Raw genomic sequence first — 521,256 nt, forward strand, 5'->3', positions numbered from 1 at the left:
GGAGCTTCTAAAAGCAGTTTGGGCCTAACGGCAAACACTTAAAAAATGTTAGTAGAGGAAAAGGGAGAGTGGATGCTAAAGAGACCTCATCAGTTTCAGATCAGATGGGTAACAGGTAGAAGCTGGAGCAGGGAAAAATAGAATTGCAAAGCAGGACTGTGGGGAGAGGGCCCTGCACTGTCTTATAAATAGAATCACAATAGATCGTGTGTACTGATTGTGTGCCAGGTACTATGGTAGGCCCTTCATATACATTAACTCATTAAATCCTCACAATTTTTATGGAGTAGTGATTGTTTTATCTTCATTTATAGGTAATGCAACCAAGATACAGGGAAGCTAAGAAAGTTTCCAAACTTCACACAGCCAGAAATTGAACTGGGCAGAGTGCCTGGAGTTTTTGCTAGGAGGTGCTGTTTTCATGGAATGTGGGTGATGGGCCACACTGAGAGATGCAGATGAAAGCAGGTTATTATTTCTCAAAATCATGTAAACAAACTAAATAATGGGCTCATACTAAAAAGTGTAAAATTCAGTGGGGATATATTAAAATCAACATAACTTTACAAATATCAAGTGCCTACCCTAGTCAGACACTTATCTATACACTGAGGTGTTGGTGAACAAAACAGACAAAAATTCCTGTTGTCTTGGAGTTTATATCTTGTGAATGGGCAAATGAAAAATGACATCACAGAAAGTAGTATGTACGTTAAAAGGTGCTAGGTGTTACGAGCAAAAACTGAGCAGGGTAAGGGGACTGGAGGAATGCAGTTTTAAACAAGGAGATCTGTGTAGATATCATTGAGATGGTGAGGTTGAGCAGACTCACTAGAAGGAAGTGGACATCTATGAGAAGAGCATTCCAGGCCAATGCAAAGGCCCCGAGGTAGCATGTGCCTGGTGTATATAATGCACAATCCATTCATAGGTCAGAGGAGTAAGATGGGCCAAGTAAAGTGAAAATAACCTACTAGCATAATAGCTCCTGTTTGTACTTATGTTCCAGGCATTGCATTCAGTGCTTCACATACATTTTCTTAATCCTTATAACAACTTTGTATACTAAGATGTTTATCTCCATATTACATATGGAAAACCCAGAGAGATTTGGTGATTGCCTAGTCAACTCAGGACTTCCCTGGTGGCTCAGACAGTAACATCTGTCTACAATGCAGGAGACCTGGGTTTGATCCCTGGGTCGGGAAGATCCTCTGGAGAAGGAAATGACAATCCACTCCAGTACTATTGCCTGGAAAATCCCATGGACAGAGGAGCCTGATAGGCTGCAGTCCATGGGGTCGCAAAGAGTCGGACACGACTGAGCAATTTCACTTCACTTCACTTAGTCAACTCAAATCTAAATTAGTCCTATTCCAAAGTGTATATTCTTGCCATCACCCTAATATATCTCCCTATAAAAATTAATTATTTATTGAGCACCTCTATGTAGTAGACATGGCACTAGTGGTAAAGAACCACCTGCCAATGCAGGAAACAGAGGAGACATGGGTTTGATCCCTGGGTTGGGAAGATCCCCTGGAAGAAGACATGGCAACCCATTCCAGTATTCTTGCCTGGAGAATCCCATGGACAGAGGAGCCTGGCAGGCAAGAGTCCACAGGGTAGCAAAAAGTTAGATAAGACTGAAGAGATTTGGCATGCATGCATGTACTAGGCATTTTTATGTATATAACCTCTAACCTCACTACAGCTTACATTTGGAAGGTCACTGACCAAGTTCAAAGAACACAGTGAAGGACATGAGACCCAAGCCAACCCTATAACTCTATTAAAAACATTGAGAGTTTAAAATGAGTGCAATTGTATGGAAGTTTGAACATTCTTTGGCATTGCACTTCTTTGGGATTGGAATGAAAACTGACCTTTTCCAGTCCTGTGGCCACAGCTGAGTATTCCAAATTTGCTGACATATTGAGTACAGCACTATAATAGCATCATCTTTTAGGATTTGAAATACCTAAGCTGGGATTCCATTACCTTCACTAACTTTGTTCGTAGTGATGCTTCCTAAGGCCCACTTGACCTCATACTCCAGGATGTCTGGCTCTAGGTGAGTGACAACACCATCCTGGCTATCTGAGCCATTAAGACCTATTTTGTATAGTTCTTGTGTATTCTTGCCACCTCTTCTTAATGTCTTCTGCTTCTGTTAGGTCCTTACCATTTCTGTCTTTTTTTGTGCCCATTCTTGCTTGAAATGTTCCCTTGATATCTCCAGTTTTCTTGAAGAGATCTCTAGTCTTCACATTCTATTGTTTTCCTCTATTTCTTTACATTGTTCCCTTAAGAAGGCCTTCTTATCTCTCCCTTCTATTTTCTGGAACTCTGTATTCAGTTGGATATATCTTTCGCTTTCTCCTTTGCCATGCACTTCTCTTCTTTTCTCAGCTATTTGTAGTTTCCTCAAACAACCACTTTGCTTTCTTGCATTTCTTTTTCTTGAGGATGGTTTTGGTCACTGCCTCCTGTACAACACTAAAGCATCTGATTGTGTGGATCGCAACAAACTGTGGCAAATTCTTTAAGATATTGGAACACCAGACCAACTTACCTGCCTCCTGAGAAACCTGTGTGCAGGTCAAGAAGCAACAGTGAGAACCAGAAATGGAACAAAGAACTGGTTCAAAATTGGGAAAACAGTACGACAAGGCTATATATTGTCACCCTGCTTATTTAACTTCTGTGCAGAGTAAATCATGACAAATTATGAGCTGGATGAGAAACAAGCTGGAATCAAGATTTCTGGGAGAAATATCAACAACCTTGGATATGGAGATGCTACCACTCTATGGGCAGAAAGCGAAGAGGAACTAAATAGCCTTTTGATGAGGGTGAAAGAGGAGAGTGAAAAGGCTGGCTTGAAACTCAACATTAAAAAAAACTAAGATCATGGCATCTGGCCCCATCACTTTATGGCAATTGGAAGGATAAAAAGTGGAAGCAGTGACAGATTTTATTTTCTTGGGCTCCAAAACCACTGGAGACAGTGACTGCAGCCATGAAATTAAAAGACACTTGCTCCCTGGAAGAAAAGCTATGACAAACCTAGACAGCATATTAAAAAGCAGAGACATTACTTTGCTGACAAAGGTCCATCTAGTCAAAGCTATGGTTTTTCCAGTAGCCATGTATGGATGTGACAGTTTGCCTATAAAGAAAGCTGAGCGCAGAAGAATTGATGCTTTTGAAATGTGGTGTTGGAAAAGACTCTTGAGAGTCCCTTGGACTGCAAGGAGATCCAGCCAGTCCATCCAAAAGGAAATCAGCCCTGAATATTCATTGGAAGGACTGATGTTGAAGCTGAAACTCTAATACTTTGGCCACCTGATGCAAAGAACTGACTCACTGGAAAAGACCCTGATGCTGGGAAAGATTAAAGGTGGGAGGAGAAGGGGATTACAGAGGATGAGATGGTTGGATGGCATCACCGACACAATGGACATGAGTTTGAGTAAACTTCGGGAGTTGGTGATGGACAGGGAGGTCTGGCATGCTGCAGTCCATGGAGTCGAAAAGAGTTGGAACGACTTACTGACTGAACGACAACAATAACAAAGAGTTTGAATTCACTGTGTCCTCTTTTCTTTTTATCCCTTAATTCATCAGTTCAGTTCAGTTCAGTTGCTCAGTCATATCCGACTCTTTGAGACCCCATGGACTGCAGCACACCAGGCCTCCCAATCCATCACCAATTCATGGAGTTTACTCAGACTCATGTCCATTGAGTCCGTGATGCCATCCAGCCATCTCATCCTGTCGTCCCCTTCTCCTCCCACCTTCAATCATTCCCAGCATCTTCAAATGAGTCAGTTCTTTGCAACAGGTGGCCAAAGTATTGGAGTTTCAGCTTCAGCATGAGTCCTTCCAATGAATATTCAGGACTGATTTCCTTTAGGATGGACTGGTTGGATCTCCTTGCAGTCCAAGGGAATCTTCAGAATCCTCTCCAACACCACAGTTCAGAAGCATCAATTCTTCAGCGCTCAGCTTTCTTTGTAGTACAACTCTTACATCCATACATGACCCCTGGAAAAACCATAGCTTTGACTAGATGGACCTTTGTTGGCAAAGTAATGTCTCTGCTTTTGAATATGCTGTCTAGGTTGGTCATAACTTTCCTTCCAAGGAGCAAGTGTCTTTTAATTTTATGGCTGCAGTCACCATCTGTAGTGATTTTGGAACCTCAAAAAATAAAGTCACTGTTTCCAGTGTTTCCCCATCTATTTGCCATGAAGTGATGGGACCAGATGCCATGATCTTCGTTTTCTGAATGTTGAGCTTTAAGCCAACTTTTTCACTCTCCACTTTCACTTTCATCAAGAGGCTTTTTAGTTCTTCTTCATTTTCTGCCGTAAGCGTGGTGTCATCTGCATATTTGAGGTTATTGATATTCCTCCTGGCAATCTTGATTCCAGCTTGTGCTTCATCCAGTCCAGTGTTTCTCGTGATGTATTCTACATAGAAGTTAAATAAGCAGGGTGACAATATATAGCCTTGATGTACTCCTTTCCCAATTTGGAACCAGTCTGTTGTTCCATGTCCAGTACTAACTGTTGCTTCCTGACCTGCATACAAATTTCTCAAGAGGCAGGTCAGGTGGTCTGGTATTCCCATCTCTTTCAGAATTTTCCACAGTTGATTGTGATCCACACAGTCAAAGGCTTTGGCATAGTCAATAAAGCAGAAATCGATGTTTTTCTGGAACTCTCTTGCTTTTTCGATGATCCAGCGGATATTGGCAATTTGATCTCTGGTTCCTCTGCCTTTTCTAAAACCAGATTGAACATCTGGTAGTTCACGGTTCACGTATTGTTGAAGCCTGGCTTGGAGAATTTTGAGCATTACTTTACTAGCATGTGAGATCTGTGCAATTGTGTGGTAGTTTGAGCATTCTTTGCTATTGCCTGTCTTTGGGATTGGAGTGAAAACTTATATTTTCCAGTCTTGTGCCACTGCTGAGTTTTCCAAATTTGCTGGCATATTGAGTGCAGCACTTTCACAGCATCATCCATTAGGATTTGAAATAGCTCAACTGGAATTCCATCACCTCCACTAGCTTTGTTTGTAGTGATGCTTCCTAAGGCCCACTTGACTTCACACTCCAGGATGTCTGGTTCTAGGTAAGTAATCACATCATTGTGATTATCTGAGTCATGAATATCTTTTTTTACAGTTCTTCTGTGCATTCTTGCCACTGCTTCTTAATATCTTTTGCTTCTGTTAGGTCCATACCATTTCCGTCCTTTATTGAGCTCATCTGTGCATGAAATATTCCCTTGGTGTCTCTAATTTTCCTGAAGAGATTTCTGCTGCTGCTGCTGCTGCTGCTGCTGCTGTTAAGTTGCTTCAGTCGTGTCCGACTCTGTGCGACCCCAGAGACGGCAGCCCACCAGGCTCCCCCGTCCCTGGGATTCTCCAGGCAAGAACACTGGAGTGGGTTGCCATTTCCTTCTCCAATGCATGAAAGTGAAAAGTGAAAGTGTAGTCGCTCAGTCATGTCCGACTCCTAGCGTCCCCATGGACTGCAGCCTACCAGGCTCCTCTATCCATGGGATTTTCCAGGCAAGAATACTGGAGTGGGGTGCCATTGCCTTCTCTGGAAGAGATCGCTAGTCTTTCCCATTCTGTTGTTTTCCTCTATTTCTTTGCAATGCTCATTGAGGAAGGCTTTCTTATCTCTCCTTGCTATTCTTTGGAACTCTGCATTTAAATGGCTGTATATTTCCTTTTCTCCTTTGCTTTTCGCTTCTCTTCTTTTCACAGCTGTTTTTAAGGCCTCCTCAGACAGCAATTTTGCTTTTCTTTTTTTCATTTCTTTTTCTTGGGGATGGTCTTGATTCCTGTCTCCTGTACAATGTAACGAACCTCTGTCCATAGTTCATCAGGCATTCTATCAGATGTAGTCCCTTAAATCTATTTCTCACTTCCATTGTATAATTGTAAGGGATTTGATTTAGGTCATACCTGAATGGTCTAGTGGTTTTCCATACTTTCTTCAATTTAAGTCTGAATATGGCAATAAGGAGTTCATACATCAACTACTTATAAAAAACCAACTATATCCTGGGCACTATTCTAGGCATTGAGTATACAAAACTCCCGGCCTTCTTGGAGCTTACTCTCCAGGAGATGGTTCTTTCACCAGCTAATTTTGCAGTTACTATTATTACAGCACCTCAGAATTTTCAAGATGTTTTTGAAGACTTTATCTCAAGTGCCCAAGAAGAAGTGAACAGGCTCTTGAGTGCTGTACTTTCAGACTTAATTCTAGTTCTCCAGAACGATGGGTGTTAGGCCATAATAAACCCCTTACTATAGTTACTTTCAATGCGTCTCGGGTTTCATTTGCTTTAAACTGTGCAGAGATTCTGGGACATTATAACGTGAGAGAATTTGAAACGATGTCTGTTGGACACTGTGAAACTACTATCTTGAGATATTTCACATACTTTTTTTCAATATTGTGCTACATTCCTTTAGGGGATGCCATAGCTTTGGAAAGCTAGGTTTTTAGATGTTCCCAGGTGATGGCACCCCACTCCAGTACTCTTGCCTGGAAAATCCCATGGATGGAGGAGCCTGGTGGGTTGTAGTCCATGGGGTCACCAAGAGTCAGACATGACTGCGAAACTTCACTTTCACTTTTCACTTTCATGAAGGAAATGGCAAGCCACTCCAGTATTCTTGCCTGGAGAATCCCAGGGACGGGGGAGCCTGGTGGGCTGCCGTCTATGGAGTCGCACAGAGTCGGACACGACTGAAGCGACTTAGCAGCAGCAGCAGCAGCATGATGATAAGGAAGTACCTTCTGAAAATCAATATGAAACAGGATATGTTGTTGGCAAATCTCAGTCTGTTCCCAATGTTTGAAATGTTGAGCTTGCTAAACAGGTACACATTGGTCAGTATGATTATTTAGAATCATAAAAAAATTATTTTTTTTTCAATTTATTCATTTTTTAAAAGGCTACTGAGTTTTCAGGACATACATACTTAAGTTGTTGGTAATAAACAGAACCAACTACTGAGTAGTTTTTCAGATCTAGGGGAAACTGTAAATATTACTGAGGCAGGAAGGGATCATGAACTGAGATCATTTGGGGTAAGATTGAAGGCAGGAGGAGAAGGGGATGACAGAGGATGAGATGGTTGGATGGCATCACAGACTCGGACATGAGTTTGAGCAAGCTCCCGGAGTTGGTGATGGACAGGGAAGCCTGGCGTGCTGCAGCCCATGGGATTGCAAAGAGTTGGACACAACTGAATGACTGAACTGAACTGGGAACATCTGTCCTAACCCCATGATCTTTTTTTTTTTTTTCCAAATTTTGTATCACAAATCCAATTTTATTAAAAGGTGTGATTCATTTTCCTTTTAGAGTACATCCTCTTTTCAACCAGCTGTCTTACCAGCCCTCATACAGGTTTGCATTATACCTTTATGAGAAATGGGGAAATCATACGTAGTGCTACATGACCTATAAAATAAAAGCATAGGTCCAAGGTCTTCAAAATCCCTGGTGGGGCCACCTCTGATCCATATGGCACCATTGTTCAAATTAGGAACAGGCATCTCTCTCTCTCAAGATACTTCCATTAAGGAGACAATCATTTATAAGTCTACAATGTGTACAATATGACTAGTGCCACGCTCAGGAGTCACCCACTTAGTAATGGACACCCCAGTCCCAAGCCTGAATTCTACTCATAAGAAGTTAATGTACCCAGCTCATTCACAAACTCATGAGTAAGAAATGTAATTTTATTTTTCTGTAGCTGACCTTAGTCTATGTTCTGTGCTCCCATCTACCAGGGGTGACCCTTCCCACTCCCAGGAAGACAATGCCAAAGTGGAGTTGGTTGCCAACCATGCTGCATCCCTGAAGGCAGCTTTATACCCTCACTGGATGGAACCAGGACACTAAGCATTTCACAGTCTGGCACAGGGAAGAACTGTCTTGTCCTAAATGCCAATAGGATTCTTCTCCCTTTGAGAAACATGCTCTCTAGAGCAAGTTTTTCTTCCAGTGAAGTAACAGAGCAAATTGACTTCATGGAGAAAAACTTTCCATGTCAAATCCTCCTTTTCGGTGCTTACTACTGAGGTGACAGCCAGGAGTTTTGTTCACACCAAACCAAGAACAAGCATCACACTTTCTCAGTTTTGTTCACACCAAACCATGAATAAGCAGCACACTTTCCAAGTTGTGTTTACTTTTATATCTCGTTTTCTCTGTGGAGACATATATTCATGGCTGGCTATTTATTATGCACAAATTGTAACTGAGTCGTATTTTACTTGGAAAAATATTGAGAAAATATCACCTTTGGGGTATTGGTTACAAGAGATATGCCTTTGCCAAAGTTGCTGTAGTTGGCTCCTGAGAGCAGAAATAGAGGCTTTAGTCCCTGCTATGCTACGCTAAGTCCCTTCAGTCATGTCCAACTCTTTGTGACCCCATGGACTGTAGCCTGCCAGGCTCCTCCATCCATGGGATTCCCCAGGCAAGAATACTGGAGTGGGTTGCCATTTCCTTCTCCAGGGGGCCTTCCTGACCCATGTCTCTTGCTTCTGCAATGGCAAGCAGGTTCTTTACCAATAGCATAACCTGGGAAGCCCATTAGTCCCTGGGTGGGGTCTTAACATTCAGGTGGCAGTCAGGGAGAGTTCTGCTCTAGAAGGACAGAGAGGATGGAGGTGCTAGAAAACACTGGGGAGGGAGTGAGGGCTCACTGTAGGGTCAGTTCAGTTCAGTCACTCAGTCGTGTCCGACTCTTTGCGACCCCATGAATCGAAGAACGCCAGGCCTCCCTGTCCATCACAAACTCCCAGAGTTCATTCAGACTCAGGGCTGAACCAAAGATTATACTATTGCTAAATATGGGCAAGTTTTGGCCTTTCCCACATTTCTTAGATGTAAATGTTTGAGGCTTGGATATTTTGAAGCATGTGCCATTTTAAAAATATAGCATGTCTACATTTTTAAGCACATCTATATTTTTAAAATATAAACATAGATAAGGGCTCTCTTCCATTTAGTGACAGTTTCCATCTATAAATTTTCTACCAAAAGTTTTACAAAATTTATCCCAACCTGTACTGTCATTAATGGTGCAAGGGAGGCACCATCTCCATTTTGCAGAAGAGATGGATTCAGGGAGATGGAGTGATTTGCTAGGTCCTCTAGCTGGTGACTGGTAGAATAGGGATTCTGATCCAGATCAGACCACTTCAAGGTCATTTTCTACTCACTACACCCCTAGGCAGTTCACATAATGAAAAAAGAACTTGGTGGTGTGAAATGGCATACACGTGAAGCTCCTACGGCTGTCTGAACATTGATATAGGTTGTTTGGTTTAAGTATATCAAAAGATTTTTGAATTTTCCTGAAAAACAAACAGTAACAAAAATGTTATTTAATGAATAAAACAAAAGTTATTACTCCAAAGAATCTGAGTGACAATGTAAAGTACAAATATATTACAATAACTTTTTTTTCTGTGACAAACTTCCAGAGAGTCTATAATGGAGCCACATGTAGTTTCAAAAATCCACAAAGACTAACAGTTTTTTTAAATTTACTTTTTAGTTGAGGTATAAATATGGTAAACTCCAATAAGCTTAAATGTACAGTTCAATAAGATTTACATATGAATCAGTTCAGTTCCGTCGCTCAGTCATGTCCAACTCTTTGCGACCCCATGAATCGAAGCACGCCAGGCCTCCCTGTCCATCACCATCTCCCGGAGTTCACTCAGACTCACGTCCATCGAGTCAGTGATGCCATCCAGCCATCTCATGCTCTGTCATCCCCTTCTCCTCCTGCCCCCAATCCCTCCCAGCATTAGAGTCTTTTCCAATGAGTCAACTCTTTGCATGAGGTGGCCAAAGTACTGGAGTTTCAGCTTTAGCATCATTCCTTCCAAAGAAATCCCTGGGCTGATCTCCTTTAGAATGGACTGGTTGGATCTCCTGAATAACCCTATGTAAACACCACCCAGCTGAAGACACAAAACATTTTAAAATTTCATGTTCCCTCCCAGATCATCTCTCTCAAAGGTAACTAGCATCTTGAGATTTTCTTCTTTTGCTTAACATGTTTGAAAAATTCACTTGTATTGTTGCATATAGCAGTGGTTTATTCTTTTTCATTGCTCTGTAGTATTTTATTGTAGGAATTTACCATAAGTAATTTACCCATCTACTGCTGAAAAAGTTTTTTTTTTTTTTTGATGTTTAAGACTAACACTGCCATGGCCTTCTTATACATGACTTGATTAATTTTTAAAATTTTCTGGTTAGGCTGAACAGCTAATGGGATCTTAGTTACTCAACCAGGGATTGAACCCTGGGCCCTAGCAGTGAAAGTGCCGAGTCCTAACTGTTGGACTTCCAGGGAATTCCCAGGACTTGATTAATTTAAAAAATCAGTTTAACATTCAGTTCTTAAAATCTTTATTTTCATTGAAATTTGGAAAACTTTCTACAGACAATAATTTCATAAGGAGGATTTTTCTATTGAGTCAACTCTTTGATGTTTGCAACTGTCTATTTCTTTTGTGTCTAGAATAGAAGAAGCACTTTGCTGCTTTTTTTAAAAAAAATGAAAAATTTTAGAATCATGATGCCTAAAACAAGTTGAATAGTAGGTAGCATTCTTTAAGAAATACTGTTGAGGTCATCTGTTCTCAGGAACTTTTTAATGTGACTGTCTAAAGCATTATTTCAAAAGTTATTTTTAAACCTTTGATAAGATTTGGAGAGAATTCAAGCTGTGGGTGGATGTCCCACTGTGAAGGCAATCATATGAGAAGACTGTCAGGGCTTGAGGGGATTATTTTGGAAAACTTTAAAAACTTGAATGCCTTCATCTTTGTCATATGCTTAGATGCTTTTACTATTTGAAATGGTAGGAAAAATTTTGCTTCATCTTAGAGGAAGTGTTTTTAATCTCAGAGCCATGCAAGTTTTAATGCTACCTGGGATAAATATTTTGGGATAACATGATAAAAGGGTGACAAGGAGTTAATAATAAGTAGCTTGGAGAAGGCAATGGCATCCCACTCCAGTACTCTTGCCTGGAAAATCCCATGGATGGAGGAGTCTGGTAGGCTACAGTCTATGGGGTCACTAAGAGTCGGACACAACTGAGCGACTTCACTTTCACTTACATGCATTGGAGAAGGAAATGGCAACCCACTCCAGTGTTCTTGCCTGGAGAATTCCAGGGACGGGGGAGCCTGGTGGGCTGCCGTCTATGGGGTCGCACAGAGTCGGACACGACTGAAGCGAGTTAGCAGCAGCAGCAGCAGCAGCTCCAAGCTATACCTGGTTTCTTCCTAATTCGTTTATCTCCCTCAGACCTGGAAGCCCCTGGACCCTGATGAGAGAAACTGAGGTGGGCCAGGCCTGGGTTTGCTGGTGGGCAGAATGCTGTGGTCTGCTGAGTGTTCTTAATAATAAAAGCTAAAACCTACTATGTGCTGGGCACATTAATTCACAGCAGTTCTGTCACTATTTTATAGAATTAAGTAAACACAGGCTTTAGAGAGTTAAATATTATAATTTGTGCAAGAGCTATTGCTAACAAGCAGTAGAGGTGGGACTGGACATCAGGTTGTCTGGCTTTAGAACCTGGGCTCTTACTCAGTGCACTGGCTGTAACTCCCACTGTCTAGCACATAGGAGACTAGCTGTCTCTACATCCAACTGAGGGTGGGGCTTTACCTAGAGCCCACATCAGAAACACAAGACCAATAAGGGCCAGGTAAGTAAGAAAAGTGGGAAAAGTGGAACAGGTAAGACAGTGGAGAGAATAACAACAAACATGTACTGAGCTTCCACTGTGCACCAGGCACTTTAAGTGCTTGACCTGTTTTAACTCTCTTAGTCTTTCAAACAGTCTAATGAGATAGGTGCTATTATTACACCCATTTTACATAAGAGGAAGGAAAGGGTCAGTGAAGAGAAATCACGTGCTCAAGGTCACACAGCGGGAAGTGGGACCCGGCGAGTCTTGCTGGGCACCTGTGCTGTATGGCCATGGGCTCCTAGAGGGTCCTGCATGGTGGGGCACTGAATGGATTTGTCTCTAGCAGACCAGATTGCCCTGCAGAAATTCATGTCCACTGGTAGTATGGGATTTCATATGAAATCTTCCCATTTTTTAAAGTGAGCAATTAATTAAAAACAAGATACCTTAGAAGGCAAACAAAACAAGCCTGTGGGCTGAATCTGGCCCAAGCCTGTGATCTAGTTACTGTGAAAGTGAGCTGTCATGGCAGGAAAGGATACTTGAGCCTGGTAGCATCTGCGTACACTGGCTTCTGAATGTAGCTCAAAACCACACTGACAGCGAGGCCTGTCCTGTGAGAACTGAGAAGCACCCCAACTCCCAGACAAAGGCTTTTGTAAGTGGACGCCAGTCATCACAAATCTTACAATATTGATACTATGAAGCACTAGCTTCATTTCTGCAAGGTATTTAGATTATAAACATAATGTTTTCATCTGGTTTGCATAAGCTTGGCACAAGTTGATTATCAGTTTCGGGTATTACATTACCTTTCTAGTTCTCTGTCTTAAAGTAGATCTGAAATCATCTTGCCTGTTCTCTAAAAAGTTCACATTCCAGTTTTTCAAACTGAAGTACTTGTAGGTTTTGACTCCAGCTCTCAGTAAACCCCTCCCTCAATGGGAGTTAAGGGAAGAGCCAGTCTCCTCTGTGCCAGTGGGACAGCAGTCTTGCTCAAGACTGTTCTCCCTGTAGAGCTTTGGAAAAATCAGACTCTCATAATATATGCAATAAAATATCAAAAGCCTATTTACCCATAGAAAAACAAGCTGTTAAACTAAATGTGACTGGATGCCTCCAAGAGTTTTTTCCCTCTTAACATTGTTCGCTTATTTGTTACTTGTTTTGTCACTGTTCAGCATGTATGGGAGAGCCATAGGTTTTAAACAAAAAGCTTAACAGACAACATATTTGGAATTTAATTTGTTTTCTTCATTTTCTCCCCTTCAAATCCTTATATTCATACTGGGCATGTACTCTAGGTTCTTGGGGAAAAAGGTGTTTAAGGGTTGTATTACTTTCGTAGAGCTAATACTGCAAGCTAGGTGGCTGAAACAACAGACGTTTAGTCTCTCACAGTTCTGGAGGATAGTGGGCAAGCTGTCAGTAGGGCCATGCTGGCTTGGAAGGCTCTGGGGAAGAATTCTTGCTGCTCCTTGGCTTGTCCCCATCTCTCTAGTCTCTGCCTCAGTCATCACATGGCCTGCTCCCCGTGTGTTTCTGAATCCAAATTCCCCTTTTCTTATAAGGATTCCAGGCACTGGATTTGGGGCCCATCCTAATCCAGTGTGACTTGATTACAACTGCAAGGACCCTAATTCCAAATAAGGTCATACTCACAGGTTCCAGGTGGACATGAATTTTGGGGAGATGCTCTTCAACCCAGTGCATGCATTATTAGTACCTTGTACAAAAATAATCAGAATAGGTAGAGAAAAATTCTCAGGATTAATCACTATATAAGACTGGGAATGCCAAGTCACTTTAGTTGTGTCCAACTGTTTGTGACCCCATGGACTGTAGCCCACCAGGCTCTTGTCCATGGGATTCTCTAGACAAGAATTCTGGAGTGGTTGCCACTTCCTCCTCCAGGGGATCTTCCCAACCCAGGGATTAAACCTGTCTTCAGCAGCTCTTACATTGTAGGTGGATTTTTTACCGCTGAGCCACAGGAGGAGCCAAAGATTGGGAATATATGCCAACATCAGCTGACAAGTTTGCAGGTGTGTAATTCTGCAGAACTTTACAGCATGCGTTTACAATATTAACCTCATTCCTTCTAACTTCCTGCTGTCTCTACTTTCATTTTCTTCTTGGCCCTAGTTTCTTCACTGACTTGTTACAATTTCTCTTTATCTGGTCATATCCTTTGAATTATAAAATACTTGATGCTTCTCTGGAACAAAGAATGATAGGGATAAATAAATAAAATAATAACATAACCACCATTAATTTGATGGTAGTGTTGAGATATTGGCCTCCATTTAAGAACAAACTCATTATGAGAAGCCTTCTGACATGATAAAATGCCAGTGTAGATCTCGGAGTGATGTCTCTAATTGCCTAGACCTTTTTACACTAGGTATCTGCATGAGTTATAACTCTTTTGTGAAGATAAAAAGGATATTGTAAGAAATAGCCCCAGTGCTATAAGAGCTGTCAGACTGGAGGGCATTGCAAATGAGATTAATGATGTCTGCCTTAATATAAGAAGATTTAGCATAACCAAGATTATGGATCCTGCAGAAACCTGCCAGCACTCATTTATCTGGGATAAATATTATTTTTAATTAAAGTCCTAAGGTAGGTTATTCTTGAGCTAATGAGATCTATAGTGATTACCTTTGGGAATTAATTTTCTTCCTTAATTCTCAGTCATTTTGATGATTATCACTTTTTCAGTGTTATGGCAGTCAGCTTGTAGGTCATGCTATTTCTAGCTAAAGGTGCTAGTATTTAGCTAGAACAAATAACCCAGTATTTGGTTTTATGTAGCACTCTCATTTTCTAATTATATTTACCATTTAACCCAAATACTGTTACAGATTTGTCTGTCCAACTGAGCTGTATATGATGAGTCAACTTTATAAAATCAGATCACTCACAAGAGCATAAAGATTCAATCTAAGTGAAATGATAAGGAATATAAAATCAGAAAATAGGGCACTGATATTTTTTAACTATTTAATTGATTCTAGTTCTTTGCTAGGCACTGTGCCGAGTGTTGTAAACACATCAACTCAAAACCACATACAGACTTTGCAAAATAGGAATTATTATTTGCTTATTAGATATGGAATAAATGCTTAGGAGACAGGAGGTTTAACTCTATAGCTCATGTTCATACACCACACAGCTTCTCTGCTATTACGGCAATCACCCAGCTTTCAGCAGACCTCCACATAAACATTAGCGTTTGTCCAGTGTATGGTTTAACCAAGTTTTCAGTGACTCTATAGGGTTGGTGTTCTGGTTACTCTAGCTGTGTAACAAACCACCCTAAAACCTTGTGGTATGGGGTGACATTTTATTATGCTCATAGATGCTGTGGGTAAGGAGTATAGACTGGGAAATGAAGATGGCTTGTCTGTAGAGCCTCAGCTGGAGGGGACTGTGGCTGGAGGAGTCTACATTCACATGCTGGTTGTTGGCTGGAACTTCAGCTGGAACTGAACACCAGAACACCAACAATGTAGACCCTCCCTATGGCCTGGGTTTTCTTGGGACATGGCCACCCCTGAGTCATTGGTCATCTTGTATGGCAGCTCAGGGCTCTGGGGTGAGTATCCCAAGTGAATTAGGCATAAGCTTTTTGTGAATTAGTCTTGCAAGTTATGCTGTGTCACTTCTGATACATTCTGTTGGTTAAAAGCAAGTCACTAAGATTGACCCAGATTCAAGAAAGAGGTTATAGACCCCCACCCCTCAATGAGAGGTGTCAAGGAATTTGAAGACATGCTTTAAAGCCATCACAGTAGGTAAAAAATATTCTATTACATATTGTTACCCGTCACTGATGTGTTGGAGTTAAGGTTCTCATCTATCACTCTGCCCCTTCCTGCTGGCTAACTCGGTTCCCAGACATATAAGCAAGGGCATGCTCCAGGTAAATGCACCTCTATTCCTAGTTGGGATTTCTGATCCTAATTTCTAGCTGATATATGGCCTTAATACATTGACCTGGGAAGAGCTGAAGCACTGGCAGTCCCCTTCTCAACTTTTTCTTCTAAGACCGAGAGAGCCAGACTATGCTTCTCGTTTACCTTAGATGGTTTTGCTTGGCTTTTCAGGAGCTAGAGCTGAAAAAAATCCAAATTTATTGTTTCACTCACCTGAGATCACACACCTGGTTAATTCAACTTTTAGTAAATTAAAATATTTGTTGACAGGAAGACCCTGCTGGGGTAGATAGAAATCATTAAGAAAAGGTTGGCTGATAACTGCAGAATTAGAATTGAATTGAGCATTTTCCATGTGTTTACAACCTAAGATGAATGAAAATTTCTTTTTTGTCCTTTAAAGGAGAAAAAGTTGAATAGACATGGAAACTACCTAAATGGGAAAGGAGGTGATTATGACCAACGGTTAAATTGATGATTTGGTGCCTCTTTTTCCCTGAGGCTTCACTTCAAGATAATCATACCATTTTGACATAGGCTGAAACGTTCATGCCAGACCTCTCTAAATCGGATACATTCGGGCTCAGAGAACCACTCTTCAATGACTAGTGTTGGTCTGGAATAGAGAGCTGAGGAGCAATGGTGATTAGGAATCTCAGAGTTGAGATGCTACTCACTTCGTGTGTTTGCACATAAAGCTGCCACTGTCACAGCTTAATGTATCTTCATGAAAAGATGGCTTGTTGAGTAGCTTTCGGAGAGCTGGAGAAAGGAGTATGCCCTAGGTTCATCCACCTAGAGCATGTTATCCAGAGTGAAGTTAAGTCAGAAAGAGAAAAACACATATCATATATTAACACATATAGATGGAACCTAGAAAAATGGGACTGATGAGTCTTTTGCAGGGCAGCAGTAGAGACTCAGACGAAGACTTGTGGACACAGCAGGGGGAGGGGAGGGTGGGATGAAGTGAGAGAGCAGCATTGAAATATATACATTACCCTATATAAAACAGACAGCCAGTGGGAATTTGCTGTATGATGCAGGGAGCTCAATCCTGTGCTCTGTGACAACCTAGAGGGGTGGGGTAGGGTGGAAGGAGGGAGGAAGGTTCAAGAGGGAGGGGACATATGTATACTTTGGTGGATTCATGTTGTTGTATGGCAGAAATCAACACAATATTGTAAAGCAATTATCCTTCAATTACAAAAAAAGAGTATGCCAGTCAGCAGCATTTGATGGAACTATTTTCTGAACAAGCAGAAATTTGAGTGTGTAGATATGCTATGTAGCTGGATTTCTTTAGGATTTTCTATATTGTTAAAGGAGATTTCTTAACCTCTCTTGTGACAGGGGAGTCGTCGGCTAACCAAGTTCTAGTGGATGAGGTATAAGCTTCCAAGTTTCTTTTATTTTCCACTTCTGAGTCTTGTTAAAAGAAAGGAAGTATATCTTTCACACTGCCTGGAATGTAGGCAGTGGGATGTGAATATGATGGCTAGAGCTGCACTGAACCACACTGTGGAAGCCACTGACAGAGAGGAGGATGTTAGAACAAGAGCCTGGTTCTTGCCATATGAAGCCACCATACCCGCCTTTCAATGTCTCTCCCTTGAGAGAGAAATAAATGTGTTTTTTTTTTTATTCTATTTAAGCTACTGTTTGTTGTTAACTGTTGTCATTGTGTATGAAGGCAAAACTAAATGGTGTACTTAATTAATCCTAATTGATCCACTGCCCTTGCAAATAGTTTTACCAGCTTTGGTCCCAGCAGGAAACAAATGACATACTCTAAAGAGTTTAATGAAGGCATTATATACAGAGATGTGAATAGGGTTAAAGGAGTCAATCAGGGACTGACACCAGTCTCCAGGTCACAAGGGGCAGGGAGGAAGCTGTACCTGTAACAGGGTGACAGCTGTACCCTTGAGAGAGGGGCTAGCCTGCAGGAGTTGTGGCCTTAGGAAACCAGCTACAGCAGAAACAGCAGGGTATGGAGACCCAATTCTCTCTTCCTTCCTGTGATTTTCTGTTAGAGCCTGCTATTGCTTGAACCCAATCAGAAGCCAGAGGGCAAGGAAAACTGGGTGATTCAGTCTGTAAAGGACAGCTTCCTGGGACACTGCAGAGAAAAAAAAAAAAGAAAGAAGAGAGTGAAGAATGAATCTGAATGAGCGATGGAGAGAACAAGCTATATACAATGTCCCCTCATTATAAACTGACTTTTTAATTCTTAAATGATTCGAAGAACAGATTGAGATGATGATTTGCATGAAATTGTCCAATTTGAAAGTTTACTTACTGTTGTTATTTACTGGTTTATGGCTCAGCAATTACACTTTTAGGAAGCTGTGCAACTGTTAAAAAGAATGAGGTACAGGTAGACTGCTCTGGAAAGTTATCTAAAGCATGTGATCATGGAAAAAAAATTAACTGCAGACAAATGTTTTCCTGGTCCAAAAAGAGAGCCCATGTGTCAATATCTCAATAGAAATGCATTTGTTCAAGTACAGGGCTAGGCTGGGAGGACTTTTTCTCCCAGTCTAGTGGTCACCAGGTGTTCTGTGACAACCTAGAGGGGTGGGATGGGGTGGGAGGTGGGAGCAACATTCAAGAGGGTGGGGACATACATATACCTATGGCTGATTCATGTCGATACATGGCAGAAACCAACACAGTATTGCAAAGCAATTATCCTCTAATTAAAAATAAATTTAAAAATTTTTAAAGAGAAAAAAAATAATGGTCACTAGGTAGGGAGAGACAATGCAGCTGACCAAGAAAAACTGGTTCCATATGGATGACTTTCCTTTTGTGTTTTGTTGGTATTTTTCAATGAAAAAAATCCAAATCACAAAAGTGTGGAAGATATCACTTAACAAAAAGCTTAATTCTTGATATAAATCTCATTTTATGTATTCTTTTACTAGCAAATGGTCAAATTTAATAAATTGTATGTGATCATTTGCTAGCTGGCATAAATTATATAATTTATAGAAAAATATATAAATGAATATTGAGAATATTTTGAAGTACTTAGCAGAAAGAGAATTAGTTTAGTAAAATGGTGGCCGTTCATATCTAATTTACAAATTCCACATCTGAATTAGAATCCAACATTCAGGAACTTCCCTGATAGTCAAGTGGTTATGACTTTGACTTCCAATGCAGGAGGTGTGGGTTTGACCTGGCCAGGGAGAGGTTGGGGAGAGGAGATCCCACATGCTCCTGGTTAAAAAAAAAAAAAAAAGAAAACAAAAAACACCACCCAAAACTTAAAACAAAAGCAACATTGTATCAAATTCAATAGATTTTGAAAATGATCCACATTTAAAGAAATCTTAAAAAAAAAAACAGAATCCAATATTCAAATCTCCCATTGACATTTAAACAGTATATTTTAAATTTCCCAAAGTAAAAATACATTTCAAATCTATGCTATCTTTGTTAGTAAAAAGAGATCTTTATCATGGATTGTGATAAATTCTAAAATAGGTTTCTCAAAAAATAAGAAGATAATTCTTTGAAAGAGTTTTGTAACCCTTTCAAAATTCTCTGAAAGTCTGTGTAAATGCCTTTCAAAGGGATTTAAAAATTAACTGAACAATGTCTTTTGGGAATTATATTACACTATTATGGCAAGATAAACATACTTAGAAAGTGGAACTTTAAGAACCCCAAACAGAAACGGAGTCTCTGGGAATTTCTAGACTGTGTCAAATACTAACCTATTTACCAATCATTTGTCACCTTCTCTTATTAAGTTAACCATAAAGAAGGTGAGTTAAAAGTCTCTGAGCACCTTTGTTGAAAACGGCCCACATGACCTCGGAAACACAAGTGTGCTTGTGGGAGAACAAATGTTAATACGAAAATGGTTTACTTCCTGAAAGTTCAAGTGTTTTAGATGGAATAGCTATTATATAACACAGGCACTGGGCTGCTAATTATGCTTTATGGTAGTTAAAAAAATTTTTTTTAATAATCTACCTTGAACATGGAGAAAGTATATTTATTGAAGATTATAACCTTGGATGACTTCTCGTTTCCACTGCATGTGGTAGCTGCAACCAATTCAAATATACAGCATTATCAAAAAAGTATTTTTTCAAACTATTAATAAGTGAGTTATCTAGATTTGCTGCAGCAGAAAGAGGAAAGAAAAAAGCTACAATGGGGCTAAATAATCCAGTTAAAAAATCTACCTGTTCTTTAATATAGTCATTCAATCCATTGTACTGGTATGTCGAAAATATTTATTTACTTCTCAATTATTGTTTTCAGTTCCATTTTAAGCTTATGATATTTTCATAGAACAGGCACAGGTAGATAAACTATAGCTATGGATTTTATTCAAGATGTGGGATTTTGGCAGTTAATTATTTAAAAGATTATGAAGGGAGCATGTACTATACTAGGTTTTTTTTACATTGGGATTTAAGCCTGAGTACTATGTTACAAGATGTGAAGAAGAAAGGGTCAATTCAGTTCATCATTCTCTCTTAGCACTGCTGCAGGATCATTTTGCCATTCAAGACCTAAAAATAAAATGGTACATTGTTGAGTTGAAAGTGTTGTCTTACTATGCTGGTAGAGTCTACTTCTTGAAACGGACCTGTCGTTTGCGAGGAGAGCAGTCACAGCATCCATGTGTGGACCCTAAATGACCACATCTGTATCACTTAAAATATTATTTCTATAATTTAAAAACTGGACCAGAAAGAAAGTCTGGGCAAGTGAAACTAGTGTCCTGGCTTAAACTCTGGTCCCACTGTTGCTCATCACTAATGCAACAGAGAAGGCCCTGTGTACTCTCTATTTCCTCACGGTATCCAAAGGCTTTGGTCAGTTCAGAGACATGCGGAGATACAAATCACAGAAACCAAACTCATTTGGCAACAAAACTTGTGTTTTTTTTAATTTAATTTTTTAAATAGTTTTTTTTTGGCGTTGTAAAAGTACACACAATTACTCTCTTACCCATTTTTAAGTGTACAGTTCAGTGTTATTAAACATATTCACATTGCTGTGCATCCATCTATGCCTGTAACCCTTTTCATGTTATAAAACTGGAACTATTCCCATTAAAGAATAGCCCCATCTCCCTTCCCCACTAGGCCCTGGTAACCACCATTATACTTTCTGCTTTTATGACTTTAATTACTCATATAAGTAGAATCACATAGTATTTGTCTTTTTGTGACTGGATTATTTCTCTTAGCATAATGTGTTCAAGGTTCATCAATGTTGTAGCAGATTGCACAATTTTCTTCCTCTTACACTAAGTGCCAAGTCACTTCAGTCATATCCGACTCTTCGCAACCCCATGCACTGTAGCCTGCCAGGCTCCTCTGTCCATGGGATTCTCCAGACAAGAACTCTCCAGACAAGAGTGGGTTGCTGTGTCCTCCTCCAGGGGATCTCCTTGAACCAAGGATTGAACCCACGTCTCCTATGTCTCCTGCATTGGCAGGAGGGTTCTTTACCACTAGTGCCACTTGGGAAGCCCAAGGTACAGAGATATCTTTTTGTTTTTGGAGTGCCCAGGCCTAATATAGCTCATTTTTTATCTGGACATGATTGTCTACTTCCAGGATTTATAATGTGTCCCATGTATTTAATTTGTTGCTTTGAGATTTTGTGCCTTTTTCTGGGAGACCCAATAACCCTGGGTCCCAAGGAAATTAGGAATTTCAATGGTGTTCTGATCTGAGGCCTCCATGGAGGGGCTACATATTCACATGTCTAAATACCGTAGAATAGCCCCTTCTTTTAGGTGTAGTTTCCTTAGTTCCTTTCCCAGGGCCTGGGCAAACAAGTGTGGGCTGTCCCCAAACCCATAAGGCAATACTGTCCAGGTGTACTGTTACATCTGGCCCAAGCGGGAGTTAGTCCATTCAAAGGCCAACATATTATTCTTCCCCTTTAAGGTTGAGGAATATTCCATTGTATATATACACATTCATATATACTACAATTTTACTTCATCCATCCCTGGATAACTTGGGTTGCTTCCATATTTTGGCTATTATGAATAATGCTGCTATGACTGTGGGTGTACAAATACCTCTTCAAGACTCTGCTTTTGATTCTTTTGGGTATATACCTGGACACCGATTTATTTTCGGCTCCAAATAGTCTGAGTAATATAAATAGGCATATTGTTAAACAGACTGCTCATTTCAGATGGGCAAATTCATTTTTCCTTCATTGAAAAAATATTTATTGAGAGCTTTCTTTGTGTCAGGCAAGGGCTAGATTCTTGATCATAGGATCAATGATAGCAAAAATAAGTTGGAAATACAAGATGACAGAGCATTTTCTTTGATTTGGAAAAAAAACTCCACCAAACAGAATGCTGATCAACGTCCATCTCTATGATAAAAGTGAAGATGAGTAGACAATTCACAGAGTTCTTTCTTACCTCCATTTTTATTTCTGTTCTTCTGTAAAGACTCAGATGTCTTCTTATCAAGATGAGTTGCTTTTCCATTATTCCATAAGGAAGTTCCAAAGAGTAATAAGTAGGGTTACATTTAAAGAATGGCATTTAAAATTTTTGAAATAATCCAAGAGCTGTATCTATTGAGTAATGGCCAAGAGATGGTTCAAAACCTCTTTTGTCACACTCACAAAGAATTTTGGGGTGGCGAGGTAGGGGGGAAGGAAGGAGTAACATGGGTATAAGAATTCCAGATCAATTCATCCATAGTTTACTGACCAAAAATGTCCAGTGTCTAGTTTCATTTCTAGCTTTTGTTACTATCTTAGCTGCTCACTTAAAGATTTTCACTTGATATCCAAACCAAAGGGAAGTCTGGCAAGGGGTTTAACCATATGCAAATGGATTGTATCATTTCTCTCCAAAACAATGTCTTCTATAACAGTACACGCTGGGAAACCAAACAGGGTCAGGAAACACACAGCGGCCCCATGGCTGTGCAAGCCTTACTGGCAGATGCGATTCATTCTCAGAAGCACTCAAAGTCTCCGTCAGCTACCATTGCACGTGTCACGCAAGCATGGTGGTGACAGAAGACAGTGGCCAAATTGGCTTACTCCTCTGATTCTCCACCAAAAGGAAGCAATGATCAGAGAAGGCTAGAGGGTAACCAGGAACCTAAGATTTTGCCACGATTTTTAATAAGATGGAGAGGGAACGGCCATTTGGGTCTTTTACATGAGGGACTCTTCCCAGGGTGGGAAGTGCAACAGTTTCCAGCCTCCTTGAGCAGCTATCAGGAAGATGGAAATGGATAGCTGAGAGATCCTGTGGCTCCAGGGGCTTTTCATACTTCAAGTCTCCATTTAGCTGTGATCTCACCCATGAAGTCTTCCTTAATTTTCTAACTTACATTAACTTCCTTAATTTTCCAACTTTCTTCTTTGCAACCATGTCCTCTCCCTGTCACTAAGTATTATATCTTTTATGTCATACATATGTCTAGGCTTCATAACTAAACCTCCTGAAGGCAGGATCCCCATTGGATTCGCCATGTATACCCAATCACCCTTACTCTGTCCAGCAAAAACTAGGTAGTTAGAAAAATGTTAATGAGTAAGTAGATAAGTCTGACTGAAGAAGACCTGAGATTCCTCGAGTAAGCAGATAGTAGGTTACTAACTGCAGAGCATCTGGTGCTTCTTGTGGTCTTGGCAGAGAGGGAGATCAGGGAAATCCAGGGACAAAGCTGGGGTCTACTGGCCACGGCAGTTCAAGCACAGACACAAGGAGTACACTGAAGCTGGAGTGTAGCTTCTCAAATAATTACACATGCAACCATTTGTTCCATATTTCATTAAGATGGGCCGCCATGACAAAATGCTCCCTTGGCATAAATAGTACACTTTTTCTATCAAGGGCTTTCTTTTGTGTTACTTTACTGAAAAATCAAAGTAGGCATTTCTGCTATCAGTATCCTCATTTCACCTGCTGGGATGCTAAAGAGAAGTAGGTGAATGACTCAAAGTGCTTTCTTCTCATATCCTTGGGCATTTGCTTCCTCCTGACTAGAGAAGGCCACAGAAAAAAACGTTCTTCTTCCATTTTCCCTGAGAACACACTTGTTCAGAAATGAAAACTTGTATATATAGTTCTCATCATTTTGTATGAAGTCAATGTTTCAAGAAGTACGTTGAGATCTCATGTAAGTCGAAATTGTTGCCAGTAATCAACTGGTATGAAAGGAACTGTTCTGTTTTATAGATTCATTATATTAGGATATTAAAGAAGGCCTGCATGGATCGCCTACCTTGAATTTGGTGATATATTTGATAGTGGTCTATGAAGTCTTTTTCATTAAATTTGATTTCACTTATGTGGTAACACTGTAGTCTTCAACAGGAATTTGGGTAAACAAAGTTAATAATACATTAAAATAAATCACATTGGAAATCAGGAAGAAGGGGAATAGTCATTTGCCACGGGCCTTCGAATTCCCTGGATCCACTGGGGCTGGACCCTGGCAGTCATTGAGTTCCTGCAGGGACTAAAGTTTAGTTAATTAAAAAAATAACAATTCTCTATCTCATGAAAAATTTAGTTTTAAAATATAAATCTGCTGCTGCTGCTAAGTTGCTTCAGTCGTGTCCGACTCTGTGCGACCCCATAGATGGCAGCCCACCAGGCTTCCCCATCCCTGGGATTCTCCAGGCAAGAACACTAGAGTGGGTTGCCATTTTCCTTCTCCAGTGCGTGAAAGTGAAAAGTGAAAGTGAAGTCGCTCAGTCGTGTCCGACTCTAGTGACCCCATGGACTGCAGCCTACCAGGCTCCTCTGTCCATGGTATATTCCAGGCAAGAGTACTGGAGTGGGGTGCCATTGCCTTCTCCGAAAATATAAATCTACTGCAGTTCAAACCTCTGTATTTAGACTACTTGCCAAAGAGGAACTCTGAGGTTAAGTATAATTAAAGTGGATCATAGTATTTTCACTATTTTATATATGAGGAATATCAGGCATTCTGAGAAAAAATGCCTAGTCCACCTTCTCTGGAGAATCATTAGTGGCCCAAATGACAACCGTATTCTTTCTCAGACTACTAAAAAATACTTACCCAAAGGGTGATAGTTCTGTTACTATTTATGTTATGTAATAATGAAATATAAAATTATTCAGTAACTGTGGTCCCTTTTTAAAGTCACTAAAATTTTGTATATGTTAAAAATCACGCAAACCTGAGCTCATACTGGGCACTTTACTTATAACTAAGGAAAAATATCCACTAGTGTATATTGAGAGAATGGAAATATGTTTGCATGGAAAGCAAGTATTTTGTCATTAGTCTGTTTCCAACCCTTTTGTAATTGATTTTAAGTTATTTAGAGTTTTCATTTTTAACAGGGATTACAATTTTAACAGTTTCAGAAATATAAAAAGATGGCATCAAAATGTCCTATATATTGGTAATCTGAGCCCAAGAACTTTTCATGCTTAGCTTCTGTTCTTAGCTTCACAGATACAAAATTGAGCAGAATAGAAAAGGGAAATATTCATGTCAGCTGTTGAAAACTAGTTTGTAAGACAGGCCTAAAAGCGTTTATCTCTGGCATGTTCAGTTTGGAATGCATAGCTGATTTTCATTCAGCCACCAGAGAAAGGCATTCTACAATGACAGATAGCCTTATCAAACTTACAATTAGCTGGATTCTTCTGCAGTATACAGCAGTTGGTTAAGTAAGGCTGAAGTGAGAGCTCTTACCAGTTTTGTCAGAAATGATTCTCCATCATGAATATTTGGTCAACTGGTTAGGTCTAGTGTGAATGTGTAATTTTCAAAAGAAGGAGCTGAGAACTGCTAACATGTCCCAAAGAAGCACCTATTAAAAGCTGATCTCAAAGCAAACAAACCATCAATTTATTTAATTTTCAAGTAGCTTTTTCACTAAATGTATTATTTCTTTAAGATTACCACGGCTCATTCTGCTTCGATTGTTTACAGTGCTTGTTATTGTGCTTAAAATTTTGCAGTAAGGTGAAATAAAACATTCCAAACAGTTTTAAAATACATGGAAGATGAAATCTCACACTTATACAGCATATAGTTTGATTCTTTTATATTCACGACTAATCAAAATTGTGTCTTAAAACAGCAACTTGATATTTTTCAAACTGTACTCAGAAACACTACTGTATACCATTTATTTTAATACTAATACTTCTAGGATTAGCTTTATTAACAGTATGACATTTTCATGCATTCTTAAACTTTATACTAGTTTCAATATTCACAATGTTTAAGTTCAAATCAACTAGTAGAGCCTACATGAGAAAAGAATGAAATGAGATTACCCTTTTTATATAATCAGCTAAATTATTTTTAAGAGTAAAAAGTTAATACTAGGATTTAAAAACCTAAATTTCCAATGTTACTGTTAATTCAACCACATGAATATTACTTTAGGCCACAGGACTGCCCATTAGCCTTTCTTGTCGGAGAGCGATTAATCTCTTGAACCATTTTTCCTCAGCATCAGCTTTCTCAATAAATAACTGAAATGAAAAAAAAAAGAAGAAGAAAAATATCACTGTTTGCCAAATAACTTGGATTTGATCTTACAAATCATCTTTATAGAATACATCCTTTAGCACAACATTTAGATACTACTTAACTCTTGATGACTTCTTAACTGAAGATCATCTATTTGGAATAACCCTTGGAAAGTTTGAAAGGACTAATATAAAAATCATTAGCAATTTTACATTTCATTTTGTAAAGTTTATTTCCTACAAACTTTCTGAGAGACAGAGTGGTACGACCCTAATTCACAGAAGACAGCACAATATGACATTAAAGACATGCCCACAGTCAATAAGCCAATAAGTCAATAAGCAGAGCCAGAATTAGATCTTTTAGTGCCAGATGAAAAAACGAAACAAAACTCTTCTTTTTTGTCTATTTTTCTTAACCACATAAAGAATCTTCTAGAAATCAGGTAACATAGGGTGGCCCAAACCAGATTCAAATACTGGTAACAGCTCTAAGGGCTGGGGGTGAGCTGTCTTATGTTTGGCAAATATGAACATATGAATCCATTTTCTTCAATGGTCTTCTTGTCACCAGCCCAAAAGAACAGCAGTCTGAGTTAACTTCAGTGAACTAGACTTAAACTGACATTCTTAAAGCTTAAGGGTCTTACATTTGGATGAGCCAGAGAATTGTCATCTTGGTACTTGATAGCAGTAGGGATGTTGCTTGGGTCTATTTCCTTTTCATTACTCGGTGGATCAGCCACCACTGATGCGGGTCCTGATGTGGTTGCTGCATGCTTCACTTCACTAGCTTCCACTGCCTGAAACATAAAACACTTTAGATTTTGAATAATAATTGCTCAACTGGCCTCCTTTGAGATGATACTAACCGCAACATGGCCCTAGGATACTGAATAACAGACTACTCCTCAAACAAGCAAATACAAAGAAATTGTGAAAATGTTATTCTTTCAATCAACATATTTTTCTTAAGAAATTTGTACTTATGAGTCTATACTATTGAAAAAGTATATACATTACACAGATGTAAATTCTATTAATCGAAACACGTGGGCAACAAATCTCCATTGAGCTGGTCTCTTTAGGTATAAAAAGCAAATCTAAAGATTTTTATTACTATTTCTTAAATAAGTGCCTTCAGTTCAGTTCAGCTCAGTTCAGTCGCTCAGCTGTGCACGACTCTTTGTGATCCCATGAATTGCAGCACGCCAGGCCTCCCTGTCCATCATCAACTCCCAGAGTTCACTCAAACTCCTGTCCATCGAGTCGGTGATGCTATCCAGCCATCTCATCCTCTGTTGTCCCCTTCTCCTCCTGCCCCCAATCCCTCCCAGCATCAGAGTCTTTTAACTGCCTTACTGAAATATAATTCCATATCACAATTCATATCGCTTTTATTACATCAGCAGAGTTCTGAAACTATCACTCCAAACAACTTTAGAACATTTGTATAACCCTCCTAAAAAAACACATACCCATTAGCAGTCACTGCTCCCCATTTCTCCCCAACTCTGACATCCCTAGGCAACCACTTATTTACTTTCTGTCTTTATGGATTTGTCTATTCTGTACATTTTATATAAAAGGAATCATACAATATGTGTTTTTTTGTGTGTGTGTGACTGGCTTCTTTCATTTAACATGTATATCAGTATTTCATTCCTGTTTGTGGTTGATCCTATTCCACTGTATAAAATATTATAGGCCAGGTACTGTGCTTGGTACCAGGGACAAAAGACTAATAAATCATTGTGCCTGCTTGGAAAGAACCAAGAGTGTAGTGCTGCTCAGGTTAATTTCAACATCTCCTTCCCTGAGCTAAGGGGCCAGGGAAGTGCCTAATTAACAGCAAGGCTGCAGGGATAATATGAAATGAATGATGAGATAAACTAGATGAGAAGTTGGAATTAAAAGTTAAAATTAAAAAACTCTAGATGATTGACTAGCCTTTTTTTTTCTACACCCATTGTTCTAAACCTATAGCTTTTCAATTTCCATGTTTTGTTGACTTTCCTACTTCTGAACATCCACTTCTCTGAATGAAGTGTAAAACAGATGTCACTGGGGAAAACATCTAGAAAATGAAATACGCATGAATTAGTTATTAGAATGATTTATCTCAGAGTTGGAGATTAGTCTCTTTAACCAGTACTTACTAAGCACTACTAATTGCTCAGCACTGGGTACACCAGGGAGAATAAGAAGACATGTTCCATGTCCGAACTGAAGATGACATTTTGCTGAAGGGGTGACAGATCTCTAACAAAAAAATACCAAAATATATATATAAAGACAAATTGCAACAAGTTACAACAGAGCTGTTTAAAGAAATATTTGGTAAATTTGATTTGGAAGTTTTTTTCTTTTATTTTGCAGCCAATATATTTTCCCCCAGACCTCTAACATTACTACATCTCCAAAATACTGGTCACAGAAGACTCATAGCCCTAAGGGATATGACACTGACTTTTTATAAAACTGAAGGCATGTAACAGTAAAACCCCATATTCCGCAGAGAGGGAAGTGGGGAAGTATCCTAGCCCAGTGAGGTCCAAGACACAATTTTTTAAAATTATATGTTGCCATACAGGGAATAAAAGAGTATGCGTACGTGCATGCCTAATCATTTCAGTCATGTCTGACTGTGCGATCCCACGGGCTGTAGCCCGCCAGGCTCCTCTGTCCATGGAATTCTCCAAGCAAAAATACTGAAGTGGGCATACTGTTCTGCGTAACCAGGCCAGGCTATGACAGGGCTCAGCTAGGAAACTGGCTGTCCATATTGAACAACCTTGAAAAAGTGTGAAGTGTTGTTATTCTAGTTGCCAAAGATGCGGACTGCACATATTCAGGTGGCAGAGATAACATTCTATTATAAAAATCGGGTAATCTGATTTTGTTTTTACCTACACAGTATGCTTATATATACATAAGGTATAAAAAGAAAACAAAGTTCTCAATGGTTAGGATCAGAACATAAAAGTTATTATCTAATAATGGCTAATTTAAAAATGCGTGAGGAAAATGATTAATTGCTTCTTTAAGTGAGGAAAGCTGTTTTAGAGAAAATTTGACTTTAAAAAAACCCTCAATATGGCCAGCCCACGATCAAACATCTGGCTTCAAGTAGCACTGCCACCTGGTGGTTCAGTTTGGAACAATTTGTTTTAATCTGCACTTTGTAAGTAAAAGAACAAATGACCACGCTGCTTAGTTAGGTATCCTTTTTGAATACTGGTGGATATCAGCCAAATACAAGGTTAGGACTGAATAACTGATAATAAGTTTATCTGGGAGAGCAGTCTGAAAACAAGTTGCATCTTGGTTCCTCAAGTTGATGATGTATCAGGAACTATCAGATTGTCTATCTACTCACATTAGAGAAATAGGATGGTAGAGAGTTAAAACTAGTTAAATCACTGTGTTGCAGGAGACACACCATCTAGCATGTCACTGGTGATAGCCACTTTTCTGGTAATATCTCCCTAGTTAACTTAGTGGAATTTATACAGCTGAAGACTCTACCAATGGAAGGGGTCATTAGGTTATACAAAAGCCTTCTTTAGAGATACAAATTTTATACCAAACGTGTGTCGAATTGTCCAGGAGAAAAGGATGTTGAAACTTGGGTCATAATTTAATTTTCAAGAAAAGGATAGCCCATAAGATCTCCCCATGACCTGGATGAAATGGTCCTCTAGATAATTTACCTCCCTTTGCTAAGTCATCTCCTGATAAATAATTCATCTTCTTGGACATCCTGAATCTTTACCTCATATTGCAGACACAGACATTTTAGCAAATGGAAGGGATATCACTTTCTAAACTAATAAATTGGCCCACTGTTTTCTATTACAGTCCAGTGCGAATTTATGCTTTGCTGGCCCATCACTGCTCTTCTGATGATTTTGATATGTGACGACTAATACAAGTCCAGGGTTGGATAGCTAATATTTTATTAGCCTTACTGTACATTTACCAAGGTAAATGCCATCTTCTGAGGCTTTTTAGCACATTCCCCTGTTAGGGTCACTTCAAGGCATGCTTTCTTTATAACTTAACAGGGAATATGCATTGAGTTACAATTATGAGAGACATTTAATCAGTAGGAAAAAAGTGGGTTCTGGTGTTGGACAAATTTGGTTTTGATGCTGCTTTCAATCATTTATTAGATTTAACAATGGATTATAAAATTTGCTGAACCTCAGTTATAAATGTTACTAGGATACTAGTTAAATTATAAAAGTTAAATGTCTAGTATAATGGTAGCCATTATAATGGTAATTATTATTTTAGTTGTTATTTAAATATATATGAAAAAGTGGGGCTGGGATACAACATTGTTTTATACCATTTGCTTAGTGCTTTAACATTTCCAAATGGCTGTGTCGAAACAAACAGGTTTCAAGCTGATGTCTATACACGAAACCAGTAAGTTACTGTGTAAAGTAATTTTAAAACTCTTTGCTTGGTAATACAGTAGATCACCAAGCCTCAAGTAAGGAGAATTTTAGGTCTAGAGAACATAAAAAATTACATAAAACAATCTCTGGCATAACTAAAATGGAAATTTTTGTGTCTAAAATCGCTCTGAAGGAAGTCGCACACACATCCAGCACTTGGTCTTCAGTGAGAGAAGGTGGATTAGTAGCAGGAAGACGAGGCGTGGCAACAGCTTTCATTTCTTGAATACTTATATATGCCAGGCATGTGGTTAACTGTTTTATGTAAATATCTTGTTCATCCTCATAAAAACCTCTGCTACAGGTATTATCCCCATTTTAAGAGAAGAGAGTCAAGGTGTAATGAAACCATTACATAGTTGAAGGTTATAGTCAGCAAATGGCAGAATCAGAATGTGGCTCCACGTCTGACTCTCATCTCATGCTTTTGACCACTGCTTCCTAATTGCTAAATGCAAGATTTATTGTAATCTGGTTTGCATTTTAGAGGAAATAAATAAAATTATTGGTAAAATATTTAAACTAAACATATTTCTAAGTGGCTCAACTCACAGTGCTGGATTAATATTTTGAGGCTGCTTCTGCTTCTCTGTCATTCTTATCCAGCCAAGAGCTAGCCTGTTCCAATTTTATATCTTTCTATGAATTATTGTTAAGGGGAAATTCTTTTTAAAAGATAGTTGAGACAGAAGGTGGGTTTCCCTCACACAGATTTCTTAAGGTTGCTTACAAAATGAAGAGACCCCCTAGGGGTTCCATCCTTGTCCTCTTAATCCTTAACTGTGGCATCTGAATTGGAAGTATAAGAAAAGCCATATTGAAACTGAGTAAATTCCAACTCAGCACTAAAAACTAAAGCAAATAAAAGCTGATTATTAAAATAATTAATAATGGTGGTCCCTCTGATGATAGAGATAGGTGAAATTCCTTTATATTGCTTTCATAGGAAGCCCATTTAACTACACAAAGGGTTTGTTATAAATTTGGGAAGAACAGTTTTTCTCTTGGATTTAATCAGTTATCTTAAGATTAATAACCATAGGAAATAATATTTTAAAACTTTTCTTGGGAATATAACAAGGTAGAAAAATTACTAATTCTGAAATTAAAATATATAGATATTATTACATTTATACATTTCAGAAGTCTTTTAAGAAATTCTGAAGAATTTCTGTGTTTATCAGCAAGGTCTCTGATTTGTGAGCAAGGAGACTCAGGGAAACTAAGAGGCGTATCAGAAAAACATAAATGAAGTAAAGTTTATACTTAAGACGGATTGAATACCTACAGTAGAACTTTTCAAGTTTTGTATACATACACTATACATACTTGGTGTGTAGAACATACTTAGATATTAAATAATTTAGATGCTAGTCTATAATTTAAAAATAAACATTTAATGGATTAAGAAACATGTTAGATATTTGATAATCATTATATTTAATTCTCAATTACTCTAAAAAGTAGATATTATTAGCTTAATGTTATGAATTTGGAAACAGAGGCTTAGAAAGAGGTTGAGGTTTGCTCTAGATCATAAATTATGGTAGGAAGTGTAAAAGTTAAGTTCAAAGTCAGATCTTGAGTCCAAAGTTCATGCTCTTTCCACTATATTAAACAGGGTTTGGATCAATTTCCTCAATCACTGTCAATTTTACTAGTTACTGGAAGAACTGCTATTATCTTGGAAGAAAGGAACAGAACTGCAAATAAATTTATTATATTAATAATTAATACAAAATGGGAAAAAGTTATTTAGAAGAAAACTCAGTGTGTTAACCATAGAGGAATAAATAGTTCCACAGAAAGAAAATGCTAGTTTATCTTAAGTGTGTCCGGTGAGAACTGGGAAGTCAAGGTGAACTCTAGAAAACAAATACTACTGAAGTCAACTTCAAAATAAATTACAATTCTCCTAGGAGAAGTGAATGACCCCATAACATGTACAAGTAAGAAATAAAATGGGCAGCTATATTTATGAATGTGCATTTCACAGCTCCTTTTTCTTCAGAGATTGTGGTGGCAAACTACAAAATGTTCACACGAAATCAGCGAAATAACAGGGCAGGGGCATGGACTAACCAAGGTTGTCTAGTACATCCTGGCATCTTGCACATGCTCAATTCATGTCTCCAGAATGAATCATTTTAAAATATATATGGTAACTGAAAAGCCATCCATCTCACTAACAATAAAATAAAATGCTAACAGAACAACAAAAGGTCAATTTTTACCTATTAGGTCAGTAAACATGAAAAAGTCTGACTTAAAAAGTTAGGTGTTAACCAGGCTGTGAGAGGCACACTTCTCCCTGTACTTCGGGGTGGAATTTGAACTGATACAGTATTTTGGGAGAATGACTTTGGAAATAGGTACAAAAATAAACAATATTAACCTTTAACAAATAACTCCATCTTGAAAAATTTATCCTCTGGTGATAATAATGGATATTCACAAACATATATATAATACCTCCAAATGTACAACTGTTTAAATATCTACTTATCAGAGGAAACAAAATGAACGAATTATGATATTGGGTTGGCCAAAAAGTTCATTTGGGTTTTCCCGTACCATCTTACAAAAGAATCTGAATGAACTTTTTGGCCAATCCAATACATTCATCAGGAGAATGCCATACACACAGTCATTAATATATCTACAGATGCAGAATATTTTTGAATAAGTAGTAACTATACTACATCTTCATTATATGTGTGATATTAAAGAATACATGTACTTCACAGTATACAGCCTTTTCTTCCTAAAAGAACACAAATTCCAAAAAATAACCCTGATAATGATTGAAAGAATAAATCAAATACTCAACAGAAATAAAATGCCAACGAAAGCTCCTTTTATTAGAGTTGAGTAAGTGATACCCATATATAGACAAAGAGTGTAGATAGATATACGTTACTATTTGGGCAATAATTTTATTGTTGAAGTTCTTTTCTAACTTTTCTCTAGCAATGTCAATTCAAAAAGCAGGTGTATCCATTTGAAAAGAAAATGGTGTATGTTCACAAAATGCACATTACTGCTATAGAACTGTCATGTTGACATTTTACTTTGTCTTCTTGGTGAAATTTAAAATAAAAATACCATCAGAAACATTTTTACAGGTTTTTTTTTTTTTAACAATTTAAACAAACTGATTCTCACCGATTCTTCTCTCAATAACACGCTGACACTCTCTTGCCCTACTTCATCTACTAGAAGAACTTATATTTAAGTAAAATCCATTAATAAAGCTTCTCTTTAGTTGGAATGTAAAGGCTTATTCATAATGCCTGGATGAAAACTTACCTTTTTGATTTCTTTACTTGATCTGAATGTTTGCTGAACAAAAGAATCACTTTCAATGGCTTCAATTTCTTTGACTCTTTTTACTTGTTCTACCAGGGTGGTTTGGTCTAAAAGAGAGCATATAATGTCCATGTATTTTGATGTGTAAGCTTGTTAACAGCACTATACCTAAACAATGTTCCTTCTATGAAGTAATATTATGACTTACAAAATTTAACTGGATTAAAAAAAAAGACATTATGGTTAAGTTATAACAGAAACATTTTACCCCTAGAGATCCACAAATAGAACATTCCTTCTCCAAGGGATCTTCCTGACACAGGGACTGAACCCGGGTCTCATGCACTGCAGGCAGATTCTTTACTAACTGAGCTGCCAGGGAAGCCTCTGGTATAACAATATATAATTATATTTACATTAATTATATGTTAATTTTAATTATATATTAATTTTCTTCTTATTATTTAATCTATCAATGGGTTTCCCTTCCATGGAGTCGTAAAGTCAGACATGACTGAGTGACTGAACAACAAGAACATGGCATTATGCTGCTGCTGCTGCTAAGTCGCTTCAGTCGTGTCTGACTCTGTGTGACCCCATAGCAGTCCACCAGGCTCCTCCGTCCCTGGGATTCTCCAGGCAAGAATACTGGAGTTGGTTGCCGTTTCCTTTTCCAATGCATACATGTATGCTAAGTCGCTTCAGTCATGTCCAACTCTATGCGACCCTATGGACAGCAGCCCACCAGGCTCCTCTGTCCACAGGATTCTCTAGGCAAGAATACTGGAGTGGGTTGCCATTTCCTTCTCTAGTGGCATTATGTGTGGGATTTAATTTTAAATACTTCAGGTCCACTCCTCCCCAAAATTGAAGTAGGCATTGATATATTGGTGGTTTAGTTGCTACATCATGTCCAACTCTTGTGACCCCATGAACTGTAGCCTGCCAGGCTCCTCCAGCATGCCAGGCTTCCCTGTCCTTCACTGTTTCCCGGAGTTTACTGAAACTCATGTTCATTGAGTTGGTGATGCCATCGAACCATCTCATCCTCTGAACCCCACTTCTCCTCTTACCCTCAATCTTTCCCAACAGCAGGGTCTTTTCCAGTGAGTCAGTTCTTGCCATGTTACCCCTAAATATTTTAGTAGGCATCTCAGATAAGGGCTTAAGGAAAAAAACTAGCAACATAACTATAATACTATCTTTAAGTCCAAGATTATTAGGAACAATTCCTTAATATTGTCCTGTATAGTCCATGTTTAATTTTTACTGATTGCCCAAGAAAAGTGTTTTTTCTTTTTTTACAGTTGGTTCATCTGAAATAGGATCTAAACAAAGTCCACATATTACACTTAGTCAACAAGTATCTTAAATTCCGTTTAATCACAAACAGTCCACCAACCCTTCCTTTCATTGTCATTTATTTATTGGAGAAAATGGATCATTTAGCCTCCAAAATTGTCTACATTCTGGATTTTGCTGATTTTATTATCATGGTGTCATTTAACATGTTCTTCTATCCTTCATATTTTCTGTAAACCAGCAGTTAGATCTAGCCAGGCTTAAGTATGAGGTTCAGTTTCTTCTGGTCAAGCATACATCACAGGTAGTGCTGTGTAATTCCAAATACATCAGATTAGGATGTGCTTCTTCCACTTTTAATGATGTTAAGCTTGATTAGTGTGTTCAAGATGATGTCAGTCCTACCGTATTATTAAGTTCTCCACTAAACTTTCACTTAATGGTTTTAGCAGACATTAATGATTGTTGCTTAAATCCATTATTTTATTAGGCACTGCAAAATGGTGATTTTTTTTTCTAATTCTATTATTTGTACCATATTTATTAACTCTGGTCTAAAGAACTTCCCTCATTGACTATTTTATGATTGAAATACAGTCTGTACAGGAAAAAGCAGAGTGTTTAATTCTCTTTATTGATCAATTCTGGTCCAAAGGTGACCATTATGAGCTCATGAATAATTATATATTAATGCATTTCAGTCCGTAGGCATCATCTTCGCATTTTGATTCTACCTTTGCCAAGTGGGAGCCTCTTGGATATGAAGAGTGGGAGAGTGGGAGCACTCTTCTGATATGACCTCTTTTGTTAAGACTGGTAAGAGGTCCCATATAATCACGATGGTATGATCACTCAAATAGAGCCAGAAATCCTGGAGTGTGAAGTCAAGTGGGCTTTGGGAAGGATCACTGCAAACAAAGCTACTGGAGGTGATGGAATTCCAGTTAAGCTATTTCAAATCCTAAAAGATGATGCTGTGAAACTGTTGCACTCAACATGCCAGCAAATTTGGAAAACTCCACAGTGGCCACAGGACTGAAAAGATCAGTTTTCATTCCAATTCCAAAGAAAGGCAATGCAAAGAATGTTCAAACTACTGCACAATTGCACTCATCTCACATGCTAGTAAAGTAATGCTCAAAATTCTCCAAGGCAGGCTTCAAGAGTATGTGAACTGTGAACTTTCAGATGTTCAAGCTGGTTTTAGAAAAGGCAGAGGAACCAGAGATCAAATTGCCAACATCCATTGGATCATGGAAAAAGCAAGAAAGTTCCAGAAAAACATCTATTTCTGCTTTATTTCTGCACTATTTCTACTTTCTATGTCAAAGCCTTTGACTGTGTGGATCACAATAAACTGTGGAAAATTCTGAAAGAGATGGGAATACCAGACCACCTGACCTGCCCTCTTGAAAAATCTGTATGCAGGTCAGGAAGCAACAGTTAGAACTGGGCATGGAACAACAGATTGGCTCCCAATTGGGAAAGGAGTACATCAAGGCTGTATATTGTCACCTTGCTTGCTTAACTTATATGTAGAGTACATCATGAGAAATGCTAGGCTAGAGGAAGCACAAGCTGGAATCAAGATTCCCAGGAGAAATATCAATAACCTCAGATATGCAGATGACACCACCCTTATGGGAGAAAACAAAGAAGAACTAGAGTCTTTTGATGAAAGTGAAAGAGGAGAGTGAAAAAGTTGGCTTAAGGTTCAATATTCAGAAAACTAAGATCATGGCATTTGGTCCCATCACTTCATGGCAAATAGATGGGGAAACAGTGGAAACAGTGTCAGACTTTATTTTTTGAGGCTCCAAAATCACTGCAGATGGCGACCGCAGCCATGAAATTAAAAGATGCTTGCTCCTTGGAAGAAAAGTTATGACCAACCTAGACAGCATATTGAAAAGCAGAGACATTACTTTGCCAACAAAGGTCCATCTAGTCAAGGCTATGGTTTTTCCAGTAGTCATGTACGGATGTAAGAGTTGGATATAAAGAAAGCTGAGCGCTGAAGAATTGATGCTTTTGAACTGTGGTATTGGAGAAGACTGTTGAGAGTCCCTCAGACTGCAAGGAGATCAAACCAGTCCATCTTAAAGGAAATTAGTCCTGAATATTCATTGGAAGGACTGATGCTGAAGCTCAAACTCCAATACTTTGGCCACCTGATGTGAAGAACTGACTCATCTGAAAAGACCCTGATGCTGGGAAAGATTGAAGGTTGAAGGAGAAGGGCACGACAGAAAAGGAGATGGTTGGATGGCATCACTGACTCAATGGACATGAGTTTGAGTAAATTCTGAGAGTTGGTGATGGACAGGGAGGCCTGGTGTGCTGCAGTCCATGGGGTCGTAAAGAGCTGGACATGACTGAGCGACTGAACTGAAGAGGTCCCAGGTTCATCCTGTACAGTTCCTGTCTTAGACTTGCGATCAGCCATTTCCCCAAGAGGCTTGGATTTCTTTAGTGGGAAATGACATTTATTTAAAGACAATAACCTGAGCAGTAGGGGTTCCCGTTGTTTTTGGATTGTCATTGCTTCTCATATTTTTCAGTGGGTGGGATAGGAAATATGTATTTTTAGGAGAGAAAAAACAAATATAAGTTTATGCTGATATTACCAGCTGAATTCAAGATTATAATACTTTTTTGAGTCTTTTATATTTGTATATCATTCCTCTTATTCTAAGAATATTGCTGCTGCTGCTGCTGCTAAGTTGCTTCAGTCATGTCTGACTCTGTGCAACCCCAGAGACGGCAGCCCACCAGGCTCCCCCGTCCCTGGGATTCTCCAGGCAAGAACACTGGAGTGGGTTGCCATTTCCTTCTCCAAAGCATGAAAGTGAAAAGTGAAAGGCAAGTCGCTCAGTCGTGTCCGACTCTTAGCGACCCCATGAACTGCAGCCTACGAGGCTCCTCCATCCATGGGATTTCCTAGGCAAGAGTACTGGAGTGGGGTGCCAGTGCCTTCTCCACTAAGAATATTACTTAGGCTTTAAAGATATGATCAAAAGGACTTACTTGTTCTTTCTGAGTTGCCTTTGTATTAGCTTCAAAATAATAAGATAAACACTACTATTGAGATGAATTATGCAATTTAAAATTGATGGTTCTTTTTGATTTTAGGATTTGTTCCACTGATGAACTGTCAAAACACTATAAAGTCACTTGGAGAAATAATTCTCCATGTGATTATGCTACCAACTTGATATATAACAGTTAGGTTCATTTGTTTCAGCTTTTTAAAAAGTTTTTAAATCTTTTGCTCTGTTGTTTTCATAATTAATATTTTGTTTTTTGATTGCATAAAACATTCTTGTAAAGTCAAAATTAAAACATCATTCAGAAAAGTCTAGGTTTCCTTTCTGACCCCATTCCCCTCGTTCTTCCCCTAATCCACAGGCAATCATTTTTTATTAGGTTTTGATTTTTACCCTTCCATTGCTTATTTTTGAAAATATGAGCATACATATTCTCTTCTTTCTTACACACAATTAGCATGCTATACATTTCTATGTATATTACTTCTCTAACTTAGCACTATGTCTTTTAGCATAGAGACTTGCTCATTCTGTTACAGATATACAGTAACCTACTATATGGTTGCATAATAGTTTTTTTCCTACCAATACCTATTGATGGTCATTTGAGTTGTTCCCAGTTGTTTGCCTTTATAATTAGTGCTTTAATAAACAGCCACAGTCATGTGTCATTTCATATTTTTGTATTTTTTTCACATGCCAGATGGACAGGAAAAAATGCAACTTTATGGATCACACACTCATGATTAGTCTAAGCTGAAATGAATACACAGCTGAATTAGGAGCTACTGAACACTCAGCCAAGGTATCTAAAAATGCTGGGATTTTAGCCTTTATGAATAACTGAATTTACTTAAAAAGCAATTGTAACAACTGGTTTAACAAGATAGAGCTACTTGCATCAAAGCAACTTCTACATACTAAGCTGCAAAAGTAAATCTGGTTGAATATGCTAAAAAATAAAAATTAACATTTTATGAAAAATCTTTGGTTCAATTTTTGGCCAACACAAATTATAAGTATATAGTCTTATGCAAGTTCCAGTTTATTTAAGAGAAAGACAGTCCTTCTGAAGATGTGTCCCTGACAGCTCTAACCAGTCTTTTCTCATGTGAGAAATCCTACATGGAATGCGTGGAAATAATAGCCTCAGGGACAACACTTCCATCTTTGGAAGAATATATTTTCCAACATAAAAGCAAACACTGTCAGAGTGTCACGGAAGAGCAAATAGTTCCACATGCTTTAGAATAAAACCTCCTGTGGACTTTAATTATGCAATGTACAAATTGAGCATGCGAAACAAGAGAAGATTCTTTGCCCAGCTAACTTATTAATATTAACACATCCTGTACCAGAGAATAGTATTTTACTATTTACGTGTACATAGCACAAAAAAATCATAAAAGATACCATTCCAGGTGATTCAACTTTAATTTTTCAATATGAAAACACGTTTGTTTGCGTAGGTCTTAATTACTCTCACAATTATTTCATAATCATTAGTTCCCAACCAAAAACACTATCTCTGACTTCAGGATGATGTCTTCTAAGTATCAACTGTTTGACCCTTCGGATTTTTTTCTCTAACATATTCTCTCATTTGGATTTACAAAGCACATCATTAGTATTAGATGTCAGAGGTGAGCTCACAAACAGTACTTGATGTAAAGCTTCCAGTGTTTGTAGCTTTAAATATGGGCATACAACCAGCTCCTAACACAAATAAAAGTGTTATCATAGAAGCTAGCCAAAGAGCCAGTATGTTTAACAAAATAGCACTGGAGAAATTACAAAGGATGGAAAGAAGATTAGAAGAAAAACAGAACATTATCTTTGTGTTTCTTTAAAGATGAGGGCTAACAAACTGACAGGACAGACAGGGAAAGCCCGTCTGCCTGACTTACAATATGAAAATAAACCAACATAGGTTTTACCTTTCAATGCGGGGGGCCATTTTACTAGTGATATTTAAAGAGTGTGATATTTAAATTAAAGAGTAAGAGTGATATATAAATTACAATTTGAAAGATTCATAGGATATTTACATTTCCAGCCTTATAAATAGCTCAGCTCCATGCTGTCTGAAAACAGGCATAAAACATGTTTTAAATTGCTTCATACTCAAAATTCTAAGATCAATGCCCACAAATGTATGTCTTAGGTATAACCCAGTCATTTTGGGAAGCAGAATAAAACACATAATATATAGTAAATTGTTTTAAATTCAGGCTCTTAAGTTTTACATGCCAATTTGTCATTTAAAATTTCTATACCAATTTTAAGACTAGGAAAAATGTGGATTAAAACTGATTATTGTTTATATGCTTGGCATGAGGGCCTAGCATACAAAGTATCCTGCATTTACCAGCCGTAAGGTAAAAATGAAGACAAGTGACAATGTTACTGGGAGAATAAAAATTATAGGATGTTTTAAAATATTAACATGATAAACATGAAGTAAACATTTATATTTGCACTTGATGTTTTTGATAAATACATTATTGGTAAACAAGATGACTTTCATAGGTTGCTTTCAAGAAGTCTGTAGAATATTTCATATTTCATAGTAAAAGAAAAAATAATAGAGTCAAAGTTAAGTCACTAGAGACTAAAAAAGTCAGGTATTAACTCATTTGCTGAATGGAATATTATTTTGTTCCTCTTAAGACGACAATTAAAATCAAATATTTTGTTACCATTGATCTTATAAATAAATTAGGCTCACCTGCTACTTAAAGTTGTATTTAACAATTTCACATGACACACAATTTTCTTTGAAAATATTATCAGATGGTACACAAATTTAAGATTGGTAAATAATGATGACAAGGTCCGATATAAATTTTTATTTGAAAAGACAAAATGTAAATCTGTAAACTATTTGCAGATGACAAACAAGCCCATCTCTAAACTGGCAGCAATGCCAGGCTGAAAACAGCAGATGGCACTATTTCCCAAGATGTAATCATGTGCTAGGGGACAGCATGAGTTTCATGAAAGGTATCTTGACTCCTTTTGAATATTAATAATTTATGAATTTCCCCAAAGTTAAAATGCATTTTATTTTATAAAGAGTTTGGGTTGGTTGGCTTCATAGTTACTGAGTTAGTTATGCTGCTTTTCTCTCCCAAAGGGGAAAAAAATTATATACTAATATACTGCTACAAATACATAAATAATACAAGAGAATATCTTATTTTCATTTTAAATGGACTAAAATTTTAGTCAAGAAGGGAAATATCTGAAAAATCCCTTTTATGGTATAATACAGACACTGAAAACAAAACAAAGTCCTTGAAATGTAAAGTATTTTCAAGTGTTTTAATAGAAGGAAAAAAAGCAAACAGTAACAAACTGGTTATTCAATAAATAAGCAAATAAAGATGGCTAGTCAATAAAATTCATAAACAAATAAAACATCCTGTAAAGCTTACTTGGAATTCTATAGTTAAAGCAACTTCTCATGAACAAAAATTTTAATTAAACAGCCACTGGTTTCCCTCCAAAACAGTGTATTTTAAATAAGTTTCTTTCACAAAGCATACAAAATATATATTATAAATCCGTCCAACACTAACACTAACTGATATCCATAAATAATGTGAAAGATGAGAAAACTTCTTAAGTAGAACGTGGCTTGTCTACCAGTCTTCTGGAAGCTTATGGTACAGTACCAAGTTATATCTGCCAATGAGGCTCCTGGAGTACTCTAGTAACAAACCCCCTTGGACGGGGTCCAAGACAGACTTACAACAAACTGCTATCCATATCAAATTAAGTAACAGGAATATTTTTAATGTGACTGAACCAGTGAAGAATTTCTGATAAACATTTTAATAAGTGCAAGTGAACTGAGAATCAGACTAGGTTTTATGAAAAACAAAACCCTTACTGAAAATCTACACAAATTCCACCTCATTTAGTTCTTCTCACCTAGAATGCTCTTAACTTTTTCTATCACTTTCCCTTGGCATCTGTGAGCAAAGGACATCTTCCATAATTCATTTGGCTCTCAGCATATGTTACCTTGCACTGATATTAATCTCTTCATAAGCAAAAGCTTCATTTCCCCCAGCTATAGGGACATATCTTTTTGTGTCAACTTCAGCAGTTAGCATGGTGTGCTCTATGATTTAGTAAGCAGTCAATAAATACTTGCTGAAACTTAAAAATTAAAAGGCATGCTTCCCAGGTGGTGCCAGTGGTGAAGAACCCACCTGCCAATGCAGGAGATGTAAGAGACGTGGGTTCGGTCCCTGGGTCGGGAAGATCCCCTGGAGGAGGAAATGGCAACCCGCTCCAGTATTCTTCCCGGAGAATTCCACTGACAGAGGAGGCTAGCGGGCCACAGGCCACAGAGTCACAAGAGTCGGACACGACTGAAGGACTTAGCATGCACACAACGTGACTATTAAAAAAAAAATCATGGGGGAGCAATGTCAAATTATAAGAAATTTGTAACTTAAGAAATTAAATGTCTCTAATTAGTTATAATGGCTCTGAGTCCAGACTATCTGGATTAAACCCTGTCTCTGCTACTTACTAGCTTTGTGACCTTTGGGCAAGTGGGCTGTGATGGTCTGTTTTCTCCTCTGTGACATAGGGAAAATAGCTGAAACATCATCGGATGGCTGAGACATTGCTTGTCTCCTTTCTTCCCTCTCTTTCTTTCTCCTTTCCTACTTCCAAATAGTTGAGCACATTCAGGCAAGTGTTCTGCATACCAGGGTTTAGAGACAAGAGTTTCTTCCCTCATGGAACTTATGTTTCAATGGGAGAGATGATTAATACACATGCAAATAGACAATGTAGTATCAAGGAAAATAGAAGGCTACAAAAGGAGGCATAGGGCTCAGGAAGCAATAAAAGCACTGAATAACTGAGACCTAGTACTAGAGCACTGATTTAGTAATTGTACTAAAGACATAGAAGTTAGCTAAAAAGTGAGTATAAACCTCTCAATTTCTGGCCATATGGAATCCTAATGGATGTCTAGTAACACACACTCCCTATAAGAGTAGTCCTCTGGTAGAAATCATGTTTTAAAACAGATATATATTAGTGTAGTGTTTGTAAGTCTACAGACCCTTGTTTTGATCATCAATATCTGGAATGCCTTTCTAGTGAGGAAGGTCACAGAGGCTAATTTTAAATATTAAAATGGTTGTTAAATAGGTCAGATGAGCTGTTATGGTAGCAGGAGCAGTCATCATGGCAGTAACAGAAGCTTACATTTATGGCATTAAGTGCTAAGCAGATTCACATGGATCACCTCATTTAATGATCATGACCATCAAAGATGGTAGTGTTAATATTTCCATTGTACAGATGAGAAACTGAGGCTAAGTAGCTTGGCCAAGGTCACACAGCTGGTTGGTGGTAGAAGTGGGATCCAATCCCTGAACTGTGATCCAGTAATTATTTACTAGTCAAATAAAGTCTTTATTCCCTCCGGCCAGGTAACATACTCTTTTCCCCACCTTCTTAACCATTTACTAGTATAATAAATGTCCTTAGTATTGTTCTTATTCTGCATTTTAATGCTTATTCCTTCAGTAAAATACAACATAGCTTTATTAGTAGAAGAGACACCATAAATATCATCTTGGTCTTCTGGCATTATCTTGAGCTAGATTACAGATGTATATTTTTGGAACCTTTCTTACTCAAATAAATTTTTAAAGAATTATATATGTCACATTCTGAAAATCTTTATTAATGAATAAAAGAAACAAAACTTTTAGAAAACCTATCATTCTTTCATTTAAGCCTGAAGATAATCTGAGTAGTAAATTACTACTTGAGAGCTGTTATTTATTTATTGTGCAGTAACTGTTGCTACAAAAAACTAGAATGGTTTCTGAGAATTTGACTACACAAAATATTAATAGACTACTGCCTTATGCTTGTCTCAAATGTAATAAACATGGGTAGTTAAATTCACTTTAATGAAAGTAATAATTCCAACAAAGCTAAAGCTACTGGATAGAAGAAAGGAATATAATTTGAAGTATACTGGATTAGCAGGGCAGAATACAGACTCTTAAGTTGTTATTTGTTGTCCATTTTAATTTCAGAATTCTTATTGACTCTAATTAAAATTCTGTAGATGGAAGAGTTGTGTTTCTGAGGCACTTGCAGTGAATGCTGTCTGCCAGCCATCTCCAAACACCCCATAACCACACACAACCTCGCCTGTCAGGAGAGCTAATGCAGACATCGCAGGGCACACCACATTTGTCACTGTGGCTAATATCAGAGATACGCAGCTCTTTTTTCTTAGCACACAAAAGCAAGATATGTAATTCAATGCTCAATTTACCCTTGTCTCGCAGGAGATTTTTCCCCGCTAATTGATAGAAATTAAGCCATTAATCAAGCCACTAGCCATCATTCAAACCAGAGAAGATGAATACAAACTTTCATCATAACCACCTTCCCCATTTTAGTGTTCATTAGCATTAATTTTTAATGCAATTATGCTATTCTTTTACGCTGAGCTCATAAATTACTGCTCTTTTGTTGCTGGCTGGCCTTGTAAAATCCAAACTAATGCTTTGTGCTCTGATCTTAAAGGCAATTACTAGATTCTTCTATCTTTTATATCTTTGCATCCCCAATAACCTATATATATATGTACACATATAAAATAACACCCATGACTGACTATACCTGTTTACTTTTTTAATGCCTCTATATAAAATCTCTGAGAACATATAAATGTAGTAAAATGCACCTAAAGTAAATAAACACATATCCCCCCACGTACATAAAAAATACAGATGTTAATTATTATAAAGTAAGATCACATATATTCATATTATATTTTGGGTTCAATATAGATATTGCTACAGTTTCCCATGATTAAAGAGTAATATATCATTTGCAGTAAAGGTATAATTTTTATAACAAATTTGAGAAAATAAGAACATTAATATTGACTATTATACACATTTATAAGGGTCAAAAAACTACTAAAAACAGAAAGAATAACAATGAAATACTAAAATCCCTTAGTTCTTTATCTAAGGTTATCATTTTATGTTTAAATTCTTATTTTAAAAAAAAACTATGCTGAAACTGGAAAGTTAATAAGATTTAAATGAAGAGTAATAAAAGGTCAAAAGAACCATTTACCCAAAAATGTTTGTAAGTGCATATAATAACTCCATAGTCTTAAATTTTGCAAAGTTAATGCATCAGTTTATTACAGAATGACAGTAAAAGGAAAAGACATATTTTCCATAAATAAATATTAAATCCAGAGACAGAGTATCCACTCAGTTCTCCAACCCAGAGAAAACGAAAAGATGTACCCTCCTTATAGTACTCCCCCCCACCCCCCCAACAAAGCAATGGTTATGCTCACTCCAAGGTGTGGAGGAGATAAAAAAAAATTTGCAACTCTCTTCTTCATATCACCCCAGTAATGGTTTTTGTCTTTGTTTGCAAGTTCTTACGTTCTGGCCTCCCACATGCTAGAGAAGGGTGCATATGTGGCATTCAGATTAATGAAATGAAACTTAATGGAAAAATTTCAGCTATACTGGTATTGGTGTCAGGACCCTTTGGACTTGTACAGCTGCTGCGTACCCCTAACACCACAGGATTATGGTAGACAGTATATTCAGGAGTCCTCTACCAAAAATAAAGGGTTTGAACTATTAACTTCTTAAGAATAAAGAAGGTGATGATCAGCTTGACTTCATCTTATGTTTCCTCTCATAGCTAGTTCTTTATTAGATTTCATCTTTAATAGAAAGTTATACATGGTTTAGAAGCAATGAAGTTTATTCTTTAAGGACTTAATGCTATGAACCTGGGTACTTGGTATGCCAGGATAAGTGGACAGCCTAAATTCAAGTCTTTTGTGATCCATTCCTTTATGATGTCAGAAGTAAATAGGTACCTAACATATTTGAATATCACAGTTGTCAAGATAAAATTTATGAGTTCTAATACATTTTCTTAAAAGCATTTTATGTTTGGACTCATAAGCCATGGCTCTACCTACTCTAATTTCGCTAAACATATTGATAAAAATGCTGGGGTTCAGAAACAGGAATTGAAATTAACTTAGCCAACATCTATTTAATGCCTCTATCTGCCAGATGCTAGTCTGGTGCCAGAGATTTCTGGTTGAAATGACATTTGATTTTGCTCTCTCAGAGCTCATGGGAAAAATCGAATTTTTATTTATAATTTTTATTTGCAAGTAATTATGAGCTGAAGGTACAGTGGATAGGTACAAGGATTTGTATATTTACAAAGTAGCTTTGCATCTGTTATTTCATTTGACACTGAATCAGATATAATTTTTGGTAATATATAATATCCCCATTTTTCAAATTGGGTATGTGACACTCGAAGTTTAAGAGATACTGTAAGAAGCAGAGTGGGGATATGAAACCAAGTCTTTGAACTTCACATTTTGTATGTTTCCCATTGCACCAAGTGTCTCTTTAGCCTTTGAAACTCTGATAACCTTACATGCCTTAAATGATGAATAGCTATGATTGCTTACGTGTATTTCATATTCTTATCAAATATATATACAATTTAATCTTTTAAACAGAGATGGGGTAGGGAGAATAGTAGTGGATGGTAGAAGACCTTAATTTCTCTTTCTTAAAAGCAGAATATTTTGCTATAATATTAAGGAAGTACAGGATACAAAATCAATAGTTTTAAAGAAACTACTAAATACTTCAAATTGAGCTTCACTGAAATATAATTTACATATTATGTATAATGATTATACTCACTTTAAGTATACAATTCAATGAGTTTTGATAAATGTAAACCACCTGTGTAAACAATACCCAAATAAAAATATAGAACACTTTGATCACCACCAACATTTCTTTGTGCCTCTCTCTGTAGTCAATTTCTATCTGTACCCTGACCCCAGACAATCACAGATCTGCTTTCTGCCAAAAAGGATTAGTCTCCATTTTCTAGAATTTCATATAAACTGTTATATTTTTTCATGTCTGATGTCTTTCACTCTCCATATTTTTGTGATAGCTCCAGGTTGCTGGGTACCTCTGTTGTTTTTTTTTTAATTACTGATAGAATTTTATTACATGAATATGTAACTCATATACAACAATATATATATATTCAGTTCAGTTCAGTTCAGTCACTCAGTCGTGTCCGACTCTTCGCGACCCCATGAATCGAAGCACGCCAGGCCTCCCTGTCCATCACCAACTCCTGGAGTTCACCCAGACCCACGTCCATCGAGTCAGTGATGCCATCCAGCCATCTCATCCTCTGTCGTCCCCTTCTCCTCTTGCCCCCAATCCCTCCCAGCATCAGAGTCTTTTCCAATGAGTCAACTCTTCGCATGAGGTGGCCAAAGTACTGGAGTTTCAGCTTTAGCATCATTCCCTCCAAAGAAATCCCAGGGCTGATCTCCTTCAGAATGGACTGATTGGATCTCCTTGAAGTCCAAGGGACTCTCAAGAGTCTTGTCCAACACCACGGTTCAAAAGCATCAATTCTTCAGTGCTCAGCCTTCTTCAGAGTCCAACTCTCACATCCATACATGACCACTGGAAAAACCATAGCCTTGACTAGATGAACCTTTGTTGGCAAAGTAATGTCTCTGCTTTTGAATATGCTGTCTAGGTTGGTCATAACTTTCTTTCCAAGGAGTAAGTGTCTTTTAATTTCATGGCTGCAGTCACCATCTGCAGTGATTTTGGAGCCCCCCAAAATAAAGTCTGACACTGTTTCCAATGTTTCCCCATCTATTTCCCATGAAGTGATGGGACCAGATGCCATGATCTTCATTTTCTGAATGTTGAGCTTTAAGCCAACTTTTTCACTCTCCTCTTTTACTTTCATCAAGAGGCTCTTTAATTCTTCTTCACTTTCTCCCATAAGGGTGGTGTCATCTGCATATCTGAGGTTATTGAGATTTCTCCTGGCAATGTTGATTCCAGCTTGTGCTTCTTCCAGCCCAGCGTTTCTCATGATGTACTCTGCATATAAGTTAAATAAACAGGGTGATAATATACAGCCTTGACGTACTCCTTTTCCTATTTGGAAGAAGTTTGTTGATCCATGTCCAGTTCTAACTGTTGCTTCCTGACGTGCATAGAGGTTTCTCAAGAGGCAGGTCAGGTGGTCTGGTATTCCCATCTCTTTCAGGATTTTCCACAGTTTATTGTGATCCACACAGTCAAAGGCTTTGGCATAGTCAATAAAGCAGAAATAGATGTTTTTCTGGAACTCTTTTGCTTTTTTAGTGATCCAGCAGATGTTGGCAATTTGATCTCTGGTTCCTCTGCCTTTTCTAAAACCAGCTTGAAAATCAGGAAGTTCACGGTTCACGTATTGCTGAAGTATATAGAATTCTATTATATGAATATATCCACAATTTGTCTATTCATTCACCTGTTGATAGAATTTGGGTTGTTTCCATTTTCCGGTTTTGAGAATAAAGCTGCTATAACAATTATGCACAAGTTTTTGTGTGGACATGTTTTCACTTTTCTTGGGTAAATATGTAATATTGGAAAGGCTAGATTATATGGTGGGCTTGGATTTCTCTGATGGCTAATGACATTGAGTATTTTTAGCACTTATTGACCATTCACTTCTTTTTTAAAGTTGGTGTTCAAACCTTTTGCTCATTATTTAATTAAGTTGTCTTATTATTTGACAGTTTTAAGAGTTTTAAGAGTTCTTTGTACATCTTTTGTCAACATTCCAATATTTTCTATCATTCTATGACTTGTTTTTTGTTCTTAATGGAATCTTTCAAAGAGTAGAAACTTTTAATAAAAAAATTCAATTTATTATTAAAAAATAGTTTGTGCTATTTGTGTCTATCAAAGAAATATGTGCCTGCTTCAAGACTGCAAAGACTTGAAAAAGATCCTATATTTTCTTCTAGAAGTTTTACAGTTTTAGTTTTTATATTTAGGTCTATAATATATTTCAAGTTACTTCTTACGTATAGCATGAGATAAGGGCCAATGTTCATTTCTCCCCATAAGGATATTCAGTATTTTTCAGCAACATTTACTGAAAAGATTTCCCTTTCTCTACTGAATTGCCTTGGTAATTTTATTGAGAATAAATTTGTCATACATTTGATGGCTAGTTTCTGGCCTTTCTAGTCTGTTCCATTTACCTATAAGTCTATCCTTACAGTAATCCACAATCTCGATTACCATAGTTTTATAGTAAGTCTTGAAGTCAGGGAGTGTGAATCATTTGACCAGTTATTTTTAAAAACTGCTTTAATTATTTGAATTTTATGTAAAATTGATTCTCAGTAGAAACTTTGCTCCTAACACTTTACATTGAATTTTAGCATGAGGATGCAAAATATAATTTATAATGAAATTCCGTTTCAGGAATAAGTTGAAATACATGATTAATCAAATTAGACATGCTCTCAATATTAATTAGGTACAATATTTAAAACAAGAAAAGAGATTATTGTCAAATATTTAAACCAATTTTTTAAAGTTTTTATGAAATGATCAAGTTGTAAAATTGTTATTTATCATGAATAGTTACTGCCATTGTAAATTTTTATTTTTGGCGATGCTTTACAGCCTGAAGGAATCCTAGTTCCCTGACCAGGGACTGAACCCAGGCCCCAGCAGTTAGAGCACCAAGTCCCAACCATTGGACTGCCAGGGAATTCCCTTTTGTGAATTTTTATTTATTCTGATTTTGAAGTCAATAATTGAGCCATATCCATATTATTTTACTCAGAAATTGCCACATAAGAAGATAACGGTGGCCTGAATGACTAAAAACGTGTAGATGGCAAGATTTTTTTGGAGGGGGATTGTCACTGAATGTAGTCTGAAAAATGCATTTTATTGGTGTAACCAATAAAAGAAAAACCAGAAGGAAGAAAAAAGAATGACAGATGAATAAAACAGGCAATTTTTTAGTAAGTGTAAACAACCAAGGATAAGTGTATATGTTCAAGAGTCTGAAAGACTAAAACTTGGATAAACTCTAACTGTTCAGGGAACCGAACAGGGGCACAGAGATCCCAAACCAAATACATAAATAGTCTCTACTTTTCAAACTATCACCTAAGAAGCAACATACAAACACATCCTAAACTGAACTCTGAAGTTTGCAATTATAATATCCTCTCTGTTTGGCCCATCACCCTGCCAGTATTTTGTTCTCATGATAGTTTTTCCTTTCAAAAAAATGCAAGTAAGATTCTTGGCTCTAATCAAGAAAAGCCTTAAGTGCCATGTCATCTATATTATTAAATTAGGGTGCGTTGAAATTAGGGTATGTTGAAATACAGTTGGTTGAGCTGTTATTAAGAAATGCACATGATTCTTATTTGGTTTGCTTTACTGCTGCTAACTTGGGGTAGGACTAAAACCCAAACAATGTTATGAAAATTATATGATAGTAAGTAGGCGCTATGAATCACATGCACAGCTGTATAATGTTTTCCATTAAAGTATCCTGGTGAGATAACCTAATGATCTGATTTTGAAAATTCTACTTTAAGAAAAAGAACGTAGAAAGCATTTAAATTGGAAATCTTACATCAGTAATGACCATACTTTTATAAAAATGGAGATAAGTTTCCATAATTTTAACCTGTTTTCAATGTAATATCAATAAAGCAAATCATACTTAATTCCCACATTTTCACAGTAAACTGACACACAGAGTCATTCAAATATGATGAAGAAGAAAGTATAAACAAAGAAATAAAGGAATTAACAAGTAGGGAAATGAGATAATACTAGCCTATGCCTCCATGACTTTGAGGGAAATCAGCTATATGAAAAAAGTAATATTAATACTAACCATTAATTTGCTTCTAAGAGTGTTTTTCCATAACAAACATAAAGCTGTAAGTCATAAAGCTGCAAAATATTAGGCAGGTCCAACTCTATTTACAGATGAAGTGACTGAAAATAAGTGCTCTAAGTTCTAGCTTCACAACTAACTATACTATCTTGGGCAAGTATTCCCACTAAATTTCCATATTCTCTTCTGAGTTAAGATAGTCAAAGTAAAAGTCGCTCAGTTGTGTCAAACTCTTTTTGACCCCATGGACTATACAGTCCATGGAATTCTCCAGGCCAGAATACTGGTGTGGGTAGCCTTTCCCTTCTATAGGGGATCTTCCCAACCCAGGAATTGAACCCAGGTCTCCCACATTGCAGGCAGATTCTTTACCAGCTGAGCCACAAGGGAAGCCCAAGAATACTGGAGTGGGTAGCCTATCCCTTCTTCAGCAAATCTTCCTGACCCAGGAATTGAACCGGGGTCTCCTGCATTGCAGGTGGATTCTTTACTACTGAGCTATCAGGGAAGCCCTGAATCAAGACAGGATGTCTACTAAAGTGCTCTGGTTGGAAGAAGCACTTCAGCAGAGATGAGTTTATTGTTCCATAGAAGAGAAGAGGGCCCTACTGCTGCTGCTAAGTCGCTTCAGTCGTGTCCGACTCTGTGCGACCCCAGATATGGCAGCCCATGAGGCTCCCCTGTCCCTGGGATTCTCCAGGCAAGAACACTGGAGTGGGTCGCCATTTCCTTCTCCAATGCATGAAAGTGAAAAGTGAAAGTGAAGCCGCTCAGTTGTGTCCGACTCCTAGCGACCCCATGGACTGCAGCCTACCAGGGTCCTCCGTCCATGGGATTTTCCAGGCAAGAGTACTGCAGTGGGGTGCCACTGCCTTCTCCAGAGCGTGCTACAGCACTCACAAATTAGGAGGAAGGAGAAATCCAAGAGATGAGGAACTGAGGAAAGGATGAGGACTGTGTAGAGGCTTTTGTTGCTGTTCAATCACTCAGTCATGTCTGACTCTGCAACTCCATAGACTGCAGCACGCCAGGCTCACCTGTCCTTCACTATCTCCTGGAGTTTGCTCAAACTCATGTTCATTGAGTCGGTGATGCCATCCAAACATCTCATCCTGTCACCTCCTTCTCCTCATGCCCTCAGTCTTTCCCAGCATCACGGTCTTTTTCAATGAGTCAGCTCTTTACATCAGGTGATCAAAGTATTGGAGCTTCAGTTCAGCATCAGTCCTTCCAATGAATATTAAGAGTTGATTTCCATTAGAATTGACTGGTTTGGTCTCCTTGCTGTCCAAGTCTTCACCAGCACCACACTTTGAAAGCAACAGTTCTTTGATGCCCAGTCTTCTTTATGGTCCAACTCTCACATCCATACATGACTACTGGAAAAACCATAGCTTTGACTATATGGACCTTTGTTGGCAAAGTGATGTTTCTGTTTTTTAATATGCTGTCTAGGTTTGTCATAGCTTTTCTTCCAAGGAGCAAGTGTCTTTTAGTTTCATGGCTGCAGTCACAATCTGCAATGATTTTGGACCCCCTCAAAATAGTCTGTCAAAGTTTCCATTTTTTCCCCATCTATGTGCCATGAAGTGATGGGACTAGATGCCATGATCTTAGTGTTTTGAGTGTCCAGTTTTAAGCCAGCTTTTTTACTCTCCCCTTCCACCTTCATCAAGAGGTTCTTTAGTTACTCTTCGTTTTCTGCAGTTAGGTGGTATCATCTGCTTATGTGAGGTTATTGATACTTCTCCTGGCAATTTAGACTCCAGCTTGTGATTCATCCAGTCTGGCATTGTGCATGATGTTCTCTGCATGTAAGTTAAATAAGCAGGGTGACAATATACAGCCTTGACATACTCCTTTCCAAACACTGAACCAGTTCATTGTTCCATGTCCAGTTCTGTTTCTTCTTGACCTGCACACAGGTTTGCAGTAGGCAGGTAAGGTGCTCTGGTATTCCCATCACTTTAAGAATTTTCCACAGTTTGTTGTGATCCACTGCTAAGAGTCAAGACATGACTGAGCGACTTCACTTTCACTTTTCACTTTCATGCATTGGAGAAGGAAATGGCAACCCACTCCAGTGTTCTGGCCTGGAGAATCCCAGGAATGGGGGAGCCCGGTGGGCTGCAATTTATAGGGTCACACAGAGTCGGACACGACTGAAGTGACTTAGCAGCAGCAGCAGCAGCACACAGTCAAAGGCTTTTGGCACAGTCAATGAAGCAGAAGTAGATGTTTTCCTGGAATTCTCTTTTCTATGATCCAATGGATGAGGCTAAACCCTGGGAATAGGGTAGGACAAGCAGTTCTGAGGATGTGAGCAAGGGACAAGACAAGAAAGGAAAGTGAGATTGTGACAGCACATTTACAATAGTTCTGGGCTTCATGTGGAGATCTGCCCATGACAGCCCAGTGTGGGAGGACAGTGGCTCTAGAGCATAATCTTTAACCATGGGAACATCATTTCTGAGCCATCTATGTTTCATACATTTTAATCCTCATGTGATTGGTGCTCTAAAGATCGATCTGTGATCGCCAGGAAGAGGGAGTTGGCTGTGTTAGTGGTAATCATTCTGTAGTATCTCAAAATTTAACCAGAAAAATCAATACTGGGTCCATACAAGTGGAGAAATTTATCACCTCTTAAGGCAGATAACACCACCCTTATGGCAGAAAGTGAAGAGGAACTAAAAAGCCTCTTGATGAAAGTGAAAGAGGAGAGTGAAAAAGTTGGCTTAAAGCTCAACATTCAGAAAATGAAGATCATGGCATCTGGTCCCATCACTTCATGGGAAATAGATGGGGAAACAGTGGAAACAGTGTCAGACTTTATTTTGGGGGGCTCCAAAATCACTGCAGATGGTGACTGCAGCCATGAAATTAAAAGACGCTAACTCCTTGGAAGGAAAGTTATGACCAACCTAGATAGCATATTCAAAAGCAGAGACATTACTTTGCCAACAAGGGTCTGTCTAGTCAAGGCTATGGTTTTTCCTGTGGTCATGTATGGATGTGAGAGTTGGACTGTGAAGAAAGCTGAGTGCCGAAGAATTGATGCTTTTGAACTGTGGTGTTGGAGAAGACTCTTGAGAGTCCCTTGGACTGCAAGGAGATCCAACCAGTCCATTCTGAAGGAGATCAGCCCTGGGATTTCTTTGGAGGGAATGATGCTAAAGCTGAAACTCCAGTACTTTGGCCACCTCATGTGAAGAGTTGACTTATTGGAAAAGACTCTGATGTTGGGAGGGATTGGGGGCAGGAGGAGAAGGGGACGACCGAGGAAGAGAGGGCTGGATGGCATCACTGACTTGATGGACGTGAGTCTGAGTGAACTCCGGGAGTTGGTGATGGACAGGGAGGCCTGGCGTGCTGCGGTTCATGGGGTCGCAAAGAGTCGGACATGACTGAGCGACTGAACTGAACTGAACTGAAGGTGCATTTGCCACTTTGTAATTGAAACCATCAGGGAATATTAGTGATGTTGAGTATAAGTAAATTTTAAATTAAAAAAAAAGTAGGAATAAAATTCTAACCCATGAAGACCACAACTGACTTAAAATATAATTTTATATATACACACAAATGGCATCCCTCGTGTCTCAGTGGTAAAGAATCCACCTGCAAAGCAGAAGACACAGGAGACGCGGGTTCGATTCCTGGGTTAGGAAGATGTCTTGGAGGAGGGCATGGCAACACACTCCAGTATTCTTGCCTGAAGAATCACATGGACAGAGGAGCCCGGTGCGTTATAGTCTACAGGGCTGCAAAGAGTCGGACATGATTGAAGCAACTTAGCACACAGCACACACATACATGCATAAACACTTCCAGGCCTACTTGAACTCATTTAATAATCACAAAACTGATATCATATAATAATATTAGCACTAAAAATAAACCTTTGAAAATGAAACCACTGCAAATCCACAATTAATTTAAAACATTCAAGAAGAGTTTTACAGGCTGACTCAGGGTTTAATCCTGACAGCCAGATGGATATAGGAGGTCAATAATCCCAAAGCAATGAGACAGTGAAACAAGTCAAACAAGTGAAACAAGCAAGCCAGTGAAACAAATCCCCGGAAGCAATTACTGTCCAACATGTCAGAAAGCCAAAATAGTCCAAAAATGGATTTAAAAGATAAATTTCAATGTCTCCCTGCTGTCTTTCTAAAAATCTTGTTTAGTAAATAAACCCAGTTACTACCTCAAACAACAATCACTCACTGCAAAAAGTTTTTAAAACTGATGACAGAAGGAAGGTTCCTTCTTAATAAAATAAGTTTATTTATTCCTCCATGTGCTGACTGTGAGGGAGAACATATTTATTTCTCTGTGTCTGTCCAGTCAGAGGTACTGTAAAGCTGTAAGTTCTTGGAGAATTGGATCTGGTCCAAAGGTTTATCAAACATCCTGAAATTTTGCTATAAAGTAGCAATGGGCCAAACAGTGTGAAGCAGAGAACCGAACATTATGTTTGAAAGTCTAACAAGAACAGTGTTTGAGCCACGCTAACATTTGCAAAAACTCTAGTAGTTATCTGTTGAATGACGAGCTAAATAAAGTCAGGCTACTGTTGCTAAAAATGTGGCATTCTTTTATTGAGGAGGGAAGTGCCTTGAAGACTCTCAGTTTTTTGGAAAATGGCAGATACTTGTTTACTGCTTTTAAAAATTTCTAGAAAGTACATAAAATTTACCTTTTCATTGTCCTTGAAATTACTAAGGGGCGAGCTTCATAGTAGCAGGATTCTATTTGTATTCCGACCCATTATTCAACAGAGGTGACAAGTTCCGTATTCTTGAAACTTTAAAAATTTGGCTTCTATGACACCTTTCACGTCTGGCTTTCTCCTCACTGGTCACAATTCTTCATTTTCCTATAAAGGCCCCTCTAAATGTTAGAGTGTTCCAGTGCTCAGACTGGACCCCTTCCTCTTACCTTTGTGTTCTTTCTCTAGGTGATCCATAGTTATGCTGCTGCTGAGTTGCTTCAGTTGTGTCTGACTCTATGCAGCCCTATGGACTGTAGCCCCCCAGGCTCCCTGTCCATGGGATTCTCCAGGCAAGAATACTGGAGTGGGCTGCCATGCCCTCCTTCAGGGGATCTTCCTGACTCAGGGATAGAACCTGTCCCATGTCTCTTATGTATACCTGCACTGGCAAGCAGATTCTCTACCACTACTGCCATGTGGGAAGCCTGACCCATAGCCATAAATACAATCTATACGCTGATGACCCTCAAATCTTTAGATCTTGACATCTTTACCAAACTTCAGATCTTGACTTTTCTCTCTTACTTCCTAAATTTAAATGATCACTTTCTATTAGCTTCCTATCTCATCTAGAATAACATTCAAACTCCCTGGTGGCTCAGATGGTAAAGAATCTGCCTGCAATGTAGGGACTGGGTTCAGACCCTGAGTTGGGAAAATTCCCTGGAGAAGGGAATGGCTACCCACTCCAGTATTCTTGCCTGGAGAATTCCATGGGAAGAGGAATCTGGTGGGCTACAGTCCATGGGGCCACAAAGAGTCAGACATGACTTTCACGCTCTTATATTAATAAAACTCTACATAATCTGAATCCTGATAAACTCTTCAACTAAATCTCTAACCCCTGCCCTAGCCATGCTGGCCTTCTTTGTGTTTCTTAAGAATTCTAAACTTGCTTCCCCGTTACCATCTTTTTTAAAATTTATAATTTTATTTATTTATTTATTTTGGGCTGTGTTGGGTCTTCATTGCTGCATGGGCTTTTCTCTAGTTGCAGCAAGCAGGGGCTACCTTCTCATTGCAGGGTGAGGGGTTCTCATTGCAGTGGCTTCTCTTGTTGCAGGTCACGGGCTGCAGGGCTTTAGTAGTTGTGGCTCCTGGACTCTAGAGCACAGGCTCAGTAGTTGTGGCACAAGGACTTAGTTTCTCTGCACCATGTGGGATCTTCCCAGATCCTGTGGGGATCGAACCTGTGTCCCCTGCATTGGCAGGCAGATTCTTTACCACTGAGCCACCAGGAAAGCACCCCGTCCCTGCCCTTACAACCTTTATAGAAGCTATTCCCTCCACCTAGAATGGTCTTTGCATGACAGTCACCTTTTTGTTCAGATTTAGTTTAAATGCCAGCTTCTTAAGGAGGCCCTCCCAGAGTAATCAGTCTAAAGTAGCCAATGGTCATTCTCTAGCACATCAAGAGAGAGTAAAGAAACTAGTTAACTGTGAGGTTATTATAGGAGTCTAGGCAAGAGATGATGACTGCCCAGATCAGGGGTGGCAAGGAAGATGGGGACATATTTTAAGTAAAGAATAGATATGAATTTTGTGCAGAGTTATGCAAAGAGAAGATGATTTTCAATTTTCTGGATCAAGTAACTAATAAACAGTGATATTAATAAAGACAAAGAAGACTTGGAGGTGGAATTAGGAGTTCAGCTTTAAAGATGATGACTTTGAGATGCTTCTGTGTTTTAAAAAGAATGTCTCTAGTTCTGGAGTTCAAAGAGAAAGTCTGGGTTGATGATGTATATTTGGAAGTAATAAGCATACTATACTTAATAAGCATAATATGTTTATAACATATTTATATTTTATATAAATGTTATCAGTTTATATTCACTTGAGAAAAATATAGACAGAAAAGAACTAAGTTCCAATGAATACCAATGCTTGCAGATTGGGTAGAAGGAAGACAGAGAGCTGGCCAGGGCTGGCAGGAAAATCAGATAAGTATTATGCTATATTTAAGTGACAAAAAGGGATGTTTCTAGAAGTGTGGTGAGCTGCATTAAAAGCTGCTACAGGGTCTAGTGGAGAAAAATTTCACTAGACTTGGTAAATTAGATAGGTTTGGTGATTTTAAAAACAGCAGTTTTAATTGAGTGATGTGGTAAGTCACAGTGGAGCAAGAAGACATTGAAGAATTCTGTTTCTTAGATAATGGAGGACAGTTTAGTTCAGTTCAGTTCAGTCACTCAGTTGTGTCCGACTCTTTGCGACCCCATGGAATGCAGCACGCCAGGCTTCCCTGTCCATCACCAACTGCCAGAGCTGGCATCATGGGGATGCCATCCAACCATCTCATCCTGTGTCGTCTCCTTCTCCTTCTGCCTTCAATCTTTCCCAGCATCTGGGTCTTTTCAAATGAGTCAGTTCTTTGCATCACATGGCCAAAGTATTGGAATTCCAGTTTCAGCATCAGTCCTTCCAGTGAATATTTAGGACTGATTTCCTTTAGGATGGACTGGTTGGATCTCCTTGCAGTCCAAGGGATTCTCAAGAGTCTTCTCCAACACCACAGTTCAAAAGCATCAATTCTTCGGTGCTCAGCTTTCTTTATAGTCCAACTCTCACATCCATACATGACTACTGGAAAAACCATAGCTTTGACTAGACAGACCTTTCTTGGCAAAGTAATGTCTCTGCTTTTTAATATGCCATCTAGGTTGGTCATAGCTTTTCTTCCAAGGAGCAAGCGTCTTTTAATTTCATGGCTGCAGTCACCATCTGCAGTGATTTTGGAGTCCCAAGAAATAAAGTCTGTCACTGTTTCCATTGTTTCCCCATCTATCTGCCATGAAGTGATGGGACTGGATGCCATGATCTTAGTTTTCTGAATGTTGAGTTTTAAGCCAACTTTTTCACTCTCCTCTTTCACTTTCATAAAGAGGCTCTTTAAATTCTTCTTCGCTTTCTGCTATAACAAGATTCTCTAAATGATACCTCTGCTAAGCCCAGGAACAAATAATAATGGATAAAATATTAAAAAAATTAAATTAAATGCATTGCTGAGATCATGTGAAGTAAGAAATCCACAAAGATCCAAAAGAAAGGTTAGAATCTTAGTAGTCCTCTAATTCATAGAGAAACTGAATCATTTGTGAAATAATTTTTATAAACACTAGGCTGAGAAGGTTTTACAGAAAAATTCTACCAAACTTTCAAGGAAAAGATAATTTTGACGTTATACCAACTGACTTACTAACTCATTTTATTAGGCTAGCACAAACATGTTTTCAAAAACAGTCAAGAACAGAACAAAAAAGAAATTGTAGAAACAAATCATGAATGCAGACGCAAAAAGGGTAAGAGAGGAAAAAATACACACATATGCTTGTACAGAAATATATATATACATGTGAATGTTTAATATATAAACATTTAATCAAGGAATGTAAAAAAAGATAATACACCAAAATCATGTAGGATTAGAGATTTGGTTCAACTTTACAATATGACCCCAACAGCTTTCTCCTGGTTTGTTGTATATAATCAATGAGGAGAGATTAATATTTTTCAGTTAAATATCATTGATCCATAGTGGGGAGAAATACAATATATAAGTAAGCAAATCATATATATTTACATATATGAATACAGAACATACTTGGAGAGAAATGCAAAATATCATACATAGACATATTTTTAAAAGCAGAGGGAAACAAGATGACATTTATTAAGTATAACAAATATAACACAGACTTTAGTTATATGCCATGGAGAGATGAGTCAGAAAAATAAGGAATGGGGAGAAACAGATACAGAAAGAGGGTGAGGAGGCAAATGTGACACAGACCAAAAAAAAAAAAAGGCAAGAAAAAAACAGGAAAGAGAAATAAAAAGATGAGAAAGAGAGAAGAAAGAAAATAAATAGGATGGGGAGAGAGAAAAGATTTTTGACCTTATGACAGGGTATCAGATGGATGGGTCAAGTATAGCTTGACCAATATGTAAAGTAGAGCTTGATCAGTATGTAAAGCTGGGAAAAGATCTAAGACACAGTCCTCACAGAAAGACCAGTGTTAAAAAAAACAAGCAAAGGACCAATACAAATATCCTAAATGTACTGGATTAAAAGATATTATAAGAATTCTTATAAAAAAATTTTTTTTATATCACTACCTGGTGGCCCAGTGGTAAAGAATCTGCCTGCCAATGTAAGAGACGCGAGTTGGATCCCTGATCCAGAAGGATCCCACCTGCTGTAGGGCAACTAAGCCAATGTGCCACAATGACTGAGCCTGTGCTCTGGAGCCCGGCAGCCACAAGTACTGTGCTCCGCAAGTGAGGCCACTGCCACGAGAAGCCTGTGCAGCAACTACAGAGTAGCCCCCACTGAGTGCAACTAGAGAAAAGTCTGTACAGCAGGGAAGACCCAGGGCAGCCAAAAATAAAAATCAATGCAGAAACGCTAAAAAAGTTTTTGATTAATATGTGGAAATTCTAGCATTCTTGAAATACTTCCATTCTTTTTTTTTTTTTCCTGAATAGAGAACAATCCTATTCTCTTGCTATTCAAACAAAGCAAGAACTATCACATTTTACTTTATACACAAAAAAGGACATCTACTCTCACCAAGTACCATTATTCTTTTATGGACTTTCAAGACCATAAAATGTTTGCTTTAGAACAGACAGTCATAGTATCGCCTAAAAAAAAAAAAAAACAACTCTGCTGTGGGTAAACCTCTAGCCCTAAAAAATTTCTAGAGGGTTTTTCTTCGTTAAGAAAGGATTTGTAAATCTCTGCATGATAAGGCCTCCATTCCTCAAGCACACCATTTCCCTACATGAATCATTTGGTTTCGGCCATGCTAAGCTTTATTCAGTTCTCAGTTATTTGAGAAACCATATTTTCTTGTCTCTAGGTTTCACAAATGCTGTACTGTATCTGGAACACTCCTAATGTTTCCCCATTTCATCTTACTTGTTCTTTAACTCTCAACTCAGAATTTACTTTATCCAAAACCCCTCCCTTTGCCTGTAAGTCTGATTCCTACAAGCTTCTACATCTTTTCAAGTTCTTCCCTCAGGTTAAAGTAAATTTTACTTTTGCAAAATTCAGCTCAAATGCCACTCCCTATGAAGCCTTCCTCAATCTTTACTGATTAAAGTGAAATGTTTCTTTGAACCCCCAACACAGCACTTATTTTATTCTCCTTATTCAGTTCAGTTCACCTGCTCAGTCATGTCCAACTCTTTGTGACTCCATGAACCACAGCACGCCAGGCTTCCTTGTCCATCACCAACTCCAGGAGTCTACCCAAACCCGTGTCCATTGTGTCGGTGATGCCATCCAACCTTCTCCTTCTCTGTCATCCCCTTCTCCTCCTGCCCTCAATCTTTCCCAGCATCAGGGTCTTTTCAAATGAGTCAGCTCTCAGCATCAGGTGGCCAAAGTACTACTGGAGTTTCAGCTTCAACATCGGTCCCTCCAATGAACACCCAGGACTGATCTCCTTTAGGATAGACTGGTTGGATCCCCTTGCAGTCCAACGGACTCTCAAGAGTCTTCTCCAACACCACAGTTCAAAAGCATCAATTCTTCAGTGCTCAGCTTTATTTAGAGTCCAACTGTCACATCCATACATGACTACTGGAAAAACCATAGTCTTGACTAGACGGACCTTTGTTGGCAAAGCTACGTCTCTGCTTTTTAATATGCTGTCTAGGTTGGTTATAACCTTCCTTCCAAGGAGCAAGCGTCTTTTAATTTCATGGCTGCAATGACCATCCTCAGTGATTTTGGAGCCCCCCAAAAATGAAGTCAGCCACTGTTTCCCCATCTATTTGCCATGAAGTGATGGGACCAGGTGCCATTATCTTAGTTTTCTGAATGTTGAGCTTTAAGCCAACTTTTTCACTCTCCTCTTTCACTTTCATCAAGAGGCTCTTTAGTTCTTCTTCACTTTCTGCCATAAGGGTGGTGTCATCTGCATATCTTAGGTTATTGATATTTTTCCTGGCAATCTTGATTCCAGCTTGTGCTTCCTCTAGCCCAGTGTTTCTCATGATGTACTCTGCATAGAAGTTAAATAAGCAGGGTGACAAGATACAGCCTTGACGTACTCCTTTTCCTATTTGGAACCAGTCTGTTGTTCCATGTCCAGTTCTAACTGTTGCTTCCTGACCTGTATACAGGTTTCTCAAGAGGCAGTTCAGGTGGTCTGGTATTCCCATCTCTTTCAGAATTTTCCACAGTTTATTGTGATCCACACAGTCAAAGGCTTTGGCATAGTCAATAAAGCAGAAATAGATGTTTTTCTGGAACTCTCTTGCTTTTTCAGTGATCCAGCAGATGTTGGCAATTTGATCTCTGGTTCCTCTGCCTTTTCTAAAACCAGCTTGAACATCTGGGAGTTCATGGTTCATGTATTGCTGAAGCCTGGCTTGGAGAATTTTGAGCATTACTTTACTAGCGTGTGAGATGAGTGCAATTGTGCAGTAGTTAATACTCTCCTTATATTACTGCTTTATACATGTTTTCCACCACTAGCTGATATACTACAAAGGGGCCCAGATATATGTCCCTATACGGTATTTAGCACACAGGGCAGATTCAGACAACATAAGCTGGCTAAAGGAATGGATAAGATGAAATTAATCCTAGGGCAGAAGCTGACCGGAGAGCTGGAGTCCAAGCTTTGGGTAATGAGGCAGCTAATCTAGGAACAATACTTCCTAGGTGGTAGGCGCTTCCAACTGGATGGAAATACCACAAATTATAAGCAATATGAATCCCACAAGACAAAAACTGCATCATAAAAATATGCTGTGGTAGCTATACAGTCATGAAATAATATAAGAAACTTCTGGCAGTAATCTGGTAATAGATTTTGACTGAATTGATTACTCACTGACAGTACTCAACATAGTCCTGCAAATGCATCAATTATGTAATGAACAGCTATTAAGTTTATTGATTTTCTGATTTCCATTGATAGCTAACAGGCCAAAGCTACACATCGATATTTGTGTTAGTAATCCCCAAGAGCTAACAATTTTTACAAATGAAAACATTAAAAGTCTGAAGAGTCCAAATTAATGGAAATTTGAAGACCAAACCTCAGAATTTAAATGAAATACCTAACAAATGAATCTAATACACTTAATAACAGTGAAGTCACTGTTGATAACTTTTTCCTCTAATACATTTTAAAGGTTTCTTTTACCCTATTGATGGGATCATTTCCTAATAAATATAATCTCTATTTCATTCCACAATCAAAATTTTGAAGGTCCATAGCTTCCAGCTAACACCTAAATAGATTTTACTAAGTGCTTTCATATAGTTAATCCTTACAAAATTCTTGTGAGACAGGAATTGTTTTGTTTTTATTTTTACATAGAGAACTGAAGTTCAGCGTGATTAAAAATAATATGGCCAAAGTCATTAAATTATTAAGTAGAAAAGCCAGTAAGCAAATGTAGCGAAATAAAAGAGCAAAGAACCTTTCATTGTTTAACACCACTTTTTTCACTGCATGCTGCTAAGTCACTTCAGTCGTGTCCGACTCTGTGTGACCCCATAGACAGCAGCCCACCAGGCTCCCCCGTCCCTGGGATTCTCCAGGCAAGAACACTGGAGTGGGTTGCCATTTCCTTCTCCAATGTGTGAAAGTGAAAAGTGAAAGTGAAGTCGCTCAGTCGTGTCCGACTCTTAGCGACCCCATGGACTGCAGCCCATCAGGCTCCATATTACCTTATATTACCTTACATTTGTTGACTGTACAATTACCAATTTTACAGTATGTATTCTATTCTGTATTCTGCTTTTTCATTCTTACTTAACAAATCCTCTTAATGTCACAGACCCTCTCTGGCAAAGTGTGGTAAATTTCCCAAAGACTCAGGCTATCTCACTGAATGCTTTCATGGGTTCTTGTTGCCCTCATACTATCTTCCAATGCTTATTCCAGTGGTTTTTTCAAAGTGAAGTCCTAAGGGCAAAGCATTAGCAACACCTGGAAGGTTTTTAGAAATTCAGTAATCAGTGCCCTTCCCAGACCTACTGAATCAGAAGCTCTGGGAGTGGTGCTATAAATTTCCAGCTGATTTCGAGGCACACGAAAATTTGAGGACAACTGATATATTCAAATAGGAACCTGATCTCTCAAGTACACAAAAATGTGCCAGATACCTAAAAATCAAAGCTAAGTTCTTATTCCTAGGAAGAACAGCATTCATGAAACAAAGCTTAAGCCCCAACTGTACCTCGAGATATATATATTATGAGGATTATGACACTAATATTTAATATCCAGGACAAAGAAGCTAGGTGAGAGGAGCATTAGGGGCACAGATACCACACATACACAAAAAAGTAATCCCAGATAATTTTTCTTTCATGTATCCTTTGTCTTTATAACATATATATGTAGATATATACATGTGCTTGTGTGCAGATATAGATAGTATATATATATGTGTGAATTATATTTGTAACTATATTTTGCTATTAGAATTACTTTATTGTGCTGGTTTATGATTTAAGCCAGCGGTCAGCACCCATTTCCTAAAAAGGGCCAGACAGTAAATATACTAGGCTTTGCAGGCCATATGGCCCTGTCATAACTACTAGATTCTGGTGTTGTAGGACAAAAGAAAGACTATAAAGAAAGTTGAGCGCCGAAGAATTGATGCTTTTGAACTGCAGTGTTGGAGAAGACTCTTGAGAGTCCCTTGGACTGCAAGGAGATCCAACCAGTCCATCCTAAAGGAAATCAGTCCTGAATGTTCACTGGAAGGACTGATGTTGAAGCTGAAACTCCAATACTTTGGCCACCTGATGTGAAGAGCTGACTCATTGGAAAAGACCCTGATGCTGGGAGGGATTGAAGGCGGGAGGAGAAGGGGAAGACAGAGGATGAGATGGTTGGATGGCATCACCAACTCAATGGACTTGAGTTTGAGTAAACTCTGGGAGTTGGTGATGGACGAGGAAGCCTGGCGTGCTGCAGTCCATGGGGTCACCAAGAGTAGGACACAACTGAGCCACTGAACTGAACTGAGGACAAAAGCAGTCACAGATAATATGTAAACTGTGAGTATGGCTTTTGTTCTTCCTGTACTCTATTTACAAAACCAGGTGGTGGGCTGGATTTGGCAGGTTGGCTGTAATGTGCTCACCTCTGATTTAAACTGTCATTAAAACACATTTCCATTACCTGAGCTTCCTGAGTGACTAAGGGCAGTGTGTGCATAATCAGGAACCAAACACTGCATGAATAATTCACACTGGAGATATGGCTTTATATGAAGAAAATACATATAATGTGAGAGAAATTAAGATTATGCATATATGTTTAAAGGTGCCCACAAAATTCAGTTTCAAAGATGGACACTCTTTGAGGGGAAAGAGCTTAGAAATGTCTATTTGTACCTAATAAGGTGTTATATACTTAGTAAGTATTCATTAATATCTGTTGATTTAATGACTAGTGGGCTTTGTGACAATAAATATTCTTTCATCAACTACTGCTATTCAGAGCTAAGTTTATTCTTTTATAATGGTTACTTAGACAACATATAAAAAATCATGGGTTTGGGATATATAAACGGAGTATTAATCCTGGTTCTTGTCCTGTTAGTACAGTGACTATAGAAAAATTATTCAACCTTTCCAAGACTCAGTTTCCTTACCTGTAAACAGTTATCTCCTGAGCAGATTCTTGTGAACATAAAACTAAATGAGAGAATGCCGGTAAGGGACAGAGCTTGGCATATTATAGGTTTCTTTGCCTTGATTGGATCATCTTGCTCCCCTGTTAGCTGAGTAGGCTTTGAGAATACAAAAATTTTAATTGTTCCCTAACTGCATTCATGGAAAAGAAATGCAGAAAAGCAAAATGGCTGTCTGGGGAGGCCTTACAAATAGCTGTGAAAAGAAGAGAAGCGAAAAGCAAAGGAGAAAAGGCAAAATATAAGCATCTGAATGCAGAGTTCCAAAGAATAGCAAGAACAGATAAGAAAGTCTTCCTTAGCGATCAATGAAAAGAAATAGAGGAAAACAACAGAATGGGAAAGACTAGAGATCTCTTCAAGAAAATTAGAGATACCAAGGGAACATTTCATGCAAAGATGGGCTCGATAAAGGACAGAAATGGTATGGACCTAACAGAAACAGAAGATATTAAGAAGAGGTGGCAAGAATACACAGAAGAACTTTACAAAAAAGATCTTCATGACCCAGATAATCACAATGGTGTGATCACTCACCTAGAGCCAGACATCCTGGAATGTGAAGTCAAGTGGGCCTTAGAAAGCATCACTATGAACAAAGCTAGTGGAGGTGATGGAATTCCAGTTGAGCTATTTCAAATCCTGAAAGATAATGCTGTGAAAGTGCTGTACTCAATATGCCAGCAAATTTGGAAAACTCAGCAGTGGCCACAGGACTGGAAAAGGTCAGTTTTCATTCCAATCCCAAAGAAAGGCAATGCCAAAGAATGCCCAAACTACTGCACAATTGCACTCATCTCACATGCTAGTAAAGTAATGCTCAAAATTCTCTAAGCCAGGCTTCATCAATACGTGAACCGTGAACTTCCTGATGTTCAAGCTGGTTTTAGAAAAGGCAGAGGAACCAGAGATCAAATTGCCAACATCCGCTAGATCATGGAAAAAGCAAGAGAGTTCCAGAAAAACATCTATTTCTGCTTTGTTGACTATGCCAAAGCCTTTGACTGTGTGGATCACAATAAACTGTGGAAAATTCTGAAAGAGATGGGAATACCAGACCACCTGATCTGCCTCTTGAGAAATTTGTATGCAGGTCAGGAAGCAAAAGTTAGAACTGGACATGGAACAACAGACTGGTTCCAAATAGGAAAAGGAGTACGTCAAGGCTGTATCTTGTCACCCTGCTTATTTAACTTATATGCAGAGTACATCATGAGAAACGCTGGGCTGGAAGAAGCACAAGCTGGAATCAACATTGCTGGGAGAAATCTCAACAACCTCAGATATGCAGATGACACCACCCTTATGGCAGAAAGTGAAGAGGAACTAAAAAGCCTCTTGATAAAAGTGAAAGAGGAGAGTGAAAAAGTTGGCTTAAAGCTCAACATTCAGAAAACAAAGATCATGGCATCCGGTCCCATCACTTCATGGGAAATAGATGGGGAAACAGTGGAAACTGTGTCAGACTTTATCTTTTTGGGCTCCAAAATCACTGCAGATGGTGACTGCAGCCATGAAATTAAAAGATGCTTACTCCTTGGAAGGAAAGTTATGACCAACCTAGATAGCATATTCAAAAGCAGAGACGTTACTTTGCCAACAAAGGTTCGTCTAGTGAAGGCTATGGTTTTTCCAGTGGTCATGTATGGATGTGAGAGTTGGACTGTGAAGAAGGCTGAGCACTGAAGAATTGATGCTTTTGAACCGTGGTGTTGGACAAGACTCTTGAGAGTCCCTTGGACTGCAAGGAGATCCAACCAGTCCATTCTGAAGGAGATCAGCCCTGGGATTTCTTTGGAAGGAATGATGCTAAAGCTGAAACTCCAGTACTTTGGCCTCCTCATGCGAAGAGTTGACTCATTGGAAAAGACTCTGATGCAGGGAGGGATTGGGGGCAGGAGGAGAAGGGGATGACAGAGGATGAGATGGCTGGATGGCATCACTGACTCGATGGACATGAGTCTGAGTGAACTCTGGGAGTTTCTGATGGACAGGGAGGCCTGGTGTGCTGCGATTCATAGGGTCGCAAAGAGTCGGACACGACTGAGTGACTGAACTGAACTGAACTGCATTCAAGACAAGGGAGAATATCATAATACTGAATTCATAAAATAATTTCAAGAATTCCACTGCTAAAACTTTTAAATAAACCCTCTTCACCCTTTATTTTTACCATCTCAGGTGTGATTTTCCTTCCAGTATTAAATCTTTCATAATGACTTCTCTAGATAGATCAAAAAGTCTATTTTCTCTAACCTGACCCATATATGGAGTATCTCTTTAAAAAAAGAAAGTGGTTTGTGTAGGAACTCCAAAAGGGAGGTATGGGACAAAACTATTTCCTATATTCTTTGCTTGGACCTCTCTTTCCATTTTTACCAGCATCCCCTCACCCCTATCAGAAAACAAATTAAAAGTCCAAACTTCAAAATACAAATACAGGACTTGACTAAAACTGCTTCAAAGGCTTCTAGTCCTGGGCTGAGAGAACAAAAGTTTATTGGCTCTTCCAATCAAGGTACTCACTCAGCAATTGCTTAGCTCTGAACAATGAGCTTACTGCTTCAGAACAGTAGCTGATGATTAGGGCTTCTTGTGGCATTTGTTGAAAGGGATTTAACAAGTCTTTTGTTACTTCAATCTGCTTCCCAGAATTTCCTGTCTGTGCTAAAGATAACTGAAGGTGTGACTGTTGTAAAGTCCTGGGAGTCAGGTCAGGAACCACTGAGTAGAGTGAATTAATGTACAATACTAGACTGCCTTTTTCTGCCTATTGCTATAGTAAGGGTTGTTTCTCCAGAAGTTTTCCTGTTAGAAATGGCCACTCTTTCAAGCAAGGTGATCTTTAGAACTTCCTTCTCAGAACCATATTCTTTGAAACATCTTCCACCCCTTGACTTAGTCTCACTTCTTCCCTTTCGCCACAGCACATTTCTGTTGAGTTGAGATGGGGGTTTGAGGAGATGGGGCAAAATGAATTCTTAGTTGTAAAGTAAGACAGCAAAAAGATAGCAGAACTAGGTATTTTTAGGATATCTCCTAGATCTATCATTTTGTGACTTAATTCTAAAGGTAAAGGGATGAAACAAAATGGCACTTGGAAGAAAAAGGTAACTTGAAAAGTATCTAAGAATAGAAGCCATTTAACCAGAGTTTACTGGCAATTTACTTAGAGGAAAAAAAAAAGGAAGGGAAAATAACAAGCAAACACCCCCCAGCCCCGTTTCCCCCGTAGCCTGTTTCTGGAGTATGTCCTAGAGCAGAACACATTTAGATCAATTTCCTATACCACTTGCAGCTATCTAGAGAGCATCCTGTAATGAAAACTACCCAAGAGCAGCTCTGGCTAAATTTGTTCAGAATTGTCCAGTTTCAGAATGAGAGTACTATTCGATTGAAAACACACTGTAACTGTAAAAACTGTCATTATTTATTTAGCACTATTTAACACTACATTATCTAACACTACTAGGAAAGGCTTGTATTAAATAAATACAACTTAAAAGCTTTTTTTTTTTTTTAAAACAAACTTCATGAAGAAATACTTACTACCGAGAGATGAAAAATTCTCTTCACCATATCAAAATAGCACCCTTATTTTTGTATTATACAAAGAAAGCAAAACTCCTGCATAAAGAACATAAGAACGTTTTATTCAGAATGTTCCAACTCATACCACCAGGTGTCAAAGTACTAAAGGTTTCCACTGTTGGCATGTTCTGTGATCTCAGGGGTGTGTGTGTGTGTGTGTGTGTGTGTGTGTGTGTGTTAGTCACTCAGTCATGTCCGACTCTTCGTGACCCCCATGGACTACAGCCCACCAGGCTCCTCTGTCCGTGGAATTCTCCAGATAAGAATACTGGACTGGGTTGTCATTTCCTTCTCCAGGGGAGTGAACCTGGGTCTTCTGTATTATAGCAGATCTTTACCATCTGAGTCACCAAGGAAGTCCTTCTTTGATCATACGTGAAAATTACAAACTTACCTTTACTCTCATTATTTTGGCATATAATTTGACAATTAAAGATGACAGTATTTGTCTAATAATGTTAAAATTGTTATATACTCAAAGTGGTTAACTAAATCAATCTAAACTTTTAAGCTATAAAGTCCCATTTCAGTTGGTAATCAGTTAAAAACATAGAATTTTAACATGGTCACATATTGAAATCCTTAACATTCTTCACTGGGATCTAAAGAGCAGAGAAAATCAAAACAAAACCCAAAACAAAAAACCTGGCATTCTCATAATCCTGGATAATTCTGAAATTAACTGAACTATGTGGCTGTGAAAAAGCCAGTTTAAGTTACCCCACAAATATGGTATTCTATACCTACTTAATTAGGAACCTACATTAAGAACACTTCTCAATTTTGAATTTGCCATAAAAAAAAAAGTCTAATAGGTACAGAAGTTTGCAGTAAAAGGGTTGCTATAGCTATTATTTATTTCTTTTAGAGTTCTTTCTTCTGGCCCATCTCCTAGTAGACAACAGGAAATGAGATATTTATTATATAAATCACATTACTGAGAAAACCATGATAAAATTACCAGTTTCAGCTGATCTCAAAATAGAGCAGCAAAAGATAATCATTGAAAAACAAAAGTTTTATATCATTTAATGTGCTGACCTCACTTAAGTTTCAGAATAATAAATGATGTCTCCACTCCCCCCCACCCTCCCATTATTAGAGAGGTTTGTCTTCAACTGCTAAAATTACACTTAGTGAATCTGTTATATTAAATTAGTGCTCAATGCCGCTGTTAATCTTTGTCCCATTAAGTTAAAAACGCAATGCGTTTAATAGCTGCACAATCTTCACAATCTTAGCTGTACATGTATAATATGAACACTAATCAAGATCACTCAGCAGGTCAGCAGATTGAGATCAGAGTCAGTCTCCATCTCCTGGGCTCCAGGCAGAAATTTCTCTCTATTCACCTACAGGTCTATTACATATGATCTCAACATTGTCCCATACCGTAAGTATATACATTATGGAGTCTAATGTTTACTTTATCTAAATTAAATAGTTACGGATGACACCCATACCTTGTTTGATAATTCACTCTTCATTTGCTTCTAATAAAAATATTAAATACTACTACAAAGAAGGACTGTATAAATATATAAACAAAAGAACAACACATCACTAAAAGCTGCTTTCATTTTGTGCACAAGGTGCCTGTTTTGTCTCATTTCAAATACATAGGATAATTTTAAAAATTATACTAAAAATAATTTCAGTTTTTATTATTTAAAATGTTTTTGTTGTATAGTTGATTCACAATATTGCATTAGCTTCAAGTGTACAATAGTCATTCAATATTTTTACAGATTATACTCCATTTCAAGTTATTATAAAACAATGGCTATGATTTCCTGCACTGTATACTATATCCTTGCTGCTTATTTATTTTATACATAGCACTTTGTGTCTCTTATTCCACAGCCCTATCTCATCCCTTTGACCTTCCCTTTCCCAACTGGTAATCACTAGCTTGTCTTTATATGTGTGAGTCTGTTTGTGTTTTGTTATATACATTTAGTTTTTAGATTCTACCTATGTGATAACATAGAGTATTTGTTGTTCTTTGTTCTATTTATTAACAATTCTTAAACTAATAAAGAAATAGATTTTCAATTAAAAACAAGCACAGCACTTTCATTTTCATTGTAACTAGTTCAGTTATATTAATAGTTACCCACTAACTCCTTTTACTTTTTTTCAGGACATAATAGACACTGTTCTTTGTTTTTTTTTGTGATAAGAAAACACTTTTATACGTTATCTCCATATTCCCTAGTTCAGAAACTCAACTACATTATCTTTCAGAAAGTTAATAAGATGCCAAACCCTTTTCCTATTTTACCATGAAATCATCTTAATTGTTTTAACCTATTATAAGTGGTACTAAAAAGCTGTAACAGTTTAATGCTGATTGAAATATGAATATATAATTTCTTGTTAAGGATAAATGGAGTTTGACCCAAGATTAACAACTCAACCAACAATATCTTGCATAAAATAAATATATATTTTATATCATAAATATCATGCTAAGTTCTAAATTACCTTTACATACTTACTGATCTTCTATTGCTTTGTTCCTTCTATATACTATAAAATATTATGGCATCATGGATACACCACAGCTTTATTTTATATTGTTCTATACATCTTCCTAATTTGTCCCACATTCTTTTTTTCTTATAAAATGTCAATAAAAAGATTAAGCATACATATACAAAGATCATAGCTAATGCCAGATGTTGAGAGAGTCTCCTGAGACCAAAGATTCCACACCAGGTGGTTGAGCCGGCCTAATGAAGCAGCACATGGTCATGAGGGACACAAAGGGTGGACTTGGAGGGACCTGCTCTCATTTGGTTATTTATGAAAGTATAGAGAAGGATTTCAAATCATAGTAAAAATGAAATTAAATCAAAGCCACTCATTTATACAGCAGTTTTTGTTGCTGTTGTTGTTAAAGGTTTTAAGTATATTCTAGTGACAAGATATCATTAAATATATTTCCAACTCCTCTACAAGTGGTAAAAATGAAAATAAATAATTTTTCTTTAAGTGGATTAAAATACAAACACCATTTCTTAAAATTTAATGTTTCTTATATTGAAAGACTTAAAAATGTGATTTCAGGTCAATGCTATTTCAACTAACTTTAGTAAATGGACAGACCATAAAGCATGACCTTAGGCAATAACTAATGAACCTGAGAGCATTTTAATATATTTTCTTATCACCAAGTGAAGCACTTTAAGTTATTACAGCTAGGCTGCATGACCTCATGCAATCGAATCATGCTAGAGCCAAATAGGCTAATGTCTTTGATAGCAATTAGATAAAGGTAGGATGTTAACTTTTACTTTAAGAAGTGTTAAACAAAGAGACTCATCTCCAGACTTAACTTAGTTAGAAATAAACTACTCATTTAGCAGTAGAAGTTAATGTGGGAATGGACTCTTTCACCTGTCAAAAACAAAATTAATTTTAGTTTCAAAATTATCAGGGAATTTTATTTCTATAACAGATAGCTTGCTAGAGGTACTAAAGTTTCAAATAACATCTTAATATACTCTAATATCTCATACTTAAGCAACTCCTCTTTATGTCTACAATTTCCAACATGCTCAGCATGGGCTGAGAAATAGGCTCCTGTTAGTCATCATCACGAAGTACTGCTGAGCTGACCATGGCAGGTCACAACAGAGAAATTAAATGATAAAACTGTACAATAAAATAATGTGATACAGGTACTAATATATTTCATCAAATCTAAGATACCATTGATTATAGTACACAATTCTCTTATACCTCAGTAAGAAAGAAAAAGCTGTCCATCTATGGCACTATGCTTTCTTAATACTTAGAATTCTTTATCTCTACGTATTAAAAGAGCTCTTTTAGGTTGAAAATAGCACTGAAACATGTATATTACCACATGTGAAATAGATCGCCAGTCCAGGTTTGATGCATGAGACAGGGCGCTCAGGGCCAGTGCACTGGGATGACCCTGAGGGATGGGATGGGGAGGGAGGCTGGGGTGGGGTTCAGGATGGGGGACACATGTACACCCATGGCTGATTCATGTCCATGTATGGCAAAAACCACTACACTACCACTACAATATTGTAAAGTAATTAGCCTCCAATTAAAATAAATACATTTATTAAAAAAATTATCTATGACTCTTGCACATACACAAAAAGACAAAGAGAAACAAACTGGCTACAGTATTCTCAAAACTTTTCCATATTCAAAATACAACTTTTCTGAATCTTTCAACTTAAGAACTGTAGATGCCTATACGTTTGCTTAAAATAATGTTCTCTCTGCTATCAGGGATATTTGTGAGGTGGCCTTTCTTAAGAGGGTGCTCCACTATTATTTCTGGGTTTTCCTCCAAATTACTGACATTCATTCTGTAAGTTTTGTTGGAAAATTTTTTTAAAAAATTGGAAATTTTGACACTTTCAAACTTGTGCCATTGAATATTTAAATAATCAGTGACTAGTTAAAAAGAAATATGAATAAATATGAACACATGACTATCTATCCATTCTTGTATGTGGTAAATCATGATTGTGACTAGTTAGTTCAACTGCATAAGAGCTGTTGTGTCCAAATGCTTGTTTGTGCAGCAGTGCTGGTTAAAAATCAGAAGCACTTGGGAAACTTGAAGAAAATATATAGGCTCTCGGTTTGACTTCCTCAAAATTCAGAAAAAATATAAAGTGCTTGGAGTTGAAATATTTTAAAAATTGCTCTCAGGTGATTCTGATGTATGCCAGGCTTGGGAAGCAGTGGTACAGTTTAGAGCACGTTGCTGTGGAAGTCAAGATCAAGGTCCAACTGCTAGGTGGGCTAATTGACAGTAACAGTAAAAAGAGCTCTAGATATAAAGTTAGGATATGAATTTTCAAATTCCAGCTAGTTACTACTTATTAGTTGTAGGACCTTGAGTAAGTCACTAAATTGTCATGTTTCCTTATTTATATAATGAAAATACATAATTCATAGGGTTGTTGTGGGACTGAAATTAGATAACCTATGTTTAGGTACTAGCACTGGTAACAGCACTGGGTATAAACTCAAAAACTGTTCTCTCAGCTCCCCCACCACCTACATGTTTACTCCAGGCTTGTTCATATTGACAGATTTGAAAAATGTAAGCAATTTCCTCAAGGCATTCCCCAATTCTCTCAGCTGCAAGTAATCTCCCCCTTCTCACAGGCAGTCTACCTGTATTCCTTTACTGAAGCTTATTTCTGCTTTGCTTTATACTAATTTATGCACATGACATATCATCTCTAATAGGCTGCAAACTTTACTAGAGCAAGAACCATGTCTTATTTATCTTTAGAGCCCTAGCATTTAGCCTGGTGCTTGAAACAGACTTGGGGGTTTGCTAATGGAAGAATATGAATGAAACAGGAAGGCAGAGATCCAGTTTGCATACTGACCTCTCCCTTTAAACAGCCATTAAGTGTAAGTGGTCACTGCTGTGAATCAACACTAGAAGTCAGGTGAAGGAGCATCAGAATGTGATTTATCAATTAGTCATTAGAAAATCAACTAACATTTACTTGAAGGTTAGCAGACAAAGACATTTAAAGAAAGGGTAATGTATTGCCATTTTCTTAGTGCAAAAATATCTGTAATTGTTCTGGGGAAGGGATGAGGATGTAGTACAGGACTGCATAATACCTGAAGAAATAACCATTGATTGACAAACCATTGGTTGACAAACGGTCCATTTTTCACTGGATGAAAGAAAAATAAATTTTTTCTGTTATGCTTAAAAATAAGCTTTTTAAGATCATGTCCTAAGTTTCTTTAAGTCCATGGAATTCTCCAGGCCAGAATACTGGAGTGGGTAAGCTGTTCCCTTCTCCAGGGGATCTTCCCAACCCAGGGATCAAACCCAGGTCTCCCGCATTGCAGGCAGATTCTTTACCAGCTGAGCTACCAGAGAAGCCTTTAAGTACTGTATGGATAATTTACACACATGTAGACGTCACATCAACCCAGGTAGAAAACTTTTTTATTGAAGCTAGAATTTTTTATTGTAAATTTTATTGTTTTATAGGAAAATGTCTTTAAATAAAAACTTCAGAATAGTGAAGTTCATGCTCATCTAACTTAAAAGAGTCAACCTGTACTGGAAAATGATGAGCTCACGTAAATCTACCACATGACTAGAAATAATTCACAAACCTTCTAATGTAACTTTGAGGTGGAAGAGTCACCAGTTTCAAAAAGTAGCCAGACAGTTACTGTCAGATGTGAGGGGGAAAAAAAAATCTACAAAACTTCAGAGCTCATACACTGAGGAAGTAAGGGGGTTCCTGATTGCAAAGTGTAATCTCTTTCTAGCCACATGCGTTTTAATCCATAGGAAAGGACACAATCAGAAGCAGACCTCTGGTGGCATGTGAAGTTTTAGTGCTTAGTGAGAGAACAGCTGGTATTCATGATCTTAATATATTTATATTATATCCTTTGTGGAAGATTGTAAAAGATATATTAGAATCAGAAGTAAGCTTCGCTTAACATAAAATATTTGCCTTTAGCACCATTGTTTCAGAGGGATTTAAATGTTCATTAGTTTTTAGAAATAAAAGCATCTGAATATTAAAAATGAGGAATTATTTCAGTTATTCACCAAAAATATGATCTACAATTAACTTCAAGTAATGATTGATGACACAAACAAGTGGACTTTTTAGTAAACAAGATACACAAAGCAGCCAACAATCATCATTCTTAGGTTATCAGGGGAACACAATTAAAATCTTTCTGAATCACACTGATAAAATATACATATAATAACATGGATTGGTAATGAGTAAATATTGAGGAATTAAACTGCAAAATAATAAAACCAGTTGAAAAATGGGCTCTGTAGATTCAGGACCAGGTTAAATTTGTTCAACATTTTTGTAAAATATTTAGCTTTCAATACTAGATTAAGAAAAACTACCACATAGAAAACTGCATCTTCTATTTTATGTTCTAGTGAATGTATTTGCTTGCTGTAACTGGAAAAGCTAAAACTATAACATTTCCATTTCTCATAAGAATTATAGTAAATATTCAATCCAGTTACTGATGAGTTTTCTTGCCATTCTCACATTTGAGGTTTCCCACAACAATGTCTACCTATTTATTTATCTATACTCCTATTTACAACTAGTAATTAATAACTTCTATGAACTAGTATTTTTCCAAATGTTGCTAAAGAATTTTGTAGATTATTTTGGAATCAAGCATTGAATATTTGATTAAAAAATGGCTACCTTTGAAAAACACAAAAATATACTGCTGCTAGAGAACTGCCTGAAGAGATCAGAATGTACTATATATTTTTAAAACTAGTATGCAGAGCTTAATCATAATTCTCTTACATGACAGCCTATCTATTTTACATTTTACAGACCAGCAAATCTTCATAATGGTATATGTAGATTTCACTCTATATTTTGAACATCTTATATACCAAAGGTTTACTTATTTTCATTTAAAAATGACAGTGAAATTCCCCTAATAGCCAATAACATCATTTTTGTTTGTACTCACTCATTCTTTCTGCCCACGTGGCCCTCACTTCTAAGCCCATTCAAAATGATGTTTTCCAAGCATGTGCCACATGACTTGTTCATATAAATGGAGCAAATTAAACTGTCTCCACATATATCCTATCACATTTGTAGCCCTGATTTCTCTCTTTAACACGTGGCCAAGACACCGTATTATCTGCCTGCAGAGGTTGACCTCAGGATATTAGATTCTGCCACATAGCTCTCTTGTACTAAACCGAGGGGAAACACTTAATCACCCCTGCCTTTTCAGGAAAAAATCAACTTTAAATTTACCATGATGAAAAATCAATAAACCAGTAATTGCTTGGCTTATCATTGCGTGGAGGAACAAATTGGGAAGCGAAGCTTAGCGTCCACACAGATTTCAGTGAGACACATGGAGTTTCAGGATCACTAAGCTAGAAAAGGAAAAGGTCTCAGAGTGATAATTAAATCTACTCATGCTGATTTTCTGCCAAATTTATTTCCCAAGAGTATATAAAAATGTTTCACTGCTTACTAGTCAGCCATAACTAATCAAATCAACATTAGACAAACATATACAAGAAACAAAAATTGCAAATTCAAGACTGTAGACATCAGAATAATGTAATCTTGAGAATGAATATTAATATAAAGTTACTTTTAAGATAAAAAATTTACTTGTATTTCTTTTTAAAGATTCAAAGTGTATTTCTTTGCTATGTAAACGGCCATTAAAATTTTATTTCATCATCTAATACAACATTCTACTTACTTCATACCTTTTCAACTCTAAATTGGAAATGTTTTTAATTAAGCAGTAATACTTAAAAATAAATCTTAAAAATATTTAATGAAACATTAAATATTTTAAATTCCAAGAATGATCTTTCTAGCTCATTTTACTTCAGTGCTCTGTGCTTTACTGTACAAATACATGTTATCACATCTAAACTGGTCCATTATTCTTACACATTTTCACCATATTAATTATGAACTGCCAGACCTGCTGTCTAAATTAGGCTTTACAAGTAAACACAGATCTACTGTTTGAAATAAACTGAGGAATATGTATCACCTTCCCTATATGGAAGACACATGCCAACTGAAAATAAAACTGTAAATGTTTAAAGGTTTAAAAAATTCTTACTACTAATAGACCTAATTTAATGCAGCAAATTAGCATAGTTCCAATGGAAGTGCAAATGTAATCATACTCAAACATTCATATTAAGAAGAAGGAAGATGAAGCTTTTCTTTTTCTTTTTCTTTTGTTAAAAAATGATTTTATGTGTGTCCTTCAACTGGCTACTGGGACTATGATAATTAAAACATTTAAAACAGCACAAGCCCCCCAGTCTCTAATCTGAAGCTCAGGTCAGCTGTCTGTAGATTCTAATTTGTCCTCCATTTGTATTCATGACAAGAACATACTGAATATTTAACAGCAAACCAGCAGGAGGGGGTATTGTGGGCTTAGAGGTTAAATAATTTGATTTCTGTGCAGATTACATGTAACATCCAACATCTAATCTCACACCTGATTTGGCAATACAATTACAATAAAAATAACATAGGAACAATACAACTATAAAGTGGAGAAATAAGAACTTTTTTCTAAAGGGTTGAGAAACAGTAAGTTTACTTTAAGTATTACATTTGTTTATTATATTACTAAGGCCCAAGTTTTCAAAAACAAAAGCAAAAATGACTTAACAAAGCATGATAGTTGAGAAAAGTATATTCTATCTTCTTTTATATGAGCACTGTAGACTCCATCTATTTTAACTCACTAAAAAGCAGTGACATTTGCAAATAAAATATAGGGATATGGAGGGGACTTTAAGAAGTCTTCTAGTCCATTCTCCTGCCTTTAGGCAGGACTACACTGAAACAGAAGCTTTGTTTTGATCTAAGATAAACTTCCATCTGTTGAAAAAATCCAAGAAGCTGCTGCTTCTCAATACTGGATAAGAGAAAAACAATTAAGTGGGAAACTAGAAGTTGAAAACTCAATGTCTTTATAACATCTTGGATTTGATTATAAAGTAACATATAAAATTGAATTAAAGAGTAATATTTGCTGGATCAAGATTTATGTCACATAGGCAAAACAAAGATTATTAGACTTAACTAATCATATGAAAATATACAGAAATGCAATACATTTGATTTTATAGTTTTCAACCTTTTGGTTGGAAGGTCTATTCTTTGGATACGATCCTCTGCAACTATATTGATCTATTTGGTTTTTCTTCTACTGAGTGGCAGCTTTCTCTTCATCAGAGTGAATTTTATCATACTAATTTGTTAATTCACTATTGAAAAAGAATATTAATTTCAATGAAACTGAGGAGAAAAACAAACATAAGCTTACTCAGACAACAAACAGGAAATAAAAACACTAAAGGTTTTATTAAGTTGATCTTCTAGATTGATAAGATTCAATGTTATTTTTTAAAAATGAACTCTTTAGAGTTTTTGGAATTCCTTGAGGAGTCATCATTTTTAATTATTACACTAATTGCCCTGTGCTGGGTGCTGGGCAGACCAAAGCCAACAAACAAGCATGGTCTCTGCTCTCTTGTGGGTCACATTCTAGTGGAACAAACATCATCATTATCCTCACTATTAATATTAAAATGATTAAAATCAGGGAGCTGATCCAATTACAAAATGGAAAAAGTACAGCAAGAAAAATAGGACATGTTTATACTTTCATGAAACTTTTAACATTTGTATACAGATTCACATTTAAAATACTATCAATCTTTTTTTTTTTTAGTTATTTTGGCTTGACTGTTGTCTTTCTTTAGTTCATGACCGAGTAGTTCTGTGGGCAGCTTTGCCTCACTTCTTTTAGGGACTGGAAACTTCATTGCAGCTGATATGGATAAGGACAAAACAAAAACAAAAAACCTTCAATGCTGTCAACCAACCTGAGTTCCAAACTCACAGACTTTTTTGAACCGTGTGATTTAGTTTCTGTTCTGTTATGCGATTTGTGCAAATAACAACCATTTGGGACTCAATTTCCCAATGTGTGACATGAGAGGCCTGGACTAGAAAATCATTAAGGTTTATTAAGCTTTGAATAAGCAACTATGATTTGCCTTAGTGTCCTGCTATGTGAACTATGTGAATGGAACAATATAGGTACCAGGGCTGCACACAGCAGGATCACCTACTGTAGTTTGATGAGGATTAGGGAGCGGTGGTAACTACCCGACACCTAACATGATTTAGACAGAGGATCAGAAAGAGCAGTCTATGATGATGAAGGGTATTGTGAAAACTTTCTCTGGGGCTGAGTCAAGAGGACAATATGACACTGCTTTCTAGAAGTCCACAAACCAGCCTATGAGAAAAAAGCTCAAACACCTCCTTCCTCAAATAGCAAGGAGGTTTTCTGCTTCTAAAGGCTATTTCTAAGAGTTAGAACTGTCCTTCCCTCTAAATTTTTGTTTGAAAACCTTGACTTGTTGAATTAGATTCAAATTAGCAGTTTTAAGGGTCTGTAGTACATTTCCCCAGAGATTCATGGAGTTCCTACTTAAACATACCTGTGATGATAGGTTCTGGATTATGCAGATTACAACATCCCTGGAATCACTTTGTAATAATGAATTAAACCACGTTTAAAGGCAAAATGCTACTGCTGCTGCTAAGTTGCTTCAGTCGTGTCTGACTCTGTGCAACCGCACAGACGGCAGCCAACCAGGCTCCCCTGTCCCTAGGACTCTCCAGGCAAGAATACTGGAGTGGGTTGCCATTTCCTTCTCCAACACATGCATGCATGCTAAGTTGCCTCAGTCGTGTCCGACTCTGTGTGACCCCATAGATGGCAGCCAACCAGGCTCCTCCATCCCTAGGAATCTCCAGGCAAGAATACTGGAGTGGGTTGCCATTTCCTTCTCCAAAAGGCAAAATAAGGCTCTGTAATTAGTCACAGATTTTAGAGAGAGTTTCTATTATAAAAGTGCCTAAAAATTTTATCCTGAAGAAATAAAATTAAGGTAGTATTTGTCAGGAAACAAAAATGAAACCGAAACAATACATATGCATTTTTTGTTTTTCTGATTGATACCTTCCCAGGTAAAACAGTTCATGGACAAATTCATGTTAAATGCATAAATTAAATATGGGTTTTAGCATACTGCAGTTATGCCCAAATGTCAGCTAGTGATAAACAGGCTATGAAAGTGAAAATCGCTGAGTTTGTCTGACTCTTTGCGACCCCATGGACTATACAGTTCATGGAATTCTCCAGGCCAGAATACTGGAGTGGGTAGCCTTTCCCTTCTCCAGGGGATCTTCCCAACCCAGGGATCAAACCCAGGTCTTCCACACTGCAGGGGGATTCTTTACTAGATGAGGAACAAGGGAAGCCCAAGAATACTTCTGACCCAGGAACTGAACTGGGGTCTCCTGCATTGCGGGTGGATTCTTTGCCAACTGAGCTATACAGTTCCAGTTTGGTCGCTCAGGCGTGTCTGACTCTTTGCGACACCGTGAATCGCAGCATGCCAGGCCTCCAGGTCCATCACCAACTCCCGGAATTTACTCAAACTCATGTCCATCCAGTCGGTGATGCCATCCAGCCATCTCATCCTCTGTCATCCCCTTCTCCTCCTGCCCCTACTCCCTCCCAGCATCAGGGTCTTTTCCAATGAGTCAACTCTTCGCATGAGGTGGCCAAAGTACCGGAGTTTCAGCTTTAGCATCATTCCGTCCAATGAACACCCAGGACTGATCTCCTTTAGAATGGACTGGTAGGATCTCCTTGCAGTCCAAGGGACTCTCAAGAGTCTTCTCCAATACCATAGTTCAAAAGCATCAATTCTTCAGTGCTCAGCTTTCTTCACAGTCCAACTCTCACACCCATACACGACCACTGGAAAAACCATAGCCTTGACTAGACAGATCTTAGCTGGCAAAATAACATCTCTGCTTTTTAAGTATGCTGTCTAGGTTGGTCATAGCTTTTCTTCCAAGGAGCAAGTGTCTTTTAATTTCAAGGCTGCAGTCACCATCTGCAGTGATTTTAGAGCGCAAGAAAAAAAAGTCTCTCCTCTTTCTATTGTTTCCCCATCTATTTGCCATGACGTGATGGGACCAGATGCCATGATTACTAGCCATAAAAAGGAATGCATTTGAGTCAGTTCTAATGAAGTGGATGAACCTAGAGCCTATTATACAGAGTGAAGTAAATCAGAAAGAGAAAAACAAATGATGTATATTGTCGCATATATATGGAATCTAGAAAGATGGTACTGATGAACCTATTTGCGTGGCAGCAATGGAGATGCAGACTTGTGGACACAGGGGGAGAAGGGCAGGGGGGATGAATGGAGAGAGCAGCATGGAAACATATACATTACTGTAAGTAAAACAGATAGCCAGTGGGGATTTGCTGCATGAGGCAGGGAGCTCAAGCTGGTGCTCTGTGACAACCTAGAGGAGTGGGATGGGAAGGGAGGTGAGAGAGAGCTTCAAGAGGGAGGGGACATATGTATACCTATGGCTGACTCATCTTGATGTATGGCAGAAACCAACACAATATTGTAAAGCAATTATCCTTCAATTAAAAATAAATAAATTTAAACAAATAAACATGAATCAAAAAAGGAAATAACTGAGGGTAAGGGAGAGAGAGGTCATAAAAGTGATCTCCTATCTCTGAAGATATACAAGAATGTCCTTACCAATTAAAAAATAATTCTAGACAGGTAATATAATATATGGCTCTGTACAGATATAAAAACTAAACATCAAAGCAAATAGACTGGAAACTTACGTACATGGGAGGAAGGGAAGGGGAGTAGTGACAACTGTGTTTGTATGATGTTTAAGAAAGTCTCAATATTCATTATGGCTAAAAATTAATTTTTTCAGTTTTAATAAATTAGGCTTTTTTCTTATTCCTTGCCATCTCTGCCAAAGAAATTACCGCTGTTTTGGTTTTTTGTAAGTTTATAGTGGTAGGATGGAATTTGGTAACAATGTAAAATGATTCTGATATTTTGGAGAAAATGCTAATGTTTTCTAACTTGCCAGTGTGATTGTAATAAGATGCTACAGAATACAAATTCACAAATATGATCTGGCAAGAGATTAAATTGTCTGCATTTTCTGTATCTCTTATTTTGAAGAATTATCAGATACAATGCAAACCATTCAAAATTTAAGAATATTGATTTATAGGACTGGAATTTATCAAGAAAAAGAAGAAACCGTTAACTTTGAAAGGTATACTCTTTGAAATGTGTATTCTTCATTCAAACTCTGCTCAAATGTCACCTTATTATAATTTTCCTGAAGACACTATATAAAGACATCCCTCCCCAAACTTTTCTCTCACCATGTTCTACTATACTCCCTACCACTTATCATATCTTCATGTATTGCATATTTGCTTAATTGTTCATTATCTGTCTCTCCCCACTAGGATGTGCTCCATGCTTTGCTTTCTTCTATAGTCCAAGACAAGAATAGTGCCTGGCGTGTAGGAGGTGGCTCGATTGCATACGCTTGTTGAATAAATGAATGATTTACAGTTGTGATAAATGCTACTAACAGACAGCAAGGGGTGGTAGAAGATAATATCACAATGAGACTTGATTGAATTGTGAGGTAAGGACACAGTTCCTCTGAAGATACAACATTTAAGTTAATACCTGAAGTGCTGGCATGTATTAGCCCAATAAAGAAGAGGCAGAACTTTTCAGCTTTTCTGGTAGAGGGAAGAGCATAGGTGGAGGTCCTAAAGAAGGACAGTCTCTTTTCCTTTTTATTTTGAACACCAGATGTCCAACTGAAACTTAGCAAACATTTCCTGTCTATCTCCCAGCCTAATGTCTGGACATTTACATTTTCAAAGGTAAAAAATTCCATTTCACAGAAATGTAGTTTCTTGTATTCATGTTGTAACATGTATCAGTAGTTTATTCCCTTTTTGTTACTAAACAGCATCCTATGAGATGGATGTGAAAACATCTTATTTACCCATTTACTAGTTGATGGATATTTGAATTGCTTCTACTTTTGGGCTATTGTGAATAATACTGCTACAAATATTTATTTTTTATTATTTTTGTATAGACATGTTTCATTTCTCTTGGATTAAATATCTCCATGAGTGAAAGTGCTGAGTCATATAGTAAACGTGTGTTTAACTTTTTAAGAAACCACCACAAACTGTTTTCCAAAGGGTACTATTTTATAATCTCATAAGCAATGTTCTACATTCTCTCCAGTTTCTCCATATCACGAATAGTACTTGTTATTGTCTTATTGATTATAGCCATATAGTGCATGTGAAGTGGTATCTCACTGTAGTATAAATTTGCATTGAGGCTACAAAATAAAGCACTAATTTACCTTTTTATGAAAAAATTAAAATGAGGATAACCACTCAGAAAACCTTCTTTTATTAAGGATTAACTAGATGACTCCCTGGAGAAGGCAATGGCACCCCACTCCAGTACTCTTGCCTGGAAAATCCCATGGACGGAGGGGCCTGGTGGGCTGCCGTCTATGGGGTCGCACAGAGTCGGACACGACTGAAGCGACTTAGAAGCAGCAGCAGATGACTCCCACAACTGCAATTTGTGGGTGTGTAAATGAATTCTTTTTTTTTTTTTTTTGCCCTAGTCCACTTTTTTCAGTAGAACTCGGTTTTCAGACAGTTCTATTTTCAGATGAACAACATCAATTCTAATGCTTTATGATTTTTTATGAGCCATTCTTCAAGTGTTTTTACCATTCCTGAAGTATATGAATTGACTAGGAAGAACTAAGAGCAAATCAAAAAGTTTCTCCAAACTTCAGTTCATATCATGGGCTGAAGGAAGCCATGAAACATTATCAAATTCTGGTGAAGGATTCCTAAAGAAAATATAATTTTGGAAATAGACTGCTATTTAAAACACAGACCTAATGTTGTGACAAAAATATGAACCAGTTAAAAAAATGTGACTATTCTGAATTTGTGTTCAGATTAATGAATTAATACTACTTCGGGAAAACACTCTGTTTTCTCTGTAACATATTTAAAGGAAAGTTCTAAACATTTCCAGAAGTTACAAAAAAAGTTAGATGGGGCAATTTGCTGGTTGTTAAAATACCAAAAAGGGTTACATTTCAACCCTGAGTATATCCAACTTCAGGGTAGTATTTTCACTCTGTTCCATTAGCTGAAAAAACAAGCAAAGAATCGTCTACTACAGCAGAGTCAGTTATTGAAACTTGTACAGAAGCAACTACGGTCCATTAAGAAAATTTCTTTTTTGGAGTTCATATTAAACATTAATTTCTCAATTATAAAATGGGATTAATACCTTCTACCTTGTGGAATTGAGTAGAGTAAGTTAAATAAAATATATCGTAAAAGTTCACTGATTCCCTCTCTGGCCTAAACTGCTCAGTCGTGTCTGACTCTTTGCGACCCCATGGACTGTAGCCTACCAGTCTTCTCTGTCCATCGGATTTTCCAGGCAAGGGTACTGGAGTGGGTTACCATTTCCTTTTCCAGGAGATCTTTCCGACCTAGGGATTGAACCCGGGTCTCCCGCATTGTAGGCAGATGCTTTACCATCTGAGACATCTGCTTAAGCATAAATATTAATTTCTCAATTATAAAATGGGATTAATACTTTCTACCTTGTGGAATTGAGTAGAGTAAGTTAAATAACATACACTTGTAAAAGTTCACTGATTCCCTCTCTGGCCTAAACTGTCCCTTTTTCATCATGGTTTATAGCTCTGGAAATACTAATTCTTTAAGATTGCACAGGGAAGCTCTTTATAAACAAAAGGAATGACTTTCCATGTATGTAGTGGCAGTAGCAAGTACCTGTATGGGTCTAGCACTAAGCTCCCACACCTGGATTGCTTCCTATAGCTGAGTATATATCTCTGACAAAATATTCTAACAATCTAAATATCCCCAGACATTGAAATTCTTAAGTCATAGCACATCTGTAAATCTGGAATATTATATAAATATTAAAATGTTTTCAAAGAGCTATTATTAGCGTGAGAAAATAACTATATAGATTAGTGAATTATGTAGAATATAGAATTGTATATATCTGGGTCTGGAGACGGAAAAGAGAGATCGATTTGTGGAGTGGGAGGCAGGGTAAGGTGTGCTTGTACTTCATTGGCAACTTTTTACTATGTAAAAATTTAGGGTCTACAGAATGTGGCCTCCTCTGCACAGTGAGATCTCTATTCTCTTCTTTCTTTTTTTTTTTTCTCCTCTTATTTCTTACAATACATAGTCGATACATTAAACTAACACTGTACTTGCTACATGATCTCATTATAAAGAAACAAACATTCAGTTCAGTTCGGTTCAGTCACTCAGTCACTTCCGACTCTGCGACCCCATGAATCACAGCCCGCCAGGACTCCCTGTCCATCACAAACTCCCGGAGTTCACTCAGACTCACGTCCATCGAGTCAGTGATGCCATCCAGCCATCTCATCCTCTGTCGTCCCCTTCTCCTCCTGCCCCCAATCCCTCCCAGCATCAGAGTCTTTTCCAATGAGTCAACTCTTCGCATGAGGTGGCCAAAGTATTGGAGTTTCAGCTTTAACATCATTCCTTCCAAAGAAATCCCAGGGCTGATCTCCTTCAGAATGGACTGGTTGGATCTCCTTGCAGTCCAAGGGACTCTCAAGAGTCTTCTCCAACACCACAGATCAAGAGCATCAATTCTTCAGTGCTCAGCCTTCTTCACAGTCCAACTCTCACATCCATACATGACTACTGGAAAAACCATAGCTTTGACTAGACGGACCTTTGTTGGCAAAGTAATGTCTCTGCTTTTTAATATGCTATCTAGGTTGGTCATAACTTTCCTTCCAAGGAGTAAGCGTCTTTTAATTTCATGGCTGCAGTCACCATCTGCAGTGATTTTGGAGCCCCCCAAAATAAAGTCTGACACTGTTTCTACTGTTTCCCCATCTATTTGCCATGAAGTGATGGGACTGGATGCCATGATCTTCGTTTTCTGAATGTTGAGCTTTAAGCCAGCTTTTTCACTCTCCTCTTTCACTTTCATCAAGAGGCTTTTGAGTTCCTCTTCACTTTCTGCCATAAGGGTGGTGTCATCTGCATATCTGAGGTTATTGAGATTTCTCCCAGCAATCTTGATTGCAGCTTGTGTTTCTTCCAGCCCAGCATTTCTCATGATGTACTCTGCATAGAAGTTAAATAAACAGGGTGACAATATACAGCCTTGATGTACTCCTTTTCCTATTTGGAACCAGTCTGTTGTTCCATGTCCAGTTCTAACTGTTGCTTCCTGACCTGCATATAGGTTTCTCAAGAGGCAGGTCACGTGGTCTGGGATTCCTATCTCTTTCAGAATTTTCCACAGTTGACTGTGATCTACACAGTCAAAAGCTTTGGCATGGTCAATAAAGTAGAAATAGAGGTTTTTCTGGAACTCTCTTGCTTTTTCGATGATCCAGTGGATGTTGGCAATTTGGTCTCTGGTTCCTCTGCCTTTTTTAAAACCAGCTTGAACATCAGGAAGTTCACGATTCACATATTGCTGAAGCCTGGCTTGGAGAATTTTGAGCATTACTTTACTAGCGTGTGAGATGAGTGCAATTGTGCAGTAGTTTGAGCATTCTTTGGCATTGCCTTTCTTTGGGATTGCAATGAAAACTGACCTTTTCCAGTCCTGTGGCCACTGCTGAGTTTTCCAAATTTGCTGGCATATTGAGTGCAGCACTTTCACAGCATTATCTTTCAGGATTTGAAATAGCTCAACTGAAATTCCATCACATCTACTAGCTTTGTTCGTAGTGATGCTTTCTAAGGCCCACTTGATTTAACATGCCAGATGTCTGGCTCTAGGTCAGTGATCACACCATCATGATTATCTGGGTCATGAAGATCTTTTTTGTACAGTTCTTCTGTGTATTCCTGCCACCTCTTCTTAATATCTTCCACTTCTGTTAGGTCCATACCATTTCTGTCCTTTATCGAGCCCATCTTTGCATGAAATGTTCCCTTGGTATCTCTAATTTTCTTGAAGAGATCTCTAGTCTTTCCCATTCTGTTGTTTTCCTCTATTTCTTTGCATTGATCGCTGAGGAAGGCTTTCTTATCTCTTCTTGCTATTCTTTGGAACTCTGCATTCAGATGCTTATATCTTTCCTTTGCTTTTCGCTTCTCTTCTTTTCACAGCTATTTGTAAGGCTTCCCCAGACAGCCATTTTGCTTTTTTGCATTTCTTTTCTATGGGGATGGTCTTGATCCCTGTCTCCTGTACAATGTCACGAACCTCAGTCCATAGTTCATCAGGCACTCTATCTATCAGATCTAGGCCCTTAAATCTATTTCTCACTTCCACTGTATAAACATAAGGGATTTGATTTAGGTCATACCTGAATGGTCTAGTGGTTTTCCCTACTTTCTTCAATTTAAGTCTGAATTTGGCAAAAGGAGCTCATGATCGGAACCACAGTCAGCTCCTGGTCTTGTTTTTGCTGACTGTATAGAGCTTCTCCATCTTTGGCTGCAAAGAATATAATCAATCTGATTTCGGTGTTGACCATCTGGTGATGTCCATGTGTAAAGTCTTCTATTGTGTGTTTGGAAGAGGGTGTTTGCTATGACCAGTGTGTTCTCTTGGCGAAACTCTATTAGCCTTTGCCCTGCTTCATTCCGTATTCCAAGGCTAAATTTGCCTGTTACTCCAGGTGTTTCTAGACTTCCTACTTTTGCATTCCAGTCTCCTATAATGAAAAGGACATCTTTTTTGGGTGTTAGTTCTAAAAGGTCTTGTAGGTCTTCATAGAACCGTTCAACTTCAGCTTCTTCAGTGTTACTGGTTGGGGCATAGACTTGGATTACTGTGATATTGAATGGTTTGCCTGGGAAACAAGCAGAGATCATTCTGTCGTTTTTGAGACTGCATCCAAGTACTGCATTTTGCACTCTTTTGTTGACCATGTTTGTTTTGTTGAAACAAACATTAGGAGGGTATAAAAAATATTACCCTAAATTCTCTCTCTGGGTGATGGGATTATGTGTATTGATTTCCTCCTTTATATTTTATAAACTGTTCACATTTTCTACAATAAGTTCATATTACTATTATAAAAATGTAATTGTATTTAAAAGGATGTCTCTAGGTAAAACAAAATGCAATATACAAAGTTTTAAGAAACAGATTTACAAAATATATTCCAAGTAGTAAAATAAATCTCCTAATTAAAAAAATTAACATTTAAAATTTGGCGATTTAAATCTCTTTAGCTTGATGTTTCACATCCCCAAAAGATATATGAATATAAACTAGTTTTGTGGGGAGGTAGGTAATACAATAAAATCCTTTTCAAAAAAGGTACCACCATAGGATAGAACAGTGGAAGATTATATTAAGCTCCTGGGCTCTGGTATTAGATTTGTACTTAAATACTGGCTTCACCAGTTTAATGACTGTGTGATTTACTATCATCACTTATTCCCGTGGAATTAAAATGTCATTTTTATTTCAAAGGACATATACTTTAAATAATATGGCTAGAAAGAAACCACATCTTTTCTATTTTCTTTCAAAAGTTTAGTTGTTCCAGATGTGGATTTTCATTTCTGAGATAAGTTTTTTAATATTTTATTCATAAATTGAAATGGTTGCATGCAAAGAAATAAATGAATATACAAAGGCTCCTGACACATAATTAGATGAATTCAGGCCATTTCCATAAATTGAATTCAAGTTTATAATCTAAATCATCATGAAGTCAGATTTGGCTCAGTTATCAAATTCACATTAAGATGGATTCCATTAGCAGCTAGTAATCTGTGCTGGACTGGTTCAAAATTGGGAAAGGAGAAAGTCAATGAAATGAAAATTAAGAAAGGAGAAAGTCAAAGAAATGTCTCTTTGTTTATTTAACTTTTATGCAGAGTACAGCAAGCAAAATGACGGGCTGGATGACTCACAAGCTGGAATCAAGATTGCCAGGAGAAATATCAACAACCTCACATATGCAGATGATACCACTTTAATGGCAGAAAGTAAAGAGCCTCTTGATGAAGGTGAAAGAGGAGAGTGGAAAAGCTGGCTTAAAACTCAACATTCACAAAACAAAAGATCATGGCATCCTGCCCCATCACTTCATGGCAAATAGATGGAGAAAAAGTGGAAAGAGTGACAGATTTCTTTTTCTTGGGCTCCAAACTCACTGTGGATGGTGACTGCAGCCATGAAATTAAAAGATGCTTGATTCTTGGAAGAAAAGCTATGACAAACCTAGATGGTATATTCAAAAGCAGAGACATCACTTTACCAACAAAGGTTCATATAGTCAGAGCTATGGTTTTTTCAGTAGTCATGTATGGATGTGAGAGCTGGACAATAAAAAAGACTGAGTGCGAAGAATTGATGCTTTTAAATTGTGATGCTGGAGAAAACTCTTGAGAGTCCCTTGGACAAACAAAGGGTCAAACCAGCCAATCTAAAAGGAAATCAACCCTGAGTATTCATTGGAAGGACTGATGCTGAAGCTGAAGCTCCAACAGTTTGGCTACTGATGTGAAGAGCTGACTCACTGGAAAAGACCCTGATGCTGGAAAGGATTGAAGGAAGGAGGAGAAGGGAACAACAGAGGATGAGATGGTTGGATGGTATCACTGACTCAACAGACGTAAGTTTGAGCAAACCCAGGGAGATACTGAAGGACAAGGAAGCTTGGCGTGCTGTAGTTCATGGGGTCACAAAGAGTCGGATGTGACTGAGCGACTGAACAACAACTGCTTGGTTTTCCAGTTTAGGATTCTGATTCTTATTACATGACCTTTTTGAACCTCAACTCTCCTCTAAAGTTTGGTTCTACTTCAACCCTACTTGCTTTACGTAATGCCTAATATCCAATTTCACAATGATTCTTTTTTTCTTGACATCAAAGATGATTTGCATTGGGTCTTGCTGATCATCCTGGATTAATAATAGGGCATAGTAAGGTACAAATGTCCAGAATTGGCCGGATCATGATTTGGTGTAAACAAACTTAGCTTCTTCTATTCAAACACAGTGGCTACTTGTCTAATCATACTAACCTTGCACAAGTTTAATCAGGGTTTACATAAACTATTTGCTTTGAAAACTATTCTCTATTCCATTTCTTCTTACATCAAGTAATAGCTGTAATTTAGAAAACATTTTCATCATATGTTATATTAATCCTCTAATTTTCCTGTTTAGCAACATGATTTAGAAAATGAAGGACATAGCCCTATTAATCCCAGAAAAATAAACATATATATATATATATATATATACTTTCAGAAAAGGTCAATTACCGTAAAAATATCACATAAATATATTTCTAGTAGTAGAGAAAAAGAAGGCTGATTTTCTGTAAAACTTTTTGGTAATAGAATTATTCTTGGATGTCCATCCGAACTTCTAAGAGCAGGATTACAGCTTGTTAGTCTGCCAGTAAGCCTAAAAGTATGTTTTGGGAAATAAAATATACGGAGGATAAAATATTCTATTTAGAAACTAGGTCCAACTTCATATTTATTATACATATTGATTAACGTGTAATCAATAATTTAATGCCCTTAAAATATTTATCTCTGAATATATTATAGCCATACATCTTGTGGTCAAAGGCAGATTATAAGGTATGCTGTAGGAGATAAACATTTACACCCTCTAATTGGATTTTGTCCATATTTCTTTTATTAGAGCAAATACTTTGCTATAGCAAACATATACTGATATCATTAAAGGTATTAGTAAGACTTGAGGGAATTCCCTTGTGGTCCAGTGGTAGGACTCTGAGCTTTCACTGCAAGGGGACATGGGATTGATCCCTGATCAGGGAACCAAGATTCCATGTGCTGCTGAGTGTGGTATCCTCTTCCCCAAGAAAAAAACTTGAGCCTTACTAACATTAACAGTTGTAAGTTGCAAAAATTATTTGCATTTCATCTGTTTTCTGTTAACAGGTAATTACTGTTTTCAAATACTAATACTATAATCAAGGCAGAGTTCTTAACTTAGGCTAAGCCATCATCATTCTTATATTAAATACAACCTGATTCATGCTAATCTGCTAACTTGCTAATTGCTCTTCCTGTGTGAACACTGGCTTATGTTTGATCTTCGGCAAATAGATAAGTCTCATTATTACTGCTAAAAATTAAATGTTAGGTAACTTGACATGTAGATAATGTTGCCAGCTTATTCAAGTAAACATCAGTTTTCTCCTCAATAAAGTCAAGATCTTTCAAACCCAGTGTAAAAGCAGATTTATATTTATAATTATTTATAGATTGTTTCCATACTGTTTCATTTCCCTGAGAAGATGTTGTAGTATAATACTCAACACAGCACAGTATTAATTGATCCATTTTCAGCTGGACAAACATCTTTTGTGTTGATAACATACTACTATCATAGCCAAAAACTGTAAAAAAGCTGTATCTTTTGGATTATAACTATAGGAAGGAACAGGTGGATAAAATCACTTATTTCTGTAATATCACTACGCTTCATACAACGAAACTGATACACAAAAGGTGATTTGCAGAAACTTTTAAAATAAAAAGGAAAGTTGTCATTTACAAGTAATAACTGTGACCTACATATTTTGGGGTATTTTTCTCATTATTTAGAGAAAAACTCACAAAAATAACTCACTGAAAATGTTATCCACTATTTCACTATTTAGCCTTGGGCTAAATAAACATTTACGGTTGGGCTGAGGAATGATATCAGCAGCATAAGATGTCCTTCCATTTTGTCTAACAACTAATCAGGCATCTATCCATGAATGAAAGCACCTTAATGGGAGGTGTAGAATCCAGCACCATATGCCAAAGGGCCTGGGAAGACTCTTACCCACTTGTGTATCTGGTAATAGACAGATCTCATTATGGATGTGAAACTAACAGGACCTGGAGAATCCACCAAACTCCTCCAGGCCACAGCCTGGGAAAAACCTGGAGACTTGAACAGAAACCCACGGAGAGAGATTCTGTAGAAGTTCAGCTTTCCCAAGGGGAGATTTCAGCATGTTGCTGGAGAAACAACAAAAGAGTTTGGATGCACTGGAGAGAGAAAGAGGAGCTTGCCTTGCTCACTCAAGGCAACACTGCACCACTGAACTGGCAACGACTTCTCTTGTGATGGAGAGGGAGAGCAGTAAGTGAATGTTCAGCATCCACAGCTGTGTGGGATGCTGTTGGAGAAACCTGTATCTCATCAGCAGTACCCAGAGGACAGAGGTAGGAACTCCATGACTCATTGGAGGAAGGAAATCAGGAAAGAGGCAGATAAGAATGTCAGAGAGCATGAGAGGGATGCAATTATGGGGGACTCCATTCAGGACTTCAGGGCTAAGTTCCTTGTGTGCACTCCCAAGTGTGCTCATTTATTGGTAAATCAATGAGAGCTCATTCATTGGTAAATGAAGTGCTCTCAGAAAAATAGACCAGGTCTGCGAACAAAGAGAAATCACAAACGAGCTATAGCACCATCTTTGAAAAACAAAAGAGAAGTTTCCAGCAACCAGCCTGGTGAACAGTAAGAATGAGAGAAACATAAAAGCTTAAGGATTCTACCATAAGAGAGAGTAAGGAGCAGGTGTATCCATACAAGATCAGAGAAAGTTCCAGATATAATAGGACCAAAACCCAGTATATTCCATCTGAAGGCAACTAGTAAAGATTTTGGAAGGTGTCTCCTACTTTAAATGCAAAAGCAGTAATGCAAAACTACAGTAATGCAAAACTACAATAAAAATGAAAAATCAATGAAACATACCACTGAGAGGTAAAAAGAATCCTCCAATAACTGAGCACACTGGAATTTCATGATCTGATATAGAATTCAAAACAGTTGTTTTGAAAAAATTCAATGAGCTACATGAAAACAAAGAAAAACAATTCAACAAAATCAGAAAACAATACATGAACAAATGTGAAATTTAAAAGACAGAAATCATTAAAAAAAAGAAACAAACACAAAAAAATTCTGGAGCTGAAGAATTAAATGGATGGAATGAAAAAAAAAATTATAGAAAGCATCCATATTATAGTAGACCAAGCAGAAGATAGAATAAGTGAGTTAGAGGTTGCTGCTGCTGCTGCTGCTGCTAAGTCGCTTCAGTCGTGTCCAACTCTGCGACCCCATAGACGGCAGCCCACCAGGCTCCCCCATCCCTGGGATTCTCCAGACAAGAATACTGGAATGGGTTGCCATTTCCTTCTCCAATGCATGAAAGTGAAAAGCGAAAGTAAAGTCGCTCAGTCATGTCCGACTCCTAGTGACCCCATGGACTGCAGCCTACCAGGCTCCTCTGTAAATGGGATTCGCCAGGCAAGAGTACTGGAGTAGGGTGCCATTGCGGAATTCTGAAACAACAGTTATTGGACAAAAAAGAAAATAGAATGAAAAAGAGCAAAGAAAGCCTACATGATATGGAACTCCATCAAATGTACAAATATTAGAGTAATTAGGGTTCCAGAGGAAAAAGAGGGTAGAAAATTTAGTTAAAGTAATAATAGCTGAGAACCCCCCATACTTGGGGAGAGACTTAGGTATTCATGTTTATGAAGCTAACAGATTAACCCATCCTCCATAAAAAAAGACTTTATCCAAGACATAGTACAATGAAATTGTCAAAATCAAAGATTAAGAGAATTCTGAAGGCAGCCAGAGAGGAGAGAAAAAACAAAACAAAACACCAAACATTATAACCTACAAAGGAATGTCCCATCAGGCTATCAGCAGAGTTGTCAGCAGAAACTCTACAGGCCAGGAAAGAGTAGACTGGCATATTCAAGGTGTTGAAGGCAAACAAAACAAAACAAAACAAAAACCTGCCAGCCAAGAATACTGTACACAGAAAAGCTATCCTTCAGATGCAAAGAAGGAATAGACTTGCCAAGAGAAACGAAAGCTAAGGAAGTATATCACCACTAGATCTGCCTTGCAAAAAATGCTGAAAGGAGCTTTTCAAGATGAAAAAAAAAAAAGGATGTTACTCAGTGACATGAAGACATATGAATGTATTCAACATACTGGTAAAGGTAAATAGTGAGATTTCACAAACCTAATTTTGTAGTAGGATGGTATATTACGCATTTAACTATATTAAATATAAAGGTCAAAGGAAATGAGTATTAAAAATAACTACAGTATAACTTGTTAAAATACATAATATAAAAAGAGGTAAATTGTAACATCAAATTTACAACAGGGGAGATTGAAACGGTGAAGCTTTAGTATGTGATCAGTGTTAAGTTGTTCAGTTGCTAAGTCGTGTCTCACTCTTTGCAACCTCATGAACTACAGCACACCAAGCTTTCCTGTCCTTCACTATCTCCCTGAGTCTGGTCAAACTAATGTCCATTGAGTGGATGATGCCATCCAACCACCTCATCCTCTGTCATCCCCTTCTCCTGCCTTTAGTCTTTCCCAGCACCAGGGTCTTTTCCAATGAGGGTTAAGTTGCTATCAGCTTAAAATAGATTGTTTTGCTATATGATGTTTTATATAAGCCTCATGGTGACCATAAAGGAAAAAACTAGAGTAGATTCATAAAAGGTAAAGGAAGGGGATGTTTGGCTCTAGTTGAGTGTGAGTGATCACACCATCATGATTATCTGGGTTGTGAAGATCTTTTTTGTACAGTTCTTTGTGTATTCTTGCCACCTCTTCTTAATATCTTCTACTTCTGTTAGGTCCATACCATTTCTGTCCTTTATTGAGCCCATCTTTGCATGAAATGTTCCCTTGGTATCTCTAGTTTTCTTGAAGAGATCTCTAGTCTTTTCCATTCTATTGTTTTCCTCTATTTCTTTGCATTGATCCCTGAGGAAGGCTTTCTTATCTGTCTTTGCTATTCTTTGGAATTCTGCATTCAAATGAGTATATCTTTCCTTTTCTCCTTTGCCTTTCACTTCTCTTCTTTCAATAGCTGTTTGTAAGGCATTCTCGGATAACTATTTTGGCTTTTTCCGCTTCTTTTTCTTGGGGATGGTCTTGATTCCGGCCTCCTGTACAATGTCATGAACCTCCGTTTTTGTTCATCAGGCACTCTGTCTATCAGATCTAGTCCCTTAAATCTATTTCTCACTGCCACTGTATAGTGATAAGGGATTTGATTTAGGCCATACCTGAACGGTCTAGTGGTTTTCCCCACTTTCTTCAATTTAACTCTGAATTTGGCAATAAGGAGTTCATGACTTAAGCCACAGTCAGCTCCTGGTCTTGTTTTTGTTGACTGTATAGAGCTTCTCCATCTTTGGCTGCAAAGAATATAATCAATCTGATTTCGGTGTTGACCATTTGGTGATGTCCATGTGTAGAGTCTTCTCTTGTGTTGTTGTTGGAAGAGGGTGTTTGCTATGACCAGTGCGTTCTCTTGGCAAAACTCTGTTAGCCTTTGCCCTGCTTCATTCTGTACTCCAAGGCCAAATTTGCCTGTTACTCCAGGTGTTTCTTGACTTCCTACTTTTGCATTCCAGTCACCTATAATGAAAAGGATATCTTTTGGGGGTGTTAGTTCTAAAAGGTCTTGTAGGTCTTCATAGAACCATTCAACTTCAGCTTCTTCAGCATTACTGGTCGGGGCATAGACTTGGATTACTGTGATATTGAATGGTTTGCCTTGTAAATGAACAGAGATCATTTTGTCTTTATTGAGATTACATCCAAGTACTGCATTTCGGACTCTTTGTTGACTACAAGGGCTACTCCATCTCTTCTAAGGGATTCCTGCCCACAGTACTAGACATAATGGTTATTTGAGTTAAATTCACCCATTCCAGCCCATCTTAGCTCACTGATTCCTACAATGTTGATGTTCACTCTTGCCATCTCCTGTTTGACCACTTCCAATTGCCTTGATTCATGGACCTAACATTCCAGGTTCCTATGCAATATTGCTCTTTAGAGCATCGAACCTTGATTCTATCACTAGTCCCATCCACAACGGGGTGTTGTTTTTGCTTTGGTTCCAACCCTTCATTCTTTCTGGAATTATTTCTCCACTGATCTCCAGTAGCATATTGGGCACCTACCGACCTGGGGACTTCACCTTTCAGTGTCCTATCTTTTTGCTATTTCATACTGTTCATGGTGTTCAGATAATGATGATGGTGCAATCACTCACACTCACCTAGAGCCAGACATCCTGGAATGTGAAGTCAAGTGGGCCTTAGGAAGCATCAGGATGAACAAAGCTAGTGGAGGTGATGGAATTCCAGTTGAGATATTTCAAATCCTGAAAGTTGATGCTGTGGAAGTGCTCCACTCAATATGCCAGCAAATTTGGAAAACTCACCAGTGGCCACAGGACAGGAAAAGGTCAGTTTTCATTCCAATCCCAAAGAAAGGCAATGCCAAAGAATGCTCAAACTACCACATAATTGCACTCATCTCACATGCTAGTAAAGTTATGCTCAAAATTCTCCAAGTCAGGCTTCAGCAACACATGAACCATGAGCTTCCAGATGTTCAAGCTGGTTTTAGAAAAGGCAGAGGAACCAGAGATCAAATTGCCAACATCTGCTGGATTACTGAAAAAGCAAGGGAGTTCTAGACAAACATCTACTTCTGCTTTATTGACTATGCCAAAGCCTTTGACTGTGTGGATCACAATAAACTGTGGAAAATTCTGAAAGAGATGGGAATCCAGACCACCTGACCTGCCTCTTGAGAAACCTGTATACAGGTCAGGAAGCAACAGTTAGAACTGGACATGGAACAAAACTGGTTCCAAATAGGAAAAGGAGTACATCAAGGCTGTATATTGTCATCCTGCTTGTTTAACTTATATGTAGAGTACATCATTGTTGGAGAAGACTCTTGAGAGTCCCTTGGACTGTAAGGAGATCCAACCAGTCCATCCTAAAGGAGATCAGTCCTGGGTGTTCATTGGAAGGACTGATGTTGAAGCTGAAACTTCAGTACTTTGGCCACCTCATGCAAAGAGCTGACTCATTTGGAAAGACCCTGATGCTGGGAAAGATTGCAGGCAGGAGGAGAAGGGGACGACATAGGATGAAATGGCTGGATGGCATCACTGACTCAATGGACATGGGTTTGGGTAGACTCCGGCAGTTGGTGATTGACAGGGAGGCCTGACGTGCTGTGGTTCATGGGGTTGCAAAGAGTTAGACACGACTGAGCGACTGAACTGAACTGAAAGGAAGGGAAAACAGAATAAACCATCATGGAAAATCACAAACAGAGGGAAAAAGAAACAATGCAACTACAAAACAGCCAGAGAACAACAAATAAGATGGTGTTAGTAAGTCTATCTGTGCTTACCTGCTCAGTCCTGTCCAACTCTTTGCAACCACATGGACCTTAGCCCACCAGGGTCCTCTGTCCATGGGATTCTTGAGGCAAATACTGGAGTAGGTTGCCATGACCTCCTCCAGGGGATCTTCACAACCCAGGGATCAAACCTGCATCTCCTGCATTGCAGGCAGATTCTTTACTGCTGAGCCACCGGGAAAGTCCTTAGAAAGTCTACACATATCAATAATTACTCTAAATGTAAATGGACTGAATTCACCAATCAAAAAGCATGGAGTGGATGGATGAATTAAAAAAAAAAAAGACCCATGTATACACTACAAGTCTACAGGAGACTCACTTCTTTTTTTTTATTTAAATTTTATTTGGAGGGAAATTATTTTACAATATTGTATTGGTTTTGCCATACATCAACATGAATCTGCCACGGGTGTGCACGTGTTCCCCATCCTGAACCCCCCTCCCACCTCCCTCCCCATACTATCCCTCTGGGTTATCCCAATGCACCAGCCCTGAGCATCCTGTATCCTGCATCAAACCTAGACTGGCACTTCGTTTCTTATATGATATTATACACGTTTCAATGCCATTTCCCCAAATCATCCCACCCTCTCCCTCTCCCACAGAATCCAAAAGACTGTTCTATATATCGGTGTCTCTTTTGCTGTCTCACATACAGGGTTATCATTACCATCTTTCTAAATTCCATATATATGTGTTAGTATACTGTATTGGTGTTTTTCTTTCTGGCTTACTTCACTCTGTATAATAGGCTCCAGTTTCATCCACCTCATTAGAACTGATTCAAATGTATTCTTTTTAATGGCTGAGTAATACTCCATTGTGTATATGTACCACAGCTTTCTTATCCATTCATCTGCTGATGGACATCTAGGTTGCTTCCATGTCCTGGCTATTATAAACAGTGCTGCGATGAACATTGGGGTACATGTGTCTCTTTCAATTCTGATTTCCTTGGTGTGTATGCCCAGCAGTGGGATTGCTGGGTCATAAGGCAGTTCTAGTTTCAGTTTTTTAAGGAATCTCCACATTGTTCTCCATAGTGGTTGTACTAGTTTACATTCCCACGAACAGTGTAAGAGGCTTCCGTTTTCTCCACACCCTCTCCAGCATTTATTGCTTATAGACTTTTGGATTGCAACCATTCTGACTGGCATGAAATGGTACCTCATAGTGGTTTTGATTTGCATTTCTCTGATAATGAGTGATTTGAGCATCTTTTCATGTGTTTGTTAGCCAAATGTATGTCTTCTTTGGAGAAATGTCTATTTAGTTCTTTGGCCCATTTTTTGATTGGGTCGTTTATTTTTCTGGAATTGAGCTGCAGGAGTTGCTTATATATTTTTGAGATTAATTCTTTGTCAGTTGCTTCATTTGCTATTATTTTCTCCCATTCTGAAGACTGTCTTTTCACCTTGCTTATAGTTTCCTTTGTTGTGCAGAAGCTTTTAATTTTAATTAGGTCCCATTTGTTTATTTTTGCTTTAATTTCCAATATTCTGGGAGGTGGGTCATAGAGGATTCTGCTATGATTTATGTTGGATAGTGTTTTGCCTATGTTCTCTCTAGGAGTTTTATAGTTTCTGGTCTTACATTTAGATCTTTAATCCATTTTGAGTTTATTTTTGTGTATGGTGTTAGAAAGTGTTTTAGTTCCATTCTTTTACAAGTGGTTGACCAGTTTTCCCAACACCACTTGTTAAAGAGATTGTCTTTAATCCATTGTATATTCTTGCCTCCTTTGTCGAAGAAAAGGTGTCCATAGGTGCGTGGATTTATCTCTGGGCTTTCTATTTTGTTCCATTGATCTATATTTCTGTCTTTGTGCCAGTACCATACTGTCTTGATGACTGTGACTTTGTAGTAGAGCCTGAAGTCAGGCAGGTTGATTCCTCCAGTTCCATTCTTCTTTCTCAAGATTGCTTTGGCTATTCGAGGTGTTTTGTATTTCCATACAAATTGTGAAATTATTTGTTCTAGCTCTGTGAAAAATGCCGTTGGTAGCTTGATAAGGATTGCATTGAATCTATAGATTGCTTTGGGTAGTATACAGGAGACTCACTTCTGATCTAAGGACACACACAGGCTCAAAGTGAAGGGATGAAAAAGATATTCCAGGCAAATAAAAACCAAAAGACAACAGGAGTGGCTATACTTATATCAAATAAAACACTTTAAGCAAAAAAACAATAACAAGAAACAAAGAACATAATGTCAACTAATGTCTCAATGGGTCAAGAAGATATAACAATCATAAATATATACCATCATGACAACAATTTTTTTTTGGATATGACACCAAAAGCACAAATAATAAAAGCAAAAATCAAGTGGGAATGTAACAAACTAAAAAGTTTCTATACAACAAAAGAAATAATCAACACAATGAAAAGGCAACCTACAAAATGGGAGAAAATATCTGTAAGCCATATATTGGCTAAGGGATTAATATCCAATATATATAGTAAGGAAATCATATAACTTAGTAAGAGAAAAATAATCTGATTTGAAAATGAGTCAATGAGTTCCTCAGTGAGTCTGTTGAGGAATTCCATAGATATTTCTCCAAAGAAGACACCCACATAGCCAGTAGGTACATGAAAAGGTACTTGACATCACTAATCATTAGGGAAATGAAAACCAAAACCATACTGAAGTAGCACCTCACACCTGTCAGAATGGTGACAATCAAGAACACAAGAGATAACAAGTGTTGACAAGAATGGGGAGAAAAAAGAACTTTTTTGTGCATTGGTGGTGAGAATGTAAATTGGTCCAGCCACTATGGAGAATAGTAAGGAGGTTCCTCAAAAAATTAAAAATAGTACATATAATCCAGGAATTCCACTTCTGAGCACATATCCAAAATAAATGAAAACAGAGTATTGAAAAGGTATCTTCATTTCCAGTTTTATTGCCGCATTATTCCTGGTAGCCAAGATACACAAACACCCTAAGTGCCTGTTAATGAATAAATAGATAAAAAAGATGTGACTTATATACATTCAATGAAATATTATTCAGCCACTAGAAAGAGAGAAATCCTGCCATTTGTGACAACTCAAGGAAGGACCTTGAGTTCATTACTATTTGACTGAGATAAGTCAAATAGAGAAAGACAAAAACTATATGATATCATTTATATGTGAAATATAAAACTCATTTATTTATTTCTTCCTTTTTAGGTCTTCGCTGCTTTGCATGGGCTTTCTCTAGGTGCAGCAAGTAGCGGTTACTCTTTAGATGCAGTGTCTGAGCTCCTCATTGTGGTGGCTTCTCTTGCGGAGCACAGGCTGTAGGTGCACAGGCTTCAGGAGTTGCAGCATGTGGGTTCGGTAGGTGCAGCTTTTAGGCTCTAGAGCTCAGGCTCAGTAATTGTGGTGCACAGGCTTAGTTGTTGTGCAACATGTGGAATCTTCCCAAATCAGGGATCAAACCCACATTCCCTGCACTGGCAGGTGGATTCTTATCCATTGAGCCACCAGGGAAGACCCCAAAGAGCCAAACTCATAAAAATAGTGGTTACAAGGGGCTTGGGTTGGGAGATGTTATAAGGGTACAATCTTGCAACTAGTAGACAAATAAGTTCTGGAGACATAATAAACAGTGTTCATTCGAGTGTTTTTCTTCTAGTCTATCTTCCAGTTCTTTAACTCCTTTTTTTTCCTCTGCTTAGATGACGCTTAAGTCTTCATTAAGTTCTTGATTTCAATTAATGTATTTTTCAGTTTATACTTTCTTTTAACTTTTTTAGTTTCCATTTCTTATCTAAAATTCTCAGTATCATCTTTTATTTCCATGAATATATTAAGCAGAGGAATGTTAAAATCTGCAACAACTCAATTATCTTGATCCTCTATAAATCTGTCCCTATGGACTGCTGTTTCTCTGTCCTCTTGTTTCTCATTGTTCTTCACCTTGTCTTATTTTTTCATATGCCTGGTGATTCTTAATGGATGTCATATAGAAACAATTGTAAAGATAATTTGAGGATTAGGATAATGCTACCTTCTTCCAGAAAAGGTTTATATATGGTTTGGTAATTAGCTAGGGGTACTGGCAACCTTGACTCATCTTAATTCAATCAGGAATTGAGATGATTCAAAACTGGGCTTCAGCCCCCATGGGTGCCTGACTATTTCTGGTTCATCCTTACTTTTAAGGAATAATCTATTAAAATCCCAACCCAAAGCCTGGTGGTTTTATCAGAGTCTTCTCTTCCCTGACAGGTCCTGAACTCTAGATTTTGTCTCTATAGCTTCATAAAGCTCTCAAAATCTCTGCTCAGATTCTTAGCTTTGCAGTGACCGTTATAAGAATTGACATCACCTTTTTAAGAATGCTACTACTGGAATAATTCTAGGGGAAAACTAGCTCCAACTGTGTGCTCACATTATTTTCTTTAAAGAGGGACCCATACTTCTCCTCTAGGCTCTCTCTCATATCTTCAAACATATCTTTTAATATTTTGATCAGATTTTCTGTGTTCTCAGAGGAAGGTGAGATCAAATAAGATCATCCTACCACATCATCTTTATCCCATAAATCTTGATATGTGGTCTTATATTTTCCACTGTGATTTCCTTTTTTCATTATGGATCACTGAAGAGAGCTAGTTAAAGTATTTTAAAAATTAATACTAAAAGAGCAATTACTACCATTTTATAATGTCTATAAAATGGTTTCATATCTACTGTATCACAACCACATCCTAAGATGGTAGAGAGATTATCATTCTTATTTATTTTTTCATCCTTATTTATTAACAGACACAAAGAATGGACTTAAAGGGACCACTTAAGATGATACAGAGGATGAGAAAACATTCCTATCCTTGTTTGAATTTATTTTATTGCTGTCATGTTTGTGTCTTCCTCCTCTACAGTGTGAGCTCTTCCAATGTAGGGGCCTCAATTTCTTTTTTCATTGCTCTCTTCATATGATTTAAACAGTACCCAGCATGTACCAGACAGTCAGTATATTTTTTAAATTGATAAAAGGCATAAAAGAAATGAATAATAAAAGAATGATACTCTTTGTATTGCAGTTCTGAGTAATGAAAATTCATGTTTATGCAGTCCTATGGAGTTATGAAATGATTTTTTAAACACTTTATACATTTCTATTTATAACAATTCTAGATAGATTTTTATTATCTTTACCACTTTAGAGTCGCAGTGAAGTTAAGAGACTCAGTCACAGAATCAGTAAATGGCAGGGCTAGGACTCTGAACCTCATTCTCTTACTTCAGCTACAAAAAGATGGGGCTGTTTCCACTACAGTATAATTGACTCCTTATATTGTAATGGCTTCCTCAGATTTCTTCCAGACTACACACCTGTGGACATTCAATATGTATGTCAGCTTTCTAATGTTTAATTTATAGTGGAAATAGCTGGTTGAAAAGAAAGCTGTAGTTTCATTTGGTCTTGAAATTTGTGTGTGTAGAGCAGAGAAAATATTTAAATTGGTAAGCAAACACATGATGGTCATTCATTGGAGGTCTAAAAACGGTTAAATAGGTATCAATATTTACCTGATGGTTAAATAGGAATGCAGTAGACAAGTGTGAATTCGTATACACAAACACCTTACTGAAAATAAGTAAAGTGTTATCTAGATTGGCTTCCAAGCCTGTACAGAGTACAGCTGCGCATATGAAGCACAAACATTATTCAGTTCAGTTCAGTTCAGTAGCTCAGTTGTGTCCGACTCTTTGAACCCCATGAATTGCAGCATGCCAGGCCTCCCTGTCTATCACCAACTCCCGGAGTTCACTCAAACTCACGTCCATCGAGTCAGTGATGCCATCCAGCCATCTCATCCTCTGTCGTCCCCTTCTCCTCCTGCCCCCAATCCCTCCCAGCATCAGAGTCTTTTCCAATGAGTCAACTCTTCTCATGAGGTGGCCAAAGTACTGGAGTTTCAGCTTTAGCATCATTCCTTCCAAAGAACACCCAGGACCTATCTCCTTTAGAATGGACTGGTTGGATCTCCTTGCAGTCCAAGGGACTCTCAAGAGTCTTCTCCAACACCACAGTTCAAAAGCATCAATTTTTCGGCACTCAGCTTTCTTCACAGTCCAACTCTCACATCCATACATGACCACTGGAAAGACCATAGCCTTGACTAGATGGACCTTTGTTGGCAAAGTAATGTCTCTGCTTTTGAGTTAGTGAGTTATAATATAAGGAAGGACGGTTTGCACTGCTAAAAAGTTAGTTAAAAATGAACTAGCACACATCACACATTTATTGGACGTGTCAAAACTGAGGAAAAAATAGCTGATGTCATGTAAACATGACAGATAAAACTATATGCAAAAGAAAGGTTAAAAATATTTAACAATCCAGTTCTTGCAGACAAGGAATCAAGTGGACAAGAAAGGACAAATCACTGTTGAGGGAAATAAGACAGATGGCTAGACTAAGTAACTGACTGTTCTTGAGTGATTTTTAGACTAAATAAGAACTTGAGGGATAAAAATATGGAATAAAGCAATGGATCCTAGCTAAGCAGATTAATTTTCTTCTTAAAGAAATCAGTTCTCTAACATTAGAGCTACTGTGTTAAAAGGCTATACAGATGTATAAAAAATACATTATGAAATATGTAGAATTATTAAATCTGATACATGGGAGTACAAATTTCCTAAAGGAATATTTAAAATCTTGGAAAGGAACTATCTAATAAAGTAAGATGGGGGTGGGGGGTGGTAAACTTTCAAATTCTTCTTTGCACCTAAGAAGAAAATCATACTGTGTATTATTACATTGTACAGCCAATTCAGGAGAGAGCTAGAAAGGACAATCCTTATTTCTCTCTAACTTACTTATGTCAACATGCCAACTGTATAAACACTGACTGCTAAATGATACCCTTGTGTCTGTTAACCCTTCTAACTTCACTCCAACCTTCTTATAATGGGTGTCCAGAAGGAATAAAGGGTGCCTCAGAACCCCAAACATTTATCTTCTCTGGTCTTAGGCAAGGAGTCACAGTGGAGGGAAAGAGGGATTGTAACAGTTCTCTCTCGGGGTGTCACAAGATATGGTACCAAGTGTGCTTTGTGCTAGGGACCTCAAAGCGCGGGGGAGCCAGGACCTCTGAGAAAGAGGAGGTTTAGCTCTGGGTCCAGGCTCTGAAGGATGGAGTGGACTTGACAAATGAGTGTCTCCCACTGACCAGCCAGTCACTGGGGAGAAAAGCAAGTAGAGACTACGGGAAAAGTCCATAGATGCCTTGACAAAACGTGCCTCCAACTGGAGAACTTCACCTTCTGGGGTCCCAGAAACCCAAATGAGGCAACATAAAATGGGTACAGATCTATCTGAGGACATAAGAAAAACAGTAAACAAGCACTTAAGAGTTAGAGGGTGAGATCCAGAGAAGAAGGCAAAGGATAGAGGGCGAGCAATTTAAATCACACTATATTTGAAGACTGATTGTAAGGATGCAGGATGTTTAAAGAGGGGGAATGGGTTTGTGCACTGTTTTCACTACTTACTAGCCACAGAGCAAGTTATTAAGCCTTAGTTTCCTATCCTCCCTACAATACGGGGATAATGGCACAAACCTCACAGAGTTCACAAGGATTAAGAGAGTTAAAATATGTTAAGTATATGAACATTGCCTGGCACCCCCTTTTTTCTTTTGCATTACTAGTACTTTTTACCCCCAGCTTTGCTAAAGGATTAACAACAACAGAAAAGAAGAAATTAAGGCTAATCTATTTTACTTTTTGTCAAGTAGACATGGAAAAGGTTTGATGGGTTTCAACTTAAACAAATGAGATTTGAGGATTCTTCTAAGTCTTCACTTGAATTATTTAATATTATGTTTGTATTATCACTATCCACCATTTCCACAAATAATTTAGAATGGGTTGCCTAACACTGCAACAACAAAAATATTTTAAGTAGAAAACTAACAAATGGATAGAGGTATTTTGAATAAACACAAGGAGGGGGACAGGAGGTGCAATTTAAAAACCAATATACTGAGAGGAGCCAAGATGGCGGAGGAGTAGGACGGGGAGAACACTTTCTCCCCCACAAATTCATCAAAAGAGCATTTAAACGTCGAGTAAATTCCACAAAACAACTTCTGAATGCCAGCAGAGGACATCAGGCACCCAGAAAAGCAATCCAACTCTTCGAAAGGAGGTAGGAAAAAATATAAAAGACAAAAAAAGAGACAAAAGAGGGAGGGACGGAGTTCCGTCCCGGGAAGGGAGTCTTAAAAAGAGAGAAGTTTCCAAACACCAGGAAACCTTCTCACTGCCGAATCTGTGCCGAGCTTTGGAAGCACAGAGGGCAACATAACAGGAAGAAAAAATAAATAAACAATTAAAACTCGAAGATTGCGAGTCCTACGGTAACTCCCCCAGCAGAGAAGCAGCGCAGACGCCTGCACGCGCCATTAGCAAGCGGGGGCTGGGCAGGGAGGCGCAGCGCGGGCTGCATCACTGAGATTAAGAATCTGGCCTGAATACCCTGAGCACTCTCTGAGCGAAATAATTTGGGCTAGCACACCAGACTGTGGGATATCTACCACGCGAAAAGCCAGCCCCAACCTAAGACACCACCAGGCCCGCGCACGGAACAAAGAATTGAACAGAGATAGCCGGCTGCAGACCTTCCCCCTCCGGTGACAGGCAGCCAGAGCCGGAAGGGGGCAATCGCAGCCCCAGAGAGACATTATCTATAAAACTGTAAGCAGGCTTCTTTGCTAACTAAAACTTCTTGGGGGTCTGGACGGTTAACATCTGCCTGAGAAGGTGCACCGGTTTTACACCCAGATAACTGAGTGGCGGGGAGGCGATAAGTCTCAGCATTGGCGCTCGCCAAACACCTCATTACTTGAGCTGCTCGGACCTGGGAAGAGCACAAAACTCAGGCCCAACTGAGTCTGCGCCTCTGAGGACTACCCGAGTGCCTGAACCTGAGCGGCTTGGACCTGGGAGGTACATGCAACCCAGGGCCAGCCTCGGATTGTTCCCGGTGGAACAACCTAGAGCCCGAGCAGTGTGGGCAGGGAGGCTACACGCGCCGTGAGCGGGGGCAGACCCAGTGTGGCTGAGGCACTGCGAGCGCACGCCAGTGTTATTTGTTTGCAGCATCCCTCCCTCTCTCCCCACAGCGCGACTGAACAAAGAGAAGAAATACAGCTCCACCCATCAGAACACCGACACAAGCTTCCCTAACCAGGAAACCTTGACAAGCCACCTGTACAAACCCACACACAGCGAGGAAAAGCCACAATAAAGAGAACTCCACAAACTGCCAGAATACAGAAAGGACACCCCAAACTCAGCAATTTAAACAAGATGAAGAGACAGAGGAATAGCCAGCAGATAAAGGAACAGGATAAATGCCCACTAAACCAAACAAAAGAGGAAGAGATAGGGAATCTTCCTGATAAAGAATTCCGAATAATGATAGTGAAATTGATCCAAAATCTTGAAATTAAAATGGAATCACAGATAAATAGCGTGGAGACAAGGATTGAGAAGATGCAAGAAAGGTTTAACAAGGACCTAGAAGAAATAAAAAAGAGTCAATATATAATGAATAATGCAATAAATGAAATTAAAAACACTCTGGAGGCAACAAATAGTAGAATAACAGAGGCAGAAGATAGGATTAGTGAATTAGAAGATAGAATGGTAGAAATAAATCAATCAGAGAGAATAAAAGAAAAACGAATTAAAAGAAATGAGGACAATCTCAGAGACCTCCAGGACAATATTAAATGCTACAACATTCGAATCATAGGGGTTCCAGAAGAAGAAGACAAAAAGAAAGACCATGAGAAAATACTTGAGGAGATAATAGTTGAAAACTTCCCTAAACTGGGGAAGGAAATAATCACCCAAGTCCAAGAAACCCAGAGAATCCCAAACAGGATAAACCCAAGGCGAAACACCCCAAGACACATATTAATCAAATTAACAAAGATCAAACACAAAGAACAAATATTAAAAGCAGCAAGGGAAAAACAACAAATAACACACAAGGGAATACCCATAAGGATAACAGCTGATCTTTCAATAGAAACTCTTAAAGCCAGGAGGGAATGGCAAGACATACTTAAAATGATGAAAGAAAATAACCTACAGCCCAGATTATTGTATCCAGCAAGGATTTCATTTAAGTATGAAGGAGAAATCAAAAGCTTCTCAGACAAGCAAAAGCTGAGAGAATTCTGCACCACCAAACCAGCTCTACAACAAATACTAAAGGATATTCTCTAGACAGGAAACACAAAAATGGTGTATAAATTCGAACCCCAAACAATAAAGTAAATGGCAACGGGATCATACTTATCAGTAATTACCTTAAACGTAAATGGGTTGAATGCCCCAACCAAAAGACAAAGACTGGCTGAATGGATACAAAAACAAGACCCCTACATATGTTGTCTACAGGAGACCCACCTCAAAACAGGGGACACATACAGACTGAAAGTGAAGGGCTGGAAAAAGATTTTCCATGCAAATAGGGACCAAAAGAAAGCAGGAGTAGCAATACTCATATCAGATAAAATAGACTTTAAAACAAAGGCTGTGAAAAGAGACAAAGAAGGTCACTACATAATGATCAAAGGATCAATCCAAGAAGAAGATATAACAATTATAAATATATATGCATCCAACACGGGAGCACCGCAGTATGTAAGACAAATGCTAACAAGTATGAAAGGAGAAATTAACAATAACACAATAATAGTGGGAGACTTTAATACCCCACTCACACCTATGGATAGATCAACTAAACAGAAAATTAACAAGGAAACACAAACTTTAAACGATACAATAGACCAGTTAGACCTAATTGATATCTATAGGACATTTCATCCCAAAACAATGAATTTCACCTTTTTCTCAAGCGCACATGGAACCTTCTCCAGGATAGATCACATCCTGGGCCATAAAGCTAGCCTTGGTAAATTCAAAAAAATAGAAATCATTCCAAGCATCTTTTCTGACCACAATGCAGTAAGATTAGATCTCAATTACAGGAGAAAAACTATTAAAAATTCCAACATATGGAGGCTGAACAACACCCTGCTGAATAACCAACAAATCACAGAAGAAATCAAAAAAGAAATCAAAATCTGCATAGAAACGAATGAAAATGAAAACACAACAACCCTAAACCTGTGGGACACAGTAAAAGCAGTCCTAAGGGGAAAGTTCATAGCAATACAGGCACACCTCAAGAAACAAGAAAAAAGTCAAATAAATAACCTAACTCTACACCTAAAGCAACTAGAAAAGGAAGAAATGAAGAACCCCAGGGTTAGTAGAAGGAAAGAAATCTTAAAAATTAGAGCAGAAATAAATGCAAAAGAAACAAAAGAGACCATAGCAAAAATCAACAAAGCCAAAAGCTGGTTCTTTGAAAGGATAAATAAAATTGATAAACCATTAGCCAGACTCATCAAGAAACAAAGGGAGAAAAATCAAATCAATAAAATTAGAAACGAAAATGGAGAGATCACAACAGACAACACAGAAATACAAAGGATCATAAGAGACTATTATCAACAATTATATGCCAATAAAATGGACAACGAGGAAGAAATGGACAAATTCTTAGAAAAGTACAACTTTCCAAAACTCGACCAGGAAGAAATAGAAAACCTTAACAGACCCATCACAAGCACGGAAATTGAAACTGTAATCAAAAATCTTCCAGCAAACAAAAGCCCAGGTCCAGATGGCTTCACAGCTGAATTCTACCAAAAATTTAGAGAAGAGCTAATACCTATCCTGCTCAAACTCTTCCAGAAAATTGCAGAGGAAGGTAAACTTCCAAACTCATTCTATGAGGCCACCATCACCCTAATACCAAAACCTGACAAAGATCCCACAAAAAAAGAAAACTACAGGCCAATATCACTGATGAACATAGATGCAAAAATCCTAAACAAAATTCTAGCAATCAGAATCCAACAACACATTTAAAAGATCATACACCATGACCAAGTGGGCTTTATCCCAGGGATGCAAGGATTTTCAATATCCACAAATCAATCAGTGTAATACACCACATGAACAAATTGAAAAATAAAAACCATATGATTATCTCAATAGATGCAGAGAAAGCCTTTGACAAAATTCAACACCCATTTATGATAAAAACTCTCCAGAAAGCAGGAATAGAAGGAACATACCCCAACATAATAAAAGCTATATATGACAAACCCACAGCAAACATTATCCTCAATGGTGAAAAATTGAAAGCATTTCCTCTAAAGTCAGGAACAAGACAAGGGTGCCCACTTTCACCATTACTATTCAACATAGTTTTGGAAGTTTTGGCCACAGCAATCAGAGCAGAAAAAGAAATAAAAGGAATCCAAATTGGAAAAGAAGAAGTAAAACTCTCACTATTTGCAGATGACATGATCCTCTACATAGAAAACCCTAAAGACTCCACCAGAAAATTACTAGAACTAATCAATGATTATAGTAAAGTTGCAGGATATAAAATCAACACACAGAAATCCCTTGCATTCCTATACACTAATAATGAGAAAACAGAAAGAGAAATTAAGGAAACAATTCCATTCACCATTGCAACGAAAAGAATAAAATACTTAGGAATATATCTACCTAAAGAAACTAAAGACCTATATATAGAAAACTATAAAACACTGGTGAAAGAAATCAAAGAGGACACTAATAGATGGAGAAATATACCATGTTCATGGATTGGAAGAATCAATATAGTGAAAATGAGTATACTACCCAAAGCAATTTATAGATTCAATGCAATCCCTATCAAGCTACCAACAGTATTCTTCACAGAGCTAGAACAAATAATTTCACAATTTATATGGAAATACAAAAAACCTCGAATAGCCAAAGCGATCTTGAGAAAGAAAAATGGAACTGGAGGAATCAACCTACCTGACTTCAGGCTCTACTACAAAGCCACAGTTATCAAGACACTATGGTACTGGCACAAAGACAGAAATATAGATCAATGGAACAAAATAGAAAGCCCAGAGATAAATCCACGCACATATGGACACCTTATCTTTGACAAAGGAGGCAAGAATATACAATGGATTAAAGACAATCTCTTTAACAAGTGGTGCTGGGAAATCTGGTCAACCACTTGTAAAAGAATGAAACTAGAACACTTTCTAACACCATATACAAAAATAAACTCAAAATGGATTAAAGATCTCAGTGTAAGACCAGAAACTATAAAACTCCTACAGGAGAACATAGGCAAAACACTCTCTGACATACATCACAGCAGGATCCTCTATGACCCACCTCCCAGAATATTGGAAATAAAAGCAAAAATAAACAAATGGGACCTAATTAAACTTAAAAGCTTCTGCACATCAAAGGAAACTATTAGCAAGGTGAAAAGACAGCCTTCAGAATGGGAGAAAATAATAGCAAATGAAGCAACCGACAAACAACTAATCTCAAAAATATACAAGCAACTCCTACAGCTCAACTCCAGAAAAATAAATGACCCAATTAAAAAATGGGCCAAAGATCTAAATAGACATTTCTCCAAAGAAGACATACAGATGGCTAACAAACACATGAAAAGATGCTCAACATCACTCATTATCAGAGAAATGCAAATCAAAACCACTATGAGGTACCATTTCACACCAGTCAGAATGGCTGCGATCCAAAAGTCTACAAATAATAAATGCTGGAGAGGGTGTGGAGAAAAGGGAACCCTCTTACACTGTTGGTGGGAATGCAAACTAGTACAGCCACTATGGAAACAGTGTGGAGATTCCTTAAAAAACTGGAAATAGAACTGCCTTATGATCCAGCAATCCCACTGCTGGGCATACACACTGAGGAAACCAGAAGGGAAAGAGACACGTGTACCCCAATGTTCATCGCAGCACTGTTTATAATAGCCAGGACATGGAAGCAACCTAGATGTCCATCAGCAGATGAATGGATAAGAAAGCTGTGGTACATATACACAATGGAGTATTACTCAGCCATTAAAAAGAATACATTTGAATCAGTTCTAATGAGGTGGATGAAACTGGAGCCTATTATACAGAGTGAAGTAAGCCAGAAGGAAAAACACCAATACAGTATACTAACGCATATATATGGAATTTAGAAAGATGGTAACGATAACCCTGTATACGAGACAGCAAAAGAGACACTGATGTATAGAACAGTCTTATGGACTCTGTGGGAGAGGGAGAGGGTGGGAAGATTTGGGAGAATGGCATTGAAACATGTGAAATGTCATGTATGAAACGAGATGCCAGTCCAGGTTCAATGCACGATGCTGGATGCTTGGGGCTGGTGCACTGGGACAACCCAGAGGGAGGGTATGGGGAGGGAGGAGGGAGGAGGGTTCAGGATGGGGAACACATGTATACCTGTGGTGGATTAAAAAAAATTAAAAAAAAAAAAAAAAGGAAAAAAAAAACAACAACAAAAAAAGCCAATATACTTATGCCAGGCCTCCAAGTTGGCTCAGTGGGTAAAGAACCCGGCTGCAATGCAGGAGACATAAGAGACGTGGGTTCAGTCTCTGGACTGGGAAGATCCCCTGGAGAAGGGCATGGCAAACCACTCTAGCATTCTTGTCTGGAGAATCCCATGGACAGAGGAACCTGGCAGGCTACAGTTCACTGGGTCGCAAGGAGTCAGACACAACTGAAGGGACTGAGTGTGCATGCACTCATACTTATGCCATAAATAAGAAATTCATGTTAGAAGTCAAAATGCACAGAAAAACAGTAATGCTTATACATGGATTTAAAACATAATTAGAACCCTTAAGTGCAGACTAAAGATAAAAAGCAGAAAACCTGAGCAGTTATACTCAAGCATTCAATAATACAAAAATAAATCAAAAGGAGAAAAGTTGAAATGATTTTTAATTATATGTTAATCAAACATTTTCAAACACACAGAGAGAAAAAGTCAAACATTTATTAGATCAAAGAATAAGCAGGAAAACTGAACTGAAAGATTTCATTTTTCCTAAAATATAGTACAGAATTAGGAAAAAAAGTGCTTATTTTTAAAGAAGGAAACTATAAAGCCAAACTTTATTGTTGAATGAAGTAATGTAACCTTTATATAATTCAACAAAAATGGAAAGAGTTGGAGAGTAAATGGTTCAAAAAAAAGAGAGTTTATGTAAATATGCAGTGATATTCGATACACGGAAAATCAGCTGGGCTGTGTAAGGACCACCAAGGGCAGTTTAAATGGGGTCTCACTGTTTAAAGAGTGGAAGACAAAGAGTTACCCTGGACAAGTTTCGGCGAGTAGCCTGACTTTCATCTTGGATACAGTACTTGCAAACATAATTATGATATTGATTTAAGAACACTCAAAGAAAAGGATTGCGTAATAGAATGTATTTGCAAGGCACAGATCTTGCTATGCTAATACAATCATTTTTTGAGATGACAGAGAATGGATAAAGGGAGCTGGGCGGATCACATTTATCTACATTTTAAGAATGCTTTGAACCATGTGCTGCATATCAGCATGCTGAGAAATTAAGAGATGACTTGTATAAGTGATGTGATAGACTGAATTATTAGAGGCTTATAGTTAGAAATAAAAGATTATTATTCTTTCAGATGCAGAAATATATACACATACATATACAGATGCATCTCAGGTTTCAATTTGCAGCTGGACTAATTATATGAAATAAAATAAATGAAGCTTATGCATTAATCATTTTCAGGGAAGTTTAACTTGATAGCATTCAAGCATCTAGACAACCCACAAGAAAAAAATTCTAGAAACAACAACAAAAATGTGGCTAATAATTTACTTTCATTCACAAAATACAGGGCAAAGGAAACATACTGAATGAAACACACCTTTAATCTTTTAACATTAGTGTCATATAGGTTGCCTTACCAGTAGAATTTTTCTTCAACATTTGTGGTAATAATTTTCCCACATTTTTCCGGATAAACAGAAAATTCAGTTAGCTCAGGTAAAAACTTGGCAAGTCCATACTAGCAAATATTGATAGTATTTTGAAATTCATTGATTTCTTTTTGATTAGTTGTAACTCTTTAGAAAAGTAGTCCGAGTGAAGTCCTGTCTTAGCGTAAAGACCTAACAGGGTTAGATTATACTTTCCATGATGTTATTTGGGATCAACTTCAAGCTCAGGATAAGTTACTTAAACAGGATTTAAAAGAAGGAAAGGTAAACTGGTCATTCATTCATTTATGCAGTAATTAAGAAACTGTGTATCTACTACATGTTAAGCACTGTGGATACTAAATCCTCTACAATCCTAGAATTTATACTCTGGTTAGAATGACAGGCTTATAAAGATGCTAATTAAAACAGCTATGAATGGAGGGAGGTGCTTTTCTAACAATTCATGGGTATTGAAATGGGAACGGCTAAGTGCAAGGTCAACTGACTTAGTGAAAATCAAAGTGAAAAAATATTTTCAAAAAAATTACAATATTACCTTCAAGTATCTATAGTTACTTAAATTCTTTTAATTAAATTTATTTATTTTTAATTGAAGGATAATTGCTTTATAGTATTGTGTTGGTTTCTGCCATACATCAACATGAATCAGCCATAGGTATACCTATGTTCCCTTCCTCTTAAACATCTCTCCCACCTCCCTCCTCATCCCATCCCTCTAGGTTGTTATAGAGCCCTGGTTTGAATTCCCTGAGTCATACAGCAAATTTCCATTGGCGTATTCTTAAAAAAATCTTTTAAAAGATGTTTAGAGCTAATTTAATGGGAAAAAAAAAAAGGACAGACTCTTAGAAATATTGATTGTCATCGTGTTACACAAGGGGCTCTGAAATTTTAAAAAGTTTCTTTCAGCATTTAAAAGCAGTATTTTGGAACACATTATCAGGCTTCAATTCCTTGAAAGCTTCCAGAAGAAACAGTTACTAGAGGAAGCATTCATATTATATATTTTTTTCATAACAATAAATCACCCAGCAATTTCAATATCCGTGGTTACCATATCAATGTCATCTGCTTTCAACTGGTTATGACTCCAATTAAGATTTGAATTAATGGAATCAGACTAATAACTATTGCAATATATATTTACTGTGTTGGTTGATAATAAGTGCCACACTTGTAATTTATAGCACCACAATGTTTTATAAGGGCTATTATGTCATTAATTAGTTACATTGATCAGAATACCACATAACACAGCAGTACTAAAATATTACAATTTGCTTAGACTATTTTACATTTAGTATTATATCTATTTGTACTACATATGACCATAAGCATAACTGAAATCAGATTGTTTCCATGAACAAAACCAAAATGTGCATTTTAGAAAGCCAAAAGAAGAGAATTCTACTGAGGAATTTTGCCAGCAGAATTCATTCATTTTTTTCAATATACCATAAAATTAGTTGATCTAGGACAAGAGCATAAAGTCAGGACTTACAGGAGTCAAGGTAAGAACTCTATATACACATTTAGTTGGAATCTCCTAATCTGTAGGGTTCTGTCACTTGAATCTACAGTTGCCCCCCCAACCCCTGCTTTGAGGGCTTGGTTCTGATGGAATGGTGCTTTTAAGAATTCTACATCATCATACTAAAACATTTTAGGTTCTATAAGGTCTCAGCTTCTAATTTTAAGTTGGGGGGGTGTAAAATTTTTTGTGGTTGTCATAGTAAAAGGAAGGCAATACGGAAAAATTCTCAATTTTCAGATTTAGACAACAGCACTCAAAGACAATAGCTGGAGGAGGGCAGGAGGAGAAGAGGACGACAGAGGATGATATGGTTAGATGGCATCACTGATTCAATGTTTGGGTGGACTCTGGAAGTTGGTGATGGACAGGGAGGCCTGGCATGCTGCTGCTCATGGGGTTGCAAAGAGTCGGACACGACTGAGCGACTAAACTGAACTGACTCAAAGACAGTATTTTGGAACACATTATCAGGCTTCAACTCCTTAAAAGCTCACAGAAGAATTAAACTCTGCTAATTAGCCAACAGAGTGATATGATTACCAGTCCAAGTGGATCATCAACTTAACTGACTGAGAAAGAGTTGCCTGGATCTTGCTTTAAGCACTGAAATTTACGACAGTATATATAAAGCCTCTGAGAATGAAAAATGCAAAATTTTCACTCACATACATCACAGCAAACTGAAGGATAAACACAATTTGTTAGGGGAGATAAAAATGTGTTACATTTCTGTGTGTAATATTTTTAGGGGGTGGCTTCAATGTTATTTAAAGAAATAATCTACAAAAATTATGATGAATTTCTAAATCTGAATTATGACTGACATTTCTGACATTTCCTAATTTATTGTTCCATCTTAACAGCATTTTTATTTAAAATTTTATTGGCAAGAACACTTTTCTTCATCACTGCTAAAATATTTCAAAATGTACCCATAAGATCAATCCATTTTTATGACTAATTTTGATAATTTAAGATAAAAGTTAGAAGGAAGAAACTAACACTAGTTCCACTGTATGATTTTGTATCTTTTCTGTTTCCCCAGATACTTATCACTGCTGCTGCTGCTGCTACTAAGTCGCTGCAGTCGTGTCCGACTCTGTGCGACCCCACAGATGGCAGCCCACCAGGCTGCCCCGTCCCTGGGATCCTCCAGGCAAGAACACTAGAGTGGGTTGCCATTTCCTTCTCCAGTGCATGAAAGTGAAAAGTGAAAGTGAAGTCGCTCAGTCATGTCCAACTCTTAGCGACCCCATGGACCGCAGCCTACCAGGCTCCTCTGTCCTTGGGATTTTCCGCTTCTAAACTAACCTTATTCTGGCAAACATCAGTGTCCAAGACACTGAATATAGTGTAACATCGTGTCATAGTTTAGGTTCGTAAAGTAGCAGGAGGTATCCCCTAAAGCACTTAATGATGTTTTATGCTTTATTTAGAGAATGAAGAGAATCACGTCAAATAGTGACTCTTCACTGTGACTGCTTTGAAACAAAATGAATACATGTCTTTACCTTCCTCCTTTCTTCTCTTTGCTTCTTCTTCATTTCTTTCTTTGGCTTTCAATGCTTCATCAGCTTTTGCTGGAAAAAAAAAAAACCCAATAAAATTTCTGTGTTTATTTTATGCCTATATTGTGAATGAAAATACTGGGAGAAGGAGAAATAAATTTATTACATATTTTTTGTGCAGTAGCCAGAAGGAAAAAAATGGCTGAAAATCTGAAACATACCTTTTACAATCTTTATTCAGATTATTTACAATATTTATTTAGAATCTTTGAGGCTTAGTTCAACATAATCTCTGCACCAAAAAGAAAATTAATTTAAGCAACGTATGTCTAATGATGGCATAAAAACTGGGAAAAATTGTTGGTCATTAAAAGTCATCTGACTTGTCAGTGAAATGCATCTGTTTTAAACTTTGGAGAAAAGTTAAGCTACAATCCACATTTTAAATATAAGAAGCTTGCTATATCTTTGGAACAGTATCAAATTAGGTAGCGTATTTTTTTTTTCACTGCATATCATAGTAGCAGTTCTTTATTCATGTTATGACAGCATTTGGTAAAAAGAATCTTTTTCCCTCTAGAAACTTCTTCCCTTATTACTTAATTATCTACTAGTTGCTCAACTGCAGGGGTTTTCAAACACTTTACTACAGATGTTAGAGAAGATTAAAAATATACAGCACGGTAACAAGGGACTATCAATATACTCTGTAAATTAATTAAATTTCTGTTCCAGCACATCATTTATTCCAAAGCATTAACGTCTCAAAGGAGCGATTCTCCTTTATTGCCGGCTTACTGCCTGATGAGTGAACTAAGTGAAAATAAGTCTCTAATAGCATTATAGTTGATGAAATATTAAGTTAAAAAAAGTATTGCCTCGTCAAAAGAAAAAGAAATCAAACTGCGCCAGCATTAAACTTTGGATGAGCCTTTATTATAATGATAACAGCAATGTAAACAGTGATTTAAAAATTAAACACACTTACTTTTCAATTTTTTGCTGCATATATTTTTCCTATGCAAAATCAACATATCTTTTTGAAGTATAAAACCTGGCTTAAAAGAGTAATTTAAAGAAAATACACAGCACATACTTGACTATTTTTCTTCAAAAATTTGACTTTTCTTCACTGTCAACACTGACACTTTCTTAAAATATAAAACTTATATAATGGTGTTGTGAAGTGCTATATCCAATTACACAGACATCTGTTTCCATTTACAAGCTTTAATACATACTTAGACTGCATTTAAAGTCATGAAATATTAAAACTTTTATGCCACTCGGTATCATTGCAAGAATCTATTAAATTAGATAATAAAAACAAACCACCAGTAACTCTAAAGACTTTTACTTCATTTACACTTTATTCTCCCTGGTAGAAGGACAAGGATAATAGAAATTCCATTTAAATTCAATTTTGGTTATATGTGTAATTGTAGATATACCCCTTGAGTCATGTAAAATGCTCAGCTTATGTTTCTTTCAAATTATCCCGCTCAGATTCACATTCTACTCCTTACAACCATCTTCAATATGTATTAGCAGAGCTCATTAGACTGAAATTTAATAATGCAAACATCAGGTGGATTTCAAGAACCTCCATTAACAACGTAAGATGGATTGCTTATATATAGCTCTTGGGCCAACTGGGCACAATTTAAATTCAATAAACTACCCTGCCTAAATCTGATTTATCTATTTCACTAGGCTGGTCTGTCCTTTCTTACTGATTTGTTGGGCAATTCATTGGAATATTGTTTTATATGGTTTTCTTTAAACTGCAAATGGCTGTTGTGCTGTGGTTAAATATTTTATGTAATTGAGCTTCACATTGTCAATCAAGATTCCCAAGTATGTGCTTGTGTATATAATTTAAAAAAAACCAACTTTGAATTATGGAAAAATATTAAAAACACATTTGAAAAATTTTATCAATAATCAATACAGGTATGTTCTCTACAAAGGATATCAATGAATTCACTTGAATAAAATTTATTTATTCAAACTGAGTCATTAAGATCAAACTCCTCCTCGATTACTAAGGGAATTTGGTAGTAATTCCAAATTATTTTCTTCCTTTCTCACTGCTTTATGGTATTATTGTGTATATATGAAAAGGGAAGAATATATGGTCATTCACGACATGACTTAGTTTATCCTGAAATTTCTAATATTCTCTAAAGGTGGCAATCCCATTTTACAGATGGCAGGTATGGAATATCTTTAGCTGTACCACAAAGTTTGATACCAAAGAACACAACTGGTAAGTGGTAAGAGCTATTCTTATAACTAATGATCAGTCCTTTTGGATTTTACAGCAGAGCATTTACCAAAAGTCCTTATATTTTTCACTAGTCTTGCACATAACTTTCAATGCCTTGGCTCTTCCAAACTCTGCAGGCTATTGGTGCCCTCCTGTTTTTCCTTCCTTCCCTGCCCAACCTGAACTCCAAGATTATCATTTCAATTCCACATTTATAAACACCCTCTTTTCCCTGATTACTTTGTTGCTGTGCTAAGCTGCTATCAACATATCTGACCATTTTTACTTTTGCCATATAAGCTCCCTACAAAATGGTATATAAATGTTATTGACTATAATGATTTAGAAATTATCTGAATCCTTCCATGTTGCTCCTTCTTAATCAGCATCCACAGCCAATTTCTATTCTTGTTTCCTACAATTTACTAAACTTTCTCCACTGGAAGTGCCAATAATCTCACACCAGCTCACCTGACTCCCTTATATTGTCTCAGCTTCACTCCCGTTCACCTCTAAACTTTTATGTGCATCATTCCTTATCTCTTTTTTTTTTGCCTTGTTTCAAAAAGTAAATCCATCCACTTATGCTTTAGAACCTATTCCTTTCTGTATCCTTTAGGGTTCTTTCTGCTTCTCAAGGTTCAAAATCACTCTTCTCTATCCTCAGATGATAAATACATTCAAGTTTCACAAATCCTGTACAATATTTACTCTTCTGTCAACCACGTTACTGACTTTTCTTGTTCCTATTAGATTTTTGCCCCAAAGCTTTTGTAATGGTCCCCCCAAACTCTATCACAGCCAAATCTAATGGTTATTTCAGCTTTATCCTTTCATCATCTCTCCATCTTTTTTTAAACAGCTAACCAACCACATCTTTATTCAAATGCTTTCCTAATTCTAACAATCCTTTGTCAGCCTTTTCTGGCTGCTGTCTCTTTTGCCCACCTTTCATTTCTTGGAGTTCTGTTGTTTCGCAGCCTTGTAGGTCATCTAACATGTAATCTATGTATTTGTCATAACTCCAGTTCTGGCCTCTTTTCAGACAATCAGAACATTTTCCCCAACTACTTCCTGAATACCTCCACATAGATATTTCAAAATTGTGTCCACAACTGAACTCATAATCTTTCCCTCAAACTTGATCCTCTTTTCTAGCAAATAGCTGTTTTCTCTCTCAGATTAGAAACCTTTGTGCCACTATCCTCCAAATCATATCCTCATGCAGTACAGACTGACTAGGAGTTCCATCAGATTCCACTCCACGGATTATCTCCAGAATTCATCCAGTCCTTTGCATTTTCATTACCAGTATTCACATTTAGGCCTCATCTCTTTTTACACTGAATAAAAAAGGAGCTCCTATTTCATCTCTGTACTTTTAATACTGTCCCTCTAATGAACCCTTTATATTATGACCAGAGCAAGGAACATGTTCCTTTTACGCATCTCCAGCAGCAGGCACAGTAATATCTAGAACATAAAATGCTCAATAATTACAAAATAAATAAATCTAGCATTCTAAATACAATTATATCACACTACCTCTGAAGGTACCCTGTTGTGCATATATATGTAAATCCAATCTTCTTAGCATACTATCTAAGGCCTTTCACAGTCTGATCTCAATGAGCTTTCTAGCCTTATCATTCACCTTTTTTTTTTTTCTTTTTCTCTTGGCCACACCACGCTGACTTACTTCCCTAAGGATTGAACCTATGTACCCTGCTGTGGAAGTGCAAAGTCTTAACCACTGGACCCAAGGAAGTTCATCATTCACCAATTCTCTTTCACCACTTCAAGGATGCATGGGCTTGTGAGGCCACACTGCGTTTTGTTTGTATTACCATGACTTGTTCTTGCTGGGGTGCTCACCTCATTGTCTCATTGAGAAAATCTTATCAGAAACTTTTAGTTCAAATGTCACTCTCTTCTGTGAATCCTTCCCTGATTAATACTCCTTGTTTTCAAATGGATCTGACTGCTCTCTACTTTCTTCTTAGGCACTTCACTACCTTCCTTAACGGAATGAACAATACTTTATTCCTACAGGAAAGAAAATATTCTTCTCTTTGAGTGCAGGGCACAAAGTGTGACAGAAATCTTTCTTCATGAGTCTTTACTCAGACTACACTTTTCTAATCTTTCTTGGAGAATTTACTTTCATTCAAGCCAATGAAATGTGAGTATAAATGGAAGTGTATCATGTCTCCATATCCGGCCCATAAAAACTCTCACACAATCCTCAGTCTCTTGCCCTATCCACTGGCTGAACAGAGGACCAGTAGAAGGACAACCACAAGATAAAAGAGATCTCATCACCAAATTTCTGCAAGGAGCAGTGCTCTCCTAATCTCTTTCTCCTTTGAAAAAAAATGATCCCATTTACTGAACAAAATAAAGAACATGAATATACTTGTAAATGAATAAAAAGAGGACAGGAGTATGTATGGAAAACATTTAATTTACTAGCCTAAGCTTCATTGTGGCAGAGCAGGGTTTCTACCCAAATCCAACAGGTGTGCTCTTTAGTATATTTGCTGTTGTTTAGTTGGTAGGCAGCGTTCAACTCTTTGTGATCCCCGTGAACTGTAGCCTGACAGGCTTCCCTGTCCTTCACCGTTCCCCTGAGTTTGCTCAAGCTTGTGTCCATTGTGTCAATGATACCATCCAACCATCTCATCCTCTGTCATCCCATTCTCCTCCCACCTTCAATCTTTCCCAGCATCAGGGTCTCTTCCAATGAGTTGGCTCTTTGCATCAGATGGCCAAAGTACTGGAGCTTCAGCTTCAGCATCAGTCCTTCCAATGAATATTCAGGATTGATATTCTTTAGGATTGACTGGTTTGAACTTCTTGCTGTCCCAGGGACTCTCAAGAGTCTTCTCTAGCACCATAGTTCAAAAGAGTCAATTCTTCGGTGTTCAGCCTTCTTTATGGTCCAACTCTCACATCTGCTTACAAATAACTGTGAAAAGATGAGAAGCGAAAGGCAAAGGAGAAAAGGAAAGATATACCCATTTAAATGCAGAGTTCCAAAGAATAGCAAGGAGAGATAAGAAAGCCTTCCTCAGTGATCAATGCAAAGAAATAGAGGAAAACAACAGAATGGGAAAGACTAGGTATCTCTTCAAGAAAATTACAGAGGGCACAATCACAAAGATGGGCTCGATAAAGGACAGAAATGGTATAGACCTAACAGAAGCAGAAGATATTAAGAAGAGGTGGCAAGAATAAACAGAAGAACTAAACAGAAAAGATCTTCACGACCCAGATAATCACAATGGTGTGATCACTCACTTAGAGCCAGAAATCCTGGAATGTGAAGTCAAGTGAGCCTTAGGAAGCATCACTACCAACAAAGCTAGGGGAGGTGATGGGATTCCAGTTGAGCCATTTCAAACCCTAAAAGATAATGCTGTGAAAGTGCTACACTCAACATGCCAGCAAATTTGGAAAACTCAGCAGTGGCCACAGGACGGGAAAAGGTCAGTTTTCATTCCAATCCCAAAGAAAGGCAATGCCAAAGAATGCTCAAACTACTGCAAAATTGCACGCATCTCACATGCTAGTAAAGTAATGCTCAAAATTCTCTAAGCCAGGCTTCAACAGTACACAAACCACGAACTTCCAGATGTTGAAGCTGGATTAGAAAAGGGAGAGGAACCACAGATCAAATTGCCAACATCCACTGGATCACTGAAAAAGCAAGAGAGTTCCAGAAAAACATCTACTTCTGCTTTACTGACTATGCCAAAGCCTTTGACTGTGTGGATCACAATAAACTGTGGAAAATCCTGAAAGAGATGGGAATACCAGACCACCTGACCTGCCTCTTGAGAAATCTGTATGCAGGTCAGGAAGCAACAGTTAGAACTGGACATGGAACAAGACTGGTTCCAAACAGGAAAAGGAGTACATCAAGGTTATATACTATCACCCTGGTTATTTAATTTATATGCAGAGTATATCATGAGAAACGCTGGGCTGGATGCTGCTGCTGCTGCTAAGTCGCTTCAGTTGTGTTCCGACTCTGTGCGACCCCAAAGATGGCAGCCTACCAGGCTCCGCCATCCCTGGGATTCTCCAGGCAAGAGTACTGGAGTGGGTTGCCATCGCCTTCTCTGGGGCTGGATGAAGCACAAGCTAAAATCAAGATTGCCAGGAGAAATATCAATAACCTCAGATATGCAGATGACACCACCCTTATGGCAGAAAGTGAAGAACTAAAAAGCCTCTTGACGAAAGTGAAAGAGGAAAAAAGTTGACTTGAAACTCAACATTCAGAAAACTAAGATCATGGCATCTGGTCCCATCACTGCATGGCAATTAGATGGGGAACAGTGCAAACAGTGACAAACTATTTTTTGGGAGTCCAAAATCACTACAGATGGTAACTGCAACCATTAAATTAAAAGATGCTTGCTCCCTGGAAGAAAAGTTATGACCAGCATAGATAGCATATTACAAAGCAGAGACATTACTTTACCAACAGAGGTCCGTCTAGCCAAAGCTATGGTTTTTCCAGTAGTCATGTGTGGATATGAGAGTTGGACTCTTAAAGAAAGCTGAGCACCAAAGAATTGGTGCTTTTGAACTATGGTGCTGGAGAAGAGTTTTGAGAATCCCTTGGACTGCAAGGAGATCCAACCAGTCCATCCTAAAGGAAATCAGTCCTGAATATTCATTGGAAGGACTGATGCTGAAGCTGAAACTCCAGTACTTTGGCCACCTGATGGAAAGAACTGAGTCATGTGAAAAGACTCTGGTGCTGGGAAAGATTGAAGGCAGGAGGAGAAGGGGACGACAGAGGATGAGATGGTGGGGTGGCATCACCAATTGAATGGACATGAGTTTGAGTAGGCTCTGGGAGTCGGTGATGGACAGGGAGGCCTGGCATGCTCCAGTTCATGGGGTCGCAAACAGTCAGACATGACTGAGTGACTGAACTGAACTGAACTCACATCTATATATGACTACTGGAAAAACTATAGCTCTGACACTATGGACTTTGTCAGAAAAGTGATGTCTCTGCTTCTTAAACACTGTCTAGGATTGTCATTGCTTTTCTTCTAAGGAGCAAGCATCTTTTAATTTCATGGCTGCAGTCACCGTCAGCAGTAATTTTGGAGCCCAAGAAAATAAGTCTGTCACTCCACTTCCCCCATCTATTTGTCATGAAGTGATGGGACTGAATGCCATGATCTTCATTTTTTGAATGCTGACTTTTAAGCCAGCTTTTCCACTCTCGTCTTTTACCTTCTTATAGTGGTTCCTTAGTTCCTCTTCACTTTCTGCCATAGGGTGGTGTCATCTGCATATCTGAGGTTGTTGATCTTTCTCCCTGCAATCTTGATTCCAGCTTGTGCTTCATCCAGCCTGGCATTTTGCATTATATACTCTACATATAAGTTAAATAAGCAGGTTGACAACTTACAGCCTTGATGTACTCCTTTTCCAGTTCTGAACCAGTCCATAGTTCCATGTCCGGTTCTAACTGTTGCTTCCTAACTGGCATACAGGTTTCTCAGGAGGCAGGTAAGGTGGTCTGGTGTTCCTGTCTCTTTAAGAACTTTCCACAGTTTGTTGTGATCCACACAGTCAAAGGGTTTAGCATAGTCAATTAAGCAGAAGTAGATGTTTTTCTGGAATTCTCTTTTTCTAGGATCCAATGGATGTGGCAATTTGATCTCTGTACCCTAATATTCCATCTACAAGGTGAAAAAAATTATTTTCTCAAGATAGTGAAATTTTGTGATGTTCTAATGTCAGTTTTGGGAGCCAGAGAGAAATGTTCCAATGAACTGCAAATATAAACACCTAGCAAAATGTATTTTCCTGCTTATTTCAGTTTAAAATAATTTTTGGTGCTTCTTGCACTAACAGTAAGTAAATGACCAAGACATTAGGGTATTTCACAGGCACAGCCATGTCAAAATATCTTAAGCATCTATTGCAACACACGATGGTTTATTATCAGGATACCAGTATTATATCTGGCATTGTCCATCCCAGCCTTCACATGTATATAGACTTTTCTGAATTAGCTATTAACACACATTTGAGAAAGCTTTCAAATAACTTAGTATTTCTACTACATTTACCATGGCACATATTTACTCAGTTCAAACATTTTCATATGCTTACAAAAAAGGTGTGAGTAAAAGAGACACGATGTAAATAAACAATTAAGTGTCATTTCTCCCCAAATTCTAAGTACAGTAAGGTATGTTATCTAGGTAAGTTATTACTATACATATTTTATTGAAGAAGAAATAAAAGGTCCAAGAAAGTTAAATAACTAGCCAAAGGTCAGAACGACTAAGATTCAGAGCCTGTGAATGCTAGCTAAATGCTTTTTAAAAGTCTATTTCTTACCTCTTCACTCATCTTGAAGCAAAGTAACCAAAATGAGAGAATAATGAACTGCTTCCATGCTGTTTACTGTTTACGGAGAAACTGTCTACGGAGAAACATTTATCTGAATATACTTTATTCAAAATCACATGCAAAATCTGAAGAGGCCTTTTGCTTTGTAATAACCATTAATATTTGTTTGCCTTATTTGTTTCATATATTTAAGGTGGTTAAAAAAATATATCTAGAGTTTCTCCTCATAGTACTATGTTAAATCTCATAAGCATTTGAGGCTGAAGCAAATTTCAGTAATTCTGAGATTCCATCCACATGTCCTTCTGCCAAAATACAGTAGATCTTCTAAAGTGATACAGTGATTAGTTCTATCTATTAAGTATGATTCTGATTTCAAAGTGTTATAGTACCATTTTTCAATAATTTTCATCTTTTTTCTTGTGTCTTTTTTGTCTTTTTTTTTGTGACACATTTTTCTTGTGTCTCCTGTGTTTCACAAATTTTTGTGTCACTGCAGTAAATGATGGCTCTAAGTATGAAACACCTAAGTAAGGCATTACTAATTTTCATGCTCTGTGTCTGTGAGAGAGACAATTAGCTAAGACTGAAAAGTGACATTTACATTTAGAATTTAATTTCCCCTGTTGATGGTTAAAGCAGTTTTCATTTTATTCTAGAGAAGAAAAACCAGGTGATGGTACAGGTTAGCTCAGCTGTTCCAGGGTCTCTTTCCAGGTTTAAAGGAAAGGGGAGAGTGATAATAAGTGTCTGTTGGAAGAAGTACAAAGGTGTAAATGCTGAAATAGATTTTCAAATCTATCAGCTCATCTGTTAGCAAGAACTACTATTTTTTATATTTTTAATGCCTCGTGCCAAAGCCTTTGACTCTGTGGATTACAATAAACTGTGGAAAATTCTGAAAGAGATGGGAACACCAGACCATCTGAACTGCCTCTTGAGAAACGTGTATGCAGGTCAGGAAGCAACAGTTAGAACTGGACATGGAACAACAGACTGGTTCCAAATAGGAAAAGGAGTACGTCAAGGCTGTATATTGTCATCCTGTTTACTTAATTTCTATGAAGAGTACATCATGAGAAACGCTGGGCTGGAAGAAGCACAAGCTGGAATCAAGATTGCCAGGAGAAATATCAATAACCTCAGATATGCAGATGCCACCACCCTTGTGGCAGAAAGTGAAGAAGAACTAAAGAGTCTCTTGATGAAAGTGAAAGAGGAGAGTGAAAAAGTTGGCTTAAAGCTCAACATTCAGAAAATGAAGATCATGGCATCCAGTCCCATCACTTCATGGCAAATAGATGGGGAAACAGTGATTAACTTTATTTTTCTGGGCTCCAAAATCACTGCAGATGGTGACTGCAGCCATGAAATTAAAAGATGCTTACTCCTTGGAAGGAAAGTTATGACCAACCTAGAGAGCATATTCAAAAGCAGAGACATTACTTTGCCAACAAGGGTCTGTCTAGTCAAGGCTATGGTTTTTCCAGTAGTCATATTCGGATGTGAGAGTTGGACTATAAAGAAAGCTGAGCGAAACCAATACAATATTGTAAAGTAATTAGCCTCCAATTAAAATAAATAAATTTATATTTAAAAAAAAAAAAAGAAAGCTGAGCACCGAAGAATTGATGCTTTTGAACTGTGGTGTAGGAGAAGACTCTTGAGAGTCCCTTGGACTGCAAGAAGATCCAACCAGTCCATCCTAAAGGAGATCAGTCCTGGGTGTTCATTGGAAGGACTGATGCTGAAGCTGAAACGCCAATACTTTGGCCACCTGATGCAAAGAGCTGACTCATTTGAAAAGACCCTGATGCTGTGAAAGATTGAGGGCAGGAGGAGAAGGGGACGACAGACGATGAGATGGTTGCATGGCATCACAGACTCAATGGACACAGGTTTGGGTGAACTCTGTGAGTTGGTGATGGACACGGAGGCCTGGCGTGCTGTGGTTCATGGGGTCACAAAGAGTCAGACACAACTGAGTGACTGAACTGAATTGAGGAAAAAAGTATCACTGTTAGTAGGAAGAAAACAACTTTTAATTATTAGCTTTTAAAAATGGTGGTGGTTGGTGTTTATAAATATATAAAGAAGTTTATATATTTATATATAAACTTTATAAATACATAAAGAAGTTTATAAATATATGTGAAATATTATATTAATTTTGGATCAAGGGTGACATATATACCTCAAAATAAATAATTATAAATCTAACAACTTGGTTGAAGAGGATGAAAGTTTTGAATTCAAGAAAATGATGTTACTAGTAATACCACACTTGCAAAAACCTTATTCTTCTTCACATATTTGAAAACAGCAACCCCCAGAGGTTTCCAAAAGTCTAGAACTAGGAACTTAAACATGACAAAAGAAAAAAAATATTTAGACCATAGTATATTTGTATTAGATAAGAAATGGTTAAGGATGACTTTCAGAGAGAAAAATTATAATATGAAAATGTAATGTTAAAAGAATCCTAATAGGCTATTATCTTCAAGGCTTCTTCAGATGTTTTTGCTGGGTTTTACCTCTAGTTTTTGTACTTATCTAGACCACAGCACAGTAGAATAATCTAAAAACTCACTAGTTAATACTATCGAATTCATTTATAGATTTACAAATGAACACAGCTGCTGCTTCTGCATATTTAAAAAACGTATATAATTTTGGTTATAAAACTCTTTTACAGTGCCTCTGCCTCCTTTGCACACATAGCACAGAAAAGAGATTCATTAATTGTAAGTTCTTATTCCTTACCAAGTTGTACCATCAGTAAACACTGCCAGGGACTTCTCTGGAGTTCCAGTGGTTAAAAACCCACCTGCCAGTGCAGGGAACACAGGGTCAATCTCTGGTACAGGAGGATCCCACAAGCAGAGGGACAGCTAAGCCCGGGCTCCCCAACAAGAGAAGCCACCTCATTGAGAAGCCAGTGCACTGCAACTAGAGTAGCCCCCACTTGCTACAACCAGAGAAAGCCCACACATAGAAATGAAGACCCAGCGCAGCCAAAAGTAAATAGACTTAAAATAAACACTTCCAATTCAAATGGTGACAGAGACAGACATACTGTCTTGCATGGCTTACTACTACTAAGTCACTTCAGTCGTGTCCGACTCTGTGCGACCCCATGGACTGCAGCCCACCAGGCTCTGCCGTCCCTGGGATTCTCCAGGCAAGAACACTGGAGTGGATTGCCATTTCCTTCTCCAATGCATGAAAGTGGAAAGTGAAAGTGAAGTCGCTCAGTCGTGTCCAACTCTTAGCAACCCCATGGACTGCAGCCTACCAGGCTCCTCGGTCCATGGGATTTTCCAGACAACAGTACTGGAGTGGGGTGCCTTTGACCAAAAAGGCATCCATGTAAAAACGGTTATTCATTTCCCATATTTGAAATGATTATTCTGAATCTGCCTCAAATAGCATCAGGGTCAATAGTGACTACAACTGGAAAACTATTGTACAAACATGAAATTTCAATTATTACATAGCTATTGCAAAAAAAAAAAAAAGCCATCTTTCAACATGAGTAAATGCTCTAAAATATTAATTTTTGCTAGATCACCTTACAAGCAGGTTTTTTTCATTAGTTCCTTCAAGTGTCCAGATTTACAAAAAAGATAAAACAGATGACAGAGAAAATTCTCCAGCAGAATACTGCACCCTAATCACTGAGCTAAGTGCTGAAGACTGAGAAATGAAAAGTTTAAATTAACACTGGGAAACATAAAACCAAACACACACACCTGTGTACAGGTACTCTGGAAGTAACGAAGAATGAGGATATGGTCGAGGAAGACTTCCAGGAAGAGGTGATACTTGGGCTGCCTATTGTAGGATAACTTAGTTAGGAGGACAGGACAATCATTTGGTTCATGAAATCTAAATGCACCAGCTCAAGTATATTTTATGTTTCGTTTTATGGTTACAATCCAGTTGAGATGGGCCTTGGAAAAAACAGTAGTAGAAATCCCGGAGGTATGCTGTCATAGGATCCAAGGAGGGACTTTTGACCAGGAATTAGTTACCCAAAACAAATCTAATCGTACTAGTACTGCTTAATAAAGGATAGCTTGTTCTTTTTAACTTAAATTATTAAGTCAGAAAGTCATGAATGGACACATGACTATGTTCATAAAGGGTGCTGTCTACTGCCAGGAAGACCCTATCAATTTAAAATGATCGTAAGTCAAGAATGAAGTAAAAGTACAAATCACATGTGATGCATATACTCAGAAAATCATCAATGTCTGAAGCTAGAAGGAATCTTCAATAAGACACATAGTATGTTCCATGGCATACTAATTTCTCATGATTCTTCATTTAAATAAGGTTTCACAACATTGGACCTTAGACTAGATGCAGTACTGAACCTCTCCTCCTGGAAAGCTACAGTGCTCATCAACAAAATCAAAGCTCAGAGATATTCTGCAGGTTGAAATATCTGTTTAACTTAGTTTATCCTATGTTTCCCCAACTTGATTTTACTAAAGGATGATTCTTTTCCTGTAATATAAATAAACAAAGAACATATTTTGGGAAACGCTAATCTAGTCTATGATGCTGTGAAAGTGCTGCACTCAATATGCCAGCAAATTTGGAAAACTCAGCAGTGGCCACAGGACTGGAAAAGGTCAGTTCCCAAAGAAAGGCAATGCCAAAGAATGCTCAAACTACTGCACAATTGCACTCATCTCACACGCTAGTAAAGTAATGCTCAAAATTCTCCAAGCCAGGCTTCAGCAATATGTGAACCGTGAACTTCCTGATGTTCAAGCTGGTTTTAGAAAAGCCAGAGGAACCAGAGATCAAATTGCCAACATCTGCTGGATCATGGATAAAGCAAGAGAGTTCCAGAAAAACATCTATTTCTGCTTTATTGACTATGCCAAAGCCTTTGACTGTGTGGATCACAATCAACTGTGGAAAATTCTGAAAGAGATGGGAATACCAGACCACCTGATCTGCCTCTTGAGAAACTTGTATGCAGGTCAGGAAGCAATAGTTAGAACTGGACATGGAACAACAGACTGGTTCCAGATAGGAAAAGGAGTTCGTCAAGGCTGTATATTGTCACCCTGTTTATTTAACTTACATGCAGAGTACATCATGAGAAACGCTGGACTGGAAGAAACACAAGCTGGAATCAAGATTGCCGGGAGAAATCTCAATAACCTCTGATATGCAGATGACACCACCCTTATGGCAGAAAGTGAAGAGGAACTAAAAAGCCTCTTGATGAAAGTGAAAGAGGAGAGTGAAAAAGTTGGCTTAAAGCTCAACATTCAGAAAACGAAGATCACGGCATCCGGTCCCATCACTTCATGGGAAATAGATGGGGAAATAGTGGAATCAGTGTCAGACTTTATTTTTCTGGGCTCTGAATTCACTGCAGATGGTGACTGCAGCCATGAAATTAAAAGACGCTTACTCCTTGGAAGGAAAGTTATGACCAACCTAGATAGCATATTCAAAACCAGAGACATTACTTTGCCAACAAAGGTCCGTCTAGTCAAGGCTATGGTTTTTCCAGTGGTCATGTATGGATGTGAGAGTTGGACTGTGAAGAAGGCTGAGCACCAAAGAATTGATGTTTTTGAAGTGTGGTGTTGGAGAAGACTCTTGAGAGTCCCTTGGACTGCAAGGAGATCCAACCAGTCCATTCTGAAGGAGATCAGCCCTGGGTGTTCTTTGGAAGGAATGATGCTAAAGCTGAAACTCCAGTCCTTTGGCCACCTCATGTGAAGAGTTGACTCATTGGAAAAGATTCTGATGCTGGGAGGGATTGGGGGCAGCAGGAGAAGGGGACGACAGAGGATGAGATGGCTGGATGGCATCACTGACTCGATGGACGTGAGTCTGAGTGAACTCCGTGAGTTGGTGATGGACAAGGAGGCCTGGCGTGCTGTGATTCATGGGGTTGCAAAGAGTCTGACATGACTGAATCTGATCTGATCTGATGGTAGTTAGAATGTCCTTTACTAAAATCTTAAGGACAAGTTTTAAAAAATTGAAAACAGTCCAATAACGAAATGGGGATACAGAACTGCTGTGATGTCCAGTCTCTCAAAGAAAAGCAGTACTATATCCTTTTTTTCTTTTTTACAGAATGCTGATAGGGAAAATAAAAATCTTATCATTCTGTGTTTCTTCGACTTATCGGACATCCATCAACTGAATGTCAGTTTGAAGTCAGCGGGGCACCATTATAACTTCCATTCCAAGAAAGTTGCTTCAGCATTTCAGAAAAACTCTGGGGTTTGGAGCAATAGAATTATTCCATTTGAGAGGAATTATATTCAAGACTCATTAATTGATTTGTAATGTCTATTCTTTTGAGTAACTTCGGATATCCTACCAACATATATTTTTAAAGAGTAACTAAGGGAAGCAATCCTTTCAAAAATAAAGATCAAAGTCCAGAAATGGCAATGCTTAACTGTACATGTCAGAAATCAATGATGAGATGCAATAGTTTTCCATATCAAAAAATGATGCCATTATTTCTTTTCCAATTTTACTTTACTCTTACATTACAAAGGGTGTTTTTTTTTTAATAGAATTATATATATTTTCATTTATATCATTTGTTTTCATGGCTTCAATTCTTAAGGGAAACAAAAACTTGGGCAAGCCTACCCTGTGTCAGATATTATACTAAGTATTTTCAGATATAGTTATTTCACAGAATTCTCAAAAAGTCTCAAAGGGGCTGAATAAGTTGCTAAATGTTACAAACCTGATAAATAGGTGAGTCAAGAATTAAAACAGGTCTATATGGTTTTCTTTTCATTACACTATAGTGATTTTGTAAAAATAGTATGGAAATAACTTATCTAAAACAAACCTAATCCTACTACTGGTGCTGCTTAATAAAGGATAGTCTTGTTCTTTTTTAGTTAAATTATTAAGTCAGAAGGGTCATGAATGCAATGAAATTGTATAAAAGTATGAAAGCAAATAATTTAGGGTGAAATTGCTGTGCTATTAATAAATTTTGAAGTTGACTGTTTTCTTTCAGGAATACGAAATGCTCAGTATTTAAGTGCATGCCATGATTTTGGTTGCCTCAACTTGAGAGACTCATCATTTAAGTCTGAGGCCAAAAGCTGGATTTCAGTGCTGTAATACATACACCTCTATACTAAAAATGCTAACATCTCTGATAAAATGCACACTATTACTGCTGAGTCCACAAATTTTCCCCAAAGGAGTTTTATGCCATTTCCTGATTTATCCTGTTAAAAGCATGTTTTAAATGCACTTTTATGTACCATATTCTGATAGAGGGGGTTGCATGGCTGCCCTACTAATGGAGAAGCCCCTATAATGCTATAGAATACTGCAAGTTCAATTCAGAATTAATAAAACAGATTTTGTTGGATGGCAAACTTTCTTGGAAGCACCCTGGAGGTGTGACCTGGTTTTGGGACAGCCTCTGAGATTTCTACTCCCCAGATCTGTGAAAATTAGGCACGTAATGAAACTCTTGCATTTACTCCTCAGGGTGAACTGCAAACGACCAATGCATGATCTTTACCAGCCTATTAATTAAGAGGCATGTTCTTTTCTCTCACAGGATAGGTGAATTAAACAACAGCAGCACAGTTTAAGATAGAAGAAACAAGGAAAGAAAACCATATCCCTTAAAAATTACAGTCATGATCTATACCAATATTCAGGCAACTAAATTCAGTCCCAAACAGAAAGAAGGGACTATAAACGAAGATCACAGAAGTAATAGGTCAGAAATTTCCTGGATTAGGAGTGAATGAGAAATGTAAAAATCATATAAGAAATTTAAGATCTATATAAGAAACTTCAAAAGCATTTCTTTCTATTATAGGCAAATTTCTACTAGCAAGTTGGTGTATGGAGTGGGTTGCCATTTCCTTCTCCAGGGGATCTTCCCAACCCAGGGATCAAACCCGGGTCTCCTGCATTCCAGGCAGACACTTTAACCTCTGAGCCACCAAGGAAGCCCTAATAAAGCATACTATACATAAAAACATAAAGGTCTTCAGCATTCTTTGTATTGTTTTTTTGATAAAACACATTATATCTACATATTTTATAGGTAATAAAATAAAATACATACATAAAATGGAAGAAATTCATATATTCAGGAAAATAGAAATATGGTACCTCTTTTGAAAATCTTCTCTTATTTCAATTCTACATAGCAGTATAAAACAAAAGAAATACTTCCAATGATATTACAATATAAAAATAGAATAAAAAAATTTTATAATGAAGATCTTAGAGCCATTTTATCAGTCTATGATGGTGAGACTTTGTCTTCCAAAACTGGAATGTGCATTTAAAAACAGACACTACTAGTGACTTTCTAGTCTCAGTATCAGTCATTATCAGTATTTAACAACCTCTCTTTTGTTGCTAGATATTTTCATCAGGCAGCTTCCCACATGGTGCTAGTGGTAAAGAATCCCTTTGCCAAGGCAGGAGATATAAGAGATGTGGGTTAGATCCCTGGGGTCAGGAAGATCCCTTGGAGGAGGGCATGGAAACCCACCCCAGAATTCTTGCCTGGAGAATCCCATGGACAGAGGAGCATGGTGGGCTATAGTCTATAGGGCTGCAAAGAGTCGGACATGACTGAAGCAACAGAGCATGCATGCATGCATTTTCAAATAGGCATTCATTTCAGTCGCTCAGTCATGTCCAACTCTTTGTGACCCCATGGACTGCAGCACCAGGCTTCCCTGTCCATCATCAACTCCTGTAGCCTACTTAAACTCAAGTCCATTGCGTCGGTGATGCCATCCAACCATCTCATCCTTTGTCGTCCCCTTCTTCTCCCGTCTTCAATCTTTCTCAGCATCAGGGTCTTTTCAATTGAGTCGGTTCTTCACATCAGGTGGCCAAAGTACTGGAGTTTCAGCTTTAGCATCAGTCCTTCCAATGAACACCCAGGACTGATCTCCTTTAGGATGGACTGGTTGGATCTCCTTGCAGTCCAAGGGACTCTCAAGAGTCTTCTCCAACACCACAATTCTAAAGCATCAATTCTTCAGCGCTCAGCTTTTTTTTAATAGTTCAACTCTCACATCCATACACGATTACTAGAAAAACCACAGCTTTGGCTAGACGGACCTTTGTTGGTAAAGTAATGTCTATATGCTTTTAATATGCTGTCTAGGTTGGTCATAGCTTTTTTTCCAAGGAGTAAGCGTTTTTTAATTTCATGGCTGCAGTCACCATCTTCAGTGATTTTGGAGCCCCAAAATAAAGTCTGTCACTGTTTTTCCATCTATTTGCCATGAAGTGATGGGACCAGATGCCATGATCTTATTTTTCTGAATGTTGAGCTTTAAGCCAACTTTTTCACTCTCCTCTTTCCCTTTATTCAAGAGGCTCTTTAGTTCTTCTTTACTTTCTGCCATAAGGGTGGTGTCAAGTTACTGCAATTTTATTTAAGGTAGTGAGAAACTTTAGCATGTATAAGCATTACATGGAAAGTTGTTAAAACAGATTCCTGGCCTGAGGTGGACTGAAATTTTTTGCATTTAAACAAGACTCAATATGTGATTTATTTTTATTTAGAAAATTTAAAATTCATTTTATCCCAAATATAATTTTTTTTTTTTGGTGGACCTAAGAATTACTTAAAATAATGCTTTTAAAATTGCATGCTTTCCTGGTGGCTCAGAGGTTAAAGCATCTGCCTCCAATGTGGAAGACCAGGTTTGATCCCTGGGTCGGGAAGATACCCTGGAGAAGGAAATGGTAACCCACTGCAGTATTCTTGCCTGGAGACTCCCATGGATGGAGAAGCCTGGTAGGCTGCAGTCCATGGGGTCACAAAGAGTCGGACACGACTGAGGAATTTCACTTCACTTATACTCAGGTCTATTTTAATTTCATTCTCATCAAAGAATGTAACATATGAAAATTTTTGATACATGTTTAGGTTTACTTTCCTAACTCATATATGGTTAATTTTATAAATGTTTAATCAGCACCTGAAAAGAATATATATTTCCTAACTCTTGAAGTCTCATACGTGTTTATTAGAGCAAGCAAATCTATTAGTTTGTTGTTGTTTTGTTAAGTTTATCTCCTATCAATAATGGCAAGGTTCAAAGTTTATCTTTGTAATTGTGTCAATATTTGCTTTAAAATATTTTGAGACTATGTTATCAGATGCACAGAAACCAGATGCACTAACTTGATGCAAATAACTTACCAATGCAGTGTATTCTGAGGAAGGGACTTAACAACTTAATGAAGTAAACATAGGAATCAAACAAAGCAAAATGATCTATAAATGGAAAGCTTCTTTACCAAAAGCTTGAAGCATCCCAGTGAAGGATATGCTGAATCAGGATTCATGAAGCCATACTCTTATGCCAATGAAACCACTGTCCTATTAAGCAAATTTGGAGAAGTGCTTGAGAAATCCCAGCAGCAAGATATAGATCATATTACCAATCCTTCTCTTCTGTTTAGAGCAAGATATGAAAGAACTGCCATGTGGACAAGCTATGAGGAAATTTTCTTCTTTTTATTCTGTTATTTCTAAGATTGTACATCTTCAAAAATATTTTGAATGAACTTTCCTTCTTTAGCTCATTACTTGAACCACAGTACTCAATATACTGCTATACAGTAGATGCTCAATAAATATATGACTCAATGAAGACTGCCAAGAAACCAAGAGATGAAAATATTCCTCATACCCGATTTAGAGAAGCACAGAAACTGAGAGATTTAGAGAGTGGCTTAATGATGAAAACTTAAGTCTTGAATAATTTTGGTTTGTTTAGTGAAGGCACTCCTGGACCAGTTGCTTTTCTTTGTCTCAGATGCATCAAGGACTGGAAGCCAAGCGAGGACATTCAGACTACTTTTCTGAGGGCATCTGATGTGGAAAAGCCTGTAACATAGGCTCAGTGGAAGCTATCACCTTCCCTAGAATGTGCTCTCAAAAAATGGTCAGAAAAACCTCATTTTCCTTAGCATGACCTACAGCACCCTTCACTAAATGGTCCCAGTCTTTATTTTCCAGTCAGCCACCACTTCATCCCATATACTTTTTCTCCAAACAATCTGAAAAAAAGCATCAATTCTTCAGCGCTCAGCTTTCTTCACAGTCCAACTCTCACATCCATACATGACCACTGGAAAAACCATAGCCTTGACTAGATGGACCTTTGTTGGCAAAATAATATCTCTGCTTTTCAATATACTATCTAGGTTGGTCATAACTTTCCTTCCAAGGAGTAAGCATCTTTTAATTTCATGGCTGCAGTCACCATCTGCAGTGATTCACCTTAGCATCCTCAAAAATTCAGTTCATTGCCAATGAATGTTTACTAAATTAAACTTTTGTCAGACTATTTTCAATTTTTCAAAAAAGTAAACAGTGGTAAGACAATGAGCTACAATAGCCAAAGTAATTTATAGCTTCAAAATAGCAAGTATTTATACTGATGTCTGGTTACATATAACAACACACTACTCTAAGAATCTGGTATAATAATGTATTGTATCAGATCCCCAACCAAAAGCTTTTAGATATATTAAAAGGCTGAAAGACATTTATTAGAATATGATATCTTCAACACCATTATCTGTTAGTGAAATGGCTAAAATCAGGACATAATGAGCAGTTGAGAGGTATCTAGCAGAGGGGTATAGGAATGGATCCTAAAGCCAGACTGTGTCTGAATTCTGGCTCTACTCAGTTACTAGCTATGAGACCAAGACAAGCATCTTAGCTTCTCCGTGCCTCAGTTAGTTCACCTGAAAATGAAGGTTTATGATGTATGTTTATGATGTAATTTATACATTTTTAACCACTTTACAAGTTTTCAGAAAGTAAATCCTTTGTCACAAAATCTCATTTAAATAAATATGCATTAAGTACATGTAATGTGGTTTCTTTGATATTTCTGAGAAATTGTATAGGATATAAAGTGGGTCTATTTAAACTGACAAAGAGAATATGTATATATATGTGTGTATATTTAATGTTCTTAGATACATTCTGTCCTCACCTACAAATTTAGCTGTATATTTGCTTTATATTCACAGTATTCTAAATACAAATTGTTCAACTGTCTTGTAACTTCCTCCATGACCCTTTAGCCTCTTAACCTAGTTAATATTAATTCCTCTTCTTAGGTGTGAAAGAACTGCATTTATTTCTGCAAGTAGTCAGTTGGACATGTGTCTTTCTTCTACATTAGACTGCCAACTCCTTGAAGTCAGATATCTTACTGATTTTAGTATAGTGTAGTATAAGGCATACACTGTTAGTACCTAAATAACTGTTTATTAAACTGAAAATTAATATGTAAAATAATGACTCTAAGGAATAGCAATGTACTAAAATTTTAATTCTGTTCATGTCACTTAAATATTTTATGAACATCTATGACAAAAATGGATATTTAGAGTTTTAACAGTGTCTCAGAAAATCACATTAATTAACACATTTCATTCTAGTAATATGAATATTATTATTTCAAGTATAAAATGTGGCATAAATCCAAAAATTCTAATTTCAAGAGTATATGAATTTGATATATACTTATTTATATCTACACACACATATATAAACAAGATACAAATTAAGAGTGAATCCTTCTCTTACCAAAAAATTCATTTAGGGTATGATTCAATATTTAGGCTTATATGGTTTATAAGTTTCCCTGTATAACACATACTGAAGAGCAATCACTATGAATTTTGAACGCTCATAGTAATCAGATATCAAATCAAATAAAACATCTTTGGAATCACAGTAAACAGCCATTAAAATCCTATACTACTTCAAATACAAGAAATTTAGATATTTAGGGAAATCTTTTCCCATATATCATCAACATAAAACAGTTACATTGGCAACAGGATTCTTATTTTACGTTGTACCAACATGGCCTTAGAATTAAATAACATTATTAATTTAGTAACACTATTAAAAATTAACACATACAAGTGGAGCACCTGAGTGCATTTGTAGTGTTAGAAAACAAACAAACATAAAACCAAGAGTTTTTACTTCATATCCTTGAAACACAACTTTAAAAAACAGATATTTTAACACGGCATTATTTCACACCACACATCAGTAGGCCTAGCATTTTTATATATAACAATATAATTTTTCTTCCAGCATATATATATTCCAAATATTTTTGATATGATAAAGTATAATTTCATTAAAGAAAAACATCGATATATTTTATCATAAATGGTTAAGTAAGCCTGAGACATTTAAAATTCTTATACAAAACAGTCATTCTGATTTCATACTATTTTCAGTACTTTGAACTTTTCTGTAGAACATACTGTCATCTTGTAATATCTTAAGTTTACAAGTAGAAGAGCATAGTTTTAAAAACTTTGCCTATTTATTTGCCCGCAAATTAAATATACTATAGTTCACACTGGAGTGCCTTGCTATTTCCTTTTCCAAAAAAAAAAAAAAAAACACCTCAAACACAAACAGCACTTGAATGACGCTAGGTGGCGCAACAAGAATAATTTTTCTTTCTGCTTCTTCTACAGTCTGTTGGAATGTTAAACTCAATGACAGAGGACAAAGTACTCAACATCAGTGTTTGCAAAATTCTTATCTAAACTATATTTTTTATCTTTACTAGAATTGTGTTAGTTTATAATAATAAAATAATTTTTAGCATAAGGAAACTTCAGTACATATTTATTTTTTATTTTTATAATATTTTATTTTTCTATTGGCTATTTTGAATACTGAAATAGTGTCAGTCTTTTAGGGAAATAAAATGGTACTGCTTTATTAAAACCTTGGCCAAAAGTATTACGTAGCTTAAAAGTGAAAACTGCTAACAAATTACATCTTACAGCTGTGAAAGCATAATATATAATTTTATAACATACAACATGTTAGAGGTTTTCATATTGAGATTTTTAAGCATCCTACAGTAGAGTTAAAAGGGAACAATTCAGGAATCAGGAGAATTAGATTCTAATTCTAGCTTAGCTATGATCGAATTTGTGACCTGGGCTGAATTTTCCCAGTCAGCTGACAGAGTTGGATTTGCCTAGTTTTAAGGTCCTTTCAGTTTTTAAGAAGATCATTCTAGACACTCTAAAAATGAGTGACAATATATTCTGCCAAGAGATAACTTTAACATTTTCCTAAGAATAAAGTTTAAATGTATATTTTGCTTTAATAGGGTCAAACCAAAAATCAAATTCTGAATAATTTTAACAGATCAACAGAGCCAACAGTTAAGTATTTTAATATCATTAATCCATCTAGCAAAAACTATATCTAGAGATATATTTGTTCTTCTCTTTTAGGAGAGAGTAATTTTTAGAATGTTTTGTTTAGCTGCCAAGTCATGTTCGACTCTTTTGTGACCTCGTAGACTGTAGTCTGCCAGGTTCCTCTATCCAAAGGATTTCCCAGGCAAGAATACTGGAGTGGGTTGCCATTTCCTTTTCCAGGAGATCTTCCTGAAACAAGGATTGAAACAGCATCTACTGCTTGGCAGGAAGATTCTTTACCAATGAGCCATCTGGGAAGCCCAATTTTTAGAATATTTTTAAAATATTTTGATAGATTTTAGACATTTAATTTTCAAACTGTGACTATTAAATCTAGATTTTATAATGGTAGTGCTATAACTGTGATACATTCAGAGTTTCTCAATCACTGAGCCACAAACAGGTTATAGAAGCGTGCTAAAATATCTTAGCTCTCAAGGCAGGGTCTGAGGTGACTGGAGTTTCACAGCCAGTAGCCTCTGGATAAAAGTGTTCAAACTCTTGTGTCAACCAAATATTATCCTTTTGCATGTCATGGCATGAGAAAGACTGAGAAGTCCTGCACAGTAGCATCTTTGTTTTATCTTCATCTTATCTACAGTAAGTTACTTAAGAGACCTTTGGAAAACATTAACATGTCTCCTTTAAACTTTCCCAGAGTTAACCTGGAGACTCCTATATAAAGTTTTCAATAATTACACAATTTCCAGATGAAACTAATTTCACAAAACAATATGAATACTGATGACTAATAATAAGAGGGTATTTTAACATGGGAAAATATGTACAGCTTCTGTGCTAAATAAGCTAATTTATCTGAAACCTATTTAATTGTAAACAAACATATCATTATGTATGTCACACACTATTTCTTGGCTCATCAATTTTAATACTGAATTAAACTAGCACGGATTTTAATGTGTGGTTTTTCTTCTCTGCTTCTAATATATAGGACTAAATATAACCTGTAAGAATAAGGTATACAATTTCAAGTTATTAAATTAGTTTGTGAAAAACCGTTTGGACATAGAGCGCTTCTTTGGTGGCTCAGTAGTAAAGAATCTGCCTGCAATGCAGGAGCCACAGGAGCTGTGTGTTCCATCCCTGGATGGGGAAGATTCCCTGGAGGAGGGCATGGCAACCAACTCCAGTATTCTTGCTTGGAGAATCCCATGGACAGAGACGCTTGTCCTACATGTTATGGCCATAGGATCGCAGAGTCGGACACGACAGAAGCGATTTAACATGCATTCATTTGGACATATAATTAGTCAGGTTGAATCTTTTTGCTGTTAGTTGAAAATATATTTTGTAAGTAACCATAGCATATATGAGCTTCCCTAGTGGCTCAATAGTATAGAATCCACCCGCAATGCAGGAGACCTGGGTTCAATCCCTGGGTCAGGAAGATCACCTGGAGGAGGAAACAGCAACCCACTCTAGTATACTTGCCTAAAGAATCCCATGGACAGAGGAGCCTGGAGGGCCACAGTCCATGGGGTTACAAAGCGTCAGACATGACTGAGCACGCACTATACTATACAGCGTATGTAATACAGAGAGTCTCTCATTTTGTGTGTGGGTTTGTGTATTATTTCTAGGAAAATGTTTTTATGTTATTCCCAAGATTAAGGCTAAAGTTACTGTTCAGTCACTGATGTAAAAAGTATATAATGTTTGGTATTATGAAATATGTGATATGTAATACTTTAGGCTAGTATATATTTTATGGATAATGACAACAAATCTAGAAACAGTATGTGAAAAAAAATTGTGTCAATCTAAAACCATCATGAAAAGCTTCAGTTGTGCAAAACTATGAAAGCTAATCTCAATTCAAAATGAGTTAAATATTAAACAAACTTCTCTAGAGGAAGGGACTGCAGATAGCTTTGTCCGTGTTTTTAGAAAGATTAACATTCTAGTCATAGATCTTTAAGGGAAAAAAAAAAAAAAAAGTACACCAAGGAGGGACAATGGCTGCTGGGAAGCAAAGGTAAAAATTGACAGACAAAATTCAGTAATAGCAATCAGAGCAAACCTCCCCAAAGACTCTCTTATGTCCTGGTTACTGCCTACTGTATTAAGACTGCCTTTCTCATCACTTAATGCTTATTTTCATCACTTTGCTTAAAATATTGATAATCAATTAGGGCTACGTCTGTTTTGCCACAGAATCTGTGTCACAGTCTATCAGACTGTCAGGGCCAATTCAATCCTCATTCAAAGTTAATTTTTTCTTCATAAATCTGCCTTTGGAGGAGTCATTAGGCGCAGAACATAGCCGGAGGTGCAATCACCTATTCTCTTTCATTAGTGGCAGGCAGAGAAGGTGAGGGAGATTATTAGAACTTTGGAATGATCACAAAGCAGCGTGCTGCCTGTCAGATCCCCCCAACATTTAATTCATCTAGCCAACTCACCAGCACTCTTTGCCAACAGTTTTAAATGGACATTATTCATGAACATCTGTGACATGCTGAATATTCTGAACTGGAAATGATGAAAAAGCAATGCCCCCTTTGACTTTAAAATTAATTCTATGGTCAAAACAATTAAGAATATAACAAACATGTTTTGTGATGTTATTTTTAGTCATCTAATATATGTTGCAGAAGCAAAACAATTTACTAAGGCTAATAACACATGAATATATAAGGGAAAATTAATACATAACATAAAAATTCCCAGTATTAAGCAGTATTTTTAAAGCCGATTTAATCTACATTAGAATTGAGCAGATTTTTCCCTCCTAAGTGGACTTATATAGAGCCAATTTAGATTAAAAAATATTCTATTTGAAATTTTAATAGCCAACATTAAAAAAATACTACAATGTCTTAGTTAGAAGAGGTGTGTTAGACCTCTTAGTTATATGAGGCAGAAAGTTGATAGAGAAATTTAGTGTAATAACAGAAACAAGCAAAAAAACTAAGTAAGGAAAACTTAAAACAACTCATTTCCATTTTAAAAGCTACAAATAGTTGTATTTTTTAATAAAAAGAAAAACTGGATTGTTTAAAACGCTTTGTTCTTTGGAGTGTCCTGCCTTTTATAATCTAGAAAAATCCTATTAGTTGCTAACCTATAGACTAAAGAAATGCTCGGCTAGCAATAGTTTTTGTGCAGATTTATCTATAATTTGTTTAAACATTTACTCATAATACCAATCTCATGACATGAAGATTTTAATTGCTATTATCAAAGTCAAAATGTTTTAGCATAAAATGATTTTTATTAAAGATCAGCCTTAAGAAGTAACAGGTACAGCAGTTCCCAAACTCTGATCCAGATGAGGTACTAAAAGGGTTCTGTAAATATATCTGGAAAACATTTGGTTGGGCAAAATTAAACTATTTCTTCACTTCAGAACTCATCAGAATCTATAATATGCTAATGTGTATTATGTCTATGAGGGAGATACAAAATGATGAGTCTCAAACTATTTCATTATGGAGCTATTTTAATATTACTATCAACAAAAGGTCTTCCTAACTTTCTCAGGTGAACTATGTCTGCTCTGTCCACACTGGATCTAAAATTATTATTTAAATGCCTTATTTATTTAAAGTATGTCTACTGAGTGCACTAGAGAAGGGACTGGCAAACCATTTCAGTTTTCTTGCCCTGAGAACCCCATGAACAGTATGAAAAGGCAAAAAGATAGGATACTGAAAGAGGAACTCCCCAGGTTGGTAGGGCCCAAAACGCTACAGGAGATCAGTGGAGAAATAACTCCAGAAACAATGAAGGGACGGAGCCAAAGCAAAAACAACACCCAGTTGTGGATGGGACTGGTGATAGAAGCAAAGTACGAATACTGTAAAGAGCAACACTGCATAGGAAATGGAAATGTTAGGTCCATGAATCAAGGCAAATTGGAAGTTAAACAGGAGATGGCAAGAGTGAACGTCAACATTTCAGGAATCAGCAAACTAAAATGGACTGGAATGGGTGAATTGAACTCAGATGACAATGATATCTACTACTGTAGGCAAGAATCCCTTAGAAGAAATGGAGTAGCCCTTGTATTCAACAAGAGTCTAAAATGTAGTACTTGGATGCAATCTCAAAAACAACTGAATGATCTTTGTTCATCTCCAAGGCAAGCCATTCGATATCACAGTAATCCAAGCCTATGCCCTGGCCAGAATTCCTGAAGAAGCTGAAGTTGAATGGAGCTATGAAGACTTACATGACCTTCTAGAACTAACACCCAAAAAGGATGTCCTTTTCGTTATAGAGGACTGGAATGCAAAAGTAGGAAGCCAAGAAACACCTGGAATAACAGGCAAATTTGGCCTAGGGGTACAGAATGAAACAGGGCAAAGGCTCATAGAGTTCTGCCAAGAGAACGCACTGGTCATAGCAAACACCCTCTTCCAACAACACAAGGAAAGACTCCATACATGGACATCACCAGATGGTCAATACTGAAATCAGACTAATTATATTCTTTGCAGCCAAAGATGGAGAAGCTCTATACAGTCAGCAAAAACAAGGCTGGGAGCTGACTGTGGCTCAGATCATGAACTCCTTATTGCCAAATTCAGACTTAAATTGAAGAAAGGAGGAAAAACTACTAAACTGTTCAGGTATGAGTTAAATCATATCCCTTACAATTATACAATGGAAGTGAAAAATAGATTCAAGGGATTAAATCTGATAGACAGAGTCCCTGAAGAACTATGGATGGAGGTTCATGACACTGTACAGGAAGCAGGGATCAAGACCATCCCCAAGAAAAAGAAACGCAGAAAAGCAAAATGGCTGGCTGAGGAGACCTTACAAATAGCTGTGAAAAGAAGAGAAGTGAAAGGCAAAGGAGTAAAGGAAAGATATACCCAATTGAATGCAGAGTTCCAAAGAACAGAAAGGAGAGATAAGAAAGCCTTCCTCGGTGATCAGTGCAAAGAAATAGAGGAAACAACAGAATAGGGAAGAATAGAGATCTCTTCAAGAAAATTAGAGATACCAAGGGAACATTTCATGCAAAGATGGGCTCAATAAAGGATAGAAATGGTTTGGACCTAACAGAAGCAGAAGATATTAAGAAGAGGTGGCAAGAATACACAGAAGAACTGTACAAAAAAGATCTTAATGACACAGATAATCATGATGGTATGATCACTCATCTACAGCCAGACTTCCTGGAACGCAAAGTCAAGTGGGCCTTAGGAAGCATCACTACGAACAAAACTAGTGAAGGTGATGGAATTCCAGTTGAGCTATTTCAAACCCTAAAAGATGATGCTGTGAAAGTGCTGCCCTCAATATGCCAGCAAATTTGGAAAACTCAACAGTGGCCACAGGACGGGAAGAGGTCAGTTTTCATTCCAACCCCAAAGAAAGGCAATGCCAAAGAATGCTCAAACTACTGCACAATTGCACTCATCTCACACGCTAGTAAAATAATGCTCAAAATTCTCCAAGCCAGGCTTCAGCAATACATGAACCATGAACTTCCAGATGTTCAAGCTGGTTTTAGAAAAGGCAGAGGAACCAGAGACCAAATTGCCAACATCCGCTGGATCATCGAAAAAGCAAGAGAGTTCCAGAAAAACATCTATTTCTGTTTTATTGACTATGCCAAAGCCTTTGACTGTGTGGATCACAATAAACTGTGGAAAATTCTTAAAGAGATGGGAATACCCAACCACCTGATCTGCCTCTTGAAAAATCTGTGTGTAGGTCAGGAAGCAACAGTTAGAACTGGACATGGAACAAGACTGGTTCCAAACAGGGGAAGGAATGCATCAAGGCTGTATCTTGTCACCCTGCTTATTTAACTTATATGCAGAGTACATCATGAGAAATGCTGGGCTGGATGAAGCACAAGCTAGAATCAAGATTCCAGAGATAAATATCAATAACCTCAGATATGCAGGTGATGCCACCTTTATGGCAGAAAGTGAAAAAGAACTAAAGAGCCTTTGATGAAAGTGAAAGAAGAGAATGAAAAAGTTGGCTTAAAGCTCAACATTCAGAAAACGAAGATCATGGCATCTGGTCCCATCACTTCATGACAAATAGAGGAGGAAACAGTGGAAACATTAACAGACTTTATTTTGGGGGGCTCCAAAATCCCTGCAGATAGTGACTGCAGCCATGAAATTAAAAGATGCTTACTCATTGGAAAAAAATTTATGACGAACACAGAAAGCATATTAAGAATCAGAGACATTACTTTACCAAAAAAACTTCTATCTAGTCAAAGCTATGGTTTTTCCAGTACTCATGTATGGATGTGAGAGTTGGACGCTAAAGAAAGCTGAGCACTGAAGAATTGATGCCTTTAAACTATGGTGTTAGAGAAGACTCTTGAGAGTCCCTTGGACTGCAAGGAGATCCAACCAGTCCATCCTGAAGGAAATCAGTCCTGAATATTCATTGGAAGGACCGACGCTGAAACTCCAATACTTTGGCCACCTGATGTGAAGAACTGAGTCATTTGAAAAGACCCTGATGCTGGGAAAGACTGAAGGCAAGAGGAGAAGGGGACGACCGAGGATGAGATGGTTGGATGGCATTACCGGTTCAATGAACATGAGTCTGAATAAACTCCGGAAGTTGGTGATGGACAGGGAGGCCTGGTGTGCTGCAGTCAATGGGGTCGCAAAGAGTCAGACACGACTGAGCAACTGAATTGAACTGACTGAGTGCATGCTATATACCATATACTGTGATAGGTAGTAAAATTACAACAGTGAACAAGACACTGGTCTCAAGTTGCTCATACTCCAGTACAGAATACAATTTATTTATGTGTAGGTGTGTCTTCCCTCTGTAATGTGACCAACTGCTAAACAATAAAGGTCAAAGAAATACTGGTTAAACCAAAGTAGAATTTTATTTTTCCTGAATGGTTCCAATGACTTCACAGTGGTCTGAACATCATTCCCCTCGCCATCCTGTGCCTTTCCTTTCTCTAATGTTAGTATATACCCTAAACCAATAATATACATTAGGAAAGTATGTCCCCAAAGGACACATGCATCCCAATGTTCACTTCAGCACTCTTCCCAATAGCCAAGACATGGAAGCATCTAAATGTCCATGGACAGAGGAATGGATAAAGAAGATGTGGCACATATAATATTACTCAGCCATTAAAAAGAATGAAATAATGCCAGTACAGCAACGTGGATGGACCTAGAGAGTGTCATACTGAGTGAAGTAAGTCAGAGAAGGAGAAATATTGTATGACATCCCTTCTATACAGAATCTAAAAAGAAATGATACAAATGAACTTACTTACAAAACAGAAACAGACTCATAGACTTTGAGAATGAGCTTAAGGTTGCTGGGGGTGGACAGGAGGATGAGAGGTAAGGACTGTATAGGGATTTGGGGATGGACGTGTACACACTACTATATTTAAAATGGATAAGCAACAAGGACCTGCAGTATAGTACATGGAACTCTGCTCAGTGTTATGTGGCAGCCTGGATGGGAGGGGAGTTTGGAGGAGAATGGAGACATGTATATATATGGCTGAGTCACTCCACTGTTCATCTGAAACGATCACAACATTGTTTGCTAATCAGCTACACACCAATACAAAACAAAAAGTTTTTTTAAAAAAGAAAAAAACATATATTAGGTATAATACATAATATGAAGCTGGAGAGAAGCTAAGTTCGAAGGAAAAACACAAACATAAACCAAGACTGGCCAACCAGCTCCCGTTGAATGGTAGTGGCTGACTCGAGTTCTGAATTTAAAACTTTTGCTGGTTCTCTAGGTTCAGAGTGGAAAGGTGCCATAATCAATTACAAATGACTGGCATCTCAGGTTTTAAAGTTTTTCCATTTTGGAAAGATCTATAATGCAAAAGTCTCAATAACAATAATTTCTACTACTACATTACTACTGCTACTACCACTGCTGCTATTACCATCATTATCATCACAGTTGCATGAAACAGCTTTTTCTAGACTTGAAGCAAATGAATTTTATATGGGAAACTTATACAACTGCTGGAATGGCTGAAAGCATGGACTCTGGGTTAGGCTTCCAAGGATGATGTTGAAATCAACACCTCCCTCTACCACAGGCAGGATGGTAAGAAATTAGGAGGTGTGCATTTGAACTGTGCAGTTCAAGAAAACCTTAGTAGAGCTACAATTCAGGAAGCTACCACCATAGCTGCCTCTCAGCTTGCACAAAGGTAGTGACCTGACACCCTGGAACACTAGAATAATGAAGAAGTACTCCAGGTCTCCACAACTGAGCTGCAGAAAGACTGCCTCCATACCACTTTCACTTTGAAAATCCTACATGAATAGATTTAACTGGTGGAACCTAACTCATATCTGGAGTCTTAGATGCAAAGAATTCTAGAACACGTAAGTTTCTGCTATCCAGTCTTTGCTGTATAGAAAAGCAGGCTACAAAAACATTAGAATAAATGCTAGGTGCCAATTCAACATTTTATTCACCCCTTAATATGTCAGGTATCTTTCTAAATGTTTAATATGTAATACTAATTCATTCAGTGTTCACAAGAATCCTATATGGTTTTTATTTCTTAACTTACCAGTTAAGAAAACTGAAGTGCACCATAAGGTATAACACAGCACTCGGGGTTACACAGTTTCTAAGCAATAAAGCCAGGATTCATGGCCAGATTGTCTGACCCCAGAAAACTCTCTACTTTTCCTTAGTACTGTTTCCCAGAAATGGTAGTTCTGTCTCTTTAATGATGAGGATGAAGTTATTTTCTACTCAGTTTTTTGTTGTTGTTGTTTATTGTATTGATCAAACAGGTATGCATTAAAGGCATCAGTAGGCTGAAGATAGCTAAGACAATCTGGCTGAAGGTTTATTAGACATAAACACGCAACACTGAGAATGGGAGCTGGACTCCTTTCCAAGAGCAAAATAAATAATACTATCATTCTGGTTAGGGGAAAAAAAAAAGACTTGAAATAAAATGTTTGAAATGGGAGATGATGTTCACTGCTTCCCCAGCTATGGTTTCACAGAGGGAAACACAGCAGTATATTTCAAGAACCAAAAATAATTTATACTCTTTGATATAATAATTCTACTTATCACAATGTACATCAAAGAAGCTGAAAATTAAAAAAAATTCATGAAGATATTCATTAAGCATTATTTTAACAAAAAGCAATTATATGAATATATACTCATCTAGGTAACTGGCTAATGTGTTTCTAAACAAAAATACAGCCAATAAAATTAAGCTAAATAAAATTATGTTGGGAAAGTCACTCTAATAGGAAAGTAGACACAAAAAGCAGAATAAAAATGCATTTACGTGATATAAACATATGGATAAGGAAAAAATAGAAAAACTGATTTATTATATATTATAAACTTTCTCATGTAATTTGATCTCTTTCTGAACTCTCTACAATGTTTCAATTATTTGGTGATTCCTAAACTAGTAACACATATATTTTACTATTTGGTCAAGCCATATCAACCTCACTATTATGACTTTAAATTTTCTGGCTATACTCATGAAACTCTGCTTCTAAATATACTTTAGTATCACTTTTCTTAAATCTCCCCAAACTCCTCCAAACCAAAACTATAATGAACACTATCCTGTTAGGATTAGCATAACTGCTAAAGCAATGCATGCATTACTTTGAAGACAATGGAAATCTTGTCAATATTGAATCTCCTGTCTGAGAGCACGGTATGTGTTTTCATTTGTTTAAATCATTCGTCTTTTAGCAAAGTTAATAGTTATTAGTCTAGGTTGTGACCTTTCATTCCAGACCCCTGTCCTTTCAACGCCCCTCTTTAAACACAACTTTCTGAAGAAGTTATCTACACTCTGTCTCACTTCTCCAGCACCATTCATTTTCTTGTTGTTGTGCACTTGTGTCCCGCTCTTTGCGATCCCAGGGACTGCAGCATGCCAGGCTTCGCTGTCCTTCATATCTCCCAGTGTGTGCGTGCTAAGTCGCTTCAGTCATGTCTGACTCTTTGCAACCCCTATGGACTGTAGCCCGCCAGGCTCCTCTGCCCATGAGATTCTCCAAGCAAGAATACTGGAGTGGGTTGCCATTTTTCTTACAGGGAATCTTCCCAACCCGGGGAACTAACCCACATCTTTTATGTCTCCTGCATTGGCAGGCACGTTCTTTACCACTAGTGCTACATGGGAAGCCCACTATTTCCTGGAGTTTGCTCAAACTCATGTCCATTGAGTCAGAGATGCCATCCAACCATCTCATCCTCTATCATCCCCTCTCCTCCTGCCCTCAATCTTTACCAGCATCAAGGTCCTTTCCAATCAGTCAGCTCTTCACATCACATGGCCAAAGCACTAGAACTTCAGCTTCTCCATCAGCCCTTCCAAAGAATATTCAGGGGTGATTTCCTTTAGGAATGACTGGTCCTCTCTAGTCTATTGCAACCTGGCTTCTAACTTTATCACTCAACCAAACTGCTCTTCATTGACCTCTATGTAACTGAATTCACTTGATATTTTAATTTAAAATAAAAGTAATAAGTAATATAATATTGCAAATCTATTAAAAACAAAGATTATAATATGAAGGAGACATAATATATAATATAGGTATTACAGGATTCAAACTAATAGATGTTAATATTTTATTATGCCCATTTCCCTATATTCTTGTTATTATCTCTAGTGTTGTTGGATTTCTTAATTTCTGACAACCAACTGGTCTGAAATGACATTTTCTTTTCTTAAACATGCAGTTCTCTGATTCCTAGAGAGACTTTTCTCTTCACTGGCCACTAGGGTTTACTCTCCTCAGAATTGCTTCTATCCTTGGTCTATTTTACTTTAAGATTATTTATCTTTTTCTTATTGATTTATAGGATTTGAAAGGTTACCTTACATATTCTATATGTTAACAATTTGCCAATTACATACATTGCATTTGTTCTCCAGTATGTGGCACATCTTTTGACTTCATTTTACCTTTTATCAGAGGTATCTGATTTTACTGTATTTTAAATTTTAAATATTTAAATACTTTGTTTAACAAATCCTTTCCTATACCTAGACTGCAAATCTGATCTTCATTTTCTTCTGAAAATATTAAAATTTCACTTTTTACATTTAAGCTTTCTGAGATTTCCATATGAATAATAAATTCTTTCAGTACTATTGCATAGCATATATTTTAAAAAATACCCCCCCACCATTTATATGAAATAGCAAGCTCGCATGGAGAAGGAAATGGCGGCCCACTCCAGTATTCTGACCTGCAAAATCACATGGACAGAGGAGCCAGGCAGGTTACAATACATATGGTCACAAAGAGTTGGACAGGACTAAGCAAAGAATGTTCAAACTACTGCACAATTGCACTCATCTCACATGCTAGTAAAGTAATGCTTAAAATTCTCCAAGCCAGGCTTCAGCAATACATGAACCGTGAACTTCCAGATGTTCAAGCTGGTTTTAGAAAAGGTAGAGGAACCAGAGATCAAGTTGCCAATATCCACTGGATCATCGAAAAATCAAGAGAGTTCCAGAAAAACATCTATTTCTGCTTTATTGACTATGCCAAAGCCTTTGACTATGTGGATCACAATCAACTGTGGAAAATTCTGAAAGAGATGGGAATACCAGACCACCTGACCTGCCTCTTGAGAAATCTGTATGCAGGTCAGGAAACAACAGTTAGAACTGGACATGGAACAACAGACTGGTTCCAAATAGGAAAAGGAGTACGTCAAGGCTGTATATTGTCACCCTGTTTATTTAACTTATATGCAGAGTACATCATGAGAAACGCTGGACTGGAAGAAACACAAGCTGGAATCAAGATTGCCGGGAGAAATCTCAATAACCTCAGATATGCAGATGACACCACCCTTATGGCAGAAAGTGAAGAGGAACTAAAAAGCCTCTTGATGAAAGTGAAAGAGGAGAGTGAAAAAGTTGGCTTAAAGCTCAACATTCAGAAAACGAAGATCATGGCATCTGGTCCCATCACTTCATGTCAAACATGGGGAAACAGTGGAAACAGTGTCAGACTTTATTTTTTGGGGCTCCAAAACCACTGCAGATGGTGACTTCAGCCATGAAATTAAAAGACGCTTACTCCTTGAAGGAAAGTTATGACCAACCTAGACAGCATATTCAAAAGCAGAGACATTACTTTGTCAACAAAGGTCCATCTAGTCAAGGCTATGGTTTTTCCAGTGGTCATGTATGGATGTGAGAGTTGGACTCTAAAGAAAGCTGAGCACCAAAGAATTGATGCTTTTGAACTGTGGTTTTGGAGAAGGTGGACTGCAAGGGGATCCAACCAGTCCATCCTAAAGGAGATCAGTCCTGGGTGTTCATTGGAAGGACTGATGCTAAAGCTGAAATTCCAATACTTTGGCCACCTGATGCAAAGAGCTGACTCATTTGAAAAGACCCTGATGCTGGGAAAGATTGAGGGCAGGAGGAGAAGGGGACAACAGAGGAGAGATGGTTGGATGGCATCACTGACTTGATGGACATAGGTTTGGTTGGACTCCAGGAGTTGGTGATGGATAGGGAGGCCTGGCGTGCTGCGATTCATGGGGTTGCAGAGTCAGACACGACTGAGCGACTGAACTGAACTGAAGCATACACATGAATGCACGCACACACACAAGCAAGCTCTCATATGTTTGTGGGGAGGTTTCTGGGCTCTCTATTCCTTTCCACTGATGACACTATTTTAGCTTTTATATAGAATCTTATTGTCTGTAGCATAAATCCTCATCCTTCCTTTTTTTCCTTCAAAGTCAAAGTTGTCTCAGCTACTTCCGGCAATCTGCTCTTCAATATGATTTTTTTTTTTTTTGAATGGAGCTTTTAAATTCTATATTAAAAAACAGAAATATTTCCAGATTTAGGTTGCATACATTAAATAAAAACTTAACACACACATCCCATCAGAAGCGCTTCTATTCTGGAACTGGGGATGAACAAGTGGTAAAAAATGTTTAACAGTGTTTGAATCACACAGTGAAAACCCAATCGGTTCTTGTTTGTTTGTTTTTTAGTAATTTACCTGTAAAATTTTTCTGTTTACGAAAATTCTGTGAAATGACCTACTGACTCTGCTACTGTGATTCCTGATGCCAAAGTCTGCTGGGCAGGTAAAGTTTTCAAATCTTGAGCCAATGATCTGCCCACACATTTTTCATCCTATTATGTTCTTCTATTGTGGTTTCTGTATTTTCTTTCTTGAATCATTTTAACATATTTATTTTATAGTTTCTTTTTCTTTGGGAGGGGAGGTACATGTGCTTAACAACAGGCATTTATTTTCTCAACAGTTCTGAAGAGTGGACGTTCAAGGTGCCAGCAGGATTGGTTTCTCCTGAGGCCTTTCCCCTTGGCCTGCAGAGGGCCACCTTCTTGCTAAGTCTTTGCATGGCTGTTCCTCTGTGCACATACAACCCTGGTGTCTCACTCTCTTCTTATAAGAACATAAAGTCCTATTTGATTCAGGCCCCACCCTTATTTATTTATTTACATTTGAAGGAGATCAGCCCTGGGATTTCTTTGGAAGGAATGATGTTAAAGCTGAAACTCCAGTACTTTGCCCACCTCATGCTAAGAGTTGACTCATTGGAAAAGACTCTGATGCTGGGAGGGATTGGGGACAGGAGGAGAAGGGGACGACAGAGGATGAGATGGCTGGATGGCATCACTGACTTGATGGACGTGAGTCTCAGTGAACTCGGGGAGTTGGTGATGGACAGGGAGGCCTGGCGTGCTGCGATTCATGGGGTCGCAAAGAGTTGGACACGACTGAGCGACTGATCTGATCTCTGATGGTGTGGTATTAGGATATAACTTCATTTCAAATTGCTAAAAATTTGCAGCTGTGTCATGCATTGATTTATTCTTGTAGTTTTTATTAGGGCTTTTAAATCTGTATTATAAATATTAACCTGTACTTCCGTATTTCTGTACTATCTTTGTAAAATTTTAGCATAATTTTAGCTTTTATTTATTATCTATGAGGAAACTTGTAATATAGTAAAACTAAGTAACAAACCGAAATCCTAGCTCTAATAAGTAATGTGGCAGAACCTGGGTTTGAAGGCAAGCTTTCAGGCTCTAAATGACATAATAGTTCTTATTATGTTGGTCTGTCTCCATTTTATTTCTTCTTTTTTTCTTTCTCTATTATTTCAGATAGCATATGTTTTTCATTTATTTTAGTGACAGCACATGCTAAATGCAATTTAGTATTTTCTTACTCTTTTGTGGTACTATATTTCAAGAGTCAACTTTCTGCAGTGTTTTTAAGGCAATGCTCCCATTATAGGCTTTGAGTTTTTTCCATTAGCCTGAGGTCACTTTTCCCCTCGACACTTCTCTAAGAATATTCCATTATCTCAGATTCTCTAGATGCCAATTATTCTATCATTACTTGACCTTCCCACAATCATAATTCTAGATTTCATTAATTCTACTTTCCATATATCATGTATTTTAATGTGCCTACTTCTTCTCATCGTTACTGTCATTACCCTATGCCCTTCACCATCTTTTATTTTAATTACTGCAATAATCTCACTAATCTTTCTAAAATTAGCTTTGTGATAACCTTATCATCACTATCACCACAACCTTTACATAACCACCAAATCCACTATTCTTACTACTGGCAGATGGATTTTCTAAGAATGAATTCTAATCGTGCCAAGACCTATGTTGGTTTTCTACTTGGGAGAAACAAGCAAAGCTCTAAAATTAACATGGTTTATAAAGCTATAAGTGATCTATCCTTTGCCTACCTTACCAGCTTCATTCAAGTTATTTTCAATCATCTTAATCCTTATGCGTTCATTCACATTGGTCTTTTGTTTTCAAAATGTACCATGGTACTACTGTGATCAATGTCCTGTTTTGTCTGGGACTTCCACAGTTTTACCATTGAAAATATCACATCTTGGGGAAACTCTCCTCAGTACCAGGCAAATAACAGTTAAATCGTTGTTGAATGGAATGGAACAAAAAAAAAGTGAATATTTTAGCCTTGGCTATATACGCTATACACACACACACACACACACACACAATAATGCTCTCTTATTATTCCATTCTTTTCCTTCATTGAATTTATAAAAATTATTATTGGCTTAATTGTACAAATAACTCTCTTCTATTTGCTTTCCCTACCAGAACATAAATTCCATGGAGGCAGGCTCCTTGACTTTTACCTAGCATTAGTCTTTACCTCGGAGAAAGCAATGGCACCCCACTCCAGTACTCTTGCTTGGAAAATCCCATGGACGGAGGAGCCTGGTGGGCTGCAGTCCATGGGGTTGCTAAGAGTTGGACACGACTGAGCAACTTCACTTTCACTTTTCACTTTCCTGCATTGGAGAAGGAAATGGCAACCCACTCCAGTGTTCTTGCCTGGAGAATCCCAGGGACGGGGGAGCCTGGTGGGCTACCTCTATGGGGTCACACAGAGTTGGACACGACTGAAGCAACTTAGCAGCAGAAGCAGCAGTCTTTACCTAGCAATAGTCTTATTTGCACACAGTAAGTGCTCAGTAAAATATTTTTAATTATCAGTCAAGTTTCTTTTAGCAATTTTATACTTTTGTTGCTAGGGGAATTATATTTTTTATTTATACTGTATAGATAACTTCAAGTATATAGAAAAACTGTTACTTTATATATATGTTACTTTGTATCTTAAAGAAAACTAGGGATTTCATTTGAGTTTGTACATTTGGATAATCATAAGCTCTTAAGATCTGAAAAGGATCTTAGAGACCCCCAAGTTCACTTCTCTCATTTTTATATGTGAGAGAAATTGAGGCCCAGATGTCAAGTGACTTGTTCAAAGTGATACAGCTAATTAGTGGCAGAGCCATTCCAAGAACCAAGACCTTACTACTTTCAGAACAGTAATCTTTCCACACTGTTAATTAGAGATGATCATAGTTCCTTAGGCTACCATAGAGTTGTAAAACTGACTTAGATTCTTATCTGTTTGGTTTATTTACTGAGTGTCAAGCAAATCATTTAAAATCTTTTCATGAGATTTAGTACTTTCAGCCAAATTTGTTTCCTTATTCACAAGAGTGAATCACTTAACCCTCTAAATGTAGGGTGAGTTCAGGTTTGTTTTGCTTGCTTTCTTCCCGCGCCTAGCACAATGCCTGGCATACATGAGATAATGACATAGTTGACGTAACAAATGACTGTATGTGCTGCATGTGTGAGTGCACATATCAAAACAATTTATGATACGTGATAATGGTAAACAGGTAAATTCTTCAAATCTTTTTTAAATTGAAGCTTTTGGGTCTTACTTACGAGAAGGAAAGGAGGGAGGAAGAGAGGGAGAGGCAGATGAACATAGAGGAGAGAATGAGAAATAGGTAAAGAAAGAATGAGAAAGAATGAATGTGTGTGTGCGTGGGCGGGGAGGGTATGTGCTCACATTAGAGAACAACCTCTGCCTATTTCAAAGGTTTGTAACTTTTTCGTAAAAAAAGTTACACTAAAACTTGCTACTAATATAAAGGGCTAAACTTTGAGTGTGATGCATTAGTCTCCTCTGTGCTAGATTTCAAGTGTCTATTATATGATTCTATCCTATCTTCAGGCTTTTAGAAGACATAAGTCTATTTCAAGAGGGTCTATCTATGCACCATAACAAAGTACCTAATATCTTCAAATCTATAAAGGCAGCACGAAGGGAGGATGCATCGTTACCTGCTCGGCCTAAATATGAAGTAGGCACCAATTCAAAATGCGACTGTCAATAATTTAGATCATCTTTTATGAAATAAAAACACAAATCATTTGATTTGAGCATGGGAAAATAGAATCTGTAGACCTTTCAGTCATTGGCTTAAGTGACCCTTCTTAGATCACTCAAAGTGGATCGGTACTGTAAATCAGGGGACTCTCCACTTTTTTCAGAAGAATAAAAAACAGGCACAAAACATAACTCAAGTTTTTAGTTAGTTACAAATGAACTGTCACCTAGGACAGTAAACATTATTTGCTTGAACCATCTCCACAACTGGCCACTGTCCATTTGTGTATTGTGTTGTGGTCCTAGGGCCATACCAAAGCCAGAACATCAGTTTTTTTTTTTCCATCTGATGGAGAAAAAAATGATAAGAAGATGCACAGGTCATAGCAATAAGTAGTATTCAGTGGGGTCCCTGCATCTCATAATAACTTAATGAGAAATCTTTGTAAAAGTCAACATATTAAATATTTCACTTACTCCTACATTTGCATTGAATATAATTATATTTTAACACTTGCTAAAATTTGATAGAAGTGTATTGACACGATTCATATACATTTGTAATGAAATTCATTAAAATGTGACCAAAGCAAATTTACTAGGTACTTAATTGGGCTTTCACCAATCGATTAGCAAAATTTAAAAATATCATGTTGAATATTTGCAAGGTAAACCTCACTTTTATTTGCCATCTTAAAAACATCATGGCATAGACTTTAGCTGATACCCACTTGCTTTACTTTCAGCTCTTCAGTGCTAGAAAAATTGTCTTGAATGAAAAAAAATCTTAAACCCCTTTCTCATTTGGACACAGTAATGCTTCCTTATAAAATTCATTTGATTAAAAACTTGGATCATGTATTTTAAATGTAGAGTAAACCATATTTTGAATCCCTCTAGGTGAGGTCCCTTGCTTGAAATGAATTCCAATAAACTGGTTGATGAGAACCGACTTACAAGAAAAAGGAGGCTTTGAACAGTTTCAATGGCAGGAAAGCTATCACTTGATTTATTTCATCTGAAAATTTTAATCAAATGGACAAATTAATCTTACTTTTCTGGGAAGCTTTTCTCAAATCTGACATTTAATGGCAATACTTCTGAAAATTTTCTAGGACCATAATGAGAAATTAAGTAAAATGAAGTATGAAATGATTTGAAAATTTCTGCTCTGCTGAAGGTTGTAAAAATTTGGGAATTGTTTTGTTTATACATTCTTGTCCTGAGATGGATGTAGCATTGATATCTGAAAAATGCTGGACTTTCCTGGAAGTGTCCCCTTCTCAGCCTACCTTCCTGCAGAGGTAATAGGCTAGCTGTCTAGGAGGGTGTTCTCTTCAGGCTCTGTGTTCTCATAAAAGAATGTCACCCCATCACCTGTTCATTTGATCTCTAAAGTTTAAGATTCTACCCCTAAATCAACCACATAGAGTATTAACATTTCAGACCCTTTTAAGAGCAGAGAGGATTAAAACAACTCCTATTACTTCTAGTATAAAAGCCTAACTGAATGAAAGTTCACCTAGGAAGAATTATTATAGGAACAGGCATTCTGCTTCTCCATATATACTGGGTTTTAATTAGATTCAAGCAGATCCATCAGAATACTATATTCTTGGATCACATTTTCCTAAGATACTAAATTTCACTATGATGCTTTTTTATGGCTTTTATTGATAGATATTAAAAGCATGTGGTACATGAAATCTATTATTTCATTTCTTGCAATTACGATGTTGAGGATATTATACATTATACCACATGATGATGATGATGCTAGGACAGTAAGAGCAACATAAAATAGCACTTAAGTATTTACAGTATTTCATTTAATAAAAAATGCTCTACATGAAGCCCCATGTAAGAATTCCCTTTTAAGGAAAGATTCGTGGTAAAACTTTTAATTCTCTGTGATAATCTGCTTTTGTCAGGAAACCTAGAATGAGTTACAGCAATTCTATAGGCGCTTTTGATGTGTTAAATTTGTTCTGTTTTTTCTCCTGCTCTTGACTGATTAACGAATATTTTTCCTTTTTATGATATTTAAAAACTCATACATCACTTTATTACAGTGCTATAAAATCTTTCAAATTATTTATAGAAGAAAAAGAATAAATTAACAGATGAAAAAGAACAAATGATTAATAAATCTGTATAAATGGAAAAATTTGGGTAGTGATATTCTCCCTATAGGTGTATTCTGACAATCAAACAAGTTAAAGTGTATTAGCGGTCCAGCACCTGGGACGTAGCATGCCCTCAGTTTCCTTACATAATCAATTCCCTTCAGATGTACTATAAAATTTTGCAAATAACCTCATCACTCATATACTTACTTCTCATCTTTTCTCCATAGTGAAAATGTTTTATAGGAAATTGTAATAGTTTTCCCCACTCACCATATTGTCCCCTTAGGGAAATCTCAGAGTGATTTTTTCCCACAAACTTAGGTAACTTTTGACTTAACACAGAAAAAAGCTACAGGAGAGGTTAAAAAAAGAGAAAAGGAAAAAAAGTGTATGTGAAGCAGAGACCTCTCAAAAGTAAAAGAAATACCTTCAAATAATCAGAGCGATGGTGGTATCATGGTAGCTTTGAGAGTCTGGGGGCCAAATTGGGAAGGGAAAAAAATTATATATGAAGATGATGTCATATGTTAAATTTAAAAATATTTATAAGATATTTTATAAATTATAGGTCTCATCTCAGATGTTCATTCCACTGGCATGAACATCTGTGACAACATGAAACGCTGTGTTGAGAATTCGGAAGTTATACCTGGACTCAGCATAAAAAACTGCACTGATCAACTACCATTGCATTATATGTGTAGCCTAATGAGTGGCGACTGATTTTCCATATTTCTCATCTCTGTTCTACACAAAATAAGACAATAATAATGATGATGATATTAAGAAAACTGGCAGTTATTACAGTCAGTGAAAGTAGAAGAAATATGCACATATGGACACCTTATCTTTGACAAAGGAGGCAAGAATATACAATGGAGAAAAGACAATCTCTTTAACAAGTGGTGCTGGGGAAACTGGTCAACCACTTGTAAAAGAATGAAACTAGAGCACTTTCTAACACCATACATAAAAATACACTCAAAATGGATTAAAGATCTAAACGTAAGACCAGATACTATAAAACTCCTAGAGGAGAACATAGGCAAAACACTCTCCGACATACATCACAGCAGGATCCTCTATGACCCACCTCCCAGAATATTGGAAATAAAAGCAAAAATAAACAAATGGGACTTAATTAAACTTAAAAGCTTCTGCACAACAAAGGAAACTATAAGCAAGGTGAAAAGACAGCCTTCAGAATGGGAGAAAATAATAGCAAATGAAGCAACTGACAAACAACTAATCTCAAAAATATACAAGCAACTCCTACAGCTCAACTCCAGAAAAATAAATGACCCAATCAAAAAATGGGCCAAAGAACTAAATAGACATTTCTCCAAAGAAGACATACAGATGGATAACAAATACATGAAAAGATGCTCAACATCACTCATTATCAGAGAAATGCAAATCAAAACCACTATGAGGTACCATTTCACACCAGTCAGAATGGCTGCAATCCAAAAGTCTACAAACAATAAATGCTGGAGAGGGTGTGGAGAAAAGGGAACGCTCTTACACTGTTGGTGGGAATGCAAACTAGTACAGCCACTATGGAAACAGTGTGGAGATTCCTTAAAAAACTGGAAATAGAACTGCCTTATGATCCAGCAATCCCACTGCTGGGCATACACACTGAGGAAATCAGAATTGAAAGAGACATGTGTACCCCAGTGTTCGCCGCAGCACTGTTTATAATAGCCAGGACATGGAAGCAACCTAGATGTCCATCAGCAGAAGAATGGATAAGAAAGCTGTGGTACATATACACAATGGAGTATTACTCAGCCATTAAAAAGAATACATTTGAATCAGTTCTAATGAGGTGGATGAAACTGGAGCCTATTATACACAGTGAAGTAAACCAGAAAGAAAAACATCAGTACAGTATACTAACACATATATATGGAATTTAGAAAGATGGGTAACAATAACCCTGTATACGAGACAGCAAAAGAGACACTGATGTATAGAACAGTCTTTTGGACTCTGTGGGAGAGGGAGAGGGTGGGATGATTTGGGATAATGGCATTGAAATATGTATAATATCATATATGAAATGAGTCGCCAGTGCAGGTTCGAAGCACGATACTGGATGCTTGGGGCTGGTGCAATGGGACGACCCAGATGGTATGGGGAGGGAGGAGGAAGGATGGTTCAGGATGCGGAACACATATATACCTGTGGCGGATTCATTTCAATATATGGCAAAACCAACACAATATTGTAAAGTTAAAAAATAAAATAAAATTAAAAAAAAAAGAAATATACATATTCAAAGAGATGAAGAAATGTTGAAATTATTTTTGTGCTTTACTTATATATGTTATCACAAAGCTTAAAAATTTTTTTCACAGACATTCTAAAGAGTTTATTCCTGGGAGTTGGAAGAGGCGAGTCCGGTCTCAAAATGGAGGTAGAACTGCCACCGGTTGCCCCAGCTCGACTCCGGCCATGGCCGCCGCTGCCGAGGGGAGAAGGGTCATGATCTCAAGCAACAGGAGCAGTTGAGAAAGCTGTTTATTGGCAGTCTGAGCTTTGAAACTACAGATGATAGCTTAAGAGAACATTTTGAGATGGGGCACACTTACAGATTGTGTGGTGATGAGAGACCCCCCAAACAAAATGTTCCAGGGGCTTTGGTTTTGTGACTTGTTCTTGTGTTGAAGAAGTGGATGCAAAATGTGTGCTCGACCACACAAGGTTGATGGGCATGTAATAGAACCAAAGAGAGCTGTTTCTAGAAAGGATTCTGTAAAGCCTGGTGCCCATCTAACAGTGAAGAAAATTTTTGTTGGTGGTATTAAAGAAGATACAGAAGAATGTAATTTGAGAGACTACTTTAAAAAGTATGGCAAGACTGAAACCATAGAAGTTATGGAAGACAGGCAGAGTGGGAAAAAGAGAGGATTTGCTTTTGGAACTTTTGATGATCATGGTACAGTTGATAAAATTGTTGTTCAGAAATACCACACTATTAATGGGCATAATTGTGAAGTGAAAAAGGCCCTTTCTAAACAAGAGATGCAATCTGCTGCATCACAAAGAGGTCATAGAGGTGGATCTGGCAACTTTATGGGTTGTGGAGGAAACTTTGGAGGTGGTGGAGGTAACTGGCCATGGTGGAAACTTTGGTGCAAGAGAAGGCTATGTTGGTAGAGGTGGTGGCAGCAGAGGGAGTTATGCAGGAGTTGATGGTGGATATAATGGATTTGGAGGTGACGGTGGCAATTATGGTGGTGGTCCTGGTTATAGTAGTAGAGGAGGTTATGGTGGTGGTGAACCAGGATATGGAAACCAAGGTGGTGGATATGGTGGCGGTGGTGGAAGATATGATGGTTCAATGAAGGAGGAAATTTTGGAGGTAACTATGGTGGTGGTGGAAACTTTAATGATTTTGGAAATTATAGTGGACAACAGCAATCAAATTACGGACCCATGAAAGGGGGTAGTTTTGGTGGAAGAAGCTCAGGCAGTCCCTATGGTGGTAGTTATGGATCTGGTGGTGGAAGTTGTGGATATGGTAGCAGAAGGTTCTAAAAACTCAGAAGAAAAGGGTTACAGTTCTTAGCAGGAGAGAGAGCGAGGAGTTGTCAGGAAAGCTGTAGGTTACTTTGAGACAGTTGTCCCAAATGCGTTAGAGGAACTGTAAAAATCTGCCACAGAAGGAATGATGATCCATAGTCAGAAAAGTTACTGCAGCTTAAACAGAAAACCCTTCTTGTTCAGGACTGTCATAGCCACAGTTTGCAAAAAGTGAAGCTATCGATTAATACAATGTAGTGTCAATTAGATGTACGTTCCTGAGGTCTTTTATCTGTTGTAGCTTTGTCTTTTTCTTTCTCTTTTCATTACATCAGGGATGCTGCTGCTGCTGCTGCTAAGTCGCTTCAGTCATGTCCGACTCTATGCGACCCTATAGACGGCAGCCCACCAGGCTCCCCCGTCCCTGGGACTCTCCAGGCAAGAACACTGGAGTGGCTTGCCATTTCCTTCTCCATACATCAGGGATATTGCCCTGTAAATTGTGGTGTGGTAGCAGGAATAAAAAATTAAGGAATTTTTAACTTTTCAAAAAAAATAAATAAAGAGTTTATTCCTATGCCAAAAATACCAAGTGACTTCCATGGTCAAATTTCCTGGGAAATAATTCCAATAATATTTATTTCCTTAAAAATGTTACTTTGAAGATAGGAAAAGAGTTTACCCTTGTATGTCAGTTTTCTTTGCTATATATCAGCCCAAACTCATGCTTCAAACATCCACAATAATTAATTGTGAACATTACACATTTGAAAATCATTACAAATTTGAACTTGAGCAGGATTCAGGTAGAATAGCTCCATGCAGCATCAAATGGGGCAACACAAAGACTGAGACTGACTTGATGGCTGGTGGGCTGAAGGCTTGCTCACTCATGTGCCTGATGGTTGTTGCTGACTATCAGCTAGAAATTCAGTTGGATTTGTCAATCAGAATATGTATAAAAATAAACAAATGGGACTTAATCTAACTTAAAAGCTTTTGCCCAGCAAAGGAAACAAAAACAGAAAAAGACAATCTAGAGAATGGGAAAAAATATTTACAAACAATGTGATCAACAAGAGGTTAACATTCAAAATCGACAAACAGGTCAAAAACTCAACATTAAAAAACAAACATGAAACATATAATTATCATATGTAAAATAGATAGCCAGTAGGAATTTGCTGTATGATGCAGGGTGCTCAAACCTGGGGTTTTGTGACAACCTAGAGGGGTGGAATGGGTGAGAGGTGGGAGGGACATATGTATACCTATGGCTGATTCATGCTGCTATATGGTAGAAACTAACACAATATTGTAAAGTAATTATCCTCCAATTAAAAATAAATTTAAAAATTAAAAGAAACAAACAACTCACAAGACCTAAACAGACAACTCTCCGAAGACATACAGATGGCCAACAGGCACATGAAAAAATGCTCAACATTACTAACTAGAAAAATGCAGATCAAAACTACAATGAGGTCTCACCTCACATTGGTCAGAATGGCTATCATCAAAAAGTCTACAAATAATAAATGCTGAAAAGGGTACGGAGAAAAGGGAACCTTACTTTACCTTCTTACACACACACACACACACACACACGCACGCATGCAGGAATATTACTCAGCCATAAAGAAGGCAATATTGCCATCTGCAACATAGATGAACCTAGAGATTATCATACTGAGTGAAGTAAGTCAGACAGAGAAAGACAAATATTATTTGATATCACTTCTATGTGGAATCTTAAAAATAATAGAAATGAATCTATATACATAGACTCACAGACACAAAAAACAAGCTAAATTACCAAAGGGGAAAGGGATTGGGGAGGGGAATAAATTAGGATTACAGGATTAACAGATACAAACTACTATACATAAAACAGATAAGCAACAAGGATTTACTGTTTAGCTTGGGGAATTATATTGAATATGTTATAATAACCTATAATGGAAAAATAATCTGAAAAGATACTATATATGTGTCAGTTCAGTTCAGTTCAGTCACTTAGTTGTGTCCAACTCTTTGCGACCCCATGAATCGCAGCACGCCAGGCCTCCCTGTCCATCACCAACTCCCCAAGTTCACCCAGACTCACGTCCATCGAGTCAATGATGCCATCCAGCCATCTCATCCTCTGCCGTCCCCTTCTCCTCCTGCCCCCAATCCCTCCCAGCATCAGAATCTTTTCCAATGACTCAACTCTTCGCATGAGGTGGCCAAAGTACTGGAGTTTCAGCTTTAGCATCATTCCTTCCAAAGAAATCCCAGGACTGATCTCCTTTAGGATGGACTGGTTGGATCTCCTTGCAGTCCAAGGGACCTTCAAGAGTCTTCTCCAACACCACAGTTCAAAAGCATCAATTCTTCGGCACTCAGCCTTCTTCACAGTCCAACGCTCACATCCATACATGACCACTGGAAAAACCATAGCCTTGACTAGACGGACCTTGTTGGCAAAGTAATGTCTCTGCTTTTGAATATGCTATCTAGGTTGGTCCTAACTTTCCTTCCAAGGGGTAAGCGTCTTTTAATTTCATGGCTGAAGTCACCATCTGCAGTGATTTTGGAGCCCAGAAAAATAAAGTCTGACACTGATTCCACTGCTTCCCCATCTATTTCCCATGAAGTGATGGGACTGGATGCCATGATCTTCGTTTTCTGAATGTTGAGCTTTAAGCCAACTTTTTCACTCTCCTCTTTCACTTTCATCAAGAGGCTTTTTAGTTCCTCTTCACTTTCTGCCATAAGGGTGGTGTCATCTGAATATCTGAGGTTATTAATATTTCTCCCAGCAATCTTGATTCCAGCTTGTGCTTCTTCCAGTCCAGCACTTCTCATGATGTACTCTGCATATAAGTTAAATAAGCAGGGTGATAATATACAGCCTTGCCATACTCCTTTTCTATTTGGAACCAGTCTGTTGTTCCATGTCCAGTTCTAACTGTTGCTTCCTGACCTGCATACAAATTTTTCAAGAGGCAGGTCAGGTGGTCTGGTATTCCCATCTCTTTCAGAATTTTCCACAGTTTCTTGTGATCCACACAGTCAAAGGCTTTGGCATAGTCAATAAAGCAGAAATAGATGTTTTTCTGGAACTCTCTTGCTTTTTCCATGATCTAGCAGATGTTGGCAATTTGATCTCTGGTTCCTCTGGCTTTTCTAAAACCAGTTTCAACATCAGGAATTTCACAGTTCAAATATTGCTGAAGCCTGGCTTGGAGAATTTTGAGCATTACTTTACTAGCGTGTGAGATGAGTGCAATTGTGCAGTAGTTTGAGCATTCTTTGGCATTGCCTTTCTTTGGGATTGGAATGAAAACTGATCTTTTCCAGTCCTGTGGCCACTGCTGAGTTTTCCAAATTTGCTGGCATATTGAGTGCAGCACTTTCACAGCATCTTCTTTCATGATTTGAAATAGCTCAACTGGAATTCCATCTCCTCCACTAGCTTTGTTCATAGTGATGCTTTCTAAGGCCCACTTGACTTCACATTCCAGGATGTCTGGCTCTAGGTCAGTGATCACACCATCTATGTATGTGTACTTCCATATATATTTATATCTGAATCAATTTTCAGTTCACCGAAAACTACCACAATATTGTGAATCAACTATACTTCAATAAAATAAAGTGAAATAAACTGAAACTATCAAAACAGTTGAGAGAAGAAAATAAGTTAACAGAAAGAAAAGAATAAAAGAAACCTAGAAATTAGATAAAGGAAATTATTCTACATAAACTACCAATAAGATGTTAATTCAAAGTATGAAATAACTAATTAAAGAATGCATTAAATTTGAGAACACAAAAATAGATATTGAGCATGTGTGATACATACCCAGTGATCTTCAAGATAAAAGATATGGCTATATGTTTTGATACTTACAAGTCTTTGTGACATAATAAAGGAAAAGTCCTGATATATCACATCTTAAATTCCGTGAAACTTTAAAATCAAGGAAAAATAAAATCTAATAAAGCAAATTAGAATATCTTATTAAAAATAGAATAATCTGCACAAGTCTACGCAAATTATGTATTTTGAAGTCAAATACTATAATAATGAAGGTTTCCATGGACTAATTATAATTTGTTTTAATATAATTCAAAGTATTAGTCTTGTTAAGCTCTTCATCTTGTTGAAGGAGCAAAGATATAAAATTGTTCTAACTGTATGAGATAACAAATAACCAATTGTTTTTGTTGAAAAAAACTTTCACTTTCTATAGTGAGTTCTGGTTCACTTTCTATAGTGAGTTCTGGTTCAATCAACTCACATAACATGGATAATAACAACAGTAGTTATAAACAAAAGTCAGTATTTACTGAGTTACCATGTACTAGCAATCATTCTAAGCTTTACATATGTAAAGTTATTTAATGCTCAACATTAATATCCCATTTTTTACCAGTTAGGAATCTGAGGCATGAAAACTTCAGTAATGACCCAAAGTCACTCAGTTAGCTAGTAAATGACAGAGCCAAAACTAACAGAGGGAGTCTAATTCCAGAGCCCCTTATCAAACTCAGCACATTCTGTAAAAGGCAAAAAGGAGCAGTGTACATGACTGAAAAAGCATTCTTCATACTCTATAAAAACAATTTAAAAATATATAGAAGATTCTTCCAAGCTGGATCATTTCAAGAACAACAACAACAACAAAATAAAACTTGACTATTTCTCAAACCATACCTGTTTGGCAACAGGAAGAAGGTTAGAGGTAAAAATCAAAAGAAAAGAGATGATAATAAGAGAGACAGTCATAATATCATCCCCGCTTTCCTGCCTCACACTGTCTTCAAGAAAACACAATGAAAAAGACTGATTATTTGTCTATAAGCAAATACAGGGGCTACGGAGGATACTTTCAACTAACGATGAAATCATGAATGACACCTAACAAAACTGCTATTGAATGTAATTACAGATGATTCATTTGTATTTAGCAAGGGTTGCTGAAGGGTTAAACTTGGAACAAAATTTCACTTTATTCCATCTAAGTCAATACCTCCTGGAGAAAGGATGTGCTTGCAAGAAACTGATAACACTCAAAATTTGCAATCTGCTGTTTTTTTTTGTATGATCAAATAAAATTTCTAAGGATAGCTTAAAAGGAAAATTAGAGAGAAATTAACTGTAAACACTGCAAATTAACTGTAAAAGTGAACTGTTAGGATATTTCTATGTAATTAATCTTCCAGCTCAGTAATGGAGAGTACTAAGATTTTAACTTAAACCTTTAAGAGGATGATTTATTGGACTGTCAAGGGGGATAAGGCCTCCCTATCCCATTAGATTTTCTTTTTAAAGAGCACTTATTTTATGACTTCCTGGGTGGTTATGATTGATAGATGACCTATGAAAGCTCTAAAGAAACAAGTACAGGATGTAGACAAGAAAATCCATTTTCATAACAGTGTAGTAGTTAAGTTCTACAATACAGATCTGCAAAGGAAATACAGAACTTACTCACTCTGGTGGAGGATAACTAAGACTTCCAACAGAAGGTGACATTTAAAGTGATTCTTAAAAAATCAGTAAAATTCAGGCAAGTAAAGTGCTAGACACTCAGTCATGTCTGATGCAAGGACTATAGCCTGCCAGTCCCTCTGTCCACAGAATTCCCCAGGCAAGAATACTAGAGTGGCAATGGTGAAAACATGAAAGCATTTCCACTAAAGTCAGGAACAAGACAATGGTGCCCACTCTCACCACTACTATTCAATATAGTTTTGGAAGTTTTAGCCACAGCAATCAGAAAAGAAAAAGAAATGAAAGGAATCCAGATTGGAAAAGAAGAAGTAAAACTCTGTTTGCAGATGACAGGATCCTCTACATAGAAAATCCTAAAGACACCATGAGGAAATTACTAGAGCTAATCAATGAATATAGTAAAGTTTCAGGATATAAAATTAATACACAGAAAGCCCTTGCATTCCTATACACTAGCAATGAGAAAACAGAAAGAGAAATTAAGGAAACAATTCCATTCACCACTGCAAGGAAAAGAATAAAATACTTAGGAATAAATCTACCTAAAGAAACAAAAGACCTATATATAGAAAACTATAAAACACAGATGAAAGAAATCAAAGATGACACAAACAGATGGAGAAATATACCATGTTCATGGATTGGAAGAATCAATACAGTGAAAATGAGTATACTATTCAAAGCAATCTACAGATTCAATGTAATTCCTATCAAGCTACCAATGGTATTTTTCAGAGAACTAGAACAAATAATTTCACAATTTGTATGGAAATACAAAACACCTCGAATAGCCAAAGCAATCTTGAGAAAGAAGAATGGAACTGGAGGAATCAACCTGCCTGACTTAAAACTATACTACAAAGCTACAGTTATCAAGACAGTACGGTTCTGGCACAAAGACAGAAATATAGATCAACAGAACAAAACAGAAAGCCCAGAGATAAATCCACGCACCTATGGACACCTTATCTTTGACAAAGGAGGCAAAAATATACAATGGAGATAAGAATCTCTTTAACAAGTGGTGCTGGAAAAACTGGTCAACCACTTATAAAAGAATGAAACTAAAACACCTTCTAACACCATACATAAAAATAAACTTAAAATGGATTAATGATCTAAATTTAAGACCAGAAACTATAAAACTCCTAGAGAAGAACATAGGCAAAATACTCTGACATAAATCACAGCAAGATCCTCTATGACCCACCTCCCAGGGTAACGGAAATAAAAGCAAAAATAAACAAATGGGACCTAATTAAACTTAAAAGCTTTTGCACAACAAAGGAAACTATAAGCAAGGTGAAAAGCCAACCTTCAGAATGGGAGAAAATAATAGGAAATGAAGCAACTGACAAAGAATTAATCTCAAAGATATACAAGCAGCTCATGCAGCTCAATACCAGAAAAATAAATGACCCAATCAAAAAACGGGCCAAAGAACTAGAAAGACATTTCTCCAAAGAAGACATACAGATGGATAACAAACACATGAAAAGATGCTCAACATCACTCATTATCAGAGAAATGCAAATCAAAACCACAATGAGGTATCATCGCACACCAGTCAGAATGGCTGCTATCAAAAAGTCTACAAACAATAAATGCTGGAGAGGGTGCAGAGAAAAGGGAACCCTCTTACACTGTTGGTGGGAATGCAAACTAGTACAGCCACTATGGAAACAGTGTGGAGATTCCTTAAAAAACTGAAAATAGAACTGCCATATGACCCAGCAATTCCACTGTTGGGCATACACACCGAGGAAACCAGAATTGAGAGAGCCATGTGTACCTCAATGTTCACTGCAGCACTGTTTACAATAGATAGGACATGGAAGCAACCTAGATGTCCATTGGCTGATGAATAGATAAGAAAGTTGTGGTACATATACACAATGGAATATTACTTAGTTATTAAAAAGAACACATTTGAATCAGTTCTAATTAGGTGGATGAAACTGGAGCCTATTATACAGAGTGAAGTAAGTCAGAAAGAAAAATACCAATATATTATATTTGTATATTAATGCATATATATGGAATTTAGAAAGATGGTAATCACGACCCTATATGTGAGACAGCAAAAGAGACACAGATGTAAAGAACAGACTTTTGGACTCTGTGGGAGAAGGCAAGGGTGGGATGATTTGAGAGGATAGCATTGAAACATGTATATTACCATATGTGAAACAGATTATCAGTCACCAGTCCAAGTTTGATGCATGAAACAGGGCACTCAAAGCTGGTGCCCTGGGACAACCCAGAGGGATGGGATGGGGAGGGACAGAGGAGGGAGATTCGGGGTGGGGGACACATGTACACCTGTGGCTGATTCATGTCAATGTTTGGCAAAAACCACCACAATATTGTAAAGTAATTAGCTTCCAATTAAAAAAAAAAAACAAACAAACAAGAATACTAGAGTGGGTAGCTATTCCCTCTCCAGGGGATCTTCCCAATCCAGAGATTGAACTTGGGTCTCCTGCATTGCAGGCAGATTCTTTACCATCAGAGCCACCACAGAAGTCACCAAAATCAGTGGCTCTGAAGCAATAATTTGAATCACTTACATTTTATGGTTCTCGTAGAGCTCATCACAGTTACATGAATAGGATTAAGAATCTACAGATAAATTCAAAATCATTTGAATTATGTATATTATGATTCTCATCCCTTCCTCCTTCCCCATTTTACACATTTCAGAAAGAAAACCTCTATGTAACTCTTTAGGGAAGTTAGAAATCAAGTTTTGTATTTTCCTATTAATATAAACCATAAAAAGAGATCTTTTAAAATTTAACCATCATCTTGAATTATCTTTAGAACAAAAATGGCAGATCATAAAGACACCAAATAATGCTTCATAACTGAAAGTAGAATGAACATGGATATCGCTCTGTATCTTCAATATATACCCTATAACTCTAGAAAATGAGGAAGAAGTAGTAGGTGGGCTGGAAAGAGCCACATTCAGTCATTCAGAATTATTCATAAACAACTCATATCCAGAGTCTATCAAGAATTCCTTCAAGTCAATAGAAAAAAAATAAGGAAAAACATAACAGTAAGAAAATGGGTTAAACACTCAAGAAGGCACTTCATAAATTAAGAAATTTATGTGCTTAACAAACCAGTGAAAAACTACTAAAGCTTTCTGATAACAGGAGAAATGGAAATTAAAAATAAAATGATTTGTCTGGCTAAAATAAAAAAGTCTCACAATATTAAGTAATGGTGAGAAGTTAGAGCAATAGGAACTCTTATATGCTATTGTTGAGAAAAGAAACTGATATAATCACTTTGGAAAAGCTTTACATTGCCTCGTAAATTTGAAATCACACATACCCTATGAGACAGCATTCTACTCTTAGTTATGGAGTCTAGAGAACTTCATGTACACGCAGGCAAGAATATAAACTTTTACAAGAATGTTCAGAGCAGCCTTGTATTAGTGCAATAAAAGTCCATCAATAGCAAAGAGGGTAAAAAAAAAAAAAAACCTGTATTATGTTCATACAATGAAATATGATACAGCACAGAATCAACATAGTACAGCTACAAGCAAACAGATGAATCTTAAGAACAATGTTGAGAAAACAAAAGACCCAAGAGAATATATAGTATATGATTCCAGTTCAAAACTGGGAAAATTTAACTGTAGTGCTTATAGTATTTAGTATTATATACTTAGGTGGTAAAATTATTAATAAAAGCAAGAGAGTGATTGATTACTATAATAGAGGGTAATGTGGGAGTTATGATAGGAAAAAGAAAGTTGAGGTTTCCAAATACTAGTGAAGTGCTGTTTCTTGCTTTGGGTAGTATAACACAGGTGGTGGTGTATTTCATAATTCAGTGATATGTACATTTATATACTTTTCTCTGTATTTCACACTACAAAAGGTCAAAGAGAATTGTGAAATGCTGAAAAGCTAAAAATCCAAAAGAGATAAATTATTTAAACAACAACAACAACAACAACGGAGAATCTTACTGAGTACCTTCTATATGACAGGAACTATGCTAAGTGTTGAGGACACAGTATACAAAAGAGACACACAGTCTGACTCTCTAAAGGTCTGAGAAAGGTCAAACAAATAATTGTGAACATCATATTTAATTAAAAACTGATTGACTGCTATGAAGGAAAAGTTCACAAGATTTCAAAGAGACACTGATGCTATCTAGTGAACAGGTATCAAGGCTTCTTTGAGGTATAAAATTTAAACTGAAACTTTAATAACAAGCCTAAAGTAATTTGGGTGAGAGGATGGAGGTATCTATTTCAGGGAGGTGGAATAACATGCAAACCAAGGAACAGAAAACAGGCCAGTATGGACTTTAGTAAAGAACAGTCTAAGATGAGGCTGGAGAAGTAGACATGGGCAAACCTGAAAGCACCTGGCGCCATACTAACAATTCTGAAATTTCATCCCAGCAGCAAATGGCAGCCACCAAGGTTTTTTGTGTTTTCTCCTGCAGGGGAATGGCAGGTTCCGACTCATAGTTTAAGCTCATTCTGCGAACTATGGGATGTATTATAGGGGGCAAGACTGTGGACACATAAGATAGAAGGCTATTGCAGTGATTAAGGCAAGAAATTTTGATGACTTTCCCAGAGTAAAGGCAGTAAAAATGGGATCAGTAGAAAGATTTAAATGTATCTTAGGTGGCTACAGACCATGCTAATAGAATGGAAGTGCCAAATTGCTGTTTTGAGCAACTGGAAAGATGTAATGAAGGGACAATGAAAGAGGAGCAGGGATGAGGGTGTGAGCAAGAAGAATACAGGACTTCACTGTTTGACAGGTAAGTGGAGAGGACAGGCAATTAGCTATGTAAGTCTGCAGTTCTGAAGAGAGTACTGGAATTTAGAAATTGTTATACATGGATGCTGTCTGAAGTCCTGAGAATGGACTAGATCACTTAATATGAAAATATAGATGGAAAACAAGTAAGCACATTCCATGATGAACACTTAGAATTTAGATTTAGAAGGAATTTACTCAACAATAGGAATCAGTGGCATAAAGGACAATTAAAGTGTTTGTCACTCAGTCATGTCTGACTCTTTGTGACCCTGTTAATTGTAGCCCTCCAGATTCCTCTGTCCATGGGATTTTCCAGGCAGGAACACTGGAGTGGGTAGCCATTTGCTTCTCCAGGGGATCTTCCCAACCCAGAGATGGAACCTGGGTCTCCTTCATTGCAGGCGGTTTCTTTACCATCTTGAGCCACCAGGGAAGTTAAAGGACAATTATGTGGTTAACAACCCTGGCTTTTTGATAAACTGCAAGTGTAAAAGACAGTGAAATGCTGAAGTATAATGATCATATATAGAAAATACTAACAACCTATTTTGTAAATACTAAACATGTAAAATTCATACTTTTACATAATAGTCAAAACAGTATCGAAATTTATCCTTTCTCAACCCTGTGCCTTACTGTCCTATGCTTCCTTTATCTTGTATAATGATATTATCTAAATGGTTTTACCTTTCCCAAACTTGGTTATTTTCATAACCTATATATCAGTAAATTTAAAAATATATATATTTTTCATTTACCCCTTTCAATTTTTATTACTCCTGTGGTTCTAAAGTTTGTTACCTAAAGCACTGTTCAGATCACAGTACTCTGTGCAGAGAGTCAACAGTTCTGAAAAGCCTACCAACCTTAATGAGCACCTGTGGCAGACTACGGTCCACAGAGTCTCAAAGAGTCAGACACAACAGACGCGACTTAGTATGTATGTACAACATGCTAGTTACTTTTACAGGATGGGAGATATGTTCTTGAAACAAATAGGCAAGATTCCTACCCTTACAAAGCTTATTTTCTAGTTGGGAAGCTTGATGCTAAGCCACTAATCAAGCATAAAATATGTTAGAGAGTAATGAGTGCCATAAAAAAAATAAAACAAATAAATTGTGAAAGAAAAGAAATGAAACATATGTTCCTCCATCTTTAACCGTGCATCTAGAAGTTTAATGGATATCTGTATCTGCCACTTTATTTCCCCTGCATTGTATGACAGTACTTTCTCCTGGCCTCTAAGCTCCAGGAGGCAGGGATTATAATTCTCCATATCCCTCCACTCCTTTTGCCTCGCATATACTGAATTGAAGGGCACCATTGTTTACTAAGTCATTGGTGCTCCTAAAAGATGTCAAGAAATCTTAATTCTTGTAAGATTTACAAGAATTCGCTGTAAATGACCAACAGCGATTAAATGTACATTAAGTCTCTAATTTATTCATTTTTTTTCTGCTATGGTTATTTGCTTCTGCTTTTTCCTTAAATGCAGCCATGAAATTAAGACACTTGCTCCTTGGAAGAAAAGCTATGACCAACCTAGACAGCATATTAAAAAGCAGAGACTACTTTGCTAACAAAGGTCCATCTAGTCAAAGCTATGGTTTTTCCTGTAGTCATATATGGATGTGAGAGTTGGACTATAAAGAAAGCTGAGCGCCAAAGAATTGATGCTTTTGAACTGTGGTGTTGGAGAAGACTCTTGAGAGTCCCTCGGACTTCAAAGAGACCCAACCAGTCAATCTTAAAGGAAATCAGTCCTGGGTGTTCATTGGAAGGACTGATGTTGAAGCTGAAACTCCAATACTTTGGCCACCTGATGCGAAGAACTAACTCATTGGAAAAGACCCTGATGCTGGGAAAGATTGAAGGTGGGAGAAGGGGACAACAGAGGACGAGATGGGTGGATGGCATCACCAACTCAATGGACATGAGTTTGAGTAAGCTCCAGGAGTTGGTGATGGACAGGGAAGCCTGGCATGCTGCAGTCCATGGGGTCACAAAGATTCAGACACAATTGAGCGACCGAACTGAACTGATTACCTAACTATGTTATATGGTCTTAATAATGTTTATAAATTAGTTAATGTTCATCAAGATAGCAAATAACACTATCTGCATTACCACTACTGCTTTCTGGCTAGATGGCTTGTTACTTTTATCAAGAGGCTCAGTTTGCTGCCATTGCCTAAATTTAGCAAAGCAATAAATAGTGCTTATGTTTACTCTTTGATTTCTCAGTATAACTGTGATATTTTCAACATGTCTTTGATGACTGAAAGTCCCTAAAAGCAACAGTTCAATAAATAAATTGCAAGGTTGAGAAAGTAAGTTTTAATACTGGCACAATTAACCCGTAGATCAAATCATCTACAGGCAAACTCAGCACAAGGAGAGAGGGTATGGTGGAATGTCCATTTTGAAAATGCTCCTCAGGATGTTGGGTATCCTCTCCTGACAACCCTAACCTCTAGACACAATCTCATTTCACAGATAAGAAAGCTGCGACACAGAGTGATTATAAACTGGTGAAAGTCATATGGACAGTGAAAGGCAAAGCCAGGATTGGAATTCAGGACATCTGTCTCTTGTCCTGTCAGGACTGTTTTCACTGTTTCTCAAATTTTTCAAACTGGGGCTCCATGAAATCTATGACATAGGGCAAATAAGACTGAAAGCTGTCATGTTAAGCAAAGTTAAAGAGGACTACTTTGGGGTTTCTTAAAATCTAAAATGTGCTAATGTACATTGAGATTTTCCAAGAGAAGTGTGTATAATTTTCAAATGCATTCAGTAAAAAAAAAATTTAACAGCAATCTTATTAACAAAGTAATACAGAAAATCATTTGGGGAACTTAAACCTGACTCCTTAATTTTTAACTTATCCTGATTTCATTGAAACACAATTATAAGAGGCCCAGGAAGTATGGTTTACTTATTATAAGGACTCTCTGAACTGATTTTACTAAACTACCAAATAATGTAAGCTGTAATGCAATAATTAATTTCTACTTAGTGCTAGGTCATGTCCCATGAGTTCATTACCCAAATGTGATATTTTGATCACTTAACGAACACTGTTCATTATACATAAATTTCAACACATACAAAAATAAACTATTTGTTTTTCATTATAAAATAAAGGATATTAATGGTATTCTATTTAAATAGATCTTAGTGAGTATTTGAAGACATCCATAATTCCTGTAAATCATGTTTCATTTATTTAAATGAATTCTGCATTTCTGGCAAATATGTTTAAATTTTAATTTTTCCTTTGACAACAGGAATATTTGATTTCAATTGCTTTAAAATAAACTCTAAAAATCAATAACAAAGAGGACAAAGGAGTTTTTAGGCTGTGATAAAAATAGGTACTAAAATGCTACTGGTTATACAGGATCTGTTGTGAATAGGTCAGCTCAGGGTCCCAGGTAAACATCTTGTTTGTGTCCTGAAGCCTTGTTTTCTGCATGCCTTATACTCTCAGTAGGGTCCTCCTACTCGGGTCTAAACATCGGGCCACTGCACCCTATCGATCTTCTTTAAATCTCCAGAATAATAAATTTCAAGGCAACACAGCAGAAACCAACTAAAGCCCTTTAATTACATCACTGCTGAAAGGAAATCATTGATCAATGGCATTATGGGAAAATAAACTGCCCCCCAAACCAGATCAAAGTCAATAAAATAGCTGACTAGCTGCCCCATTTGGGACTTCTGCTAGATTAGTGCTCATGGACAAGCAAAAGAGATGACTCTAACGCATGCTGCTTACTATCTTTTTGAAGTTCTCCCTGGCAGGTGTCATGCTCTGAGCATGGTTTTTGATTACTCTAATTAAATATAATATTATCAACAGATTTTCATATTGATCCTTAAAATCCCCTCTTCTAAATGAAAAATTAAAAGCCTAGAGAAAGGGCCTCATAGGGTACCAGGTTATTTTAATGATTTACTCCATCAATTTTCTTCATGGTATATTATTCTAATATTTATCAATACCAAGGTACCAATTAGCTTAAGAATTTTAAATAATATGTATTAGGTAAGTTCTTTTCCATTCATATGAAGTTATATTCCTTGGTTAAAGTTTAAATAATTTTCCTAATAAATGTTGCTAACTGTGCTGGTCACTATTCTTTATTTATTTTTATTTTTTTTTACTATTCTTTATTTATGGTATTATTTAAATACATTGTCTAACAGATAATGCAATATGACAAATAGTTCATTTCTCTCAGTTTAGTTTGGAAAACTGTGAAAACATTTTAAGAAAATATCTTTATAACAGATTATAAACATTTGTTTATAGTTTCCAAATAGGCAAACTTATTGAAATATTTAAAATCCTTTTAATTATACACATTCACATTTCAAAATGTTGTCTTCTACTTGATAAAAAAAAATCTACGAACAAATCTGAAAGCCTCATCCCTTTTCAAAAAAGTATAAATGTATAACATGTAAATATAAATTTATTGGCACTTAAGTTTTCATGTACAACTTCAGTGTTATATAATAATAAAACATAATGTCATCTTTAAAGTAGATTTGAGAATTTTGAGAATAATGTAAATTTAAGAACATATAAAGAGAAACTGAAAATATCAGCTACAATGACTCATTTATGGGTATTACTTTAGCCACTAGACCCAGGAAAAGCTAATAGCCATGCCTTCTTCCCATTCTACATTTCTTCTTATTCACTCACTATTCCCTCAGGTGGTTCTCTTTGCTAATGCCCAAATGGCATCAACCTGTTGTTTAGCATGTCTATGAAAAGGCTAGCCTGCTGGCTAATTTACCAAGGGATTAAAGCCCCGAAACCACTTCAATCTGCTACTTTGTTTCCATGTAAAAGCCTTACCCATGACACCAGTTCCCTCATGTCAAAATTGAAAATCTCTTCAAAAGCAAGAAAAATTCAATGTAAGAACTGTTTAAGAGAGAAATTGCCAAAAATAATATTCTACACCCGTAAACAGTTCTAGGAAACTGTATTCTGTTGTCAACTCCTGCATTATATATTAAAAAGAATTTCAGGGGTTAAATGTTTACCATTTCATAAAATTAAGCAAATTAACACAGGTACCAACAGTGGTAGGGGGTGGAGGATTTGGGAGATCATAAAGATTAATGTAAAACTATATGTAGATATGGTTTATCAACACAGCATAACATTGAATTAAAATTCATATTTGTGTGCATTTTGTTGAAAGACAAAACATTATGGTAACTGCACTGATTCACACTAGAAGATGGAGGTTCCCCCACACAAGGAACCCTCTCAGTTCCTAGTTTTAATAATAAAGACCTAAAGATTCACTATTCTCATAAAATTGATAGGTACATGCAGCAATTTATCTCTACAAAAAATGTGCTAGCTCTATTTTTTTTAAATAGAATAAACTTTAAGTTGATATATTTTATGCAGAAAACATTTATATTTTTCATACTTGTTTAATCATTTATAAAATAGTAATAATCACAGTTATATCTTTAATAACTTCTTTACTCCACAAAAACTATTACAATGCACAAAATCTGTGCTATATGTTACCATTAAAATATTGAAAGAAACTTTATATTTTTAAGGTATATTCATTACCCAACTTGAGTGACAGCAAGTTGAACAAACTGTAAAATTATAGTGAACCTATATTTCTTATTAAAAATAAATGACTAAAACACAAACACGTATTCATTACATCCTTCCTATACTTTAATTCATCACATTTACCAATAACTTCAGGATTATCAGAATTAAGGTAAAACTGTGTATTAAAGAGGATAAGTTTCCATTTTAAAGTACTCTCAATTTTCTCTAAAAACTTTTGCCCAGGTCAGCTGTAAACAAAATTTAATAAATTTACTAGATGAACCACTATTTCACAATATTTCACTAATGTTTATTTATTATAATCCTGAGAAGTGAGGGAGGAAAAAACAACAATGACGAAACAGTTAACCGGGTAAAAGCTCAAGTATGAAGTAGTTTATAGCGTGTAGTAGTGACCTTGATTAGATCATTCAAGGGGGAAGACAAATATCATTGTTTCTTCATTTCTTTACTATCGTGACTAGTGTTCCTTGTACCTATTGGTGCCAACAGCACAGATTTGCTGGAATGAAAAACAATGCCAGGGATGGATGTGGCAGTGCCAAAGGCTTAAGAGAAAATGAATGTGCTCTAAGTTAGGATCTGTGCAATATTCAAATTTAAACTACTTCACATAAGGATAGGACATTCAAGGTCCCATTTAAATCACAATTTTATTATAGTGACAAATATGAAATTCTGACTGCCAATAAAAATACTGAATTTGATGCACTTCGGTGCAAAATTCATGGCCTTGAAAGATATTCTGCAAGCTGTCACCCCCAAGGACCATAACGGATTTGTCTCTAAAGAGAAATGTTTATAGAGTACAAGTTACCAAATATATTTTATGTAAGATTTCACATTTTAAATCAAGAAACGTAAAATATTTTTCTTAGTTGACATTTATTGACGAAATTCACATTAAGTAGAATTTTGAGACACTCCTCAATCAAGTTCTATAATAATGAAATATATTTCACTATTCCTTTTCTATCAAAACTAATGTAAATTTCTTTCTTATAATTCATACCATGGATTGGTACATTAGATATTACAAGGTTCATACTAAAAATCATTTAAAAAATCTCTTACTAAATTTCTCATAAAAATATAAACACATATATTAATAAGCAATACTAGTAAAAACTTCAATTTAGCCTTTATGCAATAGATAAAATAATTTACTGATTTTATTTTAAATAGTCAAGCAGAAATATCAACCAGAAAAACAAGGTGGTTTTCTAAACTTACATCCTTGTTGGGGTATATTTCCTAAAAACAGAATTTTTAAGGCATAAAACAACTGCTAAATTTTACTTCTGAGTAAAATAAAGTTTGAAGTAAACGGATATATTATTGGGCACATCTTTCTTCACAAAAGTACCCACATTTTTCCTTAACTTACAGAAAAAAAATTGAGAATAAACTGCATCATCAAGAATAATTTCTACCAACCCCTATAATTCACCTAAACCAGACTTGCTTCTATGTCTCTAAAAAAGGAAGCAAGACACTGGATGCAAAGCTTCAACAAACTATTATTACACACTTTTCTAGTCCATTAAAAGAAAGTAATTTAATCAGTTTATAGTTTCTCAGGAAAATCTCATTCAGAGAAATTTTATTGCCAGCTATCTAAATAGTAAATACCTATTATCCTCTCAAAATGAGTTTTTGCTTGCCAAGGGCAAACCCATTGCTGTTATTGTAGAGCTCTGTCAGAGAAACAAGAAGTTAAAAAGGTTATAAAGATACCATTAATGTCATGGGACTGTCTTGTCAGGACTCAAAAATGCTTAGTAATTGAAGGTTTTATTCAAAGTGTATTAGCACCCATACAAACAGCACAGTTAATATGATGCTTTAGGCTTTATTTTGTTATAGCCCAGCAAAATCACCTACAAACAGCTCAATACTGTAAATGTATCTGCAAGAAGGCACAACTCATTTTATCATTTAGTTCTAGCTTGCGTCTTTAAAGAAAATGTCAAAAAACATACACATAGCTTAAAGGCAAGTCTAGATCCAGCCAATGAGAATAATCAAAAAAATGTATAAATGATAACTAATTAGTCCTGACATCATGTGCCTTTGATAGAAGTATGAAGATAATAAACAAAGGGCAAATGTTCTTTAACTTATTTTAATTTTAAAAAAAAACTGCTATTACAACATAGCTTATATTAGTGTTCATTAATATACAAAATTAACAAATTTGTATACTGAAACAACAGGCAATAAGAAGCATAAATATTTCTACTTGTATCATTTAACTTGTTAATCCATTGATGATTTACAGAAATAAGATGATAATCCTTGCTAATTTTCTGATTTTGGGAGCTTTGGGTTAATTACATAAAAAAGAAATGAAAGTGTTAGTTGCTCAGTTGTGTCAACTCTTTGTGATCCCATGGACTGTAGTCTGTCAGGCTCCTCCATCCATGGAATTCTCCAGGTAAGAACACTGGAGTGGATTGTCAGGTCCTTTTCCAGGCATCGAACCTGGGACTCCCGCAACACAGGCAGATTCTTTCCATCTGAGCCACCAGGCAAGCTCCAATTATATAGAAAATATTTTACTACAACATTTTAAATTTAGGAAGTACACAATACAACTTTTAAAGTTATTCACTTTAAATTGTTGAAGTCAGCTTTAACAATTATGTTAATAATGAACATTAAAGAAATGTTCATTAAACAATGAACATAAAAGAAAACCATTAACTTCCTTTAAATTTTTGAATATCATTTGTACTGTACTTATACTTCCTTTTCAAATTACTGTCAGTTATAAATATGGATATACAAAGTTTACAAAAAAGTAGCTTAATGAAGGATTAGTGTTTTAATAGCCACTGATATTTGCTTTCAATAAATCAAATGTCAGCAGAGTAGCAGAGAGAAAAAAGCTCTCAGTAAGATGTTTTCTGACTGGGGAGGAAATTGGGCAGTCAAACTTTAAGGACAGCATATATCAAGTGATTGAAGGAGGCTTAGAAACAATTAAGATCTACCCACAGTTATTAATACTCAATGTAGGTTCCACTAACCCAAATATGGCTGCTGGGGAATTCTTTTCAGCTCTCAAAGGCCAGCTCTCACATCAACTCCTCCATTTTTCCTAGACTATTCTTACTATTCCTTTTCCTCTGCATTTTGTATAAAATTCCACTGTTATACTTAGTACAGACAGGGAACGTGAATTGTTCATTTACATATACTAAGCACCTGTCATATTATCCACACATTTAGTAAGAGTTCAAAAATGCTCATTAAATTGGCAATTAAGTCATGATCCTACCTGAACTGAAATTCAAGATGATTTGTTTCTGTCAACTGGACCTTGTCAAATAGTTTTCAGCGGATCTCCATACATCCTTTTTTTTTTTTTTAATTTTTTTACTGAAGGATAATTGCTTTACGGAATTTTGTTGTTTTCTGTCAAACTTCAACATGAGTCAGCCATAGGTATACATATATTCCCTCCCTTTTGAATCTCCCTCCCATCTCCCTTCCCATCCCACCACTCTAGGTTAATACAGAGCCCCTGCTGGAGTTTCCTGAGCCATACAGCAAATTCTCATTTGCTATCTATTTTACATATGGTACCATAAATTTCCATGTCACTCTTTCCATACATCTCACTCTCTCCTCCCCTCTCCCCATGTCCGTAAGTCTATTTTCTACGTCTGTTTCCCCACTGCTGCACTGTAAATAATTTCTTCAGTACCATTCTTCTAGATTCAGTATATATGTGTTAGTATATGATATTTATCTTTCTTTTTCTGACTCACTTCACTCTGTATTAATAGGTTCTAAGTTCATCTACCTCATCAGAACTGACTCAAATGCATTCCTTTTTTATGGCTGAGTAATATTCTATTGTGTATATGTACCTCAACTTCTTTATCTATTCATCTGTCGATGGACATCTAGGTTGCTTCCATGTTCTAGCTATTGTAAATGGTGCTGCAGTGAACAATGGGATACATGTGTCTTTTTCAACCCTGGTTAATGGCTCAGACGGTAAAGCGTCTGCTCACAATGAGGGTAGACTAGGGTTCGATCCCTGGGTTGGGAAGATCCCTTGGAGAAGGAAATGGCAACCCATTCCAGTACCCTTGCCTGGAAAGTCCCATGGATAGGGGACCTGGTAGGCCTACAGTTCATGGGGTCGAACACAACTGAGCGACTTCACTCACTTCACTTTCCTCAGTGTATATGCCTAGAAGTGGGATTTCTGGGTCAGATGGTGGTTTTATTTCCAGTTTTCTAAAGAATCTCCATACCCTCTTCCATAGTGGCTGTATCAATTTACATTCCCACCAACAGAGCAAGAGTATTCTCTTTTCTCCACACCCTCTCCAGTATTTATTGTTTGTAGACTTTTTGATGATGCCCATTCTGACTGGTTTGAGGTAATTTCTCATTGTGGTTTTGATTTGCATTTCTCTAATAATGAGTGATGCTGAGTATCTTTTCATGTGTTTGTTAGCCATCTGTATGTCTTCTTTGTAGAAATATCTGTTAGGTCTTTTTCCCACTTTTTGATTGGGTTGTTTGTTTTCCTGGTATTGAGTTGTATGAGCTGCTTGTACATTTTGGAAATTAATCCTTTGTCAGTTGTTTCATTTGCTATTATTTTCTGCCATTTCGAGGCTGTTTTTTCACCTTGCTTATAGTTTCCTTTGCTGTGCAAAAGCTTTTAAGTTTAATCAGGTCCCATTTGTTTACTTTGATTTTTATTTCCATTACTCTAGGAGGTGGGTCATCAGAGAAGGCAATGGCACCCCACTCCAGTACTCTTGCCTGGAAAATCCCATGGACGGAGGAGCCTGGTAGGCTGTAGTCCATGGGGTCGCGAAGAGTCAGACACGACTGAGCGACTTCCCTTTCACTTTTCACTTTCATGCTCTGGAGAAGGAAATGGCAACCCACTCCAGTGTTCTTACCTGGAGAATCCCAGGGACAGCGGAGCCTGATGGGCTGCCATCTATGGGGTCGCACAGAGTCGGACACGACTGAAGCGACTTAGCAGCAACAGCAGCAGCAGGAGGTGGGTCATAGAGGATCTTGCTTTGATTTATGTCATCGAGTATTCTGCCTATGTTTTCCTCTAAGAGTTCCATACATCTTTTTATTATATATAATCATTAAACATCTTCTATGTCATATCTTACACATAAAGTATATTACTTGATGGAAAATATAAAGTAATTTAGAAATGCTTCTGGAATCTATACACTTAGATAAGTTTATAAAATGACTTAGCTGCTAACAGGAAAAGCAGTTACTGATACTGATGTTAAAGTAGCACAAATTATCAATCCTTAAGTTTAAGAAGTAAAAGAGAATACTCAGAAATGCAAACACTTAGCTACTTTCTCTTAGTTCTCGTGCAATATAATTTTCACCCTTTCTTTTTTTTCCCATAGTAAGTCATAAGTAAATAAATGAAGGAAGGAAGAAGCAAAGGCAGACAGAAATGGTGAGTGAAGCTGATTTATGGTACCAGCCTGGAAAAACAGATTTCACTACCAATGGGACAGGTACCAGAATGCTGGTAGAAACAAGCAAAAGGTTCTTTATCTAATGATATTGCCTTCCTCTGGAACTTTAATGAGAGAAATCATGAGATATCTTTGCTAATTATATGATTCTATGGTACACTTTTATGAAGGTAAATTCTACTATTTGCTGGCAAGTCTGATAGACTACCTCTTTGGGGTTCCATCATTTAGATTAAGACATGCTTTATCAATGTTTTCTCTGTACCTTATTATTCCATTTCTGAAGGAAGACTATTTGACTAGTTTTTTAAATTCCCAAAACAGTACTTGTCTAATGGAGAAAAATAAACAATACAGAAATCTACAAAGTAAAATCTGAAAGTTTCTACCCTTCTTACTCCCATTTCACAGCAGAGTAACTGGTCCATAGCTTGACTTGAGAGGAGGCAGTGTTACACAGTAGGTAAGAACAGACTCTAGAGTCAGATGTTTACCACAATTTTCTACACTGATGAAAATGCACTACATATCTGTGCTGCCCAGATAAGACAGCTTCTAGCCACATGTGTTTATCACGCACCTGAAATCTGGCTAGTGTGAATGAGAAACTGAATTTTTAATTTCATACTCTTCTAATTAAATGTAAATGTAGATAGCTACACATTGTCATCCTAGCTCTAGGTCCCTTACCAGTTCTGTGACCTCAGGCAACTAACCTAGCACTTCTATGCCTCAGTTCTCCCTTCTTTGAAATGGGAATAATATTAATAATATTTACCATGGACTGTAGCCCACCAGGCTCCTCTGTCCATGAGATTCTCCAGGCAAGATACTGGAGTGGTTGCTGTGCCTTCCTCCAGGGATCTTCCAAACCCAGGGATTGAACCTAAGAATCTTGTCCACCTGCATCGGCAGGCGGGTAGTGGGAAGCCTCATAAAATGGTAGTAAGGGTTAAATTACACGATACATGAAAAGATTCTAGAAATGCCTGAGACATGGTAAACACTTTGACCCCTTTCTAAGTTCATTAAGATATATGCAATTCAAATATGTTTAATATGTACACCATAGGTTAATATATGTAATACTTTATTTTTAAATAGAATCATACTACTGACTTATCCTGAAAATTAATATTTTCAATGAAGATTGTTACCACAGACTCCTCCCAATGACAAATCAGGGTCCCAACCTTTACAATAATAAAATGATTAGGTTGTATGAGCAATGGTGGGAGAGCTACTATAGACTATAGCAGAGGGAAGGCTTCTCTGAGGAAGTAAGAACTTTCTTTCACCATCATATCATCTATGGCTCACTACCCACAGAAGAGTCTCACACTCTCCTTAGGTTTTAATGCATCCTGTGGACATACGTTGCCCTGAGAGCTGAATACTCCCTCATACTGCCCATCTCTTACCAACTCCACCTCTGTTTCTCTCGTTTCCACTAGACAGCCTCACTTAATGCCTAATATTCCCTGCCCCTCCACACCATCTCCAGTTCATAACTACTAAACCTTGTTATAAATAAACCACATTCATGAGCTTCACCAGTCTCTATCCATCCCACCCCAACTGTACTGTATCATGAGCCTCATCCCATCGCTGAACCTCTGATCATTCTTAAGCTTCCCACTTTCTCTAAAATTCTTCACCAATTTCTAAATATCAACTTAACCTAATTTTTCTATCCTCTTCTGACCAATTCCACATCACAGAAAATGACATTTAAGATGAGGTCCTTTATATAAGTCAGACTTGGAAAGACCAGAGAGAGAGAGGAGGAAGATAGGAAGAGGGAAGAGATACAAGCCAAGTTCAAAGGTTTGAAAAAGTACTGCATTTGAAGGACTGGAAGAAAGACTATGTGACTAGATCACACTAATAAATTACTAGTGAAGAAATTACTCTTTCCATTATTATTGGACTTTAAAGTTGTCTCCAATTTTCCACTATAACATATTAATACAGTGCTGTGACAAACATCCTTCTATATACATCTTTGAGACATGTTAATATTTCTTAAAATATTTTCTAGAAATACAATGCTAGGTCATTTAAATTGTGATAGGCATTGCTAATGCACTGGTAAAATTACTCACTGAATCTAGATAAAATAATTTTTTCATCTCTGTATGTATGTATGTACAAACACACACATACAATCTATATACAAAATAGTATAATTTGAAGATGAAATTGAGATTCAGGCTAATAATGTCACTATTTCACATAGACAGTATATATTCTATGTTATAGCTAGAAGTCAAGTTAAATAATCCCATTATTTTTCTCTTTCCAAATTCTACTATTTTCTAGATTGGGTTACTTTATTTTGATTAGTCTAAACATTATAAAACAAGGTATAATCAAGTTCTAGTGTGATTTTTAACAAATGAAAAGAATTGATTCGGTTGTGGATATTTCTCACTGTTTTATGTCAACTAGCAAATAAATTCTGAGTTAGGCATATTAGAACTATAAAGATTAGAACTTGGGAATAGACAAAATAATATAATGAGTACAGAGCTGGTACACTGTTGTGGGTAAATGCATGAGTATCACTGATCTCCCACTACCACTTGTTAAAGGTTTGACCTTTATAAACCACAATAAGAGGGGGTTAATAATAGTACCTCTTCTATGAGATGAGTGTGCAAATTACATGCATTAATCCAAGTAAAGTGCTCAGTATGATGCCTAGTGTATAGAAAGTAAACAATAAAATTTGGCTACTGTTGCTGTTATTTTATTTGAGCTTTGAAATAAGTTTGCAGCAATAATGTACATGTAAACTACAGGACAAAATGTAGGTTTCTACTGTCACGTTCTTGTGTCCTTCTGATATCCTAAGCTCAATTTTCCCGTCCTAGTCATACCTTGTACTGCGGGTTTGCCAGAAGGAGTTTCTGGCTTCATGTTTGTTACTATTGCATGTTTGCAACTAAGAGAATTGTCAGTTCTTTGCTGGAGACACATATTCTGAACTTGTCCTATAACACCATGATATTTAGTTAGGGATGATGTCAGAGCAAAGCAGTGCTTACTACTTAAGACACAGACCTGAAAATATTACAATGTGAACATGTCTCAGACATCTGGCAATTCCAATAGCTCAGTGGAGTCCACTCATTGAAAGGAATGTTCTTTCTCTTAGCATGAACAAGTGTCAGATGCTTATTTCCCTGACTCACAGCGGGGGGAAAAAAAATTGAACTGAAAAACAAAAACAAGAAAAACAAAAAAAATCACCCTCTTCCCCAAGATGCAGTTTTACAATTAGCATTTCTATTAATTTTTATAATGCAGAACTGGCATTTCCATATCAGACTTGGGTAAAATATTAAATATTTTAAACTATTACCATAGCATAAAATTAAGTATTTTATATGAACATGGATGGTAGCTCAGATGGTAAAAAATCTGCCTGCAATGTAGGAGACTCGGGTTCGATCCCTGGGTTAGGAAGATCCCCTGGAGATGGGAATGGCTACCCATTCCAGTATTCTTGCCTAGAGAATTCCATGGGCAGAGGAGCCTGGTGGGCTATAGTCCATACTGTTGCAAAGAGTTGGATACGACTGAGTGAATAACATTTTCACTAACTAAATGGACAAAGAACTCATATACTATCAGGAATAAAGTAATAAGAAATTAGTGGTTGTAATATCTACTTCTGTTGATAAGTTTAATAGTGTTTCACAAAGGGTCATGATACCCACGTTAAAACACAATGGTTAACTCTTGCTCCTTAGAAGAAAAGCTATGACCAACCTACACAGCATATTAAAAAGCAGAGACATTACTTTGCTGACAAAGGTCCATCTAGTCAAAGCTATGGTTTTTCCAGTAGTCACGTATGGATGTGAGAGATGAACTATAAAGAAAGCTGAGTGCCAAAGAATTGATGTTTTTGAACTGTGGTGTTGGAGAAGACTCTTGCAAGACCCTTGGACTGCAAAGAGATCCAACCAGTCAATCCTAAAGGAAATCAGTCCTGAATATTCATTGGAAGGACTGAAGCTGAAGCTCCAATACTTTGGTCACCTGATGCGAAGAGCTGACTCGTTGGAAAAGACCCTGATGCTGGGAAAGATTGAAAGGGAAGACAGAGGATGAGATGGCTGTATGGCATCACCGACTCAACGGACATGAGTTTGAGTAAACTCCGGGAGTTGGTGATGGACAGGGAGGTCTGGCGTGCTGAATTCCATGGGGTCGCAGAGTCGGACACAACTGAACTGACTGAATTCTAATAAATAACTGCTCAGAGTATATAGAAGAAGATCCAGCTGGACCAAAACTTTCCTTTTAATTGCAGCTGTAAAGGTTTTTCTTTTTAACTAGTGAATAGAAGCAATGACTGATATCAGACCCACTATATATAAATTTGTAGAATATGGTATATAGGTATTCAGAGTACATTTTAATTAATTTTTATTCTAGAAGGTGAGCTTAGTCACTCTCCATGCAGCTTTTTGCCATCTTCAACCTAACTGACCCTTTCACAGTACTGTTTGCTTCAGTTAAAAGAATTAGTAGATATTACTTTACTAAGGAAACTTCAAGGTTCTCTAGATGAGCAAATCAGGAAAGCAGCACCTCTTTCAGAATTCTGGCATGTAAGGCTTATTTCTAAGTGTGTTTTATATTATAAATGATTCCTAATTCACATTTTATTTATAATTCTATGGATTTGTCTTCAGTGACCTGCTAAAACTATCTAAAACTAGTATCACTGAAATGTCAAAGCTTCATTTTGACTCATCTTACCTTCAAAATATCTTTTAATTAAGCCAAAGTGCCACTCTTCTTATTTTTCTTGTTTCTTCCTGGCTATGGATTAGGCCTGGGCACATGCAGATTTCCTACACTGACAACTATTCCCTTACTGGTCCCAAAGTTACCCAATTTTAAGTCTTCATTTGTCAGTTATAAAATCCCTGAGATCCTAGAGACAGCTCTTCACAAAGGAAGACTTAATTTCAGCTAGCAGAAAATATATAAACAAAAGGGAGCCAAGTACTTCAAGAAAAAGGTTCTTATTCTTCTTCACATTTTCGATTTTAGTACAAGTTGAAGTACAGAAAGCCTAGGATATCTTTTATTTCTCCTGGCATTTTGTATATATTTTCTGCATGATACATTCAACTCCTCATGAAGAATGGTCCCCTGCTACAAGCTCTGAGGTGAGAAAAAACACAAGGCCAGAAAGAGATTAAGACATGGTTCTTCTATGTCAATTTCATGAACCCCAATTATAACTCACTATACTCAACTAACTTGGGCTCCAAAAATCGCTGCAGAAGGTGACTGCAGTCATGAAATTAAAAGATGCTTACTGTTTGCAAGTAAAGCTATGACAAACCTAGGCAGCATATTAAAAAGCAGAGACATTACTGCTGACAAAGGTCCATATAGCCAAAACCATGTTTTTTCCAGTAGTCATGCACGGATGTGAGAGTTGGACCATAAAGAAGGCTGAGTGCCAAAGAACTGATGCTTTCAAACTGTCATGCTGGAGAAAACTCTTGAGAGTCCCGGCGACAGCAAAAGCTATCAAATCAGTCAATTCTAAAGGAAATCAATCCTGACTATTCATTGGAAGGACTGATGCTGAAGCTCCAATACTCTGGCCACCTGATGTGAAGAGCCAACTCATTAGAAAAGACCCTCATACTGGCAAAGATTGAGGGCAAGAGGAGAAGGGAGTGACAGAAGATGAGATGGCCGGATGGCATACTGACTCAATGGACATGAGTTTGAGCAAACTCTGGGAGATAGTGAAGGACAGAGAAGCCTGGTGGCTGCAGTTCATAGGGTTGCAGAGTTGGATGTGACTTAGCACCTAAACAACAACAAACAACAACATAATGCCAAACTACTAAAAAGATGGGTGGAACAGAATTCAAGGAATAATTGCTTAAAATGTACAAAAGGACAAAAAAAAAATTTAAAAAGATATAGCCCCTCTTAAGGATAGAGAGATGGGGACAGAGAATAAAAAACAATTCTGAAAAATAAATATAGCACTGATATTATTGCAGAGTATATTATAAACTCATAACATTAATAATTTATTATTTCTATCTCATGTAATAATAACAACCCTTTACATAGCTATACAGAGGAGGTATGCAACTGTAATTTGCATTTCAAAGATAGATTTCTACTATTACACAAAAAAATTTACCAATTTTGAAAGAATTATTGGATATATTTAATACTTCAAGCAAAACAAAAAGAATGAGTCATTTATTAAGTATTCCTGAATATTCAGTAGCCTGTGTTTATTTTTTAAGACAGTGGTGTTATACAGGCATCAAAATTACAATGGCCACAAACCCACTCATCAATAAATTTCACTTGCAGGAAAAACATTTTAATAAATTAAAATCAGAATTTTTTTTTTTTTGATGAATAGTACTCATGACTGACTTTTAATAATCCTCTCTATCTCTCAGTTTCCTTACCTGTACTCTGGGCACAATAATATTGTTCTATTTACTTCACAAGATTATTGCAAGATAAATTATACGAGTTGTTAGTACAATGCATAGTAAATTTTAAGTGCTGAATAAAATAGCTACTACAAAAATGCATACTTGTTAATACTATCATTACACAGGTTATAAATTATAAATTTGACATTGTTTTGGCTTGCTATTTTAAGACATTTTTTATTGCTATATGAAATGTCACACATGCACTGCCTCAACACAGACACTTGCTCTTACTCCAACTTTCTTGGTTGTCCACTTCTCCCATTTGGACCAGGCCTGAGCCAAGACCACCAGCATGGACTAAATGTGCTTGGTAAACCTGGCTCTGGCCAGGCTCCACTTTATTGGATTCCTTTTTATAGCTTTACATTTAATATGCTTCCATGAAAGGTCTCTAGTATAGTATTCCCTTATTGGCCAAGTTAATCATCTTGCCCTGGGCAGATTAAGGGCACTTAATTTGGCCTGTCCAACACTCTCTCAACTGTCACATCATGGAAGGTTTCAAAGATAGGTAAATCTCTTTATCACCCAATAGCCACTTCTCTGAGTTAAGACATAGCAAGACTACTATTCAAATTTGTTATCTGAAGAAATTTTGCCTAAGTGAATTTAGTCAGATTGGATCAAGATTTTTTCCCATAAAGAAACAAATGAAGGTCTAGAACTGTGTGGTTCACAGTTGGTGCAGTTACTGTCCCTATACAGCACTTTGGAAATTTGTGATGATGTTTTTATTTACCTTCTTTTTTTTTTTTTCAGCACTGAACGAGCACCAAGTTTCATTTAAATTTCGCCATTATTTTCTTCTGAGGTGTGGGGTCAACTCCAGCTATCCGTAAACTAGAATCAGTGCCTGATTCAGTACCTAGTTATTTGAAATTAAGACTCCTGAAACTTCCTGTTACAGCCACTGCAAGCAAACACCAAACACAAGGCGGGTGACAATCAGATGGTGGGATGAAGGAAATGATCCCTTAGTCCTTCTGGGCTTTGTAAAGGAGGATCAAGTCAGCAATTTCCAAATAACCCTGGGGATACAGAATGTATGGTTCAGCACAACTCCTCCTCCTTCAAGGGCCACTTCCTTAAGTGCCTTAATCTACACTGCAGGGATATGCTGCAGATTTTCAATTTCTTCTTTGTACTCTCCCTTCAAGTGTAAAATAGCAGCCTGGTATTCTTCTTAAAGTACTTCAATCCCAGTTTTTCTTCTGTGTCTTGTTTTTGAGAGTGGCCAGACTGCTAGGAGTCGGCCAAGAGTTCTATCATCCTGCTCAGTGAGGTTGTGGTCAGGCTTCTTCCTGAACAGCATCTTCCATCTATCTGCTCATTTTCCACATCTTCAAAATGGAGTTATGAGGTCAAATCAAAGACAAAGCCAGAGACTTCCTCTGGCATCTCCTTTGATTTCAGTTTTGTGGCACTTCCTTTGCCTTCTTGGTGTGGCCTCTGATGATGTTCAAATGGCATTAAGTAGGCACAGGTTAAGGATTCTAGAGTTCCTACACTGCTCTAGAAGGAATTATCCCACGTCCCACATGACTTTTGAATGCCCTATCAGACATACATGTAGGTGAAATTCTTTTTTTTTTTAATAAAATTATTTGAACTTGGATCTGATCATATATAAACAAAAAGTTGCGTTTGTTTGATATGGTTTAACTCATGCTGAATCTTCCATGATGCATCTATTGAGATCGAAAGAATATTATGCTTTTCTTTGTTCAAAACTTTACTGAGTCTCATTGTACACCATTTCCAATTACTTGCCAAAGGCAGTGTCACATATGGCAGGAGTTGCCATGATATGATATGTATATTAAACTCCATTTATAGGTATGCCATTCTTTTATGTATGAGTGTGTACATACATATATGTGTGTATATATAATGTACATCTATATGTATGAACATGTGCAACCTATTTTAAAATGTTAAATACAAAGAAAAAGCTTTCAATATTTAGTTGAATTTCTGAAATTGGGTTTTATAGTTTTCTCCACAATCTAACAGTTATCAGTGTACTTTTATGCTCCAAACATTTTTTTCTAATGGAGCATCAGACTGTTAAATTAAAACATTACAAAGACATACTAATATTTCACACTAATGTTCACCTGAACACTCTGCTCTTCCATTTCCCCATGTTTTTAATTTCCAATCTCATGAAAATTATTAAATACAAACTTATCTATTATATGCACTTGCTATAAATGACTTCTTTATGTGTTCTATCATAGTTGTACCCAAGTTGTAAACAAATTGAAATACTTTATTATAAATTAGTTTCCTTTTATGTCTCCCTTATATTAGTGAGGAAATTATATTGATTTTTAAGAATTGTGTGTGAAGGTTAAGTTATATTCTCTATAAACTTTATTTCAGGGAAGAAATGGGGGTACTACTGAATATTTGTCATAAAAGAGACCAGTATATCTTACAGAGTTGAGAACCATGGACATCGAAAGGAGTTATACTAACCTCCTTTCCCATTCTTAAGTTAATAATCACTCAGCACATTAAGTCTTTGTTCATTGCAGGAAATATATAAAAGCCTGGGTTTCTAACTGTGTAACACTGGCAAAGTTACTTTATTTCTCTGTTTCCTCATCTGTAAAATGGGGATAATAATAGCCATTCATAGGGTTGATTTCAAGGTTAAATGAATATATATATAAAATATCTACAAAAAGTGCTTGGCACATAACTGTTCAACAAGGATTAGGTATTATTTTTGTTGTTATATTCTAGACCTAGAACGTTCCTTTTTTGCTTTCTTGATTAAAAAAAAAAACACTCATGAATGAAGACACTGATCAGTGGGAAAAGATGTAGGAAATGCAGACATGGCTTCTTTTCCTAAAGAAGTGAGAACTTTAGAAAAGCATACAATTGGTGGAAGAGTGATATACATTTCTGATCAATATGGAAATCTGTACTGGATGAAATGTTTAGGAAATTATGGGGGTAGGGGGCAACATCATCCTTTAATACCAATATATCAGTACTTGGATTTATTCTTCTCTGAGTTCCCCAGTTACAACTTATCATTCTTAATATAACACTTTGTCCTTACCCATAATTTGTACTATAACTCTGGCTTGTAAAATAGTTTCATCTATATCTGTTCCTTCAATTGGGCTATAAACTTCAAGGGTAAGAATCATATTGAAGACAAATTTTGTTTCCCATGAAAGTGAAGTAGCTCAGTCGTGTCCGACTCTTTGCAACCCCGTGGACTGTAGTCTACCAGACTCCTCCCTCCATGGGATTCTCCAGGCAAGAATACTGGAGTGGGTTGCCACTTCCTTAAATATATCTACATGTATTACTGGGTCTTATGTATATTGTTGCTTTTAATCAATGAGACTGACAAGTCTGCTAACTTCTCTAAGTTTCATTTCCTCATGTTTAAAAATGGGAATATTAACATTTGAACTCCTATTTCCTTCCTTCTACTTTTTTTTTTTTTGGCAGTATGGTGTGGCTTGCAGGATGTCAGTTTCCTGACCAGGAATGGAACCCAGGTCCTGGCATTGAATGACGTAATCCTAACCCATTAGGCCACCACGGAACTTCCTGTGCACTCCTTATTTCTTAATAGTACAGGAGAAACGTGAAACAATATAAGGGATGATGTTTTGCAAACTTAACAGAATTCATAAATGTAGAGTGGCAGTACAGCTAACAAATTGATGATTATTTTTCCACAAGTATGTTACACTTATTACATTGTTTAGAGTGATTTTATCTTGTCCAGAAATAATTTTTTAAAATAAAACAATTTATTTCCAATTTTAATGAAAACCAAAAAGAAAATGAATATATGCAAAAATATTATTTTATGTTAATGTTTAATAAAATATATCTATTTGAATAAGTAAAGGAACCTCCTCAGCAGTCAGCTAATGTCTGACAAAGTTTAACGAACTGGAATACTATGCTAGTTATTTTTTCACTAATGACTTCATACTTATTTGATACTTCAAGCACATTAAACAAAGTTTCTTAGCCTGCCAAAATGATAGATTATACTGCTGCACATCATTTTTTTTATCATCATGGCTGTTTCAACGTGTGAGTGTGTGTGTGCGTACCTGTGTGAATTAGTACCTTTGAGATGTCTTAAGAACCTTTAGTGATGACATACACTCATCTGATTTTGAAAAAGCTCACTTCACAAGTTAGCCAATGTATCAAAAACAAGATTTTTTTTAAAATATACATTTTTAAGATGCAAAAGGCAATAATGCTCCTTGGCCCTCCAATTAAATCCTTATCTGTACCTTGGTCACATGCTAAAAGGCTTTCTTGATATTTCAAATGGAATTAGAATATATGCAATACATATAAATTTGTTCTATAATTGAAAACAGTTTTCCCCCTCACTTCATAATAGCTTAAATTATTAACAAAGATATTAAGGCACCCTATCCAGTGACAAACTATGGAATTTTAAATGCAAACACTATAGATGAATGTGGTATAGATGATTTATCTTTATAAGTTGTAGTTGGCTTAAAACATATGTGTATTTTTGATAAGCCAAAGGAGCTAGCTACCTTAGGACTGTTATCACTATTGTTTGATCTGTGGGCTGTTTTCGATTTCTTACCAAGCAAACAGTATTAACTTGATCATGAAAATGGAAAGTGTCTGTTGCTCAGTTGTGTCTGACTTTGCAACCCCACGGACTGTAGCCCGCAACGCTCCTCTGTAACATGGGATCCTCCAGGCTAGAATACTGGAGTGAGTTGCCTTTCTCTTCTTCAGGGGATCTTCCCCACCCAGGGATCAAACCTGGGTCTCCTGCATTGCAAGCATATTCTCTACCATCTGAGCCACCAAGGAAGCCCAACTTGATTATACAGGTCCTTTTAAAGTTTCCAAATCACTTGATCTGTATTCCAGGTCAAAAGCTGGAATGGTCCAGAACCCAGTGTCATAGAAAAGACCCAAATGGAGGTGGGAATCTTCTCTAACTGGATGATTTTATAACTGAATGTGATTAAATAGTGCTATTTAAATATATATAAATATATGCTATAAAATAGCTGAGTGCCGAAGAATTGATGCTTTTGAACTGTGGTGTTGGAGAAGACTCTTGAGAGTCCCTTGGGCTGCAAGGAGATCCAACCAGTCCATCCTAAAGGAGATCAGTCCTGGGTGTTCATTGGAAGGACTGACTGATGTTGAAGCTGAAACTCCAATACTTTGGCCACCTGATGCGAAGAGCTGACTCATTGGAAAAGACCCTGATGCTGGGAAAGATTGCAGGCAGGAGGAGAAGGGGACAACAGAGGCTGAGATGGTTGGATGGCATCACCGACTTGATGGACATGTGTTTTGGTGGACTCTGGGAGTTGGTGATGGACAGGGAGGCCTAGTGTGTTGCAATTCATGGGGTTGCAAAGAGTTGGACATGACTGAGTGACTGAACTGAACTGAAATAGTGCTAATTACCTATAGTACTCAGATAATGAGAAAGGTATATCAGAAATAATCCTGCTACTTTTAATGAGACATATAAAGAAACAGATATTTTCCTAATTGGATTTGGATTATAATTCAGTTGATATATTATAGGTTATCCTTAACAGTTAATCTTAGAAATTATAGAAATAATATACAAGAAAATTTTGGTTACTTCTAAAAATCTTTTATAAATATATATAATAGTATATATACAATGTATAACAATCACAGTTCACTTTATGTGCTCCAAAAGAAATACTGAACTGGGGTGAAATACAGAAAGTTAAAAGAAAAATGAGCCCAAATTTTCTTTTTCAAAGACTTCTGTTATTCAACCAATTTAATCTCAGTATAATCTTAGATATGAAATTCCCACATTATTTCTTTTTCTGACACTATTTTTAGAGAGAGCACTGTAATTTATGATTTTATCTTATCCCAATGCTATAAATATAACAATAGATTCTTTCAGTCTACCTTGCAGCCACAACTTATTGTTTCTGCATACTTTCTCAATGTCGGTGTGAAACTAAACCAAACACTATTTCTTTAAATGGAAAAGTCACTGACAAGTGTAATTTCATATGTGAGTTTGAGTTAATTGTATATTCATATAAACCAAGAAATAACATGTACATCACATGGTTTTTTCATCGAATGAAATACTTCCTAGCTCACTACTATTTGTTCAAAACATTCATTTTATTTTCATGTATTACTATCGGCAATAAAGTCATTCCTTTTTGTGACCTCCTTATGATAGGTATATGAATACTATCTTTTTTTGTGTGTTTGGGTGTGCATGGTCTTTGGATAGCTACATAAAAATGATCAAACAGGAAACTTAAGAAAAGGTAATTTTCAAATAAGTGACTATCTCAGAGTTTTTATCATAAATATACACATGTTGCAAATACTCAGACAAAAGGAAGTATTCTTTCACAGTATGATGGGGGTTCCCAATCAGTGGGAAGAGGAAGTATCTCTTCGTTTCTCCTTTTTAATCCTACATTATACAGATAAAGAAAGAAAGGTCTGGGTTAATTAAATGACTAAGCTATAACAACAGTGAATATTTAGAAAAACTGGGTTAGTTCCATTCAGGAAAAAGTATAGAAGATTTGTAATCCAAATCCCAATTTCTATAATATTTATATAGTTAAGGAAAGAAAAAGTTTGTGATTGATAACTCCCCAGTTATAAAATGTTGTGATGATATTCTATCTACTAAAAATTTTAATTACTTAGTTACTTCTTTTAAGACTAGAACACTGAGAAATTAATGAGAGCAGAACAAGAAAGTCACTTAAATAACCACAGTATTTTTCTAATCTGTAAATGGACTTAAAATGTCTTTATGTTTTGTTTTCAGACAATTAGTCTCAAGACCATTTTAATAGGTAGATATTTATAATGCAAAATTGCTGTCCTATGAATTAAGTACACAATTCCTACTCCTGTCCCATAAAACAAATGGAAGGACATACAAGGGATTCACCCTGCCACTACTATCAACAAGACTCAATAATATACTCAACATAAACCTATCTCTTCTGTCTTATTGATTTTTAAAATCACACTCAGCCTACACGTTCACTTTTTTCTTTAGAAGATGATGTCAACATATACAGCTGATAAAATGTACTAAGAAGCACTTTATAGTCTATAAATATGACCTATAGATAAATATTTGTAGGTGACTACAATCCCAGTTTTCAGTAATTTAATTTTTCTGTAATATTTCTAAGTATTAAAACATTTCTACTTTTCTTGGTATTATAGTTTTCCCACTATTTTTAAAAATCTGAAATGTGATTCAAGTTTTGAGATATTTTCAGAAAGTCATGTTTTCCACTGAAATCCAATAACAAAATGTAATTTGGCCACAACCAAAACTTTCTCCCATCTTAAAATCCTTTTAAGGTATTAATAAGTTTCATTTCCCAGTTTTTAGGTTATTGTGTTACTAGTGAGGTAGAGTAGTATGAATTTCCTCCAGAGCCAGTGGCTCCCCTTTATTTCCAGAGGCTTCTGAAAATGTCATCTTGGAATTGAAGGGGTGACTTGGACTTCTTAGGAAAAATGGTAATAAGAGATGTGTTGAGGGTATCTCATAAGCTTGAGCTACCATAACAACATACCACAGACTGGGTGGCTTAAATAAGTTATTTTCTCAGAGTTATGGATACCAGAAGTCCAAGATCAGGGTGCCAGCATCAAGGTTTCGATTTCTGATGTGAGCTCTCTTCCTGCCTTGCAAATAGCCACCTTCTCACTTTGTCCTCACATGGAGGGCTGGGGTTGGGGGTCAGAGAAGAGCAAGTTCTCTGATATCTCTTCTTGTAAGAGCACTAATCCCATCGTGAGGGTCCCAACCTTATTACCTCATCTAAACCTAATTATCCCCCAAAAGATGCCACCTCCAAATACCATTGCTTTGGGGGTTAGGATTTCACTGTATGAATTGAGGGAAACAAATTCAGTCCACAGCAAAGGGCTGAAGAGAGACAAGCACAGGCTGCAGGCCTGATTCTAGCCCTTCCCCAGATCCTGTCCATTTTCCACAGCATCCCTCCCTTTCTGGGTCAAATCCACTTTCTTAGGGTTGACCCCTCTTTCCAGATATTTTATTTTAACCAGGACATCCTCCCTCAATTATTCCACAGGGAAGAGACAAACTAGAAAAACCAAGAAATGTCATTCAACCAGTCCTGGTCTTTCCTCAGGTGAAATGCATCTGAAGACAAATTAGAAATGAAAATATTTCATTTGAAGAAGAAATATCACTATTAATACTGGTATTCCAGAACTATACAAAATAGCAATGCATATATTGTTAATGTCATCTTGCTCTACTACTCAACTACCATCTTTGTGCTACATTATTAACTATAGACACAAAGTAGGCATTAAACAAGTGTTAGCTCATGCTCCTCTCTCTTCCCCTCCCTTATATTCTGCTTCATTCCTTCATCCTACTTTGTCAAAGAGGCTCTTTGGAAATGCTTTCTGTGGAGCCAAAATCTTGGTAGTATTAAGTACTTATCTATTGTTATTAATTCCTCTATATCTAGAAAACTGTATGAGCTCTGCAATGCATTCCAAACTAAACACAAGTCAATTTTCATGCACGTACTTAAAAATATATATCTAGACCTCCTAAGAGATGAGTTTAAAAACTTGATAAGAATAAATAGGTTTTGTACAGAATATGGCAAAGGTGATGGGATGCCAGTGCCATGATTATACTGTATTATATAAGATTCCATCTAAGTAACCCTGAATGAAAAAAAATTTTATTCAAGCAACAAAGGTTTACTGTATAGCACAGGGAACTACAGTCAATATCTTGTAATAACATATAATGGAAAATAATTTCAAAAATAACATACATGTGTATGTATAACTGATCACCTTGCTATGCACCCAAATAAAACATTGTAAGTCAACTACACATCAATAAAATATATATATTAAGAAAAAAAATTCTGTTACTTGTTAAAGAAATAAGCTGCCGTGATGTAAAGAATCATGTGGCAAAGAACTGTGGGTTACACCCATTTGCTGAGGGCAGCCCCCAGCTGAGATTCAGCAAGAGAATGGGGACCTTAGTTATGCGGCTACAAGGAAATTAATTCCGCTAACAATCTGAATGAGCGTGGAAGCAGATTCTTTTTTACTCCAGCCTCCAGATGGGGATGCAACCTGGTCAACACCCTGATTTGCAGCTTTGTGAGATGAAACAGAAGATCTAGCTAAACCCTGCACAGACTTCTGACCTGTGGGAAATGTGAGATATAAAATGTGTGCTGATTAAAGCTACAGAATTTAACACACTACTGTCTCTCTAGATATGATAATTTATAACTATGGGCTTATATGAGCTTCAGTAGGCTCACAAATGTTTACCTAGTCCACCTTCACAAGAATGGTGCCTCTTTGAACTACAAACCAGGAAAGAAAGATAGCGCTAAGTCGTGTCCAACTCTTGTGATCCCATCAACTGTAGCCTGCCAGGCTCCTCTGTCCACGGGATACTCCAGGCAAGAATACTGGAGTGGGTTGCCATTTCCTTCTCCAGGGAAACTTCCGACCCAAGAACTGAACCCAGAACCTATGCCTAGTACTCATCCAACTAGGAATCTAACTCTAAGAAAATAAGGCAGAGAAAAACCAAGAGTTCCCTGTTTTATATGCCAAAACTCACATGCTAGTTTCCTGCATGCAGCAGAGAACTTTGGTATGTACAACTAACACCAGAGCTACCTACATTCTTCAGAGGATACCCTATTCTCTATCTGTTTTAGGCACCATTGTGAGAATACAGCCAGAGAAAACCAAAATCCTTCCATGGGATCCCATGGAGCAGGAGTCCCCAACTCTGGGATCTGATCTAATACCTGATGATCCAAAGTGGAGCTGATGCAATAGCAACAGAAATGAAGTGCACAATAAATGTAATGCACCTGAATCATCCTGAAACCATCGCCGCTCCCCTCCCACCCCCGTGCATGGAAAAACTGTCTTCTAGGAAACTGGTCCCTGGTGCCAAAAGGCTGGGGACCCCGGTACAGAGCATGAATAGAAGAGAAGCGATGGTGCTACCTCCAGAAAGCACTTGCAGTCCTGTCAAGTCAGGTATAGGAGTCAGGTGAGGTGTCAGCTACCCAAGCAACAAGTCTAGGGTGGAGGGGGATGTGGATTTGGAAGTAAATACCAAACTAATAGACCAGTGTGTGGAAGAAATTAGGTGTCAGACACACATTTCAAGTCTAAAAAAAATAAAAATCAAGTCTAAAAAAAAAAGGAATATAGGCTTTGGAATCAGACTAAGTCTGACTTAAAGTGGTCCGTGTGACTTTGGGGAAGTTACAACATTTCTCTAAGCATCAGATTGTTTTACCTGTAAAATCAGGATACAATAGTGCCTCTCTTACAGAGCTGTCATTATGATTAAGTGCTATTATACCTGAATAGCACTTAATATAATGCTTTTCACAGTGTGAACACTCAATACCTGCTAGTCTTATGAAAGTCCCTTAAGGTAATCCAAAGTAATGATTTTTGTTTGTACTGATGAGAATAAATGGGACTAATAAAGTGTATATTCCTCTGCCACCCAAAAATATCCTAAGAGGTGGGAAAATGTAACTGTCAGAATTTCTTGCTCAGTCTCCTTGTTTGGAAATTATAATAAGTTATATACCTCTATCAGAGAATAGAATCTAGCATCTTAATTTCCAAAATGAGGTAAGAAGGTTGTGTTTCACTCACCACAGAACCTCTAACAAGTGAAGGAAATGCTAACTTGGTGTAACCCAGGTGCAGCCTCACATCTTGGCAATGGGCTGCAAACAACTCTTCCTATGTCTTCTCTTTTCTTCAAATGAACCATCAACTCAGAGGTCCCTAACATTATAAGAGGGCTAATTTCCTTCATTTTGAGGAAAAAATCATGGATCACCACAGTTTGCATGGTAAAAAGAAAATCAGGGAGAGTCTTTCAGAATCCTTTTTTTCTCCACTGTTGTCAGCATGTTGCTTCCATCTTCCCTACTTTAAGAGGCATATAAGTCAATGTACTCTATGACAAAGACTATAAACCCAAAGACTATTTACCCTACCAGGCTTGTAAATTCTGCTAATCAGATGGATTCTGATAAAGCCAATGATTTAAACTTTTAAAACCTATTCCTTACCCCAACCTCAATTAAACAACAAAAATTTGGCCATATTTGAGATTCTTGAATGTGTGCGTGCCCGACTCTTTGGGCCCCATGGATTGTAGGCCACCAGGCTCCTCTGTCCATGGGAATTCTCCAGGCAAGAATACTGGAGTGGATTGCCATTTCCTTCTCCAGGAGATCTTCCTGACACAGGGATTGAGCCCTCTCTCTTGAATCGCCTGCATTGGTAGGTGGGTTATTTGCCAGCTGAGCCACCAGGGTCAGTTTCTGTGTAACAACAGTGTGTTGGTCATACAACACAGTCTCAAGCAGGTATCTCACCATAAGGCCCAAGTTAACAGTGGTTCGGTTGTCCTGGTCTTTTATTAAAATGCTTTTTTTAACATGAAATTCTTGTTTTAACTTTATAAGATGTTGGTTAAACAGGGATTTGCTTTACTGACAAAACTAAAATGTAGAATTAAATAAGTAAGGATTATATAAATTTTAAAATAAATATTTAAAATCATTAAAACTTACTTTAAGTAAAATGTTAAAAATTCATATGTTATACTTTTCCTATTTTCTTTCTTAAGAAATAAACTCTACTTAAAAAAATTCTGAATAACAGCTTAATACCTTGAAAGAGAAAGATGAGGTCCACAAAGTTAGAAGATAATGAGTTGTTCCAAAGAAATATTTTTCTGAAAGCCTTCTGAGGCAAAAATATATAATTCTTTAAAATATTATCCACTCAATACCTTGTAATCACCTCTAAATCTAATGGGACATAAGCGCATTTCATCAGAGATGAAATTCTTCAATGACTGCTAAAATGAGAATCAAAAAATTATTATAATCTAGTAGTTTGGCTTGCAGCAAGCATTAATCAGAAGTCATAATAAATCCACATGCTTCTTTAGACAGCACATTAGTCAAACAGTTTTCTATGATAACGACATTGACTAATGGGCTCTGAGTTAGAAGGGTCAATCATAAACTCATCAAATGCTTCATTTAATTTCTTAATTTGGACAAACACAATTTGTTTATGGGAAAGATATCAGGTGTTCGTGAATGAATAATGGCTATGAAACCAAACTCCATTAATCAGCTCATGATTACAAATGACTTAGAGATTGTTTATTCTAATTTCATTCATTTGGGTCAACAAAGAAAACATGAGCAAATGAAACCATTTGGAAAAAAATGGCACACTTATTTCTCCATATTTAATAAGGCAATGATAAATATTCTTTCAATAACTATATCAAAAGGACTTTATTACTCAGGTTGATACCATTTCTTTTTCAACTGAGTTGTTAATGCCTATGATTTATAAGGATAGGTAAGAAAAAACAAAACACAAAAAAACAAAGTAACACACTATTCAGTGCTACTAAAGTTCCACTCATTTTTTTTTTTTTTTAAGTTCCACTCATTTTATAAGACTTCTTTCTGATTCCCTAAGTAGGTAGGTACTCCCATGTTTCCACTGCACTTTGTAACACTGCCTGATAACATTGTAGGGTCTTAATATTTGTAAAAGAGATGGATGGTTTTGTAGTACTAGGAATGGCAACCTTCTCCAGTATTCTTGCCTGGGAAATTGCACGGACCAAGGAGCCTGGCGGGCTATAGTCGATGGGGTCGCAAAGAGTCAGACACAACTGAGCAACATACATTCGCTCATGTGCTATTACAAGTATTGTATCTGTTTCAAAATATTTTTAAAAATTAAAGAATAGTTGATTTACAATGTTGTCCCAATCTCTGCTGTACAGCAAAGTGATTCAGTTATACACATATACACTTTGTAATACTCTTTTCCATTATGATTTATCACAGGATATTCAATATAGTTTCTTGAACTATACAGGGACTCTATAATACTATACAGGAACTGTTTTGTTCCCTGTATAGTAGGACCTTTTTGTTCATCCATTCCAAATATAATAGTTTGCATCTACCAACGCCAAACCCCCAGTCCATTCCCTTCCCTCCCCAACTTCTCCTTGGCAACCATAAGGCTGTTCTCTTATGTCTGAGTCTGTTTCATAGATAGATTGATTTGTGCTGTATTCTAGATTCCATATGTAAGTGATATCATAAGATACTTGACTTTCTCTTTCTGACTTACTTTACTTGGTATGATAACCTCTAGTAGCAGGAAGTATTTGTTTACATGGTTCAGTCCGACACTAAACTCTGAGCTCCAAAGGGGCAGAAACAGTGTCTTAGGAATCTTTGCATTTCCATTGCTTAGTATAAGCCTTGGCACAACTTCTCTTCATTCAACAAATTCTAAAGAAAAGCACTATATCATATAAAATTCTGATTAAATAAATTTAGTGACAATAAAATTTGGAGGTTCTCTGTTTTGAAAGTATCCAAAAACAGTCAATTAAGAAAGAAGCAACCGTTGTTTTTTAATTTCTAAAAGACAGCTCTTCTCCCTTTGCATTCTCCTTTCTTTTTCTGTTGTCATGGCACTGAGGGTGATGAGGCTTCTCACTGGGCTATCGGGGGCTGCTGACTGTTCCAGCAGCTATCAGGCACTTGCTGAATAAACTTGATTTGTCCCTTGATCTATTCTGTGACCACCTCCACCCTGATCTAGCTACAAACTTCATGGGCTACACCAAATAGATTCTCTTGCCTTTCAGCTACTGTTTGGCTTTTGCTAACAGAAGACACTGGGGGTAGACCAATTAGAGGCAAGAGGAAAGAGGTAAGGTTTATTTCTTGCTGACCTAGGGGATTGGACAGTGGCTGCCTTTCTCTTCCGAAAGTACAACTTCTGTTGAGATGGCTCACTCTTATAATAAGCTGCCAAATGTTCTATGGCTGCTTTCTTCCCTTTCCCTTCTTAGGCCTAAGGCCTACAGGTGGGAAAGACTCACAGCTCTTGATAGGCCAGGAATCTTGATGATTCTTCTTAAACCTGCCCAACCCTTTAATAGTCCCTGCATTAAACTATCTGCTTATGCCTTTGAGTGTGGCATTTATTTCCTGCTGCTACCCTAAACGGAACACTTGCTTATCGTTGGCTCCCACGCTCCCTCCAAGAGGTTTGAGGTACAATCTATATACTACTACAATCAGTATTACACTATCAAGTTAGCTTAATATTGGCCCATCTTTTTTTGTCCTGGGGTGTTGGTCTCTACCATTATATCTCAGGTAACCCCATGGTAACGGTTTCTATTCGTGACTTGGACTTTTAATCATGTCATACTGATGGGCTAATGAAGAAAGTTTCTGAATGTCTTATCTACTTCTGATTCTATCATTTCAGCTCTCAGTCCTGACCTGTTGAGTCCCAAGTTTCCAGATTTGGGAAAATAAAACATTTTTATTCATATAAAATAAAAATTCCTAACAAGTAAAAGACTATAATGAGTAGGCTACTTCATAAAGAAACTAACATATAAATAAACTAAAACTATCAGCTTATTTTTATAAATAAAATATATAGGATATAATTCATAAGCTCATTTATCTAAATACTTATCAGTTATAAATATCTTTTTGCCTTTTCATACTGTTCACGGGATTCTCAATGCAAGAATGCTGAAGTGGTTGCCATTCCCTTCTCCAGTGGATCACGTTTCGTCAGAACTCTCCACCATAATCCGTCCATCTTGGGTGGCCCTCATAGTTTCACTGAGTTAGACAAGGCTGTGATCCATGTGATCTGTTTCGTTAGTTTCCTATAATTCTGATTTTCATTTTGTCTGCCCTCTAATGGATGAAGATAAGAAGCTTGTGGAAGCTTCCTGATGGGAGGGACTGGCTGTGGGGAAAACTGAGTCTTGCTCTGGTGGGCAAGGCCAGCCTCAGTAAATCTTTAATCCAATTTTCTGCTGATGCGTAGGGCTGTGTTCTCTCCCTGTAGTTTGGCCTAAGGCCAAAGTATGGTAGGGGTAATGACCTCCTTCAAAAGGACTTATGCCAGCATACCACGGCTCCCAGGACTGTTGTGGTCAGTGCCCCTGACCCCAAGGCAGACTACTGTCAACCCACAACTCAGCCAGAGACTCCCAGACACTCACAGCCTAGTCTGGCTCAGTCTCTTGAGGGGTCACTGTTCCTTTCACCTGGGTCCTGCTGCACACAGGTTTTGTTGTGCCCACCAAGAATCTGTTTCCCCAGTCCTGTGGAAGTTCTGTAATTAAATCCCACTGGCCTTCAAAGTAAAATTCGCTGAACTGAATAAAGCAGCACAAAACAAACTGTGGAAAATTCTGAAAAAGATGGGAATACCAGACCACCTTACCTGCCTCCTGAGAAATCTGTGTGCAGGTCAAGAAGCAACAGTTAGAACCAGACATGGAACAATGGACTGGTTATAAATTAGGAAAGGAGTATGTCAAGGCTGTATATTGTCACCCTGCTTATTTAACTTCTATGCAGAGTACATCATGCAAAATGCTGGGCTGGATGAAGCACAAACTGCAATCAAGATTGCCAAAAGAAATATCAATAACCTCAGATATGCAGATGATACCACTCTAATGGCAGAAAGCGAAAAAGAACTAAAGAGCCTCTTCATGAAGGTGAAAGCAGAGAGTGAAAAAGCTGGCTTTAAACACATTCATAAAACTAAGATCATGGCATTCAGTCCCATCACTTCATGACAAATAGATGGGGAAACAATGGAAACAGTGATAGACTTTATTTTCTTGGGCTCCAAAATCACTGCAGATGGCGACTGCAGCCATGAAATTAAAAGACGCTTGCTTCTTGGGAGAAAAGCTGTGACACACCTGAACAGCATATTAAAAAACAGAGACATTATTTTGCTGACAAAGGTCTGTACAATCAAAGCTTTGGTTTTTTCCAGTAGTCACGAATGGACGTGAGAGCTGGACCATAAAGAAGGCTGAGTGATGAAAAACTAATGCTTTTGAACTGTGGTGCTGAAGAAGACCTGAGAGTCTCTCGGACTTCAAGGAGATCAAACCAGTCCATCCTAAAGGAAATCAACCCTGAATATACAATGGAAGAAATGATGTTGAAGCTGAAGCTCCAATATGTTGGCTATCTGATGCAAAGAACTGACTCATTTGAAAAGACCCTGATGCTGGGAAAGATTGAAGGGAGGAGGAGAAGGGGATGACAGAGGACGAGATGGATGGATGGCATCACCAACTCCACGGACATGAGTTTGAACAAGCTCCAGGAGTTGGTGATGGACAGGGAAGCCTGGCATGGTGCAGTCCATGGGGTCGCAAAGAGTCGGACACGACTGAGTGATTGAACAACATTTATAAACACTTCTCACTTACAGAATACATTCCATCAAGTTTTTTTTAATATTAAATATATTATAAAAAGGCATTCCCAAGTACCTGTACCTCTGGGGAATGCAGTTTCATGATTTAAATCTCTAGAGCTAACCTGTTAAACTTCTATTATGTAAATTACTTGTTTCTGATTAGTATGTTTCTACAATGCATTATAAATTTATATACTGTCTTTAAAGTTTTCTATTGTAAAAGAAAAAAATTTTAAAAATCAAATGAATATAGAAAAGTAAAAATAAAGGCACACAACCACTACTATTACTCTCTTCCTCATCACAGTGTGGTGGATATTTTTCCAAGGCTTTGGCTTTTTCCATACCCATTCATTTTAAACATATCAAAGTATATGCATGCACATGAATTACAAAAATACATACTTGTCATCATCTTTTACTTTGCTTCTGCATGGTGCTCCCCCCCTTTAATAATTTCATAGACATCCTTCTTTATTAGTCAACATATACAGCCTTTTGCTTGATTTTCACTTCTTAAACAGAGTATTGTTGAAATCCCTTCATCCTTTCCTTGATAACTTAGAGCATCATAATGAACACTGAAACATTAAGTAAAATATGAGATGTAAAACAACAATGGCTTCACAGGGGGCCTATCAGAACAATTCTGATATTTACAAGGTAAATATCGTATGGTTACTAAGGGTGGAGCCAGCCTTAGCCAACAGTATTACTAAGGGGGCTGGCTGTGCCAAAAAGACCAGTTATTCAATTAGAGAGTTTGGGCTCTGGGCCATGTCAGCCTAACCTTTGAAAGAGGGTAAGGCTGGAGATTGAATTCAACCAAATAAGCAATGAATCAATCAATTATGTAATGCAATAATGACTGGATAAAATCTCTAGACACTGAAACAGGTGAGTTTCCTGGCTGTTAATACACAAAGATTATGTCACACACTGATGCCAGATGGTTACACATCCTGAGGAAGATAGGAACTTCCTTTAGAATCCTCCTAGACTTGGTCCTGTGTGCTTCTTCCATTGGCTGGTTCTAATTTGCATCATTTCCCTGTTAATAAATGTGACCATGAGAATAATAGCTTTCAATGACTTTTCTAAGTCTTTCTTTCTGGTGAAATATCATCAAATCAGAGAAAAACCTCTGGAACTCCATTGGGATCAGAAGTCTTGAACAGATTGGGCAGTCTGGAGGACTATGTCTGTAACCTGAGTTTGCCTAACTGTAGGAATTTCTTTAAGCTTAAAAACAATGAAAGATGAATAAAAAGAATATAGTTAAGTAAAATTAACTACAGCCACTATGAAGACAGTATGGAGGTTCCTTAAAGAACTAAAAAAAGAACTACCATCAGTTCAGTTCAGTTGCTCAGCTGTGTCTGACTCTTTGTGACCCCATGGACTGCAGCATGCCAGGCATCCCTATCCATCACCAACTCCCAGAGTTTACTCAAACTCATGTTCATTGAGTCGGTGATGCCACCCAACCATCCCATCCTATGGCATCCCCTTCTCTTGCCTTCAATCTTTCCCAGCATCAGGGTCTTTTCCAGTGAGTCAGTTCTTCACATCAGGTGGCCAAAGTACTGGAGTTTCACCTTCAACATCAGTCCATCCAATGAATATTCAGGACTGATTTCCTTTAAGATGAATTAGCTGGATCTCCAACACCACAGTTCAAAAGCATCAATTCTTTGGCACTCAGCTTTCTTTAGAGTCCAACTCTCACATCCATACATGACCACTGGAAAAACCACAGCCTTGACTAGATGGACCTTTGTTGACAAAGTAATGTCTCTTCTTTTCAATATGCTGTCTAGGTTGGTCATAACTTTTCTTCCAAGGAGTAAGTGTCTTTTAATTTCATGGCTGCAATCACCATCTGCAGTGATTTTGGACCCCCCAAAAATAAAGTCAGCCACTGTTTCCACTGTTTCTCCATCTATTTTCCATGAAGTGATGGGACCAGGTGCCATTATCTTAGTTTTTTGAATGTTGAGCTTTAAGCCAACTTTTTCACTCTCTTCTTTCACTTTCATCAAGAGGCTCTTTAATTCTTCTTCACTTTCTGCCATAAGGGTAGTGTCATCTGCATATCTGAGGTTATTGATATTTCTCCTGGGAATCTTGATTCCAGGTTGTGCTTCCTCCAGCCCAGCGTTTCTCATGATGTACTCTGCATAGAAGTTAAATAAGCAGGGTGACAATATACAGCCTTGACGTACTCCTTTTCCTATTTGGAACCAGTCTTGTTGTTCCATGTTCAGTTCTAACTGTTGCTTCCTGACCTGCATACAGATTTCTCAAGAGGCAGGTCAGGTGGTCTGGTATTCCCATCTCTTTCAGAATTTTCCACAGTTTATTGTGATCCACACAGTCAAAGGCTTTGGCATAGTCAATAAAGCAGAAATAGATATTTTTAGGGAACTCCCTTGCCTTTTCAATGATCCAGCGGATGTTGGCAATTTGATCTCTGGTTCCTCTGCCCTTTCTAAATCCAGCTTCAACATCTGGAAGTTCACAATTAATGTATTGCTGAAGCCTGGCTTGGAGAATTTTGAGCATTATTTTGCTAGTATGTGAGATGACTGCAATTTTGCGGTAGCTTGAGCATTCTTTGGCATTGCCTTTCTTTGGGACTGGAATGAAAACTGACCTTTTCCAACTCTGTGGCTACTGCTGAGTTTTCCAAATTTGCTGGCATATTGAGTGCAGCACTTTCACAGCATCATCTTTTAGGATTTGAAGTAACTCAACTGGAATTCCATCACCTCCACTAGCTTTGTTCATAGTGATGCTTCCTAAGGCTCACTTGACTTCACATTCCAGGATGTCTGGCTCTAGGTGAGTGATCACATTATCGTGATTATCTGGGTCGTGAAGATCTTTTTTGTACAGATCTTCTGTGTATTCTTGCCAACTCTTCTTAATATCTTCTGCTTCTGTTAGGTCTGTACCATTTCTGTCCTTTACAGAACCCATCTTTGCATGAAATCTTCCCTTCGTATCTCGAATTTTCTTGACGAGTTCTCCAGTCTTTCCCATTGTATTGTTTCCTCTATTTCTTTGCACTGATCAGTGAGGAAGGCTTTCTTATCTCTCCTTGCTATTCTTTGGAACTCTGCAATCAAATGGGTATAACTTTCCTTTTCTCCTTTGCCTTTTGCTTCTCTTCTTTTCACAGCTATTTGTAAGGCCTCCTCAGACAGCCATTTTGCTTTTCTGCATTTCTTTTTTTGGCAGATGGTCTTGAACCTCCTCCTATACAATATCATGAACCTCCATTCATAGTTCATCAGGCACTCTGTCTATCAGATCTTGTCCCTTAAATCTATTTCTCACTTCCACTGTTTAATCGTTAGGGATTTGATTTAGATCATACCTGATTGGTCTAGTGGTTTTCCCTACTTTCCTCAATTTAAGTTTGAATTTGGTAATAAGGAGTTCATGATTTGAGCCACAGTCAGCTCCCAGTCTTGTTTTTGCTGACTGTACAGAGCTGCTCCATCTTTGGCTGCAAAGAATATAATCAATCTGATTTCGTTGTTGACCATCCAGTGATGTCCATGTGTAGAATCATCTCTTGTGTTGTTGGAAGATGTTTGCTATGGCCATTGCATTCTCTTGGCAGAACTCTATTAGCTTTTGCTCTGGTTCGTTTTGTACTCCAAGGCCAAATTTGTCTGTTACTCCAGGGATTTCCTGACTTCCTACTTTTGCATTCCTACTTTTAGTGAAAAGGACATCTTTTTTGGGTGTTAATTCTAAAAGGTCTTGTAGCTCTTCATAGAACTGTTCAGCTTCTTCAGCATTACTGATCGGGGCATAAACTTGGATTACTGTGATATTGAATAGTTTACCCTGGAAATGAACAGAGATCATTGTTGCTTTTTTGAGATTGCATCCAAGTACTGCATTTTGGACTCTTTTGTTGACTATGATGGCTACTCCATTTCTTCTAAGGGATTCTTGCCCACAGTAGTAGGTATAACAATCATCTGAGTTCAATTCACCCATTCCAGTCCATTTTAGTTCGCTGATTCCTAAAATGTCAACGTTCACTCTCTGTTTCACCACTTCCAATTTGCCTTGATTCATGGACCTGACATTCCAGGTTCTTATGCAACATTGCTCTTTACAGGATAGGACCTTGCTTCCATCACCAGTCACATCCACAGCTGGGTGTTGTTTTTGCTTTGGCTTTTTCTTTTCATTCTTTCTGGAGTTATTTCTCCACTGATCTCCAGTAGCATACTGGACACCTACCAATCTGGCGAGTTCATCTTTCAGTGTCCTATCTTTTTGCCTTTTCATACTGTTCATGGGGTTCTCAAGGCATGAATACTGAAGTGGTTTGCCATTCCCTTCTCCAGTGGACCACATTTTGTCAGAACTCTCTACCATGACCTGTCTGTCTTGGGTGGCCCTACACGCCATGGTTCATAGTTACATTGAATTAGACCAGGCTGTGGGCCATGTGAACTACCATATGATCCAACAATCCCACTCCTGGGCATATACTTGGGAAAAAAAAACCATAATTCAAAAAGATATGTGTACCCTAATGTTTATTGTAACACAATTTATAATAGTCATGACACAGAAACAATGTAACTGACTATCAACTAAGGAATGGATAGATAAGGTACATATATATAATGGAATATTAGTCAGCAATAAAAAAGAAGAGGATCATGCTACTTGTGGCAACATGGATGAACCCAGATATTGTCATACTGAGTGAAATAAGTTAGACACAGAAAGACAAATACCATATGATATCTCTTACATGTGGGATCTAAAAACAGAGGGTACAAATGGACTTATTTACCAAACAGAAGTAGAGTCATGGATATAGGAAACAAATTTATAGTTACTAGGGAATGGGGAGGAGGAATGAATTGGGAGATTAGGATTGACATATATACATTACTGGGTTTCCCTGATGGCTTAGCAGTAAAGAATCTACCTGCAATGCAGGAGCCACAGGAGATGTGAGTTTAATCCCTGGGTCAGGAAGATTCCCTGGAGGAGGGCATGGCAACCTGTTTAAGTATTCTTGCCTGGAGAATACCACGGACAGAGGAGCTTGGCAGGTTACAGTCCATAGCGTTGCAAAGAGTTGGACATGACTGAGCAACTAAGTGTTTGTCTCTGTGTGTGTGTGTGGTTTGAGCTAACGGCAATCAAAACCCTGTAGGTTCAAGAGAAACTACTGCCTCTCTCTTAATTACCTAGAAGAAATTAAAAGAGGATTTTACCCAGAAGAGAGTTGCTATGGGAGATAAATTTTATCTAAATGTGAAACCATCTATGTGGCAGGGCAAAGATTTAAAAGCATTTCAATTATTTCCTCTTCATATTGTCTTGTGAATGACCCTACTGTCCTTGGAAGCCTCAAGTCCCTAGCCTATTCCTTAACTCAGGATGGCACATATGTCTTTTACCTTTCTGCTTATGAACTTTTTGCATATGTGGGGCTTTATGACCATCTCATGTGTTCTCTTTTTTGTTTTTTAATTGGAGGCTAATTACTTTACAATACTGTAGTTGTTTTTGCCATACATTGACATGAATCAGCCACGGGTGTACATATGTTCCCCATCCTGAACCCCCCTCCCACCTTCCTCCCCATCCCACCCCTCAGGGTCATCCCAGTGCACCAGCCATGTGTTCTCGTATGTACACGAGAGAACATGTGTATCAATAATAAATGTCTCATATCAATTTAAGCAGACAGGAGAACCTAGAAGGGGAGAGGAAAGCTTTCTTTCCCTACAACACTAGCCTGGAGATTCTGCATGGTATAAAATTTCCCAAAAAGTCTGATTGATCCTTTCTATATCAGGATTTGCTATAGAGGAAAATCTGGTATACTTGGTTAAAAACTATAGGTCCAGATATCTGGAGATGAGCTTTCCTTTCTGCCTGAGGGATGGGGACTGGGGGAGCAAACATAGAGGGACATCCTAGATTTTCTTTCCTCTCCTCCCATTTTTCTTTTGTCACACTCTACCTCTCTACATGTGTAAATCTACCCACCTACAAATTCTAAGTTAAATGATAGCTCCATAGGAAGCTAGCCCTGGTTTAGGATATTTTGTGAATTGCATCACATCCAAATAGGACAAATTGAAATGAGCTGTACAGATAATATGTACCTCTACTCGTTCACAACCAAAGAGTAAAACACCCAATCCACTTGAGTACTGGGATAACCAACCTATTCACCCTATAGTCACAAGGAAGAAAACAGTATTATCAATGTGCATATAATTATGCTGCTTCAGTGTTTTCTTATAGGAACAAGTAATCATAAAGTGTTAGCAGTATCTTCCATTATTATTCCCAGAATAATGGTGAACAATGAGCAAAGTACTATTGAAAAATGTTGGAGAAATGACTATTTAACCACATATTCACCATTTTCAGGAATAAAAAGAATCTAAACTTATTTTTAACTCCCAGCTTAAGATTTAACTTCAATGGTATATAAATGCACATTTACAAATGCTACCAGTGACATCATTCATTTATCCAACCACCTATTAATAAACAAAGGCTTCTAATAAATACCAGGGTATTTTGCTAGCTACTGGGAAATACAGAGTTGGTAGCCCTTACCTAGAGGGGCTTATTACTTAATAGAGGGAATCATGTGTGTAAATAATTCTAATAAAGTATTTATAAGTGCTATGAATCAAGTTAACACATATAAAACAAAATTTCCGAAAAATCTAGTAACAACAGAATATAAAAAGAATCACTTTGCTGACAAAGGTCCATATAGTCAAAGCCATGGTTTTTCCAGTAGTCACACACGGATGTGAGAGTTGAACCATAAAGAAGGCTGAGCACCCAAGAACTGAAGCTTTCAAACTGTGGTGCTGGAGAAGACTCTTGAGAGTCCCTTGGACAGCAAGGAGGGCAAACTAGTCAATCCTAAAGGAAATCAACTCTGAATATTCATTGGAAGGACTGATGCTGAAGCTGACGCTCCAATACTTTGGCCACCTGATGCGAAGCCAACTCATTGGAAAACATCCTGATGCTGGAAAAGACTGAAGCAAAAAGGAGAAGAGGGAGACAGAGGATGAGATGGTTGGATGGCATCACCAACTCAATGGATATCACTTTGAGCAAACTCTGGGAGATTTGAAGGACAGGGAACCTGGCGTGCTACAATCAGTTCACAGGGTCGCAAAGAGTCAGACACAACCCTGTGACTGAACATCAACAGCAACAACAACATCATGTCCAAATGGTGTTTATCCCAGGAAACTAAATAAGATTGGTTTAACATTTGAAATCAACCAATGGAATTCAACATATCACTACTAAGAAAGAAAATATGATCATCTCAAAAAATGCTGAAATGGTATTTGACAAAATTAAACATTCATTCCCGATAAAAACTCCAAGCAAACTAGGAATAGAAGAATAATCCTCCAATTTGAAAAGGGCATCTACTCTACAGTTTACGTCCTGCTCAATGGTAAAAGACTAAATACCCTCTGCCTAAGATTAGGAACAAGTGAAGGACAGCCAGTCTCACCACTTCTATTCAAAATTGTGGCTGGAGGGCCCAGCTAAAGTGATAAAGCAAGAACAAGAAAGAAAGGCACTCAGATTTGAAAGGAAAAAAAAAAGCTTGCCTTAGTCATAGATGATATGATTGCCTATGTAGAAAATTTCAAAGAATCGTATATAAAAAATCCACAGAGTTTAACAAAATTATAGGATATAAATTTATTATTCAAAATGGAATTGTATTTTATATACTATCAATGAACAACTGGAAATTGAAACTGAAACAAAAAATCTAATGTTCACAATGGTACCCCAAAACATAAAACACTTAGGAATAAGTCTAACAAAATACATGCAAGATCAATATGCCAAAAACTACATAACTAATGAAAGAAATCAAAGAAGAACTGGAGGTAGAGAGCTGTACCATGTTCATGGGTAGAAGATTCAATACTGTTAATATGTCCATTCTCTCCAAACTGATTTGTAAAGTCCACATTTCAAGAGTTAACAAAGAGTTAGAGTAATCATGGAAATGTGGTATTGTCAAAAACGGATAGACATACAGACCAATGGAATAGAATAAAACCTAACCCTAACCCAAACCCAAAACAGATCTAGTTATATGTGGTCAAATCATATTTTACAAAGGTACGAAGATAATTCAGCTGAGGGAAACTATCTTAATAGCAAATGATACTGAGACCATTAGATACCCATATGCAAAAAAAAGAACCTCAACCCACAGCATATACAAAAATTAATTTTAAATGGATTATAGATCTAAATGTAAAATCTGAACTATGAAAATTCTAGAACAAAACATATTAATAAAAGCAAATCTTTGTGTTCTTTGGTTAGGCAAAAATTTTTTAGATATGACATTAAAAGCACACTATATAAAAGAAAAAAACAGATAAACTGAAATTCAACACATTGGTGGTAAGGAAGAGTTTACAACAAAGGGAAATGGGGATAGTATAAGAGATGATAGAATTGTTCTACATCTTGATGCTGGGTGTTGTTACACAATTGCTTCCATTTGTCAAAAATCAAAGAACTGTCCCTTAACAGGGTGTAATGCACTATATGTAAATAATTAATTAAAAAAAAAAACACATTGTTTAGAAAACAGCCAAAGGAATTCCCTGGCAGTCCAGCTGTTAGGACTCCATGCTCTCACTGCCAAGGGACTGGGTTCAATCCTTGGCTGGGGAACTAAGATCCCACATTGTGAACATTAGATTTTTTGTTTCAGTTTCAATTTCCACGGTTTAATTAAATTAACTAATTAATTAATTTAAAAAAGAAAATAGCCAAGTTATAGACAATGAGAAAATACTGACAAACTACATATCTGATATGTATTCAGAACATAAAAATAACTCTACAAGCCAATAATACAAGCAATTCCTTTTAAAAATGGGCAAGAGATAAAAGCAGATACCTTACAAAAGTACACAAATGACAAATGATTTTACAAAAGATGCCCAATCTCATTATTCACCATAGGAAAGCACACTAAAGTCAATGAAGTATAACACATTTAATTAAATAGCTGAAACTAAACAGAAGAAAAACAAAAAACAACACCATCAAGTGATGTTAAGGATGGGGAACAAATGGGACTTTCATACTTTGCAGTGGAAACAAAGAATGGTACACTCACTTTGGAAAACAGTTTGGGATTAAAGTTAGACCTATGAAGTGAAGTGAAGTCGCTCAGTCGTGTCTGACTCTTTGCAACCCCATGGACTGTAGCCTACCAGACTCCTCCCTCCATGGGATTCTCCAGGCAAGAGTACTGGAGTGGGTTGCCATTTCCTTCTCCAGGGGATCTTCCCGACCCAGGGATTGAACCTGGGTCTTTCCAGGCAAACGCTTAACCTCTGAGCCACCAGGGAAGAAACCTATATTTATTATTAACCAAGGAATTCCACTCTAAGTATTTACTCAAGAGAAATGAAACTATGTGTTCACACAGACTTATATTCAAACGTCCATAAAAGTTTTACTTACAAAAACAAACTGCAAACAACCTCTCTGTCCACCAAGTACTAAATGCATAAGCAAACTGATATAGACAATGGAATACTACTACAATGGAATACTACTCAGCAATAAAGAGAACTAACTGATGCTCACAAAAATATGTACAAATCTAAAAAGCATTATGCCAAGTGAAAGACTAGTGACACAAAAGTCTACATACTGTATGATTCCACTTATATGGCATTTTGAAAATAACAAAACCATAGGGACATAAAGAAGATTAGTGGTTGCTAAAGTCCGAGAAGAGAAGAGAGAACTGACTTCAAAGGTGTAAAAGGAGTTTTTTGGAGTAATATGAATGTCCTTTATTAAAAACTTTGGTGGTAGTCACACAATTCTACGTATTTGGCACAACTTAGCAAATTTCATACTAAATGGTGGGGGGGAATTTTAAGGTGTTTAAATTAAATCTTTTCTACATCTCTTTAGGTTTTATTCACAGCTACAATTATAAAATAAAGACAAGCCAATTAAAACAAAAACACCTTAACCTCACCATCTAGAAACTATAATCACCATAAGCATTTTGATGTAAATCAACAAGGTATTTTTCAATATAATAATGAACCGTTGGTCAAAATTAAAACAAGATCAGAGGCTTCATACTGTTCAGGAATCTCCGGTTTTTGAATTCCAAAATAGATCATAAATATATTTCTACTTCAATAAATATATTTTGTGCTATGATTCTCCTAGTTGTAAGTGAACATCAAGAATTTCTACCTTGTGATGCCTTTTAGTTGTCATTATTTCCATACTTTTAAAATTTTATAATATTTGAAAAATGTATTTCTAATATATGACTATTTAATTCACAGTTCTTAGATTCTCTAAGGAATGTATTTTCTAGTTTTGCTATATATAATTAAAAGAAATTCTTTATAAAAATTGAACAAAATCTTAATTTTTATGGGATGATAGAACAATTAAAAATAAGTTAACATTAAATAAATATTAAAAGCTTTTTTGGAAGAGGGTTTGTAATCATCAACTCTTCATAAATTTAGGGGAAGATGCTGTACTCACACACAAAAAGGACCACTCTATTTAAACAGTTTTTTTTTTTTTTTTTAATGAAAGAAAAAAGAAACCCCAGGGTCTAAAATGTAATGAGTGATCCTATTAGTTCCACCAGACTAAAATCATACAGTCTACGTATGTGGTCTTTTCAGCCACATCTGTCATGAACCATTTTTACATCACAAAATGCAAAATACTGAGCACTGATTTACTAGTTGAGACCTGGGAAAGTATCCATCGTTTGATTTCCCTGAAAAGAAAATTTGCTTATAGGAAGACAGGCGAAAGTTCTTTGCAAATCACACTCAGAAATTACATATTTTAGAACCAAATCTTAATATAATTCAAGCAAAGAGAAAAAAACAAACAATGAAGTAAAAGATTAAATAAAATGGAAAACAAAAGAAATCTCAATCATGACTTTCTTAAAATCCAAACATTTTGCTAGGCTAGGAAACATGGATCAATTATTTAAAATATTTATAATACATGAAAATGAATAAACATGCTTTCCACATAGTAGATGCTCAATAAATGGCATTCTTCTTTAAATACTTCATGAAATGCGTATTTATTGAGCAATTTTATATACTTATCTGATATTCCTATTTTCAAACCTCTCAGATACAAACAATTTAAGTGGAACTAAAATGAAATTTTTACTTAACCTAAAATGTATAGTATAGAAGTTTTAAATTAATTATTTCTTTGACTTATCTGAAATCTATTAATGACTTTTTGGGTAATTTTTTTATATAATGTTATTTACTCATAAAAACAGACCTATAATTTCCCTTATAGGAAAATGTTGGTTAACATTTCAAAGTTTTAATGGCTTAAATATTAAAGGGAGCTTAATTAAAAAAAAAAAACTCACACATAATTCTGTGTTAGGTAGATTATTTACCAGGATTCTAAAACCACTGAAAAAGAAACCGCATACTTGATATACAAGCAAACATCCAAATGTTATACATTTGTCAGTCTTTCAATAATGAAGTCTGGGGAAAAATAAATTCACAGACACCCAAGTGAATTGGCAACTGTAAGTGACAGAAGCCCTTCTAAATCCTCTGTTTACACTGGGGATTAGTGGAGTAGATTTTGAGTTGCAAACTGAACAGTCCATGGTCAAGGGAACCTGCTCCCTGTCAGCCCGCAGGGCATAAGGACAAAGCACAGTCCTGGTAGGAAGTGACCCATAAACATATTCCTACCCAGGATTTATACAAAGCCAGTCTGCCTCACAGAAACTCCATATGACCATTAACTGGCCTGCAAGGCCTGCCAGGAGGCCTAATTACAGGTCTACAGAGCCCAATAACAAAAGCTGAAGGGCTTTAGCCTAGGGATGATCTGCTTTATACTGACTTGAGAGAGTCCATATAGAGAACCCAAAAGAAAGAGTTTTAGCTTTAAAATTCTCCTCAGAGACCCAGCATTGTACTCGAGTCTAGAAAGCCCACATGCAACATACTTCAGCTAGGCTTAAACATACCACTCTCTCAAAATTAACATTCAACTACTGTCTGCTTAACATCTGCTCAAACATGGCAAGTTGCTGTGATATTGTTAGACTCTAACTGATAGCTTTCTTCTTATTAAATATTATTAGGGATAAATAATGGTCATTCAAATATAAATGTGTAATTGATGCTAAAACAAGTAATATATTTTTAAAATGCAATTTACTTAATTCTTTTAGGAAGTACTAGTATCATTTTTAATTAACACAAAACTCAGAATCATGCTCATTATTGGAAACTGGGAGTTAACACTATCAATTAGATTTGGCATTAAAGCTATTAAATTTTATGTAGAATTTCTCAAGAAATATGATTTTGCAGAAACTAATTTGATGAAAAAAAGATTTTAATCAATGCCCAAGCCAATAAAACTATTTAAGGTTTTATACATTTGTTTCTTTTAAAATGCACATAAATTCTTAATTTTTGATAACTTCTTCTAACTATATATATGCTGGTACAAGGAGAATGCTTGGCTCAATATTTCTTCTTCAATTACCTCATAATGCCATTCTGGTGATGCCATAAAAAAACTACTCCCACTCCTTTGGGCTAATGTTTATAGAATGTTCAGTGATATGTTGACTGTTCTAAACACTTTATTATATTAATTTCTTTAATTTTGATAAAACTCTAAAGGTACATATTTTTATTCCCATTTCTTAAATGAAAAAAATGAGGTTCAGCAAACTTGAACAATTTTCCCATGGTTTCATCAGTAAATAATGGATCTGGGAATAGTACACAGGCTTAAGAATGTGACCATCATTCTATACTGCCTTTCATATAATTGCTAACATTTACTGAATGATTACTACATACCAGGCACTGTCCTAAGTGTTTTACAAATGTTAACACATTCAAAGTATATAACAACCCCATTAGTTATGTATTATTAATGTCTCCATTTCATAGACAAGAAAATAAAGAAGAGCAAAGGTTCCCCTTTGCTCAAGCTCACAAAGTTAGCTGGTGGATGAAGCTGGATATGAATCTAGTCTACCAAGCAGAAGCCTACATGGGGAGAAGAGAAGTCTGAAAACTATTTATACAACATAGAAGTGTTTTAAATCACTTGCTCTGATTTTTAGGTTTGCTGTACCTGAAAGTCTTTCTCACAATAAATCCATCTATTTATTGGAGTCAGAGATCAGTGGTCAGAATCCTATGGAGCAAAACCTCTGTTAACTTTAAATGAGGGTGGCAGAATGACTTTCTATGCTTGGCAGAAACAGTACAACATTGTCATGGCAATCTCGTTTGTAATTCTCAGAACTACAAATATTTAAATCTAGACTGGACTTCAGAGAAGTATTGGGACTTCCAAGATTACATGGTTATGAAGAGAAAGGGTTAGGACTTGGCTTCCAGGTACATAATGGATAATTAACAGAAGAAAATCCAAGGTTAACACACAGAAGAACTGGGATGAGTGAGGAGCTTTTGGCTTATTCCTAAAAACAACTTTCCTCAATACAGTGTTCATATGTGTGTAACTCTGTGTTTTATAATACCTAATTAGCTTCTATCATAAGGGTCACTGAAATGCATGTCCATAGTTAGGGTGAAGACTAAAACATTGGTAATCCTAGAACATTGCCCTCAGTTTTTTCAAAGTTATCAGAAATATAGCTACTATGCATGCATGCATGCTAAGTTGCTTCGGTTGTGTCTAACTTTTTGCACCCCTAGGAACTATAACCTGCCAGGCTCCTCTGTCCATGGGGTTCTCCAGGTAAGAATACTGGAGAGGGTTGCTATGCCCTCCTTCAGGGGATGTTCCTGACCCAGGGACTGAAACCATGTCTCTTACGTCTCCTGCATTGGCAGGTGGGTCTTTACTACTAGGGCCACCTGGGAAGCCCTATAGTTAACTGCTGCTGCCGCTAAGTTGCTTCAGTTGTACCCGACTCTGTGCGACTCCATAGACGGCAGACTCCCCTGTCCCTGGGATTCTCCAGGCAAGAACACTGGAGTGGGTTGCCATTTCCTTCTCCAATGCGTGAAAGTGAAAAGTGAAAGTGAAGTCGTTCAGTCGTGTCTGACTCCCAGCGACCCCATGGACTGCAGGCTACCAGGCTCCTCCATCCATGGGATTTGCCAGGCAAGAGTACTGGAGTGGGTTGCCATTGCCTTCTCTGCCTATAGTTACTATAAGCATCCTATTAAGGAAAAGAACTTATTCTGACTAAAACTTTAATCTTTTTGCATTATCAATTAACAAACAACTGATTTCAGAATCAAAGGCTTGCTTGAGGACTGAAAATATTTTATTGTGAGGTAATTATAGCATTATGTCTAACAAAACTAGATAATGTATTTGGTAATTTTTCTATCACCCTTCTTTCTCTCAACATAATGCAGGGATTTAATCTATGGACAAAAATAGCTAGGGAATCAGAAATCACGGGATTTCAGTCCTGGTTTACTCATCTATTAGCTATATGATCTTCTACAAGTCATTTAAGCTTTCAGGATATTTGTGAAATAGAGTTAATTAGCTCTCCATGCAGTGATGTGAGTCAAATGATAAAAGAATTATAAAAGTGCTTTGAAAACTATGAAGCACAATAAAAAGGGTTGAAGATATTCAGAAAATAAAATATTACACAGAAATTTTATGATAAACACAATTTACCATACATGCATTAAAGTAATTTCCATTTCTCTTATAAAATTAGAGATATAATTTTAAAGGTTGCAATGTCAATAATTCTATTAAAAGTAAAATATTAATGAGATTTTTTGAGAAATTTATGTCTTAAAACTAATGTGAAAAGTGTCATTTTTTTTCAGTGATGAAAATATTTCTGTTTTGGAAAAGTCTATCCTCTAAATTCTCCTTCAGACCTATGAGCATACCTGGCATTAGATGATGTTGTGTTTTTGTGAAAAATAAAATAATGTTTGGATTGGTGCTAACAAGTCAAACAACAGTGACAGCAAAAGAGATTGAGACATATTTAGGTAAACTCATTATCTTCCTTCTTCCTCCACATGATTATGTGGGATAATCATGTTTCATTATCTCTTCTGTCATGTAGTACCTTAGCATTTAAGATTAAAAAGTTAGATTATTGCCATATATCTTCTACTTTTGAAACCAGGGAACTTCTTAATTTATTTATTTAAAATCCACCAAACAATGGTTTAAATGAGCACACCAGCATCCAAAGGCTTAATTTGCAGTTATTCAGAACGTTATTTCACAAACTAATACACCAAAGATTAATAGCTGGAATTCTATTTGGTATAGTACCACTCATTATAGGCATTGTAAGAAGTCCTGGGAAAGATTCAGAAGTTTTAGACATAGTTCCTGACCTTAAAATGTTGTATTTCATTGGGAAAATAAGTCTAATACTCATGAAACAAATATTATATCAGCAGTATGTGAGTAAATATCAATATGAATGGTGTGCACAGATAAAGAGAAAAAGAATTCAAAGGAGAACAGAAAGATTTTGTGCTGAAATGGTCTGGGAAGTCATGTGGAAATGTTATTTGAGATGAATACTGAAGTGCTTAGAGATGGAAAGAGGAAGAAGAAGAGATTTCTAGAGGAGGAAAAATCACAAGCAAAAACTTCCAGGTAGAAAAGAACATGAGTAACTTGAAGAATAATGAGAAGAAGTATAAAAATGAATTTTAAGACAAATGTTTGAAAAGTCTGTGAATCTACCATACAGACCTTGGGACCTTAAATAGGAAGTGTAAAATTGATCTTATAAGCAACTAGAGCTAGTGAATAATTCTGAGCAAAGGAGCAGCATGACCAAGTGGTAGCTGAGGAAGAATCACCTAGCAATGGCCCTCACAAGAAGTAAGAAAGAAGTAAAAATTTTCTGCTGGTGACCACTTACCAGACTCTGGGCTAGGTACTTCACTTATCTTCACAACAACCCTATATGGTAGTTATCAACTCCCCCCTTTACAGACTAGGAAATAAGGTATAGAGAAATTTTCAAACCTACACATTTTCAAACACGTAACTTAAATATGCTTCATGGTCTAGTTGAGACAATGGCGGTGGCGGGGCGGGGGGTGGCTTTTATACTACTGGTGAGGATGTAACTTTTCAGCTGCCATGGAAAAGTTTGGTGGATTTACAAACATTAGACAAAGACTTACCAAATGACCTCACATAATCACTCTCCTAGGTGTACACCACGCAAAATTCCAAACAGGTTCTTGGACAAGTACATTCATATGCTTTATTGTTCACAATAGCCAAAAGGTAGAATAAAACCCCAATGTCCATCAATATATGAATGGATAAACAAATGGTATATATAACATTTGTTTATTATTCAGTCATGGAAAGGAATAAAATACTGACACATGCTACAACATGGATATACCTCCAAAACATTATGCTAAATAAAAGAGGCTAGACATACAAGGTCAAACACTGTATGATTCTATTTATATGAAATATTCAGAATAGATAAATCCATAGAGATGGAGGGCAGGTCGGCAACTGCCAGGAGCTGGGGGTAATAAGAGTGGAGAAAAACTGTCTATTAAGTGAGAGGTTTTTCTTAGGAAATGTTTTTAAACTAGGAGGTTATATAGCTTTGTGAATGTATTTAATGCCATTGAATTGGCAATTTAAACAAATTATATTTAATTGTATATGATGTGAGATTCTTTTCAATAAATTATTTTTAAAAAGTGTGAACTAGAAAATAGGCACAACTGCCATATTGCATTAAATAAAAACCCTGTTTTGGCTAAATAAACATTAGACTACTGAAGGTCACAGAATGAGTGAGTAGTGGAAACAGGCTTGGAATCCTTCTATTATCCATCACCCTCTCTAAAGAAGCAACAGAATTGAAGCAAGAGATCAGTTAGGAGGTAACGATTAACCTTTGGGTAGATTGTTTGGTGTCTAGACTAAGGAGTTGGCAGTGGGAAAAATATCTTAATGAACCAATCTTAATGAAGAAGAGAATGTAACACAATTTTTAAAATGAAAGAAAGAAATCATGGCCAAGAGGATTTTTAATTGGATTTACTCAGTATCACAGAGTAAATCATTAGCTGATTATAATTTAAAGATTCAATCTTACCAATTTATATAGTTTTACAAGCTTTTGAATCCTACTGCATTTGAAAAAACAAAAAGAAAACTCCTTAGATGTAACTTTAACTTCACATCACCTTCAAATTAAAAGTTAAACAAGAGACATGAAACTTAATTTCAATTGCATTTTAGCTATGAATATGAGAAAAGAATCCACCTAAATCTGAAGATTCAGCATAGCAAAGAATAAAAATGTTAACAGTTTAGTACATACAAAATATGATCATAACAACTACAATAATATCTCTGACTTCAAATTTATGTTTGGTACAACACACAAGACACCCCTGTGATTACTGTGATTATATTTTAATTAATATTCTTTTCACATTCATCTCGTGCTCAGTCGCTCAGTGTCCAACTCTTTGTGATGCTATGGACCGTAGCCCACCATGCTCCTCCATTCACGGAATTTCCCAGGCAAGACTACCGGAGTGGGTTGTCATTTCCTCCTCCAGGGGCTCTTCCTGACCCAGGAACTGAATCCATGTCTCCTCTGTTTCCTCCATTGGCAAGTGGATTCTTTACAACTGAACCACCTAGGAAGTCTGAATGCTATTCTACTCACACACGTCTTTCAAAATCGTACCATTAATAATTATTGCCAATTGTTCTAAATATATTTTAAATCCAAACCAAGATCATTATTACTATTCACTAATAAATCAATAACAATGCAATGGTTATATATTAAACTTTCTTCTGAGACCCACAATTAGAGTAAAAGACTTAGCAGGATTTCTACATATGAACTCTATCTAGGAGATTATGTTAACTATAAGGCTGAAATAAATCTTGGCTCAAGAATCTAGCATACAGCCTCAAGTTCTTCCTGATATCCAATTTTAAGGCCCCAAAGTTGAGGGTGTTTTCCATGGGAACTCAAGTAAACTCCAATGAGAGAGAATGGGAGCTACCAGGCTTTGTTATCCAGCTATCTCAGTCTTAGGACTAGGCTAGTCTTTTCCACAAGCCTTACTAGACTGAGCTCAAGTTCTTCTTATTCCCTCCTACTTATTAATATATTGATTTTTAATTCAATGAACACCTTAATTCACCACTGAAACAGTTATCTAGAACTTTGATGTTATGTTCTATATCAACTTAGTACTCTCCTATCCATCCATCTGCTTCCCCTCTCCAAGGTCACAAGTTGTCATTAATAACAGTAATGGATGTTTTTCAAAGAAGTATATTAATATGTTATTTCATGTTATAAACCAACACAGTCATGGACCTGGCATTAAACACCAAAATCTGGTAAATGGTTTCTTAAGCAGTATGAAAAGTAGAATAATCCTTTTGTAAAATAATTTAGCAAAAATGTATAAAAAGCCACTCTAAATATTATTAATAATAGCCTCTAACTTCATACTCATTTCTATAGCAATCAGTTTCAAAAACATAATTTAAAATATGAAAAACAAAATTTGTAACAGGATATACATCACAGTGTTATGGATAAGAGGCAAAGTAGAGACAACACAAATGTTCAATAAGAAGAAAATGATTAATAAATAATGCTACATCTAGCTAAGGTCTGTCCTTTGCCTATAGGGGCCAATGTAAGTTTTTTAATTTGAAAACTGTCATAATATTTTGAATGTTTGTCAAATTATAGAACCTTGCTTTTTATCCTTAATAGAATTTAGAATGTTAAATTAAAAAACGAGGGATGAAAGCAGGGACCAATATAAGCAAGTTATATGCTGAGGTTTGTATTGTCAGGTCTGTTTTATAATATGCTTCAAAGACATATTTAAAGATAAAGAAAATGTATAAAACGATCAAATAAAATTCTATATACTTGTGTTAATAGAAACAAGTATTTTCTGGACCAAGCAGCATAAATATTTTCCTTTAAAACGAGAGTTTCTTCATACCCAAATTATGAACTGGAAATATTTCTTCAAAGCAAAATGCAAATAAAGAATAAACATATAGTATATAAATAATAGAGAATCATATTAACTAGCTCTATCCTATAGTATATATATAAGAGAATCAAAGTTTAAAAAACTAATAGTAAGCAAAATTTTAATGTATCATGTTTTCTATATAATGAAAGATAAAATGAGTAAGATCAATACATAAAAATAAGTGGTTTTTCAAATAATATGAAGTAGTATAGAAATTCATAGTCAAAATATTCATTTTTACATGATAAATTACTTTAATTAGTGATTTATGAAGTTAGTATATCATTTATACTGGTGTTCCCAAATTTTAGACAGTGGACACTTTGGCTGAGAATATAAGCAGCTAATGCAAGAAATCTTTGAATTAATATGCACATATGTATTTTCTCAATGAATGATGAAAATATAACTACTATCATTTGGTAGTCTGAAATTACTTTTGATGTTAAAACAGATATATATAACTAATATAACTAAAGTAGTATATATTTCTTTTTTCATATTTCTTAAAGTTTTTTACTTTTTATAGATCTATATAGAGTTCATAGTCTGCAAATGGAAATAAGAATTCTGTTTTAACATCAAATGTAATTTCAGACTACCAAATGATAGTAGTTATATTTTCATCATTCATTGAGAAAATACATACGTGCATATTAATTCAAAGATTTCTTGCATTAGCTGCTTATATTCTCAGCCAAAGTGTCCACTGTCTAAAATTTGGGAACACCTTATCTCATTCTTGATCTTAACAACTTATTAAAGGTAACATTTTTTAAAAGAGCACGTTAAGACTAAAAATTAAAAGATAACATGAATCTTTTTATCTTAAAAAAGGTAAAGTATTTAGTGTCTACACGAATCTGTGTATCATAAAATCAAAGTAATCTAAAATCAAATTATTGTGCAACTGAGATACTAAAACACATGAGATTTTCAGATTAGATGGTATCCAGACTAGCCCAATGAGCTAGTCCAATGTAACTGGAGGATTTCAGAATCCAGGAAAATAAAGTTTGTCACTGTTTCCATCATTTCCCCATCATTTGGCATGAAGTGATAGGACCAGATACCATGATTTTAGTTTCTTGAATGTTGAGTTTTAAGCCAGCTTTTTCATGCTCCCCTTTCACTTTCATCAAGAGGCTCTTTAGTTCCTCTTTGCCTTCTGCCATAAGAGTGGTGTCGTCTGCATATCTGAGGTTATTGATACTTCTCCTGGCTTGTGTTTCATCCAGCCCGGCATTTTGCATGATGTACTCTGCATATAAGTTAAATAAGTAGGGTGACAATATACAGCCTTGACGTACTCCTTTCCCAATTTGGAAACAGTCTATTGTTCCATGTCTGGTTCTAACTGTTGCTTCTTGACATGCACACAGATTTCTCAGGAGGCAGGTAAGGTGGTCTGGTATTCCCATCTCTTTAAGAATTTTCCACAGTTTATTGTGATCTACACACTCAAAGGCTTCGGTGTAGCCAATAAAGCAGAAGTAGATGTTTTTCTGGAACTCTCTTGCTTTTTTGGTGATCCAACGGATGTTGGCAATTTGATCTCTGGTTCCTCTCCCTTTTCTAAATTCAGCTTGAACATCTGGAAGTACTCGGTTCATGTACTGTTGAAGTTTCCCTCGCCTGGAGAATTTTGAGCATTACTTTACTAGCATGTGAGATGAGTGCAATTGTGTGGTAGTTTGAACATTCTTTGGCATTGCCTTTCTGTGGGATTGGAATGAAAACTGACTTTTCCCATCCTGTGGCCATTGCTGAATTTTCCAAATTTGCTGGCATATTGAGGGCAGCACTTTCCCAGCATCATCTTTTAGGATTTGAAGTAGCTCAACTGGAATTCCATCACCTCCACTAGCTTTGTTCATAGTGATGTTTCCTAAGGCCCACTTGACTTAGCATTCCAGGATGTCTGGCTCTAGGTGAGTGATCACACCACTGTAGTTATCTGGGTCATGAAGATCTTTTTTGTATAGTTCTTCGGTGTATTCTTGTCACCTCTTCTTAATATCTTCTGCTTCTGTTAGGTTCATACCGTTTCTATCCTTTATTATGCCCATCGTCACATGAAATGTTTCCTTGGTATCTCTAATTTTCTTGAAGACATCTCTAGTCTTTCCTATTCTATCCTTTTCCTCTATTTCTTTGCATTGGTCACTGAGGAAGGCTTTCCTTGTCTTTCCTTGTTATTCTCTGGAACTCTACATTCGGATGGGTATATCTTTCCTTTTTTCCTTTGCCTTTTGCTTCTCTTCTCTCAGCTATTTGTAAGGCCTCCTCAGACAACCATTTTTCCTTTTTTGCATTTCTTTTTCTTGGGGATGGTCTTGATCACTGCCTCCTGTACAATGTCACAAACCTCATCCATAGTTCTTCAGGGACTCTGTCTATCAGATTTTTTCACTTGAATCTGTTAGTCACTTCCATTGTATAATTGTAAGGGATTTGATTTAAGTTATACCTCAATGGCCTAGTGGTTTTCCCTACTTTCTTCAATTTAAGTCTGAATTTTGCAATAAGGAATTCATGATCTGAGCCACAGTCAGCTTCTGGTCTTGTTTTTGCTGACTGTATAGAGTTTCTCCGTCTTTGGCTGCAAAGAATATAATCAATGTGATTTTGGTATTGACCATTTGGTCTCCAAAATCACCGCAGATAGTGACAGCAGACATGAAATGAAAAGGTGCTTGCTCCTTGGAAGAAAAGCTATGACCAACCTAGACAGCATATAAAAAGAAGAGACATTACTTTGCTAACAAAGGTCTGTCTAGTGAAAGCTATGGTCTTTCCAGTAGTCATGTATGGATGTGAGAATTGGACAATAAAGAAAGCTGAGTGCCGAAGAACTGATGCTTTTGAACTGTGGTGTTGGAGAAGACTCTTGAGAGTCCCTTGGACTGCAAGCAGATCAAACCAGTCAATCCTAAAGGAAATGAGTCCTGAATATTCATTGGAAGGACTCATGCTGAAGCTGAAACTAATACTTTAGCCACCTGATGAGAAGAACTGACTCACTGGAAAAGATCCTGATGCCGGGAAAAAAATCAAAGGCAGGAGGAGAAGGGGACGACAGAGGATGAGACAACTGGACGGCTTCACTGACTCGATGGACATGAGTTTGAGCACTCTCTGGGAGTTGGTGATGGACAGGGAAACCTGGTGTGCTGCAGTCCATGGGATTGCAAAGAGTCGGACACAACTGAGCAACTGAACTGAACTGAACTGGAGGATTATTAAATGACTTTTATCTCATTTCCTTCAGAATGAAACCTTGATCTAAATCTCACACTTTATACAACAATTAAATCAAAATAGATCACATTCTCAAATCTGAAATGTAAAAGTATAAAGTTTTTCTTAAACATGCCTCTAAAATAATAGTCCATAAAAAACAAAAATCAATAAACTAGATCTCATCAAAATTCAAACTAAAATTGTAGCAATATTATAAATGAGAACATAAAGGACCATTACACTGTAGCAATATATATTTGAGGTTAAAATATGACCACACATGGGACTTCCCTGGTGGCACAGTGGTAAAAGAATCTGCTTGCAATTGAGAAGACAGAGGATACACAGGTTTGATCCCTGGGTCAGGAAGATCCTCTGGAAGAGGACATGGCAACTCACTCCAGTATTCATGCCTGGAAAATCCCAAGGACAGAGAAGCCTGGTGGACTACAGTTCTCAGGGCTGCAAAGAGTCAGACACGACTGAAGCGACTAAGCGTGCATGCACACATGGCCATACATAGATGTCATAAATTTGTGAGGCTATATGAAAATATGTAGTTTCCTCTTTGATAAACCTGTAAGAATGCTAGGATTTATTTCACATTTTTTCATTTAAATAAAATTAATTATTTACACTTACCAGCAGCTTCTAGAACCAATTGCAGTCTTGCTTTGGCCTGTTCAGCTGGTGGCTAAAAGTCAACCATAAAAAACATATACAAGTCAGTTTTAACAGAGCTTTAAATTAATGTATTATTATATGAATATCAGAAAATTTAGTGAACTTTATCATAATCTGTCAGGGGACGTTCAACTTTAAGGGATCCAATATGTTATTCTCTTCTTTTGTGTGCAGCTTCTCAAGGACTCTATTCCTTATCAGTTCCTGGAAAACAGGAACAAGCAGAGCTGCACGAAGTTCTTAGGACTGAGATCATGAGAAAGGGTACCTGCTTGGATTCCTTTCAGTGACTCCCTTCAGTGACCTTTTACTTACAGGTAATCTATTCAGTTATGCCCCTCTTACTCAGGATATGGAATGCTTTCTGGCCCTTTCAAGATTGTTATTTGCTTGGCTTTGTTTTTGCTCAATTTTTTTACTGCCTAAAGCTGCCTTGTATGAAGATATATAAACGTGCGTTTCTGCAAATAAAGCACCCTTGTTTCATTCAAGACTTGGGTCCCCTGCGTCCCTCTTCTCGTCAACTCCAGTCCCCAGGTCCTGGTCTACAAAGACCGTGACAATAGCAGTATTAACATCAACCCACACCTTAACAAAATTCCATCACAGTAGCTCTACCAATCTACTTTCTCACTCTAGTAATCGAATCAAACTTTTCATTATTATGAAGATTATAATGAAAAGTGTGAAGAATGAAGTTCTTTCTTTTTCTTTTTTACTGGAATAGGTTTTATCTACTACCCAACTTGTACAGTCAGCAACAGGCAAAAGAAAGGCAATTTAATAATGAGGCAAAATCAACACATTTAACAACATACTCTCAGGTTGTGTTATTTCTATGGAAACATGCAAAATGACCTATATAAATATCAACTTAAAGTCCAATACCTTAGGCAAATATCATATTCTAAAACCAAATATTTCCTGCTTTCTTCACAGTATTTGAAAGGAGTAACTGTGATAAAGATAAGACACAATCTGAATTACTGCTATCAGTTCCCGTTAATGTTCTTAAAATTATTCTCTCAATGAACTTTGATTCAATACAGATGATAATGTTGAAAATACTTTCCTACAAGTGACCTTATTCTGAGATTTTCAGATAATATATATTGACAGTATGCAAACTATAACATGGATTGTATCAAGCTTATGATTTTTATGAAAGATCTGTTAAAAACTGAAATACTTAAGACTTTACAATAAGTTTCTGAATAATTTCATGTTTATATAGGATACTACCATTTGAGAATTAATATTTTCCAAGATATATTTGAATGTTTTGCAATTTGTAGCAAAACAGCCTGAAAATAATTACATAATTGGATATAGGAAGGAGATGTTATGCTCAGAAAGGTGTAAGAATTTGAATGGTGCTTCTGAATAATGTATAAGACAAATGATGGGAAAGTGGTAGATGCATCGGCAAAGAAGACAGGGAGAACCTTTTATATCATGGGAGAGGGAGTAAACTATGGTTTAAACCTGATTTTGTAAACAAGTTTTACTGAAACACAGACATGCTCATTTGTTTATGTATTGTCTACGGTTGCTTTCGTGCTCAATTCAACAGCAGCAGAGTCAATTGTTTGTGGTAGGAAACTTATGGCTGGCAAAGTCTAAAATATTTACTACCTAGATCTTTAAGGAAAAATCTGTTGACTTCTGCCATATTAGATGGATAGACTTGGGAGAATTTGAAACAGTGGGGTGATGAGATGAGATCTGCACTCTGATACATCATTCTAGCAATATATTTGAGGATGAACTGAAAAGAACAAAACAGAAGGCAAGGAGTTCATTTAGGGAGCAATTAAAGAAATTCAGGTGAGAGCTGATGAGGGCCTGGGGTAGTGCAGGAATAGTAAGGTTGGATAGGAAAAACTAGATTTGAGAAAAATTTAATTGGTAACATGAAAGGACCGATTGAAAATGAGAGAAGAAGGAGCTGACAAACAAAAAGGATATTTTATATATGTCTGTAGGAAAAAAAGATATGTAAGTATGTTTTATGAAGTTATAAAACTGATATCTACTGAATATGATCTCTGTAACAGTTATAAAGGAAACTGCCTATATGAGTCAAGCAATTAACACAAACATTTATAATTATGATAACAATTTCACAACATCTCACATCACTTTGAGGGAACAGAGTAAATGTGCAGAACTGTGGAGCCCATGGCCCAGCTAAACAAAGCTGCTGGAACTCAGCAACAACTCACTGTTATGCAGAAATGCAAGTCTAGGGTCATCAAATTTCTTGATTTTTCCTAAGACTTTAAGTCACCTAAAAGACAAAATAGTGTGTGGAACAAACAGTTCTTCTCAGAACCAGATTCAATCCCCAATCTGTGACCTCTGCCATCGACTTAACAGACACATTAGAAACATGATACTTTGTGCATCATGAAATAACTAGAATGGCAAGAAGGAAATGATGTTCTGACTAGCAGGTCTCAGAATTATGAAGTATACATTTCAGAGTATCCTAGTAACCAGTGACCTTTGATAGAAAAAGGCGAGACACTGTATTGGTTAAGATATTTCATGGAAAAATCATAGGTTTTTCATAAGAAGAGAGTAACAAATAAGAAATATTTAAGACAAATATACAAAGTGATGAGAACCAACATCCAATAAAATATTAACAATATTGTTAAAGTCTCTTAACCCACAAAATCCCACTCCATAGCAGCTCTCCCTCTCCCCTACTTAAGACCATTCTCTTAAAAACATAGTGATTATCATCCCTAAAGAGTCTTGATGGTTGGTGCTCAAGATAAAACACTTATTAAAACATATTTATATTTATTAATTTCTTTAACAATCTATAATACAGGATTAATATTTCAAAGATAAAGAAAACCAGGGAATAAGAGTAGTTTACTAACTTGCTTTTACTAGTAAAGGACAGATTGAAATTAAGACCTACTGACTCCAGATCTCAAGATTCTTCTAAGTACTAGGATATTCATAAAGCCAAAGCAATTAATTTCATATAGAAAAGAATAAGGATAGACTTTTTATTTTCAGTCTTTATAATTTAATTTTGGTAATATTTTGTTTATCTAAGATTGGTAAATGGTACTAATGTTATTCAGAGCTAGAAAAGAAACTTTCCTGCCAGACCACTCTGTCCATGGGGTTCTCCAGGCAATAATACTAGAGTGGGTTGCCATGCCCTCCTCCAGTGGATCTTCCCAACCCAGGGATCCATCCTGCATCTCTTATGTCTCCTGTACTGGCAGGCAGATTGTTTACCACTAGAGCCACCTGAAAGTGAAAGTGAAAGTCGCTCAGTCATGTCTGACTCTTTGTGACCCCATGGACTATATAGTCCATGGAATTCTCCTGGCCAGAATACTGGACTGGGTAGCCTTTCCCTTCTCCAGGGGATCTTCCCAACCCAGGGATTGAACCAGAGTCTCCTGCATTGCACGCGGGTTCTTTACCAACGAGCTATCTAGGAAACTACCTGGGAAGCCCTAAATAAGTAAGAAACTAGCATCAAATACAAACGTTTGGAATACAGCAATTTCTCATTATAAGAACTATAAAATGAAGACATATTTAAGAACACAATGTCAAAATTATATTGCATGAAGCAAACTTACAGAGAAAAAACTGTATCCTGTTTAAAAATAATATTCCTTAAATCAAAAGGAGTAATACGTAGTTTGATAAACAATATTACCAAAATTGAAATATAGAGAAATGTGTTCCCTTAAAAAAATAAATATTAGCATTGACATTTACAGAATAATAAGAATAGTATAAAATTTTACTGTAAGTTTTCATATCATATATATCATATTCTAAACTAATCGAGGTCCTTTTTTGGGGAGAAGGGGGTTAAAAGTCTTTTATTGCCATGGATTATACAGAACTGCCCTGCTCTCTCCCTTTCCCTTGGTAGCCAAGTATACCCGCATAACTCCATCTGTAAACCCAAGTTTTAGACAAGAGCACCCACTTTCTTAGGAAGAAACAAAAGCTCCTAAGATGTAACCAAAAGATAGGGCAATCTCTTGATGATTATGGAGATGAGCATCCTCAAGGTTTAGACTGTTTCCTTCAACTTTGGGTTTACCTTATCTAGTCCAATTCCCTGAGTTCCTTACAAATTGACTGCATGTCTAGATTCTCAAAATACTGCCAACGCTAACATTCCAAACCAGCACAATTCTTTGAACCGTGACCATAAAAAAAAAAAAAAAAAAAGAGAGAGAGAGAGAGAGAGAAGCAAAAAGAAGCCTAACCTTAACAAAAACCATTTAAACTATTTGCTCACTATTCTCACTTCTATTCATTTTTAGCTTCCTAATCACTGGCCACCACTATGGAAATTCTGCAAGTTGATGAAACTATAGCCATTCCAGCTGCCAACCACAGTCTTGGGGTTGTTAATGACAGGGAAGTATAAAGTCTGAAAAACTTGCCAAGCAAAGAGAGAACTCAAGCTTAGAAAGAAACAATTCACAAAATCAAAATTAGGACTGCATTATATGGTTTTCAGCTATTACTCTCAATTTTATCTTATCATGTGCTCATTTTGTACAAAAAATATATACAGTGAGGATACTGCAAGATGGCAGAGTAGAAGCACCAGGAATCTATCTCCCCATCTAGACAATAATGGCACTGGCAGAATCTTTCAGACATAACTCTCTTAGAACTCTGGATTCTGTTGAAAGCTGGCAACTGCCAGGGGAAGACAGTATACTGCAGTTAATTTCTGTCAATTTCAGCTATTAGGGACTTCCCTGGTAGTTCAGTGGTTAAAACTTCCCCCTCTCAGTGCAAGGGGCACAGGTCTGATCCCTGGTCAGGGAACTAAGATACTGCATGCCACATAGTGTGGCCTAAAAATAATAATAATAAACTTACTGTTTTAAAAAAATTCGGCTATAAGCACAGTAGCAACTATCCATCCCCCAATGCCAGCCATGTGGCTAACAGCAGTGCATCTGTTCCTGAAGCTGCTTGCCCACAGCATAAGTGTTGGTAAGAAGGTGGAGAAATTGGAATCCTTTTGTACTGTTGACAGGAATTAAAACAGTACAGTGTTGGGGAAAACAATAATGCAATAACTCAAAAAACTGAAACACAGAATTACCATATGATCCAGAAATTCCAAATCTGGGTACAGACCCCCCAAAATTAGAAGCAGGGTCTTGAAGAGACATTTGTACACTCATGTTCATAGAAGCATAATTCATAATAACTAAAATGGAAACACCCAAGTGTCCACTGAATGAGTGGAGAAGCAAAATGTGGTATAAAGATACAGTGAAATATTATTCAGTTTTTAAAAAGGTGGAAATTCTATAATATGCTACAACATGGATATGATCAGAAAAGATATTTGATGTGATTTCAATCTTCTTAAATTTATTGGGACTTGTTTTGTGTCCCAACATATGGTCAACCCTTGAGAAAGTTCCATGACTACCTAAGAAGAATGCATTTTCTGCTGCATTTAAATGGAAAGTTCTGCATAAATCTATCAGATCCATCTGGCCTAATGTTTCATTTAAGGCTGTTGTTTCCTTTTTGACTTTCTGTCTAGATGATCATTGATGTCAGTAGGTTGTTGAAGTCCCCTATGAATAATACATTATTGTCAATTCCCCCCTTTAGTAATTGTTTTGTATAGTCTGATGGGCCTATGTTGTGCTGTGCTGTGCTTAGTCACTCAGTCGTGTCCAACTCTTTGTGACCCTGTGGACTGTAGCCTGACAGGCTCCTCTGTCCATGGGGATTCTCCAGGCAAGAATACTGGAGTAGGTTGCTATGCCTTCCTCCAGGGAATCTTCCCCACCCAGGGATTGAACCCAGGTCTCCTGACTTCTCTGGTGGCTCAGATGGTAACCCATCTGTCTACAATGTGGGAGACCTGGGTTCGATCCCTGGGTTAGGAAGGTTCCCTGGAGAAGGAAATGACAACGCACTCCAGTACTCTTGCCTAGAAAATCCCATGGACAGAGGAGCCTGGTGCAGGCTACTGTTCATGGGGTCGCAAAGAGTCAGACACGACTGAGTGACTTCACTTCACTCCCGAATTGCAGGCAGATTCTTTACCACCTGAGCCCTCAGGAATGCCCAAGAATACTGGAGTGGGTAGCCTATTCCTTCTCCAGGAATCAAAACCAGGGTCTCCTGCATTCCAGGTAGATTCTTTACCAGCTGAGCTACCAGGGAAGCCTGGACCTATGTTAGGTGCATATATTTTAATAACTGATGTTGTCTCAGTGAATTGTCCTCTTTATCAGTATATAATGTCCATCTTTGTCTCTTGTTACATTTTTTGGCTTGAAGCTTATTTTGTCTGATATGTGTATGGCTATCCGACTCTTTGCAACCCCATGAACTGTAGCCCATGAGGCTCCTCCATCCATGGAATTTTCTAGGCAACAATACTGGAGTGGGTTGCCATTTCCTTCTCCAGGGGATCTTCCCGACCCAGGGATCAAACCTGGGTCTCCCGCATTGCAGGCAGACGCTTTACTGTCTGAGCCACCAGGGAATCCCATACTTACTCATTTTTGGTTGCCATTTGTTTGGAGTATTATCTCTCAGTTTTTCACTTTTAGCTTATTTTTGCCTTGAGAGCTGAGGTGAATCTCCTAAAGGAAGCATATAGTTGAGTTTTGCTTTTTAATCTGTCTAGCCACTGTATTTTTTGATGGGTGAATCAGATCCATTTACATTTATCAATCATTGAATGATGAGGACTTAGCACTGTCATTATAACTTTTATTTTCTCGTTCTGTATTTACAGTGTTTCTTTTCCCCTGTGTTTCTGCCTACAATTTTAGTTGAGTGGTTTTCTATGATGATTTTAGAGAAACATCATAGAAAACATTGGTTTTCTCTGTTTTTAATGTTTTGTGCCTCTACACTAGATTTATGTTTTGTGGTTACCATGCAGTTTATATAAAATGTCTTGGTAAAAGAGTCCTTTTTCTGCTGATGGCATCTTATGTTCGTTTATCTATATGAGTTCTATCCTTTCCCTCCTTCCCCTTTGTGTCTTGTCTCAAATTATTTCTTTTCATGTTGTGAGTTTGTTACCAAAGTAGTTACAGCTATTTGTATGCTTTTTTCCCCCTTTTAACCTTCATGGTATAATAAAGTATTTAAATGTTTATTCTGATACAAAGTTATAATTTTCTGATTCTATCTATCACCGCACTCAAAGTTTTGATATTTTTGCTTTCTTGTTTCTGGTATAAGAGCTACTTTAGACATTTATTGTTAAGTTCACTTTCACTTTTCACTTTCATGCACTGGAGAAGGAAATGGCAACCCGCTCCAGTGTTCTTGCCTGGAGAATCCCAGGGGCCGCAGAGCCTGGTGGACTGCCGTCTATGGGGTCGCACAGAGTCGGACAGGACTGAAGCGACTTAGCAGCAGCAGCAGCAGTGCTGATGAAGACCCTAAGCTTTTTTTGCCTGAGAAAATCTATTTCTCCTTCATATCTGAATGATAATCTTGCTAGATAGACTACGCTTGGCTGATAGAATTTCTTCAACTTTTTTTGTATCTTATTTCTCATTCCTCTTCTACTTATACTGTTTCTCTATTTCTACTTATAGAATTCTCTGTATTCTCTCTTCCAAATGGTCTGGTTTACTTCCAATGTTTTCTAATGCATTCTTCATCTTGTTGATTGAAATTTTCAGCTCCAGAATTTCTGTTTGGTTCTTTTTTTAGAGTTTCAAGCTTTATCCCTGAGCTCATTAACCTGCCTTCTAACTTTTCTTGTAGTTCATTGAGCTTCCTAACAGATATTTTGAATACTCTATCAGTTAGACTGCAATATTCCATGACTTTATGCTTGGTTTCTAGAGAACTGTCATTTTCTTTTTGTGGTATAGTACTCTTGCTCAATAAGTTGTTCTTCATGGTGCTTGATGAGTTGTTCTTCTGGTGCATTTAAAGAAGCAAATGCCTTTCTACGTCATTCTAACCATTCAACAGGTTAGAAATTAGAGGCCTTTATTTGTTTTCCAATAAATGATGTTATACTACACAAATCTCACATGACCTGCCTCTGATTATATTTGAGAGCCAGCACTTTCCATCTCTACCACCTCTGTTAGAGGCATCACTCTGTGCCTTCCTTATCACTGTTTGTGCCTTGAAGGTCACTGGTGTCCTGCTGCTGCTAGGTCACCCCTTGGAGCACCGGAATGGTGGGTCCTTCTGCCATGTCCACGATATCCTGAGTCCCAAGCTCTGCCACCAAGGAGGGTGAGGGTGGAAGAGGAGTCAGGGCTGCATGGACACCTCTGCCATGTCTGGTGTTGTCAGGCATGCAGTTCTGTTGCTTCAGGGGGGAGGGAAGTGGCGGCTCTGGCCCCACTGTCACTGCGGCCCAGTCACCTGTGGCCACAGCTGTCCTGTGTGCCATCTCTCCTGCTGTGGCCAGGAAGTCAGTCATGTGTGCCACCTCCTCTGCTGCTACTTAGTTCCATGGACCTTTGGGTACAGCTGCTGAGACTGGAGGGCCATTATCACAAGCAGCCCCCTCTGCTGTTTCCTCAATTCTATCTCCCTATGTGTTCCAGACCACCCACTCCTATTTAGATGTACAGATATATGTAGAATTTTCTGGCATTCTGGTATGCTGGGCAGAGTCAACTTTACTGAGTAGTATACATTTTACTAGTTGAATTCTGAAGGGCAAAGACAAAGGTAATGTCTCATTCCATGCCATGAAGCTGACATTACTCCAACAACATTTCAAATTTCAAAGATCTTACAGCATAATGAGGAAAATAATAAAAATAATAACAATTTAAAGAAACTACAAATTTACTAAATGTCTAGACTGTGTGTTATTTCTATATTTTCTTAAAGATTTCAGACAGTGGCTTCCCTAATGACTCAGACACCTGGATTGGATCCCTGGGTTGGGAAGATCCCCTGGAGAAGGAAATGGCAACCCACTCCAATATTCTTGCCTGGAGAATTTCATGGACAGAGGAGCCTGATGGGCTACTGTCCATGGGATTGTGAAGAACTGGACACAACTGGGTTGCTGCTGCTGCTGCTGCTGCTGCGTCGCTTCAGTCGTATCCGACTCTGTGAGACCCCACAGACGGCAGCGCACCAGGCTCCACCGTCCCTGGGGCCCTCCAGGCAAGAACACTGGAGTGGGTTGCCATTTCCTTCTCCAATGCATGAAAGTGAAAAGTGAAAGTGAAGTCACTCAGTCGTGTCCGACTCTTAGCAACTCCACGGACTGCAGCCTACCAGGCTCCTCCGTCCATGGGATTTTCCAGGCAAGACTACTGGAGTGGGGTGCCATTGCCTTCTCCAGGACACAACTGGGTAACTAACACTTTATCAAGGTATAATAAAACTATAATATATTACACCATTTAAAGCACACAGTTTTATAGGTTTTGACATATGTATACAGCCATGCAGGCATCGTTACTGTTAAGATAATCAGCATGTCCATTACTCAAAAATGTTCCACATCCTTCTCTAATTCTTCCATGCCCCTCTGTACCTCTATTCCACTTCCCAGTTCCCAGGCAACCACTGATCTGCTTTCTATCATCACACATTACTTTGCATTTTATACTGTGTTATACAGATGGAATCATGATATATACTCTTTTATGTCTAGGTTTTAAATTCAGCATAATTATTTTGAAATTCATCCACACCATTGTGTATATTGACATACATTCCTTTTTCCTTCTGGATAGTATTCCATTGTAAATAAACACTACAACTTCTTTATGCATTCACCTGTGGACATACAATTTTTGACTATTATAAAACACATTATAAACATTCAGGTAAAAGTCTCTGTATAAATATATGGTTTCATACCTCTTGGGTAAATATCTAGGATTGGAATGGTTGAGTTATACGGTAAACATATGTTTAACATTTTAAGAAAATACCAAACTGTTTCCAAAGTAGTTTCACATTCCTGCTAGCATGGTATAAGAGTTTCTTGCTCCACATCCTAGTCATGACTTAATATAACTTATACTAAGTTTTAATCTATATTTTCCCAATGATTATTGGTGCTGAGCCTCTTTCCATGTGTGTGTTTATTACCTATATACATATATTAGATGGTAAAATAGATGGTCAAATCTTTTGTCAATTTATTAAACTGCTTTCTTATTATTGAGTTTTCAGAGTTCTTAATTATAATGACAGTAATTTTTCATATACAAGGTTTGCAAATTGCATACACTCACAGGGAATTATATATTTACACTTATAAAGCCCCTCCCCTATTGAGGGACTTGTTTTTCATTATCATAAGAGATTCTTTTGAAGAGCAGAATTCGCTAAAATGGATAAAGTCCAATTCATCAATTCTTTCTTTTATAAAAATGATGTTTCTGTGATGTTATATCTAAGAAATCTTATGTAACCTTAATTCACAAAGATTTGCCCTATGCGTGTACTTAGAAGTTTTGTAGTTTCTGATTACATTTAGCTGTATGAAATACATTTTGCTAAATTTGTACATGGTGCAACATATACACCAAGAACCCTTTCATTTTTCTGTAGGTTTTTTGCCTTTGAATATTTGTTAAAAATCAATTGGGTATATCTATTCACAGAAATGAGTCTATTTCTAGACTGTCTATGCTGTTCCATTGATCTATTTGTCAATATTGGTACTAATACTACATTGTCTTTATTTACTACTACAGTTTTATACGAACTCTTGAAATCAGAAAGAATAACTCCTCCAACTTCTTTTTGAAGTAGTTTTGGTTCTTCTAGGTCTTTTGCATCCCCAGTTTCAAAAAAAAAAAAAAAGTTTATTAGTTTCTACAAAAAAAACAAAAAAGTCCCTGCTAAGATTTTACCATGGGATTGCATTGAATCTACATAGCCATTTGAGGAGAGGGAACATCTTAACAATGTTAAATTTTAGCCTGGTATATATTTTTCTATTACTTTTACCTCTTAGTCTATATACCTGAAAAAATTCTGCATTTTAATTAGAATATTTAGACCAATTTGAACTGTGGTGCTGGGAAAAACTCTTGAGAGTCCCTTGTGCAGCCAGGAGATCAAATCAGTCAATTCTAAGGGAAATCAACCCTGAATATTCATTGGAAGGACTGATGCTGAAGCTGAAGCTTCCATCAATACTTTGGCTACCTGATGTGAAGAACTAACTCATTGGAAAAGACCCTGATGCTGGCAAAGATTGAGGGCAGGAGAGAAGGGGATGACAGAGGATGAGATGGTTGGATGGCATCATAGACTCAATGGAGATGAATTTAAGCGAACTCCGAGAGATAGTGAAGGGCAGGGAATCCTGGAGTGCTGCAGTTCATGGGGTCACAAATAGTCGGACATGACTTAGCAATTGAACAGCAATTAATCTACTACATTGCTGTTTGTTTTCTATTTGTCCCATCCAATTGTTTGCTCCCATGCCCTTTTTTCCCCTGCCTTTTCTTAGATTGAACCCTGGTGGCTCAGACGGTAAAGTGTCTGCCTGCAATGCAGGAGACCCGGGTTCGATTCCTGGGTTAGGAAGATTCCCTGGAGAAGGAAATGGCAATCCACTCCAGCACTCTTGCCTGGAAAATCCCATGGACGGAGGAGCCTAATAGGCTATGGTCCATGGGGTCGCAAAGAGTCGGACACGACTGAGCAACTTCACTTTCTTAGATTGACCATATTTATAACTCCATTTTATATTCTTTGTTGGCTTATTAGCTACAACTCTTTTGTGTTACTTGGGTTGTTGCTTTAGAGTTCACAGTATACACCTTTAACTTATTACCCTCTATCTTCACTACATCATTTCCTATACACTATAAAAACCTTATAATAGGACCCTTTCATTTCTCCTTCCCCAGCCTCTGTATTAGTATTGTCATTGCTGTCACATATTATTATAAACTCCACAGTACATTGTGCTTATTCTTTAAACATTATCTTTTAAAGAGACATCTTTACCCGTGATGTTATCATTTCCAGGACTCTCTATTATTTTATCAATCCAGTTTTCCATCCAGTATCATTTTCTAATGCTGAAAGGGGTTCCTTTGATATTTCTTGTAGTGCAGGATGTTTGGTGATGAATTCTTGCCACTTCTGTGTCTCTTTTTTAAAAGTCTCCATTCAGCCTTCATTTTTGAAATATATTTTCCCAGGGTACAGAATTCCGGGTGTATAGTATTTTTTTTCCACTATTTTTAAAACGTTGTTTTACTGTCTTGTAGTTTGCATTGTCTCTAATGACAAATCTGCTTCCACAGTTTTGTTTCCTCATACATAATAACAATGATATTTTATTTGCTTTTAAGATTTTCTTCTCACAACTGGTTCTAAGCAATTTGATTGTGATATGCCTTGGTGATATGCCAAGGTATGAGGTGCTCATACCTTGTACAAAGTGAGTGAATTTTTGCTCATATTTCATGTGCTTGGGTCTTGTTGTGCTTCTTGGAACTTCTGGTTTATAGTTTTTATCAAGTTTGGAAATATTTTAGTCATTAGGTCTTTGAGTATATTTTTCCGGCTTCCCAGGTGGCACCAGTAGTAAAGAACCCTTGTGCCAATGCAAGGATGCTTTCAGTTGCCCCCTTTCTCACCTTTCCTTTCAGGGTTCTAGTGACATGCATGTTGCGTACTTGATCGCCTGAAGTTGTACCACAGCTAAAAATTGCTCCCTTTTCCCTGCTTTTCTTTTTAGTATTTTTCTCTCCAGTTTCATTTTGAAAAGTTCCTTTTGCTATGTCTTTGATTTCAAGAATCCATCTCCTGCAATATGTCATCTCCATTAATCCCATCCAGTGTAATTTTCATCTCAGTCCTGTAGTTTTCATATTAAGAAACTTTATTTTTTAAGAGCTTTCATATTTCTTCTAAATATGTTCAGTCTTTTAGCATCTCTCTGACCACATGAAATGTAATTATAATTGGTAATGTCCTTGTCTACTAATTCTTTATTGTATAAATTCTGAGTCAGTTTTAACTGATTGATTTTTCAAATACATGTTATATTGTCTTGGTTTCATGAATATATGGTAATTTTTGATAGAATATCAGACATAGAGAATTTTATTTTGCTGTGTGTTGGATATTTTGTATTCCTATAAATTACCTTGTTCTTTGTTCTGGGACACAATTACTTGGAAGCAGTTTGATCCTTTCAGTTCTGGCTTTGTTAAGCAAGACCAGAATAACTCTGTGGTTGATGTCCCCCTCTATTGAGATAAGGCTTTTTTATTTAGTACTTGCTTGGAAGCACCATGAATTAGGAGGCTTTCCAAACTGATGGTTGGGAATGGCACTATTCCCAACTCTGTATCAGTGGGAGGTACGATTTTCTCTAATCACTTCACGTAGTTCTTTCCCAAGCTTTGGCTAGTTTCTTCACATGCAAGTACTGATGAGTAGTCTGTGGAACACTCAAGGGGCCCTTTGCAGATCTTCTACAGCTCACTCTTCTCTGGTAACCTTAGCTGTGAATTCTATAGGCTTTGCTTCCTGGGTATCACAGCTCTATCATCTCAACTCAATGAGACCACCAGGTACTGCCTGGGTTCTCCTACCCTGTAGCATGACTGGACAAGTTCTGTGGGCCTTAAGTTGGAGCAACTAAACAGCTCATCTCATTTTTCACATTTCTCAGGAATCACTGTCTTTCATGTCTGATGTCCATTATCTTGACAGTTGTTTTTACAAATAATTTGTCCAAATTTTTAGTTGTTTGAGATGGGAGGATAAATCTGACCTACTGTTACATCTTCACTGGAATAGGAAGGCTATTATTATTTTTTTTAATACTACGCATTGTGAAGAAAAGTTACTAGTCCAAAGTTACATAGCCATTTTTCTAAGGTATGTTCATAACAATGCATTATATATACTCAAAATCTCTCAGTTCCCTTTGTCTGGACAACTGTTACTTCCTTTTCCTCATAAGCTAACTTATGAATTCAGCTTCTTTAAGGCAACAATGTCTTACATCTCTGTGTCATTAGCACCTAGGATAGTGTTTGGAAAATAGTCAGTGCTTCAGTTCGGTTCAGTTCAGTCGCTCAGTCATGTCCGATTCTTTGTGACCCCATGAACTGCAGCACACCAGGCCTCCCTGTCTATCACCAACTCCCGGAGTTCACTCAAAATCATGTCCATCGAGTCGGTGATGCCATCCAGCCATCTCATCCTCTGTCGTCCCCTTCTCCTCCTGCCCCCAATCCCTCCCAGCATCAGGGTCTTTTCCAATGAGTCAACTCTTTGCATGAGGTGGCCAAAGTATTGGAATTTCAGCTTTAGCATCAGTCCTTCCAGTGAACACCCAGGACTGATCTCCTTTAGAATGGACTGGTTGGATTTCCTTGCAGTCCAAGGGACTCTCAAGAGTCTTCTCCAACAGGGGCGCTGGCCGAGAGAAGCTACCCCACACCTGAGGTCAGGGGCGGCAGCGGAGAAGAGAAACCCCATGTCCAAGGAGTGGCGGCTGTGCGGGCGCAGGAGGGCCGAGAGGAGCTACTCCACGTTCAAGGTCAGGAGGGGCGGCCATGAGGAGATACCCCTAGTCCAAGGTAAGGAGCAGCGGCTGCACTTTGCTGGAGCAGCCGTGAAGAGATACCCCACGTCCAAGGTAAGAGAAACCCAAGTAAGATGGTAGGTGTTGTGAGAGGGCATCAGAGGGCAGACACACTGAAACCATAATCACAGTCAATGCTTAGCAGGTATATATATGAAACAAACTTCCTTGCAACTTTTCAAAATCTTATAATTATCATATATAAAATAATTCTGAAGTATAAATTCTACAGAATTCTACATGTCAGGAAGAATTTACCTAACAAACAGATGGATTATTGAGAGAATGATAATGATACTGTGGAAATTATAACAAGTAGTAAAAATGAACCATGTAATCTACACTTAATAAGTTTTTTAACCAACTTATTTGATAATAAAATGGCAATTCTTAAAGTGATCACATGAGCTCTAAATATATATATATATATGATAATTTCTTTGTGCCATATCTTTTACAGCAACATGACAGATATCCTGAAAAGAGTATAAACTACTTAAAAAACTAAGTTTTTGGAAAAAAAATAGTTGTTATTTATTACACGATTATAATGTTTCAGAGACTGTGCTAAGCACTTTACATACATCTCATTTAACAAAATTCACATAACGATCCTGACAAGACAGGCATTCTTAATGCCATCTCTTAGATGAAGAATAAATTACCATAAGTCACAAAGGTGATAAGGTGGCAGAACTTGTATTTTAACCCAGATCACAAAATCCATGTTCTTAGCAACACTATACTTCTACATAATTAGAGATTCATTTGTTTATTAACTTTCATGGCGGGGGGTGGGGGAGAATAAATCAAATAATTTTTAGTTGCCAGAAAAGACCATATAAAGTTAGAACTAAATTTTCTTTAGTCTTTTGAATGCTACCATTAACCATCTTAAAGACTGTGAGTGTCATCAAAAAAGCTCATTTTAATCAAGCTTTTTCAAATGAGTAACTTTAAAAATATTAAACATATTCACAGTATAGGTACTCTGCTCTTTCCTTTAAAGTAAATGCAATCTCACTATGACAGAGACACATATCAACAGCTTATCATATTTCTGGCTACATTTCATTTTAACAGTTACTATAATTCTATCTCTTAGGATCAAGGTCTAAGCTAGAAATATTACACATAGCTCAAAAGTAGATTTATCTTGCCTCTACAACTTAGCACCAAGTTAGTTTAAACAAAGACCAGAAAAGAACAGAATTAAACCAATAGCACATATTCTGTTTCCAATAGCAAATTCCTCATAAGAATTTTAATCAAATATTTTTTCTAAACAGCTTAAGCAGTTTGCAAAAAACTTATTTATAGCTATTTTCTTTTAAAAACTAAGACAGATATCATTTTATAGATGAGTAAGTTAAAAGAGGTGACTCTGATCCTAAGGTTACAATATTCCTCTTAAGGTCTGTTTAAGAAACGCATATTCACTACCCAGTAACAGTATATGTGAAATGATCCTGCACATATACTGTGCAAATATACAGCCAGGTTTATTTGTTCATACATTGTTTATGGCTGCAAGCAGCAGAGCTGTATAGCTGTGGTAGAGATCTTATGGCCCACAAACACTAAATATTTATTTTGTCCTTTATTTAGACTTCCCAACACAGGGATCTTCCCAACCCAGGGATTGAACCCAGGTCTCCCGCATTGCAGGTGGATTCTTTACCAGTTGAGCCACAAGGGAAGCCCTTATTTAGACTATACCTGTATTCTTTCCGCTTAACTTTTCCACCCTATATATAGCTGTTAATGTTACCTTCACAAAACAAGCTTTTAATTAAGTTATTGCTTAAAAAACTCATCAGTGACACTCCACTGCTTCCAGATTTAAGCATAAATTAATCCCCTTAATTTTCAATGCTATCAGTACATTTCAACCTTATTCTTCTACCCTTATCTTTCAACCATTTCTGTATTAATACCCAGCATTTCAACAGTACATGGCTTCTTACTATTTTTCAACCACGTCCTACATATTTCTCCCACTGCTTTCCTCATGCAGAAGCCTCTATTTGGAATTTCCTTTTCCTCAGTCATCCTTTGTTGCAGAAATGCCATCATCTTTGTTGAGCCCTACCTAGTTGGCTAGATACAGTGTGGACTATCAAATGACTCACAGAGCACTCAAAATCCTTGTGAAAATACTATAGACTACCTCGCTGTTCTTTCAAAATGAGTGCCTCTCCCTTCCTTTTCCCCAGTGGCTCAGTGGGAAAGAATCCACCTGTAATGTAGAAGACGTGAGATCAATCCCTGGGTTGGGAAGATCTCTTGGAGAAGGAAATGACAACACACTCCAGTATTCTTGCCTGGGAAATCCCATGAACAGAGGAGTCTAGCATGCTATAGTCCATGGGGTTGCAAAAGAGTCAGGCACTACTTAGTGATTAAACAACAACAACAACTCCTGTACCTAGTTTCCTTCATTCCTAGCCCCAGATATGGAACCTCACTGCTTAAACCAACTTTGAATAGAATTTAGGACAAAGGTTTAGATTTGTCAAGAAAGTAGCTGTATATGGAAGCTAGGCAGATGAAGCAGAAATTCTCCCTGCTCTGTGGAACCAAGACAGGCAAGGAGAAAGGGAAAGAAGCTTGGCTAACTCAATGAAAGTTTAGAAGCTTAAAACAAACAGAAAATTGAAGAAACAACAAATCCAAACCATCATTTATTTGTAATTGCTACATAACTGTGCCACAGAAATGTGTACTTAACATGTCCTGTTAGAAATTGTGGCTTTCTTTTTCTTTGACAGCTGAACCAAGAGATTCTCCCACAAAAGGAAGAAATTAGGGGGGTTTATATGCATCAGTTCTTGGTACATTAGGCCTCTCAGAAATTCTAAAATAATTCTATGCAAAACAAATTATTTTACTAAAACTTCTAGACATAACAATGAGGTTAAAATAAAATTATATTTAATAATACAATTTTTAATATATTAAATGGTAAGGCACAAATAATTTCAGGTTCCTAAATTTTTTCTAAAGTGAAAAGGTGTGCAGTAACATACAAGGAAAAGCATTCATATTGTTCTAAACACTGTTTTAGTATCTTGGTATTTTTTTTTAAACATTGTTATAACCACCTACTTTTGCTATCACAATATTAAGTATGAGCACACCATAAATATTAATATTTTAGGATAATCTATTAGATATTGTTTTTAATGAATTACATAAATATCTTTCCTGATCCTTTTACAATTCAGTTTAAAATAATACTTCCTATTTTTAAAAGTCTCTGTAGCCTGGCAACAGGTATTTCTAAGAAACTTATTCCCTGCGACTACTTTTCTTTCAGTTATTTGACTTTGTCTCTCTCTCTCTCTCTTTGTATCATCTCACGACTGCTGGGAAGGGAATGGTGTTCTCTGCAGACCAATCACCTGGACTAGTCTACTTATTATTTCTCTTTGCTGTACTGACTTCACAAAAGTTTTTAACTCTCTTGACAGAACCTTTCCTGTTTTATTCTAAGTTACAATCTCTATCTTTAAATGCAGTTACTTAGTCTCTAAAAGATCTTTCAAAATCACCTTTTAAAAGTGTTTTTGCTAACAAAGGCCAAGAGGTAAAAGTACTAGAAAGTTTTTTTTAAGTTATGTTTTCTCCCAAAAAACATTAATTAAATTTGAACCACTGGGTTCAAAATGGACAATGAAGCAGATAAAATATTTAACCTTTTGTAGGTTTATTTTATATCTCTATAAACATGCCATAGAAAATAACTGATTGGAATGATTTACTAAGAGATTTTCTAGATGGATTATTTGCATACAGGATGTTTGCAATATTTCATATGTCCCCAAAAGTTTTTTATATATGGGAAAAAACATTAAAAGGCAAAGAAAGACTGATTATGTATCAAAACTGTATTCTAATCTTAACTATGTAAACTTTAAGGGTTTGTTTTCTCATCCATGCAAGCGTGTTCATCACAATACTTTTCAAAAATAGAAAACTGTCCCCCAAAAGTAAATGACTAAATAAATTGTGGTTTAATCCCTGGATGGAAGCAGCACAGTAGTCAATTTTACAAGTATTTTTAAAGACATTAAATAACATGGGGAAATGCTAGAATTACATTTTTATACTGCAAAATTAAACATGTAAAATGACCCAGATTTGTTTAAAAAAGAAAAGAAATTAAATTTAAAAATTTTACATAAAATGCATATCCTAGGAAAAAACTAGAAAATATGTGATAAAATAATTTTTATTATCTACTCTATCCTTAAGTCTTTCTATGTTTTTCAAGTAGGATTTCATCAGCTGGAGCAGGAAAAATGGGTTTCACAGCAAAAAAAAAGTCTTTATAGTTAAAATAATAAAAAAATTAGATGACTATTAAATTTTTTTACAGTTCAATATAAAGTACATTAATGCTACATTTCAGTATATTAAAGTATGCTCTAGAAATTGTAAGATTTAAGTTTTGCCTATAATCTGACATTTGACACCCATTCTTGCTACTACCATGAGGTTACAGACATATTTTGCTTAGAGGTGGATTTTATAATGGATAAATGTACCAGCCTTTGCCTCAGGAGACTCGTGATCAAAAGTAATAAGTGAAAATTATGTAGATGATCAAATATTGGTTTTTTTTAGTTGACATTAGTCTAATCACAAAACCACTTCCCTGTTCATCATAATTAATGATCTCCACTCAAGGAAAGCCCAAAACCATGGGTGTTGTTACTCATGATTAAAATATACTAGCAGAGGCTTGATTTCTAACTTACATTGCAATTTTCCTTTTAGAATTCTAATGTAGAGCCCAAGTAATATACAAATATAAAATCAATATATTATTTCTTGAACTTCCATTCTAAAATAATCAGATTCCTCTCTCTTTCTTGCTAGTTTCCTCCTCACCCATCCTTGCTTATCTAAGACAATGAGGTAACCTAAGCCCTATTTCACTCATGAAAATTTTCACACTAATCAGTTCAGTTCAGTCACTCAGTCGTGTCCATCTCTTTGGGACCCCATGACCCGTAGCACGCCAGGCCTCCCTGTCCATCACTAATAAAATCCTATAATCAAGAGTAGTACTTTATGTATTAAAAAAATACCTATTATAAAAGAGCAACTAAATATATTTTCACAGTAACTTTAGTATGATAACCAACTCTATACCACTTGATTAACCCTCCCTTTTCTCTTCAATTGACCACTCTACCGAAACGGCAGCTGATTTTTCACATTGTTGAAAAATACAATTTCTTTCAAAATTGGTTCTACATATTTTTATATTTTCACAAGGCCACGAAGGAGAAAACATTAAAAAAAAAAACCCTTTAGGTAAAATTATATGAAATGCTAATATTTTGTCATTTTTAAAATACAAAAGTGGTAATTTCATTTTGTTCAACTTAAAAAAACAAAGTTGACAAGGGAATAGGGTTGGCTTTTTAACTTAGAAGCAACAGAAGAAATCATGAAGGAAAATGACTGACAGATTCCACTGCATAAAAATACTCTATATAAAAAATATCCAGCGACACAGAACTAAAATACATGGCAACACAGTGACAGTAATATTATTAGCAGCAAATCTAACCAAGAGTTTAGAGCTTCATTTCAAAACAATTACTAAAAGTTGTTAACAAAATCACTAATTTCTAAAAGATTAGAGAAAGAAAGAGTATAAGACAACTCACACAGTAAAATGACAGCCTGTCAAGTTCTCTACTTAGATTTCTCTGGGACAAGTCTCAGTTATTATTATTAAAATGTGCAAATTAGATAACTCTGATACTTAATGCTAGCCAATGATGCAAAACTTTCATGTATGAGTGCTAAGTCACTTCAGTCATGTCCGACCTTTTGTGACCCACCAGGCTCTGCTGTCCATGGGATTATGCAGGCAAGAATACTGGAGTAGGTTGCCATGCCCTCCTCCAGGGGATCTTCCCAATCCAGGGACTGAACCCACGTCTCTTATGTCTCCTGCGATGGCAGGAGGGTTCTTTACCACTAGTGCCACCTGGGAAGCACCCATAATACTTCACTTATAAACTGCATCCTCTAGACTGATACAACAGCTACAGAAAGCAATTTGAAAAATGTGAAAGAAGTCTTAGAAATACTCATACTCTCTGAGAAACTATTTCTAATTTCGGGACCTAGAAAAAAATATTTAAAATAATTGAGAGCTATGATCATTCAGATATTTCAGATACTTGCTTTAAGAAAGTGAAGGCCAGGAAATGACCTAAACCTCCAACAATACAGAGCTCGTTAGATAAATCTATTCCATAAGATATAATATTTCTATTAAAAGCAATGACAGTGCTTAACATTTAAAGTATGTAAAATTCCTACCAACAAAAAAATGCCAGTGTACTATATATATATCAAGAAAATTTAAACTTTTTATTCTTTGACACATAATTTTTTAAAAATCTAACCTAAAATAATCATTTAAGATTCAAAGATCTATGTACAAAGATGTTTGTCACAGTGCTACCTATAAGAGCAAATTATTGAAAAATGATTGAAAACAATATACCAATAAATTTCTAACAGAATAATTAAATTGATTTCAATACACTGATACAGTAAAGTACAATATAGCTATTGAAAATGCTTACCAAAAAATTAATGACATTGAAAATTATTCCAACTATACTCCTAAGTGAAAATGCAAGATACAAATATAGATCATACTTCAGTTTTGATTTATGTGAAATATGTATTATAATATGGATGCACAGAACAGATATGAAAGAATCATCCCAAAATGTTACAATGGTATATTCTTTCATCAATGGCAGCAAGAGGAGATTGGTGTAAATCTAGATAAAATGACTGAAGAGTACGGGGAAAGTAAAGGCAGATGACAACCTGAGACATATTTGCTGAAGTAAAACAGCATGTTTTGTTTTTCTTGCTTGGGAACATTACATCCTCATGGCTTAAATGGCAAATATCCACAGCTTTAGCACCAGAAGTAATAGATTCGGTTCAAGTCAGTAGCAGAACAACTAGACCTTTAATGGGGAAATTTTGTAAGTGAGAGTCATAGAAGGTTGAGATTATAAACTGTCCATATGCTCCCAGCTATCTATTAAATTATGCATGTGGGCAGAAAATCCCAGAGAATCCAGTGAAGATTGAAAGCCTGTGATACTTATAAATTTGCTCCACCTTGCAATGTATTCCTCATCTACATACATCAGAGTCATAGTGTGGAAACCTTACTGCCCTGAGGCATCATTCACTGACCAATCACTAAACTATACCAGGCACAGGAGCCATGCTAAGCAAACAACACTAACAAGCACACAAAAACTGAGCTAAGATACCAGCAACCAAACACTGCAGAGGCAATAAATTTCACAGATTGTGTCTAGGAAAGACAACTGCCTCCTTTAAAAAAAAAAAAAAAACCTCAAAAGGAAAACAAAACAAACAGAATCCAGAGTTAGAACAACATACCATCCACTAGTCCAGTTTTTAAGCAAAATTTTGCTGCTGCTGCTGCTCAGTTGTTTCTGACTCTGTGATCCTCTGGACTGCAGCCCACCAGGCTCCTAGGTCCATGGAATTTTTCAGGCAAGAATACTGGAGCAGGTTATGATTTAAAACTAGACTTATTAAAAAGTATGAACATATGAACCCATATTCAAGAAAAAAGAGTGGTTAATAGGAAGTAGCTCCAAATTGGTCCAGATGTTTGATTTAACAAACAAAGATTTCAAGAAAGATATTATAAAATGTTCAGAGAATTAAAGGAAAATATGCTAAGAAGGATTAAACAAATAGGGAATCTCAATGGAGAACTTTGAAACTATAAAGAGAGAACCAAATGGAAATCTACATTTGACAAGTACGATAACTAAAACAGAACCCTCCCCCAACCCCCAAAAACACTTCACATCACTAGATGGACTCATTTACAGACTGAGAAGGCAGAAGAAAGAATCAGTGAATATAAAGGCATATCAGTAAAAATTATCCAAAGCAAAAATCAAAGAGAAAAAATACTGAAGGAAAATGAACAAAGCCGAGAAAAGACAGAGAAAGAAAAGGACAAAAAATACATATATATATGAAAAAATAATGACAAAAGTACCAAGTTTGGTGGAAAACTTTAATACTTTAACAAAATGCAATGAATTCCAAGTGAACAAATACAAAAAGAACCAAATTTATATGCATCATGGTCAAACTCCTGAAAGCTAAAGGCAAAGAGAAAATTTTGAAAGGAGCAAGACAAAAATAGCACAACATATACACAGAAAAAATACAATGAATGTTTGACTTTTCATCAGAAATAATGCAAACTAGAAGGGCTGGTGCAAATTTAAAGAGCTGGTGGAAAAATATTAATACTTGTCAATCAAAAATTCAACGTATAAAAAAAAGGCAAACTAAAAACATTCACAGGTAAGAAAAAACTGAGATAGTTCATTGTTAGCAGACCTACCCTAATAAGAAATACTGAAGGAAGTCCTTCTGGCTAAACAGAAATTAATGATAACTCAGAATTCAGAATAGGAAGGAATTAAGAGGAATGGAAAGAATAAATATGTGAATAAATATATTTTAAATTTTCCATAAATTTTTTAAAAAGACATGCTTGCTGAAAGCAAAGATTCTAACACTCTGTTGTTGAGTTCATAACGTATTTAGATATAATATGTATAATATTACAAAGGAGAGGAAAATGGAAGTAAACTGGAAAATGAAGATAAGCTGGTAATGTTTTATTAGAAGTAAATTACTATCAATTTGAAGTAGACTGCAATATGTGTGTGATGTGACATATGAATCTAATTTTACCTTTTTTCCAAATAGTTTCCTGCATTGTTTATTAAAAGTTCAGTTTTGCCCCCCACTGATTTTTGATGTCCCCTTTATCATACATTAAATTTCTCTATGTATTTGATTTATATTTCTGAACTTCTATTTCACTGGTCTATTGTCTATTCAGGTGAGCAGTACCACACTATTTTATGTATAAAGGCTTTGTAGTGTGCTTTAAGGAGAAGGCAATGGCACCCCACTTCAGTACTCTTGCCTGGAAAATCCCAGGGACAGAGGAGCCTGGAAGGCTGCAGTCCATGGGGTTGCGACTGAGTGACTTCACTTTCATTTTTCACTTTCTTGCATTGGAGAAGGAAATGGCAACCCACTCCAGTGTTCTTCCCTGGAGAATCCCACGGACGGCAAAGCCTGGTGGGCTGCCGTCTATGGGTCGCACAGAGTCGGACATGACTGAAGCAACTTAGCAGCAGCAATAAGTTAAAGGTGCATACCTAGAGGAACTCCTTAAATATTTTTCCTACAGTGTCATTGAAAACTTATATAGTCAGAATATCACCTAAACACAACAGCATAATACACACTGTTCAAAAAAAAAAAAAGAAGGGCACCACAATGCCAATAGCCCTGAATCAAAATGGAAGCATTATAAAGTGATTTAGTTTTTCTTTTCTTTGTTGTTTCTGCATTACATATGAAGTGATTATAATATTCTTAAATGGAATATTCCAATAAAATTTAAACCATGTAAAAAATACCATAATAAATATACCAAAAAACTCATGAAATAACTAAAGACATTTTAAATATGGGTATCTTACATGAGCATCAAAGAGTTTATAAACCTCTTGAAATAATACAGATTTATATTTTCCTGGACAGAGAATCTATGGTTTTTATCAGACTCCAAAAGGGATTTATATGTCCAAAAAAAGTTAAGAACCAGTGTTCTAAAGTATTAATAAATGGCTTGTCAAATTCCGTTCATTTGGACTGTGGACTCTGAAGCATCCTTATGTAATTAACTGCTCTTTAAAATTCACTAATTTAAGTTAGTTTATAACTCTTTAATTTCCCTTTATTCTTATTTCAGAGGCTCTGATCTGGGTGACATGAAGAAATAGGGTAAGGAGATTATTCTATGGGCCACAAAAGCAGAAAATAGCAACACGACTGTATAAACTGGAAGTCCCTTAATCCTGAAATAATCCTACCTAGTTATTCAGCTAAGCAGGTTTGCTTTTATTTTTCCACATAAGTCTTCATGAAAGTGCCTATGAGTTCATGATATTTTAACAATTTCTTAGGTAATTTGCTGTTCAAGCAGGTTGGGAATTACTGCTCTGAATTAACAGTGAAGTCCTGAGGCTAAGTTGGTTTGTGATCATTTCCATATCCCTATCACCCAAAGCAGAACCTGGAACAGAGAAGACTCTTAATAAACAATCTGTTGAAATAAATAAGTCAGTCTTCTTTTTCATAGTGTGTGGATAAAGAATAAAATCAAGCAGTATCAAATTACCATCTACATTATATATAACAAATACTGAGATAAGAAAATGCTTACACTCCTTAGATAGTAAGTTACTGGTAGTAGTAAGTTATATTGGAAGATTTGTGTTTGGATTATTAGTGTTGAAGTATTCCAGATCTCTGTCCCTGAAATCCTTTCTGTCCCTTACTGGTCCAGTAAAAATAACTTCTCATTCACATTATTTCCTAAGGAAAACAAATCTTAGTCCTTGAGTCAGCAATATCTCTTGGGCTCTTAAGTGACTACATCATAAGACCCTGATTTAAAACCTAGACAAATGTATTGTTTCTTTTCTAAACAAGAGGAAGAAATCATTATCTATGAAAATAATAAGAACAATGCCATTTTAGGTCACTTCCAAATTCAAAGCAAAGCTTCCAACAGAGTTGCTTAACAAGTATTAAAATTCTTGCCTTTTAAACGCATAGACTTAAATGAAAATGATAGATTAAAGCACAAAAGGTACCTTTAACATGATATTCAGACTAGGCTATCTGATCAGACAATTCACAGAATAGAGAAACCATTCCTTGAAACCATTCCTTGAAATAACAGCAACCCATATATACTCTGTTCCATCTTGAACATTCAAAGGGTCCCAATCCTATGGGAAGAGACATTTCAAGGACTATACATATGCATGCTAGTCGTGGATCTTATTAGTAAACCCATTTCACTATAAAAATTCATTTCAAAATTTGTGATTATTAACGATAATTATACAACAACAAAAAACTGCGTGGAGAAAAAAATTTTGAGATGGAGTATATTTTAAATGATTAAGAACAGTAGAAAACTATCCTGATTAGAAATGTAACAACAAAATGTGGTGTTTTGGTCCACACAATAGTCTACTCACCCGTAACAAATGTAGCTGATGGACTAAAACTGAGTCAGACTCACACTTATCAGGCTTGCCAGGACAACCTTGGAGTCAGTCTATCAGAAATCTAGTGTTGAACCAACAAATGTCTTGTAAAAGAGCTAATGTAAATAAGCTGAACCTCATAATAATGCTTTAGCTATTAGATATGTGATTTCCAAGTTCAGAATATGTATTCAACACCCTTATTTCTCTTTGATTCAGGCTTCTTCCCTAGCCCTTCCTCTACCTTGGGTCTTATTTATGGGTTGTAGGAAAAGAGTGGGGAGGGGACTTCCCTTGTGGTACAGTGGATAAAAACCCATCTGCCAATGCAGGGGACATGGGTTTGACCCCCAATCGGAGAAGATTCCACAAGCTGCAGAGCAACTAAAGCCCGTGTGCCACAACTACTGAGTCCACGTGCCCCAAATACTGAAGACCCAGTGGCCCAGAGTCAATGCTCTGCAACGAGAGAAGCCACCACAGTAAGAAGCCCTGCTCATCAGACCTAGAGAAAGCCTGCATGCAGCAATGAAGACCCAGTGCAACCAAAATAAATAAATTCCCAAAAAAGAGGGAATAAAAATTCAAAGTTACTTTCACTACAATTTTTTTTTTAAATGCTCAGGAGCTAAGAGGCATTCATCCTAAGGTACTCTCTGCCCTTAACAGAATATGACATAAAAAGGGAGACAGGCAGCTTCCCTAAGCTGTCACAGAAGTTCATGCGGGAAGATCAGTCACATGGCCTGGCACAGAGGGAAATACCTTGCTCACATGGTGAGACCTAGTGGGATCAGCAATAGTACGGGGCAGAGGAGGGTCAAAGCAGAGGTGGATTTAAAAAGGAGAGGTGAAGGTCATGGTCTTCTTCTTTTTAAATTTTTCAAACCACCTATGTTGTTTTTGAACACATGCAATTCTCCTCAAAACTGCCACAGACTCTTGGGGGACACATAACCACCTCAACTGCAAGGGTAAAAGTCAGTAAAGTACCTTTTGTGAAAAGAAGTTTGATTTTACTTGAATACTGCCTCTTAGAAAGGTTCAGATTAAAAAGCAGGAAAAAGTCAGGAATACATAAATACTTTGGTATACCCATATGCTCAAATATCACCCAAGTCTCTTGTGTGTTGCTAGGAGACTGTCAAATGGTAACATCTCAGTGGATTAATGGGGTCTATAATAATCACTAAAGCAGAGTTCCACCTGTAGTCCAAGAAGCCTGAATCCTTGATATGTTCTAGGAGGATCCCTGTAAGAATGTTTGTTTTTTCTTTTTGGAGAATTTTAAACTGTGGCTTTGGTGTTACACTAAAAACTGCTAATATAAGCATATGAGTGCCCCACTTATTATCAAGCAGTTAAATGCAATTTCAATGGCAGGTTTTATGTTTATGTTCATTATCAAGTTTGGTGCCATGTGATCTCCTAAAGTGCTGTGTTTGCTTTTAATGTGTCTATAAGCATGTATAACTACTACAAAGGAGGCCTGTCCAAATGTCAAATGACAACAATGGCCTCCCATCCACCGCTGTACTCATGTTAAATTTTCTGGCAGTAATAAAGACAAAATGATTCTTATTGAATCAGACACTTTCACAAAATAATAAGTCTTTAATTTCTCCAGTTATATAGTAAATTGAGACTGTGTTATTTTTATGAAAGTAAATCAAAGGGCTACTTGATTTAGTACCAGAAGTATTATTCTGGACTAATAATAAAAAAATTGAACTTATGTCAAAGCTTTTTTTGCATCAAGAGCAGGACAAACAATGTCACTCTGGTACAAAAGTAAGGGATTCCACAGCAAACTGAACAGAGAGAAGTGGATGGAGAGTGAGGGGTATCACATGAAACAGAATAGAGCAGTGCAGCCAGGGCAAAGTCAAAAAAACCTGAGCTACAACATCCCTTTCTTTATTCATCATTTGTGCTGAGGTCCTGCTGGTCTTTGCACATACTACTTGCAGTGACTGTAACTGCAGTGAGATGGAGGTAAACTAATCTTGTTACATAGATCTTTTAAACTTTTTGTCAGAATTTTATTACTTTTGGTTGCATTATTATAATATTATTACTAGGTCACCAAGAAGATGGCTTAGTGATTAAAATAGCTTACTTATCAAAACAGAAAAATTAAAATAATAAAAATATCAAAATCATTCAGGAAATACAGGAAACACAAAACATGCAAGTAAATCTGACTATTAATAAACCAAACATTAGAAAGTCAATGTAAGTAAACTAGCATCATCTATGTTAAGATAATTCATTTACATTATACTGGTTAAATTTTACTTTCATTGATTTTGGAATTTTATATTTTATTTGTAAACATAGCTAGTGAATTTGTACTAATATGCAAATTTGAGAGGTAACTAACTATACTAACAACACGAGCTCTGGAAACTGCCTGGGTTTAAATCCACAGCTGACGTTTATTATCTGTGGGATCTTCAACAAGTCATTTAGTCTATATGTGCCTCAGTTTCCTTATATATAAAATGGAGATAATAATATTACCCCAAAATCCCACCTTAATGTCATAAGTAGGATTTTAAAAAAAATAGTATGAACTCTGGAGACAGACTGCCTGGGTTTTATAACTCAATTTTTCTTCTCCCAGAGTGTATTACTGCGGGATTTTATTGTGCCTATCTTGTTGGGTTATTGTAAAGATGAAATGAGTGTGTGTGTGTGTGTGTATGTGTGTGTGTGTGTGTGTGCACATGTGCATATCTATCTATTTACCTATCCAATCAATACAAAATGCCTAGCACCTAGTACATGTTATATATGTTACCTGATGTTATTGTTACTGCAATTTCATTTTTAATATTAGTATTACAGTTTTACATTTATATAAACACTACACCTATAAGGAGTTTAAATATGGTTATGTATATGCATTAAGCAATATTATGATATAAATCAAAGGAATCAAAATGTATTAAGTGGACGGGGGAGGAATTTTTTTCTCTTTAAAGAGTGTGCATATGACTAAAATTCAGGAAACTATTTTTAAATTATATCACCACCATACTGTTTATCTTAAAGCTACGTTTATTTTAACCATATTGAAAAGTGTTACTTCTGAAACTTTTAAGAAACACTGATAATCTGGCAACACAACAAGCCTCACTAACATTTTGGTGGCCTACCCACAGCTCATATCACCTTTGTCTAATCACAAAACACTGTAGCAACCATGCATGCCCACAGCATGGCAGCTATGAGTCAGGCAACAGCTCGATACCAGCCAAATCAAGTGTGGTTTTATTTCTGCTGGTTAAATTTAAATGTTAGATCAGTGAATAAAGTAAAAACACCAACACTTTTTCATATTTAAATAATATACTATAAGTTACTCAGAACAAATAGAACCACCACCTTTCAAACAAGGTGTGTGGCACCTATTCATACCATTAAAAGACAATTATCCATGGTTTAGAGGCTTTTTTTTCTTATACTTTAAAAGTATTTGGAAATCGAATATTATATAAATCACAGAGTATTAGTCTGATTTTAAAGAAGGATGAGAGTGAATGTTCATTTGTATTTTTGCTTAAATGGTCTTTTTATATCAAACCCTGATAGTCAACTTAGTTTCTTTAGGAATGAGCTCTCATATCAATAAATAAAAGTATGAACTGATGGTAAATATTCAGTTACTATGTCAGAACACAATATTCGCTTTTGCTGGGATATATAACTAAAACACTTCACTTGTCTTTGCCATACATATGGTGGTTAGTTTATTTTTTTGTATAAATTCATGAGAAACTTTTTCATAGATCTGGTTTCCTTAAAAATGTTTGATTAGTGCTTTGACTAGGGCTCCAACCTGGATAGTGGATACAACTTGGATAATCACCAATAGATGGCACTGTTCGCACTAGGTAGCCAAAACCTCATAAATGTCTCATTACAGGCACAAATTATTAAGACCAAAATCAGTGAATCTGAATTTTTCAAGATGGAGGACATATATAAAAATAAATTAAATATTAAAAAATTTATACTTAATAGTTTCAGATTACGGAGACTGATTTAAGGCAAACCATTTACTCACCTAAAAATATTTATTGAGTACCTACTATCACTAGGCACTAGAGATATAAAAGTGATTAAGATATTTCCTGGTCTCATATAATTATACAATAATGTAACTAATAATGGAGATATTCACTGAGAAGCACAGAGGCACATTCTGGGGATGGAATGGGTAAGCGAAAGATATTTGCAAAAATGGTCCCTGAGCTGGTTCCAAAGGATGGGAGTGTGGGGGTAGTATTTGTCAGTACATTCTTTAAGTTCTCATAATTTAAAAAAAGGGAAAAGCAACAGCAAGAACTGGAAGGAAAGAAATGGTATACTAGTACAATGTGAAAAGTATAAGTCAGAGCATGGTAAGATATAAACCTGGAAGAAGAGGTCTGCAGCATTCAAAGAGTCTTGTTATCTTAATGAAATTTGGACTTCACTCTTTAGGGGATGGGGGTCCATTAAGGAGTAATAGAGATTGGCATAGTCATATTTATATTTTGGAGAGATTACTGTAGGAACTATGTGAATAGGAACTTGAATGGAGTGAGATTGGAGGTGGGAATCCAACTACAGTTGTGGCAGTCCAGACAGCAAGCATGATGCCTGAACCAGAGCAGTGGCAATATGAAACTGGAGCCTATTATACAGAGTGAAGTAAGTCAGAAAGAAAAACACCAATACAGGATATTAACGCATATATATATGGAATTTAGAAAGATGGTTTAACGATGACCCCATATATGAAACAGCAAAGGAGACACAGATGTAAACAGACTTTTGGACTCCGTGGGAGAAGGTGAGGGTGGGATGATTTGAGAGAATAGCATTGAAACATGTATATTATCATATGTGAAACAGATCACCAGTCCAGGTTCAATGCATGAGACAGGGTGCTAAGGGCTGGTGTACTGGGATGACCCTGAGGGATGGGATGGGGTGGGAGGTGGGAGGGGGGTTCAGGATGGGGAACACATGTACACCCATGGCTGATTCATGTCAGTGTATGGCAAAAACCACTACAATATTTAAAGTAATTAGCCTCCAATTAAAATAAATTAATTAATTTTTTAAAAAGCCAAAAAAAAGAGTAGAAGGGAAGATATCGTTTTAAGAAATGTTCAAAGGCTGTGTTTTAGCAGGATATGATGTTTAAACGGATGTGGGATGTGAGGGAGAAAAAAATCAAGGGTGATTATCAAGACAATGCATTTCACAGGTACTTTTGAAATGCCACAGATAACTTTGTACTGATCTACCATTTTTAATTGTTTTTAATAAGTTGCTGACCTGCTTATTCATCTCCAATCTTTGTGTAGCATCTTGCATTTTATCTTCAAAACACATCAGAATTTTTAAGAACTTCCCTGGTGGTCCAGTGGCTAAGAACCTCCCTGCTAATGCAGGGGACACATATTCGACCCCTGGTCTGGGAAGATTCTACATACCACAGAGCAGCTAAGTCCATGTGCTACAACTACTGATCCCATGCTCTACAGACCACACACCACAACTACTGAAGCCCACGCACCCTAAAGCCTATGTTCCACAACAAGAGAAGCCACTGCAAAGAGAAGACTGTGCACTGCAACTAGAGAGTGGCCCCCACTCGCCAACTAGAGAAAGTTCGTGCACAGCAACAAAGATAGAGCAAAGTCATAAATAAATAAATATATTTTTAAATGGTTAAACAGTAAAATTTTAAAAAATAGTTATCATAAAATATGGTTATTATATATTTGTCATCTCTTCTGTTTATTAGATTACATCACATGAACACAAGGTCCTCTCTCCTGATCTGGATCACTGTTGAATACCTAGCACCTAGTCTGGTATATAGCTGATGTTCAACAAATAACTTGAAAAGTGAAGTGAAAGTTGCTCAGTGGCATCTGACTCTTTGTGACCCCATGGACTGCAGCCTGCCAGGATCCTTTGTCCATGGAATTTCTCCAGGCCAGAATACTGGAGTGGGTACTGGAGCTGTGCCACCTGGTAAAGAATCTGCCTATGATGCAGGAGACTCCAATTCGATTCCTGGGTCAGGAAGATCTACTGGAGAAGGGATAGGCTACCCACCCCACTATTCTTGGGATTACCTGATGGTTCAGCTGGTAAAGAATCCGCCTGCAATGTGGGAGACCTGGGTTCAATCCCTGGGCTGGGAAGATCCCCTGGAGAAGGGAACAGCTACACACTCCAGTATTCTGGCCTGGAGATTTCCATGGACTGTATAGTCCGTGGGGTTGCAAAGAGTCCGACACAACTGAGCAGCTTTTTTTTTTTCAACTGTTGAAGAAACACGTATTTCTGAAGATTCAAGCTCTACTCACAATCTGCTTGTCTGATTACTTTGCATCAGGATCAAACACTACTTTAGTCCCCATTTAGTAAAGCGTATCCACAAGAGATGCAGCCTATTCATTAAGTACTTTAGCTTTTTTCAGTGACAGCTTTTCTCACCAGGGCAGGAATGAGCCTTTCAACATGTCAAGTTAGCAGCTATTTTCCAGCATAATAGGCGCTCTCTGGTCAGGTCAGTTTTCTTCAGCATGGACAACTAAAACACCATACTATAGAAACAAGAAATTTCCTCCCTCATTTTATGAGTCTTCTCAAAGTTTCTGCCACATCTCCTTGCATCATCTTTTTTAATGGATATTAATTTATTCAAAATCATTAACCTCAAGGCTGTCTTAAGACTTTATTGTGTTTGGTCAGTCTTCTATAGTTTAACTATCCCTTAAAAATTTTTTCCCCTACTTTCACAATACAAAGTATTATTTATAGCATGTTCATGGAGGGAAAAGGGTGGACAGGGTGCTCCATTTTTAAAAACATACCCAGGTTTTCCAATGACCTTCCCTATCGGTTTCCTTGGGATTTCAAGGGAATAAACAGATTTATTTTAATAAGCTTAAACATAAAAACCTGAATTTAAAAATTAGATAGGCCTTCTATTCATACTAAATATTTTAACAATAAAGCTGCTCCAGAGCATCTAAAATATTCATCCAGTAGATTTAAAAATATTTAGCACTTGTTTTGTACTAATATGGTAGGTAAGATATGCATAGAATAACAATTATAATGTAGCCATTATACTAATAATATTAGAAAAGTTTTATAAATTGGTACAGTAGTTCAGTGCCATGAAAGACTAATTTTTACTGAATATATATGGATTACTTTATAAAGGAAACAGAATCTATGCTGGTCTTTGAAGAGAAAGTGGTAGTATGTAGTCCTGTCAAAATGTAATTTGTAAGTATATTTTTCAAGGACAAAAGTACTGCAAACATGAAGTCCCCAATAACAAACTCCCAAGTTTATATCACAAGACATGTAAAATTACAGTAACGCTGTTTAATATAAAACACCAAGTCAGGGAAAAAAAAAAAAAAAACAAAGCTAGCAAATAGACAAAACCTACCAGCACAACCTGGAAAATTCCATGGACAGAGGAGCCTAGAAGGCTACAGTCCACGGTTCACAAAGAGTTGGGCACGACTGAGCAACTGAGCACACATGCCAAGTCAAAATGGTCACAATGCCATAAATGGCTATATAGCTAAATGTTATAAAGTTACCCACTTAGTAAGATATGTATATTCTAAATTGGATTAAATGATTCCAAAGCATCACTGCCTCTAAATAACAAACTATCAGTGGCTGATAAAGCAAGAACTTTTATCTTAATAAATATAAGTCATTTTAGAATTTCTTCTAGGAACACAGTTACATAGAAACTTTGACAAATCAAGGAGGTAGATTAGGGTAATCCTTTCATAAATTGTAATAAAGATAGAAAAAGGAATAAATTACATTGAAGCAGCATTCAAAGCAGAGGTTAAAAGAAATTTCACTGTAAATTTTGCCATATATAAGCATTATGTATCTGTGAATAATAATTTATAACAATTATTAGACAACGTTTTAGCAATTATATTTTAAGAGACATAATTTTTTTTACTACATCCCTTTATACACATTCTTTAAACGAAAACCAGGTGTTCATCAAGCAATGAATACTCACTTGTGTTATTGTAACATATATTTTTAAAAGTTGATTCTCGAAATTAATCAACTCTCAGAATATACTGTGGTTAACTTTGAATGAATCTGAATATATAGTTATAGAGATAAAGGTAACAAACTTACATTATTATTTACAGTTAGTAGTTGATCGCAAAACCCTTAAAAGGCAAAGCACAAAAGCTGTGTAATTAATGTCCTGGGCAAAATCAAGTAACAGAATTAATTTTTTAATTAAGCAGTTAAAGAAATTGAACCTGGGTTTATTGTGGTATGGCCAATTATATGATTAAAATTGGCTTACTGCATTAAAATACTTATTTTGCTAAGACATAAAAGAGTCCCTCTCTAAAAACAGGAAAAAAAAAAAAGCCCACCCATACCTGACTCTCTTCAAGAACCTCAGTGATACAGTACAGCAGAGACAATATTACAAGGAAGAACAAGTTCAATCAACCTCCTAATTATGGAAAATATTCTAAACTTCCCCCCAAAATAATAAGGTACTTTAAAACACAATAGGCATATTTATAAATTATTATGCTTATCTTATCTATAATATTATACTATAAATTCCTCAAGGATAGACCTATTTTGTATCCTCTATAGTACCACACCACCAAGCATATGTGTTGCACAAACTATACACTAAAATTCTTTTAATCTACTGAGTGAATACTTTAAATGCTCCAAAACAGCTTATTTTTAGGAGCATTCTAACATATCTACCAAAGGTATATTCTAAATAAACCAATATCTGGTTACAACTGACACAAAGATGTTTAAGTCAGGAAGTAATTTCCAGAAATGGGCAGGAGAAAGCTTATATTACTGCTTTAGATTAAAGCTTTCTTTGTATATCATATATTCAGAAAGCTACTTAATAAACAGTTTTGAAAATATATAAATAAAATTTTGAATTACTGAAAACTACTCTGAGGAAGGTACATTACATGTACATAATTATTTATATGAGTGTATAGGTATAAAATCTAGGAATATATTTGTAATCCATTTATGAAAGCACAAATAGAATATATTAAATACTGCATGTATTTAAATAAATTTATGCTGAACTCTAGCTGGTCTTCTGTCATTTCTATCACTAAGATTCCATTTTTTAATAGTTATTAAATGTTTTCAAAATATTAAATCCTAAAGTTACTTTTAGAATTCAATAACATAGAAAATCAGACCAATAATTATAAAATTTAGTTTCACAATGAAATAGTTATTAATTTAATTTTGAGCACTTGAAAATATACTTAAAACTTGAAGGTTTATAAAAGCAGATACCACATAAATATCCCTTAAATATATTTTTTCACAATATGCACAAAAACAGAATATGAAATCAGAAACATTTTACACATTCTCATACTTCAGAGAGCGCTAACAGCATTTTACTAGTCGAAAGCACTTTATCTTCATGTCTCTATAAGGCAGAGTTGGTGCATAATAATGTAATTTATATTGCCTAAATGTTATTTTGGGAGCATTGCATCATTTCTCAAACTTCATGACCTTTACAATTTTCTAAACTTTTATTTCCCTCATTATTCTGAACAGATTTCATTACATATTTTGAATGTAAACAACCCTGAATAATGATGGGGACCATTACGTATGTACAGCTCTGACAATTGTGCATGAAGCTGAGATGGAAACCCAGTGCATTAATTTACCTCTCATCTTCGGTAACTGCACTCCCATAAAAAGTTTTATACTCAACTCACATAAATCATGTAGAAGAAAAATGAGAAAATCTGGTGGCTAACTCATCTTCCACCATTCTGCGAAAATGAAATTCACTGAAATACCTATCAAAACTGCAATCATCAAGAGATAATGTCTTCTTAGGTCTATCTGCACTTTCCGATTTAATTTCCTCCATGCCCTTGACATCCACAGATACCATTAAGATTAAGCGCATATAGTAACTGAGCAGTTTTCAGATTTTGATATATGGGGCCTAGGCACTAAATGTAATATCATCATTTGAAAATTAATGCAATATTTCTTTTGTTAGTTTTTTGACTCAGAAAGCAGGATGAATACTTTGGTTTCTCTCAAGTAATTTCCCCATCAGAATGACATGCAATTATGAACAGATATGCACCTGGTCAGAGGTCAGTCAAATTACTACATCATTTAATGAGTAGAGAGATCAAAATGTAGCACACTGTTGCTGCCTAGAGACGCCTTGCAGCCTGCTACATCAAATATGATGGAATCATTAGAGTAATAAGCATGAAAATCTGTTTGCAGATTAACCTGTGGTTTCATGCTGCTTTCATCTAATGGGGCACTGTGGAAATCTTGTCAGCTTTTCATCAGCTACGATCAAATTACTAAAATTGCGTACAAACCACTGGTGCAATTGGAAACAACATCTACAAGTACAATTTCTTTATGATGATGCCAAAGAAAATAACAGACTTTATTTTTTACAATTTTATTTACTGTTTGGTATTTGATCGTTCAGGTAATCTGTGTACAATGGTTAAAAATGTATGTACATAACACATTCTTTTACATATCAACAGAACAATAGTCTAAATATATCATCATTAACTACAGAGTAAAATGTACAGTATTTCAGCCAGAACCTAAATATAATTAATAGTTCACAGAAATCTCAACCCAAATATTTATCCATTTGGAAATGTAAAGTTATCTTTTAACCAAAACTCAACCTTGTTAGTAAATTAAAAGATTCCACTAAAAACAATGTGGATCATCTGTTAAATCTGATTGTACATGTATGGTAATTTGTTGTATTACTTTTACATGTTTAAAATTTCATAATTAAAAATTTGGAAATTAAAAAGAAATTCTTAAGTAAAATAAATAGAATGTTTATATTTTAGTTCTCCCCTCTTCAAAAATGAAATTAAATTACTGGGAAGAGTTTATCAGTAAGCATTCCCTTGTATGCTTTTTATACCAACAGTTCCCTTTAAATTTTAATTTTCTGAGCTAACAGTATTACATTCTTCTTAACATAAATATTATTAAAATATTTAAAACAAATAATATTAATATGGCTTCCTACCCCAAAATGAACTTGAATAAATTTATATACACAAAATTGTTTGATTCTTTAGTGTAATAATACACAGCTTGGTACATTTTGATAATCTCTATTAAGTTAGTAATTTAAAGTAGTAACTTAAGGATACAAGAGGTTATATGCTAAGCATACAAAGATTTTTCTTTCTAGAATAATGTATTTTAGGCTAGAAAGTGCCTTAGAAAACATCTAGTTCATCCTCCTTACTTTACATATAGCTAAACTGAATCCTCTAAAGGTTAAGAGCAAGGGCCAGGAGTCAATTCACTCAATCCTAACCCAGTGCTTTTCCAGCACTCTGCTGCCTTTCCAAACAAAAACAAAAAACAATAAGGAAAAGTTAATTTTTTCCCGGGTATTCATATGTGCTCAGTTAAAAAGCTGATCTATCTAGATTATGGAGACAAGTCACTAATGATTTTACTGTAAACTCAAGCTTTCAGCATCTGGTTTTACCATTCACTCTGGGGAGGAAAGGACTTTAAAACAAATAATTGTGATAACTTTCCCAAACAACATATCAATGTGTTTTTCTTTAAATTTCAAAATAATTCAATAAAAACTTTCTCAGTATCTGCAAGGAGGACAAAGCTAAATATTCAGTCAAAAGACAGATTCAACATAGAAATAAACTGTAGTATATAAAATGGCAAAAATCAAAACTGAAGATTGAAATAAATGTAAACACAGTTATGCCAGAATTTCAGTTAAAAAAATACTAGTCTAAAATAAAGCTGAAACACATTTAAAGATGTTACATGGCTCTCTTCTAATCTGATTATCTTTACTATTTGTTATTTTATAAATATTAAATACTACAAGTAACCCATTCCTTCCTCTATTGATAACTATAAATTTTACCATAAGCCTGTTCTTTCATATACTATAATCAAGGTAATCAAAAGTGGAAAAAGAAGTAAATCTGTACTGACTCATTAAGATGCAAATTTTATAGTCTTTGAACTTCCCCTATGAATGCATTAAATAAAATGGTAACAGTATTAACTTCTAATATTTTGACATTTCTAACAAAAACCAGATTTATGTGTGTGTGTATATGCACACTGTATCCAGCACTGAATAAATAAAAAGTGTAAGTTGTAAAATATCATATGCATTATGATTCTGTTTTAAAATAAGCAAAAATTTAAGTAATATATGCATATGTACATCTGGAAATAGAGCAAGGTACAGAAGGAAGGGTACTAAACCATTAATACTAGATTGGTGGCAGATAGAAGATATAGGCATTTTTTATTTATATACCTATCTGTTTTAGACCCATTACAATAAATATGTATTATTTTATAATTTTTTTTTATTTTATTTTTTAACTTTACAATATTGTATTGGTTTGAATCCACCACAGGTATAATTTTAAAATATATATAATAATTTTTTAAAGGGAAAGGATGTGAACAGATAAAGGACAAAATTTCCTCACAGCTCGCTGTGAATTTATTTGAACTGAAATATTGATTTTAGCAATCTGAATTTATCTACATAACCAGAACTATTATGATTTTCTTCTTTCTCTATAAAATAAATAATCACTTGGATAAAGTCTTACACATCTACAAATTTTCACACTCTCTCAACATCCTATGAATCTGAAAAAAAATGAAATAAGTGGAACAGGGAGCTTGTGTGCACTGCTGGAGGTCACACAGTAAAATCACATTCTAACTCCTCATGCTGTGCTCCTCCTAAAATAAACAGGCTATGTATGTCAAAATTAAATAAAGATGCTACAAATACTTGACAAATGGTAATGAGTGTGGCCAAAGATACCACTGTGGCAAAGGCATTCTCCATCTTAATTCCTAATGCTTTGACTGGAGAAATAAAAAGCAGCCCTGTTACCTCTGCTATTAGTTCTCTTTCTGCAGTTACAGACCTTAGATCCTGAAAAAGCATAAAATAACTAACAGGTACCTTGTGGGGTTCTCTACAATGAGACAGAAACTATGGTGTCTATAACTAAAATATTAAAAATATCCAAATACAATATTCAGTTACTCTTGTGGTTTCAAAAAAGCCTGACTTTCAGAGTCTTGAATAATGGGAAGCAGGAGTTATTTAATGCACTTAAAATATTTGGTTCTACTTTAGAAAGCTTTAATAAGCACACATGCATAAAGGTAAGAAAATAAATTTTATCTAGGTTAAATATAAATCTGAGACTACTAGTAGTATCATTAAAATTACATGACATATTGTCATCTGTTCTTTTTTTTTTTTTTTTAAGCTAACTGGCTACCATTTCCCACAAAACCACTGTGTCTTAAAAATGCAACAACAACCGACAGATTTTTCTTGGAAGAGACGAGACAGAGTAAGGGTAGGCTCAAGGCAGACTCAGAAAAAGGGCTCAGGTTCATGCTGTTTGAATAATCAGGTAATATTTTTTAATCATTTACTTCAGAAACAATTTTTAATAAACTTGTAACTGATCAAAATGTTTCAGAGAAATGGATCACTGGCAAGGTACTGCTTCTGACTGAAATGTGAGCTGATTCCCAGATTTAGGACTTGTAAGAAATCATGATAGTAACATGATATTAACATTTAATCCATATTTAAAGGTATTTTAATTTGCATATATTCATAGGACACACTTATTTGTTAAAAGGAAAGACAGAAAAATTTATGGAACTGATCTTCCAGAAAGAAGAAAAACTTCATGCTGTTTTACCTCACAATCACAGTTTAAGGAAAGCATCTGTTTTAACGCACACAAGTACCCTACACTTCAAATATATATTGGCTTAGGTGAAAAAAAATATTAAAATGCTGGGAGGAAAGGGATTTACTACATTGAAGTCCTTAAATAGTATATGAGGTAATAGATATTTTACATCAGTGTTTAATAAATATATATGGTGTATGAGTAACATAGGTGCATTGTGAGATAATTATGTTCTCAAACTCATTTAGACAAATGTCAAAAACGTTTTCAAAACACAGTGGTGAAACATTAAAATAAGACAGGTATTTTAAAATGTAACAAAGGATGAGCAGGGTTCATAACCTCTGCTTTAGAAGAGGTTTCAAAACCTCTGCCTGCATCCTCAAAAGTATGATAATGTGTTAACTGTGTTTATGCTTCTGTTAAATAAAATTATTAAACTGTGAACTGAAATACATCCATTTTATTTACAAGTTCTATGCAAAATAGCCTAAAACAGAGAGAAAAGGGCTTTTACTAGAATGTAGTACTATCGATGAGCATGTAATAGCAATGGGCCTGCCTACATTTCTGGCAAGCAGCAACTACAGTCTACAAACCACTGATGGGCTAAACAAGCTATTAATGACAGTTGCTTTTCAACACTTAAAATGGCCAGACTGTGTTGCCTGACCACAAGGACAAGTAGGTCATCACTCTCAAATGTTATACAATATAAGAAGCATAAATGAGACCTCTGTGGGGAGAAAAAACCCACAGGTATGGCTCCAGAGTTCTTTTGCTATTCAACTATTAATAGAAAGCAAATCCCACTTAAAGTTGTAAATACTTATAACCCATTTTACTAAAAGATTTATCATCACTTATTTAACCTTCCACCTAGAGTTGAACAAGGTATTATTAGTTCTGGTGCCCAGCTCTAGCTCTGAAATATACAACCTAATATCCAGAACCCAAATAAAGAAAAAAAAAAATTGGCCCTCTGCGACTCTCACAGAGTAGAAAGATGATGAAATTTTGGCCCTGTGTAAACCCATGGAGTGTCTGTCTCTCCCAATCATTCATAGGTTGCAGAATCATACTCATGACTATATGGGGGATATATCTAGATTTTTCATCTGATTCAAGGGCCTTGTTCCCTGCTCACTTGTCTTTCAAGTCAATGTCTTTGAATGTACTTTTCTTTCTGCTGTTTTCTGGACCAGCAGCATTAGCCTCACTTGGGAGCTTGCTAAATGCGGACTCTTAAGCCCCACCCCAGATCCAGAGTTTAAATAGTATCTACAGGAGATTCATATGCACATTAAAGATGGAGGGGCACTGACCTAGGTCATGTTCTCTGACTCCTATGTATCTCCAGTTATTTGACTTTTCAGAAAAGAGAACAAGGGAAGCTTTAGAAGTATCATACTGATCAGGATAATTCACTTCATTCTCTGCCCAAGGAGACATGGCACAGCAGTCCTTCTTTCAAGTCAGAAACAACCCCCAAAACTATTCTGACCTTAAAAAGAAGTGACAATTTTTCATTTAGCTCAACCCAATATATTCAGATCTTAAGCCCTCTCCCAAGAGGAAAGGATAGCACTATTTGTATAGATTGCTAATAAAAAACAATAATAGCTATACTATAATCACATGACAAGATTCTATCTCTTGCACACTTTTATAATTGTAACAATAAAAATGTATGTTACTGTCAGCTACTTGACTGTATTAAAAACACTCTAAAAAGAAAATATTTTAGCCCCATTGAGTATTTCAATAAGAGCTACAACTCACTATATTATCCAGAAGTTAAAAACACAAGAGGTAGAAAAATAGGGAGTCAGCTACCTTTGATAAAACAGAGAACTCAGAGTCAGAAGCAACATCACCATCTAATAACCCCCACCTCCATTCCTTCAACCCTACTGTGTTAACAGATACAAACTGGGGTCACATCAGAAAGTCTTTAATTTGTATATGATTTTTCATCAAATAAAAAGTACTATTTCCTTAAGTTCATTATAAAATCTAACTAAGCATGACATTATAAGCAATGATTTTCTCTAAGTCTCTGAGTAGATATTCACACTGAACTCTGAGATGTTTTGTATTCAATTCTGCTGACCATTCTGATCACTCTAGGAGGACTGCAGGGGACTGCATACGATTCAAGGCCTATTGAACATTGATTTCTGACATTTTGCATTATAAATTTCTCTTTTGAGGCAAAAGTTTTCTAAGACACCTCCCCTTGCCATCGTCCTGATAATAGCTTTAAGTTTAATACATAAATGGAAATAAAAACAAAAATCATCCCCAGGGAAAAAAAAAGTGCAACACTAAAATGCCAAAATAGTGAACACAGGCCTAGGAGCTGGTGTTACCAGAGCTCTAGCTAGAGCAAAGAGGGTTGAAAATGAGTGAAACCAGAAGAGGCAGCCTGAGGAAGCATTGCTTCTGGGAGAAAATCAGGTAAATAGAAAACATGGAAGAAAGTAGTAAGAAACAAAATGCTAAAGAGAAACAAGACATGCCAACCCCTTCCTCCCTGCCATCATCATCTGTTAGGGAATGATGCTTCAATATATTGTGGAAGGTCTTCCCTGGTAGCTCAGACAGTAAAGAGTATACCTACAATGCAGGAGACCTGGGTTCAATCCCTGGGTTGGCAAGATCCCCTGGAGGAGGGCATGGCAACCCACTCTACTATTCCTGGCTGGAGAATTCCATGGACAGAGGAGCCTGGTGGGCTTACAGTCCATGGGGTCGCAAAGAGTCAGCCATGACTGAGTGACTAAGCACAGTATATACTGCAGAAGAGGGCACCCTTAAACCAGGAGCCCTGTCTACAAAACATATAGGATTTTTAAAGGGAAGGAAGGGAGGGAGAGAGGGAGGGAGGGAAAGGAAGGGAAAGAAATCAAAATCACCCTGATACAGTCACCAGATTAAAACATTACAAAAGATGAAAATTCTCCCCTTAAAACCAATTACAAAGCACAAGACTCATATGGACAAATAATAGAAAGAAAACCTAGAATCAGATATTCAAAGAATAAAAACATAAATGTAAGGGGGAAATATTTCAGATATGAAGGATACATTATAAGGTATACAAAAAAGAATAAATTCTAATGAAAACTTAATAAGAAATATTGAATAAAACCAGGAAAACAATTGAGAGAATTAAAAACAAAAATAAAATAAAAATCCATAAAAGTAAAAATATAAGGCTGGTACCAGAGATATCTGGGATATCTGAATCTGGGAAAGACTGAAGGTGGGAGGAGAAGGGGACGACAGAGGATGAGATGGTTGGATGGCATCACCGACTCAATGGACATGAGTTTGAGTAAACTCCGGGAACTGCTGATGGACAGTGAGGCCTGGCTTGCTGCAGTCCATGGGGTCGCAAAGAGTCAGACGCGACTGATCAACTGAACTGAACTTAACTAAACCAGAGATATCAAAAGCAGAATAATATTTCAAGAAAATCAAAGAAAACTGTGAGCCAAGGATTTTATGTTCAGTCCAAGTTGTCATTCAAGTGGCAAGACTCCAGAAAAACAGCTTGGAATGTGCAAGATCTTGGGGAATATTGTACATATGAGCCACAGCTAAACAGAGAAAGAAACATAGTAAATATAATGATATGCAAGCAATTATGGAGTAATTTCCAGGATATACTAATGAGTGAAAAGAGCAAATTACAGTAAAAAATATATATACAACATGCTTTTTATAAGAAAGAGGAAATGGGAATACATACATACAAGCATATAGTTGCTGTTGCTGTTTAGTGGCTAAGTAGTGGCTGACTCTTTGGCAATCCATAGACTGTAGCCCACCAAGCTCCTCTGTCCATGGGATTTTCTAGGCAAGAATACTTGAGTGGGTAGCCATTCCCTTCTCCAAGGGATCTTCCTGACCTGGGAATCAAACCGAGGTCTCCCACATTGCAGGCTTATCCTTTACCGTCTGAGTCACCAGGATATATTCTTAATCTTACGAAAAGCATAGGAATTACAAACAAGAAATTAATAAAATTTGCTATATACAAGAAATAGAGAATAGCTAGATAGGAAGGGGTAACACCTCTCTGAGAATACCACAGCATATAACATTTTTGACTTCTGAAAACATGCTAACCTTACGGATATTCAAGCATAATTAAATCAACAAGAATGGGAACAAAGGCACCTAAAATTAAATATGAAGTGAAGTGAAGTGAAAGTCGTTCAGTCGTGTCTGACTCTGCAACCGCATGAACGATAAAGTCCATGGAATTCTCCAGGCCAGAATACTGGAGTAGGTAGCCTTTTCCTTCTCCAGGGGATCTTCCCAACCCAAGGATCGAACCCAGGTCTCCCACATTGTAGGCGGATTCTTTATCAGCTGTGCCACAAGGGAAGCCCATAAATGGGAACAGATGAATGTAACTATATTTCAAATGATTAAACTACACTCAAGGGGAAAAAACTGCAAATAAATCTTGAGGTCTTTTAATTAAGTCTGTTTTCAAAAGATACAGTTGTAGTGATTTTGGAACTATTTTATGTATATTATATGATTGAGCGAATGGGTAAACATATTAGTGCTACAGGAGTCTGGACTCTCACTTTACATAAATACAAATATGAAATGGGGGAGAACAAGGAAGAACTCTTCGGTTTGGATTGAAATTGGAGGCATCACTATGACTCACATGTTCTTAAAAATATCTATGTACTAACCTCCCTCCCTCTATTTATCTGTCTAATCTAGGACTAAAAGTTCCTAAAAGTAAGAAAATTCCAAAGAAAATGAGCACATCACATGTCCAGACCTTGACTCCTAAATACCATTCTCCTTTAAAATGAGATACTGAAGAAATGGCTGATTCTGGGAGTGGGACAGGAAGGTATAAGATGACCCTCAAACATGTTTATCAGAAAATGAGGACATGCTTAGAAAAAAAAAAAAATAAGAGTATGTCAAAAGGACCCAGAAATCATCTTGAAAGAGGACTCTCTGGACAAATATGGCACAATCTGAGTGACAAAGTAAATAAGAAAAGTAACTGATAATAATCTGTTCATGAGTCTTTGCTCACAGTAAAAAGAAAAGTAAAATAAGAAGGATGGGCTTTTCTTTATTTATTTGGGGGGGGGGTTTGTTTTACTTTTATTTATTTTTTTAATTTTTTAATATAAAATTATTTATTTTAATTGGAGGTTAATTACTTTACAATATTGTATTGGTTTTGCCATACATCAACATGAATCCACCACAGGTATACACGTGTTCCCCATCTCGAACCCCCCTCCCACCTCCCTCCCCATCCCATCCCTCTGGGTCATCCCAGTGCACCAGCCCCAAGCATCCAGTATCATGCATCAAACCTGGACTGGTGATTTGTTTCACATGTGATATTATACATGTTTCAATGCCATTCTCCCAAATCATCCCACCCTCTCCCTCTCCCACAGAGTCCAAAAGACTGTTCTATACATCTGTGTCTCTTTTGCTGTCTCGTTTACAGGGTTATCGTTACCATCTTTCTAAATTCCATATATATGCGTTAGTATACTGTATTGGTGTTTTCTTTCTGGCTTACTTCACTCTGTATAATAGGCTCCAGTTTCATCCACCTCATTAGTAGAACGCACATCCGTGGTCAGTCATGTCTGACTCTTAGAGACCCTCCAGACTATAACCCATCAGGCTTCTCTGTACATGGAATTTCCCAGGCAAGAAGACTGTGGGAATGGGTTGCCAATTCCTATTCCAGGTGATCTTCCTGACCCAGGGATTGAACCCACATTTCCTACACTGGCTGGTGGATTCTTTACTTACCACCGAGCAAACGGATCATACAACTTCTAGAAACATAAAACCTGGGACCTTATAGTTGAACGCTGGCTCCTAAATATAGGGGAATAGTAAAGCTGGAAAAATCTCATTTTCTCAATCATCAGGCAAGAATTATCAATGGATCATGAGGCACCAACCTTCAAAGGCCGTGCTTAGAACTTTAAACAGATATAGTCTTTATGGGTGGTAGACAAGTTTGTGAGAAGATAAATAAAATGGTATTGGGGAGTATATGAAAAGAAATTTAAGCTAAGAATGACACGCTGGACAGTTCACAGGAAAAGGTGGCAACACAGATAGAAAGGAATAATGAAATAAAGACTGAATCAGGGCTTGAGAGATTGTGACAAATAAATGAATCAACCCCTGAAGAGGTCCGAGGGAAACAAAGTCCATCCATCTTACTCTTCTCTCCATACATCCACAACTGATTTCTCCCTTCCAGGTTACAGATACTATATATATCAAGAAGAGCCCATAAACAGAGTACAGACAGTGCAACCATGTATGTGTCCTTCTGGTAAATATAACATACTTTATATGTCATTTTTCTTAACTAAATTTAAATTTATACTGGATTTTACCCTCTCTCAGGACAATGCTAATTTTCTATGACAATTCAAGTAAATTTGGAAAGAAAAAGGCTGAAGAAGGCTACATAAATAGAAGAAACTAATTCTAAATGTGTGGGATGCTCTTCTCATTTTATTTTTACACTATATATTTTTTTTAAACCAATCTATTAGAATCTGTACTTCTAACTGTATTTGGCATACAGTCAATTCAAAGAAAGAGTACAAGGGCTAGAAGGGCTTGTAAGGGCTATAAGTGCTGTTCATTTGGTAAGTGGAGAGATAACAAATCTGAGGAGCCCAGAGTTGCTAGATTGACAGGTTTCAATGAATTCTTACATTTACTTCCTTTTAGACAGTTATAAAGAATATCATTAACTTTACTTAATATTATTAGTGTACAAAGCAATACATAGATGTATATATGTGATATTATGCTATGTATTCATAATGCTGTTAATAGTTCAGTCAGTGGGTCAATTTTACAATGTTAAGCTATAGAGTTTGAATAACTGAGGTAAAATGCATTAAAATCATCTACTTCCACTACCTGTTATATTAATCCTGGCTCTCTAATCCCTAAAATGCATTATCTTTGAAATACATTTGATGTATATGACTCAGATAAAAACTAAATATAACTTAGAGTCAAGAATGGGAAATAATAATTTAACAAACCATTACTCCTGACTATAATTAACACACGTGGCTATACTTCATCAAAGGTTTTAAAATACCTATAGTCGCAGAACTCTGTTTAGATGAAATCTTATTTTAAAAGTTTAAAAGTATATAAAATCACTAAAAATGGGCACTGTTCTGGCTAAAGTGGGCAGTGGAAGCCTGGAGTGCTATTTGCTATGGGGAGAAAACCTGGCAGCCCAGGGCAGTCAGAAAACCACTGTTGCACAAGATTACAAGTCAAGTATAAATGCAAGAAATTGTCACTGAAAATAAATTCATACTAGTATGAAAAAATATAAAATTTAAACAAAGGTTAGAATCTAATTTGTTTACTGATGAATATGAATCACATAAATATAAAGTCTTTTTATTACATAATAATTTACAAGAGATTGGCACTACGTTAGCTATTCTTCCTTGTTATAAGCTGCCAACTGATACTGGCATTAGATGTTTTAGATTAATATTTTTATTGTAATGTCCATATGTATCTCCTAAATATATCTTGTACTATTAAGTGAGAAATGAAGATTCAAGAAATAATTTTTAATAATGAGAATAACAATGTTATTTATTTACTTCTAATCTGGAAATATATACATAGTTCAATTTTTGTAACTTGGTTATTGTGTTCTGCTTTTAATAATTAACCTGTAATTTTTAGCATGACTTAATCACTTTGAAAAGTCTAGATTTCCTCAGTTTCCTTTAGTTATTGAAAGAAAAACCAAAAATCCTTTCAACTCTAAAACTGCTATAAATAAAAATGGAGCTGCTCCTATTTGCTCTTGTGTGAGCACAACAAAAGCACATTAATAGATAACAAAGCTACAATATGATACGTGAATGAAGTCTTGCATGAAAAAACTACTTAGATAGTATTTACAAAAGAATCTCTATCATTAATTATTCAACATTTGGATCTGACCAGAAACCAGAGCATGACTTTATAATGCTCTGTTTAAATGAACTACTTAATGTTGTAATGAACACTCAATGTGGTGAGCTCAATGAATTTTGGACCTGGTATAACACAGCAGTTTTCCAACTTTTTGATCAATGGACAGATTTTAATGTTAAGTCAGTTGGAATTTCACTTGTGCTTTAAAAATGTTTACTGAAACCGAAAATTTTGCATCTCAATTATTTTATATTCTAAAACTGAATGTAGTTTAAACCAATGCATTATTCATAAAGCAAAGACATTAGGAAAAACAAAGCTGTGCACTTCTTTCAAAGCTGTTAAATTGCTAAAACATACCACATTTATGCATGCAATATTTGATTGTTTTTTTCTTAACACACAAGCTTGTTTTTGTCAGATCAAGATATGCCAAAAATTCTACACCAAACATTTTTGTTTATAATTAAAGCAATCATCAATCCAAGGATTGTCATCTATTTTATTTCATCTCTACATCAAAAAAAAAAAAGTAATTTAAAAAAATTTTAATTCCCTTGAAATGATAAGATAAATGAAAATGTAAGTGCCTTCACATAATAACAGTAAGCTGACCCTTTGGGAAATGGTTGACTTTCTCAATACAAGGTATTCAAAGCTCATTCAAAAGTGTTCATTTAGAATGCAGATATCAAAGATGATGCAAATGTTCAAGAGAAAATTAGAACTTACCAGATGTTCTAATCCAGCTTTGATGTTTCCAGATTCCCTAAAACAGAAGAATAAAAGTTTAAAATAGTTGTTAAACCCTCGTCTGCTATAATTTATGTTTACCTCAAAAATATTTTACAAACCCCTATAACTTTTTCATATATCTTTCCTAATGTTAATAATAACCCCATTTTTAAGGACAGAACAATTTCCTTAGGAACAGATAATTTATTTATATTTAATAGTAGTATTAACACTCAAATTTATATTCATCTAGTAAAATGTTTCAGATTTTTCCAAGTCAGTGGAGAACAAAAAAAAAATCAAAGATTATCATTTTACTATTTGTACACTATCTTTATTTTACATTAGCTTTTTCATTCGAGTTTATTTTTTTAACATTTATTACAAAAATGTTCAAACATACAGATTCTATCTACCATCTACATTTGACATTTTATCTACCATCTACAATTGACATTTTACTATATTTGCTTTATTAAATGCCCATCTATCAAAAGGTGCATTTTTATACAAGGAATATGCACAAAAATAATATTTATCAGTGCATAGCTAAAGACACTAAATCTTAAATTTTTTCCTGCCATTAATTTTATTAAGTTAGTACCCACTATAAATCAGAACCTAAAATTATAATATTGAAAAATTAATCACCAGTGAAAACACAAACATCAAATATTACAATATTTATTTTAAGTATTTAATTTCTTGCTTTTCACTAAAAAAAAAAAAAAATGAGCTGATGAGACAAAACACAAATAACTATACAAGTAGCAAAGATAATTTAAATACACATTTGGTGGAATATGGCAATAGTTGGATGCTTTTTCCTCATTTCAGTTAATGCTAATTTATTAGTGAGTAATGGACTTTCCCTATTCTCACTCTGATCAAGCAGTATTTTAATTCCATTATTAAGACCATACCTTACTTGCTTTAACACAAAATTGTACTTCTACCACAATGCAGAAAATAATTATGGAACATCTGATGACAGTACTGCATTCATGATGTTTAATCTTTTCCCCACACCTATTTTTCTCTGAAGGGGTCCCAATGTTATTTCTTTTCTCTTTATTTTGTCTCCAATTTTTTTTTGCCAAAAATATATTTACTTCTGTTTCCTTTGTCTTGTTATATAATCTTTTTTCAAATTTCCCTATCTTTTCCCTTTGGATCAACTGCTTGAAAACTATACAAGTGGCTTCCAATGTTTCCTCTCACTGCCCAGTCTGGCATCTTGGGAATAAACGCCACTGTCCACTGATTACTACTCCTCTTTAGCCATTCTTTTTCTGCTTCTGACAATGCTACATAATCAACATTTTAAAACTTAAGGGTTTCTGAAACTCATTCTCTGGATACAGTTCTAATGACAAATGATAGACACAGACTGCAACAAGGCGTGTCACAGCAGGCCAGTAACTACATCATTATTTTTACTTTTATTATTATACGATTAATATATTTATTAGAGCTGGAAGTCTGATGAATTTTTAAGTGTTCACAAGGAAGTTTTCATATAACTTATAACTTGTGTAATTTAAAATTTAAACAAAAATAAAAATACACACAGTAAAACATCTGACAGTGTAATGTGTTTGTGTGTGTGTGTGTATACATACTACAACAAAATTAAATCTTCCTGTCACTCACCCCTAGTTCTCAATCACTGATATTAGCTATTTATTTGTCCTTCCAAAGACAGTCTATGCATGTGTGTGCATACTTCTGTGTGTGTCTGTGTGCTTCTCCTCTTTTTTTCTTTTCAACCCAAAGAGAAGCATACTATACACATTGCTTTGTTCCTGAACTCAGCAATCTATATTAGAGTGAAGTATATTTATACTATATAATTCACATCTATTTCATTTTTCCCCATAGGTACATTGTCACACTATGGTTCTTATTGGAAAATAATGCAGTATAAGAGAACAAAAATGCTCAGATTCAAAGTAGAAATCCATAATTTATTATCTGAAACCACCAAGGCTAGACATGTTTCATCAGAATATTTTGGACTTTTCTGGTACTCTGTTTTGGTATAAGGATATGCTTTACACTCATTAGATTTATGTATGTTTTATCTACTATTTGAAATGTTCAAAAGGATCCACTATACTAAATTTTTAACTGGTATTTATGTTTAAGCCAGTTTAATCAAATTTGGCATTGTTTATATGTTCAAGTTTTCTTCAATGTTTTGTTGAATATGAATTTAATAAATTGAGCACTAAAGTTTAAAAATAAGAAAAATAACAAAATAAGAAAAACAAACAAACAAAGAATATTTTGGGTTTTAAGAAAAGTAATAAGGTACATACAGTGTATGTCATAAAACACTGACAGCAATACTTGAAGCACATCTCATCATCATACATATTAATAATTCTGAAAAAAATATGAATATCCACACAAAGTGGGATAAACAAAGACGATACACAGCTTCATTTAAGGGTAGGTTTTGCTGTCAACTGACTTTATCACAAACTTAGGGAAAATCTCTCAGTTTTCGGAGTTATTTGTATTTTGGAATCAAGGATAAGAAACTATTCTTTAAAAAGAAAGAAAGATTGGCTAGCTATTGTTTCATTATGTTTTCAAAGAATTACTTAAATTAAATGATTTTAGGAAAAACACATTTTGAATGACATGTCTGAAAGAAAACTAAGCATCTTCCTTGACACATGTCCCTTTCCTTCGCTACCAAATATAAACAAATATAATCAACCACAAGGTCCTGGCTATCCAACATCCTTAATTATCATTTAGTGTTAACCACTTCTTTCTATCTTCACAACTATGTCTTATTTTAGGCCATCATCTTTTCTCTCTCAGATTATTGCAAAGCTTCTTAATGGGTCTCAATGACCCCTGCCTTGCCCTATGTCAATTCCTTCTCCATAAGACAGCAAGATCTTTGTAAAATTAAGCTTGATCATGTCAATTCTCTTCTTAAAATCCATGGCATACTACTATACTCCAGTTTAATTCCCTCTGTTATTTGTCAAAGCTATACCACACGGAAAGTGGTAGCAAATACTATAACAAACTACAACCTAAACAAAACCTCCTATGGAGAAACCCCTTTTTCTCACAAATGAAGTAATGAACTCTTCCCATGCATTCACATCACAAAATTCCCATACTTTGGACTATAGCCCACCAGGCTCCTCTGTCCACGGAATTTTTCAGGCAAGAATACTAGAGTGGGTTGCCAGTTCCTACTTGAGGGAATCTTCCCAACCCAGTGATCGAACCCACATCTCTTGCATCTCCTGCACTGGCGGGCAGATTCTTTACCACTGCACCACCTGGGAAGGCCCCTGGGTAGATCCACCCAGCTCCACAACACTCAAAGAACCAAGGCAACTGCAACAGTGAGGGGTTGTTTGGGAGAACAGTATTGGGAGTTTTGTGTATGTGGGTGATGGGTAGTGGGTGGTTGTTTCGCTTTGCTTTGTTTTGGGTTGTTTTTTAAAAAGGAGGAGGACCCTATGGGGAAAAAGTGGTTGACTGAGGCCACAGCTGAACAATTAATCTGGATAAGCACAAGCTAGAGCCTAGACTTTTACCCCTACCCTTAGATTAAAATTACTAGCCAAAGTAGCTGAATGTTGCAAGGAAATAAAACAGAAATCCACAAGGCAAATTTTTAAGAACTCTGAGGTGTTCTTAAAAATAACAGAATAACAACAAAGAAAGTAACTTCATCCAGAGAAAACAGACTGAGCAAGAATATAAGTATAATAACATATTCAAAGATAGGGGAAGGTTTTTAGAAGTTAAATATGAAAAATGGTTATTAAAAATAATCAATATGAGATAATGAGTATTAGAAATACAATAGTTTGAAATAAGCAACCCAGAGGATGAACTGAAAGCACAGTAACTACAGACCAAGAATGAACTAGTGAGCTAGAACATGGACAGAACTCTCCTAGAAGGCCATAGGAAAGGCACGAAAGAACAAACAGGAGAGAAAATTAAGAACAGGAGTAGAAGTATGAACATCTATATAATAAGAATCCTAGAAGGAAAGCAAAGACAAAATAAAAGGGAATAAGTATTTGAAGAAACAGTGACACAAATTTCCTAGATATAGAATTACTCAAATCTTAGACTGAAAGTGTACATACAGCAGTGAACAGGAGAATTAAAGAAAAATCACAGCAAAGTATTATATAAAGATAATTAAGGCTATACTATTATACATCAAGAGAAAAGTTTAAACGTTTCCAGAAAGAAAAAGCACACTCCTCTAAAAAATTAGCACTGACATCAGATTACTTAACACTAATGCTAGACAATGGAGTATAAGCTTCCAAGAGAAAGTGAATAAAAAAGCTGTGAACCTAGAATTAATATTCAACAAATAAACTATTATTTAAATTAAAGGAAAAATAAAGAAATATTCAGCATACAAAGTCTTAGGAAATTCAACACACAAAGACATTATATGAAAAAAGTTCTGAGGAATATAATAAGAAGAGAAAAAAATTCAGGAAGAAGCAAGCAAGCAAAATAAGGCAAGTAAAGTCTGGCATGGAACATAGTAATTACTGTAATATTAGTAATCAGTGACTAAAAAGAAAACTAAAGAAAGGTCATCATAACAAAAATACCAGAGAAGATTCTTAGATTGGGTATGAAACAAATCTAGGGATGTGTGATTTACAAGAGACACATGAAACAAAAAGGAATCAGGACGGTTTCTAAAAAAGAGATATAACCAAGCAAACACAAACCAAAAGAAAGTTGGGTTAGTGACTTTAATGACAAAATACATTTAAACCACCTTGTGGCACAGTTGGTAAAGAATCTACCTGCAGTGCAGGAGACCACCTGCAATGAGGAGACCTGGGTTCGATTCCTAGGTTGGGAAGATCCCCTAGAGAAGGAAATGATAACCCACTCCAATATTCTTGCCTGGGAAATCCCATGGACAGAGGAGCCTCACAGGCTACAGTCCATGGGGTCACAAGAGTTGGACAGAATTTAGCACCTAAACCGCCACCCCTCCATATATGTATACATATATTTGATATGTATATATTTTACTACATACATATTTTGATATGTATATATTTTGCTATGTACACGTGTATATACATAAACACACACACCAAAGAAAGCCATTCTCTTCAGGTACAATAGATCAAATGACAGTGAAAGTGAATGTTGCTCAGTCGTGTCTGACTCTTTGCAACCCCATAGACTGTACAATCCATGGAATTCTCCAGGCCAGAATACTGGAGTGGGTAGCCTTTCCCTTCTCCAGGGGATCTTCCCAAACCAGGGATCAAACCCAGGTCTCCGGATCAAACCCAGGTCTCCAGCATTGCAGGGAGATTCTTTACCAGCTGAGCCACCAGGGAAGCTCAAGAATAATGGAGTGGGTAGCCTATCTCTTCTCCAGTGGATCTTCCCAACCAAGGAATCGCACCGGGGTCTCCTGCATCATAGGCAGATTCTTTACCAGCTGAGCTACCAGGCAAGCCTGATAACAGAACAAGACACTTTCATTTATATCTAGAAGGTTTGCATATTTGTAAAGCTTAATATGTATCATAGCTTGGGACACCGAAGTTTCAACAAATTCTTCATGAAAATCAGTTTTGTTTAGTCTTACTCTGGGCAGAAAGACAAGGAAGGGTGGCCGTCTCAAAATAACACAGATAAACCATCAGTTCAGTTCAGTTCACTTCAGTCGCTCAGTCGTGTCCGACTCTTGGCGACCCCATGAATCGTAGCACACCAGGCCTCCCTGTCCATCACCAACTCCCGGAGATCATTCAAACTCACGTCTATCAAGTCGGTGATGCCATCCAGCCATCTCATCCCCTGTCATCCCCTTCTCCTCCTGCCCCCAATCCCTCCCAGCATCAGAGTCTTTTCCAATGAGTCAACTCTTCGCATGAGGTGGCCAAAGTACTGGAGTTTCAGCTTTAGCATCATTCCTTCCAAAGAAATCCCAGGGCTGATCTCCTTCAGAATGGACTGGTTGGATCTCCTTGCAGTCCAAGGGACTCTAAAGAGTCTTCTCCAACACCACAGTTTAAAAGCATCAATTCTTCGGCGCTCAGCTTTCTTCACAGTCCAACTCTCACATCCATACATGACCACTGGAAAAACCGTAGCCTTGACTAGACGGACCTTTGTTGGCAAAGTAATGTCTCTGCTTTTGAATATGCTATCTAGGTTGGTCATAACTTTTCTTCCAAGGAGTAAGCATTTTTAATTTCATGGCTGCAGTCACCATCTGCAGTGATTTTGGAGCCCAAAAAAATAAAGTCTGACACTGTTTCCACTGTTTCCCCATCTACTTCCCATGAAGTGATGGGACCAGATGCCACGATCTTTGTTTTCTGAATAAACCATCATGAGTACATAAATACTACATGAGAGAGCATGATGTATAATACCGGTTCTAGAAGTAAAATATCTTAAATCTAAGTTCTACAACAAAACAGTTGAATGAGCTTGGGTAATAATCCAACTTCTCTGAAGCTCAAATGGTTCACCTATGATGTGCAGATTTTTTAACTCTTGTTTTACCTAACACATAGGGTGGCTGTGAAAAAATAAGCAAGATAAAGTATATGAACGTACACTATATATTGTAATATGCTATATAAATCTGTTATTGTGATAGATATTTTAACACAAAAGTCTTTAAGAGTGGTTCCAAAAGGCTAAAACAATTTTTTTTTAAATAGAGAGGTAAGATTCAAGACATTGACAGAAGGATCTTGTAACAAATGGTATAAAGCCTGTCCTCTTTAGTGGTCTGTCTCTTGGGTTGTCCCTGTCATGACTTCATCAATATTTGTGCAACTCCTTTTGCCCTGTGCTGAAAGCAGACTTAATTCAATTATAGGTTTCAAAACTGATAAAATGGTCCTGAAGTGGAAAATGGGAAGAGATTATTGGCAAATGAATAAAGATTTGTATCGAACTAACACACAGGAGTACAGCAGGTCTTTTTTTAATCATTCCCTGTCTTAAATCTTCTGGGAACCATGAGTTTCCCTTCCCCTCATGCAGCACATCGATTTCTGAATTAGACTGCAATATTAAATAATTAATATACTTGCCATGATTGATGTTTTGCATTAGTTGAATATTAGGTTATCAATCAAAATCCACTTGGTTTAATGTAATAATATTGAAAAAGTGTCACGGGCTGTTCATCCAATTTGTAGTTGAGGCAGCACAGATAGTTATGTTGGCATAACACAAGGCTTTAAAGCAGGAAATGCAGTGGCTCAACATGTATGAGGCAGACATCTTGAAACTAACTGGGACAAGGCTGAGGTTGTCCTAAATAAACCTTGTGACACTTGTCAGTGTTGATGTTAGATCTCCTTCCAGGAAGAAGATGATGCCACACATCAATCACACTATGGCAGACAAGAATAAAATTAAAATAAAGTTAATGCTTTACCTTTGTGGTAAACAGATTTCATTATTCTGCCAAAGAAAGCATGCTCCAAATCTAGAAATTGTTGCTATTATACAGCTTATCCTCTTAAGAAATTTCTAAACAACAGACTGATTGTTTAGATCTGGGCTTGCTAGGAAAGGATCAACACTTTTTAAAAAATGTGAGAACAAATTACACCAAAATGATCATTCAGGTTTTAAAATGGTCTAAGGGAATCTGGTCAAGGCACCACAATTAATAATAGTATTTATTTTAAAAAAACAACATTCCATTTGATGATGACATTCTCCTTTGCTTTCAATATTTTGCATCAAAACTATAAACTACGAACCTGGAGAAAAATTTTTAATCACTTGCTTCTCCTAGTAAATTTTACTCATCACTATTAAATCAATCTAAAATCTATTATGAATTGACTTATATAAGCAATATTTTATAACAGACTAAACAAAAGACATCCAAAAGAAAAGTAACTGCTTGGGTGGGAAGTAGAAAAGTAACAAAATAAAATATAAACCAAAACCATTTCAGAAAGCAAGCCAAAAATCAGTGAGTATCTATTACAAAATATAAACTATAATACATGTAACTAAATAAAGTAGCATTAAAGTCTCATTTCATTCACCAAGAAATATAAGATTAAATGTATTTATAATCAGTGATGTACATGTATTAACCCACATAAAATATGCATATATACAATAATTGTGAAAAACAGTTTAACTTAAGTAATAAGGTTTTTATAGGTTTTTTGGTCATGAACTAAGCATATTATCCACTTTTAAAAGATTGTTATGCTACAGTTTTCTACAGCCATAAGAAATAAAATGACAGCTAATTTTGTACTCTCATATAAAGCAAAAATCTATGTAAGCTGAGTTTTTTTTTTTTCTTTTTTAATGGCAGCAAAGGCTTTTAAAAGCCTGAGTTATAAGTTATAAATATATCTACACTTCCTATCTCAAATAATAATTAACAAATTTTTTACACGTATAAGACCTTTTCTGTTATTATCAGATGTTATTAATGAAAAATCTGGTAATATAAATTTAAGAAAAGCTTGGGTTCAAAATCCAACTCTATTGTTTAACTAAATAACTTTGTCAGGATATATATCTTCTCTAATTTGCCATTCTTAAATTCAAATGAAGGATTGAAGATAATCAGCATGCATATACCAGCACTCAATAATTACTGGTTCAGTATGACAGATTAATGTACCATATTTCACTTTCAAAATCAAGAAATATCTTTATAGATCTTAGCTTTTTTAACCACCATAAAATATATTTCAATTGTTAATACTTACAAATGAAAGGTAGTCTACTTTTCAAATAAATACACAAAAAGAGCTTGGCCCAATGGACAGCATCCAATAAAAGTGCCATCTATATCTTGACATAATAAGTACATTTTTCTATCCTGATCTCTTTGAATGGAAGCAGAATTTAAAAGTACACTGAAAAAAGTAAGCAGAAATAATTTAATAACCTAATTTTAAAAATATTTTAACCCCAATAACAAAAATACAAAGTATCACCTACTTCCAAGAAGATCTCTCTGAAATTCTCAGATTCAACTTACTAGGTTTGGCTGGAATTCTCAGTACTTTTCTCCTGATTGGAAAATACCTTGCAAATTAGTGGATCTAAATATATATATATTTTACATATATATGTAAAATATATAGGAGAAGGAAATGGTAACCCACTCCAGTATTCTTGCCTGGAAAATCCCATGGACGGAGGAACCAGGTAGGCTACAGTCCATGGGGTCGCAAAGAGTCGGACATGACTGAGCAACTTCACTTTCACTTTTCACTTTCACTTTTTCAAACATATATTCTTAGGTGACCAGATTGCATAACGGTAGTTTTCAGACATTTGTATTTTACAAGCAGTTATTGATCTGACCGATTATTATTTACAATAAATTTTGCTCTAGAATTTATAAACCACTTACACAGACAAGTGTACTATGGTTACTAAATTTTATGTATATTATTCTCTTTTAAAATTATTTAATTAGTTTCACAAATACTACTAAGCATCCATTATATCAGGACAAGTTTAAAGTAAAGATATTAAACAGCCGAGGACTTAGGACACACACACAGTTTATTACAATGGGAAGCTGTAACACTTAAGTTGGTACATATCGTAAGTTACATTCATTCAGGTAAACAGTTTTGGGACATCACAAAAAGGCCTACATGAGAAAGAAAAGAGGTTTTAATATTTTCCAAGTTATTCTCTAAACAGTCTCAGATGAAGAAAAACTAAGAGAATTCATCACAAGTAGATCTGATATTAAAAAAAAAAAAAAAACTGCTAAAGAAAGTGCTTCAGACCAAGGGAAATTATACTAGAAAAATAACTGAACATTGAGAATGAAGGAAGAGCAACTGAAATATACTTACTGAGTACCCTCATACCTTACTTAGTCCCCATGATAAATTTTAAGTGGATAATAAAAACAATAACAACAAAATAAACATTATTGATGAAAAATATCTTGGATGTTTAATCCATAATGTCAAACCAAGGTGAATACATGAAATAGTTAACATCTAAGCCAGGCAAGGAAAATGCATGTGAACATGCTACCTATGTGCTATTTCCACATGCAGGACTAAGACTCCTAATGAGTGGCAATCCTCTTTCCCACTGAAGCCAGATGTAGTTCAAGAATCATTCTTAACACTGTGCTCTAAGGAGTCACTGCCAGTTGTCTGCAGTGAGCAAGTGAGATGCAACTTGTTTGTCACCACTCCCTTCAATCCATGTGCTTGACCTGGTTCAAGAAAAATTTAAAAGAAGAGAAACAGTCATGTGTGTTAGAGTGGTTGGGAAATATTTCAAAGACAAGGGGTGATTTTAGCAGGATCCTGAAGGATTAATTTCATTTGAGCAAAGTGGGTAAGCAGAAAAGAGGCAGGAAGAACAAGCCCAAAGGTCCCATGTGATCTGTTAGAGGTCAAGTAAGGAGAATAGCCTGCCCAGAATAGATGCATTAAAAGGTTATATATTTCTTTTCATCTTTAATTTTAAGTAATTTTTATATGTAAGTTTTCAAGGGTATCATGTACAATTGTGCATGTTGCTCATTATGTGGGAGGAAAAAAAGAAAAACCAAACGGGGCAGTAGAAGCTAAAAGCTATATGCCCCGGCCAAGCAGTGCATTCTGGTGTGGTATTGCATTCACCAGAAAGGACGGCTTGTCTGATTAGGCTCAAAGGTGCCATATGGACTAGCAGTCCCACAAATAACAATGATTATTATACAGAAATTCAAAATCACATCTGGTTCTAATGAAGAAGAAAATAAAAATCACCTGACATCCTACCAACCAAGATAATACCTCAACATGTTTTAGTTTTTCCCTTCCTTCTCATGTAAGCAAACAAATACACTTATTTTCTTACAAGTATGGAATAGTCATTGATTTATTATGTACTTACATAGCTTAAATTTTTTATCACTTAATGATATACTATAATTAAACAGCTATTGAAGTATCAATAAATGTTTACATATAATATTTTTCTGTTTACATATTATTCTGTTCATAAAAATACAACAGGTTAACATATCCACTACTCTTAGAAACTTGCATTGTTTCTGATTTCTAATTCTAAATAAAATGAGGGTGTAAAAAAAGGATAATTGATCATGAGATTTAAAAAATTATTTATGAATTTTATGCTATGTTTATTCCTCTTGCAGGACCAGGGTAAATAATTTTTAAAAGGGCAAATAAATCAGTATATTTCACCTCTAGTACTTAAGCCTAAATAAATTTATCTACTATATTTGTTAAATATTAATTTATATTTATAGTTATAATTTATAATAAATACAAATAAATATAAATTTCTACTCTCAAGAAGTTCATTATCATAAACTAATGTTCCAAAAGCTTCCTAAAAGTAATATCTACCTATATGTGTAAACAGTAAACAATTCTAAATAGAAGATAACAAACACATATAAGTACTGGCTCCAAAATCACTGCAGATGGTGACTGCAGCCATGAAATTAAAAGACGCTTACTCCTTGGAAGGAAAGTTATGACCAACCTAGATAGCATATTCAAAAGCAGAGACATTACTTTGCCCACAAAGGTCCGTCTAGTCAAGGCTATGGTTTTTCCAGTGGTCATGTATGGATGTGAGAGTTGGACTGTGAAGAAAGCTGAGCACCAAAGAATTGATGCTTTTGAACTGTGGTGTTGGAGAAGACTCTTGACAGTCCCTTGGACTGCAAGGAGATCCATCCAGTCCATCCTAAAGGAGATCAGTCCTGGGTGTTCATTGGAAGGACTGATGCTAAAGCTGAAACTCCAATACTTTGGCCACCTCATGCAATGAGTTGACTCATTGGAAAAGACCCTGATGCTGGGAGGGATTGGGGGCAGGAGGAGAAGGGGACGACAGGGGATGAGATGGCTGGATGGCATCACCAACTCGATGGACATGAGTTTGAGTAAACTCCAGGAGTTGATGATGGACAGGGAGGCCTGGCATGCTGCGATTCATGGGGTCGCAAAGAGTTGAACACAACTAAGCAACTGAATTGAAGTGATTCTACTAACATCTTCAACTGCTAAAATTAAGAGAAAATGCAACACATTTATTTTTCCTGAGAAAAGCAACTTTCAATAACTCAGAAATTGATTATTCAATTATTAAAGTCATTTGATTTTTCTCTTCCCTCTGACGTTTTCCTTTGTAACCAGACTGACACTCTAAAAGGAAACAAAAACTAATGTATGATTTTAATCTGGTAAGCACCTAATAGTGTTAGCAAATAAAACTACAGTATTAAACTCCTCAGCATATAACTCAAGATTCTCCTCAAACAATTTGCCATTTCCTAAAGACTTCTTTGAATTTCTCAGTACTCAAATCCTTGATCATTATTTATTAACAAGTAAACACCTTCTTAGTGTTTTCTTACTAAGAAAATACTGACAGTATGTGCCTAGCACTGTACTAAGTGCTTTACATCAATTAGCTCATTGAAACCTATAAGGGTAACTTTATTATAAAGAGAAAATTATTACCCCTACTTTATAGATGAGATAAGTGAGGCTTAGAGAGGTGAAGTAGATCACATCATACACACTTCAGCTATTAAAAGGCAAATGTGAAGCCAGGCACCCCAAGTTCTCTGCCCAAAATTTAATCAAGAGATAATTTATTACTGTCTCTCTGTAAAAACAATAACCTTAACAATGAAACAAGATTTTACAGTATTCTCCTACTAGCACCATGACTGGAAAAGGAGATGCAAAGGAGTGAGGATTTAAGTAAAAAAGAACACTGATCCTTAATAACAGGATAATATATACCAGGTGCTAAGCCTTATCATTTACACTTACAATCTCATTGAATTCTCACAATATTCACAAAAAGAAAAATCTATATAAATGGCTAACATTCAGGGAAATATTATAGTGCACAGATCTGCAAGATAAAACTAAATGCCATTTTTCACCTAGGAAACAAGCAAAGATAAAAACAAATGACAATGTTTTTATTGTTGGCAAAGGTATCGGGAATCAGATCCCTCAAGTGTTACTTGTGAGAGCAGAAAATAATACAAATTTTTCAGAGGAAAATAAGAAAATGTTTCATGTTTTCATTAATACACATAAAGCCTTTGACCTGAAAGTTCTACATGTCTGGGCTTATCTCAGTGTTGTATCCCAATGCAGTATCCCATTGTAGTAATACTGTGTGGTATTGTGCAGTATCCCAATGTTGAGTCATAAGAAACTAATCACTCCATTGTGTTTAACATAAGACAAAAAAACAACAGTGAAACAACAAATTTGGAATAAATTAAATGCCCATTAATGCCAAATTATTACAGAAAGCATGATAATATTCAAATAACAGAAAACTGTATAGTCACTAAAAATTATGATGCAGTTGAGTATTTCCATGAAAATGTCCTTACAGTACACTGAGTTTTTAAAAAGAGCCTATTACAGTATAGCATGATGTTAGAATTGTTTAAAAAAACTCTTATACATGCATGTGTATGAATACATATGTATGTGTATCTACATGTAACTAAGAGGTTATAAACTAAAATGTTAAGAATATTTAGCAGTGGGATTTTGACTGATTTTTATGTTCACTCTAATGCTTCACTTATGTGTTTTCCAAATTTTCTTCCATCAAAATACATTACTATTGGCTAATTTTTTAAACATTTTTTTTTAATCCTTACTGCAGTTCTATGGAGTAGTACATTATCCTCATTTTGTAAATAAGAGATCTGCATAGAGTAACTTACTTAAGGTAGGAAAGTAACTTCCTAAGATGGCCAAAATTGCTCTACTGAATCTAAAGCTCATTCTTTTACAACAGAAATGCTGCCTGCATTGCTTCTATTTTAGCTTCTATAAATCTATACTCAACCCACACCTTCCCTATTCTCCATAGTTTGAAAAAGATTCATAAATTATCTGTGTATATAAGCCTGTTACCTTCAGGTTTGCTTTAAAGACTCAGTGTACATTTCTGTCCAACTTAAAACTCTCTACAGTGTTTAATACTAATTGAATCATTCTAAACTTGATACATGAATATATAAGATACAAGTGAATTAAATTTAGAGCTGGAGAATGTGAAACTGGAAATAGAGCTGAATGTATGAAATAAACAGAAAAGGTGAAACCTTCAATAATTGATCCAGATTGGTCCGAGTTCTGCCACATTCCCTTCCTTTCCACTTTGTCTATATTAGTTTTGCTTCCTATCACTTCACCAAAATTCCTCCAACACTCTTCACCCTTATATCAATGTTTTCAAGCCCCAAGTTTGTCTCTCTCTGCAACATGATCTATACTATCTGGCTAATAATTTTCTACTGCTATCCAAAATGTCCCTCTTCTCAGACCAGTCCATTATCATTTCCATGATTTTTTTTTGTTCATGCATTCATCTACCTAAAACAGTCTTCCTCTTCCTTGACACATCTTCAAATTCTATATATTTATTGTACAGGAACCAAACTCCCACTTCTACTAAGTTCATAACAGCTTCTTACATTTCTAAACTTCTAGTCACTCCTTGCATTCAATAAATATTGGCTTAGACGGTAAAGAATCCGCCTGCAATGCAGGAGACCTGGGTTCGATCCCTGGGTTGGGAGGATACCCTGGAGGAGGTCATGGCAACTCACTCCAGTATTCTTGCCTGGAGAATTCCATGGAGAGGAGCCTGGTGGGCTACAGTCCATGGGCAAGCAAAGATTCAGATGCGACTGAGCAATTAAGCACAGGAACTTCCAAGTACCCTAAGTTGTGAATGTAATAATACATGTAAAGTGCTTAGTGGATTACTGTTAGCATATATAACTTATTATTATCAACATCATCAGATCCTTCAAGAGCATTGCTCAGATGATTAAGATCAGAAGGCTACAAAGCCACTCAGAGATACAATGCTGAGCAGTTAGCTGGTCTCATGCGCCAGCTAAGTGACATGACTCCTGAAAACCATCTTGCACATATGCCTTATCATGACACATGAAAACTACAAATTCTCACATACAACACATATCCCTTTTGAAAAGACAGAATATTAAATCTGTGGTTACCAAGGTCAACTGCACTGCCCTTATAGAAAACTTACTTTATGTGGCTTCCATGTCTGTATTCATTTCCCAAGTTAAATATTTGTTCAAGTGAACCTTCTGCTTTGGTATCATATGAAGCTTTTGGATAAGTATAGATTCTTAGTAAGCAATGTCAATCAAACTCTAACTTTCTCAAAACTATATATTAAAGATAAAAAATCTTTAGGTCTTCAGATATGGTTAACTAAAATAGTTTATTTACATATCACTGGTGTGCTACAATTCATAGGGTCGCAAAGTCAGACATGACTGAGCGACTGAACTGAACTGAACGTTAGCTAATGTTCACCAAATTAGAAATGGAAGGTCTCACTGGAAAAGCAGAGAAGTAAATAGCCCAACAAAACATTAGAAATGCTTTATCAGAAGTCTGATTTCACGAGTGTATTTCTTGGCAGACTATGACAATGGGGAAAAAGCAGAAGCTGTGGGTAGCAGAGTCTAGGAAATTCTTCATAGAGGTGATGATTGAGATGCCTTCAAACAAAGGTCATTGCAACCACAAGGGGTCTAGAATCAGCTCCTCTGGTTTTTTCAAGGACTTCAGTCCTTCACTTATTTTTTGTCTTTCTCCCACTCTGTACTGCTACTGTGGGGCAATCAAGGGTTAGTGACTTAGGACAATGAGTCAAACTGAAAGTAACCATCAAAGCTTCATTTTCTTACTGATAATGCAACCCAGAGTCAAAAAGGAGACTAATGTTACATTTTTCCCTCAAAGAACAGCATGGGTGATGGTCAAGTGGATGCACTGGGGTAGGCAGAGGGTTGGCGAGAAGAACGGTTGTCTCACTACTGAGAAGCCTGGAGCAAAAGGCTCTTGACTCTTTATGGACCAGTAAACCATGGGGAAAGAAAATGGGAAGGGCTAGGAATGGAAAAGTACTGAATCAAAGTGCAGAAAAGTATTTCAGATCCCAAATAAGGACTCTGAATCAAAGCACCCAGTCTGGGAACAACAGTGCTTAATGGTTGGGTCTAAAAGACTGGACTTCCCTGGTGGCTCAGATGGTGAAGCATCTGCTTGCAACTCGGGAGACACAGAATTCTGGCCTGGAGTTGGACTCCTCAGCTACCATGCTACTTACTTCTCTGCTTCCCAGTCAAACCTTTTAAAAAACTACATAGACACTAAGTCTCCACACTCCTGCTTCCTATCACATCCAAAATTTTCTCTTCCTAAAGTTGTTGGTGGTGTCTCCATGTTACCAAGTCCAAATGCCACTGTAACATCCTTGTCTTTATATCCTTCTGAGGACCATCTGAAACTGTTGAACACTCCTTCCTGCACATCCTCTGCTCATTTGCCTTCTGTAATATTGCATCATTCAGGTTTTAAACCTTTTTTGAAAAAATGACTCATTTCCTTTGTAGGTTCATGTCCCTTTTTCCAGCCATCAAAGGTTAGAGCTCCTCAAGGTTTGGTCCTATGCCCTCATCTTGTTCTATATTTCAACCAATCTTGCTCTCAGCATTAATAGCAACCTACAGGTAAATAACAACAAGCACAGTCTTCAGAAGTTTCAGATTCATTTATTCAAATGTCTATTTGACATTTCTATTTGGATGTCTCAAAAATCAAAACCAAAAATTTATATTCAATAAGCCCAAAACTGAACTCTTAAGTTCTTCCTTCAAATCTGATTTTTTTCTGTATTTCATTAATTCAAAAAGGAGTCCCAACATTTGTCCTCAAGCCAAAAACCTAAGAATCAAACCTCTTTATTTTCTTCTCTCCCTACATAGACGATCTATCACTAAGTTCTATTGATTCTGCCTCCTTAGTAACCACAGAAACTATTTACCTGTACCTACCAATTGCTACCATCCTAGTCCAACTACCATCACCCTTGGCCTCATCTGTTTTAATTCCTCCTAATTATTTTCCTCACTTACGCCATTGTTTCCCTCCCATCCACCTATCCCAAAAGAGACAGTTCAATCATGTAAAAATGGATCACATCATTTCCCTGCTCAAAACTCTTCAATGCCTTTCTACTGAAGCCATCGTGATTTGGCCCTCCTGTTTACATCATTTAGTCATTCATCATTACTGAGCGGAAACTTTGGGTCAAATTCTGTGCTCCAAAATTCTCATATTACAATAATGAACACAGCAGATGGCAAGGGTTGTAAAGAACTTATAGATAGGTTTGAAACACATACAACTTCCATACAAATATATAAAGTAGTAACTGTCAATGTATAACATTTAAATGTACTGTGAAGAAATAACACAGGAATGTATAAGACAGAATAACAGGAATATAAGATACAGTTTAGAAAGCCAGGGAATTCTTCCTTCATTTTATTTCACTGTCATGCTCACTCACTGTCAAGCCCTTATTCAGTCTATTTCTCATGCACTTTAAGCTACCCAGATATTCCAATTTAGGTGAGCTTTGAATTCAAAGTAATCCAAATATAGTGAGATGGGGATCATTCTAGGAACTTTGATCAAGAGTACATTAAAGACAAGAATAGAAAGATTATTCTAGGGGACACCAGCAGTGGTATTGTAAGCCCAGTGGCAGCAATGCTGGTAGTGATGGTGGTGTCAGTGTCCGCACCGTTAGGGCCACTGGTACCATGATATCGCCGCCTTAACTTCTGACCATGTCGTAACTTGGTTTCCAGAGTTTCACTGATTACAGAAGCTATCCAATAGTCCAACATAATCTATGTTTATTCTTTACTTTTAGTCTTTTCTAATAAAATCTAAGCTCAGTGAGGACAATTTACATGTACACAGGAGGAAATAATACGTGATAAGTCCTAGAGCCTTGAAACAGCCTTGAATGTAAGAAAGATTTTTGTTTTCTCTAGTTCATATAAAGTGAAAATACAAAAGAAGAGTCTTTTAGGAGTTACTTTCTTACCACAAATGGTTTTATATTCACATGTATAAAATAAAGACAACACTGAATTCACAAGCACTTTCCATCAAATATTTAATATAGCGTCTGTGGGCCAATAGAGAATTTAAAGAATTGCCAACTATTCTCTTGAGCTGACAGTCCAAATCAGGGGTCTGCAAACTGTGGCCCATGGACCACATTCACACTGCCACCTGTTTGTGTGCAGCACATGAGAATAATTTCTATATTCTTAAATGATTAAGAAAAATAAAAATAATATTTTGTGATACGTGAAAATTATTGAAGTTCAAATTTTAGTGTCAACTGTAAAGTTTTGTTGGGACACAACTACACTCATTCTTGTACCTATTTTTATAGCTGCTCTAGTGCTACAACTGCTCAGTTGTCACAACAGAGATCATATGCGGCACTTTCACTGCTTCGCACTGCAGCTCAGAGCACAAAAATCACAGTGATTCAGTATACCTCAACAGAGTTTCAAGAGCTTCATAAATTGCTGTAATGTGACATTTAAATTTTGTTTTAATACAAGTATATACCAATCATGTCAAAACCAGAAAAGAAGAGAGAAGGGGACTTCAAATGACATGCTTGTAAGGCACAATGCACTATAGATTATTTTATCCAATTAAATGGCAATGCATTGCATTTATTCTACAATGACTATATAGCTGTGCTGAATGAATACCATACAGGTTGACACTACCAAACTAAGCAGCCTTCAGGATATTTCCAACGTAAAGGAAAGCAAGAGTAAGAAAAAAAAAAGAAAACTTAAAATGGAAGGACTCATTATGGTAGAGTTTCTTCACAAAAATAAAAAATACAAATGGGTTTCTTAGTGGTGTATTTGTTCACCAATAAATGAAAGCCATTTAACACAGAGTTGATTAAATCATATTTGACTGCAGCAGGCAAAGGAATGTGAATGGAGAAAATAAACTTGTTAAAACTATTAGCCTTTCAGCAAGAAAAGTTGCTTGAAAGTTGAGGACATAGGGAGTATCATCAATAGTCAAAGACAAGGCAAATAATTTTGAGTACTTTTCCTTGGTACTTGATGAATCCACAGATGTTAGTGATAATGCTCAGCGTTGTTTATTTGAGGAGTCAGACCTGAATCTGAAGTGACTGAAGAATTACAGCCTCTGTGAGAAGTCTATGTAGAACGTGAAAATATTTTCAAGAAAATTGAGAAAACACTAATTCAGTACAACCTGATATGGAATCTACTAAGATATGTTACACAGGATGGTGGTTAACATATGCACAGAACCAAAAGAGGCTTAGTTGGACAAATTTACAAAGCTTGTAAAAATGTAAGCATATGTGAAAATTTAAAGCCTATGATTACTCACTGTATTATTGATGAGCAAATATTAACACTTTGTGAAAATATTTGAATGTATCATGTATTACTGAACTGGGAGTGTCAACAGTGAGTCTCATTTACTTTTGTGGACTTGCCCATTTTGAGTTTGGCACATTTTTGACAGAAATAGAAGCTAAATATCCTGACTGCTCTAATACATACAGCACTTCAGGCTTCCCTGGTGGCTCAGACAGTAAAGAATCCGCCTGTAATGATGGAGACCTGGGTTTGATCCTTGGGTTGGGAAGATCCTCTGGAGGAGGGAACCCACTCCAGTATTCTTGCCTGGAGAATCCCCATGGGCAGAGGAGCCTGGCGGGCTACAGTCCATGGCGTCACAAAGAGTCAGACACGACTGAGCAACACAGCACACAGCACATACAGCACTTTAATGTCTTAACAATGGTAAAGTTTTATTGTGATTCTTCATAAGAAAGGTCAAGGTTAAAATTTTTGAAAATGAAAAGAACTACCCTCAACCACTTTTACTGAATACTGAACAGCAATGGAAATTAGCTTTAGGTGAGGAGTTAATAACATTTTCTAATGAATTCAATCAAAAATTAAAAGGCAAAACAATCAGTTAAGTCACTCAGTTGTGAGTATTACGCCTCTTTGCAACTCCATGACTGCAGCACACCAGGCAACACAATGCTTACATGCAAAACTTATATTGCATTAAAGTCCGTTCAAAAACGACTAACAGGACTTCCCTGGTGGTAGGGTAGATAGGAATCTGCCTGCCAGTACAGGGGACATGGGTTCACTCCCTGGTCTGGGAGGATTCTACATACCACGGAGCAACTAAAGCCTGTGGGCCACAACTACCGAGTCCATAAGCCACAACTACTGAAGCTCGTGCACCCAGAGCTCATGCTCTGCAACAAGAAAAGCCACTGTAAGAGAAGCCTGTGCACCACCCTAGCAATGCCCGCGTGTAGCAAGAAAGACCCAGCACAAGCAAAAATAAATAAATAAATACAAACAAACAAAAACAAATTACACTGTTTGGGTCACAAAATAATGTCAAGCTGCTTTACATAGTTCCCATCCTGTCAAAATTAAAACAAAAGCAAGATCTCTGTTCCCACATATCTTTCAAGGAATATATTTTCCAAGCTCAAATTACAGTTCCACTAGTATTTTTCCAATCAATGCAAGTGCAAAGAAAGCTTCCATACTTCCAAACAGATTCATGTGTGCAACTGAGGAGCGTCCCCTCAAAGTAAAAGTGATTAATCTTCAGTGTAATAACTACAAGGCAAACATCAAGAAAAGAATCTAATTGATTTTTTATATATGTATTCCAAGGAATTACAATGTTCAATTAAAATCATGTGTTCATGGATTATGATCACTATTTGGCAGTACTAATATGTGAAAAAAAAAATTTCAAAGATGAACTATTTTTAAAAATCTCATTACAAATCAGGATTAATGGATGAATGTTTATAAACACTTTTGATAATAGAGAATAATAACTTTGAACCTCAGTTATGTGAAATGATATCCTCCCTGAAGAATTCCATTCTTCTTATTTATACACTTGTATTGGAGATCAGCCCTGGGATTTCTTTGGAAGGAATGATGCTGAACCTGAAACTCCAGTACTTTGGCCACCTCATGCGAAGAGTTGACTCATTGGAAAAGACTCTGATGCTGGGAGGGATTGGGGGCAGGAGGAGAAGGGGACGACAGAGGATGAGATGGCTGGATGGCATCACTGACTCGATGGACGTGAGTTTGGGTGAACTCTGGGAGTTGGTGATGGACAGGGAGGCCTGGCGTGCTGCAATTCATGGGGTCACAAAGAGTCAGACACGACTGAGCGACTGATCTGATCTGATCTGATTACAAAAAAAATCTGCTAAATAACTGTATTTCACATTAGGAAATAAAATTGTAGATTTTATCTTCCTTCTTATTATATAAATAGTAACATAATATCCTCAATTTTGCCTCCTCCCCACAAAGCCTAAAATTTTTACTATCTGGCCCTTCACAGAAAAGGTCTGCTGACTCCTGATTTAAATCACTTGAATTCTACCTGTATTCAAGCTATTAATCCATATGAAGTTATTATGACTTTGGGTAACTGAGGGATAGGCAGACATGCTAAATATCATGCTTTATTGTTTTCTTATTATTTTGATTCCTGATAATCATTGACAGCATCACTGACAATGAAAAGGGTCTCAGAACCCAAACTGCAAAGGACAGATACAAATTAAGAAAGGAATAGTCAACAAAATATGGGGAGATAAATTTAAAAGGTGAGAACTTAGCTTCTCCTATCTATTTTTACTCTACCTTGCATAAAAAAAAATAAGAATTTTCTTAATTTTACAAAATAAAAATATTAGTTGAAAAAACTAAAGAATGACCAAAAAATGAAATAAAAACAAAAGAAATAACTGTAAAGACCACACTGAAAGATAGAAACTTAACCATGAAGACAATTCAACTCTACAAAATGAGAGCTGGAGAAAGGAAGAGTAACATGGAAAAAGATAAATGTTAATTACTCCATCTAAAAACCGAACTTAGCATAATCAGTAAGAAACATTCTAGTACACTGGGGGAAAATGGCATTTTCTTCATTAATTAAAGATAGTTTAGTATAACATTGAATAATCAGTTTTACAGGTATTACATTTTTATAAAGCAGGACTATATAAAATCATAAAAACATTTTCAGGAATTCATCTATCCTCCAAATGCATAATTCTAAATATTAAGAAAGTATTTAAATTGCAAGCAATATAGGGCTATTGTCTATTGTAGGGCAAGTAAATAAAATTCTTAAAAGATGTAAGTACAATAAAATAGTTTAAGGATTCAAATCGGGCAACACTGAAATAGCATTCTGAATATTTCAAATCTTAAGTTACTTTATTGGTTCACAACTATACTTACATTAAAAATTTTAACATTTAAATATGGTATCATATTTCACAAGATAACATAGAAATAAGGTGATGAACCATATATCCTCCTTTGCCTGGGAAAGTTCTGATTTCTCATATCCTGATTGAACTATTAACAGCATTCTTAGTGTCAAAGTCAGGATAATATATTAAATGGTCATCCTTTATATAAAGAAATGCCAAACTTAAACATATCATACAAACCTAATACACCAAACATACCTGGATAAACCCAACTATCCTGAAAGATTGGGGGGAGGGGAGTAGAGGAAGAGAGAATGGAATTTGTGATAAGAGAGTGAAGATGGAGTATTTAGAAATAGTCCTGCTTTCTTCTTAACTGATTCCAAACAGTTTCCCTTGAAGACTATCATCTTATAACTCGAAAACAGTAGTCTCTGGTAAACACTTACTTGGTTTGGTGATGTTTACCAATATACTTAATCATATCTTTAAAAGACTGGCATTTTGATAAAGGTTCTCAACAGATCATATTAATATGATATATGTTATAAATGCTTGCAGTTCCTATTTTATGAAACAGGCCACAGTGCCAAGGTTTACATTGGAAAGTCAACAGTGTAAAATGGGAAATAATTTATTCTTAAGTTCCATATTTTATTAAGATCTGTACAGAACAAAATGTAACTGTTCGCAAAGAAAAATACGCATAGAACTTTAAATTTTCAATCTTCAAGCAATAATTTAAAGATATTTAACTTAAAACTCCACAAGAATATAAGTGTATGTGTATATATGTCAATGAAGAACTTTCTAGATGGAAAATGCATGATACCTAGATGGGGGGAGGGCTACGTTAACTACTACACTTAAACAGAATATACAAGTTTTAAGTACATTAATTCTTCAATAATAAAACCTATCTGGACAAGAAAAACAATGTTCCAGGTTAATAAGCTATATATTTAAAATGCACTAAAATCACAAAATTTATTTGAGATGATTAAATATAAACAGAAATAGTATAACTTTGTAGATAAAACATAAAAATCCTCACTCTGATTTTTTAGCAATACAAGAGGAGAAAAAAACCACACCAAAAAAAACTTATATTTTTAACTCTGAGTTCTCAAAATCTATTACTCATAGTTACATGAGAGAATGTCTTTGCTCTTAGAATGTGTGTACTAGAGTATTTATGGGGAATAATATTTCCAATATATTCTCTTTTGGTTCAAAAAAATATATACATTTATGAATATGTGTGTAGAGAAAGGAGGAAGGAAGAGGAGGGAGGGAGGGGTGATAAGGAAAGTGCAAATGGTAAACAACTGGTGAATTTGGGTAAAAAGCACATGGGAGTTTCTTGCACTATTCTTGAAACTTCTCTACAACTATGAACGTATATCAAAATCAAAAATAAAAAAAGCGAATTGAATAAATTTAGCCAAAAGTTACGTTTTTATTAACCACACTATTCTATTTGTAAATTTCTACCCCTTAAAAGCCAATAAATGCTTCTCTTTCACCCAATTACTACATTACTTAAATTAATCAAACAATTCTGATAAAAACAATAGTAGTCAAACAAATTTTTGAAAAATATAAGATTAAAAACTTCTACACAAAGAATAAACTCCAAGAGAAAAGATGCAAATAAAATGACTATCATAATCTTTTGTTTTTTATTTGCAAGTATAAAACCAAAGAAAAACAAAAGCCTGGAACATGGCATCTGTCATATCAGAATATAAAAAGATGATCCTGGCACAAAATGAAAAAGCTCTAATTCATTTGCAAATCAAGCCTGCCGGTTCCATTTCAAGCTGGCGGTAACTGTCAAGAGTTAACAAGATAATCACTTTCAATCCTGCCTTCAATGGTACATTACACTGTTATTCCATTCAATAAGGCCGTTCTTTGGGGCACTAGATGAATGGTTTTCATTTCTAACTCACACAAAAAGTTGTGCGGGGGAAAAATCCACGGGGCTTAAGAAAGAAATCCCTTTATGGGCATTTATCTGAGGTACTTGCTTTTAGGCAAAATGAGATATTTTGAAACATCAGTGTCCATTCACTTCCTCTATTCCTTTAGGCCCTTAATCCATAAAAAAAAAAACAACACAAAAAACTGGCATATGAGCAAAGTGCAAAACCAGTTTCATTTTCTAAATTATCAATGCACACTAAACAAAAATTCTCCATTAAAATGATTCTAGGCAAATATAATGCTATTCAACACAAAAGCCTAATATTAAGCAATCTTATCACATAGTGACTGACATCACTTTCCTGGATTACTCACCTATATGTTAGATGAAATGCAGGTGCTTAAAATTTCTTATTTCCTCCTATTTTACTTACAGTGACATGCACTTCTAAAAATGATAATTAAAACAAAGATAACCTTTCCAGATGATTCCTAGTTCAATGAAAATGACTTTCAGCTAAGTGCATCCTTGTATCCTTATAAGGTACTTAGCAAAAGGCATTATAAAATTTTTTACTATTTCATAGTTTAATAACTTATTTTCTGACAAATGTAGTAAAGGTGCCTGTAAATGTTTTTTGCAAAAATATAGAAAATGCATAAAAAATGTATTTTGCCTTCAATTAAAGAAAAATACAAAACGCAAGGACTGAAGGGTACCCACTGCTAACAGACAGTTAGGTCATCTTCAAACTAGTGTACATGAGTAAAAGGACATTAAAATCTCTTCCTTGGCTGTTTATGCTCTAATACCTAACATCTATCAATTTCATCCAGTGTCAAAGTGTAAATTTATAAGAACCATCTGTGTATGAATTACAACTTATTATTCAGGACTACTGAGCACTAACAACAATTAATCTTTCTCCACCCACCTCCTCATTTCAGGAAATAATATTGCTACATATGTCTATATAAATCACAATCTCCAGCCAAAACTTTTTATACTTTTATAATCCCTAATTATCAAGGGTAAATTTGGATTTTTAAAACTCATATGTTTACAAATGTTTAAAGCCCTTCTAAAATCATTATTTCTAAAACATTTCAATTATATTGTATCCAAAGGCTTTAAGAAGTTAGAACACTCATGTTTATGACTGCAAAGACTACACACTTAAATTTTAAAATTCAGATGACTTCATGAATTCAGGCAACATGAGGATAATCCTTTTATACCAAGGGAGAAATATTCTAACTAGGCACCTTTCTGTAGCAGCACAAGTTCATCAATTCTTCCAAACTCTGCTCTGACCAGTTGTTTTGCCTCAGTAAAGGAGAAAACCATCCCTACCCTTGAAATAAGTAAGAAAAAGTAGAATAAAATATTTATAGGAAAGTAATTTTGAAAGTCTGACATTCTCAAATATACCTGTTCATTAATATTTAAACTTTAAAATAGTATGTAAATTAAAATTTGTCATTATGAAAAAATTATCATGAATCTATAAAAAATTTAAGCTACATAAGAAAAATAGGGTATTTAAACCATAAATCGCTTGTGTTAAACCCACTATGCAAAGAAAAACTTATATGATATTCTAAAATGATTATTTAGCTGAGCAAATTTTATTATTCCAAATTTTACAAACTTAGTAACAGGTATATTACATACAGTAAGTCAATAGTGAGTATTTCTCAATAAATTTTTATGACTGAAATTTTTATTCATTATTTTATGGAAAATTTTATGCATTATTACAATGTGGAATTTAAAAACCCAATTAGTGACAACACTAGAAGTTCCTAAAGAATTCTACAAACACAAGACTATCTGCAGAGCTCAACTCTTCTTACAGCCTACCATTGTGAGGCCTCATATAGAGTGAGGACACTAGGGTCTCCCTATTACTGGAGTGCCTTATCCTTTTTTTTGAGTTCCAGGACCTTTATTAACTCAGGAGGTAGAATGATCTTTCAGCTTCAAGCAGCCCTGCTGCAGCTCTTTCCCTCATTAGTTCCCTGAGGTTAGCTCTAAGCAAACACAGCAGCAAAGACAGCAGGGAGTATGAGGCATCTCCTATACATCAACCACTGGAACAAATGTGAAGAGTGTTTGAGGAACACCACAAGCCTAGCACAAAAGCCTCCTGGAAAATTACACACAGGTACCAACAAGCAACCTGGTATCCTGAATTATGTATGTGGCGATCCTTTACTTACACTAACACCTGACAATAACACCTGACAACAAGGACAGGAGCTGACTGTAGCTCAGATCATGAATTCCTTATTGCAGAATTCAGACTTAAATTGAAAATAGTAGGGAAAACCACTAGATCATTCAGATATGACCTAAATCAAATCCCTTATGATCATACAATGAAAGTGACAAATAGATTCACGGAATTAGATCTACTGACAGACAGAGTGCCTGAAGAACTATGGATGGAGGTTCATGACATTGTACAGGAAGCAGTGATCAAGACTATCCCCAAGAAAAAGAAATGTAAAAAGGGAAAATGGTTGTTCGAGGGTGCCTTACAAATAGCTGAGAAAAAAAGAGAAGCTAAAGGCAAAGGAGAAAAGGAAAGAAACACCTATTTGAATGCGGAGCTCCAAAGAACAGCAAGGAGAGATAAGAAAGCCTTCCTCAGTAATCAATGCAAAGAAATAGAGGAAAACAATACAAAGGCAAAGACTAGAGATCTCTTCAAGAAAATTAGAGCTATCAAGGGAACATTTCATGCAAACATGGGCATCCAAATGGTATGGACTTAACAGAGGCAGAAGATATTAAGAAGAGGTGGTTAGAATACACAGGAGAACTATACAAAAAAGATCTTCGTGACTCAGATAAGCATAATGGTGTGATCACTCACCTAGAGCCAGACATCCTGCAACGTGAAGTCAAGTGGGCCTTAGGAAGCATCAATACAAACAAAACTAGTGGAGGTGATGAAATTCCAGTTGAGCTATTTCAAATCCTGAAAGATGATGCTGTGAAAGTGCTGCCCTCAAGATGCCAGCAAATTTGGAAAAGTCAGCAGTGGCCACAGGACTGGAAAAGGTCAGTTTTCATTCCAATCCCAAAGAAAGGCAATGCCAAAGAATGTTCAAACTACCGCACAATTGCATTCATCTCACACTCTAGCAAAATAATGCTCAAAATTCTCCAAGCCAGGCTTCAACAGTACATGAACTTCCAGATGTTCAAGCTGGATTTAGAAAAGGCAGAGGAACCAGAGATCAAATTGCCAACAGCCGCTGAATCATGGAAAAAGCAAGAGAGATCTAGAAAAACATCTACTTCTGCTTTATTGACTATGCCAAAGCCTTTGACTATGTGGATCACCACAAACTGTGGAAAATTCTGAAAGAGATGGGAATACCAGACCACCTGACCTGCCTCTTCAGAAATTTGTATGCAGGTCAGGAAGCAACAGTTAGAACTGGACATGGAACAACAGACTGGTTCCAAATAGGAAAAGGAGTATGTCAAGGCTGTATATTGTCTCCCTGCTTATTTAACTTCTATGCAGAGTACATCATGCAAAATGTCAGGCTATATGAAGCACAAGCTGGAATCAAGATTGCCAGGAGAAATATCAATAACCTCAGATACCCAGATGACACCACCGTTATTGCAGAGAGTGAAGAAGAACTAAAGAGCCTCTTGATGAAAGTGAAAGGGGAGAGTCAAAAAGTTGGCTTAAAACTCAACATTCAGAAAACTAAGATCATGGCATATGGTCCCATCACTTCATGGCAAATAGGCAAATAATACAAACAGTGACAGACTTTATTTCTTGGGGCTCCAAGATCACTGCAGATGGTGACTGCAGCCACGAAATTAAAAGATGCTTGCTCCTTGGAAGAAAAGCTTTGACCAACCTAGACAACATATTAAAAAGCAGAAACATTACTTTGCTAACAAAGGTCTGTCTACTCAAAGCTATGGTTTTTCCAGTAGTCATGTGTGGATGTGAGAGTTGGATTATAAAGAAAGCTGAGCGCTGAAAAATTGATGCTTTTGAACTGTGGTGTTGGAGAAGACTCTTGAGAGTTCCTTGGACAGCAAGGACATCGAACCAGTCAATCCTAAAGGAAATCAGTCCTGAATATTCATTGGAAGAACTGATGCTGAAGCTGAGACTCCAATACTTTGGCCACCTGCTGTGAAGAACTGACTCATTGGAAAAGACCCTGATGCTGGGAAAGACTGAAGGTGAGAGGAGAAGGGGATGACAGAGGATGAGATGGTTGGATGGTATCACCAACTCAATGGGCATGAGTTGTTAATAAGCTCCAGGAGTTGGTGATGGACAGGGCATGCTGCACTCTATGGGGTCAAAAAGAGTCTGACATGACTGAGCGACTGAACTGAACTGAACTTTTTGGTGGCAGATGTGATGGGTAACTTTTATTGCTTTTCTTCCTCTGCTCAATAACTGATAATATTTTATAATGAACATAAATTTTCAGGAAAAATATTTAAAGAAAAGTTTTTGTACTTTAAAAGAGTGAAATCTCTGCAATAAAAAAAAAAAAACTAACCATGAAAATTAATTCCCCAATATCCCAGATAGCAAAACTTTTACTGTAATTGTTCTAAATTTATATACACTCACATCAGCACAGAAATCTATACATAAAAACTACTGAAACACTTAGCAAATAAAGGTTTCTTGAGGTGGAAACATAAAATAATCTTCAGCCAAAATTGTGAGTCCCTCAATTCGAGAGCTATTGACTTATGCTGTGTGTACTAAGTCACCTAATTTGTGTCCTTCTCTTTGCGACCCTATGAAGTACAGCCTACCAGGTTCCTCTGTTCATGGGATTCTCCCGGCAAGCATACTGGAGTGGGTTGACCTGCCGTCCTCCAGGGGAGCTTCCTGACCCATAGGTCAAACACGCTTCTCTATGTCTCCGGCATTGGCAGGAGGGTTCTTTACCATTAGTGCCACCTGGGGAGCCCACTGAGGTAAATACCTCAGAGATTACATTTTCAATTTTTAAAAATGCTAAATATACTCTGATTAATAAAATGGTCTTTGAAGAATTCTACGCATTAAAAAACTATCAATAATAGATATACAAGTTAAAATTTAAATATAAAAATTCTCTTAAGTCAAAGAACTTTTATTTTAAAAGTTTGTTATAATGCAATTTTAAGGTTAAAATTAAGAGTACTTCTGATCAAAGTTAAGAAGTACATGGTGGAACAAAATTTCCAACAGATAAAATTTGTAAAAACCTAAAAACATAGAAAAAATAATAATTCAGAGACACTGTACAAAATCCAAAAAGCCACATTTCAAAAATGTCACCATTCCATGGCCTTCGGGTATGAGGGCACTCCTGTCCATCATATCAGTAACAGGAGAAATTCAGTGGTAGAAAACCACTACCTTGTTGGATCATGGTATTAGAGTAAGAGGTCAGGTCTGAAAAAGTACAGGAAATTTAAAGGTGGAAATGTTGGCACCAAGAGAATCACAAAAGGAATATGACCCAAATATGAATATAAATTCTGCCCAAATCTCAGGCTGACAGCTCAACAACACAGAGTTGGGGAAATTTTTCAGGAAGTCAAGTAAAGCATTACTCACAGATTAGAGAGCAATGTACCAGATGCCTTTTATAACAGAACGCATGCCCATACATGCTATGGACAGAGTGTGACCCCGGAAAACTCATACTGAAGCCCTAATTGCCAATGTGATTGTATCTGGAGGTGGCGCCTTTGGGAGGCCGTCATGAGAATAGATTCTCTATAACTGAATTATTGCCTTTGTAACATGATTAAGATACCATAGCCCTTCCTTCGGAGAAGACGATGGCACCCACTCCAGTACTCTTGCCTGGAAAATCCCATGGATGGAGGAGCCTGATGGGCTGCAGTCCATGGGGTCGCTAAGAGTTGGACACGACTGAGTGACTTCACTTTTACTTTTCACTTTCATTATTGGAGAAGGAAATGGCAACCCACTCCAGTGTTCTTGCCTTGAGAATCCCAGGGATGGGGGAGCCTGGTGGGCTGCCATCTCTGGGGTCACACAGAGTCAGACACGACTGAAGCAACTTAGCAGCAGCAGCCCTTCCTTACCATGTGAAGCAACAGAAAGAAGGCAGCCATCAACAAATCAAAACAGGTGTTCCCATCCACCCATTAACCACGCTGGCACTTTGATATCATACCTCTCAGTCTCTAGAACTATGAGAAATGAATGTTTGTTGTTTAAGTCAACCTGTGGCATTTTGTTATAGCACTTAGAAGCAGTTAAGTCAGTGTATATCTCTGCTGGAAGAAAATGAAGCAGAATGTACTTGAACTACCTAAGTATAGACTGTAAAATTGGTACAGGAGCTGAAAATTAGGGAATCATTCATAGAAGAAAAGCAGACAAAATAGGCCACCCCAACTACCTCAATGAGTCACACTAAAAAAGCAGCAGTTGGAAATCATAACAACAGGCTATATCAGAAACTGCCTAGAGACAGGGAGAGTAATTTTGTAGTTTCAGTTGAGAAAAGTACAAAAACAAAACAATACTAAATAAAACAGTAATCCCCAAAAGAACACAGCTGAATCGAACTGAATCTAGAGTGGCTATGATGTTTAAGCTTTAAGTAAAAATAACCCCAAATGCAAACAAACAATTAATTGTGAATCAGGGCTTTCCTGGTGGCTTACTGATAAAGAAACTGTCTGCCAATGCAGCAGACACAGGTTTGATACCTGGGTTGGGAAGACGCTCTGGAGAAGGAAATGACAACCAACTCCAGTATTCTTGCCTGGGAAATTCCATGGACAGAGGAGCCTGGTGGGCTATAGTCCACAGAGTAGCAAGAGTCAGACACTACTTCATGACTAAACAATAACAGTGTATAAGACAAAAATAAATAGACACTATGAATAAATCAGATACTAATTCTAGCAAACAGGGGTTTCTTGGCAGCTATTACAAACTGTTCAAATAGTGAAAGAAAAAATAGCGTCAATGAATATTGTTGTTGTTGTTCAGTCACTCAGTCACTTCCAACTCTTTATGACCACATGGACTGCAGCACTCCAGGCTTCCCTGTCCTTTACCATCTCCCAGAGCTTGCTCAAACTCATGTCCATTGAGTCGGTGATACCATCCAACCATCTCATCCTCTGTCATCCCCTTCTCTTCCTGCCTTCAATCTTTCCCAGCATCAGGGTCTCTTTTAATGAGTCAGCTCTTCATATCATGTGGCCAAAGTATTGGTTCTTCAGCTTCAGCATCAGTCCTTCCAATGAATATTTAAGATCGATCTCTTTTAGGAAGGACTGGTTTGATCACCGGTCCAAGGGACTCTCAACAGTCTTTTCCAACACCACAGTATTCTTTGGCATTCAGCCTTCTTTATGGCCCAACTCTCACATCCATATATGACCACAGGAAAAACCATAGCTTTGACTATGTGGACTTTTGTCAGTAAAGTAATCTCACTGCTTTTAAATATGATGTGTAAGTTTGTCATAGATTTTCTTCCAAGGAGGAAGCAGCAATGAATGAGCAGATAGGAAATCTCATCAGAGATGTACAAATTACATTTTTCAAAAAGGATATTGAAAGGCTAAAAATAAATACTAAAATTAAAATTCACTAAATGAGGTCAAGATAAGATAGAGATGAGCAAAACCAAAATAAGTGAACTTTAAAGAAGATCAATATGTTCCCCAATCTGGAGTACAAAAAGAAGAAAAATAAAGACAATGAACAGGACCTCAAAAGATCTGTGGGACAAGAACAAGCAGTGTAATGTATGTTAAGTGGAATACCAAGAAGGAGAAAAAAGATGAACAAACCGAACATTTTAAGAAACAATTTCCTGCAAAAGGGAAAAGAATCTGAGGGAAAAAATATGTATATCCCTGGTAGCTGAGCTGGTAAAGAATCCACCTGCAATGAAGGAGACCCCGATTCAATTCCTGGGTTGGGAAGATCCCCTGGAGAAGGGATATGCTACCCACTCCAGTATTGTTGCCTGGAGAATTCCATGGACAAAGGAGCCTGGCATGCTGTGCCAATATGGCTAACTTACTTTGCTGTATATTTGAAACTAACACAACATTTTAAATCAATTATACTTCAATTTTTTTTAAGAGATAAAGTTTTTACTTAAATGTGCACTTCTGTAGGAGTATCTATGTCCTCTTTGCCAAAAGACCACACTTTTAAGGCAGTAAGTTTATGCAGTTCTTGACAATTCAGTTGTGAAAGCAAAAAAAAAAAAAAAAAAAAAGACTAAAGTTTCCAAATTTGGTGGAAAACACTGATTCACACAGTCAAAAAGTACACTGAACAAGTGGGATAAACAAAAAAGAAAACCATTTTGTATCTCTTTAGTAACTAGACTAGTGAAAGTCACTCAGTTGTGTCCGACTCTTTACAACCCCATGGACGACACAGTCCATGGAATTCTCTAGGCTAGAATACTGGAGTGGGTAGCCTTTCCTCTCTCCAGGGGATCTTCCCAACCCAGGGATCCAACCCAGGTCTCCCACATTGCAGGCAGATTCTTTACCAGCTGAGCCACAGAATATTGGAGTGGATAGCCTATCCCTTCTCCAGTAGATCTTCCTGACCCAGGAATCAAACCAGTGTCTCCTGCATTGCAGGTGGATTCTTTACCAACTGAGCTATCAGGAAAGCCTGAATCTCTATGCATGATAGCAAAAAGACTAAAAGCCAAAGATAAAGAGAAAACAGGAGAGAGGCCAGAGAACAAAAAATCCTTAACATAAAGGAACAATCTTAAGATTACAGCTAACTTGACATCAGAAATTATGAAAGCCAAAACAACATTTGAAGTAATGAGAGGAAAAAATTGTCAATCAAGAACTATGTATCAAGAAAAACTATCTTTCAAAATTGAAGGTAAAATAAAAAACTATTGCTTGGGATAAGCAAAATCAGAAAATCTGAACTACAACGGGATGCATTAAAGATGCACTTTAATGAAATAAGTTAAAGATGTAATCTTCAGTGTAACAACTGAAAATAATACAATGAGAAATAGATTTAAAAACACAGAAATTTAAATGAAATACTCAAAATTATTTCAGTAATAAGAAATAGGAATGCACATAATTAAAGCAAATCCAAGCAAAATGAGACATATAAACAACTATATCAACAACTACATTGGATAAAAATCTAAATAATAAAAAATAAACAATCAAATTAAAAGTTGTAGTTGAAATCAAATTTTAAAAAAAGACCCCAACATAAGGCTGTCAAAAAGAGCCATAAATTAAATATAAAGAAAAAAGACTGAATGGAAAAGGCAGAGAAAGATGGACTATGAAGTTGTAAGAATAAAAAAGGCTGAATAAATATATCAATATTGGACAAGCAAGACATCAGAGAAACAAGAGGGGAAAAAAGATCACTACAGATAGAACCTAGGTGGAGCCTGGCAAATGCTATGATTTAAGGAGTCAAGGCTATGGTTTTTCCATTAGTCGTGTATGGATGTGAGAGTTGGACTGTGAAGAAAGCTGAGCACTGAAGAATTGATGCTTTTGAACTGTGGTGTTGGAGAAGACTCTTGAGAGTTCCTTGGACTGCAAGGAGATCCAACCAGTTCATTCTGAAGGAGATCAGCCCTGGGATTTCTTTGGAAGGAATGATGCTAAAGCTGAAACTCCAGTACTTTGGCCACCTCATGTGAAGAGTTGACTCACTGGAAAAGACTCTGATGCTGGGAGGGATTGGGGGCAGGAGGAGAAGGGGACGACAGAGGATGAGATGGCTAGATGGCATCACCGACTCGATGGACGTGAGTCTGAGTGAACTCCAGGAGTTGGTGATGGACAGGGAGGCCTGGCATGCTGCGATTCATGGGGTCGCAAAGAGTCAGACACAACTGAGAGACTGAACTGAACTGAACAGAAGGAGTCAAGAGCTAAGATTCCATGGAAACTAAGGTAGCTGAAGTTCATAAGACAGAGTAATGGAACAGAGAGCATAGCACAGTGGAAATCTATTGAGAATCTCCTTTCTATAGTCAGCAAAGTACTAATTAGTGCATGAAAGAAAACACATTTCAAAAGAACTGGAGATCGGAGCCTGGTGCTCACATAGAGTGGGAAACAGTGTCTGTTCCAACAAATCAGATGAGAAAAACTCACAATGCACAAAGCATTGGTTAGAATACTCAATAAGTGGATACTTCAGCTGTGGGGAATAAATAACATTAGACTAAGTGCTTTGACGGACTTACCTAACAAAGCATAATAACAAGACCTAAGAGAACCAAATTTTCTCCAATGAACTGCATCCCAGAAAAAAGCTTAATAATATTTATAGGACTGCAAAAATATCCAGGCAAATACAGAATATGGTTGGAGATTTCAGTTCCTTTCTTGTCAATATTCGATAGAACAAGTGGAAAGAAAATCAGCAAGGACACAAGAAATGTAACTACACTATCAACCAACTTGACCCAACTGACGTTGACAGAATACTCCATAAAATAACAAGCTAAATACACAGTATTTTTCATAACATTCACTAAAGTAGAGCATATTCTGAGTCATAAAATGTCTCAGTGAATTTAATAGGATTTAAATCATAAAAAGCATGCTCCTTGGCACAATGAATGTAAATTATAAAGGAGTACAAAAAGATGTCTAGAAAATCCCCAAATACCTGGAAACTAAAAACCATACTTTTAAATAACCCCTGGTCAATGAATAAATCAAAGTGAAATGAAAAATTATTTGAACTGAATAAAAATGAAAACATAACATATCAGAACCTGCAGGTTGTACTAAATGAGAAGATATTTGGTACTAAATGCCTATAGGAGAAAACATAAAAGGTCTAAAATCAATGGCCTCAGTTTATACCTTAAGAAACTAAAACAACAACAAATTAAACCGAATGTAAGTAGTAAAAATAAAATAATACAGTTCAATGTGAAAAGCAACAAAACAGAAAACTATAGAGGAAACAAAAGCTATAGAGGAAATCAATGAACCTAAAGGCTGGTTCTTTCAGAAAGACTGATAAAACTGATAAACCTCTAGGCAGATCGATGAGAAAAAAAGAGGAGACATAAATTATCAATATCAGGAACAGAAGAAGTAACATTGGTATGGATTCTACAGATATTAAAAAGATAGAAATATTCAAATGGCTTTATGTCTATACATTCAACATCTTGGGTAAGATGAACCAACCCCATGAAAGATAAAACTACTTGTATAGCACACACACAAAAAAAGACAAAACTACCAAAATTCAATCAAGAAGAAACAAACTGAATTAACAGTATTTTTCTATAATTTGTCTACTAATTTCTCCACTTAAGAAATTTAATTTTTAGTTAAAAACCTTTCCAGAAAGAAAAATCCTGATCCAAACGGCTTTACTTGTGGATTTTATCAAATATTAGATTGGCCCAAAAGTTCGTAACATCTTACAGAAAAACCCAAACGAACTTTTGGGCCAATCCAAAGATTAACAAAGAAATGACACCAATTCTATACAAACTCTCCCAAAAAACTGGAAAATAAATAATACTTTCCAACACATTCTGTGAAGCTAGAAATATCCTAACACCAAATACAAAGAAAATTACAAGGAAATAAAACTGCAGACAAATATAGCTTATGAAAACAGATGCAAAAGTTATAAACATAATTTTAGCAAATCAAATGAAACAGTATAAACACAAAAAAGATAAGACATCATGACCAAATGGAGCTTTATACTGGAAATGAAAATGTGTTTTATATTTGAAAATCAATCAATGTAATTCACCATATCAACAATTAGATTAGGAAAAAATATGATCATCTCAGTAGTCACAAAAATAAATTTGACAACATCCAATATCTGTCACTAAAAATGTTGTTGGTAAACTAGGACTTGAATGGCACTTTCTTAATCTGATAAAAGGGGTTTAACAAAATCTTATGCCAACTTCAAACATAATGATGAAAAAGACTGAATGTTGACTAAGATCAGGAACAAGACAAAACTGTCTAATCTTACCACTTCTATTCAATGTTGTGATGGAGGCTCTAGCCTGAGCAATCAGGCAAGAAAAAGAAATTAAAAGCAGCCTAACTGGAAATGAGTAAAACTGTCTTTTACATGTTCAATTACATAGAAAATCTTAAAGAATCTATAAAATAGCAACTAGAAAAATAAGTGAGTTTAATGAGGTGGCAGGATATTAGATCGATATACCAAATTCACCTGTATTTCTATATAGTAGAAACAAGCAGAAATTGAAAATATAGATCTTTATACAACATATACAGCATCATCAAAAATATGAAAATACTTCAGAATATGAAAAAAGTATCAGAGACCCCTAAACTGTAAATTATAAAATACTATTGAGATCTCAATAAATGGAGAAATTTATCTTGTGAAGGGCATCAGAAGACCCAATATTATTAAGATGTTAATTCTCCCCAAATTGATCTGCAGATTCAATCAAAATATAAGCAGGGTACTTTGCAGTGGTTAAGAGAACGATTATAAAATTCATATGGTATTACAAAGAACCTAAGATAGCAAAAACACCTTTGAAAAAAGAATAAAGTCAGAAGGCTGTGACTACAATAATCAAAACAGTGTGGTACTGGCATTAAGATAGACAAATACTTCAGCTGAACACAACAGAATGTCTAGAAATAGACATATACATTTGTGGACAACTGATTTCATTACAAAATACAAAGGTAATTTAATAAAGAAAAAATGGTCTCATCAAAAAGTGATGCTGGAAATATTGAATTTTCAATATGCAGAAAGAAAGGAAAAAAGTGAACTTTGATCCATAACTTATACTCAAATTGTATCTCAAAACATTAACATATAAAACTTATGGAAGCAAACACAAGAAAGCTTTTGCAGATACTGGTCAGGCAAAGATTTTAGGTTAATACCAAAAGTATGATCCATAAAGGAATAAATGAATGGACTGAACTTTATCAAAACTAAAACCTTCGGTCCTTCAAACGGCATTCTTAGTGAATGAAAGAAAATCTTTTAATGCTAGCTACAGCGGTTATATTGGTTTAAAGCTAGAGCCAGCCTTCAAAATGTTAAAAGTCAGTGGCAAGGCAGTGAGTCAACATGGTATGCCTGGGAATTTCCTGAAATGCTTTGAGAAATTACTAATGAAGGCCCATATTTACCAAAGCAGGTTTTTAATGTGGATAAGACAGGACTGCACTGGAAGAGGATGCCAGACCAAAGTTACATCAGAAAGGAGGAAAAGTTAATGTCAGGCTATAAAGGAGCAAAGGACATGCTAACTCTGTTGTTTGTGGCAATGCTTCTGATAATATGAAGTTGAAGCCTCTCTCAGTTTATCTTTCATACAACCAAAGAACCCTTAAAAACATAGCCAAGGCCTCTTTTCCCATTGTGTGGAAGAGTATCCCCAAAGCCTGAAATTCATAGCCCATTTTCAGGACTGGTTTTTTCACCACTTAATCCCAGAGGTACAGAAATATTGCTTGGAGAAGGGAATCCCATTCAACATTCTTTTGCTGCTCAACAGTGCTCCAGGCCACTCCACTTTCATGGACAACTTTCATGGACAACTTTCATCCCAACGTCAAAGTAGTGTATCTGCCATCAAATACTACACTGCTTACCCAACGTGTGGACCAGCGAGTTATAGTGACATTCAAGAAATATTATTTATGTCACAATTTTCATCAGGTGGTAAAGGTGAGTGATGAATCAGGAATAACTGTGCAACAATTCTGGAAGGAGTATGTAACATCTACAAGGCTATAAAAAAAATGATTTTGCTTGGCATAAGGGTATGGCCATCAACATGAATGGGGTTTGGAAGAACCTGGACTGCAGTTTGTTCTCTATTTTAGTGGATTACTTTGCCAAACAAAGGTCGTCTAGTCAAGGCTATGGTTTTTCCAGTGGTCATGTATGGATGTGAGTTGGACTGTGAAGAAAGCTGAGCGCTGAAGAATTGATGCTTTTGAACTGTGGTGTTGGAGAAGATTCTTGACAGTCCCTTGGACTGCAAGGAGATCCAACCAGTCCATCCTAAAGGAGATTAGTCCTGGGAATGTTCATTGGAAGGACTGATGCTAAAGCTGAAACTCCAATACTTTGGCCACCTCATGGGAAGAGTTGACTCATTGGAAAAGACCCTGATGCTGGGAGGGATTGGAGGCAGGAGGAGAAGGGGACAACAGAGGATGAGATGGCTGGATGGCATCACCAACTCGACGGACATGAGTTTGAGCGAACTCTGGGAGTGATGGACAGGGAGGCCTGGCGTGTTGTGATTCATGGGGTCGCAAAGACTGAGCACTGAAGTGGCTGACTGACTGTCTGTGTCCAAACAATCTTCAGCAACTTAGTTACCCTCAGCCAGAAGCTGGAGCTAGATCTGCAGGAGGACAACTTTACTGAACTCCTTCCTGTGTAACACTAAGAGCTTACTAATGAAGATCTAATGGAATTGGAGGCCCAGAGTAAGGATAAAGAGAGACAAGAGGAAGAAGTTATTGAAAAAAAGAAGAGATTCAAAATGCAGGAAATGGTAAGGAGATTTTCTTTATTTGAGGGAGGCACTCTTATTTTTGAGGCAAAGGACCCAAATGTAGAATGGCACAGAAAGGTTACAGCAGCTTTTCAGAATGTAATCCACTGCAGCCGTGTCATCTACGATGAGAAAAAGAAAAACAAAACCTAGTACCCAGACATTACTGGATCGTTTTTTTCAAGAGGGTGGATGGAATTGAATCCTGCAAGGAATTCTGTGCCATCAACATCAGGCATGGTTGAAACTTCAGCTTGCCCTCCATCTCCTATTGCTGATCCTTCAGCTCTACCATTTCTCACCTCCTCTGCCTCCTTCAGTCAGTAACTCCTGTTGCCTGTTCATTCAATGCCAGCCCCTGTATGCCAGCTGTTGTACCGTACTAATGTACTTCTCAAGGTATTGTACTGTAAGATTAAAAATGTTTTATTTAGGGGGCTTGTTTGCTTTTATGTATTACTTTTGTGAAAAGTATTATAAACTTATTACAGTCCAATACTATATAATAGTCAATTGTATTAGGTAGATACCTAGGCTAACTTTGTTGGACTTGCAATACAAACAAATTGAACTTACAAATGTGCTCTTGGAACGGAACTTGTTCATGTGTAGGGACCTTGCTGTATTCCATAAGGACAAATGATTTGAATGCTATCAAAAGAAATGTGCAGTAAGGATGTACACATGTAAAACAGAATGAGACAATGGGAAAGAGATATTCAGGAAGAGAAATCTTCTAAAAATGAATTCTGAATAATCTAGCATAAAATGTCATCTTCAAAGAAAACAGAGATGCTTTTCACTTTGTTTCTCTTCCAAAAATAATAAAAAAAGGAAGGGAGAAGTAAGGAGGAGGCAATAAACAGAATCAATATTTAAAAGGGAGAGTGGGATAGAGCCGTAGACCAATGCTGTAGAGATTTAAAACCAATAAGAAGATAACATGTGAATAAATCTGTAAGCTCAGAACAAATTTATCTGACAATTTCTAGAATGAAATCTTACAAAAACTAATTTAAGATGAGATGGAAAGCCTTCATAGTCCTATAACCATCAAAGGACACCTGAATAAGTAGTTTAAATTCCCTCACAATGGAAACACTAGGCCTAAATTTTACTATAGGCTAGTTCTACCAAGTATTCAAGGACTCTATAATCCCAGTCCTACACAAACTTTTCCTGAGAATAAAAAATGATGAACCATTCAACATTAGATTTTTCAAATAGATTTTCATTTTAGAGCAGTTTCGGGTTCAGAGTAAAATTGGTGGAAAGCCAAGACATCTTCTACATCCCTCCGGTCTCTCCTCCCCTACACACAGCTTCCCTATCAACATCCCAGGCCAGAGTTTCCAACTACATTTTACATGGCTAGTATGACCTAGATACTAATCTTGGAGATAGAAAAATTACACACAAATCTCATCCAGAAACAAAGAAAAAATTCTAATGAACAAACCAAATCTAGAAATATATAGAAAAAGATAATACATTGTGTAAGTTGAGAGTACCTCAGGAATGTGAGGACAGACTAATAACAGATAATTCATATTATTCACTGAATTTTTGACTAAAAGAGAAAAAAACATAATTTCAACTGATATAAAAAATTTTACAATAAAATCAAATATGTAAATATATTATTTCTAAAAAGTTTTATACAACTGCAAATAGAAGGAAACCTTGCTAAATCTTATCTAATGTTACCTACCAAAACCCGAGAATAAAGTTATACTCAATGGAAAAATATTAGCAGAATTCCCATTTAAATCAAATAAATTTGATTTAAATAAATTTGTCCCAAATAGGACAAAGATGTTAGGAATAATTACAATAAATACATAAGGTAGATAGGCATAACTCAATGAAATACTTATAAAACCTTTATGGAAGAAAACACTCGTTTTTTATTGAGAAGTTTTTGTGTCCTAAATAAATGAAGAAGAATATTACGTCCATGGATGGTAAACATAGTATCTTAGACATATAAATTCCCACCAAACATATTTACAGAATCAATGCAATATAATCACTGTACCAACAAAGGTTTTTTTTAACAAGCTGATTCTAGCTTTTTACCTGTAAGAAAAAAGGTGTAGGTACTAAATATAAAAAAAAAAATTGACATGTAGGACTTCAAATTATAAAACCATGCTTTATCTTAAAACATTGATAAGAAATAAATAGAAAAGCCATAGACTAGGGGAAACTATTCACAACACATATCTGACAAGGACTTAAACCCAGAATACACAAGAAATTCCAATGACTCAATAATAAAAGGATGAATAATCATTTTTTTAAAAATGGATAAAAGGCTGAAACATATACTTTACAAGGGAAAAATATACAAATGACAAAATAAGCATATAAAAAAGTGCTCAATATCATTAGTCATCACTAGTTAAAACTCACTTCAAATCCATTAGAAAAGCTGGAATTCAAAGATCTGACAACATCAGACACTGGCAAAGATATGTAAAAACTGAAACTTCTTGCTGGAATATACATTGTTTATGGAAATGCAAGCTAAACAACTGTGCAAAATCATTTAGAGGTTAAATATATACCTATCACATAATCCTTCTATTCTATTGCTAGCTATTTACCTAAAAAAAAAAAAAAAGAAAAGAAAAAAAACATATGTCCCTTCAAAAATATGTACACACATGTTCACAGCTGCTTTATTCTGAAAGAACAAAAATTCACTGTCAGGTATTTATCACAGGAGAGGTGAAAACATTGTTCCACAAAGATCTATATGAGTTAGTCCATGGTAGATTTAATCGTAATAGCTCCAAAGTGAATAGCTTTGAGTAGCTATTTGAATAGCTCCAAATATACTTCAAAAGAATGAATTGTGGTACATTCATATCATGGAATACTAGTCAGCAATAGAAGGAACATACTACTAATACATCCAACAATGTGGAAAAATTTCAAAAACATTATACTGAGCAAAAGAACCAAATACAAAAGAGGACATACTTTATGATTCCATTTATATGACATTCTAGAACTAATCTATTATCAATGAAATTAGAACAGTAGGTGGGGGCAGGGACTGACTGCAAACAAGTAGAAGAAAATTTTTTCAAAGAATGAGGTGTGGTACACAAGTGAATTTATTTGCTACAACTTACTGAACTCTATACATATGTACATTTTACTCTATGAAAATTACATGAATAAATGAAGTGGAGAAGGGTAGACATCACTAAACTCTTTTCACTTACTACTATTGCTAATTATATTAAGAAATTTTACAATATTAAATCACCTTCATATACTTGGAATAACCTATATTTAATTTCTGGCTTATTTTTTAACTTATTGCTGGATTTAATGATAAAATTATATTTATGCTTTTCATGTTATTTTTATAATGAATATAATAATATAAATACAATATAATAAATATAAACTCAAGGACATTATTTTATTTTATTTATTTATTTATTTTTCTTCCTGGTGATTTTAGCTTTTTTTTTTTTTTTTTACTTTACAATATTGTATTGGTTTTGCCATACATCAACATGAATCTGCCACGGGTGTACAAGTGTTCCCCATTCTGAACCCCTCTCCCACCTCCCTCCCTATACCATCCCTCTGGGTCATCCCAGTGCACCAGCCCCGAGCATCCTGTATCATGCATTGAACCTGGATTGGCAATTCGTTTCACATATGATATTATACATGTTTCAATGCCATTCTCCCAAATCATCCCACCCTCACCCTCTCAAAAACAATTTCATGTGTATCTACAATAAAGCAAATAATTATGTGATATTATTAGAAACACATTCACTGAAAAAGAAAAAATACATGAATAAACAAAACCTTATGTAAAATTTCTACAATATTAAATTTTATTTTTAAATATTAGTATGAACTCATCATTCAGTAGAACATACTTTATTGATATTAAGATGCACATATTTGTATCCTATGTTAACATATCTGGAATAAGGATGTATCTTGTATTAGTTGGTGTCTTAAAATTAATAAGCGGTGTTTTTTTTCCCTTCTTAGCAGTACATAAAATTACAATTGGACACATCTTAGATTCAATTAAACATATTATGTTTTTGAACTAAAGCGATGACACCCCTAGTATCACTACCAACATCGTATTTTGATCTTTAAATACCATTTCTGACTAAAAGGAGCCACAGTTATTTGGACTAAGTGGCTGATTCCAGGGTCTAGGACAAAGCATATTCAATATGAAACTAGAACAGAATGCAAAGAATCATTTTAAAACTAATAGAGTTATGTATAAAGGGCACAAGAGCTAATTTCAAGAATTTCTTAATGATCTAACTTGCCACCATTTGAGCCACAAAGAAGCACAAAATTACAACTATAACTGATAGAAACATGTTGAATCATGGTGATAACTTAAAAAGTAGAAAGCAAAAAGACAAAAGAAAAATAGCTGACTACTGCTGGAGGGGTCTATACATTAATTCCTCATTTTAAAAATCAGCTCTATAATGAAGCTTTCATAAAAAGCATCCAATGTCTACAGGCATTTGATATGTGTATCAGAATATAGGCTATCCATGCATAGCAACTTAGTTGAACTTACATACAGTTGACTAGGAAATTTGTGCAACAATTATAAAAGATTTGTACAAGAAATTTTCACACATTTGTATCTGCCATTATGATATGCCTGTTCCAAGAATATATGCAAACTCTAAAATATTCACGTGAAGAACAGGAAAATAGGTTGAAGAGAAGTGTGGAGTGGAACAGAAAGAGGAGGCAAGGTAAGTATCAGCTTATACTTAGAATCTACTTCTTTTAACTAGTATCAGTTACCATTGAAACATGCATCGTCAAAAGACTAAAACGGTTCTAAAAATGTTTTTATATTGATATATATAATGTCTTCAGTTTAGAAACCTAAAACGTCATTGGATCTTTACTCATTCAATATTTACATAATCACTGCACAGGTGGAAGCTAAATTTCAGTTTCTGATGGTCAGTTTAACCTTTAAATCACCTGATTAAACTCTGTCTTCATTCTTAAAATCTCAAATTAGCAAACAAGCCACAATATAATATATGCTATAGCATAGGTCTTCTGTGAATAGCTGGGATCTTCAACTGCTTCAGCTGCAATACAAGCCCTTGAGCCTTGGCCCAATATAAACCAATTTGAATAATCAATATGACAACCTTATTTTTCTAATGCAAACAGGATTGCTACAGTAAGATGTCTCACTGCCACATCACAGTCATGGCCTCTTTTAACCCCTAATTAGATTGAGGCGATTATCCCTGCTCTTCCTTACAAGTGTACAGCTTGGATAAGGGATGACAAAAGCTATCTGCCACTTATTCTGCCTTTGCAGACAGCAGGTTATCCAGGGAGATAGAGAATAAAATCAACAAACAATTGTTATTCATATCATCATCTAAAGTGTTAAGATAGTCACAGTTTCCATACATGCAGAGTGAATATAGCCCAGAGCATGAGGTAACAGCAGACTGCTTAAGAACATCAGGGTTACACAGATGGAAATTCATGGTGATGTTGGGGAATTATGTCTAAATCAAACTCATTTGCATAAAAAGAAATGATCAGGGATTTGTCTTTTGTATATAATATATCAAGATTTCATTATGTTTCTCTTCATGAATTCTTTGAAGCTAAATTTTAATATTGATTTTTCTAAACACATAGTATTTATCATGAAAAGAATATCAAAACTGATGGTTTGCATAAACTTAAATGCTTTAAGATTCAATTAAAATACGAAACTTCTTTCTGCTCACTGTGATACTACACTAGTTCTTACACTAAATTTAGAGAATCAAGAATTATTTAACTAGTTTTGTGGATTTCAAATGTTTTTAACTCATAACTATTTCTCAAATCTTGGTCATCACTACAGATCCATTATTAACAAAGTAACTCTGGTCACTATAAAACAATCAAGGATAGTTGGAAAGACACCAGAATGACAGCTTCCTAGCAAGTTCCTCACATAGAAGGCTGGACCCACTGATAAGAAAAACTTTGGTGGGAGTATGCCGGTGTACTCTGAAGATGATAAAGTCACAGTGGAAGTAATTAGAAAAGAAAATACTGGAAAGGACTTTGTATCTTTTCCTTTTCACTTGCAAGGGTCAGTAGGTGCCTCTTCCTAAGGTCATAATCATTTTGCTGGAAGAAAAAGAATGAGAAGGCCACCATCTTTTCTATTGAATTTGTTTCTATTTTTTATTATTCAGTTATTCTAGTCAATCAACACTGTTGCCTTTAAAGCAGGCAAGTATATTTTTTCCTAATAACTGGGGCTCAAAACTTCATGCAACACTACTCCAAGAACAATTAAAACATTTTCAATATTTCCATTAGCAGCAAAAATGTGCCACATTAGATTAATTTTTATAAAGAGCCATAAGTTACTGAACCCACCTCCTCATGTAGAGTGTTAATTACTTAGTTATCAGTGGATCATTTAACCAAGCTGAATCATGATAGTTTAATTCAGTGATTGTCAACCTGTGTGAGCCATATAAAACTATCTAAAATGCATGCCTTGTTCCCCTGATATAGGTTGAAACATGACTTCACTCTTGAAGGAAGGACACCGCACACACTTTTAGATGCAAGTCATAATTCACTTCTAAATCCACTCCAGAGTGCCGTTCTTAGAGACAGAAACTCAAGGTTTCTATATATATTTTTCACAGAAGGTTTGGAGTCAACAGTTTTATTTTAAACATCTGATTTTAAGTAACATGCTTTTCTTACATCCCAGATAATATGTATTTTTGTAAAATGGTATTGATAAGAAAAAATCAATTCTCAAAATATATAGGAATACTTTGCAAGATATGATAAAAAGTATTAACCTTTGTGTACTTAAACTGAAAGTTAAGATCTCAATCACTCATGATTTTATTTCTCTAATCCATTTCTGATCTTTAAAATATATATGCATTTTATATATTTATGTATATACAGAAACATACATAAACATGCATGCATACTTTCCAGAAGTAAACATACATTATATACATCTACTGCAGATTTCAGACTAAAATATTCTAAGAATTTAGTAAAACATATGCTGACAAAATTTCATAAAGCCAAACTACAGTAAACAAAAACATATAGACAGTTCTCAATTATTTTCTAGTCATATGGAGGTAAACCATCAGTGTTAAAATGAAAAAAAAAAAATCAAAAAGAAAAGAAAGGAACAACAAATAACATTTTAGCCAATGGGCAAAGAATAATGTCACTACCGTCCTATCTATTTTAATCATTATTTTACTACTTCTCAGTTTTCTTTGTTGTTTCACTGAGATATGCTTGTAAAGTTATTAACAATTCCTTATTAAAAGTACAATAAAATGCTAAACACCTGAATGATCTGAGAAAAGCAAAGCAAAATATTAAATTATAATATAAAAACTACTGATTTTCAAACTTTCTTCTTAGCCCAACTTATTATTAACAAAACTCCAATATTGTTAGTATATCTCAACAATACTCCCACTCAGAAGAAGTAATGCATTATTGGTTTTTTGCTTTGATTAAAAGCAATGCAGCATACTTTAAATTTAAAACCATAAAAATTGAGGTCAATAAACAAAAGGTCCATGAACCTCACCCAATTCTGGATTTCTAACTAAAAAGTGGCATGACAGTCACAGGTTAGTTGTACACGTGACTAGAGAACAAGCAAGGGCAAATAATTTATTCAGGATATGCGCCTTAGTAATTTTGAAACCACTTTTATACAAAGACTAATAACTAGTTATTTATCCCTACTACTGACAAAGAAGAAACAGGAGAGAAGAAGAAAGAGGATAGCAGATTTAGGTCAACTGCAAGAAAGTATTTCTAGAATATGTCTGTTAAGTACTCGGACAGGTTCCTAAGAGGCTGGAATTCTCTTAGGTCAAGGACTTTTAAAAGAATACATTCTAATCTTTCAGGAATGGTTTCTCTGGAAGCAGGGAAATGGACCTGTGAGTCCTTCTCATCTTAAAATAAAATTTTGAAACCATGTATTTAGGTAAGATCATGCTTTTGTAGTCATGTTTCATTCATAACTTAAAATGTATCTAAGAGAAGTATACAAATAATGGAGTATTCAAGAGCTGAGATGGAAGAGAGTTAGAAACAATGGGGGTAACTTATGCAGGGCTCAGCACTGTATGAAGAGGAGAGTAAAGTGTTTAAGCTCTTTAAAAACTAAAAAAATTACAATTCTGTATCACAGTAATTCTTTATATAAGTTATAATATCATTTAACAAGACAGTCTATACACAAATTATGAAGAATTTCAAACAAATCAAGTGGAAATAAAACCCCCTAAAACTGATATAAGTAGAATTATACAAATCTATTTTATTTACTTTTTTAAATTAATTTCTTCAACAATATTAAGCTAACAAGTTCATTTTGTTTTGTTTTGTTACCCATGGGGAATAGGTATTATACAAAGAGAAAATATACCAAGTAATTTATTTAGACAAGAATGTGAACCTTAGAAATTATACCACTATAAAAGTTCTGTTTATTTATATTGCCAAGACAAATTTTTATTGGACAATCACCAAATAACCAAAGTTTACATTACAAATAATGGAATAAACCAACATCTTTTGATTCCTGATATGATATGTTGAGAGGGACTCAGTATCATTTCTGTGGTATTTTTGGCCAAAAAAAATTTTTTAAATGTACAACCTAAATCTGTTCATCAGGAAACATTAAACAAATCCAAACTGAGGGACATTATACAAAACAACTGGCCTATATAGCTTTATAATGTCAAAGTCATGAAAGACAAAGAAAAGCTGAGAAACTGTTCCACATAAAAGGGGACAAGAAAACTAATTGCAATATATACACTGGATTAGATCCCAGTTGGAGGAGACGGGTGATGACGTTAAATACGAGGGTGGAAAATAATGACAGACTCGTGGGCTCCAAAAATCACTGTGGACGGTGACTGAATCCATGAAATTAAAAAATGCTTGCTCCTTGGAAGAAAAGCTATGATAAACCTAGACAGCATATTAAAAAGAAGAGACATTAATTTGCCGACAAAAATCCGTATAGTCACAGCTATGGTTTTTCCAGCAGTCATGTTTGGATGTGAGAGTTGGACAGTAAAAAAGGATGAGTGCTGAAGAATTGATGCTTTCAAACTGTGGTGCTGGAGAAGACTCTAGAGAGTTCCTTGGACTGCAAGGTGATCAAACCAGTCAATCCTAAAAGAAATAAACCCTGAATATTCACTGGAAGGATTGATGCTAAAGCTGAAGCTCTGATACTTTGGTCATCTGATGCGAAGAGCCAACTCATTGGAAAAGACCCAGATCCTGGGAATGATTGAAAGCAGGAGAAGGGGATGATAGAGGATATGGTTGGATGGTATCACCAGCTCAGTGGATGTGAATTTGAGCAAACTCTGGGAGATGGTGAAGGACTGGTAAGCCTGGCATGCTGCAATCCATGGGGTCACAAAGAGTCGGACACGACCGAGCAACTGAACAACAACAAAATGACATAACCAATAACATGGACTATTGATAATACCTTTGTATCAATGTTACATTTTTATTTTGGTTACTATACTGCGATTATGTAAATAAATTTCCTAGAAATATATATCAAAATATTCAGGCATAAAGGGACTAATGCCTGCCACTTACACTCAAATGATTCTTTAAAAAAATGTGTATGCGTGTGTGTATTCACAGAGAGAATTTGATAAAGCAAATGGGCAAAATGTAAACAACTGGTAAATCTGGATAAAGGATACGTGACAAAAGATACATGAGAATTTCTTTTACTCTTCTGCAACTTACATGTAGGTTTAAAATTGTATCAAATAAAAAGCTTCAGAAAAATCTTGATTAGGCGTATTGTTTCCTATATAGTACTTTCAGTTCCACCCAGGAACTTGTGTCTTTCAAATCTGACAGCACATCAAAAAACTCACATTTACTAGACCAGGAAGAGTTACCCCTAAAAAAAGTGTGTACATACTCTTTAAAATATATATATATGTATATATATATATATGTTCTTTAAAATAAATAATATATATATAAATAATATAATCCTAAAACACTTTACTATATTTAGAAATCAGAACTTTATAAAACTGTATTAGAAAGCACAACAAACTAAAAACTCCTAGTAGATTTGGGTATTTTGTCTTAAACTGCTTTCATCTGATGATAATTTGACAAATCATAATCACCTGGGGTTTTTAGGCATCCCATTCCTAAAGGTGACACCAAACTCAGTGACTTTTTCAGAAATTTTATCAATAATAATACTAGAATTGAGATAATATGATGGAAAAATTATGGCATATGGTATAAAAAATGGCACCCACTCTCACCCATTAACTTCATAATAAAGGGGCTAAAGCCATCCAGATCACAGTACACAGTTCTTAGCAGTTTACTACTTCATCTGAATAAAGTTCTAAAAGTGATATTAGCCTGATGGGATAACTGATCAATCAACAAATGTCTGAAGACCTATTTCTTGTTAGAAGGCCTGAAACTGCTTCACCGATGCACTGGATTTCTTACTTCCTTTCCTCAGATTTGTCAGTATCCATCACTTTTTCATCACCAACTCTATGGACATGAGTTTGAGTGAACTCCGGGAGTTGGTGATGGACAGGGAGGCCTGGCGTGCTGCGATTCATGGGGTCGCAGAGAGTGAGACACAACTGAGCGACTGAACTGAACTGAACTGAATCACTTTTTCTAATCATCGAAAAATACCAGCAATTAAATTTTCCTATGGAAAGGGCATTATGTTCAGAAATGACAAAGTAAATGTTCTGTCATCTGCCAAAATAAACTATCATACTATACTTGCTGTAATTCTAATCATTTCATTGATTAAATCAATACATATTTGGCAAGAGTGGTATCATTTTTGGTATATAAAAAATGAACACTCACTGCTAGTGGTGGGAGATGGAGGGGGGATATGTACTGCAGTCCCACAGTGCAAAATGATAATGTGCATGAACCTCAAAAAAACAACAAAAAAAAAATACTCTTTGACACAGCAAGTTCATTGCTAGGAATACAGTTGACCCTTCAACAACACAGGCTTCAACAGCACAGGTCCACTTACACATGAATATCCTTTCTAGAGTAAGTAAATATTAATAGTACAATACGACACAATCTACAGTTGACTGAACTTGAGGATGTGGAACTGTGGATATGGAGGGATGAGGTATGCGAAGCACTATTAGTTATACACAGATTTTACTGCATGAAAGATCAGCACCCCTAATCCCCTAACGGCTCAAGAGTCAACTGTATAAGCAATATACATATAAAGAAGATATTTATATATAAGAATATATATACATAAATATACATAAATGTAGGTATGTACACAAACAATATACGTATGAGACTATTCATGTACTAGAATGTTCATAATTTCAATTATAAATTAAAACATCTTAAATGTCCACAGACATAGGGACTGAATAGGTTACTTTCAATTTATACAATGCAAAGTATGCTACTCCTAAAAATGAAGACATAAGTTGTACATCTGTTTAACTTTTATATTAAACTAGGAAATATATACACAAATGCAAAAGTGCAATCAAAAGTGTTTGCACCTTATTTTGGAGACCATTATTCTAAATAATGGGCTTTGGCATTCTAGGCCAGGCGATGGCGAACTACAGTCTTTAGGCAAAACTGGCCTCATTGCCAGTTTTTGTAAATGAAGTTAGCTGGAACAAAGACATACCTAGCCATTTATGTATTGTCTATGGCTGCTTCCACACTACAACAGCAGAGGTGAGTAGTTTTGACAGAGACTATAAGCACACAAAGCTAAAAATGTTTACTACATGAGCCTTTACAGAAAAAAAGTTCTGAACGCAGTATAGAAAGCTAGTTGACATTTCTCTCCAATGCTTTTCAAACAGCCTTTCAATCTTTGAATAGTATGACAAAATCATCTAGACTAGTGGTTTTCAAACTACCTCTGCATGTGTGGAAGGACAGTAAAAGGAATCCAATCCATCCACTCACCCAACCAAACAAGGAAGGGAAAACAAATGGAGCAAGGAAGCAACAAAAAAAGGGAAGAACAAAATAAAATGAGGAAGAAAGAGGGAAAAGGGGATAAGACAAGTCTGAAGGCCACTGATGGATCTATTCCCTCCACCTTCCCTAGGGGTGGAGGGAACCTGGAAGACAACAAGGGGTTCTTGTTAAGTAACTAAGTTTGTATTCAGGAAAAGGAAATGAAAAGTTTCTAATATAAAAGTATAAAAATGGCAGTTAATAATGTGCTAGTTACTAAACTATTGCCTTAGCCATGACCCTAAACACCCTGCTAAGTCACTTCAGTCGTGTCCGACTCTGTGCAACCCCATAGACGGCAGCCCACTAGGCTCCACCGTCCCTGGGATTCTCCAGGCAAGAACACTGGTGTGGGTTGCATTCCTTCTCCAATGCATGCAAGTGAAAAGTGAAAGTGAAGTCGCTCAGTCGTGTCCGACTCTTAGCAACCCCATGGACTGCAGCCGACCAGGCTCCTCCATCCATGGGATTTTCCAGGCAAGAGTACTGGAGTGGGGTGCCACTGCCTAGACCCTAAATCCTTGCAATCCCAGTCTCTTCCCTTTGTCTCCCTAGGAGTGATACCTGATTCCTGCTATTACTATCTCTTGTTCTCTTCTGAGTGTTCCCTTTTGCAACACCATCCAATAGCTATTTAACCAATTCCCCATAAGAAATTCTCTAATAAAATACTAGTATGGTTTCACCTTCCTGAATGTTTCTTGACTGCAGATACAATGGTATTAGGTAATCCTTTTTTAAAATGAAATTAACCTTGTCTTTAGGTGTTATCTCTTCAAGAAAATTAGAGATACCAAGGGAACATTTCATGCAAAGATGGGCTCGATAAAGGACAGAAATGGCATGGACCTAACAGAAGCAGAAGATATTAAGAAAATGTGGCAAGAATACACAGAAGAACTGTACAAAAAAGATCTTAATGACCCAGATAACCACAATGGTGTGATCACTCACCAAGAAGACCCAGACATCCTGGAATGTGAAGTTATGTGGGCCTTGGGAAACATCACTAGTGGAGGTGATAGGATTCCAGGTGAGATATTTCAGATCCTAAAAGATGATGTTGTGAAAGTGCTGCACTCAATATGCCAGCAAATTTGGAAAACTCAGTAGGGGCCACAAGACTGGAAAAGGTCAGTTTTCATTCCAATCCCAAAGAAAGGCAATGCCAAAGAATGTTCAAACTACTGCACAATTGCACTTATCTCACACACAAGTAAAGTAATGCTAAAAATTCTCCAAGCCAGGCTTCAGCAATACATGGACAGTGAACTTCCAGATGTGCAAGCTCGTTTTAGAAAAGTCAGAGGAATCAGAGATCAAATTGCCAACATCTGCTGGATCATCAAAAAAGCAAGACAGTTCCAGAAAAACGTCTATTTCTGCTTTACTGACTACGTCAAAGCTTTGACTGTGTGGATCACAATAACTGTGGAAAATTCTGAAAGAGATGGGAATACCAGACCACCTGACCTGCCTCTTGAGAAACCTGTATGCAGGTCAGGAAGCAACAGTTAGAACTGGATATGGAACAACAGACTGGTTCCAAATAGGAAAAGGAGTACGTCAAGGCTATAGCCTGTTGTCATCTTGCTTATTTAACTTATATGCAGAGCACATCATGCAAAATGTCAGGCTGTATGAAGCACAAGCTGGAATCAAGATTGCTGGGAGAAATAGCAATAACCTCAGATACATAGATGACACCACCTTTATGGCAGAAAGCAAAGAAGAACTAAAGAGACCCTTGATGAAAGAGAAAGAGGAGAGTGAAAAAGTTGGCTTAAAACTCAACATTCAGAAAACTAAGATCATGGCATCCAGTCCCATCACTTCATGGCAAATAGATGGGGAAACAATGGAAACAGTGAGAAACTTTATTTTCTTGGGTTCCAAAATCACTGTAGATGGTAACTGCAGCCATGAAATTAAAAGACACTTGCTCCTTGAAAGAAAAGCTATGACCAAGCTGCTGCTGCTGCTGCTAAGTCGCTTCAGTCGTGTCCGACTCTGTGCGACCCCATAGATGGCAGCCCACCAGGCTCCCCCATCCCTGGGATTCTCCAGGCAAGAACACTGGAGTGGGCTAGACAGCATATTAAAAAGCAGAGACATTACTTTGTCAACAAAGGTCCATCTAGTTAAAGCTACAGTTTTTCCAGTAGTCACGTATGGATGTGAGAGTTGGACTCTAAAGAAAGCTGTGTGCCGTGTTGATGCTTTTGAACTGCAGTGTTGGAGAAGACTCTTGTGAGTCCCTTAGACAGCAAGGAGATCAAACCAGTCAATCCTAAAGGAAATCAGTCCTGAATATTCATTGGATGGACTGATGCTGAAGCTGAAACTCCAATATTTTGGCCACCTGATGTGAAGAAATGACTCACTGGAAAAGACCCTGATGCTGGGAAAGACTGAAGGCAGGAGGAGAAGGCAGGATGACAGAGGATGAGATGGTTGGATGGCATCACCAACTTGATGAACATGAGTTTGAGCAAGCTCCAGGAGTTGGTAATGGACAGGGAAGCCTGGCATGCTGCAGTGATGGCATTGCAAACAGTCCAACAAGACAGAGCGGCTGAACTAACTTAGGTGTTATACTTAGAGTTTAATTTTAGTTTATGTAAACAATATTTTTATGGGTTATCACACACAATTAAGTCCCTCTAGAAGTTTTTTCTAAAAAAAAAAAAAAAGAAGTTTTTTCTGTTAGATGTAAGTTTTTTTCCCCACAATTCTTATGGTTAACCTGTGAGAACGCCTCAACAAGTCACTAATATGTCTGTTATACTTTTACCTTAATCTGTCCTTTTACCTTGTAATTAAAAGGATGCAAATTTTCCTTTTAAATAAGATAAGTAAACTCTTTAGTTCTGGGCAGCCAGTGAAAGACTGGGGAGTAGACTTAGGCAGCAAGTTTAACAGGGGATTCAGTAAATAACTGAAACGTAAAATCTTGGAAAAATGCCATATATATATATATATATATATACTGATCAAAATATATCTATTTATATATAATATATACTGGATTTAGCCACAGTGGGGAGATAAAAAATCTCTAAATATAAGATATGTAACTACCTTCAATAAGATAAGAGTTATTTATACAACTATAAAACTATTAACATATCAAAATCTCAACTACCTTGGGAAAATATATTTAACATCTGGCAGCCTCAGTTTACTCACTTGTAAAGAAATAGACTGGACTAGGTCTCTGCTGCTAAATATCTCCAACAACAATCTATAAAACTTTCTTTTTGCACTGATGTATAGGGAACTCAGCATCATTATCAAGAGAGACAAAAGACTGGTTTTATAAGGGAAAGAAGTAAAGAGGTAAAGAAACAGAAAACCAAGATTAGTGAGTTTTTAAAACATAATTTGGAAGAAATTTAAATATATCATGTTATGTTCAATGGAAGGACTGATGTTGAAGCTGAAACTCCAGTACTCTGGCACCTGATGCAAAGAGCTGACTCATTTGAAAAAACCCTGATGCTGGGAAAGATTGAGGGCAGGAGGAGAAGGGGATGAGAGAGGATGAGATGCTTGGATGGCATCACCGACTCAATAGACATGAGTTTGGGTGGGCTCTGGGAGTTGGTGATGGACAGGGAGGCCTGGCATGCTGCAGTCCATGGGTTCACAAAGAGTCGGACATGACTGAGTGACTGAACTGAACTGAACTGAAAGAAATTCTTTACTTTCCTCCTCAAAGTCGAAGAAAAGGAAAAAATACATATCATTGGCAAGTTATCTGTTTAAAAAAACTAACAACGTCTTCATTTCTATTATCATAGTCTTTGAAGACATTTACCAAATCAGAAAGGATACTTCCTAAATTCTCTTCAAGACAGAAATATGTCTTTTGTTGTCTTCCAATTACAAAAACTAAGTTTGATACTCTTCTCTCAAACTAAAATATTTGATCACCTGCCATACAGTTGATCATATGCTTTCATGGCTTGTTCATAAAAATAATTATATGTAAAGTACTAGTTAAAAGTTCATAGGATAAGCCAGATCATTTATCATTTACGTATCAAAACTAGTACCTTTGGATACAAGGGCAATTTGGTGAAAAATAGTATCAAATTCTAGAGTTACTCTGATTGTATGCTTTATATCTCACCGGCATTACTATAGTAGCCTTGATAATTTCCTTCTAAACTTTAAAATTTACCACCTATATACAGAAGATATGAAAAAGGTTTTAATTTTGAATACAGATTTAACCATCTACTCTTTAAAAAAAAAATATAGCTATTTCAAAACTGAAAACATCAGGCTTTAATATTCAAGAGCTACCATTACTATAAAAATCAATTTTGCATAAGTCTGTGCAGCATAATCTCATTAATGCAGTACAACTTATACTGCTGTTAAGTGCATGGAAAAGAAGTCCAGAAGCACAAAATCACATATGTAAATGTTAACAGTGGCTAACAGTGGCTACTTCTGAGGAACAAGATAGGGGAATACAGAGCAGAGTGGATCATTTAATATACTTTAAATGTAAAAAAAAATTATAAAGCATATGTCTATAATAATAACTTTTAATTAAATTTTTTATTAAAAAAATAAAGTTACAGCTATCCCAATGTAGAAATCTGAGCTTTAAATTCAAAGAACATATTTAATCATTTACTTAATTCATTTATGGATAAATCTTACTTTAGTACCTTTTAAGTATAAAGCACTGTTTGTAAGTTCCAGGAATACAACAATGAACAAGAACCGTATCCTTTTGAAGTTTATATTCTGATGGGAGTATTAAAAAAATAATTATACTCTGGATATAAAATCAGGTATAAAGTAATGGGATAGGAAACAGTTAATTTATATTAGGTATGCAGGAAAGGCCTCTTTAAAAAGGTTATGCTTGAACTAAGGACCTAAATAATGAGAATGCAAAGCCAAATAGTAAGATCCTAGAGGAAGCATTCCAGAAAGAGGCAACAGCAAGTGTGAAGGTCTAGAGAAGGAAAGAACAGTGTGGATAGAGCCTAATGAGTGGCAGGAGATAATCAGGAGGACAGGAGCCTCTGGGACTTAGATACTTTGAGGTAAGGAAGTCAGTAAGAAGTCACCAAAGGGCGTGAAGCAGAGAAGTGGCATAAAAGGACTTACATTTTAAAAGATCCCTCTGACGGCTGTGTAGATAGATAATGGTTTGTATGGAGGGCAAGACTGAGGGTAAGAAGACCAATTAGGAAGCTAAGCAATATACCTCAGCTGGAAGAGGATGGTGGCTTGTTCATATCTGTACAGATATCACCCCATTCAGATAGCAACAGAAATAAGTAGAAGAATAGTGAAATAACTGTTATATTTTGAGCTTAATTTTTAATGTGTGGAAATGTGCTTTTTTTCTCTTGTTCTGTAGGTGCCTACGTAATATCCCCAATTTTGCCTCTTAGTCCATAAAGCCTAAAATATTGACTAGCTGGCCTTCTAAAGAAAACATTTACTGAACCCTAACTGAGAAAACAAGAGTGTAGAAATTGAAAAATGATGGACTCAGGTAGAAGCCTTGAGCTTCTTTAGCATTCAGAGAAGCAGGAGCCAGTAAAGGAGTGGCCACTGAGACAGAACTGTAGCAGCTCAAGAGAGGAAGGTATCTCAAGAAGGAGGAAGGAGACCTGAGAGAAGATTAAAGGTGGAAAAATTGTGCTTAATACTGCTGAGAAAATCTGTGAGATGATAAAAGAGAAATGTCTACTGAATTTGGCAGAAAAGAAGTCACTTGACAAGAGCAGATGACTTGACAAGAGCTGTTTCACTGCAGAAATAAAAAACAGAAACTCAAGTGTGTTAAAGAGTGAACAGGAAATGAAAAAGTAAAAAATAAAATCAACTGATATTCCTCAGAGCAGAGAAATGGTATAGAGCTGTAACAGATGAGAAGTCAATAGTGGGTTGAGGTTTTTTGTTTCAGTTTGTTTCAGTAAAATGCTGGTAAGAATTATCCAGTAAAGGGAGGAACTGATCCCCACAAGGAGTTCAACTAGAAGAGGTAATGGGATTCAGAGCACAAACCATAGAAATAAGGACACTTCTTCCATTTTCACAGGAAAGAATGAAACTTATCTGCCTAAGAAGGGAAGTGAAGATAGAAAGAAGGTGATGGATGATGAACAGTGGCATGCCTGATGGTCTCAACAAGGTCAAACATTTTTATAGGGGATACTAGAGTGAATGACTTGAAAATGTGGGACATGGTGGACAAAGAAAGGGATACATGCTAACAAGACTTGACTGTGGTTATAGCTGGTAACAATGGCAAGCCTGTTAACTTTTAAAGACGTGAACAAAGGAGTAGGCAGCTTAGAAAGGCTAGGGGCAAAAAAGTGGTTATAAGTGAGACAACAGAGGCAATATGAGTGATAAATAATGTTATGAATATTAGCAAATGCTTAGATACTCCCTCCATAATATCTGCTGGTCAGAATGTTTTACACACACACACACACACACACACACACACAAAGAATGTTTTACACAATGTACATAGTACACTCTATGCAAATGAAAATTTACAACTGCTCTTAAAACGTCAAATTTAGAATGTTTCTCTTAACATTATTTCTTATTAATCTAAACACGTACTCAAACTTATCAGGCCAATGAAATAGCAATGAAGTTTTTAGAACTTCCATGGAGAATTTGGTAATATAATATGTTTTTAAAATATTTGTATGTAGCATTTCTGAATCACACCATATACTTTAAATTGATGGAAGTGAAAGATGGGTAAATTAGATTCATTATACCAACCTTCTATTTTTTCATATGTCTGAATCTATAATAAAAAGTTTACAGAAAAACTAAGTCATGAGAATGTGGACTGACAACCACAGTCCTTAGACTATATTTTTGATGAAAAGTAGGCTTCCCTATTTTGAAGGACTGGCATGTTGAGCTCTACAAAATTTCCTGAGGCAAAGCGATAAGCATAGGAAAGGCATCTACTTTATGAAATCTTTGTCCTGGAATAGACTCTATGAATCTTTCAAAACAAAGGAGTTCAAGTTTGCTGTTCAGAACAATACACTGCACATAAAAGATTACTAATGACTTATGAACTCTTAATGTAGCATGAATCATGCCAGCAACACTAAGATATTCGTTTCAACAAATAACCTATTTTATTTTATAAACTTCACCAGAATATTATCAACAGCAGTATTAGAAAATGGAAAGCTAATGAAATTAGGAGGCAGCACCGGCATACTGCACACTGTGTTTCTCATCACTCTAATGCAGAATTTAATGGATGAGGGATCCATCTTTTAACTTAAGGGAAAAAAAGGCAAAAAAAAAAAAACACTCATAAACCTAGAAAAATAGACCACCATTTGACAAAGTTATTAGAGAATATTTTGCTACCAAAATTCAATAAACTGCATTAGTGGAATCAGGTTTTTTTTTAATAAGAAAAAAAAGCATACTTTACTCTTGTCTCTTATTATAGTTCAAAAGCCTGATTATCTCAACAGTTTCTTGTTCTCCATTAGTGATACCTGAAGTAGTAGATGACTGAAAGATTAGAGGATTATAAATATTATTTCTATAAAGATGTTTTCCTGACCCTAGAAGACTAGTCAAGAGGATATTATAAATATTGAATAATATCAAATTTATAGAAATCAACACTTTTCACGAACACTGGATTCTCTACCAGTGAAATATAGCTTTTAATATCTAACCCTGATTTTATTTGGTATTATGACCAAATATTTTTCTGAAAAGTAAATGGCTATTAGCGATTTCTACTATAGTTCCATAACAGCAAAGGCAGAATCCATGTTTAGGTGATTACTGTATGTTTTGATTCAGTTATCTGCAGGGTGTCTGCATGGTACTCTAACTATTTAAAGCTAGCAAAAAAAGATTACAGCTCACACTAACTGGATTTTCACAGCTCCCTATCATTCGGCTTGAATTCCTCATGGGCAGATTAAAAGGGCCAAGGCAAACAATAGACTTTTTACAAGGTGGTTATTGAAAAAAAAAAAAGAAGAAGAAAAAGAAAAGAAAAGAAAAAAGTATCTTTTTTCCTTTATGGTCAAAAAAAACAAAATTATTTAAGGAAGTAGCCACATGAAAACAATGTTAAATGTATAATAGAGTTAAAACTCTGAATGTTACCATATAATAATTCAAAATCAAGAAATTAATAGGATCTGAGAGAACTGTAGTTTTCATTCTGAAATCTGTAACATAGACTATATGAATAGTTATGCTATCAGGAAAATAGAACTGGGAGGACCTAACTTGCTACTATACTGTGGATAAACACACTGAGGCTCAAAATACTTACATGGCATTTCCAAGTCACTTACTGCCAGACCATCAGGTAACTGTAAAAGTATTTCATGTTCTTTTTTTAACTACCTTCTCATTCTCTACTAGTTTTCTTCTCTCACTTTAAAGGATCAAAAGACGTCCCTTGCTGGCTAAGCCCTGGACAAAAAGCCTTCCTTATGTATTACTCTTCTAATTCTTACCCAATTCCTGAAAGTAGTTATGTTTATCACAGCCATTTTATAGATAAAGAAACCAAGGCTTAAGGAGATGCCAAGTGACTTAAAGTGACTTGATCAAGATCATACAGCTAGTAAATGGAAGAGTGTTGTGTGTTTAGTCGCTCAGTCATGTCCATCTGCCTCTTTGAGACTCCATTGACTAGCCCACCAGGCTCCTATGTCCATGGGATTCTCCAGGCAAGAATACTGGAGTGGGCTGCTGTGTGCTTCTCCAGGGAATATTCCCAATCCAGGGATTGAACCCAGGGATCTCCCACATTGCAGACAGATTCTTTACCATATGAGCCACCAGGGAAGCCCAGTAAATGGAAGAACTGGATTTAAAATCAGGTCAACAATCAGGTCTGAGTTATTAAGTGTTGTGCTACACTTAGCTTCTCTATTAGCTTCTTTTTCTCAATTTCATGGATAAGTCCCATTGGTTTTATACCCTTCCTTCCATTCACCATTCATTCACACAACTCATTCAAACTCCACCATTAAGTGTCTCCACACTACTGTTTAATATTAAATAACTGGTTATTTTCTGAAGATAAAAGATCAAGATCCAGTAAAATAACAGTCCTTCCTTTTCCACTGCCACTACCTTAACTAAGGCTTTGTCACCACTCTCACCATCACTTACGCTAAGACTCCTCGATGATCTCTGTCTTTAATTCATTCTCCTTAGTGCTGCTTTCCTGACTTATTATAAAATCCTTCAAGTCAAAACTCTTTTGGAACCTCCTCTTATATTTCCTTCTTACATTCTTCTTAAGCCAGAATGAACTAAAGATCCCAAAAGGAAAACTGAATTTTAAAATATGTATTTGTACTTGTTTATCATTTTTCTTAAAGAAATTCTAGAAGGACATATAATAAATCTAATGAATGTAATGACTGTATGAGAAGGGAGGAGAGAAGGAATTAGGTGGATGGGGGACAAAGTGGGATAGAGACTCTACTATATGTATACTTTATATAATGTACAATTTTGAACTATATAAATATATTGCATATTCAAAAAAGATGAAAGGGGAGGAGAGAAAGAAAAAAAAAAGAGAGAGCGAAAGAAACAAAACAAAAAGAAAAATGAACAAAGCTCAATGTCACCCTCTTCTTTCCAGAAAGCACTTCCCACATTTTCTGTCTGACAATAAAACATTAATTTCACTTCAAAAAAAAAAAAAAAGCAAATAAAAATGGTTTCCCAAATACACTGTGATTCCTCTTGCTTGAATCCTTCTGTTTTTCCCTCTCCTTTTTACTTCCTCATCCATGTTCTTCCAAATGGTCTAGGTATCAACACTTCTGAAAAACCCCAAAATATTTCTCACTTTGGGTTAAGTGTCCTTCTGATATGTTGTCCTAGAATGGTGGACATCTCTCTGATACAGCACTCACATTACACTGTTATCATCAATTTACATGTCTGACTTCCAAACTAGATGGAAGTTTCTTGAGATCAAAGACCATGTCATCCATTTTTGCAATAACCAGTAACTATAATAGTGCCAGACACATTTTAACAGCATCCAAAGTATCCATGGAACAAAGCATTTATTTTTGCTATAGCCTTTGGGTCAGGTCCAAAAGTCATCACAATTTAATCTTGCCATACAGGAAATATTACACTGATCACTACAACCCCAGCCCCGCCACAGGTCGCTCTAATTTTCAAATTCTAAGTAAAATACTCAAAGAGGTGAAGATATAAAGGAACAGAAAATCTAATACTCCAGGCCAAAACTCTCCTGAGTTCTACACGTACATATTCTCTGCCTGCCTATCTGTCCTCTTCAATGTTCCAAAGGCTTCATACACTCAATACATGCAAAGCAAACTTATGATCTTCTCCCTCATACCATTGCTCTTGCAGTATAACCCATGATTAATAAAAATGTAACATCAACATTTCACTGAACAAATTGGAAGACCATTGATTATCCTTAATATCTTCATCTCTTTTACCAAAATCTTTTCTCAAATAAAATCCATTATTAAGTATATGAATATATCTCAAATTCATCAACTTTTCTATCTCCAGCAACAAACCCTGGTCCAAGCTACTATTACATCTCCCCTAGACTACTGTGCTACTTATCTGGTTTCTTTGCATGCACTCTTACCCTCTGCAATCTGTTTTCCACAATGCAGCTGGAGTGATCTTTTCAAAACACTAATCTGATCACATTATCCATCAGATTAAAACACTTCAAAGGCATCCTGCTAATCTTGAGATAGAGACCAAAATCCTTAACCAGGTTTACAAGGTCCTGCAGAGTCTAGCCCCTATCTGCTTCTCTGGCCTCATCTCACACTGTGCTCTCTCTTGTCTCCATTCTAGTTATTCTGACCATCTTTCAGTCCCTGGTCATATTGGACTGCCTCCCATCCAAGGACATTTGCTAATGTTTCCTCTAACAATAATGTTCTACGTCCATCACTCAATAATTTCTATTCATCCTTATTTCTTCAGGAAAGTCTACCTGACTCCCTCATCCTCAGTCATATGTCATTTAACACTACGCATCCCTTATCCTTGACACTTATCACTGCTGAAACTTTGTATTTATTTATGTAGTTCATGGCTGCTTTTTTTGCCCAAACAGATTATAAACTCCATAGAGTCAAAACCATAACTGTTCACCATGGGATCTCTAAGACCCTGCTCAAATAAACTGCTGATGAACAAGTAATAGACAGGAGGGAGGGCACCTGTTACGTAGACATACCTACACTATACTCAATCACCAGCATCCTTGCATACGGAAAAGGTAAAGACTCCATATCAAAGTAATTGATTTAATGAGAGAAGCCTGATACTTATTATTGTTTTTCAGTCACTAAGTTGTATCTGACTCTTTGTGACCCCATGAATTGCAGCACCTCAGGTTTCCCCGTCCTTCACCATCTCCCGGAGTTTACTCAAACTCATGTCTACTGAATCGGTGGTGCCATCCAGCCATATCATGCTCTGTTGCCCCCCTCTCCTGCTCTCAGTCTTTCCCAGCATCAGGGTCTTTTCCAGTGAGTCAGCTCTTCGCATCAGGTGGCCAAAGTATTGGAGCTTCAGCTTCAGCATCAGTCCTTCCAACACTCAGGACTGATTTTCTTTAGGATTGACTGGTTTGGTCTCCTTACAGTCCAAGGGACTCTCAAGAGTCTTCTCCAACACCACAGTTGAAAAGCATCAATTCTTCAGTGCTCAGCCTTTTAGTCCAACTCTTACATCCATACATAACTACTGGGAAAACCATAGCTTTGACTAGACAGACGTTTGTTGGCAAAATAATGTCTCTCTTTTTTAAATATGCTGTCTAGGCTGGCCATAGCTTTTCATCCAAGGAGCAAGTGTCTTTTAATTTTATGGCTGCAGTCATCATCAGCAGTGATTTTGGAGCCCAAAAAAGTAAGTCTGTCACTGTTTCCATTATTTTCCCATCTATTTGCCATGAAGTGATGAGGCTGGATGCCATGATCTTCGTTTACTGAATGTTGAGTTTTAAGCCAACTTTTTCACTCTCCCCTTTCACTTTCATCAAGAGGCTCTTCAGTTCCTATTCCCTTTCTGCCATAAAGGTGGTGTCATCTGCATAACTGAAGTTATTGATATGTCTCCCGGCAGTCTTGATTCCAGTTTGTGCTTCATCTAGCCTGGCATTTTGCATGATGTACTCTGCATAGAAGTTAAATAAACAGCATGACAATATACAGCCTTGACGTACTCCTTTCCTGATTCAGAACCAGTCTGTTGTTCCATGTCCAGTTCTAACTGTTGCTTCTTGACCTGCACACAGATTTCTCAGGAGGCAGGTAAGGTGGTTTGGTATTCCCATCTCTTTCAGAATTTTTCACAGTTTGCTGTGATCCACACAGTCAAAGGCTTTGGCGTAGTCAATAAAGCAGAAGTGGATGTTTTTCTGGATCTCTCTTGCTTTTTCTATGATCCAATGGATATTGGCAATTTGATCTCTGCTTCCTTTGCCTTTTCTAAATCCAGCTTGAACATCTGGAAGTTCATGGTTCATGTACTACTGAAGCCTGGCTTAGAGAATTTTGAGCATTACTTTGCTAACATGTGAAATGAGTGCAATTGTGCAGTAGTTTGAACATTCTTTGGTCGTGCCTTTCTTTGGGATGGGAATGAAAACTGACCTTTCCCAGTCCTGTGGCCACTGCTGAATTTTTCAAATTTGCAGGCATATTAAGTGCAGCACTTCAACAGCATCATCTTTTAAGATCTGAAATAGCTCAACTGGAATTCCATCATCTGTGCTAGCTTTGTTCGTAGTGATGCTTTGTAAGGCCCACTTGACTTCAATTCCAGGATTTCTGGCTCTAGGTGAGTGATCACACCATCGTGCTTATCTGAGTCATTAAGATCTTTTTTACATAGTTCTTCAGTATATTCTTTCCACCTTATCTTAATATCTTCTGCTTCTGTTAGGTCTATACCATTTCTGTCCTTTACTGTGTGGTGAATACTTTATACTTTATATTATGTGGTAAAGATTTTATTAGGCAAGTATTACCTGAATAATGAAACTAGACAAAGAAGAAAAACATCTCTTATGAATACAGACACAAAAATCCTCTATAGAATAGCAGCAAACTGATTTCCACCACAACAAAATGAGGCTTGTCTCAGGAATGCAAAGATGGTTCAATATTCAAAAGTAAATCAGTGTACTCTATCTTATTAACAATCTAAAGAAGAACAAAACCCACATGATTGTGTCAAATGATGCTGGAAATGTATTTGACAAAATTCAGCACCTACTACGAAATACAAAATCCCTAACAAAGTAAGAACTCCTCAACGTGATACAGGATATCAACAAAAATGTAGTGAAAGCATTTCATCATGATGAAAAATTAAATGTTTCCTCCTAAATGTCCTTGCTTGTCATTCTTATTGAAAATAGTACTAGAAGTCCTAATTTGTGCAATAAGGCAAAATAAATAAAGAGTATACAACTTGGAAAGGAAGAAATAAAACTGTCCCTATGACACTCAACTGTGTATATAAGGTGCCCTAAGGACTCTAAAAAAATGCATTTACTAGAACTAATAAATACATTTAGCAATGCTTCAGTTCAGTTCAGTTGCTCAGTCATGTCCAACTCTTTGCGACTCCATGAATTGCAGCACGCCAGGCCTCCCTGTCCATCACCAACTCCCGGAGTTCACCCAAACTCTACAGAATATAAAGTCAGTGTACATGTGCACACACACACATACACACACGTTATACATCAATTTTATATATATATATATATATATAATATTTCTACATATTAGAAATGAACAATTAGAAATTGAAATTTTGAAACCAGTATCATTTAAAATAGATCACACCAGGGCTTCCCTGGTGGCTCGGTGGTAATGAATCCGACTGCCAATGCAGGAGACATGGGTTCAATTCCTGCTCATCGAGGATCCCACATTCTGCAAAGCAACTAAGCCCATGTGCCACCACTATTGAGCCTGTGCTCTAGAGCCCAGGAGCTCCAAATACTGTGCTCACGTTCTGTAACAACTGAAGCCTGCAGGCCCTAGAGTCTGTGCTCCACAGCAAGAGAAGCCACAGCAATGAGAAGCCCATGCACCACAACTACCTGCAAATAGAGAAAAGCCCATGCAGCAATGAAGATCCAGAACAGTCAAAAATAAATAAATAAATCTAAATAAATAAATTGAAAAAAAATAGATCACCCCAAAGTGAGATACTTAGGTATAAACCTAAGAAAACATGTACAGAATATATATGTTAAAAACTAAACAGGTTAATAAGAAAAATCAAACCATGTTCATATCAATTCTCTCCAGACTGACCTACAAATTTAACATAAATCCAGCCAAAATTATTTTTTTACTTATAGACACCCTTACACTAACATTTATTTGGAAAATCAAAGGAACTAGAAAAACTAAAAAAATTTAAAAAATAAAATTAAAGAAACCACAGCAATTGATTTTAATGACTTACTATAAAGTTATAGTAAACAAGACAGTGTGATACTAGCAAAGGAATAAATAAAAGACTGAAATAGAATAGAGAACACAGAAACAAACCCAGACAAATATGACCAATTGATTTCTGACAAAAGTACAAACGCAATTCAATAAACTGCAGTCTTTTAAATATATTGTGTTGGAACAACTGAATATTTAAACATCCATATGCAACAAACAAAAACCTCAACTTAAGCCTCACAACTTATACAAAAAACAAAACACATTTTTAAAAAAAGCTTCAGAATACATTATAGCCCTAAATGTAAAACGTAAAACTATAAAACTTATTGAAAAAAGGGTAGTGGAAAATCTTCATGGCCCAAGGTTGACCAAAGAATTCTTAGATATGCCACCAAAAGCACAGCAAATTAAAGATATAGCCCAGAGGAGCCAAGATGGCGGAGGAGTAGGACGGGGAGAACACTTTCTCCCCCACAAATTCATCAAAAGAGCATTTAAACGTCGAGTAAATTCCACAAAACAACTTCTGAATGCTGGCAGAGGACATCAGGCACCCAGAAAAGCAATCCAACTCTTCGAAAGGAGGTAGGAAAAAATATAAAAGACAAAAAAAGAGACAAAAGAGGGAGGGACGGAGTTACGTCCCGGGAAGGGAATCTTAAAAAGAGAGAAGTTTCCAAACACCAGGAAACCTTCTCACTGCCGAATCTGTGCCGAGCTTTGGAAGCACAGAGGGCAATATAACAGGGAGAAACAATAAATAAACAATTAAAACTCGAAGATTGCGAGTCCTACGGTAACTCCCCCAGCAGAGAAGCAGCGCAGACGCCTGCACGCGCTATTAGCAAGCGGGGGCTGGGCAGGGAGGCACAGCGCGGGCTGCATCACTTAGAGTAAGAATCTGGCCTGAATACCCTGAGCACTATCTGAGCGAAATAATTTGGGCTAGCAAACCAGACTGTGGGATATCTACCACGCGAAAAGCCAGCCCCAACCTAAGACACCGCCAGGCCCGCGCACGGAACAAAGAATTGAACAGAGATAGCTGGCTGCAGACCTTCCCCCTCCGGTGATAGGCAGCCAGAGCCGGAAGGGGGCAATCACAGCCCCAGAGAGACATTATCTATAAAACTGTAAACAGGCTTCTCTGCTAACTAAAACTTCTTGGGGGTCTGGACGGTTAACATCTGCCTGAGAAGGTGCGCCGGTTTTACACCAGATAACCAAGCGGTGGGGAGGCGATAAGTCGCAGCATTGGCGCTCGCCAAACACCTCATCACTTGAGCTGCTCGGACCTGGGAAGAGCACAAAACTCAGGCCCAACTGGGTCTGCGCCTCTGAGGACTACCCGAGTGCCTGAACCTGAGTGGCTTGGACCTGGGAGGTACATGCAACCCAGGGCCAGCCTCGGATTCTTCCCGGGGGAACAACCTAGAGCCCGAGCAGTGTGGGCAGGGAGGCTACACGCGCCGTGAGTGGGGGCAGACCCAGGGTGGCTGAGGCACTGCGAGCGCACGCCAGTGTTATTTGTTTGCAGCATCCCTACCTCCCTCCCCACAGCGTGACTGAACAAAGAGAAGAAATACAGCTCCACCCATCAGAACACCGACACAAGCTTCCCTAACCAGGAAACCTTGACAAGCCACCTGTACAAACCCACACACAGCGAGGAAAAGCCACAATAAAGAGAACTCCACAAACTGCCAGAATAAAGAAAGGACACCCCAAACTCAGCAATTTAAACAAGATGAAGAGACAGAGGAATAGCCAGCAGATAAAGGAACAGGATAAATGCTCACCAAACCAAACAAAAGAGGAAGAGATAGGGAATCTACCTGATAAAGAATTCCGAATAATGATAGTGAAATTGATCCAAAATCTTGAAACTAAAATGGAATCACAGATAAATAGCGTGGAGACAAGGATTGAGAAGATGCAAGAAAGGTTTAACAAGGACCTAGAAGAAATAAAAAAGAGTCAATATATAATGAATAATGCAATAAATGAAATTAAAAACACTCTGGAGGCAACAAATAGTAGAATAACAGAGGCAGAAGATAGGATTAGTGAATTAGAAGATAGAATGGTAGAAATAAATGAATCAGAGAGAATAAAAGAAAAACGAATTAAAAGAAATGAGGACAATCTCAGAGACCTCCAGGACAATATTAAATGCTACAACATTCGAATCATAGGGGTTCCAGAAGAAGAAGACAAAAAGAAAGACCATGAGAAAATACTTGAGGAGATAATAGTTGAAAACTTCCCTAAACTGGGGAAGGAAATAATCACCCAAGTCCAAGAAACCCAGAGAATCCCAAACAGGATAAACCCAAGGCGAAACACCCCAAGACACATATTAATCAAATTAACAAAGATCAAACACAAAGAACAAATATTAAAAGCAGCAAGGGAAAAACAACAAATAACACACAAGGGAATTCCCATAAGGATAACAGCTGATCTTTCAATAGAAACTCTTCAAGCCAGGAGGGAATGGCAAGACATACTTAAAATGATGAAAGAAAGTAACCTACAGCCCAGATTATTGTACCCAGCAAGGATTTCATTCAAGTATGAAGGAGAAATCAAAAGCTTCTCAGACAAGCAAAAGCTGAGAGAATTCTGCACCACCAAACCAGCTCTCCAACAAATACTAAAGGATATTCTCTAGACAGGAAACACAAAAATGGTGTATAAATTCGAACCCCAAACAATAAAGTAAATGGCAACGGGATCATACTTATCAGTAATTACCTTAAACGTAAATGGGTTGAATGCCCCAACCAAAAGACAAAGACTGGCTGAATGGACACAAAAACAAGACCCCTACATATGTTGTCTACAGGAGACCCACCTCAAAACAGGGGACACATACAGACTGAAAGTGAAGGGCTGGAAAAAGATTTTCCATGCAAATAGGGACCAAAAGAAAGCAGGAGTAGCAATACTCATATCAGATAAAATAGACTTTAAAACAAAGGCTGTGAAAAGAGACAAAGAAGGTCACTACATAATGATCAAAGGATCAATCCAAGAAGAAGATATAACAATTATAAATATATAAGCACCCAACACGGGAGCACCGCAGTATGTAAGACAAATGCTAACAAGTATGAAAGGAGAAATTAACAATAACACAATAATAGTGGGAGACTTTAACACCCCACTCACACCTATGGATAGATCAACTAAACAGAAAATTAACAAGGAAACACAAACTTTAAACGATACAATAGACCAGTTAGACCTAATTGATATCTATAGGACATTTCATCCCAAAACAATGAATTTCACCTTTTTCTCAAGCGCACATGGAACCTTCTCCAGGATAGATCACATCCTGGGCCATAAAGCTAGCCTTCGTAAATTCAAAAAAATAGAAATCATTCCAAGCATCTTTTCTGAACGCAATGCAGTAAGATTAGATCTCAATTACAGGAGAAAAACTATTAAAAATTCCAACATATGGAGGATGAACAACACCCTGCTGAATAACCAACAAATCACAGAAGAAATCAAAAAAGAAATCAAAATTTGCATAGAAACGAATGAAAATGAAAACACAACAACCCAAAACCTGTGGGACACAGTAAAAGCAGTCCTAAGGGGAAAGTTCATAGCAATACAGGCACACCTCAAGAAACAAGAAAAAAGTCAAATAAATAACCTAACTCTACACCTAAAGCAACTAGAAAAGGAAGAAATGAAGAACCCCAGGGTTAGTAGAAGGAAAGAAATCTTAAAAATTAGAGCAGAAATAAATGCAAAAGAAACAAAAGAGACCATAGCAAAAATCAACAAAGCCAAAAGCTGGTTCTTTGAAAGGATAAATAAAATTGACAAACCATTAGCCAGACTCATCAAGAAACAAAGGGAGAAAAATCAAATCAATAAAATTAGAAACGAAAATGGAGAGATCACAACAGACAACACAGAAATACAAAGGATCATAAGAGACTATTATCAACAATTATATGCCAATAAAATGGACAACGTGGAAGAAATGGACAAATTCTTAGAAAAGTACAACTTTCCAAAACTCGACCAGGAAGAAATAGAAAACCTTAACAGACCCATCACAAGCACGGAAATTGAAACTGTAATCAAAAATCTTCCAGCAAACAAAAGCCCCGGTCCAGACGGCTTCACAGCTGAATTCTACCAAAAATTTAGAGAAGAGCTAACACCTATCCTGCTCAAACTCTTCCAGAAAATTGCAGAGGAAGGTAAACTTCCAAACTCATTCTATGAGGCCACCATCACCCTAATACCAAAACCTGACAAAGATCCCACAAAAAAAGAAAACTACAGGCCAATATCACTGATGAACATAGATGCAAAAATCCTAAACAAAATTCTAGCAATCAGAATTCAACAACACATTAAAAAGATCATACACCATGACCAAGTGGGCTTTATCCCAGGGATGCAAGGATTCTTCAATATCCACAAATCAATCAATGTAATACACCACATTAACAAATTGAAAAACAAAAACCATATGATTATCTCAATAGATGCAGAGAAAGCCTTTGACAAAATTCAACACCCATTTATGATAAAAACTCTCCAGAAAGCAGGAATAGAAAGAACATACCTCAACATAATAAAAGCTATATATGACAAACCCACAGCAAACATTATCCTCAATGGTGAAAAATTGAAAGCATTTCCTCTAAAGTCAGGAACAAGACAAGGGTGCCCACTTTCACCATTACTATTCAACATAGTTTTGGAAGTTTTGGCCACAGCAATCAGAGCAGAAAAAGAAATAAAAGGAATCCAAATTGGAAAAGAAGAAGTAAAACTCTCACTATTTGCAGATGACATGATCCTCTACATAGAAAACCCTAAAGACTCCACCAGAAAATTACTAGAACTAATCAATGATTATAGTAAAGTTGCAGGATATAAAATCAACACACAGAAATCCCTTGCATTCCTATACACTAATAATGAGAAAACAGAAAGAGAAATTAAGGAAACAATTCCATTCACCATTGCAACGGAAAGAATAAAATACTTAGGAATATATCTACCTAAAGAAACTAAAGACCTATATATAGAAAACTATAAAACACTGGTGAAAGAAATCAAAGAGGACACTAATAGATGGAGAAATATACCATGTTCATGGATTGGAAGAATCAATATAGTGAAAATGAGTACACTACCCAAAGCAATTTATAGATTCAATGCAATCCCCATCAAGCTACCAACGGTATTCTTCACAGAGCTAGAACAAATAATTTCACAATTTGTATGGAAACACAAAAAACCTCGAATAGCCAAAGTGATCTTGAGAAAGAAGAATGGAACTGGAGGAATCAACCTACCTGACTTCAGGCTCTACTACAAAGCCACAGTTATCAAGACAGTATGGTACTGGCACAAAGACAGAAATATAGATCAATGGAACAAAATAGAAAGCCCAGAGATAAATCCACGCACATATGGACACCTTATCTTTGACAAAGGAGGCAAGAATATACAATGGATTAAAGACAATCTCTTTAACAAGTGGTGCTGGGAAATCTGGTCAACCACTTGTAAAAGAATGAAACTAGAACACTTTCTAACACCATATACAAAAATAAACTCAAAATGGATTAAAGATCTCAACGTAAGACCAGAAACTATAAAACTCCTGGAGGAGAACATAGGCAAAACACTCTCTGACATACATCACAGTAGGATCCTCTATGACCCACCTCCCAGAATATCGGAAATAAAAGCAAAAATAAACAAATGGGACCTAATTAAACTTAAAAGCTTCTGCACATCAAAGGAAACTATTAGCAAGGTGAAAAGACAGCCTTCAGAATGGGAGAAAATAATAGCAAATGAAGCAACCGACAAACAACTAATCTCAAAAATATACAAGCAACTCCTACAGCTCAACTTCAAAAAAATAAATGACCCAATCAAAAAATGGGCCAAAGAACTAAATAGACATTTCTCCAAAGAAGACATACAGATGGCTAACAAACACATGAAAAGATGCTCAACATCACTCATTATCAGAGAAATGCAAATCAAAACCACTATGAGGTACCATTTCACACCAGTCAGAATGGCTGCGATCCAAAAGTCTACAAATAATAAATGCTGGAGAGGGTGTGGAGAAAAGGGAACCCTCTTACACTGTTGGTGGGAATGCAAACTAGTACAGCCACTATGGAGAACAGTGTGGAGATTCCTTAAAAAACTGGAAATAGAACTGCCTTATGATCCAGCAATCCCACTGCTGGGCATACACACTGAGGAAACCAGAAGGGAAAGAGACACGTGTACCCCAATGTTCATCGCAGCACTGTTTATAATAGCCAGGACATGGAAGCAACCTAGATGTCCATCAGCAGATGAATGGATAAGAAAGCTATGGTACATATACACAATGGAGTATTACTCAGCCATTAAAAAGAATACATTTGAATCAGTTCTAATGAGGTGGATGAAACTGGAGCCTATTATACAGAGTGAAGTAAGCCAGAAGGAAAAACACCAATACAGTATACTAACGCATATATATGGAATTTAGAAAGATCGTAACGATAACCCTGTATATGAGACAGCAAAAGAGACACTGATGTATAGAACAGTCTTATGGACTCTGTGGGAGAGGGAGAGGGTGGGAAGATTTGGGAGAATGGCATTGAAACATGTAAAATATCATGTATGAAACGAGATGCCAGTCCAGGTTCAATGCACGGTACTGGATGCTTGGGGCTGGTGCAGTGGGACGACCCAGAGGGATGGTATGGGGAGGGAGGAAGGAGGAGGGTTCAGGATGGGGAACACATGTATACCTGTGGTGGATTCATTTTGATATTTGGCAAAACTAATACAATTATGTAAAGTTTAAAAATAAAATAAAATTAATTAAAAAAAATAAAAATAAAAAATAAAGATATAGCCCATAAACTGGACTTCATCAAAATGAAAACTTTTTGCTATGCAAAAAGCATCATCAAGAAAATGAAAATGCAAGTCATAGACTGGAAAAGAAAAATTCACCACACATATACTAAACAAAGGGCTTATATTCAAAATATATAAGAACCCCTTATAATTTAATAATAAAGAATAAAAATGTGAAAATGATCTGCAGAAATACCTCACAGAAGAAATATAAATGACCAATGCACACATCAAAAGATGCTCAACATCACATTTGCAAGTCACAGAGTCTGCAAAGGATTTGTTTGCAAACTATATAAAGACCTCTCAAACTCACCAATAAGAAAAAACAAACAAATTTTAAAATACGTGAAAGAGATGAACAGACACATGGATTGCAAATAAGTACATGAAAACGTACTTATTGTTATTAGCATTAGGGAAATTCAAATTAAAACCATGACGAGATACCACTACACATCTGTATAAACGGCTGAAATAATAAGAGTTAAAATGTCAAGTGCTGCTGAGGATTTAGAGCAATTGCAACTACTGAAGCCCACGTGCTCTAGAGCCCATGCTCTACAGCAAGGAAGCCACGACAATGAAATAGGCCCATGCACCACAACTAGAGAATAGTCCCCGTTTGCTAGAACTACAGAAAAATCCATGCACCAATGAAGATCCAGCACGGCCAAAAATAAATTATTTTTTAAAAAGGGTTTTTTAAAAAAAAGAATGACATTGTAAAGCAATTATCTTCCAAATTAAAAATATTTTTTTTTAATTTAATGAAAACAAATAGACACACAATACAGAGAATCAACAAAGTCAAAGGCTGATTGGTTGTAAAAACTAATAAATTCACAACAAGATTAAGAAAAAATGGAAATATAAACAATTGATATCAGGATGGGAAAAGGATTACTACATAATTAATAATATATACAGATAACCTCCAGAGATTATAAAGATTTTTATGTCAAAAATATTGAAGACTTAGAGGGAATGAACAAATTCCTAGAAAAACAAATTTTTTTTAACTTACCAAAACTGACACAAAAAGAAACAGAGATCTGATTAGTCCTATAACTATTAAATAAATTAAATCTTCAAAATAATCTTTTAGGTCAAGGGGCTTCACTTGTGAATTGTTAAACTTCTCTGCAATATAGAAAAAATATATTCTCCTACTCAACTGATGAGTGGATAATAATTTGTGGTACATCCATAAAACAAAATAACTACTCAGCAATATAAAGGAACAAACTAATACATGAACAGCCTAAATATATCTCAAAAGCATTATACTAAGTGAAAGAATCCAGATACAAAAGACTGTATACTTATTTAGTAAGATCTCACACAGTTAAATAAGTAAATATTTAAAAGAATTTTTAAAGGCTATATACTGTACGACTCCACTTATGTGATATTGAAAAAAGGTAAAACTTTTCAGTCTGACAAGGACTAGCAGAAGTGGGATAAGGATACTGCACACAGAGAATGAGGAAATTTTTTAAGGTGATGGATACTGTATATTCTGATAATGATTAGAGTTACAGGACTATATATGAGTCAAAGCTCATAAACTTTGACTATAAGTTTATACTTATATGACTATTTATGAGTCAAAGCTCATAAAACTATATATCTTACTGCATGTAAATCATATCTCAGTAAATATATATGACTTAAAGAAAAACCTGATATAGAAATAAAAGTATACGAAAACTTCCAGAAACAGTATCAGTGGTAAATATTTTAAGCAGACATTGCTTTGATAGTTTCAGAAGCACACATCCTGTGATAAAATATCAATATAACTCCTCTGAGCTTAAGTTAAGCCATAAAAATTTTTCAAATTAACTTTGCAGCAGCAAATTTACTGGACCTAATACTACTGATTGATAGATAAAATCTAACCATTTTCAATTAGAGTAAATAATCTAATAGCTACCTATCAGTTCAAGCAACTGTATATGTATTTATATAAAAGCACTATTTTTGTCTAGACAGCTTTGAACAATGAAAACATATTTTTTCTTCTCTTATTTTTCACCTTTTTTGTGGATTTTGGGTGGATTTAATTTCCAAGTAATCACAACAATGGAGAAGGAAGCGGCCAACCCACTCCAGTATTCTTAGCATGCTATAGTCCATGGGGTGGCAAAGAGTCAGACACGATTTAGTGACTAAACAACAAACAACAGTCACAATATAAGTTTTACCTCTCATTTATTCCAAATCTATCACTTCAAAATCGGACACCTACCAGTTTCTTTTTCTAATGTAGAATGCTCTCCTTTATCTTTCTCAAGAAAAAGCAGCTAAGACTGCAACATGGCAACCAAATTGATTTTCATGGTCTACTTCCAGGTGGCCTGTCACAGGCTGGCATATTCACAGGGGCCAAAGGCTGCTGTTTCAAAACCTCCTCTTGGAGTTCAGAAAGAATTAAAACAGCAGCACTCATTGTTGTGTTAGCGATCATCACATACATACTAGTTTTTATAAAGTGTCTATACCCACAAGATCCAACCTCTGAGGCTCATCCCAATCTTCCTATAGTTAGACACTATCTCAGAACCTAAGGACCATATCCTGAGCACTAAATGAAAAGTATTAACCCCAAACACCATCTGCAGTCTTTCTTTTATTATATACTTCCAATGCCTTGAAATCTAAGATAGGTTAAACATGGATGGAGTGCATACAACTTACTCTGCTTCAGTGGAAAATTGTACCCCATAACTACATCTATCCAAAGAGATTATTCCTATCACCTGTCTACACATATTCTATTTACTAGGATATTAAAAACATTTAAACCAACCATCTTAAAACTGACCTAGATATCCATATTAAAATATTAAAAAAATCTTCATGTAGAAATCTTCTCTGCTTGTGCTGACCGAGACTTAACAATATGACAGCCACATAGTATTATGGTGTATTCCAACCTATTCTATTTTGAAGATTCCATTCCAATGATCACTAGACTGGGAAGAAAGTCTATGAGAAATGGATAAACTAGATCCTTTTTTTAAAAAAAAAAATATTGAACAGATTGCTTCTATTCAGATTAGCATCCTTCAAATCTGAGACACCCAAGGTGCTTTACAATGAGGTATAAATTAGAAGCATAATGAGTAATTATAAGCAACAGCTTAGCTTTTAGGGGAACTGCCTGTTTACTTAGAAAAGACTTGGCTGGCAGTCCAAGTTTATTCCCTCTACATCCCTCTAACAATAGTGTAGAATATTTAGCTTACAAAGCTATACATAACTAACTAAAGGCAAACACCAAGGCCTTCAGTAAAAGTTCCTTATGGAATGGTATATTTAACTCTAGTAGTTTGCTCTAGTAGTTTACATGGTTAATATACTAATCAGCAGAGTAGGTGATACCAATTAAGATCCTGAAATAAATTAGACTAGGCAAGAAGAGTCATCAATGAGGACTGGAATTTTAATCAGTATTTAAAATATAAATCCTAGAAGTGACATTCAGTTTTTTAGATGACTGATGCTAAATGATATTGATTGCAGCATGATTGATAACAAAGTACAGAAAAGGACAGAGGAAGTTCTGCAGACTTCTTTAAAAATGTAGTTGAGAGGCTTTGATGGAAGTCACATATGTTTATGTGTGTGCACATGCACACTTAAACCAGGCATGGAGTGGTAGGGGGAAAAGTTGGTTATTTTCTTAATAACAAAAATTCAATTTTATCATTTTTACATACTTAAAGCTAGATTTTATAACCCAGAAACAACTTCTAAAACCATTTATTTATACATTCTACAAATATTTCAGTACTTGTTATAATCCAAGTAAATATAAATGCAATAAATAAGATATATATAATCTGGCAATTACAAAATTTTATAGTTACAAAGGTCTCTGTTCAGATTAGGTATAGATACTGTGGGTGCTAACTGCATATCTATTTAGCACCTCATGAGAGGCAAGAAATACTTTATAAAGGATGTGATCCCTAAAATGAGACAAAAAGATCATTGGAATGGACAACATTAAAGAAAGAGTTTTTAAGGCTGAGGGAATATTTCTTTAAAAAGACACAAAGGTAAGAAAAAAGAATGATAGTTGAAAAACTGGTAATCACAGGAATCAATAGTTAAATTCATAGTATTAATAAAAAATAAAATAACTACGATTTAGTAAAACCTTAATACATAGATAGTCTCTTACACACAATGCTTCTAATATTTACAGCTTTTCAACTATCATTACCCCAATTTTGGGCTTCCCACGTGTGCAATGGTAAAGAATCTGCTTGCCAGTGCAGGAGTTGCAGGTTCGATCCCTGGGTTGGGACAATCCCCTGGAGAAGGGAATGGCAACCCACTCCAGTATTCTTGCCTGAGAAATCCCATGGACAGAGGAACCTGGCAGGCTACAGTCCATGGGGTCACAAAGAGTTAGACATAACTGAGCACAGCACAGCATAGTCGTTTTACAGAAGAAATTTAAAAGTTAAAGAGAATAACTTGTCTTGTTAGGAAAAAAATTTTAAATGATTTGAGATGACCAAAAAAGATGACTGGGTGTTTTGTCGAGGGTGCCTTTTCAAGTTACCACCACCTTTCTGTGTCCCATATCTGAAGTATTTTTAAATTCCACAAATTACAGATAGTTGATAACAATGCAAATTACTATTTTCCATAGATACTCAAATGATTTGTCCAGTGGAGTTAAAACTGGTTTCCCTCCTCATGTGGAAAAAGGCAGTTTAGAATCAATCAAGCAAGATCATGTCAGGCAAGCTTGTTCTCTGGATTTTCCTTTGAGTTCTTTGTAACAACTTTTGGGGTTCCCTTATTAGCTAACAAGTTAAACAACAGCTTTGGCATGGGTTTATGTATATGTTTATGAATCATGATATAAACTTAAAAAAAAAATCCTTTAATAGATCCAAAGAAAAATAAGTCAGAATTTGAAGGTTTGTGTGGATTCTACATAGTTGCAAAGACAAAGTTCCTTCCATCACACACAACTCATTACTTCTCTCCTTTTAATCTTGAATGTTAAAGATTTTTGTAATACCTCTTGTAAAGGGTCTCACCAATTTATATTCCATGTGATAAAACATATTAAAAAGTACAGCTTGAGGCTACTTTCACTTTTACCAATTCTTCACATAATTATAATTCCTCAGCTTCTAATGGAATGAAAAAGGAAAATATGTATCTCCTCTCATTCCAAGGCTTTTCACAGCCAAACCACCACAAAAAACAAAGACTGAGCTTACAATTCATGGCATTTAATGCTCTATCAGGTATAATTCATGTCAAATTCCACTGGACAAACTCTGAGATAATTAAAGTGTACTAATATGATGAATAAGAGAAAGGTGGTGACCTGGGGGAGAACTTATGAAACCAATGTCTCCTGCTCTTGTTGATTATTCTTTTTGTTATGATGGATTTCCTTTCTCGATCTCACCTTTTTGAAAAATTAGACTGTTCCTGTTGAACAAAACTATTCAATAATACCTGGTGACAAATATTCAAATCCACATAACAGAAGTTAGGTGGTAAATTTCACTGTCATATAAAATACTCTTAAAAACATAATGAGCCACTGTTATGGCATTCATTCAGTTCATAAGTAAATTGTAAAAGCTTTAAAAAGGAAGAAAAATCCAGCCACACACTTTAAAGATGTTATTTGTTTATCTGTTTAACAAAACTGACAGTACGAAGCTTCTTTTGCATGTTACAATGACATGTGTTAAAGGTATATTTCCTTCGAACCATTTACCCTTCGCCACTGGTGAAAGGCAACAAGATCTCTTTACAAAGTCTCGTCTTTTTCAATAAATTTTGCATGAAAACATGTTATCCTGGCACAAAGTTGCCTGCTGTCACATCCGAAGTGTGATAAATGTTTAATGAAAACAACACCACACAGCTTGGTGTCAGACAACAGCTATCACACAGCCCTCCTTTGATCCAAACAGACACTTAAAAGGAGTTCTAAGCACACTCTGCACCACAGAACTCTATAACCTATATGCAAATAGGGGTAAATTAGCATAAATGACTTCCTGCTGCATAAAGAAATAAGAGGTAAAGAAAAATATGACAGCCTCTAAGAGTATGTAACTGCTGTCAAACTCAAGTCCAGCATTCCCAAACCACTTCCAACATCTTCTGCCAAACACTAGGTAGGAAAAACCTCATCAACAGGAATTTAACACATGAAATTCTACAACTGAAGATAGGAATATTGCTAAGTTCAAAGCCATATCTTTAACACAGAGTATGACTACTACTTGATACTAAACTTCTAAAACTAATTCTAACACTTTTTAATTATCAATACCCACATTTTATAGAAGAATAAATTAAAGTTCACAGAAAATAAATTGTCTTGTAGGGGAAAAAATTGTGGAAGATTTAAAACGAGCATTAATTCTAATTTCTGCAATTTAACTTTCCCAGAATCTAAACCCTTTAGCATACTTTTTTTTTTTTAAGATGTACTATTCATAAAGGCTGGGCTTCCCTTATGGCTCAGCTGGTAAAGAATCTGCCTCCAATGCAGGAGACCTGGGTTCAATCCCTGGGTTGGGAAGATCTCGTGGAGAAGGGAAAGGGTACCCAATCCAGTATTCTGGCCTGGAGAATTCCATGGACTGTACAGTCCATGGGGTCACAAAGAGTTGATGTCACTGAGTGACTTTCACTTTCATTCATAATGGCTACATGTTCAAAAGTAGCAATTCCCATGAACAAAAAGTATATGCTGCCTCTGTTGATATACTTTCTGTGTTTTTAGTATATAAAAATATACCTAAAATAATTTTAATACAAGCAATATAACTTCTAATTACATTGCACAGTCAACTCTTCAGTGGAAGATTTTACATATAGGCCATGGGCTATAACCAAAGCCTAACTTCACTGCTATCCCTGTGACTTCTAGATATATTTTCAAAGAGACTTAAAGAACACAATTGATTTAGTGGGAGTCACATTTAAGAAATTATATTTAAATACATCCATCTCACATTACCCACCAAAAAGCACTGCTGCAGTGCATTCTGTATATCCAGAGGGAAAGTCTTACCTCTCTTAAAAGTAGAAAGCTTCAGAAAGTTATACAAAGGAAAAAGTTATCAACTCAAGTGTTTGGGAAAACTATTCCAGAAGTTCTTGATGGGCACATTTCTGAGAAGAGCATTTATCTACTGAAAAGCTAATGAGGGAATAGAAAAAGTGAAAAGCTTTCACAGTAGTGTCTCATAAAGGAAAATACATTAGGTTCCTGATGAATCCTAAAGTTATTCAAATTAAGAAAGCATTGTACTAGGCAATAAATGGTTTAAACCAAATTTTCTCAGCTAGTGATTTAAAATCATGATTGAAAATAAACTAAAATCAATGGCGATGGCACCCCACTCCAGTACCCTTGCCTGGAAAATCCCATGGATGGAGGAGCCTGGTAGGCTGCAGTCCATGGGATCGCAAAGAGTCGGACACAACTGAGTGACTTCACTTTCACTTTTCACTTTGATACACTGGAGAAGGAAATGGCAACCCACTTCAGTGTTCTTGCCTGGAGAATTCCAGGGATGGGGGAGACTGGTGGGCTGCCATCTATGAGGTCGCACAGAGTCGGACACAACTGAAGCGACTTAGCTGCAGCAGTAGCAGCATTCAAAATCTACTCTTAAGGATGGCAGTATGATATAAAATCAATAGTGGTATGTCACTGGAAGTATTGACATTTATTAACAACTAATTTTCAAAGAAGTCTATAAAGATGTTTTATAGTGGTTGACTATACTTTTCCCTAGGAGAAGGCAATGGCAACCCACTCCAGTACTCTTGCCTGGAAAATCCCATGGGCGGAGGAGCCTGGTAGGCTGCAGTCCATGGGGTCGCTAAGAGTCAGACACGACTGAGTGACTTCACTTTTCACTTTCATGCATTGGAGAAGGAAATGGTAACCCACTCCAGTGTTCTTGCCTGGAGAATCCCAGGGATGGGGGAGCCTGGTGGGCTGCTGTCTCTGGGGTCGCACAGAGTCGGACATGACTGAAGCGACTTAGCAGCAGCATACTTTTCCCTGGTGGCTCAGACAGTAAAGAATCCACCTGCAATACATGAGACCTGGGTTCAATCCCTGGGATGGGAAGATCCCCTGGAGGAAGGCATAGCAACCCACTCCACTATTCTTGCCTGGAGAATCCCCATTGACAGAGGAGCCCAGCGGGCTGTAGTCAATGGGGTTGCAAAGAGTCAAACTCGATTGTACAACTAAGCACGTACTTTTTGGAGGTTGAATAAAGTGTTTCTAGAAAAGGCTCAAATGGGATATACAATTTAAGTCAGAAGACTTAAATGGGATATACAATGTTCACATCATCAAACCAAGTTATAACTATAATATGCCATGGAAAGTTTCATATTTCTAATTTTTGACTCTCAATAAAAGTTTGCTTAACAAAATGGTATTGTTAGGTGTTCAATTTCAATTTAATAACTCTATTATTACTAAAATTTATTTTCATATTGCAAAGACATGTCCTCATAAAAGAAATATAATCATCTAATGATACAATAAATATTTGTTCTAAAAAATTTTGGGGGGGGGAACTTATATAAACAAATAAAATCTGCATCAATATTTTAAAAATTAAATATTCCTAGAAATCAAGTTTTAAAAATATAAAACATTAAAAATTAAAGTCATGAAACTTTCTTGATAAAATCTAAGACAAGGCTTGGTTAGTGTCTTTCCTGTATTAATTTTTTACTCACTGTTGTAAAGAAAGGCACCTTTTAATCCCTACAAACACCTGATATCCTCCTAGTTTATATTAGGTCTCCGTTCTTCAGCAAATTAATAAAATGAAAAGATCAATTTATGATATTATAAGATAAATCCTAATAAAAACCATTAAAATTCCCCAGAAATTTCCAGAACTTGTACTCAACTAGCTGCTATTTTCAAAAGGTTTTTCAGAATTTTCCTATTATTTTTTCCAATTTATAAAATACTCCTTTACCCATTATTGTACTTACTCTCCTTTGCTTTCTACTTCATAAATGTCCACTTTATGTCCTACCAATATTTGTAAATATTTGTATTCTCAAACTGGTTTGATGAAAACAAAGATTGTTATGCATAAAGAAGCAGAATCACATGAGCTGTTATTTTCTCTTATATGAGGAAGCATGTAGGGTTATTTAGTACAAGCTAAAATCCTTGTTCCTGAGTTATACAATCACAATGAGCTGATACATAAGTCCTAATTCAATCATTTGTGAATCTTTTTTCCTTTCTCTCCACCTACACATGTTCCTTAAATCAAATTTCAAAGATCCAATGAAACCATCACAAAAATACATTTAATTAAGGCCTAAAAATTTTTGTGGTTTTATTAATATAATGAAAAATAACTTCAAATAAACAGATGAAATGCTAATGTGGGAAAGTACAGAAGAAAGGCAGAAAAGGAATTAATCTTTTACTAATAACAGATATCCAACCCAATCAGAGAAAAATAAGGCACAGAAGATTCTTTCAGTTTTCTTTCAGCTACTTCCTACGAAAGTTTAAGCAACAGCATATCACTTGAACTCAAACACTACAGATCATCATCAATAACTATGGGTTGTGTGCTATTAAGAGTGAGGATACTATTGTCAGTGAAACTGAATTAGAAGCCTAGCTCTGCCATTTATTTACAAGTCCTATGATCACAAGTCTTCATCTGTATAAAAGGGATAATAAAAGCACATATTTCATTAGGTTATTATGAAAATTAAATGAGACACTATATGTCTAGCAAAACTTCTGACACTTAGAAAATATATTTAAAATGTTAGATGCTTATTATAATATCCACAGTAAGTAAAGCATTTTGTTCATGTAGACCTCATCATAAAATTACTTGAATTTCACTGGCTTCTCACTGCCTGTAGAATTAACTCTAATATCCTTAATATAACATGTAAAGTGAAAGTGAAAGCTGCACAGTCGTGGACTTATTGTGACCCCATGGACTGTAGCCTACCAGATTCCTCTGTCCATGAATTCTCCAGGGAAGAATACTGGATTGGGTAGCCTGTTCCCTTCTCCAGGGATCTTCCCAACCCAGGGATCAAACCCAGGTCTCCCACATTGCAGGTGGATTCTTTATCGTCTGAGCCACCAGGGAAGCCCAAGAATATTGGAGTCAGTAGCCTATCCCTTCTCCAGCAGATGTTCCCAGCCCAGGAATCAAACCAGGGTCTCCTGCGTTGCAGGTGGATACTTTACCAGCTGAGCTACCAGGGGAGCTCCACAACATATAACCTCTCATCATTATTACTCTTCTATAAACCAACCCCATTAGACTTCAGTTCTTCAAGTATGCCATACCCACTTTGCCTTCCTCCAAGTATCAATATTTCCACATGAAGTTCATTTTGCATACAACATTCTATGCCATTTTCTCCTTCCTTCAAATAATAAAAATCTCATCTTCAAGAGCCCATCCTAACATGCTGACTAATCTAGGTTGACTAGTTTAATGTTCATGAAAATACCTTGCAACTAGAATATGTCAAGACTGAAGATGAAACCCAGTGTGCTGAGACTGGCCTGTTGGAAAAATAAAAAGGGTCCAGGTCTGCTTACCTCCAAACTGTTGGTTATATTAGCAATAAATATACTTATTGTTTAAGCCAGAGATTGACAAACTACAGCCCTTGGGCAAATCTAGCCAGCTGCCCATTTTAAAAAATAAAGTTTTGTTGGAATTTAGCTATGCCATTCATTTAGTATTATCTATGGCTGCTTTCATGTTAAAAGAGCAGAGTTTAGTAGTTGCAACAGAGACATAAGGCCCAGGAAGCCTAAGTTATTTACTATCTAGCTCTGCAAAAAAGCTTCCTGCCTTTGGTTTAAGCTACATTTAGTTAGGTTTTGTTACTCGTAGCCAGAAGTATCCTAACCCGCACGAGTTAGTTTCCTTTTGAAACATTCATCTGATTTCACTGCAATAATTTATATATCTTCCTTTCTATATATGCTTATTTTGCCACCTGCATGAAATCTCTCAGTAGGATTGGGCAGCCATTATGTACCGATTACTTAACATACACATGACAAATAGAAGGCATTCAAATATTGTTGATAGAACAAGTGAACAAATGAATGAGTCAGTGTATCTGATCCATAACCAATAAATATTTATTAACAAATATGTACATTAGGTATTCTGAGTGAGACAAGTGACCATACAACAGCATGCTCTGCCCTAAATGGTTTAAAAATCAGGTTTACAGACTTCCCTGGTGGTCCAGCAGTTCAGACTCTGCATTTCTAATGCAGGGGGCATGAATTCAATCCCTACTCAGGGAACTAAGATCCCACACACAGCACACTGCAGCCAAAACACGAATAAAATAAAATAAAATTGTCTATTTAAAAGAGAAAGAAAAATCAGGTTTAGGAAATAAACATGAAAGCTGTAGAAAACAAATATGTAAGTTATTTCTGAAGCAAAACAGGGGGCATTGTCACATGTAAGTACTACCATACTAAATGTATATATCAATGATAGCCCCACTAAATCCTGATTTTAGATCATACCAAAGGGTATGAATTTGTGTGTACTTAGCACTAACTAGAAGGAAGGGCACACTGACATAATACCACCCTGTCCTATGGGCCACTAAAACCATGAAGGTGACTGAATCAGGCTATTCACTGCTTTCTGGCATCCATACTCAGGGCCCTTCAACTGACACCTCATGTTTTGACCCTGTTCATTACCTTTGTTGAGATTTAAGAAATAATGACAAATACGATATTATTATCTTATAAACCTGTCATCCAGGAATGAGTCCCTTGAACACAACAAGCTCTGAGTGATCAAAGAATCTAACCTGTACAGCTGGCCCTTCAAGATTACTGTCACCATATGAGACCCTTTCCTGAAACTACCCAACCTCCTTATTTATTTATGCTCTTGCTTCTCTTACCTTTAAAATGCCCCATATAATACTTTATGTAATATCAACTTTATTCTAAAAATGTAAAACTTGGTGAGGTAGAAAGCAAAGATTTAATGACCAGTAAAAATCATAGTCACATCACATAATCATAGTCACGTAATATCTAAAGCATAAACCAAAATGAGGAGGGGAAAAAAGGAACAAGGGGCAAGGCATTTCCTTGACTGACATAATTTATTTGTCCTCTTAGTCCATATTTCCAGTCTTAGAAACTTACTCTATACACTCTCTTCTAATCTATCATTCTTCTGACTTTTACCCCTTATCAATGTATTTCCCCCATACCCTCTCTGATCCTTATTTCTTTCCAGCTCTGGCTAAGTTAGCCTCCCTATCTTTAAAGCCAGATATCCAACCCTATCTCCTCTAATATTCAACAATCCTTAAAACTAGAAAAGATAGAACTCAGGATTTTATAGGGCAGTGACTGCTCAATGTGCATTAATGGCTGCAGGGTGATCAGGGAAAAGAAAGTCACATAATAATGTAACACGTTCCCAAAATCCACTACAAATGGATCATTTCAAAGAATACATAAAAGCCAATAATCCAGGCAGTTTTATATAGGATCACTGTAAATCTGGATAAAAATAAGCATACAGACAACTGTGAAAAAGAAAGGGATGGGAAGAGTTCCATATCCTTCAATAAACTTAATTCTTTACAGAATCAAGATCTCAAGGAATCATATCGAAGATCTTGGTAAGCTCTTCAATTTAACACTGAAAAGTGACACACTAAAAGACAAAATACTTGTACTGAAGTATTAAAGTGAACATATATAGGGTGTTGAAAGAATGACAAAAGAGCACAAATTCTAAGATGCTCTACTTCACAGAATAAAAGACCCCAATGTCATTTTGGAAAAACAAATAAGAAGCTATAATTTAAGCTAATAAAGATTTCGTTTCATTTTAACATCTTCTAATTAAACAAACAGTTTTGGGTGGACTTCAACATCCAAAAATTCAAACAAAACATTCAAACATCCAAACAAAATTAGAACAACTGTTTTAATGAAAACAATTCCAGAAAAAATAAACTCTGGGTCTCATATGCACATACACTCACCTAACACACACATATATCTTTATATTAATGAAGTCCTCATTCTACATTGAAAGAAGTCTTAGCCAATAGTAAATCATGTAGTTCCCTCCCTTATTGTTTTTATTTTTCCCTAAGAGTTTTACAATAAGCTAATATACATCTTCAATAGTAAGTAATCTTCAAACTTTAAGTATCATATTCATGATGAGGAAAATGGAACTTCTCTAACAAATTATGTAAATTTTCCTTTACTGACATAATAAGTTTTGACAGTACAATTTATTTCTAAGATTTATTTTATAAATATTAAATGAAAACAGGAATAGAAAGGAAGTACAGTAAAAATTTGAGATAAGTATTTTAACTTATCTTTTCTTCTTTTTCCATTACATTCTCCTCTCTTTTCCATCTAAGAAAGACATCAGAAGATGAAAATACATTTGATTGCTGCTATGGAATCACTGAGTCACCATTGCTTTAGATTCACTTCAACTTACCCACGTTTGATGTTGTGTAATTCCTTGTCCTTGCCTTTATCCTTTTCCTTTTCTCTTTTCTCCTTATCTCTGCCTTTACGTCGTTCTCTATCCCGAGACCGACTACGTGTTCTTCTGTGACTTGACCTTTCACTGCTTCGACTATGGGAACGTGGCCGAGGTCTTGATCGGGACCTATGGTAAGTAGATTTCATTAAATACATTGAGAATATAATTTGTATTATGAAATAAAATTTTTTTAACTGTCTGAAAGAAAAGGATTTAGTTTTAATTAAGGATTCAGTTAACTGTGTGAAGTGAGCATCTAAAGATGATTCTTTATGAATAAGCATATGTGAGGGAAACATAGGGTGCCAACTTTACAAAAATATAAGGTTTAGTCAAAGAGTGTTTGTTCAGGTGTTCACAGGACCCTGTTGGCATAATGGATACAAATCCGCCTGCCAACATAAGGGTATGTGTTTGACCCCTGGTCCAGGAAGACCCCACAAGCCTTAGAACAACTGAGACTGTGCACTACAACTACTGAGCCCACACTTTAGAGTCCATGAGCCGCAGCTACTGAGCCTGCCCACCTAAAGCCCATGCTCTGCAACAAAAGAAGCCACTGCAATGACAAGTCTGTGTACCACAGCTAGACAGCAACCTCAGCTCTCTGCAACTAAAGAAGAGCCCACACACAACAATGAAGACCCAGTGCAGCCAGTAAATAAATAAATAAATAGAAAAAAACAAAAGTGCGCCAGCCTTGTAGTACTACAACCAGCTTTTTAAAAAGTGTTTGTTTAGTCAAAAAAGTCTTAAAGTTCAAATCAAGTCTTCAATGCTGAAATCTCTTCAACATAAAATAACAAATCTAAATGGATCTATTCTAATCCCCAAGAATTAGGATCTTCCCCATCCCTACGAACTCTGCTTCTATTAATATATTGATTCAACATAATTTCCTGTATTAGTTACACTAAAACTATTCTTCTATATAATCCAGCTTTTCTTTCATTAAATGGAGGACAATATTAGGTCGGATATATTATATGCCTTTAAAAAGTAAATATTTTTAAATCTGCCCTATAGTACTGACAAAAAAGTCTCTAACAGATTGATGATCCTACAGACATTATAAAAAACTGTCTGAAGTCACTGAACAGTGACTGAAAGAAGGCAATGACCTATAAAAGGGAAAAAATCTTACTATTTAAACATGTTGCTGATTTATTTAACATATTTCAAACAATTAGGTTATGGACCAAAAATAATGAGCAATGACAATACTTGGAAAAAAGAAACAACAATAAAAAAGATTGTTATTTTATGAGTTCATTTTCTGAGGACAGGCCTAAGTCTGTGCCATGCAGAACAGCTAAAACTCCAACAGAGAACTTTAAAATTTATGGTCTAAAAAACTAGAACAAAGACCCAGGAAAATCATCACCAATTGAAAATTAAAGGGGAATCTTGGAAAAAGAGTCAGGAGAGCTAAAAATTGTAGCTGTAAATACTATTCAGACCTCTGGCTGAACCTTCACTTAGATCATGCAGGAGGGGCAGACTCCAAACAGCTAAGGAAGAAAGAACTGAACTAAATTTTTAACTGCCCATAGAGAGACTAAATCATCTAATACACATTAATGAATTCATTTAATTTTCTGCTTTAAAAAAAGGTAAACAAAAAAGGTTATATTCTTCAGAGGAATATAATAGAGTCCATAATATTCAAAACATGACATTCATCGTGTCCATGATAAAATTCAAAATTACTAGATATACAATGAACATGAGAAATATAACAAAAGATGAGATGAGATGAGTCAGATATTGAATTAGCAGGCAAGGATTTTAAAGTAGTAGGTATAACTATGTTTGTCCTGAATATAAAGCTAAGAAATTTTAGAAGAAAAATAAGAAAGTAAAAAAATTCTGTAACTGAAACAATACAATATATGAAATTAACATTATACTAAAAGAGACCAGAAACAGGCTGGTAGCAACAGAGGGAGAAAAAAGCTCTGTGTATTTGAAAATAAATAAATTGAAATTATCCAATCTGAAGAACTAAGAGGAAAAAAGATTGTTAAATGAAAAGAAAAACAGATCTTCTGTAATCTCTGTGACAATATTCAAATGTATAACATGTTTATTTAAACTCAGAAGTAGAGAAGTAGAGAAAATAATGAGATAGAAATCAATGTTTTTTTAAAGTGGTGGCTAAAATTTCCCCAGATTCAGTGAATAAAAAATTTACAGGGACTTCCCTGGTGGTTCAGTGGTTGAGAATCCACCCCTGTAATGCAGAGGATGTGGGTTCAATCCCTGATGAGAGAACTGAGATCCCACATGCCTTGGAGCAACTGAGTCCTTTAACCACAACTAAAGAGCCCATGTGCCACAATGAAAGATTCTGTGTGATGTAACGAAGATCCTACCTGCCACAACTAAGATGCAGCCAAATAAATAAAATATTTTTTTAACTTACAGTCAAGAAGTTTAATGAACTCCAGAATAAATGTGAAGACCATGACTAGTAATACCATAGTAAAGCTCATGAAAACTAAAGATAAAGCAAAATCTTGAAAATAGAGAAAAACTGACACATTACATACAAGAGAACAATACATGAATTATCACTGGCTTCTCACAGAAACAATTAAGATCAGAAGACGTGGAACAAAATTCTTAACGTGGTGAACGGGGTGGGGGAAACCAAACTGGAATTTTATACCCAGCAAAAATATCCCTCAAAAAATAAAAGTAAATCAAAGGCATTTTTGAGATAAAGGAAAAGTAAATCATAATCATCAACAGTTAATAATGTACATTACAGTCTGTATTCAAGAGATTTCTTCAGGCTAAACAGAATTATAAACGGTGGAAACTTGGGCCTTTAGAAAGGAAATAAAGGCCACTAGAAATGGTAAATCTAAGGGTAAATTTAAAAAGTACTTCCCTTAATTTAGTTAAAATACATATGTACTTAAAGTAAAACAGTGTTTTACTATAGGGTTTATAATTAAAGTAGATATAATGCATGTAATCTCTAAAGAATAAATAATGGGGCAGGTAAATGAACATATACAGTTAGAAAGTTTTTACATTTCACATGAACAGTGAAATATTAACTCTAAGTACACTGAAATGGTAAGGGTATATATGTAATCCTTACATTGACCATTTATAGGAGAAAAAAAAAGGAGGAGGAAGAGGAACAAAATACAAAGAAGTAAAGCTAAAAACCCAAACGATGAACCAAAAGAGATTTCTTTAAAAATATTCATTAACCCAAAAGGAGGCTGAAAAGGCTCCCATGTCTTTCCATAAGACTTTCAAGATTAAGCAATTCCTGACCAAAAAACAAAAGCAGAGTTGTTCCATTCTCCAATAGATTCGGATGAAAACAAGTAATAAATCAAGTATAACTCCAAGATGAGACACTGGAGAAGAATCAAGCTGGGTCTATATGAAATCACACAAGAGATGGCACAAAGTCGCTTACATCCTACCATATCACTCTGAAAGTGTCACTACCAACTGGACAGTCGGATGAGTCTTATTGGGAAAATGATTTTTCTCTGTTTCTATAGTTTTGCACTAGCAGGTTGGTTTGGTAAAAAATACCTTTTGCTTGAGAAGGGAAAAAAAGCCAGAGTTTGCCCAAATAAATTAAAAAGCAACACAAAACTATAAACTATCAACAAGATAATGTACTTTTTTCCATTAAAAAAATTTTTTTTATTTTATATTCAGTTCAGTTCAGTCACTCAGTCGTGTCCGACCCTTTGCTACCCCATGAATCGCAGCACGCCAGGCCTCCCTGTCCATCACCAACTCCCGGAGTTCACTCAGACTCACGTCCATCGAGTCGGTGATGCCATCCAGCCATCTCATCCTCTGTCGTCCCCTTCTCCTCCTGCCCCCAATCCCTCCCAGCATCAGTCTTTTCCAGTGAGTCAACTCTTCGCATGAGGTGGCCAAAGGACTGGAGTTTCAGCTTTAGCATCATTCCTTCCAAAGAAATCCCAGGGCTGATCTTCTTCAGAATGGACTGGTTGGATCTCCTTGCAGTCCAAGGGACTCTCAAGAGTCTTCTCCAACACCACAGTTCAAAAGCATCAATTCTTCAGCGCTCAGCCTTCTTCACAGTCCAACTCTCACATTAGAGAATAGTTAATTAACAATGTTGTGTTAGTTTCAGGTGTACAGCAAAGTGATTCAGTTATACATATACATGTATTTTTTTTTTCAAATGTTTTTCCCATTTAGGTTATCACAGAGTATTGTGTAGAGTTCCCTGTGCTATACAATAAGTCCTTGATGATTAAGATATGCACTAAATATAGATAAATCATGTAAACACAGAACAGCTGGAATGAATACATTAATATCAAATAAACTAAACTATCACCCTAGACACTAAGAAACTAACTTATCACCCCAATTAAAAAATGGATACTTCATGATGATCAAATGGTCGATTCATAAGTATAAATCATACAAAATATGTTTATCTGACCACAGCAGAATTAAGTCAGAATTCAGTAACAATGTCTAGGGAAAAAATAAAAAGTGTAGAAATGAAATAATACACTTCTAAATAAATCATGGGTCAAGTAAGAAATCACACAAAAAAAAAGAAAATATTTTGAACTGAAAGACAATAAAAATATAGCATTTTAGAATCTGTGCGATGAAACTAAACCAAGGTTTAGAGGGAAATTTATAGCTTTAAATGTTTACATTAGAAAAGAAAAGTCTAAAATCAATTACTTAAGGTTCCATCTTAAGAAGCTAGACTAAGAAGAGAAAAGTAAACTCAAAGTAGGGAGAAAAAGGAAACATTAAAAAGCAAAAATCAATGGAACAGAAAGCAATAAAGAAAATTAACAAAACCAAACTCTGGTTTCCCAAGAATATCAACAGATTTGGTAAATCCCTAGCTACACTAATCAAACAAATAAGAAACGAGAAAACACAAATCATCAAAGAGATTTTAAAAAAAGACTGTTGATAAAGAGATCACATGAACTAGTCTGGGGTACTCAGGACATATATAGGGCTTGAAGAAAACTATATGAGTTTCACTGGTAGTAAGTTCTGTTCTTTTTCATCCCTAACTGGTTCATTCAGTGAGTAAAGAGCAATACTGCATCATGAGATCACACACTTTTTTTAAAAAGTGATTTTGAGAAGCGACAATATTTATTGCCAGCAATAAAGAATCCGTCTGTCAATGCAAGAGATGCAGGTTCAATCCCTGGGTTGGGAAGATCTTCTAAAGAAGGAAATGGCACTCCTCTCCAGTATTCCAGCCTGGGAAATCTCACGCACAGAGGAGCCTGGAGGGCTACAGTCTGTGGGGTCACAAAAGAGTCAGACACAACTTAGCAACTAAACAAACAACAAAACAAAACAATATTTACTGCTAGGAATGTCAATATGGGTTTATTATCCTAATTTACAAAAGGTAAATTTGCAGGATTTTCTCTTTGACTACTTTCTCTCTTAATTTTGACACACTCCTCTTCCACATAAAATTTTAATTTAGCAACAATTTAACTCTAATACTTTGGCCACCTGATGTGAAGAATTGACTCATTTGAAAAGACCCTGATGCTGGGAAAGATTGAAGCCAGGAGGAGAAGGGGTCGACAGAGGATGAGATGGTTGGATGGCATCACCAACCCGATGGACATGAGTTTGAGTAAGCTCCCGGAGTTCGTGATGGACGGGGAGGCCTGGTGTGCTGCAGTCCATGGGGTTGCAAAGAGTCAGGCACGACTGAGCGACTGAACTGAACTGAACTGCCCTACAGACACTTATGTATTCATTTCTAGTTAAATATTTTATTATATGTGGATATATAAAATTTTTAACAGATAATTCTAAAATCTTTGAATAATATTCAGTCAGACTTTAAAGTTTTTGGATGAAAAGAAAGCAATAATAATAAAAAAGGGGGAGACCTTTTTTGTGATAACCATGGCCATTACATACACAGTATACACGTGCACACACACACACACACACACAGAGTATATTATCTTAATTTGGTTTTACATTATAATTCTGGCAATTAGTTTTCACTGAACTAGTGAAAATATAGAATAGCAAAAGAGAAATGAGTCAAACATTAGCTTAAACTATTAACAACAAATCCCTAAGAGCTTTTCTTTTTTTTAAATAAAACTTTTAAGTTCATTTCTAAATGAGAGTCCCCTTGGACTGCAAGGAAAGTCCAATCCCCTTGGACTTCGAAGAGATCAAACAGCCAATCCTAAAGGAAATCAACCCTAAATATTCATTGGAAGGACTGATGCTGAAGCTGAAGCTCCAATTCTTTGGCCACCTGATGCAAAGAGCCAACTCACTGGAAAGACCCTGATGCTGGGAAAGATAAAAGGCAGGTGGAGAAGGGGATGACAGAGGATGAGATGGTTGGATGGCATCACCAACTCAATGGACATGAGCAAGGTCCAGGAGATGGTGAAGGACAGGGAAGTCTGGCATGCTGCAGTCGATGGAGTTGCAAAGAGTCGGACATGACTGAGCAACTAAACAGCAAGAACAACTAAGAAAAATACACTATTGGACAAAATGTAGACTCATTTGTGGACCACAGATAAGGTAGATAGTGGCAAAATCATGTATTTATGGTATCTTAAAAACTAAATGCATATGCTCTTAATATATCCAAAGCCAAAGAAGTATTAAATCTAAACAAAATAAATTCTCATATAACCCTGTCGTCAAACAAGTTACTTTCTTTCTGGACATCTGTTTCCTCACCTATAAAATGTTGATAATATCTACCATTCAGGATTATTATAAGGATTAAATAGTAGTACCTGCTGAATTATGAGATAGCAGACAGGTGATTTGGGAGTAGGCAGGCACTGAGAAAAAAGTAACTGTGGGATGTGCTAATCCAAATGAATGAGTAAAATCTGAGTCAGAACATATGAAATGTTTCCCTCAAACCACAGCTAATCCAGTACAGAGAAGTATTATGCTTCTGACAGACTTTTAAAATGTTAAGTCTGACTAAGGATTACAGTTTCAATATATTTCTTTTATATAGGAAGGTAAATAATAATCATCTTGATTAAAGATTATTTGTCTTCTCCACAGGAAACCTTAGCAACCAAATACACGATATTCGCCAGTTTTCTATAACAGGAAAATCGTATCACCCATCATTTAAGCCTTTGGAAAATAAAGAGAGATACTTTTTAGAGTCCAGGAAGGCATTATAACATAAGGACAAAAGACCTAAACTAGCCCTGTCCCAGAGAAACCAGAAAGTAGGATAATTCAATCACCATCAAAGCAAAAATAAACACCACAACTAGAAACTTTCTATCAATTACTATCTGCCTCACTCTTCCCACTGCAACTACTTTGCTAATCTCTACTCCTTCCAACCTACCCAATAGCTGAAATAAACTCAATTATCTCCAAATTCATCTTATAATTTTCCCTAACACAAAGACTCGACTGTAGAAAACATATGCCTACCATTTTACAAAAATATCTTGTTCGTTATGTCTTCATACAAGCAACATATGCCATTCTGAAATATTTTTTTTATGAATGTTGCTGATATGGCTCAATGACCTATGATAGCAAGAGCACATACATAGTTTAAGTCACTCATAAGATCAAATTAAAACAGTAAGTTTTAAAACATCATAGTATACAAATATAAGCTACTAGCTCCCCCCCAAATGTTTTAATATTCATTATTTTAATTATCATATTGTAGGCCTCTTAACTTTGCTTATAGACTACAAGAAGCAAAACACAACTCTGGAGAGAATAAACAGAAAAAAGACAGCAAATCCAAAACACAGTTTTTACAACAATATTATTAAAGGCTGTTAAAAAAGGACTACAAAATCAAATATATATTTTAGATGAATTAAGCTGCTGACTTCTTTGCAGTCATAAGAATTACACAATTTTGAGTAAAATACACATCCTAGACTATTAACAACCCTGTTTACTTTATTAAGTAAATTTAATTACATATTTGAAGGATCTCCATCAAGAATAAAAACTAAAGAGTTTTCCTACTTGACCACAGAAACAAAAAGTCAAAGAAACTATACTACAATTTCCAATGTTATTTTCCCCTCATTCCTTAAATAAATACCTTTCTGATAAATCACTCTAGAAGTCTCTAGAGTACCAAAGCCAATATGGAGATATATTATAACCAAAGAAATATTTGATAAAAAATGTGGCACTCTAGAACACACAATATATAAGTAATAAATGGACAGTAAGATGTCTATTATACCAGATAAATGCTTTCAATATCTACACAATAGGAAGAATCACCATAACATCCCTACATAAAATGAATTACTGCCCTCAAAAACCAATTTGTCAAGTTTCTTAATTGGCTAATAAATTCTAAACACATGTAATCAAAATAAATATCCTAATATTTTATCTTTCAAAAAAATAACGACAATACTTCAAATAGTCTCAAGTAGAATACTATAAAATAGACTATATTTACCATAAATTAAAACAACTATAATTAAAATTATATTTATAATTTTATATTGATTAAACTAACATGGATTCCATGTCAAGATGACATTTTGAACTCAGATATCTACTTTCATCTCCAAAACAACCAAAATCATACCAAACAGGAATTAAAAAAAAAAAAAAAGACATACGCTCAGGGAAAGAGATGCACTTTTGAAAAGGGAAGTGTCCACTTGTGGCTTGGTGGTAAAGAGAAGCAGAAAACAAGGTGCTGAAGCTCAGGGCTCTATAAAAACAAGAGGACATCAAGGATCTGAAAACAGACCTAGCTTTCCCCATAAAGTTTCCCATTTATTAAAGAAATTCCACCTCACTGCATTAATGATAGCATACTGCCATTCAAGAAATCTTATAAGTCACACAAAACCTTCAGCCCATCAATTAAATTGTCTGTTACTGCCAATCCAGGAAAATTTTGTACATTATCATAAACAACAAAAAAGAATCTAGAGAAATCCCTGGAGGTCCAATGGTTAAGACTCTGAGCTCTCACTGGCAAGGGCTTCAGTTCAATCCCTGAATCTAACATCCATACAAAGCAACTAGAAGAAAACAAGCAAAGTTAGACCCAAAGTTTTTAACTGATAACAAACATACACCACAAAAAAACAGAGCAGAAGAGACTATAAAATTCAAATATGAATTTTGGTTGTTGTTCAGTTGCTAAGTTATGTCTGACAACTCTTTGTGACCCCATGGACTACAGCACACCAGGTTCCTCTGTCCTCCACTATCTCCCAGAGTTTGCTCAAATTCATGTCTATTGAGTCAGTGACGCTAACTAATCATCTTACCCTTCTTCTTTAGACTTCAATATTTTCCAGTATCAGGGTCTTTTTCAATGCGTCAGCTATTTGCATCTGGTGGTCAAAGTATTGGTGCTTCAGCATCAGTCCTTCCAATGAATATTCAGGGTTGATCTCCTCTAGGATTAACTACGGAGAAGGCAATGGCACCCACTCCAGTACTCTTGCCTGGAAAATCCCATGGACGGAGGAGCCTGGTAGGCTACAGTCCATGGGGTCGCTAGGAGTCGGACACGACTGAGGGACTTCACTTTGACTTTTCACTTTCATGCATTGGAGAAGGAAATGGCAACCCACTCCAGTGTTCTTGCCTGGAGAATCCCAGGGACGGGGGAGCCTGGTGGGCTGCCCTCTCTCGGGTCGCACAGAGTCAGACATGACTGAAGCGACTTAGCAGCAGCAGCAGCAGGATTAACTAGTTTGATTTCCTTTCAGTCTAAAGGACTCTCAAGAGTTGTCTCTAGCACCACAATTTGAAAGCATCAATTCCTCAGCACATAGCCTTCTTTATGGTCCAAACCTCACATCCATACATGACTACTGGAAAAAACAGAGCTTTGACTATACGGACATTTATCACAAGTGATGATTTTGCTTTTTAGTATGCTGTCCAGGTTTGCCACAGCTTTCCTTTCAAAGAACAAGCATCCTTCAATTTTGTCACTGCAATCACCATCTGCAGTGATTTAGGAAGACTGTTTGGTGATATCCACGTGTAGAGTCATCTCTTATGCTGTTGGAAAAAGGTGTTTGCTATGACCAGTGTGTCTCTTGGCAAAACTCTGTTACCTTTTCCCTGCTTCATTTTGTATTCAAGGCCAAACTTGCCTATTATTCTGGGTATCTCTTGACTTTCTACTTTTGCATTCTAATCCCCTATGATGAAAAGGACTTTTTTTTTTTTGGTGTTAGTTCTAGGTCTTATAGGTCTTCATAGAACCAGTCAACTTCAGCTTCTTTGGTATTACTGGTTGGGGCATAGACTTAGATTACTGTGACACTGAATGGTTTGCCTTGGAAATGAACCAAGATCATTCTGTCACTTTTGAGGCTGCACCGAAGTACTGCATTTCAGACTCTTTTCTGACTATGAGGGCTACTTCATTTCTTCTAAGGGATCCTTGCCCACAGTAGTAGATATAATGGTCATCTGAATTAAATTCGCCCATTCCCATCCATTCTAGTTCACTGATTCCTACGATGTCAACGTTTAAGCTTGCCATCTCCTGCTTGACCATGTCCAATTTACCTTGATTCATGGGCCAAACATTATTCCAAGTTCCTATGCAATACTGTTCTTTACAGCACTGGACTTACTTTCACCACCAGACACATCCACAACTGAGTGTCATTTCTGCTTTGACCCAACTGTTTCTTCTTTCTGGAGCTATTAGTAATTGCCCTCTGTTCTTCTCTAGTAATGTATATTGGACACCTTGCAATCTTCAGGAGCTCATCTTCCAGTATATTTGTTGACTTTTCATACTGTTCATGGGGTTATCACAGCAAGAATACTAGACTGGGTTACCATTTCCTCCTCCAGTGGACCACATTTTGCCAAAACTCTTCACTGTGACTTGTCGGTCTTGGGAGGCCCTACATGGCATGGCTCATAGCTTATGATGGGCCATAAAGCTAATCTCAACACATTTCAAAGTTGAAAGGTCTTCAGGCTTTGGTCTCTAACAATAGTGAAGAAAAAAGAAAGAAACAAAAGACAACTAGAAAAGCCTCTAAATGTTTGGAAATAAAGTAACATATTTCTATATAACACACAAGAAAGGTGAAGTCACAGTTTTATTTGAACTAAATGAAAACTAAAATATGGCACATCTAAAATGTGTAGGCTATAGCTGAAGTATAAAAAAGAGGATTTGTAGCATTGAATATGTGTATTAGAAGAGAATAAAGCTAAAATAAATGATCTAAGCTTCCATCTCAAAGAGTTAAAAAAAGAATAGAAAACTATACTCAAAGACGGAAAAATAAACCAGGGGATAAGAGGAAGGAGGAATAAATTGGGAGACGGATGATATATAGACACTATTATGTATAAAACAGGCAACTAGTAAGGACTTAGTGTAGCACAGGGAACTCTACTCAATACCCTATAATGACTTATGTGAGAAAAGAATCTAAAAGAGAGTGTGTACTTAGCCACTCAGTAGTGTCCAACTCTTTGTGATCCTATTGACTATAATCGATGGGATTCTCCAGGCAAGAATACTGGAGTGGGTAGCCATTCCCTTCTCCAGGGAATCTTCCCAACATAGGAATCAAACATATATATATATATATATATATATAAAACAGATTCACTTTGGTGTACACCTGAAACTAGCACAACACTGTAAATCAACTATACTCCAATAAAAAAAAATTTTTAAAAGATAGTAAAAGGAAAGAAACTTGAAAAGCAAAAAATGAATTAACCAGAATATCAAGAAGGACAAAGTTGATTTTTGGAGAAGATTAATAAAGCTGATAAATCCTTGCTGGAAATGACAAAGAAAAATAAATCGCAAATAAAATAATCATTTCTGTAGTTAAATGGCCTTTTGCTCCTAAGCTATTAAAAGCTATGGAAATAGCCCTCCCACTATAAACAAGTAGAAAAGCAGACAAAATGTGTATAACAACTATGTCAGACATTGGACAAATGGCAGTATACAAGTGTGACTCCCTAAGAAAAGGCAAACAAAAAAATGGGAACCCTGGGATTGCCCTGGCTTACTGCCATGAGGAAGTTTCCAACCAACAGAGCATGGAGAGAAAGATTTATAGACTTGCTGAGCTAGGGAGACAGAGACAAACCTTCAAAGAGGCTAAAGTACTGAGTTTTCTAAGGCATTATAGCAAAGAGAAGCAGTTGGACAGAAAAGGGATTGTCTAGAAATCTGCAGCCAGGAGGGAGTGGAGAAAAGAGTGGGAGCCTCACCTGGCCTCGCCCGGCCTCTCCTCGCGGCCCGGAGCAGGGGTGTCAGCCCACCCCAGTAAAAAAAAAAAAAAAAGAAATCTGCATAGGCTCTTTAGTTCTTTGACAAGTTCCAGTCTACAAATATGTGAGATTAAATGCCAAAAGACCATGAAAAAATACACTGGACAGCAATACAAATTCAGAATATCATATGGGAGAGAAATAGTGTTCTACCAGTCAGAGTTGAGACACTTTGTACATAAGGTATTGTATGGGGTCAAGTATTAATTTTGGAGCTAAATTAGCCATAGAATAAAGGTACTCTGGATCCATCCTAACAGAGCTGAAAAGCAAGACTTGATATTGTCAAAATACTACCTGGTGAAGTTAGATCATTGCTACATGAGGCTTACTATATTATTGTCTGTTTTAATGTATGCTTAAAATTTTCCACTCAAAGGCTAAAATTATTATTTGAAACATCATGCCTTCTTTATGGTACAACTCTCATATCCATACATGACCACTGGAAAAACCATAGCCTTGACTACATGGACCTTTGTTGGCAAAGTAATGTCTCTGGCTTTTGAATATGCTAAGTTGGTCATAACTTTTCTTCCAAGGAGCAAGCAAGCGTCTTAATTTCATGGCTGCAGTCACCATCGGCAGTGACTTTGGAGCCCCCCAAAATAGTCTGTCACTGTTTCCTCATCTATTTGCCATGAAGTGATGGGACCAGAAGCCATGATCTTAGTTTTCTGAATGTTGAGTTTTAAGCCAAGTTTTTCACTCTCCCCTTTCACTTTCATCAAGAGGCTCTTCAGTTCCTCTTCCCTTTCTGCCATAAGGGTGGTGTCATCTGCATATCTAAGGTTATTGATTCCCAGCAACCTTGATTCCAGTTTGCCTTTTATCCAGCCCGACATTTTGCATGAGGTACTCCGCACATAGGTTAAATAAGCAGGGTGACAATATACAGCCTTGACATACTCCTTTCCCAATTTGGAGCCAGTCTGTTGTTCCATGTCCGGTTCTAACTGTCACTTCATGACCTGCATACATGCTTCTCAGGAGACAGGTAAGGTGGTCTGGTATTCTCATATCTTTAAGGATTTTCCAGTTTTTTGTGATCCACACAGTCAAAGGCCTTAGTATTGTCAATGAAACAGATGTAGATGATTTCCTGGAATTCTCTTGGCTTTTCCTATGATCCAACAGATATTGGCAATTTGATCTCTGGTTCCTCTGCCTTTTCTAAATCCAGCTTGAACATCTAGAAGTTCTTGGTTCATGTACTGTTGAAGGCTAGCTTGGATAATTCTGCTAGCATGTGAAATGAGCGCAATTGTGCAGTAGTTTGAATATTCTTTGGTCCTGCCTTTCTTTGGAATTGGAATGAAAACTGACCTTTTCCAGGTATACCAAAAGACTATTTTAAATATACCCAATGACAAAATGCTATTTTGTTAGAAAATACACACATTCTGAATTTTAACTAAGATAATTAAGTGCACTAATATTCTTCAGCATTGGTCACTAACTGAGTCTACATCTACCTCACAGATATTTATCTGGATCAGTACTGTTGCCAAATCAAAGTTAACTGTCCTCACTAAGTACAGAGGATAAAGCCTCTAGCTGTTGTAGACCAAGTATCTGTAAACAGGGATTATTTGTGCATCCCTGTAATTCCCTATTCATAGTGCCCTCACTATTATAACTATATATAACATATTGCCGTAGTAGAAAATTCTGAATCACATGGGAATACCAGACCACCTGACCTGCCTCTTGAGAAACCTGTATGCAGGTCAGGAATAAACAGTTAGAACTGGACATGGAACAACAGACTGATTCCAAATAGGAAAAGGAGTACGTCAAGGCTGTATATTGTCACCCTGCTTATTTAACTTATATGCAGAGTACATCATGAGAAACACTGGGCTGGAGGAAGCACAAGCTGGAATCAAGATTTCTGGGAGAAATATCAATAACCTCAGATATGCAGATGACACCACCCTTATGGCAGAAAATGAAGAAGAACTAAAGAGTCTCTTGATGAAAGTGAAAGAGGAGAGTGAAAAAGTTGGCTTAAAGCTCAACATTCAGAAAACTAAGACATGGCAACTGGTCTCATCACTTCATGGCAAATAGATGGGGAAACAGTGGAAACAATGACAGACCTTATTTGAGGGCTCCAAAATCACTGCAGATGGTGACTGCAGCCATGAAATTAAAAGACACTTACTCCTTGGAAGGAAAGTTATGATCAAACTACACAGCATATTAAAAAGAAGAGACATTACTTTGCCAACAAAGGTCTGTCTAGTCAAAGCTATGGTTTTTCTAGTAGTCATGTATGGATGTGAGATTTGGATTATAAAGAAAAATGAGCGCTGAAGAATTGATGCTTTTGAACTGTGGTGTTGGAGAAGACTCTTGAGAGTCCCTTGGACTGCAAGGAGATCCAACCAGTCCATCCTAAAGGAGATCAGTCCTGGGTGTTCATTGGTAGGTCTGTAGTTGAAGCTGAAACTCCAACACTTTGGCCACCTGATGCGAAGAGCTGCCTCATTTGAAAAGACCCTGATGCTGGGAAATATTGAGGGCAGGAGGAAAAGGGGATGAGATGGTTGGGATGACATCACTGACTCAGTGGACATGGGTTTGGGTGGACTCTGGGAGTTGGTGATGGACAGGGAGGCCTGGCATGCTGCAGTTCATGGGGTTCCAAAGAGTTGGACACGACTGAGCGACTGAACTGAACTGAAGTGCCCTAACTGAAGAAGAATCTATCTTATTAAAGTTTCAGATACATTTCAGTTCAGTTCAGTTCAGTCACTCAGTCGTGTCCGACTCTTTGCGACCCCATGAACTGCAGCACACCAGGCCTCCCTGTCCATCACCAACTCCCAGAGTTCACTCAAACTCATGTCCATCCAGTCCGTGATGCCTCAAACTCATGTCCATTGAGTCAGTGATGCCATCCAGCCATCTCATCCTCTGTCGTCCCCTTCTCCTCTTGCCCCTAATCCCTCTCAGCATCAGAGTCTTTTCCAATGAGTCAACTATTCGCATGACTGTTCAGCATGCTAAAAGCTGAAACTCCAATACTTTGGAGTAAACTCCAAAGTATTGGAGTTTCAGCTTTTAGCATCAGTCCTTCCAAAGAACACCCAGGACTGTCCTCCTTCAGAATGGACTGGTTGGATTTCCTTGCAGCCCAAGGGACTCTGAAGAGTCTTCTCCAACACCACAGTTCAAAAGCATCAATTCTTTGGCACTCAGCTTTCTTTACAGTCCAACTCTCACATCCATACATGACCACTGGAAAAACCATAGCCTTGACTAGACGGACCTTTGTTGGCAAAGTAATGTCTCTGCTTTTGAATATGCTATCTAGTTGGTCATAACTTCCCTTCCAAGGAGTAAGCGTCTTTTAGATACATTTACTTGGACCTAAAACTTACACTTACTTCCACTTTTTTCCCCTTCTATTTGCCATGAAGTGATGTGGGAACCCACTTCAGTATTCTTGCCTGGAGAATCCCATGGACAGAGGAGCTTTGTGGGCTACAGTCCATAGTGTTGCAAAGAGTCAGACAAAACTGAAGTGACTAAGCACAGCACAGCATGGCACAGATGGGACCAAATGCCAGGATCGTAATTTTTTTAACGTTGTTTCAACCCTGAATATTCATTGGGAATGACTGATACTGACGCTGAGGCTCCAATACTTTGGCCACCTGATATGAAGAGCCGACTCACTAGAAAAGACCCTGATGCTGGGAAAGACTGAATGCTCTAAAATATGAATAATACGCTTGTTTAGTATATCTCTTATATAGCAGTATATTAGGGAATGACATTTGCCCTTATTGTTAGTAATAATCTTCTAAGTGCAAGAAGTATACCAATTGTATTTATCTATTTTATCTCTTAATTTTCCAGAGTATTTAAACATAGAGTTGTTACTTTCATCTCCTTTTGGCATTTGGGGGAACTTTTTTTTGGTGGGGGAACAGACAACTTGGGGTTTGGTTTGGTTTGAGTTTTGCTTTGAGAATACTGAACTCTGAAAAGTTCAGAGGTCAGAGCAAATGTGCGATAGAGCTGAAATTTGAACACAGATCTGTCCACATCCTTTCAACTACAGCCCACTGTCAGTAAGATCTGATTGCAGTATCATTTTCAAATAAAATCTATAAAGAAGGAAACACATATCTACAGATTCATTTCTAAAATATTATTTAAATATTTAACCCCACTTTATTATAGGTAGATCCATTCAACTAAATGTCTTAGAATTAGTCATGTCAATCTTCAAAAATTCCCAATCATCATGTCTAGCCCCCCATTTTTAAGAGATATTAAAAGGTAGAATTGGGAAGGAAAAAAAGCAAAAGAAAAATGCAGAATCTAGTGCCTCCCCTCTAAAAAAGCATATAACCCACCCACTATGCCAAAGGTTAAGTCATTTAGTCAAGTTCAAAGATCTTCAAAGACTTCTTAGATCCAGATAAGCCCATATGTTACCAAAATTCTGCAAAAAAGCTATTACTTTCCAATCTGCTTCTCATGTTTAAGATACAGAACACACAGATGCTTGGCATCACTCATCAGTCTTCCTAAATTTTCACACCAGATAATCAAGGTCCACCAATAACTTTCCTATCTGAAAGTCCTAGAAATGTCTTTATTCCATCAGTGTTTGGTTCACTTCTTAAATCTGAAAGTAACCATAAAAGACCATTCAGTTACTGTACAATAAGTGTTAATTTGCTAATTTCTTCACAGGTAATCAATTAAAATGTAAAATATTGGATAAAATTAGTTGCACTAAACTTAACAGCTGCTCCATAAGCATAATTAGTTTCACAAGGGCCATATGTATTCTGAACAGAGACAGAGTTGAAACAAATAGACAGATTTTAAGTAAGTTTGAGAAAATCTGCATTTAATTAGCAGGTGGGTACTACAACTGCATAACGTTTTTATACATTTATATTTATGAAGTGACAGAAGATCTAAAGGCTTTTTAAAATGGCGTTTATTGTTTGAATGGGAACTGTTTTGCTGCATGCTAAAGTGATTTAAATCCTTATAGCTCTGCTTTGAAAAAAATCATAAATGGTGAAAGAAAACATGTGGAAAACTGTAAAACTAGAAAGAATTTGCGACAAAAAACAGATACACATACCATAACTAAAAGGAAACTACACTTAATTAAATGTACACTACATCTGGAATATCAGCCTAATAAAACGTGAAACTATTAATTTTCATTGTTCTAAAGGAAATGAGGTCAGTGTCATTTAATAATTCCTCCAATTACATTGGACTAACTCATTGGACTGTATGTTCTGGACACCATCTAATCTTAAAATGCTATATACTTTACAATATCCTTAAGTCAAATTTTTAAATAAAAGCATTTAAATTACAAAGAAGTAAAAGAATAAAATCAGCAAATGAAATTCTTTAGCCACTGGTAGCTACCAGTAATATATTTTAAACATTATATTTTTTGGATAAGGTTTTTCATGGATGCCCATAAGTATGAGATCACTCTTGTTAGTTCTTATCAGCACTAAAATAATAATTTTAAATTTAAAAGTAGAATATATAATTTTAAAAATGAAAATGATGTTTACCTGGCCAATAATTTCATTAGTAGTCTATATTTATCATTAGCAAGTTTAAAGTGTATAAAAATAAGATATTTTTTCAAAGGTGAAGTGTTTTTTAAAGGCCTTAATTAAAAGAACGATAATATTTGTAAGAGAAAAATGCATCATTTTCCAAAATAAAATAGACAATGAAGCAAATCCCTGCACTGTGTGTGTGTGTTGGGGAAAGTTAGGAAAATGCTTGCTTATCAACTGAGTGAACCAAGACCTTAACATTTTACTTTCTTCATCTAGCTAAATAATGTAGCATTCTACTTACATATCAAAGACACTAAACTTCAAAATTGTCCTTAAATAATAAGGCTGTTATGCACAAGTTTAAATTATCAAACATGAATTTTAATTTGGGCATCCTGTTTTTGGAAATAAAAATATATCAACTTAACACACTTTCTAATTAGCAAAATTTAAACTTGTACATGAAATTTTTAAGTCTTCATGGAATCCTTGCATCAAAAAAAAAAAAACCTTTTAAAATAATAACTATATTGTAAAATATAACTGTGTATATAATTAACATTAATAATAATTTCATGTTCAAAATTAAAAGAGAGGAAAAAATACAGATCATTCTACTCACAATAATTAAGTTTTTTAAATTAAAATTGTCCTTTAAAAGGTTACTTCCTTATTCATATATATAAAAACTCAAACAAAAATCTTGCTATACTCTTACTATATAGCAAATTCTATTATAAAGCTGAAAGAACTTAAGATACTAAACAGTTTAGTTCTAAGTTTTTACTAAAAATTTTTTAAATTATTTTTAAAAAGCCTCAAGCAACTTGCTGCAAGACTTCATTAAATGCAACCACATAAAACAGAATTTAAGGGGAACAGACTGACAGCTTACAAATCAGATTTCATTCTGCTGCCTTTAACTTAGATTTCCAATTCCTTTGTTTATTGCAGCTCTTTCATATATGTGAAAAAGTTTAAAATTGCTTATGTCAATATGTTAATTGCCAGACAAAGGCTTATTTAATGGTAATAAAAGAATCAAAAAAAGCAAGACACCTAGGGCATGAAACTTATCTCAATGGTCACCATATTTTATAAATAAAAACATAATCAGGAACATACATCCAGAATTATTGTATTTTGTATTGTACTGTATACTCAGGCACCAGAAGCAAGAATATCTGAAATCAAGGCACATGTTAGTTTATTTCTTGATTTGGGCGAGTACTTCAAAAATAATCCTAGTGTGAGTTTCCCTCCCCCACCCAATTAAGAGTATAATAGGAAGCAGAGGAGTTTTCAGAAAGAGACAAAGTCTCTGTCTTTAAACTGTTGTTCCAAGATAGAAGAAGAAACAAAAGAAAGACAAAAATGTAAAAGGACATCTATAGTTAACTGAAAATTCAAAAATCTTATTTTTTTCTGGATTTTCCCTCTAGATCTTTATTGCATGTTTCCAGTGATTTGATAAAGTTATTCCCAAATTCAAGTTCAAGATGCAGTGTAAACAACTGATTGTACTTTTGGAACAATATCAACAAGTAAAAAAAGTAACCCTGAAAGTGACAGCCCATCTCAACAGCATCAGCATGTGTGGCTTTTTATCAACAATGAAACTAAAAAGAAATTTTTAGTTTAGGCTCATATTCAAATTTAGAAATTATCATTTTACCTTTTTTTCTTTTATATAACTCCTTTTGTTTTTTCAAAGGGCCTTGATAAAAAGAAATGGTTTCAATATGTAGTTACATCTATTTTAAGCTGCTATTTTCCTTTTTAAACAAGACAAGCAAGACCATAATTTGCTAACTAAATCATTATTATAATGAATAGCCCATAAACTCACTAGAAGATCAACTTACACAGATAATACAAAGGTATTTCTTTTTTCAAGCACAAGCCATCACTGATTTCCATCTTCACTACTGATTAAGGGGAAAAGAGGCTACATATTTTTAAAAATAACTGCAAGTGTCATTTGACTTAAACTTGGTATTAAAAAAATAAAGAATATTAAAACCCAGTTTATTCTCTTGAAAATAGTAAGACAAAAAACACTTTATTCTCCTGAAATGTATTTTCAAAATCCTCCAATTATCACCCAGAGTTTCCCTTACAGATAATTAAATAGAGAGAAAGATATTTTCCCATTAAATTACTTACATTTATCTGCATTAATACAGGTTAAAATGGAGGAGTGTTAGAGTTGGAAGCATAGACAATTGACAATTTAATATAGGAGAATATGTAATTAAGTTAAAATCAGACACTGGGAACCATCAAATCAGAATGGTGCAGGATCATATAGCCTACTATTCAAAATTACACACTATAACTATATTACTATACAGCTCAGTACACCATGCCATAACTGATATCCTCAAGTCATTAGCAAAAACATAATACAACTGGACTTGAACTTCCTTTATATATATTTAAAAAAAAAAAAAAACTGCTACTCATGAAAAATAAAACCTGAAATACCTATCCTCAGAGGAGGAATAGTACTCAAAAAGATTAAGTCAGAAAAAAAGGAATTCTAATTATCTGAAATACTCTACAGAATGCAAAACACTCAATCTGAGCAAAAAGAAGCTTAAAATAAAAAGGTTTTCACTCATACTCTCCAAGTATTTTCCATTACACGTAGGCTACATTAATCCTGAGATTTTGGGGAAACCTAAAAGACTACCTTAAGTACTCATGTTTGGGCTTGAGTAAGCCAGAGTTTCGAATATCAAAGATTATACCATGAAGGGATTAAAAACAAAGTTCATAATCTCTGGCCCTCTGACAAGCCAATATGAGCCCTAGATGGGGAGTTTCCCTACAACCTTAACAAAAGGAATTTATAAAATTAGCTTATGTTCATTAAGTTTCACGTACATGTTTCTGACACTATGAAGTTTATAAATAATTTGGGGTTAATTTACAAAATTCAAAAGACAGAAACACACCAGATACCTTCCTGCCTTTGCACTGGCTCTTCCCACAATCTTATTGTTCTCCAGACATTTCAGATTCCCTCATCTCCTTAAAACCTCTACCCAAATGTTATCTTTTCATTAAATTCTATCCTTAACACTTTGCTAAACAGTAAAACCCAACCTCTCCTATGATCTGCACAACTTCCAATGTCTTGTTCTGTTTCTATTTTTATCACTGCATAAAACCTAATATCTATATAATTTGATTATTATATTTAGTATTCATCAACTATCCTCCCTGCTAGAAATTAAGCTCTACAAGAGCAATTTCTTTCATTTACTAACATATCCCAAGAGCTAAGAACTATGCCTGTCAAAAAGAACAGTCAAATATTTGTTAAAAATGAATAAACTCATATACTTTCTCAATTTTCCTTTCTTCCAATTTAATCTCACATGATTATTTAATATTTCCTTAATAAATTCACTTAGATATCTTTTATCTAATTTATTTCTCATGTCTAAGTTAAATATTAAAAATTAATGACATTTTCTCTTCTAATAAAATATTATATGTATTATAAGATACAGATAAGTTATAACACTATATACTATTTATATGATAACATCTAGGAGAACTTATAAGGAAAATTTCAATAAAGTGAGGTCTTTTATCATTATTTTTCAACAAAAAAATGCATGTATTCCCAACTTTACACAAAAGCTGACATTTGCAACATTTTTTCTACTCTGGGACAATTCTGCCATCATACCCTCTCAAGTACAGACAAATTACCCCAGGTGATAGGAATTTTCTAACATATATAGAATTCTAAGTTCCAAGAAAGAGCTTTGCTATGCCACATTCACCAAATTAATTTTGTTCCCTTGTCCATAGAACCCTAATTAACATAAAGTGCTCCTCAACACATTTTGAAAAAAGTATTTCATAAACTTTCAGGACCCGAAATGGTTTTGCTGATGATTTACTTCAGTGATTCACTATGGCTACCTGAGGAGCTTTTAAAAATATACACATGGCAAAATGAACTTTGACCTACACTTCATATCCTACACAAAGATTGATTCAAAGTAGATCAATCTTTGATCTACTTAAATGTAAAACATAAAACTGCAAAACTTCGAGAAGAAAACAAAAGAGAAAAAGCTTTATAATCTAGTGCTGGGCAAAGAGTTTTTATATTTGATATCAAAAACATAATCCATATAAGGAAAAATTGATAAACTGGACATCATCAAAACTTAAAAGATTTTGCTCCATTAAAGACACTGTGAAAAAATGAAGAGGCTGGGAAAAATATCTGCAAACCATGTATCTGACAAATGACTAACATCAAAAATATATTAAGAATTCTTAAAATACAAAGAAAAAATTCCATTAGAAAATTAATGGAAGTTTCACCAAAGAGAATATACAAGTAACAAAGCACATGAAATGATGTTCAACATCACTAACCATTAGGGCAATGAAAGCTACAACCATAATATCACTAAGTACCTATCAGAAAGGCTAAAATTAAAAAAAACAGTAACAACATCAACTGCTAGCAAGATACAGAAAAACTAGATGACTTATACAACACTAGCTGGAACGTAAAATGATACAACCACTACGGAAAACAGCATGTCAGCTTCTTACAAAACTAAACATGCTACTACTATGATCTCACAATTGTGTTCTGGGGCATTTATTCCACAGAAATTAAAACATATTCACAAAAAATCTCTTCATGAATCATCACAGCAGCTTTTTTTTTTATAATAGCCAAAATGTGTAAGTAATCCAGATATACTTAATAGGTGAATTAAAAAAAAAAAAAAAACAACGATGGTATATCCATACCATGGAATACTACCCAGCAATAAAAACAAATACTGATGTATGCAACAACTGAAATCAATCTTCAGGGAAATATGCTGAGTGAAAAAAGCCAATCCCAAAGCTTCCAAATTACATAATTCCATTTCATAACATTCTTAAATGACAAGAATTACAGAAGAACAGATTGGTTGCCGTCGTTTAAGAAGTGGATACAAGCAAAAGGCAAGAAGGAGCAACATGAGGGGATTTTGTGGTGGTGGTGGTGGTTTATCGCTAAGTCATGTCCAACTCTTGTGACCCCTGGACTGTAGCCTGCCAGCCTCCTCTGTCCATGGGGATTCTCTAGGCAAGAATACTGGAGTGGGTTGCCAGTTCCTTCTCCAGGGGATCTTCCCAACCCAGGAATCGAACCTGGGTCTCCTGCATTGCAGGCAGATTCTTTACCAACTGAACTATGAGGGAAGCCCCCATCTTGTGGTGGCAGAATGGTTTTCTATCTTGGCTGTTATCATTGTCAATAATATGCTTTTAAGATTTTACTACCGATATTACCATTGGGGAAATTGGAAAAAAAAGATACATGGGATCTCTCTATTGTTTCTTACATCTGCATACAAATCCATAATTATCTCAAAATAGAATGTTCAATTTAAAAAATACATAAAGACATTATTCTGAATATATAAACACTATTCTGGAAGTACTAGCCAATGCAACTAGATTAAACAAAACAAGAGCTATACGAAATGGAAATAAAACTATCGCTATTTGCAGATATTTTGAAAACCCTAGAGAAAAAAAATAAATTAAACCATTCAAAAAGAACTTCAAAACAAAAAAGGTAACAACTCAACTCAAAAATAATTCAGGATATGAAATTAGTATTTAAAAGTCAATAGCATTCATATGTGCAAACAGCCAGTAAGAAAAGATAATGGATGAAAAAAACTCCATTCACAATAACAACTTAAATATAAACATTAAGGAATAAACAACAAAAAATGTTCAAAATCTAATTAAAAATAAAAAAAGAAGAAGAACTGTAAAGCACTCATGAAACACACACAGGAAACCTAGAACAAATGGTACTACATTCCTTTTCATTCAGTTAGGCAATCTCAGCTTCATCATGATGTCAGTTCTTAAGCTAATTTACAAATATAATGCAATCCCAATAAAAATTCCAATGAGTACTTATGTGGAGCTAGAAAAGCTGAACCTAAAATTCATATGGAAAAATAAACATCCAATAATAGCTAGGAAAACAGTAAAAAAACAAAACAAAAAACAGAACTCTTAAGGAGGAATAGACCCACCAGATATTAAAACATGGTACAAAGCTTCTATAATTAGAATGAACTTATACTGGAATATGAACAGACATACAAAAGGAATGGAACAGAAAGTCCACAAATAGACCCAATTACACATAAAAATCGGAGAAGGCAATGGCACCCCACTCCAGTACTCTTGCCTGGAAAATCCCATGGATGGAGGAGCCTGGTGGGCTGCAGTCCATGGGGTCGCTAAGAGTCAGACGCAACTGAGCGACTTCACTTTCACTTTTTACTTTCATGCATTGGAGAAGGAAATAGCAACCCACTCCAGCGTTCTTGCCTGGAGAATCCCAGGGACGGGGGAGCCTGGAAGGCTGCCATTTATCGGTTCGCACAGAGTCAGACATGACTGAAACGACCTAGCAGCAGCAGCAGCAGCAGCAACACATAAAAATCTAGAATATGCTAAAAGTGATAAGTACTGTGGTAAAGCCAATATTTTTAAAAATGGCTTAGAAGGTAGCTACATAATTATTTGGAAGCAAATTAGATTAGAAATATTCAACACTCCATATACAGGAAGAAACTCCAAATGGATTAGAGATCTAAACACAAAAATAAATCTCAAAAAAGTACTACAAGAGCACACGGATGAATTCTCCTATAATGTGGGTATAGGAAAAGGCTGTCAGACTCTGATCAAAATTCTAGAGAAAAAGATAGCTAAATTTGACTCAAATTGGGAGGAAAAAAATTGTAAATTTATTACAGATAAAGAACTAGTATTCCAAATAAAAACCAAGTAATAGGGGGAAAAAAAAGCAAAAGAAAATGAAATGCTGCTTTCAAGAAACATATAAAACACAAGGGCAGAGAAAGTTTGACAAAATAAGAATAAAAAGAGATCTACCAGGCAAACAGTAACCAAAATATTCATATCAGACAAACTAAATCTTAAGGCCAAAAGCATTTACAGAAGACAGACATTTTACAATGAGGAAAGCTCAGGATTATTACAATTCTATATTTGTAAGCATGCATAATAATACATGCCTAAAGAAACATTAATATAAAGCAAGGAGAAAAGAGCCTGCATGCTGCAATGAAGACCCAAGAAAGTCAAAAGAAAAGGAAAAAAAAAAAAAAATAGTTTGGCATTAAGCTGACATATGAGCAGGAATTCAAAGACAGTCTTAATATCCTATTTCCCAGCCTCACTACTGTTTAAACAGATATGTTTTTGAGATAATTTATTGAACTGAACACATGATGTTTGCACTTTTATCTGTTATCTGTTACAAATAAAAAGCTTTAAGTAAATAAATTTCACCTATCCTACTTACTGGCCCTCATCTTTCTGGAATATTTTCCTAGGTACATAGAGCCAGACATCCTGGAATGTGAAGTCAAGTGGAGAGCATCACTTACAGAGCATCACTACGAACAAAGCTAGTGAAGGTGATGGAATTCCAGTTGAGCTATTTCAAATCCTGAAGGATGATGAAGTGAAAGTGCTGCACTCAATATGCCAGCAAATTTGGAAAACTCAGAAGTGGCCATAGAACTGGAAAAGGTCAGTTTTCATTCCAATCCCAAAGAAAAGCAATGCCAAAGAATGCTCAAACTACTGCACAATTGCACTCATCTCACAAGCTAGTAAAGTAATGCTCAAAATTCTCCAAGCCAGGCTTCAGCAATACATGAACAGTGAACTTCCAGATGTTCAAGCTGGTTTTAGAAAAGGCAGAGGAACCAGAGATCAAATTGCCAACATCTGCTGGATCATCGAAAAAGCAGGAGAGTTCCAGAAAAACATCTATTTCTGCTTTATTGACTATGCCAAAGCCTTTGACTGTGTGGATCACAATTAACTTTGGAAAATTCTGAAACACATGGGAATACCAGAACACCTGACCTGCCTCTTGAGAAACGTGTATGCAGGTCAGGAAGAAACAGTTAGACTGGACATGGAACAACAGACTGGTTCCAAATAGGAAAAGGAGTATGCCAAGGCTGTATATTGTCACCCTGCTTATTTAACTTATATGCAGAGTACATCATGAGAAAGGCTGGGCTGGAAGAAGCACAAGCTGAAATCAAGATTGCTGGGAGAAATATCAGTAACCTCAGATATGCAGATGACACCATCCTTATGGCAGAAAGTGAAGAGGAACTAAAAAGCCTCTTGAGGAAAGTCAAAGTAGAGAGTGAAAAAGCTGGCTTAAAGCTCAACATTCAGAAAACGAAGATCATGGCATCTCGTCCCATCACTTCATGGGAAATTGATGGGGAAACAGTAGAAACAGTGTTAGACTTTATTATTTTGAGCTCCAAAATCACTGCAGATGGTGACTGCAGCCATGAAATTAAAGACGCTTACTCCTTGGAAGGAAAGTTATGACCAACGTAGATAGCATATTCAAAAGCAGAGACATTACTTTGCCAACAAAGGTCCGTCTAGTCAAGGCTATGGTTTTTCCAGTGGTCATGTATGGATGTGAGAGTTGGACTGTGAAGAAAGCTGAGCGCTGAAGAATTGATGCTTTTGAACTGTGGTGTTGGAGAAGACTCTTGAGAGTCCCTTGGACTGCAAGGAGATCCAACCAGTCCATTCTGAAGGAGATCAGCCCTGGGATTTCTTTGGAAGGAATGATGCTAAAGCTGAAACTCCAGTACTTTGGCCACCTCATGCGAAGCGTTGACTCATTGGAAAAGACTCTGATGCTGGCAGGGATTGGGGGCAGGAGGAGAAGGAGATGACAGAGGATGAGATGGCTGGATGGCATCACTGACTCGATGGACATGAGTCTGAGTGAACTCCGGGAGTTGGTGATGGACAGGGAGGCCTGGTGTGCTGCGATTCATGGGGTCGCAGAGTCGGACACAACTGAGCGACTGAACTGAACTGAACTGAGACTCAGATTAATTTGAAAGTACAACTACTTAAACCTTAAAGCAACCTTTATTAAGCACCTAGCTGTCTAAGCTGGTCAAACTGCCCACCATTAAGCTAAGTCTTCACATTGAGCTACAGTGCCAATGGCGAGATAAAATATACCATCTTGCACTCTTGATTTCTTTATTCTATTTTCAATAACTTTATTGAGACATATGTTACATATTATAAAATTCATCCACACTTTTGTGTACAATTCATTAGCTTTTTAGTAGTTTTATCAAGTTGTGCAACCACCAACATAAATTGGTTTTAGATCATTTTCATTACCCCTAAGATCTTTAATATTCATTTACTATTAATCCCTATCCCCACCCAACTCTAGGCAATCACTAATCTATGCTCTGTCTTTACACATCTGCCTTTTCTGGACATTTAAATAAATGGAATGATACAATATTTGATCTCTTGTATTTGGTTTCTTTCACTTAGCATAATACTTCTGAGGTCCATCGATTACAAGCAGATACCAGAGGCTTGGACCTTTTCACTGCTGAATAATATTCCACTGGGTGAACAGACCACATTTTTTAACTATTCATCAGTTGGTGGGCATCTGGATAGTTTTCACCTTTAGACTATTATAAATAGTCTATAATGCTACTGAGAATATTCATATACAAGTCTTTGTGTGGATGGATACATGTTTTCATTTCTCTTGGGCAGATCCCTAACAGTGTTCATATGGCAAATTTATGTTTAACATTTTTGGTTAACTCCTAATGTATATTCAGTGATATGTTGTATATGCATAAAAAAATCTGAATAGGAAGTAAGCATGGTAGTCAGGGAAGGCTATAGAGAATATAACACTTGAGGTTAACCTTTGAGTCTGGTAACAAATAATCAGGATTTTATCAAAAATAAGTATCTCTTCAAATTCATGTTTAATGAGAAGCATGTACCTACTTTGCTAAAGCATCAGATTCCACATAGCTAGGTAAAGTTAATAGACATTGGAATGATGTAAGTAAAATGATCCATATGCTCCAGGCCCACCAATCACATATATTTAAATATTAACCTCAAAGTGTTAATAAAATTAACAATAGTTTTAAATAAAGACTACTAATCAGATCATGGCATCCAGTCCCATCAATTCATAGCAAATAGATGGGGAAACAGTGCAAACAGTAGCTGACTTTATTTTTTCGGGCTCCAAAATCACTGCAGATGGTGACTGAAGCCATGAAATTAAAAGACACTTAGAACAGTCTTATGGACTCTGTGGGAGAGGGAGAGGGTGGAAAGATTTGGGAGAATGGCATTGAAACATGTAAAATATCATGTAAGAAATGAGTTGCCAATCCAGGTTCGATGCACGATACTGGATGCTTGGGGCTAATGCACTGGGATGACCCAGAGGGATGGTATGAGGAGGGAGGAGGGAGGAGGGTTCAGGATGGGGAACACATGTATACCTGTGGCGGATTCATTTTGATATTTGGCAAAACTAATACAATTATGTAAAGTTTAAAAATAAAATAAAATAAAAAAAAGACACTTACTCCTTGGAAGGAAAATTATGACCAACTTAGACAGCATATTAAAAAGCAGAGACATTACTTTGCTGACAAAGGTCCATCTAGTCAAAGCCATAGTTTTTCCAGTAGTCATGTATGGATGTGAGAGTTAGACTATAAAGAAAAATGAGTGCCAAAGAATTGATGCTTTTGAACTGTGGTGTTGGAGAAGACTCTTGAGAGTCCCTTGGACTGCAAGGAGATCCAACCAGTCCATCCTAAAGGAGATCAGTCCTGGGTGTTCATTGGAAGGACTGATGCTAAGCTGGAACTCCAATACTTTGGCCACCAGATGCGAAGAGCTGACTCATTTGAAAAGACCCTGATGATGGGAAAGATTGAGGGCGGGAGGAGAAGGGGATGACAGAGGAGGAGATGGTTGGATGGTATCACCGATTCAATGGACATGGGTTTGGGTAGACTCTGGCAGTTGGTGATGGACAGGGAGGCCTGGCGTGCTGTAGTTCACGGGGTCTTAAAGAGTCAGACACGACTGAGCGACTGAACTGGACCATTTTTAACACTAAAAAAAAAAAATAGATTAAGCATCTTAAAAGATGAAAACCTGTTAATAACTGTATTTAATTTTAGGAAATTTTAGCCCTGCTAACACATTCCCTGAATTAAACATGAGTAAACACATGCTAACTAACCTTTTTAACCTAGAGCTGTTAATTAAATCAATCAGCAACCAAGCTAACTTAATAGCTTTGGAGGAAAGATGTACTGCTAACATATTGCTTTTCCCTTAATGTGTGGCTTGATACAACATGGGAAAGTTCTTTTAAAAGTTATCTTCATAACTGCAACACAAAAGGAACACTTTTCCTCATTTCTTATTTTTCCCTGTTGGGCACAATAGAAAATATACTAATGCATATTTGAGTGACAAAGTACAACAAATATATATGAAAAAGATAAATATTTCACTCAATAGTAAAATCAAGAACAGTTAAAACAATTCTTCATATATTTTAGCAGTTTCATTAACATGTGTAGTTTTGTTTATCTTTTTTGGTGTCACAAAGCTTCTTAACTCTAAAAATGTATGTCTTTTATAAAACTTGGGAAAACTTTGGCTACTACTTATTGAAATATGTTTTCTGTCAGCTTCTCTTTTCTCATTCTGGAACTATAATTACAGGCATGTTAGATATTTTGTTATTGTTTCACACATTTCTGAATTTTTATTCATTGTTTTTTAAATATTTTTCTCATTATTTCTCAGATTGGATTGTTTGTTTATCTTCAAGTTCACTGACTCTTCTCTTTCATTTTCATTCCAATACGAAGCCTATTCAGTAAGTCTCTTACCTCTGATATTACATTTTTTCAGTTCTAAAGTTTCCAATTTTTTCTTTTATAGTTTCTATCTCTGCTGAGAAAGTCTATCTTTAATTAATTTCAAAGTGGTTTACCTTTACCTCATGTACATAGTTATAACAGCTATTTTAAAGTCTTCGTTTGACTTTAATTCCAACATCTGGTTCATTTCAGAGTTGACATCTGTTGGCTATCTTTTCCCTTAAATACTGGTCACATTTTCCTGGTTTTTTGTATATTAAGTACTTTTGGCTTATATCCTGGACATTTTGAATATTATGTTGCAAAATTCTGGGTCTTGTTAAAACCCTTTGCAGAATGTTGATTTTGTCATTTGTTTCAGCCAGGAATTTACCTAGTTAGGTTTAGATCAAAAGTTCTGCTTCACTTTCTGGAGTTGTGGTTCCAATGTAAGTTCAGTCTTCAAAGTTCTTATTATGTTGCTTTGACTCTGTCTACTCAGGTGTACCTCAGAGGTAAACCCAGGCCTTGTGCCAGTCATACACAGAATGATTTCCTTTCTCTGGTTCTCTTCTTTCTGGGATTACCTCCATACTCTTCAGCTTCCAGGAGCTCCTTTTTCTAGTCCTCTGGCAAGAAAGATGGGATTTTTCTTGAAGCTTTAGCTGCCTCTGGGCTGCCATTATGCAGTTCTGTATGAATAGTATGTCTCTTAAGGCAAACAAAGCAACAAGAGAAAAATGAAGAAAAAAATAACAGACGCCACAGTCCATATCTGGGGCTGCCCTCAGGTCAGGATCAGGAGAGGAAAAAGTGAAAAAACCAAACAAGCAAAAAACAAACAGTGCCTGGCTCTCAGGGTCTCCTTTTTCCTTCCTCTACTCAGAAATAAGAGATTTCTCTAAAGAGATTTTGCTGCTACTGTGTAATCTGGCAAAGAGGATTTCCCTGGGTCAAATCTGGGATCGTAACGAGGAAATAAAAATGGGCAACTCAGCATACATGGGTTATTTCACCAAGTTTTGACTATCATCTTCCATCTACCTGCTATTGTTTCCAAGAAGTTTCTTTTAGCATTTTGTCCAGAAGATTTAGCTATAATCAGTGAAAGTGAAAGTCACTCAGTTGCGTCCGATTCTTTGCCACCCCAGGGACTATACCATCCATGGAATTCTCCAGGTCAGAATACTGGAGTGGGTAGCCTTTCCCTTCTCCAGGGGATCTTCCCAAACCAGGGATTGAACCCAGGTCTCCCGCACTGCAGGTGGATCCTTAACCAGCTGAACCACCAGGGAAACCCAAGAATACTGGAGTGGGTAGCCTATTCCTTCTCCAGCGAATCTTCTCAATTCAGGAATCAAAGCAGGGTCTCCTGCATTGCAGGTGGATTCTCTACCACCTGAGCTACATGGGAAGCCCATAATCAGTTAAAGAGACACGTTAAGTGGACTTCTATCTTTTCAAGACTGATACACTAGATCCTTCAAGCACCATCAATTCAAAGGACTTCACATATATAATTTCTTATTTATACCCACTCACATTATTTTAAAAAATTGTTAAAAAGTAAAATAAAACTTTAATAGGGAGAATAAGAATAAAGGAAAAGAAAAATTAAACAGAACTAGAAAAGAGGTTAATATGCAGATCAGAATATAAGGCTCTATCTACATTTGCTAGAATTAGACCAAAAATCTGGATTCAACTTTCTAACACCTAGCTTAAAACAAGAAAGAACATAATGTTCATAGAATAAATACAAATCAGGTTATCACATCAGATACAACTATCCCTGTCCTTGAGCTCATTCTGAAAAAAAAAACCCTCTAAGGAATTTCACAGAGCAATTTGCAATAACTTCCCTAAATACAGGCCACACGCCAAAAAACAATCAGTACAATCAATTCCAGAGGTCAATATGAGTCCAGATATAAGACTCAGGCTTAAATGAGAAGTGGATTTTAAACTAAAAAAAAAAAAAAAATACACTACATATCCTTCAGGAATTTCTCCATAATATGGTTCTTCTTGGCAAAGCTTTTGAAAAGTTTTGCACTGCAGTAAGTTTGAGATTATATTCCCTGACAAGTACCTGGTAGGCAACTGTTTTATATGACTACTATAGGTACAGAAACCTGCATTGTAAAAGTCAATCCAGATGGAGACAGAAGTAGCATTCTCTTATAGAAACTGAGGCTCATAATGAGAAAGACTAGAATCAGAACAGTAGAAATAAACCCACTCCACTCATTAGGTAATTCAAAAGAATCACCTAAAGCTAGAGCCAAGTTTCAACCATAATGAAATTCTGAATCTTCTCAAGGTATTTTTTTAAACAGCTATCAAAACAAAAATTTGGTAGCAACACTTTTAAACTAGGAGAAGTTTAAAGAAAATATATTCAAATGCTTACATTAGCTATACAAGAAACCCAATAAAGCACCCCAAAATATTACAGCCAAGAAATTAAATGTAGTTACTATCTAGATAAAATATCCTGAGGCACTTGTATGAAAAAATAACTGAAACTGCAAACACTGCAATTTAAATGAATAGAAATCAATTAAATAAACCCTTTTCAACTATGTTCACAAAGTCTGAATTTTAAAAATCTATGAAAAAACTGTCAAAGTTTTTAAATCTATAAATAAAAAGAATAAAAATTATGAGATGGTTTCATATAAATGCTAGTATTTGAGTGATTAAACAATTCATATGGAAAAAGCATTTCAGTTTTATATCAATTAATTTTGTTGCAAAATAAACTGCCCCAAACTTAGAAGCTGAAAACAACAAACATTTATTATTCTCACAATATTCCACACTAGCCAGGCGTTTCATCTGGTCTCAGATGCCAACTAATCTCTACAGTCAGTGGAATCAGCTAGGTCACCTGATGGCATGGGCCATGAGGTGTCTGTGGCAACTACTAAACTTCACCACTGCAGCCGAAAAGCAGTCACAGACAAACCATAAACAATGAGTGTGGCTATGTTCCAATAAAACTTTATTTTACAAAAACAAGCAGCAAGCCAGTAAACTCTAATTTGCTAACCCCTGGTCTAGGATAGCCTCACTCATGTGTCTGACAGTAGACATACTGATAGGTTTAAGGGAACTTAATTTGATTCACCACTATCTTTTTTAAACCACTCAAAATGGATGTCTCACCTCTCTCTGCTCTAGCATTTTCTTATCTTCCAGTTCTCTAACCAGGGTTTCTTGACATAGAAGCATCACAGTTCCAAAACCTAGCAAATGAGGGCCCCAATGTGCACGGCTGCCTTGATTATGTCTCTTGAAGAAATAGAAGTATGTAGGAATCCTACAGTAACAGTTTCCCTTTCATACTGTTATAATTGGCAAATATTAATACACCTCCTGAGTAAAATTATAAAATTGCATTTCAGAGTGTACTTCAATATTCAGATTTAAGCCCAACAATATGTTTAAAAATTGCCCCACTTTTCTAGAACACTATTGATAATGCTTTTTTAAATACATTCTTCACAAACTTACAAAAGTTAAAAAGGATTTACTTGATGTAAAATATTAACATTTTGCCCTTATTCAAGATCTAAAATTTCAATTTACAATGTCAAAGGAGTTAAACAACTGTGACAACTTGATCAATGTATAGACTGTGAATTTCCAATTACATAAAAAGGGAATTCTATCCCAACCTTTAAATTGTTCTTTATTCTATGCTTTAAAAATAGATTTGCATTTCTTAATAAACAAACACAAAACATATTAAGGTACAGTCTAAGAATTTAATACATGTACTGTAAACAAAGCAATCCATTCACTAGCTTTATGTTTCCCATTTCTCTTAAAATGTGTTAAAAATACTCAAAAGGCATTATCAAAAAACCAAAAAGAAGTTCATAACTATAGAAGAGGACAGGTTGATTTATTTGAGAGATTAAGTGGTTCAATATATTGTTTCTAAATACTGAAACAATAGACTAAAATCCACAGTAATTAAATCAGTTCCTAAGAAATATGCACGGCCTGATTGACATTTAAACCCCCAAATTCTTGAATAATGAAACTGTTAAGGGAACCAAATACACACATCTAGTTTCAATAAAGTTGGCAATCTCTTAAAATATTCTGCATAAATAATTTTAACCTTAAGCATTAATATTAAGGAAATGATTAAAACCACATTCTTCATAACAAAAGGGTACAAACTAACCTTTATTTTATTAGCCTACAATTTGCTTCACCTCTGTTTTTTTAAACCACTCTAATGGCACATATACCTTGACAACATCCCACAGATGGTTACCATTATGTGTAACAAGACAACAAGCTCATTGAAAACCTTTACAGATGCTTAGCTAATGGGATGTCACATTAAATATAATAAAAGATTTTAAAACTTTATATCAATTATATTATAAACAAAGATATATCATTTGAAATTGACAGTCAAACATTCCTAAATTAATTCCATAAAAGCTCTAGATGAGCAATATACTCATTTAAGAAGGAGCCTTGAAATCAAGTGTAGACATTACACAGCTTATCCCCTTCACACAACCTGCTAGCATCATGTGCTTTTGGGGGAAGGGAGTGGGGGGAAAAATACATATATATTTTTTCTTTCAACATCATCTTAAATATAGACGCTTCTAACTACAAAACTCTGGTAAATGTCAGAATTCGATTTGACTACTTCTTACTTCCTCTCTTAATGCTTAATGACTAATTCCTTAGAGATGTCCTTAAAAGCCCTAAAATGTTGTCCTTCAGTAGAAACTTTCACCAGCAATCAATCAGGAGCAAATTAGATGATTGTGTTGAAATGTACTACACTGTTTAAGCTAACAAATGAATGAAGAAAGGTAGTATATCGGAACATATGCCACTACACTGAAGTCGTTAAAAGGGTTTGTTGGAAGAATATTTGGTTTCCAGTTAGCAAATATGGAATAAGAAGGGACAGTGATAAAAGAATATCAAGTCATATGGAAATCCAAATACAGTGACAGACACAATTATTTTACTAATTGCTAATGAATACAGTCAAGAGGCTTCAAAAAGCAAAACTTTGCTTGGACTACTTCAGGTTTTGACCTCTGCATGAGCAAATGCATTTAAGCTGAAGCCCACCAAAATTGATTAACGGCGCCAGCCAAGGCTAGCATGTAGTTGAAGCTTTTTCCATCTATCACATGGCCCCAAGGATAGTTAAATGAACCTTAAAATGGCTACAAACAGCTCAATGACTACACAGAGTCCTGCCAATTAGAAATAATTAGGCAGTCATTTTGGTGGTAAGTCTTTTTAAGTGCATACATAACGATGCAATGATGCTTATTAATGATCTCATATGAGCTATGCTCAAACAGCCTGAAATAATTATGCAACTATCACAAAGCCTTGCTCATCTCTGTACTTCACCTTAATGCATTTAAAAATCCACTTCATTACCTCCAGTAATTAATCCTCCATTAATTGCAGGAAAAGCTCAGTTTACCAAGCTTCATTTCTAATTATCTTATAAATAGTTATGGTTCTAATTAATGTGTTCATTAAGATGAATATCTTTCTGAAAGCCACGCTCAGAGCAAAGGTTCCACTTATTCTCTCAAAAGCCTAACTACCATAAGGTGAGGCCATTTTGGTTGCATTTGCTTTTATTTTAATATACTCAACCTCCTAATTGGCATTTAAAATCTAATTTAGAGAAACTTCAAGAAGGCAATATAGGGGAAATAGAGTAAAAAGATATTTTCAAACTCTTTTCCAATCAATAACCTTAAAACCTTTATAGGAAAACTTTCGTGCATTTTTTCTGATAAAAATTGACTAATATGCTTAAGTCCTATATCCAAGTGAATTTAAATTTCATGCAAACTTAGCTTTTGCCCCTTTACTTCAATTAGAAAACAGGCCAAGAAAGATAAAATATGCTATTATAACAAATGCATTTAAATTTATATTAGATTACTTAGCTAAATTGCCACTATAAAACAATTACTCAATATAAACTGCCAGCCATCAAAGAAAAAACTTACACATATCTTGGGATCACCAATATTTCATATCATTTAGGAGCATACTAGTTTATGTGCTTTTTAAAAATACAAATCTAATTCTGAGCTACAAAGTATACAGCACTTAAAAAAAAAAAAAAAAACCCACTGGCTATGAAGAGAAAAATAAATATCATATATTAACCAAATATGTGGAATGCAGAAAAATGGTACAGATGAACCTATTTGGAGAGCAGGAATAGAAACCCAGACATAGAAAATGGATATGTGGACACAGGAGAGTGGGGGGTGGTGGTGGTGGAGTGAACTGGGAGATGAGGATTGGCATACATACACCACCATGTGTAACACAGCCAGCCAGTGGGAAGCTGCTGATTGGCACAGGGAGCTCAGTTTGGTGCTCTGTGACTACCTAGAGGGGTGGAACGGGGCAGAGGGCAGTGAGAGAGAGGTCCAAGAGAAAGGGGATATATATAATAGTATATGTATACATAGAGCTGATTCATTTCACTGTATAGCAGAAAATAACACAACATTGTAGAGCAATTACACTCCAATTAAAGAAAAAATCCACTGGCTATGATTCAAGATACCAACATGATACAAAATTGTTCTTTCTGTAAACATGAAAATTTTTATAATTTTGTAGATGTTTAGAACAATTGTGTAAATATATTAGCACAAAAGTATTCTTAATTTTTTTAAAAAGTCAAATTTTATTTTCTATGAATAAAAGAATAAAAACAATTTATTTGGGAAATCAAGTAGGTAAAATTCCTTAATAATAAAAAAGGTATTAGTGTAACAACCCTGACAGTTAATAATAAAGCTATAGTTCCACATATGATAGATGTCTCCTGCTTCTCTGTAATTTGCTGTTGCTCATTTATCTTCACCTCTGTTTCTCCATGTAAGATAAACCTACAAAATGGTTTCATTTATGAATCAAAAAAAAAATCATTCTACAGGCAAAATTCTAAAATGATAAGTTTCTTCATAGAGAATTATAATAAGTGTAATTTCTAACAAATTTCTCTGGAATAAACTTTTTAAAACGTGCTTCACATAAAACCACTGTGGCTATGTATTCTCACATGGAGATTTCTGATTAAAGAAACTAAAATTTGCTAGAAGGGTAGATGGAGACAATGAGGGAAGAGCTCATATGTTTTATAGTAACCCTCATTCACCCACTCATTCATTCATTCATCGATACTGAGGATACAGTGATGAATGAGGGCTCTTCCACAATGGAGTTAAGAGCTCATTTCCTTTAAAGTAAAACACCCCTGGCTAACTTAAAAGAAACACTACTACAATGCAAAACAGGTTGATTTTAGCTATAATTTTTAATTACTCTAAGTACTATATCAAGTATTCCGTACCATCCATAGCATCAATCCCCTCCTATAACCAAAAGATCCCTGAGAGAAGACATCTTGGCCCAACCATGTATATAGCCGAACATAGGCATCAGGTTGTAGTATTATTTTTTAAATGTATGTAATTCAGAAATACATAAATAAAAATGGATGTATGAGAACAATAGCTTTGGTACACCTATCTTCCAAATTTTAACTATTTCAAAGATACCTTACCTAGTGGCACAAATGTTGATCCTCAGTCTTGGCTGTAACATTCGATTTCTCCAGCAATTTCAAAATGAGAATTACAAAATTCTCACAGGAAACTTAACATTAGTTCATTTTTATTTTAAAAAAATAAATATTATTTCAAGGGTAAAGGGAAAGGAGAACAAATGGTGATAACACATTATCCAAAAGGCTACGCATTACTCTACCTTTTTAATCTAGAGAAGTTTAGCAATATTAGTTTTGATAATCCTGAGACGTATTCAAATGTTAGAATATTCACATCATTTACCATCTCTTCCTTGTCACTCTCCTATCCCCACTACAAAAATCAAATCTAAAGAAATAAAGTCAAGGAACATATTTTACCATATTTACCAGTCCTTCACATCAGGTGGCCAAAATATTAGAGTTTCAGCTTCATCATCAATCCTTCCAATGAGTACTCAGGACTGATTTCCTTTAGGATGGACTGATTAGATCTCCTTGAAATTCAAAGGACTCTCAACAGTCTTCTCTAACACCACAGTTCAAAAGCATCAATTCTTCGGTGCTCAGCTTTCTTTATAGTTCAACTCTCACATCCACACATGACTACTGGAAAAACCACAGCTTTGACTAGACAGACCTTTGTTGGCAAAGTAGTGTCTCTGCTTTTTAATATGCTGTCTAGGTTGGTCATAACTTTCCTTCCAAGGAGTAAGAGTCTTTTAATTTCATGGCTGCAGTCACCATCTGCAGTGATTTTGGAGCCCCCCAAAATAAAGTCTGTCATTGTTTCCATTGGTTCCCCATCTATTTGCCATGAAGTGAGGGGACCAGATGCCATGATCTTAGTTTTCTGAATGTTGAGTTTTAAGCCAACTTTTCACTCTCCTCTTTCACTTTCATCAAGAAGCTCTTTAGTTCTTCTTCATTTTCTGCCATAAGGGTGGTGTCATCTGCATATCTGAGGTTATTGATATTCCTCCTGACAATCTTGATTCCAGCTTGTGCTTCTTCCAGCCCAGCATTTCTCGTAATGTGCTCTGCATATAAGTTAAATAAGCAGGGTGACAATATACAGCCTTGGCATACTCCTTTTCCTATTTGGAACCAGTCCATTGTTTCATGTCCAGTTCTAACTGTCGCTTCCTGACCTGCATACAAATTTCTCAAGAGGCAGGTCAGGTGGTCTGGTATTCCCATCTCTTTCAGAATTTTCCACAATTTGTTGTGATCCACACAGTCAAAGGCTTTGGCATAGTCAATAAAGCAGAAATAGATGTTTTTCTGGAACTCTCTTGCTTTTTCCATGATCCAGCAGATGTTGGTAATTTGATCTCTGGTTCCTCTGCCTTTTCTGAAACCAGCTTGAACATCTGGAAGTTCACAGTTCATGTATTGTTGAAATCTGGCTTGGAGAATTTTGAGCATTACTTCACTAGTGTGTGATATGAGTGCAATTGTGTGGTAGTTTGAGCATTCTTTGGCATTGCCTTTCTTTGGGATTGGAATGAAAACTGACCTTTTCCAGTCCTGTGGCCACTGCTGAGTTTTCCAACTTTGCTGGCATATTGAGTGCAGTACTTTCACAGCATCATCTTTCAGGATTTGAAATAGCTCAACTGGAATGCCATCACCTCCACTAGCTTTGTTCATAGTGATGCTTCCTAAGGCCCATTGGACTTCTCATTCCAGGATGTCTGGCTCTAGGTGAGTGATCATACCATCGTGATTATCTGGGTCGTGAAGATCTTTTATGTATAGTTCTGCGTATTCTTGCCACCTCTTCTTTATATTTTCTGTTTCTGTGAGGTTCGTACCATAAAGTTGATGTTAGTCCCTCAGAATTCATTTTCTCTTTGGTCTAAAGAAATTTTTCCAAATTTCTTCCTGTGTCAACAGTCTTATCCACATAAGTAAACTGGAAGCAATGGCTTCTATCAAGCAATAATGAAAAGCTTAAAAAAGAAAATTAGGCGATCCAAAAGCTTATTCTAATGAACTAAGTTTAAATGGATTGAAATAGTTAACATTCCTAACAAATTTGATTATGCTCTAAATTGAGATCTAAGTAAAATGCTAATGTCCCTAACTACTGGACTGAAAGTAATGTTAATTCTTTATCATTAACAGATACTAATGACAAAAATAGAGGCAACACATAACATAGCAGTATATTACCCTTTCCTCACCCCAGTTAGTGAAACAGAAGAAAGCACATTCCAGAAGGCCAGACTTAATACTGTATGAGAAGATTACTGATATCTACCACTTAGTATGCTGTCAATCAATGTTAAGTCTCCAGAAAACTTTAGTTTTATAAAAATCTAAAATTCTTTTATAGACATGATTAACTTACAGTACTATTTAAAGAAGCCCCATAAAACATTAAATAAAAGAGAAAGTTGTATCTATCTACTCTGTTGTATTTTCTTCATAAGATCCATCCAGAGTCTGTCAGTATTAATTATTATTCAAAATACAGTCATTTCCCCTACTCATGCTATAGGCAGACTATTCTTCTTCATCCTTGACTGTGAGTTTAGCCACATGACTTATTCCTGCCAACGAAACATTGACAAAGTGCCACTGAGGAGAGGATTCAAATGTGCTTATTATGAAATTGAGCATGTTTACCTTTTGTCTAAGAAAATCCTGCTTTGAGTAGGTGCTGACCCACATTGAATGAGGCATACAAGGAGCAGAGCTGGTCTCAATGGTCAGCTTGGACTCAAGCCCAATGAGTCAAGCCTAGATCAGAAGAGGTCCATCTGACTCACAGATGTCTGAGTGAGAAATAATTATTTTTGTTGTGTGCCACTGAGTTCTGAGATGGTTACTATGTAGTATTATTGGGCAACACCCAACAACTAACACATCATCAGCACCACAGAATATGTAGGTAATCTGTCAAGGGGTACAACCTAGTAGACAGTAGGATATTTCATAGGAGTAAGAATAAGGCTGTGAAGCGTTATGAATCCCCAGCTCTAGCCATGCTAGCATAGGCAAGTTATATGACCTGTGTAGTCTGTTTCCTCATCTGTTCAGTCCTCATCTGTTCAGTGAAGGTAAAACACAAACTTAGAAAGTGAGAAAGGCTGCTGCAACAGTCAAATAAAATAACCTATGACAATAACACAATCCCAAAATTCCTAGCACATAGTAGATACTCAGGGCTTCCCTGGTGCCTCAATGGTAAAGAATCTGCCTGCCGATGAAGGAGACACAGGTTCAATGCCTGGGTTGAGACGATATCCTGGAGAAGGAAATGGCAACCCACTCCAGTATTCTTGCCTGGAGAATTCCATTGACAGTGGAGCCTGGTGGACTACAGTCCATGGTCACAAAGAGTTGGACATGACTTAGCGACTAAACAATGACAAAATATAGCGACTAAACAACAACAAATGAGATACTCAATAAATTTTAGTATCGCCTTTGTTCTTCTTGGCTCTAAGTTATGCATTAAAAAAATTCAACACATTTTCACAAAATTTTTCTACATGCAAGTATGTAATCCCATTTTTTTAAACTAAACTTTGAAGTAAACACCAGTTAAAGTAACCACAGAATATCTATTTCTTTGAGAAGAATCTTCCCCTTTCTCATGGATCTTACTAATCATCTTTCTTTTTCCTGTTATAAATCTTAAGTTTTTCAAGATGATACATTTTCCTACAGAAAAGACGACAGCAACACTTTATTTGTTTAATAAGCAAAATTTCCATATCTTTTCCTTCCTATTTTTCTTTATATGTATTTCATCCCTTCCTCAAAAGAACAAAAACAAAAGACAAATAGTAGTTAAAACATCAATACATATTTTCTCCTTTTGAAAAGAAAAGAGAAGATTCATCAAATAATATTTACAAAATTATCTGAGTTACTCAGAAGATGCACTGTACAAATTAAAACTTAGTAGAAGGATTTTATTTTTAAAATTTTAATAAGTGAATGGCTTGGGGTAGTGATGGTTTCTTTAAAAAAACAGAGGCTTTAGGGAAGGTCAGAGGCTCAGACACAGACACAATCATTCATCATAAAAGACTTTAGGGGACGTTTTAATAACCACCTGTGGCAAGATCTCTCTCATATTCATTATAAAATTCCCAAGGCAGACTTTGCTTTCTCATTCATACTCAACAAATATACAAAATGGAAGCTTCCCATCAACTGTAGTATGAGTAGATGCATTTAAACGCCAGTTGTTTTATCACAGCATTCATCATCAGAGTTTGCAATGAACAACATTAAAACTGAAGTAAACACACATATATGCACACTTATGTATGAACACGTGCACACACATACGAGGCATTAAGCAAAAATTACTGAAGTCATGTGATATTCACATTTATTTTTAAATACTGGGCCACAATAAAAACACGATTGAAAAAGACTAATATATTAATAAAGATCTCATCCACACTTAAAAAAACAGGAGAAGGCTGTTTTTAAAAGCTCTCATCAAAAAGTCATATATATATACATGTATATACACACACACACACACATATATATTTGTATTTTATTTATATGTTTAGCTACGTGATATGGAGTAGCTTGTTTTTAACTCTATTGCAGCTTTTCCATTTAAAATACTCTCAAACCCAGTAGCTCTATTTCTACCTTCTCCTAGCTGAAAAAATGTGCTACTCTCACCTTAGTTCTGTTACTCTTCTCCCTGCATAAACAGGAAGAATGAAATTAAAATGGGCTTTTAGGGCTTAAATCTGACAATGGAACTTGCCTCTTCTATCTATACAATCAGGATAAATCATATGAGGAACAAACCAAAAATCTGTATAAGAGTGTATTTTATAAAGCCTAAAATAAAGGGTAACACTAATATTCCTACAATCATTTTAATGGTTTCCATGGTCTCCTGCCCTTGATACTGACTACACTGCTTCAAAAGCGCCTTTTAGACGAAACATGATTGTCAAACAAATGGCCATCATATTCTGTTCTGGAACCCTTCAGACCACCTCCAATTTACCTCAATCAGTCAGTTCAGTTCAGTCGCTCAGTCGTGTCTGACTCTTTGCGACTCCATGAATCGCAGCACGCCAGGCCTCCCTGTCCATCATCAACTCCCGGAGTTCACTCAGACTCACGTCCATCGAGTCAATGATGCCATCCAGCCATCTCATCCTCTGTCGTCCCCTTCTCCTCCTGCCTCCAATCCCTCCAAGCATCAGAGTCTTTTCCAATGAGTCAACACTTCACATCAGGTGGCCAAAGTACTAGAGTTTTAGCTTCAGCATCATTCCCTCCAAAGAAATCCCAGGGCTGATCTCCTTCAGAACGGACTGGTTGGATCTCCTTGCAGTCCAAGGGACTCTCAAGAGTCTTCTCCAACACCACAGTTCAAAAGCATCAATTCTTCAGCTCTCAGCTTTCTTCACAATCCAACTCTCACATCCATACATGACCACTGGAAAAACCATAGCCTCGACTAGACGGACCTTTGTTGGCAAAGTAATGTCTCTGCTTTTCAATATGCTATCTAGGTTGGTCATAACTTTTCTTCCAAAGAGTAAGTGTCTTTTAATTTCATGGCTGCAGTCACCATCTGCAGTGATTTTGGAGCTCAAAATAATAAAGTCTGACACTGTTTCCACTGTTTCCCCATCTATTTCCCATGAAGTGATGGGACTGGATGCCATGATCTTCGTTTTCTGAATGTTGAGTTTTAAGCCAACTTTTTTACTCTCCTCTTTCATCTTCATCAAGAGGCTTTTTAGTTCCTCTTCACTTTCTGCCATAAAGGTGGTGTCATCTGCATATCTGAGGTTATTGATATTTCTCCCGGCAATCTTGATTCCAGCTTGTGCTTCTTCCAGCCCAGTGTTTCTCATGATGTACTCTGCATATAAGTTAAATAAGCAGGGTGACAATATACAGCCTTGGCATACTCCTTTCCTTATTTGGAACCAGTCTGTTATTCCATGTCCAGTTCTAACTGTTGCTTCCTGACCTGCATACAAATTTCTCAAGAGACAGGTCAGGTGGTCTGGTATTCCCATCTCTTTAAGAATTTCCCACAGTTTATTGTAATCCACACAGTCAAAGGTTTTGGCATAGTCAATAAAGCAGAAATAGATGTTTTTCTGGAACTCTCTTGCTTTTTCCATGATCCAGCAGATGTTGGCAAATTGATCTCTCGTTCCTCTGCCTTTTCTAAAACCAGCTTGAACATCTGGAAGTTCACAGTTCATGTACTGCTGAAGCCTGGCTTGGAGAATTTTGAGCATTACTTTACCAGCGTGTGAGATGAGTGCAATTATGTGGTAGTTTGAGCATTGTTTGGCATTGCTTTTCTTTGGGATTGGAATGAAAACTGACCTTTTCCAGTGCTGTGGCCACTGCTGAGTTTTCCAACTTTGCTGGCATATTGAGGGCAGCACTTTCACAGCGTCATCTTTCAGGATTTGAAATAGCTCAACTGGAATTCCATCACCTCCACTAGCTTTTACCTCAATGACTACTCCTTATTTTCAGCCCATCTTAACCATCTTAAGTTTTGTAGCCCATCTTAACCATATATCTTGCTCGGCTTCTGGAACTGGTAACCTGACTTGGACTTTGTTATCCACACACATTCCTTCCTTATACCACTCTATCTTAACTTATAGTCTCTAAACTCTAGCTTCACACATTGTAACCTTAGACCAGGGCAGCAAAACAATAGCTGTGTCCCACTAGGCCAGAGAGGGCCAGTTACTTCTCTATATTCTACATTCTTGACTTAAATATAAAATAAAAACAAAAAGTAGAAGACTTGGCATAATCGGGAGAAAGCACTTTCAAGGCTATTTTCTGTGGGGAAAAGACACCCCTGTTTTTAAAAGACCAAAAAATACCCGCATGACTTTGAGAAATACTGATCCAGATTTGTTTCTCATTTCTCAAGTTTTGCTAGCCCAAAATGCAGGGCAGCAGGGGTGGAGAAAAATAATTTTAAATGGACTTATTCTGTTCCGAAAGAGAAAAAGATAGTTCTATAAGAAATACAGATAATTAACTATATTAAGGAAACCTTCTACAAATGTTTAAAATGAATACTAAATGAAATGAGATCCTTTTAAACAGTATTATTTTTAATTACATCTATGGATTTTTACCAAATATAAATTAACTGCTACATGGAAAGCAAAGGTATGAATTAATATAGGATGGTATTTATTAACATAGGACGTTATCAAGGCTCTGAAACCATCTGTGAAAGTGAAAATGAAAGTCACTCAGTCGTGTTCGACTCTTTGCAACCCCATGGACTACACAGTCCATGGAATTCTCTAGGCCAGAATACTAGAGTGGCATCTGTACATATTTCAAAACTCATTAAATGAACAGACTGCTTACAAATATTCTATAAATTAATATTTCTGAAGGCATTTTGAGCCTCTCAGAAAGTAAATTTTCACCTTACTTTTTGTGTAAATGGAGATGGAGATAGTTAATAAAAATCAGTGAAACCAGAGCAACGATAATCCAAACAGGATATATATCATTTGCTTTTAATTGTTTCTCATGTAGTAGAAAAAGACTAAACTTACAGAGTAGTTATGACATTGCCAGAACCTCAGGGTCTCAGAACAATCTGTTCTTTATTTTTAATATATAATTTTTATTGGAGTATAGTTGATTTACAATATTGTATTACTTTCAGGTGTACAGCAAAGTTAATCAGTTATACATACATATATATATATGTCCACTCTATTTTAGCCTCTTTTCCATATAGGCCATTACAGAATATTGAATAGAGTTCCCTGTGCTATATAGCAGGTCATTAGTATTTATCTTCTTTATATATAGTAGTATGCACCTTTCAATCCCAAGAAATATCTGTTCTAATCTAATCCAGTTCTCCTGATCAAGATGGTCAGAGATAAGAATTTATTCCACATCCACTAAAGACACTTAATTGTCATATTCCCAGACTCTGGGTCATGATCTTAAAGCAGGTTTGGGAGCCAGACACACTAAATTTGGCTCCACTTTTATTGCTGTCTGTCCTTGATACAGATATAAAACTTACTTTCATCATCAGCAAATCATGATACCTGTGCCATGGGATTACTATAAGGATGAAATGAACACACGTTAAGCATTCTGTATTAGTATCTGGCCCTTAGTGAGTACTACATTAATCAGTATAAACTATTACTATTATTGTTATAATTCAATATTAATTTAAAATTTTAGTTTATTCAGTCTTTCCTCACTTCCTACTATGCTGAATTCCTTGTAAAGTTTTAACAATAACAAAGAAACACTAGAAGCTTCTAATGTTTTAATAATTCTAGTTTCTAAAAACTAAGATACTGTTAAAAGAGTTCAAGTTGCTTTAAATTTTGGATTTTGGTATATATTGGGGAAACAGAGGAACTAGAATAAAAAGCTGTCATTTTGCAAAAAAGTAAACTTTTCAAACATGTATCCCAATCTCATAATAACTCTGGATTTTCATATCACATAAATTTAATTCACCTCATGTCACACAACAGATGAGTAACAGGCAAGAAAGAGTTTTAATATGCCAGTGATAATCAAGACTTACAATGTTTCCCCAAAACATGCCCCTAAATCGAAAAAGACAATCATGGTTCAAAAAAACTTCTTAGTCAAGATTCAACATAAATGAACACGATACTTGAGATATTCAGCTCTTCTTAAAGGTTGCACCTATGTAAATGAATCAAAACCAATCCTTCTTAAAATGTAAGATTCAACAAGATCTAAGATCTAGAAGACATGACCAACCAACTTCCCCCATCTACTTACTCCTAATACAGAGCCTTTTCATATTTCTAGTCTTTCATGTTTCTAGCAATCTCAAGGGATCTCTTAAAAGTACTCATTAAGTGACAGCATTATCCTGCAATATGATACCAGGCCACATTGTCTTTCCTAGTTATATCAGAAATAAAGATGTGATTCGCACAAGTGTTGCCCTTTCCTAATGGTTTTATTTAAGAATGAAAAATAAAAAGTAGTTTGAAAAACCCCAAGCAGTAAATAAACAATAAATGGGAAAAAGAACTGCCTCAAGTAGCAACTCTAGCAGCAGAGAGCTCCATACCCACCCTTGGATTTCTCCAAACAGAAAAGACAGATCATTCTGATGGTTGAGGGAATGTCTAAAAGAGGCACTTTAGTAACTGAGACTGCATTGAGTCTACACAGTTAGTGGCAAATAAGCAAATGTGACTAAGAATAAATCTAAACATGGAAGCTTAAACAAATAAAGAAGAAACCTGCATTAAAAAAGAGGAGAATGATGATTCACAGGTAACTTAGGTTGTAGGTTGTCTAGAAATTTTCACCAGCAGTTTCGACATCTGCAGATATACCACAATGACAAAAATGATGGGTAAAAATCATATGGTCATCTCAATAAATCCAGAAAAAGCATGAACAAAATTCAATATCCATTCATGAGAAAAATTCTTAGGAAAGGTATGCAGAGAATGCACCTTAACATAACACAGGCCATAAGGGACAGCCCACAGCTAATATCACTATTTCATCAATCTCTAAGATCAGGAACAAGACAAGAAAGCCCACTCTTGCCACTTATATTCAACATGGTATAGAAAGTACTAGGCCAGGGTAATAAGGCAAGAAAAAGAAATAAAACACAGTCAAGTCAGAAAGGAAGAATCAAACTGTCTTAAGTTGCAGATGAGATTTATATATATATATATATATATATATATAAACCCCTTAAAAATTCTACCTAAAGAAACTGTTAGAATTAATCAATTAATTCAGTGATGCTGCTGTATAAAAATCAATACAGAAAAAGTACTGCATTTATATATAATAATAATGAACTATCAAAGAGAAATTAAAATAATTCCACTTATAATTGCATCAATAAGAATAAAATACCTAGGAATGAATTTAACCAATAAAGTGAAAGACTTGTACACTAAAAACTAAAAGACACTGAAGAAAAAAATTGAAGACACAAATAAAAGATATTCAGTGTTAATGGGTTAGAAGAATTTTGCTAAAATGCTCACAATTTCCAAAGTAACCTACAGATTCAATGCAATCCCCATCAAAATTCCAATGGCATTCTTCGCAGAAATAGAATAAAGAATCCTAAAACTGGTATGGAACCACAAAAGACACAGAATAGCCAAAATAATCGTGAGAAAGAAAACAAAGCTAGATGTACCATACTTCCTGTTTTCAAACTCTATTACAATGCTACAGTCACCAAAACAGTTTGGTACTGGCATAAAAACAGACATATAGATCAAAGTAACAGAAGAGAGAGCCCAAAAATAAACTCACACACATAGAGTCAATTAATTTATGACAAAAGAGCCAAGAATATGCAGTGGGGAAAGGACAGTCTCTTCAATAGATGTTGTTTAGAAGACTGGTGAGCCACATGGAAAGAAATGAAAGGGACTCAAAATGGATTAAAAGCTTCAACATAAGACCTAAAACTATAAAACTTTTAGAGGAAAACACAGGAGGTAATCTCTTGGCCATCAGTTGTGGCAATGATTTTTTGGACTTGACACCAAAAGCAAAGGCAACAAAAGCAAAAGTAAACAAGTGTGACAACATCAGAATAAAAGGTTTCTATACAGCAAAGAAGACCACCAAAAAAAAAGAAAAATGAAAAGGCAAATGGTGGAATGAGGGAAAATATTTGCAAATCACATATCTGATAAGAAGCTTTTATCTAAAATAGATACAGAATTCATCCAACTTAATAGAAAAAAATTCTGATTAAAAAATGGGAAGAAGATCTGACATTTTTCCAAGGAAGACATACAAATGGCCAACGAATACATGAAAAAGTGTTCAACATCATTAACCATCAAGGAAATGCATATCAAAACCAAAATGAGGTATCACTTCACACCCATTAGAATATTTATTAGGAAAAAGACTAGAAATAAGTGTTAGCAAGGGTATGGAAAAAAGAGAATCCCTGTATACTGTTGATGGAAATGTAAATTGGTGTAGCCACTATGGAAAATATTATAGTGGTTCCTTAAAAAATTAAAAATAGAACTACTATATGATCCAACAATGCCATTTCTGGTTATTCTTCCAAAGGAAATGAAATCACTATCTTGAAAAGACATCGGTAGTCCATGTTCACTGCAGCCTTATTTATAATAGCCAAGACATGGAAACAACCTAAGTGTTCATCAATAGATGAACAGATAAATATGTGAGATGGACGTGTGTATGAATACTTTTCAGCCATAAAAGGAAGGATATCTTGCCATCTGGGATGATTTGGATGGAGCTCAAGGGCATTATGCTAAGTGAAATAAGTCAGAAAAAGACAAATACTATATGATATGACATATATGAAATCTAAAGGGGAAAAAAAGAAGTCATGGATACAGAGAACAGACTGGTGGTTGCCAGAGTGGGGGTTAAAGTAGGTGACATAGCTGATGGCAGTCAGAGGTACAAACCTCCAGTAAAGATAAAAAGTCCTAGGAGTATAATGTACAACATGGTGGCTACAGTTAACAACACTGCGTGTTAGTCACTCAGTCATGTCCGACTCTTCACAACCCCATGGACTGTAGCCCACCAGACTCCTCTGTCCATGAAATTCTCCAGGCAAGAATACTGGAGTGGGTTGCCAATTCCTGCTCCAGAATACTGTATTGTACATTTAAAAGTTGCTAAGAGAGGAGATCTTAAAAATTCTCATTACAAGAAAACAAAAATTGTACCTGTGTGGTGATGAGTGTTAACTGAACCTGTGGTGGTAACCATTTTACAGTACATGCATATGTGTGTGCATGCCTGCTCAGTTGCTTCAGTTATATCTGACTCTTTGCTACCCCATGGACTATACCCCACCAGGCTTCTCTGTCCATGGGATTTCCCCAGCAAGAATGCCAGAGTGGGTGGCCAGGCCCTCCTCCAGGGTATCTTCCCAACCCAGGGATTGAACCTGCATCCCTTGCATTGCAGGCAAATTCTTTACCACTGAGCCACGAGGGAAGCCCAATATATACATATATTAAGTCATTATGTTATTCACCTAAACTAAATCAACATATTGTGAATTATACCTCAATTTTTAAAAAATGCTTCCCCACTCCAACTAACACTCTAGAGCAAGAAACAGCCCCTTCTGACAGGCTCTGCTATGTGGACATCATGGCCTCCTACTATACCTAACATATCAGCTCAACAAATATTTTGTGGAACAGGCAAATGGGAGCAGGAAGCTCATTAAATGAAGATCTTCACTTACATTAGCAAATTACATTACTATACTTGGAAAAACATTTCAAATTCTTAAACAGTCTTTGTTGTTTCAAATAATGTTTATCATTTTTAGGTGTGTTCAAGTCAGAAATCCTCAACTTTGTGATTTTACCAAAATACAAAGTAAATTCTATCCTTCTCTTTGGTTTTATGCTAAGGAGGAAAAGAGAATAAGTAACATAATCTTATACTAATACAATATATGGAAAGACCTTAATTAAAAGGATGTCTAAAATAAGTGGCAGGTCTTTCTACCAATTATGATTCAATTTAAAACATCCAGCCTTTAATCTACCATTTCCTTTAAACAGTACTAACAGTTGGCAGGAACAATTCAACACTACAACTTGGTCCTTTATAACTTTGCTTTTCTTACAATGAATCCTAAAATTAACTGAAAACTTTGGAACAGAGAGTTTACATAAGAGAAGGCACTTAAAAGGGTTTTTTATTTGAAAAGTTATTAAGTGTTAACAGAAATGTAGAAGATTAAAGATAAAAATCACAGAAGTCCTCCTAAAATGCAGTGTATTTTAATAGGAATAAAATTAGTATGGCATTTCCTAAAAATGTGTCTATATGCCTAATTTTCTCAAATATGTAATTTCCTCTTTCCTCTAAATGTGTTTAAATGAATATGCCTTTATTTATCTTGAAGTTTCCTTCCTTTTACTAAAGTTCATCGATTCACTTAGACCATAGCAACTTGCATCAACCACACCACTGCTACCAGGAGGAGAATCTGCCAGGCTCCATACTAAGACACAGCTCAATCAAGGGTGACTTTTCCAGATGGGACTATAAAGGAAGTCAGTCCACAGGATGGCCCACAAACCTTGGTGTAGTTCATCATATATAAGAATTACTAGTTGAGCCAAATTCCCTCCGTCAAGAACTTGAACCAGAATATGCAAAGAAAATGACACAATTATAAGAAAGAACAAAAGCTAAAACAGAAATACCAAAAAAGCTTTGATGACCACTGAGTGTGCCATATCATAAACACTGAGGAATAAAAAGAGGTTATAAAGTATAAAAAAGAATATGTTAGGTGAAGAAGCTAGAAATTAGTAAACTGAAAGAAAAGCATATATAGAGTAGCTAAGACAATTTAGTTCTAGACAAATAAAATGAAACCCATAAACATTTGTTGCTGAGGACCTCTAGAGAAAAAACAAGTTATTAAAAGACAAGATTGTCATGCTCAAAACTTTCCAAAGTATGCAGGATAGTTAGTAACCACAATTTGCAGATGAACAAACAAGACCAGATAGAGGTCAAGATTATACTGCTTCTAAGTCATGGAAAAGATATCAAAATCCAGGTCTTGTAATGCCTAGTCTAAGTGTTGCAATTTTATTGTGCTGTTTCTCTGACTCATGTATAAGGCTTCCAAACACCTCTTCGCTCTACACATCCCCCTTTCAAGTACACCTTTGGGTTTGTATATTTCATAAGGGGAACAATCAAATTGCTCCTTCAGCCCAAGTGAATAATCCAATGACCCCCACACAATTATTTACATAATGTATGCAAATAGCCTTGAACCCCCAAAAGAGGAGAGCTAAAAAAAGAGACAGATAAATGAAAATATATGAGAAGCATGTGGTTTACTCCTTCATGAAAAGTACCTCTGGAACAATTCTAAATGATAAATAAATTATATCAATTACCATGGTTAACACCAATCCCTGGTGGCTCAGAGGGTAAAGAGTCTGCCTGAAATGCAGGAGACCTGAGTTTGATCCCTAGGTCGGGAAGATTTCCCTGGAGAAGAAAATGGCAACCCACTCCAATATTCTTGCCTGGAAAATCCCATGCATGGAGGAGCCTCACAGGCTATAGTCCATACAGTCACAAAGAGTTGAACACAACTGAGTAACTTCACTTTCACTTTCACCATGGTTAACAGTAATATTTCAGAGCCATACTCAAAAACAGACCAGTGCCAGTCCATAAACTGTTATAGTTCACAATAGAATAAAGAAATTGAGAATGAGGAATTAGAAACCATAACAGTCTACCCTTGAACAAAACAGGTCTGAACTGTGTGGGTCCACTTATAGAAGGATTTTTTTTTTCAATAAATAGGTACTACAGTACCACAGACTCCCATTGATTGAATCCACAAATACAGAAGGCAGTCTGTGATTTTCAACAGTAAGAGTGGTTGATCTCCCTCACAAATTCAAGGGTCAACTGTATGGTGAATTGACAGAATTATAATAGTCTTCATTAATTTCTTAAACTACTACTCTGAAATAGATTGAAAATTTAGGAGAAAAAAGTCCTATACCACAGATAATTTCAGAAGGACTTCTACACTACCTAAAACATTACACAGTCATATGATAATATGACAATTTTTTATACTATTTAACTGAAACAATACTTCCAAAGCCTGCATTCTTGAATTTGAAAAAAATTTTGAACAAGCCAGCAATGTAGTAAGAAAACAGCAAGTTATTTAATAAAGGAGATTTTTGAAAGGTGTAATTTTGAGATTATTTACTGTATACTACTTAACCATATGGTGAAGTAATTTTTTACAAGGTACAGAGAAACGAAGACTGATACCTTGTGGTCATGAAAAAATTTAAACTAAGCTTCTTCGTAAAGGAAAATTTTTTAAAGATATGGAACACAGACTTCCTCAGATCTAAGAGTGGCTTAAATGTGGAAATAGGCATATATAAGAATGTGAGCACATGGTGAAAAAATAAGAATAAAACAAATTTAATAATGGCATTGTGTCACATTAAGAAATTGTTCATATTTTTTGAGGTGCAAAGTGAAGGGTATGTGGGTGAAATAATACAGTGCCTGAATTTGCTTTGCAGTACTTCAGGAAAGAAAAGGCAAGAGAAGACAAAAGGAGGAAGAGGAGAGGGGTGGGGACAGGAGAAGGAGCAGCACAACCACCACCCCCACTGCCACCAGGCCAGCTACAGCAGCAGTGGCAAAAATCCTAGTCATCGTCGAATCCAAGTAATGAGCATACCTTATTATTCTCCAACTCTTGAATATGTTGGAAAGTATCTTAATTTTTTTAAAAAATCAATGAATTAGCTAGAAAAAAATTTCTGAAAAATCAATTTAAGAAAGTATTTCATTCTATATACAATCCCTTAAAGTTTTTAGATGAAATGCATGTATTTATACTCTTTGACAGATTTTTACAAACTGCCAATCAGGGAAACACTAAAAAGCATTTTTAAAAAGACTGTCAGTGTACACACTGCTATATTTAAAACAGATAATCAACAAGGATCTACTGTGGGGTTCTCAGGTGACGCTTGTGGTAAAGAACCTGCCTGCCTAATGCAGAAGATATAAGGGACGTGGGGACGATCCCTCGATCCAGAAGATCCCCAGGAAAAGGGCATGGCAACCCACTCCAGTATTCTTGCCTAGAGAACCCCATGGACAGAGGAGCCTGGAGGGCTATGGTCCAAAGGGTCACAAAGAATCAGACACGAATGAAACGACTTAGCACTCACTAGCACTCAAGGACCTACTGTTTATTTAGTTCAGTACTCTGTAATAACGCAAATAGGAAACGAATTTGAAAGACACATACATGTGTAAATTAATAATGCTGCTGAAACTAACACAATATTATTAAAAAACTATACTACAAAATAAAACAAAAAATTTTTAAACCAAAAAATTAAAAGAATGCCAGAAAGCCAAGTAGATGTACCCAGAAATGTAACTACATACACAAACCCCCATACATACACACACAGTGTAACTACAGGGATTCACAGTCATATGTTTACCTTTTTCCAAAGTTAATAACAATAAAAGCCACCAAAGTACCAGATATATGTCTTTAATGATAACATGCCAAAGCTAAAGGCTCATAAATTAAGTTTAATTCCAAAAATAGTCAATTACAGCTTGGTAATATCCTGTTTTTTAAATTTTATATTGGAGTATAGCTGATTAACACTACTGGGATAGTTTCAGTGGACACCAAAGGGACTCAGCCACACATATACATGTATCCATTCAATAGTTAGAACTGGACATGGAACAACAGACTGGTTCCAAATAGGAAAAGGAGTACCTCAAGGCTGTATATTGTCACCCTGCTTATTTAACTTCTACGCAGAGTACATCATGAGAAACGCTGGGCTGGATGAAGCACAAGCTGGAATCAAGATTGCTGACAGAAATATCAATAACCTCAGATATGCAGATGATAGCACCCCTATGGCAGAAATCGAAGAAGAACTAAAGAGCCTCTCGATAAAAGTGAAAGAGGAGAGCGAAGAAGTTGGCTTAAAGCTCACCATTCAGAAAACTAAGATCATGGCATCTGGTCCCATCACTTCATGGCAAAGATGGGAGAACAGAAGAAACAGTGGCTGACTTTATTTTTCTGGGCTCTAAAATCACTGCAGATGGTGACTGCGGCCATGAAATTAAAAGACACTTACTCCTTGGAAGGAAAGCTATGACCAACCTAGATAGCATACTAAAAACCAGAGACATTACTTTGTCAACAAAGGTCTGTCTAGTCAAGGCTATGGTTTTGTATGGATGTGAGAGTTGGACTATAAAGAAATGTGAGCATCAAAGAATTGATGCTTTTGAACTGTGGTGTTTGAGAAAACTCTTGAGAGTTCTTTGGACTGCAAGGAGACCCAACCAGTCCATCCTAAAGGAGATCAGTCCTGGGTGTTCATTGGTAGGTCTGATGTTGAAGCTGAAACTCCAACACTGGCCACCTGATGCGAAGAGCTGCCTCATTTGAAAAGACCCTGATGCTGGGAAAGATTGAGGGCAGGAGAAGAAGGGGATGACAGAGGATGAGATGGTTGGATGGCATCACCAACTCAATGGACATGGGTTTGGGTGGACTCCGGGAGTTGGTGATGGACAGGGAGGCGTGGCATGATGAGATTCATGAGGTCGCAAAGAGTCAGACACGACAGAGTGAATGAACTGAACTGAACTGATTCCCCTCTAAATTCCCCTCCCATTCAGGTTGCCAAATAACATTCAGTATATACGCTGCCATACTTAATGAGCATACCATGTGCTATATAGTAGGTCCTTGCTTGTTACCCATTTTAAATATAGAAGTGCGTACATGTCAATCCTAAACTTCCTAACTATCCCTTCCCCTGCATCCTTCCCTCCCATCTTTTCCTCTGCTCCTGCTGCTGCTAAGTCGCTTCAGTCGTGTCCGACTCTGTGCGACCCCCATAGACAGCAGCCCACCAGGCTCCTCTGTTCCTGGGATTCTCCAGGCAAGAATACTGGAGTGGGTTGCCATTTCCTTCTCCAATGCATGGAAGTGAAAAGTGAAAGTCAAGTCGCTCAGTTATGTCCGACTCTTAGCAATCCCATGGACTGGAGCCTACCAGGCTCCTCCATCCATGGGATTTTCCAGGCAAGAGTACTGGAGTGGGGTGCCATTCCCTTCTCTGATCTTTTCCCCTAGGAACTACAAATTCCTTCTCTAAATCTGTGAGTCTATTTCTGTTTTGCTATAAAAAGTTCGTTTGAATCATTTCTTTTTAGATTCTGCATATCAGGGATGTCATATGATATTTCTCCTCTGTCTGACTCACTTCGTTGAACAATCTCTAAGTTCAGCCATGTTGCTGAAAATAGCATTATTTCTTTCTTTTTAATGACTGAATAATACTCCATTGTATATATGTACCACATCTTTATCCATTCCTCTGTTGATGGGCATTTAGGTTGCTTCCATGTCTTGGCTACTGTAAACAGTGCTGCAATGAACACTGGGGTACGTGTATCCTTTTGGATCGTGTTTTTCTCCAGATATATGCCCAAGAGTGGGATTGCAGGGTTATAAGGCAGCTCTTAGTTTCTTAAGGAACCTGCATACTGTTCTCCATGGTGATATCCTCTTTAGTGGATAAAGCTTGAGGACATCATGGAGCTTTCTCTATCAGCTCCCTTCCTGCTTTGTTACCTGTAATTTTAAAACTCCAGTGTTTTTTGTTTTCTTCATTTCCTTTATATATATCAAAGACATGATTGCTAAAAAATTAAGAGAATAATATGACAGTAACACAACATTTAATTCAATCACAAATACCAAAAAGAAAATTTCTAATTATTGCTTTATTGATAGACATGAACCTAGTCGTGTACAAACTTTAATTTCTAGGAATCTGCACTGAGTAGAAAGTATATTCCAAAATATTCTTCATTTAAGAGTAAAAAACAATGCTCCAACTATTTTACTTTAACATATTTATTTTTAAAGTAATGCTCAACATACCACACAATCGCACTCATCTTACACGCTAGTAAAGTAATGCTCAAAATTCTCCGAGCCAGGCTTCAGCAATATGCGAACCGTGAACTTCTTGATGTTCAAGCTGGTTTTAGAAAAGCGAGAGGAACCAGAGATCAGATTGCCAACATCCACTGGATCATCGAAAAAGCAAGAGAGTTCCAGAAAAGCATATATTTCTGCTTTACTGACTATGCCAAAGCCTTTGACTGTGGATCCCAATAAACTGCGGAAAATTCTGCAAGAGATGGGAATACAAGACTACCTGATCTGCCTCTTGAGAAATTTGTATGCAGGTCAGGAAGCAACAGTTAGAACTGGACATGGAACAACAGACTGGTTCCAAATAGGAAAAGGAGTTCGTCAAGGCTGTATATTGTCACCCTGTTTATTTAACTTATATGCAGAGTACATCATGAGAAATACTGGCCTGGAAGAAACACAAGCTGGAATCAAGATTGTCGGGAGAAATATCAATAACCTCAAATATGCAGATGACACCATCCTTATGGCAGAAAGTGAAGAGGAACTAAAAAGCCTCTTGGTGAAAGTGAAAGTGGAGAGTGAAAAAGTTGGCTTAAAGCTCAACATTCAGAAAACGAAGATCATGGCATCCAGTCCCATCACTTCATGGGAAATAGATGGGGAAACAGTGGAAACAGTGGCAGACTTTATTTTTCTGGGCTCCAAAATCACTACAGATGGTGATTGCAGCCATGAAATTAAAAGACGCTTACTCCTTGGAAGGAAAGTTATGACCAACCTAGATAGCATATTCAAAAGCAAAGACACTACTTTGCCAACAAAGGTTCGTCTAGTCAAGGCTGTGGTTTTTCCTGTGGCCGTGTATGGATGTGAGAGTTGGACTGTGAAGAAGCCTGAGCGCCGAAAAATTGATGCTTTTGAACTGTGGTGTTGGAGAAGACTCTTGAGAGTCCCTTGGACTGCAAGGAGATCCAACCAGTCTATTCTGAAGGAGATCAGCCCTGGGATTTCTTTGGAAGGAATGATGCTAAAGCTGAAACTCCAGTCCTTTGGCCACTTCATGCGAAGAGTTGACTCATTGGAAAAGACTCTGGTGCTGGGAGGGACTGGGGGCAGGAGGAGAAGGGGACGACAGAGGATGAGATGGCTGGATGGCATCACTGACTCGATGGACATGAGTCTCAGTGAACTCCGGGAGTTGGTGATGGACAGGGAGGCCTGGCGTGCTGTGATTCATGGGGTCACAAAGAGTCGGACACAACCGAGCAACTGATCTGATCTGATCTGAAAGGGACCACACCATACCGTCTCTTAAAAAATAAAAATGCTTAATGTGTAATACTTACTCTATCATTCTTTCACATAACACCATACTTAAATCTTTTCTAGAAAAGTGAAAAGGCCATATCTGATAAGTAAATGTTTATTAAAATATTACTGACATATAGCATTATATCTATATTAGGCTCAAGTGCATAATGATTTTATATTAATGTAATCACTACAATAAGTCTACTTACCATCCATAAACATACACATGCTAAGTCACTTCAGTCGTGTCTGACTCTGTGCGACCCCATAGACGGCAGCCCACCAGGCTCCCCCGTTCCTGGGATTCTCCAGGCAAGAGCACTGGAGTGGGTTGCCATTTCCTTCTCCAATGCATGAAAGTGAAAAGTGAAAGTGAAGTCGCTCAGTCATGTCCGACTCTTAGCGACTCCATGGATTGCAGCCTAACAGGCTCCTCCGTCCATGGGATTTTCCAAGCAAGAGTACTGGAGTGGGGTGCCATTGCCTTCTCCAATAAACATACCTAGTAACGAAAAAAATTTTTTCTTATATCTTTAACATTTACTCTCTTAGCAACCTTCAAATATGCAATAGAATATTATTAACCACAGTCAACATGCTGTACAGCACATCCCCATAACTTAGTTACTTTATATTTTGGAAGTTTGTACCTTTTAACATCCTTAACGCATTCACCCTCCCCAATGGCAACCAACAATCTGTTCCCTGTATCTATGAGCTTGGCTTTGAGTTGGTTGCTTTGGTTTATTCTATTCCACACATAAGTGAAATCATACAGTATTTGTCTTTGACTTATTGCACTTAGAACAATGCTCTCAAGCCCAACCATGTTGTCACAAATGGCAAAAATCCACTCCTTTTTATAGATGAGTAGTATTCCACATTTTTATCCATTCATCCATCAACAGACACAGGCTATTTCGTTATCTTGACTACTGTGAATAATGCTACAATGAGTAATATTAAAAGCAACTGGAACCTCCTTTATCAGATAAAGTATTTAAGATAAGCTTTTGTCCCAAGGCTTAAGCAATCAACCAGAACTTTAGGAACCAACATTCTGCAAATCAGGCTAAGAGTTGATTTGGTCTACCCATGTAGCTGACAATGCACATAACTGTTCTTCTGTAATTTTTTTAGATCAAACAAAAGTAATTTTTTAGACTTTCAAAATCCTCCTAAACAAAGGTCCTAAGTACACTATTTTTCTTAAAAACCTCTGTTAGAAATGGAAAAATAAATTCTTTATTCAATATACTAACTCTACTATTAGGATTTATTGAAATCTACACTACTATTAAGAACTGATGACTTCATCCTTGCCTAAAGGAAAACTCTAGTAATCTGAGACACAAATGAAAGAGAGTTTGAAGACAATGAAATTTTTTTCAATGGTTGGCTGGAAAAATAAAGTAGTCCAAAAGAAGCCCACAAAGAACTATTCAAAAATGACTATAGGATCAATCCCATTTAATATTTTTATAAGATGCCTAATATGATAAAAAAAAATAATAGAAACTTCTAATATGAAGAGGACAGGGAAATGTCAAATCTAACAAGAAACAAAACAGAGAAAAAATGACATTGTATCAAAAAAAAAATTCTACAATGAAAATCAGCAAAATATAACATATTTAATGGATAACTACTCTCCCCATCAGAATGAAGTTCTTGAAAATCCTCACAGTGGGAGAATTCTTGGATAACAAACACATAATTTTAATTTTTTTCAATGGGATTGCAAGACAATGTATAAAGCTTCATAAATATGTTTTACATTCACTAAAATAAACAATTACCAAAAGCATTTCCCTCCCCTAACTTGGTAATAAGCTATACTTTTCACTTTACCTTTGAAACTGAGAGAAAATGTACTGCTCAGATTAAAATAGACAATAATAGGGCTCAAATAGGAAGGGAAGGGAGTAGATAATTACTCAGAAGGACCTGCAACCTCTTTTAGTTAATAGATACTTATAACTGCAGAGTCATTTAAGTTCTTTTTTTAAAAACTATTCATTTTTAATTGGAAGACAATTGCTTTACATATTGTGTTGGTTTCGGCTACACATCAACATGAATCAGCCATAGATAGATATATATATAGATAGATAGATAGATATATGGCCCTTACCTCTCAAACCTCTCTCCCACTTCCCACCCCATCGCACCCCTGTAGGTTGTCACAGAATATTGGGTTTGAGCTCTCTGCATGATATAGTAAATTTCCATTGACTATGTACTTTTCATATGGTAATTTATATGCTTCGATACTACTATCAGCCTTGCCTAATTCAATGAAACTATGAACCATGCCACAAAGGGCAACCCAAGATGGATGGGTCAAGGTGGAGACACTGGAAAAACGTGGTCCACAGGAAGGGAATGGCAAACCACTTCAGTATTCTTGCCTTGAGAACCCCATGAACAGTATGAAAAGGCAAAAAGATAGGACACTGAAAGATGAATTCCCCAGGTTGGTAAGTGCCCAATATGCTACTAGATCAGTGGGGAAATAACTCCAGAAAGAATGAAGGGGTGCAGCCAAAGCAAAAACAACACCCAGTTGTGGATGTGACTGGTGATAGAAGCAAGGTCCGATGCTGTAAAGAGCAATATTGCATAGGAACCTGGAATGTCAGGTCCATGAATCAAGGCAAATTGGAAGTGGTCAAACAAGAGATGGCAAGAGTGAATGTCGACATTCTAGGAATCAGCGAACTGAAATGGACTGGAATGGGTGAATTTAACTCAGATGACCATTATAATCCCTTAGAAGAAATGGAGTAGCCATCATACTCAACAAAAGAGTCCAAAATGCAGTTCTTCAATGCGATCTGAATAATGACAGAATGATCTCTGTTCATTTACAAGGCAAACCATTCACTATCACAGTAACCCAAGTCTATGCCCCAACCAGTAATGCTGAAGAAGTTGAAGTTGAACGAATCTATGAAGACCTACAAGACCTTCTAGAACTAACACCCAAAAAAGATGTCCTTTTCATTATAGGGGACTGGAATGCAAAAGTAGGAAGTCAAGAAATAACTGGAGTAACAGGCAAATTTGGCCTTGGAGGACAGAATGAAGCAGGGCAAAGACTAATAGAGTTTTGCCAAGAGAAAGTACTGGTCATAGCAAACACCGTTTACCAACAACACAAGAGAAGACTCTAAACATGGACATCACCAGATGGTCAACACCTAAATCAGACTGATTATATTCTTTGCAGCCAAAGATAGAGAGCTCTATACAGTCAGCAACAACAAGACCAGGAGCTGACTGTGGCTCAGATCAAGAACTCTTTATTGCCAAGAAGGTGCAGGTGAAGTCGCTCAGTCGTGTCTGACTCTTTGCAACCCCATGGACTATAGCCTATCAGGCTCCTCTGTCCATGGGATTTTCCAGGCAAGAATACTGGAGTGGGTTGCCATTTCCTTTTCCAGGAGATCTTCCCAACCAAGGGACTGAACTCGGGTCTCCCACCTTGTAGGCAGACACTTTACTGTCTGAGCCACCAGGGAAATCCTTATTGCCAAATATAGACTTAAATTGAAGAAAGTAGGGAAAACCAATAGACAGTTCAGGTATAACCTAAATCAAATCCCTTATGATTATACAGTGGAAGTGAGAAACAGATTTAAGGGACTAGATCTGAGAGACATAGTACCTGAGGAACTATGGACGAGGTTTGTGACATTGTATAGGAATGTACATCCCCAAGAAAAAGAAATGCAAAAAAGCAAGATGGCTGTCTGAGGAGCTTTACAAATAGCTGTGAAAAGAAGAGAAGCTAAAGGCAAAGGAGAAAAGCAAAGATATAAGTATCTGAATGCAGAGTTCCAAAGAATAGCAAGGAGAGATAAGAAAGCCTTCCTCAGTGATCAGTGCAAAGAAATAGAGGAAAACAATAGAATGGGAAAGACTAGAGATCTCTTCAAGAAAATTAGAGATACCAAGGAAACATTTCATGCAAAGATGAGCTAAATAAAGGACAGAAATCATATGGACCTAACGGAAGCAAAAGATATTAAGAATAGGTATCAATAATACACATAAGAACTGTACAAAAAAGATCATCACAACCCAAACAATTGTGATGGTGTGATACTCACCTAAAGCCAGATATCCTGGAATGTGATGTCAACTGGGCCTTAGAATCACTACGAACAAAGCTAGTGGAGGTGATGGAATTCCAGTTGGGGTATTTCAAATTCTAAAAGATGATGCTGTGAAAGTGCTGCACTCAATATGCCAGCAAAGTTGGAAAACTCAGCAGTGGCCACAGGACTGGAAAAGGTCAGTTTTCATTCCAATCCCAAAGAAAGGCAATGCCAAAGAATGTTCAAACTACTGCACAATTGCACTCACCTCACATGCTAGTGAAGGAATGCTCAAAATTCTTCAAGCCAGGCTTCAACAATATGTGAACCATAAACTTCCAGATGTTCAAGCTGGTTTCAGAAAAGGCAGAGGAACGAGAGATCAAATCGCCAACATCTGGTGGATCATCAAAAACACAAAGAGAGTTCCAGAAAAACACCTACTTCTCCTTTATTGATTATGCCAAAGGCTTTGATGCGTGGATCGCTATAAACTCTGGAAAATTTTTCAAGAGATAGGAATACCAGACCAACAGACCTGCCTCTTGAGAATCTGTATGAAGCTCAGGAAGCAACAGTTAGAACTGGACATGGAACAGCAGACTGGTTCCAAATCAGGAAAGGAGTATGTCAAGACTGTATATTGTCACCCTGCTTATTTAACTTATATGCAGAGTACATCATGAGAAACACTGGGCTGGATGAGGCACAACCTGGAATCAAGATGCTGGGAGAAATATCAATAACCTCAGATATGCAGATGACACCACCCTTATGGCAGAAAGTGAAGAGGAACTAAAGAGCCTCTTGATGAAAGTGAAAGAAGAGAGTGAAAAAGTTGGCTTAAAGCTCAACATTCAGAAAACAAGGATCATGGCACCTGGTCCCATCACTTCATGGGAAATAGATGGGGAAACAGTGGAAACAGTGTCAGACTTTATTTTGGGGGGCTCCAAAATCACTGCAGATGGTGATTGCAGCCATGAAATTAAAAGACACTTACTCCTTGGAAGGAAAGTTATGACCAACCTAGATAGCATATTGAAAAGCAGAGACATTACTTTGCCAACAAAGGTCCATCTAGTCAAGGCTATGGTTTTTCCAGTAGTCATGTACGGATGTGAGAGTTGGACTGTGAAGAAAGCTGAGCGCCGAAGGGTACCTGTGTCTTTTTCAATTATGGTTTCCTCAAGGTATATGCCGAGTAGTGAGCCTCTTAAGTCATAGGGTAGTTTTACTTCTAGTTTTTCAAGGAATCTCCATACTCTTCTCCATAGTGGCTGTAACAAGTTACATTTCCACCAACAGTGCAAGAGGGTTTCTTTTTCTCCACACCCTCCGATGTTTATTGTTTGTAGATTTTTTGATGATGGCCATTCTGACCGGTGCAAGGTGATACCTCAAGGTAGTTTTGATTTGCATTTCTCTAATAGTGAGTCCTGTTGAACATCTTTTCATGTGTTTATTAGCCATCTGTTTGTCTTCTTTGGAGAAATATCTGTTAAGGTCTTCCATCTATTTTCGGATTGGGTTGTTTGTTTTTCTGGCATTGAGCTGCATGAGGTACATGTATATTTTGGAGATTAATCCTTTGTCAGTTGTTTCATTCGCTATTATTTTCTCCCATTCCAAGGATTGTCTTTTCACCTTGCTTATAGTTTCCTTCACTGTTTAGTTTAATTAAGTCTCATTTTTTAATTTTTGTTTCTATTTCCATTACTCTAAGAGGTGGGTCTTAGAGGATCTTGCTGTGATTTAAGTCAAAGAGTGTTCTGCCTATGTTTTCCTCTAAGAGTTTTATAGTTTATGGTCTTACATTTAGACCATAAATGTAAGGTCTTACATTTAGGTCTTTAATCCATTTTGAGTTTATCTTCGTGTAATGGTGTTATGACATGTTATAGTTTCATTCTTTTACACAAAGCTCTCCAGTTTTCCCAGCATCACTTATTGAAGAGCCTATTTTTTCTCCATTATATATTCTTGCCTGCTTTGTCAAAGATAAGGTGCCCATAGGTGTATGGGTTTATATCTGGGCTTTCTGTCTTATTCCATTGGTCTATATTTCTGTTTTTGTGCCAGGACCATACTGTCTTGATGACTGCAGCTTTGTAGTATAGTCTGAAGTCTGGAAGGTTGATTCCTCCAGCTCCCTTCTTCCTTCTCAAGATTGCTTTGACTATTCAGGGTCTTTTTCATTTAACTTCTATTGTAAATGTTTTTGACATTGACAAAAATGCTCTTACCTAGTGGATCCATGGCATTTTAGGATGTCAAGTACCTCCTCAAAGAGTAAATTAAAAATTATGTATGTAAGAACAAACTTGTAGACACAGTGTAGGAAGAAGAGGGTGGTATGAATTGAGAGAGTAGCATGGATATATATACACTACCATATTAAAACAGATAGCCAGTGGGAAAGTTCTGTGTGTCACAGGGAGCTCAATCCAGAGATCTGTGACAACCTAGAGAGGTGGGGTGGAATGGGAGATGGGATGGTGGTTCAAGAGGGAGGGGACATATTATACCTGTGGTTGATTCATATTAATGTAGGACAAAAACTAGCATAATATTTTAAAGCAACTGTCTTCCAATAAAAAATTTTTTTAATATGTATGTAAATATATAAAATTTTCTGGGAAGAAGATCCATGGCTTTCATCAGATCCTCCCTTCAAAATTTCACCTTACATCTAAAGTGATCAAAGAAAAGTTAAAGAACCAACCACCAACCAGATTTTTCTGCTTATGACAACCCAATAAACCTGGAATTTTCTCTAGTATTTGGAAAAAACATAGAATATGAACTGTGGACTTCTTTCAAAACTCTTTTTCCACTTTATTCCTGTCTACAGTAATTTATTCACACCTTGTATAAAGGTCCATTTTTAGACTTTGCTTATACCATTCCCTAAAATAAAGACCTTAAAAACTAAATTGGTACCTATTAATTTCCAGGAAAACGCTTTGCTTTAAAAACAAAAACAAAAAACTTGTTACAAAATTCTAGCTGCCAGTTTTACAAATTAGTAAGAATGCTTTTTGATGCTACAGGTCTCTGGTCCCCAACCTGAAGGTTTTGCCTCCTTGTCTGTATTCCACAAATTTGATGATGGGAGACACATTTTTAAACCCCTTTGGCAAGAAGAGCCCCTTCCTCTTTCGAGTTTGAGCTGACAATATGCCTTTCATTTTACACTGTCATGGCACTTTATGTATAGCACTACTAGACATCAACCTTGGCAGTAACAGGTCTGACAGTACAAACAACATTCTTTTTAATCTCTTCTTGCCCAATATCATAAGGGATACAAATACCACATGGTAATACACACAGCTCAATGATAAAATATAATATATTTTCACGACACTTAATATGTATGTGACCAATCGTCTAAGAAGCAACTGGCAGAAGAACAAAGGTGGAAACAAGTGACCCAGATGTCCAGCAGAGGTTCTGAAAAACATACATGGTACAGAAGGAAATCTACATTATATCTGAATTTCAAATAAGGCAAACTCATAAATGAGAAAGCATTACTATACTCATAAAATAAGAGAGATCTGGAAAGAGATCTGGTAGTCATTATATACTGTTTCCTGAAGAGTAACATTTCCAATGTGCTCTTATAGTCAGAAAGGCCAACTATAATAGTGGCCATTAACAGAAAGCATATTGGAAACAGAAAAGAAAATCCTACCTCAGTCTATTTTATACAAAACCATCTTTTGACAAGAACCAGGCAATACATATTAATGAAAATAAAATTATCAGGAAGGTAAGGGTTGAGGGGGCCTTCCATATGAAGGTAAACCATAACACTGGAATCTTCAGCTTGAAAATAATGCTGAAAGGTAACTGGCACAAAATGCATACATTCCAAAGACAACAGGTTGTGACAGAGTGTGAACACAGATTATTTCATAAAAATAATAGAACAACAAAACCAATGAAAACTCTTAAAAATCTAGATTGGAGAAGAAAATAATTTATAGAGTGGATAATGCCAAAAGGTTCCTTATTTCTTGTCACAATAAAACTCTGAGGAAAAAACTTACAATATACTATATGTATCAACAAAAACTTAAGGAAAAAGATTTAAAGGATAAAATATGCTTTGCATATTTAACTTTAAAAAATAAAAACTAAGTGGATTTTGCAAAGATATCTTTATATATCAATTTCATATCTAATCTCTGTAAATGCAAAGTTTATTCTAAATATTTTTAAAAACTCAAGAAGAGATATCTTAGAAAAAAGAGATAACTTCCTAGAAACACAAAACCTACCAAGATTGAATCATGATGAAAGAGAAAATCTAAATGGACAATTAGTACTAAAAAGATAAAACTTGTAATTAAAAACCTCCCTCCCCCCACCCGCCACCAAAAAAGTCCAGGACCAGATGGCTTCACTGGTGAATTCTATCAAACATTCGAAGAAGGATGAATACCAATCTTTCTCAAACACTCCCAAAAAATATAAGAGGAGGGAATTCGTCCAAACTCATTTTATGAGGCCAGCATTACCCTGACACCAAAATTAGACAAGGACATCACAAAAGAAGAAAATGACACTAACACTCCCAAAGAACACAAATGAAAACAATCTTCCAAAGAAAAAAGAAAAAACATACCAGCAAATCAAACTGAGCAATACATTAAAATGACCATCAACCCTAATCTATTGGAATTTGTTCCAGGGATTCAAGGATGGTTCAACATCGGCAAATCAGTCAATGTGATATACCACATTAACAGAATGAAAGATAAAAATCACAATCATCTCAGTAAATCCTAAAAAAGTATTTTACAAAATTCAACATCCATCCATGAAAAAAACTCTCAACTAAGTGAGTATAAAGGGAATGTACCACAACAAAAGGGCCATATGTAAAAAGCTCACAGTTAATATCACCATTTCATCAATGGTGTAAAACTGAAAGCATTTCTTCTAAGATCAGGAACAAGACAAGGATGCCCACTCTTGCCACTTTTATTCCCCATGGAATTGGAAGTCCTAGCTAAAGCAATTAGGCAAGGAAAAAAAAGGCATCTAAATTGGAAAAGTAATCTGTCACCATTTACAAATCGCATTATTTTATACATAAAGAACTCTATGAGTCTGTTTCTGTTTTGTAAGTTCATTTGTATCATTTCCTTTTAGATTTCACATATAAAGGATGCCATATGATATTTCTCTTTCTCTGTCTGACTTCACTCAGTATGACAATCTCTAGGTCCATCCAGTCCTGTGTACATTCTGGTGGCTCTATGGTGGGTTAATGACTACCTATGCATTCTTTTTAATGACTGGGTAACAAACTTAGAGTGAACTTATGGTTGCCAGGAGGAAGATGAGGAGATGGGATAGTTAGGGAGTTTGGGATGGACAGGTACACACTGTTATATTTTAAATGGATAACCAACAAGGACCTACTGCATAGCAACATGGAACTCTATTCATGTTATGTGGCAGCCTGGATGGCGGGGTGGTGTTTGAAGGAGAATGGATACATGCATATGCATAAGCAAGGACCTTTGCTGTTGACTTGAAACTATCACAATATTGTTAACTGGCTATACCCCAATGTAAAATAAAAAGTTTAAAAAAAATAAAAACCAAAAAATACATATAACTCAAGTGCTCACTAACTAATTATTAAAGCATTTACTGAGTGCAAATAAATAAATAAATTTCAAAGGTGGTTTTTGGAATTAAAAAAAGAAAAACTTTGGAGGTTCCACCAAAAAATTGTTAGATCTAATAAAAATAAATTCAGGAAAGCAGCAGGATGCAAAATAAACACACACAAAAAAGTGTTCCATTTATACACACTAATAATGAGCTATAAGAAAGAGAAATTAAGAAAACAATCCCATTTACAATTGGATCAATTAGAATAAAAGTATCTAGGAATAAAATTAACCGTGGAGTTGAAAGACCTGTATACTTAAAAACTAAATGACATGAATGAAAAGAATTGAAGACACAAATAAATCAAATGATATACAGTGCTAAAGTGTCAGAAGAATTTTGTTAAAATGTCCATATTTGTCAAATCTAGATTCTAATCTAATCTAACTGACAGATTCTGCACAATCTCCATCAAAATTTCAACAGCATTCTTCACAGAAATAGACCAAATAATGCTAAAATTGGTATGGAACCACAAAAGACCCAAAATAGCCAATGCAATCTTGAGAAAGAAAACAAAGCTGGATGTACCACACTTTCTAGTTTCAAACTCTATTACAATGCTGAGGCAGAACTGTGTTTGGGTGTCTCCTGTGGAGGTATGGGTCAGCAGTGGACTACTGCAGGGGCAAGGGCTCTGGGTGCAGTAGACCTGGGTATGGCATAAGCCCTCTTGGAGGAGGTAGTCATTAACCCACCATATAGCCACCAGAATGTACACAGGACTGGAGAAACACACTCTTGGAGGGCACAAACAAAACCCAGGCACACCAGCCCATAGGAGAAAAGAGCAGTGACTCCACAAGAGACTGACCCAGGGTTGCCCATGAGTGTCCAAGAGTCTCCGACGGAAGCATGGGTTGGCAGTGGCCTACTGCAGGGTATGGGGCACTGAGTACAGCAGTGTGCGTATGGGATCTTTTGCAGGAGGTCTCCATTATTTTAATTCAGTCAGTTCAGTCGCTCAGTAATGTTCAACTCTGCAACCCCATGGACTTCAGCATGTCAGGCCTCCCTGTCCATCACCAACTGCCAGAGTTTACCCAAACTGATGTCCATTGAGTTGGTGATGCCATACAAACAATTCATCCTCTGTTGTCCCCTTCTCCTCCTGCCCCCAATCCCTCCCAGCATCAGGGTCTTTTCCAATGAGTCAGCTCTTCACATGAGATGGCCAAAGTATTGGAGTTTCAGCTTCAGCATCAGTCCTTCCAATTAACACCTGGGACTGATCTCCTTTAGGATGGACTGGTTGGATCTCCTTGCAGTCCAAGGGACTCTCAAGAGTCTTCTCCAACACCACAGTTCAAAAGCATCAATTTTTCAGTGCTCAGCTTTCTTTACAGTCCAACTCTCACATCCATACATGACTACTGGAAAAACCATAGCCATGACTAGACAGACCTTTGTTGGCAAATTATCTTAATTATCTCCACCATGGTTTGGACTCAGCTCAAAGAACAGGGAGGGAACACAGCCCTGCCCTTCAACAGAAAATTGGATTAAATATTTACTGAGCATGGCCATGCCCATCAGAACAAGACCATTTCCCCCTCAGTAAGTCTCTCCCATCAGGAAGCTTCCATAAGCCTCTTATCCTTATCCATCAGAGGGCAGAAAGAATGAAAACCACAATCAAAGAAAACTAACCAATCTGATCACATGGACCACAGCTTGAATAACTCAATGAAACTATGAGCCATGCCGCATAGGGCAACCCAACATGGACAGATCATGGTGGAGAGTTCTGGGAAAACATGGTCCACTGGAGAAGGGAATGGCAAACCACTTCAGTATTCTTGCCTTGAGAACCCCATGAACAGTATGAAAAGGCAAAAAGATAGGACACTGAAAGATGAACTCGCCAGGTTGGTAGGTGCCCAATATGCTACCGGAGATCAGTGGAGAAATAACTCCAGAAAGAATGAAGGGGTGCAGCCAAAGCAAAAACAACACCCAGTTGTGGATGTGACTGGTGATGGAAGTAAAGTCCAATGCTGTAAAGAGCAATACTGCATAGGAACCTGGAATGTCAGGTCCATGAATCAAGGCAAATTGGAAGTGGTCAAACAGGAGATGGCAAAAGTGAACACTGACATTTTAGGAATCAGCAAACTAAAATGGACTGGAATGGGTGAATTCAATTCAGATGACCATTATATCTACTACTGTGGGCAAGAATCCCTTAGAAGAAATGGAGTAGACATCAAGAGTCCGAAATGCAGTTATTCGATGTGATCTGAATAATGACAGAATGGAGTCTATGCCCCAACCAGTAATGCTGAAGAAGCTGAAGTTCAACGGTTCTATGAAGACCTCCACGACCTTCTAGAACTAACACCCAAAAAAGATGTCCTTTTCATTATAGGGGATTGGAATGCAGAAGTAGGAGGTCAAGAAATACCTGGAATAACAGGCAAATTTGGCCTTGGAGTACAGAATAAAGCAGGGCAAAGGCTAATAGAGTTTTGCCAAGAAAACGCACTGGTCATAGCAAACACCCTCTACCAACAACACAAGAGTAAACTACACATGGACATCACGAGATGGTCAACACCGAAATCAGACTGATTATATTCTTTGCAGCCAAAGATGGAGAAACTGTATACAGTCAGCAAAAACAGGACCAAGAGCTGACTGTGGCTGATACCATGAACTCCTTATTGCCAAATTCACTTAAATTGAAGAAAGTAGGGAAAACCACTAACGATTCAGGTATGACCTAAATCAAACCCTTTATGATTATACTGTGGAAGTGAGAAACAGATTCAGGGAATTAGATCTGATAAGAGTTCCTGAAGAACTACAGACAGAGTTTCGTGACACTGTATAGGAGGCAATGATCAAGACCATCCCCAAGAAAAAGAAATGCAAAAAGCCTAATGGTTGTCTGAGGAGGCCTTACAAATAGCAGTGAAAAAAAGAGAAGCTAAAGGCAAGGGAGAAAAGGAAAATATACCTATTTGAATGCAGAGTTGCAAAGAATAGCAAGAAGAGATAAGAAACCCTTTCTCAGTGATCAGTGTAAAGAAACAGGGGAAAACAATAGAATGGGAAAGACTAGAGATCTCTTCAAGAAAATTAGAAATACTAAGGGAACATTTCATGCAAAGATGGGCTCAATAAAGGACAGAAATGGTATGGACCTAACAGAAGCAGAAGATACTAAGAGGAGGTGGCAAGAATGAATACACAGAAGAACTATACAAAAAGATCTTCATGACCCAGATAATCATGATGGTGATTATCACTAACATAGAGCCAGACATCCTGGAATGTGAAGTCAAGTGGGCCTTAGGAAGCATCAGTACGAACAAAGCTAGTGGAGGTGATGGAATTCCAGTTGAGCTATTTCAAATCTTAAAAGATAATGCTGTGAAACTGCTGCACTCAATATGCCAGCAAATTAGGAAAACTCAACGGTGGCCACAGGACTGGAAAAGGTCAGTTTTCATTCCAATCCCAAAGAAAGGCAATGCAAAGAATGCTCAAACTATGGCACAATTGCACTCATCTCACATGCTAGTAAAGTAATGCTCAAAATTCTCCAAGCCAAGTTTCAACAATATGTGAACCATGAATTTCCAGATGTTCAAGTTGGATTTAGAAAAGGCAGAGGAACCAGAGATCAAATTGCCAACATCCACTGGATCATCAAAAATGCAAGAGAGTTCCAGAAAAACATCTGCTTCTGCTTTATTGACTATGCCGAAGCCTTTGACTGTGTGGATCACAACAAACTGTGGAAAATTGTCCAAGAGATGGGAATACCAGACCACCTGCCTGCCTCTTGAGAAATCTGAATGCAGGTAAAGAAACAACAGTTAGAACTGGACATGGAACAACAGACTGGTTCCAAATAGGAAAAGGAGTACGTCAAGACTGTATATTGTCACCCTGCTTATTTAACTTATATGCAGAGTACATCATGAGGAATGCTGGGCTGGAGGAAGCACAAGCTGGAATCAAGATTGCTGGGAGAAATATCAGTAACCTCAGATATGCAGATGACACCACCCTTATAGCAGAAAGTAAAGAAGAACTAAAGAGCCTCTTGATGAAAGTGAAAGGGGAGAGTGTAAAACTTGGCTTAAAGCTCAACATTCAGAAAACTAAGATCATGGCACCTAGTCCCATCACGTCATGGCAAATAGATGGGGAAACAATGGAAACAGTGACACTTTATTTTTGGGAGCTCTTAAATCACTGCAGATGATGACTGCAGGCATGAAATTAGAAGACGCTTGCTCCTTGGAAGAAAAGTTAAGATCAACCTAAACAGCATATTAAAAAGAAGAGATATTACTTTGCCAACAAAGGTCCATCCAGCCCAAGCTTTGGTTGTTCCATTAGTCATGTACGGATGTGAGAGTTGGACTATAAAGAAAGCTGAGTGCCGAAGAAATGATGCTTTTGAACTGTGGTATTGGAGAAGACTCTTGAGAGTCCCTTGGACTGCAAGGAGAGCCAACCAGTCCATCCTAAAGGAATCAGTCCTGAAGATTCATTGGAAGGACTGATGCTGAAGCTGAAACTCCAATACTTTGGCCACCTGATGCGAAGAGCTGACTCACTGGAAAAGACCCTGATGCTGGGAAAGATTGAAGGCAGGAGAAAAAGGGGACGACAGAGGATGAGATGGTTGGATGGCATCACTGACTCAATGGACATGAGTTGGGTAAACTCTGCGAGTTGGTGATGGACAGGGAGGCCTGGCATGCTGCAGTCCATGGGGCTGCAAAGAGTCAGACATGACTAAGAGACTGAACTGAACTGATTACAATGCTACAGTCATCAAAGCAGTTTGTTACTGGCATAAAAACAGACATATAGATAACAGAACAAAACAGAGAGCCCCCAAACAAACCCACATGTATATAGTCAATTAATTTATGACAAAAGAGTCATGAATACACAATAGGAAAAGGACAGTGTCTTCTAGAAGTCATATTGGGAAAATCAGCCGCATGAAAAGGAGTGAAATTGGACCATTATTTTATACCTCACACAAATGTCAACTCAAATATTAAGCACTGATTCCATGAAATAAAACAAATGTAATTCCAAGTGGCACTATTGGTAAAGGATTCACCTGCCATCCAAGAGACACAAGAGACGTGGGTTCAATCTGTGGGTCAGGAAGATACCCTCGAGAAGGAAACGGCACCCCTCTCCAGTATTCTTGCCTGAAAAATTCCATGGGCAGAAGAGCCTGGCAGGCTACAGTCCATGATGCCACAAAGAGTCGGACATGACTGAACAACTGAGCACACAATGACCTTTTAAAAACCAGATTTATAAATATATAATCCATATCCTTCCTCATCAAACAATGAGTGAAATACAGAGGAAAACAAAAAAAGCACATAATTAATGATTCCTATACTTACAGTCAACAACATTATAAAAACATACAACAATTTACCTACTTTTAAACCACTCTGACAATAAATAATAATTATCAATTTTTTTTTGGCAAGACTCCACAGTTTTGCAGTTTTATAGGAAGGAGCAGGGGAAAATAACAAATTTCATTCTCAATAAATTATCCTTATCTACCTACACAGGTTTCTATCTTTGCTTTTACCATAAGGATATAAAAGAGTAAATAGACAAAAATATAAAGAAAAATCAAAAAGCAAATTTTATATGACAGTAAGCTTCTCTAGAACAGGAACCACATTGTCTGCCAACATCCAAGGAGTCACCCAGTAAAACATGCTGGCAGTTAGTTATACCCAACAGTAGTGCCTATGGCAAGCTACCATGGTAAATTCTGATCTGGGCTCTGCCCAGGCAACAAAGATGTCCCTACATAGCATTCTCCAGATTTTCCTCTGTTAACGAGGGTCAAGAAATAGCAAGAAATTCAGCAACTGAGATAATGAAATTATCTCATCCTAAAGCATGGATTAAATGACTTTAACTTGATACACTGGTAAATATTACATAAAGAAGTATGGCCAATTTCTAGTGATCTATACCAGTGAAGAGGAGCAAAAGAAAATCTAAATGAACAGCTCTTCCACTCAGCTTGTTTAGAGTCATGACCCTACTCTTCACAACAGTGAAATCTGGTCCAAAAACAGAAAAGCAGCCATAACTTAGCTAACATTCAGTCAATTCAGAACTCTCCAGGAAGAGTTCCCCACAATGCAGCTGCCACCCTAGGCAGAAATCTGTACCCCAATTTTAGATGGACAGGAAAGTGTTCCATGTGAGTCAAAAACAAAAGAACTAAAATTGCTCTGCAGTTAAGCTGAGAAGAAATGTCTATGAAAACATCATCTCCTTTGTCATTAGAAAATACAGTTCTTATACCAGCTGAAAATTTAGATATTCTTTATCTATTAATTATTGAAGGTTAAGTCAACTAATTAATATTTACTATACTTCTTTTGGACCTAAACAACATATTTTGATGTGAAAGTATTAAAACTAATTTAAAATTATCTGAAAACTGGAAGGGTACCATCCTAAAGCAAAAGATAAAAAAGGACAGCATTCATTTATTTAATCAGCCTAATACTACAAAGCCACATAAAATCTTTTATCAACTATAAATCACTGAATCTTTTATTAAAAAAATTTGGAGATTTCATGACATACTTAACAGATCACCTTTTGCCTACTTTGGATTAAATGCTATAAACCTAGAAAATCCTAATTAAAAAGCAATTTGACAAAGAAGTGGGCAGTGGGGCACAGGGAGAGTACCCTTTTCTTAAAATGAGCTCATTAATTCCATAGGATTAATAATTAAAAGTCCATCTGTTTTGAATGTCAATGTAAAACTGCTGAGGGTTCCAGTCAAGGGCATACTAATAAAAACAGTGACCTGAATAAAAGCTTACTGCATTCATGGTTAGACTCACAGTCTGTACTTCATCTTTATTTTGGATGATTTTATAAATAAATATAAATATTTATAAATATGCACAACCTATGGTAAATAAACAATAAAAACACACATTTATTTAATTGTATGCTTAAGGAATAGAGCAAACTTTTAAAAACAGATAAACTTTGTACTTATATAAGCATTCACTTTACACTTAATTTATTATCCCCAAGCAGACAGCTCATTTTCAGATTGTCTGTCCAAGAACAAGGTTACCCAGCTTTGCTCCTCCAGAATTTTCTCACTGCTTCTATTGATCCTGCGTGATCTATGCCTATTTAAAAAATGAAGAAAGAAAAAAACACCCTGTGAAATGAGAAGTCATCAAATCACCATACACTTAGGGAACTATTTCTGCTGCCACTACCTGGTTTACCTTGGAATTAACTTCTCTAGTCTCAGTTTCCTCATCTAAAAGAAACAGTCTAAAATAAACTTTTAACCCTAAAAATTCTGCATCCATGGCTCTCTAGCACCTCATATCCACTTCTGAAAGTTATAAATCAGATAAACAAAAACTTACATAAGAAGAACATTCTCAATACAAAGAATAAAAGCTCTGTAGGACACTAGAGCAAAGGAGAGTTCTGTAGAGAAGCAAGTAGGCAATGTCAATGTGAGTAGATGTTTAATTCTTTGAAGTGGCTTAATTATTAATTATTCTTTTGGACCATGATAACATGGCAAAATAACAGGTACCCTCACTAGTTTTCTTTTAAAAACTCAAAAGTGAAAAATTATTTAAAATTAATTTTTGCTTAAATGACTATCATAAAAATTATCCTCAAACAATTTAGAAATAGAATTATAGCCAGAATGAATTCAATACTCATTTTAAAGACAAGGACACTGAGATTCAAAAAGGTTGATCTATAATTTTTTCTATGTTATTTCTAATTTATTTTTTTTTTGGCCATACCACGTGCAGCAGGCAGGATCTGAGTTCCCCGACCAGGATCAAACCCGTGCCCACTTCCACTCCACATGGAAGCATGGAGTCTTAACCAATGGAGCACCAAAGAAGTCCCTCCAATTTGTTTTTAATGTTATCGCCTGTAATTTCAAATTAGTTTCTTCATTACAGAAATGAGAATCAAGTGAGCAGTGATTATTATTATACTTAAAACTCAATCCATAAGTTGGGAATTAATCCATAAGTTCGGAATTAATATAGAAACATACCCATGTTTCTATAACAGTAACTAAGATCAGCTTTTAGTGCTGAATCCTAGGTTATGAGCCATGAGTGCCATATATGATAGGAAAATATATCCACATCTGGGTGGACAGAGAAGTCCATCCAGGGAAAGGCCTTTAAGTCAAGACCTCAAAGACGAATAGATGATGAGAGAGAGTAAAGAACATTACAAAAAGGAGCAACCACATGTTCAAGGGCCCTGAGAGATAAAAAAGGAACTATAGAGAAATTCTAACTGGGATTAGAAAGATGTGATTGAAAAGACAGGGAGAACCAGATCACAGAAGGACTTCAGGCTTCATCAACACTTTGGACTATATTCTAAACCACTGAAATAAGGGAGGAACTATCAGATTTGCATTTTGGCTGCTGTATAAATAATGAATCAGAGGTGGAACTCTAAAAATTATTTTTAAAAAGTATTCTATAATTTAGAAATTACTTTTTCCTCTTCCAATATTCAGAATCACATTCTGAGCCCCATAAAGCATGTGGCAATAAACAGCATAGTTAAAAAATTATACCAAATTCCATAGTATGTTATTTAGCTGACACTATGATGTTGGTTTATCAAATAATTGAGGTGATAAAACCAAAAATAACAATTTTCACCTAACTAAATTAGTTTTGAGGAATCCAGAATACATAAATATTTATCAGAATGTTTTAAAGGGGCTAGAAAAAAATTATCAATAAATTCATCACTACTGGTTTGTCACATGAATGTTTAGCAATGCCTTATTCCAAATGTTTTCTATTACATACTTTAAAAATGTGTCACAAAGTGTCAGTTCTTAAGGGGAAGAAAAATACATTTTATATAAGAATAAAATACTATAATTACAGTTATTTGGTAACTCCACATCTCTTTCTCTCATATATTATATAATTATAAAAGTAGTAACTGAATACCTTTCCAAAGAACCTCTTATTCTGCCAGTGTTAAAACTCTTCCAGGGAGCAAGCAAGAAATGTTCTTCCTGCTCATACACTGTCAAAGACAAATGTGAGACTAATCAAAAGATTCCTACCAAGAACTTTCCAATAACTAGTTTTTCACTGATAATTCACTAAAATAAATTCAGTATATACAGCCTTGATCTTTGTGAAATGGCTCATCTGTCAGCAATCTTCCATTTTCCATTCAAAATGACTAATCTAAAATATGATAAAAACCTTACATTGTAGATTTTTACTTAAAATTAACAATATAATTTTATAAGTCAAAGCCAATGGATTAAAAAATACTATTTATACATACAAGTTCAGTATCTAAATACATATTATAAAATCGAGATGTGAAGGGGCATGTTCTTTAAAATAACCTAACGAAAAAAATGTTTTAATTTTACTGGGAGTCAGGATGTTTATAAACAAACAGTTTAAAAGTCAGACTGGAAAAAAAAATGGCTAAACTACTTTAACCAATAAATAACCATTAAAGAGTCTTCAGACATAAGTTAAAATATTCTTCTCACATAAATTTTTACATAATTTCACCCCTAACATTCTAACAATGTATTATGCTCTAATAAGGACTATCCTAATCTTCACCCAGCAATATTTTCAGGCTGATGTTATTATTCTCATTTCCGTGAATAATATCCATACTCAAGGGCCATTTTCCTTCTCATATTCAATATCATGCATGCTTGTATCAAGGTTCCTTTCCTCATATCCTGTCACAGTATCAATCACTGCCTCCTGTCCACTCAATCCACTTTTGATTTATCAGCCGCCGTCTTTCTGGACTCCATAACTCGACCCAAACCATTTTAACAAGACATTGACAAATAGCACCCAGTATCACATCAACCTGTTCCACTTAGTAAACTAAGAAACAGTAACTGTGACATCTCTGCATAAGTATTCCATTCTATTCCCCAGACTGATGTATATTAATGAGGAGATGGTATTTGAAATGCTTCTTCCACATCAGCATCTAATATGATCAAATTAGGAAATGGGATGATTTATTAAATTTTGTAGAGCTGAAATATTTCTTTATATCGCTGTATGTGTGGTTTCAGAAAGTGAGCTGTTGCTTTCAATTTTTCTACTGAGGATGTGCCTGCATTTCACAGACGAATTATTGTCTTTAAAAAGATTGCAAGAAGGCAAAATGTTATTAAGCAAATGCTCAGTAAAACAAACTAAATCAGTTTTAAAATTCCTAATTTAATGTAAATCTTGGTTGTTTCACTGAAATTCAGTTTGTGATCTTATTAAGTCATATTTGCATCGTACTGTCTTGCTGTAGGACAGTTTTAAATTTATAGCATTACCAACCAGCTTCACATCTTGACTTTTAAGACATGTCCTCAATAAAATAATTGCTCTATAAGTACACATTCTGTTCTTATTTTCAGATATAAGACAAAACAAAGATCAATGGGTTAATAAAAGAATAAAATAAAAATGCAAAATCAACTCTCAATATTTGGGTTACTTCTATAATTTTCATAATATGTTAAAATATTTTTATTAAAGTGCTCCCCAACTTAAAGTTTAACAACTGTTTCATGGCCAGTTTAAATTTTAATCAATGAATTAGTTTTTCACATTATATTTGCATATGAAAAAGATATTTAATATGCTTAACAAAAAAATCAAAGTAGAAATGGGAAAGAATAAATGTAAAACACACATATTTTCCTAAAACATTGTCAACTTAACTCATCTTCTAGCTTCTAGACATTCCAGAAGTCAAATTCTTACTCATTTTAAAACTATAGGATTTCCAATTACAGAATTCACATTTAAGTCAGATCTAGAATAACCTAGCATACTGCACTCATTCAATAGTTTTTCTAATGGTGTCATCAATGATTTCTTTTGATTCATGGAAAATCAAAAGATTACAAATAAATGAAGTCTAAAGGAGCTCTGATTTCATACACTGATTAGAAAAATACCAGTAAAATTCAGTAGGGCAATGCTATGCATGCAGTGTATAAGAAGGAGGAAAACATTACAGAAGAAAAGGATAGATCACCCTGTAAAGAATTATGTGTGATTCCCAGATACTTACTCCTCAGATTTCATTTATATGAACAAGGATCATTTGTTAGATGACTTTTATATGAAGTATTCATATAAGAGGCTAATTTAATTTTTATTTTTTTTAATTTCAGCATTATTCAAGTTGAAGAAATAACATGAATTGTTCCATTGTTATAATAAAATACAATCTTTTACTTTAATACCCAGAAAAGGACACCAGAAAAAGAACATCAGAAATGCTACCCTTTGTTCCCTAAACAGATAATCAAGGCCTGGAGAAGATGAGAATTAAATATAATTTTTAAATCTCTTAAACTCATAAAATATGATAGAAGAGTAGCAAACTCACAGGTATATTGTAGTATACAGTATATTGAAATAATAATTAAAATAATTTTTAAAAACCATAACATCTTTTCTGACTTTTATAGTTTACAAAGTACTTTCAATACACTATTTTATTAGATAAATGCATTTTCAGAAATAATGTTACACACTCTTTCCAATTAATAAATATTTCTTACTTTATCTACATGTGATACCATATTCTTAATGAAAATTTTCCTAATTTTCTCTAATACACAATAATCACCTCTTCCCTAACACCCCTCAAGCCTGTAGTTTACAGGATACAGTTAGCAGATTTAAACTGTCTCACTGAGTATTTGTCTCCTCTGTGTGAACATATGCAGGCATACGTGCGGGTATGTGTATGTGCACACGTGGGTGTGCTTGTCTTACCATCCCAGTCTAAATGCTTTGTGCACATAGAAACCTATATAGCACTGAAGTGAAAAGAAACACACAGATAGGACAATTAAGACATTACAAATTATGAAAAAGAAAAAACATATTTTAGAATTCACTTATTTCTTCAAATTTATGCTAACTCTCCCAGCTTTGCAGATAGAAGAATATGTCATTATCTATATACATAGATGCTGTTTGTGTGTGTGTGTGTTAGTCGCTCGGTCGTGTCCGACTCTTTGCGACCCCATGGACTGCAGCCCACCAGGCTCCTCTGTCCATGGGATTCTCCAAGCAAGAATACTGGAGTGGATTGCCATCCCTTCTCCATAGATGCTGTTTAAAGGAGAAAAAAAGGAAATGAAACAAAACTATTCACTAATGAAATGGCTTATTTCAAATGCCATTCCTTGTGTTTGTAAAATATAGCAAAACAGTACATATACAATAACTGCTATGTAAATGAGATAAATACTAGCAATTTTACAAACAGATTTATAATTACTACAGAAAAAACTAACATCAATAAATGAATTCTGGAACTATTACTATTGTTATCAGTTCTTACTGAGAACATACATAATGTTCACACATATGAAGTAATAAAATCCACAATTTAAGAAATCATCTGAGTCAATGATTATGTTATATAAAAAAATCTTTGATCTGACTTCTTGAATAAAAATCAAAATCCATCTGTATTAAGAAAAAGATTCGCTGCTATATTCAAAACAGATAATTAATAAGAACCTACTGTATAGTACAGGGAACTCCACTCCATACTCTGCAATAAGTGGATATATGTATATATATAACTGATGTACTCTGCTGTACAACAGAAACTAATACAACACTATAAATCATTTATACTCTAATAAAAATTAACTTTAAAAAAAGACAATTAAAAAGAAAAAAAAAAATTCATGTAAGGAGCCCAGAAAGTCAGTAACACCAGAAAATATTTGTCTGGGAATGCATAGTTCACGACTAAATCTGTAAACATCTTGAACACAAGCTATACTCAGAAGGTCTTTCAGATATGGTGTGATACATAGCACTATTTTAGCTCCACGTGAGGTAATTTTTAAAAAATCAAGTTGACTGTGGAATATATAAAAGTGATTATACAATTAGAAAACACATCAAGAGATGATTAAAAACAAAAAAAGATGAAAATATATCAGAAAATAAACCATAATCATCCCAATAGATGAGAAAAAGCATTTGACAGAAATCAACACCCACTGTTGCTGAAAACATCCTCAGCAAACAAGAAATATAAAAGGCTTTTCCTCAATTTTATAAAGGATGGTACAAAACCCTGAAGCTAACATCAAGTTTGAAGGTAAAAGACTGAATCCTTTCCTCCTACGATAGGGGAGATGTCAAGCATGCCTACTCTCACCACTCTTCTTCAATATTGAACTGGAAATCCTAAACAATGCAATGAGCCAAGAAAACTGAATAAATGGCTTATTTATTCAGTTAAATAAGAGAGCTTAAAAGTAAAACCATCCCAATGACTGCTTTCACAGAAAATCCTAAGGCATATTCAACATATCTACTAGAACTAGCAAGAACCAGCAAGGTTATAAGATTTGAAAGAAATACACAAAGTACATATAGAATATATAATATTCAAAATATGTAACACATAGTCAATTACATTTTATATATTGTCAGGAAATTATTCCAAAGTGAAATTTTAAAATAATTCCTTTTAAGTAATATCAGAAAGTTTTAAAATAAATAAAACATGTGCAAGACTGCTACACCTAAACTACAAAACATTGTTAGAAGAAATAAAGTCCCCCAAAATGGACAGATATGTTTATAGAGTGTTATGATATCAATTCTCCTATTCTATTTACTTACCTCCCAGTAAAAATCCTAACAGGATAATGTGAAGAAATTGTCAAATTATAAAACTCATATAGAAATATGAAAAAAATAATATCTAATTTCAAGACTTACTACATTTTACAGTAATCAAGATGGTGCGGTATGGGAATAAAAATAGATCAATAAAACCAAACAGACCACTGAACCAACCAACAAAATCACCTTCATACAATTAACTGGGTATTTGACAAAGCACCAGGATTACTCTGTAGGAAAATGAAACTCTTTTTTTAAATGGTGCTAGCTAGACTATCAAACAGGGGAAAAGATGAACCCATATTTCATACACTACACAAAAAAATAATTTGAGAATGATGTCAGCAAGATAACAAAATAGAAAGTCCCAGCCCCTGTTGTTGCCCTATAAAGACAACAACAATATACAGATCAAACAGATCTGTATATATTTGAAAAAACTGCTACATCATCTAGTCTTTAGGGACTGGCTTTTGTACAGGGGAATACCTTTACCAAACAGTCCAGCTACAGATTTTGGGGACCTCTGGAAGCTTTTTCTGTAGGTTGTACCTTCTCTAGACTTGTGCATGTAATTATGCATGATATAACTGTGTATGATAAACTTGTGCTGTATATCAAACAATATACAGATCAAAATATTCTTTTAATGAGAACTCCAGAAACCAATAAAGACGTGGTATATCTAATGAACACAAAATTAAGAACAGCTACAATGAGCGGGTAAAAAGTGCCATCACTTTACCCATAATCCTTCCCCAACAAAGCTGGCACAGCTCAGACTGGCTGGTGATTCTCCTTTGGAGGGTGGGAGCAGAGAAAAATGGGACATGCAGCCAGCACTCCATTTTTTCAAAGGGCTACTCAAGGGTTGGTTTCTGTCTTTGCTGATTTTGAATGCTAATGAAAGCACCATAGTTTGGATGACTGAAGGCTGCTGAAAGCAAGGGAGGGGCAGTGGCTTGCTGGAGAACCAGAGGACTTGTAGTACAGCAAAAAGTGGTCAACATATCTCAAAACAACCACAATAAAGTGCCTAACTCGAAATTTCTACCTTGGGAAGGAGAGAGAAAGCTGAAACAAGGATCCATTGTACCAGATTTTCAGATACTTGCCTAAAGGAAAGGTATATATGACTTGCCTGATTCAGACTGCTGATGTGAAGTAGGCATACTTTGGATCCTTGGGGGCTACTGACAACAAAGGAGAGTGGGACTGCTTGTTGCCTGAGCACCAGAGAACCTGAATTACTACAGACACATAGCAAAAAGCAAGAGATAAAAAGCTCCAGAAAAAGAAAAGTCAGCAACCTTCAAATGGATAATTACATGCACAAGTCTAGAGAAGGTACAACCTACAGAAAAAGTTCCAGAGGTCCCCAAAATCTGTAGTTGGACTGTTTGGTAAAGGTATTCCCCTGTACAAAGCCAGTCCCTAACGACCAGATGATGTAGCAGTTTTTTCAAATATATAAAACTCAGTAAAATATTATGAAGCACATGAAAAAAGGAGCAATCACAACCCAATCAAAGTAACAAAATAAACCTACAGAAACCAATCCAAAACAAAGGGAGATCTGAGTTACCTAACAAGAATTTAACTGTCTTAAAGAAGATCAGTGATATACACAGATGTCCAACTAAATGAAATCAGAAAAATGAATAAAATGAAAATACCAACAAAGAGATAGAGATTATAGAAAAGGAAAAAAATAGAAATGCTGGAACTGAGGAATACAATAATTACACTGAAAAAATTCACTAGAGGAGCTCAACAGCAGACTTGATCAAGGAAAACAAAGAATCGGTGTCTTTTGTCAGGAGAAAGGAATGGCTACTTACTCAAGTATTCCTGCTTGGAGATTTCCAAAGACAGAGGAGCCTGGCGGGCTACAGTCCATGGGGTCAAAAAGAGTTGAACACAACTGAGAAACTAATACACTTTACACACACTTACATGCTGCCTACAAGAGACTTACTTTAGGTGTAAAGACAAAAATCAGCTTAAAGTGAATGGATGGAAAAAATAATCCATGCAAAGAATATTCAAAAGAGAGTAGGGGTGGACCTATTTATATCAGACAAAATTTCCTTTAAGTGAAAAAATGTCACAAGAGGCAAAGACATTATGTAATAATAAAAGGGGCAATTCACTAGAAAGGTACAATAGTCCTAAACATACATACATACTTAATAATAGAATACTTAAATATATGAAACAATGACAGAACTTAAGTGAAAAATAGAAAGTAACACAATAATAGATTTCAATAAGCGACTTTCAATAACAGAAAAACCAGATATAAAACATAAGAAAACAGAGGACTTGAGCAACACTGTAGACCAACTGCACCTTACAGACATATATAGAGCACTCTACTCAATAGCAATAGAATCCACATTCTTCTCAAGCACACATGGAACATTCTTCATGACAGATTATGCATGTTAGGTGACAAAGTTTTAACAAATTTTAAAACACTGAAAGTATATGAAGTATCTGTTCATAATAAAAAGAAGCCTAAGTAAAATAACAGCAGCAGAAAAACTTGAAAATTCATAAATATGTAAAAACCAAACACACTCTTGAAAAAACCAATGTGTCAAAGAAGAAACCACAAGGGAAATTAGAAAATATCTTGAGACAAATGAAAATGAAAACATACCAAAACTCATGGGCTGCAACAAAAGCTGTCCTAAGAGGGCGGTTTATAGCAGGAAACACCTATGTTAAAGGCTTCCCAGGTGGCGCTAATGGTAAAGAACTCACTTGCCAATACAGAGAAAATGAGACACAGGTTCAATCCCTGGGTCGGGAAGATCGCCTGGAGAAAAGCATGGCAACCCACTACAGAATTCTTGCCTGGAGAATAGCCATGGACAGAGGAACCCAGTGGGCTACAGTCCATAGGGTCGCAAAGAGTCAGACACGACTGAACCAACTTCACACGCATGCACCTACGTTTAAAAAAAAAAGGCCAAAAATCTCAAACCAATAACTTACCTTTACATCTCAGAGAACCAGAAAAAGAAAATAAAAGAAATAAAAAGATTATAAGACTACTATGAACAACTACTATGAACAACATTACTTTGGCAACAAAGGTCCATCTAGTCAAAGCTATGATTTTTCCAGTAGTCGTGTATGGATGTGAGAGTCGGACTGTTAAGAAAGTTGAGTGCTAAAGAATTGATGCTTTTGAACTGTGGTGTTGGAGAAGACTCTTGAGAGACCCTTGGACAGCAAGGAGATTCAACTGTCTATCCTAAAGGAAATCAGTCCTGAATATTCATTGGAAAGACTGATGCTGAAGCTGAAACTCCAATACTTTGGCCACCTGATGTGAAGAACTGACTCACTAGAAAAGACCCTGATGCTGGGAAAGACTGAAGGCAGGAGGAGAAGGGGATGACAGAGGATGAGATGGTTGCATGGCATCTCCGACTTAATGGACATGAGTTTGAGTAAACTGCAGCAGTTGGTGATGGACAGGGAGGCCTGTCATGCAGCAGTCCATGGGGTCGCAAAGAGTCAGACACGACTGAGCAACTGAATTGAACTGATGAGCAATTACATGCCAACAAATTAAATAACAGAAAAAAATGGATAAATTCCTAGAAATATACAATTTAACAAGATTAAATTATGAAGAAAGAGGAAATCTGAACAAGCAAGGAGAATACTGAATCAGTAATTAAAAACTTCCCAACAAATAAAAGCCCAGGACCAGATGGCTTCACTGGAGAATTCTATCAGCCATTTAAATAACAATTAATGTCAGTTCCTCTCAAACTGTTCCAAAACAACTGAAGAAGAGGATACACTTCCAAACTCACGTTATAAGCCAGCATTATAACCCTGATACTGAAACCATACAAAGATACCACAAGAAAATAAAAATACAGATGAATATCTGTGAAAAACATGGATGCAAGGGAAATCAACAAAACAGTATCAAACCAAATTCAGCAGTACACTGAAACACTTATACAACATAACCAAACAGTATTTATCCTTGAATGAAAGGAATCTTAAATATGGAAAATAAGGAATATTAGACTGGGTAGCCTATCCCTTCTCCAGCAGATCTTTCCAACTCAGGAATCGAACTAGGTTCTCCTGCATTGCAGGCAGATTCTTTACCAGCTAAGCTATATGGGAAGCCCAAAATATGGAAAAATCATACTACATTAACAGAAATAGAGAACAAAACCCACATGATCATCTCAGCTGATGAAGAAAAACATCTTTTCATAAAATTCAACACCTTTTCATAATAAAAAGTTAACAAATTAGCAATAGAAGGAAGGTATTCCAAAATAATAAAGGTTATATATGAAAGACCCAGAGCTAACATCATACTCAACAGTGAAAAACTGAAAGTTTTTCCGCTGAGTTCAGGAACAAGACAAGTATCCCCACACTCAACACAGTACTGGAATTCTCAGCCAGAGCAACTAGACATGAAAAAGACTAAATAAACAAATAGCATCCCAATTGGAAAGATACCTGTTTACAGATGACATGATCTTATATGCAGAAAATCCTAAGATTATACATACACACACACACACACACACACACACACCACCCCCAAAAAAATTAGAACTAATGAATTCAGAATTAATAGTCAAAAATAATTTGCATTTCTATATACTAACAATCTGGAAAAGAAATGAAAAAAAAAAAAAAAACCCATGTACAATACCATTAAAAAAAAATTTACGAATAAAGTTAACCAAGGGAGCAAAAGTCTTATATACTTTAAGTTGCAAGACACTGCTGAAAGAAATTAAATGTGACAAATAAAGGGTTAGACATCCCATATCCATGGCTTACAAAGATTTAATATTGTTAAACTGTGACAGGAGTCCATACTACCAAAGCTATCTACAGATTCACAACAATTCCTATCAAAATCCAAATGGCATTTTTTTTAGAAGCAGAAAAAAAATTCTAAAATTAATATGGAATGTCCAAAGACTCCAGTAGCCAAAACAATCTTGAAAAGGAACAAGACTGGAGGCCTCATACTTCCTGATTTCAACATATATTGTAAAGCTACAGTAACCAAAGTACAATATATGCAAACAGATAGACATATAGAACAATGGAACAGAACAGACAGCCCAAAAATAAACTCTTGAGTATATGGTAAAATGATCTTCAACAGCAGTAACAAGACTACATGATGAAGAAATGACAACCTTTACAATCAATGTTGGGAAAACTGTATATTCACATGCAAAAGAATGAAGGTGGACCCTTTTCTTACACCATATATAAATATTAACTCAAATGGATTAAGAGCTAAGCTTAATGTTTGAAACTACAAACCTTCTACAAGAAAGGGGAAAAGCATCGTGACATTGAAATGGTCAAATATTGCTTACATATGACATCAAAAGCACAAGTTAAAAAAAAAAATTAAGATAAATGGGACTACATCAAACCTTAAAATTTCTGTATAGGAAACAATCAGCACAGCGAAAAGACAATCTATCAAATAGTAAAAAACATTTGCAAACCATAACTCAGATAAGGGGTTAATATACAGACTTTTTTTAAATCTCTACAACTCATAAACAAACAAACAAAAAACAAGCAACGAGATAAAAATTGGTCAAAAGACTCAAATAAACATTTCTCCAAAGAAGAGCTATGAATGGCCAATAGGCATATAACAAGATTCTCAACATTACTAAATCATCAGCAAAATGCAAATCAAAAACAAAGATACCCTGTTAAACTTGTTAGGATAGGCACTATCAAAAAAATAAAAAATTTAAGTGTTGGCAAGGATGTAAAGAAATTGGAATCCTTGTATGCTATTGGTTAGTGTAAACTGGTGCAAGCGACTATAGAAAACAGTATGGAGGTTCCCAAAAAATTAAAAGCAGAACTATCATAGGAGTCCAGCAGTCCCACTTCAGATTATATAACCAAAAAGAACTGAGAGCAGGAAACTGAAGAAGTATTTGCACACTAATTTTCACTGCAGCATTATTCACTATATCCAAGATGTGGAAACACTCTAAATTTCCATCAGAAGATGATAGACAAAGAAAATGTGGTATACACATAGAACAGAATATTATTCAGCCTTGAAAAAGGTGGAAATTCTGTCCTGTGTCATAACATAGATGTAATTTTGGACATAATGCTAAGTGAAAAAGCAAATTATAAAAAGGTAAACAGAGTATAATTCCATTTATATATGACTTGTCTGATACAATCAAATTCATAGAAACAAAGCAGAAGGGCGACTGCCAGGAGAGGGTAGGAGGGGGAAACTGGGAGCAGTTGTTCCAAAGGTAGAGAGTCGCAGTCAGGAAATATCAAAGAGTTCTACAGATCTTTTGTAAAACAATGTGCATATACTTAACACTACGAAAATGTGCCCTGAAAGTATGTTTAAAATTATCATTTATGTGTTTTTTACCACAGTAAAAAACATGTACCATAGGTACAAACAAAAAAGCTAAAATTACAAATACAATTTAAAACCATGAAATGGCACTACAAGTTGACAGCTTTGGCTAAAATTAATAAGACTAACACACCAAGTATGGGTGAGTTTATAAGTGGAATTCATATACATTTCTGGTGGGAATATAAATGATACAGCCATGGAAAATCATTTGGAAAACTCATTTTCTTATAAAACTAAAACAGGTACCTATACTATGACTCAGAAGTTGAACAACTAGATTTTCACTTATGAGAAATGAATTTAGATATTTACAAAAAAGATGTGTAAAAGAAATGTTTATAGTAGCTTTATTCATAATAGCCCAACCCATAAATAGTCTAGGAGATCATAACAAGAAAATAGATAAACAATGGTATGGTCACTACTTAGCAATAAACAAGAACAAAATAGTGATACATAAATCAAAGCATTAGGTTTACTGTATGAAGCCACTTGCAAAATATCTCTATTATATCATTACATCTACATAAAAATCTAGAAAAATGTGATAAATGCATACAATAGAATACTATTCAACAATAAAAGCTTTCCTGATAGCTCACTTGGTAAAGAATCTGCCTGCAATGCAGCAGACCCTAGTTCGATTCCTGGGTCAGGAAGATCTGCTGGAGGAGGGACAGGCTACCCACTCCAGTATTCTTGGGCTTCACATGTGGCTCAGCTTGCCAAGACTCCGCCTGCAATGCAGGAGACCTAGATTCGATCCCTGGGTTGGGAAGGTCCCCTGGAGAAGGGAACCTTCTACTCACTCCAGTATTCTGACCTGGAGAATTCCGTGGACTGTATAGTCCATAGGGTTGCAAAGAGTTGGACACTGACTGAGCAACTTTCACTTTCACATTCAACAATAACACCTGACCTGCCTCTTGAGAAACCTGTATGCTGGTCAGGAAGCAACAGTTAGAACTGGACATGGAACAACAGACTGGTTCCAAATAGGAAAAGCAGTACATCAAGGCTGTATATTGTCACCCTGCTTATTTAACTTCTATGCAGAGTACATCATGAGAAATGCTGGGCTGGAAGAAGCACAAGCTGGAATCAAGATTGCCGGGAGAAATACCAATAACCTCAGATATGCAGATGACACCACCCTTATGGCAGAAAGTAAAGAACTAAAGAGCCTCTTGACAAAAGTGAAAGAGGAGAGGGAAAAGTTGGCTTAAAGCTCAATATTCAGAAAACTAGCATCATGGCATCTGGTCCCATCACTTCATGGCAGATCGATGGGGAAACAGTGGAAACAGTGGCTGACTTTATTTTTCTGGGCTCCAAAATCACTACAGATGGTGATTGCAGCCATGAAATTAAAAGACACTTGCTCCTTGGAAGGAAAGTTATGACCAACCTAGACAGTATATTAAAAAGAAGAGACATTACTTTGTCAACAAAGGTCCATCTAGTCAAGGCTATAGTTTTTCCAGTGGTCATGTATGGATGTGAGAGTTGGACTATAAAGAAAGCTGAGTGCCGAAGAATTGATGCTTTTGAACTGTGGTGTTGGAGAAAACTCTTGAGAGTCCCTTGGACTTCAAGGAGATCCAACCAGTCCATCGTAAAGGAATCAGTCCTGAATATTCATTGGAAGGACTGATGTTGAAGCTGAAACTCCAGTACTTTGGCCACCTGATGAGAAGAGCTGACTCATTGGAAAAGACCCTGATGCTGGGAAAGATTGAGGGCAGGAGGAGAAGGGGACGAAAGAGGATGAGATGGTTGGATGGCATCACCTACTTGATGGGCATGGGTTTGGGCGGACTCCGGGAGTTGGTGATGGACAGGGAGGCCTGGCGTGCTGCAGTTCATGGGGTTGCAAAGAGTTGGACACGACTGAGCAACTGAACTGAACTACTGATATACACAACAACATGACTGAATCTCAAAAGTATGCTGAATAGAAATTTTCAACACTCATAAAAAATAACCTACAGCAGAAAAAAGTGAAAACAGTGGTTACCTCTAAGCAGAATGCAAGCAGGAATTAATTGGCAACAACTATGAGGGAAGGCTTGGCACCAAGACCTGATGCTTTCAAACTGTGGTATTGGAGAAGACTCTTGAGAGTCCCATGGACTGCAAGGAGATCAAACCAGTCAATCCTAAAGGAAATCAACCCTGAATATTCATTGGAAGGACTGATGCTGAAGCTGAAACTCCAGTACTTTGGCCACCTGATGCGAAGAGCTCACACATTAGAAAAGACTCATGCTGGGAAAGATGGAAGACAGGAGAAGGTGATGACAGAGGATGAGATGGTTGGATGGCATCACTGACTCAATGGATTAGAGTTTGAGCAAGCTCCAGGAGATGGTAAAGGACAGGGAAGCCTTGCATGCTGGAGTCCATAAAGTCACAAAGAGCTGGACATGACTCAGTGACTGAACAACAACAATGAGGGAATTTTCTGGGTAACAGTAATGCATGTTGGCAGGTAATGCATGCATCAGAACTTAGCAAGTATATGCTTAGAATTTGTGCATTTCAATGTATATAAATTTTGCCTCAAAGAGAAATTTGTTTTTGTTTTCAAAAGGAAAAATTTATAAAGAAATACTAAACTCTACTTACTGATAAGCATGCTAAAGATTTAAGGGGAAAGCCTACTAATGTCTGCAACTGGTAATGCATAAAAAAATTAGGATATTTTAATGGATAGAGAGAAATAGATAAATGAGTAAGTTGTAAAGTAAAAAAAAAAAAAAAAATGGCAATCAAGGTGATAGATATATGGGTCTTCACTGCAAAATTCTATTTTGCTCAATGCTTGAAATTTATCACAAAAACATGCTGGAAGGAATCTATGAGATATATTTGAAGCAGCAATTAAAATAAAATTCATTTACTTTAAACACTTAAACACTTTTATCAATAGAAATGAGGCAGAAATATAAATAATTAGCAGTTCAAAGACTTGAACAACAAACTAAACCAAAGAAAGCACAAAGCAGAAAATAAGAATAAAAGCAGGAACTAATAAGATAGAAAATGGAGAAAAAGATCTAAATAATCAATTTAAATGTTTGCTTTTAAATTAACAAAATAGGCAGTCAACTAACTTAAATAAAGGAGAAAGCATAAATATAAAAAATAATAAGTGACAAGAGGAAAATAAGCATTGAAACAGAAGGAAAAAAGCTTAAATCATAAGAAATTACTTTGCAGATTTCTAGACAAATAAAGTTTAAAATACAGGTGAAATAGTTAATACACCAGAAAAATACAGTTTACCAAAATTAAGTCTATAAGAAATACAAAGTTTAAACTGACCAATTTCTGAAGAAATAAAGTTATCAAAAAATAAAAAAGCACCAGGCCCAGACGGTTTCACAAATCTACAACTCTGAATACCAGAAAACCTTCCCAATTCTTTTTATGAAGCAAGAATAATAAGTAATAACTGATAAACACAGTACAAAAAAAAAAAAGACCAACATCACATATGACTGTAATTGTAAAAGTACTCACCTTAAAAATTAGTGAACACATTAAGAAAATACTACACAAGGAACAACTAAGATTTAATCCAGAAAACCAAGATCAGTTCCTTAAGATCTAAGGGGGGAAAAAAAACTTGATTCTATTCACAGATGATGAAAAAGCCTTCAACAAAATTCAATATCCATTCCTGGAAAAAATAAAAACAAAGTTACAGATCCTCTCTGAACATGATCATATATATATATATATATATATATATATATATATATATATAATATTATATTATATTATCATATATATATATATATATTCATATAATCATATAAATAAATCCCCATGGGATTCTCCAGGTAAGAATACTGGAGTGGGTTGCCATTTCCATCTCCAGTATTCTTGCCTGGAGAATCCCATGTAGAGAGGAACCTGGTAGATTACAGTCACTGAGGTCACAAAAAATCTGACATGACTTAGCGACTGGGCACAGGTGCATTTACACTAAAATCAGGAAAAAGATAAGGATGTATATCACCTCCTCTGGTATTCAATATTTTACTGGAAGTAAAAGCCAATGTAATTAGATGAGAGAAAGCAAACGGAAGAATAAAAATTGGAAAAGAAGCAAAATCATATCTATTTGCAGAGAATATGACACTATGTGACAAACCCTAGAGAATCAATACTAAAACTAATTCAAACAATAAAAGAACTGAGTAAGGTAGCAGGGTGTAAAATTAACATAATCCATACTACCCAAAATAATATACAGATTCAATGCAATCTCTATCAAAATTCCAATGGTATTTTCACAGAAGTAGAACAATCCAAAAAATTTGTATGGAAACACAAAAAAACCTCAATAGCCAAACAATCTTGAGAAAAAAGAAAAAGTTGGAGGAATTGTGCTTCCCGATTTCAATCTATATTACAAAGCTATAATCATCAAAACAATATAGGTTTGGCCTAAAAACAAACACATAGATCAGTGGAAAATAGACAGCCCAGAAATGAAACCACACTTACACGGGTAATTAATTTACAACAAAGAAGATAAGAACATACACTAAGGGAAAGACAACCTCTGCAATAAGTGGTGTAGAAAAACTGGACAATTACATGCAAAATAATCAAAGTGGACTATTTTTCATACCATACACAAACATACACTGAAAATGGATTAACGGTTTAAATGTAAGATTTGAAACCATAAAACTTCTAGAAGAAGCAGTATGCTTTTTTGACATTGGTCCTAGCAATATTTTTTGGACAAGTCTCTTTGAGCAAAGGAAACAAAAGCCAAAATAAACAAATAGGACTACAGAAAACTAAAAAACTTTCGCACAACAAAGGAAACTATCAACAAAACAAAAAGGCAGCCTACTGAATTGTAGAAGATATTTGCAAATGATATATCTGATAACTGGTTAATATCCAAAATATACAATGAACTCATACAACTTAACATCAACAAAACAAACTAGACTACAAAATAGGCAGAGGACCCAAACAGACATTTTTTCAAAGACATACAGATGACCAACAGACACGTGAAAAGATGCTCAATATCACTAATCATGAGGAAAATGCAAATCAAAACCACAATGAGATAGCCTCTCACACCTGTCAGAATGGCTTTAATCAAAAGAAAACAAATAACATGTTGCCAAGGATGTACTTTGGTGGGAATGTAAATTGATACAGGCACCTCAAAAAAAATTCAGCAATTCTACTTTGAGGTAAGTTTGTTTTTTATAGTGGTACATATAAGCAGTTCTGTAACTACATTCTGTGTATTCTAAAATTGAGGAAATAAGTAAATATACTGTGAATAACAGTAGGCTTCTCACTGTTGTAAAAGGAAGTGATATGATACATGTCACAACTTGAGTACTTTGAGAAGAACATAAAAATTGCACTAAAAAGCAAAATCATCAATTACTCTATAACTAATCCATGGAAACTTGCAGCAAACTTTAAATATTTGACTTCTCTCTTCCTGCCATCCCTCAAAACATGCTTCATCTTTCAATTACTTTTTAGACATGTAACAACAAAGTTTTGTGAAAGTATTTGACTTCTCATGACTGATATCACTCTTTTATTAAAAAGCACAGAGATCATTAACAAAATTTAGAATCACAGAGTACTACACTTTTTCTTTGAAAAACTCACTACAGTTGACCCTTGAACAATGTGGGTTTGAACTGTGAAGATTTTTTGAACTGTAGATCTTTTTTCAATAAATACTACAGTACTATATAAAACTGCAGCTGGCCGGATATGTAGATGCAGAACTGTGGAGAGGGAAGGCCACTATGGGACCCAAGCATCTTCAGACTTTGGAATCGGCAGCAGGTCCTGGAATCAATCTCCTAAAGATACTGAGGAACAAATGTACCTACATCTTCTGTATTTAAAGTAAAGCCTTAATTAACTAAACTTTTCAAGAAATGAGTTGCTTAATTTTCTTGTTAAATTAAGATTAACCTAGAAACTCTTTCAGTTTAAACATTTTGAAGAACAAAGTCTTAAAATACATTTTCCAAAATTATGTCATGTATCAAACATGGATAGAAGTATTTTCTCAAAACATAGTGATTTTCAACGTCTCCAGACTATTTGGTTATTGCAGTTATATGCTGAAGTAAGTGTCATTATAAGAGATACAACAGACTGAGAAATTGCTATTTTGAATAAACCTCTGAACTTGTTTCCTCATATACAAAATGCAGGTATAAACCTGCATGACAGCCTGACAGGGTTACAAAACTCAAAACCAGTAGTAAAATGAATGTGTGCTGGATAGTTTGTTGCTGACTAGACACCACTGCCATTTCTTTTCAGACCTTCCTTGCACTGTAAAATAGAAGAAATTAACCTCTCCAGATTCCCATCTGGACGCAGTTGCAGGTAGATACTTGAGAAGAGAAGCAGCCTCCAGGTAAGTAGTTTCTTGAGAACTACACACTTTGGTGCTACAAAGCTAGAGTTCTTAAAAGTTCTTAAAAAAATAAGCAGCTTCCATACTTCAGGCTAAAATAATCAGTAATAGCTTCCCTAATTCCCTGAGCCCTTCCAAAAGTTATATAAGCCTTTAATTCCCCAAGTTAAAAGCCTGATGCTTGGAACCCAGTGGCTTGCATTTTCCAAATCAAACTGTGTTTGACTTATAAGGTGTATGTGAAAATGCTCTACAAACTAAAAAAGACAATACAAAAGCATGGATTATTATTTCCGTTCTCCCTGATAGGAAATTTCAGTTGAAGTTGTTTTCTGATAATCAGTTTCTAAAAGCAATGTTTGGTACCAAAAGATTCCCCTGCAAGAGTTTACGATATATGAGAATAACAACATAATATTCATAATGCAACTTTTACGAATCAGGAGTCAAATGTGATGGTGGATGAGAAAGGATGGATTAAATGTGACTTGGGAGTGAAAAGGTAAAAATTAAGAAATGATTTAAGGAAGAGAATTAAAGATTAAACAGACCTGAACACTAAAGGGGTAGGAAAACTTAAATTGGAAACAATATAAGAAACTGGAAGAAAGAGCATGCTCAGATAAACAAACCAAGCAACTCAGAGGCATGGATGGAGAACAAAAGGCATGTAACACAAAGTGGCTTCCTTTCATGTTGAGTGTGTACAAAGGAGAGGGGGCTGGGGCCAAGTAGTAGTACAAGGCCGGAAAAGCTAAACATTTGGACTTGACTATTATTATCCAACTTCAGATTCAGAGAGACTTGTAGAATTTTATGCCTAAACAAAATCATGCTGCGAATTAACATACTGCCAAAACTAGAGCCTAACAGGATACAAAACTACACAAAAGAAACTGCTTTTCCTAAAACACTGTTTTTGTCCTAACACTCTTCTTCTCAAAAACGGTGGGCCCTCCTTACCATGGTTCCCATCCTATTCAACCATATCTTCTAGCATTACCCAAAACATACAACTCTTTCCAGATAGACTACACTCTGTATTACTGGCCCTTGAGCACAGCCAGAAAATGCAAGTGGAATGACATCAGGTACTAACTAGTTCTGCCGCTATAACAAAGTACCATATACCGGGAAGCTTAAACAACAGAAATGTATCTCACAAAGGCCGTAAAGTCAAAGATCAATATGCCAGCTGATCTGGTTCCTGATAAGGGCTCCCCTCCTGGTTTGTAGATGGCCACTTTTTCAGTGTCTCACATGGCCTTTCCTTTGACTGTATGCTCAAAGAGAGAGAAAGATCTCTCTCTCTCTTCTTATAAGGCCACCAGCCCTGTTGGATTAGGGCCCCACCCACCTTTATGACTTTAACTTTAATTACCTCCATAAAGGCCCTGTCTCCAAACACAGTTACACTGGGGGTCGAAACTTCAACATGAATTCAGCAGGGACACAGTCACTCCAAAATACACTGGATTATTTCTAAGGCTAAACCTTAAGAGATTTTGCAGCTTCTGTTCTTACGTTCTTGAAATACTTCCTCTATCATGCGAAAAAGCCCAGCCATTCCTATCAAAGGATGAAAAGCCACAGGGAAACTAAGGCACCCACCCCCCACCCGACCCCCTGCTGCTGAGTCAACAGCCAACACCAAATGCCAGATACGTGAATGGAGCCACACTGCACCATCCAGTTTCAATGAAGCTATCAGAAAGCTACAACCACATGCGTGACCCTAGGTAAAACTAACAGAAATGCCAGGTAAGCTGAGTCAGAATTGTAAAATGGAGGGAAAAATAAATGATTATTGCTTTAAGTCACTAAATTTTGTTACAAAGCAGTAAATAGTTGATATGGCATACCTTCTTGTTCTACTTTTTGACCTAGACCTCTGAACTCTGTATGATTTTCCTCGACCCCTTGAACGACTTTGACTTCGTTTTCTTCTAGAGCCATAAGAAGAGCTACTGCTTGATCGATGTCTGCGTCTGAAAAAGAACATAATCAAATATTACTTGCCTTCAAAATGTTACTAGATACTATGTTATGAGAACTATACTGGTTTATAGGCTTATCTACAAAGAATAGACAAAGGATGAAGACCTCTGGGCTAGGTCTGGAAGAAAACAAAATAAAATCTTTGGGTTGAGACTTAAACCTCATAAATATATAACTACAAAAAGAAAAATATTTTACCCATAAAATTTCAAAGTACAAAACCATATGAATTCTAAGGAATGTCACTCTTGCTACTACATAAGTAAAAATTACAAAAATCACCTTCTATCATAAGAATGTGAGCGAGGCTGAAGATCTCTGGACCAAGATCTTGACTTTGACCTTGATCTCCTTCCACCTTTCTTTCGGCTGTACGTTCTACTATCTGAAGAACTACTGGAAGAAGATCGTCTACGGTGTTTCTTTTTTCTCTTGCTTCTGCTTTCTTCTTCAGTATCTGATGACCGGCGGCCCATTTCTACAGGTTTAAATTCAAAGAAAATTATTTCCAACATAATGGAACAATGGATGAAATTTAATATAGTAATTTTTTTGTATCTGTAAAAATTTTAAATGTCTTAGTAAAGTAAAATTTAAATGTACCAATCTTAACAAGACATGTGAAACAGCTCCAGTACAGTCTTCTAGCACTATCAGTTTACTGTTTTCACAATTTATGAATAAAGTAAACTCGTCCTAAATTTTTTTAAATGTCTCCAAAACTGGCAACCCTGAGGGTGGTTCCTTACAACAATTTTCTTATAGTTCAAGTTGCATTTATCATTAATTATATGATACTTGGTTCAGGGATCAACTATCTAATCTTATATTCTCACATTCCCTAAAGATAAAAGATATTTTACTATCTTTTACAGTTAAACTTTCCTAACTGAAAATTGTAAAATTTTCATCTCTGTTCAAGCTATCAGAAATTTTTTATCTCTGTTTCTTTCCAAGGCAAACCATTCAAAATCACGGTAATCTAAGTCTCTGCCCCAACCAGTAACGCTGAAGAAGCTGAAGTTGAACGGTTCTATGAAGACCTACAAGACCTTCTAGAACTAACACCCAAAAAAGATGTCCTTTTCATTATAGGGGACTGGAACGTATAGAAAGTAGGAAGTCAAGAAACACCTGGAATAACAGGCAAATTTATCCTTGGAGTACAGAATGAAGCAGGGCAAAGGCTAATAGAGTTCTGCCAAAAGAACGCACTGGTCATAGCAAACACCTTCTTCCAACAAAACAAGAGAATACTCTATGCATGGACATCACCAGATGGTTGACACAGAAATCAGACTGATTATATTCTTTGCAGCCAAAGATGGAGAAGCTCTATACAGTCAGGAAAAACAAGACTGAGAGCTGACTGTGGCTCAGATCATGAACTCCTTATTGCCAAATTCAGACTTAAATTGAAGAAAGTGGGGAAAACCACTAGACCATTCAGGTATGACCTAAATCAAATCCTTTATGACTATACAGTGGAAGTAAGAAGTATTTTTAAGGGTCTAGATCTAATAGTCAGAGTACCTGATGAACTATGGATGGAGGTTTGTGACATTGTACAGGAGACAGGAATCAAGACCATGCCCAAGAAAAAGAAAGGCAAAAAAGCAAAATGACTGTCTGAGGAGGCCTTACAAATAGCTGTGAAAAGAAGCAAAGTGAAAAGCAAAGGAGAAAAGGAAAGATATATACCCATTTGAATGCAGAGTTCCAAAGAACAGCAAGGAGAGATACAAAAGCCTTCCTCAGCAATCAGTGCAAAGAAATAGAGGAAAACAACAGAATGGGAAAGACTAGAGTTCTCTTCAAGAAAATTAGAGATACCAAAGGAACATTTCATGCAAAGATGGGCACAATAAAGGACAGAATTGGCAGGGACCTAACAGAAGCAGAAGATATTAAGAAGAGGTGGCAAGAATACACAGAAGAACTGTACAAAAAAGATCTTCATGACCAAGATAATCACGATGGTGATAATCACTTACCTAGAACCAGACATCCTGGAATGTGAAGTCAAGTGGGCCTTAGGAAGCATCACTATGAACAAAGCTAGTGGAGGTGATGGAATTCCGGTTGCTGCTGCTGCAGCTTCAGTCGTGTCCGACTCTGTGTGACCCCAGAGACGGCAGCCCACCAGGCTCCCCTGTCCTTGGGATTCTCCACGCAAGAACACTGGAGTGGGTTGCCATTTCCTTCTCCAATGCATGAAAGTAAAAAGTGAAAGTGAAGTCGCTCAGTCCTGTCCAACTCCTAGCGACCCCATGGACTGCAGTGCACAAGGCTCCTCCATCCATGGGATCCTCCAGGCAAGAGTACTAGAGTGGGGTGCCATTGCCTTCTCCAGGAATTCCAGTTGAGCTATTTCAAATCCTGAAAGATGATGCTGTGAAACTGCTGCATTCAATATGCCAGCAAATTTGGAAAACTCAGCAGTGGCCACAGGACTGGAAAAGGTCAGTTTTCATTCCAACCCCAAAGAATGGCAGTGCCAAACAATGCTCAAACTACCACACAATTGTACTCATCTCACACACTAGTAAAGTAATGCTTAAAATTCTCCAAGCCAGGCTTCAACAGGATATGAACCGTGAACTTCCAGATGTTCAAGCTGGATTTAGAAAAGGCAGAGGAACCAGAGATCAAATTGCCAACATCCGCTGGATCATCGAAAAAGCAAGAGAGTTCCAGAAAAACATTTATTTCTGCTTCATTGACTATGCCAAAGCCTTTGACTGTGTGTATCACAACAAACTGTGGAAAATACCTCAAGAGATGGGAATATCAGACCACCTGACTTGCCTCTTGAGAAACCCGTATGCAGGTCAGGAAGCAACAGTTAGAACTGGACATGGAACAACAGACTGGTTCCAAATAGGAAAAGGAGTACGTCAAGGCTGTATATTGTCACCCTGCTTATTTAACTTCTATGCAGAGTACATCATGAGAAACGCTGGGCTGGAGGAAGTACAAACTGGAATCAAGATTGCCGGGAGAAATATCAATAACCTCAGATATGCAGATGATACCACCCTTATGGCAGAAAGTGAAGAAGAACTAAAAAGCCTCTTGATGAAAGTGAAAGAGGAAAGTGAAAAAGTTGGCTTAAAGCTCAACATTCAGAAAACAAAGATCATGGCATCCAGTCCCACCACTTCATGGCAAATAGATGGGGAAACAGTGGCTGGCTTTATTTTTCTGGGCTCCAAAATCACTGCAGATGGTGACTGCAGCCATGAAATTAAAAGACTCTTACTCCTTGGAAGGAAAGTTATGACCAACCTAGACAGCATATTAAGAAGCAAAGACATTACTTTGCCAACAAACGTCCATCTAGTCAAGGCTATGGTTTTTTCAGAGGTCATGTATGGAGGTGAGAATTGGACTATAAAGAAAGCTGAGTGCCGAAGAATTGATGCTTTTGAACTGTGGTGTTGGAGAAGACTCTTGAGAGTCCCTTGGACTGCAAGGAGATCCAACCAGTCCATCCTAAAGGAGATCAGTCCTGAATAGTCATTGGAAGGACTGATGCTGAAGCTGAAACTCCAGTACTTTGGCCACCTCATGTGAAGAGCTGACTCATTTGAAAAGACCCTGATGCTGGGAAAGATTGAGGGCAGGAGGAGACGGGGAGGACAGAGGATGAGATGGTTGGATGGCATCACTGACTCGATGGACATGGGTTTGGATGGACTCCGGGAGTTGGTGATGGACAGGGAGGCCTGGCATGCTGCGGTTCATGGGGTCGCAAAGAGTCAGACTGAACTGAACTGAATTGAAAATTCTAAAATTTCAAATGGATAAGACCTCATTAATCATCAACAAAGTGCAAACTGAAACAATACACCATTATCATGTAACTCATAAAATATGAGAAAGGAAATGTTAACTAATGTACCAAAGTTGATGAAGTATTGTTAACTAAAATATCAAAAATGAAGTCTAACTGTTCACATTGCTAGTACCCATAAAAGTGGTGAAAAAATCCTTCCAGAAAGCAATTAAACAATTTAAATAAAGAGTTTTAAAAATGTTGATGCTTCTTTGACAAAGCAATCTTATTTCTAGGCATATATCTGCAAAGTTTTCCTTAAAAGATATATTCATGAAGATATTCATTGTAGCATTATCTAAAACTGTATGTACAGAGGGCTTCCTTGGTGGCTTAATGGTAATGAATCCACCTACCAATGCAAGAGACATGGGTTTGACCCCTGATCCAAGAGGATACCACATGCCCCGGAGCAACTAAGCCCGTGCCCCACAACCCCTGAGTGTGCTCTAGAAACCGGGAACCACAGCTACTGAGCCCATAAGCGACAGCTGCTGAGCACACTAGAGTCTGTGCTCCAAAACAAGAGAAGTCACCACAATAAGAAGACCATGTACTGCAAGAAGAGAAAAGCTTCTGCAGAAACAAAGATCCAGCACAGCCAAAAACAAATACAATAAACAAATACAATTAAAACTGCATGTAGAGAGACCACAATGTAAGAAAATATATGCATATGAGTAAAAGCAAAAATGAAGACAAGTGATAAATATTTAAGTAAGGAAATTGGGTAATTTTTTTCTCTTTTTTAACTGTATTCTATATGGCTATGGTATATTTACTATACAAAAGAAAAAACATATAGAATATAAAGTTTTTATATTTAGACAATAACTGATAAGAAGCCTACTTGTCTTACTTTAAAGTTAGATTCTCATATGGAATCTTATTTTTTTACTAAAATAGATATTAGCTATCTTTGGATGTCACATAAAACCAAGATCCATCTTTCCTAATAGGTAGGATAGTTAATGAATCAGATAAACAAAAATCTCACACTTCATCTTAATATTTATTTAAATTAAGTTAAATATCATTACTCTAAAAAAAAGCAATACATTAAATTACAGCTTTGTTTTCAGAACCAAGTGAGCCATCCCTTCCTTGACTATAATGCAATTCTAGTTGAAAGTCACTGTTGTAACTCAATTCAAAACTTAAAGCTATTTACCTGGAGCCAGAATTAGACTTTAAATATAGTTCTGAACCTCAAAGCTGTTCACATTTCTAACATTTCACAGTTCAACTGAACATTGGAAAAACTTGGTTTTGAAAAGCTCAGTAAATCACTAGCACATCTAAGCCAGTTTCCTCATTGAAAACAAAACTGCACTTCATGTAAGATCACCATGATCCTCTCCAGCTCTCAAAATACTACAATTATGAAATCTTATATATACATACAGTATATATGTACATACATACATATATATTTAAATGTGTGTATATAATAAACTAAAGATCCTCTTGATGAGAGTAAAAGAGGGGAGTGAAAAAAGCTGGCTTAAAGCTCAACATTCAAAAAACAAAGACCATGGCATCCAGTCCCATCACTTTATGGCAAACAGATGGGGAAAAAGTGCAAACAGTGACAGGTTTTTTCTTGGGCTCCAAAATCACTGCGGACAGAGACTGTATCCATGAAATTAAAAGACGCTTGCTCCTTGGAATAAAAGCTACGACAATCCTAGACAGCTTATTACAAAGCAGAGACATCACTTTAGCACCAAAGGTCCACACAGTGAAAGCTATGGTTTTTCCCATAGTCACGTACAGATGTGAGAGTTGGACCATAAAGAAGCCTAAGCACCAGTGCCAAAGAATCAATGTTTTCGAAACATGGTGCTGCAGAAGTTCTTGAGAGTCCCTTGGACTGCAAGGAGATCAAACCAGTCAATCCTAAAGGAAATCAACCCTGAATATTCATTGGAAAGAATGATGCTGAAGCTGAAACTCCAATACTTTGGCCACCTGATACAAAGAGCCAACTCACTGGAAAAGACCCTGATGCTGGGAAAGACTGAGGGCAAGAGGAGAAGGAGGTAACAGAGGATGAGACAGTTGGCTGGCATCACTGACTCAATGAACATGAATATGAGCAAACTCCAAGAGACAGTGAAGTCAGGGAAGCCTGGCATACTGTAGTTTATGGGGTCGCAAAGAGTCAGACACGACTTAGTGACTAAAAACAACAATAACATGTATTTACATATTTATATCCATATAGCCATTATATATCATATATAACCACATATCTCTGTATATGTATATATGTATGTATATACGTATATATGTATTTCATTAAGGAATTTGTATATAATTGATAATATTGATCATCTAAGCATTCTAATTTCCTTTTTCTTTCTTTCTTGTTTCAACCTTTAAACAGTTAAGAATTTTCTCTACTTGCAAATAACCAAATTAAGATGGGTTTTTATTTATTACCTGGTTTAAAAAATACTAACATTATAGTAAAGGATAAAAAAGTATAAAGAGGATAAACAAGACCAGAGGAGAAAACTACAGGAACAGTAGACAAGATATGTCAACAAATTTTTAGCAAATAAAAAACAGATGCAGGATTTAGAACTAAGAATGCTGAACATCAAGCAACTGCAGAGATTTCCAATTGAAGAAAAGCCAATTCACATAGCAAAAATCAGAAAGGATCAGGAATTTGAGACACCAGATACCACAGCAGGCACAATGAGGCACAGAACTAAAAAACAAAGGAATTGGTTGAAATTCTATAAAAGAAGTAATTGCTCAGGTCCCCTATGCCATTCAACCAGATCAGTTCAGTTCAGTCGCTCAGTTGTGTCCGACTCTTTGCGACCCCATGAATCACAGAACACCAGGCCTCCCTGTCCATCACCAACTCCCAGCGTTTACCCAAACTCATGTCCATTGAGTCGGTGATGCCATCCAGCCATCTCATCCTCTGTTGTCCCCTTTTCCTCCTGCCCCCAATCCCCCCCAGCATCAGAGTCTTTTCCAATGAGTCAACACTTCACATCAGGTGGCCAAAGTACTAGAGTTTTAGCTTCAGCATCATGGGGGACTGCTATTCCCCATTCCCAGAAGGAGAGGTGGTTTATTTTAGAAAAATGATGAAACAGTGAAGCACCAGGTCCAGGGGTACAGGAAAAGAGGGCAGAGAAATGTTCCACTAAAAGTTAAAGGGATTAAGTGAACCATCTAACAGTAAATACTGTCACCTGTGTGGACTTCCCTGGTGGCTCAGACAGTAAAGCGCCTGTCTACAATGCAGGAGACCCTGCTTCGAGCCCTGGGTTGGGAAGATCCTCTGGAGAAGGAAATGGCAATCCACTCCAGTACCATTGCCTGGAAAATCCCATGGACAGAGGAGCTTGGTAGGCTATAGTCCATGGGGTCGCAAAGAGTCTGACACGACTGAGCAATTTCACTTCACTTTGTGTGTACTTGGCTCCAAGAATTCAGAGTATTCTTTTCTCCAAAAACTAAACAGTACCTGGAAGAAGCCATATTAAAACCAAGTCCACCAGTTAACAAGCCCAAACCTTAAACACAGCAAACTTTTTTTTTAATACTTCTTTTTGCTTTGGCCATGCCACACGGCTTGTGGGATCTTAGTTCCTTGACCAGGCACCAAACCCGTGTCCTCAGCAGCAAGAGTATGGAGTCTTAACCACTGAAATTCCCCACAGTAAACTTTCTTCTACAAAGGTTTCTTCTGGTAACTTTTTAGTAATTATACAACAAAAGAAAACAAATCACATGATGAAACTCTTCATCATAAGAGACAGAAGCCAAGCAGAAAAACAAGCAACTCATAGTAAGCCAGGAACATGCAAGAAAACTTCAAACAAAACACTATCCTCAGAAATGTATGAGAAGATGATCCAAACAAGAATAGGAGGAACAGCCATAGAATAGGAGAGAAATCTTGGAATTTAAACAAACAATAAGTTGTAAGTAACACAATAGGGTCAGAGGATACTATCAAAGGGCTCATGAAAAGTAGAAAGAAAAAGATTAAAAAAATAGGAGGTAAAAGAGGATCAACCCAGGAAGTCCAATATCCAATTAATATATATTCCAGAAAGAAACAGAGCATAGAAAACAGAAAACTATCCAAAGAATAATTTTTAAAATTTACAGAATTGAAAGACATGAATTGCCCTAAGTCCCTGGGACAATGAATTTGAGAAGACCTATACCTGACATACCTCATAAAACTACAGAAACGAGAAATACAAAGAAGAACCTAGAAACTTCTAAAGGTAAAAAATGGTAAAAGCCATAGGGCTTCTCAGCAGCAACACAGCAAACAATGGAGACTTGCCTTCAGAGTTTTAATTGAAAATCATTTTCAAACTAGAATGTATATTCAGCTGAAGCATAGATCTAATATGAGATCAGAATAAAGACATTTTCAGATATGCAAGGGCTCCAATTATACCTTAAGCTCATCCTTTTTTAGGAAGGTATTGAAGGATGTGCTCCAACAGAAAGACAGAGTGAATAAAGATGACCCAGATTCAGAAATAACACTTGAGATAGGTTAAGAAGTCCCAGAGTGATAGCATGCCAAGGTATAAGGAATACATCAATGAACAAGAGTGAAAAATCCTTGCCCTCAAGGAGTTTACATTCTAGTTTAATAGTAGTTCCCAATCGGTTCTGTAGACCCCAGGTTATTCCTAAGACCTGAAGGGATCCAACCAGCCAAAACTAGTTTTATTACGACGCTAAAACTTGATTTACCTTTTTACTGTGTTGACTTTTGTGCTGATGATGTAGAAGCAGTGGTAGGCAAAATTGCTGGTGCTTTAACAGGAATCAAGGTAATGGGACCAAACTACTAACAGTCACTGAATTCTTCACTGCAATATACAGTTGTTGTTGTTGTTTTTTAAAGAAAGGCAGTTTCACTTAGGTATGTCCTTGATAAAGCAGTAAAATCATTAATTCTATAAATTTCAACCCTTGAGAACACATCTTAATATTCTGTGTGATGAAATAGGAAACACAGAAACTAAAGAACAACAGGTTATCTTGAGGAAACATTTGTGCAGCTGAATAACAAGTTGAACTAGCTGCTTTTATTGTGAAACACTATTTAAAAGAACTGACTGTGATTATTCAGACATGGGCATGTGACATTTTCTCAAGAATGAATTAAAGGAGTCTATCCTTTAAGGAAACTGTCAATTTGTTGCCAGTGATAAAATCTGATCTCTCAATTAACGAATATATATGGAATCTAGAAAAATGTTACTGATGAACCTATTTGTAGGGAAGGAATGGAGAGGCAGATGGAGAGAACAAACGTGTGGACACAGCAGAGGAAAGAAAGGATGAGACAGACTGAGAAAGTGGTATTGACATTTATACACTATCATGTGTAAAACAGCTAGTGGTAAGTTCCTATATAACACAGGGAGCCCAGTCTGGCACTCCGTGATGACCTAGAGGGATGGGATAGGGTAGGTAAGGGAGGCAATATATATAATTATGACTGATAATGCATTGTTCTATGGCAGAAACCAACACAACATTGTAAAGCAATTTGCCTCCAATTTAAAAATAGATTAAAAATAAAATATAATACTAACACAAAAAAATTTGAGCGCTCAAACAAAAATCAAAGTGTTGGATAACTTGTATTTGTCACCATGAGACTGACAGCTTCTCAGCACTTACAGATTTCTTTGAGGAGGTCAATGGTGATATTAACAAATTGGAATTTTTTAATTATATAATGAAAAGTTTGTCTATATTTAGAAGCTACACATAACTCACTGAACCAGTATTTTCCAATAAGCCAATGTACGATGTCACAGACTCATGTTATGAGTAAAATATCCATTCAGGGTAGGAGACAAACCGATAGACTTTAATGTAACAGAGCATGAAAAGGTCATTGACATCGTTTCAAATACCACATTGCAACAAATGTTTAAGAAACTACTACCTGTCAAGTTATGGCACAGTATTAAGGAAGTAATTATCTGAAAAGGGTATTAAAATACTATTTTTTCCAACAGCATTATCTGTGTGAAATCCGGATTTTCTTCATATAATTCATTCAAAAAGTCATCACAATAGACTGAATGTGAAAGCAGATACAAGAATCCAGTTGTCTTCTATTAAGCCAGACAGTAGAGATTTGCTGTCTGGAAAGGAAAAATAATGCCACTTTTTTCACTTTTGTTTTGGAAAATATAGCTATCTTGCACATCAAATATGTTATTTATGTTACCAAGTAATGGATTTATTACTGTTATTTGTATGTGGACTAATTAATAAATACTTCAAATTTTTGTTTTAATTACTAGAAAGGCAATATTTCTAGATATAGCCCATGTAGATAAAAGTCTGTGGGGTTCTCTATAATTTTTAAGCATGTAAAGGGATCTTAAATCTAAAAAGCATGAGACCTACTACTCTAAGGTACCTATAGTCATTTTTATTCTACATTTTCATCCAGCTTAAGTACCTACATAAGGCATAAAGAAGTAGGAAAAAAAGAAAAGGAAATACATCTAATTATGTATCTTGCTGATGACCAAAAAAAGAGACTGAGAGGTGGGTATACATTTTTCTATTCTTTAATGTCAAATAATGTAATTCATCCATATTAGAAGAATGATTACATTTAACTCAGAAAAGTTAATGGAAGATATACAATCCTTCCTTAGAGTAACCAAATGAAAAAATGATTAAAAAATCAGTCATAAATTTATAAATACTTTTTCTGGTGATGCATTTACATTTCAAAAAAATCACACCAAAGTATAATTAATCTCAATAAGAGAAACAAAAAGTCATTACATTTCTTTATTATAAATAAACTCAAATACTTATTCAGAAAAGGAACTGAACACTAAGAACAAATCAAAGGTAGGTCCAAAAACTGTCTTCTCATCAATGACAGTACTGAATTCCTACTCACTACCCTATATACTTATCACTGGATTTCCATAATGTCACTAGCACATAATTTGCTCATTCAAGTCATAGTGGTTGATTTATATTATATCACACACTTCCAGTAAGGAAGAACTGTTTTTATTTAACTCCATTGGTAAGTATAACACATGGCAAGATGCATTAATAGCTCTTGCCAGTAAGAGCAAAGATAAATTGAGCATAGATTTTTAGGAGTCCCAGAACCTAACACTTTTTCAATCCATCTGTAAGCAGAAAAGGCAAATAGGGAGAGAAGGCTCTCAGTTTTCTGTTCTCACTTGTCTCTATTACTTCCTGGTTGCAGTTTCATGGTAATAAACCATATCCAACTAACTCCGATTACAGAATTGAAGCTATAACAATAATGACTACAGTAGGACATCAATTTACAAAATCATCATATTGTAAAGTTTAGGTGATTGACTGAAGATGTAGAAGCCAAAATGCGTCATTCAAAAGAGAGCTTAAAGGCATACACAAGTAGTTCCTTTGTCTGGTAATCAATAAGGTAAAGTAAGCAGTTATCTTTTTCAGAAAGCAGGCAGTTAGAGAGAACAAATATTCCTAAAGGACATGACATTTTATAATTATTTCACCACTACTCATTCTTTAGTTTATCAAACTATAATCTTTTTGATCTTGGACACATGACCAAATAAGGGCAAGGGGGAGGAACAGTCATTTCAATGGGAAATCCACCTCAAAGGTGTAAAGTAAAAATGGGGTTAACATCATTTAACATAGGAAGAAATCCACAAACAAGTACAGAATCACCCAAGGCAATAAAACAACTAAGGTAAAATTCTAGCTTAATGAGCAAAATAAAGCAAATCTCAAGAGGTACAGAATTGTTAAAACATTCCTCCCAGCACAACTAAAAATTTGCAGACTGGCATCTTTTTTCATTAAAGCATTATCAGTCATAGGAATTTCTTCCCAATGGTTTGAAAATAAAAGTGGAAAATACACCAATACATCTAATATAACAATCTTATTAGAGAAGTTTTCCAACTCATAATACAACTGTTTGCTTAGTCAAGCTGGTAAGGCCAATTAGTAAGACTAGGAAGACTAGCCAAGCTGGTAGGTGCCAGCTGCCTTTATTTCAGTTTCAAACATTTTTAGCCCTCTTACTGAAGAATATACAGTAATAAAGTGCTACCACTTAGCAGGAAATCTTTGTCTGCAAAGAAAGTGAATATTTATAGACTCTAGAGCTAAAGGGGCTCTCAAAGGATACCCAGTTTCCCCAGGAGGTTGCACCTGTCATATCTGCTATAATCCTTAAACCCAAAAACCGCATATCTTCCTCACTTAGAGCTTTTATGGCTAAGTCCAAAGACGACAACTGGAAAACTTTTTTGTGACAACATGAAACACTTTTATTTAACTACCTAGTACCTAATCAGTTGAAACACAAGTAAGTTACTGCTAATTCTGGGCGGGCCGGCGGGGGTGGGGGGAGGGGGGTGCGGGGAATGGCCTCCACTGTGCATTTAAAGATATATAACCTCTGAAAGAAAATTAAGGTTGACCTAAAAACAAGAGCAGGCAACATGTATACTAGTGCATAACCTCTCATAGACCATAGACAGCCATGTGCTCTTGGTCTATGACTACAAGTCCTGAAATCAAGGAAAGAGATGAGTATTAAAGGCGAATAAATATAACAAATACATTTATTTGTTAAGGAAGGAAGTCTATGTCATCCTGCATCACCTCTCTTCCCAGCATGCCAGTGTGAGCCAGGAAGGATAGGAGGTGGGGTAGGGGTGGAGGTGCGGATTCGAGTGAGGCAGGGTAAGCTGGAAGAGCAGGCGAATTTAAAGTAGATGTAACACAGTGGATGGGACAGAGTACACCAGGTTGCAGCCTCCTTCTCGCTCCACCCCACCTAAAACTAGTAACCAAACTCCAGTCACATCTTACAAGACAAACCCAGAAACCAAAGGCAGGCTATCAAAGATCAGGGACTGGCGGTGGGGGCGGGAGAAAGAGGTTTTGAGGAGGGAAAGGGTAAAAGAGTAGGCTAACTCTCCCTCACCACCTCTAGACTCAAGGCCTAGCCTGAGGCCTGCGTGCGCGTACAGCCCTATAATCGCCACCACCCTAAGGCCCCAGCTTGGCCCTCAAAAGGTCAGAAGCCGCCAGGTGCCCAGCGCATGCGCACTGCGCTACCCAGCACGCCGCCGGACCGCCAACCCCCTACCCCCACCCGCCTCCCACAGCCGCCGCCGCCGCCGCCGCCGCTGCCTCCAGTACACAAGCAGCGCCAGGCCCGCGCCGCCTCACGCCAGAGTAGGGCCTTGGAACCCCTCAGCTGCGGGCGCTGCCTCTCAGGTCCCGGACGCGGGCATCACCTGGATTCCGGCCTTCGGGCTTACACCTCCAGTAGACTTGCAAGCACCGCAGACCTAGATATGTTTCTTCAAATCTGGGCGCCGCCGGCGCTCACCGAACTTGCTTCAGTTTAAGCTCACCGCCTTCCTGGTTCCACCACCAGGCAGCGTCAGCCGAATTTTCGAGTGCATCGATGGAAGCTGCCAGGCGTTAGGAGAGCCGAAGGAGTGGATTGTCACGCCGCCAATTTTTTGTTTGGTGTTGGTTTTCCGTGCTTGATTATTTGATTTTCTTGTTACCAAAAAGCAATTAAGGTGGCGACGGAAAAGTTTTATTGCCTTAGTAATCGTCGTTATCTCCACAGATAATCAGTAAATAAATCCGCATCATAGGAAGTTATGTTTAAGACACCCACACGTAGCAAAATCGATTATCTCATGCTGGGAGAGGAGGAAACTGGCCCAACAATAATAAATCAAGGGAGTGTGTCTGTATAGCGTCAGAGTCGTTTGTGATTAAATTGTAATGATTTATTTGAAAAACTGCATTAAAAATCGGTGTTTCTTCTGCGCTAAAGGTGAAGGCACAGGCTGGGGACAAATTTTTTTCTCCCATTAAAGTAACTGGTTGGTTGAGGAATGGGAGAAAACTGCCAGAGGCAGGGGCAGGAGGTTTCTTTTGGAAAATAAATCAAATGTGTAGGGGGTTTTGTTGTGATTTAAACCAATACAAATGAAAGCAACTCAGCATTTTCTGTAACTTACACGACTTTATCTGTTCTTGCATGAACATCATTTTTTCCTTATTTAATGTGAAGAAGCGTCGATAAGGAGGTAAACTGTTGGCCTTGGTCTGAGTGAACCAACAAGTGCTGTGTACCCAAGCTACAGTTTTGCACAGACATTTGAGATGGAGAAAATCATCTCCACAACTCTATTTTTCATAAATGACTGTACCTTAACTAACCTGTCTTGAGGGACCATTTTAAAGCTTAACTATAACATTCCATGTTTATTTTAAATAATTCAAGAGCTAGGGTGGAGGGTAAAGAAATGAACCTTTGGGGCCCTGAATTTTATTGGCAGCTGTATATCTGTCTGCAGGTGGTCACTGAACTTTACTCTCAATTGTTTGTTTGTTTTTACCAAAACTGCATTTTGAACTGTCTTGAGAAAATATTTGCTATTTAAAAACCAACATCGTTATAACTTGGTGAGCATTTATTAGTATATCATTTCAAGACCTTGGTTGGTTGTTTTTGGTTTTTTTAACTAAATTTCCCTTAGGGGCAGTAGGAATCCATAGTTAAGACACTGCAGATCTTTCATACATAGCTCCATCTTACATGAACACCACTACTGGTAAATATACTAAGAGCAACATGCCAGAAAAATCTATGGGAAAATCTATTTGGTGTGAATTATTCAACTATTATATCCAAGTCTTCCCTGATTAACTTTAAAGTGTTCATCTTTCCCTCAAGCTCAGTAGGTGGAATTTGAGTTGTGGACTTGAAAGTCACATGCTTGAAAGGGCAAAAAAGTAGTTGGTGAGCCTCCTGGTCCCTTACCAGACTTTTAATCATGTGGTTTTGAATACACATTTAACATCTCAGTTTGAGAACTATTTGAGCACCACATCCATTTAGCTGACCCCATGACTTGTCATTCTGCTAAATAACCTTAAAAGTGGATTTTATTAAAGGATTAAAATTTTATGGTTAGTCCCCTCTAATAATATCAGAAGTGGTCACAAATAGTAACCCAAGACTAACTGCAAAATCATATTTCTAAACTCATATAACTTTAGAAAGTGAGAGTATTTGAATCTCTTTTGTAGTGTAATAAAAGAAAGCACTCCTGTAATTTATTGATACCTAAAAGCTACTGCTACTGGAAACTTAAAGTTCTTAATTATTTCTCCTAAAAGTAGCAATAAATGAAATATTTTAAGAAGAAGAAAAAAAAAAACCTTTGGAATTCAAGAGAAAAAGGCAAAGTAATAATTCTAAAAAGTAAGATTTCCATCTTCCTTAAGTTCACCAACTGTGAATATTTTAATCTGAAAAGTGTAAAAGTAGTGAAAAATAGTGACGAAGTTATATATATTCTAGAAATAGTAGCATATTAAGGTATAATTGTGTTCTCTTTTTAGGAATGCTTCAGGTTGCTTTGACAGAACTTCTCAAATTATCTGTTAACTTTGTTTTGATGCCTTAACCAATGGTTGGAAGATATAAGAACCAAAGTTCTATAATTGCTTTTATTTTTACTAAGACTATAAGATCCAAGAAAACGGACAAGTTACCTTTAACATCAGAAAGACTGTATTTAATATTCAGACTATTCAAAAATGTTCCCGAAGCCACACTGGAAAAGGTGTGTTTACACACGCAGGTAAATATAACTTTCAATATGTAAGTATTCTTTTTTTCACATGTAAATAGTCTTATGTGAGGGGTGTATATACACGGCCACACTTCTCACAGCACGCATATATGACGCAAGAATATAGATGTATCCATCCATATAACAGCTTCCATGAGCACAGTCCGGGGATATCATTTTAAATCGTAGCGTTAAATGGAGAGGAGGGGTACTTTTCTCCCAGCAAGCATTTTTTAAAATAGTCCACGATAAATGAAATTAGGTGGGGCACAAACTTAACATCAATTTTTTTTCAAAATCAAAGAGGAATAATCATGATCTTTTCAAAATTAGTAAATTAATTAGAATGCTTCTGGGATTCTAAAGAAGAGTTTCTTTAGTTCATTGTGGGAGGAGTCCCAGTGCAAAGAGTAAGGGAGAAGGGTGAGGGTCCTGAGACCTCATAGAGGGAACGAAGTCAAACTGTCCTTGATCAAGCGCTAAAGAAACACTTTAAAATGGAATCTGTCAGGGAACAGCTGCTCGGAAAATGTGTTAAACCAACCAGCCAGTTCGAGCGAGGTTTGTCGGTAGAGCCGGCATGGTCTCCAGGACCCGAATAATGGGGTGACTCACAAACTCCCTGGGGCGGGGAGCTTGGTGAAGATCCAGGCTCAGCTCTGGCCGCGGACCGGGAAGCCCCTAAAAAGGAGCTGCGCGGGCCTGAGAAATCGTAAAAGACCCTGACTCGGCAGGGTTGTGAAGCCAGGATGCCAGGCTACAAGGTTTCGGGTCGGCGTTGGGAAGAGTAGGCATATACGACTGGGGTCAGGGTCAGGATAAGAAAATGGGGTCCCGGGGTCCTGAGGCAGGGCAGGGCTGCCGGACAGCAATGCGGAGCCAAGCAGTTGCGCTGCACCCTGACGCCTGGCGAGGACGCAGGGTCGTATGCCAGGTCAGGATACCCTACTGACTCCTGGAGCAGCGCACTTGTCAGTTTCCTCTTGGCCACGCCCCGGCGGAATAAGTCCAGCTCCCCAGTGTTTAAGTAAGTCGTGACACCAACGCAAAAATCCACGCCTAATTAAATTAATTAGGGATTGTCAATCCTGAATTAATGGCCAAGAGCGCAGGCGGCCGAGGTATCCGAAAAGCCGGACGGCCTGGGACTGCCTCTTCTTCCCACACCCTCCGGTCCCACTTCTCTGTCCTCATACTCCAGCTCCAGCCATCCTGGACTCCAGCCTTAATCAATCTCAATCTCTTTCTTTCTTTCTCTCTCTCTCTCTCCCTCTTCTCCCTCTCTCCCTATCACCCCCACCACCTCCCAACCCCCACTCCCCCACCCCCAGGTAGTGGCGCGGGAGCTTCCCGGGAAGGGGCTCCCTCCGAGTTGCGAGGGGAGGTAATTTACTCAGAACAAGGGGCCGCCTTTGCGAAGTATAAATAGTGAGACTTCAAGCGCTGCGTCGCTATCAGATCTGAACTCTCCGCAGGAAGAATTGTCAAAGATCTTAACACTGAACAAGCGCGCTCAGGCAGGGAAGCATCGGTTCCCATTTCCCTCCGGCGGCCCCCGCCCCTTCCCTCTTCCTCTTCTTCCTCCTCCACCTCCTCCTCTTCTTACTTCTTTTTCTCCTTCTACTTCTCCTCTTTCTTCTTTCTTCTCTTCTTTTTCTTCTTCTTCCCCCCTCCCCCTTCCCCTCCCCCACCCCCTGCCCCATTGATGTGTTATTATTGGGGGGGCTGGAGCAGTAAAAAAAGAAGAAGGAAAAAAAAGAGCGGGGCTGCTCGGCTGGGAGAGGTTGAGCGCGGGGCTGACGGGCATCTCTGGCGATGGAAGAACTTACGGCGTTCGTCTCGAAGTCTTTTGACCAGAAAGTGAAGGAGAAGAAGGAGGCTATAACGTACCGGGAGGTGCTGGAGAGCGGGCCGCTGCGCGGGGCCAAGGAGCCGAGCGGCTGCTCGGAGCCGGGCCGCGACGACCGCAGCAGCCCGGCAGTCCGGGCGGCCGGCGGAGGAGGCGGAGGAGGCGGAGGCGCAGGAGGTGGAGGCGGAGGAGGAGCAGGCGGAGGAGCTGGAGGAGGAGGGCGCTCTCCCGTCCGGGAGCTGGACATGGGCGCCGCCGAGAGAAGCAGGGAGCCGGGCAGCCCGCGGCTCACCGAGGGTAACGGCCCGACCCCCGGCCGCGGTTCCCCTTCCCGCCTTCCCGACTCCTCTCGGGCGGGAGAGGATCCCCAGGCCCGACGGGGGAGGAATAGGGGGGCGGACGCGGAGAGGGCCCTTGGACCCCAGCTTTGGAAGCCAGAGTGAGGACGGAGGGGTGGGAGTCCGGTGGTGTGCACGGTCGTGGGTGGGGTCCGAGTGTGTGTGTGTGTGGAGGAGGGGGAGCGTGTGGGGTTTGCGCGCGCCCTTCTCGGATGCTCCCGCTACTCTCATTCCACCCAAATGCATTTTCACCAACCGGAGAATGGGCCCCGCCGGACGGCCGGCAGGCGGGTGGGGAAGTTCTGGGGACCAGGCTGCCGAAGTGGATGCTGGCCGTCACTGGGCCGGGCGGCGGGATTACAGTTAGCGTGTAGCGCCGAGTTTGCTGGAGTCCCTTTCCTAGGCCCGAGGGAAGAAAAAAAGAGGGAGAACGGGGAAAGAGATACGGAGACGGAGGTTGATTGGGATTTCACCCTGGAGTCGTCCCGGGTTTCGCAGCTACCTCTAAGAACCACTCCAACTCCGTGAAGACTGTGGATCCCTTAATCTTAGGGACCAAAACTTCCCATTTTCTTAGAGCTATGAAGGTAGAATGAGGCCAAGGCAGGCTGAGGTTCAGGCTGTGCGCTGTTTTCTTTCGGGAGATGCATTAGGCTCCTTTTTTGTTTGTTTGTTTTCCGATATTTATTGCGCGGCATCATCCAGTATTCTGGTTTTGTGGTGGGATAATCCTTTGGTGCCAGCAAAGTGTTTGGAAAAGGCTTTTTCTAGATGGTGGAGCATCCTGTACCAATTCAAAGGAGTTCAACAATAAAATTAATTTGGCACTTGGTGCCTGCAGTAACTGGTGAGCTGCCATATTTTTCCAATTAAGAAAATATGTGACATGCGTAGAATCACATATTTAAGCAAGCAATTAAGTTGTTTATAACAAAGTCTGTTCTTGTTTAGGCCAATAAGTGGAAATTTGGGGGCGAAATAGAGATTATATTAAGTCTATTAATCAACTGGAAATGTGGACATCTTTCTCTTTGAAGCCCCCAAAGTTTGAGGGGCTTCCACTGTGAGCAGGAAATAAAGCCGTCTCACCGCTTTGGCAGAATCTGAAGGGTGTGTTTTCATATTTAAATTTCATTACAATATAAATGGAAATATTTTCCTATTAACTTGACTTGAGTTTGTGCTATAATATAATCTATTGCTTCCTGGAGGAAGGACACATGTCCGCAAAACGAACTCTTGAGAAATAGATACGCGGGAAACGCTTAACTAGAATGCCAACCCGGGCTGAGTTCTAGTGGTCTTCTCCCAGACGGGGTACCAAGTAAACATGGAAAGTGGTGGCATAACTGTCAGTGCAACCTCCCTGGCCTGAGTCCCAAGCTCTGGGCCCTGGGTACACCAGCAGGCCAGACCGCGAATTTAGAGTCAACCCGGGGCAAATGAAGTTTTGGGATTGTTGGTTTCCAAACTCAGGGCAAATATTAATTTCTCTGCAGCCTGGCTCTTATAGAAATGATTTTTAACACTTATGCTGATCAGGATTCTGGGCTAGGGAGAACTGCAAACAGCCTCGATTATTCTAAACTCAGCTTTGGCACCTTAAAAACCCAAGTCTTCGACTCAGGCCCAAAGGATGATGGTTCCAGAGGACCGGTTACGTTGATACCAGCTCCCCTGATCAGTGCCCCTTGGCCTATATATATATAGCCGCATCCTTCTGGTGTCCCTGTATGCTCACACTTCCGAAGCTCCTGTTTTTAAAAGGAGGAGAAGGAAGGCCAGGAAAGTGACAATGGATGTATGCGAACCTAGAGCAGAAAAATGCATATTTTATTAAACATCCGAGCTTCTGGATGCATGAAAAGCCTTTGCGCAACCAATAGAAACCGCGGATCGCGAATGTTCCGCTTGAACCTGTTGATCTCTGTGGGTTTAAGCGGTTAGGGTCGAGTCCGCCTTTCCAATGGGGAGGGAGAAGGAGTGAACAGAGGCAGCGGTCTGTTTCGCCGGCCTCCCGAAGCTGGTTTTCTGCCTCTCTCCTTCTGTTCGGGTGTGGGCAGCGAGCCCTCCAGGCCGCCAACATGGCGTGGGCGCCTCTGCTCTGGCGACTGGGATTCGGCAGCGGGGACAAGGACTGCCTGGCTGTCCAGGGGCCGTCCGCGGTATTTGGCTCGAGCCCTGGGTCTGTACATAGCGCCCAGGGAAGTAGCTCCCAGCGCAGTGCAGCACAGGGGTCTTGTCCTCCAGCTGTGACCCAGCAGCCCAATTGTTCCCAAATTAGACCAGCAAGTTTGAGAGAAGACGGGAGAGCCGGCGGCAGCCAGCGCTGGCTGAGAAGGGGTCCGCACTCCGGGAATGGCCGGTGTCAGAGCCCAGTCCGTGGCCTCGCCGCCCTCTTCTGCCGGGATCGCGTTCTGTGACCCACGGGGTGCGGCGCTTTTGATTTCTGTGCGTGTGTGGGAGAGAGTGAACGCAAGAGAGAGGGTGAGTGGAATTGGTTTGTGTTTGCGGGGGAGGGCAGGGGACTGTGGGGGTGAACAGTGAGAAGGTGAACTGGGGCCGCAGTTGTGAAAGGGATTGGGTAGGTGAATGCCCACCTTGCCCGCGGGCAGCCACCCCAGTTGATCTTTTCCCATCTCCGGGATCCTCATCCTCTCAGCGGGGTGAGGGCCTGGACAGGAACTCCGGGAGGGGGCAGAAACCGCCATCCTTCTGGAGACAAATCTGCTCATGGTATTTGCTGTGTTGTTTTTTGTCTGTCTGTGTGTGTGTGTGTGTTGCTGTGTGTGCACGGGGACATATGCGTATGACCCTGTTCGTGGTACCCCCTCCAGTGTCCCCGGAGCTGAAGGATCGCAAAGAGGATGCAAAGGGGATGGAGGACGAAGGCCAGACCAAAATCAAGCAGAGGCGAAGTCGGACCAATTTCACCCTGGAACAACTCAACGAGCTGGAAAGGCTTTTTGATGAGACTCACTACCCGGACGCCTTTATGCGTGAAGAACTGAGCCAACGGCTGGGGCTGTCCGAGGCCCGAGTGCAGGTATCCGGCTGTGAGGAGGTCGCGGGGAGCGGAGGAGGGGGAATGACTAGGGTTGGTCGCTTGAGGTACACACGATGAGTGTGCGGGTTCAAGTGTCTGGAGTGAGGTGAGAAGGGAAGAAAAGTCTTTGCTAGAGGTCTTATTTTCCAAAGTAGATCTTAGTCCTAAAGCCTTCCCGGGCTCCCCTTCACCCCATACCAACATATGTTCCCAGGAGAAGAAAGCTTTGCTGGGCTTGCTCCCAGGGTTTCTATAAACCACACCCCCCTGTCCTCACAATGCCTTTAATGTGGTTTAATCCTAATGGGCCTACTTTTATAAGCCTTAAAAAAAAATCCCACAGAAAGCGTTTTATCTTCTGGATGCTTTAAAAGTTACAACGAACATTTTGTTCACCCGAGTTGGGTTTCCTTGAGGGTCTGCTCTGGGATCTAGGTTTGCCAGGCGGATATGCCAATTAGGTTTATAGATGTACAGACTATAAAGAAAATTAGCAACTGTTAAGTGCAGAATTTTACAGTCTGCCCTTAGCAGTCGATCTCAAACTGTGTGTGAAATAGCGGAGAAAATAAACGCATTTGGTCACTCTTTCTTTGTTCTCTCACTTAACCAGGGAAGCAAATCTGAATCAGAAACTTGATTTTAAAACAACCAACATATCTTAATATTGACATTTCCAAAGTCTGATCCCAGCAAGTGCCACACTCAGTGAAGTTAGTATTGAAGCAGATTTTCTTTACTGGTTGTGGGGGTGACTTTAATAGCAAAAGTAGGCTTTGGGAGCACTTAAGGGAAAAAAATTATATACATACATGCATACATATCCTTTTAGTTTTATGGAAAACGAATTTAAATGTTTCAGGTTTTATTTCCACTCAAATAATAAAATAGGAGAAAATGATGGTCATTATTTGTTTGAACACATGGAGCAGTTTTAGGCCTGAACATCTGCAGCTGTTACAAAGTATCACTGTAACAGATACTCCCTAGGTCTCTGGGCACAGAGACCACCATCTGCAGCGAACTATGCAATTCTTATGGGGCTTCCCCGCATCTTGTAATAGGATCAGGACAAAAACAGAGCAGTCCCCTTAAAGGGGAAAAGTAATAATAGGCTGCCTTGGTCATCACAGCATCAACAGCAGAGCCTTCCTTTTTAAGCCTGTCCTACTTTGCTCTGTGTACTGAGATCTCTAGGGGCTTAGAAACCCCTTAAAGACATGATGATAATTATTACAGTTGTGAGCATTAGTATATCAGTTCCAACTCTTCTAGGGGAAAAAAGAGGCAAGAAGCCTCAGGCCATGTGAGGTACACAAAGAATGCCACCCTGGCATGAAATCTACCCTCTATTACACTAAATGGCAGGAGAATTTTTGAAGATTTACATTGACTGTGACACTTGCTTTCAAAAACAAGGAAAAAGCTCTGAAGCAGTATTTTACTTTCATGTTTTTAAACATTAACTTGTGAATCAGTCAATATGCTGTATTATTGGAACATAATGCTGTGTTATTGGAGTATAAAAGCAAGCTTTGTTTGAATTTCTTAAAATCTGCCATACTGCTTCCAAAAGTTGGCAAGTTTACCTAAGAAGGTAGTATCTGGGAGAAGATATTATCCAGAATTACATGATTCATACCCCAGTCCCATTGCACAGAATGCTCTTTTTTCTTATAATAAATGAACTTTATTGCTGGTATTTATTTTTCTCATATTTTTATTTAAATTTTGATCTACGTACTGGATACTTCTGGATTATAACTGCACTCAGCAACTTTTTCTATAGAAGCAAATTAGATTATCATGATAATGGCATAATTATTCTGCTACCAGGTTACACTGTGCTGCTCGGAGGAAGAAAAAAATTCTAAACTTCTTTGTAGTGAGGCTTTTATAACACTAATTACCTCTTCCCCCACTCTTATCTCCCCACCCCCAAGGAAAAAAAAAAAAACAGAGTCACTATTTGCTTTGGTGTTTGGTTTTTCTTGAAGATGAAGCTAATTAATATTACAGGCTCTTAATGAGCACATTTTTCTCACGTCTTACTGGGCAAACATCTAAACCCATTATCACTTTAGTATCAGGTATCAGGGCGAGTTTTAGGCCTGGGGGACTCTAATTGTGAAAACATGAAAACAGAACTTGAGTAATTTATCAAGAAACAATATATCTTGCAAAAGTATAGGAAATTATTTTTGTCATTGATTTATGTTTTCAACTTTGGAAATTAAGATTGTTGTATATAATTCAAAGATTGCTTGCTGTATCTTCCATTCCTTGCCCAAAACACTACTCTTTCTTCATCATACTCCTGTAAATTTAAAAAAAATTTTTTGAGTCATATAACCTAGATTTTATTTTTTTCCTCCAATTTTAGGTTTGGTTTCAAAATCGAAGAGCTAAATGTAGAAAGCAAGAAAATCAACTTCATAAAGGTATGCTTCTCAGACAAAGAACATTTGATACTCTAAATAAAAAGAGTATTAGGGAATACTGTTATTATGAAGACAAAAAAAAAACCTTCTCAAAGATAACTGTGGTCCTTATTTAAAAATCTACCCTGAAGGCAGTTAATGAGAGTCCTAAAATTTGGGAGTAAATTACATTGATTTTAATTCTGGCAACAGTTTAGGAAGATACCAGTCCAGTTCCAAAGGAAATAGTTCTATTTGGTACCATTTGAAACCTCGGGAAAAAGTGCTGAATGTGTTAACCTCACTTTATTTTGTTTTGTTCCCCATTTTCACAGGCGTCCTCATAGGAGCTGCCAGCCAATTTGAAGCTTGTAGAGTAGCACCCTATGTCAATGTAGGTGCTTTAAGGATGCCATTTCAGCAGGCAAGTACAGCCCAGTTTTAACCTGTTTTTAACTGTAAAAAGACCTGGATATTTGCTTGAACTGTTGAACATCCCTTCTCTGAGCTCTAATATGGGTGTACAGTTAAAGAATCAATTTTCAGATGATATAGTGGACACACTCCCATTTAAAAACCTATACAGTAATGGCACCCCACTCCAGTACTCCTGCCTGGAAAAGCCCATGGATGGAGGAGCCTGGTAGGCCGCAGTCCATGGGGTCGCTGAGGGGCGGACAGGACTGAGTGACTTCACTTTCACTTTTCACTTAAATGCATTGGAGCAGGAAATGGCAACCCACTCCAGTGTTCTTGCCTGGAGAATCCAAGGGACAGGGGAGCCTGTTGGGCTGCCATCTGTGGGGTCACACAGAGTCGGACATGACTGAAGTGACTTAGCAGCAGCAGTGTCAGAGGCCTATATGCTTAGTCCTTTCTGTCCTCACGGGAAACCAACAATGCCTGAGGGCAGCAACTGGTCCTTTAAAAATGCACTAAAGATTGCACTTGGGGAAAGGAAGGGAAAAGCCTTTTGCTTAAAATTTTGTCAGATCCAGTACAAAGGTTAGTCCTAAGGTATTTCTGAGGCAACTCTGTAAATATTTTTTGAGGTATTTTCTACCTCTTAGTCACATTAAATATCTCTGACCAAAGAAAATAAATAAAATACTAGCCATTAAGACTTGATTTTTTTTTTTTTTAAGCTGCAAACCTTCATCTCTAGTAGAGAGGAAAACATTGGTCTTCCCAGGAACACCTTGCCAATGCAAACCCTTTCTTGGCCGTAAAGAAACCTTTAAGACTACATTTTAAAAGTAGGATATCCCAGGGCTCTGAACTCCCCCATTCTCCAAGCCTAAGGGTGCAACCCATTCCCAACCAGTATCAGACATTCTCCACCCTTGGCCAGGGCCCTTGCTAGATAGGACTATGAAGTCATGAATTAACTCTCAGTTGCCAGTCCCTGGTCAGAAGAGTGTGACCTGAGTCACACCTGAATGTGCCCCATATATTGAGCATTAGTGTTAGGGAGGTCTTAGCTCTCTTGGCACCACTGGATTCTAGTATCTTGATGCTAGGCATCTGAAGCAGGAGAGAATGGCTGGAGAGAGAGGGGGATCATAAGAGAAGACCCTTACTACTCAGAAGGTGATCTCTGAGTCTGCAGCATCAGTACCATCTGGGAGATTGTTAGAAAGCAAGATTCTCTGACCCTGACGTAGACCTTCTGAATCAGAATCTACAGTTTAACAAGATCCCAATGTAATTTTAATAGTAGTAAAGTTCAGGAGTACTAACAAGTGTGCCAGTTGTGATGAAGATGCAATAACTTCTCTAAGTGACATTTTAAAAGTTTTGTAGTTTGCTTATTGGTACTTTACTAGTGGGTTAAGAGGTGTATGGCAGCACCAAGAGAAGAGGGTAAGGACACTCACCCATCATCTGTCCAATATACATTGTTATTTTGAGGGGAGTGAGGTATTAGCACAATAGCACTGTTGCCCTCTGACCAGCCCAGCTCCTAAGGGGGCTGCCACAATCACTGCAGATGGGAGTCACTGGGACTCAGGGGGATAAGCCACTCTGAGTGAGCTGCAGAATACTCAGGGGCACTGGAGTATCCCAGATTCAGTAACAAACTGAGGTCAGCTAAACGTCCCTTTCCCGTCCCCTGCCCCAGCCTTCCCCAAGCTAAGCTGGACGCCGTTAATGCTCTGTTTCTATTCTGTTGTCACCCTAGGATAGTCATTGCAACGTGACGCCCTTGTCCTTTCAGGTTCAGGCGCAGCTGCAGCTGGACAGCGCCGTGGCGCACGCGCACCACCACCTGCACCCGCACCTGGCCGCGCACGCGCCCTACATGATGTTCCCGGCGCCGCCCTTCGGACTGCCGCTCGCCACGCTGGCCGCAGACTCAGCATCTGCCGCCTCCGTCGTGGCTGCAGCTGCTGCCGCCAAGACTACCAGCAAGAACTCCAGCATCGCGGATCTCAGACTGAAAGCCAAAAAGCACGCGGCCGCCCTGGGTCTGTGACTTCAACGCCAGCGCCAGGGTCGCGCGTGCAGCACGGCGCGCAGCCTGCATGCCCTCCGAGCCCCGCTGCTTCTCTGTTACCTGCCCCGGACCTTGGAATCCGAGCCTCTTTCTGCCCCACCGATGGCCCCTTGCCCCCTTCTGCATCCCGGACTCGGAGGGCAGCACCCGGGATCCCAAGAAGGGCACCAGCTTCGTGGCTCCTGACCATTCACCTGTCTAGGGGCCTAGAATTTGGCTTTGTAGGGATGGGTTTGGGAAGTCTGAAGAGTGCTGGGACAGTGAAGTGTGGCTCACGGTAAAACTGCAACGATGGACTTTTGCGTAGAAATAAAAATCTTGTTAGTAAAAAATGAGGGGGAAACTGTAGAAAAGACAAACCAGAGAGAAAAAGAGAAAGGGAACTTATTGCTATTCAGCAGAAGCTGAAATCGGAGAACCAAGGAATAAAAAAAAAAAATTTTAAGTATTTTGTACATTAAAAAATATGGAAAAATAACCGGGACAAATCTCGAGATAATTGGGCGGGAGTCACCAACTTAAAGTGTATTTTTTGTTGTTGTTGTTGTTGTTTTTTAATGGGCTAAGAAAGCAAAACTGAAGGAAGAGGTATACTTATTTAAAGAATTAAGATGAAAAAAAGTACGCAGCTGGGAAGTTCACAGGTTTTGAAACTGACCTTTTTCTGCGAAGTTCACTTTAATACAAGAAATTTGATAAGAGAGGCGGGCCTCCTTTTACGTTGAATCAGATGCTTTGAGTTAAAAACCACCACGTATGGAAGAGCAAGAAGAGGGAAGACAGTATAAAAACAAGGAGATAAAAAAGTGATATTAATACAAAAATGATAACCACAATGATTTCTCTGAGAAATTGTTATGGCAGAACTGTCCAGACTGCTGACAGTAAAGTCCCGGTTTGCATGTTACTTGTATTCCATTGACGGTGTCTCCCCACCTCTCCCGCTTTACTCACTAGCACTTAACTGCATTTTCATTTTCGGTATGAAAAACAATACCCAAAGCATCTGAAAATTGATATATATTTCTAGCTATATATTTTTAGTCCCATCTTTAATCTTGGGGGGACAAAGAAAAAAGTTTGAAGGGCAAAAAAGTTACACTCTGATTGTCCCAAGACGACAGAGGCAAGTAGAAAATGTGGGGAAAAGAAAAGAGAAATATTAAAGTACAGCGCCTCACGTGGTGCCTGATACACAGTGGGCGGTCAGTGTTAGTCCCCCTCTCCCCTTATTCTTGTATTCCCTCTTGCAGATTTCCTTAAGTCCTATTTGAGGACCGTGCTTTATTTCCCCCTCTCAGTCCCATCACACTCACTTTAAACAACACCCAGCTAGATACCGGCACTAAGTTTGTGTAAAATATGTTGATACACACGAGCAAAGTTTATTTTGGCTATAATGTGTGAACTAATGGTTGACTTTCAACATTTGCATTTTATCTCACAAAGGTGTATATTCAAATAATTTTTTTGTTTGTCTCAATTCATGTAGCTATTTAAACTGGGGTACCCTGGACTGAGCAATCTGTATCCCAATTCTTTAAAAAGTCTCCTTAGTTTTTTTTTTTTTTTTTTTTTAATCCCTTCTAATTTACAAGAAAGAGGAAAAGCTCTTTTAGCTGAACTTTGGTATGCAGTTGAGCTTTGTAACTATTTGTTCTCCATGAAAACAAAATTATTTATATTTGCCATATTTTTTCTAGTGTATTAAGTTATTTTAAACAAAAGAAGATGCTGTTATTTCATGACGTGTTGTCGGTACAAAATGTTTTGGTCTCACCTCTGTTAAACCTTTTAAATAAGTGCCAAGTTATTAATTGAAGACACTTTGCGATCAATTGAATGAAAATAGTATTGTTTCATTTGATGGGGTTCGCGTCATCTTTACTCCTGTTGCTATTAAACTATCCAGGATAGTCTTTCCTTCTTCCTTTTTGATGAGTATGTTATCTCTCTTGACTATACCAGCTTGGAAAAGAGCTTGCCTCTGCTCCTACGTGGCAATCAAGGGGCGGTGAGAATGATGACTCTCGTGGCTGTCTGTAGCGCTGAGCGAAAATCCCCCTCTCCTGCCCCATTTCATCCACCCAATGAAGAAAACGGATTGATTTTACACTAAATCAATAAAGGAACAGATACTATGTAAAATAACAGAATAGAATAATCTCCTTCCCTAAAACGGACTCTTGTTCTTCATTTTGCTGCACTTTCACCCTTCAAGTTCATTTAGGGAACATTTTGGGAAGGAAGGAAAGCGTGGTCACGCGGTGCGAAATCCACCTGGGTTAATTGTTACAAAACACTCAGTCCCAGGTCGCCGACCCTCCCCCGGAGTCGGTGGCGGTCTGGAAGTAGGATAAGAGCCGCGAAGCGGGGCGGGGGCGGCGGTAGCTCTTTGGCCCAAATAGAGTCTTCGTTCGTTAAATTTATGAAAAGGTAGCAGCTAGGATCGTATTTAGAAAAAGCCGGGTTCTAGCCGTTTGTAGGGTACCGAGGAGCCCTCATCCGTCCCCTCTCCCAGAAGAAATCTCACCTACTTAAGCCCGGAGGCATTGCCTATTTGGAGGTAGATAGGGACCGTGAAGACCAGGGAGAGGACCTTCTCTTCCCTTCTCACTCGGGCTCTTGGGATAAGGGACACCCTTCAACAAAATTGAGGGTTTCCCGTGTGTCCCCTGGGGCCCCCTCTTGGGGATGGAGGACGCATAGAGGAGGTCCTCCCTGCGACAAAGCCCCGCGTCCTCGGGTGGTGCTCCTGCCGCCCGCCCCCAGCCCTCTCCCGGGTTGAGCTCGCACTCAAAGCTGTTACTCTGCGTAGACGTGGGTGATAATGTTTATCTTTTAGCCTTCAAAGACCACTGAACAGGACTTGGGCCGTATTCAGCGCTCAGGCCTTGCGGGTCTTCTACTTGACAAGCGTCCCTAGTTTTCATAATAAACATCTGCTTGGGGGCGGGATGAGCTTTGAAGCCGCCGCGCCGCCAGCCTGGGCTGGTGGCCTCCGGCGAGCTCCCGTCGCCTCCGGAGTCCAGGGTCCAAACGGGCAGGCTCCACACTCCAACCCTAATCCAGCCACCAACGCGGGCTCGGACGCTTCCCGAGGCACTTCGAGGGAGGTCGGAGGTCACGGGAGAACTTGGGGCCAGGGGTTGGCGGTCCCATCCGGGGCCTGGCCGATCCCTACAGCTAGCTCCGGGAGCCTGAGGTCAAACGAGGCGCTGCGTCCGGGCCCAGGCCGGCGGGGCGCCGGGCACCAGCGAAGGAGCGCTGCAGCGGGGCCTAAGTCGGCTGGAACGTTTCGGGCCGCCGGCGCCGGGTGGGCTTGGTGCCGAGCCCGCGGGATTGGGTCCTCGAGGGAGCGCGGCTGGCCGAGGAGCCCGCGGACGCAGCCCGAGGAGCCCGCGGACGCAGCCCGGGTGGGCGAGAAAAAGCAAGGTCAAAGTTTCTCTGCCCCGTCGGCGGTGCCCGAGCCTGGCGCGGCCTGTGGGACCTGCGTCAGGGGCGCCGGCGGCGTCCTCCCGCTCCTCTAGCGTCCGCTCTCCCGAGACTCAACGGGTACTGAGGCCACCTTTCCTTTCCCATCGGGGTTGGTCCCTCGGGAGTCCAGCTTCTTACTGGGGCTCGCGTAGAGCCCGCTTTGCGGAGCGCCGCGTCCCAAACGCCTGGATGTGTGAACCCCGAGTTCCCAACCCCGTGTTTCCAGGCCACTCTGAGAAGGGGATCGAAGAAAGCTTCACTATAAAGTATGCCCAATGTGTGTCGTTTTGGTCCAAACTCAATAATAATCGTAATAAATAATTAAAATTTCCCGCAGTTGTCCCCCAGATCTTAAGGATGTGCAAAGACTTCTCAAGCTATAAAATCCCTGATTAAGGAAAACTGAATTAAAAGAGCTTACTCAAAACATCATTAGTGTTAAAGACCCTATAATACAGGAGGCCCAGTGAGATCCGAGGCCTTAGCTTGAAGCTGAACTGATAAATATCTATTTTGAGTTTTTCCCCAGATTCATAACTTTTTAGATCCTCAGATGGTAATACTTTAGCATAATACAATACTCAAATTTCGGAACTATTTTGATTTCTGAAAAATGCCTTTTTGGCTTCAGTCACATGGGATACTGTTATTTTTTCACAAATTCAGTTTACATCATAAATTGCAAACATTTGCAATCAGATCTCAAGATTGTTTATTTTATGTAACCTCAAGCGCTTGACTATGTTAAACACCAGCACAGAAAGTCTGTGAAATCAGTTTAATGTGTGTGAGGGAATTAAAGGATCACTCCTTTTCATCACACAAACAAAGCATTTAAGGTTGTTTTGATTGTCAGTCTCCCAATTTTTGAACAGTCTTACAATTGACTATTAATTTTAGAGTCATTCTGTGCAAAAATAATTACTAAAGTTATATCCTGCTTTAATTAAATGTTTCTGGGCAGAAGAAAATGGTATTATTATTCTACATTGGGAAATGCGTGATTGTTTTTAATGTTATATTATTTTTAAATCATTTTAGTTCAAATGTAAATAAAGTCTGCTAATTCCAAGGTGGGGGGAGGCCTGCAATGGTTTCTTAACATGCTGTTAGAACAGTTAGTCAAAGTGCATTAAAGAAATGTCACAAACCCAGAAATAATAAATATGTCATTCTAATGAGAGTGTTAACTTATGGATAATTTATTCAAGGTAGTTTTTACATTTCATATGGAATCTCTTATTATGACCTGCCTGAGTACTGTGATGCTTGTTCTTCAAAATCTAATTTATATAGGCTTGAGGTATACATAATTCATAACTCCTGTTGATATATGTATACACACCCCGAATTTTAAACCTTTACAGTATGTTTGCATGTTTACTAGCATGTTTTTAGGACATCTGGAATTAAAATGTAAGAAGTGTTCAACATTACGCGGAAAGCATGTGTGAAGAAAAAGTAGTTGAAAATTAACAGTTAAAAAGGATTAGATAAATTTCAAGCTAAGATACAGAGTGAGCACTGAAATATTTCAGACAGGGGACATTCTTGAATAAGAAATATGAAAATCTCCAAGAAAGACTTACAGATGTGAGCTTATAACACTTCTGATACCTAGGTAATCCTTTCATGTCTCTAATTCATAAAACAAAAAATCCTCAAGTCTTGAGGTATTTTGTTTTGGGTATTTTATGTGTCAGTCAAACTAACCATTGCATATGCCTTCAGTACAGGAAAATTTAGTACAGTACGTGGAGTTCTATTGGCATGAGGAAAGGTTTTAGAATATAACCAAATAAATCACATAGGGAGGAGTAAACACACTTTTCTCCCCCTTGTTGAACAACGGATCACATGTCTTGACTGAAGATCTTTGTAGATTCTTACTCAGGCAGAACAGTGCAGAATAAGTTAAGGGCACAGACATGGAGTCAGACTTCCCGTATTTGAAACTCACTGCTGCTATTTACTATTCTGTGATTTAGAATTAGTTCATCTCTGTGTTTCCCCATTTTCCCATCTGTAAAATGGATATAAAAGCAGCATCTATTGTGTAGGAATGCTTGGAGAATTAAATAAGTTAGTATTTGTAAGGAACAGTGCCTTCCACTTATATGTACTAGCACTGTATAATACTTATTTTAACACACAATGGATATCACTCCACTATTTCTTTATAAGGCTACGCATTTCCAAGGAAGGTTCAATTTCCAAAAACAGGGCAACAGGCCCCACATGTGCTGTATGGCTATTCAGATGCATTTAATGTGTCTGAACACCTTCAAGCAAGTGCATTTAGCACACGCTCCCTAGGACTAAGGCCAATAGGCAAGAGTCCTTGTAATAAAAACCTTCAGGAAAGAAAACAACAAAGTGTGCAAAACAAGGAATAAATATTTTTCTGTCGTGGATGTGATTCCAGCTAATTGTGTAGCCTCTGTGATCCTTGTCTGGAAGATTGGCAAATGTCACGGTGCACTTAGGGGCTGATCCATAAGAGCAATTTAGAGATTGCACAATGCCATCTACATGACAGATAGGGTTGCTACTCTGCTATGTGCAGCTAATAAGGTGAGATATCAGGCATGGCACTTGCCCTTAAGGGGCTTACCATCTTGGGGGAGATAGCTCATAAGTACATATGATAGTGCTAGGGAGCATGTACCAAATGCACTTGCTTAAAGGCATTCAGACACATTACATGCATCTGAATGGCCATACAACACATACAGGGCCTGTTGCCTTGATTTTGGAAACTGAACCTGCCTTGGAAATGTGTAGCCTTATTAAAGAAATGGTGGAGTGACGCGCAGAGGTTAAGAAGCACACTTTGTTAGGATTGAATGAATACTGTCTGTTGCCGGAGTTTGTGTTCCCCAGGACCATGTGTGTTTTCTTTGCTGACCATGTTTGTAGAGCATTAGCTGTGAAATGCTAAAAGCTGTGAAGGCTGTTGACCAATGACCTTTAACAGCAGTTTGAAAACATATGTAATGCAAAAGATGAAATGTTTAATTAAATGTTTAATGTAAAATGAACAGCTGAGTCCTAATTACAGATATAGTGAAGAGAGACTTCTTTTCAGTGGCTACATTTAGATTTACGACTAAGACTTGGCTCAAATTTTATATGATATCTATTAAAAACTCAGAGAACTTATTACACATCTTAATTTGAGAATCAATGTGATGTCACAGTATATGACTAATAATCTTCATTTAATATTAGCACTTTTATTTTATTTTTAAGTTAATTAAGTAATTGGCTGCGCTGGGTCTTAGTTGTGGCATGTGAGACCTAGTTCCCTGACCAGGGATTGAACCTGGGACCCATCCATTGGAAATGCAGAGTCTTAACCACTGATCACACTTAATCACATTTAGCACTTTTATTTTTAATAATCAGTGAGGATTTTGCTAGAAATCTTCTCCTGCTGGCTCAGAGGTTAAAGTGTCTGCCTGCAATGCGGGAGAACTGGGTTCAATCCCTGAGTCGGGAAGATCCTCTGGAGAAGGAAATGGCAACCCACTCTAGTATTCTTGCCTGGAGAATGCCATGGATGGAGGAACCTGGTGGGCTATAGTCCCCAGGGTCACAAAGAGTCGGACACGACTTCACTTTACTTTCACTTTGCTAGAAATAAAAATATTTGCCACTAGTCAAGAAGGTTGAGTATATGACTAATTTTTGGAGGGAGATTTTTCTGAGTTCAAATCTGAACTATATCACTTATTAATTGGATGAGAAAGTGAAGTCACTCGGTCGTGTCTGACTCTTTGCAACCCCATGAGCTATAGCCTACCAGGCTCTTCCGTCCATGGGATTTTCCAGGCAAGAAAGAATACTGGAGTGGGTTGCCATTTCCTTCTCCAGGAGATCTTTCCGACCCAGGGATTGAACCTGGGTCTCCCGCATTGTAGGCAGACACTTTACCATCTGAGCCACCAGGAAAGCGAAGTCTTAGGTAATTTCTTAGCTTCCTAGACCCTGTGTCCTCTTAGTGTCCTGTAACCCACACCTTGTAGATTGTTGTGGGGATCAAATAAGATAAGATATGCAGAGTGCCTGGCGTACAGCAAGTTGCCACAGATGTATTTCTCTTCACTTTTCTACTTTTATTATTTGTTGTTCAAATTATTGTCACATACAGAAGATATTGAATTTACTTGTCTGTGTGATTAGAGACAGTTTTAGAAAATAGTAGGAGATGGTGTGCATATTTATTTCAAATCCTCAATATGAATATTGATTGTGTTTGTATATGTTGTGTGGCCTGGAATTTGGAATAAAACTTTCTTCAAATCTTGCAAAGCCTTTTCTACATAGAATTTTTGAGGGACTATGACTTCAGAGAGACATCTTTGTATAGAATGGGGAGGCTTCTCTCTTTCTCCCTGATAACTCAAGGCATTCTTCATGTAGAGGTTACCCAGAGCCCCTGACCTTCAGCCCTCTGTATTCCGGAACATCGGCATACAGATCGAGACCTGGCATTAACTCTCTAGTCGCTTTGACATTAGATTGATTCTCCTTCCGTTTGCTTATTTATTGAATACATTTTTTATGTTTCCGTGCTAAGGAAGAAGAAAATAAACTACCCTTTAAAAAACGATTTAAAGAGTCTATCAACCTATCCAAATTTTCAGTACCCAGGCTACCTTGTGTTTTGGATTACATTTACTGGCATTAGTGGTTTAAAACGTAATCACCTATCTTGTAGGCAATATATTTATATACCGAAATTCTCACCTGTCAGCAGTTGTGTGTGTGTGTGTGTGTTTTAAGGCTTATATAGTTTCCATTAAAACTTAATCTCACCTGATACTCATTTAAAAGGATCCAGTACCCTCCCTAAGGGAGCTTTAGTTCTAGTGCATGCATGCTCAGTCTCTTCAGTCACTTCCAACCCTTTGGGACTCTAAAGATTCTAAACCGCCAGGCTGCTCTGTCCATGGGATTCTTCAGATAAGAATACTGGAATGGGTTGCTGTGACCTCCTCCAGGGGATATTCCCAACCCAGGGATTGAACCTGCATCTCTTATGTCTCCTACACTGGTAGGTGGGTATTTTTACCCCTAACACCACCTGGGAAGCCCTTAGTACTAGACCTACTTCCAAAACATTTTAGAAAGGTGAAATTAGGTTAAAAAAGACCATCAAAGGAAAATTTGGAAAGAAAGGCTGGTCCTCCAGTTTGCCTTGGGAACAATATGGAGGTGTGATAAAATAAAGATACTTTCAAAGATATTCACCTTCTAATTCCTGTAACTTGCAAATATGTAGCTAATGTGGCAAAGGGGAGTTAGATTAGTGGAATTAAGGTAGCTAATCAACTAATAAAAATACAGAGATTATTCTGGATTACTCAGATGGGCCCACTGTATTAAAAGGGTCTTTGAAAGTGGAAGAGAGAGGCCAAACACGAGCTTCAGAGAGAGGTGCAATTAAAAAAGAATGGTCAGAGAGATGCCATATTGTTGACTTTGAAGATGGAGGAGCCACTGAATGCAGATGGCCTCTAAAGCTGGAAAAGATGAGGCAGGGAATTTGCCCCAGGGCCTCCAGAATGAATGTTTCTCGTGACAACATTGGGTGAGTTTAGCCCAGTAAAACCTGTGTTCGATTTCTAATCTATACAACTCTGAGATAATTTGTGTTGTTTTAAGCCATTAGGTAGGTAGAAATGTGTTACAGAAATAGGAAGTTAAAACAGGAAGTTTCTAAGTAGTTTTTATGTATAAGAGGCTCTGGTCAGTTTTTAATGCTAGAGGGCCTTTTGAGTCAATTTGGTATCAAGAGTGCCCCCAAAACTCCAGGCTGGGATGTTTCGCTAGACTTTAGAGTATGATCTTACTTAGGCATTCATATCTCCATATGCCACTCAGCAGAGTCCCCTGTAAATCTCTTTTGCTGTAAAAAATAAATAAATAAAATAGAAATATTTCTTCCTATAAAGGAAATCTGCAAAATTATGTGCGTTAAAGAAAGTAAGCCAGCGGTTAAAATTCTTATCTTGTTTTATTATCCTTGTTCTCACTGTTCTTACTTCTTCCTTGCCATCTTCTGGTTATTATTAACTTTTTAAAAAGCATTGAATGTAAGGGAAAGGACTGCTAGTTTCAAACCCTGAAGTTCTTTGCTAATGCACTGAAAGTAGACAGCCAGAGCAATTTGAGCCTGTCTGTCAAGTTGGTCAAGGTGGAGAGTAATGTGGTCTGGGGTTCCCTGAGCCCATTGCACCTTTGACCTTTTCTGTTGAGACTATTGATCTAGGTTAATAGTTAGCACCAGTTGTACTGTTGGAGTTGTGGGCCTGTGTTTGTGTGTGTGTGTGTGTGTGTGTGTGTGTGATTCCTCATAGAGTACAAATGAGGCTCTGGCTAACTCAGAGGGCAATTGGTCCTTTTATAGTTTTCCAAGATCAAAGTGAGGAATTAGAATAGATGGGTCCTGACAGGCAGGGGGAAGATTCATTTCTGGAATGTTTGCCATTGTATCAGCAACAGAGCAGTGGGTCTGGTCACAGAGCCAATTCTATCTTTCACGCTGGGAACTCTGCTCACCAGAGGGCTGCCCACAGAGTCAGGTGGGTTAGAGATTGCTGGATAACAGTATAATTCCTGAGGTTAGTGAACCAGTGAGGTGAGTTTAGCTCTGTTTTACCTACTCTATCCACACCCTCCGTCTCTGATGCTGCTGCTGCTAAGTTGCTTCAGTCGTGTCCTTACTCTGTGCGACCCCGTAGACGGCAGCCCACCAGGCTCCCCCATCCCTGGGATTCTCCAGGCAAGAATACTAGAGTGGGTTGCCATTTCCTCCTCCAATGCATGAAAGTGGAAAATGAAAGTGAAGTCGCTCAGTCGTGCCGAACTCTTTGCCACCCCATGGACTGCAGCCCACCAGGCTCCTCTGTCTATGGGATTTTCCAGGCAAGAATACTGGAGTGGGGTGCCATTGCCTTCTCCACCCTCCGTCTCTATGCTATGCTATGCTATGCTAAGTCACTTCAGTCGTGTCCGACTCTGTGTGACCCCATAGACGGCAGCCCACCAGGCTCCCCCATCCCTGGGATTCTCCAGGCAAGAACACTGGAGTGGGTTGCCATTTCCTTCTCCAATGCATGAAAGTGAAAAGTGAAAGTGAAGTCTCTCAGTCGTATCCGACTCTTATCGACCCCATGGACTGCAGCCTACCAGGCTCCTCTGTCCATGGGATTTTCCAGGCAAGAGTACTGGAGTGGGGTGCCATTGCCTTCTCTGCCCTCCGTCTCTACCACCCTCAAAATTATCATCCCACTAACTGGGTGCAGAATGATATACACGGTAGGTCAGTGGGCTGAATACATGAAGAAGCTTGGTTATGCTCTCTGACTGAGTGAAATGTAGGCTACAGAACAGAGAACATTCTCCCAAATACTCCCAATGCCTACAACCTTCTCCTTACCAGCTCTTTACTACTCAGGGGAGTTTTCTTTTCCTTTCTATTCTATGAGAAGCACTCACATTCCATCCTGAGCAACTTCCCACCTCTTTCAGCTCATCCTTCTTCTGTCCTCTTCACCTCTTCCAAGCTACTCTCTCCAGAAGTCTAGTTGTTCATAACTCATTCACTCACTCAACAGATATTTATTAAACTCCTATCATGTACTTTGGATTCTTTTCCCCTTTCTACTTTAACCTGTCAGACTGTTCTTTTCTGCTTTATCCTGGGAGTCTGACATTGTTGGAGGCAGTGGTGCTTGAAAGAGAGGAAAGGGTATGGTTGACATGGGATGGGGATGGTAGGCAGGCAATTTTAAGTGCAGAAAGACTGAAGAAAAGTAGATGAGTACATGGGCTAACTTAGGAGATTCTCACTCACTAAACCCTGTGATGTCCAAATATTATATGCTGCAACAGATCCTTAATAGAGAATAATCCCAGGAATGATTTGGGATGCTTCTGTTTGCTTTACAGAACATATGTGTTTGTCACATCTCAGTCACAACTTTTTAAAATGTAGAACTAAATCATTCCGTAAACATTCTTTTAAATCTTAAAGAGAGTTCATGTACCAATTTATGAATCTGTTCTCACACTGATGGAGATTTGGATTATTTCCAGGCTATGTAAAAGGTATGTATAGCAATGAGGCTGAGTGTACTCACCAAAAACTGGAAAGAAAAGAATTTAGGACTGCACCCTGGAGTGCTCCATCATTAAGAAGTTGGGTAGAGAATGGAAATCTCCATGGTGAAAAGAGACCAAGAAGGAACTACCTACAAGGTAGGAAGAAAACCAAGAGTACCATGTCCTGGAAGCCAAGTAAGAAAAGTGCACTGACCATTGAGAAAAGAGAACTGATCACTGAGAACTGACCATGGGACAGACCTTTGGTGACCTTGATAAGGCACTTTGGATGGAGTGGTGGAGCTCAAAGCCTGATGAGAGTGGAATGCAGAAACCCTCTGACTGCTATCTGAGATTCTAGTCTCTCTTCAAATACAGCCATCCTATCACAACCCCTAATTATCTCCCTAAATTCACAGGTCAGGTCTTGTGACTCCTTAGCTTATTTTTCTTCTGCCTGAAGAATTAAGTTCCAACTGTTCAGTATGACATTTAATCTTTACTTTTTACTGTTATTTTTCTGGCATCTTCTTCGGAGGCTGCTCCACCAACCCTGAGCTCCCATTGGAGCTACCACTGGTTTCCGAATTTCATACTGCTATCAAACATGTGTTGCTGTTGGAATGCCCTTCCCCAAACCCCTTTGTACTCTCACAGAATTCTAAGCATGTATCTATCAAAGTTTCATTATTGTTGTTGTTTAGTCGCTATGTTGAGTCTAATGGAATTACTTACGTGATTGTCTCCTCCAACCAGTATGTGAGTGCCTGGAGGGCAAAGATCATTACTTAGTTTTTCTACCCTCTCCAGAGTCGGAGTAGAGACAAACAGAGAGCAGATTTTCATTAAGTGTTGGTGGAATAAATAAGCCTGTGAAAAAAAATATATGCATGGTATATTATTTTAGATAATTTTAGTGGAAACAAATTTTAGTTCTCTGAGGGTGGTTTTAATTTTTAGAACTAGCCAAAGGCTGTTTGGCATTAAGTCTGATGAAGAAGTTGGGAAATATAAGTTTTTATTACAAATGAAGTGTAGGAAAAAATTAAGCATGGCTGTTTTGTGATGACACATTTTGTTATATGGCTCATAAAGGGCACTAAAGTTTACTGGCACTGATTTCTTAAGGCAATTTCACAGATGAATTTCCAAAAACATTTTGAACAGTGACCGTATTCCTGGACTAAGTACTTGGTTTTTCAGAATGACTATTTTGAAGGAAAAGATTTACTTGAATCTGTAAGTTCTGGTGTCTGTGTTAAAAAAAAAAAAAATCAGTATCATTCTTTTTTAGTCATATTTTATTTTCTGGAGTGAATTTTTATAAGCTAAATTTCACATTCTCTCCTGTGTGTTTAACTCTTCTCTTTGTAACTATTATTTTCGATTCTTTCTTTTGTAGGCATCATCTTTCAATGCAGCAGCATTTGAAACTTCTATTAAAAGTGTTTATTTGAAAAAAAGTATTCATAATACCATTAACTAAGACCAGATTTAACACCAATTCCAGTGGCTGATCTCTACCCCAAATGGATATACGGCCATTTGTTATGATCTTTTGTTTACTGATTTTCAAGCAGTTTTCAATCTGTGTGACACTGATGAGATCCAAGTCAATTTGGACTAATTTCTTGAGTCACTTTTCATGAAGCAGTGCATCAAACGCTTTACCAAGTTCAAATGTGTAACATCTGCTCTCCTTTCCCTGATAATTTTACAGTCCTCTCAAGAAGTCAACTACTTTATCAACTACAGAATGTGTTTTATAAGTCTCCATTATTTTTGCCCATATTTCTGTCACCTTTTAGAATTTCGTTTCTCAACTTATTTGCCAAGTCTTGGTAAAATGCTTATTAGCTAGGCATCTGATACAATTATTCTTCTGGAGCAACACGTTGTGACTCTAGGTTCACTTGGATTAGATCTGTATATAATCTTTTCAGTTATTATGATTTAAAAGATGCATGCAATAAAATCTGTGCTAGTTATTTTGTTCATATCCTGAGAGAGATGTTACTCAGACTTGCTGATTGGTATATGTTTGGAGGTTTGAAATATTCACTTACCTGCTTTTTGTCATTAGCTGGTTTTTTTTTTCTAGATGCATTTTATGGTTCTCCATCTTTACCATATGTTAAATGGATATAATGCTTGCAACAGCATGCCTTACAGAACAGTAAAATGTCTGTGCATATACAGTAAGTTGACTCATGTAGCCTTTGGATACAAATTGAAGTTTTTGATGCTTCTGTCATCTCACTGATATAGGTGAGCTGTGCTCAATAACATTGGCTTTCAAGGGCTTGGGGGTAATTACTGTGTACATACACTGAGAAAAGTTTGCTTTATAATTAATTTTCAAGCAAATTCAAGAATATTCCATGTAAATAATGCATTTTTTATGAGTTAGGCCCCGGGTCATTGTGTTTACTGATAGAGTTCAATTAATTGAATAAATATGAAGATCCTGTATTTAGAGTACCCTTGTATAGGTTAAAATGTAGTGCTACAGATGTTTTATTAACTTTTACAGATAAGTTACTGAATTAGCAAGTTGTATAAGCATATAATAAACATGTTTGATAGAGTCACATAAATTAAAACATTGGTTAGGATTTATCAAGGATTACTTGAGCATTAATTAACTGACAACTAGAACACCATTTCTGACATCCTGAAATTTCCTTTGGTTAATCTTATATAGATTAGTCTGTTTCTCCTTCTTTATATAAAATATTTAGCTTTTGAAGTGTTTTGACATATGGTAAACTCCAATAAGAAGGCAGATTTTTTTCAGTTTTGAGAAATGTAAATATATCATTCTGCAAGAAATTCCAAAATGTTGGCTATGGAACAATGGAAACCACATGTAGTTTTTTCTCCAAATCTCAATATACAAGTAACTGCTTTCAACACATCTTTTCTGTCTCCAGTTTTAATATTAACTACTTGATTAAATGTTAAACAGAGCAAAGGCCATTTTTGTCAGGTGTCACTAATATTCATATTGATTCCAAAGGATGAAAATCTTTTAGTTTTAAGTATTTACCACCCTTTTGTGATTCAATGATAATTAACTGGTATTGGAAAATATCAGCTCTTTATAATTTGAAATTCTAGGATTGGAGATTCATTGGCTTAATAAAAGCTATGATGTTTTGTTTTGCTTTTAATTACTAAATGTCAACTTTACATTCTTTCTGTTAGATCCTTAATTTTGAATATCAATTCTGGAAATAAATAGTGCTTTTCTAAAATCAAGGTTAGAATTTTTCACTTTCAATGTTACATTTACAGATATTACACAAGTTCTGTTCATTAAATTAAGACAATCCATCAATGACCACAGTATTTGTATTTCTATAAATAAAAGATATCACCAACATTTTAATGGGGGTGGGAGGAATTCACATTTACATAGACCATTTCCAAGTTTGAATGTTAATTTCACTTGAAAAGTAAATCTGAATCTTGGAGGCTTTTTCTAAGGATAAATGATTTAAAGTTAGTAGGACATGCTCTATAAATGAAAGTGTATGCCTTGGAATCAATGATTCAAAGTCAAGAAATGGTATTATGTCAGAGGTCAAACAGAGAGACTCAGAGAGTAAACGTATTTAGGATTCACTTTCTTTGTATAAATATTTTAAATGATGCATCAATAGATACAAACGAAGAAGAGTGCATTATTCTTTGTGTATAAGTAAAATTAGAAGACTTCATTTTGTTTTCATAAAAATATAGCAACTCTATTTCACAAGATGCCAATCATACACATGAGTTTTTTTAAAAGTCAATTTTCTGCAGAGTTCCAAGTGTTTTAGTTTATTTGAATATGTTTTTTGTTGCCTGTTGTTATTTACAGATATTCATATGCTTAAAATATTTTTCTATTTCTGCTAAATCTATGAATTATTTACATAAACATGGGAATACTATTAAATCAATACATTCCTTATAACGTATGACTTTTCTATTTCTGAGATTTTAGAGTTTTCCCGCATTAATTAAGAGCTAAAGCACATTAAAAGATGTATTATACAAGCATTGTAAACAGATGTGTTCAAATGAAAAAGCTAAATATGAGGTAAGAGCTTTTTGGTTTTCAAAAATAGAAAACAAGTGAGAATTTGTGTCACAAAAATGTTGTATCTTTATAATATAAAACATGAGCAATATCAAGATAAAATAATATCTAAGTTTATGAATATTTTTAAACATCAGAAGATTCTTTCTAGGCCCTTGGATAAGCAAGGACTCTGCTTTAATTACTTCACCAGGCAAATTCATCCACTGTTGGATTATTCTCAAACAAAATATTTTTTTAGGATTCAGACTAAATATATCATTTTTTTATGTTTGTTACTATTTATATCAATACTCTCATAAAATGTGAGTAACTCATTTTCCTTTTCATTTCTTGTTGCTTTAACTATTCATTCATGGAGCAGGGAGGGAGGATAAGATTGTGGTACAAAATAAGGATGGTATTTTTGCGTTTTGACAGAGCAATTTGGAACTTTTTGCCTTCGTGCTTTTCAAAGTATAGGTTTTTGTCAAGATGTCAGGTCTAGTCACATAGATGAAGAAAGCAGCTTGTAAGTGATTGAAATTTTACTCTTACTACTTTGTAAGATGTATGTTTGCTGCAAAAGGTTAGATGATACCTGTGTTAGAAGACTCAAGGTGTTGATCAAATCTAAGAAATACACTTCCAAATAGTATATACAAAATGAAAAACAAATACACTTCAGACTTCCTTGTACCTTTGAAAAATAGACTCACGTATGTTATTATTGCTTACTAATGGTCATACTGATCTTCACATCATCAATTTGTTTTATATCTTGTAAAAGATCTAGTTATTTGGTTTTAAACCGATAACTTTGAGAATAATTATTCTTTCTTGTCCTAGGTATCGAATTGAACTAGTTGAAATAAAGGGAAACAAAAATCTCTTTTCTTCTCTATAGAATTTTATTTTCTGTTTTTATGTCTTAGTGGTTGTTGTGAATACAAAAAACTCTGTTTTCTGCAGTATCCTCAGAGAGTAGGGACAGGAAAAATAAAGGAAGATTCTCCTTCTTCTTATGCACCCCCTTTAACTTAATAATAATTAATCTTTAAGTTAAAGTATAACTGGAGCAAAATTTCTTATTTCTTAGTTTGGAATTTAGGAGCCCCTGTGGCAGGGGAGAGGTACAAGGGGTACAAGATACCAGTACAAGAATGGAAGAGACAAAGGGCAGAGCGTGATACATAAAATATTTAGAAAAGGATTGGAAACATTTGTAAAGTGAATCTGCAGATATCTTGTTCATAAAGGACAGGCTGTGGTGCCATGCATGTTCAAATATTTAGTAAATAATGTTTGTTATTTCTGCTTGTTGATTTCAAGTTTTTCTCTGTGGTATGTGGCACTAACATGGAATAAATTTATAAAGTGAAAGTGTTTTTTTAATTTTTTCATTTTAATCAAGTCTCTAGAGTTAAGCTGTGTAAATTAGTACTCTATTACCTATTTTGTATGCCTGTGGTATTTTCATGTTCTACTAATACGGTGATGAAGCAAAATATTGATTAGAGTGTTTTAAATCTCTAAAAGAATTGAATGTCTTTCTCATAGTCTTCTACTGTAAAGCAAGTTTTAAAAGTGAAAATATTGAAATTAGTTTTCCTCGGATATTTATAGATGTTATCTTTCATTTAAATGCACTTAAGATGACTATAGTCTATTCAGTTCTAGAAAACTTTGTTGTTGTTATTGTTTAGTTGCTAAGACAAGTCTGACTCTTTGCCACCCCTGTGGACTGTAGCCCACCAGGCTCCTCTCTCCATGGGATTTCCCAAGCAAGAATACTGGAGTGGGTTGCCATTTCTCTTCTCCATGGGATCTTCCCAGACCAGGGATGGAACCCATGTCCCCTGCATTGGCAGGCAGATTCTTTATCACTCAGTCACCAGGGAACCCCCCTAGTAAGCTTAGGAGTGGTTCTAAAAGTAATTTCTTTGAAGTCTGTTTTTCATAATCAATCACTTGATTAGTTGTACACTTTTAAGTATCTCTTCAGTTGTCAACCCGTTTTTTGTTTTTGTAAGTATAGTTGATTCACAGTTATTATGTTCATTTCAGGTGTACAGCATAGTGATTTTATATTTTTATAGATTATACACCATTCAAAGTTACTATAATATTATTAACTGTATTCCCTGTGCTATACATTATATCCTGTGACTTATTTATTTTATAATACGTACTTATTTCCATTTATAATTGAATTACACTTCTTTCATTGAATGATTAGAATGCAAAATATACACAATGATACAGAAAAGAGATAACCATGCACGTATATCTGTATAGGTGCATGAAATTCAAATAAATAAATAAATTTCAGTCATTGACCTTGCTCCTCGCTGTATCATGTTCAGGTGAATTAGCAAGGGTGAGACCTCCACAACCAAGGGTGGAGTGGGCCTCCATTATTAATCTGCAGAAACAGAAAATGCCACAGAGCTGTAGCTGTACCCAGAGGGAGGAGCAGTTCCAGCCACTTACGAGTTAGTGACTTGAGCTCAGATGGCTGCCCTGTGGTCCTGAGCAAATCACCTTGCCCTTACTGTTGTTTTGAAACCTAAATCTGAGATATTCCCACACTTCACAGGAGTGCAGTGGAAAATAAGTAACAGAGCTGGTACATCGCATATATGAAGCACTCTCATTTTCCAGAAGTGTTGCATAGCATCCTTTTCTGAAGAGTTCTGCATATCAGCTGTTTGGATTTTGGTGACCATTTCTAAAACCGCTGAAAGGAGGGGCTATTATTTATGTGTCTCAGGGAACCCAGACAAGACTTTTCTCTCTTTCTCTCTTTCTTTCTACCCACTTCCTCCTTTCTCCCTACACCCTTCCCTTCATATATTTCATTCATAGCTATTTTAAGAGAATTTCATTCTGGTGACATAATTTTGAATAAAATAGTAGGTGACTAGTACAATGTTCTCCTTTGGATACTTGTCAAGAATTATTTTTAATTTTCAAATAGGACTTCAACAGTGTACAGTGTGGCTATATTCAGAATACTAAAATGTCAGGACTGGAAGGGATCTCAGCAATTATGCTGTGTAGTATCTTCTGTTCCTAAGAAATGAAGATTTGCTTTTAAGACATATAGAAGCAGAGTATGTCCAAGAGTTTCTTTATATAACTATTGTGATTATCTTTCTCCTTATTATAAAAGCAGTACCTGTTCTTTGTAGAAAAACCCACTTGTAATCTTATTATCTAGAGAAACCACTAATAACATTTTACTATATATACCTCTTGTCTCTTTTTTCTATACCTGTATATATACATTTTTACCATATTGGAACCATGTGGTTCATATATGTAGTTTTACAATAAAGATAGGTTTAATAGTTTCTAAAAATAAAACAACTTGCTTGCAAAAAATTCTAACTTTACAGAAAATAGGAAGAAGTAAAAAAAAAAATCACTTGAGATCTTTCTTTGCAGAGATAATCACTGGTTAAAATAATAATGAGATATGCTAAGAAGTATGTAGTTAATATGGAGAAGACAATGGCACCCCACTCCAATACTCTTGCCTGGAAAATCCTATGGATGGAGGAGGCTGGTAGGCTGCAGTCCATGGGATGGCTAAGAGTCGGACACGACTGAGCGACTTCACTTTCACTTTTCACTTTCATGCATTGGAGAAGGAAATGGCAACCCACTCCAGTGTTCTTGCCTGGAGAATCCCAGGGACGGGGGAGCCTGGTGGGCTGCCGTCTATGGGATTGCACAGAGTCGGACACGACTGAAGTGACTTAGCAGCAGCAGCAGGTAGTTAATAATAAAAACATTCTTCTAGATACTAGTTGATGCACAGATACTCATATGTGTGCATATATTGATGATGGAAAATATACTTTTTTTACTCAATAACATCATGTGAACATAATTCTATATCAATAAATATAGGCTAGTACTATAATTTTTGCTGACTGCATTATATTTTCTTATACAGATAAACCTTGTTTACTTAAAATATTTATTGATAAATACTTGTTACCAATTTTTCTACTATAAACAGTGCTATAATAATTGTTTTTATAACTAAATAATTGTGTGCATCTTTGATTCATTTCTTACGCAAATTCCAGAAGTGGTAGTGTTGGATCAAAGGCTATACTTGGTTATACTCCAATCAGCTAGGTCTGAGAAAGTCTGTGTGTGTATGTGTGTGTTAGTCACTCAATCATATCCAACTCTTTGTGACCCCACAGATTGTAGCCCACAAGGCTCCTCTGTTCGTGGAATTCTCCAGGCAAGAATACTGGAGTGGGTTGCCATTCCCTTCTCCAATGAGAGTCTATTTCCCTGTGAATCTTACCAACTTTGAAAATTATAATTTGATATATGCATTTATTTTAAAAAGCATCTTATTTCTGTTTTATTTTATATTTCTTTACTTTATAGTGAGGATAAATATTTCCCAAGTTCTTGTTGGCTATTTATTATACTTCTGCTGTGAATTGTTATGTGTCATTTGCCAATTTTTAAATACAGATATTCACCATTATGTATTAAATATGTAATGCCATTGTGTCACATATGTGGCATTTTCTTTAGTAATTTGCATGATATTTTCACTTTTGTACACATTTTGTACATATTATTTTTGTATGTATATAGAAGCTATGAAGTTTTAGTGGTTAGTTATATCAATATTAACTCTTTAACTGTCATTTGCCTTGCAAATAGTTTTTCAACTCTATTATTTATTGTTCATGGTATCTTTTACTATATATGTCTTTAGTTTAAAAATATGTATTTACAAAGTCTACCTTTTATTTTATAACTTCTAGGTTTCCTGCCTTAGTTGAAAAGGTCCCCTACCACTACCTATTCCTAGAGTCACCTACAGGTTCTTACAAGATGTGTGTTATTTAAAATTTTATATTTAAGATTTTAATTCATCTGCATTAATTTTTGTATGTAGTTTAAGTTAAAAGTCTAATTTTGTTTTTTTCAGATGTTTAGTCCATTGTGTCAACACCATTTTCATGAACATAAATATTACTTTTTGCTTTTTATTTAATTATTTTTAATTTATTAAAATTTTTTTTTTTTTGCTGTGCTGTGGGGCAGGATCTTAGCTCCCTGGTCAGGGATCAAACCTATGTACACTGCAGTGAAAGTGTGAGTTTTAACCTCTGGACCACCAGGAAAATCCCGTAAGTATTGCTTTTATTATATATTAAATTTTTATATATACTGAGATTAACTTTTAGAGCCTCTGTTCTGTCTTATTAGTCAATTTGTCTACTCCTCTGCCAGTTCACACCATCATGATTATCTGGGTCATGAAGATCTTTTTTGTACAGTTCTTCTGTGTATTCTTGCCACCTCGTCTTAATATCTTCTGCTTCTGTTAGGTCCATACAATTTCTGTCCTTTCTTGTGCCCATCTTTGCATGAAATGTTCCCTTGGTATCTCTGATTTTCTTGAAGAGATCTCTAGTCTTTCCCATTCTGTTGTTTTCCTCTATTTCTTTGCATTGATCGCTGAGGAAGGCTTTCTTATCTCTCCTTGCTATTCTTTGGAACTCTGCATTCAGATGCTTATATCTTTGCTTTTCTCCTTTGCTTTTCGCTTCTCTTCTTTTCACAGCTATTTGTAAGGCCTCCTCAGACAGCCATTTTGCTCTTTTGCATTTCTTTTCCATGGGGATGGTCTTGATCCCTGTCTCCTGTACAATGTCATGAACCTCAGTCCATAGTTCATCAGGCACTCTATCTATCAGATCTAGACCCTTAAATCTATTTCTCACTTCCACTGTATAATCATAAGGGATTTGATTTAAGTCATACCTGAATGGTCTAGTGGTTTTCTCTACTTTTTTCAGTTTAAGTCTGATTGACTATGCCAAAGCCTTTGACTGTGTGGATCACAATAAACTGTGGAAAATTCTGAAAGAGATGGGAATAAAGACCACCTGACCTGCCTCCTGAGAACCCTGTATGCAGGTCAGGAAGCAACAGTTGGAACTGAACATGGAACAACAGACTGGTTCCAAATAGGAAAAGGAGTACGCCAAGGCTGTATATTGTCACCCTGCTTATTTAACTTCTATGCAGAGTACATCATGAGAAACACTGGGCTGGAAGAAGCACAAGCTGGAATCAAGATTGCCGGGAGAAATATCAATAACCTCAGATATGCAGATGACACCACCCTTATGGCAGAAAGTGAACAGGAACTCAAAAGCCTCTTGATGAAAGTGAAAGAGGAGAGTGAAAAAGTTGGCTTAAAGCTCAAACATTCAGAAAACGAAGATCATGGCATCCGGTCCCATCACTTCATGGGAAATAGATAGGGAAGCAGTGGAAACAGTGTCAGACTTTATTTTGGGGGGGCTCCAAAATCACTGCAGATGGTGACTGCAGCCTTGAAATTAAAAGACGCTTACTCCTTGGAAGGAAAGTTAGGACCAACCTAGATAGTATATTAAAAAACAGAGACATTACTTTGCCAACAAAGGTCCATCTAGTCAAGGCTATGGTTTTTCCAGTGGTCATGTATGGATGTGAGAGTTGGACTGTGAAGAAAGCTGAGTGCCAAAGAATTGATGCTTTTGAACTGTGGTGTTGGAGAAGACTCTTGAGAGTCCCTTGGACTTCAAGGAGATACAACCAGTCCATCCTAAAGGAGATCAGTCCCAGGTGTTAATTGGAAGGACTGATGCTGAAGCTGAAACTCCAATACTTTGGCCATCTCATGTGAAGAGCTGACTCATTGGAAAAGACCCTGATGCTGGGAAGGATTGGGGGCAGGAGGAGAAGGGAACGACAGAGTATGAGATAGCTGGATGGCATTACTGACTCAATGGACATGAGTCTGTGTAAACTCCGGGAGTTGGTGATGGACAGAGAGGCCTAGTGTGCTGTGATTCATGGGGTTCCAAAGAGTCAGACTCGACTAAGTGACTGAACCGAACTGAACTGCCAGTTCAATCTTATGCTATATATGATAAAATATAATATTTTAACAAATATTATAGCTGTTTGATTATAATGCCAGAAAGACATTCTCAAACATGCAAGCGTTAAGCAAATATAGTACCACTGAGTCCTTGAATAAAAATTTAATAATAAAACTCAGGCAACAGAGAGCTGGGCTCTTAAGTTTATGGATTAGTTTTGAACTCAGAAGAGAGGTCTAAGTTTGAGATATAGGTTTGGGGTTGGTGATTTACAGATGTAGCAAAAGTCATGGAGTGCATGAGCTTGCTTATAAAGAGAAGACATTATGCAAAGAGAAGGGAGCCTAAGGAAGGCCTGAGGAGCATCCATATTCCATGGTCAAGAAGAGCAGCGGGATCCCTGAAAATAGAACTGAAAATGGAGGCTGAAGAAGGAGAAAACTCAGTATTTGCTTGCAAGTAAGAAAGAGAATGTCTTAAGGAGACAGTAGTTACCTGTGTTAATCCTGCTAAGAGGTCAAGTTCAGAGAGGACTTGAATCAAACCTACTGGGTTTGTTACAAGGACGTCCTTTATGATAAGTATGTGGAAAGGTTGCCTGGAGGAAAGATATAGCCAAAAATCCAGCCCAGAGTGGGTCAAAGGGAAATGAAAGGTGTAGATGTCTCTACAGGTTGAGGTTTATTCTCTTGAAATGTTTGCCTGTGAAGTGAAGGAAAAAGTCAGAGCAGAGACTTGAGGGTATGTGGGACCTAGAAGGTTTTTAACTTTAAAAATACTGATATGAAGGCACCAGAAAAGAGAGGTTTGAGATATAGGAGAGGGGATTATGGTTAGCTGTTTTTTCAAGTCTCCTGAGAAGACAGGGGAGAGAGAAGAAGGTGAGGCCTGGAGCCCAGGGAGAGGGACCCTTGCTCAGCAATAAGAGGTCAGGAGAATGGTAAGCACAGATATAATAAGCATGTGGATGTGATGGCAAGATGTTCAGGTAACTTCCACCTGCTAGAAGTAGGATGTGAGGAGACTTGCTGGCAGAGAAGATGTAGGGCCCTGAGTCAGCTATTTGAGAAACGGAAGGAGGTTTGCAAGTTGTGGGGCATCAGAGAGCTAGCTGATTGGAAACTCAGCACCTGATAGAGAGCCCTATCCTTCCCTGTGCTATGAGGCAAAAACTTCAATGAACATAGGTAAAATGGCAGAGTCAGCATCTAATATGTGGGTAATCTAGTAAACTGAATTATTTTAGGTAAAATCCAAGTGGTGGGGGGGTTTCCATAAACACAGTTTATGGACCATCTGTAGTGTAGACTTTTAATAGTCACGTAAATAACAAAACAAAACTTTGGAAACTAGACTGATTCTACTCTACCATGCATGGTGTAAAGTAAAAGTCAATGCCCACTAAAAACCTACAAAAGCATGGCTATACTGATATGCCTCTTAAGATATATAACATTTATGCTAACTAAATATATTGGAGTTTTTTCCCTACAGCATTACTGTAGGGAAATTACTGTAAGTTCATTTTGAAGAAGTGCTGGGCAAGAGGGGAAAAAAGCATGAAGTTTGGAGTCAGATTGACTTAGTTTAAACCTAACTTTGCTGATTACCAAAATGACCGTGGACAGACAGCTCACTATTGCTGGGTTTAGTCTGCTCATCTTTTAGATACCTGATTGGGTTTTGGGAGAATTGAGGGAAGTGATATATGTAAAATACCTAGGACTGTTCACAGCACACAGTTCAGGCTCAATTAGTTTATTCTTGTTTTATAGGATTTACAAGATTGTTCTACAGGGTTCACATAAATGATCTCTTGTTGCCGGTTCAATCAACCTGTAAACAATTATTGAACACCTAGTAGTTACTAGGTGCCTAGTCTTGTACTAGGGACTGTGGAAACAAAGAAGAATGAACCTGATTGTTGCTCTAGAGCTCTTTGTACTGCACTTAAAATATATTTTCATATAAAAGCTTTACAAACGCACACTTCTCGAGTCTGTTAGTTGCTTAACCAAGTTGACTATGCAATATTTTAGCCCAGTGGCTGGCATATAAGAACCACTTAACACATCTTATTTTTCCTCTCCTCCTAAGATAAGATACAAGCAATCTCAGGTTTATAACCAATTGATGTACAGATTCAGAATTACAAATAGCTTATGATAAGTGTGAAAACAAACAGCCAAAAGGCATGCCCATCTTTGGGGAGTTGACCTCTGGGTACAGACTTCGCAAGTTGGTTGCCTGTTGTGCCCTAAATAGCATCCTTGACGTGGTCTAAAAGTTCCACGTCTTTTTCTGACCATGGCTGTGTTTCCTGTGGTTTTGCCTCAGGGATATCTTTTCCATTTCTGAAAGCTGAGTTTCTGACACTCATATATGTTTCAGATTTCTCGAGTTTCCTTGAAACAATTTTTTTTCTTACTAAAATTCACAATTTGATGTACAATCTTTTTTCTGGCTCAGTAAGAGGGATGGTGTTCTCTGGAGCCCATAAGAGGTCATTGCCTTATTGTATGATGCTGTAACCTTAGCAGTTCCTCTGTGATTCCATCTTTCAGTGAATTCAAATTTTTTTATGAAATTTAAAAAATTATGTGAATGCATTTCTCATCGTAAAAAATTAAAATACACAAGTTCAGATTATAAAATGTCAAACACCTCACCTTTTTTCCCTCCTTATCCCTTCTATTTCTCATAAGTAACACTGTTAACACCTTGGGGAATATTTTTCCAGAAATTATTCTGTGTATTTTAATGCCTAAAAATTTTTGTATGAAATATGCATATGTATATTTTTTACAAAAATGGGATTATAGGACACAAATTTTTCCAAAACTGACTTTTCTCACTTAATAACAAATGATAGAGCTGTGTGACATGCTTCATTCAGATCTATCTCATTCTTTTTATTTAATTTAATTTTTATTTATTTAGCTGCACCAAATCATAGTTATGGCATATGAACCCTTAGTTGTGGCATGTGGGATCTAGTTCCCTGACCAGGGATCAAACCCAGGCCCTGTGCATTGGGAGCACTGAGTCTTAGCCATTGAACCTGCCAGGGAAGTCCCATGTCTCATTCTTGTTAACAGTGACATAGAATCCTATACTACAGATAAAACGTGATTCATGTAAACAAACCCCTGTTGGCATTCAAAACCAAACTCCTGACTTTCCCCCCAAACTTGGTTCTCCCATGGTCTTCTCTATTTTGGTTAATGGTGACTCTGTCAGTTGTTCAGGCCATTAATCCTTTAGTCATCTCTCACCATCTGCCTTTCCTTTTTAGCACTTATCACTTGACATATATATGTTTATTGGTTTATTATCTATCTCCTTCTCACTGAGGTAATATTGACAGGTCAAGAACAAGAGATACTGGTGGTGTAAAGAGTAACAAGCAAACCTGCTAAAAGAAAGGAAAGGTATGAGAGCGCACATGCGCGTGTGTGGGTACCTATACCTTGGCAGGTACAAACTCTGGATTGTCTTCACTTCGCAATTCTGGCAGGAATTTCAGGTCTTTACCCCTTAATCACCTGATACTCTCATCTCTCAACAAGTGTCTATTGGAGTCTTTTACCACTTACATCTACTCAGTCACTATGTCTTATCTGTTGCCCCAAATGTGCCTTGAACACGCCTCCAGTTTTTCTTTGATACCATTGCATCACTCTACATCAAAACATTAACAACATTGGCCAGGACCATTGTCTAAAGCTTCCTAACTGGTCTCTCCCGTCAACTGTGTCCCTACCTCAGCTCTCTCAGTTCAGTTCAGTTCAGTCGCTCAGTTGTGTCCAACTCTTTGTGACCGCATGGACTGCAACACACCAAGCCTCCCTGTCCATCACCAACTCCTGGAGTTTACTCAAACTCACGTCCATTGAGTCAGTGATGCAATCCAACCATCTCATCCTCTGTCATCCCCTTGTCCCGCCTTCAATCTTTCCCACCATCAGGGTCTTTTCAAATGAGTCAGCTCTTCTCATCAGGTAGCCAAAGTTGGAGTTTCAGCTTCAGCATCAGTCCTTCCAATGAATATTCAGGACTGATTTCCTTTAGGATGGACTGGTTGGATCTCCTTGCAGTCCAAGGGACTCTCAAGAGTCTTCTCCAACACCACAGTTCAAAAGCATCAATTCTTTGGCGCTCAGCTTTCTTTATAGTCCAACTCTCACACCTGTGCATGACCACTGGAAAAACTATAGCTTTGACTAGACGTACCTTTGTTGGCAAAGTAATGTCTCTGCTTTTTAATATGCTGTCTAGGTTGGTCATAACTTACCTTCCAAGGAACAAGTGTCTTTTAATTTCATGGCTGCAATCAGTATCTGCAGTGATTTTGGAGCCCCCCAAAATAAAGTCTGACACTGTTTCCACTGTTTCCCCATCTATTTCCCATGAAGTGATGGGACCAGATGCCAAGATCTTTGTTTTCTGAATGTTGAGCTTTAAGCCAACTTTTTCACTCTCCTCTTTCATTTCATCAAGAGGCTCTTTACTTCTTCTTCACTTCTGCCATAAGGTTGTGTCATCTGCATATCTGAAGTTAATGATATTTCTCCCAGCAATCTTGGTTCCAGCTTGTGCTTCATCTAGCCCAGTGTTTCTCATGATGTACTCTGCATAGAAGTTAAATAAGCAGGGTAACTATATACAGCCTTGATGTATTCGTTTCCCGATTTGGAACCAGTCTGTTGTTCCATGTCCAGTTCTAACTGTTGCTTCTTCACCTGCGTACAGATTTCTCAAGAGACAGATCAAGTGGTCTGGTATTCCCATCTCTTGAAGCATTTTCCACAGTTTATTGTGATCTACACAGTCAAAGGCTTTGATATAGTCAATAAAGCAGAAATAGATGTTTTTCTGGAACTCTCTTTCTTTTTCCATGATCCAGTGGATGTTGGCAATTTGATCTCTGGTTCCTCTGCCTTTTCTAAAACCAGCTTGAACATCTGGAAGTTCACGGTTCGCATACTGTTGAAGCCTGGCTTGGAGAATTTTGCACATTACTTTGCTACTGTGTGAGATGAGTGCAGTTGTGCGGTAGTTTGAGCATTCTTTGACGTTGCCTTTCTTTGGGATTGGAATGAAAACTGAGCTTTTCCAGTCCTGTGGCCACTGCTGAGTTTTCCAGATTTGCTGGCTCAGCTCAATACCCCTCGCCATATTCTTCATTCTGCCCTCAGAGTGGTTTTTTCACAATATATATCTTAAAACTTCTAAATGACTTCCCTCTACACATGCCTGTGAGTCAACTCACGATCCCTCACATTGCCTACAGGGTTCATCCTATCTTTCCAGCCTCAAGATTTGCTCCCTGTGCCCTGCACTTCAGCCATGCAGATTTTCTTTCATTTCCTGTCTCAAGACCTTTGCACAAGCACTTCCCTGAAAGAAATGCTCTTTCTCTCCACCCTTCATATTACATAATTCAGGCCCCATCTTAACATATATTTTTCTTAGAAATGATTTCCATTATGCCACAGATCTTGCCCTGCCCTTCTTTTGTGTAACATTTATCATACTTGTACTTATTTGGCTAATATCTCTCTGAGATATGTATGCTGTATGCCCCCTGAGAGCAGGGGCCATGCTGGGCTTAGTTACTGCCAAGTGCACAAGGCCTTCTCAGCAAATGATGCTGAATGAGTGAATGCAGTCTAAACTTAGAGAAAGTGAAAATTCTCTAAAATTACTGCTTTGGCTTTGATTCAAGAGATGATGATTTGGTGTAAACTTACACAGATGAGACAGAAGAAGGCAATAAAAGAAAACCTGAGAGGACCAGGGCAGAACCATTGTCTGTAACCTTTCCTTCATTGGGTCCACTGATGTCCTGGTAAAGTGGACCTAATACCAGAACCACGTTGTGGTTTATTGAGTCATTTCCCACTTCTTGTGTAGCTAGTCATAATTTAATTATATATAAGTATGCCATTAATTGCTCAGAAATTAACTGTTTAGAAACTTGAATGTGATTCATTGCCTAGCATGAGGTTATTTCTCAGATAATCCCTTTATGGTCTTTATAAAGATCAGGTTAAAATAATGCCTTGAGTTATTCTTGAGGGCAGATACTTATTCAGTCTCAACTCACATTTTTTTCAAGTGGCCTCTCCTGGAATAATTTTACCTCACTGATGTTTCCTACAATCAAATCATCAAAACAGACAACTGTCTGGAGGAATAATGAAAACAAAATATTCTGTTTTAATTCTTAATTTAACATTTTAATCGTGTAACTTGGGTACAATTAAAATTAAAATGATACAGAGCTTTGTGAAGATTTTGAGTGATGGAAGATAAAATATGATTTCAACTATAATTATAGCATTTTTAAGTTGGGGCTGTAATTTAAGAATTTAACTTTCACGTTTTTTTTTGAACTTTACAAAATTGTATTAGTTTGGCCAAATATCGAAATGAATCTGCCACAGGTATACATGTGTTCCCCATCCTGAACCCTCCTCCCTCCTCCCTCCTCATACAATCCCTCTGGGTCGTCCCAGTGCACCAGCCCCAAGCATCCAGTATCGTGCATCAAACCTGGACTGGCAACTCATTTCATACATGATATTATACATGTTTCAATTTGAGGGTTTTGCATAAATGCAAGGATCCATAAACAATGATGGCATTCTCAATAGGAAAGAAATGAAAAGTAAAGGCAGTGCTAACTTCTCCTATTATATTTAGGTACTCAGATAGAGAAGGACGAATTTAACTCCAGGATTCTTTATGACATTCAGGCAGAAAGAACCAACAGAGAAGCTTATGACCATATTTGCTCTTTAATCGGCTATGCTGATTACAGAAGAACTTATAATCAGCTGAGGGTTTGATGAACTGACAACAACCTCTCTGCTCCCATTTTTATCTTCTTGATTGCTTATTTACTTCAGGAGCATGATATTTATTCTTCATAGTATACTAATCATAATTACTAAGGAAATCGCTGGTTATCCTGTCTGGCATTAGGTGACCAAAAGAAAGCCCAGGATGGAAACAAAAACATTTCAATAGAAAACAAAAGAAATCAGAATGGAGCACACTTTGATATCATTATGATTTGGTTCTTACAAATTATTATTAACAACTTGACTACAAAATTTCACTGTAGATATACAAGTCAGGTTGTTGCAACATGTAGATTAGAGTTTGCTTCCATTTATGACTGACTGAGAATGTTTTTATGGAAGGCAGCAATAATCAGTGCTCGCTCTAACCAGAGACAGCCAGTCCTAATATAGTTCTGCATCTCTTGTCTCTTCTTTTTGTTTTTAAAAGTTTCTCTCCATTTTAAGTCCCTGGCAGTCTCTATCTTTCCTTCTCCATTCTACCATGAAACATTTTGGTGGGACTGTAATTTCCTGGATTACCTCTGCTTGGAATATTTACATTTCTTATTTACTTTATCTCTAATTGAAACATGACAAGTTTTCTTCCCTGTTTACTTTTGAACATCAATGATATTTTTAAAGTGAGGGGCACTGTCCTAGTCTTTCTAAAAATAGACTGTTGTCTACTTCACCTCTGAAAAAGTGAATTCTGGATCTAAAATGAGAGAGCTTGTGGAAGAAAGAAGAAAGCTGCCACTCAGTGAGTATTAGGAGAGAATAGAGAATATTTTCCTTCCAAGGTCATGTAAACTAAAACAACCCTTAAGATGTATGAATGATGATAAACTTGGAAATTCTTTAAAATACTAGGAAAGAGGGAAAAGGAGATTTAAAATGAAATACAGTGAAATAAGTTGCAATCATTTTGCATATAATTCTGAGAGACCTCTCCATGTAGTCTAACCAGAATCTGATTTATGAGGAAAATTTACCCAACAAAATAAAACTGAACTTTCTCCCACATATAATTGATAAATAGCTTAGAAAACAATATTGTTGAAACTAAGAAAAACTGATCACCAAACCAGAGTACCATAGATATTCTGTACTGAACCAAATTAAGAAATCATTTGACGTATTTGGGAACTGCATCTATAATAGACTTAAAATAATAGGCTTGCATGTCAGTGTGGTCCCCTCTGTAACTCTTGAGTAGAAGGGTCAATGACTGTTTTTCTGGATTGTTTGGAAGTTAGAACTGGCTTGGGGGATTGGGAGATTTAGAGAAAAACAAAGTCCATTATATATAAAGGACCTGAAAATTTGATGTAAAGAACTAATTATATATAACCTAACCAATAAGAAATGAGAAGAAATAATGTATGTCTTCCGAACAGAAAGTATTTCAAAGTCACAACACCATGGTGAGGAGCAGTGAAATGGAATGGGATGATTTAGGTTGAATATGAACAGAAGACTTTAAGAAACCTAATACACTATGTAATGTCTGCCCATGGGCCCAATGGGGGTCCATTTTTAAAGGTGACACTGTGATAGACAAACAATTTATTTTCTGGAACAAACCATATATCCCCAGTTTTTATTTTCATGTTGTATCATGTTAAGTAGAATAGTACACCTAACTTAGTATCAAAAGTCTCAACTCTGCCACTTATTAAATGTGTGATCTTTGGTAAATTGATAAGACTTCAGGAATAAATGAGGATAATAGCACTTACCTCACTGGGATGTTGTGAGGCTCAAAGGAGTTAACAAATGTGAAAATGCTATACAAATCACAAGGAAAACCCTGAAATGGTAAAATGGTGGGACCCTTTTCTGTAGCTGAGCCAAACTAAAACACCATAAATCAGTAGTTTACATCATATCCTTCTGAAATTCAACAATTTCCAAATAGATTTAACATCAAAAAGTATTTCAATGGAGGAACAGAGTATGTGGGAAAGTTAAGAGGGCATAATCAAGCAAATTATGTGTTTATCAGCTGTCTAATAGTACTTGCATCATCACATTAAAAAACCCACTCAGTTTTCTGGAGGTAATTCTGTATTAAATGCATCCAACTAACGTCTATGAAAGTATTTTTTGCTTGGTGATTTTAATCTCTGGCCAGAGTAACCATAAACTATTCTGAACACTAGATATTTCTTTTGTAGATTTCAATGTCATGGCCACTCAACCTTTCTTTCCCATAGCAAAAATTTTTCAGATCTTGGCATCAAAAGTGCTGAAAATAAATTGGCATTTATGTTATGATTTACTGACTCAAAATGAAAGACTGGTAAATTAAGTGAAAAAGGGACTAAATTTTTTGGGTGTTAATTTAATTGAGTTAATAAGACAACTGTTAAAAATGGTTATGATTATGTGTTGTAGATTTTCAAGAAGTGTTGTATAGAATGTAAATAGGTATTTAGGTCAGCTTGCAAAGCACAATCTCTTTAATTCAGTCTGACTCTTTGCTGAGTGTCTTTACTACAGACACTCGTCTTTTACACCTTGAGATGATACATCTTTCCTATTGCGACAAGTTTCTGAATTCTCATATTACTTTGATTCATCCCGTGTGCATTTTGTTATGAAAGTTTGTATACAAATATCAGTCTGTTCAATTTCATCTGAAAATCTTGGTCTCCCTCCTCACCATGGAAGCAGGTTTAGATTCAAAGTGTCTTTTTAATTACTAGAACTTTCTTTATTATTTAGCAAATATATTCTGGATGTAAAGAAAAAAAATTCACCCTCTAAGTCCTAATTATTGTGTGCAAAAAAATGATTTTGTGGTCATATAAAGATTTTCTAGTTTTCATGTGAATGTAGTATGTTAATCTGTTCATAGTAGAATTGAGAATATTGTAATATTAATATTTTCACGTAATAACCAGTGGGTTATGTGAAATTCTATATGACCATAATTTCACATTAAAGTAAGTAAAATAGAAGCAGTTTATATATAAATTTTATGTCACATCTGAGTTTTGAAATAAGATGGGATGAATTGAATTTTAGAAAAGCAAGGGGAACTACTAAAAGTATGTCCAAGTTGGTTGTGATCATTTCCTCCAGATGATTAAAAATAATATGCACTTAATTTTAAACATTTGTTTTTGGTTTTATTTCTTTGTTTTTACTCCCATCCCCACCACTCCATGAATGACTGAAATAATCATTTCTAAGTATTCTGTAGATGACAACACTCATTGGTCTTTTTCTAACTTATAGATATGATTCTGAATATCACTTTTTTTTTTTTTTGCAAATTGCTTCCTTAAAGATTTCAGGTGCCAAATGTGTATACATATTACATTATTCTTATCAGTGGGAGAACTCTTTTTTCCTTAAGAAAGAGTAAAAGATGAAATGATACATGAAATGGACAACAGCATATAAACTGAATGAGTAGAACTAAGGAGAGTTAAAGGGAAAATATGATAAAGGAACAAAAGAAATAGCAAAAAAATCAGGTCCCAGGGAATTATTTTAGGATACAGTAGACAATATAATCGGAGAAAGCAATGGCACCCCACTCCAGTACTCTTGCCTGGAAAATCCCATGGACGGAGGAGCCTGGTGGGCTACAGTCCATGGGGTCGCTAAGATTTGGACACGACTGAGCGACTTCACTTTCACTCTTCACTTTCATGCATTGGAGAAGGAAATGGCAACCCACTCCAGTGTTGCCTTGAGAATCCCAGGGACGGGGGAGCCTGGTGCGCTGCCATCTATGGGATCGCACAGAGTCGGACACAACTGAAGCGACTTAGCAGCAGCAGCAGCAGCAGACAATATAATACAGTAAAAAAGAAAAATAGGAACTGAAGTCCTAAGGATAAGTGAGAAAAAATAGCAAGAAGGCATATTTTAGGCAAAACAAGAATAAAAAACCAAAGGCTACAAGGAAACAAGATTTATTTTAAAATACAGGGAAATTGTTAAATCATCTACAATACTTTAAGGAAAATTGATTTGCAAGAACATAGGGGAAAAGACAGACAAAAACAAAAACATTTTAAAAATCAAAAAATTTATTATATTTTTATTTTTTGAAAAATGAGAGTAATCAAATTATTTACAAAAAAGTAAGGTTTCTAGGACAAAATTTAGATCCTTAGAGTTTGTGTTTTAAACTAATGCCATCAGAATGGAAAAGAAACCTATTAAAGACACCATCTAAAGGTAAGGACCCAATCACAAGAATATATTTTAAAGGAAACTTTTTTATTATAACACCAGCTGTCCTAAAGGCTTTATAGAATGTAATTGTGGTTAAGCAGCATGCCTGCTGCTGCTGTAGGAGTTATAGCCAATAATAATGTATTGACATTTATATGGTTATGATGCTCTGACCTGAACTTGCTTAACCAGTGCACCAGTAATCACCAAGTATTTCACATTCACTGTAATGCCAAGATAAAAATAGCAAAGTTGATTAAATCCAGTTAAATGTTAATATAAAATAATAAAGTTAAGTACTTCATATGATGTTGTTCCTGACAATTTGTTTTCCTCATTGAGTAAGTGAATGCAATTTGTGGAAAAATAGCCCTTCGTATTATTTTCCTAAGTTAGGCAGCATAAATAATTAGCCTTTACTAAGCAGTTATTAAAGCTTCACTCGCTTTATAAATCAGTTGAAAATGAGGGGCAATAAGAGAAAGCAAGATTAGACTTTTAGAATACTGTTTTTGTTCATTTTAAACTATTTATTAGGACTTCAGGCTTTTGTATTATTTTAACATATTAGATGATGAAATTTGATTTGTTTAAAACCTTCTCTTAAACATTTTCACCCTCTTCGATACTTGATTCAGTAAAAAGTTAAATATTTACTTACAGTTCTATTAAGTTTTCCTCTAAATCAGACATTTCCCTCACTCTCTTATATTGTGATGATAAAAGTACTAATGGATGCTTTCATTGATGGGCCCCCTACTTAAGGAAAATGAAAACTAAAAATGATCCTGGTTCTTTAAAAGTTTATCCCTATGGCACCATCGTGTAAGCATACATATGGGACAGTAAAAATGGAAGACGACACATTAAATGACATTATTATAAAATGCAATACTCTTGGAATGATCCCTTATTAAATTAGGCTCTATGATCTGAGATGAATTTCCCCGATCCCTAATCCATCACTGGAGAAATATTAAAAGATAGGTCTCAACTGGTATTAGAATCGCACTCAGTCTCTACTTTCATTATTTTGAATTAGGGTGCTACTGGGGGAAAGCCTCTTAATGAGAATTAGAGTGATTCACTGGCCTTCTTTTGGATTTTGACAAGTAAAATATTAACTCTTCAGTCACAGCTGTCTGAATTAAAATACTTGGCAGCCGCAGATGCACAAATTAAATTGGCCTTTATGTTTCCATATTGCTGACCTCCTTAGAGGCAAAAACATCAAACCCAACAATAACAGAAAAGTCACAGTGTGTCATTTCTTGGAAGAAAATATATTTATTGAAGTTTTTTATATTTGTTCCAGTTTTAACATATAAATGAACAACTTCAGGACATTTTGAAGTGGAGTTTTGTTTTAATTATAAATTACATAAACTTCAGCTACGCATCAGTTATTCTAAACCATTAACTAGGTGTTAAAATAATCAGTGGAGTTATTTGGGGGGTTCTTACTTGTTTAAATTCCATTAATAAGATCTGTGAGTTGAATGTCAGAGTAAATCTTTGAGTTCAGCATCGATAAGTTTAAACAAATGTTTCCTTGGAAATATACACAATGATTCATCCCTCTCTTCAGTCTAGAAATAGATTGAATTAAAGACACAAAATGAATTTAGTGGTATATACAAAAACTCAATTGGTTTTCTCCTAAACGCAGTGTTCAAATTTCCTTTATAACCAAGCAAATAAAACTTAGATTACAAAAAAATGGTCATTGATATCTGTGTCTTTCTCAATGACGTTAGTGATTTGAGTAAATATTTAATAAAGTTAGTTAGTAATTTATAGTGTAATTCTACTGATGATGAAAAAAATGTTTTCTGTCATCACACACTGGTTTCTGATTTCTTTGCCTTTCTGTGGTCACTGTAACATCATCTTCCACTCCTCTCTAATTACTGCTCATTGATCTGAACTTGTGATTGGTTGGACAATGATTTGAGATGGACGTTGATGAATGAATCTTACCTATCTGACTTTACACATCCAATAGTGTGATGAACTCAGTAACATGTGTTGTGAATCTGGGTTTTTCCTAAAACTGGAACTAACAGAAAGGATTAGCAAAGTACCTCCCCACCTCCCAGTGAGGTCTAGTTTGAGAGGGAAGTACTTTCCCGAGAAGTTATGAGAGTGCATAGCATTATATAAACTGTAATTCTGGAGACAGCGTAATATTTATATGCCCAATTAAATCATGTTTCTATATTTCAGGGCATGTGTAGGCCAAATACTAAATTATGAATTCTTTAATGAATTTTATTTGTGTACATGCATTCAGTGTTGCATAGACCAAAACACATACCTCAATCCAAGTGTGTTATTTCAATGAGAAGGAAGGTAAGCATAATATTTTGCAATGAAATTTAATGTCATT

The 521,256-nt window shown here is 36.7% G+C and overlaps 2 protein-coding genes, 1 long non-coding RNA gene and 2 pseudogenes across 6 annotated transcripts; 3 read left to right on the plus strand and 2 right to left on the minus strand.

The window, feature by feature from the left end:
- Window positions 1-25,554: 25,554 nt before the first annotated feature.
- Window positions 25,555-472,878, minus strand: RSRC1 (arginine and serine rich coiled-coil 1). Of its 2 annotated transcripts, none has more exons than XM_059876265.1 (10): window positions 472,728-472,878; window positions 459,855-460,050; window positions 459,437-459,562; window positions 363,999-364,172; window positions 278,114-278,150; window positions 229,737-229,788; window positions 117,009-117,077; window positions 33,984-34,090; window positions 26,859-27,026; window positions 25,555-26,211 (listed from the first exon to the last, which is right to left on the minus strand). In XM_059876265.1, exons 2-10 carry the CDS (start codon window positions 460,046-460,048, stop codon window positions 26,119-26,121), a joined length of 1,020 nt encoding a protein of 339 aa, XP_059732248.1. In that variant the 5' UTR covers window positions 460,049-460,050; window positions 472,728-472,878; the 3' UTR covers window positions 25,555-26,118. The 2 variants fall into 2 exon arrangements, with proteins under 2 accessions (XP_059732248.1, NP_001068872.1); NM_001075404.1 differs by having other exon boundaries at window positions 25,646-26,211; window positions 26,859-27,011; window positions 472,728-472,856.
- On the plus strand, window positions 161,232-162,851 carry LOC506839 (heterogeneous nuclear ribonucleoprotein A3-like; annotated as a pseudogene).
- Window positions 366,826-368,143, plus strand: LOC107132199 (putative ribosomal protein eL39-like 5; annotated as a pseudogene).
- LOC132345777 (uncharacterized) lies at window positions 411,048-459,430 on the minus strand. Its single transcript, XR_009495328.1, has 3 exons — window positions 458,738-459,430; window positions 439,990-440,068; window positions 411,048-438,153 (listed from the first exon to the last, which is right to left on the minus strand). It is a non-coding gene; the product is annotated as an uncharacterized lncRNA (long non-coding RNA).
- A 2,014-nt stretch (window positions 472,879-474,892) lies between the features above and the next one.
- Window positions 474,893-487,163, plus strand: SHOX2 (short stature homeobox 2). Of its 3 annotated transcripts, NM_001205527.1 has the most exon segments (6): window positions 476,910-477,240; window positions 477,869-477,949; window positions 480,119-480,327; window positions 482,711-482,768; window positions 483,083-483,171; window positions 484,930-485,683. In NM_001205527.1, coding segments are annotated over 6 exon segments (1,062 nt in total). In that variant the 3' UTR covers window positions 485,224-485,683.
- The last annotated feature ends 34,093 nt before the right edge of the window (window positions 487,164-521,256 follow it).

The sequence above is a fragment of the Bos taurus genome, chromosome 1 (genome assembly GCF_002263795.3).
Source record: "Bos taurus isolate L1 Dominette 01449 registration number 42190680 breed Hereford chromosome 1, ARS-UCD2.0, whole genome shotgun sequence".
NCBI classification, from domain to species: domain Eukaryota; kingdom Metazoa; phylum Chordata; class Mammalia; order Artiodactyla; family Bovidae; genus Bos; species Bos taurus.

Bases quoted from the DNA above. Each gene is read 5' to 3' on its own strand.
- RSRC1 (XM_059876265.1), bottom strand. From the start codon at position 460,048: ATGGGCCGCCGGTCATCAGATACTGAAGAAGAAAGCAGAAGCAAGAGA. The intron at 27,027-33,983 runs GTAAGTTTTCAT...CAAAATCTAAAG, and splicing joins CAAGTAAAGAAATCAAAAAG to TGTTTTATGTTTCAGGCAGT. The intron at 26,212-26,858 runs GTAAGACCCTTA...TTTTCATTTCAG, and splicing joins ATTCTCTGGCTCATCCAAAT to TTATTTATTGAGAAAGCTGA.
- SHOX2 (XM_005201725.5), top strand. From the start codon at position 476,910: ATGGAAGAACTTACGGCGTTCGTCTCGAAGTCTTTTGACCAGAAAGTG. The intron at 480,328-482,710 runs GTATCCGGCTGT...CTCCAATTTTAG, and splicing joins TGTCCGAGGCCCGAGTGCAG to GTTTGGTTTCAAAATCGAAG. The intron at 483,172-484,929 runs GCAAGTACAGCC...TTGTCACCCTAG, and splicing joins TAAGGATGCCATTTCAGCAG to GATAGTCATTGCAACGTGAC.